Here is a 576,716-nt window from a genome sequence, read left to right as displayed (position 1 = left end):
TTATGACACAGCTATACAAATGTTCTGATTTATGTAAAATGGTGTTTATTAAAATATTTTTGATTTTACATGCATGATGAGTGTTTTCTTTGCCAACTTTGACCTCATCCATTCTCATGGATTCATTCTTCATCCAGGACAGAAGTGAATAACAAAGAGATTAATGATTAACCCGATGGCTGTTTTCTGTTCTAGTTATCATGGCCTTTCCTGATTATGGAATGAAAAACAGGGAGAAACATGCCTTATCTCAAGGCCTCAGGATGAGAAATAGCTGCAGGGAAAGATACAATGTATTGCAAGTTGTAGTCAAATATTGTGTGTTGCAGCTGTTAAATAAAATTTCAAGTAAACCATTGTACACATTTTACTTGCAAAACTTGAAACACTAATAACTCCTGAGTTTGAGGTTGCTCACATTTGGAAAAGTTACAAGTAGGGTAGCTGCGTCCATGCATTCCTTAGTAAGTCTCCAACACTGAATAAGTCATTCTGTGTCAAAATGATATTTTTCAAGTCAGGTTCATTACACTTTTTAATTTTTTTTAAAGGTCACATATTTTACCCCTTTAAGACAAGTTTATATTGGTCTCAGAGGTCCCCAAAACATGCCTGTGAAGTTTGTTGCTGAGAAAAACATTCCAGTATTGGATTTTTCATGTCTGAAAAACCCTCTGTTTCTGTGTCTGTAACTTTAAATGTTAATGAGCTGTCTGACTCCGCCCTCTCAGGAACTGGATGTGGCCCTCCTGATCCTCCTCCCTGCTGCCAGCTGAGTGGAGGATCAAGTGAGGAGGGTGGAACTTTCTATCAAGCAGGGAGGGGCAAACGAACCTGGGGGCGGGGTTAACTCCCAGTGGGACACATATTTTTGCTAGAAACGCCTGCACTAAAAGTGTATTTTGCATAATATGTGACCTTTAAATTCACTATTGTATCTGGGATGTGATAGAGACTGATCACTGTGGTGGTCTGTGGGTGAAATGTGTCATTGTAGATCTGTATCCAAATCAATTACCATTTCAAAATTCTGTAAATTCAGCCCATAAGATTTTCCCCTTTCAGCTAGTTTCACCCAAGCAATCTGATGGACAAGAAGCATTCCATGAGTGATAACAAAACAAACATCACTTGGACTTTTTACTGTGTTTATCACTCTGGCTCTGCCAGGATGTCTGGATACTTGACAACTGACAGTGTTGTTCCTCATCGATCACTCTCATTATATCAGAATGACTTCAAAGAAGCTTATTGTTTCTCAGGATAAAATTATATTTTAACATACAACAGAATGTTCACTCTTCCAAGTAGTTGGTCTGTAGTCACCATGAACACAAACAAATTAACAAGAGTATAGCAGAATGTTTGGGTTCACTTAAATTGTGAAATTAGTCGAGTTGATAGAGTTTAAAATAATATGTAAATAGGTTTAGATGAGTGCTGCACGTAGTCAAGTTATACAGTGCCTAGAAAAAGTATTTACCACCTTGAGTGTTTCACCTTTTATTAATTTTATAATTCAATCATGGTCAGTGTAACTTGACTTTTTGACTAATTTATGCAGTCACTAATTTTGCATTAAATATTTTATTGCAATGACATTAAATGAGGAAATCTGTTTTCACTTTGACATTAAGGAGGTATTGTATTTTTTCTGCAAGAAAGCCAAACTATACTGACCACGATTGGTTAATAAAATCATAAAAAAGATAAAACATCCAAGGGGGTGAATACTTTTATAGGCACTGTAGGCAAAGATCATGTGCTCGTCAAGGATTAGGAGAAGGAGGTCAGAATGGAAACAAGTAAATTACTGTCCAAGTAATTTACAATAAAAGACCATAGTAAGAAATGACAGTTAAAACTAAATTCCCTGGCTCTAATCTTGTTAATTTACAAATAATTCCAGCGGTTTGATTCCAAATGAATTTGCTGACCAAACCCTTCCTCTATAAACACTAGAACACCAACAAAAACAAAAGCGTGAAATTTTAATACTCTTTTTTTGCATGTTTTTGGTCTTCTTGCCTTTTCTTCCTCTTTGTTTACCAGATTGCAGTGTCTGTAATTTGTCAATGGGAGGCAGTGATGTCACTAAGGCTTTTACAGCACAGTAGCTAAGTAAGTGAGAAGAAGAAATCCATACAGGAAGTAGCTAAGCATATCCTTGTCAAGTAGAAATCTTTAACCAAACTTTTTTGTTATTTCCTCTTCACAGTAAAAGTGCATCTATCCTGTTAGATAAAATAATTAAAAATATATGTATCAAAATATACCTAGAATTATGTTAAATACTAATGAACACATCCTCAAATGTGTCAGAAATGTTAAATCAGACCTCAATTCACAGCAAGTTTCTGGATGGTGTTTTCTTTTCTTTGAGAGACCTGACAGAGCTTACATTTTTACTTTTCTCAAATCTTCATGATGCTGTTATTTCAGTAAGTTTAAGATCTGTTGATTACAGGTAAATCATACAAAAATCTACAAAAAATGAGATACAAGTACATCCACACATACAGCCATAGACATAAAAAAGCTATCAACAACAACAAATAAAATGAAAAGGATTTAAAATTAAAAATGCTATAAGTAATTATAAAATACTTAACTAAGATTTTAAATTGGGTAATTTGTCATTTGATACAAGGATTTCTTCTTATCGTTATTATCATTGTTATTTACAGTATTTATAATTGGAACCATTAATACAAGAAAAATTGTCACAATTTACATGCTTTAAATATGTATTAAATAAAATTAAATATAAAAATACAAAAATTAAGCTCAATGGCAAAAAAAACAAAATTAGGGGCAAACACCTTAATAAGGGATAACGTAAAAAATCACGATAGCGGGGTACAGCCCGTATTGTTTTCTACCAACTTATTCACCTCTTAATAATATTACTAAAAAGTCCCTTTTTTTTTTTTGTATTGAAGACATTTTATTTCGAAAGGTTCTGGAAGAGACCGGAAGTGACAGGCTCCCTCACATTGCGGCTGTCAGTAGCTTTGCCACTGCATAATTGTCAACTACCGACACAAGTGGCAACATAGCACAGAAGCTGGAACTGTAAATGTGTATTCATGGGGGGGAAGAATAAACAACGAACAAAAGGAAATGTTCGGGTGAGTAAACAAAAGTTTGAGTTAACGTCCCATGATAACATAATACTGCCCAGAACAAGCCCGAGCACGAGCTAATGTAAACCTTGAAGCTAACGCTACATGTGACTGTTGTATTCCAATTGTTTCATAACCGCAACGTTTCCGTATGGCTAATGTTGGTACCTTTGTTTAAGCTCACTTAAACCACACGTTTCTCTGTTGCCACCAGCCGTCCAGTAGCGGTCGAGCTGCGGAGGTTCTTACCCGGGAAGGTGGTGTCATCCCTGGCTTTGTCGGCTTCGACACGGCGCTTACCTCCGAGCTGAGTTATGTCCCTGCTGTTCACGGGGCAGAGGAGATAGACAACCTGGTAGATGCTGACTTCCGACTGGTGCTAAGGAAACTTTCTAAGAGGGATGTTGTCACCCGACTGAAAGTGAGTCCAACTTTCAAAACTTTAAGGTGTTCCATAAGGAGTAAACACTACACAAATAAACCTAACTACTTCAAACTTCCATTTGGTTTAGTGGCGTTTTTGGCTCCTCCTGTGGACAAAGCATTACATGTTGTTATTTGTGGATGCTGTTTTTTTTTTGTGCACTCTGGACTAAAGCTTCATTCTGTGTTTGCTTCATTTTGTCAGCTGTATCACTCAAATGCTGAATATTTGCTCTGTAATATGTTAAAAATGCTGTGTCTGCAGCATACTGTTGATCACTTTATCTGTCACCTGCCACATTGTAGTAGAAGTTTCGATCTTTCATTTCATCTTTTAGTAATAAGAGTAAATCTCTCTACTAATGAGCTCATTTGTTCTTTAAGAGAGCTGCTGACATTAATCTTCGTCTGTTTATAACCAATTTACAATGCTTACAAGAGCTTTAAAGAGTTATTATGTATTACTGCCTCTGAATGCTTATTATTGTATTCTCCTCTCAGGCTGTTCAGGATTTTGGGTCCATGTGTCAGGAACGGGATGCTGAAGAGGTTAAAGGGGTTCTGCCATACTGGCCTAGGATTTACTGCAAGATAGCAGTGGTGAGATGATCATTCACAATACATTTATGGGACATCATGGGCATGGTTGAGTCAAATGTCTTCATATTCTTCTTCATCTGTTGTGTATACCAGTAGGTCTATTATGCCACTATTTGCACCATGTGTACTATCCATACTGAGTGAATTAGCTGTCTTTTATAAGAAGTGTTAGATCAACCAATACAGATCTGTTTTTACACCACATCCGCCAACTTAAGTGTTTCTTCTACACAACATTTGAACCTCTGTTTAACCTTAAATGTCTTGCCCTTAATTCCTAGATGACGTATGTGGTTTAATGTCCAAACAATGAACACATTTCATTTCACATTATTTAAATAGCAATATAGAAACTTGACTTAAATAGTGCTGCTTAAATACTTTCCTGGTATTCCTACTTAAAAAAAGTAAGAGTATTCCTCTTTGTTATTCTGATTATTGATAGTAGCAAAAAGTACCCAGGCTTTAAATAAAGGGTAATGAATGAATCCACCAATTATTGTAAGCAATGTCCAGCACAGAGTTTGCAGTTTTCCTGCAATTTCTGTTTATTAAAGATAACAAATTGCCCAATTTGTTGTACTTAGTACCTCTTCTTTGTTGCAGTGGTAATGAAGCAATTATCAGTATTGTTAAATTTTTACTAGTATCATATCATAGTAAAAAAAATCTAGCATTATGATGACACCTCTATTAAGCAAATCAAGTATCCCATTTTGACCAAGCAATTGGTAAATAATCTAAAGCAATATTGGAGACAATATTGGAGGCCTGGAACCACAATTAGATTGAAGATGACATTTAAGAGTATGCCAGTGTTCCCTGTATCTACATTTGTCTCTGTCAATGTCTTATCAGGACCATGATCGCAGGATCAGGGAGGCCACCCAGCAGGCTTTCGAGCAGCTGGTGCTGAAAGTTCGACGCAGTTTGGCCCCCTTCCTGAAGAGCTTGATGGGCCACTGGATTCTGTCCCAGTGTGACCCTTACACACCTGCAGCCTCTGCTGCCTGCCAGGCCTTCCAGGCTGCCTTTTCACCTGCCAAACAACCAGAGGCGCTCAGCTTCTGCAAAGATGAAATCCTTAATGTGAGTAGTAGTGGAGAGTGCACTGCATGTGTTTATTCATGGGCTAAAAAGTATCTAAAAAATTCTACCTTTGTGTTGCAGGTTCTTCAAGATATTTTGTTAAAGGAAACAGCAGACACTCTTAGTGACCCACAGTGAGTAAACAGATGAGATGTGTCTAGTTTCTATTGTCTCTGACATGCTCTGTAAGAGACTTTGCTCAGACTTTGGTCCCCCCTCTGTTTTTCAGAAGTTTGACCGAAGAGGAGAGAGCAGCAAAATATGTACGCATGCTGACCAGTTCTCTGCTGGGAGTTAAAAGACTGCTCTCCCTGCTGCTCCAGAGTGACAGGACAGCCCTGGAGCAAAGACTGGCAAATCTTGTCAACTCTGGGAAGTTCTGGAAGTACAGCAAACATAAGACAGCTCAGGTACTGGGATGCTGCTATACTTTTAAGAGACGTTTAGATGTGTCTTTCATAAACTAGTCCAGCAGCTACACAGGATGGCTCTTACTGATTTTTGCTTGTACTTAAATTGCATATATTCATTATCAAACCTTAGATGAAGGAAACTGAAGAGCAGTCATATTCATTTAAACTCCAATAGCCCCGAGTGTCTATCTGTCATGTCATTGAGTTAATAAAAGGCACCCATGCATTGTGGTTGGGTTTACTAGTTACTTGGTTAACTACATAATTCTACCTCATTATAAAAAAGACTTTTCCCCCTCATTACACCTGTTTGTTGTCCCTCAGGTGAGAGGGGCCTTTTTTGAGATGGTGTGCGCTCTGTGTGAGTTCACTCCAGGATTGGTCCAGGCTGAAGCAGCACGACTCTGCCCTGCTGTTCTCCTCAGCATCGATGACACAGATCCAGTAGTGGTACCTCCTGTGTGGGAAGCTGTCCTTCACGTTGTTTCCACCATCCCGGTAAGTCTGCATTAAAAGGACAATGTTTTTTCCTTTTTTATAAAATATTTGTTTCTGGGCTCTTTATGTCTTTACTCTGATGTGAAAGGAGAGTGGATAGAATCAGAAATTGGGGAGAGAAAGCGTGAGGAATGACGTAAGGGAACCACATGTCTACTGGCAAAAGACTATTTCAAATATGAGTCATGCTTGTTTCAAAGTAGTCTAACCCACTTAGGCAAAGTTCAAATCTTATAACAATGTGTACAAGATGGTGCAAATGGATAAGATCAGGTAATTAAGTTCTTGTTTTTATATGGATAACCACTTTAGTTTGTGTTGTTCTGGGATGACTTAAATTGAAATAATCCTGATTTTCCTGATCCAAACAATATGCTGGCTTCATGTTGGAGTACAGTAAGAAGAATAAAACACTCTTGTAATGTTTTTACAACAGTTATAAATTTGTCTGGTATTTTACTGTGGAGTTGCTGTATCATTGCCATTACACAGTACATAAAGTAGAAATCACAGTTGTGGGGAAAAGAGTTGTGCCCTAAATATTTATTTCAGTTTGTGTGGATTGTTTTGTGCTGTATCTGCAGGATGTTGATCATATGTGTTATTTCTTTGAAAATATATACCGGTTTACCACCACTGCAGTTGTGATGACACATATCTCCTAATAAAAATATATTTTTAACTTTGGTTTTTTGTTTTGGTTTCTTACTTGTAGAGTGGTATCTATTCTTAAATCATCCTCTCACTGTTTCAGGACTGCTGGTCACATGCCAATGCCAAGAAGGGATTCTTACCAAAACTATGGAGTCAACTAAAAGAGGGAGGCAAAGGCATGGCTAAAGCCCTGCACCCAAACCTGATGCCGCTCCTGAGTAAGCTTCCCAAAGAGGTCACTGATCCAACGTTGGACTTCTACACAACTTTCTTCACTTCATTCATGCAAGGGTACTTTTATTCTCTTCTTTCTTTTTTCTTTTTTCCTGTATAGTACAGTTGACTAAGAGGTAATTTGTTTGTATGATATTTGGATTTGAAGGGAACGGTATTGTTTACCGTGATCATAACTAGTTTTAATGTTTTAGACAATTCTGAAATGAGCTTTATTGGCCAAGTATGCTTATGCAACAAGGATTTGACTCTGGTTGGCTTTGCTCTCAGTGTACAGGAATTAAACATTATATTCAAAACATAAAAAATAAACTGAAAAAGTTTAAGAAATTAAGGCTTACATATGTACAAACTCTTGTAGGTATTATTTCTAGTATATACAAGTCAGTGTGCTTTGATAGTATGGTTGCAAGATTTGCAAAGGGTGCAAGAGCGCTGACTGGACATGATCAGGAGTATAAAATTTGTAAGGATGTAGGTAGGTCAGGTGCTTTGAGATGTTGAAGAAGTTAATAAGTGCAATGTGCATATGAGGTCAGGCATTCTATTGCTTGAAAAATAACATGCAGCAAGATTACTGTATATATGAACACATGGTAGGCCAATTCGGCTGCAAGGGGGTTCTCAATCAAAACAACAAAGAAGATGAAGAGTAGAGGTGTGCTGCTCAGCTCTGGCCACCTCCCCACCTTATTTTTTTGCTCAGCATTGAGGACTCTGTTCAATAAGAGCTGCAATCAATATGATGTATTTACATAAAGTAAACCAATATTTGGTTTCATAGATGATGTTCACATCATGAGGGAGAAAAGCTGTTAAAAGTGCCTGGTTAATGCTGTACACTTCACAAAGAGTTCACTTCGCTCAAAGCATAAACCAGGAAGGCCTTTTTTAAACATGTCTTCATCATGATGAGGAATTCAGCAGCAGCATTACAGCAGCTTCCAGTACAAGTTTTTTCCCCTTATGTATCAGTCTTAAGCCTGCCACATACATGAACATTTGAAAAATCTTAACCGATTTTTTTTTGAGACCCCACACATGGTGACAAATAATCACAGATTTTACTGTGTTTTTCATGTAGTGTGGGTTGTAAAAGGAGAGGATCACCCTAAGCACACCACACACTAGCAGATTCTGTTAATCAACTACTTGAGTCTCTGCCTCATCTCCACTCACAAACATGACTTTAGAGTAATGATGCTTCTGTGGTTAGCTGTTAGCTACATGCTAAGTCCATCGTACTTGCAATTTTAGTCCAGCTCCCTCCTTGTCAGTTTGTCTGGGCTGTGTTTTACAGTACATATTGTTTTATTGCCACAAAGCAGCAAATTGTTCCTTGATTTCGGATGTCCATCTAACCTTATGCATCCCATTTACTATCGTTACCAAGGCTGGGTTTTCATTTTACTTCTTCCTCCCTCTGTCACCTTGCTTCCTGATTGGCTATTCCTCCATTCACTGCTCACATCTGCTTGGCTGTCCTCAGTGCTCACCACACACAACAGGATTTTTGGTTGGAAATATTGAACGGGTTTAATATTTACATTCTTGGGGTAGACGGCCTCCGATCAGGTCAGACAGGGAAAATTCACTCGTATCATATGAAACACCACAGGGTAATCCAGCAAGACGATCTTAAGAACCATTGATAACTAGGCCTTTGCTGACTTTGGTCAGAAGGAGGGATTCAGTCTGACAATCGGCACGGTTATCGTTTTATCACAGTGTGTGGTTTGCCATGTAACATTCTGTGTTTTAAATTTGACAGGACACATCCAATACAGAAATAAAAATTAAGAATTTCTCTGGCTTTAAAGCTAGTTTGAAATATTTGAAATAACCAAAGTACTCACAGAAAAAATATATGCATAAACATAGCCTCTTTTAATAAGCGTAGACATTTCAGCGTGAAAAATCTACATATTGTACCTTCAAGGAACGCTGAGAGATCAGCTGACATTTTGGCACAACTTCACCATATTTTCAGTCATAGCTGTGTGCAGTGATACATCATTGTTATTGGCATGCATCATTATTCTGTATTGCTATATAATCATTGTTGTTTCTGTTTTTTTGCCTCAGTCTGTCCAGTGAGCGTGCCTTAACAAGCCCCTCAGAGAGTGCAGTAATAGTGACTTCTCTTGTCGAGTGCTTGAGGTATTGCATCATGAACAATATAGAAGAAGAGGATGAGCAGAAAAAAATACGGACCATGCTTGTTTCACAGCAGGTGGGATCTCATAGTAGACTTTAACCCATAATGTTAAAACTTTCTGCAGTTTACTAATTTCTTACATTTTTTGCTCTTCCTTTAAGCTACTCCCACTGCTAGAGAAGGCTCTCAGTAACCCGTCCCTACAGAACGGTCCCCTTTTCCTTCTGGTCACGGAGATGCTCGTATCCTGGGAGAAGAGGGCTGGTTTACAAGGGGAAGGTGAAACAAATGAAGGCAAGGAAGTCTTTAAAGAGCTCCTGGTAGACTTCTGGGAGGAGCTCGGTTTGATGTTTGTGCGCTATGTGGACAATGAGGACGCAGATCCACAGGCTTTAGAAGGGGTTGCTACCTTACTGCAGGTGAGTTTCTTCTGAAACTTCAGAAACATTCCCACTGAAATCTCCATGTTGACAGAAACAACTCAATATGGCTGCCAGAACTATTCTTGTCTTTAAACGTGACTTAAGTAACACAGAAAGCTACTGCCTCAATAAATCTCTTCTCCCCTCCTCTTAAATCTCCAGGTGATGCGTCACCCTGACAGAGTAAAAAGAAAGCACGTCCAGAAGAAGAAATCTGTCAAGATCTGTTTCTCTAAGCCCGATGAGGAGAAAACTGGAGTGGACGGGGATGCTGTGGAGAGGCCTGTGCAGACAGAGTCTGAGTCCGTGAATGAGAGGGTCTGCTCCCCACAGACTCAGCATTTTGAGGATGTGGTGTGCCAGCTGGCACAGCTCTGCCTGGTGCATGTCAATGAGAAAAAGTCTGAAAAACATCTTGTCTTCCTCTCCCTTCTTCTGCGCTCTTTCCATACGCCCAGAGTCTTCAGTGTAAGTCATATTTTGTGATGTGTATTTGACTCCCAGTTGTTTTTTTCATCTTTGTGAGGCATCCTTTGAGTATTATTTCTCTCTGTAAGGGCTAAATCTGTGAAAGTACGAAGAACTGAAAGGGCAGATTTTTTTTGTTAAATCTTGTGGTACACTTTGAACAATTTCCCTTCCAGTCATTCTTTGATCTTTTGTAAGGCCTCCTCTGAGTTTAATTAGTCTTTGTAACCGCAAAGCCTAGGAAAAATAATTCCAATTTTAATGAAAAAGTTTTTTTCTAAAAACTTTTGGTATACTTGTAAAATTTAGAGCAGTAATGTGAAGTGTTGGAAGCTATTATGAAATGAACTTGAACGTGCAGAAAACCTGGTGTAGTCTTTTGTATCTATCAACAAGTTTTTAATTCCCCTGCAGCTCTTTGATACAGCTAACATTCCTCTCTCACACAGACATTGGTTGAACTTGATAAAATAAAGGACGTCGCTCAGCATGAAGAAGGTAACATTAAAAACCCGGCAATGCAGTTCCTGTTGGAGCAGGTGGTGGTGTGGCTGGCTGAGCAGGGACGCACAGACACCGAGCACCTGGTGGAGATGGTCTTCAGCTCCCTGTACTGCTGCAGCTCCCAGGAGACCACACGCATCCTCAACCACATCACTATGGTACCATGAGATGCATCTTTAATGTTCAGTGATGCTTCCTCTCATATTGTAGATCCAATTCTGAAGTTTCTTTGCTGACATTCTGGCTTTTATATTTCTTTCCAGATGGATTTACAGTGGAGAATAATCCTCCAAATTATACAGAGGGTATGTGCAGGAGACTTTATGTGAGATTTTGACTCCCACTAATACAAACCTCTGAACTACTCTGCTATTTGTCCTCTCAGGCATGTGTAGACCCGGAGACTCTTAAGAGCTGCAGAGATTGGCTGAAAGGTTCAGTTCTGGGTGAGCGCCTCCTGGGATTGACTGAGGAGCTCTGCAAGGTGGGAAGCAGCTCTTCGAGTTCTTCCTTTGGTACAAGCAGCCACAGTTGGACGCTTATCAGCCTTGTGCTTTCTCAACACCACAACAATGGTAAACGCACACACACTCCAGACTTTTTTCTGTCAGCAGCTTTGCTTTTTCTTGATGTCTAGAAATGCATCTTTTCCTGGTTACCTTGCTGCACAGCATTTGTGGATTTTCCTATCAGCTGCCACACTTTATCTAAAACTTTTTGATCTGTTTTATTTGCACAGAAGCACTCATAGGTGAGGTGTACATGGAGCAGATTTTAGAGAAGCTCCACGCCACTCTGTCTGAGGCCAAGAGTCTGTCGGATGCAGGCAACATGGAGCCGCTCATCTCCTTCATCTGTGACGTGGCCGCCACCTTCTTCTCCTCTGTACAAGACTGTCTTCTGCTAAGCTCTGCAGAGGAACTCCTATTCACAGTCTTTCAATTCACAGCCAAAGATCAAACCCACTCTCACTTGTCTGGTAGGTACTTTCACAAATATTAAGTTTATTTCTTCTTTGTTTGCTTTCAGAGTGCATGCACCCATATACTTGTATATGACCTGCTTTAAAAGAACTCCTTCTTTATTTTGCAATGGAAGATTCACTTTTAGGCAAGCTGAGGAAAGTGTGTGTAGCTGGGGTCCAGTCACTGACCCAACAACCTGATTATGAGTTCAAAGAAGGCGGTTTCCTGCAGAGTGCAGCCATTTGGGTGACAGGACAACTACTCATTGTTTCAAGCATCAAAAGGTAACAACTGTGAACGTTTCCCCGACAAAACAGTGATTTCTTTTCTAATCCTTGTCCAAATTTGTCCCTTTGTTTGCTCAGACAGGCTCATTTTACGCAATTATATCTTATAACCAGTCTCAAGGTTATGTTTTGCTTCTACCTAACAAGTCTTGCTGTGATAATTTAGTTTCCAGGTTCTGGTCCAAGCTGTACAGAGCTTAGTGGAGACGATGATCTCTGTCTGCAATCAAGACTCTCCCCTTGTTGCCCAGTTCTTTACTGCACTGATGCCAAGCCACACAGAATGGACAAGAATGAGACGAGCATTACCTCCTCAAGTGAGACAGCAATTAAATCACTTATACTTAAGGCAAATAACTTAAGTCACATGTTGGGCAAGGATTCTGGTTGTTAAAATTATCTTCAGAAAACACAGACTAATCAATAGTTCCTCCCCAATTTTTTCTCAAGTGGATGAAGACTCCCTTACTGTCTGGTCGGTACAGAGGAGTTCTGGAGAAACTCTCCATGGATATGTGGAAGTCTAAGTTACCAACCAAGCTACCAGCCCACCTGTGTGTGTGTGCTCTGCTGGGGAGAGTCGCTCGGACAGTGGCGTTTATGCCTGGAGACCAAAAAGAGGCAGAACGCTCTTTACATCTGCCAAACCTTAAATACGCAGGTAACCACACCCAAACTCACACACAGGACAGGTTTCTGTGGCTTTTCACTGCTTTTGTTTATGTCAATGTATAAAGCTTCCTGATTTGTTTAATTTTTCTTTGATAGTTTCTGAGCTATTGTATGCACTGCAGTGGTGTAAGGAGGTAGAGTACAGCCCTGCCTTAGTGTCCTCTTACCACAACATGCTGACTGACTGGGGGCTGTCAGAGGGGCTGCACAGCCTGGTTCCAACAAAGGAGCTCCTGGAGACTCTTTACTTAAGGCAAGTAACATTTATTTACTTATAAAAAAATAAATGATTTTTGGTCTTTCAAATAAATACCAGCATCTTTCTTGTCTTCCAACTTATTGCAATTTTCTGTGCATGCATATACAGGGCTAGGTCACTAATACTGAACTCCTTGTCAGAAAGGGGACCCTTATGTTAGTATTTGCTTTTAAGAACATTACTTCAGCTGGAGAAAAGTATTGTGGGTATTTAAAGGCTTTTTTGCTTTAATTTGGATAGGAAGGCTGAAGAGAGACAAAAAATATAAGGAGAGAGAGCCTCTGTTTATGGGTGTCTGGTCTAACAACTGAGCTAAACCAGTGCATATTTTGATTTTTATTAAATTTTGCCAGTTACCCAAAAAACTACAAATACCATACTTGGTTAGAAAAATTCATTTAACACAGCTCTTTTCATGGTTAGCCAGATATTTTGAACACCAAAATGGGATTTAATGAACAAGACAAAAATAGTAAACGGTAAGCACTGATGTTGTTTTACAGAGTCACTTGTTTGAAACAGTGCCTGTTGTATACACTGTATGCAGTATGTTCTGTATTCTAACACTGCTTTGTATTCTCACCTTGTAGGTCTGTGGAGGATGGCGGTCTTTGGTCTTTGACCCTAGAAAACTACATCCACACCAACAGCTTGGAAGCGGATCACAGTTCCACCTTGAGGAAGCTTTATGGCAGTGCCAACAGGTTTGTAGTTTCTTTGTGAAGTTGTTTAAATGCTTTTAATTTGTTACCCCTGTTCAGACTGTATTATCGCTTTAAACTTGCTTGCATTTGTTCAGTTTGTTCCCAGCGTCTCAGAGCAAACTGAGCACTCTCCAGGTGCTCTGCCCCACCATGACCAAGGAAGACAGGGAGGCTCTCCTCGCCCTGGCTACAGCTGGAATAATCAACTGGCAGGAGAACGATGGTTAGTAGGAATACACATACACGTTGCCATATATGTAACCATTGGTCTTGGACTATATTGATATTTATTTGGGCTGTGTGTGTCTCAGATGTATATGGGTGTGTAGCAGTGCTGATGTGCTGCCTGAACGCTAACTCGCATGTAGAGGAGGAGGTTGTGCTGGCGATCCTCGCCACTCTGATGGAATGGAGGAACAGCAAGGAGGACTGGTTCCTCTTTGGCAGGTAAAGTAAAAAACTTTGACATGCTCTTCAGAGTACTGGTGTATTCATTAGGCCATACATGTATATCTCACTTCCTTTACCTTTTTCATTTTTTTAATTTTACTCTTTAATTCTGTGCTTGGAAAAACGAAAAAAATCTTTCCAACTGTCTCTCTACTGTCACTCGATGTTAGTGGTTCCTAACCTTTTTTTCTTGGGGCCCCCATACTTGTATCTAATAAAAGCAGAACCCCCCCCCATGACTTACACAAAAGAAAAAAAAATATTTTTATTAAAAAAATCGACATATATTTTTAATATATATGTTTGATAAGATTTAAAGAAAATGGGTCTTACCACATTTTTCCAGCTGACTATAGTAAATTTTTTTAATTTGTGTTCAGTCATAATTTAAGTAAGTATATGTAAATCTAGATTTTTGTGTACTTGTAATTTTTTGAGTAAATTCAGAAATCAGTCCACCTTTCCAACTCCATCCAGGACCCCAGGTTGGGAACCAATGCTGTTCATAGAATATCTATATAGCATTTAACCCTTGTGTAGTTTTAACATTCTGCAAACTCTGTTTGTCCAAATGGTCAAAAATGACTTGCCTTTCACTTGGCTCCTTAAGGAAAGAAGCTAAGCTCAAATTTAAATGTAATTTTTTTGTCATGGTGTTCTATCTTCGTTGTACATTTCAGCCATGGATTGCTGAATTATTCCAACATGGTTGAACATGATTTTTTTTTTTTGTTGAAAAACATATTTATATCATACTTTTGTTTAGCATTAAAAAGTAGCTGAATTGTACAGAAAGTAGAGTACTACAACCACTAGTCCTCCCCCATTTTTTCTGACCATTACTTAGATCCATGTTGTGTATAGAACACAAAATTAGACAAGCAAAAGAGTAAGATTTTAGATGTAAAACAAAATCACAAAAAAACATTAAGGGGTGGTCATATTTAGCACACAAACAACACGAGAGTTAAAAGGATGCATATTACTTTAGAAGTTAAATTAGATTTATGAGAATTTTTTAGTGCTGCAAAATTATTAACTGCAGTGTGCTCTTAATCTAAAATGTTCCTTATAATAAAGACATGACGACAGTTTGAATTTATGTGGTTGGTATTTATGCATTTGTCGCATGCTTGTTTTTCAGTGATCTGTCTAAAGTGACTGCAGAGCAGTTAAACCTCACAGTGGAGATGATGCGTTTCCTGTCCTGGCTGGTGTCTCATTGTCCTACAGTCCTCGGGGGCAGCCATTGGGACTTCTTGCTCTGCGCTATGTTAGCCTGGTTGGAGGTGAGACATGGTTCATACATATCATGCTGCTCTGTGGTTTTAAAGTCAGGGTCAGGTAGAGTAGTACCTCTAGGATTCAGTTTCCAGTACAGTGGACTAGGTCAGCAGTTTCTATTCATTTTCAGCATCTGTTGTGCGCTATTTATGACTTCCATCTAATGTCCCTTACAACCTCTGACTGTGTTTCTTCTCTTTTTATAGGCTTCAAGTGAAAATGTGAGCAGTCTCTGGAACCCATGGGTGCAGCTGTTTGTGTGTGAGAACGCTGCACTGATAGTGACGCTGAACCACTTCTTCACATCATCACCACCAGAGGTTCTGGAGCAGCTGCCGGCTGAACTGGCTGGTGAATGGAGAGATTTCTTTGTAGAAGGAATCTACAACCTGCTGCTACCTCTGCCTATCAGTATCACAGGTACGTGTGTGGATTATACTTTTAAGAGGTTATGAAACAGTCACATTTAGACTGAAAAGTCAAGTTCAAAATTTACCTGGACCTCAGCTTACCTGAACTTTTCGTGTAGTGTGTCTTTAGACAGTTTTTTTCTGATTTATACCTGAAAAGTTTAGCCACCCTTGAATGATCCATTGTGATGTTAAATGCTCAAATAAAGAGATTATATCTAAAAATAAGACACAAAGAGGAAAACAATCTAACCTCAATTTGATCTTTAGACCCTGCTTATTTTTTGCTGCCTGTGATGAAAGCTATACTCAATCAAATTTGGTGAAACTAACCAATAATTGGCATATGGATGCAGGTGTGATGCTGTGCTCTCTACAGTTTCCTGTTTTGTCATTTGTCAATTAGGGCTGGGCAATTAATCGAAAATTAGATTAAATAGCAATATGGCCTGCTGCAATTTTCAAGTCGCAGAAGGTGCTATATTCCTTTAACCTGAAATATTTGTCAAATAGCCGTTGAATTTTTTTTCTTGCAGCAGAGATGTTACGCATTACAAATCATGCAATCATTTACAGGCATTTTTTTTAATAGCCTGAAAAAATCCTACTTTTTTGTACGTTTTTCTTTTTGAGTATTAGAATGACATTAAAATTATAACTCCCTTCAATACATTAATTCCTATCCAATTTGCAATACGAGTCAAAATCATCACAGTTAGATATTTTTCAAAATTGTTCAGCTCTAGTTTTATCCAATATTGTGTTGGATATGATATAAGGTGATTTATTTCTTGTGTTTGTTGGAAAAAAAACATGATATAAGGAACTCAAGAAATGATCGCATATCAAACCGCAGTTGCAATACTGGGGAAAAAAATCGCAATTAGATAACTTTCCCAAATCATTCAACCCTATTGTCTATCATGTAAATGAATATTTTACTTAAGCGTGTCTATTTTCCAAAATGTTTAGATTAATTTGCAAGCAAAGACGCCACTGTTTAATCTTTATGCTTCATGTCATCATACAGATACTTTCAGTGAACCAGACGACCCTGTGTTTCCTTTGGCTGTGCTGCAGTCAGCTGGTAAAACTCTGACATTTGTACCTGTGCAGCAGTTAGTGCAGAACTCACTGCCACCAAAGTTCATAGCAGATCAGAAGACAAACCTGCCAGAGCCACTTCAGACACTCCTCAACACCTTCTGTCCTCTTCTGCTGTTTAAAGCCAGGCCTCTGCAGATCACTGTGTACCACCTGTTAGAAAAGTAAGGACACAAAGTTCTCCTTTGAGTCTGTAATAAATTCAGTGCCATGGCTGTTCTGAGACCCTTGAGCTTGGAAGTTTTAAATTAAAACCTTGAGAAAATAAACTATTTCCTTATCGTCAATACAGGGTGATGCCTCAGCTGCCTGAGTGTGATGGAGAAGGCGACACTAACAAGTCTGATGATGACAGAGATGAGCCGTGTCTGTAAGTCAAAGAGAGAGATCAAATTACTCTTCCATTACACATATATTAAAGTATAGGCTACACTTTATATGTAAGGTTTTTTTTACAGTATAAATAATGTTTTATGGCTTATTTTCAAAATCACTCTGACAGTTTTATGTAAATTACTCTGCTCAGCTCTCCTCCGGCGTCTCTGATGGCCATCCTGTCGACCTGTGAGGAGCTGTGTGATAACATCCTGGCTGGGGTTCAAGTGGGAGAGTTTGCAGTGGTTCAGCCGCTCAGTGTTGAGTATTCCTGCATCCTCGGATACTTACTGGCCTGGAAGCTTCTCCTCACTTTTTTCAAATCCTCGCCCTCTCATGTAAGTCATGATAATAAAGTTCTTACCATTTTTATTTGTTTTAGTTTCCTTTACAGCAGAGTGACCTTGTAGATAAACACTAAAAAAAGCTAAACAAAAAAGGCATTACAAAACAGTTGCCAGAATACAAAGAACAAGGTTTGCAGGGATGAACTTGAGAAAAAAAGAAGTGATGGGAAATTAGACCCAAAAAATAAATTTGTTTTTTAATTGACTTGGTATATTTTCTTGCTGAAGAGTGAGTTAACATGTTTAGATACTTGTATTACGGCAGAGATGTGGTTTATATGTGGTGTGATCAGGAACAGATAGTAATATGTTACAACAACAACATCACAACAAAGCGAGTCTGTAATAATATATTGCAAAACAATCCTATTTGAGAATATAAAATGGCCATAAAAGGTAAAAAGTAGGATCAGTGTATTAATTCACTGAAAATTGGTGTTAGAGTCACCTCCAATCATGCCTCGTCCTTATTTTTCTTTGTACAACTTTACAGCATTATCCTCTTGCTTTCTTTTTTTTCACAAATAAACTTCTGTTCTCATCAGTCTTCTTCATGTCTTCAAGAGACGATGATACAACCTGCCAGGGTTAAGCAGGACAGGTCAAAACAAACTGGTTTATGAGCTCCAGGGAGAGAACAGTGTGGTTTCTCTGTTAACAAACTATTGACTTTACTTCTTGTTTATCTCCAGCTGCGTGCCCATTATGCCCAGTATCTCAAGAGGAGCTGCTCCCTTAACAAGCTCCTCCTCCACCTCTTCAAATTGATGCCTGAGAACCCCAACTACCCGGGCCAGGGTGCAGAGACCAAAGAGTCAAGAACCTTCTTTACAGAGAGCCTGTCTCTCACCGTAGACCGTGAGTAGCATGCACACTTTTTCCCTCTTCTTTGCGTTTTTTAAATGTAAAATAGCTTTGATTTTTCTTTCCCTGTTTCCTGCCAGCAGAGAGCAAGAGCGTTGAGTGGGAGCTCCCACACCTGGCCTGCAGCGTGTACTACAGCACGGTGCAGGACCTGCCCGCCATGGTGCGCCTGTGGTGGAACAGCCAGGAGAAGAGAGTGAGCGCTGCTGTGGAGAAGTTCACAACTAAATATGTCAGTCCAGTTCTATCAGGGCAGGAGATTTCATCTGTCCACGGCAGCACTCAGATGTTTGAAAATATGACAGTAAGTTGGCGAAACATCCTTTTCTATGTTTGTATAAGTAAAAATGTTACGTCTTTTAAACAAACTAAGCTCTTAAACATGTAATAGAAGATACCAAGTCCTTATCCCCCACATACAGGTACATCTAAAAAAATTAGAATATCATGAAAAAGTTTAATATTTTTTGTCACTCATTTCAGAAAGTGAAACCCATATATTATATAGACTCATTACACATACAGTGAAGTAATTCAAGCCTTTATTTCTTACGGCTTACAGATAATGAAAACCCAAAATTCAGTGTCTCAGAAAATTAGACTATTGTAAAAAAAAATTCAATATTGGAAAGTCATGGTGTCACACCCTAATCAGCTAATTAACTCAAAATACCTACAAAGGTTTCCTGAGCCTTTAAATGGTCTCTCAGTCTGGGTCAGTAGTCTACACAATCATGGGGAAGACTGCAGACTTGACAGATGTCCAGAAGACAGTCATTGACACCCTCCACAAAGAGGATAAGCCACAAAAGGTCATTGCTAAAGAAGCTGGTTGTTCACAGAGTGCTGTATCCAAGCATATTCATAGAAAGGTGAGTGGAAGGAAAAAGTGTGGTAGGAAAAGGTGCACCAGCATAAGGGATAACTGCAGCCTTGAGAGGATTGTCAAGCAAAATCCATTCAAGAATTTGGGGGAGCTTCACAAGGAGTGGGCTGAGGCTGGAGTCAGCGCATCAAGAGCCACTACGCACAGACGAATCCTAGACATGGGCTACAAATGTAGCATTCCTCGTGTCAAGCCACTCCTGAACCAGAGACAATGTCAGAAGCGTCTTACTTGGGCTGTGGAGAGAAAGAACTGGACTGTTGCTCAGTGGTCCAAAGTCCTCTTTTCAGATGAAAGTACATTTTGCATATCATTTGGAAATCAAGGTCCCAGAGTCTGGAGGAAGAGAGGAGAAGCACAGAATCCACGTTGCTTGAAGCCCAGTGTGAAGTTTCCACAGTCAGTGATGATTTGGGCTGCCATGGCATCTGCTGGTGTTGGTCCACTGTGTTTTCTCAAGTCCACAGTCAACACAGCCATCTACCAGGACATTTTAGAGCACTTCATGCTTCCTTCTTCTGACAAGTGCTGACAAATGCTGATTTCATTTGGCACCAGCCCAGACTGCCAAAGCTACCAAAAGCTGATTCAGTGACCATGGTGTTACTGTGCTTGATTGGCCAGCAAACTGGCCTGACCTGTCCTATTGTCAAGAGGAAGATGAGAGACACCAGACCCAACAATGCAGCTGACCTGAAGGTTGCTATCAAAGCAGCCTGGGCTTCCATTATACCTGAGCAGTGCCACAGGCTGATCGCCTCCATGCCACGCTGCACTGATGCAGTAATTCATGCAAAAGGAGGCCCAACCAAGTATTGAGTGCATAGAAATGAACATACTTTTCAGAAGCCTGACATTTCTTTTTCAAATAACTTTTTTTTTATTGATCTTACGTAATATTCAGATTTTCTGAGACATTGAATTTTGGGTTTTCCTTATCTGTAAGCCATAATCATCAACATTTCAAGAAATAAAGGCTTGAAATATTTCACTCTATATGTAATTAGTCTATATAATATATGGGTTTCACTCTCTGAAATGAGTGACAAAAAATGTTGAACTTTTTCATGATATTCAAATTTTTGAGATGTACCTGTATAGGATCATTTTCTTCCTTCAGTGATGTCTGAGAGGCAATTGAACCAATCCTTTAGGTTAACAATAAACAGATGCTGTAGACATAATGTAAACAATATAAAGACGATAGGTTGTAAAGCAGAGCTCTGTTCAGTAAATTGAAAAACAAACAGCTTATTTACTTATCATCTTGCCCTAGGTGAAAGCCCGCTCAGCAGCGCGGGAGGTAATTGCTACCTACTCTGTGGACGATATCTTCATCGAGTTGGTGATTCAGCTGCCACAGAACCACCCTCTGGGCTCCATCACTGTTGAGAGTGGGCGGCGTGTTGGCGTTGCCGTTCAGCAGTGGAGGAACTGGATGTTGCAGCTGAGCACTTACCTCACACATCAGGTAGGAATGAACACACACATAGTGGATGGATTCAAAAGTGTGTGTAGGCCTGGACTAACACTTCAGTATATTCCCACCTGCACCCACAAGAGAATAGTGCGATGAAATCAGGGAAATGTAAATATGTGTTTTATGTGTGCTTTAGAACGGCACTATAATGGAGGGTCTGGCTCTGTGGAAGAATAACGTGGATAAGCGCTTCGAGGGAATAGAGGATTGTATGATCTGCTTCTCTGTTATCCACGGCTCCAACTACTCTCTGCCCAAAAAAGCGTGCCGCACCTGCAAAAAGAAATTCCACTCAGCTTGTCTGGTGAGTTTTATGTGTAAGGATCAAATCACATCCAGTCATTGGGATGACTTCAAGGACTGTTTGGCAAATGCTGATTTAACATTTCACACTAATGCAAATTTAAACATTCTCTCATGTTTGATCAATCATATTACATGAAGAGAACAACAGCACTGTCATCTTTTTTTCTGGATTTGTTATAAAGATGTTTATTGAGGATTTTCCTTCAACTGGGACCAAATTTTTCTGGTTTTGATATGTTTTCTGTTGTTGCTAATTTTGTAGAAGTACAATGATTTAAATAATGAAAATAGAAAAAAAATTCATTTAAATAACACCTTTTCAAGCAAGAGTTTACAAAGGGCCTCCAAATAAAGGGAAAGATGAAATAACCAGAAGAACTTAACAACCCAAAAACACATGAACCAAAGACAAATGGACCCCCCAAAAAGGACTCCTAAAACACAGACCCAAATTGAAAGGAAAAAATGGTTAAAAGAGTAAAAAACAAAACAAAAAGTAATATGGTAAGAGAAATACATCACATAGAAACAGTGTAAGCGATAAAGACAACAGAGGGAGATATGTGCAAAAAATATATGAAAGATATAAAAGCAGGGTAGAAACAATAAAAAGCTAAAACATAGATAATGCAAGAAAAGGTGGCAGAAGCAACAGAAACGAAAGAAAGATAAATACAGCAAAAGAAGGTAGCAGAAATAAGGAGCATCAAAAGAGATACATGCAGTGAAATACGATAAAATCATTATAGAGTCAAAGATAAATAAAAGTAACAAAATAGTATAGAAGTGTATAAAGCGACAAAATAAATAAACGCAATTAAAGGAGGTAAAAGCTATAAAAAGCTACAGAAGTATATAAAGGAAATAAAAGGATACAAAAGCAATAAAAAGCTTTGAATAAAAGGGTGTAAAAAATATAAAGCTACACAATAAAAAAACAATTATAGCAGGTAGAAACAATAAAAAGCTAAAACCGACAAATGCAAGAAAATGTGTCAGAAAATAAATGCAAAAATGAAATTACAAGGGTAAGAAATAGGGCAAGATAAAAGTAGAACAAAAAAAGTCAATAAGAGTAGTTTCACATAAAAGCAAGTATATAAAAATTAGTTTAAAGGAAGTGATTTAAAAATATCCTTTTACCATTTAAAACAAAGATAGATAACATCAAAGAAAACACATTTTCAATCTATAATTGTTGTCCTGTCTTAAATTACTTCTCTCTTTTTTTTCCCCAGTACAAGTGGTTCACCTCCAGCAACAAGTCGACCTGTCCACTGTGCAGAGAAACCTTCTTCTAACAGACTGCAGTGAAGCTGCGGCAAATGCATGCACAAGCTCACAGAAGAACTCTAATGAAAAGGACCTTATGGCAGTTGTGTTTATGTCAGTTATCGCTCAATGACATGGAAGGCACTGCAAAGATGTCCATATTTAGAAATATGATTTGAAAGCTAGCAATTTCTTTAATCCAGTGCTTTAGTGCACTGTAAATATGCAGCATCAGAACCTTCATTCTGATGTGTCTCTGTAATTATAGTTTGTATCCTAATTCTTAAATGCCTCATTTTTATCTTTAAAAAATGCTTGAAGATCAAAGACTAAGTGCCAGTTGTGCAAGTCATAGACTTTGCACCTGTACTGCAGAGTTAATTTTTAGACATATAAAAACAGATGATGACATTATTGAATTCCAAAGACAAGTTTCACTTATATTTCCTAATATTTAGGAGTGTAAAAAGGCTGTATCTGATTGATGGCTTGCCTTGTACCAGTATAGAGGGTGAAATCACCTTTGCAAAACAGAAAAGGAAACTTATTTAGGTTTTTAATGTTAAAATGCGTTTGCTCACAAATACATTTTTGATTTGTAACTTCCCCTGGTGCCTGCATAATGCTGTAAATGATGCTGGAAAGAAAATAAAAGCTTCTAAATCAGTGTTTATGAGTGTCATTGATTCCCTACTTAGAAGATGAAGCAAACAAAGCATAAACACAGAAAAGTTTAAGCCACTCTCCACACAACTGATATTTAAAAAAAAAAGTTTTTGATTGTTTTCCTGATCCTAATAAATTCATTTCCTCCTCAAATAAAAGGACTGAGTGCTTATCTGAATGTGATGGGCTTCAGAGAGAAATGTCAAAGCTTAATAGATCTGTTTATTTCCCTCAAAAGTCTTTCATATCTGGTTAGTAAAGGGTTTTGTTAAAACACTAAAGGCTGAGCTGGCAGCTGTACAGGCTTTTTAACTAAACAGAGTAAGTAGAGAACAAAGCAGAGTTTACTTACTCCTAATGGCTTAGCTGTATAGTACAGAACAATACATGCAGGGACGTATACTCATGCATATTTCAACTGTGAATACATAGACATTTTCTCTTTAAATATTCAGCATAGCTCCTGGTGTGTTGTTATTTTCACGATCAATTAAATATCCTCACAGAATCTAGTCTCTTTCGTATTTTAATGACCTGGGCTGTCATAATACCAGAGTTTTTAACCTTGAATTGATATTGGTAAAAAGTCAATTATAATACCTGCATCCATGCCACAGAAACAAACTAGAAAAGCACTCTGAGAGAGCGCAGACCCCAGCCATTGGCCCTATCTCCCAATAGTGAAGAACTCTTCAAAAAACAACAAACAAACCCAACCGATCACATAACCTCCTTCGCGGAGGTAAAAATACAGATCCTAAGCACCTAATATTGGGACTTTAATGGTCACTACTGACAAAAAATGATCTACTGTACATCACTGGAGTTCACTGGACTATGTTTTTTAAAGTTCCCACAAGGAACTTCAGGTTTGTGTTGAATTTGTCGCCCACCTGTGTACCAAGCATGTTCTTTATCTTTTTGTTGATACGGCCAGTACGTGTGCAGGCTTCTTTAACTGTAAAATGTATTACTCACTGACAGTGTCAGCTGTGGAAAATGTAAAATGCCTACTTCTTCAGCAATGCCAGAAAGTGTTTTATCTGACACCTAAATCATGTATAGACCCGTTTTAGAAGTAGCTAAACAAACAGAGCTAAGTTAGCTTTAGCAACGGGAGCTTTAGCAAATGCAGCTCAAACTAACATAGCTATGGAGCTTATGTAGCTGCTTTGTAAGCTTAGCTGTAGCTACATTAGCTTTGTAGCTTTCTTAGCTACCTAGCTATGCTATCTATGTAGCTTATGTGGCTAAAGGAGCCCAGTAAGCTATGTTTACTACGTACGAATGTTTTCATGGAGGATTAGCTTTTGTCCTGTAAGCGGACTGTCCAATGGCTTTATTAAGTATCCTATCAAGTCTTGCAGGTCAAGTTTTTAGCTTAAAACTTCTGGCATCCTAACAATTACCTTAACCTTTACCCTAACCCAGAATGGAAGTTTAACCGATTTTATTTAGAAGGTTTTAGCGCGTATTTCCCTTATGAAATAGACGGCATCTCAGATGAACAGTCTGCAGCCAGACCCTTCTTAAATGCTTTGCGAATCATTGGAAAGATTTGCTGTGTCACCAGCAATGGAAGCTGAGACCGTATTTGTGGATATTGTGACAAAGAGAGGGCATGTAATGTAAAAAAGAAGCACTCCAAGGACAGAGCCTTGAAGCACGCCTTGATTTACTGGGGCTGAGGGAGAAGAAAGCCCATTGGTCTCACTTGTTATCTACATATGCCCTCTCTGAGAGTCTGGGGTTGCCTGTTCCACCTCCCTGTTGGCAGGGCTTACAGCTGGAGAGGGATAAAAACAAAAAATACAAGCCTCTGAGTAAAAGATAAGCTGAGAACAACAAACCATGGGTAGTTTGACTTCCATTTTTTTTACATTGTTACTTAAAAAATTAAGCATAATATAACTATGGAGAAAACATATGGATGTAAAGGAGATTTAAATGGAACTACAATGCTATTAATTCAGTTTATATAAAAACAAACCTAAACATAATAACTACATAAACATTCAATTCAGCGTTAAAAACAGACCAATAAAGCCAGAAAATGCAATGTAATGTATAAATGAGCATCAAACAGCAGCAATACCACATAAGCACTGAATTTTAAGCAGACCTAATGATGACTTTCTGAACTGAAGAAATGTGCAAACAGCTGTGGGGGAGTTAGGACTAAATGTCCAGTTAAAGATTTGATTCAGCTCCTGCTCTACTTAAAATGAAAAGCTGCAAAGTATAGGTCAACAAGTGTGACATTTAAGATCTTCAATCCCAAACTTTATTCACATTCGTCTAATAATGACGTCTGAGTACCTCTATGAACTGTCATGTTAACCTGAGCATCAAATTACACTTCTAAGGTATCTCCATAACACTTCTACTGTAAGTTAACCTGCGCTAGTTTCCAAGAAAAGACTGTAATTAGCCTCAGTGACTGCTGGCACCAGTCTCCCACGCTCATTTATCTCGGGTCCACCTCCTCCTCGTGTTGAATAATTTATCTATTTAATGAAGGCCCGCTCTCATCACACTTGTTCCTATGGAATTAATTATGACAGATTAAGCATGATCAATGAATTAATCCCTATCATTTGCTCTGTCGTGTGTATGTGTGTGCATTTGTAATTCATTACTGCGGTCAGAATTGATCAATACATACAGCCAGCATCCATCATCATCTGCCCTTGACCTTTTTAATAGCCATTGATCTGTTTGTCAGGCATAAATATTTATCTTGAAATCCCATCCCTCACACGTTTTGACACACAAACACTCACACGGACAGCCCAGGATCTTATTGCTCATTATCTGCTTGATTAAGCAGTAGTGCAAATGTTATGAACTACAGTAAAGTCCCCTTTCTTTTCAAAACAAAGGCCTCTATTCACCAGAAGATGGCAGCATAAGCCTGAAACATGACCTGGAGGGATACAAGACTTGAGTAAATCTGACCAAAAAAAAAACAAAAAAACAAAGGGATCTGATCTATTTTAAGAGACTTAAAAAAAATCAAACTTTAATTGTTGGATTTTCTGGCTTGTGTTGCAGATCAGACAAGTAACTTTTAATTAATGGGTAATTTAAAAATTGAATAAATGAGAGATCTCACAGGGATTATTAATGTGCCATCTTTAATTACTCTAATGAATTAGATGAATAAATACACTCACAGTGCTGGAACCTATCTGATATGACAGATGGAGACCTGGGTTAAATGTTGTTAAACTACTGAATTTGAGGGCACAAATAATTTTCTAGGGATGGATGCTAGTCATCAAAAAAAAAACAAAAAAACAAAACAAACAAACAAAAAAACACTAATTGTCCTTAAAGCACCAGGAAACAGATGATTAATATGAAAAATGTGATATAAGTTTATTAAGTTAACCATCAATATAACCTTCCCCTCAGGGGAAATTCCCTGTTCAGCAAAACAATTAAACATAGCTGTTGTGTTTATGTGGTATTACACATCCATGTTGGGCATTCAGACAACAACTGCTCTTAGTATGTGCAGTTGTTTCAATGTATCTTCAGTGATGACCTCAATGTGGAATTCACTCGCCTATCTTTTATGCAAATAACAGAGGAGACGTTCTCATCACTATGAGCAAGGCTGGATGGACATAAATAAACCCATGCTTATTGTTTACTGCCAGATTTCTGCATATTCTTAAGAAATGAAATGCTACATTTACTCAAGTCAGTAATACAAACCAGTCCCATGAAACTGAGTTCAGTAAATGGGAAAAGTATAAGATAATTTAGTGATTGAAAAGTTTAAAGGTCACATATTTTACCCTTTTAAGACAAGTTTACATTGGGGGGGCGGCACAATAAGTTCCCTTTAACCCTTGCTCTAAATCTCCGTGGCTGCAGGGAAATGCCACAACTAATTGTGATTAAAAGTATTCAATGCTCCAATGATGGACCTTAATCAATTGCAATTCATGCTGACGGCCCATGTTTTAACTAACTCCATTTCTTTGCAACCTCTCACTGGCAGCTGCCAACTTCAGAGTGTTAGAGTGGGCCCCATCCCATGACCACCAACCTAGAGAGTCACCTGTGAACTCAACCACAGCCACTGACATATCAGTTCACAGTTTCTCGTATTGGACTACTGTATATACAATCAAGTTGAATTAATGTTAAGAAAATACAAACATTTTATTCTATATTATTTACTGACCAATTTCGATATTTAAATCATAAAATTCTGATGTGAGTCCTTTGAATTCTTATTCCAATTAGCTTTCAAAGAGTGTCAAATAGCTAAATACAATTGATGACATTGTTCTCTGTGAATACAACAGAAGGTAATTTTTTAACCTACCCACTACCCTCACACAGAATCCTGAATCTACAAGTTCATGCTCTGACGATCAGAATCAGCTTTATTTTGAAAATCAGCAACACAACATTCAAAGCTCTATGCATTTTTCTGCTTGCATCACTCTTAGTATCTCAATCTAGAGAAGTGAGCTTTTTAGCATCCCAAGCTTCTACGGCATTAACTTTTTTGCTCACCAGCCACGGTGGCTAGTGGTTCTGCAAACTTACTAGCCACTTGGTATTTCCACTAGCCTCAATTTTGGTGTTTGAAACTATGAGCTATATGAGTTATGTACAAAGGGTATGATATGACACACATGCTCACGTGATCAATACGATCAATATCAGCTCTCCTCTTAATGAAGCACTTCTCCCTGTACATAGCACACTACAGAGATATGTGTCATACTTCACTGTTAGAGACAGTCATTAAGAGTCAAAGCTCACATCTGGAGAACATTAAACAACTGGACTGTCTGATGTATAAGAAGCAAAACAAATCACCATTTAGTTGAATTCTCTTGGACTCCAAAGTGATCAGTTACAGACTTTAATCCTTCTGCCCCTGATTTTCTCACTGCCTCAGTGAACTGATTTAAAGTTTTAAAGAGTTTTTCTCGTCTTTTATATCCGTTAATTATTGATACAAGGCAAATCTATAATTATACCCTGAATATACAAACGTTTAAATGGTTTCTATAACTTTTAAAGTATGCGCTAATGTTCAGAGGTTTTATCATTTAGATCGCCCTCAACAAACAGAATGTAGATGGAGTATTAATCAAACACTGCACACCCTGGCTCGTACGAGTGACAGACACACAGCTGGAGCATACACACATAAACAGTGCCGACGTGCTGATCCCCGATGGATAGAAAGGCGCTTTAAAGCAGAAGGAGAAAGTTCAGGTATGACTTTATCCTCCAACATTCTGAAACATTTTCCCTAAACAGATAGAAGCCTTCAGTCTACATTACGAACACCTCAGTGCGAGTGTGTATCAGTATATGTGTGTGTGGGTGTCATGTTTATGTGTATCATACAGCATCAAAGCCCTTGGTGCTGCGTAAAAGCGTATGAATGAAGAGACCAGTCACTTCAGTTATTTTGAAGGGAAATTTGAGCTTTTATGTGCCGAACAGTCTCTCTGTAACAAGCCTAGATCAACCCGCCATCGTGGCTAGTTAGACTCACGCTGCTACCCACCATGGCCGAAATCCACCCGCATTTGACTAGTTGGCGGGTGTAAATGTCAAGCCCTGCCTACGGGTACGCATCAAGGACAATATTAATAACCAGTTTTTAGTTATGTGATTTTCTTCAGAATTAGTTAAACCTATTATAAGTTTAAAACACACGCATACAGTGTCTATAAACAGTATTCACCGCCTTAGATGTTTAACCCTTTTATATTTTATAACCCTAACCCTATCAATCATGGTCAATAAAATTTGTTTTTTTTTTATTTCAACCAAAGAAATACAAAATAAACCCTTTAATGTCAAACTGAAAACAAACTTGTACTAAGTAATGACAAATAAATGAAATTATGTAATATAAAATAAATATTCACCCCCTTTAAAGTGACTGACCTCATTCAACAGTCCAGTAACTGGTTAATCAGTATTCCTGGCTACTATTACACTGTGAAGACAACAGGAACACTAAGCAACACAGAAAAAAGGTTATTGAGAAGTATAAGTTATGGGATGGATAGATAAAAATCCAAGTTATTGAACATCCCCTTGTGTTCAATTAAATCCATCATCAAGAAATGGAAGGAATTTAGCACGAGTGTAAATCTGCCTAGATGAAGAGCAGTGTCTGCTTTCTTCATTTTCAGCTACATGTCTATTTTCACCAAATGGGAGCTTGTTATCAACATCAGTATTAAGGTATTTAAGTGTCTTTCAGCACTCTAGACAGACATCTTTGCTGTGTTTATAAACCTGGTGATGATTATGACCCTACAAGTGTTTGAGATATTGCCGATCAATAAGCCATCCACCGCTGACCTACTGAAAATTCAACTGATGTGCTAGACAGGCTAATTAGCAGCTAATTGTCCACGACCAGTCAGATCACTAACTGCTCCAGCCCTCACATGTGATTGGTTACCTCTTAATTAGCCCTGCCAGGATAGCTCTCATTTTTCTGTCCTAAATGTGAACCTATTAGCATTCCTATCTGATTGTAGGAGGCTGGTCCTAAACTCCTCAGCACTACAGGCAGCTGCTTGGCTCTGGAAATAGTTTAATGTAATTTTGTGTGCGCTTTGTGCATGTGCTGAATCAGTAGGACTCTGCTAATATTAGCCCTGCTGAACTGATTATCACATGGATGTTTTATTTGCTTCTGTGTAGCTATAGTCTCCCCGGCTTCCTTCCATCTCCCTCTCTCTGCCTCTCTAACATGTCCCCATAACTGAAACAAATCAGAGCAGAATCGCTTGAATGTAACCACAGGAATTTCTCATGTTCATTTGTACCAAACAAAAGTAGAGAACGTCACATCTATCTCTTTGATTTCCTCAGTTGCACTCAACTTACAATAACCCATTCATGAACATTTGTTATTTTAAAATAATGAATGTAATAAACAATGATTATTAACCTTAACTTACAGGACATGCATTTGTACTGGTCATTAATGGCTGGGAGAGGCTGTCTGCTCTGCCACAGTTTAAATCTACTGTTATTACTCTGTCATCAGGCACAGGCCTTTTATGGTTTTCTATTACCGCTGCCATATTATAGCAGCGATGGAGGACACCGAGGAGCAGGTGGCTGAGTGTGCTCTTTTTAAAAGACTGTGAGGAAGAAGCAAAGCAACTAGATTTAAAGAAAACTTTATATTTTGAGAAGCTGGAAATAAAAAAACACAAGTGCATGAATTTGCTAGACAGTTTGGGGTAACAGAAAAAGAAATACTAGTGTATTATTTTATCTTTTACCCCCTTTTTCCAAAAAAGTTGGGACATTGTGTAAATTGTAAATGAAAACAGAATGTGGTGATTTTAAAAACATTAAGACAATGTATATACACTGCGTTCCAAATTATTATGCAAATTACATTTTTCTCTTATTTTGCTAAGTATTAATGCAAATGGCAGAATATTCTTCCAGTCATCAGCCGTTAGAGCATAATTCAAACTTCTTAATGATAACAATTATTTTCAAAAAAATAAAACTAAAAATGCACTGTTTCACATTATTGTGCACAACAGAGTTTTAAAACATCTTATAGGTTGTAAAGGACTGAAAATGGTCATTTGTTGAATTTGCAGCATTAGGAAGTCATATTTACTGAAATCAAATGCTATTTAAATCAAAAACATCTTGCCAAGTTACATGTTAACAAAGTACCTCTTCTTTGATATCACCTTCACTATTCTTGCATCCATTGAACTTGTGAGTTTTTGGAGAGTTTTTGCATGAATTTCTTTGCAAGATGCCAGAATATCCTCCCAGAGCTGCTGTTTTGATGTGACCTGCCTCCCACCCTCATAGATCTTTAGCTTGAGGATGCTTCAAAGGTTCTCAATAGGGTTGAGGTCAGGGGAGGATGGGGGTCACACCGTGAGTTTCCCTCCTTTTATGCCTAAGGCAGCCAATGACACAGAGGTATTCTTTGCAGCATGAGATGGTGCATTGTCATGCATGAAGATAATTTTGCTACAGAGGGCACAGTTCTTCTTTTTGTACCAAGAAAATGATCAGTCAGAAACTGTATATGCTTGGCCGAGGTCAGTTTTCACACATTCAAGGAACCCTAAAAGGGCCTACCAGCTCTCTCCCCATGATTCCGGCCCAGAACATGACTTTGCCACCTCCTTTCTGACGTCACAGCCTTGTTGGTACATGGTGGCCATCCACCAACCATCCACTACCCCTCCATCTGGACCATCCAGGGTTGCACAGCACTCATCAGTAAACAAGACTGTTTGAAAATGAGTCTTCATGTATTTCTGGGCCCACTGCAACCGTTTCTGCTTGTAAGTATTGGATAGGGGTGGCTGAATTGTAGGTTTATACACCACTGCAAGCCTTTGGAGGATCTTACACCTTGAGGTTGGTAGGACTCCAGGGGCACCAGCAGCTTCAAATACCTGTTTGCTGCTTTGTAATGGCATTTTAGCATCTGCTATCTTAATCCGATAAATTTGTCTGGCTCATTATGCCTTTCTCTGCACAGACCTGTCTGTGCTCTGAATCAGCCACAGATTTCTTCACAGTATGATGATCACACTTAAGTTTTCATGAAATATCTAATTGGCAAGGTATTGCACTATTTGACACTTTTTGGCAGCAGAGAGATTCTTTTCTTTCCTATATTGCTTGAAACCTGTGGCCTACTTAATAATGTGGAATGTCCGTCTTAAGTATTTTTCCTTTGATTGGGCTCACCTGGCAAACTAATTATAACAGGTGTCAGGAGATTAATTTCAGTGATCCAATGAGCTCTGAGACACAATATCATCTATGAGTTTCATTAAAAAAACAAAAATTTGAAGGTTTATGACACTTAAATCCAATTTGCATAATAATTTGGAATGTGGTGTATTTATGGTGGTATTGTAATGTTCAGAAAGTGTTCTGTATAGAACCAATTCTGTTTGGATTTCTTTAGGGCACTCCCATGGCATCAGTTCCTTTGTGGCACTGTTTGACCTCCATACAATCATCATCCCCTGATCACCTGCACCTGTGGGCTGTCTCTAAACTCAGTATCAAGCTCCTCCTACCCCTCTCAGCCTCATCTTTAAAACAACTTGTCTTTGAATACTTGTTTAATATTACTTTGCAGCAAAGATTATTGTTACTGATTGATAGGTCTAAATTATGAGTGTCCCATGGAGGCTCAGTCTTCCTGAAGGAAGGAAAGCAAAGGATTATTGAACTGTAAAACGCAGTGCTGTTGTAAAAAGTAGTGCAACAACAATTCAAGAATAATTCTCCGAACAAAATCAAGTTTTGTGCTGCAAAACTGAATGCATGTTTTTTTAAGAAAAGCTTCGCTTGTTTCAGCAAAACAATGCCAAACCATAGTGCACGTGTTACAACAGCATGGCTCTGCAGTAAAAAGAGTCCAGGTGTTATTTGACTGACCTGGCTGCACTCCTTAATGATCAGCAACTGAAAATATTTGGAATTATTATTATGAAATATTGGAAATGACACAAGAGGTCCCAAACTGTTGAACAGCATGACCCTGTCCCAACTTTTTAGAAATGTGTTGCTTGTATCAAATTTGAAATGACTCCAAAAAACTATAAAATTCCAGCATCTGATGTGTCTTTGTGCTATTTTTTAAAAATCATACCATGATTTTTGCCTAAAAATATCATATTTCTGTTTTTATTTAAGTTTTGTAAGCTGTCCCAACTTTTAGAGAAAAGAGGTTGTACAAAAGCTGTTGGTATTTATATATGATTTAGCAATAAAATAAAATGTTGCTATGTCTAATCATGAAACATTTCATCAGCATATGTGCATGCAGGCTGGATCCATCCTCAACCTTGGCATCCCAGTCAAACACTTTAAAAAGTGCATTTTAAGCCCAATTGACCTAACTACTTCCCACTGATGAAACTTATCAGCCCAAGGGGCAATGCATAGCAAAGGACTACTTAAGTATTCTGCAGCTCTGCCTTAGTTCTCCGTCAAGCACCAGCAGCACAAGTCTGCCTACAAATAACACTGGCCGTGTTCTTTTTGCCCTACAAGAAAACCCTTCAGCGTGTATCGCTTCAGTCAGCCAACCCCAAAGCAGAGCCCGAGACGACATGGAAATAACAGCACACGGGAAGCGTAAAAATGAATTTAAGCATGACCAAATCCTTTTTAAATGCAACTAGGACAAACACATGAGTGGTACTTCTTGAATATTTTAGGTTATGTGTGTGTAACTCCTGCGCAGGAGTTTAAAAAAAGGGGGAGAAAATTGGCACAGTAAGTGCTCAGTTCCTATGATAGCTCTCTCTGAGTTCATTCTGCTGAGCTATTGTAGAAAGTAAAGAAGCAGAGCTGGATATACTGTGCATTCTGTAAAACTCACAGTGCAGAGGTAGCAATTAGGTACCTCCAGTTCTCATTATACAGACCTCCATAACGCACCATTCCCTAAATTTAGAGAAACCCCCAGGCATGTCCATATATTGTACAAATGCTGGGTAAATTTATGATAGCGGCTACAAAAATGGACTTCTATACCCCATGGCCAGTTGTGATTTACTGTTCTATTTAAATGGACACACTGTTTGTGAGAGGTTTGTGTTTCCACTGCCGACCCTGAGGCCGTTCAGATATATCATACTGTAAAGTAAAGAGACATTTAGCATACACCATAGAGAGCTCACTGAGAACATGAAAACAATGCACTCATTCACCAGAATTAGTAGCTGTAATTAAATCCATTTCTGTCTGGTTTGTATTTAATCAGAAAATGGTGTGTGACAGCTAACATTTTAGCAGTGCTTCGGGGGGAACTGCCGATCTTTCAGTCCATCACTGAATTTAAATGTTATGAATCAGATTTGTGGTTCTCATTACTATTTCCGACCTTACTGCTGATTAAAAATATTCCCAAGTTTCTGCCTTTCACAAAGATAGTGGATTTAGTCATTTCACAGATATCTATGATTCATTAGGTTTTTAACATTAGTTCGTCCTGATTTAGGTGCTGCATCCAGAGTGCATATTTGAGGCCAATAATGCTCAATGAGGTCATGCTATCAAGGCTCCTTCTCATGACTATAACTGTCATCTGCTTTCCCTGGCGAAGGATCCATCCGGTTACTGCTAATTCTTCACATTTTGTTACGATCATTAATGACATTTCATATCCCAGGAAGCAAGTTAAAGCTGGATTCATGGGCAGGACTGCCATGAATGGATGTTATTCATTGTTGTTGCATTTCCCTCCAACAGATGGCTCCTCCACATAAGTCTGGTTCTGCTTGAGGTTTCTGCCTGGTAAAGGGAAGTTTTTTTCTTTCCACTGAAACTTTGTGAAATATTGCTTTGTGCCGAGCTCATGATGGATTAAAGTTTGGCCTATCTTTAAAAATAATAAGAGCTACTTCTAGACCTCCCATCCTTGTGAAGTCTTAATACTGGTTATGAACCAGTTTCCATTTTATCGACTAAAATAATGATTAAAATTATGAGTCATCTACCATTTTTCCATGAGAAGGACCAGACTAGACTGGCCTTCCACTCCTTGTGAAGCTCTTCCAAATTCTTGAAAGGGCTTCGTTTCACAATCCTCTCAAGGCTGCAGTTATCCCTGTACTTGTGCTCCTTTTTAACCACATTTTTACTTCCATTCAACTTTCCATTAATGTGCTTGGATACAGCACTCTGTGAACAGCCAGCTTCTTTAGCAGTGACCCTCTGTGTCTTACCCTCTTTGTTCAGGGTGGCAGTAGCTGGGTTTCCATCACAGTTTTTCGCAAAATAAAAGCGATATTTCTTAAATTTCGATTAAGTACAATTTCGCTTTGAATACGTTTCCATTAAAGGGAGTTTTGGGCATAGGCAAAAGCCACGAATAAGGGTTGAAGTCTGATAAGAAAAGTCTCGTCTCTTCTTCTGTCCACACATACCGCGCCATGTTGTCTCGGAGTGACTGGTCATGTGACCCCGTACATCACGTCCCGTGACATGTAAATGCGGAAAAAGTGTTTCCATTACACATTTGCGATATATTTCTATATTGAAACACCTGAAAAACCTTATCAAGAGAGTGTAAAAACTTTTTTGCGATATTTGAGAGGTTTTTCGAAATTCAGGTGTTTCCATAACCAGTTTTTTATTGTGCTATTTCGATTTTGCACATTCCTAAGGGTAATGGAAACCCAGCTATAGATGGTCTTCTGGGCATCTGTCAAGTCTGCAGTCTTCCCCATGATTGTGTAGGCTACTGATCCAGACTGAGAGACCATATAAAGGCTCAGGAAACCTTTGCAGGTGTTTTGAGTTAATTAGCTGATTCGTTTCTGACACCATGAACTTTTTTCATAATATTCTACTTTCTGAGATACTGAATTGGGGTTTTTCATTTGCTGTCAGCCATAATGGTCAAAATAAAAAGGAATAAACACTTCAAATATATCAGTCTGTGTGTAATGGGTCTATAGAACAGGGGTGTCTATTCAATGCCCGGGAGCCAAATCCTGGCCCGTGGTACAGCTGTTTCTGTTGTGCAAGATCATGAGATATTTCTATAACTGGCGCACTGGTACAAGGTCTGTAGATTACCCCCAGTATAAACGTGTAAAATTCACCTTGATGATTTAAAATATCTTTGTTAAATTCTAAAAATCTGAAAATGTAAAGAATAAAAATGATTGGATTTAAAAAATTCAGGAAGGTGAGAAAAGTAATAATGTTGTCATTTCATATTTTCAATTTGGCATCTCACAATTCTGACTTTGACTTTTTTTTAATGTTTTGATTTTTTCCATATCATTTTTAACCTTTAGATTCACAATTTCAAATTCTAAGTCACAGTTTTACCTTTTAAACTTGTGATTTTGACTTTCTGTCAGGTATCACACTTTACTCCTGCTCTATTTTCAATCAAACTATCGACAGAACATTTGGATAAGACAAACTAAAAGGAAGGAAATGATAATTCCCTTGTAGAGCCAAAGAAACTCTTATTAGCCCGGCATGGTGTTGTCTGATACACATTAGTGTGTCTCATGGTGTTTCAAAACCCCCGTCACTCCTGCCGTGCCCTGCTGCCTTGAATTTAGGAGTATTTTAAATCAAATTACCAAACAAGGTAACAACAAACTCAAGTTTTTCAATATATTATTGGAGCACACTGTCAGTGATCAGCACCTGCATAGCTCCATGTTTCTGTCCGACTTCTGACCGCTGCTGTGAGCTTTCAGTTCATAATACATTTGATGGATGGTGAAGGTGGCAATATTGTTTGTCCATGTTGTAGGGTAGGTAAAAAAAGAGAATATGTCTGGCATGGTGGGCAATGAGAGCAAGCATTGGAGGCAAATAGTAAGGTTTTAGCTGTGTTTAGAGACTTTTTGCTTGGCTCTTATCCTTTCTGTAGAGCACAAGTGTGTTGTGATTGCTTCAAAAATAATAAATCTGACATTTTTAAAACTCACGCCTGCTCCATCCTAGACATAATAGTTATACCCAGGCCGAACTGAAACAGAGCTGGTCCAGTGTCAAGTTGGTCTCAACTTCCAGCAAGGTATATGACCAGCTGCTGCTTCTGCAGCCAATCTCAAGGAACTGCAGCTTTTGCATTGATTTTTTATTTTTATTTTTTGCATTGGTTTAATTTTCAACCATGCAGGTTACCGCTGCTGGGGACAGCTGGTGACAGCCTGTGGCTTCCGTCCTGCATACCCCTCTCCAACCCTTTCATCCCTGTTGTCTATCCACTCTCCTCTAAAGGCATAGAGCCAAAAAATTAGAAAGAAATTATTAGCATGATAGTGGTATCTGCAGACGTTATTGCATCAGCAGATATGACATTTACAACTGATATTTTGACGATAAAAATTTGCCTTTATCTGTTGTAAATATTGGCCATACAAACAAATAAGTTAAAGTTTGTGAGAATTGATGATGTAGGTCTGAACATTTTTTTTATCAGTACTGGTACTGGCTCAAAGGAATTCTTAAATATATATCAGTAAATCCAATATTGGAAAAAATCCAGTATTTTGCATCCTTGGGGCCTCTTCCTCTACTGGGGCTCAGGGTAGCCGATCCTACAGTCTGTCCCACTGCAGTCCCAATGTGCAAAGGCGTACCAGGATGATGATATTGGGAAAGTAGCCTTTGGGTTTTCTTGAAAGCTACTGCACATTTTTTAAAGCTGCAATCTCTGTACAGCCTAAGAAAACATACATGACAAAGAAAAGAGGCTTTTCCCTTTGTTAGATGTCAAACATGTAAGGAGTTGTGCTTTTAGAGAGCTGCTTTATGAGAAAATTCCACTTGGCAGGTTTTTAATTCCACAACTGAGAAGCTATTGTCTGGATTCATAGGGAAAATTGTTAAGAATAACTCCATTTGAAAGTTCAAAGAGCACATAAATTTACATTTCTACATCCTGACCTACCTGTTGCTCGCTATTAAAGTTGCAGTATTTACTGTGGTGGATATATCAAAACAAGCTATTATTGTCATTTGAATCTGTTGCAGGGACACAAGCTGTGTGAGCTAGAATCAGATCCTTTCACTTTTATACAATTAGGTTAATCTTAATTGGCAATTACTTTGATTTGTAATCCAAAGGCATTTAATGAGCTCATTTAATGGTGCCATGGAGCATGAGGGAATATGCTAATTGGTTTTCATAAGAAGCGTAAAAATCAAGGTGTGCCTGTGAGGTGGGTGGTGCAACCTAGTCACCAACCATTACGGGGCATTAAGAAAAAGTCTTTTACTAAAAGAAAGAAAGAAAAGTTTGGAAAGATTTCCAACAACTGAGCTGCAGTCCTTCGGTTAAAAATAGACACCCATGGAGTTGTGAAGGGAGAAGTTTTAGAGCTGGCAGCTCCCGTCTTAATGATCATCCCCTGATGATGATGTGTTTATGTACATCTGTCTTCAAGGGTAAAACTAAGGTAAAAAAAAAAAAAACAGCAAAATTGCCCTTGCAGCTTCTCACAGCTGTAAAAGTGGACGTCTCACTTTGGTTCTAACAAGGTCGGAGCTGTCAGGAGCTAATATACTCAGGCCAGGAGGAAGACTCATCCCTCACAAACACGGCAGATGGAGAGGAGAGAGAGGAGGGGAGGAAGAGTTGGAGAAAAGAATGGAGATGAGTGGGCAGGAGGGGAGACGGGGAGATTAGGATGAGTCAGACAGAAAAGACGAAGAGGAGAGGCGAGGAGATAATGGAGAACTGGAGCACGGAGTCAGGGACAAAGAGCGGAGGAAAGGAAGGAAGAAAGAAAAGATGGCCGCCCTTCCCTTTAGCAGTGTTGATATGACAGTTGTCAGAGGCCAAATCTGAGGCCACCGAAAAACGCCTCTGGCTCTACCAGCCTTCACAATGACGGAGGCACGCTCACGCTTCTGTCTCTATCTTTAAAACACTTCAGCTCAGATAAATTAGGACTCTGCTGTGATTTCATATTCCATACAAAAGGACGTCATTATGGGCTGATCTCAAACATAATTCATTCCTGTCTTGTGTTTTTCTTTATCTTTGAAAATTAGTGCCATGCAAAGACGACTCAGCAGCCCTCATGCACGCTCCTGCCCTGCTTATCATCTTTTTGTTGGACTGGATGTATTCAGCTAATGGCTAATAAATAAACCTAATTAAGCTGATTATAACAGAGTGATAATTTGACATCAATTACTCACTCACTGCACAAATAGGACACTTTGCTGTTTCACTGAGAGGGCGAGAAAAGAGAGAGATACCTGAAACCAGTGCTGCCACTGGGCTAATACTCACATTATGTCTACATTATCTCACTGTGCAATGAAGCCATATCAAGGCTAGCTAAATAACAAGGTAATCAATTAAGTTAACCATGCAATTAACTTAATTAATTGCTTGTATGCCCGGCAGTTTCCCGGGGCTCGTGCTGTGGACCGCATTACAACACTGTCCAGTGATCAGATTACAGAGTTAGTTATGCCATTTGAAGCTCAAGAGTGTGAGCTGCAAAGTGGAGTCCCACTGGTTGATATCTTTAAATGAAGAGTGTAATGCAGCCCGCAGCACCAGCTGCATAAATAAGAAAGCAGATTATAGGGATAAAACTTACAGAGGATGGAGATATTTGTAAGCCAATCTATTATAAAGCTTAATCCTTTTTTTGATAATGCTTTTTTATAAACAAAGATTACATCGCTGCAGAGGAATGTGTGCTCCTTTGGTGAAAAGCAGGATAGCTTCAGAGAAGGGGAGTCAAACTCATTCAGGCTCGAGGGCCGGATTTGCGCCAATGAGACGTTCTGTGGGCCGGGCTTTTTTTTTTAGCAATATGTATGTATATATATATATTTATATATATATATATAAAGAGAGAGAGAGAGAGAGAGAGAGAGAGAGAGAGAGAGAGAGAGAGAGAGATTCAAAATGGTATACAGTGCTTAACAAATTTATTAGACCACCACCCAAAGTAAGGTTTATGCCACAGCTGCCCTAAATTGGTAATTACCGAAATCATTTTTTATGTTTATGCACCACTAAAATATAATTATTGTTATCCATGAATTTTCAAATTTACTGATTTACAAAAAAATGGAAAAATAGTAAAGCACATTATTATTTCTTGACTAATATGTCAAATTATAATTATTTACTTGCATTCCTGAACAGAAAAATGAGTTTTAGTGGTTGAATGTTATGCTTGATTTATTTCTGACTTCTCAGAGAAGCCCAGTGAGCCGGCTCAAATTTGGATATAAATTTCATTCCTCTACAAGTTTGCTGTCTGCAACATTAATGTTCGATTAGCAGAGCCTCACCTGTCCTGGGCTTTAAAACAAGCTGTGTCCTGCAATTGACCTACTCCGTTTGTCCTGAATGCCACATTCATTTTAAAACTGCACATCAAAATGTGCGTTCACAGTAAAATGCCATTTTGATTTCATTCAAAAATTCCTCATAATGAAGCGCTCAGGTCATTCTCTGTGCTCCCAACACACATGTGCTTTCTGGGCACTTCCAGTGCCTATTTCGGCAATCATTATGGGACATCTATGAAAGAAAACAGAACGTTGGTTTTCTGTTTCGTAGATACGCTATATCATGTGCAGTTTTTATAGAACTGAGTCCTCAAAACAAGGAAAAGTATTGAAGGGGCAGTGGAGGAGGGCAGAGTTGAGCCACGGGTGCAGACCTTGGTGGTAGTAGCAAATATTCAGAGCTGAGCAGTGCAGTGGATTTCCATGATCAGTTTGTGCGATTGAACTCGCAACTTTAACCTTGCAAAGCAGATGGATTTGCCCGTGTCCGTGTTTCATACTGGCGAATCCATCTTGCAAAGCTCCTGTCTGAACTGTTTGGGCCCAGTTAGAAAGTGACAGGACCAACTGGTGTCAAAGGGCAGTACTTTCGGATGTGGCGGAGTCGTGACATAAGCAACCAGCGACAAGAGGCCGGTGCAGTTTTGACATACGACATTTCTTCATTTAAAGAAGAATAAAGAACAGCAGTGAGTTGTTTTCTTTTCAAAACCAACAAAAGTCGTGTACTGACATGTCTACAGTCGCCGTGATTCCTGTTATGCAGTTCTCTATGGAGTTTACTCCTTCAGTAGGGGCGCAGCTCTGTAGCGGCTACGTCATTTGTTTTGTTGCTCTGATTGGCTCGTAAAGATGTGACAGACAGAACGTTCATCCAATCACCCTCCGAGTTTTTTTTTTTTTTCAAAGCCTCTGCCCTTTCCCAAATGCTGTGTATGAGTGGTTTACCACATCCATCTGGCGTGCCAGGTTATCTAGTAATAGGTTTAAAAAAAAAGTAAAGTAGGAGATTCTTTTACCGTCAGTGAGATGAAACTGGCCAGTGGTTTGGCTTTAACACATGACAGCCAGTAGCACATAGTAAGAGACTGATTCCACATCACACCCAGAAACAGCTGTTACATTTCACTTTATTATAAAGGTGTGATTTTACCTGAACAACCTGATGGGAGATTTATATTCTCATGCTGTTATTACCAATAAAGAAAGATCAGATTTTTACTGTACAACTCCCAAATAGCCACTCAGTTCTTTAAATAAAATACTTTTTACTTTACTTGAGTAGATTTATTGGTCAATAATTTTACTTGTACTTAAGTCAGTCTTTACCAAGGTGTCTGTACCTGTGCCTGAGTACAATAGTCTTGTACTCTTTCTGCTCTTTCCACCAGAATTCTACATATAATTGTCATTAATGCAGTTTGTAATTCTACTATTTTGCACTTAAAACAAGTCTTCCAACATTTGTATTTTTGTTCTACTATTTAACATCACTGTGGCTGTAGTGGCTTAACCAAAGTGTCCTTAAAGGGACTAAGAAAACATGCTATTAATCACAATTTAACAACACTTGAATGCACCAGTATTAGTTGCCATCAATGCATTAATGCTTACAGCTCTGAGTTTTTATTAATAATAATTACTGTATTCTTGGGGGTACATTCTCGTCTACACTTTATTTAGTTTATATCTCATATGTAAGATTTTGCTGGACAGTTACTATATTTGATCATGCATGTGAATGTGGGCAATAAATGTGAATCGAAATTGAAAACACACACACAAGCCTACATAGACACACTCCTACACACTACATTTGCTCTAACACCATACATCTGGTTTGGATTTCAGTGGAACAGAACATGTGTCTCTCTCTCTCTGCTCGGTTCTTTCTCGTTTTATAATGAACACGCTGACAGTCAAATTAACACAGTGTCACCGTGGTAGCATGCTTCAGCGACATGACGGCACAGCTGTCCCACTGTGATAGCAACACACTCACTTAAAGGATCATGGAACAGCCTGAGAAACATGCGACATGATGTGTTGAGAAGTCAATGAATGTACCTGTATTTAGATTCTACTGTTGTTCCTTTTCTATCATTTATTTCTTTTTTTTTAAACTCCTTTTGAGAAAGCTTCTTGTCAATATAAGAATTCAGCCTGAGCTTTTTCATAGCATGAAGAACACCTAATGTACTTAATGCAGCTTTTGCAGGAAATATATCCAAAAGGATGAGAGTTAAATGACCAAGATGGATAAAAAGGAGATTTTTTTTTAACATTTGTGATGCACATTTGAGAGGACTGGTAGTTATTTGTGCACAGAAAACTAAGTCCAGTGCCTTACTAGATATTTTTCACACACATACCCACACAAAGACATGCATCATACTTTAGGCGCATATCTTTTTTCTGCAGGTGAGGGAAGTGAAAAAAAATCTCATTTAAATTGAGTCTCCCTGAGAAAGCTGGAGAAGCTCACCCATCACACTAACACATGGCTCCTATTTTTAAACACACACACTGGAGAGACCTTCTCTTTAATAGGCTCCCTTGGGTTATACTGTTATTGTTGATTCTTTGCAGAAGACACAAGATGTACATAATCAAATTCACATGTGAGCATGCACTGAAACTCTGCACACATGCATGAATGCATGAACACTGACAGAACAACACTCCTCACTCCTTCACTCAAATGTACACGTGTGCATACGCCACTGTCAAACATTTCCATAAACAAGAGGAAAACAGTCTTTCAGTGTTTATGTGAATTCTATTGATCTAGGTAAGAAATAGAGTAATTAACTAACTCTTTGCAAATCTTTTACTGTGTTATCAGTTGATGAAGTGCTTCAATGAAACAGTCCTAAATGTTCTCTTTTTCAGCACTCTGTCCCGTCCAGTCAGCACACACTCAGGGAGGCAATAAAAGGCAGGACCGTCATTATTGCCTCCCTATCCGAACTATTGGGAGAGAAACTGAAGAGGGAAATGCAGCAGTCCTTATTTATAATCAAATAGGGTTTGGGTTATGGCTGAATGATACACAGACCTGTGAAAAGTGTTTGCTTTTTCCTAATTTTTTTTTTTTTTGGCATATTTGTCACACTTGACTGTTTCAGATCATCAAACAACTATTAATATTAGACAAAGATAACCTGAATAAATACGCAACGCATTTTTGAAATGGTGATGTCAATTATTAAGACAAAAAAGCAATTCAAACCCTGCCCTATGTGAAAAGTAGTTGTCTCCTAAACCTAACAACTGGTTGTGCCACCCTTGGCGGCAACAGCTGCAAGTAAGCATTTGTGATAACTGGCAAGGAGTCTTTTACACCACTATGAAGGAATTTTGGCCCCCTCTTCTTTGCAGAATTGTTTTAATTCTACCAAATTGGGGGGTCTCAAGCTTGATTTTGACTAGGCCACCCCAAAACTATTTTTTTTTCTCAGCCATTCAGAGGAACATGTGCACCCATGTGCACTTGGGCTTGAGATTATGGACCTTCTGCTTCAGGATCTTTTGGTAGACAGTAGAACTCATGGTTTCATTAATTAGAGCAAGTCGTCCAGGTCCTGAAGCAGCAAAGCAAACCCAGACCATCACACTGCCACCACCATGTTTGACTGCTGGCATGATGTTCTTTTGATGAAATGCTTAGTTTTACACCAGATATAACTGGAACTTAACCTTCCAAAAAGTTGAACTTTGGTCTTGTCAGTCTAAAGAATATTTTCCAAAGAGTCTTGTGGATCATAAAGATGTTTTTTTGTAAATATGCAATGAGCCTTTCTGTTCTTTTTGTTCTGCAGTGGTTTTAGCCTTGAAACTTTCCCATGGACGCCAGTTTTGCCCAGCTGTTTCTTATTGTTGAATCATGAACACTGACCTTCAGTCAACTGAGTACTGCAGGTCTTTAGATGTTGTTCTGAGTTCTCTTATGAGTCGATGATGCCCTCTTGGAGTCTTTGTTGGTAGACCAGCCACTCCTGGGAAGGTTCACCACTGTTCCAAGTCTTCCCCATTTGTTGATAATAGCTATGACTGTGGTTGCTGGAGTAATAAAGCCCTTGAAATAGCTCTGTAATCCATTCCAGATTCATAAATATCAATTACTTTGTTTCTCATCTGCTCTTGAATTTCTATGGAACATGGTGTGCTGTGTTGCTTTTTGAGATCTTTTAGCCTAACTCTATCAGACAGGTTCTACTTAAAGGATTTCTTGATTTAACAGGTCTGGCAGTATTAAGGCTGGCAATGATATAATGATAACAATCATGATATAATAAAGGCTTTTTCAGTATTTCTTTTTTCTTTTATTTACATTTTTCCTTTTAGACTGGCTGGTTTCTTCTCCTTAAATTGGTCATAATTCAGTCTGAGTTTGGGTTGAATATTATGTACCTTTAAGTGGGTAGGCATTCTGGAATAATAATAATACCTTTATTTTATAACTTGTATACAGTTGTTTACAAAGTGCTTTGACAGACAAAGCAAAAGCATGATGGATGGATAATAAACTAGACATTTAAAAAAATCAGGCCAACATTTTACAGAAATTCCATTATATGTGCAAATAAGTGCAGTCAAGTAAAAAAATAATGGAATTAATGAAAGGCTTTGTAATTAATTAATTGCATTTACTTGCATATGTTGATAATTTGCCTGGACATACCTCTGAGTGGCTTTAAAACTTTCTACGAGCTTGTGAAACAGGAGAAGAGAAGACCATGGGCCGATTGGCCACTTACCAGTCAATCTATGATGGTGTTAATCTGTGGAATATTGATTTATCCATAAAATTATAGAAATTAAGAGCATTGAGAATTTTTAAGTGCTCCAATCAAGGAAAAAACCTGCCACATATAATTACAGTAAAGTAGCACAAAATGAAGAAATATACTAATGAAAGCTGTAAAAGATGACATCAGATGAGATCCATTCTATATAGATATGAATAAATGGTGGATAAGTAAGTAGAAATTAAAATATTACTTTTAGTTTTTTTTTAACACTGCATTTCATACTAACCCAATGTTTGTATTTTAGCACAGTGACTTTTTCTGTGTCATGATATCAGTCACATGATGTGCATAAAGACGATGGAAGGCCAGAATATTTCTGACATGACTCCAAAACAGACTATGTCCTATCAGCATACCGATCACACAATGCCATCAGGATTGACTGTCACAATTTTGACCCCAGGACTGCTGGTGCAAAACATCTGAGAAGATCTGTTGAAATGTAACTGTTGATAGACCAAGATTAACTTCCCATTCATCTAAAAAAAGTTTAAAAAAAATCTTGCTTTCATTTGACATCACAAACAGATGGAAATGCCGATCTAGCAGACGTGACAGCAGACAACAATCCTGATAGGACTGTTACCTTTAAGTTGAATAGCCAGTGTAAATGAATTAGCCCTTACCTATACTTTGCAAAATACACAATAATATTTAAGAATAAAATATCCACTTGAATGTGTGCACTAAACATGCATCAAATCTAAAGTATAGTTCTAAAATGTGACTGAAAGCAGCTGCAGATTTAACAGACAATGGCTGGATCAATATGTACTTCCACTGGATGAAATACTCAGAGGGATTATTCTGCTGCCATTTATCAAAACCATACAGTCTCTTCAACAAAGGTATGCACTGACGTTCCAATATATTGTACAGGCAGTGAGGGATGATTGCAGACACTCAGACATGACTTGTCTAATCATTCAAACTTGTTTGTTAGCGGTTTCTGACATCATGAAATGTTTTCATTGCCGTTACTTTATGTGGAAAACTTCCTTCTGGCCCACTCATACTTGAACAGCATTTTCTATAACCATTAACCTTCCTTTGCTTCGCCTCAAAGATCATTTCTGTGGGTTTTAAAGGTCAATGCTAAAATGATTATGTGGGCTGATTAAAGATATAACTGATTTTGTTTTTGAGGTTCATGTTTTCAGTTCATTACAGGAGTCTTATTTCTGCGGTCTGCTTTTATATTATGAAGGAGCAGAACCTCATATTATGTTGGATTAAAAATACATTCAACTGTGTTTTGGATTATCTTTATACTTCATCAAGTCTACTCTTCATCTCACCCTACATCTTTAGGTGAAAGATTTTGTTTGTATTGAATTGGCACTGCAAGTGTCACTGCTCAGGTTTCTGTCACACACTGCTGCCTGTTTTCTCAGCACATACACAGCAAATATGTTTGAAGTCTCCTCGTCATCTTAGTAAAATGCACAGATTAATGTTAGTGTCTGCTGCAGGTGGACGGAGAGCGGAGGAGAGAGACAGCAATTAGAGTTGTTTCCGATTCAGATAGCAGAACAGAAATAGGTCCGATACTGCTTAGAGTGCAGATATCAGTGAGTACATGAGTGTTACACTGATCCAACACCATTTAACTTCATATTTTGCTTTGTTTAGTCATGCTTAATGTTAGCACTATAAACCAGAAATCAATGCTTCTTCACTGCTGGAAAACACTGCATGCATGGGCTACTGTTTTTAGCACAGTGAAGAAGAACCAAAGGACCCACTGCAGCAGCAAGATGGCTGCGTGACATTTTTTCTCTGCGTATATTATTGTTACAATGCGTTCAAGACCGGTGCTGTCGTACATGACAAGAAGTGGCACAGTTCAGCAATAGTTAGATACATTTTAAGCAATAAATTTTTGCCTCTTACTTGTTTTTCCTCTTAAGCTCGATGTTTTGACTTCCATTTTATATACGCTATTGATGCCTTTGAATCCCTTGGGGCAGTATTTTCAGTGAGCCTGGAACTCGTGACTTTTCAGGACTTGAATGATTAAATCCACACCAGTAAACCCAATACTGAACGTCTTTTTATCCATTTTAATCCAATTATGATCATTTATTACCGCTAGCTTGAATGCCAACTGTCATATTGTTTATTCTGCATAAGGGTCTATCAGCCAATGGCAGGTTCTTCTGTAATCACAACATGCTGCCCAAATAGAGCATAATGGAGTGAGATAGAGAGAGCCTGTGATGCAGCCCCCCGTATTATTGTTTTAATATTCGGCAGTAAAACTCAATAATCAGCAGAAAAACAACTTTAGGGTCACAGAGATGCAGTACATTATTATTCCGTTTGTTGAGCCATGATCTGAGTCAAATATAGGTCTAAAAAAATCTGCTAGTCTGTACAGTCAGTCCAGGAAGTTCACACTGGTATCGGGTCAGTACTTGGTATCAGTCGATACCCAACACCTTGGTATCAGAATCAGTAATACGAAGGAAAAAATGGTATTGGAACATCTCTAACAGCAGTGTCTAATGCTCTCTAAAGTATTTCTAGTCCCAACCTGCTGATTTGGGTGGGTCCTGTTAATTATTCTTACCTGAAGTTATATGTATAAAATATTAAACAGTTACTGTGCTGTGATCACTGAAAGCATATGAAAAGGGTGCATGCTTTTTGTTTCTGAGTCAGATATTTCAGTGCAACATTACCAAGTTAAACAGCCCCGGCATTTTGCTTTTAAAGTTTGACCACTTGACCACTAGAGGGAGCTCTAAATGTTTTGGCTTCACTCTTGGGTCTGTTATAATGTTCATTCATTACAATACAGTCTGGCTGCAGATCGTGGTTCTTGGACGCCCCCTTTAGCAAACTGTGACTGTGACATGCTAGCTCTGTTAGGAAGGAATGGATGGAATTTGCCACTACAGTGTATTTCCAGTTTTAGTTGTTTTTTTAAAAGGAACCCTGCATGATCAGACAAGTTCATCTTGTTGGATAGATATTTGATAGATATTTGTATCACGGTGGAGTCGTGACGTATGCAAGCAGCAACAAGAGGCTGATGCCGTTATGGAGGAAGATATGGATGCTGCAAAAAGGGCCAGTTTAATCAGAACTTGACGACGTGTGATGAGATGTGACTGACAAAACGTTCATCCAATCACCGAAAAGGCTCTGCCCTTTTCCAAATGGTATATCGAAGGTTTTCCAGATGGATGTGTGAAACAAATCCACCTGGCATGTCAGTTTAAGTCAAAGGTGCATCTACTAAATACTGATTTGAAGGGGGGGAATATTTATGCAGTCACTTTTTTAAGTACATTTTTGAAATGACATTACTTTGTAGAATCTGTTTTCACTTTGACATTACTGAGTTTTTTTTTAAGCCTAATTATACTGACCATGGTTGATTTACAAAACCAGACATGGGGGGTCAGTATTTTTATAGGTATTGTATATTTTGCTGTAAATTGTGTCTGGGAACATAACTGGTCTATATATAACTGGAGAAAACTCTAAATGTAAAGGAGAATATTGAGCAAAGCCAACAGTAAAGGTTTCATAAGTGACAACATTTAATAACAAAATATATGCTTACTCAGTCCCAGTGTTTTAATATAAGTGTGTGAGCATATACGCTTCACTGGTACAATGTTATTTCCCCCATGGCAGTGTTAACACACAGTCTACAGCATAAAGTTTGCTTTCAATGTAAAGACTAAAGTATGACTAATCTCTGTCGCTCCTTTGATCCTGCTCCATGCTTTTCTAACACAATTAACTTCAGATGTTTTCACAGACATGCTGCAGCCAATTTCCTTCATTTCATTATCACACAATATTTTTAACCCACCGCCACCTGAGACCTTGCCTCGACCTTTTTCAGATTTGCATGTCCCTCAGACAGATGGGGTAATCATTTTTCTCCTCAGCGTCTTTTACAGGCAGGGGGAGGGCTATAAAACACGTCTAAGACTTTAGTGCAGACTTGTCATTAGTATTCATCCAGCTGAAAGATTAAAACAAGTTTGGGATGAACAATAAAACTACCTCAAAGTCATCTATAACGGCTAGAGAGAGGAGACAAAAGAAGACTACTGTCTCATGAGCGACACATGATATTATTAGTCCTGAGATAGCAAATTTACACCAAAACCTGAAAAGAAAGTCCCATAAGCCACAGTATTTCCAGTCAGAGACAGAATCTTCTTTTCTTTGAGCTTTCCCTGTTGGCTTTTTTAAATACACGGGTTTAAAGTGAGTCTTCATCAATCAAAACTAACCTCACCTTTGAATGTCCCTCTTGCTTATACCATATATGTGAACATAAAAGCATGCTTAGCAAAATGACGTTTTGATGTGTTTAACTTCCTATGGATGAAATATGGAACCTCTGCCTAATTTTTTTGAGGCAGAGGCATCTTTTGTTGTTTGATACTGGTTTTATGGCATGAGAGGGTGATGAGGCTGAATGCATTTCATTGCACTGGCTGGCCTAAATATAAGCAATGGAAAAAATATATATTTAAGCTTAAATGCTAACTTTGACCAGCATCAAAATTCTACATTCAATAATTTTTCCTTAATTTTTCCTCTTTTGAGTCTTTATTTAAATGTAAAGTCAAAATGTCAGAATTGCATAGTGTGTTGGCCAAACATAGGCATTAGCTACTAGGTTAGCTAATTGTAAAACACATTAAAAGCACAGCAGGTGATGGTGAGCTTTGAGTCAGTGGGGCTGACTCCAGGGCCCCTGTGGAGGAATGAGCCCTGCTGTTTTCAAAGAGTGCCCAGAAAGTCCACTGGTTTAATATCAAGGAAGATGCTTTAAAGTAATTTCAAGGGTTAAAAGAAGGGTTGAAAACTAAGAGCAGATGGAAATTAATGAAATGCCAGATTTTTTTTGGGTCAAATCTAATGAAATAAAAATAAAACCCAAATAGAGATTTGAGTCTGACAGAATATGTGTTACCTCTGTTATAGTTAATGATCCACAGTTATCAAGGGTAAAAGAATTCATATTTTTAAAGCAGGAGTCTCAAACTCAGTTACAGCAGGTCTAACCAGGGAGCCTAACAGGTCAACATTTTAATCATTACCTCTCAAACACATTTCACCAGTAATGGATTGTGGAGTGAAAATTAGCCCTGATGATTACTGTTTTTGAGATTTAGAAAATTCATAATGATTGGTTTAAAACCACAAAATCTGTCAATCTTATAAGTTCAAAAGGTCAAACCACGAAATTCATAGTCAATATATTTTTCAAAGGCAAATATATGAGCATATTAAAATCATGATTTTGAAAGCTCAACATATCAGTTAAAATTCAAAATCATGAGTTCAAAAGGGCAAAATATGAGATGAAATTCCAAATCTTGAGTTTAAAAGCTGAAAATATGAGATAAAAATTAAAAAAATGTGAATGTTAAAAGTTTAGACTCTATTGTGAGTCTAACAGGGCAAAATATGACTTTAAAACTTGAATTGTAAATCTAACAGGTCAAAGGTAATTTGAGATAAAAAGTCAAAATCAGAACTTCAGGTCATAACTTTGAGGTTTAAAATAGAAAATATGAAATGAAGACATGGATACTTTTCTTTTCTCATATTTCTGATTTTTTAAATCTATTTTAAATCTTTATAAATTTTTATGACCTAACAGGGATATTTTAAACCTTTACCTGCAGACCTCACACTGGTGGAACAGCTAAAATAAAAATATCTGATCTTGTGGGCTAGTCATAACTTAACAATGGACTGAATTTTAATGGGGAATCGTTTCTGTATTAGGAGCGCGTTTGTCATCCATGAATTTGTTTTTGATTCTTGGAAAGTGTTTTGTCAGTTGCATCGTATTTATAGTTTGTTTGGACTTTTGATTGCGTCTCTAAAGTTGAAGCGTTTCTCTTATTAAAGCTGTTTTGTTTCATTTCTGGCTTTTGCAGACTGTTTGCCCTTACCAGCCACCGTAGTTTGTTGACAGCTGACAACTTATTTGCTGTGTTGACAGCAAATAAGTGCCATCATTATTCCCCCCAAACTGACTGACTTTAAATGGTTGATGTTGTTTGGGTAATCACTTCATGACACTACAAATTAAGGTAACTTTGATTTTATCCATTCATTGATCTGATGCCAGATTTCAAGCAGAACAGTTTGCTAAACTCCATGCTATTTCACCTAAATGCCTGTTGAAAACTTGTACTCCATAAACAAACAGTTTAACAAGTTGAAGTTGCAGAGATAGGATGTGTTGTAGCGCTCATTTGCATGCACCTCTGCACTCTTGCTAACTTGAACCGAAACATATAAGATTCTTTGGCCTTATGATCTCTATTGATTTAAAGTAGTGTTTATGCCTTTTGATTTACATTTAGCTTTAAATCTAGTTTCACTGACTCATTAGCATTTTCATACATTCCCTGCTCAGAGTGAGAATATATTTATTAATGAGAGGACTACAGAAGAGCTCATGCCTAGTACTCCATCATCCAACTTTTACTTTTTAACTTTCCTCCAAGAAGATTTAACATGTCCATAAGGTTCCTTTTAAAATCGTTATTTCCTAAAGTAAACATACTTTTGTCATAAGCTAATCAGAGCAAAAATGTCCTTAAGCTGAAACAATACAGACACTTAAAACACACAGACGAAAGAGCACAGGTGCACACTTCAGCAGCTAAACCAAAGTGGGCCAGGCAGGGCCTCAGAGGAAGAAGGAAGCAGGACAGAACGAACAGACGCCAAATGGAGAGGTGGAGCGACCAGAGGGCTGCTGTGACCTGAGAGAAAGGTGAGTGAGAGGAGGAAGGGAGGAGTTATGAGAAGGAGAGATGAAGGAAGGTGAAGTTTATGTAGCCTCTTAAAAACACAATGACTTTAAGAATGATCTCATTGAACTGCTTTAAAACTGACTGTCCTTCAAGCAATTTCTGTTAACGGCCACAGTAACAATGCCAAATCATTTTCAGCGTTATAAACCTCACCGAGAAAAAAGCAATCAGGTCTTTATCCATGTTAAAACTTTGACGCTCGTCACGATGAATGTATCTGCACACTGTAAAAAATGTAGTTTATTGTGTATTAAAAATATAAGCCACAAATTTCCCCCCCAAAAAGCTTAAACTGTCCTCCTGCTTGAATTCCATTTCATTCAGCAAAGTCTGCAACATGTTTCTGTGCAGCTATGTCGCTCCTTCAGTATCACCTGTTTTCCCTGTATGAAGCTTGCTCATCTACTAGCTATAATACGGTAGCTGAGCTCTTAGTCTGCAGAGATTGTTGCGAGGCAAGCTCATATTTCACTGTCCTCTTTGACTTGTCGTATCTCGTCTGTAACTGAGGAGTGTTATCAGTGAAACTATCGATCCACAAGGTCTATTTAGTTAAGGTACACGCTCCATTTTTTTAAACCCAGGGAGAAAAGCTGTTAAAAAGTGGCGTCAAACCCCTGCTGGTGTGGTCCATGTCGCTTGCAGTACAAAATGAATGGATGGGGCGATCTTGTTAGGTCTCATGCAGTGTGACTGTGGCAGCTGTTCACTTAACCCCTTAAAGCCTGTAAACATAAGTAATAGCCAGAAAATTGTAATTGAATTGAATTGAAATGTTCATTTAACTTTCTACCGAAATTTTAAAAAAATCCATATTTCCATAACATTTAACAGATATATTTTTAGTATCTCATTTCATTCATTAGTTGTTTTTGGTAACTGATAATCCACTTGAGGGCAATTTTAATCATTTGTCAGATTGTATTCAGAAGTTTTTTTGAGTAATTTATTGAGCATATTGATTAGATAGAGGTATCATAAAAGTTGGTATCAAATATGCGACAACAGGCATTAAGGGGTTAAAGTAATGACGGCATGTTAGCGTCAGCACTTATATCCTCACATTCATACAGAAGGCTTCCAACTTTTTTAATGGTAAATAGGTGTTTAAAGTGTGTCATCTGCTCTAGATTCTTATAACAACACACCTGCAGCCCATCAGAATAAAGTATTTTCTCAGACCATAGTATATAAGTACAGATTTGTATCCTGTTTACTCTTCAAATATCAGTCTTTACTATCCAAACAGCTTTCCTACTTCTTTCCTCCACCACCATGTCTTATATCGTAATCGCCCATTGTTTTGTCTCCTCACATATCTTCAGTTTTAAATCACACATAAAACTTCACAGGTGTGTAAATGTCCCTCTGCTTTATAATGCTGAAGCATGTCTGCTCTCTTACAGGGCCTTCTTTCTGGATTCAAAACTAGCAGTGTATTACAGAAGTCAAACAGAAGGTGTTTGCTTACAGTCCAGCACTGGGTCCTTTTTGGCCCATCTTAATGGCACATCTTTAATAAATATTTATAGGGGGCTCCAGGGGAATATTAAAAAACATGACATGCTAAGATGACTTTATTCCCATGAAGATAAAGATCTGTCTAGAGGAAGGAAAGGAAGGCGAGAGGATGGAGGATGTTTGGCAAAGGCAGGGCAACAGACGACTTTGTCAAGGACAGGTGTGATAGACGTGTGTTGATGTATACAATGACTTCAACTACTTTAAGAGACATGCAAGAGCCTTTTCTCATGGATGAGTACTGCTAGAGACAACATGTCAATATTCTTGGTTTATCTTTTATTTCTTATATCTAACTATTCTTACTCTGTGAAAACATTATAATAGTACCCTGTTTTCTAAAAGATAGAGCTGAAAGTTAATTTGGAAAATGTCAAGCATTAGGGGGCAGTCCATCTCCACTGAAATAGGAATAAAGGGATTTTTAAATAAACATAAGAAAAAGAAAGATTAAATTTGTATGCAGTGCAGAGGTTTAAGGTCAATCACAGTCTTGAGTGTGTAAGAACAAAACTTCTTTTGAATGAAGCTTACAGGTATCTTTCAGAGCCCTTTACCCGCTGTACAAATACACTAAAACACAAGATCAATAGTTCCATGTTTTTAAGTACATATGAGGACAAGAAATAACAGAGTGATCAATGTTTCAGTAACTTCAATAGCAAAAACATTTAACAAGAGAGGGCACTAGTCCTAATATTTCAGCAGTAAATCCTAGCATCCCTAGATCACTGTCTAGACACCGTCCTCTCACCTGGGAGTCCAGGTGAGGATTTTCTTTATCTAAAGCCATTAACTACCCTCTCTAGAGCTCTTTGGTTGCTTGGTGGAAAGCCTAGTATTTTGGCTCTGTCTGCTAGAAGACTCAAAGGATACAGAAAGCTCCAGCACTACTTAAAGTTTAGAGAAAAACTTCATTAGTTGTATTGGTCTGATAAAGTTCTGTTCCCTTCAAGACTTTATTGGAAGTAGGTGAGGTTGTGCCAGAAATACTCACTTTTGCTTGAGAAGTCTCTGCAGTCTACCTCAGCATACCCCTGTCAGGTTGGCTGCAGGCTCAGAGGACCCCACTTCCTTCTGCTTGTAGGCCTCTTCCACTTAATTTCCCAGGACATTGTATGCTCATTGTAAACCTGTTAGAGAGAGGCTGATCATAGCATGAGATCTCATCTAAAGCGTAATTATTATTGGAGGAGAGCAGTGAGTGCAAGTTGAGATAATTCACTGAGCATTTCTATTTAGAGCTGACAGGAGATACAAGATTTCTGAGTTTCTAAACCTGCTGCTGTTGTGTTACTTAAACCTCATCCACCATTTCTAATAAAGTTACATTTAGTCTACATCGTCTGTAAGCTCCACTTAAGTGCACATCTAGACATTTGAAGTTAACGATTGGCTCGTCCGTGTGGTGATCAGATTGTACTGTATATAAATAAGGACAAGGAAGAGACTGCTAGCAGAGGGAAATACTTATCTGAGATTTGCCTGGCATTATTGAGCATCTGCCTCGAGTGTCATGTCTGTGTATCTGTGATAGCTACAGTGTCACCTGTAGCCCTATTATATTAACATGAGGCAGAAGACAGACTGCATGCATGGTGCTCAGCTCTGATGGTGATATCAAACTAACATTTATTGATGATTAGTCTTAATAGCGACAAAACTCATGGGTTTGGATTGCATTAAACAACACAGAAGTGACGTGCTTCAAATCACATGGTTAAAATTGCACATCCGGTTGATTATGATGAACTGAACCCCAAATATAGGAACTTGTTTTGGATTGAAGAGGAAGTATGAAAAAAGGAAAAGGTGAAATGACTGATAACACAAGGTGCAGATGACTTGACTTATCACTGTGCTGCCTGTGAGATTTTTTTTAAAGTGGACACTTATTAAATGAAGCTTTTTGTTCTTTCTCCTCATTGGCTTCATTTTTAAAACCAGAGAATGCCACTTTAATAATACTCATGGTTTGGCATTTCATGCAAGTCAATGTAAAGACCTCCTGAGTGACAAAACCTGCTCAGTATGTGTGAGAGGAGAGAAGACAAAAACAGAAAGCAGTATGCTGTTTAAATGTTCAGTTGTCAGGAATAGTTTAGGCTTTGAATGTGAAAGCAGCCATGGGACACGGTGTGTTTGTGCTGACGGCGGTATGAACTTCAGCGCTAGACTTTTACAAACAAACAAAAAATGTGTTGATGCAGCAGCTTTCTCGAGAACATGAACATAAATGTAGTAACACGCCAAACCTGATGTCAAACCACACCTTTAATGAGACACTAAATGCGCAGAGCTGAGCTGAGTGTAACTTTAATGATGTTTGTCTCCTTCGCCACCGCCGTCTTCCATTGCCAACCTTGACTCAGGACACAGAGTTGTTTTGCACTCTTTTTTTCTCTCTGCACAAATGTCATTGCTGCCAGAACTAGACTTACACTCAGCTGTTATAAAGTGCTTTTATAAAAGATTTCACACTGTGAACTTCTGTACATGCATTTTAAAAAAGTACAGCCCTTTTATGTAAAACAGTAATGCTACTAATGTTGCTACTAAATTCACAAAGCAGCAAGCTGGCATGCAACAGAGATGATGCACTCTCACCCTCAATTCTACATATGATGACTATGCACGACCTTGCCCACTGGAGCAGGGCTTCAATGCATCATTAGCCCATGGAAGCCTGTTTATTCTACCACGCTGAAAGGCTGATTATCAAGAGCTATAAATTAAATGATTTTCCTGTTTAGCTCCTTACTTTTGGACGGTCGCTGCTGTATTTTTTAGCTTTGATGAAAGACTTAAGTAGATGGTATTGACGAGTTTTCCCTGGCACTAATTTTTGTCATTCTTTAGCTTAAGGACTTTCATTGTAGTCATCAGGGAGATGTTTTTTAAGATGCGGTATTAAACTGGTGGTGTTAAAAGCGTGTTGTCAAGTCCTCCTCGCACCACATGTACTTTACAAGCGATACAAACAGCTACTTTGCTGTCTTGTTCCCACACCAAACTTATCCCAAACAGACATGTTGGGTTTGTTGTTGGTGCAAGTCTGGCGTCATCGCGTGCGCTTAATTATGATGTCACATTATCGGCCGTACAAATCTGCATAAAAATGTTATTATCGGCTGATACTGATATATTGTGGATAATATCGTGCATCCCTAGTTGATAAAGTGATGATTTACAATCAGGAGTCCGTGCATTGTGTTGTATTTTGAAAAAAAACCGGATATTCTACACTTGTGACGTCCTGTTTGGAGCTTTCTGATCGACGGGAATTGACACGGTTTGGCAGCAGTGGAACTGCTCTGATAGGCCAGAGGGGGGCGATTTGCTCCACAGTACGATTCACTGGCGGATCATGGCACAGTCGCTGTATGTGAAAGTTGTCGGCCAAAGATTATAATTGTAGACTTGCAGCCCGGAGTTATTGTGCCAAACTCTGCTGGTTACTTACTGGCTTTATTTTAAGAATATTTCCAATCCAAAATCAGCCCTCCACAAGGTTTATCAACCTCACACAATTACACAATTTTTTTTATGTATGATTATGAACTTTTATGGGAGAAAAACTGTTTCTATACCAGTGCACGTTTCATAAAATGTGCTCTGACGCTGTTGCAAAGTTGTTAGTAAATGGCAAAGGCTATGTGCATGTGTACAGAGGTAGGTTAACACTGGGTAAAGTGTGTATTACTTGTGTAAAATCATGAATTTGTAAATATCAGCATATCAGTTATCAACTAAAATATACTACCCTGCTTTCCTATAATGAAGGCCACATGAGGTCATGTGATGCGTGATGGTGGTGGCTGGAGTGCTGATAAGTCTCAGCACTATAAACTGGCGTCTGATACACTGGACTTTATGGTGGTTTATCTGAGTAGCTCTATAGAGTACAGGAGTAAAGAATTCTCAGTTACACATTAAGAGGGTACACTGGTTACACAGACACTAACATGAACTCAGGACCATCAGAATGTATGGATTCCTAGTTAGAGTATGTCCCTTGGGAGTGAAAATAAAGCTGGTATCACTCCCCTCAAACCCCCCCTCCTCCTCTGTGCTCATTCATTTTATGCACTCCATATTGTTGCATAATAATCCCAGCCAGCTACTGCGATAGTTTTCTGACTACGGGGTGCCGTGTGGTATTTAATGGCACTTATTATGACCCTGCAGGATTCATTAAAATTAAGATGCAACTCTGATTATGTTTAACATCTGCTTCATTTAAAAGATGCGCTCCCAGGTCACAAAACCCTGGAGATATTCTCTCCCTTGATGCTCAGAAGACATTTGACCATTAGATATGGATTAATTAAGGGCTTTGCTCCACAACATGCAGGCTTAAATAAAATCTAATTTTCATAATTAAGGTTTTTAATATCCTGTCTGCGGTTTGGTGCTGACAGGTGATGCATGCTTGCCTAAGTCCAGAGTCTCTAGGCTCTTCCCTTTGAGCTTTTTTAATCTCCTCTTCTATTTTTCTTTATCTCTGGGGCCTATTACTGAAGTAGTATGTGTCTGAGAGTGACCAGCCAATCACACTATAAGATACTACCTAGTTTGTCTCTCTTTATGCTGATGACACTTTGATTTTTATCACTAAAATATATGACACTTTTTAGGTGCTGCACTGTGAGCAGTGTTATTGTTCAGTGCATCACGCATGAATCTCCTTAATATTCTTTGTCTGTCGGCCCTCTCAGACCCCTCATATATGAGGCTACTGATTGACAGAAGCAGCCTTTCAGTATTTTTATCTGAAATCTTCTGAAGAGAATTTCCCTCCCCGATAGATTCCCTCTTGTAGTGGCCGTCTTGACTCTGCCATTAATCAAGTCATATCAGCGAAATGTCTCAAAAGTTTGCTGAAGCTAAATGCAACTCATCCATCACATCACTGAAAGGCTTCATATGTAAGCGATGTAGACATTTTTCTTCTCTATCCCTTGTCAGTGGGGGATATGATCTATATGCAAAGTCAGGTTCTCCCCACTCTTGATTAGTTTGTGAGGTCCTCCAGAGAGATAGCAGAAGGTGAAAGACAGGAAAACAGTGAAAGGTACAACTGGAATAAAGAGGAGGGGCAGGTAGAGAACAGAACCATGGATGGGAGGGGAGAGAGACGCAGAAGGGAAGACAGATGAAAGGGTAGGGGAGAGATTGGGTTACTTGCAGATAGCATCACCATGTGATAGATTCTTGTGGTGACTAAATTGGGCTCCTGGGCTGAGAGGGAATCAGTCTAAGTCCTGAGTGACAGGCAAAGAGAAGGCTTATCAATGACTAGTGAGGGGAAATTGGACACCTCCTGAATGGCCTTGTGATAAAGCTGCTCATTTGGGTGTGTTTCTTGAATGGTACACAGCCAAGTAATCGATAATTCTTTGACACCAATTCAAAACGCACCATTTCATTCTTTGTCTAATCTTTAGTTAGGCTGACATAGATATTAGTCTGACCATTATAGCTGCACTTACAAAAATGAACAGCCCCACACAGGCCGAGGAGCCCCAGGGTATAATACTTTCATCTTGGAGATGAAACTAAACCCAGCCTCTCTAACTCAGGCCAACCAAACCTTTATAATCATAAGAGGTTAAAGCGATCAAGTTAGAGTTACAGTTTATAAATATGGGTAATTTCCTTCCTCTTCTGTTCTCAGTTATACGGGATGATGGAAAACACACTAATTTGTGTAAGATAAATATGAGGCTAGCTGGTAAGAAAATTCTACCATCCTCGTGTACAAGCAACCAAAGATCAGGGAAAATTATTGGATTTTTAATTCAAATGAGACTTGAGCTCAGGAGACTTTGCATTTGTTTGGTGCAGAAACATCTTATTATTGTTTGGACAAAGACTTTAGGCGTTTTTGCTTTATAGTCTTTAAAGGGGTACTTAAACATTTTGCCAAATTCGCCCATTGCCATAATCCCTATAGTCTTACTAATTGGTTTGTTACCGTCAGTTATCGGTGCAAGCTATTTTTAGACCGGCAGTGCAGAGTTAGAAGCTGCTCTGCCAACGCAATGGATTCTTATGGTATCCCGGCTTTCCCTCATCAAACTCATCAAATACACAATCCAACAACTCCAAAACGCTCTTGTGGACAAGTTGTGACTTGCACATTCACCATGTTATGAAATAATCATGGAAATAGTTCCAAGTATTTGCTTCTTGTATTGTAAAGTTACATTATATATTATACATTATATGTTATTATTTCATAGCGTGGTGAATGTGTATTTGATGAGTTTGATGAGGGAAAGTCGAAGGGAAGCTACTGCTGGCTCAAGCCATGTTTATAGCGTGAACTGTTTAAACATGGATGCCATCTCAGTAAAGTCAGCCATTGTTTTATTTAGAGGTAGTCTCAAAGCCCACTGATGACTGCTGCCATATTGGAAATACTGACTTTACCAAACTTTCAGTCAAGACAGGCAAAGATTTGGAGCTGAAGTGGGCCTAATGCTCATCACAAAAAGCTACAATATACTCGCCTATCAGCCAGATTAGTCATGCTCCTTATTAGGCCTGAACAATAGTGACACTTCGACACAATATATTAAAACAAATAATGAAAAATTCACTGTGCGTACAGTATGTACCAGTAACCACACAAGCTATTGATACCAAATTAATTTTAACCATGCTGTACAAATGTTTATTTCTGCTGTAAGAACTGGTCATTTAATATTAAACCTTGAGTGATTACTTGGCTTTCTGAGACACCCATATTGGACACAATATATTCAGAGGCTGCTGCTTGATATACACTACCTTTAAAATGTATTCATCTCCTTAGATGTTTTACCCTTTTATTATTTTATAAACCAATCATGGTCAATACAATTTGTTTTTTTGCAAAAAAACCTCTTAAATGCCAAAATTAAAACTGATTTCTACACAAAGACGTGAATGCATCAATATTCTCCCTCTTTAAAGTAACTGACCTAATTCAAGAGAAGTCCAGCAAATTAGTGAAATGGGGATCAACTTAGTGCTATAAATGTGTCTCAAGTGACTGTAGTAAAAAGACACCTGTGTCTGGAATGTCCAGTCACTGTTAATCAGTGTTCCTGGACACCATTACACCATGAAGACAAAAGAACACTCCAAGTAACTCAGGGAAGAGGTTATTAAAAAGTATAGGTCGTGAGATGGATACTTAAAAAAAAAAATCTAAGGAATTGAACCTCCCCTGGAGTTCAGTAAAATCCATCTCAAAAATGGAGGGAATATGACATGTCTGAATCTGCCTGAATCAGCCTGTCCTCACACACTAAATGACCATGCAAGGACACTAGTGAGAGAGGCCACCAAGACACCTATGACTATTCTGAAGGAGAAACAAGCTTCAGCAGCTGAGGTGGGAGAGGCTTTGCATACAACAGCTGATGTCAGGTTCTTCACCAGTGCTTTATGGGAGAGTAGCCCTGTTGAAGAAAACTCAAGTTAAATCTTGACCAGAGTTAGCACAAAGGCATGTGGAAGACTCCATGGTCAAGTGGTCTAAGAAGACCAAAATGGTGGACACCAAACACTGCAAATCACCACAAACACACCATCCCCTATGTGAAGCACGGTGGTGGCAGCATCATGCTTCAGGGATGCTTCTCTGCAGCTAGCCCTGGAAGGCTTGTAAAGGTAGTGGGTAAAATTATTGTGGCAAAATATAGAAAACTCAGTCTGCACGACAACTACAGTTTAGAGAAGATTTACTTTCCTGCAAGACAGTGACAACGAGGTGAATGTTCTGGAGTGGCTGAATCAGAGCAAAGACCTCAATCCAATAAAGAATTTGTGGCTGGACTTAAACAGGGCTGTTCACAACCAATCCTCCTGCAACCTGAGAGAGCTTGAGCAGTTTTGCAAAGAAGAATGGAGTAAAATTGTTGTGGCAAGATGTGCAAGCCTGTTTGAGACTTATGCACACAGACTCAGTACTGTGATTGCAGCCAAAGGTGCATCTACTATATCATCTAGAAGAAGCAGCTTCTAGACAACTTGCAGTTATGGACTTCGCTTGTCTGCTGTAGAGGATGCTCTTTAGGTTTCATACAATTAAAGTCCATTTGCAATCTATGGAGTCCCTCCTTAAAGAATCCAGGTTTCAGATATGTCTTCTTTTTCAAACCAAGAATCTCATCCACTGTGATAGTCCATGTTCTGTGGCACAGAACCACAGAACAAAATGTTTGGCAGAGTTCCCTTCAGGGATCAATAGAAAAACTTCATAAGGTGTTCTGATGTTAATAACAAGATGGCCAGAAGGTCACAAAGCTTCTTCTTTGTCTCTGCTCAGTCAAAATCACTCATCCACATTTTCACCTTGCTCTCCCTCGCTGTGTCTCTGTCTTTGCTTGCTCTCCCACTAAACTGGCGGTAAAAGCTCGGACCAGATGGCTAAAGAGAAAAAATGGCTGTGCCTGTGTATGTGTTTAAGGAAGTGTGTGAGCATGCAGTGACATATTCAGGGTTAAGAGGGACATTAGCAAAAAGTGATTTTGACAACCTATCAGGGAAAGAAATTTTGTAGTCCTTCACCCTGTTCATTCATCTCGATCTCTATGTCTCTCCTGCACTTATTCAATCTTGCCTTTGCTCTCTATATTTTGCACGAGCATCTATTTAGTCCTTAAAGAGGGTTATTTTAAAACGCTGTCTGGCATGTCTTATTGCTGTGAAGTAAAATCAGTGCCAGAGAGAGCATAAAGGACATAAACACCTTCTTTTAAAGACTGAAAGGAGGAGAAATGTGCCACTTTCATTTAGACAAAATGCCGAGCAGAAAAACAGGTTTAAAATGCATTTCTCTTGAGGCCATATTCTTTAAAAATGAATGCTTGCACACATTTTTCCAGGCAACATCAGTTTTATACAGTAAATAATACATTAACATGGTCTAATGTGATGCAACTTTACTCAAAAGCCAAACAGATGTGCCTTAAAACGTTCAATTCCCAAGAAAATAAAGGTGAGAATTGTACAGTTTAACACTCAACTTTAGGTTTTTAATCGTTTTGATTCCTGTGAATAAAGCAAGCCCATTTATCTAACTGCTGATTCGGTCTATAGCCCAATTTTTGCTTTCTTTACATATGAAAATAGATACAGTAGTTTTAAATGATAAACCTGTTACTACTCATGTACTCCCAAGCATCCTTTACACTGGGTATAAAAATGCATCCACTGGTAGGCAGGAACCTTCCCTTTTCCTGCTGCCATGTAACTGACGGTAAGTTCCTGTCCACTCTCTGCAGCTGTTCAGTTGTAGCTGTCTGTCCTTTTGCCCCTGTACTGTATTGACATCACATATATGTTCATAGTCCCTCTGAAACTTGCACAATCCTTTCTTCAAAATTTTTGTAGTTTTCCAAAGTTATCTTTTTGCTGTGTTTTGCTGGCCTGGCTTTAACTGTTGGCTTAACTTGGTTTTGCAATTTTTGGACAATATCCATACGCTTCCACAAAATGAGGGGTGTCCCATCCCAATTGTGTGTATCAGATTGGAGCCAATATAAGTACTTTTTAACTGAACACCTGGGTAAGACAACAGAGCAGCACAAGTGACAGAAAGTGTCAGAAAAAATGTTTGGCTTAAATGTCAGCATAGAAATACTTCAAAGTTTGAGAGCTACTGAGGCGGTAGCAGCAGGGCTGCATTTAATTCTACCAATTTAAGCTGACGTCTCTGAACTAAACATGCCACTGAATGTGATGACTTTACTATAGTAACAGAGGAGAAGGCCGCGACAGTGAAGCAACAAACTCTGGACTTTAAGCATAGAGATAAACACCCTGGAGAGAGCTTTAAGACAAAAGATCACAGAAAAGGTGATGGAGATGCTGGTTTCCTTAAAAAAGAAGCATTACTTTGTTTTACAGGTAACAGTGGGTAAAGAAATAAAAGTGCAGAAGGAAAAAGTTATGTAGCAGCTCCAGCTCCATATTTGGTGTTGTGGCTCTTCTGGGATCTCACTGACTTTCCACAAGCCCATGTGGAAAACGTCAAACAGGAACAGTGCAGAATGACATTGATTAAGTCATATGTAGCATAAAGAAGGAGCTGGGGTGGAGGAGGGTTGTAAAAAACAGCATAGCTCAGCTAATCTTGTTTACAAAGCAGCGCTTGACTCTGTGGCCTTCCTGAACTAACGCTATACGCTCGATTTTTGACTAATTACTAGAGTGAAACAGAGCTATTTCATCATTCTGAGTAGAATGGTGAAATAGGATTTGATTTGAAGTTACAACATTGTTAGCTGTACTGGAAAGCTTGAGGTGTCTAGTAGTTAAAATTATTTTTGTAAACAAAAAATGATTGATAAATAACTGAAACTCTAATCTAGGCTAATATGAGTATAGTATCAGGGCTCAGAATTGGTAGATTTATTGATACTCAATAAAAAAACTGGATCAGTATCAAGGCTAAAAATGCTGGTCAGGACAACCCTAAAAAATACAGATAGAAGCCTCTGTTAGTGTCTGTATTAGGGATGGAAGTTTTCTGTATTTTTGGTACATGAGTATTCCCACCACTTAGTGAACTAGTAACTGAGAATTCAAAAATCATAATTACCTAGGGATGCGCCATAATTATTGGTACCGATAAATTATCGGCCAATATTGCATATATTTTACATATTTTTATTATCCCGATAATAAAATATCAACCAGTAAAATCCATCGATAATAAAGGCGTTTGTTTTCTTTCTCGCAAGGCTACACATTTCAAAACAGTAGGTAGCGCCGTCGTACGTGACCCACTGTTAAGCATCAGAGAAGAAGAGGAAGGGTCTCAGTGCCAAGGGGGCTAACAACATGGTGAAGTTATTCAGTATTTATGGGGAGGACAACCTGACAGTGTTCATAAAATTTACCCCGCAAAGATCCCGAAGACTTGAAAAAGTCCGAGTTTTAACACAAAGGATCTTATATGTCCCTTTAAAGTCAGCATCCTAACTTCGTTAAAATGAAGTGTCAGTGGCAGCTAGCCTTAGCCGCGGGCATTAGGTCCAAGCCAAAGACTAATACCAGGCAGAGTGCTGGTTTAGCAGGCATTGCAGAAACTGCAGAAAGTTTGACAAAATCAGTCTGACAGTCTCCTAATCCACCGCTACTTTCATGGACGTATCCCTGCCTGCTCTGTTTGATTTGGTTTCATTTAGTCTGATCCACATTAGCAGAGGTTTAGCCACAGACCTCAGTGTACATTTCATTTTAACCTATTTCTGAGATGACTGATGTCAGTGCACATTTTTAATCTTTATGTTAAACATCAGCTCTCTTTATTTCTGACTTATGCAGACCCCCAAACACCTCCATTAGTTAAGCATGACAGCCTTCTATCATTTGGTTTTATGTCTGATTTGACATAAGTCAGCTGAATTCTTGTTTAGTTTATTGAAATGTCAGATTTGACATCTTGCCAAGATACTTCAATTCATTTCAAGGGAAAAGGGGAAAACCTATGTCAATTGTTTTTGTATGTTGTACTTTTTTTGGTTTGTTTAACAAAAAAGTTATGGAGTCAGAATAGTTCTTTTTTTTTTTTTTTTTTTGGTGTAATCATGAGTGATGTCAGTTAGAAGTAGTTATAAATATCTTTGCCCAATACATATTAACCCCTTCTTCTGTGCATAAACACATTGAATAAACTTCATTTTTAAAATCAACAACTGAAAAAAAATGTATCAGTTCTTATTGGTTATTGGCCATTAGAAGTAGGAAATTATCGGTTATCATATCGATTCAAAAAAATACTTATCGTGCATCACTATAATTAACAAAAAACATCATCAGGGAGCTCCATAGTACAAAGGAGACAGTATTCAGCCATAGCTGTCAACTCCTCTACAGGCAAAACATGCTGCTCTGAGATAACATAGCTAACAGTTACATATGAGCCCATGGAGAAATCTACCAGTCCAACAAACCAGTCACTTCAACAACATGCTCCTCTTTCCTCAGACATCTGTTCCACTCTTGTAGCTGATATGAAGAGGCATCAATAATAAATTAAGTCCAATTCATAACCAGCCAAAACCTTCTTCTGAGAGCTTTAATATATAACATTCATAATCTTTCACTACAAATTACAGCCTATACTAGTATAGAACATATCGACCTGCCTAGGTATCTCTTTTGCTAAAATCTTCTGTGTTTCGATACCTGTTGGTATACATGTATATAAATATGCAGCATTTATGTGGATCAACATGTAGCAGTAACAAAGAATTTCTTGGTGAGACTGGAGGTCTAATGTGAATTGATGTATCATGCTTTACAAATACACAGCTGAGATAAATGATAAAGAGGATGCAAAGAGCATATTTTTCCACATGGAATTCACTTCTCTTCTATGACAGACTTATTAATGACCTCCAGGAGAAAGAGTGACAGTATGATAGTTTCATGAATTAATAAAGCTCCTGCTATATAACAAAGCCTTCCGGTTAATCCAAATAAGGCCATAACTCAGTCACATTTGTTTGTAAGAAGTCACATGAACTCTGTGCGGGTACGCAGCACGACACACTGTGCACCCACACAGACACACAGAGAGCGGCAGCAACTACGTCTCCACTGCAGCGTTTCCACTGAGGAGATGCACAGAGTTAATACTTATTATTCAGAAACAGTAGGGAGGTGTCTAGCTCAGCAGTTTGCCCATTTTTTAATAAACAGGACACTGCTGAGCTAAATCATATCATAGGTACTGTGTGTGTCTCAGAGCTGTGAATTGGTAGGAAAGAAAAACAGCACACATGGAAACTGAACGGAGTGAGAACAAATGAATTTGTGGTTTTATAATTATAAATGAAACAACTAAACTGACATAATTGGATTCCCGTCCTGTCTTATAATGAATTAAAAAACGTTAACATGAGTTTAATTCAAACTGTGAACACTGTGAACTTTTGAGCGTAAAGGGATTTATTTTGTACCACTGGGAAAAAAGCAAGAAGCCAATAATGATGAAATTCTTCATTTGCGATTGTTCCCACAGACAGAAATGTTGAGATGCACGCTGCAAGACTATGAAGAGAACATGAAATTTAAACTACTTCTGCCCTGACCAGAAAGTTTAGTTTGGAAGGACAGGCAAAATTAGGACATCCATCATGATTGCCTCATGATAAGAAGTGATCCGTTTTGAGTGAAAGCTCTTAAAAAATCTGAAATTTCTATAATCAACCACCATTTTCCTAACCTTGCAAAGCAGATGGACACTCCCGTTTCCATGTTTCTCACTGGCGAATCCAGCATCTTGCAAAGCTCCAATCTGGTTAGAAAGTGACAGGACCAATCAGTGATGAGGGACAGTACTTTCTGGCACGGCGGAGTCATGACATAAGCAAGCAGCAACAAGAGGCCGGTGCAGTTATGACGGAAGACATTAGCGTGGATGCTGCTAAAGCGCCAGTTTGACGACATTTCTTCATTTAGAGAAGAACAAAGAACAGCAGTGAGTTGTTTGCTTTTCAAAAATGACAAAAGCCGTGTGCTGACATGTCTACAGTGGCCATGGTTCGCGTTATGCAGCTCTCTTTGGAGTTTACTCCTTGGTAGCGGCTACGTCATGTGTTTTGTTGCTCTGATTGGCCCGTAAAGATGTGACAGACAGAACATTCATCCAATCACCATCCGAGTTTTTTTCAAAGGCTCTGCCCTTTCCCAGACACTGTGTATGAGAGGTTTACCAGATGGATGTGTGAAACTAATCCATCTGGCGAATCAGGCTAGCATTTTCCATGTAAGGTGAAAAAAAATACACAGAAATAGCAGACATAGCAACTGAGTCCAATCTCAAAATGATAGTTTTTGCTTTTATAGTGTGAGGCTTCCATCTAGCCACTCTACCATAAAGCTCAGAATGGTGTGGAGGGCTGCAATGATTGTTAGATTTTCTGAACCTTTGTCCCATCTCCACACAGGATCTCTGGAGCTCAGTCAGAGTGACCATCAGGTTCTTGGTCACCTCTATTACTAACACCATTCTCCTCTGATTTTCAGTTTGGCCTGATGACTCGCTCTAGGAGAAGTCCTCGTTGTGCCAACCTTCTTGGGAACCTTTGGTGAAACTGAATTTATTTTGCAGCGACCCCCACATCCATGCTTGGCAACAATCCTGTCTCTGAGGTCTGCAGGCAGTACCTTTGACCTCATGGTTTGGTTTTTGCTCTGATATGCATTGTCAACTGTGAGGCCTTCTATAGAGAGGTGTGTGCATTTCAAAAGCTTGTACAACCAATTAATTTACCACAGGCAGACTCTAATCACAGTGTAGAAACATCTCAGCAAAATATAAAGAGAAAAGGGAGGAACCTAACCTGACACGCCAGATGGAGGTAAACTGCTCATAGACAGCATTTGGGAAAGGCAGGGGCTTTGAATAAAAGGGAGATTGGATGAACGTTCTGTCTTTCACATCTTTACAGGTCAATCAGAGCAACAAAACACGTGATGTAGCCGCTACTGAGGAGTAAACTCCATGGAGAACTGCATAACGCGAAACAAGGCCACTGTAGACATGTCAGTACACGACTTTTGTTGTTTTTCATCTGTATCGATTCTGCCTCTCAGCTGTAGAAAGCAGGGACCCCAAGTTTTACAGGGTGCATAGAACTTAGTAGCATGACTTGGTTCTAGATTCAGGCAAGACAATAAATGCCTGGACTAAAATCAAAGACTAAAATGTAAGGACAAAAATTAACATTGCAGCTGTGAGGCCTTCTATAGAGAGGTGTGTGCCTTTCCAAATCACGTTCAATCGAATTTAATATATCACAGATGGACTCCAATTAAGGTGTGAAAACATCTCAGCCAAGATTGTGAGAAACAGGAGGAACCTATGCTAAATTTCAAGTGTTTTTTGCAAGGGGTCTGAATGTCAATGTTTGTCAGATTTTTTTTCATTTTAATTTATTTGAAAAAAAATTTAAAAAATAAATTCAGTTTTACTTTTTAAACACAGGGTACTAAGTGTAGCTAACTGAGAACAACAATTAATTTAAAAGACTGTAGCATCAGCCTGTATAACAAAATTGAAGAAAGTAAAGGGGGTCTGAATGCACCGTACATGACATAGAAGTAGTGATTTTTAGATTAATAAAAATACATAAAAATAATAATACATATTGTGGCTATAAAATACTACTGCAGGTATTTAGAGACACCTTGGTACCACACACTGTTCAATCCATTTCGTTTTCTTTGCCTTGAATAGGTTCTTTTTTTATGTGATGTCACAGCAGCGGAGAACAGCCTTTGGGATGCAAGTGTTGATGTCTACATAGGACAACCTTAACAAAAAGGCCACATTTTGAGCTGTTTATGACTGTGCAAAAAATTCAGAGTGTGAAAGTATAAACATTCTTAATACTTATACTACTTTTGTGTCTCAAAAGGAGTAACAGTTTTTAAAAAGTCACAGAAACAGCAGTCGGCAGGAATATAAAAAATAAGCTTCTATCTGAAGACTGGGTGAGCCACTCATATGTGGTCCATTTCTACGTGGTCTGGTTTGGTTCAATCCAGTTGTGTCATGCTTTAGCACATTTAACTCTGGCCTCCCATGTTTCCTCAGCTAATGTGTCTCACTAAGCTCCAGTCTCGCTCATTGTGATGGGAAATCTGTCTCTTTTTAGAGATCCAGATCATTTGGCTCTGCTCAGCAGAGCTGGTTGTTTGGCTTCCATACAGTTCAAAAAGGATGGAGGAAAGGAAACTGGCACTCAAACAGGAGCTAGCTACCGTGGCTGACATTAAATAGTCGCTTCTTTGCGCAGGCTCGATTATGAATGGCATATCTTTACTGGGTCACACACCCCACAAGGTTTATTCATCCTGGTCATCAAGGTTTATGCGCCCATCCTGAGATCTTTGGCTAGTTGATGGCTGACAAGCCAAATAGCCAGTTGTTTTAAGGTATTTGGGGAGGCCAATCAGATTTTAGGGGGCCCTAGTCAGCTCTGACTACCATTGGCTCTGCCCCTGGAACATCATTGGTACTGCCATTTGCTGCTGTAATCCATTAGGGCGTTATAAATCAAGGTATTTTTATTATTTTGGTTGCCAATATTTTTACTATTCATATTGTTGTCTCAATTTTTTTCCTGAAAAAAAAAAAAACAGCAATAAATCATTGTTGTCAAAATGTTTGTTTACAGTATTAGCATGGTAACACTGCCTTGTGATGAAACTAATAAGAATAACTGTGTAGCACAAGCTTCATTCTCTATTGAGGGCCATATTTCATTTAATTTAAAGAATTTTTGGGGGGCCAATCAAAAATGGGCCGCAGGGCCACATTTGGCCCTCGGGCCATAGTTTGGACACCACTGCACTAGAAGGTCTGCAGGACTGCGTGTTTGTGACACTTATTTCCACCACGCCAGGAAAATCAGTCAAACTGAGGTAAAAATCACTTTTTTGTAAAGTGTAGGAATCATTTTCAATGTATGAAGACATTTTCTGATGATTGCAGTGTAGAAATCCATCTAGAGCTGTAATGTACCTTATTTTCCTCTGCTCCTATTTGTGATGGCTGAAGCCACACAAGGGTAATATAACGCAAACCAACACATTAACCTCCTAAGTTCCTCACAAACATTTAGCTATTTTGCAGCAAACCACACAAGGATTTGTTTGATTTGTTCATTTGACTGTTTGAAATTAGTGCGCACAGTTTGTGCAATGTAAGATTACACATGTTTCTTTTGTTCTAATCCTTGTTTCTTTCTTTTGAGTTACCTGGATGGTGGGGGAGGGAACTTCCTGGTTCAGGCAAAAGGCGTGGCCGAGGGCAGGGAGGACTTTTATGCTGAAGCCACCTCGTTGGAGCAGACCAAGAGCCATGATGTCATGGGGGATTTGAGTTTAGTTGGTTTTGCTTTGTATTTAGTTTAGTTTAGCGTCCATTTTGTCTACCCCTCTTGTGATTCCTTTAGTTTGGCCAAACCTATAATTCACTCCCTTTGTTTCATTGTGTTAGGTCTGTTTATTTCAGTTCACACCTTAATTTTGGCCTGTTTACTTAACATTATACTAAGTTGGCCTCTTTTATAGGCTTTATTCTCATGAGTTGGTTTGATAAAAGCCCACATTTTCTTTAAAAGTAATCCTGTGTCTCATGTCTTACTGCTTGCTCCCAGACACTATTCATTCATAATAGCTGTCTGCCACCACCTGACCCCTAACAAATATTGTTATTGCAACCAACCTACAGCATATTTGTAAAAACACAATTTTGTAAAAAAAGGAAAAAAAAAAAAAAAAACACACACACACACACACACATTGTTTCTTTTGTATACATTACTTTTAGAGAATGCTCCTCTTCAAGCTCATATGGAATTTAAGAAAATATTCTTTTATACTCTTATTCAGTTTTATGTGTATTGTTGGTCTTGCTATGTGTAAATAAAAAAAGTACGTATTTTACTTTGTGTTGTGTTAAAAGTTTTGCAAACATGATACATTGATAATTTTCTGCTGTGATGAAACAGCCTTCATAAACACAGCTGTGACAGAAACGTCTCGTCTGTGCAGTTTTACAAAACTGCTAATTAATTTACTACCTCAGTCTCTGGAGACGCAGATCCTATGGTTTATTCAATATTTGGTATTCACAAGGAGATAAGGACACCATCACATCTGCCCCATGATTCTGTGAGGGAATTACTGATTTACTTGTAAATATCAGCAGGAATTCAAGGCACATCCTCCTATAGAGGGAGGAAACCACATTAGTGAAAAGGCCTTTATAAGGTCAGAGCCGCACGGGTTTTAAGTTATGGATGAAAAGTCAAAATGTGGAGATGTTTGTAGATTATCAATGAGTGCGTCTCCATGTTTCCAAACATGACGTGCTGATTAACTCTACAGGAAAAGACCATTATGTTATCATGGCAGTTAAATAGGTGATCATTATGGTGTCACTTTTTTTGGTAAACTGTTAATTACTGTTTCTTAACTTTATTCAAAGCACAACCATATTTTTAAACAGGAATTAATGATAAGGTTGTCTGGATATCAGCTGCCAGCATCCACAGTCAACCCTTTAACTGATCATTTATATTAATAAATATGTTAAGTGGTACATTTAATGGGGGGAATGTAATGCTGTGTTAAATTAGCTGTGTATCACTGAAGTGGCGCACTGCTGGGCTGTTTTCACAAGATACTCATTGCATCAATTTAAATTAATACCAATGGTCCAATTTCTCCCAGATTACAGTGATTCTACATTTTAACATATAGCGTGAAAATGCATTTAATTCAAGGCTGCATGAGCAGACATTTAAAAATATTATCTCCTAGAAAGTGCAACGGCCTCTAAATAACAGAGAAATGCATTTTATGTGCATGATTTTGCTACTGCACAAAGAGCAAACTGATTTGATCCCGAGGTTTGTGGGTTAAAGTGGTTTTTCTCATGGGGTCTGCAGAAGCAAAATATAAAAAAATAGCAAAACTTTCAAGATGGCTTTTTCATGGTCTCGTGTGGTTCTCTCAAAATATAAAACATTAGCAATGATTTCCTAGCAACACTATGGCAACGGCATGAAAGCTGGACCCCTGCTATCTGTCTCACAGGCAGGGGGTCTCCTGACAAAGATGGCAGCATTTAGTCAGCTCAAAGAGGATGTGACACATTAATCCCTGCTGGTCTGCAGCATCTGCTCAATACTGACCCATGTCCCGATGCACGTGTGGCGGCCTCTGCCATAACATCTGTTTAAAGGTGACCCTGACCCCTGTGCAGTACCTTGGTGTTCAGTCCTACATTTCTCTCGACATAGATCATTACCTCTGGCGTGTGCGAGTTGAGTCAGAGCTCAGTGAAAAACATCTGGTTCATCTTGACCCTTTGGCCCCGACCTCTGATAGAGATACAACTTTTTTATTCTCACAGCTGGGTGGTGTCTGCCTGCGAGGTCTCAGCGTGAGAGAAATTAATTGTGATAATTCAATGTGTTCTGGTCTCTCTGTATAGTAACTTTCAAATAACTACCCCTGACTAAACATCTTAATACTTCTGCAGAGTTTTAAAGTTAGAATCAAAAGTTTACTAAAAATGCACATGTGTATATCACTTCTGTGGTTGGATCCATATCACTGACTTTAAACATAAACTAACAACAGATCTCCATCCCTCAGTGTTGCTTAAAAGTGAAGCCAAAATAGCCCTGGAACTGGCAATGAAACATCATTTGAAGTCAGAGATGCGTAGCATGTTTTGCTTTACATCTTTGGTTGACCTGGGGACATTTTTCCCCTTTCACTTAAGTTAACAAACCTACGTAGCATGCTGTCTAGACATTATATACCGTGACTTTAAAGCACAGTTATGACTATAGGTTTTTATGATTAAAATATAAACAGTATGATAGCCGTGGGGGAAGATTATCACGGTTATCATTAATGCTGGTAACCGTTTCTCTGTTTTCATCTCTATATTACAACCCAGCTCACTGGGGAAAGGGGATGAGTTAAAGCAAAAACCTTATCTTGTTACAAAAGAGGTAAAATTGTGATTCGAGAGAGAGAGGTGGGCAAAATGTAGGTGAAAAGGCCATACAGCCGCCCTTTATTATCCATGTGATCCTATGTACTACTGAGAAAAGAGATTTCTACTATTTTGTAGGGGTGACCTGGAATAGTCAGCGATTCGACGATTCGCTTCGGAAGAGTCTGATTCGACTATGAGCCTCATAGTCGAATCAGACTCCACCCACTGTCCTGCGGTGCTGGGGTTGTTTATCACCTCAGACGGCAAGCACATGGCTAATTATGTATGCACAATGACGTCAAAGCAAGCCTATCTCTCTGCGCAAGCTCAGTAGCCGGGGACTATGCAGGGAAAGTGGGAAAGTTTGACCAGAACTTTCTCCAAAGGCAGAATTTTAATCTAAGTGAGGTTTTCCTGGTTAACAAAAGGCTTAATATCATCAGCAGTATGGAGGGATTTTGTGTCATCGCTGCAAGTAATGAAGAGGTTGAAACAAAGGGATCTATGGCTGAGCGGCTGAAACACTGATGCAGCAGCAGAGAGAGAGAGAGGCCTAAGCTGGCTAACTAGCAGAAGTAGTCTTGGATAAGCCGTTGATGAGAGGAGGACTGGACCATACTATCTGCTTTTGTCTTTTTGGGACTAGTCCAAATAAACCAGGATGGTTGGATTTCCAGCTTTAGCAGAGGTTTCAGTTGTCATCATGAGGACTGAATGGTATTAGCAACTGACGGTAAGACTCATTCTTCATTTGAAATGTAGAGTTCCAGTTAAGAGAGCACTTTTGTTATGTGTTTGGATGCTTCGTTGTTGTTGCTGGAGGATGGTATTTGGCTGTTGTAAGCTGCTAATTTATAGTAGCGGCCAATGTGCCAACAGGCTAACGGTGCTGATGTGAAGCTAACTGTTGTTGTTTTTGAGTTTAATATGGGCATATATTGTGTAACTGACTGCATGTGTAAGGAAAAGTGCAGCTTTCATTTGGATACTTTAAACCACTTACACAAAAAAAAAAAATTAGAGAGAGATTTATGTGTTTTGCTGCTGTTAATGCAGCAAACAATGTTAAAGCAAATGTCTGGTAGTTGTTCTAAATGGCCAGAATTCTTGAGGACTGCCGGTAATTTTGACAGCAGAAATGCTGTTCGACTGTTAGTCAACTAAAGGCAAAATCTGATGAATCAGATTCGACTATTAAAAACCTTAGTTGTTGACACCCCTACTATTTTGGCTCACTTTTTAGTGTTTTGAAATGATTGTGCCCTAAACTACTGCTCTTTCATGTAGTGTTTTTAATATCTATATGGTGTTCAAAGTTTCTGTGCTTTATCTGAGCTGTCACTGACATTGGGCTGCTGAACTGCCTTTTGTAGTTTTTGTAACAATAAAGATATATCCATTAGTCTGGGACAGAGCCAAACATGAAAGTTCAACCCCTAACTCCGGTTTAACAATGAAACTTTGAAGATGAAAACTTGTAAATATAAATTCAACATAATTTATATCCAGCCACAAAAATACAGTCTTACCTCTTGATAATGAGTCTATTTGTGTCACTGTTCAGCATAAGTATACTAAATTTAAATATAGCATACGTGGTTCAGTGAGAATGACTCATGTTTGTCTGTCTCTTATTGAGGAGAACAAAAGAGAGGCAGGAATAAAGGAGTTTTGTTTTAGCAACTATACAACACAAGCTGTGGGCTCTGACAGGAACTTCTGCGCGGTTCTGAACGTACCGCACATGTGAACATGAAATAGAAACAAACATACAAAGAGTAGTGTTATCTGCTCTAATAAACCATCAAAACTGCTTCAGCTTTTTAACGAGGCGCTACCATTCAGACTGCCCCAGCACACACACGAGTCCTAACTGGCACCAAACTCTAATTTAACACTGAGCTTTCTCATCATTTGGAGCTGTGCCCTAAAAGCCAGCGTCTGGAATGGACAAACCTCAGGCCTTTTATATCCTCCATTAGTTGTGCAGCAGATATAAATTAACAGGATCGCGACCACGGCAGCATCCATGCCAAAGGCCGACTAATGCTTTGCAATCCTCCGTGAAGCTCATGTTGCACCATGATATACTTGTACCACACTTGTGTTGCACATGAAATGAGCCTCAGACGCACTGGGACAGACACACAGCGATCTTTTGGCTCTGTGCTCTTATTACTTTAGATGTGAAACAGCACAGTTGCTATTAGTTTCATGTCCCCACTGTCAGCTTTAATGGATGTGTTCTCCCACATGAAATGAGAAGTTTAAACTTCTGCCCACATTTTGTCAACTTTGTACTCAGAGCCAAAGCACCAAAAGCTGTGCAGATAATAATGATTAAATACTCATATGACAGGATAATATTTCATTTTTCATCTGCTAAATTAATTAGCTTGGTTAAATATCTTGTAATTTTACAAAGATATATTTTCAAAGACTTTTATAAATCTTTTGCCTTCATTTGATACTCAGACCATATAGACGATGTAAAGCAGGGGTGTCAAACTCAAGGCCAGGGGGCCAAATCCAGCCTGTGGTACAGTTGTACCTGGCCCGCCAGATCATATCATATTTTTATTATAAATGAGGGCTGTGAAGTGTGGTGGCTCCACCCCTGACTTCTTAGCCACTATGCTCTTCAGTACCTGGATAATGGGACGGGTCCAAGGGGCAGGGATCTGTGGAGTGTGATTTGGTGATGTCCAGATCACTGATCTGGACTTTGCAGATGATGCTGGGATCCTTGTGGAGACTGGAGATGTCCTTGTGGGAGCTCTTTAACTTGCTGAGTGAGTCAGCTGAAATGTTGGGAATGTATGTCGCCTGGGCCAAAACAAAGATCCAAAGTTTTGGGGATGGCTTGGACGCTGCCATCGAATCTGTGTCTGTGAATGGTGAGAGTGTGGAAGTTGTGGAGCAGTTCAGCTGTAGCAGCGTAATCCATCCATCCGCTGACTCCGAGGCCAAGATCAGCCGCAGATTTGGACTCACCCATGGGCCAATGGGTTCACTGGCTTTCTCAGTCTCTAAGCATGCAGTCTGAGTCTTCTAGTCCTTGGTCCTCTCAGTCTTACTTTACTCTTGTACTCCTGGACATTGACTGATGATGGCCAGAGGTGCTGACTGGACTCCTTTGTGACAGCATCTGACATCTTTGGGTGTTGTTGGCAGGCCTGACGTGCTCAGGACAGTGAAGATGAGAAGGGTCAGCTGCCTGATACAGGAATGACAGCTACGCTTTTACTGGCACTTGGCATACTTTCCCAGGCCTGATCCAGCTGGGCTGGTCCAGACTCCGACCCCTCATGGAGGAGGCAGCTGGGAGGACCACTGAAGAGATAGGGCATGGGCCTGGTGTAGGCTGGGAGGATGGCCATCAGGGGGTCAGAGAAGTACGGGGCAAAGGTTGACGCCACAGAGTCCCTTCTATTTCAGGTAGTCGGATCTACGTTTGAGGTTTCATGATTTAGAAAACACTCACCTCTTTGTATGTAATGTGAGTAGTCAGTGTATCAAACCCACCTCCTTTTCAGGTATGGTTGTGACTGTCCTGGATCAAATCAACGGATTACTTGTCTGTCAGACCTACGAAGGAAAAATTTGAGAAATATGAGTTTGCAGAATATTTTTTCCTACATCTCTTCAACTACAGTCCAACCTGTAGGACACCTATGTGCTGAAAACCTTTGCAGTGTGTATTAAGGGGCCTACTTATTTACATACAGTAAATACAGGAATGGTGAAAACTCAATGTTGTGTAAATTTGTCAGTGTTTTTAGAGTGGATTTAGTAATGTAGTCATAAGGATGCTGTTTTATAGTGGTAAACTGAATGATATTTTGTAACTGGAATGTTGAATGTTGAATGCATGGAGTGTGGTTTGAAATGTCTATGTGTATTCGTTATTGAATTTTATTAATGCTGTAGTGTGTGTGTGTGTACTTTACTATCACTTTACTTGCTTCATACTTCTCCCTGTGCTAATAGACATTAAAATGATGGTTCTATATTTTTGAAGCAGGGCAGTAGGAGGTTCTTGTCAATAGTAAGTGCACTAACCACAGGATGTGTCAGCCATCTCAGCTGCCTATTGAGAATCATGCAGGAGTGCAGGCACATATCTGGGTTATACATTTTAGTAGACAGGTGCATCTGCATAACAGAATTTTGCTAAGTTTAAGGAAAACCAAGCTAAACAACAACATTGCGGTAAATGTTAACCGTATTGAAGAAAAATCACAGCGCATAACTGTTTTGCTAGTAAGCCTCCATGATTTATCACCACTCTGGCTTGCCACATAGCCTACATGTTCTTTCACTGGTGTCGCAAAAATCAGCTGTTTGGATCTATAGAGTAACAACCTAACTATTTTGCCAAGAAAACAGACATTTATATTGGGAATTCTGAGATTATCTATTACATTACACTCCAGTTTGAGATAAATTTAAGCAACAAATATTTAAAAATGATCAAGCTGACACTTTTCTTTAATCTTCCTCCTCAACAACAGACACGAGGAGTTTTCATGAATCAAACATATCATTGGTTGTAACTTTAGGACCATGGATTGTGACCATGTGATGAAATAAAGCATGAGCTGAAAATTCACTCTCAAGACAAACTTCAATTCAGCTCTTGCGGTTTTGATTTAATTTGTGTGAAACTTTGCAAGATTTCTAAAAACATCAGCATTCAGTACAGCAGGGAGCTCTTCATGGCCAGTGCTGCAGACTGCAGGGGTATGAGAGCTGCTGGGATCCTCTGATCCAGAAAGGTCCTGAAGTAAGCCTACTGTTATTACCAAACCCTCTTGGGCTCTCGGTGTGCACACCTGCACCACCAGGTAACTTGGATTTCTGCTGTCTTCCAGTTTCCATGAAGTTTTCCCGCTCTTGTTTAGACCTGTTGAGTCTCTGTCTGCAGACATTTTCCCTCTTCAATCTTGGAAAGTTTCCTCATGGATCCACAATGAAACGTGTGTACTGGAAACTGCTCATTTTCACTTAGTTTGTTTTTATCTGTTGTCTCTTTTGAGGACAACGGGCTCGAACAGCTGATTAGCATGCAGAAGAACACATGTAAAATGCACCAAAACAAAGGGGCTTCCTGGCAGTAAAGTAAAGCACTGTGAATGTTCTCACTACACCAGTGTTGTTTTTAGCTTTTATTTTTTTTATATTTGCAAAATTACAAAATGTAAATGGCCCTATCTGCTATGATGTGTAGCCTAGCCTCTAATTATTGCACCACTGAACAATGTAAATGCACATTGCATATTTTCTTATGCTATTCAGGCCTAATGTGGACCCAAAAAGTACACAACAAATGTATTTTTCACACACCTAGGCTTGCATCCAAAACTTTGTAGGGGAATGACATCCCACCTGCTTCCACAAATTAGAGTTAACAACTAAAGACAGCTGTTTCTCTTGGTATGTTATGATTCTGATCAAAGGAGCATCACTTCCCTCCTAAAATGAGAGTGACCATGTCAGCTGAAAGTCTTAACAAGAGGTCGCCTGTCAGATCACCTCTGGTCTTTGGCCTGAACTTTAGAAAAGTCAAAGAGGTGCTGCTTGAGGATCCCTCTGTGTTCCTGGGCTCATGTGGGGACAATTCCTTCAAAGTAAAAGTTTGTCGACATCAAAGCCTCTTTCTCTGCTCAATTTCTCTCTGATGGCATCTTCAAGCGCAGCAAACAGGTTATACACAGGTGTGTGTCTGTGCGTGTGGCTAAGAGGTCAGCACAATTACCAGACATCAAAGGCTACTAACGTCTCTGCTGTCCTCGCCCGATCCCTCCAAAAGTGAGTCATCCGCCAGAGTAAACTGAGATCCAGCTACACAGGATGCCGCAGAGGAGGAGGGATGAAGAAGAAAGAGGAAGATGAGTCAAGGGGGCGATGTCGAGGGCAGGTGAAACGGAGGAGGAAAGCGATTAAGAGGAAGCTGGGCTTGATAAGAGGAGGAACGAAGTGGCTCCGACTGAAGGCCTGAAAGGAAGCAACCAGAGATGTGGAACATAAAGGAGAAGAAGAAGAAGAGGAGGGTATTTGCATATGGAGCGGATGATACCTTCGAGACAGCTCCGGCTCTCACAGCTGGCAAACTGACAGCACTGGGCAGGTGTGAGGCTCGGCACCGTGGAACATTCACAGGGAGTGACACTTAACTAGTGTGCATGTGTGTGCCTGTGAGAGTGCAGAGGGGGCACCATTCATCTTAAACAGGCCTTTGTGCTGCAGCCTTCAAAAACAGAGACATACTGTATCAGCTCTCTCATTCCCCCTACACATCCATCTGTGTCTCTCTGTCTAATTGCACTCCACTTCTTTGTCTTTCCCTCCAGAAGTTACACAAGATGATAAACTTCTCTATCGAGGGTACAGTAAGCATTAATGCTTTTACATTACAAAAGAAACTGAAGTTTGTTTTTTTAATTTCAGTTCTCTGACAGTAAAAATTCAACTCATTTCCTGATTTTTTATGAGTTATAACTTTTTCTTTAACTTTAGGGTTGTAAAGTTAAAAACAAAATCTTAACTTTTCTTCATAAAGACTCACACTGCTAAAATCTTCTGCTTTAATTTAGAGTTGTTGTGCTCAGGTATTCATCAGGGAAATTTTGCAATCAAAGACAAAGTCATGCATCAGCTATTCTGCTATTTAGGGGCATTTGATTGCATTGTACTGTGCCCAGAGCAACTACCCTCCTTCCCTGTTAGCCTGATTTCACATTAGTGGCACAGTTCTGTATCCTAGCAAACTTGGGTATGCTATTGTAGGTGTTAATAAGCACATATGGTTTGCAAATCCTCTTTAAAAAGGAAAGAAAGAGTCCATTCTTGTAATATGTGTGTAATCATAATCTTTAAAACGCCAACAATGATCCTCTAACTACTCCATTATCCACAGTGCAGCTACCTACTACCAGGGGCGATTTTAGTGACTTGGAGGCCCCAGGCAAAGATCAATGTGAGGTCCCCCCTAATATCACTCACCTCAATTTCTTTGATGACCGCCATATGAATGTGATTTAACAGAAGCAGCACAGTGTGCAGTCCGCCACTAAAAACACATTTAACTCCATTCAGTGTAAGATAATCTTCATTATAACCAACATCTGTTAGGTTAAGTATTAGTGAATACTTGGTTACATCAAGCTGGACAAACTGCATTCACCTTAGACAGAGAATAAAAAAACAAACATAAATCTGACGTCTCCTCTTACGAGATATGAGAAGAAAGACTCTCTGTACTTAAATGATTTTAATGCACAAACTTGTGGCTTTTCTTCATCATTTTCTAAAGTTCGTGTACTCTCCTATTCTTAGGGTTTCATGTTTTCAGGTACAATATCTTAATAATTGTATCTGGCTCAAGGTTCCATTAAGAACTTAATGCAGTTAATTTGTATTTCTGCATCAAATCAGCTGTTTTACATGGGTTTTTATTATGTTATTAAGAGAAAAATACAATGGGCTCTATTTTCAGTATTTTTTCATTGAATCATACTGAACTGTAGGAAAACAGGAGTGTCAAACTCATTTTTCTGTTGGCTGAGGAATTTTTTTAGCAACATCAATACAACAAAAGCTGATGTAAAGGCTGCTGTAATGTTTATAAAGAGAAATGATCCAATATTAGATGCAGGTACCATTTAATGAGTGCTGCATGTTTGCGCACAAAAGGGTTAATTAGCTACTTTAGAAAGAGAATTTACCTGCAGGTAATCTGAACAGGTCAGGCAAAAATATGGTGTCCTTGTAACATATGAAAATTTTTACAGATTTTAATGTTTTTAGGACCCACTGATGATGAATTTACAAGACTGTGATATTCATTATAAATATACATTTAACATGACTGTTTATGGATTTAAAACAGCAACCTGTCATCAACAATGCCTGATCTGACCCTTATTTTACTTGGCCTGGGATCAGTGCACAGAGTCCAGCGAGGAGACGAGAGAGAGAGAGATGGGGAGGCAGGGAGAGACGGAGACAGAGACGAGGATCTTGTGGAGATTCATCGCCTTTCGGTGCTATTACTGCTTGTAGAGATACAAACCCTCACCTGCTGAGTAAAAACTTGACTTTAAAGCACATGAGCCCCTAGAGTAGTTCTTCTTCATGCCCACTCTCTGAATCCCTCTGACATCCCTGCATGCATCAGGAGCAGGGCCATCTCCGCGCGTAATCATGGATGAGCTGCGCCAAGATCAAACATGACGACTCACTTGTTACAGCACAGCCTGTGTCCAGATTAGGATTGAATGTTCAGTTATTAAGTCATTTTCACCGTTTTGAGAAGAATTTCTACCATTTAATGAGAGCTGGAGTTAAATATGCCACAATATTTATAAATGATGTTCTGTTTAAACTTAAGTGATCAAGACCACAAGTTCACTTCTTGATGACATAAAATAAGATCTTATGTAAATAAAATTAGGTTATATTAGTCTGGCATTACAGATTTGTTTTAATGTAGGATTAAATTAGGCTGGAGATTGAATTGGGTCGTTCCAAAAAGTTCAACGTCTACACGGCAAAGTTTTGAAAACAATCTCCATCTACATGAGAACGCAGGAAACAGAAAAACGCCGTAGTAAAGTGATTTACTGCACAATAAAACTGTCTCTACAACAAGGACAGTGTTTTTCATGTGTTTTTGATAATATGTAAAATTTTTATCATACACGGGTGCATGAGAGTAATTCATCACTAGATCCTCCTCCTCATCACCATCGTAGTGCAGCAGCAAAATTTTACAGCACATATAAACACAAAAATGCATTGCAAGACCAGTCTTATTATAACAAAATCCTGTTAAGACTGTTTGATTTTCCAGGGACACATTTTTCTCCTAAAGCCTTTGATTTCCCGTGGATTTTCTCTAGAAGTGCAGCACTTCCTGCTTTTAGAGCAGCAAAAGAATGATAGCCTTTTCAGAACAATATTTCTACTTCCCTTTTTCAATTCTATCTGCTTCTTGGAAGTGATTAACTATCTTTTTTAACCTTAACATGGAAGCTTTAATCCTGTCTCCTCCATCAGCTGAGCATTGATATGTAGCCAGTGGAGGAGGAGACAGGGGAGTCTACAGGCTGAAGTTAGTTATGAAAACTTAAAGAAAAAAAGATCAAGTCTAAATCATTTCCAAGAAGCAGATATATAGGAAAATAGAAATATCATACTGAAAAAAGGCTCCAGCTGTGCTCATGTGCAGCACCACACTTTAAAAGAAAATCCACAAGAAGTTAAAGGCTGTAGGAGCTGAATTTGTCTGTGGGGAATTAATTATTCTCAGCGGATATCTACATTATAACAAGACTTATCTAGCAAAGCATTTATATGTTAATATGAGCCGAGAAATTTCTCTGCCTAACTTTGATGATGATGACGGTGATTATCATGATGATCAATACAAAAGGTAAAAGTAATCATTTCCAAAATTGCTCGGCTCTAGCTGCCACGGCTGGGTTCAGAGTGCTGCGACACTCGTGCTTGGCAGCTGATTGCAGCCGTAGTGTGCATGTGCGTTTTCAGAAATTGTTGTTTTCCCTGTTGACACAGAGACGGAGACGGGGGCATTTTGAAAAACTTCCACCCTGGAGCCCGTTTCCAAATTGTTCTGTTTTCAGGCACCAAAACGGCGTTCTCGTGTAAACGGACAGCCAAAACGCTACAAAACTTTTGCGTTTTCACCTGAAAACGTTGTCGTGTAAACAGGGAACAGTGTCCAAGTATGGTCAATTTCTGTTCACTGATTCAATGAGCCATACTTTGTAGTTTTTTTTGTTAAATATCAGCTTTAAGACTAGAGAAATTAACTTATTTTTCCCTAACCTCTGAACACCCTGCATGTACTTATGAATGCATTACATTCTGGCTTTCCAACAATCTAGTAATCATTTCTGCTATAAGAATTTTGAGATAATTGTCCAGAATGTTGATTGAAGTTCAACATACTTTGCTTGGAATGCTGGGAGAATTTGCTGTGATTTCCAGGACTTGTCATAGAAAATTTTGGGAATTTTTTTGATATATTTTTGGGATTTATTTATTTATTTTTTTTTTTAAATCTGAAATCACAGGAGCGCATGAGCGATCAGTGGGTTCCTAACGTTAACTTACCTCCATCGCTCTGGGACGGAGAACAAGATCCGCTCCGCTCACTCAACAGCCATTCCTCAGAGTCTGGGTCGGAAAAGTTCGTCTCTGCAGTGTCGTCCCTGTATGCATCAAACTGGCCAGCGGATGACTTTTCTCTCCAATGCATGGGGGAGACCTTGCAGCATTCTTTAGCCTCTTTGCCGGCTGAGGCAGATCAATGAACACGCTGATCCCTTGATTGGCTGTCGGTTTCAGTGAGTAACCGAGTTCTCACGCAAAAGTTTAAAGTTTCTTCCAGCGTCTGCTGGCGAAACTGGCCACTTGACTCCCTCAGATTTTGGGGGCATTTTGTGCCGATACTGATTTTTTCAGAACTTAGACTGGCTTAGATTACCTCCATCCTGGCATCTCCACTTCTCTCTGATTTCAGTGGCTATGATCTACTGTCTCTTCCATGTTCAGACTACGTATCCCAGAAGCCCAAAAATTACATGAGAGCGCCCCCTTGCGCCAGCTGCCGAAAAAACACTTTGACGTATATATACATCAATGGCACTCAATGAGTAAAAAATGTAAATCCCTTTTGTTGAAAAAAAAAAAAAGAATTAGGATTGGTTAAAGTTGCTAAAATGGGTTAATAATGGCAAACAAGGTGGAAAAAGGGTTGAAATTGGATTTTAAAAGCAGCAGAAATGTGTTAGAAGTGTCAACTATTACATAGAAATGGCAAAAAAAAAAAAAATCAATGGCAAAAATGGGTTAAAATGGAAAAAATGGGCATAAATAGAGGTAAAAGGGAGTTAAAAAAGTGCCTGAAATGGCTTTAAATTGGCAAAAATGGGTGGAAATTTGGTGAAAAAAAATGAAATTGAATTGAAAAATTGATATAAACTGGGAAAAAAGTGTTAACTTAGAAAGAGAAAATAGGCGGATATTGGCAGAAATTGGTTAAATATGGCATATCAGTGAAATATGGGTAAAATGGGAAATACCGTGTTTAAAAAGTGGTATAAAGGGGTTAATAGTGGCAATAATGGGTCAAAAGAGGCAACAGGCTTAAGTGGCAAGAATTTGTTTAGAAGTGACAAAAACAGGCAGAAAAATGTGGCAGAAAGGGTTTAAAATTGACTGAAGTAGTTGTTAAATGGCAAAAATGTGTTAAAATTGGTGGCAACAGTGTCATTTAAAAAATATTCTTAGTTTTTTAGGGAATCTGGGGACCCCCTTTCAGTGTCTTTCAGCTCCCATGCGGGTCCCGACCCGAAGGTTGAGAACCACTGCTCTAGTACCGAAGCACCAAACCGACATTTATTTATTTATTTATTCATTCATTTATTCATTCATCTCCATTTTGCTGTATTACTGAGTAAACTCTGGTTGTTTTCTTGGGATATCAACTCATCTAGCTCAATATCTTAGGATAAGACAGCAGATTTTCTTATGATAATGTGTATATTTTTCAAGATCTCTAGAAAACAACCAAAATGTGCATGTTATTATGGGGTACGGTGAAATGTATGCATGTATGTCCAATAAATATTTTTGAGTGGCTGAAAATTTTTGGAAATTTGCATCTCTATTTCTCTGATGATCTGAATGTCCTCTGATCCTAAGTTGAAAACCTCAATTATCATGTTTCATATAAACAGTAATGGTCAAAACCAGGGAAATGTCAATATAAATGCATGTGACTGACCACATCTACAGCTTTAAAATGTTAAAATAGCATGACTAGCTGAGTTGAAGTTTGATTACTTCTGCCCATTAATTTTCTCTCAGATTTTTGTAGATACTTAGATTCTAAACTTGAGATTAAAATGCCTTTCCCCCCTATATAAAGCCAAATTCACACACTTTAACTTGCTGCATGGCCAAAAGGTGGACTGTTCTTCATTCTGCAACAGTCTTGCACTGACAAACCTAAATGAATGCATCAATCAATATTCCCTGCTTTTGCTTCCACGCTGCTTTATTCCCTTGTCATTTCAGTGGTGGTGACAAAGCAGCAAATCTAAAACAAGGCAGCACAAATTGCAGAGTTAAAGGTAGTATATTTTGCCTCAATTTAATACAACACGTCTGTATCCTTATTTGCCATGGGGCTTTGAGAACGTCAGTGAAACTCGTCTTGTCAGCAAATCAATTTGTACGCAGACAAAGTGGAGGTCATTCATGAGTGTTGAGAATAAAAAAACAAATCATCAGTTTTCTTCTTTCCCTAGAAGAAAACAGAATAATACGCCTAGAGACGTAAGCTTTCAGTGAAACAGCTTTGTCCTCTTTTCACCCAGGAATGTATTGACAAATTAATTATTTATTGTAGAGAGTGAAATAACCATGAGCAAGAAAATAACTTTAAGCTGAAAATCTCCAACTCTATAGGCTTAAATAATGAGCCTGATATTCTTAATCGTTGCTGTTTCTGATGTGAAAAAACTCCTTCTGTGGGTAATACGTCAGTAAAACTCACTTTAACATTACATTTAGGATGCGATTGGCCATGAAGCGTGATGTTGACAGGCTGTTGGATTGAGGCGTTTAAAAAGTGTTGGCTTGGGTTCTGTGACAGCTCAGTGGGCTATGTTGCACGCTTTTCATCCTTTACATGGCTTCAAAAACCATTGTTGCCTGTCACCACACCTGTCTCTCCCATCTGTCTTGGTTTTTTCAACACTTCTAACAAAATATGGATCTTTTTTTATTAACAAAATCAGCTTAAGGCAAATTTAAAACAATTTAAGCTTCATTTTCTTTAGGTAATAAACCCTTTAGACTCATTTTGGCCTGCTTGAAATTAAAGATAGATGGGAGAAAATATCAATTTCTAACAATGCTGGACATCAGAAGCAATTTCTTACTGGGTTTTCTTGACCTACTCCACTTGATTGAGTGATAATTGAGTTTTCACGGACCCCTCACTTTTGCTAAAGCATTAGACCTGAGCTGCAGAAACATAACCCTGCACAGGCAGCATTTACTCCTGACAGGTGGGCTTATTGCAGCTGCTTTCTTCACTCCAACATGACATTTTATTGCCATTACTTAACTCTCCCCCTCAGTCATCATCCTCTGACTCACTGAAACAGGCCGATACCTCTCCAGCCTGTCCGTCAGGCTTAGTCACATTCGCACTTTCTCTGACTCTACCCCCTTTTCAGACTCTTCTTATCCCTCTTCATGCATCTTTCTGTACATTCGTGCACCGTCTTCCCTCTCCTGATGCTGCTGAGGCAGAAATGATGATTTAGAGGATTTTTCACTTTACCACCTCCATATCCTGAGCCAATACCCTAAATCTGAAGTACTTAAGGCTTTAACAAGTGGAAACATACAGATCTTATGGGCTTAATGGACTATAACCTGATGTATGCTTAGAGTATCCGTTTGAGGGATTTATTTAGAAAGATTTGAAAAGCCTGAAGCTGTAAGAGAACTTATAGAAACTTTATCATATTAGCATGTATTAACCCAAACTTTATATACGCTTAAAGGTATTTTTGCAACAACACATTGGAGTCCACCTGGTTGGTTGGACATGATTTGGAAAGGCACACATCCGTCTATAGAAGGCCTCACAGCTGACAATGTATATAAGAGCACAGGGTCAAAGGAACTGCCTGCAGAGCTCAGAGACAGGGTTGTTGCAAGGCACAGATGTCTCAAGTAAAAGAGGTTTGGCACAACTATGCTCTTCCAAGAGGCAAACTGAGAAGGGCCTTTATAAGAGAGGTAACCAAGAGCCTGATGGTCACTCTGACTGGGAACCAGTCACAGTGTGAGGATGAGACAAAGTTCCAGACAGACAACCATCACTGCAGCCCTCCACTGATCTGGGCTTATGGCAGAGTGGCTATGGATGGAAGCTTCTCTTCAGTGCAAAACACTTGAAAGCCCGCTTGGGGTTTGCAAAAAATGCACCCCAAGGAAGATTTTCTGGTCTGATGTTCGGCCTCAGATCTAAATGTTATGTCTGAAGGAAGCCAGGCACCACTCATCACCTCCCCAATACCATCCCAATAGTAAAGCATGGTGGTGGCAGCACTATGTTGGGGCATTTCTTAGCAGCGGGGAATGGTCACCTGGTCAGGGTTGACAGAAAGCTGAATGGATTAAAGTACAGCGATATCCTCAATGCCGACCTATTCAGCAGCACTCAGGACATCAGACCTGGCCGGGGTTCACCTTCCAACATGACAACGACCCAAGCACACAGCCAAGACAGCACAAGAGTGGCTTAAGGGCAATTCTGTGACTGTCCTAGATTGGCCCAGCCAGAGCCTTGACTCAAACCCTATTGAACATCTCTGGAGAGACCTGAAATGGCTGTGCAATGATGGTCCCCATCCAACCTGACTGAACTTGAGAGGATTTGCAAAGAAGAATGGCAAAAATCCCCCGATTCAGGTGTGCAAAGCTTGTCGTGTTATATTCAAAAAGAACTGAGGCTGCAGTTGCTGTCAAAGATGCTTTAACTAAGTACTTAGTAAAGGGTCTGAATACTTATGTCATACATTTTGAAGTGTTTTATTTTCCCCCAGAGAGTCTGTTTTTGGCACTATGGTGCAGTAAATAGGCTATGTGTTCTTCAGCCTAAGTGTTGATCAGCTGTTTGGGCCTGTAGCCTTTGAAAGATACATCTTAAAACCAAACTAAAGTTTGGAATTTCAACTCAAATGACATGCCATTTACAGATATGAAGGAATTTATGACCCAGAGTACACAAATGAAAAACTTCTACAGGCGGAGGCTCGGCAGGCCAAAAGAAAGAGGGGAGAAATCTGAGAGGAAACTGGTGGGCAGGAGAGATCCCATGTTACCTGGTGGGGATGGTGTGGAAACTGCGAGCCCATGCCCACAAACACACAGAGCTGCTGCTGCCATGAGTGGGAGTTTGTTAAAACATTACTCCAGGACATTTCTGAATCAGAAAATAGAGGCCCACATGCATAATTACAGACATCATAAAGGGGAAAACCCTGAAAACACTGCCTCCACTTTGTGCTGCAGGGGGCGAGGGACAAAGCATGAGGAGGAGGAGCGGCCGTGTGGCCCTCTGCACTACACATAAACCTTCGAATCCAAATTTTTTTATATTTATGTTTTACCCAACCAAACCATATTTTCAAGCCATGCTCTTGGGAGATTTTTTAAACCTTCAGCCCACCTAAAAAATCCAGCTCTGACAGCTGAAAGACTCCACATGCCAAAACAAACGGCACCACAGCATGAAAATAAGGGAGCCAAAACTCAACACCAGCTATCCTCGGTAATAAAAATTCATGAACATGTGTCCGTGCATGTGTTTACTAGTTGTTTTCATCGAGTGTGGGTTCTTCTAAGAACACGTTCATCTGTTCCCTAAGCAGCAGTATTAGTATTGAATCATCAGTACTTATCTCTCAGCTCAGACAGTTGACAGGCCCCAAGAAGACATTGAAGATAAAACAAAATGGAATCAGGCTTTCACAGATGTTTAAGCAACTGTTTATTTGACAGTTTAAAATTTAGACAAGAAAAAAACTCAAAATTTTATTTAAGAAACCCCACAGACAATTGGAGGAAAACATCCCGGTTACGGTGCTATATATGGAATCAAGCACTAAGTACAGCTTGATGAATTCCTCCTTGTTTAACCCAATTACATGAACTATTATGTCTACATCATAAATACTGACCTTTGCTGTGGATATATTTTCTAGTGAGTGATCCTTCCATCTAAAGGTTGACCAAAGCAGAGGGGTTTGGCTGCAAATCCTTCATCTCTGACAGCCACTCTCACAGGACATCTGCAACATTGTATATCTCAGAAAAGAAGTGCTGTAATTCATTGGTACGACAGTTTCCAGTTTGAATTTGTTTTGTCAATTCAATTTTATTCTTAAATAAATTCTGGCACATACATTCAGGAAGTAACCACAAGCATTACAGTCTAAGCAACATAAATAAAATGCTTGCTTTAGCTTCTTTAGCTTTAGCAAAAGCTTGAATAGCTACACTAGCTGTGTAATTAAACTTACTATATAGCCAATGTTGCTAGAGTAAGTTGGCTCTAGCAATGTGAGCTTAAGCAAAAATAGCTATAGCTTCTGTAGCTACATAATGTATCTATATAGCTTACATAGCTGTTTTGTGAGCTTAGCTTTAGCTAAGTAGCTCACTTCTATGAAGCTAATTTAACATAGGCAATGTAAGCTTTAGCAAACGTGGCTAAAACGAACTAGAAGTTGCTTACGTAACAACTTTGTGAGCTTAGCTTAAGCTTCATTAGCTTAAGCTCATGTAGCTACTTTATCTACATAGCTTAGGCAGCTAACAGAGCTGTGTAAATTACGTTGGCTGTGTTAGAAAGTTTTTATGTAGAGGATGAGTTTTTTCCTGTCAGCAGACTCTGTCATATCGAACTTTTTGAAACCAGGTTTTTCAGGTTAGATCTCTAACTTAACTCTTAGTACCCTAACCCTAACCAGAAGTTTAATCCAATGGACTCCTCAAGTTCTAGCGTGTTTCCGTTCTGAGATAAATGGTGTCTCAAATGGGCGGTCTGTGAGAGTTGTCGTCAGGAACAGTCTACACCTATACTGTCTCAGACCAAAATGTGTCTCCATAGTCTGTGTACAAAGATGGATGATACAACTGCAACCCAAAAGTGAACCCAAACTATTATGAACTCCACCTACTGTCCAGCTGCAGTAAAAATCAAAAGCCCTGCCTCCTTCACAGGAGAAGGGTTTAAGAATAAACATATCAATACTGTTTTTCTCAAACATGGGTTCTGTCCTCCTGGGCCACTGCAAGGATCTGTGGACCCCATGTAAGGATATCACTTCAGGCCAAAGAATCACAGTCCAAATCAACCCTGTACTGTTACTATAACCACACTTCCATTATGCAAAAAGCTGTTTTATACCTTCATTACTCACTTTGTGCTACACTGAAATTTTGAGACTCCACTTCACACATTAATATGCAGTATTATTAAAAAGGTTTAGAGAAGAACATGCTGTGCATCAGTTACAATAGAATAAACAGAACCTTTAAAACTCTTTGCATATCTTTAAAAGTTACCTGAACACTGCTGCACTTCTGCTCCCTCTTCACATGTCACTAGGTTCTTACAGCTGAATTATCAGGGCCTGAGCACCAAGTGGTTGTAAAGACCTGACTGTAATGTCAAGCCAGATTCTGAAGGAAGATTATTACCTTCTCTGTCTTTCATTAGACCTTTGAGAGCATCAGCATGCTCAGAACATCATGAAATTTTACAGATGCATCAGGACCTGCACAATCCAGACTGTGTCAATAGTCCCCCTTATCATTTTTCAAAGATAAACCCCCCCTCCTGTAACTATGTCCTAAAATAATGAAATTTGGTGGGTTGATTTGGCTTGACATGATCTATAAAAAGCCTCTTGGGGCAATACTTTAACAGAAAACCTGTCCTTTGCTAATAAATTAGACAAAATTGAGTTATTTTTGTCCACTTCCAGGGCTCGTTCAAGGATTAATTCATCCTCTAAAGTTCATCCAATTCAGCTCAAGTTCAGGTAGTCATAGTAGAGACCTTAATGATGAAAAGATTTTTTGGCTAGTGTATTAAACTACATGCTGAAAAAAATCCAATCACTCAAAGACAGCAAGATGACAGAATTACTGAAGAATCACTGAATAGTTTTTATTAACATTGTGATCATCTTAAACTCAACAAAATACATGGTGTCAGCATTCAGGGACAAAGCAGAGTGAGAAGTGCTCACAAGTCCCCGTTTTAAGACAGACAGAAGAAAAAAAAAAACACACACACAAATCTCTAAATGAAACATATTCCTGAGATGCAAAACAAAAGATTTAAAGAAAGAAAAAAGCAGCTCTACATGAGAGTGTGTCACATGTGGCCGTCATCGTTTTTAACAGTATGGAGGTTGGACTGATTGATTCTAGTGTCAATATTGCAGAGGAACGAAGAGGTGCACTGAAGCCAAACTGTACAGCAGAGACATATACGGGGGGTCAGAAGAGGCCAGATGGGACTGGACCGGGCCATGTCATGCTATCATCACTGCTGTGGAGAACACAAACCAGTTAAACTAGTCAAAAATGTAAACAATCACTGTTAAAAAAGAGTTGATATTTTTAGTTGATATGGGCCTCTAATTTCCTGAAAACTGAGACTTTAGGGATGAGTTCAAGGCCAAATATCTGGGTTTCTTTGTGGCAAACTTTGCAACATTACAGGATGAATAAATAATGAAGGATCAGCAGGTGGAATTTGGAAACCTTTAAAAAAGCAGACATGGAGCACTGGTAAAAGCTATAATAGGCCTTTTTAATTAGAATTTTCAAATTAAACTAATTGTGCTGTCACTTTTGAAAGATTTAATAAAGGCAACTTAACTTGTCGCTCTGGCACAGACTGTACACAAAGATAGATGGCATCCAGCCACCTAGAAGGGGCGGAGCTCCAAAACAACTGGAGCTCTGCCAATAGACTGGCTGGAGTGTAAGCTCCGCCTCCTCCATGTAAGCAGATGGTACATGAGTCCAACTTTAAAGTCAAAATACATGCCAAATAAATTTCACTAAAGCATGGTGTCATCATGTCCATGTGTTTAATTGTTCACAAATGTAGCTTTGATTTCACTGTCATTAGGCCACAACCTCGTATCTCCATTTTTTTGTTTTTTATAAACCAGTGCTATTGATCACGCTTTACATCTGTAAGTGGTTTTTAAATATTTTAAAGCAATAAAAAGTGTCAAAAAGATGCTGACTTTGACCATTCAGTGTTAAGTTAATTGCAAAAAAACAGTATTTGTTTTTCATTCCCTGAAAAGTGGTGATTTTGGAGGTACAAAGTTTTGGCCCAGTGACAGCCATTTGTAATTTTATGCTATAAAAAGGTTTAAAATGCCATAATTGACAGCCTTGTGGACAAATGTTGCCCCTGCAGCAGTGGATTAGCAGAGTAGAGAAGACATAACAAACACTTATGAAAGAGTCTCTGAAATCTCCATAACGACAAGTGTGTAATTCAAACTGACACACAAAGCTCCTCTGCTGTGGACTGTGCCAACCAGAGGGATCTTGAGTAAGTTTAATATGTGTTTGAGTTAGCAGAAGGGGTGGGATGTCAATACCTCTGATGGCATCACTAGTGGAATGTGCTAGCTTCTGTCACATTTTGGTTTCAATTTTGTCCATTTAGAGGAGGTGGAGATGTGCCATCTGTCTTTGTATACAGTCAGTGGTGCCAACACTCATTTGAACTCATTCACAAAGTCCTATTTTATCTTTTATCCTATTTATTTTTTTCATTAGCCATGTGTTTTGGGCATTCAGATACCAAGTCAGGTCAGGTCAGGTATGGGAGCATATGTCAGTTTGGCACTTTACTGCATCAGCCTTGGTCCTGTGCTTCTCTGGCCTCTTGATGGCCATCCTCAAGGCATGTGCCAGGCCCATGCCCCATCTCTCCAGGTATCATCCCAGCTGGAATGTCTTGCTCAGCGAACCCACTGCCCAGGCGCAAGTACAAGTCAGTGGATCGATGGATTACACTGCCAAGGTAGATGATCTGCTCTACAACTTCCACACTCTCATGAGTCACAGACACAGATTCAGTGGCAGCATCCAAAGCATCCTCAAATGCTAATAATTTGGTTTTGGCGCAGGAGACGTGCATTTCCAACACTTAAGCTTCTTTGCTCAGCAAGTTAAGAGCCCTGACAAGGACATCTACAGTCTCAGCAAGGACCACAGCAACGTCCGGATCAGTGATCTAGACATCACCAAATGACACTCCATAGTTGGCTGCCCTTCTAATCTGCCCCTCCAGTCCATACAGGTGCTGAAGAGTGTAGGGGCTAAGACACAACCCAGAATCAACTAGGGAGAAGTCTCTTCAGATGCAGTGCTGCATCCATACTTTGCCAGAGTTTTCATGCAAACATTCCTCTCTTACTGTGGTTTGATAGCCCTACATACTGTGTGCACAGGCAGCTGGTGATAAGAATAAATGGAGGTGATTAAGCCACAAGCTAAGCGGTTAGCAGTGTCTCATTAACAGCTTTTCACCTTAATGCTGTCTTAAACATGTTTAAAAAGACACGGTTATGTACAATTTAGTTCATTCCTTCAGTAAGCGACAAAAGATGGCTACTGCTCTGAGACTGCTTCTTTTTTTAAAAAATGATTTTTTGGTTGTTTTTAAGAAATAAAAAGACAAAATGGAACCAAAGAAAGAGCCCTTTGGTCACCAAAAGACTGACTCTTAATCCAGATGTAATAAAATAGAAGACTCAGTTATCATCACTGTGACTGAGGCTGGTTGCACATAAATAAAGCTCTACTTCTTGTTTACTGGCGCAATACCACAGTGGATGCAATGCATGCTAGGATGCATTGTTTGAGAGCCAGTTTCCTTTAAAAAAAACAAAAAACAAAAAAAAAGATTATGTTGTTTTTAAGACATAAAAAGGCAAAATGGTACCAAATAAAGAGCCATGGGTCACCTGAAGACTGGCTCTTAATCCAGATCTGTTGAAAGAGATGCAATTCGCATCATTTCGATTGAGGCTGGACGGACATATTTAAAGCTCTACTTCTTGTTTACTGGCCCAACACCACAGAAGATGCAATGCATGCCAGTATGCATTGCGTCTACAAAACCAAACCAATCCGGATGAAACCTCCTAGACCGCCTCCATATGCACTCTCAGCTACTGAATATCCAACTGCTTTAAGTGCATAATTAGGCTACTTGGTATCTGAATGCCCAAAACAGATATAAATCCCTGTTAATGCATTATATAATGTTTTTTTTGTAAAAACCAAAGCTGCCCCACTCCAACATTCAAAATGGGTTTTAACAGGAAAGACATCAGACTTATGAAAACAGACTTTAACGATACAAAAGGTCACTATGACTATGTTCGTGCTAACACTGTTTTGCAACCATTGTGAAATCAGAGGCCCATAATGCCACACATGTTAACCAAAATGGGATATATTGATGAGCAAAGAGGCAACAAGTTTAAAGCTTAGTTTCAACCATTAAAAAAGGATACTATTAACTGACCCCAAGCTGTCACAGAGCTACAGGCTATCATCGTAAAATAGTGCATGATGGTATGAGTCAGGCTGTTAAAGAAACAAATTAAAAACAATTCAGGTTTGGTCTAACTATCATACAAAGCCATTTGCAGCAAATTAGCTCATTACTGTTATGTCAAAACAGATATTTACACGTGGTTTTAAGAAAGAAAAACAAAAACACATTTCACCATTTGCTAAGGAAATATCCATCAAATTAATCAGAGTGCATAATTCAGTAAATGGCACCTGTTTCATTTCTAACGGGAACTCCATCTTATCAACAACCTGGTCATTCATGAGTGTTCATTTAATACAAAACATAAAAACAGCCTGCTTGTCTGACTTCAGAATCAACAATATGATTAGACCACTTGCTTATTTCTCAGATGGATACAAACAAAGCAAAAATAATATAGACATCTTCATTGACTTAAGACACAATGAAAAGAACTAGATAAAAAAGTAAAAAGACATTACATCATAGTGAAATTTGCATCTATACACTCATGTGATAAGAGACAGTTGATAAAAGCCAGGCTAGAACTCTTTAGTCTGGATCTACTGAGGGTCTGTGATGATGGGAGAACCTGTAACAGTGCTGATAACAATGACTCAAGTGCATTAAAATGGTCCAATATGGAAACTGTGGCAATGCTTCTGTATTTCAAAGCAAATGTCTATCCTACAGAGCCCCTCGATTTCCAAAAAGGCAAAGATTTTATCATATACATGGGCAAGTTATTTTCTTATAGTAACAAGTGATTATAATTTGTTCACAAAGTATGTTGTGGGCACAAGTTATTCTTTTGTTGGAAAAAGTTATGGTGTTTAATATGAGATTATAACCTGTGCAGACAGGATAATGTACGCACTGTCATTATCTTCTGTGCTTAAGTTAACAGGGGTGAGACAAAGTCTTTGTTTTGCAAATCACAAGTCTCAAGGCTTTGGTGTCGAGGACAAGTCCCAGGCAAAGACAGGCAAGTATCAAACTTTGAATTTCAAGTCCCAAACAAGTCATCAGCTGTTCACCAAATGAGGTAATGTTACCTTTCCTTACGCTGTTTTATTCAAGTCTCTAACTAGAAAGCATGCACAGTAACTCATAATAAACATTATCTAAAGCATTACTTTGCAACAAATGTTAGCTTTGATAGTTTTTAATCGCAAGAATTTTCAAGTCATAAGGCTCAAGTTAGGTCACAAGTTAATGGTGTTAAAGCCCCAAGTCAAGTTTCAGGATCTTTACGATATCGTCGAGTCGTTAGTCATCTAATTGTAACTTGAGTCCAAGCCATGTGACTCGAGTCCACACCTCTGCAAGTCAGTAACTTGTTCCATGTCATATACATGTTACATGTACAAGATCATGACTTGTTAACTAGAGATCTAACAGTGTTGTCAATATCACTTTATTGTGGGGACAGAGGCATCTTAATGTTGTCTTGGATGTGTCAATCAGTCGATCACAGCTCTTTCTTTCAACACAGCGATGTATTTAATGATGAACTTCTCGTTTATCCCTGCTTGCATTTATGCTGATGCACTACGCTGCTGGTAAAGCTGACCCTCCTCCACCCCAGCCTCCTCCTTTATAGCATCAGACTTGTTACACCCTCATTCAGATTCAGGATTAATTACTTTTGAACTCATTTTATTGTACTCAATATATGATGCCATAAATGTATCTCTCCATATGGGAGTTTCTAGCTTTAAAAAAGAGAACTGGAGCAGTGGTGAATTTATTTTACATTAAGACATCAATGCTGACTGCCTTAATCTTTATACAATGGCCATTAGACTTTATCTTGTTGCAACAAGATAAAGTAACTTGTAATAACTTGTTCCTGTTAAACTGTATCCACAAGATAAAGCAACTTGTTCCCACAACATATTTTTATCATTGGCATATGATAATAATGTATTTCCACATGGTAACTATAATATGCACCCATGATAAAAACGTGTTCCTTCAAAATGATTTTTTTGTGTGCAAGAGATAATACCTTTAACCCACCACATGATTTTCTTGCATACACAAGACAATGCCTTGTTCCTCCAAATTAACTTGTCCCCATGAATTTTCCTGTGTTTACAGGAAAATAACTTGCCCACACAAGATAAAAATGCTCCATTTGGGACCTCAGGGCTTCCATACTATCCTTTTCAAATGTTATATACAACCTAAAGTCATCATAAGAGCTGACAGGTCCAAACTGAAGTGATTGATCTAATAATTCTCAAACTCTGTCCAGCAGTCATTGAGTTATGGCGCAGAGAAAGACCTTATCTGCTGACCTTATTTGCATAATGTCATAAATTGGCCATCGAATTAGAGACAGCTGGGCCCACTATTTTATTGCCCTTGGTAATAATTTGCTTCCTCTTAGCAGATTAGTGCCTTGCCTTTAAGTCTTTAGTCCCCGAGGCCACAGTGTTTATCGCTCTTTCACTGGAGACAAAATCACACGTTCCTGCAAAATGTTGAATGACGCACAGTTGGGATAAAGAAGGAAAAACTTGTTTATGCAGAATTATTTTGTGTTTCTTAGTGTGTGAATCTTTCATTGCCTCAAACATGAAGGTAATACTTGATTAAATGCATTTAAATTCCAGCTTGTACTTAAAGGATTTGGTACAACAGATTCTTCATGGGGTTTTTTTTTCCAGCTAAATTTTGTATAACGCCAAATCCTTCTGATCTGCAGCACCAAACAGCACACCACAAACACAACTTTTCCTCCAAAATAATCCACATAACTTTCATTGTGGTTCTTTCTTCAGATTATTCAATTCCAATAAATTAAACATGAAAAAGAACCAAACAAAAACATGCTAATGTGTATTACCAAAGTTTAGTTGTCACACATTATATACATGCCTTGTGCCCAAACAAAATACATTTCTTGAAAATTTTCCTAATAAGAATGATTCAATGAAAAAAAAAAGATTAAAAAAACCTAAATAGATAAAAGTGGCTAATATACAAATTTGAAGGAATCCAGAATTTAACAGCAAATTTTCACAATCAACCACATTTTAGCAGACACAAAATACAGCAGGGAGCTTAGAACCATTTAAACCAAAAATATTAGAAACATTTTTATATAAAAACATGTTTTAGCTTACATTTTCAAAAAGATTTACTGTATTTTTTTCACTTAGAGTTGAATCAGAGACAGCCTTGTCATCTTTCCAGTACCAGTTTGAATAGAAGAACCGTTCTCAAGGCGATCTGGTTGTTGGCAAAGGAACACAGTTACTCATTCAAACATGTTTGTGCTTCTCTTTTGTCTTCACTTTTTCATTTTTTACGGGAAAAAAGGCTCCTGCAGATCTATGACCCAGAACTTGCACTCTGTTTTCTATTTTATTTTTTGCTCTAAGACCCAGAGAAATGGAAATGAAGCTCCAGGTCATGGAAAGTGGAAAATGGAGAAAACAAGGGCAGTTATGCAGTTTTTGCAGTGGGACTAAACCACATGTTGGTGTTATTAACCATTCACATAAACTGAAAGAAACTGGTTAAAGAGGAATTTAGAGATACTGACAAAAAGGGGTATTTGGGTCAAAGTGATCCTTTTTTGAACTGGAGGCTCAAGAGTTAGCCAGGAAATGAACAGAAATTAGCGCACAAACCACTGTAGATAGATGTCTGGACCTCATATGTACAAGAGGTTTCAATCGAACAAACATTGTTGAAAGAAATTAATTAAATATCAAATTTCAAAAACAACAGAGCCCACAAAGGGACATGAAGTGATAAAGTTAAGAAAACATTTCTGGTGAGCATTAGAAACTAATCCATGAGAAAATTCTACGTGTTTATGAGCCGTGTTGGGTTTTAAGTTACTGCATTGCCTATCACAAAAGTAAAAGCACAGTGATGTTTTTATATTAGATCTGATCTCAGATTAAAGATTATAGTAACCTCCTAAAGAGTGTCCATGTTTGTAGTTTACATCTCACATATCAGATAGTTGTTTATGATCTGAGCTCTTGTGCCCTCTAGTAGTGTTTTCCAGTAACAACTGTCATGTCTAGGCAAGTATATTCACAAGAACGCTAATGATGCAGCCTGACGTAAACACATGTTCAATAACAGGTATATCTCTAGCCCTGGCATGCCTTTGAAAGAGCTGACTCATTCTACAGTCTAAATTACTACCCATAATCTCTAAAGTATTACACTTATTCTACACCACAAACAAAAGATGGGTCTTAGTTTCTTTTTTCTTAAACAGAGCTGCTACTACAGCAGCCGAGATGGACAAAAAGCTGTTCTCTGTGGAAAACACTCCACCAGCTGCAGCCAGCTGTCAAAGGAATAGAGCAATGGTGTAATGTGCTGCGGCGCATCCAGGCGCATCTGGCAGCCATAAGTTTGGGTTTATTGACAGAAAATATTGGGGTGATCATTTGGGTGGCTGTATGGCGCTGATGTGTTTTGGGCTTTTAAAGCCTAACTATAGATGTGACAGCCTTTGCATCTCAGGCTGCAGGCCTCATTGAAACCAACAACACAGGCTTTTGAATTTAGGCTTTGCATTTATAATAGGGATAATTAAACAGTGTAATACCACCCCTGTGCTATCTCACTAGTTTAATCTGTAAGGTACATGTGTTCGATGTAGCTGTGCTTGCCTTCCATTGACACAGCTATGTGCTAATGAGTAGAAGAGAAACAGAAACAGTGCAGACACTTTGGAGAATTTCTTGTTTTTCTTGTTGCAACAAAAGGGAAAAATATTTTTTTCAGTAAACGAACACTTTCATAAAAAAAAGCGCAGACTGTAAATCCAAGACTGTTTTGATGAGATGCCATCTCTGTCAGAACAGAAGTGCCATAATTTGCAGCTTAAGGTTTTTTAAGGACTTCCACTTTACTAATTAACAAAGTCTGGCAGTAATATTCATAAAATAACTACACTGCAAACAGTACAGACATAGATAAGAGAGAGATAAATTCCAGCGGTCTAACCTGGATTATGTATACACCTATTTACGAGGTATGCTGGCTACGTAGTTAACATTACTACATAAGTCAGTGTAGCTAAGTTAGCATTATCAACATGAGCTTTATAAAACGTAGCTAAAGGTGACTTAGCTACATAAGTTACATAGATAACATTAGCTTTGTAGCTTCATTAGTATATCAATGAGATTTGTGACTTTTAGCTTTGGCTACGTTGGCTACGTAGCTTTGTTATCTATGTAGCTTATCCTACATTAGACTGATTTAATGGAGGACAAGCTTCCCATAAGCAGACTGTTTAGTCTGCTTTATTTAACATTTTGTACCAAAGTTTAGCAGGTCTGGTTTTTAATTTTTAACTTTCAGCATCCTTGCCTGTATCTCAACCCTTACCCTAGCCTAACTGAAAGTTTAATCCAATTTTATTGTGAAAGTTTTAGCGTGTATTTTTGTTCTGTCAGATGTGGTGTCTCACAGTAATAGTCTGGTCGGATCAAGGTTCTACAACCAGACCCCTCTTGTTTATGGACTGCTTAAACTGCAAAAAAGAAAAGATTAAAAAAAACACAGGTTGTGTTCCTTATTACAACAAAAAAATAGTCTGAATACACTAATGGATTACTTTGTAACAGGTTATCCACAGCACTGCTCATTAGAGTTCTATGTGGTCATGATAAAACTTTAAAGATATTTTTGTGACCATGTCCAATTTTACTGTTAGCACAAGAATAATTCTTGTGTTCACATGACAGCTTTTTATGCACACAAGATTGTTTTCTTAACTTTTTTGTCCACTTTGAGGCCCCTTACAATACATATTGTAACTGTGTACCTTTTTGAACTCCTAATGGTACATTTTGTGGAGTCTATGCCTTAAAATGATCCCATAGTGACATAAGCATAAACAAAATATTACAAAGTGAAAAGCTAAACTTGTTTTGATACAATTTGTACAATTTTCAGAGCGAGGAGATCAACTCTTTCTGTACATCTGAACCCTTTACGTGAATCACAACCTACTGTTAGCCGAAGATAGTGGTGTTTCGCTAAACTGCGGCCTGGACAGTGCAGGAATATACAGACAAAAGTACATGTTGACAGCAGGTTTAGCATATGGTTTTTTATATACTTGACTGGGTGTATTTGATGGATCTAAGCATCTGTGTGTGTCTCTGCTCTAAACAATACCGCACAACCCTTAATAACCTCTACCCTAAAAGGAAAAAGAAATCATATTATACACTTATCTGACAAACCTTGCTACAGTGTTACACAAAACCTTCTTCTTATCTTACAAGGGTCAATAATTACAAGTCTATTTAGAGGGGGCGGGGTCTGGAGGGAGGTGGATCATCTAAAAGTACCGTTTTCAGTGTGATAGACATGTATAAGGCGTAAAACAGCAAAGATTTTCATTCAAATAAAAAAAAGAAGGAATTAAAAGCTGTGAGCTAAGCGATGAGATGATGGCGCAGTTAACCATCGAAGAAGAAGAAGCATTTACATTGCAACCGACAGACGATACATGAAGGCATTGACAGGAGTTCAATGGCGTCTGTGTTTTTAGGCACCGTGTTGACGTGAAATATGATATGTGTCTGTGGTCGTGTGTGAACAAATTCGGTTGATTCGGGTGTTGGGGGGGGGGGGGGGGGGCCATGTAAGAAGCAGACGTGGTGGATATACAGACTTCCAAGCATTCATGTCGAAAATGGAGAAAAAAATATGAAGAAGGGGGAAAAGTTCAAGCTGCCCGAAAACACCGCGGCTGCCAAGAAATAAAAACGTAACAGAAAGAAATGAGCAACAAAAAAAAAGGCAATTACAGAAAACACTTAGGGAACCTCTCTGTCTGTGTGGACTGCCTGCAGATTCCTCGTTGACCAGCGGGGGCAGTGTTGAGAGGTGCAGAGATAAAACAGGGGCGACAGAGAGAGAGAAAAGAGATACAGATTGAAATAAAGGGGAGGAGAGAGCTGAGCTGCACAGCACCCCCTGCAGTCTAAATGAAGTATTCTTTCTTTTCCTCTGCGTGTGCGTGGTTGCCCTCGGCGTTGATGATGGCTGTGTCGGCGTCAGGGGCATCGTCCGCTCCTTTGGCCTCGTTTGTCAAGTAAGTTCCTGAGGAAAAAAAAAAGAAGAAAAAACTTACATCAAGGAAAACAAATACAGAGCAGCCCTGCATGGTGTTCACTGCCTGAGGCGGAAAAACACATCAGAAGACAACATCAGTAATGCTACATAATTCATAAACAGAGTGATGAGGAGCGAGGATGGTGCCGGGTATGTAAATACGGCACAGAGTAGGTGTGTAACTCTCTGTATCGACAAACAGATTTGTTGTTCTCAACTGTGGCAGACGAGACTTAGAGCTGTACTTCCAAATAATGCAGTGCAACCCTGAAGTCTAACTCGGCAATGTGTCATAAATTGACAATTAACATTGAACCCCAGGTGTGATTTTTTTTTCTCTAACTCTCTCTCCTTTTCTCTCCGTGAGTATATTGGCAGCAGTGGATATGTGGAAAACCTCAGTGTCCTTCCAAGAACAAATAAAGGTTTGGAATGAAATGTGTTCCTGGATAGATGTATTATTGTAGTTCCACAGAGGCATGCCAAAGACAGGAAATGCCATCAATTTGCAGCTGCACAATCAAGTACGAGGACGAACACACTTGATAGGCGGTTTAATGTGATAAACAAATGTAATTTTTGCCTAGATTTCTTTTATAGTTGAAAAACTGGTATGTATAAATATCACTCTTATTTATTGAGTTTTTGCAGTGATAGATCATAGATTTTTTAGAGTTCTTTTTACTTATATCTATCTTAAACTATACTTTATTTCAAACCTGAACAACCATCTAGTCAGCTGTGGTTGTTTTAAATGTACTATATACAGTAAATAAGCTTTGGTTTGACACAGCTTCTGGAAGTTTCTGCTTTGAAATGTTGCATTCCTGTAAAGACTAGGGATGCCCAATAAGCTGAATAAATGAAGTTTATCAACAGCACCAGAATTACAAGTCAATTTTCTCTAATTTTTTTTAACATCTTATTGAGGGCGTGAATGTTGGTCAGTGTGTCTGTCTGTGTCGATATGCACACCCCACCGTTGCTCCAGTTGTCCTTGATATGTCTCAGAACACTTATTGGGTTTACTGGTTCGAACCTGGTGCCATAAAAGAACCATAAATATGTACAGATTTTCTTTAAAATCCAAAACTGTTGTGCCTTTCGCTTTAGTTTGCCTCCTTCCCTGTCCCCATCCCCTATTACGCCACTTCCCCTGTATAACACATACGCTACGCCACTGTGCCAAAAAGGAGACGGCTTTCACTTTCAAAAACACACTAGAACACAAAATACTCAAGGCAACACAGGAGATGTGTCACACACTGGTGTTAGAAATCTCGGTTAATAGCTGTTTTTTGCCAGTTGTAGTTGGCGATGCTGCGTAAACGTGTTTGATTGTGTGTCTGTCTCCATGCAGCCAAACAGTGTGAAGCTTTTTAAAGTTGAATAAAGCACACACTCTAAAATTTTGTATGTAAGTCAGAAGGCACAGCTTTTATGCTCCTTTTATTGTGCTCTAGGCAAATCAATGCAAACACGCACCCCGGCGGCAGAGGCGCTGAGCCATTATGCAGTTATTTAGGGAAAAAATACGACCCTTTCCATGCAAATTGGCATCATTGCTTCTCAGAAAATTAGAATATTATGAAAAAGTTCCTTTTTCATGATCTATTTCCAGAAGTGAAACTTCCAATTATTTAAAATACATCTAAATAAAGGGTTTTAATGTTGATGCTCACGGCTCAAATCTCACAAAAATCCACCCTCTCAAAATATTACAAAACATCAGTCCAAAAAAAGATTTATGACACAGAAAAATGACCTTCTGCTCATTTATGCACTCAGTAATCAGTCCTGACCAACTGATTCCAGCCTCTGTCTGCTGAAGTTCCCCTGAGTTCTTTAGTCTGCTTTGTCTGACAATCCTCTGAGCTTATCCTTGTCGCTTGGGCCCCTTTTCTTGCCACACCTTCCTCTTACAGTCAACTTTCCATTTATATGCTTTGAGCACTCTACAGCCTGCCATTTCAGCAGTGAGCTTCTATGGCTGACCCTCCTTGTGAAGGGTGTCAGCAACTGTCTTGGACAACTGTCAAGTCAGCAGTTTTCCTCATGATTGTGGTTGTGTGTACTGATCTACAGAGAATTTAGCATAAGGAAACCTTTGCAGATTGAACGTTTTCACAATATTCTAATATTTTGTGTTTATGGATTTTAGATTTTTATTAACTCTAAGCCACACTCATCAACATTAAAACAAAAATGTCTTAAAATATTTCACTTTGTATGAGATATATTTTAAAAATAGGGAAGTTTCACTTCTTGAATTAAATAAAAGGAAAATATGGACTTTTTCATGATATTCGAATTTTTTGAAATGCATCTGTATGTTAACAGTTTCCATATCCATGATTTTAAGGATGTTAATAAGTGTCAAAGATGGGATTTTTATTTCCTAGAGGTAATCACACTTAATATTCAGAATAGTATGCGTTTTGAAAAAAGAGTGCAATTAGGAGTCAAAATGCAACTGTGCAAAGGCTTTAATTTAAATTATATGTCAGCACTCCCTGAATCAATTATTGATATGGAAAAAAAATGTTAATAGAAAGTAATAACCTCTTGAGCACCTTAAACACATGCTGTGAGTAGGTCTTGGGCCCTCGTTTTTATTGTCCACTGCAGGTATGTTTTACTTTTGTAACTTGGGAATAGTGCAGGGGCTCTGAGGTCTAACAGTACAAGTACGCCATGCTCCACTGGTTCCAAAAGCCTTGAAAGACTCAGGTGTGGTCCACTGTGGTTTTACCTTTATGCCTGGCCAGGTATCTTCCCAAGACGATGATTAAACACAAAGTGACAAAGACCACTACAGCCACCACTCCTCCGATCAAGGCATGGTCAGTGCCGTGCTGCCCAACAGCATTTGGATCTGCAGAGAGAGAGAGAGAGAGAGAGAGAGAGAGAGAGAGAGAGAGAGAGAGAGAAAGAGAGAAAGAGAGAAAGAGAGAGGGAGGGACAAAGAAAACAGATGAAGGCGCCGTTTGGTGGGGTGAGGGAGCGAGGGCAGAGAGGCCACAAAAAGACCGGAAACACAAAAAAGAGCAAGGAAGAAAAAAACAGATTATTTCCAGCTCGTTCCCGCTCTAATGAGCTGCTGTCATTCCTCCCTCTTCTCACTTGCTGCGGCAGAGCTGCCTCACACTCAGAGAATAACAAAATGGAGAGAAAGAGAAAAGGACATCACACTGACACAAACAGCAGACACACATTGGGCCTGCAAAATGTGGTAGAAAGAGAATGAAAGGGAGAAAAAGGAGCAAATAATTCAGGTTCACCCCTATGGTGCTGCAGGAGTCTCCGACATGCAAAACAGGACGGCAGAAGAAGAGCTGCACACCGTAAATAAATCATCGTATGGAAAATAAAAAGAGCAGATCGATCTCTTTCTGTTTCTCAGAGAGGAAGGATTGTTGTCAGGGAAAATGAATTGAGTGTCACAGAGTTGCCACAGGTTTCCTCTCTGTTGGAAAAAGCAGTCAGAGTGATAGTGGAGTCATGAAAGAGTGAGGAATCTGCATAATGAGGCTGTTCACGCTTCATGCAAAGACCCATCAAAGGTTTCCCCTGACTTCAACAATAGCTTATATCCTTTATTCACCCCTATTTCTTTCTTTTTCCCATAAAGTCTGGCTGAAAGGCTATTCAAGGTAAGAGTGAGGACGTGACACAAGCCAAGTCCAATAGGAAGGAAAAAGATGAAAAAGCAGGGATATATAGGAAACGAATAGCCTGCATTATTCATATCAGCCATTGACACCTGAGAAATTAGCACTCATTTCACTACCCTCCCCCAAGTGCCATATACAACGCTGTATGTAAGTGTGAATGTGTCTAGCATTAAACCTTTACATTTGATTCTTTATGTCAAATTAGCACATATCTGCGGGATCATTATCTTTGCCCACTGCAGCTTATCTTCATATTTAATATTCTTCTATAAATAACGACACCACATTCAGACACTAAAAAGATCACCTGCATTTATTCATTTATTATTCTTAGAGGGTGGGCTGCTTCAGAGATGTATATTCAACACAGAAATATCAACATTTAGTGTCATCTCATGTCTGTTATACCCAACATGAAATGGAAGAAGCAGCTGAAGCTTACTATGCAGTTACTACTCGGTCTTGATGATAGGTGACCTTTTAAATGGAAAAAAACGTTAGCAATAATAATTGTTCAGAAGAGAACTGTAATTTAAAAAGTACAGTTTGAGGCAGTCTAGAACTTGTTTCTTTGAGTAGCAAAAACATCCCTGTCTAATGGCTAGACACCAAAATCTGACAACCCGAAATCTGAACTTCTTTGAATCCCTGCAGTCGCTACATCCTCAAAAAATCACAGATGTCTTTTTCACAGACTTGAATCAACTTCTTCCTACCTCCCTGACACACCCCTACCCCTCCTTCTCGCCGTTTCCAACCTCAGAGCGGCCTCGGCTGAGAGCTGTTCAACATGAGCTCGGTCTGGTCGACAGCCCTGCCCGTTAAAGGAAAGGTTTATGTAAATACTGCTAGTGCTGTGCTCATGGTGATTAACGCTGGTCTTTATTTGATAGGGTATAGTTTTAATATAATATTAATGATTAACACTGGTGTCTTTTAGGCAACAACATAGTACGATCTAAACCTGCCCTCTTTGTAAAGTGTCTTGAGACAACCTTGGTTATGAACTGAAGCTATTCAAAGATTGATGAATTCACTCAATATCTCTAAAGGACTTTAAACAGCAGATTGTGTCATAAACCTTGGCTTTTACTGTCACCACTAGGAGGCGCTACTTTATATAAAAAATATAAGCACATGAATGTGTGCTGGCAATGACCCTCCATTAACACAGGAGGTTTGAGTTTGATTAGCCAATGCACAGCTGAGTTACAAACAACTTCCTGTTTTTGATAAAATGTGCAGATTTAAGGGCTTGCCCTGGCCGCACCCTTTGACTAATGAAAATGTTTTTGATAGATTTTCATTATCATGGTCTCATCTAGCAGTATGCCAAAGTACAAAAAGAATAGACAAACACCCTAGGAGGAGTTGTGAAAGATGTGACCTCTGGAACAGGAGAAATCTACCACAAAGTTAAAGGAGGAAGCTTAACCGATGAAAACCTTTAAGGGGGTACTGTGGCAGTCTGTTATAGGCATACTGGACACCCAAAAATATCACTTTTTTTGCAAGACCCAATGTACCTGCAAAATTTCAGATTTTTTTTTAACATGTAAAGGCCCTCAAAGACCATCCAATACAAGAGAAAACTGAAAATGGACAATCTAGGCAGTAACAGGTCCTCACATCTCTTAGTGCTTTGGCACTAACAACCATGGAACTACAACATATTAAATAAACACAAGATTCTTGCATCAAACTGCAGAGGTTTATTTCAGTCATGTAAAGAAGAAATAAAAAAAAATACATATTTCATGTCTGAGAAAAACCCCCATTAAAATCTTTTAAGTCAACCAGCTGTCATCTAAATGAAAACACATTCAAAATTCTAACAGACTTTGCCACAATGGAACTAGAGGTGCAAGATTACCAACACATCTCAGAGTGTAAGAATCAGCCAGTCACCACAGGGCAATCAGGACATTTTGAATCCACTTAAGGGATCTGTCATGTTGTCCATTTATTCATAAAGTGGTGTAAATCTACCGTATATAGAAACATCTCTGATTGTCAGTCTAAGGAAGCCTCTTGATGAGTCAAATATAATATAGTCAGAGCTTTGACTTTGCAAGCTTAGAAAGCAGGTTTAGACATACAGCACACATCGTATATCGACTCTGCCTCTCTTCTGTATTCTCCTTTTCTTGCTGTGTCCGCCCATGTGGCCAAATTGAACAGCTGGTCTGCTCTCGCTCCATAACTCTCCATGGTCTGAGTGACCGGACCGTCACACTCCACTGCCTCCCGGTGGACAGACACACACTCATAGAGACACACGCGCTCATACACAGAGACGTTTGAGTGTGGTTTCACTGTGCTGCAGTTCTGCTTGGTCAGTGGAGCAGAGAGTAGAGGAATGTTCCCTCGGCATGGCCCAGCAGGGCGAAGACTCGGGCGTTTAGTTACACACATGGCTGTGTCTCTTCACCTCTATCTGTCAGGAGGGGGAGTGCGTTTCATTTTTTTATTTTTAACCATCATACACACTCTCTGTCCTGCTACAACAGCGCTTCAGTCCGGCTGCTACAGCCCAGCGCTGACACAAACAAGCCATGACCGTAGTCCCACGTCTGTCCACAGAGTATGACATGCTTTGGCTGTGCAATATGCTGGTGTCATGTCAAAGAGGACCGGCTGCGAGTCAAACCTCTTGACACTTTCAAAACATGTCTTCTAATTTTGCTGCTACTGCATCACTTCCCCAGAAATGGATGCTCCATGGACAATCAGACTTCAGAGGGAAAATGAAAAGCTGCTTTGAAATAGACCTGAGGGCAGGTTTGATGAAAATTGTGACCACATTTCTTGCCAAAATTTGCCAACTGTAGGATGATACACTTTTAACTCCTTTTGATTTTACTGTTCATTATTTTTTCAAACATTCGAATTTTCTATGACCATTTTTTTAGCTATACCACAACATCATAAGATTATATCTGCAATTCTGGTCTGACAGACCCACTCCTGAAGATAGATGCTAAACAATCCAAAAGAAATGACTGTTTTTCCCCTGAAAAGTGGGTTACAAAAAGCCATACTAAATCATTCACCTTCAGTGACAGAAACACAGTCTGCTGAATCGACTCAGGTGAAGTCAGCACATGAAAGAACATTTAGATGTGCTGCCTTAGCTGTAGATGTCAAAGTCCCGATGCTTTATCAGAAGTATCAGTGCACATGGCAGTTTTCAAAAAGTAGCAAGTCTTTAGCAGTCTTCTTGGAATATAGACTCTGAGTAATGTAAGGATTTTTCATTGCTTTTTAATGCTTCCTTATTTTACCATTGCATTTTTAGCTATAGATTTAAAATTCAACAGGAAATTTAACTTACAGAAAAACAGATACTCCTGGTGCTTTGTTATCTCTCTCATTATCATGTCAACTCGAGCGACAAAGAATGTTGAGTTGACCGCTTGTCAGCCATGTTCATTTGAACCACACCAGCAAATGGAACAATGTCTCATCATGGACTGTAACCTGTAATTTCCACGGTGCCCCACTCTGCATTACTTCAACTGAAGGTGAGTGACCTCAAACATTACACTATAGTGCTAAGCAACGCAGCACAGCCTCAATCAGCTTGCGAGTTCAAGCAGTAATAGAATGTCAGCAGCAGATTATATTGCCTTTTTAGGGTTGATTTACCATAAATTTCAACATGATTCCATGGTTTTATTGCTTCCACCATGGGTGAGTACGTTATAAACTTAAAAGGTAAATGTTTGCTACAAAGGATGTGTGGTTTCATGTAAAACTCGGTGGATTTTTACCTTAAAGTTAACTTTTCCTTGTCAATGGGGCCGTCTTAGCTCTGGGACCCGTTGACCTATTGATGACCTTTTGCCTCTGCTCCAGGGTGAGATGTAATGTTTAAATATGGGTGATTTACCATCAGGAGCCGACGCATTTTGTTGTAATTTGAATTTGACTGGATACTGCACATTTTTCCAGTGTTTTATCGATTTGTTACCTATCAAAATCTGCTGCTTTGAGTGTGTTCCACATGCACAGAAAGGCAGAACTCTTAACAGTATCTTCTTGTTGTTTTTATCACAGGGCTAAGTGTTTAACAAGAGTAAGGTTAGAATATCTTGGAGCCAAGTCTTCAGAACTCTATTAATTAAATCTAATTCAAGACCTCAAGGGGTAGCACATCACACCACTACTCACCTCACTGGCATAGTAATATTCTGGGGAGCATATTTTAATATTCCTTTTGAAATCTTAGTAGTATCTCAGGGGTAGTGTAAGCACTGTGGTAGCATTTCGCGACAAGGAATCAGAAATGGACAGGCTGTTTGGATCTATCTGCTCTATGTGGATTGACATGGTTTGGCAGTTGCCAGATCCAAAATCAGACCTGCATCGAGCTCCAAAAAAAAAAAAAAAAAAATACAGACCTCAAAAACAGGAAACATGATGGACAGAGCCATTTAAAAATGTTGTTATGAAGACCTAACCTTGCATAGCACATGGATGCCCCCTTTTTTGTGTTTCACTGGCGAATCCATCTTGCAAAGCTCCCGTCTGAACCGTTTGGGCCTGGTTAAAAAAGTGACAGACCAATCACTGACGACGGGCAGTACTTTCTGGCGTGGCAGAGTCTTGACGTAAGCAAGCAGCAACAAGAGGCCGGTGCAGTTATGGCGAGAGACATTCGCGTGGATGCTGCTAAAGCGCTAGTTTTATCAGAACTTGACAAACATGTTTTCATTAAAAGAACAAAGATCAGCATTGAGTTGTTTTCTTTTCAAAAATGACAAAAGTCGTGTACTGATATGTCATTTGCCATGGTTCGCGTTATGCAGCTCTCTGTGGAGTTTAGTCCTCAGTAGGGACACAGCTCAATAGCGGCTACATCATGCATTTTGTTGCTCTGATTGGCCAGTAAAGATGCAACAGACAGAACGTTCATCCAATCACCCAAACTCACTAACAAAAGACATACTACTGAATAAGTTAGCCAAACAATTTCACAGTAACACAGTTGACTGTTTTTACTGTTCAAGGGTGTTGCATATTAAAAAAAATGCAAATGAACAATTTAAAGCATCTCTGAGAGGTACAAGTCTGACAAATCAGACAGTTAATTCCAGTAGCTTCTCTAAACCTATGCTAACAACTGACATCCTTCTAAAGAAGCAAGGTAGCAGGTAACTGGATGGATTTTTACTTTTGAGGAGTGTTTTTTAGAAAGTTCATGGAAGTATTTTGTATCTTCAAAAAGAGCCACAAAGTCTTAAAAGCTCAAGGGAGGTCCCTTCAGTGAAATGTTTGGGTATGCTGCAAGCTAACTTGAGGCTACTTTAGCTGTTACTAGCATAATACCCAAATCACTGAAGTCTTCTTGGAGACTGATATGCATTGAGGTTTATAAAAGCACCTGATTTTGACAAGGATCATGAATGTGGAGATTATGAAAGACATCTTTGGTTCATCTGTATCTCTTTAGATCTTATTTACAAAAACCTCCATCATGAGCCATTGTGTGTTCAGATTGCAATACTAAATCAGAGAAGTAGTCATTTAAGTCATGTTGAAAACAGCGGGTGAGGTTTTGATAACCAAGATTAGACATTCAGAAGAGGCTTCCTCCCACTTGTAAAGTCACTTACAGCCTGTGAATACTTTTCATAGGAGCACTTTAAAAACATGGTTCATCTTCTGTGTTCTTTTGTATTCTGTTCTAGTTCACCGCTGCTCACAGAGGGAGAAAAATACAGCAGGGGCGTCAGAAGAAACACAGAGAAAGGAAATGAAAACATAGAGATTGATGGACAGGAAAAAGTAGAAATTTCAGTTGGAGCGAGACGAAAGGGTAAAGACGACAAGGAGGAGAGGGATCTAGAGAGGAGGGTAATACATTTTTATGGGGCCAAAACACATTATCTTTTAATAAGGGCACATACATTCTTCTTTGTGTGATTTAATATGAGAGCATGGCAGAGCAAACTCCTCTTTTAATATTTATAACACTCTCCTTGTCGCCTGGCCTCGTGAGTTGGGCTTGTTTAATAAATTAAAGGGGTTCAGGGTTTCTGTCAGCCTTTTCTTGGCTGGACTGAAGCTAAAGTGTTGCTCTTAAACTAACTCCTCATCTGATCTGTTTCACTGGAGCCGGTCCCATATGGGCTAAAGGACATAGAAGTGGGACTTCTTAGCCAGTGCTGAGGCTGAAAATGAAGCAGTGTGATTCATGATAATTTTATCAGGTCACATTAAATGACCAAACCCACTAAATTACATTTCTGGAATAAATGTGAGGCAGAATAGCCTAAAAGCTCATGCATTGTGTAAGTTTCAGAACACTTGAAGGCTAAACGTGACGATACAAAACCATCTTTAGTCCTTCATTGGATCTAAAATGGTAGAAAACATTTAAAAACTAACTGCATGAGTTTAAATGAAAGCTCAAATACTCTATCAAGCACTGTGCAGAAGGCAGATGATGAGCCTACAAGAAAAGTCTGCCCTCTGCTTCAATCAGGTCATCACCTCCATTTTAAAGCAGCTCGATCTGACTGTAACTCCTGCAAAATCATAAATTAAGTGCTGAACTCTAGTTTCATCACCCCAGCATAAAAATGCAAAAAAGAAATCTATTAAAAATCCAAGAGAGGAGGCGAACTGGAGTGCCTGAGCAGTCTGAGTACACCAAAGAGGCTGAACTGGGTGGTTAGATTAGTTAAAAATGAGGGAAAAAACAAAGATTTGAGGTTTCACAAGAAATAAAGGAGTTGCTCTCTAATAATTTTAACTTGCATTTCTGAGAGCTGCCTCACCACGTGTCTGATAAAGCTTAAAGATAGAGGCATATTAGCAAGGATATCCCAAGTCAAAAAAAGCGAATAGCAAAAATTGTTGTGACTGTTATTTCATCATAATAAACACTTATGTCTTAGATTTACAGGACCTAAAAAAGTAAATAATGACATAAAACACATTTTTAAGCAATCATTATTCCATTGTTTAACTGTATTAATCTTGATTATCTTGGATCTGAATGGATATGAAGGTGCCAGCCCCACTGGCTGATACTTTTGATACACAGATACTTTTGAGGCATGAATTAAAGCTTTAACTGCTTGTGTGGCCTACTGACGATATCTCTCAGTGGTGAATGTCTCCAGGGTCATCTTAGTTCATGCCAGTGAATCCCTGGCCTTTGTGTGTTTAGCATGTTGAAATATAGAGTGGGAGAATATAAATGATATATAGTGCCTTGTACAGGACAGTGTAAAGTGTAGCTTCTTTATTGCTTTGGTTTAATCGCTATTTATTCTTAATGATCATATGATATATATATTAAGAAATATATATATATAAAGCAACAAAAGTGGAGCAGCTGGCACAAGCTACATTTATTATATTGATGGGAGATGATCAGTCAGCAACCATGACTACCTTTTCACTTTACAGCAGAAGTTTTTTTTGCCTAATGTGTTTGTCTGCTGTGCTCCTTTGCAGTTTAAAAATATTGCTCAGTGAGTAATGACACTCTGATTTACAAACCATTACAATTAAGTTGAGATGTTAAAGTTTAAAAATATTGTTTGATATTTCTTTATTTAAACACCGTACTTGTACTTCTTTTATCACAAACAAAAATGCAAGTAAATGGTAGTATTTTGAATGTATGATATGATAAATAATATTTCTTTCATAAATCACTTTCAATGTGCTGTACATAGAATTAAAAGAATAAAAATAAAACACAACAGTAACAACCTTTGGAAATCTAAAAACATAAAAATATTCTTAAACTATAAAAAATCCTGAGATCAATCATGATTAATCACAAAGTAGTGATGTGATTAACTTGATTAATTCTTTCAGTAGAGTAACAGCATATATATATATATATATATATATATATATATATATATATAAATAACAATAATTGTGATAAGTTGCTATCTACAATAACTGCACTATTTTTTAATCGTGTTTCATTGCATGCCTTTTTATCAAACTTTGGTTGAGCCACATCACAACTCGCTGCATCCACAGTGATGTTAAATAAGTCCTTCTAGTCTATGTATGAATGGCGTTATGAATAATGCTGCATTGCCTTCCCTTACTGCTAAAAGATCAGAAGTTAGAGCAGAACAGTTGCTTTAGATCCTCCTTCTTGCAGGCAGTGCTACAACTTGTTTACTCAGATAACAGTCAGACAAAATGCCTTATTTAAACTGCTAATTGCAGAATTCTTCTTAAGCTGGTAGCTTACTCTTTATCCTTTGTTCATTGCACTAATTTTAAAACCATTTTCTAAACTGATCATTTGCAGCCTCCTTGAATCAGTGATACCAGCATGCACCTCAAACAGCCTTTCCATACCATAGATTTACATACATTGCCTTTCCTCTTGTTCCCCTTGGTATTAGATTTGTAAATATTAAAATTCATCCCTCACAGGCATCTTTTTTTATTCTCCTGGATTAGACTTTCTCCTCTCTCTATCTTAGATATAGCTCTGTGATGCAATGGTTTCAGTTGCTTGGATCAATACGGCTGCAGCTGGCTTAAGCATTGGCTTACAGAGCTGCAGTGTCCTTGTGTCTGTGCTGTGGGTCATGGTCTCTTTGAGTGCAGGAAAGTAAGTGAAGAAATAGATAATATTAGTTTGTGTTAAAAGGAAAATCGGAAGCCCTTGCAGGGTTCTGACATACATTTTTAAAGTAGAGTCAAGATATGGCCTGGAACAACCTGTGGTAGAAAATAGGAAAGAAAATAAATAAATAAATGTTCACTTTGCTTATAAAACCCTGCAAATATAATCCTTAAATATGAAATATACATGCATTACTCCGCTGCAGTAGAAGTTAGAGACAAAAAAGGGGGATGGAAGGCAAACAGAGCAAAGTTAGTAATGAAGAGGAAAGTGGTGAAAAGTGCCTGTAGTCTTTATTCATTCAATGACTCAATTATGTCTAACTTTTTTTGGCTTAGACTGAAAATTCACCAATCTGCATCTAATGCTCAACCTTCTGCCAAGATGAAAGAGTCCCTGGAGGCTGCAGCAGAGGACCTGCAGACACGTTTGTGCACGCTTTCAGATGCATGCACCCATGCATGTGAAAGAGTTAGAAAGACAGGAAAGTGGAGAAGTCACTGCCAAACGTGTGTATGCGCTTGTGGATGTCCTTGCACATTATTGCTTGCTGGGTCAGAGCAGATTAACGAGGTTCTGAAAACAAATTACTTCTGCTAATCATTCAATAAAGCCCACACGTGGACTTGGACACCATCGTGCATATTCAACAAGCTCTTTCTCTCTTCTCAGGATGAAAGGGAAAAGTGGTCAGCGGTATAAACAGCATGAGGTTATAAGCAAAGGAAGTCAATCAATCAAATGTATCAAAAGCAGCTCAATGCTCTGCAAGATCCATAAAGTCTACAAAACAGCAATTGAACACAATACAAACTTGCATGTATTTATGTCAAACCTGCAGTAATTTCAGCATCTATGCTGCTTTGCTTTCATAAACTGCAATGGTTCATTGGAAAAGATACATTATGAGAGCAAAGTAGAGCGAGAGCAGCAGAAACAAAAGCCCACACAGAAATGAATGATCTCCATGGAAGCAAGTTGCTATAACAAGCCCAACAAGCCCCCCCCGAGGGAGGCAAGCTGAGAAAAATGAATAAAAGGACCAAAGAAAAGTCAGTGTCAACAAATGAAATTAGACTTCAGTGTGTGTGGATGTGTGAGCGCCTCTCAAGATTTCTGAAAGTGTCCCCTGCCATTGAGATTTAATGAATAGAAAGGCTATTACACATAATTCATAACACTAGCCCCAGGATCTAATGATTTTTCTTTTTTCTGTTGTACACTTTATTTCAAATTGTTGCAATAATTCTTTGCCAAAGCGAGCTAATGTGACAGGTCATCAATAATAATTGCCTCGCAATAAGTGGAAAGACCTTTGCATTATGTTTTAATTCCTCCCGTGCTCCTCGGCTTTATGCTTGAGAGTGGAAGGAGGAAATTGAGAGAAGATGGTTGGTTCTGTTCAATATTTAACCGTTACCCTTCCCCCCGCAGGGAAGCTACAATCCAAACTTAGCCTCTCCACTTTAAACACAGCAACCAATCAGCTGCCCTGGACACTTGCCCCCAAGAAAATATGTCTTTTCTACGGCCTAACCTGTGCCCTCCATTTAAAACAAGATCGATAGCAATGAAATAAAGCAGCAACGAGTCCCTCCGAGGAATGAAAATTATCCCCTTCCTTATTGAGTTTTCACAAAAGGTTTGTCCTCACTCTAAAACAGCTCAAATAGGTGAATGTGGGGTTAAAGACATACCATTTCCTGTGAGCTGCAACCTGACGGTCTAATTCCATGAATTTGTAACAGTGGCTTAAAAAGGAGACACTGAAATTTTAAAAGCCTACCTACATTTGAAGCGCATATAATTAAGGTGTTTGAGTAATCTGTTTAGTCTTGATATCCACTTTAGCTCATCTTCAGTAGCAAAAAGCCTATTATCATCAGAGTATTTCCATTTCAAAGAGGTACATATGACAATTAAAAGCTATAGTGCACTTGTGTAGCCAATGGGAAGAGCGACCTCTCAAATTTAGTGGCAAAATTCTCTCTGCACTGGCCCAAGGCCCAAATGCAAGTATCTGGAATATTAATACCCCCTTCTAAACAATGGCCACCATATTTACATTTGTTTAAATGTTGATTAATGTACACTGTCCCTTTTCAAATAAATAAAATAAAATTAAAAAATGGCAACAATCATAAAGCTCACAAAACTCGGGGTGAGGACCCTATTGTATCCGTAGGCATTCTTATCATTTTCTTCTCAAAACCAATGATAATTTGGGGCCTTACAATGCTAAAAAACTCACCAAACTGCAGAAAAATCAATCATTTTGATAGTTTTGTGTACCTGCATGAGAAAGGGCCCCACAGGAGCAAAAACCATCCTTTTTAGGGGCCCCTCAGGAAACTTTGAGCTGCATGAATGAAAATCAGCTCACATATGAATCTCGTCGTAACAAACAAAAAAACTAAATTAATGTCTTTAAAGATATGTAAAGGAAGTAAAAAAATAGAGGGAAAAGGTCAACACCCAACTATTTCCACACACCTGTAGTGACACAACTTGACGTGCACCTGCTGTGAGGGCCCGTCACTGCTGCTTGCAGTCTTAATTCACAGCCTGCACGTACTTTTGGCATGACATATATAAAAAAAAGCCATACAAAAAGCATGATGATGAGGACATCATATAACATGTAGATAGCCTTTAGCCATGTTTGTACTTTACTGATGGATATCTTTAAATTATTTTAATGCAGTGGCATATACAGTGCTCAACAAATTTATTAGACCACCCTAACCCTAACCAAAGTAAGGTTTATGCCACAGCTGCCCTAAATTAACAGCATTGGTAATTACAAAAATCATTTTTTTAATGTTTCTGCAATGGTTGATACACCAATTTGTAGAAGCTCTTTCACCCAAATGATATTTTTTTTTTAGTTTTAATTGTTTTTAAGATTTATTTTTATTTTTTTTCTTGATTAATATGTCAAATTATAGTTATTTACTTGCATTCCTGAACAGAAAAATTGGTTTTAGTGCTTGAATGTTATACTTGATTCATTTCTGACTTCTCAGAGAAGCCCAGTGAGCTCAAATTTTGGTGAATTCAGTTTGAAATCCTTCATTTCTGTTCAAAATGGTAAAATGTGGAGAGCTCACTGAAAATGATAGATTCCGCACTAAAGCACTTCATAATGCTGGATGCTCTCTGAGACAAATATGACAGGTGATCTAATAAATTTGTTAAGCACTGTATATACATATATATATATATATATATATATATATATATATATATTCAACTCCTACACATGCTGAAATATCTTGACAGGATAAATAAAGAATTAAATTTTGATTTCATTAATCAGAATATGATTTTCAGATGCCAAAAAAATGGGTGGCCTTACAGTAGAGTATTGTGAATTCATAAGATGCCAAATTGTGAGATTTGTTCAAATGTCTCAGCTTTTTTGGCCAGAACTCAGTTGAAAAGAGGGAAAGCTCAAACTAATCCCAAACTTTAAACCCTGACCAATCCCTTTCCCTCTGCTCCTGAATTCTCCTCGGGTGTGCCGTCACTGCCATCAACTTCAAGAGGAGAGAAAGGACCCCTCTCTGTTTTGCTTTAGAGTCCTACTCATAAAAACCATGATGGTATGGATTACCATAGCAACCACTGCTAGTCCCTGCTGACAGTTAAAACCTCAGGCAGCACACAGCCCACTTTAAAGGCTATTAAGCATTATCTTCTCAGTTGTGATTAAAAGTCTAGATGATATTGGTGCATTTTTCTTCACATTTAGCTTCTGCTCATCTTTTGAAAACACCACGTGGACAAAAGTAAAGAGAAATTTTATCCTGCAGGGAGCGAGATGGGTATTATTTTAGGTTTTCTGTCTTCTCCACAAGCTGAGACTGGAGGCATGAATAATTACTGTTCTCTCGGCAGTGGGCCCGTTTTCTGCGGCACTATCAGACTAGGGGCCTGGGTTGGCCACACGAATGCTGATTATGAGAATGGTAAATATTTTAAACGGCAAAGAACCTGTGTGCGGAACTCAACCTTTCAGCTTCGCAAGGTCAAAGCTAATTTACAAGCCATGAAAAAGCATTTGGCAAATCTGAGAGAACTCAGTGGTGGTGGTTTAGAGGGGGGTTCACATGTGTGTGTTTGGGAGAAGGGGGATCTGATGACATTGCATAGACCTCTGATACTTAGTGAAAGAGTTATTATAGCCATTAAGGCTGGCTGGGCTATTCAAGCAGTGTGGGTGTTGTGCATACCTGCCAGCCCTTCATTAATAAAGTGAATCACAGACTGCAGTTATGCATCAGTCCTATCATTCCAAAATATGAATTAAAAACAAGGGATTTTTTAATTTGCATACCATTGCTCTAACCACACTCTAAAGGTCAACAACTGTTAGAATTAAAGGCATGGATTACGGTTAAATCTACATTTCTTTAAATATTTGCTGAGTCTACATTATGAAATATTTGGTCCATTATATCCCTGCCGTGACTAAATGCTTCCATTAAAAGGGACGTTATTGTATTGACTGCTAATACTTTTTACCACAGTGTCAGCAAAAGGCAACATAAATAAGAGAGAAGAACATCTTATTTGTATGTATATGGATGCAGCTGTTTTCAGCTGTGTGGGTTATTTACTCACTGCTAGATTAAGAGAGATGATATCTTGCTGTTGGATTAAAGTCTATTTCTGCCACAAGTGAAAACAAGAGAAATGCACAAAAATACCATACCCATAGCATCAGGTACCTCAGCTCAAAAAAGATGTTTGAGAAATCATGTTAGAGTGCAAGTTATTGTGTATTGTTTTAAACATTCTTTTTTACCTCATGTTGCACTTGTGTCATTTTTAATACATGGCAGGTATGGTATGATATTATCATATCATGTCATATCAAATTGTATCATACATCTGACTGTGAAGGTTGGAATAGACATCTTCTTTTGTTTCGTGTATTAAAATTATTTACAAATGATTGTTAACAATTGCTTTGTAATTAGCAATGATTGACCTAATGTATCCCATCATGCAATATCATATTGTATTGTACCCATCACACCATGTTGTTCTGTTTGTGTCACATCATATTTTACTGCATTGTATTGCACTGCAACATATCGTATCATAAAGTATTATATTGTACCATATCTTATTGTACCATATCTTATTGTATCACACCACATCACATGTCATGGCATGGCACCCCAGGGCATGACATTATATTGCATCATATTATATTATGTTGTATTGTAATGTATCCTGTTGGGTTGTGTGGTGTTGTGCCATATCATATCATATTGTATCCTGTTGAACTGATAGTATTAAAATGACAGATTGAATCATTTCATATCATACCAAATTGTATTGTATCAAACCGTATTAAACTGATCATCGCATAGTGGCTTAAGCAATGCACTGCATTGTATTTAATTGTATATCATATCATATCACATCATCACTGACACCAACTGTATCATATAGCAGTGCACTGCATCTTATTGAATTGTATCATATCCTATTGTATCCTTTTGGGTTGTGTCAGGTCCTGTCATATCATATCATACAATGTTGAACAGATCGTATTAAATGGTCTGATTTCATAATTTTTCATTTTATCATATCACATCATATCATACTGATCGTAACACACCGCACCGTACCGTATCATACCACCAGTATCATATCGTATTGCATTATATTATATCATATAACTCATATCAATTATACCATATTTTATTGTATCATATCATATCGAATCTAATCAGATTGAATAGAACTGCATCATATATTACTGTTGTATTGCATTATATCCTATTGCATCATATCATATCATATCATATTTTATTGCATTTTATCATATCATATAATTTATACCAATTGTACCATATTGTATCATATTGTGTCCTATCGAATTGCAACACATGTTACTGTTGTATGACATCATATCGTGTCGCATCTATCATATCTTATTGTATAGCATCGCATCTTATCATATCGTATCGTATTGTATAATATCGTATCGTATCATATCGTATTGTACCACACCGTATCGTATCGCACCATATCTTATCGTACTGTATTACATTATATTGTATCAAATAATTCATACGAATTGTACCATATTGTATCATATTTTATGATATTGAATCTAACTGAATCGAATTGCACCACATCTTACTATTGTATTGCATCATATCGTAACACATCATATCATACTGTACCGTATCGTACCGCATTGTATAGTATTGCATTATATCATACCATATAATTCATATCAGTTTTACCATATTGTGTCATATTGTATCGAATCTAATCAAATTGAATCAAATTGCATCATATCTTACTGTTATATTACATCATATCGTATCGCATCATATATCGTATTGTACTGCATTATATGATATCATATAATTCATACCAGTTGTACCATGTTGTATCATATCGTATCGTATCGAATTGAATTGATTTGAAACACATCTTACTGTTGTATTGCATCCTATTGTATCGCATTGCATCGCATTGCATCTTATCCTACTGCACGACATTATATTGTACTGTATACTCTGCTGTCAAATTGTATTGTGTCGCGTTGTAACGTAACATATTGTATTATGCTGTACTGACAGTGTATTGACTGACTGAATCAATTTATACTGTACCACATTGTATTATATCATATATTATATCACAGCATAACAATCGTGTCATAGTGTATTTATCATGTTCAAGAATAAACTTAAAAACCATTTATATCATCCAACTATCTGTTATCTTCACTGCTTATCCTGTTCAGAGTTGGAAGGGCCAGCGGTATTCCCTCCAATCAGAGGGCTGACATCTAGAGACAAAAAAGGTCCCCTTACTAAGCTCACACATGCATAGGGAGAACACACAAATTCAGCACAGGAAGGCCCTGACTGCTAACCCTGTGCACTCCCAATTAATATAAAACAGATGAATTACACTATCGCTAAAGGGTTTGGTGCACTGATGTTGGACAAATAAAAAAGTATTTATTGTGATTTCTTGATTATCTTAATATCACTAATGTATTCAGACAGGAGTTCTTGATACAGCATGGTCAAGCTGCATATCTCAGATGGTGAAGAAAAGTAAGAATGTGTATTTTCCTACAGATAAATTAAAACATGCTGCCTTTAGCTTATTAAGACTATTGTTTGACAACTTTGTTTTTTGCATATCTGTTTCCAGGCAGAGCCTTGAATGTGCATTCCCTGTGTACAGGAAGACAACTTTATGAAAAAGACAAAAATCATGGGGCTGGTTCAGCTCCAGAGCTGTTTGTTCTATTCCCAGCTTGTGGAAAGAGCTGGTAATAAGTCAAGAAGATACATAAAAGCAGATAGTGTACTACCCTGTGACTGGGGACGGAGTGAAGGAGTCTGATATTTAGATTCCATGAAGATACGCCGAGAGGCCTTACTCCTCCTGTGTCTCGGTACTGCACAAACAGACATCAGAGAAGAATTGAGACATGCTGATGAGAAATATCCAACAACCAGTGGAAGCCTGTTATCTAACAGGGTCTTCAGAGAGATGTGAGGGGAGAGGAGAACGAGTGGCTGACGGGAAATTGAAACAAAAGCTTTGACGGCAGCAGAGGAAAGGTAAAATGGGAGTCAAGACTCCTGAAGGACTTAAAAGATGGTAATTTTGAGAAAGTAGATGTGATGAGAGGAAATTATTCTGAATGGATGGGATTGTGAAGCACCACAATGCTGAGAGGACTGAAGAGGAAGAAAAAAACAGAGACAAGGAAGAAGGTAAGCTCTGTATACTGAGTGAATGCTCACAAAAAAAGGAAATGAAGCCGAAGAAAACTGGACAAAAGACAAAAGAGCAGTGCTCGAGTCTTTCATATTAAATCATAGTTTGGAGTGAAGCGACAGTTTTAAATGTGACTCAAATAAATTTAAGAAATTGTCTGCTTCGAAAAGATGTTCCAACTTTAAGAAACCCCGATAACGATGATATATGAATGAGAAAACTATTTTGCATATACAGCCTATCACAGCACAATAGGTTTAAATTGACTTGCCACTCAAAAACTTTGACTGACATATCTCTTTACTGTTGTAGACATGGAGCTATATCAGCAAAACTACTTAAGAGTCAGCATGCAGCAAGGAAAGAGAAACTGCAACTCAACCAAACAGCAGTCATTTAAACTTAACTCTTTTTTCGACTGAACCTTTCGATGTGGTTTAAGTTTGAAAATGTTTTTAAGGCTTTCAGAGTGGGCATGAAAACTGAGCTTTTTTACTGCTTCCCATTCAGCTACTGGTCTTATCCTGGCTAATTTAGCCATGAAGGTTAGGCACAATAATTCACATCATGAGTTAGCTAGGCACCCTATCCAGGTGATATCAAATGCATGTACTTACTTCTGCTTATCTGGGTCACAGCTAAGGCAAAACATCCTTTTCCCAGCTCATGTCCTCCTAAAGGATCACTCTCACTCTCACAGGCCACCACTCTGACATGTTTTAGATCTTCCAAAAGGTCTCCTCCCACTTTGATGTGCCTAAGAGGCTCCATAGAGAGGCTATCAGTAGGTATCTTGGTCAGATGCCTAAACCAACTCAGCAGGTTTCTTTAAATATGGAGCCAGCTCAACGGGACCCCCTGGAACACTTGTCATAGAAAGGAGTCTTCTAAGACTCATGCACAAACTCCACCGACTTCTTTTGATGCAACCAAACACTCCACAGACGGCGATCAAATCAGCCATTTGAGGAACTGAAAATGACTACTGGGGATAGTTTGAGGAAGCCGGATTAGCAAACTAAAAGCAGGAAAGTGATTCCCCTAAGTGAATGATTGCAAATCTAGTAAACCTGAATAATTATTGTGTTCAGTCAACAAGAAACAGTCCAAACTGAGCACTATTTATCTAGTATCGCACCAGTTTATGATCCTCTTTACAGGCTTGCCGTAAATGCTTTGGTTTTTGGCTTTAGAAATTTCTCATTGACTGCATGCTTAGAATAGTATGGATGCCATGGTATGGATGCCATGAATTACACCAAGTCCAGCTATACAAGACTTGATTACTCAAAATAACTGCCCAAGCACCCATCGAACCACCCAGCAAGACTGAACAAGACTAACATGACTGTACGTCTAACTAAAACACTGATATGTCCATGCATGACTGGATGTACTAACTCCCAGGAACCAGTATCGTTGCAAAAATATCTGGCACAGTGAGAATAACAGACTGTTAACCACTGCTCCTGAAAAATCTGCAGTCTTGTCAAGTCTTTTGTTCAGAACACTAGCGAAAGTTTCAAAGGGAGAAATATTTACCCTTATAAATGAAGTAACCATTAACATGGGAACTGCAATTCTAAACATTTTAGTCAAAGGTTGCATGCCATAGAGTGTATGAAACATGGAAGTAGTCACCATGATGTCACCAGTTTGTGAAGTGTATTTTTGAAGCCCAACAATGGCAGTCACCATATTGGAAATGCTGTCTTAAACTAACACTTGGTCAACGAGCAACAGGTAAACAAGAGGAGCCAAGTCAGGTCTTTCGGCTCCTGGCAGGCCTGACCACAGAATTGGCTGTGCCCCTGAAAAACCCAAAGAATTGGCCCTCTGATTTATTAATGATGTGAGCTGGATCAGTAGCATTGGTGCTAACATTTGTCCTGACTAGCAGTTCCCTCATCTTAGAGCTGGATTGAGTGAAGCTACTTTATGGTTCTGATGTTCCAGTTTTTGTTTGTGTTACTTTTTAAACCCCTTTCCACATATTTTCAGCCTTTTATTTCTTTCATCACTTTGAACCTTTTGACACTTCTAACCCTTTTTCTTGCCAAGTTACATCCATTTTTACTGTTTTACTGCTTTATTATTATTTTTTTACCCATTTTGGGAATAAACACCCATTTGTGCAACTGTTTAACCCCGTCCCCCTCCATTTTTAACCACTAAACACATCTTAGGTGGAATTTACCCTTTTATGACACTCTTGTCCCACTTTTTGCCCATTTTTTCAAATTCCTTTTAGCACTCTTATCCCACATTTCAATACTTTTAACCCACTTTTGAAGACTTTTGCCCAACTTTGCCACTTTAAGTCAATTTTTTGCTGCTATTCACTTGTATTGCTACCGTAGTGCCACTTTTTACCAATTTTTGCCACTTTTTTCCCACTTTCAACCCATTTTTGATGTGTTTAGCCAATTTTTGCCACTTTCTTACCCATTTTTGCCACTTCTTTTTGCCAGTTTTAACCTGTTTTTGCTGTTTTTCGCCTATTGACTCTGTTTACAATTATTTTATTTCTTTTCCATTACAGTTAAATAGGTTTCCTCTACTTTATTTTCGGGTATCCTAATGTTGCTGCACATCATGGCTTAGCTATGACGTCTAACATTACTTTCTCAATAATTTAGTTCATTGTGGTCATCCATATTGTTAACATGACCCGTAAAAAGGAAATTCTGTTTTTAAAAAAGGGGCTTACATTTTGGAAAAGGCTATCTTGTACTAAAGCAGTAAAACTCTTATCACAGCTTAACTTTAAATTGGTTCATAATGTTGCTGACCTCCATGGGCCCCCATTTTGGCCAGGCCCCAGAAAGCTCTCCCCTTTATCCCCCTTATGGGTGAACTTGCCTCCTTGTGAACAACTACTATCCACTCACATATCAAACAACTCACCCTGACCCTAATTACATAAATGTGTGCTTAACTTTTAGCCTCAGCAACTGAGTTATTAAAAATATATCGTTCTAATGCATGCACAATAAATAAGAAATCATGTTAGACCAAATTCATTTATTGAACCAGGCTGTGGATGAATGTATTTCTGCTGTAAAAAGGGGAATTGATATGGGTGTTAAAGCGTTTGGAGTCTACCTCAAGCAGACTCTTAAGGAGCTGCATTTTGCTTCATATTTCAACACCGGAGGTTGCCGTCTGGTGCACCTCAGTATGACATTGAACAATGCACATCAAGACAGGTGAAGAGTATCCAGGATTTACAATCTCAGTGTAAAACTCACCCATCCTCCTCTTTCCTACCACAATCACCTCAGACATAGATTAAGGGTAAAGCTCCATTTTCACTCAAGTCTACTGCCTCCACTGTGCTGGCAGGGTTGACTGTTTCCTTGGATCATTCTTTTTATCACCCAGTATACCCTCATTAAAGTCAGCAGTACCTCTGCCCTGTTGAGAATATCTTTCTAGGGACCAGCAGTGAGTTCTTGGGTCACTGCCATGGCAGGCACCAGTAACCTTGAGGTAGAACCTAATAAATGTCTTTAACTTGACTAAAGATGGAGCAAGTAAAGCATGTCAAGCTCTCTAAGATTTACCATAATTATTGGGGAGACAGTTTCTTGACAAAATGACATCTGTGGTGGGTTTTCACGAGAACATAGTTAATAATTGATTTTAAACCGGAATCTACGGATTTAGCTCTTCTCATGCTGTCAGCCTCTGCAGAAACTTGTGAAAATCTAAACATTTTAGACTTCCCTGATGCTTTTTTTTTATCCATCCGATATATGACACCCCATTATTCATATTTTATATCATAATGCTATGAAGGATTATATCAGCAGTAGAAAAAGATCCTCTTAGAACACCAAAAAGCAGTGTTAACCCTCTAAAAAGGAGCTTTCAAGTTCGAATTCTCTGAGATTTGACACGGCATTAGGAGTCATGACGGTAACTCTCCAGTGGCTAGACATTTTCAGTTGGACATGACATTTGCTTCTTTGAGGTTTCAAGGCACAGAAGTACTGAAGTCTTTGAAATGCCAAGGGGACAGTGGACGGAGTATTTGAACAGCAAGACTGGTTGTGAATGAAATGACCTAGATTGTCTTAGAAACTCCGGGAATCTGAATGATCATCATCATGGGCGTGCAACGCCACGATCCAATGACGGAAAATCACTTTGTTTATAGTCTTGAAAGAGGACAGAAGAGAAGAAGAGGAAAGGAAATAATTTCATCCCAGGAAGAACATTTGTCTTGACATATTATTCCAGTTTTAAGTGTCTCAGTATGTGACTACACAAGACAGGAAGCCTGAGCCAGTGAAATAGCTGAGAGAGAAGTAATAGGACAGGGGGAATACACAGTAGCATGCTGAGGGAGCTGTGGAGATGCGTGGGTTGGTACTGTACCTCCTTTGCCAGTGACTGTGGGGTCTGAGGCGTGGGTGCCTAATAGAGCGGTAGGATCTGGAGGGATGGGATGTAGGGGGGGAGTGGTGGATGGAGGCGGGGTTGTGGGGGCGTCTGGTGGAAGGGACAGACACACAGACACATATACACAAAAACAGCACAACAACAATAACAAAAATGAATTCACATTGGGGAGGTTAGACACTTAAAATCAACACAAAAACAGGTCAAAACATAATAAACTGATGGTAAAAGAATAAAGGGGCACATTTTAAAGCATTAACACAAACTTGTTAATGGTCTACGGTGCAGTTAAGAATCACTGTTAATGCACTACATAATATGCATTAATAAACCTTTTTGTGGGTCACAGGGCTTTTACACAGATTCAGTAGACATGAGGGAGTAGATAAGCAGAGGTGGGCACGGATAATCAAAATTAGACCTTCCTAACTGTTAATCTGTTAACAAAGACATCAAGAGCAGTTAATTCTGTTAGCTCTGGATATATCAACATCAAAAACAACAAATAGAGGCCATGATGGCTTTAAAAATTACACATCTATTTCTGAAAATCTACAGATAATAGAAACTCGTTTTTATTGACCACAGTCTCCACACTAGTGGTGCTCTAGATGTATGTAGCTTCACATAGGTTAGGCGGCATTTCACAATAAAAGCATAGCTTGGTTTGTTATTCACTAAGGCTGCCACATTAGCCAATTCTCAAATCTGAAATGATTTTGTTCAAGATATATTTTTTATGACTTTATTCATAGAGGACAGTGGATAGAATCAGAGAGTAGGAGAGAGACATATGGGAAAGGAGCCACAGGCCGAACTTGACCCCCACGTTCATGGGGCACGACCTAACTGCTACTCCCAGGCTATTCAATGGAGGCCTTTGGACCAAGGTGTAACTATTAGTGGCCCTTCAAGTGCATGCTTAAAGATGATCCACACAAATTAAAAATAAATAAATAAATCAACAAATAAATAAATAAATAATGTTCCTTATATTTGTATGATCATTAGCAACATTTATTTCCCAATTTGTTTGTTACCTCACAATGTTGCTGCTGTCCTTGTTTACACCATATTTTCTCATTTTGCATATTGGTGCAAGGAATACAACTTGAGAAGGCATTTTTCAGCCTCTTAACCTCATGTCATTCCCAACTCTTTCATCCCTGTTTCTGGCTCTTTCCACTGTCCTATCTCTTCAATGGAAAACCTAATAAAAATGAATTGAAAAAAATAATGTAGATAATAAACAATCAATGACAAACAGATGTGTTGTCTGCTTTTAAACATGGGGTTCTGACATTGTAAAGTAAATGATTCAATGAATTCATGAATCTTAAATGGCATTTCCACTTTTGTATATTTGTTAAGGAAAGAACAGGGGTAGATGTTGACTGTCTGAGAGTAGCCTTCAAGACAGTCTGGCTTTACACCGCAAATCTCAGACACCCCCCTTGCTGACCACTATGCTGAGATGCTGCATCTGTCAGAACACTAAAACTTTCAAAATAAAATCAGAAAAAGGGTAAAAGTTGAGGTAAAGACAAGGATACCAAAAGTTAAAAGTCAAAAACCTGACCTGCAAAACCTGATCAGAAAATGTTAAATAAAGCCCAGTTAAAAGTCTGCTTACAGAGAAAAAGCTTGTCCTCCTTGATAACACTCTAATGCAGTTAATGTAGCTAAGGCTAAAGTTAATGACACTATGATAGCTACATAGCCGACAAAGCTAAATCTAACAAAGCTATACAAAGCTTAGTTAGCCACGTAAGCTACATAGGTTATGTAGCTAAATCTAGAGCTAACATAGCTACATAACTAAAGTTGATGAAGCTAAATCAAACATGCTACATTAGTTATGCAAGATTATGCTATGGTTTATAAAGACAGACCTGTTTTAGAAGTAGTTATAAAAACAGTGGCTTGATTTAACTTTGTTAGTTTCACCTAAAGCTGATGTAGCTACATTGGCTTATGTGGTAACCCTTACTATGTAGCTAGTGAAGCTATGTTAGTTTTAGCTGAGCTAAGTAAGCTATAGCATAACTTGCATAACTACCTCTTAAACCTCTGACCTTTTTCTTTTTTACTTATGGAATGGTCTGTAATGTTTGCAATAGAGTTGAATTTAAAAAAACCTCCAAAACGTTGTAGCGGCAAATTACGTCCCTTTTGTTCTAATAGACATGGCGTCTCACAGTAGTGGTCTGCAAGAGGCGGGTATGACATCTAGGTCTGCAGCCGGACCATTCTCTCTTGCTATGTCCTACATGAAGTTCAGAGTTTAATTTTCAAATATTTCCCTAGACTGTTAGGAGAAAACTGTTTCGAGTTCAATCTTTTACATTACAGACGTCTCACTGCTCTATATTTCCCTTATCAATTTGATTTAAGATGCTCTGTCTCTGAATGTAAGATCTAATTCTGTAGTCAGAGAAGATTCATCTTCATCTAATACTGGCTGATGTCTGCAAAGACTTCTTGCACTAGGAACCTCTCAGCATAGCAAAAGTATGATTTACAATAAAGGAAAGAAGTGAACGAATGATCCGTGCCAATTACTTATGTTTGCAAGGTGTGTTTTAACTTAACGCACTGCAAGAAAACGTTAACGTGCTTCATCAAAGGCAGTGTTTCTGACTGCCACGTGTTAAAGACGGGCAAAATGAGAATAAAACATGTTTGACAAAGTTAATGAGGTTACACTACCACCTTGGCTTTAATGTTCAGTCATTCTGTGCATTTTTTTTTTTTTTTTTGTGAACGAGAGGCTTTTAATTGGCTGTGGTACATCTTCTCAGGGCCAGTCGTCCTGTGTGTCTCGGTGACATTTCCAGCCTCAGCGTGAATAACTAAGCAGCTAAGTACGTGTCTCTGTGAAAAAAAGAGAAGAGGGAAAATGTCTCGTCGTTGGAGGAGAGCCATTAAAAAGGTATTTTCTGAGAATTATAGCCGCAATTGTAAAAAGGTAAAAGGTGTGCTAATCACTAATGAAGGGTGGGAACAGACTGGGTGCCATTTCAAAAGAACAAGTAATGAATCTGGATTGGGTTCTTTGACCCTCCCATACCCCAGTTGCCATTTTGTGGTGAAGAATTTGTCAGTTTAATAACATCACTGTCATTTAGATCATTGGTTATTCTTATAGTTACACTCAGGTGGCATTTGAAGGAACTTTCAGGTGCACATGGACAGTAGCAGTGGGGGCAGTTAGATAAAATGGAAACTACTAACTTTATTTATGAAAGACTTAACAAAAAAGGCTTAAATAGTCTGAAGTAGGAGATGGTTAAACTAATTGTGATCCTATTCTGTAATCTTATGTATGCTCTTTTGACTGTTCTTATTTAACTGGCATGCAGACATATCAGAGACATAGCTGGGCAGTGCGTTCTGCAAGTGAACTGGAACTCTTACAGCTTACATAGGATTGGATATCTTAGAAAATATCTGTTGTGAAAATATGATACTCTTTAGATCATTCCTGTTTTGTTATTTTTAATACAATATGGCAGCAGTGCCAAAATTACCTTTACTTAAAGGTGACACATCATACCCTCTTTCCCCCTTTCAGCACAGTCCCCTGCAGTCTAAATGAAACATCTGTGCCAGTCTTTGGTCAAAATGTATTATAGATCAAGGAGCAGAGGAGTATTTGACACTGTATAAACCAGTCTTTCTCAGAGCTCTTGCTTATGGTGTGTGTCTCTTTAAATGCTAATTAGTTCTGTCTGACCCCACCCCTCTCCAAGCGGTGTGGCAACACTAATATACAATAGCTGTGTTCTTCCATGACTGTGGGTGAAGATCTATGGGTGCAGATACCAGCTGAAGGGCAGTTGTTATTACAAGGACTCATTGTGAAGTCACATGGAACTGCAGACTCAGATTGGACCATCAGAGGTTGTTTTCAGACAATGGCGGTACACATTAAGGGCTGGTTGGCTGATTTCACATTTCATGGGTTGGAAAATACTTCAGATACTCAGCCCAACACTGTTGTATATGAGAAGTAGTGGCAGGTTATTTAAAGTTACATAACTTTCAAAGCATAAATCTTGGCTCCTACTTTATTCTCTCTTAAAGCTAGCCGTTGCGCTGTTCCATTGATGCTATCCATGCCTTTGGAAGCTTTTCTAGGAAACCTGGAACTTGGGTGACTCTTTAGGATCTTTAAAGATTAAACCCACACCAGTAACTCATATATTTAATGTCTTTGTGTCAATTTTTTAAATCCATTTTCAAACATTTTTTATCATGCTTAATGCCATATTGTTTCCCCAGAATGGTGTCAACCAATGACAGGCTGTTCTGTCATCGCATCAGTTGTGTCAAACTGTGCATGCCTTAACACTTAGATCATGATGGAGACGGCCTGAATAGCTCATAGAGGAGAAAAAGGGCGAGAGAGAGGAGGCTATGATGTGGCCCTCTGAGGCCTCGTCCACACAGAGATGAATTCAGGGGGAAACGCAAATTTTTTTTTTTTTGTCGTATCTGCGTTCCATCCACATGGAAACAGCGTTTTGGGAAGCCCAAAACTTTACTTTTTGAAACCGGGTCTCAGAGTGAACAAATCTGTAAACGCTTACCATTTCATCTCCATGTGGACAGCCAACCACATCTTACTCAAAACGATTACGTCATACATAGCATTGCCCACTTAAGCTGCATGCGCAGGTCAAGCCATAACAACAATGGAGGATGACAGGGTTGTGTTCATGCTGATGAAGCTACCGAGCTTATTATGGCTTTTACAGCAAAATCTGACGCTCCTTTATCACAAACGTGAACAACAAATGGTCATGGGGAAAAGCATTCTTAGATCAACCGTGGAAAACAACCACATGGGCAACCAGGAGAAAGTTTTGGCAGTTTTCTGTAATCCTCTTCTCTCTGTTAGTGCATTTCCATGGCAGCATTACAGCGCCACATACAGGCTTGGCATATATACTACAACGTTTTCAGTGGTTTAGTGGTTCCGTGCTTACGTGGACATTTTCTTTTTTTCTTTTTTGTTTTGTTTTTTTTTTTATTTATTTTTGGGCCTTTTTCATGCCTTTATTTGATAGAGTAAGGACAGTGGATAGACTCGGAAACAGGGAAGAGAGTGGGGAGAGACATGTGGTGAAGGGCCACCGGCCGAATTTGAACCCGGGCCGCCCGCGTACATGGGTAGCGCCTTAAACCACTTGACCATCTGCGCTCGCCTACATGGACATTTTCTGATATGATTCCGTGTTTACAAATGTACGTCGCTTTGGATAAAAACATCTGCTTAATGACATTGTAACATCATACAAAACACTTTTTCAAGACGAAATAAATATATCTTTTTTGTTTCCGTGTGTCAAGGCCTGAGTCACTGCAGACAGGAACTACTTTGAATAATGGTACAAATGCAGCCAATACAAGAAAAACAAAAGGACTTGGTGTTAAATGTCATTATTTTGGAAAGCTTTTGTCACAAATATTTTTTTCATTTATGGTCCCACAGAGCTGGGAGAACAAGTTTGTGCAAAAAAATTCTTGGTTATTATTGTTTACTGTGTTTCACACATAAAAATCTGTATCTTAATTTTCACTTTAACATTATTTTGTAGTTTTATTTGCCATTTAGTTTTGTCTTTTAGTCTTTATAGTCCCATAACTTGTTTTAAATTCAAGTGACATTACTGCAGAACACATTGTTAAAACCCTGGTTATCGTGAAAAAAAGTCTATTTAAAACCTGACTGTTTATCAGAGGGTTGAGGTTTTACAAGCTTTTAAAAACAATAAATCCAGGTGAGATACAATGTTTTAAACATATTTTAGGGCTTGAAGAATTAAAAAATTCATTTTTTTTTAACATTATATGCTCCCTTTAAAGCTCCTGTTAGGACTTAAGTTATGTTGATATTAGCGCCCCCTATAGACAAAGCTCTCTTGTCTCTTGGCTGATTTTGTCTTGTATACATTTAAGACATGCTTTTCTTTCCTTTTTCAACAAAAACCCTGCTTCTCTCACTCATAGAAACATGAGTATCTTTAATATCTTTATGTTTTAGAAACCCCTTTTACCTTCACATTGACATTATCATAGTTAAATCTGTTTAGATGGATATAAAGTCAAATTAGAAAATAAATAACAAGGAGAGGCTGTCAAGTTACCCAACACTTGTTTTATGTTTTAATATGTCCTTACTTTTATTCGACTCATTTTAATTTCACTCGAGCACACGCTGTAAGCCATTTAATGGGCTGCCTTCTATTTGGAAGATGAAATTGTATTTATATGACATTTACAGTCTTGTTTTGATACACCGATCTACAAAGCACACAAGAGTCCTTGTAAACACTTGTGAAATGATGAGACTAAAGCCACAATCTTTTTGAGAATCAATTGTTGTAGATTAATGATAAAAGTGCTTTTATTTAAAAAGCAAATATGACTAGCACACAAACCATCCATCTAACAGGTTTTTTGTTTTCAGATTATGAAAAATGTCTGCACACAGCCATTAAGAAAATACATGTTTAGAAGTCTTAGTAAGTCTGTCAGTGTGTATGATATCGGGTTTCAGCTGTGTTTTATTCTCATAAGGACTCTTGTTGCAGTAATAGGGAAATTACACCTTTACTCTGGAGTGTCTTGATTCAAACAAAGGTACAACAAGGAAAGTATTTCATCAAGAATTGAATGTACTCCATGGCAGAATGCATTTCCCTCCCCTAATATGAAATGTATCATCCTACGTAGCATTTGTTGCATTTAAATTTCTCCATGTCCTTCACTCCAGAGATTTTCCCAGGTTGGCCTTGACTTCAGCCAGCAGAAAGCACTTCATGAAGTATTGATAGTAACCTTGGTTGCATCCTTCATCAGTTCCACATCTGGTTATTCCTGTATACCCGTCAAGGACGGTCAAGAACGTACCAGAAATTACTCCACCTTTGCCAAACTGTAGCCACGGCACCTGAGCGGTTTATTCTCTAATTTTTTCATCAGATTAATTCTGCTCTTAAAAAAAGGAGAAAACTGATATATTATATTGATCCACTTAGGGAAAGTCTCTTTTGTCAGTTGTTTGGTCTCTCCTGCCAAAAAACGATCTTCCTTTTCATCCCTCAGTACACATTAAGTTAGCTTCTAAAACAGATGGGAAAGAGATGTGTCTCTGCTCGTTTTTTAAAGCATTATTACTTAATGCCAGAAGACAAATGGTATTGGAGGGACTATCTGTTTTCCCGCACAGTGAGTCCTTTTATCCCCCACCTCCTCTGGCGTTGCAAGGAATTACTTATCCTTCCTGGTGATATTCCTGACAACGCAGCACTAAATTCTGCCTCCCTTACATTTCTGCTCTGCAGTGTGTGTTCTTGTGTGTGTAGGATCTGGGAAGCAGGTTTATTTAAAGAAAGGCGTTGGTGGCATTTGTGTCACCTGAGGCCCCTACTCTCTCAGTGATAGACGCTACCACTAATCACTCTCAGCATTGATGTACTATGCAGATCAGGAGCTACTATAATCCTTGTCTGAGCTAAAGGAGGAAGATTAATACTCTGCTTTATGTATCTGCAGCATTGTTTGAGTCAAAAGCATGCTGTTGCAGCCTTTCACAGGTCTTTTATCAAGGGCTGTGTCCAAGGTGGAGCTTGGGGTGGCAATGCACCCCCCCCCATTAAGTTTGGCCACCCAAGGTGCTAACCCATAATCTTACACTTTGATTGTCTGAGCCAATCACATGTCTTGCAGCTGCACCCAGACATCTGGCACATAGAACGTTCGAAAAAGCATCAAAAATTTTGAGCTTTCTGTGGTTTTATTGAAATTCCTGCAGCTCACTGGTATGTGTTTGATGCACTAACTAGCTTATATGCCCATAGCCAGAATCCTTTTACAGGAGACTAGTAATGATACTGCAAGAGATTTTTTAAATAACGTACGGGATAACATCACCTTGCAGAAAACTTTACTAACTTATCATTATTTACTCCAATAACAAAACAGTAATCACTGCTAATGCTATTTCCAACTTCAGCTTAGCGCAGTAGCCAATAAGATTGTCTTTTTCACTTGGTGGCTTTGATCTTTGACAACCAGACATCAGTGTTAACTGAGGCAAAAGGCTGAATAAAATCCACTCATATGCCAATGTTAACTTGGGTAGCATGTTGATTATTTCTAAATGTCCTTAGGAGGAGGGACTTAGCAATAGCTCAATCGATGCCAAATCTCTTGGAAGTTTAATACCTGCAAAGTTTGTTTTTTGTTGCATTCCATCTCACTTTTCTTTTCTACTAATCACTAATAATCCACTTGAAAATGCTGCAAGAGGCTTCATTTTGTCAACAGAGCTGTCTTATAATCAAACTCTTATGCAAACTCAAACTCAAGACCAACCTTTTTAGTCTGGCTTTTAACTAAATTTTATATCATTAACTTAATTCTGTTTGTGTTTTAGCATTTATCTCTCTCTAGATTTAATGTCGTCTCTTAGTCTCTTTTAGTATTTTATCCTCTTATCATAATCTACCATTCTCTTTATGTGTATTAGACTTATTGTATACAATTTTATTGAGCTATTTTAGTGCTTTTACTCTTATTTCAGTATCTTTTTGTTCTGTTTTCATTTCATTTTAATTTATTATTTCTTAAATTTCATTTTATGTTACTTTGTTTTTACATTTTAACCTAACCTCCAGTGTTTCCTCATTTTAAATTTTTAAGATGGTGTTTCCTCTGTGTGCATGATTTGAGCTTGTATAGCTCTTTTCTAGTCGTCTGACTAGTCAATGTACTTTATTACTTGCCAATATTGTGTTTGGATTGTGGAGTGGGGATGAGGGGACAGGGATGGGGTGGGAGGGATGGGGTGGGGTAGAGTCGGGTATTCTTTCTTTCTTTCTTATTCTGTTTGTGTGTAAAGCAATTTGTGCTACATAGTTTTGTATGAAAAGTGCTATACAAATAAAGATTGATTGATTGATTGATTAAAATAACTAACCAAAGCAAAACTACTTAGAGAGATAAATACTTTAGCATAAACCATCATGCTGTCAACTAACCCTTGCAACATAATTGAGTTTAGACAAAAAAAATGGACATTTACTTTAATTTATATTTCAATCCATGTCTCATTTGTTAACATGTAGGAGGCGTGATTTTTACTGCAGCCAGTCAGCAGGGGGAGCTCTAAATCTTTCGGCTTCACCACCAGGCAGCAGTGTCTCAGTCCATCTTAGTGTACAGTCTGTGCTTGGTACTTTATACTGTCATTTTTGGGGGATGCCTTCTTTGTTTGAGAGTTGCATCGCCCCAGGAAAATATTTCTGTACATGCCCCTACCTTCACCTGTCAGTGGCACCCACAAATAGCTGCTGAAGTTTTCTCTTTGTTCTCTTACTTTCATCCATGATCACAAGAGACAAAATTACCCACAGATCAGCCTGTCCTCTGAACATACCGTAGACATAGAGTACGTATTCAGCGCTGCTGGTCCCTAGGTGGTTGCCAGCTTCGCAGCGATAGGTGCCATTGTCCGTCTTGTTGAGTGACATAAAGGTGAGCTCCCTTCCCTCTACAATCACCCTGTCTAAGTCGGGAAGTTCAGCTCCGTCCTTAGTCCATTTCACAGGATCCGGCCTGGGAGGACAGAAAGAGAAAAGAAGGTTTTTGGTATATGCTCGTCTAAATAAAAGTAAACTGATGGAGAATAAGAGAGACTTACGAAGGGTTTCCTTTGGAGACACACTCCAGCTTTAGGTACTGACCCTCCTGAGCGACGGGCGTCGACCGGATGATCTCCACACGAGGAGCATCTATGACAGATGAAAAGATACAAGGTAGTTCAAAGTGAACATGCTTACATGGGTAGTAGCCCATGAAAGCATGAAGATCTTACATCAGCATTGGGAATCAATGTGCAAAAAGGCATGAGGCATGACTGGTTCATTCTACTGAATTTGTCCTTTATCATGGTACCAAAGGAAAGGCAAGGTCAAGATTGCATATTTGACTCAAATATTTAGTGTAACATGCTTTTGGGATAAGGAAACATCTAGACGTCAAATTACAAGAAAATCCAAAGTCTTTACTTTATTCACTGTTTTTACTTTCAATATCAAATCAAAGAGTTTGACTAATTGACAGAACTTAACAGCCAAATAGGCCATCTATTCAGAGAGCCATGCATCACAGAGTGTCATTATGTTTTCTTAAGATATACTTAAAGTGTAATTATAACAAGAATATACGATTGGATATGAGGGGAGCATAAGAACATTTGAGTTACATTAAGATGTATGCCAGCTAAGAAGATTCTACAGCTTCTGTTCAAAAGCTGATTTAGTGACTTCCTCCACGTGTGGAATCCATGTGCATTTGTGTGAGTGTGTACATTTCTTTGTGTGGACACTCACAGTGGACCTCCAGCACTTCAGTGGCCTGCTGTGGTGTCTGTGCGAGAGCCACATGGTCCACTTTGCAGGTGTAGGCCACTCCATCATCATTTCTGTCCACGTGCAGCTGCAGAGAGCTCCGTACCGTGAATGTCTTCCCACTTGCGTTCACCTCTTTGGCACCTTTGGAGAGAGTTGCAAACTGTCACTGATGCGGCACATTTATCTTGTAAGGCGGGATGGCCACACACCAACGTGATGTCCCTGTGTTCAACATTTCAGGTAAGCCCTGCTTTACAGCTACAGCCAGACTCTGCAAAGGCAAAGGTTATAATGAAAGTTTCACTGTATCTTAAAGCTAGTTATTTCTTTATTATAGTCCTAGGGGTGTTCTGCATACTATCACTCTTGCAAAACTCCTGACTTAAAAAGAGTTGAACAAAAAAGTGATCAAATAAGCCAAATCATGTAGCCCACATCACACATTTTCTTTGGAAAATAATTTGGCACTTCAACAGAACACATCCAGTTCTGGCATGGAGTAAAAAAAAAAACACCTAGCTGCACAATCCATCCGTATTCTTTGAATACAATGTGTATATTTACACTACAGACCTTTTATAACTACTCCTGGCCTCATCTTCCAAATCATCTTTTCTCATATTGATGCATTTCACTCTCTCTTCCCTCTACCAGACGGCTGTTTCCAACCTCATTGGGACAAAAACCAACGATTGGCAACCGCTTCAATCAGCCTTGTTGCGAAGTATGATTACGCACAGTTCCCTCCATCTGTACAACCTGTTCTCAGAGATCTGCCCGTAACACCTGCCTTGTATTACCAAGAAAAACAGCTGATCCACCTCTCTTTTCACATCAACATCCCGATCAGTGCCAACGCATTGGACAACCCAGCTTCTGCAAATTGTCGACATGATGTCCTGAAACCTGGCTTGTTCCTTGATCAAATCATTACACTCTTTGGGTCATTAACTTCCCCAGTGATTCAAGCCAAGGTTGTTAGATTAAAGTTTCATGGCCAGAACTCAGGACAAAAACCTTTCGCCAAGTTTCCTGATACTTATGGGCTTGTGGAAAGTCATTAATCCTGAAAGCATTGATGCTTAGAGGATAAATATACCCATCTAACTCGCTTTAAAAAAAATCTATAAAAGTATCATTATTAGTCTCCTAAAATAGGATACTGGCTATCGGCAAGCAAGTCAGTTAGTGCATCAAATTAACACCCATGAGCCACCCAAAGTATTCACACCTGTGGATGTTATGAATCAATCATGGTCAATCTAATATGGCTTTTTCAACAAAAAACATCTTTACTATCAAAGTGAAAACAGATTTCTACAAATTAATGTTAACTAAAATAAGATATGTACTGTGAAATAAGTGACTGCACAAATATTCATCCACTTTAAAGTGACCTAATTCAACAGAGGTGCAGCCAACTGATGCTAGATGTCTCACGGATCACCTGAGTGCATTGAATGTATCTAAAGTCAATGTGGTATAAAGATACCTGTGTCTGGAAGGTCCAGTCAATTAAGTTAGTAAGTGCTCCTGGCTACCATTACACCTTGAAGATAAAAGGACACTCCAAGCAACTGAGATAAAGGTTATCGAAAGCATAAGTAAGGGGATGGATAAAAAAAAATGTCCAAGGCACTGAAAATCCCCCAGAGTTCAGATAAATCCATCATCAAGAAATAAAAGGGATATGGCACATGCTAAAATCTACCTGGATCAGTCTATGCTCACAAACTGAGTGACTATGCAAGAAGGAGACTAGCAAGACAACCAACCAACCACCTGACCAACCAAGACTCCTGTTGCTCAGGTTTTTCACCAGTCAAAGCTTAATAAAAGAATGGCAAAGAAAAAGCCACTTTTGAAGAAAAATAATGTTAAATCTGTACAAGAGTCCACCAAAAAGCATTGGGGACACTCCATGGTCTACTGGAAGAAAGTTCTTTGGCTTGATGCGACCAAAATGGTGCTTTTTGGTAACCAGACAAGAAGCTATGTTTTGCAGACACCAAACCCCGCAGGTCACCACAAACAGACCATCCCCACTGAGAAGCATGGTGGTGGCAGCATCATGCTGTGGGGATGCTTCTCAGCAGCAGGCTCCAGAAATAGAATTTGTGGCTGATCTTGAAAAGGGCTGTTCATGAATAATATACAGCCTATGAAAACTATGTAAACTAGGTGTTTTGAAGGATTCTACCCCTGAATTGAGACACAGCCATGGAACCTGATGGGCACATTGGTTTAGATCAGTGATATAAGAGAGCAGAAGAAGTCCGCCGGTGGTGCGTCTCTTTAGTAAGCTCATTCACTGAGGCTGGCTGTCGTGTTTAATCTGAAGCTTCCCATTTCCTCGTTTTAACTTTTTCTCCGTCCACTTCCTGCCGATGCTCTCTCACACCCAGATCTTATGGCAATTATGCAAATGCGTGTCATCATCAACGAGCATTACACACACGGATCTCGGATCACACATGGCGATAATGTCATATCTAGTGAAAGTTGTCCAAACGTGGGCGTTTTATTTGATCTTTAATGCACTAATGATCATAAATACTGTCAAAAGAGCAGAAATATAAAACCAAAGCTCCAAAATGAGGCAGGGTGAAACGATGTGTCTGGAGAGCTGCAGGTGTGAGGCAGGGCTGGTTTTAGTCATTTAGAGGCCCAGGGCAAAAACCAATATGAGGCCCCTCCCCCCTTTAACTTAAGGATTAATAATGAGTGGAAAAAAATGAGAAAGTATCTCTTTTATGTTAATAAAGCCACAGAATGAAAAAAAGTATCTTTTGACATATTTTATTGATCTAAAATTGGTTAAAACCACTGGCAGATGTAAAAGGTGACCAATAGCACTGATTTATAAAACCAAATTAAAATCATAAAAAATTGAGATACAAAGTTTTAGCCTGATGTCTGTGATAAATAAAATTAAAAATCAAAATAAAAATCAGTGACATATTTCTTCATCTGACATTATACAGACACTTTTATCCCATTTAACCTCATAATTATCCACCAATTCCCAGTTTAATACCATTTCAACTACAGATTATCTGATCTATTATCTACCTTACACTCCCAGTTTGTATTGTGGCTCTCGCTAAAGTATTTTTTTAGACAATGTGGCTCTTTGGTAAAATAAGGTTGAGTACCACTGGTTTAGATTATACTCAATACAAGGTGTTATCATCCATGCTGGGAAAAAAAATGCATTGATGCACTGCTGATTCTAACTCAAAAGATAAGTAGACCCTCTACACTGACTTCCTTCGCCCCTAGATCAGTCCTTAATCTGGACTTGTGGCTTCACTCTGAGCTGCTTCAAGCAAAATGAGAGAACTGATACTCTTTGCATGGCCAGGGACAGCTTGTCAACCCCACCCATGCCTCTTTACCAGCCAGTTAATCATAACATTGAAGGAAACAAGAATGAAACGGCTGTGCTCATTTTTGTAATCTTGCACAAATTGATAAAAAAAAAAAAAAAAAAAATCAAATACTGTGCATATGTTCAGGAAACTGACTAAATCTGATATCTGCCAACTTCTGAAGGAACCTTGGCCTACACATTAGTCATAAAAGTTCTGCTAAATTTAGAACTACATTATGAAAAGGAAAATGCACAATTCCAGACCTCATAATAACATTTGAGACGAAAAAAATGAGTTAGAGTTGCTTGCACCTTCTTGCCATGTCGGAATGTAATTGCTCGTAGGTGTTTTCAGCTGCAGGCATGCTTCTTTCTTCTTTTCAGTCACACATGTTCAACAAGTCTTCTGGGGTTTTTCTGTCTGCTTACATAGGAGCCAGTGTTTCAGATCTTACTGTGTAATCATCCCTACTTTAATTTGATTTTATCAAAGAGAGAGAGAAAATGCTGTTTTACTGTCTTAAACTTGCCAGGCTTATCTATGCATTCAGGTGCTGCCCTGCTTTGTGCAATCATGTCTCTTTTTCTTTTCTCACACGGCAAATTGAAGAAAACATCAGCAAATGCACTCTCTCTCTCTCTCTCTCTCTCTCTCATGCTGGCCGCCTTTGTTTGTTCCTCCTAAAGAGACTGTTTACGCTCCATATCCTTCTCTCCTCTGCGCTCATCTGCTCCACTTTCCAAGTATATTCCACCCCACTGTCTCCTCTCCCTCTCCATCCTGCCAATCAACCATTTCACTCAGTCACTTCCCCACAAACCGCTGCAATGAGCCCGCCTCCCCTAGAGATGAATGACTGACAGGTCTGCAGCGTTAGCAACATCCATCCTGACTACAGGAGAGGGAGTGAAAATGGCTGGGTTTTTCTTCACAAGAAAGAAAGAAAGAAAGAAACTGCAGGAGACAAAGAGAAGGGGAAAGTAGCAGAGGGCTGGAGAGAGAGAGAGGATACTGGATATCTAATACCATGGCGTGCTTTAGGAGTTGCAAATGTTCCCCTCTTGTTTTTATTAGTTTTTCCACGTCCTCATAGACTGACTCTGCCTGCGTCTTTGTCACTGCTTCTGACTTAGCTCTCTCCTTCTGCATGAACCCTCTCTTTTTTGCCTGTTTCCTCTCTGTTTCTACACTGAGTTATTGAGTTAATGAGTAACAATAACACTAAAAAATGAAATCAGTCCAATCATTAGCTTTATTCTTCATATTTAAGGAATGAGCTGTTTGTGGGCTTTTGTTTTAGACAGTTTTTCAATGTATTGCCTTGATTTTGTTCTTATTTCTGGATTCTTTATGTTTAATATAGGGTTATCACTATAACAGAGTTTCAGATTTTAACATGATACAAATTCCAATGATATAAATATCTGTTTTGATACCACAGCAACAAAAATAGATCTCCTAATGGTTTGCTGTTCCATTTAATCTTAGACAACTAAATTCTCTGATGCTCTGAAGCTCAGGGACCTTCAGCACTCAGAGTTATGAACTTGTAACTGAAAGGCAGTCAGTTCAGATGGGGTGACTTTAAGGAAAAGCTCTAGTTGTTACCTCCGCCAAGGAGGTTATGTGATCGGGTGGGTTTGTTCGTTTGTTCGTTTGTTAGTTTGTTTGTTCATTCGTTAGCAACATAACTCAAAAAGCTGTGGACGGATTTTGGTGAAATTTTCAGGAAATGTCAGAAATGTCATAAGGAAGAACTGATTAGATTTTTGGGAGTAATTCGGATCACAGTCTGGGAGATAGGGAGATAGGGCTAATGGCAGAGGTCTGCGCTGTTCCCACTTTACACCAGGAGATGGCGGACATGAGTAACTTCAATCCCAGCAGCATTTTGGGTGTGTTTCTATTCAAAGTTTTGGAGTTTCTAGAGTTTGACAGTCCACCCATAGCAAAGCCAATGCTTTGCCTCACCGTGTTTCCACCCCACCAGGGAGGGAGTAATTGGTGAATGCCGTGGTGGGGGGCACATGGGGACAGATCCAGGAATTTTTGAAAGGATTTTTCACTATTGGGAGATAGGGCTAATGGCTGAGGTCTGCGCTCTCTGAGTGCTTTCCTAGTTTAGAATGTTTTTCTGTACCCCCCTCAAAAAAATTAATAAAACAAAAACAAAACAATAACATTTAAAAAAAAAATAATAATTTTTGAATTTGAAAAAAATAGCTGTTTTCTTGTTTTCTTTTATAAAAAATGAATAAATATATAAACAAACAAATAAATAGAAAAAAAGCCGTTTTCCTACTTTAAAATTTCAATTACAAAAATTGAAAAGCAAAAAATGTTTCCATATTTTTTTGTCAATTACTTTTTTGGTTTTCTTATGAAATAAATTCATTTGAATAAGCCTGGTCCGTTAGTCACATTATTTCAAAGTGATGTACAGTGCATTCAAGAAAGTAGTCATACTATAACTATTCAGACCCTTTTCAACAACACTTAAAATTTCGCTCTGGTTCCTCCTATTCCTCTGGATCTTTGCTGAGATGTTTGTACACCGTGATTTGAGTCCACCAGCAGTAAATTCATTGGTTGGACATTATTTGGAAATGCTGTCTATAGAAGGCCTCACAGCTGACAGTGCATATCAGAGTAAAAACCAAACCATGAGGTCAAAGGTACTGCCTGCAGAGCTCAGAGACAGGATTGTTGCAAGGCATGGATCTGGGGATGGCTGCAAAAAAAATGTCTGTTGTACCAAAGGTTCCCAAGAAGTTCGACACAACCAGGACCTTTCCTAAAGCTGGCTGTCAGGCCAAACTGAAAATCAGAGGAGGATGGTCTTAATAAGAGAAGTGACAAAGAACCTGATGGTCACTCTGACTGAGCTCCAGAGATCCTGTGTGGAGGTGGAACAAAGTTGCAGAAAGACAAACATCACTGCAGCCCTCCACTGATCAGGGCTTTATGGCAGAGTGGCTAGACGGATCAAATCGTGTCCAATCATTTTAATTTTGCACAGACAGACTTCAATCAAGGAATAGAAACAAAGACCGAGAGAAATGAGAGGAGCCTGAGCTAAATTTCTTTTTTTTGCAAAGGGTTCTGAATACTTCTGTCAATTTGATGTTTCAGTTTTTACTTTTAATACATATTCAAAAATTCTGTTTCTGCTTTGTTATTATGGGGTACTCAGTTTAGATCAATGAGAATAAAAATATGTTTTTGTTATTGTTGCATAAAGCCACAACATAAAATCTTACATTTTTCTTTTAAAATATTTCCATTGTGTTCCTTTTTCCCTTTGTCATTGTATTTTAATGTCCTGTGTGAAGCACTTTGAATTGCCTTGTTGCTGAAATGTGCTGAACAAATAAACTTGCCTTACCTTAAAACATAAAATTGAAAAAAGTGAAGGAGTCTGGATACTTTCTAAATCACTGTATCTGTACTTTTTGAACATTTTCAGCAGAATTTAACAACAAGCTGATAAAAATTATAACCTTTTTAGTTTTGGTTGCTTTAAGTTTGAGGTGAAATGTAGTGCTATGTGTACCTAAATATCATTCAACAAACAGAGATTAGGTTAAATTAGGTTCAGATTTGTTGTGAAACCTGGATCATTTAGTCATATCAGGCCACTGAATTTAAACTCCTAATTGTGTGTGCAGTGTTGAACATCAAATTAAAATATCTCAATCATTGTGAAGGGCACTCAGGAATGAGCTTTAGTAGCTAACTCAATGTTTTTAAAATCTTTTTGATGTGAGCTCTTAAAAATAAACCCTATGAGATTTCCAATCCTAATTAGTCTCTAATTCTTACAGAAGTTTCTTAATTGTAACTGTGCTCTATGTTGAAACAAGGTAAACTGATGAAATCGGTTCATGCATCCGCACTCCTTTAGCTTCAATGGGTTCTGATTGGCTCTGTGTGATTCAGGATAAAAGCACAGCAGAAACTTGCACACTGCGCTAAAGTTTGACTTCATTAACTTCACCACTTTGTCTAAAGTTTTCTACTAGAATATAATAACAGGCGTTTAACTGAGAGTTATACCTCCTTGTTGAAGTGCGTCAATCTGCATTCACTTTGATGGCTTCTGCAGCGATGGTGTGTGTGTGTATGTGTGTGTGTGTGTGTGTGTGTGGGTGAGAGAAAGTTTAATTGGTCTATAAATATCCTATCACATTTTAAGTGCAGCTGAAAGGAGCAGCTGACATCGAGCCGCCATTGAACTCTGGCTTGTCAATCAAAATACTCATCAAGCCGGGCTCATTGCACACAAATGCTGCTTTATTTTTGGATCTGATCGAAATGAGGGGGAAGGTTAGGTCACATACATCTGCTACTGAGGGATTTCAAGCAGTGACTGGCAAATTCAGGAGGCTTTAAGGTGCATGATTTTGAGCTGAGATTGAAAAATGTTAGGTCCTTATTTGGGATGTTGGTGACTCATGTCATCAATGTGGTGCTGCAAAGTTAATTTTATCAAATATATAATAAAAAAAATGAAAGTTCCTGTAATTTTGCATTGATCTTTTAATTCATGTGTACAAAGTGGGACCTCCTATCTCTCTGTTCCCAGTAAAAATCTCTTCCTGTTGTCCACTGGCAGTCTGCTGGATCATTCATGGCAAGTATTTGCTGTGGAAATGTAAACAAAGTCTGTGATTGTGCATGCTGTCTGACACCTACCCCATTGCAGTGATTTTAAGCATTAAAAACACATTAATTAAATAAATAATTTATTCACTGACATTCTGGTTTGCTTTTGTAGGCTGTTTAGAGACATCTGTTTTCATTTTAGTCTTTTTCACGACCGACTAAAAACCCCACACTGGATCTTTTATTAGTTTAATCTTAAATATTTTTGAATCTTCAGGCCAGGCTACACCACAATTATAGCTACACAAGTTTAGAATCTGAATTCCTCTATTTTTAAATAAAGACAACACAAACTAGCTTTGATTCTCTTTAACTTATTTTCATTTCAACTAAAGAAGAGAACCACAGGTCTGTTACAGCAGCAAACCCATGTTTGCTCCCTCATTTTTTCTCTTAGCTTTCTTGCCCAGATTTTTCTACTTCCAATCACAGATAAATTACAGAAGCCCTGAGAGAAAAAAGATGTGGTCGTGTATATTTTCAGTCTTATCTCATATATTTTTCTCTCCTGTTTTTGACTCAAGACCGCAGGAATGAAAGTTTTAGCAGTGTAATCTTTCCTGGAACTCTATTTTTTATGTGTGATAAGAAAGGTTTTACCATGAGAAGTTTTTTTCCTGGAACTCCATTTTTTGTGAGAAATGAAGTTTGAAGACTGCAGAAAGAACAGGACGAACATGGACGCCAGCTTTTGATGCCAATCTGCAACCTGTTGCCATGTTGGTAATGCTGTCTCAAACTGACCTCCAATTTCGGCTGCACTGAGCTCCAACTTGCATGTTTTTTTGACTGAATGTGAGCAACCTCACACACTGGAAGCATGTCTTCAGCGCTGCGCAGCTCTGCGCCCCTCACAGCTGCTTGAGATAACAAGGCATGAGGATAGTATGTCAACAGCAGATGGTTTCACCTTTTCGGGGATGATTTGCCGTTCTTTTCAACATAAATCAATGATTGTGTTGCTTTCACCAGGGGTGAGTACATTATGTAGTTAAGAGGTTTATGTTTGCTGCAAAGGATTTGCAGTAGTGATGATTTATGATCAGGAATCTGTGCATTGTGTTGTTTTTTAAAGTTGAACAGATCATTGTCTTGTTCAGTGTAGAATAAACCATGAGATTTACAGCACTGCTGTGGTAAAGAGGATGGTGAGCTGGAAGGCAAAGCTCTCAATCTTCGCTCCAACCCTCACCTGTTGGACACCTCCCTGTGGAGGTCTTCCTGGCATGTCAAACTGGGAGACCCCAGGGTAGGCCCAGGACTCACTGGTTATATATCTCATTTTGCCTGGGAAGGCCTCAGAAACCCCAAGGAGGAGCTAAAAAATGTTGCTGGGGAGAGATATGTCTAGCTCGTTGCCACTGTGATTTAAGCTGAAGAAGATGAATAGATGGATGGACGGAAGGATACTTAAGAAGCTTTCAAGCTGTATGGAGTGATTTGCTATACATGGATTGACACGGTTTGGCAGCATCTGTGGTGAAAATCCACATGGCGCATATCTCCAATCAAGTGGAGTGGAGTGGCGCTTCTGGGATGCACTGGGGCAAGACCAGAGCTCCCTCTAGAGAGGGAGCGATTTGCTCCACAGTGTGCTTTATAGTGGATCACAGTGCAGCCAATCTAAGCGGAAATTGGAGGTAACTCCCCTACACTTTGTGCTAATAAAGGCATGAATTATTCCCACCAACATTGTTTGGGTTTTTTGAATGTCCTCATTAGAATGAGCTTTTAAAAATGCCCAAACAACTATAAACTGACAGTTGTGGAAGCTTCAAATTGTAAGGACACATTCGTCATGAATTAGGTGATTCATGCTAAGAAGTGGTGTTTATTTTGTAATGAAAACGTGTCTCCACCTGCAGCATCTCTCCCTCTAAATAGGTAGTGCTTGGCTGTAGCTGCTGTACATTGTACTGTGGGCGGATGCTTGGAGCACTGCATGACTGAGCCAACAGCTAGCCTCGAAGGATTAGAAATGGGAATGACAGGCGTAAACATGTAAGAGTCTGACCCTTTTATACCATTTCACTGGAAAAAGGGACAAGGGAAGAAAGGGGGATGAAGGGATGGAGGAGAAAGACAAGGGAGTAGTGTTTGGGTGGAGGAAGAATCATGAGAGCTGATTAATCCTGGCAGCGTGGGTCTGAGGGCTGACTCAACATAACCTGAACTGTGTCCCATCTGAGGTTTTAAACAATATGTCCGGGCAGGAACAATGGAAACTCCTCTGTGGGTGAGAGTGACGAAAGCAGAATATGTCCCATATGCTATCAGATAGTGGCAGATGGCTGTGCAATGTAATGAAGCAGCAGTACTCCATTACAGTGTTTTCTATTCTTGATAACTTCCACTTTTACTCCACACACTTTTATTTTTAAAGAAAACTGGCACTGTTATGCAAGTCGATTTCCCCTGGGAATCATCCTCACTTAGACTGAAAACAGGAGAAATCTGAAGGTGTAGAAGTGTAAAACTGAGGTTGCCAGTCTATTAGAAAAAAATCTCTTTGGCCACCCTTCCTCTGTCTCTTCCATTCAGGCATTCTCACAACTCTTTATTCAGATACGCAGCCCAAAAGACTCAGCCGCTGTCTATTTATTCTTTGGTTTGGAGAGTCTTTTGGTTCTTTCTCAATTGTACTCTTGTGATGAGGCTGTCAATGTGCCTCTACATTCAGCATCCCTGGGTGGAGGAAAAAAGGGACAACAGGAGTGCTCATGGTGCCCTTTAACCATGAGTGTTCATGGAGAGATTACTTCAAAAGACCAGAAAGTATTAGTATAAATGATCCAGGTCAAGGCACTCAGGGTGGTTTGAAAAATATAAAAGGCCTGTAATTCATAGGGCTAGAAACATTAACAATGCACCAATAAAAAATATTCAAATATATTCGAGGATAATGTTCCTGCTCTCATACTCGTCATAGGAGAATGACTTGTTCGCCATCATTATCAGTGTCCAAAATGTTTCAATGTGGAGTGTGCTGGTCCCGTCCAGGACAGCTGAAAAATGTCCCTACACGTGAAATGTCTCCAGCCCTATATGAATTCAAAGTTCTTCTTTATTTTAAACCACCCTGAGTGCATAGACCTGGATCATTTATACCAGTATGTTTGATCTTAGTCAGGGCTTTCCACTCACATATTGCTGACATCAGGACAAAACCTCATATCTCCATAATCATCACTTTTCAAGGAACAAAAATCCCACTGTATTTTTTCAAATAATCTAACACTGAAAGATCATAGAAAACATCTTTTTGACACTTTCTATTGCTTTAGAATTCTTAAAAACACACCTATGGTTGTAAAGGGTTACCAATAGCACCGATTTTTCCAAATAAATAAATAAAAATGTAGATACAAGGTTTTGGTCTGGTGCCAGCGATATAAAGTTATCAGCCTCCTGCCAGCTAAGGGGGTCCAAAAACTCTCCCCCTCTTCCCCAGTTCATTAAAGGTGCAGTGTGTAAAATTTAGCCTAGTAGCATTTAGCTGAACAAACTTGGTGAAAATTAAACATTATATTTATAAGCAGGGCTTTCTAAAGCAGTGTTTAATCACCTTATTATATAAAATCATATTACTTCTATATACTTAGCACCAGTCTTTGATTCATACACAGTAGGGGTGTAACGGAAATATTTCGGTTCAGTACATACATCAGTTTTTACATCACGGTTTAGGAGATAGTCTGAATAAATTACATCTAAATTATTAATAATGTTGCATCCTCCCGTGTAAAGGTCTTCAATTAATAAAATTGTTAATGAATACATACATTTTCTAATTACTAGGTTATTTTAATTGTTTAATTGACATATTTATACCCATTCTTTAAACATTAAAACTTCCCAGCTACCTTGAACACATCATCATACAACTGTAAGTTATCTTGTTAAGTATGCCAATTAACGTCTATCCTGATGATTTTAACACAGACTTCAGCACTGGATAACTTTTTTAACCAATGGGACCTACTACACAGTTTGGCAGAACTTTTCACAGCCCATCTTGGCGGTTAAAGAGGTTAGAGCCGTGTAAAATCTAAGGATAACTTTACCTGACGCAGCTGCAGACATGATGGAGTCCCCTCTGCCCCTCTGAGGCTGACAGTTGAAAGTCCCGCGTTTAGAATTAATTAGATTCACAAACCCAGAGCACCATTGTTATAATTAAAAGATCTTAAGCCATGGGAAATTCATAACCGGCTGATGAGACTTTTTGTTGTTCCTCCTCGTTACAGTGACGTTCTTGTTTGAGTGGTGCCTTTTCAAATGCAATACACACACCTTTACTCCCCTAATACATAGAGAGGGAACCCTTCATGAACTCCGCTGTCTTCAATTTCTGCATTTTGCACTTCTATGGTACCACAGAAAGGACCAAATTTGTCTTGGACTTTAAGTGCTGCACACATTCAGCTGACATCACAATAATAATGCCAGTAAATTAGAACAATAAGCACACTGATCCACTTAAAAGCAGAAATCAGCAGCGGCAGTACACAAGTCCAGGTCACAACAGAGCAGCGCCACTGGATATGCATGTTTTAAAATTACACTGATTGCCATGATTACCAGTATCAAGATCTAAAATCTGTTCTGTTGATCCCAAAACACTCCTGCACTGCACTGTATTCAGCCATTCATGTGATACAAAACAGACAATATGGTGGATAGCATTGGCCGCTAGTGGAGGGAACAATTGAAAAATGGATTATAGAATTGATAAACAGACGTTCAGTATCGGAGCTACTGGTGTGGATTTAATCTTTACACTCTGGAAAGCCACCCAAGTTCCAGGCTCCTAGAAGAGCTTCCATAAGGGCTACGAAGACGTAGATAGCATCATTAGAAAAGCAAAACAGAGGGCTTCCAGAGGGAAAAAAACAAGTGGCTAAAATGTATGGATTAAAAGTAAGAAGTTTGCTTAAGGCTACTCACTGTCACAGAAATATCAGATACAGATAGCCTTTTACTGAAACAGTATAAAAAATCTGACTTTCACTTCCACAGATGTGATTTTCTGGTGTGATATCAGAACTTCCACCAAAATATGGTTTTCAGGCACTTCATTAGCCACTACTATTTAGCCTGTTGTAGATTTCTGCCTACTAATATAAGTTTTTGTGCTACTGCTGTCAAGTGCTTTTTTATTGGTGGATAAATATCCACCAATTATTTTGTTCATTCAGTTTCCTGTTCAATAAGCGATATGGCATTGCACTGTAGCACTACACACAGCTGACTGTGACCCTGCTAAGGTGTAGACATGATATATTGTCTCCTCAACCACCCTCTCACTTATTCTTGCTTCTGTTCAGAGTCCAGGGAACAAGCTGGACCTGTTGGCAGCCTGTGAGCACCCACTTCCTTGTCTGACCTCTTTCACCACTGCACAACCAAGGAGCATTGTTAAATGTTCAGAGACTTTCTATCCGTGCCTGGCAGACAACGCATAAATGTCCTCCCTGACACAAAACTCCCACAGCTTTCACGACCTAGAGGTGTCTACTGTGAGTTCATGAAGATGTGATTTTTTTTTTTAACCTGCCCTCAAAAGAAGAGCTCTGGCTTTGGCATTTGAAACCGGACAGCTGCTCCACCTCTACAGTGTTGCTGTTAATGGCTGTAGACAGTGGGTGCAGCAACCTGATCTCCTCTACTTTGGCCACAAGTCTGAGTCTGTTAACCTGATCAAAAACTCTTATGATGCCAGAAACAGGGGCCAAGTGAGGTTCATCTCGACTTAGACTTACTAAATCAAGGTGAAACAAGTTTGAAGAAAATAGTTGAGGTGGTGGATGAAATATAAAAAAAAAATCACCTTTAATATTTCATAATTTCTCCCTTTCAACCCTGTAAAGTAGCAAGGTAATTGGTGTCTGTGAAACCCTCAATTTAGCTTCCGTCTGACCCGAGGCAATATCATGTACTGTCTCTTTAAGGCTCCTCTCTCTGATGGTTGTGTCTGAAACTGTATACTACATATTAATTCCACTTAATACTAAATCATACAGTACTGTTTAGGGAGGTTTGGGCCAAAAATTGAGGCTAAAGTAAGTTGCATAATGGCGAGCAAGCAAGCCTGAAGGTACCATATGGCGGGACAGAGGATTGACAGAATGAAGGTCATGCTGTGCCACATTTTTAGGGTGGAGTAAGGGTTGGATCTCGCTATCAGCAAAGCATAGGGTACTGTCTGGGAAGGTAGAAAGGTTACCACAAGCCCCTAGTTGTGCTGTAGATGTCCCACAGGTCTGAAAACCACTGGCAGTCTCTGGGCATACCAACAGGGAGGCAAAGACCCAAACAAGAGAAATGCTGTTGAGCTTGACCTTGGCTGCCGAGGATTACGTGTGTCGACACAAGTAATGCTTGAGTCTGATCTTAAAACAAGATGTTTTAAGTTATTTGAAGGATAAATTTCTTATCTTAGTTGTATAAGACAGGAGGGTTCAAGTCCTGGAAGTCCATCAAGGATGTTTGCTGGGTAGGGAGGAGAGTAAATAAAAGGGCACCAGCGCACACAGAAGGAACCCTGGAGGGCACTTTCTCACGTGTTGACCTGATTGGGCATGCTCCGTCCACCTCTGTTTTTTTTTATAATCTTTTCTTAATTTAGGTGTCATTTCATTGAGGACTGAGCTTCAGGTGAAGGGACTGTGCAGCGGACCCACGTTTCGTTTTCATGGGTGAAATTCACATACTGACAGATAAAATCTCACGTATTGCTCACTGGGAGGGCACGTTATCATTTGTAATGCACTGTCGCCTCTGCACATGGACACCTGCTCCACCCACTGAGCCAAGCAAGCGGCTTATATTCTTAAGAATAAGCCATCAGAGGGGATGATTGCACCTCCAGGCCCCATCTCTGATTGGATTACATCTCAATTACAAACTGCCAAATTGAAGAACATGTGTACATACTAAGGATGTAATGAAAAGAGATTTAAATGCTGTGATAGCCAGAGAAACAATCTCAGTTCCTTGATTATCATGATTATTTAGAAATAATTCTTGAAATCTCATGAATTAAATCATATTAAACTTCTAAAGAAATATGACTTGTCTCTTTTGCTGCCGGTTTTGAATCAGTGATAACACAATGATCAATAATCCAGCACAAAATTAAAAACAAAAATGATCTCTTCCTTTGAATTGAAGGCATTAACTAGTTGGCAATTTTGCTTCATGTATCTTTTATATATATATAAAACTAGGATAAGCTTAACTGGCCCCTGAAGTTAACATTTTTGTAGGCAAAAAACATAACTTTACTATCATCACCTGTCATGACTATTTTTTAATAATCAATTTTTGCTAGTTTATCCTATCTTACAAAGCTTTGCCTGATTTTGCCAAGGGACTTGATGTTAATCAATAAAAAAATGTAACAGATTTTCATCTCATTTGAGGAATCAGCTGGTATGAAATAAAAGCGCATGAATGGGAGTGTTTCCTCTGCTGCACAAACAGAATAGAGAGGGCTTATATGCATTTTGTGAGTGTAACTTAGGCATCTTTTATTCATGGCAATGTGACTTGCAGGAGCCATCTTCAAATTACATTTTAATGGCCATTGATCCAGAGCACCCCTGGGAGCTTGATCATATAAATGTAGTTCAAACGCAGACTTTTAAAGTAGCATTGAAGGCTGTCTAACAGGGCTAAAAATGTACTTTCTCACAGTGAGAAAACTTTAAATTCCTGAAATAAATTCTTATTCTACTTTCACAATGTCAGTCAGAGTCTCATCCACTTCAACATCTTGGAAATCAGCTCCAGGAGCCTCTGCCTATTCACTTTCCTCTGTAGCGCTTTCCAGAGAAAAACCTCGAAATAATGACGACCGCCTTATTCTGTTCTCACTCAGTCGTCAAGGACAATTACCCATAAATGAAGAAATAGATGACACTTTTTCAAATGCTTGTTCACTCGCTCTTGGAATGGCCAGACTTGAGTGATAGCACGCTGAAAAAGTAAGCAGACAGCGGCCTGCTTAAAATAGTGCCAGGAAGATCTGCAGTAATAGTTCCTTGTCCTTGACTAACAAGTTTGACAACAGACTAGGGCTGCGACTGCCAGCGAATTTCAAATCTCTGTTTTTTTCCTCCTTAAGCCCCCTTGGAATAGAGTTATCGCATAACATGATGAAGTAATAACCTCCACCGTTTAGGTCAGAGAGTATGATAATACCAGCCCGATAGCGAACATCCCCGCCCTTATTCGAAATAAATATTCATTTCATCTCTGCCTTTGCTCGGTCTGCACAGCTCCCTCTGGTTCAGTGGTGTGTAAACAAGTGCTACATGTGGTGATATTGGCAGAGGTCTCTCTGGGTTATGGTGTGTAACTGAGATAGAAATATATCATTACTGGGTGGGGACTGAAGGGATCGAAGGGACAAAGAGACTGAGAAATACGAATATTGGATTCTGCGCCACTCACACAAAGCTTATGTCCTCATACGCGGGCTGTCTCCTCCATCTGTCTGTTTTTCTCGCACACACTTAGCATAGGGTGTCCGTTAGCTGCATGCGAACGGGTGATGGACTGCTCCAGTGGCTCTGCCGGTAATATAATCTTCTCTATTCCCCCAGATCCCACACCAATATGTCACAATTGTCATTTATTCCCAGCATGGTTGCCCACAATCAGATGGCTTTTCACATTGAACACACCCTGATCCTGTCACCATGATGAACACTTCAAGTGCCCTCGCGCACACCTACACTCACATGAATACATTAGTATAAACATGTGTCGCTCTTTGTGTTCATGTTTATTTATTGAGAGGGTGGAGAGAAAGCATTGAAGGAGTGTATAAAACATGGACATACTCTCAGTGGTGTCATTCACTGGTTTCTGAAGAGCCCAAAAATAGGCTGTCAAAACAGTCAATCAGTAAATCAACCAATTATGAATAGGATAATACTGTCAACCAAAATGATCTAACAGCACTTTATATCAGCTGATAAATCCTGATATATTTCCTGTCTAAGTTGTTCATCTGGCTGCATTTCCTGTCAAGCTGAGGAATGTGACTTGTCTTAGTCCGTGATCTAGTTAGCAGCTTGGTCAGCCAACATGGCGCCACACGATCTCTCCAAATTCTACTGCAAAAGTTAAACTTTTTAAACGTACTTGTGGCTCATTCCAGATGAAAATATTATGCAGGAGTTTCGCAGAGAAGTCAGACGGACATTCCCATAGGAGTGAATGGACGTCCGGCTGACTGACCTTTGTATACGTATACGAAACAAGGGGTTACTCTAAAGGTCCGATATTTTCAAATGAGTTCTTAAGATCTGTCATCCAATGAAATGTTATGCGCTCAAACTCTGCAGAACAAGTCTTCTTCAATGAACGTGACACTTCCTGGTACAGGGCTACAAATGCTCCTGAACTGCAAAAAAGAAAGCAGTGAAGATGATTCTGTGGCTCTTTAACAACTTGGGAAAAAAAACAAAAACTCTATGCTCTCCTGCAGAGACCTTCATATGGGTATTTAGACAAGCTTGTGAGTCACAGTGCTGTGGAGAGCGAGCATTCATCTTGACCCTCTGAGACTGGCTTTGTGGCAGCTTTTCTTGCAAGCCTGGAACTTTCCAGGGTCTTTAACCCCTTAAAGCCTGTTGTATCATATTTAATACATACTTTTATGATACCTCTATCTACTCAATATGATCAATAAATGACTAAAAAAACTTCCGAATACAATCTGATAAATGAAAACTAGAATGGCCGTCTGAGGCAGCAGACCCACGCCTAAGCAGCACCAACAAGGAACTCATGCTCCCATTGATAACTATGGTGTTCAAAATTCAAAGGACAAGAAAAACCGAACAGGTGTGCGAATCATCACCAAAATCTAATTGATTCTTCCCTGTCACTATCCCAATATTCCCTGAAAGTTTGGTGAAGATCTGACTTTCTGTTCTCGAGTTACCTTGTACACATACAAACAAACAAAGAAATGAATAAACAAAGATACGGAACCATTTACATAACCCCCTGCTGATTTCATTGGCGTGGGTAAAAATGCCCTCAAGTTGATTATCAGTTACCAAAAACAAATGAGATACAAAAAATATAAATGTTAAATTTTATGGAAATTTGGATTTTATGGATTTCAGTAGAAAGTTAAAAAATCATTTCAGTCCCATAAAATTAGAATTTTCTGGCTATAATTTGTGTTTTCAGGCTTTAATGGGTTTAAGAATGAATCCACACCAGTGAATCTGGTACTGAACATTTTATATCCATACTGTAACCCAATTCTGACACTAGCGGCTAATGCTAACCACTATTTTGTATCCCACAATGCTTTGTGACAGGCTGTGACAACCAATAGCATTTTCTTTTGTCTTTATGGTCCCATAACTTTATAAAAATGAAAGTGACATTACTACAGCACATGTATTTTTAAAGCCCTGGTTGCCCTGCAAAAAAAATCAGATGTTTGGAGCTTGATTGTGCACCGCAGGATTGATGTTTTACAAGATTTTTAAGACAACAAGTCAAGGCGAGACTAAATGGTTAAAAATAGCTCAGCTTTTATTATCTCTGATGCTTACATATCAAGCAATACTGGGAGAAAATTCCACTTTCAGTACTTCAACAATCAGTCCCCAGATGGTTACAGAGTGTTGTTAGAAGAAAAGGCAAAAGGCTCCTACCCAACCCAGAGTTTTTGGAAGGTGTTGCAGGCAAAGTAAATCCGTTTGAACATTAAAAATCTTGTCTTGTATATTCAGTTTAATATAGGTTGCAAAGGATTTGCAAATTAATTGTCCTAACTCTTTTGTAATAAACCAGACTGTTGACATTTTTGTTTTCCAGCAAAAACGGCATTTGAGAATGTCTCTAATGTAGATTCCTTGGCTTTTTAAACCAGCTTCAACTGAGCGATGTAGCACCATGGAGTTTCTTTCTTCTTCTTTCTTTCCCATATTCAACTACTGACAAATAAACACTGACTAAGTGTCATATTAAACACTTCAAACTTACTGCGCCCAGTTAGAAATCCACACCTTTTTTATTACCACAAGAGAGCCCAGCAATTAGTGGTAAAAACGTGTTGGTTGGAAGAATAAATGTGCAAATGCAAAAGTGTCAATCATGATCTCAAAAATGGGCTTTTTCTCAGCTAAACATGTTCTGAATTGCACGAAGTGATAATTAAATACAGACACCTACTCGTCAAGAAAGACAGGTGTTGGCCAAGAAAGCAATGTTAGATTCACCTTTGAAACTCACTGGCCTTTCAGCAGATATAAATAACAGAGAAATGTAAAAAGTTACCTGATTTTGTTTGATTAGACGAGACCTTTATTGGTGTAAAAATTCAAATGTGTCTTCACACTGGGTTTTTGCATAATAGATGGTCTTTAGAAATGTGAATAAACCTGATGACACATAGATTCAATATCATGTGCACAATAAAGTTAGTTAAATGCAAAGTTCCAGTGATATCTGCTTTAAAACTGTGAGGAAAACCAGCATTGATTTGGACTTCTCTGCTTGCTTATCTTAGACCTTGGGAAACCCTGCTGCCAGATAGCAATCTGAGCTGTCTGAGCTTTGGCTCAGGTTGCAAACGTGGAACAGCAGACAAACATGGATTTTTTCCAGCAAAATCAGAGAGGGCCTTAACATCAACTGTTGCAAAAATCTTCACAAGTCCAGAAAAGCAGATATCCCAAGAACCTTAATCTGACATTTAAAATCCAAAGTATCTGCTTTGTGTTGTAGGATTTCACCAACCAGCTTTCTTTAATCTCCTAAGACCTTAAATGTACGTATAAGGACAGCACATTTCAGCTTTCCTACAACACAGTAATAATTTCTGCTATTTGACATTTAGATATTTGTCCACAATGCCCACTGAAGTTTTATTAATTTGCTTGAAATACTAGGATAATTTGCTTTGAAAATTCTGGTCTTTTTGTCATGGAAATTTTAGGAAATTTGTTTAGACATTTTGGGGAATTTACTCAAACATTTTAAAGTATTTTCATGAAAATTTTTGGGATAAGTTTGAATATTTAAAAAAACTTTTATTGGAAGTTTTGGGAGAAATATGCCTTGATTTTTTTGGGGGGCATTTTCATGGAAATTTTTGAGGTTGGTTTGAATGTTTGGGGGAATTTGTTTGGAAATCTTCAAGAATTTTCATGGAAATTTGGAAAAAGTAATTATAATTTCAAAGAATTTGATCTCAATTGGGATGGGTAAGCTCCTTAATATTTCCAAGAATTTCCATGGAAATTTCTCAAAATTTGTTTTGAGAAATTGCCTGACATTTTTATGGAATTATGGGCAAGGCCACACTTAAGTGGGGATAAAGGGGGGAGCTTTCTGGGGCCTAGCCAAACAGGGGGCCCATGGAGGTCAGCAAAATAATGGTTCAGTTAATCTGTGATAAGCTTATTTTATGTAATGAAATCATATGATGAATTTTGTTTATCTATGCTGTTGTAGAATATTGCATTTTTCTATGTAAAGGCCCTTCCTTAAAAAAAAGAGTTACCTTTTTGTAATGTTAACAATATGGATGGACACACTGACTAAACCTTGGAAAGTAATGTGAGACTTCATAGCTAAGCTGTGATGTGCACAAACTGAGACACTGAGACACTGACATTACTTTAGGGTGAAAACAATTCAATAATTGCAAACAGTTGGCTAAAAGTGGTGGAAAGGGGTTAAAGAGTGTCAAAAATGGATTATGAGATGCAAAAATGGGCTAAAAATAACAAAAATAGGAAACATAATTGTAAAAAGGGGCATAAATTGGGTGGAAATAGTGAAAAACAGTTAATAAGGCGACAAAAATGTAGTTAACAAGTGCTGAAAAGGGGTTAAAAGTGGCTCAAATAAATTATTACACGATAGTTTTTCACTCTCTTCAGCTCCAAAATGAAATAACTATTAGTCAGGACACTAGCACCAATGCTACTGAGCCAACAGGGCCCATTCACTGGGTTTTTCAGGGACCCAGCCAATTCTCTGGCAGGCCTGATTATAGGGAATGTATTTGTAAATTTTGGGGAATCTGATAAGAAACTTTAGGGTTAATTTGCTTGAAACATTTTCAGGAATTGACATGGAATTTTGGGGGAAAATTTTTATCTGAATGTTTAGGCATTATATTAAATATTCACCAACACATTTGGGAATATTTGAAGAAATTATGGGATACTTTAACTGGATGCTTTAAAAATATTTCCAAGAATTTCACATACATTTTTAGGAACATTTTTGAAATTTAAGGGAATTTGTATGGATTTTGTAAAACAAAATCTCCAAGAAATTCAGAACCTTTACTGGTTTTTTGCTTATAGTTTAGCATCAAAATAGTTAGGTAAATGACTATACAGTGCTCAACAAATTTATTAGACCACCTGTCATAAAAAGGAGAAAACATTAATATTTTGATAAAGTGCTTTAATGCGGTCTCTTTCATTTTCAGTGAGCTCTCCATGTTTTACCATTTTGAACAGGAATGAGGAATTTCAAACTGAATTAACCTTTTTATATCCAAATTGGAGGCGGCTCACTGGGCTTCTCTGAGAAGTCAGAAATGAATCAAGCATAACATTCAAGCACTAAAACTCATTTTTCTTTTCAGGAATGCAAGTAAATAACTATAATTTGACATATTAATCAAGAAATATTAATGTGTTTTACTATTTTTTCAGGTTTTTTTTTAATCCGTAAATTATCAAAATTCATGGATAACAATAATAATTATATTTTAGCATTAAAAATATCATTTGGGTTACTGAGCTTCTACATATTGGTATATTAACCATTGCAGAAACATAAAAAATGATTTTGGTAATTACCAATGCTGTTAATTTAGGGCAGCTGTGGCATAAACCTTACTTTGGGTGGTGGTCTAATAAATTTGTTAAGCACTGTATATGGCTGACATCATTTCTTACTGACAGAGGACCCTCAACATCTGACCAACTGGACAACACACAGCCAAAACATTTGCTCATAAACCAATCCCATGCTGAATTTTCTGCAGAAGCAGGGCCTTTAGGAGATTTGTGGACATCTTTCTCTGGTAAGAACTAATTTGTGTTCAAAGACAAGGCTGAACTTTTAAACAAATCTGGCCCTACTAATCCTAGAAAAGTGGTAGAAATTGAAAAAACATTCCAAACAAAAGCTCGGGTCTCAGAAGGTTAAAGAAACTCAACCACAAAGTGCTTCATTTTCATTTTCCACATCCATCATCATATACAAAAATGCCTTCATGATATTAGCTTCAATCATGAAGAATAGAGGAAATAATCACACCTTTGATGCCGTTTCTAGGTGCAGAATGCCAGCCTTGAAAAACAAAACCCCATGTTCATATGAGACTATATAAAAGGGTCAATTAAAGATAGTCAGGTGCAATGTTGAAGAGAGAATTACAGGGTTTAACCTCTGGGAGCAAGCATACTCTCTTGAGGCTACCTACACATTAAACCACTGGGTATTTTTCTGACTAACTGCTGAATTCCTTTATTGAACAGAAAGAACATTATGTCCCAGGAGCACTTTTCTTTATAGTGGGCCATTGGGAACAGAAATAATCACCTGTAGAGACACAAAAAGTCCAACATAAAAAAATCCCCGTGCTAATTAGAGAATATTCTCTTTGTGTAAGGTTCATGTACCTATAAATGGTTTCAGCAGGAGGGAACAAGTGAAAATTTAGTGAACAGTAGAGTAGAAGGTACTGAAAAGTTCAATTTTAATACCTCTCCCAGTAAATATGGGATGTAATATATGAACAACATAATTTTACTAAACACAAATTATTATTAACCCTAAAAACAGGGCTCAAGACTAAGGACATCTCATCATCCTGAAGACTACACAAAATGTGCTTGGGATGAACAGAAATCTTTCCTGGGACACAACTGGGACAAAAGGGATATTTGTATGCCTGTCAGTGTTGGCAGATAAACAGCTGAGTGAATCTGCTCAACCTACCAGCCACAGTAGTGAATTAATGAGTCATTTGAGACAGAAAACAATGTCATTTAAATCCTGGTCTACTTCGTATTCTGCTCTAACTAAGCACAGAGCCTTGGGATAGAGCGGCTATGTGTACGGTGACCAACTATCTGTTAGTAGGGGGAGCTCAAAATGTTTTTGTGTCACTTGCAAGGCCTCTTCTAGGAGGTCTAGGATAGCATTCAACACAGTATTCCACAAGTATTCCATTTATATTTGTCCAGTAAGGTGGAATGAGTGCAAAAAGCATTATATTAGGAATGCTAACCACTATCTTAGTGGACACCACATGTAGTCAAGAAATACGACTAAAATGTGGCTCAATGAAAACCTCTGTTCAGTGCATAACACATGTTAGCTTGCTTGGCTTACACATGGAGGTTTTGCAGACTCCAAGTGGGATTTCATGTGTTTTGCACTGAGGAGAGGCTTCTGCCAAGTCACTCTGCCATAAAGCCCAGATCAGTGGAGGGCTGCAGTGATGGTTGTCTTTTTGAACTCTGTCCCATCTCCACACAGGATCTCTGGGGCTCAGTCTGGTCAAGTCTCTTACAAAGATCCTTCTCTGAGTACTCAGTTTGGCTGGGCGACCAGCTCTTGGAAGAGTCTTGGTTGTCCCAAACTGGTTGTGCAGATTTTTTTTGTAGCCTTTCCCAGCCCTGTGCCTTAAAACAATCCTGTCTCTGAGCTCTACAGGCTGGTCCTTTGAACTCATGGCTTGATTTCTGCTCTGATATTCATTGTCAGCTGTAGAGAGGTGTGTGGCTTTCCAAATCAGATCTAAGTTTAATCTGCCACAGGTGGACTCCAGTCAAGGTGTAGAAACATCTCAGCAATCCAGAAACATGGGAGAAACCTGAGCTAAATAATTGTTTTTTTGCAAAGGGTCTGAATATGAATGCCGATCTGATATTTCAGGGTTTTAAAAATTTCTATTAAAAAAAAATAAAATAAAATAAAATAAAATATATATATATAAAATTCAGTTTTCACTTTGTCATGATGGGGCTCTGACTGTAAATAAATGAGAATAAGAATTCAACTGTATATCAGGCTGCACCATAATGACACTGAATAGTGAAGGGGGTCTGAATTTTATGAAAAACAAGCAGTCACACTCTCACCTACGGGCAATTTAGCATCACCAATCAGCCAACCAAGCATATCTTTGGAATATGGGAGGCAGCCAGAGTACCCAAAGTGGGCCAGTGCATGCATGGAGAGAACATGCTAACTCCACACAGAGAGTTCTTTTCTGACTGGTAATTTAAGATGCAACCACTCTAATGAATATGTCAACATGCAGCCCTGGGTCTAACATAGGCAGTCAAATTTGCACACAGTAGGCCTGTATCCTACCTGTCCTCAAAACCCTCCATTAGCTCCACATACAATACAAAATTAATTACAAAATCCTTCTGTTAGTCCATTAACCATTCAGTAGTTCAGCTCTTGTGTACATGTCTACCTGCTCACTGTCTACCACAAGGTCCCGCCCCTCAGGTAGTCAGGTAGAGGTCTTCTAGTTGTATTCAGAATGAAAGCAGCATTGGTAGAGCTGTCTGTTCTTTATAAGCCAAACTCAAAAGTATTTATTCTCCAGATGAGACAAATAGTTCCTCTGTGTCTGTCCAATGTTATCACTTTTGTTATTGGTTCTATGTGCACTTTCTTTTTCTTTTATTTCTTTGTGATTGCTTTGTTGTATCAGTTTTACATTGGGCGCCTGTTTTATCAATTTGATTTCTGTTATCTCTTATGACCGTAGTAACAATTGTTCATTCTTGTGTTCCTGTTTTTACTCTCAATATAAAGCACACTGAGTTTACCTTTTAATAAAAGTGCTTTAAAAAATGGCTGCTGCTTTTGCTATCATTTTATTGGTTCAGAGCCAGAACCAGTCGATTGTTGAAGTATTTTAATTATAATGGAAATACCTATTGTAGGAGTAATATAAAAACTGAATATGAAAAATATAAATCATATTTGACATTAATTCAAGAAACAGAATAACCATACACAGACGTTGGACCTTGTTACTGCTCTGTATGATAACAGAGCGGCCTGGGATAAAAACAACACTGACAGCAGAAATGAAAAGCATTAATATGCAAGGTTAATAAGCAAAAATCGTGCATGCTTTGGCAGAAATTATTTTTGCAGTTTATTAATCCTTTATATGGGGAGGAAAATGAGCAGTGTGACGCTTTTGTGTGTTCTGCATTCAAAATGTCCCTTTTATTTGAAATTTTACAATATTAATTGAACGTTTAGGATGTGCAACAACTGCCCTCTTAATATTCTCAGTGCTGTTGGGTTATTTTACATTTTCTCAGGAACATGTCTTAGGATTGGCATTTCAAAACCTGTGATTTTCAGTGCTGTTGTATCTTTTTGTATGTATTTGTGTTCACTGATAATAGTAGAAAGGCTGATTTGTATTTTGTCATCTGCCTTTAATCTGCTGTGAAATAACACGAAATCATCAATAAAGTTCTGCAACTGTGTTATTGATGTGTGACAGTCAGTCCCACTGGTTTCTACATTTTATCTGATACAGAACCACATCTGCGTCTCCCTGTCTCAAAAACTCATTTCCTCATTTTGTCTCCCTCAATTTCTTTTCTTCAATATTCTCACATCCTCTCTCCCTTTCTCTCTCCAGCTCTCTCCTGTTCAAACAATTACAAAACGGATGGTTCATCAAGTAGAACAGAGCAGGAGCAGGTTGGAAAATGAGGTGTGTAGTCCAGTCAGTGTGATGTAGAACAGCCCCTCTGATAAAAAGGGAGGTTAATGTACCGGGCTCAGGCCAGAGGACGTATGCTGAATCTGCTCTATTAGAGACAACTTGTTCTGAACAAAAATACAGTTAAGGTGTTCAAGGCAGCAGTTTCATGTCGACAGAGAGTGGACTTTCCTGCTCTTCTAAAGGATTTAAAAGTCAGCATTTGCATCATGACAAACAATTACTTATAAGACAGCTGATATAGGCATGACTCGCCAAACAAACAGTTGTGTGCCTTACTGTTTACGGCTATGTGAATCCTATACTGATGATTTTGTTCAATAAAAACTGATGCATTGTGTGTATGGACCACCATTTTTGTTTCAGGGATGAGTTTTACTTCATGAGGGGGAAAAGCCGTTCAATGTGGCCTTTCTGGCTTGTACTGCAAGCTGCTTAGAAGACATTCTGGATACCTTTAACAGCTTGTCTCCATTAGTGTGAGAAATTCATCTATGAAACAAAAACAGTGGTTTGCTGTAAAGTAAATACACCTTCGTTCAGACTTTTTTTTTTAATTAAACATCATCCTTAATTTAAAACAAAAAGTAAGTAGGAAGGTGGGTGCAATGTGCCTCTACTCCGCTTGTAAATGTCTAGTGGGGCCACAATAACACAAGAGTCTGGAGTAGGAGGGTCATGTAGTTACACATTTTAGGTGAGAATAATTGTGGTTCATCCCAAGAAAGTACCCGGGATTTGGCAGTGTTCCCAAATGGTGTAGTGAGGCAAACTGATGGCATTTTACATCTAAATAAGTGCATCTCAATATGAAACTCTTAGCAGGAGGAATAAGCTTCCTGCAGTCAGCTATTTTTTAAATAAATAAATTCAAATGTAGCCTTTTTCCTCATTATATTTTGACTGCTTAAAGAAGACATTTTTAAACAGACAGTGTGGCTCATATTTAGTATAATGATATATCTGTGACCAGAAACTAGACAAACACAGTTATTTGTATGTGAGTTTTACAGTGTAAAGCTTAAAAATATAAGGTGCCATGAACTGATGTTGAAAAAGTATTCTAATGACACAATACCTATTTTAGACACCTTAGACTCAACACAGACTAACCCATACTGTCTGTATGACATAACCACATTACTCATGTTTTACAGTCTGTGCAGGGATGAAGATGTCGGCTTAGTAAACATACTATACATACCTTTGATCTCTTTCTCGTTCCTGAACCAGCGCAGGTCAGCAGCGGGCTTGCTGCCCTGAGTGATGCAGGTCAGAGTGATGTGGTCTCCCTCAATGGCGGGCTTTGTCAGGCCGTCAATTTCTGGCTTCTCTGGCACACCTGAAAGACACAATAATAAAATCACAGGGATGGGAACCAATTCACTCACAGCAGTATGCTGTTGTGCAACAATAATATTATCATGCCTCATTGAAATTCTCCACCAGCTCGCCGTCCTGCAGGGAGATTAGAGAGGAAGAGGACTTATAGAGGTGTAGGCATGAGCAGTCTCCTGCTCCAGAACACATCAGAATCTCTCTTGTTGTCTCTCTCTTAACGCCAGGCCAACTGTACATTTTTACAGTGCCTACAAAAAGTATTCACCCCCGTGGAAGTTTTACCTTTTTTATAGTTTTATATATTAACTATGGTCATTATAATTTGGCCTTTTTGAAAAACAATATTCCTGGCTACCATTACACCATGAAGACAAAAGAACACTCTAAGCAATTGGAAACATGGCAAAGCCAAGAGAAAAGGTTATTGAAAAATATAAGTCAGGGATGGATATAAAAAAAAATCCAAGAAATGGAAGGAAAATGGCACATGTGTAAATCTGCCTAGGTCAGGCCATCCTCACAAACTGCTTGACTGTGTGGGAAAAAGAATAGTGAGAGAGGCCACCAAGACACTTATGACTACTCTGAAGGAGTTACAAGCCTCAGCAGCTGAGATTGGAGAGACTCTGCAAACAACAACTGTTGTCCAGGTTTCTCATCAGTCAAAGCTTTATGGGAGGATGGCAAAGGGAAAGCAACTGTCAAAGAAAACTCACATTAAAAGGCATTTGAGTGACTCTCTGGTCAAGCGGAAGAAAGTTCTTTGGTCTAATGAGACCAAAATGGTGCATTTTGACCATTACACGGGACGCTATGTTGGGCGGACACCAGACACTGCACATCAGCATAAACACACCATCCCCACTGTAAAGCACAGTGGTGGCAGCATCATGCTGTGGAGATGTTTCTCAGTAGCCAGCCCTGGAGGGCTTAAAAGTAGAAGGTAAAATTGATGCGTCAAAATATAGGAAAATCCTGGAGAAGGATCTTTTTTAGTTTGCAAGAGAACTACAGCTTGGGAAAATTTATTTTCCAGCATGACAAAGTCCTGAAGCATAGAGCGAAAGCTACACAGAAGTTTAAAGAAAACAAGGTGAATGTTCTGGAGAGGCCGAGTCAAAGCCTCAGTCCATTAGAGAATTTGTGGCTGGAATTGAAAAGAACTGTTCCGGCCTTGTTTTGCTTTGTAAAAATCTGTTTTCACTTTGACATTAAAGAGTTTTCAGTTGTTTTGTTGTTTTTGCCAAAAAAGCCAAATTACATTGACCATGATTGATTTATGAAACCAATAAAAGGGTAAAACATACAAGGGGGTGAAGACTTTTTATAGGTAAGATGTAGAAACTATAGAAATATATGTTTTCTTTAGCTTAATTTGCCTGATCTCTGCCAGGTACACTTCACTATTGGCAAATACTGAGGACCCCTAACACATAATATTGGTGGACAAACAAGGATTGCTGTCATTTTGCTACCTTTGATTACCTTTTCACTTTTTACTCAAAGTTTATAATAATCAAATAAATGATGAAAATACCCTCAGTTGATGATTCAGCCAGATAAATAGTGGAATCATCAGCATACATTGCAATCAAAGCATTTTTTAATACAAAGGTAAGTTAGTGGTAAAAACTGAATATAGAAGTGGCCCAAGGCAGCTTCCTTGAGGCACTCCGTGTTTCACCTCTTTACGCGCAGACTCACTTCCATTAAAGTACACCATTTGCTTCCTATCACTTAAATAACTTTTAACCCATAGCAGCAGGAGCAAACTTGTAGTGCTTTAATTTTTTCAGTAATAAATAAGAAATAAATTAGACATTTTTGACTGTGAATTTCTTTAAAGGTGCATGACGATCTATCATCTCCATTAAGGTTTCATTGAAAGCATAGAATGCCATCTCAGGATCACTTTGGGAAATTACATTTGACCAGTCAGCAAGTGTAATATCATTAGCATAATCCATCTGGTCAAATATTTTTAACGACCTTTTCCTGACAACCTTTGAACCCTGCTTAGGCACCTTTGTCTTTCTGACAACTGCTATTACATTGTGGTCCCTACATCCTACAGGCATAGACGGAGCCTTAGAACAGACCTCAGGCATGTTTATATAAATGTGATCAATACAAGTCGCTACCATTTACCATTACTATTTAGGCATATTCTAGTAGGCTTGTTTATTATTTCTGATAATCCACATGATGCACATAAATTTGCAAGCTTCATTTTCATTGGACAATTGGAGGAATTCCAGTCGATATTCATATCACCCATAAAATAGACTTCATAGTTTGTAAGATAAGTTTTTTCCAGCATATCACAAATCTTATCCAGGTACCCTACATTGGCACTGGGGGGTCTATAACAGCACCCTACTAGTATGGGTTTATGATGTTTTAAACAAACTTCAAGCCAGAGAACCTCAATATCTGGTGACATTAATTCCTGCATGATTTTAAGGGGAATATGATTTTGTATGTAACATGTTACATCTCCTCCATGAGCATTCCTGTCCTTTCTGTAAATGCTGTACCCATTTATCATCAAAGATGTATCCTTAAACGTTCTAAATGAGTCTAAATGAGTCTCAGATACTCAGAGTATACGCAAATTATTTGAAGATAGCATAAGCTCAACTTCTGTTACTTTGCTTCTGATGCTGCATATATATATGTGGGCTATTCTAAGACCCTTCTTAGGCAGTTTGTGTGACATTTGATAAACCTAAATTGTGGTTTTATTTCATTTTTATATATTAAATTTCAGAGCTACATAAATCACACTTAATAACTAAACTTAAACAGATACCCACACATAGACAGACAAACAGAAATTTACACATAACTCAGTGTATTGCCCAATAGTAGTGAATCCCAAATAAGCTGAACTCTGTCAGACCTTCAGTTCATTTCACCAACATTTTTGCACAGCTACTCAACATGTAATGTCCTGTAGTCTATTTATAGAGGAGAAAAGTACGCAAGAGTGAACAATAATATTCTTGATTATAATCATAGTCTACTCCGGTTAATAAGTGTTCTTAAATAAATTCTCACTAGGGCTTAGTTTAGACCATTTCTTCAAAGAAAGTGTAGAGATCAAAGGATAGTTCAGTAATACTTTATTAAATCAGAATTCTTGTCAACTACCTATTTACTCTCTAGCCCTCTAACTAATCACATACTGAGGCATTATTTCCCTTCATTTCAATTCAGGCATTGCATTCAGTGAAAGCATAATTCAAATAAAAAAGTAATTTAAGCCAAGCTTCTCCTTTTTCATTTATATCCATATTGTAAATTGTGTTCATGTGCATGGACCCCTCATCCATCACCTTCTTCATGAATCAGCTCTGTTTTTAACTCTCACCTTAGTTCTCACTCATCTTCGTCACAGCCAGCCGGCAGTGATGGTTTGATAGCTTGATTGAAGCACTTATCTGCTGTTTCATTGTCCTGAAAGTATTTTGTCACCCCTTTAAAAGTTAAAATCAGCGTGACAGGATGGATCAGACCATTTTTAATTCCCGCTTGACATGACTTCATCCTTAAATCCTTAAACTGTGGTCAAGACGGGAAAGGTTTTTATTTTCATCTCCTTGTATTTCAGCACCTTTTCTTTCTTTGCTATATCCAAAATCGCCTCTCTGACCTATTATCTCTGCAGTCGGACAATCATGGGCCTGGAACCAGATTTTGTTGCTGGCCCCACTCTGTGGACCACTCCAAACTTGGGTGGACAGGGAAGGTTTTTCCTTTAAATACCTCCTTTAGGCAAGATGATATGAACTGTGTCGGATTTCCCCTTTCAGCATCTTTGTCAAGGTCAAAGACCCGTATATTAAATCTTCAACTGTAGTTTTCCAACTTTTCAGTTTTTTCTTTCAGTTCTTTATTTTCCTTTTATAGTGCATTGCAGGGTTTTTCCAGCTTCTCTGCCTTGTCCTACGTCTTCAACAGTGCCTGCTCAACATCCATCATCTTTTCTTTGCACTCCTTGAATTCAATTTTTAACAAATCGAGCTGAGGCTGCAGTTTCTCCACTGCTTTATTTATTTCCTCTTGTATGATTGGGCGGATTAATGTAGCAAGTTCACTCTGATCCATTTTGTGTCTTGCAGGTGAGGGCTCAACAGGTGGAACAATAGGCGGCTCCTGTTTAGAGTTTTCTCTTTGATATCGAGGAGACATCAGAGCCCAGAGATGCTCATTTAAGCTGACAATCCTAAATGACCGATCAAGATCCAGTAATTAATTCCTCAAGAGTGGTCAATTTCCTAAATCTGGCGTTTATCTCATATTCTTTTAAAGTTGGCGTCCTCAGCGTTCTTGGCGTCTCAAGCGGACATGACGTCACATGTCATGAGGCCTTCCTATAATGAGTGTATTAAATGTGTGGACTCTGGCCTTCTGATGTCGATGGGCACTAAGTCTGCCTAAGGCTGAGTGACTGAAAGGTCTGTCAGTCAATGTAATTGATGGACTCTGGCCTTGTCCGTCTCAACATATCCTACAAGGGTTATTACCAGGCTTAAAGGTCTTCATGTTTGTTCTTTCTTTTTGAGGGAATAAACTGCAAACACGATCCTGACAATAGATATTACAGCTTGTGATTTTAAATGATTTTCTGATTAAATCCATGTTTTCCAAGCTAGTAAAGAGCAAGTGACACTTCATCTAAGTAGGCTAGTGCGGGTGTGACGGTGTGTGAATGACTAAGTGTGGGTTGACTCAGAGAGGTGTTAGATGGTTTTTCTTCCAGACTGAACGAGAGCAGATCAAATACAATGTTCATCTTATACAGTCACGTTCCCCTTGGGTGGCTGGAGGCTGCAGAGCTTTAATCTTTCTCTCCATTTGTGTGTGAGCGCAGAGGATTGTTGGTGTGTTTCACCACTCGGCTGTGCGTCATGGATTCGTCTGTGCCGGTGTACTGGTGTGTGTGTGTGTATGCACTATGCATGACTGTTTAAGCGTAACCAACAGCGTTTTGAAGACATGAAAAAGAAATGAGAGCTTGATTTTTCTGATGCGAGGTGGGAAAAAAGAATAATGGATTTCACAGATAATTCCTTCGGTCATTGTGATCACACTGCTTTCTGTTTATACACACATTTAATAAATGTGTATTTGAGTCCTTTTTATAATAAGTCATTTCAGGAGAAATCAAAGTGAGCTCTTCGGAATAATGGCACTGTGCATTTTTTATATGGCTTCGAATACTCCCATTAACCTGGGGATGGCAACATTATATCATCCAAAATGACAGCTGGTCACTGTTTTCCAGACAGAAGGATTTGGCCGCAGTATTCAGATATTCCTGACCCTTTGTGGACAAAAATCCTCCTTTTCTGTTAACTTAGCACCACTAGGATATCCACTATGGGGGGACTGAGGTTTGGAGTAAAATATCTATGTTTTGCTCAGATTGAATCGTATCTAAGAGACAGAGAATTCAATATCCTTTACTTATTTACTTATTCAACAATATCATGCTAAGGTTTGTCTTAAATTTCTAAGAAGGGAGGGGCAGATGGACTAGCGGTTTAAGGTGCGGCTCCATGTGTGCAGTCGGCCCAGACTTGAACACGGCCTCTGGCACTCTCCTGCATGTCTCTGCCCAGCTCTCTCGTCCCTGTTTCAGATTTTGTCCACGTTCCTCCTCTGTCAATAAAGGCATAAAAAGCCCAAAAATAAAATAAAAAAATCTAAGAAAAACCTATATGGGATTCATGACATGTTCTTAAACTGCTGAATTGTTCCCACCTATGTTCATAATACCAGGTGCTCGTCAGCTCCTAATCAGCATGGAGAATCTCCCTTTTTATGCCCATATAAGGACATATAATGAGCGTTTGCAAAGACAGAAGGCGCACAGGAGTGAGAGGTGTTGAAGTGTTTACACACTATAAGTTCAACAGCACTAATGAAACCTTTTAAAATACCATAATCCTTGGCAAGCTAGTAAAGTGACATTAGCACCTAGCTTAAACCAACACTGTACTACAAATATCCCAGTAAAATTAGTAGTGTAGCATAATAGTGTTGTTGATTTTTCTGATACATTACTGATTATTTAAATCTATCCCTTAAGCTGTTTTGAGAATTGAATGTAGGAAACATCATTCCTTTAGCATAATCCTACAGCACTAAAAAGCACATATTACAAGGCCAGCACACTTACTACAGGATAAATAAAAACTGTGAAAAATGCCATGTCACCTTTGGCAAGCTAGCAGACTTACGATTAGCACTTAGCTAATATCTGTTCCTTTAACAGTTTCTGAGAAGTGAATGTGGAAAGAATTATCCTACGGCGTTGATCTGCAAATAAGTTGCTCACACCCTAAATGTTAAACCTCGCATATGAGCACCTTTTTGCCATGTCGTCTTTGGCAAGCTAGCATACAGACATTAGCACTTAGCTTAAATATCACTGCAGTGTATACCTCTCAAAACAATCAGTAATGTAGCGTATGAGCCTTGCCAAATTTTGAAGCACTTTTAATGATTATAATACACATCTGTTTGTTTATTTTTTAGCTGTATAACATAAAGAGAGTTGTTCACACCCTAAATGTTAAACTTCTCATACGTGAGACCTTTAGAAAGCCATGTCATCTGCTGGCAAGCTAGCAGACTGACTTTAGCTTTGAAATCGTTCAAACACAGAGCTTGTTTTCACCCAAACAGGAGCGCGACCACACTGGAGAACAGGAAGTTACTTTACACTGATTCTATCATATTATATAAGCCCTGTTGATAAGATCAATATTCCTTTAACTGTTTTGAGAAGTGAATGTAGAAAACTAACATCAGTCCTGTAAGCTGTGTTGTACAGTGCATAACAAACATTAAGGTGCTAACACACTTTAACGTTAAAATTAGCGTATACCTATGTGAACTTTAAAAGTGCCATGTCATCCTCGCCATTGTCGTCTTCGGCATTGTCATTGAAAATTAGCTGAAACCAATGCTGTTAACATATAAGGTCGCTAACATAGCTTACAATTCTTAATGATGTTTAAAGATGAATTACATTAGCCTAAATAAATATTTATTTAACTGTCGTAAGAGGTGACTGGGCAAATCTATAGAGTAACATTATATCTGTAAGCATTAACTGCAGTACTCTGCAGGATCTTGGCAACATTAAGGTGAACTCAGCATACGCCAAACTGTAATGAGATGTCATCCTTGACAAGTTAGCATACCGGCAGCACAAAACCAACTCTGCACTCACACTGAGGACACAAACATCAGCACTAGCCATGTTTATGTCTGTTTCACTATTTTCTCAACCCAGAACTTACACTTTAGCCCTTTACACTGCCTTCCAGTAAAAATACTAATGTTTGAATGATTTTGTTAGTCTTAATAAATGAGCTGACCAGTTTGTTTTTCACAGAAATATTTTGAGATGTTTTCAGTGTAAGCCTTGTTTATTTACCAGTGTATGATTTTATTTTTTATTTTTGTTTCCAGTCTCTTTCTCCTTCCCAGCCCACAGTGTCCTGAAACAGTGGCAGATAAACAGGCCGTTCCCCGACCATGCTGCATGTTTATTAAATCTCCCTCTCTGTTTCCTGGCAAGCTCCATTAACTATTGTTCAATATTGCAAAATAATTTTCTACGTATCCTTATTGAGCAATAGCTTTTAATGTCTCTAATTCACTGAATGCTTGTTAAAGCAGAAAGCCAGTTAATGGTCCTGGAGTGCACCAGCACATCTATTAACATTAGCAAAAGCTAATTGGCGGGATAATAAGCCTAGTGGCAGGAAATGAGGATGATGTTTTTGTGGGGTGGTGATCACAACACAAACATTACCAGAGGGCACGACAGGATGTTTTTATTGTGTGCAGATGTAGGCCTAAGCTAAGGGCTATTTGTAACGGAGTCAATTTGTATATTTTTATCTGTCTTTAAAGGAAAAAAGCTAATAAGCTGCAATGTTTGAAGTTTGAGGGCTTTTTCGAATTAAAAGCATTCAAAGTCGTACCTTCCCCGAGGTTGCACTTTTGTAAAGAGGTGTGAGTTCAATATTTTTGAATAATTTCAGACACAAAATTGAATACACAGTTTATTTACATTCAGCAAATCAAAGTATCATATCATATCATCACTTGTTTAAGATTTATTTTGGACTTTAATACCTTAATTTTTTGAGAGCTAGGACAATAATGAGAGGTAAAGAGGACACGGATTTGAAGCTGGGCCTTACTCTCTCTGTACACATTGACTGCTAGGCCACCAGTGTCCCAACCAGGATGTTTAATCTAGTCATCCTGGTTGAGGAAAGACCATAAGAGTAAATAACATTCCTTACATTTAGGATGAACACAGTGCACTTACCCAGGACAGTCAGGTAGGCTTTGGCTGTTCTGACTGGCATGGTGAAGAGGGAACATGTGTACATGCCTTCATCAGACAGTGTGACATCACTGATACTGATGGTCAGCTCCGACCACGATGCACGCACCAGCTCGATCCTGTTGTCCCTTAAAGCTGCACAGAGAGACAGAGAGAGAAAGAGAGTTAAAACATACAAACATCACATATGATCAGTAGCACAAATATAACACTTGATACAGTGTAAAAATAATATCTTTACCCTTTCACCCGTCCTCCCCATTCATTTAGTTAAAAATGTACTGACCTTAACTTTTAATTAACTTTGAAAGCCATAATTTTCATGCTTTTTGGTAACACTTTGCACTGATAGTCAAAAACTCGCACAAGAAAGAAAGAAGCTGTTTTGCAAAGAGAGAGATTTTTAATGACATACTTTAGAAAATAGCATGCAGAACAAGAAAAAATCTAAATCCATAACCCAACCTGAAGATACGCACACCTGCACTCAAGTGCATCCACAAATTTACACCTAGAATGGAAGGGGCATAAAAAAGTGACACTTTTTCCACAGCTGCTGTTATGCAGATTTGATCACTATGAACCTGCTGTCAGGTCTTAAATCTAACACCTATTAGTCAATGCACCAACCAGGACCACCCATAGAGGGGGATAAAAGGAGGGATTTCTGGGGGCCCATGGAGGTCAAGAAAATCATGATCCATTGTAAAGTTTATCTGTGATAACCATATTTTATTTTTTAACCTTAATGATGACCTCTCTTATCAAAGCAAAAAAATGAATTTGATCTATCCATGCTGCTGTAAAATAATGCATTTTTCTAAATGAAATCTCCTTTCCTTAAAGCAAACTTATTAAACCTTAAAAAGTATTGACAGACTTCACAGCTGACGTGCACAGACATAAGGATGCCAGAAAATAAAGTAGAAAACTGAGATGACTTGAGGGGAAAAGTAATTCAATAATTGCAATAATTGAATTACATTCAACAATTGGCAAGAAATGGTACAAAAAAGTGGTGAAAAGGGGTTAAAGAGTGGCAAAAATGTGTTATGAGAAGTAAAAATGGGATAAAAGTGTCAAAATTGGTTAAAGAAACAAAAATTGGAAGAAATTGCAAAAAATAGTGGCAAATTGGATTTAACTGTCTGAGCTTGGTGCCCACTGGGGGGGTTTATTCGCTTTGTTTTTATTAATATCTCTGTCCTTTTACATCTTAAAAATGTGGTTCAAACACTTCCATGAAGTGCCAGTAAGAGAGCAACTGGGACATGTCGGCACCTCTCACTGTGCATTGGATGAATCCTTTGTCTGTCAACTTGCGCATACATAATTGGTCAAATCCTTCTTTTGCCAACCAATTGAAACTCTGGAATCCATAAGACCCTCCCTATCACAGTTTTTACAGGAGAGGTAAGGCGAGAGACAGGAGTGAGAGGAGAGAATTAGACCTGTTGATCATGGATGATGGTGAAACGTTTGATTATTTCGTTCATATATTCCACTACTTTTGTGAAGGTAAGATTCTGGTAAACCTGTTCCAAGCCCCAAAACAATTTGTCTACATGAGTGAAGGTGTGTTTTCACAAGAGATTTAGACGTTTTCAAAAATCTGATTTCAAATTTAGCACTTTGGCAGAAATAGCTCTTTATACAGTCTTCTAGGACACTGGTTCCCAATCTGGGGTCTGGGGCCCCCAGGGAGGGGCACCAAATATCTTGGTGGGTGGGCTTTGTCTAGTCTGAGTCTGCCAAAATTAGATTTGCAAATATTGACTAAAAACATGATAAACAGTTATTAGGTAGTTTATACAAAGGTCTTTTGATAAGAAACATAAACACAGGACTTTTTTTTGTGGTTTATCAGTAAAAAAAAAAAAAATTAAAAATATGTTGATTTTTGGCAGCAGTGTGTCACTTTTTCTTTTCTCTTGGGTCGTGGGGGTGGGGGCACTGCTTTTAGGTACATATAGGGGGGCTCCAAGGAAAAGTAGTTGGGAAACTTTGCTCTAGGACAAAAATGGGCCTCAGTATGCATAAAGCTAAAAATGTCCTGAAAAGTTTGAAACAAATCACTTTCATATTTATTGGCAAGTACCTTTAAAAGGTGAGTAAAAAAATGATGTAATAATTTAGGAAATATCCTTAGACCTCAGAGGGTTAAAGTGGCAAAAATGGGCTGGAAGTGGCAAAGAAGGGCTAAAGGTGAAAAAAAGGGTTATAAGAGAAAAAAAACAGAAAATAATGGGTCCAAAATGAAGTAACTGTTAGCAAGGACACAGCACTAGGGCTACTGAGCCAACACACATGCACTGATAGCATCAATAAATCACAACTGGGGAGGGCCCACTCTGTGTGTTTTTTAGGGGCCCAGCCAAGTCTATGGACAGGCCTGGCACCGACTCTAATGTTATACAATTAGTTTTCTGAGGCTCTGCTGTTTGTTATCATCGCTTGTCTTACACGCTCTTGCTCAGCTTCTCTAATCTTGCAAGACTTAAGCTGACCATTTACCTTTCCATGAGAATTACGTTAACGTTAGCTCCTACTCCTAAAAGAGACTCTGAAGGGGTGGAGCTTAGTGGCAGGGCAAGGGGTGTATTCAGACTGAGCCAAGCACGACAAAGAGCACGATAATGAGAAATAAAAAAAATCAACTTATGGCATATTCAAAAAAATATATGAGTACAATTTGAGTAATTTAAAATGGGAAACTCCAGATATCAGCACTGGTAGCCAGACTAGTAGGTGCAGGGTAAATGATGTTTGTATGATTGAATTAGAATGATAAAAAGGAAAACTGTGCCAAAGTTTGTCGCTCAAACTTAACTTTGTGCTGAGTGAATCCATTAGTGCGTCTGGTCAGTAACCACACTCTCCCAGACTTCTCCTGTGAAAACCTTGTAGACATTTTACTTATATGAAAATGTAATCTTCCAAAAGACATAACTGAAATGGAAATCAATACAGCAATAAGAGGCTTTGAAAGAGGGGCCTAATGAGAATTTGGCAAGATGTGAGGTTTTAAATGGATCTGCTGAAATTGCATGGCTTGTTGAAAGATCCTTCATTGTCTTTAAAGTGGACTACACTTCATATCTGTGATACAGTGCAGGCACGCACTAAGAGCTCAGAGTAAGGACCTTGGGATTGTCTGAATTCACGCCCGTCATGCCCAAGGGGAATGTAGTGAAATAGAAAACAAAGGAGCACAAAATACTTTTCGTACATTACAAGAAGACCTTGCAGATTGTTATTGTGCAAATATTTAATTCATTCTTTCTGGGTGGCCTTGGCTGCTCAGCAATTTTGTTCAACTCTTCCTTTTGTAAGTACAACTACTTTCTACAAGCCTTATTTAATATGAGCAGCCAAGAATACTTTGCTTTCACTCTCCATCAAAGTGTCTGGGAGCACACTTTTGTTCAAAGTGCAGTCTGTGTGTGGTCGTTGTGTGTCTCTGCGCTTGGACAGTAAAAAAAAAAAGCATGATTATAGGTGTGCAGGTGTTTATATTTTCTTTCATGTGAGGCCACATGAAAGAATACTCTTACCTTATTTGTGAGAAATCATAGATATAAAAATAAAGCTCCCTGCTTTTGTAACCTCTCTGCAGAGATCTGAAGAGTGAAGGCCATTAGACAGTCTGTTTGTAGAGCACTTTAAAGAGTGGCTGGCTGAACAGTAAGAAACGATACCTGAGGTATCTGTCCTCCTCAAACACTGCTTCAGCATCCACAAGACATTTTCCTTTGTTTTATATCCTAGCCTGCCATTTTCCCAACAGCTAATGCAACACTTTATAATACTAGTAGGCAAAAAAGCATATGTAGTATAACCTCCATGGATAAAAATAAGCTTCTGTGATACTGAAATAGTAAACATATTGCTCTAAGGCAATAAATTATAGAAACAGACAATTAGTGAATAAGTTTTGTTTTTGAACATTTTGTTACAACTAAAAAGGGCAAAAATACTTAAAGATTCATTTAACTGGCAGTTTAAAGCATAGTAAATTCATATTCTTTATTGATGAAACACCTTTTGATAAATAGTACAAATCTGTTACATGTTTTTCCAAATGTTTAAATTGTAAAACTATGTTTTTTATGTGTTTTCCCAATTCCCCTCAGAAAGCAGCGTCCCTAAACAGATGGGTTGGTACCCAGTAGTGTTTGGTGGATAGGCAGAGTCCATGATATACAATAAGTGGGCATACATCCATACTTCACTCTGTTTCTATATCCAAATGAGTTAAAAAAGAAACACCAAGAATGACACCAGTTAATACATTTTCACAGAAAAAACAGTGAAATAATGTGTATGCATGCATGTCCTCTCATTGCTTTTGTAAACACTTTAAATACTAGTTTTTATGCTCTCTCTTCTTTCAATCATATTTGTTCGATCTAGGGTCCAGTCTATAATATTTCCATTACAGAAATTTAAGTGGTGTAAACTTTTCAGACTTTTGGATCATGATCTGTCATTACAGTGGTAGTGATGGGTCCTAAGCAATGTTGGGGGTAACATGCAGGGGCAGCTCTAATAAAGAGGAACGTAAGACCGATCTCCATTTATGCTAAAAGCGAGTAAAAAGAATGTTAAAGGATCTATTTAAGTCAACTAGACCACAATATCACTTCAAGACATATCGCTGTCATTGGGCCAAAACCTTGTATCTCCATTTGGGATGGGGATCGTTAATTTTTACTGAAATTGATACTCTTATCAATTCTCCTTATTGATCCAAGTCCTTATCGATACCACTATCTATACTTTCTATAGTTTGGTGTTAAGACAAAATAAGGGCAATATTAAAAGTACAAGTGGTCTTAGATGAGTAGTGCTTGACTTAGAAAGCTATGAATCAGTCTATCACATCTGTTTTACATCTCTCAAATATAAACACATTCTTCATATGCACAACTGTATTTATTAACATTTCTCGTCAAAAATGAAATGTTCCCATTTTTATGTGACATTTGAACATATCATAACATATAGAATACAGAATATAGAATACAATTTACTTAGGCTACCTGAACACATCATATTTTCCGTCTTTCAGCTCGTTAAGTTTGCTAATTAACGCTAATTTTGCCGATTCCATCAAAGATTTCTACACTGGATTAATATTTTTAACAAACAGGACTTGCTACAAAGTTTTGGAGAACTTCTCAGCATTTATCTGAGCAGCTGAAGAAGAAGGCTGCCCTGAAGCAGATGAGTGCACGTTACTCCCAGCGCAGGCGGATCTGATTGCATGGAGTCTTTTTCTTCAAGCTGACAGTTGAAGGTACCACGCTCTGGTTTAATGTGATGCACAATACTGATGTGCTTTTAGTTTATGTTCCCCTTGCAAGAACAGATGTGATTTTTACACCAGTTATATCTTAAAATAACGTTACGTCATAGAGCCTGTGAGACTCGATAGGAGTGTTGATAAGCTAGAACATTATTGATTTTCAGATATTTCAAAAACACAGAACCGGGTTCTTATGGACCCAGGTTTGGATCCCTATCCCTACCATTTTTCATTATTTACTTATTTTTTTTAATAAATCAGTGCTATTGGTCACTGTTGACATCTGTCAGTGGATTTTTACAAAATTTAAATCAATAAAAACAGTCAAAAGGTGCTGACTATGACTATGTGTTGACTATTCATTATTTGTGTTGTTTTTCATTCTGTTGTTGGTGATCAGTCATGGGGTGGATTTCATGAACAAAGACCCGGCCTACGTGGCTGTTCTGAAGCTTGAGTCGGAGTAGTTTTACAGGGAAACTTATGAGAAGGCCTCATTCTCCCAGGAGCTCTTGCAGCAGGACACATTCTCCTCTCTGATAGGAAGGGATCTGAGGCAACTCTGATGGGGGTCCACAGGTAATAAAAGCCAGTGTGACCCCCCCCCCCCAAGCAACAGACCAGTTGTCCTTTCACAAGACTTGCTGGAACCGTGAATTAATGCACTGACCTCTGTTCCGCAATTCCAAGTAAATGACTTTGATCTAGGCAGAACTGGCTGTAGGAAACATTTCATGTGCATTCAATGAAAGCTGCATTTGTTGTCTAATTGTCTGCTTTGCTGTGTTCACATTTGTGTCTAGTACATTGCCTTCCCCTACTGACGTTTATTTAAAGTTCAGCCACTGCGTTTCTGAGTGAAGCCATCATATTTAAATAAATATGATGTGATTAATTAAATACAAAACTGCTGAAATATCCCAAATTGTCACAACCTTGCTTTTCAGTTCATGAGTTATCTGTATGCATTTATTAATCTGCAGTTGTTGGTAACAGGAATCTACCACTTCCAGGATTTTACTTCATCCCATTTTCAGGTTTAAGCATAATCACTGTTGTAACACCTTTAACATCAACACAAATGTAACATGTTTTCATCCAATTTGATGAATTGACATCCTTCCAACTGCTTCAGTATCAGCTGTGTTTTTACCCACTAACTGCTTTAATTTGTCAGTGACTGCTGAGTGTCCGGACCTTGAGGTGACTGTGAAAGGAGGTGTTAGGCACATAAGCTGCATTATTTTCACACATTCTGTGCATTGCTGTAATGATCACATAACTGAGAAACATACAGAAATATCAGCGAGTTCTCCCATTATCTCATGTCACTGCGTGTGCTGCATGAGGGACAGATATCTTTCAGACTAAACACCTATAGTCATGTGCAGCGTGGTTGTAATCAGTTTGGCTAAACGACAGCTGCTCTCTCTCATTTATTACTGCATTTGTTCTGTACCTTCTCCATCCCTCCAAACACCAGTTATCTCCACATGCTGTGTACGGAGCCTGAGCAGGCGTGACACGTTGATATGAGCACATGACATATCTTTAGACTTTGCTGTAGTCACAGAGCATTCCTGTTTCTGTTTCTATGTGCGATGCAAGACCACCGAATTAGATTCACGCACTGCCAGTTCAGTTAATGGTTGGACCTGTCCTGCAGAGATAGTTCATGCAGTGTGTATGTGTACACAGTGTCTCATCAAAGAATAAGCCCAGACAAAGAGTAGATTATTTGCACTGATTGGAGGCACAGAATCGCTTCTATTTGCCTCTGCATATCTCCCCGTCTTTCTTTCTTTCTCAGTCTCACAGCTTCTTCTTCTTATTTCTACTTCCGCAGACCCCATTCTGTCGACTCAGGCAGCTCCAATAACCTGTAAATGCAAGTTTAAAAGGCTTCTTCTTACTGGTGACTTCATATTTGCTTTGGGCAAGGAAGTAGGAGAAGGCAAATGTTGGATAAATATTCACTGTTGCAAGCTTTTTTTTCCCCACTGGCAATGCAACTTAACTCTGTTCTTTAAAACACTGCTTCCTAAACTTTTTCAGCCCATGACCCCTAAAGTAACTGTGCCAAAGACAGGGGACCTCTGCTGTTCCTGGAGATGGTTAAGAATGAAATGTTTATTACAATGTTGCACACTAATTACAAGTTCTTGCCCAACAAACAATAGAAAAAACAACATCCTAAAAGACACAATATTATTTTATATAGTAGTATATGGCAAGAATCGACCAAAAAACAACACAAACTGGAACGCTATTTGTCCCTATTAAGGGACAAATGCAGTTGCAGAATATTTAGGAAGGAAAATGCTTGACTATGAAGAGACTCAGTGAACACAATGTCATCACAGAGAGAGGACACCTCAGACAAATCTGAATTCCTAAAAAGGACTGCGCACCCACTACAGCCAACAGAAGGTGGAAACAGAGCTTTCTAACCACCTGTCCTTGCACAATGACATTAGAGTCAAGTTATATCCACTTTTCACCACCAAACAAAAAGAATTCACCACTTTGAACAACAAACAGAAGATCCCATATCTGCTGGGTGAAGTGCGAGAGTTGTAAATAATGCACCACATTGTGTGAGCTGTTGTGACCGGCACCAGCGAGATGACTGCTGCTGCTTTGGCAATGCAAACTGATGTTTTCCATGCTAATGAAGCTTTGTTGAATAGATTTTTAAGAAATGCTCAAAGCAGAATACAAGCAATCTCTGTTATCAACAGACAGATGTCTGTCTTTAAAAAGCAGCAGTCCTCTGAATCAGCTGCTTCCAGCTATCCTAGCGTCAGGATCCACCATCACCTCCCTTTAAACCAACTGCAACCCAAATTTCTGAAATGTTCCAATCATAACTAGGTGTTTTTAGTCAAAAAAAAAGTTGAGATGGAACCGAAGATGTAGCAAAACAAAGAGACAGAGACAGTCTTTCACAATAAAAGCACACAATAGACTTTTTGCCACATATTCTATTCCAGAAACACATCTGCAACCCATTGAAAATGACTTTACCACCCACTTTTGGGTTTCATCCCACCAGCTGAGAACCAAGGCTCTAATTCATTACTGTCATATGCAAACTTACATTTCAGTTTTCGTTCACACAGGCCGGTTTAATCAAGGTTTTTATTTTTCTCTGAAAAATGCCTTGGTGTCTTGATATTTCTTCTTGATTTGTTCATGCCCTTCATTAAAGAGCACTGCCTTTTATTTAACCAATACTAATAGTTTCAAAAGCTTTCAAATCTGTTGTTTTTCATTAGCTTGTGTCCTGTATTTATTTTCACGGTAATATATAAAATGTACTAATTGAAATTATTTTGAAATTTTCTTTGAATTTTGGAAGGCAACTCCTGATGTCCTCCCCTGTTTGGGAACCACTGCTTTAAAGAGTTCTTATAATATGAAGACTTTTTGGAGAATTTGAGCATGGTTTAGCACTGGATTTGTAATGAGAAGGCAAACTGTAGCATGACTTAGCTGAAGTAGAGGTTAGCCTGAGACCAGCCCGGCATGGCCAGTAGCCCAGAACCCAGGTTTAGACCAGGATCTCTGCCCCCCGTCTTTGGCAGCGTTGGGCTGGAGAGGGGCCAGGGAAGCCATGTCAAATATACGTAGCTGCATAAATACATTTACATTTACCCTTGATATTTGAGGTTTTGACATTTTTTGTAATTACTTTAGGACAGCACAAACTATAACTAGTACTGCTGATCATGTTTCTTGAATTAAAAAGACTTTTTAAAAAGACACCCCAATTGGTTTATTTACAAGACATTACATAACTGTTTTCTTTAAACTCATTATTTGACAAATTGATGGGGAAAAGCTGTTAAAAAGTGGCGCTGCTAACTTGATACACTCTGCAAGCACACAGTCAGCGGGAACAGTGTACAATAATGCAAAGGAGGAGAGAAAGAAGCAGATTCTTCATCTCATCATCTGTTCCTATGCAAACTTAGTTTAGCAATGGAGTGAAGAGCAGTCCAAACTGTAGCCATCTGACCTATGCTCTCCAAGAAGCTTTGCATGTTTGCACATTCCATGTTGCTGTCTTTAAGATATCCACATCTTTGACATTCAAACAGCTTAGAATTGGAGTTTAACACTTTATTTTCCATATTAAAGAATTGGATTTATGCTCTGGCCCATAATTGTTATGGGCTTGGAGAAAATGTGCTTAGGTTCAGGTGGGATCGGGCTTTGAAGGATGTTATTTAAAGCTCCTGTGATTTGTCTCCATTTTGGCACCCCCTGTGGAAAGTGATAGCTCTTATTTACTTTTCTTACTTTTACCAATGCATTTGTAAAAAGTGTTTTAATCAGAATGTTATAACAAAAGCCTGTTTCTGCAGCATGTTGATAATCACTGTATAACACCGACCCCCTGGCAGTGGTTGCAGACATTAAAAATCCTGATTAAAAACAGTCTTGTTGATGATTATCTTGTTTGCTTCTGTAGCTCATAAAGAGGCATCAGTATGTGATGTGCCACTGGTATTGCTCACTTTTCAACTCCTGATCTTTGTGTTATTTTCAGCATGTCATCCCATACTTCCTCTCTCCACATGTCAATCTTCAGCTCCAAACAAAGCCCAAAAATCATCCAACAAAGGACCTCTCAGTCATAACCTGCATGACACAGCCATAATGTGGCCTTTCCATACTCTGGATTTATTGTATCTAGTGATCATTTAGATTATAATCTTGTAATCCAATCACACTAAAAGTGTTAGTCTGCATTTTTTTTCCAGTGGTTACAGGCGGGGATCAGGAGAGTTTGGGTCTGGATGCCAGAAAGCAGGATCATCCTGATCCCCCTGGAGGGCTGGATTTAGAAACATGAAAGGTATTGTAGAAAGCCATGAAATCATGATATCACTGCTGGAAATATCAAGTTTTTTTTTATATCTTATTTGTCTGATTTAATTTAAGTTGGACATATAAATTCAAATAAATATGATTATTTTAAACGAGGAGAGGTATTTTTCAATCAACACATTTAATAGATTTAGCAAATATAGAACTTTGAGCTGCTTGATGTTGAGTAACCTTAAAGCCTTTAATACTCTAAAATAAAGGTGTGAAAAACAACCTCACACTGCACCCCATATGGAGTCAATCCGGCATATTTTTAAGACACTAAGTCTTTTGTCTTTTCCACACTTTTTAATGCCTGTGTCTCATTCTGTAACCAGTGAAAAGGATGAATATTGACAGAGGCAGCAGAGGAGAGGAATGCATCCTTTGCTGCAGCTGCTTACCCTCCATTAGAGACCATTAGTGCCAACAGCCCTGAATGTATTCATGCAGGATGGCATCGCAGACGACATCAAAGAGAGGTAAATTGTTATCCCATAATAACTACTTAACGTACAACCTTCATTTCTACCCATTTAGCCTAATTCTGCACCTCTACAGATGTAAAGAAACAGAGAAAGAAACCAAGGCTTCCCTCAGTGTTACATTTAATTTATGAACTGATACGCCTATTGCTATGGAAGCCCTCGAGGACACGCACCCCGACATTGTATTATACAGTATTTTCTTGAAAAATTTAGTCTTTTTTGGTTGGTTTCTCAACACCCTGTCCTTTTAATGCTGTCATATCAAGAAAATCAAGAAAATAATGGGGCCTATGATAGTAGTTGATTTCTTGACACCTAAAAGTAATAACTACACTTATACTGAAGGGCCCTCACACCACAGAGCATTTTGGGGTGTGTTACAACTGTGGGTGTGTAGGTCTAGCACCCCAATGTTAGCTACCCCTTCAGTGTGCTGCAGCACAGTGGTAAGATCATGTAGATCCTCTCAGGTCTGTCATTTAAGCATTGGTATATTGCATTGTATATGTAGAACTGATTGAGCCAAGACTGATATTTTTTATGATGTAAATGTAGCCCCGTGGTAAATAAGGGGTTAAAAGATTTAATGTTTACATGCATGTTATGTTTAAATTAATGGGATGTCTAAATAACAGAAATACCACAGGAAAAAAAGGAGAGAAAAGAAAGGAAAAGTGAATAAAAGTCATTAACAGAAAGTAAAAAGAGAAAAAAATATAAAACAAATGTATTTTAAGTATTTTTGTGAAAAGATGTAAAGTAACAAAAAGTGTTGCGAGAGTGGACACGTAATTTTGTTTCGTTTTATGGTTGGTCAGTAGAGATGGTCAGTTCAAGTCTAGCTGTGATGAGTGAGAGGGAGGGAGGAGACGAGAGAGAAGCGGGCACATGTTCTTTGTTAGCTGTGTTAGCATGTTTTGTAGCTTTATTTTGTGCTTGAGAAACTTGAAGCACCTTTATGAAGAAGATGCTAACGCGCATTCCTCATCTAATCTGAAGTTAGTGAGGCTGTAGTTTGTGTGTGTGCTTAAGAGACTTTAACTAGAACCGAGCTTGAGGTCTGCCAACAGAGCTGCTAACCAGGAGGGATGTAGAGGACTTTCCGATGGAGTTGCACGCTGTTTCTGTGTGTTGTTTCCATCAGGACTGCTTCTGTGAACTGTAAGTTTCCCACGGGGCCGGAGACCTGCTCCGTGACGAGAGGACTGCATCAGCTGCAGCGGTGAGCTTACCTGCGTGTTTCTGCCTGAGAGGAGGAGACTGCATCAACTCTGCTGCGTGTTACCTGCCGCTCTTCTGCCACGAGGAGAGGATCGTTCCCGCTATCAGCGAGTTGGTTTCTTTGAACTTCTGCTGCACAAGGAGGAGAATCCTGGAGTTGAGGGTATGTGACGTTTTTCTTCTGTTATGGAAAACGGAGGAGTCCAATCGGCTGCAACGCATCCGAGCATCACAGGCCTGCAATGTTTTTTTCTTTAAGTGTGAATGAATGTGTGTGTGTGGGGCCCATATATGTAAGAGAATATAGTAATTCATTTAAGTGGTTATTAAAAGTTAGGGACAGTTAGGATTTAACCTGTGAGAGTTAAAGTGTTTTGATATATTTCTTGAGGGTAGTTAAGAGAGGTGTTTTGTTTTATTAGTGTTCATTCTGATCTAAAAGTGGCTTAAAAGAGTACTTATAACGATACAGACACTTAAAAGAAGAGATTCAGGTTACAGAAACTATCAGGAAGTATTTTCTGCTGTTTACAAATCTTAACAGTGTCATATTTTGTACTTTGCAAAGTCTTTAAGTAAACTTTATTATTTTTTTCTGCTATAAAAACATTGTCTGGGGTCAGTTTATTTTAGTATAATGAATCAAGAACACATTGTGGGTTTAAAGTTTATTTCATGTGGGTTGTATATGAGTGCTTTAAGCTGCAACAGGTAAACCTTCGGGTAGCTACCTTTAACCAAAACCGAACCCAACCTCCCCATCGTTCTAGTAGGGTAGTATTTCACATCTTTTATAGAGCGGTGGGAAGGCTACATAAAATTCAAAGAAGACATTTTATTTTAGGGGTGTTACTGGCATCTTACAATAGGTGGCGCTAAAGCAAAAACGGGAAACTATTGTTTGAATGTGCAGAGGGGCAGACCTTGATCATGTATGTGAGATTTGAAGCAAATCAGATGTTTCATGTGAGAGCTAAACCAACTTCCTGTGAAACTGGTGAGATATGAAATTGCTTGCCATGATTCAAACATTGGGGCCAGATTGCTGCCCAACTCTATGGTGACAACTCAAGCTTTTAACTTTAGACCTTCAACTTGTCAGGAATAAGAAAACACATTCTGGAGTCCAAAAGATGAAATTTCTCAGACTAGTTTGATGAAATAAGCAACCTGTAAAATGTTGGGAAAATGGCAAATTTGACCTTTACCCTTCCTGATCTCATGATCCTGTACATATTTATAAAAGGCAGTATACAGGTTTTGTGTACATCTCAAAATAATACAGATGTGCATGTAGCTGAAACTATGTTTAAGGGCCCTGATAAAAGGACATTTCAGGCCCCTGTGGGGCCATGCTTTGGACAAGCACCAAAGCACTACAATACACATTTTTTTACAAGGATTGAAGCATCTGTGAAATTCGGTGAGTTTTGAATCATGTTAAGGCCTCCAATTTAGCAATCCATTTTCTGGAATAATAATAAAAACAAGAGTTCCTTCAGTTTCAACAGAGTCCTTGCAAGGTCTGTGCCTGGATCTTCATAATGAAAACCCTAATTACTGCCTAATACTGACAGAGAACCAGTGTTGTTATCCTGTGATAGCATGATAAGTCAAGATCTCCAGAAAATAGGCAAAAATGTCTTCATAAAATGAAACGCTATATTCCATTATTTCTATATCAATTGTTGTAAATGTGTCTATTTTGATCTATGTACTGTATCATTTACCTATTTTTTTGATATATTTCTTGTATGGACCATTGGATGAAGGCACATACTAATGCAACAAACATTTAATAAACTTAAATCTAATTCTAAGTGAAATTTTAAACCATAGCAGACACCAAAGAGCACAAACCTTTACAGCATGGACAACACTATCTTCAATAGATGGCATCTTCTCCTCCTTTTTGTGTCAGACTAAGAATCCAAACTACAGGAATAACAGCAGCCTCTTCGTACCCACACTTTCTTTTGTCTCCGTTTTTATCACACACAGGTGAGCCAAATAAGTGAAAGAAAAACTACAAACAAAGCGTAGAGGTCTTAACTTGCAGATTTTTTTAATCTAATAAGTAAAGCCAGACCTCTTTTCATTGCAAAAAATGTTTTAAAACTTGCAGCTAACACTTTTTGATTCCCTTTGAATCAGGTAACACAAGAGGTCTCATATTGGAGCTTTTTTATTCATGTATTTATTTATTTATTTTTTAAAGCTGTCTAGTCTTTTATTGTGCTGTTGTGTGGCGTCCAAGGTTTAACATACGGCAGCAGCATGTTTACTTTCACCTTGTTCAATAGTACATTGTGTCTTTCACTTTTGTGTTATCTACGAGACCAGATTGATTTTTCAGTTGGCTAAAGGACACTCTCATCATCTCTCTTTATTCTTTTGAATTAGGATTGATTCAGACCCAGAAGTTCTGCTTTCTCAGCATTTTGGCTTGACTCATTTCTTTTTAAAAGAAGTTCACCAACACCATTTGTCATGACGAACAGGACTGGGAAAAACTGAGAGATTCTTCTGGGGTGTCTGGCTCAGACAAGTGGCACAATCAAGAACGACCGCATGGGTAACATTGGGCCTCAGAAGCAAATTTTAACAAATTAAAATTCAACTCTCCAGTCGATGAATTTGATTTAGAAAAAATGGCCTTTTACTACTTTACTAACTGTGGCTATATGATACAGGCTCAGTCCCATTTCTAAGGACGATGATGAAGGCCATTGAATTTTTTTACTTTTTTTTTGTGATCCAACTTTTTCTTACAAATTCTATGAATAAATTCTTCATAAAGATTCTTACCACTCAACCAGAAGTCTGACGTTTGTTTTCTCAGAATTTTAAAACACTACTGCCTCACAAATCTTTTTCATGTTTCTTTAAATTTCAAATTTTGACCACTACCTGTCTGTTTTAAGCCCCGTCTTGCCCCTCACAACAGGTACAGGGGGTAGCGGTAAAATCTTCCCTTACAAAATGAGTTGACCTCTCAAGTCCCTGATACATCATCAGTAGTTGTTGATTGCTTTCATGTAAACAGACTGGGCCTGTTCTAAAAATCAATATGGTGATATATTGCCACATGCACCTGTGACAGCTGTTCAAAAATATACACCCCCCATGAAGCAATTAACAAAAAAGGCCAGCAGATGGCAGCAGTCATGGAGCTGCATGATGCCACACACGCCGCAGTACTCACAACATAACAAGTTACAGGTGACACATATGTCAGCAATGTGGATCATAGTGTCTACTGCCAGCAAGACTAAAAGCAAACAGACAGGTTTTATGAATTACCAGAAAGACAGGCATGAGTCATGCAAGCTGTGCAGTAAAGAAGGTAAAACACTGCAGCAGCACCAATCACCAACAGCTGAAGATAACTTATAGAGTCAGAAATGAGAAGTCAGAGTACAAAAGGTGTTGGTCTAAATGTGGTCGAAAGGCAAAGCTTATACTCAATGGCTACTTGATCTTAATTAAGTATTTTATAAAGTTACACTTATGCAAAAATAAAAGCTATAAAGGCAGACCATGGGGAAGTCAGGATACAGGCTACATTGCTAGCATACAAAACTTCACACACCTACACATTCTTGTTCTCTATTATTATTATTTTTTTTTTTTTAACTTGTTTGATATAATTTGTTTTGCATACAGTTTATTCTGTATATAAAATTTTTCTTAACTTTAAAAAATATAGAAGAAAAGCACAATACATAGGGGTAGTAGCAAGAGGCAGGGTAAATGACTGTATCAGGATTGAGCCATTGTTGCTATAAACTGTATATAGTATATGTGCATTTGTTAAGTGGACCTCAAAGACAGGAAGTACTAAGGATAGCTGTTTGCTCTATAAACATGTTTATTTCTGCTATAAAAATTCCATTTTAACATGGGACCTTATAGGGTTCCTAGACTTTTGGACCCTGCCTCATGTGGACACTCAAGGTACTGCAGCTTTTTTACAATTTATCCATCAGCTTTCTTTCAACGCTTGATCTGAATTAGCTTCATATGTACCTGCTTTTTCTTCCACAGCTCCACAGTGTCTCTTTATTAAAGCAGTCGGTGGGTAAACATGCTGTAGCTAGTGTACATGTTTGCATATACGAGAGGTAATTACATTCACACATTTACAATGTGTTTTTTGTAAAGGCACACAGAGTTTAGGCATAAACAAACAGCCATGACTCTAAATTCACTCTATCTAAGCTTATCATGTTTGCACCTATCAATTCACCCCTTTATTTCCTTTTTCTATTCCTCCTCTTGCCCTTTACTCTCCTCCGTCAGCCTCTACCCCTTCATTTCCTCCTCCTCCCCCCTGTCCCTTCATCTACCTGGAGACGGCATGTATGAGTATAGAGCCTTGGCAGGTGTTTGCTCATTCAGGTGACACAGTTTTATAATGAGAAAAGTGCAAATTTCAGAATATACATTCAGCTGCCCGTGTCTGGATGTGACTGTTCTCTTTTTCTTGTCAACAACCCATCAGGAGACTCCAGTTTGTCTGCGTCTCTGTGTGTGTCAGAGGCAGATAGAGAGGAGCAACAGAATGCAATGTTTACTGAATAGCTTAATGTATATTCTGTATCTAAGCCATCCCTCAACCTCCATTACCTGCTCTACCTATCGGAGGCAACGGTGGCCTTTTAAAATGTAAAATGTGCCACACTCCATACAGTAATTGGGCTGTGGAGATTTTTTTCCCTGACAGAAACGATTTCCTTTCATCAGTTTGGAGCTGCCATGCCCAGTTCAGTGGGACACCTCCGCCGGCCCTACTTCATTAAGTCCTTGTGAGAAGCAGGTCAGCGAGGAGACAGCTCTGTATTGTATTTTGCATAGACTTTTCCCCCCCTCCAGCTTGGAAGAGAAGAACAGGTGCCAGGGTCTATAAGGAGTTTCATGTTTTTCTAGGGTATCCTTCAAAACGACTTTGAAAGCTTTTGAAGGAAAGTGGACCGAGTTTGAAGAGCTAAATCTTAATATTTCTTGTTTTATAATAATGTGAAAGAAAAAAAAAACCCTCAAACACAATTCTTCAGTGTCTCCTCTCCTAGGGAAAGAAAAAGGCTGCCACTAAGTGAAAGCTAATTATTCCCATTTGCCTCGGGTATTTCTCTCCACACCTCTCGTATGATAAGTGGCTCTGCTAATAATGGCAGTAATAACCAGATCTATTGCTTCATTAGACAATGTAGTCTAGAAACTTTTTGCAGCGGCACAGTAGGAGATACAAAGCTGACTTTTGCCTAACATCGCTCCTTCTGATCTGGAGGCAAAACATGCATTTAAAAACAGATATCTGCCTTTAATTATTGTCCCTCCCTGCAGATGTGAGTACAATGAAAAGCAAAAGAAGAAATGCCAGAATCCAAACCTACCAGAAAGAGGTCATTTTGACTGATAGATTACAGACTCCTAACACAGAAGTACATTTATTGTGTTGGGATACCTTTAAAAATGGTATTATCTAAAAATTGACATTTTAACAAGGTCATTTAGACATTTTTCAAGATTGTCATCACATACAACAAACTATAATTATTCCATATAAAATGCCAGTATTTGCTACAGATAATTCATCTAACAGTCTCTGAACAAGACAGCAGCAACTGTTTGAATTTGATTTGATGGTGAAAAATTCAATTTTGATTCCCTCTTATGGTTAACTGATAACATCCAACTATCATTAAAGACCCTGTCAAGTGAAATCCAAAATTTGTGTCTTAACACACTAGATATGTTGGAATATGGTTGCTGTAAACATGTGAAAACACTGCACACTACATCAAAGCTTCAACCGGGTACATTTATAATAAAATGATAATGCATTTTAGGTTATTGCTTTGACAGCAGAGCTGTTTGGTCCACTTAAATGAACCTCGGTTCGTTTGGAGTTTTCTGAAAGCTCATTTAAACTCTGTTCAAAGACCAAACAAGTGAACCCTGATCCACATGAAAACACGTGGAATAACAAGTGTTTCATCTCTTTCTACATCAATGTTGCAAATTCAGCCCCAAATCAAACCGGGTCCCTCCAGCTATCAGATTACTCTAGCTCAGTTCGGCAGAAGATTTTTCTAATAGAAATACATAATTCAGTTGGATCAACTAAAGTAGTTGCACCAACTAGGTAAGTTGAGCCCCCAGCAAATGTTGGGGGCTCAATGTTCACTTGGTTTATATTTTTTTGTAACCTAGAAACTCAATATAATGTCTTGTATTAACTAAGTAGGGTATCAAAAGTGCAACGATTCAACATTGGTTCAATCAGCATCAATGAAGTTGGATTTTTTACAGTGTCCAGAGGTGGGGAGTAATGCCTTACATTTACTCCATTACATGTCCTTGAGTAGTTTTTTTGAAAAATCCTACTTCTGAGGGTAGTTTTTGAGCAGAGTACTTTTTACTCCTACTCCGTTACATTTGTGATTAAATTACTATACTTCTACTCCATTACATTTGTGATTAAAATACTATACTTCTACTCCGTTACATTTGTGAATAAAATATTACACTTCTACTCCGTTACATTTGTGATTAAAATACTATACTTCTACTCCGTAACATTTGTGATTAAAATACTATACTTCTACTCCGTTACATTTGTGATTAAAATACTATACTTCTACTCAGTTACATTTTTGATTTAAATACTATACTTCCACTCCGTTACATTTTTGATTTAAATACTATACTTCTACTCCGTTACATTTTTGATTTAAATACTATACTTCTACTCCGTTACATTTGTGATTAACATACTATACTTCTACTCCATTACATTTGTGATTAACATACTATACTTCTACTCCATTACATTTGTGATTAAAATACTATACTTCTACTCAGTTACATTTGTGATTAAAATACTATACTTCTACTCCGTTACATTTGTGATTAAAATACTATACTTCTACTCCGTTACATTTGTGATTAAAATACTATACTTCTACTCCGTTACATTTTTGATTTAAATACTATACTTCTACTCCATTACATTTGTGATTAACATACTATACTTCTACTCCATTACATTTGTGATTAAAATACTATACTTCTACTCAGTTACATTTGTGATTAAAATACTATACTTCTACTCCGTTACATTTGTGATTAAAATACTATACTTCTACTCCGTTACATTTGTGATTAAAATACTATACTTCTACTCCGTTACATTTGTGATTAACATACTATACTTCTACTCCATTACATTTGTGATTAAAATACTATACTTCTACTCCGTTACATTTGTGATTAAAATACTATACTTCTACTCCGTTACATTTGTGATTAAAATACTATACTTCTACTCAGTTACATTTGTGATTAAAATACTATACTTCTACTCCGTTACATTTGTGATTAAAATACTATACTTCTACTCCATTACATTTGTGACTAAAATACTATACTTCTACTCCGTTACATTTGTGATTAAAATACTATACTTCTACTCCGTTACATTTGTGATTAAAATAATATACTTCTACTCCATTACATTTGTGATTAAAATACTATACTTCTACTCAGTTACATTTGTGATTAAAATACTATACTTCTACTCCGTTACATTTATGATTAAAATACTATACTTCTACTGCGTTACATTTGTGATTAAAATAATATACTTCTACTCCATTACATTTGTGATTAAAATACTATACTTCTACTCAGTTACATTTGTGATTAACATACTATACTTCTACTCAGTTACATTTGTGATTAAAATACTATACTTCTACTCCGTTACATTTGTGATTTAAATACTATACTTCTACTCCGTTACATTTGTGATTAAAATACTATACTTCTACTCCATTACATTTGTGATTAAATACTATACTTCTACTCTGTTACATTTGTGATTAAAATACTATACTTCTACTCCGTTACATTTTTGATTTAAATACTATACTTCTACTCCATTACATTTGTGATTAACATACTATACTTCTACTCCATTACATTTGTGATTAAAATACTATACTTCTACTCCGTTACATTTGTGATTAACATACTATACTTCTACTCCATTACATTTGTGATTAAAATACTATACTTCTACTCCGTTACATTTGTGATTAACATACTATACTTCTACTCCATTACATTTGTGATTAAAATACTATACTTCTACTCCGTTACATTTGTGATTAACATACTATACTTCTACTCCATTACATTTGTGATTAAAATACTATACTTCTACTCTGTTACATTTTTGATTTAAATACTATACTTCTACTCCGTTACATTTGTGATTAACATACTATACTTCTACTCCATTACATTTGTGATTAAAATACTATACTTCTACTCCGTTACATTTGTGATTAACATACTATACTTCTACTCCATTACATTTGTGATTAAAATACTATACTTCTACTCCATTACATTTGTGATTAAAATACTATACTTCTACTCAGTCACATTTGTGATTAAAATAATATACCTCTACTCCATTACATTTGTGATTAACATACTATACTTCTACTCCATTACATTTGTGATTAAAATACTATACTTCTACTCCGTTACATTTGTGATTAAAATACTATACTTCTACTCCGTCACATTTGTGATTAAAATACTATACTTCTACTCCGTTACATTGGGCATGCACCGGTCGCTACTTTTACTTGTCTATTATTTATTTTCATTAAGTATTTTTTACACTCAGCAGAGCTCTCACAGTAGCTTGAGGTAAAATGCTCAGCATCACAGAGTAAACAGAGGAGTGACCCCTCCCCCTTAACTATTAACAGTTGGAGATAATGGCTGAAGCTGTATAATACCTGCGTCTCCTTCAGAGGAGCATGTTCATCCCTGGCCCAACATCAAGACTCGTTGCCTTTCAAATGACGAGGAACAACAGCCACATAATGCACTGCCTACTGTGTCTACCTAAAACGGTGGAAATGTCAAGCTACAAAAATAGCACATCAAATCTAAGAAAGCCCGGAGAAACTGAGGAATGATAAATTGTGAGGGAAAAACTGATTTGGCTAGGGTGGATTTTGTGCTTATTAGTAGAACTTCAGTTTTGTCACTGTTGAGTTTAGGACAGTTGTGTGAAAACCAGGGTTTGATTTCCTGTAAACATTAACAGTGGGAGGAGGGGCGGTTGAGTTAGATTTAGTGAATAGGTATAGCTGGGTGTCATCTGCATAGAAGTGAAAATTGAGGATTACTGAGGATATGACCAAGAGAAAGTAAATCGGTAATGAAAAGAAGGGGGGCAACGCTACAACAACACAGCAAAAGAAACTTGCTACATCAAAGCCAATCAGACATGTACCTGGGTGATAGTATGGACATCCCTGGTCTAGGTAGACTTGATCAAATTTTCTTTGCTTTTTTGAAAAGTCAGGGGCCAAGAGCATTGCGACTTTTAATTCAACATATTCATACATATTGCAAATGTGAAAAAGACAAAATGTCTGCCATGATCTCTCTAGTGTTAAAGAAAAATCCTAAAAGTGCAAATACAGAAAAAAAAGACAGATCCTCAAGGTCAAAGAAAAGTTAGCTGGCGTCTTTCAAAGGTGATAACTGCATCTAAAAGCGCTCATAAAATGCCTCCTTAATTCCTCTCCTTTATCCCACCAAGGCCTACTTCCCCGCCTCCTTTTCCTCTTTTTCTTCCCTTCATGTTTTATGGTCCTTGTCTCAGAGAGAGGGGACTTGTTAGGGATCTTTGGAGATTTACAGTCAAGTTTTTTCTATCAGAGGGAACACCGTAGCAATCTCAGACTGATATGAAAGGATGTTTCATAGAGGCACTCTTCCAGGAAATACAAAAAAAGACAGCTGTCTGAAAAGTTTAACTTTTTTCTTCAGATTAAGTTTGGAGAGAAAGTTCTGCTATCTGTTAAATAAAAAGTCTGTCAGGCATTTCTTATTCTGTTATTTACTTTGGAAAACTTTAAAATGCCTATCCCCTAAATTGCTCAGGCACAGATACTCTGAATGCATCAAAGCTTTCATAGTTGTATACTGTGGAGCTGAAATGCTCGACATTCCTCATGCACACGTATTTGTGCACTTACAAATACACACTCTCTCTCTTGCACACACATGCACGCACACACACACAGCCAGCAAATTGATTCCGACAGCTGAATATTTGACATCTGAGGACCCAAATAGATTCATATTCAGCAGCTCAGAGGCCCTAAAAATGAGCAGTTGGCCCTCAGCTGTTCCCCCAGAACACTAATCTTAATGTTTAAACACATTCAATCAATGTGCAGATGGTACAGCACAGGCAGGATGTTCACAGGTACACTATGCACACCGGCAACTTAGCAGACAACATCAACATGTTATTGCTTCCACTGCAGAAATCTGCTGTTTTGATTGCTTTTAGCTATTCACCAATAACAACATGAAAAACCATTATGGCCCAATGGTGTTATTTATCTTCCAACATTTTTAAAGTCTTTCAAGGTTTCATTTGAATAACTAAAATTGTGCACAAGTTCAATCCAAGGGGCAGCTATAGGTTTGGAAAATATGAAGTCAATGCAAAAGTGCAAAACACTGCAGTTCCTTGAGTGTCCACTAGTGGCTGGTTCAGAAAACATCAGAGTCCCAGTTTTTAGGTCTGATTCAGAAATGCAACGAGGTCTTTACAGCTTATGATGCTCAACCATTTGAAATAAATCAATGCTATGGATAATGGGGTATGGCTATGAGGTTTGTTTGATCTGGTTGGGGTATTGTTCAGGTTGCAAGTTCTGCATTTTCAGTACGGCAACTAATATTGTCAGGGTCCAAACCTCTGTCCAGTACAAACGCAGAAATGGTTACGCCCCTGAAAACCCAGTAGTGGTCCTCCCGAGACTTGATTTGCTGTTGCATGCAGGATCAGTAGCACTAGCACCCACCTCTGGCTAACATTTACCGGCCTTGCCTAGCTCATATCAGCTGTTAGAGTTTGTTAACTGGTTTTTATTGGGATCAAATCTCCCTATCTAGGTCCCTCTTCTCTTTTCTAAAGCCCAAAAACACACCAGCAGCATCCAACCCATGTCAAAATAATTGCCCCCATTATATTCTATGAACAAACCAACATCGGCGGCAGCCAGACGCCCTTGGATGCACTGCACCACGGCATTTTAGGACATTGCTGTCTTCCTGTGGCACCTGTGTGTTTTGGACTTTACATCCCAACTTTTGTGCACATTCTGGAATGACAATACACAGTCCAACAGTTCAGTGAAAAAGGCTCATACCATTCTTCACTTTACCTTCTGAAATAGATTACATTACACTGGCACACTTATGAGTATTTATGAAGTCAGGCACTGATGTTGGATGAAAAGGCCTGGCTCACAATCCCTGTTCCAGTTCAACCCAAAGGTGCTCAATGGGGTTGAGATCAGGGCTCTATGCAGGCCAGTCAAGTTCTTCCACACTGAACTCATCAAACCATGTCGTCCTTGCTTTGTGCATTGAGGTACAGCCATGTTGGAACTAAAAAGGGCCTTTTCCAAACTGTTGCCACAACAATGGAAGCATAGCACCGTCCAAAATCTCTCGGTATGCTGAAGCACTAAGATTGGCCTTCACTGGAGATAAGACTGAAAAACAGCCCCATATCATTATCCCTCCTTAATGAACAGGTGTAGCCAAATATATCTGTCTTTACATATATATGTTATAAAGGCCTGTATAAATAAAGTACATTTACATGTACATTTATTTAGTGTATTTTGAAACTTTTAACTGTCTTACAAATTATTTGATTAGAGAAAGCATAATTTTGAGAAGCTGCTTCCTTTATTTATTGATTTTGGGCCATGCTGTGGTCAAATGTTTAAATTAAACATACAGAAAGCAGTGTCGTCAGTGTATCAGCTTGTTGTTGGGGAAACAACTTATGAAATAAGTTGTGAAATAACTGTTTTTTTCTGGTAAACTAATTGGCTAGTTGACTAGTGGGTGGAAGATATTCATGCAAAATCTGTAAAATAGCAAGAGAGATTTTATAAGCGAAAAAAAAAAGAGTTGCAGAGTACAAAACATATTTTGAAGCATAAATGAAATCAAAACCAATTTGAGTGTTTAGAATCAAAACTTTTCAGAATAAACCTGGCTTCTTGAGATATAACCCCTAAGAGAGAAGTAACTCAGGTCTAAGAATCAAACAGAATCTTCGTTTGTTTTCTTTGTTGTCTGTCGAGCCCTGAGAAATGCTTTAAAAAGCTGATGTCAAACCACTAATTGAATCCCAGCTGACACGAACATGTACAGCATCTTTTGTTTCCATACATCTGCTTTTTCCTTATAAAGCTTTAATGTATTCAGGTCTACCAAAGGTGTGCTGTGATTAGGGTGGTTTAAAGTACAGGTAAATGCAGGCCTGGCAGACTTAAGGCAGGGGTGGATGGATTATTTAATAAAGACAAGAGGGATCAAATCTTGACTATAAAATACAGATGTGGGAGTTGGAAGGGAAAAATGATGAAAAGAGGTTGGTGTATTGGAGTAACCATGTTGAATAAATGATCCAAATGTCATACTTTAGCCAGTGCTCACAGATGATGATTCCTCTTAATAGGCCTGAAAATCTTACCAGGAAACTAATTACACATACTGTAGGTTCTTTCTAGTACTGGGAATAATGAAGGAATTGCCATTATGCCTCATTGCAAAATTTCTCCATTCAGGAAATAACATTATTATCAAGTCTTAAATTACATGAAACCAAAAGAGCAATTTGTAAGACGATATTAGGCTCTTTTGAATTGTATAAAAGAGAGAATCCCTCTTGCCCAGCGCTCATCTCTCTCTCGCTGTCGAATCACAGCTTAACTCCCTCAGTGAAAGTGATGGAAAGGGCAAAATTGGCTACATCCGGGAGACAATGACTTATTCGAAATTCAAACAACTCTTCACTTCACAGCCATCCGAGCGCCTTTGAGAGGACAGAAGACAAGAAGAGTTTCATCCGACTAAACATCTTCAAGGTGAGCCTCAGCACCGACATTAAACAACAACAGCCAAAGAAGCGGCACCACTCAGAGAACTTTAATGGAGTCAGTGTCATTTGTCTCTGAGAAACCAATATGTTTATGCTAATGCTCTGTGACTGCCTTTAAAAGAAGATGGAAGTGAAACTCTCTTTGAGATGCTATACAAAGATGAGTAAGGATGTGCAGAAACAATCTGTTGAATTGGATGGCAGACGTTACAGATTTAGGCACCTTAATATACTAGTAGATCATTACAAGTCTGTTTTTTAAGTTTAATTATTAAAGAGCATTTTCAACCCTAACCCTTTTTCATCTTTAACCTCCTGTGAGGAGTTTTGAGGTAGTTATGGAACACTTCATTATTAACACTGATACCTCTTCATGACCTAGACAGAAGCAATGAGACCATCATCGACAAGACTGACTTTTCCAATAAACTATCATTGCATGCCTGTAACTGCTTCCAGGGGGTAGGTGTCTGGTGTCACTGGCTCAGAGTACAGCTTAACCCCACCTGTAGCTACCGCCTCATTCCCCCTGAATGATGCTGATTGGTCTGAACCATTTTCTGTTTGGCAAAAACGTTGTAGATTGAAGCTTTGCAAGATGAATTTATCTGATGACAGACATGGAGTCTGGCCAGTCCATTATAGATATTACTTACATTGGGGCTGTCATGATACAGCAATATGAAAGTTTGATTTGTATAATTTAAATGATGACAATATCTGTTCAACAGGAGCCCCCATGCACAGTCCAGGTACCCAGGTACCGCTAAGTTGTACAACCAATTGGAAAGGAAAATCCACTGAAAATGACTTCACTGTGACTTTATTGAGAGCAAAAAATGCATATTGCCTTCTTCAGGGTTGTCCACCTCCTAGGCACCTGATATTGGGTAATATTTTCTTTTTGGTTCAACAATTGCAAACAAACTCTAAAAAATTGTCTATTCTGCACTGTCTGACTACATAAAACAGTTGTTTTTAAAAAGCTTTGGCACTTTTTGATACCATTATTTGTCAAAATAACTGTGGTTGTAGCTTTTTAAAATGTGGAACTGAAAAAGAATAAACAAATAAATTGGGATGCTGCTGGCTAAATGTTTACGCTTGTTGATTTATTTATCAGTCATGCACAAAGAATTGCAAAAAAGGGTTTAGAAGACACCAGAACTACCAGTGCAGTGTTCCAAATAATCAATTCATTACAAGCATTACAAAGTTGCATGATCTTTTCCCCGCTCAGTGATAAACAAAACATTCTGCCTTTTCTCCCAGGCTTTACAGGTAAAATCGGCTATAAAAAATGTTCTTTTCTGAAGCAAATATCAAGTTTTTCAAATCATCCAACCAAAAAAGTCATCATTAATCAAAGACAATTTTGCTACTGAAATAATCTGAAATCTGGCAGTTAAACAGAAAAATAATCTTGTTCTCAGTCTCCCCAAGGTCACATGAACGCTCTGTCCTCATCTGGAGTGCCATTAAACCTGACGGTCTCAAAAACTAGAGGTTAGGTTCTTGAGTGTGACTGTGCACATAATGATCTTTGTCTTCTTGTTACATTAACATAGGACTCCACATTATAACTATTCTTTATAAGACAATATGTTCATAGTTATGGTTTACACCATATATCAACAGACCATTTTTCTCTGTACATAACAAACATGGCACTCTTAATGTACTGAATGTCATAAAGAAACTTTTTTTTTTTTTTTAAAGATTTATTTTTGGCCTTTTTTGCCTTTATTAGATAGGACAGTGGATAGAGTCGGAAACAGGAGGGAGAGTGGGGAGAGACATGCAGGAAATAGTGCCACAGGCCGGATTCGAACCTGGGTCACCTGTGTATATGGCGTGCGCCTTAACCACTCGACTACCGGCGCGCCTAAAGAAACTTATTTTAAAAAAAAGAACGACATATTGCATAAAATACTGGACCAGGGCATGACAATGCAAAGTGTCCCAATTAAAGATGATCAGACAAATTATGTCTGGTGCATGTCGAGGTGGGTGTTGCAATTACTGTAATGCAAGAATAGTTGGGTGTTAGCAAAAATGTGCCGTGAGCTTCTGCACGGCTGAGACAATGTGTGACAAGAGTGTTATGAAATTGAAAATAATGAGCATAGTCTACTTTGTATATGACGCCCCTCAACAGTGGGTGGCAGTATGACGAACATGCTGATTTGTAGAAGTTATTAGCGCTTGATGGACATACATCATGAAAAATTTTAAGAAGATAGAACACATTATGTATGAGATGCTACTGGTGTCTTACAGTAGGTGGCGCTACAACAAAACCATGAAATTAACATTTAAATGTGTAGAGAGGCAGAACTCATTCATACATGTAAAATTTGAAGCAAATCAGATGCATTGTATCAAAAATAGACCAACTTCCTGTGAAACTGGTGAGATATTGAAATGCTTCCCATTGCCATTAAGGTGTCCTTTAATAGGACATGTCAGTGTTGTGGACTTCTGTTAAAAAATCTGAGCTTCACTGGTTCAACTCAGTAATAGGAATAATAAAATTGCCCAGTTGTGTCACTTCCTGTTGCCAGCAAAACCATAAAATTACAGTTTGAAAGTGTAGAGGGGCAGACCTTAATTACATGTGAGATTTGAAGCAAATCAGATGTTTCATTTAAGAGTTATGCCAACTTCCTGTGAAATTGGTGAGGTTTTGTTACGATTCGGTGAGTTTTGGGGCATGTTAAGGCCCCCAAATTAGTGATTTATTTGCCAGAAAAAGATGAATAGGAATAACAATTCCTTCAATTTCAATAGGGTCCTCACACCAAGGTTGGTGCTCAGGGTGTAATTTAAAAAAAAAGAATTAATAAAAACTTTAAGATCTGGTAAAAAAAAAAACAGGAAGTAGCACTTGTCCTAAGGAGATGCAAAAAAATCAAAATGTTGTGCAGAAATGCTTTGAATAGAATTAATAGGAGACAGTCAGCAAGTAAGTGACAAATTGTTCTCAATCAGCAGAGAAATTATTCCTAAATATGGCTCCAATGTCAGTTCTTCCACCTCTGGAAGAATCATGTAAAATAAAATGACTTGAATCAAACAATAATTTTTTTATCATTATTATTATTATTTTTTTGTAAAGCAGCTACCAGTTCAACCAGCAACATGCAAAAGATGTATGTATAATCCTTTTTAAAAAGAAAATGTAATTTATTCAGTGTTTGCAACAAGACATTAGAAGTATACATATTTTTTTCTCCAACTGATTCTAAAGAACAGAAAAAGTTTGTGAGTTCTGGGTGTGTATTTCAGCAGAAACTGTGTTTGCCCTAATCCCCGCCTTCTTCCTCCCAATAGGCAGCAAGGAAAATTAATCTGAAACCTACTGTGCTCAAAGGCGTTTGCAGCTGAGACATGTCTCCTTTCTCACACTGCCGGTGGCACTTTGGAAACACTCACCATCTCAGCGCTCCCATCTGCATGTGCATCTGAATCTGCCGCATTCAGCAAGACAACTCCCAGAGCACGTGTGCATGCACAAATCTACCAAAACAGCAGTACTGCAGTGCCACGGCCTCAGTAGTATCCCTTTGCTTTTTTTCTGATAATAAAAGAGTCCTTCGCTGCTTTTTCATTTCCAATCTCAGCGCGCTGCAGTGAAAATGCCATGAAATAGACCCCCAAGTCCGACCCCTGGTGTGATATGGAATAACCTGCAGAGAACATCAGCTGCTGAATTTGATGTTGAATGCAGCTTTTTACCGTCTCTCTTCCTGGAAAAAGGGGAAGGTAAGTGAAAATTGGAATGATGTGCAAATTGAAACACTTTGGATGGGCGCACCTTCACTCACTGCATGCAAAAATAAATGCAAACACAGACATACCCACACATTCACAAACACCCGCTGTGTTTGGAAGAAGCCTTGTGTAAATCCCATATGTGCTTAATCCAGACACTTACAAGAGGGTGTGATTCATCCTCTATTACACTCAGCTAATACAGCCGAGAGACGCACAGGGTGCAATCATTTCAGCAGGCGAGAACCAACAAAATAACACCCATGAATCCTCTTTATGGGGACTTCACTGAAGAGGGTGCGAAAGGTCAGGAATAAACGCTTAGTACTTATTAGCCATTAAAACTTGGTGTCCTTATGCCGCACCCACAATTTGTGTGCTTGTAATTGTTGTGGCCGTCTTTATGTGTGTGCATTACTGCGTCTGTGAATGTGTGCAAAGATAACAGAGGTTTGCATCCGTTTTATGAGAGGAATTTCACTGCGGGTTCGTGCAGGTCTCCAGCTTGTAAACTCTTTATTATAGAGAGTCTTTTCTGCAGATCACATAAGTCTCAGGGTAGTTTCTTTCAGGGCGAGAGGCATGAGTTTAATGATTGCTGAAGTCCTGTATCAAAAAGTCTCTATACTTTAACTTATATTACTGGTTATTATTTTATTTTTAAAAGTATTCTGACTTGCTACACTCTAAAATGGTGGTTTTAGATTTATGAGAAAAAACTTGAAATCCTTGGCTTTAAAAATCAGAAATTTACAAGGACCAAAATGTAGAACTTTTGAGATTGAACCTAGTCGATTGCGTGGAGGTATCATTAGCTCAATGAAACTGTTCTTCCTTGCGCAAGCTGTGCAGTTAAGACCCTGATAAAATAATCTTTCAATCTAGGACTGATCAGTTAGGAAATGCTGTTCTTGTGATTTAAGCCCAGAATCATCACATTATCATTATATCATCAAGACATTTCTGTAAACTGGCGTTATCAAACCATTGCTTTCAGTTCCACTTTTAAATGACATTAATAAATGACTACAAAACTTGAAATGTTTAGAGTTCATATCAATATTTCTAACATTTTAAAGCTGGAAAATTAGATTTTTTTTCCTTATAAATTTCGACTTTTAAAACTTACAAATGCTGAGTTTATTTATTTGTTAATAAAAAACTTTATCATCTAAAAAAATCAGGCTTTTCTCTAAAATAAACATCTCTTTATTTTCATATGTTGTAGGGTGGCCCTAATACACCATCCAACATTATGTTTCTAATCACGATATGAAAAAAAATATATGCACTTTTAATTATGACGTCTGACTTTTAGGTTGTGGTATATTAATGTTAAACATTGAAACTGGGAGTATGAAAGAATCTGTGAAAATTTTGACCTAAATTAAGTGGAAAATTAAATTAATTCTGTTTCAAACTGCCTGATGTATTATGATTTATGGTAAACATTGATGAAATAATCAAAAATCACAGACTTGATTCAATTTATATCGACGATGTCACTTTACTAACACGTTTCTGATCAATCTCTGATTTGTTGGAATGTCCCTAAGAGCGTGAGAAAGCAAAAGAAATGTTACTTTTAACAGATAAACTTTTCAGACTGTTCATAGGAATGCTTATTTGGAGCTAACCTGCTGGAGAGTTTTAAGTTTGGAGGTGGATTGAGCTCATTTGTTGTATTGTGCTTTTTGGTGCTGGGTGGATCCCCGATTATTTATTGATCATTTATTGTTTTTAGATAATGTGTCTGAATAACCAAATGTGGGATTGGTCATGTAAATGACCAGACGTGTAAATAAAATATTCATTCATTCATATTATTCATTTAAATGGTCTACTGAGTCAGGCTTATGCTCCCAACAGCTTTCATTTATGGAGAAATGGGTCTGGGTTCTTGTGGGTTAACACTGGGGAGATTATTATATATATTTTGTTATTGGCATTGAACATGTCCAAAAAATGAGCAAACTGAAAACAGTAAACAAAGAATAATTTGTCATATTCAATCTTTTATTTTGCTGTACTTTCTCAAAAATGTGACTTTCTGCCTCTTAACCCTAGTTTTCTCCATTTCAGCTGTTACCTCTCAAAAATACCACCAATAAACAGCTGATTTAGTACAGAACAAAGTCAAGTCTATGGCCAATTACTATGAAAGTTGTTCTTTAATCAAAGCACAAATTAGTTTGCTTTAATGCTGTACTCCCTACGGCTTATATGATCAGATTTGTGTTCTAACAGCTGAAGTTTAATCCATACTGCTCTGTATGTGCTGTAGGCAATACTAGGCAAGTACCACAGCATTACCATGCATGAAGGTTATTTGCACAGCAGGAGGTGGAGGGCTCGACTTTCAAAGCAAGTGTGTAAGGTTTTTTTCTGATGATAATTTAGAAGACATTAAAGCTGAATATCAAACATTTTTGTAAATGTATGTCCACTCTACGGATAATAACATCCAGTATGTGTAAGGGATTCTTTGCTTTGAGCAACCAAAGCAAACAGGACCATGAGAATGAAAGATGAATATTTCTATATCGCTGTTTATCATGTTGTGTCACTGCAGCATGCTGCAAAGGCTACCTTCATCATGTTCTTGATTAATGATTCTCAGTGTATAATATATTGACTGATAAAGAAAACAGGGACCTAAATCTTACATTTCATTAATAGAACAATTTCTTTACTGCCTCAATTAACTAAATTGGTTCAAAAGTGATTTGTAAGGAGATGTGATTTCCTGAATGAGCATCACTACAGGTCTAGGAGTTATTGCTCAACATCTCTGGCAGTGACTGAATATGTAGAAAGTATAGCAATGGCTCTAGACAATAAGCCGCATACAGCTGGTGTGTTTATTAACTTATGCAAAGAATCTGATACAACTGTCACTCTTTATGTCAAAGTTCAAAGTTCTTTACTGGTACCCAAAAAGGTAAATTTGTTGTATAGGAGCTAAATTCAAGACATACTCAGACAAAATATAATAAAAACTAACATTTAAATGTTATAAAAACATTGCTGATTAAAACCAAGTCATGATAACGTGCTTTAAAAGACCTACATTTAAAAAAGGACTTAAAATAACCCAAAATAATAAATATTCCATTAAAGTGAAAGTGCATCATCTTGTGTTTGTTTTGACTTCTGCAGGAATGTAAACAGCGTGGCATAGGAGGTGTAGCAAACTTTGGTTGAGAAATTATTTAGATGATAGGTTCCATCATATGAAAATTAATGGTACTGACTCATATCTTAACACATAAACCTGTGGGTTTTTTCAGGGTTCAATACTGTTATTGATACTTTATTTGACTGACATTTGAACAGTAACTGATACATTAAAATTTGTACTGTTTGCTGCTGACACATCTTTATTTTGTTCTAAAGGAAGCATCAAGGAACTCTTTAAAACAGAGGATATAGAACTGATCAAGTTAAATTAATGGCTTGCTTTGAATAAGCTATCACTGAATGAAAGAAAAACAACATTTATATTGTTTGGTAGAAAAGGTCTGACTGACATAATACTGGATTTAAATAATATTGAAATTGAAAATGTTTATGAAACTAAGTTTTTGGAGTGATGACAGATGATACATTGTTTTTGGGAGCCTTATGTAGAACTTGTAAAATGGAAATGAAGTCTTTTTACAAAGAAAGGGATTTACTGAATAAGAACTGCATTTATATACTGTACTGTTCTTTTGAGAAGCCTCATATGTCAACCTGGTTGAAATTTGGGGAAATTAATATAAAACGAATTTAGATCCACTAATCAAACTGCAGAAATAATCTATCAGCATAGTAGATACAGTTAGATACTGTAAATCTACAGAGGAGTTTTTTCAAAGAACCATTCATAACATTTCTGGATATTGTATTTTTAAAAACATGAGAAATTTTGGCCTTTTTTTAATTTTTATTTTGTCAAATTATGATTTAAGGGGATTACTTATGTTTGAAACTTGCAAAGTGAGATAAAATATTACATACAGATGTGTTTCAGTTTTGGGAGTGAAGTTATGGAACAGACTTAATGTTGAACTGAAATTGTGCAATTCTTTGTTAGGAGGTTACAATATGAACCTAAATTAAAAATAACACACCACAAACTAAGGAAAATCCCAGCCAGCAAGGGTAAATATGTCACCTTCTGCCCCATGGTGGAGATCATACCATTGTAGAGGTCTGCAGCAGATGGGCCAAAAATGCCCCACCATAGAGGTCTGCAGCCAGAAGCCTCTGGCAGGGGGTGACCAAAATCAGCAAAAACAAATATTCCTCACAACAGCTTTAAATAAGAATATAGCCTGCTCCTCAGAAAAATAATGAAAAATCATTTTGAGACATTTTCAGACTTAAAAACAGACAACTGAAAAAAATTGATTCTGACTCTAAGCTAATATGGGGCTCTAACCCAAAAAATAAATAAAAGAAAGATTAAATACTGTAATCGTTCTGAATTGGGCAAAAAGTCAAAAGACAAATATCTTTCCACCTCTACAAGGAGCTCACTTTGCAGAGGGTCTGCCATGTTTGATGTTTTTACAGGTTTGACACATATTATAAAATAGTACTAACCACATACTTTCCATCCTAGAATTAAAGCCTTAAAGTTTGTGCATTTCTCTGTGTGCTGCGAACGCACCTGCTGTAAAAACACACACACATGAAAAGTGGGACAGATGCTCCGACACAACAAAGACAGCCGCTTATTCAAGTGACAAACCCACAGGAGTAAGGAGGGAGCTTTCAGGTTGCTCTCCCAATTTAGAAAATAAATCTCAAACCCCTCCTGTCTCTGTATTTTTTTTTTTTTTTTTTTTGTGCATTTCTTCACCCGCCTCAAACCTAAAAACAGGGAATACTTTGTGCGACGGCATCTGCTGTGTGGCTTCTGCTCTCTGTCTGTCTTACCTTTCTTGTCCCCAAAAAACAGGGTCTGCTGTGCTGGGTTTGACCACTGGAGGGAGGTGTTGTCATTGTACTCCACACGGCAGGTCAGGTTCGCCGTCCCGCCCTCTGTCACCGTCATATTCTGGACCAGGGGGTACTGACCGCTGATGCCTGCAACGTGACACACAGGGGGAAACGTTAGAGGAGATGAGGGTGGCAGCAAGGAAACAATGCAGAAAATGCGAGGGAAACAGATGGCACTTTTTGATCGTTAAATGAAGCCACTTGATGAATTTAAAATCCAGCAAAAAGGATCATTTAAAACTAAAACTATTAAGGATGGCTATTAAAATGCTTTTTAATCTGCAGCTGGTTATGAAGAGAAAATTGACCACACTTCAAAGGAGCAAAATTATCTTTTTGCCACACTAGAGGACAGAAATACAATCAGACTTATACAAAATGTAACATCTTAATTATAAAGCAAATGTCCTGGAAGGATTTGCAGTCATTACTGCATGCTAAATTGGACCCCAACAAATACAGCACAGGGGGCATTTCGCCCACAGTAAACCTCAGCTACACTGAAGAAGACCAATTAAAACACATCCCCAATGGACTCATGCATGTGAAGATGTATGTGTGTGTCATGCCTGCATCCGCAGAGAGGAGGAGAAATAACACAGTTATATAATTTTGAAGTGCCCAGCAGAGCTGGTTTTCAGCACCATGGACAGGTCTTCAGTATCTGCCTGCCAGTTTTCAGGACCCTGGACAGCTCAGACTTCTCTATCTGTGTGCATGTGCTTGCTTTAGTGTCTATGTGAAAGGGAGGCTGTAAGCAAGTAAATAATAACCATAAATCTATCGCTGTCCCCATCCCCAGAGGACAGGTTTTAAAGACTCTGTGAATAAAGGCTTAGGTAAGAAAGATTATTCATCCCCAGCTAACCCTCCCGTCTTAAACCAGCATCCCCCCTCAGGAAGGGATCATAAACCAAGGGAAAAAAATATAAACAGAGAAATATTCAGAAGTCTATGAATTATGCTTGATTTTGTTTGACACCTTCATGCTAATGCATTTGATCAAATTCAGTAGGCAATTTCGTGCTTTTTCCTCCCCCAAACACCATTAATGACTGCACAGGTAAGATAAACAAACGCTCAAACGGCAGCTTGTCTGCAGGGTGAGCAGGTGAGGCAAACCCCATCACTCACGGTGGCACGGTGAAGGACGTGTTGAGAGGAGAGAGGATGAGGTGAAGGAGGGGAAGGAGAGGTAAGTCAAGGAGCATGGGTCATTTCCAGTGTTGATTAAGGCCTCCTGAGGTTAATCATGCGTGCAAGAGATAGAGAAGGAAAGAGGAGGCAAACAGAGGAAAAATGGATCCCAGCTACGGGAGGCTTGAATATGTTTTATTCATGAAAGTTTTGCATGAGGCATGATCTGTCAACGATTTACTGTCCTCCTGTGCCCACCCTCTTTTGCATTATTACTTTCCCTCTTTAAATCACTTACATTTTTCTCGCTCACACAGTCAGGTGACATGCAACCACCCTGTTAAACATTTGACTTCTTTTATGCTGGCCGCAAACAGAAGTTGACGGTTGACTGCAGGGATGAAATGGTGGTGATGATGATTTTGATGAGTGGGGTTCCACACAGAGTGACGATATGAGTGTATAATTTCAGTTCATTACTGCAGTAGATGTGACACACTCTGGGGAAATGCTCACTTGTTGTCAGTTCTAAACTCATCCCTGAAAATATAATCTGCTGGTTTGTTCTCTAAATGATCTGCCTTAGACAAATGGGGAAACACTGAATGTGTCATGGACAAAGTGCTAAACATGGCCCTGGGGAAGTGTGGGTACTTCTTAAATGTTTTACCAGTCCTGGTGTTACATGATAACACTAAGCAATCCTGTTTGAGTTCCACTGAAAAAAATAAAAAATAAAAATAAGCAGTTAAACAGCTAAAGCACACCAAAAGTATATGATATTCATGGTTCAGCACAGTTTAAGATGAATGAATGGGTGCCACACAGAACACTGATGTACATACAGATACAAATACAGACAAAAGAAATGATTAAGATAACTATAGTATACTGATACCAATCTACTGATGCAACACAGATACCAATACTGACACTGATACAGTTACTAACACCAATACTGATACAGCTACTGATAATGATAGCGATACTGTGATAGTGGTTGATAATAATAGAGATACCAATGCTGTTACCAATATGTAGTTATAACATAAATTTTATTTTTATAGTACTGATACTAATACATATCATAATACATTTATTTATCCTCTATCTTTAAACTTTAAAGTAATAGTAGTAATCTTTAAACTTTAAAGTTTTTTAAGAACTAAATTTTGTCTCATTAAAGAGTGTCAAAAAGGAATGAACTTTTCTTTGCTGAAAAGCACATTGAAATATTGGTATCTGTATTGGCTAAAATAAATCTGTAAATATTGGCATATCGGATACTGGCAAAAAATCCAATATCGTGCATCCCTATATGACACAATACAACAGGACACAATACAACAGGACACAATACAACAGGACACAATACAACAGGACACAATACAACACGATACGATAAATACAATATGATATGACATGATATGATGTAAAATGATACATTAAGAGACATGATACAACATGACAATTTACAACACAATACGATATATAACATGATACTATACAACATGACACAAGATGATACAATACAATACAGAATGATAAGAAATTATACATTGTAATCCAATGCGATACATTATGATGTGATAAAAAAATCACATGAAATGATACCATACGCAATTATTTTGATACTCATACACTGGGCTGTAAAGATTAATTGCACTAATCACAATTAATTAAGTACAATAATTGTTTTAATTGCTGTTGATCTCATGCTTTATTGTGTCTTTCAGCATACTTTGGTTAGGCCACTGTGTTGTTTTCCTGCAGCTACAGTGATGTAAAATAAGTCCGACACTGCTCCTTAATGTCTCATTAAAAAAAAAAAAAAAAAAAAAAAACAACAACAACAAAAAAAAAAACCAACAACTCACAGACAGCTCAGTGGACAAGTCAGATGTCATCTCATCTGTGTTATCAAACATATACTTTTTAATTTTTTACTTTTCCCTTATTTCCTATTCCATCCATAACAAATTCATTTTTCCATGGTTAAGTTCATGTAAAAGTCTTTGATCTACCACGAAAGCAGGTCTGTATCCAAACAGAAAGTCATTACATTTTGTTTAAGATGGTAGAAAAATCCAAAATAACACAAAAACAGCTAAGAATGCAAAATAGTGGAATTTTAATGTCTGATGAAAATAATGTATTTTTTTGCAATCAACTACTAAAATTCTGAGAATAATTATGACCAAAAATGTTACAATGTCATTTAGCAGATGCTTTCATGCAAAGGGACATACATCTGAAAGGTAGACAGGAGTTCCAGGAGTGAAGGACCTCGCCCAAGGGACCAAACTGCATATTGATTTTGCACTGGCTGGGATATGAACCATCAATTTCCCAGAACAAAGTCAGTGGGGTAACACACTGAGCTATCTGTTTATTGTTTGGCAGACCTATAATACACTAGCATTTCTTTCCTCCAAAGCTATTATAAATTGTGAAAAAAAATGTCCCATTTTGAAGTCTGTTCCTCTTATCTATTCCAAAACTGTAGCCTACACAGTGAGGCACTAACAAGCAATGTAATCTTAGTTGCAGCTTTAGACAAACAAACATTTTTTGCTTGTTTGGAGGTGCTGTTTTTGTTTTAGATTGACACTCTTCCCTTCCTTTTCTCAGCTTGAAACAGGAGCTAAATGTTCCTCTCAGAAAACAAGCAAACTTGTCAACTGGCTTGGTAAAAGTAGATGAATAAATAAATAAATAGACCACACTAAGTAAAACGGCTGTAAGTTACTAATCACATGTATGTAAAAAGAAAAAATCTCCATGAAGATTTTTTCTCCCCAAATTAATTAAGACAATTTCTTTCTGAGTATAAAACTGTTTATGAAACAACCAAACAAATGACAAGCCTTTGTCATTTATTCACAAACCCAAAACAAACAAAAAAAAAAAAAACACTCAAAATTCATCCGTTTATAATCATAGAAGTTTTGCTTTACAAATCAAGTGCCATGTCGGATGATGACCAGATTTTTCCCCACAAATTAGGAATCAGAATGTGTACAATAAAGTTAAAAGAAACTGAGAGAAATCAGATCATCACTCAGTCTATTGCACCACTCTGCACACCTGGGATTTTGCATCCATTTGTTTTAAAGTGTACTTATTAGTACAGAAGCAAAGCAATAGAACTATCAAAGTTTTTGATCTGTCTCTCTTCTTCTTCTCTCCAGCGGTATTAGCGCCTACACAGAGTTACAACAGTACGGGAATCCCTCAGCCTGAGCCCTGCGTCAGTTTCTGCTGCTACACGTCCGGAGGGACCAAGAGGGCCGAAGGGGCCACAATGATGGTTCTATTAGAACAGTGCAGAGCTCTGTGCGCCTAATTGGCCGGTGGAGTAGGTTCTCCTGTTCTCCCCTCTGGCCACCCAGACCTGATTTTAATGTATCTCTTGAGGGAAGGAGGCAGCTGCTCTCTTCTGATTTCCATGTCTATATTTAGGATCCTTCCCTCACTTCAACTCCTACTTTCTGGCTCCATCTTTTCCTGTTCACATCCAACCTACTCAATTCCTCTCTCTCTCTCGTTCCGTCTTATTTTCTCCTCGGGTTGATCCCTCAAGGGTGGCATTTCCACTTTCTTTGTCTCATTTTCATATTCTCTCTGTGTTCCCTGTTCTTTTGAATTTATCTTGATCCTACCTCCTTTTCTTGCTCAGTTGTGCTCTATATCTCATGGAGAGCCAGGTCACTTAATTGCCCTCTTCTTTGACTGACAACCCAAGGCCAAGCCAGGTCAACAACACCCTCATCTGCATGCCATTAAGATGTAATGACATAATGAAATTAGCTGTGCTTGATTTACCCTGAATTGGATAATATATATGTCACCGTAGACGGCTTATACTATAGAGAATTGATTCATTTGGGGTGGTGCGATGTGGTTTACAGCTGCCTCTAAACAAATAGCAAATCATTATTTCCTCTAGAGACACTAAACCAGAGCTCATTCTCACACTCTCCACTCTGCACAGCTGTCTCCCTAGATGAGCTGAATCTTAAGTTTTAATGGGACCACTCAACAGCCTCCCTCCAACAGTGAATACACCAGCTAATAATCAACGCTGGTTGCAAAGCTTCCCCACAATTACTGGGACCTTTGCCTGCAAACATAATTTGCTGAATCCAATATTTCTCATGTAGCTATTACTTGAAAATATCTAAATAAAAGCCAGTGTGGACAGTAGAGATATTCATAAGGCGCCTTCAGACATACAGTACCTGTTGCCAGAGCTAACTACCACACAAATAATACAGATAAGACCATCCTGGATGCTCTGTGTCTGCTCTCCAACATGACCTTTCAAGAAAGAGCAGCTGAGTCTACTAACCTTTCTTATTTAGGCATTCAAGGAGCGGAGAAAAAGAGGGAGATGCAGGCAGACAGACGGACAGCCTGGAGCTACTGACCTTTACACCAGGACTGGAGCTCTACTGAGCTGAAGAGCTGTGATGTATGGCAGAGAATACAAGATTACAAAAACGGATAGTGGCAGTCCAAACTGCTGATTAGCTGATTCACCTTTTAAGCCAGTTGAGCTGTCCTCATAAATACAGACTGGGGATTACATTATCGTTCATTACAGTCAAAGCTGTCTTGATCTCAGTGCAATCATTTCTCATCACTCATGGAGAACTGGCATCACTTTCTGTTATAGACAGGTATGAGTTTTAAAGAAACTAACAGTAGCTGATCCTTAAAGTCAATAACGTTGGGAATAATCAACATTACAAGAAATATTGTGCTTTACTTGGTAAAATAAGACAAAAGTTGATTACAGTATACCGGCATCATGTACATTATTCAAATAGACTGAAATGTAATGATACATTTCTGAGCTTTTACTGACAGTTTTTCCTCAAATTGCATACTTCTGTTAGTTATAATACAGAACCCTTAAATGCAGTTCACTTAAACACAGTGGGTTCCCAGACAGCAAGACGACATTGAATAAATGTTGATATTTCATCTGAACTGTCAGAATGGTTGATATCGATTTCTCAATGATAAATAAACATTGAATCATCATTGAATTGTTGATGGTACCTGATCGGCTATTGTGGTTGATTAAGCATCTATTTCTGGTTGACCTGGCGATGACACTAATGTTGATAAATAGTTGAAAAATGATTGACAGCGAAACTGCATGTTATTGAAAAGCCATCGATTTATAGTTGACCGGGAAACTGCAAGTTGCCCGGGAAATATGATCGAAAATTAGATGATGTATGGTTGACCGGGAGATCATCTTGAGGCGGACTCATCCATTTATCTCTCATCCTCAAGCGAAGCACCCAGGTAAGCACACAATCTGTTATCTATTGTTCAAAAATCTGGTATTCTTGCTTGATGATATGCAAAGGCCAAGGTGGTAACACATCCGTGAATCCTTTATTCTTTGGACGTTCCGTTTCAAAATAAAATCTGAAACCAACCAAAAAAATCTGTGTAGTTTGTAGAGGGTCCGTGCCGGTTAGCTAACCCTGCTCTAGTAGCCTATTGCAAATGAGCAGCGCTAACTCTCGCATTCACACACATCAAATAATGATGAACAGATAACAACAGTTATAACAAGCAGGCGGCGCTGCCTTGAGAAAAAGAAAAATCTCCGTTACTCACCGCTCATCTGTTTTTGGAAAGTAAAAATCTCCTTTTGCCCAGCATTGTACGGTCTTGTCTAGACGTTCCAGCTAACCACTCTACGTTCTGCCTTTTTGAATGCAGTAGCAAAAACCGCTGGCACAGCGTAATGACCAGTGTTTCTACAGTTAACATCCACCGGCCCGTATTCGGGCCGTTGACGACATAATTTGCATAACACCATCTTTACAGAGAAGCAGTGACAGCAGTAGCATATCACAAGTGTGATCCTCTGTTTGAAGGCTAAGAATCTCATGTTTTCAGCCATATAACCCAATCTCAGATACAACCATAACAGCAAACACAGTCCGTCAGACCTGCAGCAAAAAAGACGGAGTAAAATAAATGGAATTACTCACCTTTGAAGCCCTGTCCTGTTCCACTGCATCAGAATATTCCCACAAAAATAGTCTCAAAATCTTCCTAAGATATCCATAAATCCAATGACACTCAGCATCTTGTCCAAAACTCATAAGAAAAGGCCATAAATCATGACTAAGTATAGTTGCATTTACAAAAAGACATCCACTCTGTAAATTTCCTCCTCCTTTTTCGTTATATCTGCATATTCCTCCCCCCGATTGTTTACATCTCTCCTCAAAATGGCCGCTGGGGTCTGACCGTTTGATTGACACCTCATTTGAGCCAATCGGAATTTGTATATCCAAACCACAGGCTCTAATGTCCAACCAGCGACCGCAGTTCAGAAAAGACCAGCCCGGACTCCTGCCCTCCAAACTTTCAGCCAATGTGAACCAGCTCCTTTTTGACTGACTAGTCGTTTAGCCAATAGACTGACCTTTCCTACGACGTATCACATGTAGGGGCATGGATTAGATTACATGACGTAAATGCGCCATGTACATCCCACTGTGTTTTGTGGCCTAAAAGGACTGTTACAATGACTGGCACAATACACACGGACTGTAGATTGCATGCAGATGTAAAATCAGTTGTAAATAGTGTAATCTAATTAGTTTGTTGTGTTATATATATATATATATATATATATATATATATATATATATATATATATATATATTATTTTTACAACCAAAGCACTTGTACTGACCTCTTATTTTCTACAATTTTAGCAGCAAAAAGGGAAAAATGCACAAAATGTCCCTTTTTTCCTGCAACAAGTCACATTTTCACTCTAGGTTTCCTGCTCCTGCCCCCTCCTTTTTTAAAAAAAAATTTGATTCACGGAAGTATAAACTAAGCATAACTTTGCACTTTGTTTGTATTTTCTATTTAGATGCTCTTGTACTGCAGGGAGGGCCTGCGATGGTGACCCAATTCATGTTTTCCCAGGCAGTTCAGAAGTGGCTCCGCTATGCACCGGACAGGGCAGGGGGAGCTGGACGCCTGCACTGGTAAATGTGTTATTAGATGTAAATGTAAATGTGTTATTAAATGTAAATGTGTTATTAAATGTAAATGTAAATGTAAATGTGTTATCAAATGCTGTTATATTCTAATAAAAATTTGTTTATATGTACTTTAAAGTCATCAGGTGTGGTCATTTTTTTTGCCAACCCTAAAAGGTTTTCATCACTTTTTCACACCATGGCTTTAGATAAAGCAGGGTTTTTAGGCCTGGATATTCAGCTTATTACAGTTGCAATTGAATTGAAAACACCTTGATTTATAGTTGAGTAGAAATGTCCACGTTGTTTCAATATTCCTGATAATTGAAATACCATTGAAATTCTGTTGTTCTATGTTCAGAATTTCAATGTTGTTTCAATATTAAAAAATGGTGCAACATGATGTAGAATCAACATCATATTTCAATGTTGATTCAATGACTTAATGTTGAAAAAATAACGTTGGTTCAATAGAGTTTCAATAACTGCTTGCTGTCTTGGCAACATTGTTTCAATATTCCCGATAATTGAAATACCATTGAAATTCTGTTGTTCTATGTTCAGAATTTCAATGTTGTTTCAATATTAAAAAATGGTGCAACATGATATAGAATCAACATCATATTTCAATGTTGATTCAACGACTTAATGTTGAAAAAATAACATTGGTTCAATAGAGTTTCGATAACTGCTTGCTGTCTGGGTTAATATAGTCCCCAAACTGCGCACTGCCATTTTGTACTGACAGGAAGTGACGACTATTTATCCACCCGTTTTTTCTTCTACCTTTTTCAGAAGCAAGCTCTAAACGGATGTTAGGCGATTATATTTGAAATTTGATGGCTATTTTCACTCACTGTCACATTCATGCAACTTTTATTTTATAAAATGAACATTTTTTGCCTTTAATGTTTTGTCTTGATTGAAATCTGCTGCCATTGCTAGTAACATGTTAGCTAGCAAGCAGATGCTAATATCTGCTAGCACGCTACCTTGCTAATACTACATTATCCATTACATCACCAGGATGGCATTCATTGGGAGTGCAACGTGTCCATTTTTCCATACTCAGTTCTAGGATGGGTTTGAGTAAGCTAGTACTGCATTAGAGTGTGTGTTCTCAGTGTGACTACACCTTGCGAACTTATGCACTCAAAATGTTCAGTATTTGGTACAGAAGTATGCGGATTGAGTCTTATAAATGAGCTAGACTCTGTTATGCCAGAGGCACTAAAAGCAGTTAGCACTTATTTTGAAATATTTTTTAAGTAACTTGGATACTTTTCTCTTGAGGTGAGGTCTGTTCTTAAAAGTGTGCTGCCAAAAAGACTTCAAACTGGCTTATAAATAAGCTAGGCTCACCTCCTGTGCTTGACTGCAGTGCTTTAAAGGTGCAGTGTGTAATATTTAGCCTATTAGCATTTAGCAAAACAAGCTTGGTTAAAATGAAAGATAACATTTATAAGTAGATTGATCTAAATTAGTGTTGACATCTGATAACACATTTTTTAAATTTATGTTTTAAATTAACTCAGAATAAGCCTTTTATTCATACATAGGGAGGGTCCCCTTCAAGGACGCTGCCATCTTGGATTTTTGCATTTTGCCTGTTTCTATGGCACCATAGAAGGAACCAAATAACAGTTAAGCATGTATTGATTTTTAAACTTCACTGGTTCCCACAGTTATCACTAGAGAAATGAGCATCACACTCCAGAACTGACTGTTAGATGTTGATAGTCCCAATTTTACACACTGTGCCTTTAAGCAACAGCGCTAATAGCAGCACTACAACTGTGAGCATTAGCATACTATTTCCTTTTAATTGAATTTCTCTAAGATAGTTGTAGTTTCTCTAACTTTTTTCTTTGAATGAAACACGCTTAAGATTGGTCTACCTAACTTCATAAGTGATCACTCAGTAAAGTCACCACACAAGCTAAAATTCACCCTTTCCCGCTACATTTCCTTAGAGTGGGGGAAAGATATCAAGACAAAAGAAAGTTAAACCTATGAGGTTCAATTTTTAAGAGATTAATAAAAGTAAGGTGAACCATGGTGATCATAAATTATTAGTTTTGTGGTGGGACTGTAAGTTAGCTTGCTACGTTTATGGGTAGTTTCAGTGTAGCAAGGTGTCATTTAACGCATAGAAGGCTAACTGGTAGCTTAGCTCACTTCATATGGCTAGCTTAAAACTGCTAACCCATTAAAGAAAAATAAAGTTGACCTGTAAAGAGATAATTTGTCCTATTTCTGTCTAACTGCAAGGCAATAACCTATATATAACCAAACAATAGTGACTATAATGTCAAATACAGCTAAACACATCAGAGAACAGCTAAAAACAATTAGCTGGTTTGGTGGTATTGCTGTAGATAAGTTAGAAACATTTTTGGTTTAGCCTTTGATTTCATTAAAAGTAGCCTAGGGTTTGCTTGCAGTAGCTTGCAAAGCATGGCTAACCCATCTGTTTGTTTAGGAACCTACTGTACCTTAAATTAACCAGAGTAGCTGCCTCATAATTCAGTTGGTACACTGACCTTTAACAAGATAAACTCAAGATTTAGAAAAAAACCTTATGAATCAAACAGAGGTGGAAAGCAGAAATAAACTGGTTGTAATGCAAATGTAAATAAATCTTAGCATGTAGCTTCCTCAAAATTAAGCTAGTTTTGTGGTGTTAATTGTAGGGCATGTGTCCACAGCTGGTGCTTTAATGGGGCAGTGCTCATTTTTAATACAAAGCCATTGCATTCAGTACTTGCAGAGATTTATTTTCATTGTTTTCATGTTTCTTGGTGATATTTCCTTCAAAAGGGGAAATACAAAGCATGCCTAGCTATTAAGCAATGTTCTGTAAAAGTACCGGGTGTGGACACAATATTTTCTGGGGGCTTGCCGCGTTAGCGTGTGCCTGAAGCATCATTTGAATATTCTAGAGAGTATTCTTATTGCTTGTAAGTTTAAGAGTAGGCCTCTAGTACTGGCAGCGTTGGAGAGCACTGTGAAGTATATTCAGAGACACTGACAGTAAATACACAGCACACTCAGAAGCTCACGAAGAGATGCAGAAGATTACTGAGGAAGTGACAGCTTTGCCATGACCAGTTAGTGTCTGTGAGGTTACACAGGTGGATCCGCAGCTGGAGACACAAGCTCCTTACAGTGAATGATTCTCAGTGAGTGTCAGGCAGCAGGGAGAGAATGCACAAGGTCAAGGGTTCGATCATCTCAATCACTTCTCATCAAGCTGACACGAATCCTGACAGAGCATCCTTGAGCAAAAAAAAAAAAAAAAAAAAAAAAAAAAACGCTTTAAAGCACATGCACAAGGTTGAAACTACAAATGAAAAAATAGAGATGCATTGTTATTTCAAGGCAGGGGTGATTTTCTGTTTCTGGGTAAAAACCAATTTGAGCATATAATATGGATCACAAAATGTTATGTATTTCCTGGAACAGAAGCTAGCATGTCACATGTGTGCCTGCACCTTGTCGTGGGAGTCTTTGTCCTTATGTGACTCTTTTCACAAAAATGCCTTCCTGTTATATTGCAATGCCGTGTGTGACAAAGACATCTGAAATTTGCACCCTAAATTTTAAAGTATTTCTGACACTGAAATATTTCCTTTTTCCATAAAGGTAACATTTCTCTAATAAATATTGCATCTTGCTACCATTCACCTTTATAGTGTCTATAGCCAATGTCTGGCAGGTCCTGGTCACCATTACACCATGAGGACAAAAGAACACCCCAAGCAACCCAGAGAAGAGGTTATGTACACAAACAATTTCCAAGGCACTGAATGTCCCATGGTCAGTTAAAATCACCATCGAGAAATGGAAGGAATATGGCACATGTGTAAATCTTTGTGCAGGAAGAAGACTAGTGAGAGAGGCCACCTAGACATTGTTATGACTACTCTGAAGGAGTTACAATCTTCAGCAGTTGAGATGGGAGAGACTCTGCATTCAATAACTGTTGCCTTGGTTCTTCACTAGTCTATGCTTTATGAGAGAGTGGCAAAGAGAAAGCCACAGTTGAAGAAAACTCATTGAATCTAGACAAAAAGGCCTGTGGAGGAGTCCATGGTCAAGTGGAAAATAATTCTTTGGTCTGATGAGACTAAAAGGGTGCTTTCTGGCCACCAGATAAGAAGTCAAGCATGGTGGTAGCAGCATCGTGCTGCTGGGATGCTTCTCAGCAGCTGGTCCTGGAAGGCTTGTAACCAAAGCTAGACGACAGGGTAAATGTCCTAGAGCAGCTGAGTCAAAGCCCAGACGCCAATCCAATGGAGAATTTGTGGCTGGTCCTGAAAAGGGCCATTAATGCTCTGATCCCTGTGGAACCTGACAGACCATGAGCTGTTTCACAAAGAAGAATGGTGTAAAATTACAGTGTCTGGACGTGCAAGCCTGACTGAGACCTATCCACGCAGACTCAGTGCTGTGATTGCAACCAAAAGTGCATCTAGTCAATGTTGACTGTTTAATTGACATTACTTGACATTAAAGAGGGTTTTTGTTTAATTTTTGTCAAAAAAAGACAGATTATTTTGACCATAATTGATTTATAAAATCAGTAACAAGGTAAAACATCCAGGGGTGTGAATACTTTTATATGCATTGGTTATATTTACACTTTGTACATTTGCATATGAAGTAGGCTATGTTCCATTTATTGATACCCTGTTGGCAGAGGTGTTAGTAGTGTTTGCCAGTGTAACAATTATTTTACTGACCTTTTAAATGCTGAACTCTTTGAGTCAGAATTATTTGTATGATTCACATTATTATAGCACCAATAGTGCATTGATGGAGCTTCCTTTGTTCCTGCTTTGTTCTGTTTATCTGAGTGAACTCCATGTTAATTCATGTGTGTGTGCAAGTGTAAGTGTGTTTGTGCACATGTCCAATCTAAACTTCTCTTTTGACAGTGATAAGATTCCCGCTGTGAGCAAATTGAATACAACCCCTGCAGAGGGTGGAGCTACCTTTGTATTCAGCTCTGGTGTACAAGCACCTCAGGACAGACATTCTGATCTGCAGATATGAAATTAATTACCCAGCACCAGAGAGGCTGGCTGTGGCAGTGCTGTTGTCATTTACATGCAGTAATTAGACTGGGCAGCTGTTGCCATCACAAACTTGACGTCCAACTTGACCCCTGGAGTCGGATCAACGCACCATCACCTCCTCCTGCAAGGTGTTGGCGTGGAGTGACAGGGGGAGGACGAATCATGAGACCACAGAGGGAAAATCTGAAGCTTTGTTTTGTTTGTTGCAGGATCTCGAGGTGTGAACCTTGTCAATGTAGTGAAAAAAAAAAACATTTAGGAAGAGTTTCTCCTCTGATAGCACCGTCTTTCATGTACAAAATGCTACAAGACACAAACATAGAGCACAGAGCAGTTTCTCTCTCTGCTTTGAAGCTGAGGAAAAAGTTCCTCTGATGTAGCTGAACTTTTGTGTAACGAAGAAGCAACTCCTATATAACATGGTTTCTAAAGGCCCACACACTATCAACAAATTGGGGACCCAGACAGTGATATCATTTGCAGTATTCCTGCCCTTGATGCAGTCACATCAATCCAAAGGGCAAGGATATAAACCTCTGCCCTTTGTCTGCGTGTAAGCCGCTCGAGATCAGACACGCTCAGTCCACAATGTTCAGCCATCTCACTTTCCTTTCTGAGCCAAGGGCAGACAGCTCATGGTTTTTTATGTTCGAGGTAAACCTAGCCTTCATAAATACATCATACATCTCGTTCTTCCAGCTGGCGGGGAGCGAGAAGAAGGAGCTGAAAGCAGCAGAGGCGAGTTTTGTATGAACAGAAGAACATATTTTGGCAGATAAGTATAAGCAAGGAAGAAGGGTCAGAGAAAACAGCTTCAGAAAGCAGAACAATATCCAACAAAAAGTGCCTGTGAACAATCAAAGAAATGACTTTTTCTCATGCATTTTCTGAGAGGACATTTAAATGTTACTGCCTGATTTTTGCATGTAAAATAAGCTGGTGTTTCTCTAGCAGGTGTCGAATGAGGGTAGTGTGCTGCCTGAAAATGAGCAATGCACACTAAATGTCATTTTCAGCTGGTCCTTTCTTAAAATGAGCAGAATCAAAGTGTCATATGTTCCAGTTTCAGCTCTACAAGGACACAGAAGGCAAAGCTTTGGCTATGTATCAAGCCCCACAATATTCCACTCTATTCCCTCTTTAAATATAAGGCCAAGCAATAGCAAAGCAATATTAGAAGTCAGTCACGCTAGCTGGCTTAGTAGGTTTTGTAAATTAAATGTCATAAAAGCACAAGGTCAGGGAATTCAAAGTTGTTGCTATTTAAATTCTCACTTTTTCTCCTGCAGAAATGTGCTTAATTCCTTCTTTTTATTCCATTCCTTTTATCAGCAGTTCATTTCTAAAGCTTTCACACAGGGTGAGAAGGGCAGGATGATCCAAGGGAAGGTGGTGTCCATGCGAGGAATTAAACCAATCCAAAAAAAAAGCTCCCAAACTCCCCAAACCAGCATGCTATAGTGTGGTAGTATAATATGTGGTGACATACTGTTCATTTGAGAGTGATCTTTGGAGATGCCTCTCACCAAGGGGAGCATCTGCAACATTCAGTAGCTAAATAGAAAAAAAACATCTCTTAACATTTGGCTCCAGTGTCAGCCTGACTCGTCGTCAATGCTCTATCACAAAAACATCCAGTCAGAGTCCCACAGTGGCAGGGCTGACACTGAAGATCTCATCTTAAAGCTTTTGCTCAGATTGGGCCGATCCAGCATGTGTGTATTTTCGTACATCATTTAAGGAATCGAGACATCTCTGTCTTTTCCTTTCACGAGTAAATCCTCGGAGTTGAAGTGTTTTGAACACTTCAACTTGCCTAAAAACCCTGTTTGAATTTTATATCTTGAGAATGGCTTGAATCCCATTCAGACCCAAACGCACCAACTTTTTAACGTTAGCTCAAGGAATAAACAGCAGTATTATACCTGGTTACTTTCCCCCAAGCACGATGGGTACTGTAGTTAGGAAATGCTCATCCTGAAATTAAGCAATACTAAAAACAATAACAGACAAAATCCATTTCTATTTCATAGAAAGTAAACTCATTCTTCATGTTTATGTTCCCTGGAGCATTATGGGAACCTTAGTTTAAAAAAACAGGCAATACATTCGACCAAACAAAAATATTCACTTTAACTTTTGAAAGCTAGCGCAACAGATACATAGAAATCTTGTACTTTTTATTTACATTCCCTGAAGCATCATGGGAACCCTAACCATATTGATTTAGCAAATACAAGGGAACCTTGTACTTCTTGTTTACATAACCAGATGCATTATGGGAATTGTATTTCAATAAATGCTTGGCCTCAAAAAACAAAAACAAAACAATCAATCAATTAATCTTTGTTTGTATAGTGCCAATTCAAAAACGAAGCTTAGTCTTAGTTCATGAAGGACAGGAAAAAATTTTTATTTACCTTGTGGGACTAATAAAGGAATATCTTATCTTATATCTTATCTTATCATGCCCAGCTGACGACGAGCTGATCCAACTTATTGCCTCACAGCCCCCACAGCCAATCACAGCTCTTTCTCTGAACACAGCGGTCCATTTAAATATGCCGTACTTCTCATTAATCCCTGCTTACATTAATGCTGATGCACCACGCTGCTGCTGCTAGCGAAGATTAACCTCCTCCACCCCAGCCTCCTTTATGACATAAAGCTTGATGCTACCTCATTTGGATTTATGCTACTATGGATTTATTGCATTTGAACTAATTTTCTCGTATCCTAACCTTGCAAAGCAGATGGATACGCTCCTTGTTTTTCACTGGTGAATCCATCTTGCAAAGCTCCGATCTGAACCGTTTGGGCCCAGTTAGAAAGTGACAGGACCAATCAGCAACGAGGGGCAGTACTTTCAGATGCAGCACAGTCGTGACGTAAACAAGCAGCAGCAAGAGCTGGTGCAGTTACGGAGGAAGAGATTAGCGTGGATGCTGCTAAAGCACCAGTTTTATCAGAACTTGACGACATTTCTTCATTAAAAGAAGAACAAAGAACAGCAGTGAGTTGTTTTCTTTTCAAAAATGACAAAAGTCAATTATTACATGTCTATAGTTGCCATGTTATTCCTCAGTAGCTGTGCACGCACAGCTTGATAGCGGCTACGTAACGTGTTTTGTTGCTCTGATTGGCCTGTAGAGATGTGACAGACAGAACATTCATCCACTCATCCGAGTTTTTTTCAAAGCCTCTGCCTTTTCTCAAATGTTTTCTATTGAGGCTTTCCCAGATGAACGTGTGAAACAAATCCATCTGGCGTGTCAGGTTATGTGTATCCAGCATTGTGATGAATGTATCCATCCATGGGGTTTTCTAGCCATGCACTCCCTAGAACAGTGTTTCCCCCTATATGTACAGTGCTTAACGAATTTATTAGACCACCTGTCATAAAAACGAGAAAACATAAATATTTTGATGAAGTGCTTTAGTGTGAAGTGTGGACTCTTTCATTTTCAGTGAGTTCTCCACGTTTTACCATTTTGAACAGGAATGAGGAATTTCAAACTGAATTCACTTTTTTTAGACCCAAGTTTGAGCTGGCTCACTGGGCTTCTCTAAAAAGTCAGAAATGAATCAAGCATAACATTCAAGCACTAAAATTAGTTTTTTTGCTCAGGAATGCAAGTAAATAACTATAATTTGAATATTCATCAAGAAATAATAATGTGCTTTACTATTTTTTCAGTTTTTTGTAAATCAGTAAATTTGAAAATTCATGGATAACAATTATAATTAAATTTTAGCATTAAAACTATCATTTGGGTGAAAGAGCTTCTATATAATGGTGTATTAACCACTGCAGAAACATAAAAAATTATTTTGGTAATTACCAATGCTGTTAATTTAGGGCAGCTAAGGCATAAACCTTACTTTGGGTGGTGGTCTAATAAATTTGTTAAGCACTGTATCTATAAGTGGAGCCACCCCAGGACCCAAGAGAGAAGAAAAAGTGAAACACTGCCATCAAAAATCAATATAGATTGCAACTGTTTCCCTGATAACACTCTATAAAAGGCCTATGCATGCTTTACCTATCAAAATACCTTTGTATAAACTACTTAATAACTGTTTCATCATGGTTTTTAGTCAATATTTGCAAGTCTAATTTTGGCAGCCTCAAAGCAGACAAACCCTCTCACCCCCCTAAGACCTTTGGCATCCCCCCCGGAGGGTCCCGGACCCCAGGTTGGGAACCAATGCCCTAAAAATGTCAAGCATGCTGCTTGACTGTTCCAGGGAGCATCTTTTGACCAGAGCATTCTCTGCAAAGTAAAACTATATATGAATTTTCCACTTTCTTATCCATGTAGTTCAGTGGGTCCCAGCCCTTTTCCTTTGGCTGCCTCTACTTGTACCTACCGTAATAAAAACTGAGCATCCACAGAATCCACATTTAAAAAGGGATACATAGCTTTAGCAATTTAACATTGATTTTTAAATTTTCCATTGATAAAATCCCAACAGAATATGCCTACACATGTGGTCTTACCAGAATATCTTTGAATAAAACATCAACCAAGTGTTTTACCAGTTTTTTTAGCAAAGCTAATATTGACAACTTGAGAGCAGAGAGAGCAACCCCTCTTGCTCATTTGCATTCCACATGACTTTATATAGAAATAACATGTAAATGACAATAAAACTATCCAATACTAAAAATACAAATCTGTAGAGACATCATGATTCATCTTAGCTGCCGTTCCCCCAAACAAATGTATGCACAGAGAGCCCTTAAACAGCCACTCAGTCACCTACGTCTGTCTCTCTTTCATGCATGTACACGCTGGTTGGTCGGTGCTTTGAGGTGAGCTGAGCCTTTATCTGCCCACTGATCAGCATGAATCTTATCTGCCTTGTTATGTTTTCCTTCCAATCGCCTCATTATAATGGCAAGAGGTGGGAAAGGAGACATGCGTTTGACTCCGATATACACATCCTCTGCACCATTAAGACTACCATGGAGTTTCTATAGAATCACAGGGAGATAAAAAAGGATGATAGCCAGGTGGTGGCTGCCTTTAAAGAGAGGAGAGGGTCAAGAGTGGATGAGTGGAGATCTGACAGTCAAACACATGTGACTGGATGGATGGTGCTTTACATTAATTATGTATTCAGGAAAAACGTCATGAAGAGTAGAGAGAAGGGACTTGATGTTGATGCTGCCGGTGCTGCTGAGGGGAAGGAGGCCAACAAGGTTTTTGAAATCAATCACTCTAAAACAGGCATTTTCTTTTTAATAATGACAAATTTTGCTTCAAGCACTTAAAATCCACTAATGCTTGGTGTACTGTATAATGAACAACAGTTTTATCAGAGCAGAGCATTGCATTATCAGCCAGGAAGGCTTTAGTGCAGAAACACCTTAGAAAGAGCCACTTCTTTAAATACAGAGCCCTTAAAAGGAATGCACCACATTGAAAGTGCTCTTGAATGAGAAAAATGGAAGAGAGGGAGGTTCATCATCTTTAAAAAGCTTCACAAAGTGAGCTTGTGCATAAATCTATAGATTCAGTCAAAACAGAAAATAACTGAGAAGAGCATTTTCATTCACTTTATCTGTTGACTAGATAGGTCCTTTTTTCTGAAAGAGCCATTTAATGTAACAAGGCCTTTGCACAAACTTTGTTAGTGACTACTCTCAATCAAGCTGTATTTGAACCAGAGGTGCATACTTTATATTTTGATGTTGGTCCATGCTTTGATTTGTAAAGCAGCTATTAAATTGATTTAATTTACCAAGGATCTCAAGGTAGAGAATGTGTGCGGGCACATTGCAGCCTTTTTCTCATACTGCAGAAATACTCAACCATGCAGTCTCCATTCTTAAGCATTTGTGATACAAAATAGAAAGAGCTCAGTGACTTTGAGTGTGGTACTGTGATGGATGCAACCTTTGCAATAGGATAGTCAGCTGTGGGTGATATTTTATTAGACAGTGGAAGCGTTTAGGAATGACAGCAACTCAGCCACAAAGTGGAAGACCACATAAAATCACTAAGTGGGATCAACGACTGCTAAAGTTCATGGTGTGTAAAAGTTGCCAACGCTCTGCTGATTCCATGGCAGGAGAGTTCTTGGCTTCCACTGGCATTAATGTAAGCACAATAACTATGTTGCAGAGGCTTCATGGAAGGGGTTTCTGTGGCCAGTATAGCTGCATGCAAGCCTCACACCTCAAAGTCAAGTTCCAAGTGCTAGATGGAGTGGTGCAGAGGACAAGACACTGGACTGTGGAGCTGTAGAAATGTGTTCTGTGGACTGACTGGTCACAATTTAAAGGACTGTGTTCAGTGGATGCTTGGAGAAAATTGCCTGCCTTACTGCACTGTGCCACCTGTAAAGTTATGTGGAGGAGTGATAATGGTAGGAGGATGTTTTTCAAGGTTTGGATTAGGCCCCTTATTTCTAATGAATGCCAACCTTAATGACTTCAGCATACCAAGACATTTTGGACAATACTATGCTTCCACTTTGTGGCAACAGTCTGGGGAAGGTCCTTTTCTATTCTAACATGACTGTGCCCCAGTGCACAAAGCAAGGACTATAAAGACATGGTTTGATGAGTTCAGTGTGGAAAAACTTGACTGGCCTAAACAGAGACCTGACCTCAAATCCTTGGAGCATCTTTGGGATGAGCTGTAATGGAGATCGTGAGCCAGGCCTTCTTGTCCAACATCACTGAAGACCTCATAAATGCTCTACAGAATGAATGGTCACAAATTCTGGCAGAAACACTCTGGAATCATGTGGAGAGCCTTACAAGAAGAGTGGAAGCTGTTGTGCAAAAGGGGACCAACTCTAACTCCATCCACTTGCTGATAAATAGTAAGATAGTGGTTATTTTAAGCACAGGAGATGTCTGTCAGTCCCATACTGAAGCGACAAGTGCACAGTCGAAGTAGCTAGACTACACATTGTAGCAGACAGGCACAGTTGCTCTGTGTAATATTGATACTTTAAGGAAAAACAAGCTTGTAGTAACTTTGCAGAAAAAGGCAGAACTTACTTAAAAGACAAACTTCCATTCAGCTCTTGTAGTTTTTGATCTAATTTGTGAAACTTTGAAGGAGTTCAAAAACATCAGCATTCAGTACAGCAGGAAGCTCTGCATGGCGAGTGCTGCAGACTGCAGGGGGTCTGTGAGCTGTTGGTATCCTCTGAGCCACAAAGGTCCTGAAGTAAGCCTACTGTTATTACCAAGTCCTGCACCACCAGGTATCTGGGATTTCTCCTGTTCTCCACTTTCCATGAAAGTTTACCCCCTCACATTCAGACCTGCTGAATGTCAATTTGCAGACATTTTTCTTCTGTTTATTCTGGTCCATTCAAGTATCCTTATGTATCTACAGTAAACACTCGCCTTGGTCATGATGGAAGTCCCTCATTATTTTAGTTTAGATGTATTTGAGGTCTCTTTTGAAGCTTGCGGCCCCAAATGACTGAGTGCTCAAGGCAGAAGAACACCTATGTGGTATACTGAAGTAGTGCTCAAACAGTTTTGCACATTTACCTTGAAGTTTCTGTTTATCCTGTATTTTTTTACTGTATTTTATTTTATTTATTTATTTATCTATTTTATTTATTCAAAAAGATGGTACTACCTAAATGCTGATTTAGAGGAGAGGTTCATGATTGGGCAGACGATGTGGCTTGAAGAAATAATAATAAAAAAAAAACATCATCATGGGTATTGGATATTGACAATGCATCTCTAGAATCTATGCTGTAGAGCCGCACAGCCCTAAACCTACTTGAAGGCCTTCATGCTTAGCTGAACCTGCACTTCCAAAAGGAGTAACAACACATCACAACAATGTGAACTGCAGGCCCTGGGATTGGTCCACTGGGTTGCACTGGGTGACAGCCACTGTCTAAGTTAGCTCTAGTGGTTTCGAGATACAGTACTGTGCAGACCTTTAAAGCATGTTTGGGCCGAAAATTGAGGCTGAAATAAGGGAAGTGATCCCAACTAAGCACGCCTGAATGCAACACCGGGCAGAAGTAACGTAGAGTAGGGCTCATTTATGCATGCATGCATGAAAGAAGATCTGTGCATTTTAAACTTAATGTCATTGCCCTCATACTTTCAAGAGTGTATATTGTAACGCTAATCCACTTGAGGTTGCCATCTCTCATGGAGTCTCTTTGATGCTGCTCCATCCCTCCCATAGAGTGTAGAAAGAATGGCTTGTCCTCTGCTCACCTGTGCTCTTGTAGCTGTCCGTCTTTGTGCCCAGGTGAGCTAACATCATTGATATGTTTGTACTTTCTAACAACTCACTAAATATTTGAATATATTTACTCAGAAAACTTGATGAGGTTCCATATTTTCTTCAAATGTTTCTTCTTAATTGTGTTTTGCTACTGTGGATAAACGGTTGGAAAACGGTGTTGTGTTCCTCAACACTGCCCCCATGATTGGTGCTGGTATTCAAACATATGGTTCGTATTCGTAAGCTTCAAGAGAACGAGCAAAAAGCGGATGAAATGAATAAAAAGTGCAGACAGATAGGACAGTCCATATCCTCATGCGCTACAAACGTATATGAATCATATATGAACCTTGAGGGGTTGATGTGGCTAGTATGCACAGTAGGGTTGCTACAAGCTCCTGATTGTGCCGTGGATGTCCCAAGGGTTCGAAAACTGCTGCTGGTTGCTTAGCATTTTAGAGGGGCTGAAATGGCCTGGATAAAAGAGATACTGTCAAGCCTGATCTTGGTAAGTAACACACGTGTACTGATGTGTCGAGCTTGATTCTGCCCCACCCTCTCCAGCCAAAGGTTGTGGCACATAATGGATCCTTAGCATCCTACATGCCTAAAACATACACACATACACACATAGAAAACTACTACTCTGTCAAATCTACTTGCAAACACCCTCTTAATGTCTCTCAGTGGCCAAACAAGTGTGAAAAACCCCAATCCTCTACTTCAGCTGATTCTGTCTTCATACAGGCCATCTCCTCTCATGTCTCCTCTCTGTTCTTATCTACAAAATCAATTAGCTGCCCAAATATTTGTCAGCTCCAACACAAGCAATCAGGCATCGTGATGGGATCAAAAAATGGGCTTCATAAAAGGCAGAGAAATTGCATTGCAAACAAACATTTTGACATGAGAGCAGCTTCTTTAGCAGAGATCATACTTGCAACTGATCAGCCTTTTTTTATCCATTTGAAAATGCCTCATAGAAGGATTGAGAAGGGGTGCACAGATGGTCGACTGGTTTAAAGCGCGCACCATGAACGCAGGTGGCCCGGTTCCGAGTCCGGCCTGTGGCCCTTTGTCGCATGTCTCTCCCCTCTCTCATCCCTGTTTCCAAGTCTATCCACTGTCCTCCGCTATCTAATAAGGCATGAAAAGGCCCAAAATTTTTGAGAAAAGAACATCATTAACTATTATATAAAGTTCAACAATAACAGAAAAAAGGGCCTTTCAACAACAAAAGTTCAATGTGTCCAAAATAAAATTTGTCTTTGCGCTGATGTCCACCTTTTCTTTTTCTTTGGACTTATCACATCTTCACAGATTCCTACTAGACATACAAAGCCTGTGCTTTTGCCATAAAAAGATGCTTAACAGAATGAGATTATAGTCATTGTTGACAAGATTTTACTTTTGAGCAATGCACACATCACTGAATGAAATCAGGTTATCTCCTCTCGTGTAAGCACTCTCCCTCTTCTTTCAAACGCTGATCTAAAATCTGTCCTCACTGCCATCCTGCAGACACAGGGAACGATGGAGAAGATTTCTATCATTGTAATTTACTGCCACCTTTGCAGAGTCTGGCAGTAGTAAAGGGCAATATCGCACAATTAAATGCTTCATTATTAATCTTATGACCTCGGTCCGTCCTCTTCAGTGTTTATGAACTGGAATAATTCACCAGCAAATATGAAAAATGTGGCACTAAGGTGAGCTTTATGATGCAGCAGAGCCCTCATTCTATAGCAAAAAGACATTCTGAATGCAGGCAAACCATAATGTCAGTGGTGACGAGTAAACAAAGCATAATGTGTTTGCTAAAAAAATCTATAAAAACAAACAAAAAAACACATCTGAAAGGCGGGATGACATTTGAAATTGCCGAATGACAAAACCTAAAAAAAACTACTGCACAACAAAGATGACTATCTAGAATCAAGCAAAGCACAACAAAGCAAAACTAAGAGAATAAAAGCAAAGTAAACTGAAAAATCAGTTTTCTTTCCTTAAAATAAAAAAGCAAATCTAGTTTCAGATGTTAGCGTTTGTCAGGCTGTAGCTACAGGCACGGCAGCCACGACTCACCTCGAGCTTTGCCTTTTGACGCCATCACTGGTTTCCACAAGTAGACAAGAAGGGGGGGGGTGGGATGGACAGCGAGAGAGGAAGAAGCCAGAGAAAAACAAAAGAAAGAGAAAAAGGAACAAAGACAAAAGACAGAGCAACAGATTAGATAACTATAGGAGGAGAAACGTATGCCTGAATCTGCGTCAGAGCAGAAACAGCACTGTCTTTATCTTCCACGTCAATCATGAGAGCTGAAACCTGGCGGAGCTCGTTGGGGCCTGAAAGAGAATGTCCTGCTTTGGCTCATCAGCAGATTGAGACCTTACAGTGTGGCACCTTTTAATTAGCCACGTCACATCATCTGGATACTGTGAGGAGGCTTGTTGCTTTCTAATGAGCCAGCAAGACCCATAAGGACATGGGCATACTGTACAAACCATGTTGTTGAGCAGGATGTAGCTGCAGCAATTATTCTGTTTTCTTGATCAAATATTTCAGTTTTATTGCCAGAAGTAGCCATATATTTACCATTATTAACCGTAATGCAATCATAAACCTGCTATCGCCACCTATTTCCTTGTATGCCTTCCTGAATGTCTCCTTCCCTTTTCCATTTGTTCATCCACTTGTCTGTCTCCCTTCTCATCTGCCCGTCTGCCTCACCGTCTTTTTCCTCTCCCTTTGTCTATCTGTCTCCTTCCATCTCCTTCACTTTGTTTGTCCATCTCTGTTCCTGTCTACTTGCCTCTTTGTTTTATCTTCCACTTTCCTTTTTTCCACTTTTTGTCAAAGACAGGTGGTTTCCTCTTGGGCTGTCAGCATTGATACATTAATCACAAAGCTCGTATTAATCACATGCTTCACTTCGCTTTCAGCACACTTTGGATAAGGGTCAATGTCTTATCCATGTCAATGTCTCCCTGTCACTACAGAGATTTGAATATGTCCAGCACTGATCCGTAACGTCTCATTTCACTTGAACAAGTCATAGTAATCTGCATCTGCTTGTGTTATCAAACATTTCATGTTTAAGCTATTCCATCTCAATCCGTCCTCAGTCTTTTTTCCATGTTAACTTCATGTCATGCTCTTCAGTGTACCAGAAGTTCCTTATTTTCTATCAAAATAAAAGCAGGTCTGTGTCCAAACATGAAGTCATTTACCCAGTTGAAGACAAAATCCGATAATAAAACACAAACTATTTTACATACAGAATAATTGAGTTTCTAAACACAACAAAATGGGAGATTTATCATGTTTGACTGTATAATTCTGTTGCAAAATGCTTAATTATGATAGATTAATGATCAGCCTCTGCATTGAAAAGTGTTCAGAGTAAACCTCATTATCTAGAGCATCATAAGGAAAGCTACAGTGTGAAATGGCTCTTAAAGGTGACATGTACCCCTTTTCCTCCTTTTTGTACAGCCTCTTGTGGTCTAAATACTATGTCAGTGCCATCCTTTAGCCAAATTATAAAAGGTAACATTTACCAGAGAAGGTTATTGACCCTGTATGGACCAACTTTCAACAGTCTTACTCAGAACAGTTTTGGAGTGTGTCTCTTCCAAAACTGTGAGTGGAGCACTATGGGTGTCAGAGGATGATATAATAAGGGGCTGACAGAATATCGGCCAAGCCGATTATTTAGGCTGCTACTTGGTATTTGGTCTATCATCTGTATTGGCATTTCATTTTACCAGTGATCTTGCTGCTATAATCTGTGGTGTGTCTGTCTGTCTGTGTTGATTTGTATTCCACACCATTGCTCTTGCTTCCTCTCAGAGAACATCTTGGGTGCAGGGGTTTGAACAGGAACCATGAAGAAGTCATATTTGTGCAGATTTTCTATAAAATCCCATAATCTTGCACTGAGTCATTATTTGTAAGCTATAGTCGCTGGCGCTGTGTAAACATGTTTGAATATGGGTCTGCCTTTGCATAGCCACCATCACATAACCCACCTGCCATTGTTAAGCTCCACAAAAAAGTGTGTGCACTAGAACATTGTAAATAAGCCAAAAGGCACAGCTTCAATGCTCTCCTTATTATGTTGTTGGCCTGTCACCGTAAATAAGCACCAGTGCACGGAGACGCTGAGCTCATATGCAGTTATTTAGGAAAAAAAAACTTTCTTTGTAAATTGGCCTTATTGTATAAGGCATACAGTATAATGACGAGGACAGTAACAGCACAGCATAAATTAGCCTACTGTCTGTGAGAGCTGATGGAAGTGCACTGCAGTTTTTATGATGTACAAACTTTTCAGAGATCAGGAAACAATTTCTTCTCTGTATGACTTTAAAATAAATTACATGTAAATAAGGTCAGAAAATATTAATTTGACATAGCTATTACTGATTTACTTAAATTTGTGGCAACAGTTTGAGGAAGGCCCTCTATTCCAACATGACTGTGCCCCAGTGCAGAGAGCAAGGACTATAAAGACATGGTTTGATGGCACAGAGCCCGAACTTCAGCCCCATCATGCACCTTTGGGATGAATTGGAATGGAGATTACGAGCCAGGCCTTCTCATCCAACATCAGTACCTGAACTTGTAAATGTTGTAAAATATGAATGGACAAAAACTTCCACAAAACACTCCAAAATCTTGTGGAAAGTCTTCCAAGAAGAGTGGAGGCTGTTAAAGCTGTAAAGATGGGGCAACTCCATCACAGCCAGCATGCCCCACATGGGCTTTTGTGGGCTACAGTATGGGTCCAATGTGGGTTTGTCTGGGTTCCATGGTGGCTCCACCTGTGATTGCCCATGTGAGATGCAAGTGTGGATCAGCCCATATAAGTCCCATGGAGGCCCTATCTAGAGATCCATGATAGATCCTACTTGTAGTAAAAATGGGCAATCACAAGGATCTGCAGATTGGGCCTATATGGGACCCATAGGGGCTGAGGTGGAGACAAACCCACATGGGGCCCATACTGTAGCTCTCATATAACCCATATGGGGCCCACATGAACATGCTGGCTGAGATATAAAAGTACATGTATTTAAATGAAGCGTCATTACAGTCCTTGGTGTAATGGTCAGGTGGCAAAATACTTTCGTCCATATAGTGTCCATATCAGATTTCATAAACATTTTCATTCCTTTGAATTGATTTGTGTATTGTAGCTTTTTTGTGTTGTCTGTTTTTGTGCATATGTCGAGGACAGACTGCTGTCATGAATGCATGCATGAATGCATGCAGGAATCATATTAGCTTGTGACTGACAGCACTGTAATCAGTGGGGAGGAGTGCAGACAAGACTATCGTCTGTCAGAGAATACACTATGCAACATGAAGGTTCAGTGCACCGTTTGGTTAAATCTATACAGCATGTAGCCAGGTATGAAGAAAGGGAGACACTCAACAACAAGAGCATCACCTCTGAGACATCCTGCCGGTAACAATCAGCACAGAGCCGAATAAACAACATATATTGTCTATTAGCACGTATGTGTCTGTATCCCCGGGGAATGACTCTTATGCTTCACACACACTGCTTTGCCAAATTGATGGATCTATTGGAACGCCTCCAGTGAGCCTGAAAACCCGAACAGCTCTTAGAGACAGCACCTGAAAAAAGAACGAGAAGGAAAGAAGAAAGAATACAACCACAGGTGTCACGTTGGCGGGCTATAAAGATTATTGTGCTTTCTTTTCGATTACAGATTAATACATCTCTCCCATCCCTGTACACAAGGAATATAAAATCTGAAAATAAATCCATCGCAAGCGCTGCGAGAGATGAAAGCCAGCTGCTGATTAGTCCAACCCAACTTCAGACTCTCGCATACAGATTTGTTTGGTTTACATTTCAAATCCTAATAGCCAATTTTCTGCGGCTGATAGAGATGATTATGTCTTGTAAGAACTATTCACACCTTGCATAAAGGGTGTGAGATAAATACAGTGTGAGCGTAAGACAATAAATAAGAGAAAGTGATAAGAATCTTTTGTAAATTTCTGATCTAATTTCCACCAAGACGAATAATGGAGGACTTAAAAGCAAACACAGTAGAGCATTATCCTCCTGTGCACACAGCTTCACCATCCCTCTCCATCACACATGCAGCAGGTGAAAACTTCACACTGTGCTGCCGTGTCAGCGGTCAAGAGGGAGACAGGCCGACAGAGGAACAGGGCAGCGAGTGTCACGTCTCCACCGACACTTCTTCCTACGTGAGACTGATGGCTTTGTGAAAGATTCCCTCAGCAGAGACTGACCTCACTCGATTTCCCGCCTTTCATCCCTGCCTGTCAAGGTACGAGTTTCCTGTCACATCTGTGGCTCTGTGATCTCTCTCGGCCAGTACTCGTGATGGAACAAAAAATACAATTAAAGGATGGTGAAGAAGCATAGGATATATTTGAACAGCTGGATGCATATAGGGGAGAGAGAAGAGAGAAAAATGGTGGGAGACGTTTTCACTATACCCTCTCTCAGCTCTTGTATCTCTGTATTACAGTTACTAGGCAACCAACACAACAGTTTGCTAAGTCCTGGCAAGCAGAAATTGAATAAAACACTTTTCATACCACTCTCTCATTCCCCCAGTTTACCACGCCATGAGCAGAGTATTCCCAATCGATGACACAATGGCCACCTCTCCCATGCTCTTAATACTCCTGATTGGACTGAATACAGCATAGAAACCAAAGAAAGTGAAGCCTGAATGGGATCAGATTTGTCTATTTTCCTATACAGATGGTTATCTTGTCCTCACACATTCTCATCTGATACCTCTTTATCTCCATTGTGCCACATCTAGAACAGAGTTCACTTTGAAGTGTTATAACTCACAGTTATAAATAAGAATAACACATTTAGTCTTGAAAGGATTGCAATATCTCTGCAATTTTATCTTAGCAAGCAAATTAATTTTACAACTGACAGTAATGTCATAAACTGTGATTGTAGTAAAAAGAAGGTCCAGTCACTGGTTAATCAGTATTCCTGGCTACCGTTACACCATGAACACTCCAAGCAGCTCAGAGAAAAGGTTATTAAAAGGTATAAGTCAGGGGATGGACACAAAAAATTTCGAAGGCACTGAACATCCCCCAGAGTTCAGTTTAATCCATCATCAAGAATTGGAAGGAATATGGCACATGTGTAAATCTGCCTAGATCAGGTCATCCTCACAAACTGAGTGACTGTGCAAGAAAGAGGCTAGTGAGAGAGGCCACCAACACACCTATGACTACTCTTAAGGAGTTACAAGCTTCAGCAGCTGAGATGGGAGAGACTTTATACTAGGGATGTCACGATTACAGATTTTCTTGGTACGATTATTGTCAGAGAAATAATTACGATTTTACTATTATAATGATTATTTTTGCATTAATTAATTTCACATTACCATGAATAAGTAAAATCAAATATACACTCCTTAAAGGTCTTGAATTCAATTTATTTCCATTTTGGATGCTCTCATAACAAAATAATATATCAACAATGTAAAGTAACCAAAAAGTACAAGAAAAATGATAATCCCATTTAGAATTAAACAAAAATCACATCTGCCGTGTAAACAATCAGTAAATGCTACATATTAACTATGTACTTCTCTCAGAGAAAACATATATAAAGGCTACAGGACCTTGTAATTTTGTTTTCGTTCCGGGCGAGTTGCGCTGATGTACCAATATGGTTCACGGCATAATATTTTCTGGAAATTGACAGTATTTAGGAAATGTTATGATTAAATATTTGTAAAGTTTAATACTGCGATTAATTGTGAAAATGGGTAATTGTGACATCCCTGCTCTTTACACAAAAACTGTTGCCTGGGTTCTTCACCAGCCAAAGCTTTACAGGAGAGTGGCAAAGAGAAGGCCACGGTTGAAGAAAAATCTTTTAATCTTGACAAGAGTTCACCATAAGGCATTTGGAGACACTTAATGTTCTTTTGTATGACTTTTTACCTTTCAGACAAGACACCAAACATAAGATCACCCACCATCCCAACTGTGAAACACGGTGGTGGTAGCATCATGCTGTGGGGATGCTTCTTGTCAACAAGTCCTGGAAGGCTCATAAGGTAAATGGGTAATATGAATGCAGTGAAATATAGGAAAATCCTGGAGGACACACTTATTCAATCTGCAAAAGAACTAGAAGTTAGGAGAAGATTTTTCTACCATCTTGACAATGACCTGAAGTACAGAGCAAAAGCTACACAGATGTGGCTACAGTGTGTATTGGGTGAACTGGGCAATACAACCCTGAAGCTATCTCTGTTTTGTTTTTATGTTGTTTTTTTTTCTTTTTTGTGTTAATTGTATGATTTCATGGTATTACAAAATCAAAAGGCACAATGGACCTAAATACATATTCAGGCATGACAATGTACCCCATTCCCCTAAAAGTAACCTGTGATCTCATCGTCATGTCTGTGTACAAAAAGATGATTATTATATATTTCTTAAATACTGGTTGACATCTCGCCACTAGTTTAGAGACAATTTCAACAAACCGAGATGGATCCAAAAAAATTAAATTATGTAGCTCTGTTCTGAATCAAACAAAGACAAGTTTATCTTTGTTTTTTTTATCTTTGTTTTTTTTTAATTCCCTCCGCCAAGAAGGTTATGTGATTGGCAGGGTTTGTCAGTTAGTTTGTTTGTTAGCAACATAACTCAAAAAGTTCTGGACGGATTTTGATGAAATTTTCAGGAAATGTCAGAAATGGCATAAGGAAGAACTGATTAGATTGAATCATCGTCTGGATCCAGGATTTTTTTAAAGGATTCTGTACTATTGGGAGATAGGGCTAATGGCGGAGGTCTGCGCTCTCCGAGTGCTTTTCTAGTTGGATATGCCGCTCTTTAAATTTTCAACTTATTAATCCAAGGATATCCATGATTCACATAAATGTTCCATCAAATTAAATGCTGAGTCTGAAGAAGATGAACTCAAAAAAATCAACATATCCCTATTAATTTTGGTTGACAGTATATTTACTATATACAGTGTTGCCTCAATTTAGTAAAACAAATCTTCTTGTCAAAATGTTTGTTTACAAAATTTGCACAATAGCACTGCCTAATGCCGAAACTCAGAAGCACAATACAGCGAAGCACAGTCTTCATATTTTAAAGTGGGCCATACTTAATCTTATTTTTGGAATTTGCTGTAGGCCAATCAAAAATGGTCCATGGGCCGCATTTGGCCATCACTGACCTATAGAGCCTTGGCAATGACGACTCAGTGGCAGAATGACCATACCATCCCATGCTGCTTCCACACTGCGTTACTCATTGGAGACAAGGCGTAACAGATCACAAATATCCTCTCGACTGGTGGCCAATTTAACCTGAAAGAGCCGAGGCGGCAAAAAAAAAACAATGTTCTGCTGCTGCAATGTGCATTTTAAACCACTACAAATGTGAGTTTTCTTACTGAAATTCCATTTAGTGTTTTTTTTAGGAGTTTAAGGAGTGATGTCAGATGAATCTTAAATTGTAAAGTGACTTTTAAACCAGTCTTTTAGAAAGTGAAAGCTCAGTGACATTTGCAGAAGGAAACACAGAGTCAACCAAATGAAGATTAGTCTGTGTAGCTAAAAATAGATAAGTGAAAGTATTAAACCATAGCACACCTTACATGAAAAATAACATATATTTTTTTTATTTTGGGAAGAGAAGCTGTTGTAAGACAAACATAAATCATCACTTTATTACCTCAGCCTATAGCTTGAGGCTATTAGTGTAAGGCGTATGTATGTAAACACGGTTTATGTCTTAGAATGAGAAGTGAGTGAGTGAATGGTGGTGGAAGTGAGGAGCTCAGACTTGTAAGCAGCTTGTTCTCTGTCTCTGTGACTGTCAGTGGGGAGCCGTCATAAATAAACTGTGTGATAGTTCATACAGACACCACCTACTGTGACACAAACATACACACAGACACACATAGCAGTGATCATGGTATTCCCTCAGGCTGTACGTCTCCTGGGAGGACATGTGTACAATTGCAACATCCTTCCTGTTTCCTCTTTTTCCCCTTTCCTTCTTCTCCTCCCTTCAAGTTATGCTCATTCAGGTGTCTCATCTGCCTTTTTTATTCACTCTATATCCTTATTAACCCTTCCCTTACTGCATATTTCTCCTCTGTATCCCCCCCCTGCCTTGGGCTACCTTTTTCACAGTGCCAGATTTATTCAGAGCCTGACATCTAGTGAAAAGCCTATGGAGATGGATGTGTGTAGCACGGCTCTCTCTGCTGTCACATAGCATGATGGAGAGTTTAGCTTATCTTTGCTACGGCAGCAGCTGTTTTGCCGTATGTTTGATGTACTCCAGGCCCTTGGAATCCAACCAACACGCGACCGGTGAGCAGATTGCTGTAAAACCTTTACACACTCTCTGTCACCTTACGACTTGGCCGTACATGGAGCCATCAATCCATCGAATGCACAAGAGCATAGAAATAGAGGAAAATCTACATTGTGAGGCAAACAAATACAATCAAATCCTGTTTGATTTAGCAGCAAATGTATTCAAATCTTATCAAATTTCACAAAGCCTTTTTCTTTATGCTTCTAATTCATCTAAAGGTAATAAAAGAGATGTAAACAGTGTTAATAGATGAAATCAAGCTTACCTAACTCAGCTTATTGCCACCATACTGCCTGCTTTATTAGATCTGTCTACCTCATCCTTGTTTTTTTCTCATTACACACAGACACACATCTGTTTGTTGTGTCATTTAATCTAGCATATTTGATTTCCCATCCTTAACTCAATTACACATTCATACCCTGTCCATGGCAGAGCTGCACGGTCCAAAAAACACACAAATGCACTCATAGAGGCACAAACAACAGACAAAAATCCTCCAAAAGATGAATTAGTGTAGACAGTTTCAGTACTAACACCTTCAATCTTTTTCTGTTTTATGCTTAAAATAACTAAATCTGATGAGTCACCATCGCACAGCATGTGTGACTGACACGAGGCAATCTGGACCCCCTGAGCCTCTTTTTGGCTCTCTGTTAAAGACACAGTTATCAGCTTTTGCTGGAACTGCTATGCTACATCAGTACTCATAAAACTACAACTCTGGTACTAGTTATATATTTGCATGACAGTGAAAGAACAGAAGTGGGCCAAGAAGAAAACCGAGGGGTGGTTTTATGACAGTGGCACCAAGGTAATTAAATAAAACTAACTAAATAACTGCAAATAAAATTTGAAAAAAAATCATTTTAGTAAACTGAAACTAAAAAAATACTGAGATTTTACAAAAAAACAAAAACTAACTCAAACTGTATAGTGTGCTTACAAAACTAACTAAAATAAAATAAAGGCAGAAACAAAGTATCCTTAGTTTCTTATCCTTGCACACACCAAAGCCTGGGGAGTGTAAAATGGCCTGAATTTATTGGTTAAGACTTAACATAGTGGTAGAATATGTCTGGAGTTGTATTCAAACATCATCTTTAAATAAATAAAATGAAAAGTAAAGAGTAGCCTGTTTGAGTATGTTTTTAAAAATGTATGATGTTTACTCAGCCCTGACATGTATAAAAAAAAAAAAAAAAAAGAAAAAAAAAAGATGGCAACAAAGAATCGTGCAGATTAACAGGAAGAGGCCAGCTGAAACTTACCCAGATGGAGAAGAGAGTGGCTGGATACCTGTCAGTATGATTGGTAGAAACCTTATATGCAAGGGTCAACATTAGACCAAAGACTTTTGACGTCTAGAATCAATCACTTCACCCTTGGCTCTGAGCAGACATGTATGCTATGTTTGAAATCCTCAAAGCACTTTTGAGACGTCGCATTCACAAGAATGGATGAACATGAGGCTCAGTGGTCATGCCATTTGACATAATCACCTTAAAACACCTAAGCCTGAAGTCTGAGTGGAATTGTGTGCAATTTTTGAAGAAAAACCCCTAAAGCATTCTTGAGATACTGTGTTTAAAAGCAAGGGATAAACTCAGCTCACATACCTTGACTTAAAATGCATGACCTCCAAAATTTAATCTGCTCACCCTTTAAGTGTCGACATTAGTGCAAAATTGGATAGAAATCCCTTTAAATTTTGCTGACAAGCATCTCTAAAATATAATTAGTGCATCCTTTAGTGAGAGCAGATATTTTTGAAAGTTTAAAGAAAATCCCTTGAATTGTTCTTAAGATATCTTGTTACCAGGCAAGTGATGAACATGAGACCCAATGATGTTGACCTGAGATGTATGACATCGTATGAAGTCATTCTTGAGTTAGACTGGAAATTTATGCAATTCAAAGAAAATCTCTTAAAGTATATTTGCTGGCAAAGTGGGATAAACATGAGACCCAAAAGTCTTCAACTTTAATCTCTAGAATGTAACCAGATCATCAGCAAGACCATCATCTGCTCAAGGTTTGAAGCAAATCCCTCAAAAACCTCATCCCAAGTCATTTATCTGATCAGTCCAAGACCAGACCAAGGACTGAGGACTGAGATCTGAGGAGCGATGGGCAGAGACACATGATATCATGCTACCCTGAACTCTTTTTACTGAAAGACAGGCCCTTTTACTAACTATCACTCAGTGATTGGACGCTGCAGCACAGTGAACCTCAGTGAAACGTCACTACATCAGCACAGATTTATAATGGAGGAAAAACAGCTTAAAACAGACGATAGACAGACACAAAAGACACTAAACAGATCAACAGTTTAGAAAGAGTTAATTCATGATGAGGTGAAATTCAAAAAGTGTTTGAAATCAGTATTCAGAGTGGCATATTAAGCATGAATGTAATAAAATCAATATCACTACAGAGTTTAGTATCTGTATTTTTAAGATTCACCATCAAAAATTAAACGTATTTTAGGTTGAAAATCAGAAGTGCCATGTAATGATTTACTTTTAGTATTACAAAGCATGGGATTGTGGAAAGAGTCTGTGTGTTGTTTTAATAGTTTGCAGGTTTCTTTTCATGTTCAGGTGTTTGTGATCACACACTGAGACCAAATACTGTTAATGTGGATATTTGATTAGAATAACATATTTACTCAGACACAGTCAGCTGTTTGAGCCTCCTGACAGCTGACTGACAATCAGCTGAAATCGTCATCACAAACTGATGCCGCTTCACGTAATGCTGCAGAGGGAAAGACGTCCCATGAGCTTTTGGTCCTCAGTCTTCGGTCCCACGCTTCAATTCCTCCAGTCTCTCCATGTGTCTCTGGTGGGAGGGACTAAGACTCAAGGGAAAGACTAAAGCCAGACTTCAGTCACTTTTTATGGAGAGTGAGACGCAGACAAAGTCTTTGTTGCTCACAAGACTGGCCGGGGCAGACAACCCGATGGACAACCCCAAAAACATAACATCTCCAGCCCTGGCTTTTGCCGGCGCAGAGACATAAAAATTACAACATGTCAGCTTTCTAACATCTCTGCACTTAAAGTGTTACATAATAGAGACTCTGAGAGGCTGCTTTACTTTGAAATAGCTCCAAAGCATCAGCATGTTTAATGAAATCTTGAAGATATGGGATTAAGGAATATTTGAGAAAAGTTAAATGATATTTGAGTATATGTGGTATGACATTTTTAAAAGCCATATTTTGTGGACAAGTTAGACCTCCTTTGGAGGCACTGTGTAAAGCTAATGACACATAGATCCCCAGTTTGTTGCTGATTATCAGCAATAAACAGGAACACTGCTAATACTTTTGGCCTTATTGTTATATTGGTTTAAATTGAGTGCAGTGAGGCTGACAGAGCAAAAAAAAAAAAAAAAAAAAAATCAATTACAAGTTTTTTCTGGCTTTTATCCTGCCCTACTTGATGCAAAATTAAAGCTCCTATGAGTCATTTTTAGCTGGTTATGAAACAGACTGATATTGATACTGATGCCTCTTCATGACCAACAAAAGCAAAGAAGACCATAATTGACAACCCCGAGTGTTTCTTTATAGTTATTTTTAATGCCTGAACCACTGCGGGGGGTAGTGATGAACAGCACACTGCCAAACAGCTTTATTTTAAACTACACTCACAGAAAAGTCTGTAATGATTGATAATTATAACTGTTAAAAATAATAAATGTACAAGGTAAAATTAAAATAAGAGATAAGAGACACAAGTTTCAATCAAAATTTCTTACAGGAACTTTAAGTGAAGAGAGGAGGAAATTATGATAACAAGTGAAGTGATTGTCCTTATTTAGCTGATAATTTTGATAAATTTAAACACAAGCATGTCATATAAAAAAAGGAAAAAAAAATACAAGTCAGACATAAATAACTAAAAGTCGTGAAAAATTTCCTCACTGCTGCTTGCGTTGTGCCCTCCAGCAATAAAGGACTCCCTCTGACTGTAACAGAGTTATATCCAAGTCAGTGCAACACCATATGCTATGTTATACAAGAGGAGAGATGGGAGACGAGGCCAGTCACACATGCAGTAACTCTTCACTCGTCACGTTATGTTTTTTCTTTGCTTCCTTATGTTTTCTTTCAGGCTACAAATCAACATCATCTGTTTATATCCTATGCTCGAATAAAGATTGTTTCTCCATCCAATCGTTTCTTATGTAAGCACAAAGGAGATACATTATGGAGGCAGGAAGATATTTGCTCTCTGCTCCAGGCATATGGCTGGTCTTGATGTTTTAACACTTCAGTGTCTCTAAATCAGACAGGACTGGAAATAAACATTCATAAATTTTTCACACAGGGGGATCATGAGTCACTTTTCAAAAAGAGAAGAAAAATCTATGATGGTTTCAAACAGTCTTTTCTGCTTCTAGCATTTCTTACAATTGATTATTGTATAAACAATAAGTTTCAAGGCTGTTAAGCCCTTTGTGTTGTTCTTAAGCCAGCCAGCTGAGTGCATCATAAGATGCTTTAACATCAGGATAATAGGGGGTCCCACGTGACTGGCACTGATATTTGGGGATCCCGGGCTGGAAACTATAATACCACTGCAGCAACTGTAACTTTACCCATTTTTTGAGTCCACTGGTTTTTTCATAGAGCAATCATCAGGAGAAAATGTTTAGCCGCAGACACTGAACAGCCGATTAACCACACAGAGAGAACAGGATCACTGTTGAATGATGATCCATCACATCCAAAATCCTCTTAGGACTGATCGCTTAGTTCTGAAACTTTCCAATCACCAGATTCTTCTTCACTGAAAGCACTGAGCGAATGTATTAACATTTCTCAATAATATATGTCTGTTTGCCTGTGGTATCCATGTTGAAAGTCGATCTATGACTTCTGAAGCAAAGGCAGTGAAGCAAAAGAGAGAAAGTGTTTCCATGGCAACATCTATTGTTTATCTATAACAGTGAATGAAATAAAACAGAGGGAAAATTAATGCTTTTCTATGGGGTAAATTTAACTGCATGGCAGTTACATAAAAATGGCCATTTTAACAATTGAGCATATAGCATTAGCTCAGGCAGGCAATGGAGTCAAGTGCTGCCATCAAACTAAGATCAGCTGATCTCATGTGATTGGCTAACTGCACAAATGCAGCCCTTCTTAACCAACTCTAGCCTGCTACTACCTCTGCAGGCCACTTTATGTACCCCGAGCTCCTCCTTTATTCTGCACCTGATGTAATCAATGCCGTTCTGTTGTCACTGATGCCTTCTCTGCTTAAGTAAGCCACTTCTTGCAACCCTCCTCCACCCCAGCTTCTCCTTTATTCTGCATCTAAAAAAAGCCCCTCATAGACTTTTTGTCATATATCTCCCTCGGCATGTATTAGCAACCCGATGAAAATGGCTCTGTGCCCAAGATTTTACTGATCACTGATCCCTAATGAGCGAGCACACAGATCCTCAAGCGGAGATTCCTGGTCATTCCAAAGTAGAGAATAAAATCTAAAGGAGATTGTGCATTTGCTGTCAGGACTCCTTGACTTTGGAACAACCTACCCAAGGAGATAACACTGGCAGATTTAGTAATACTGTTTAAATAACTCCTTTAAACTTATTTTTATAGACTTGCTTTTACATGACTGGCTATGAAACAAGCTAAAATTAAAACTGACCTCTGACCTAAAGCAAATAAGACCACCAGTTTGAAGCCGCAAAAGCACATTTTATTTACATTTTACAATAAGGTTCACAGCGAGTGATGCATTTGACTATTGAATTAAAGTAAGGGGAGATTCATAGACTCATATGTATAGGAGAGGATCAGATCAAAGAGGTACCATTTAGTCCACAAGGTTCTAAAAGAAACTCTACAATAAAGCTCTTCACAGGAATATTACAAGTTTGAAACTGTCCTCAAAAAGTGCATGTTAACAAGTGTTTGTATGTGTGTATGAGGGCCCACTGACAGCAGATGCTACTTTTAATGTCAAGACATTTTGGTTTGCATCTCCTCTGTCACACGCTGCACAGCTGTTCTGTAAGAAAGGTCAAAGCATACACAACATGTGCACACTCACCACTTCAGCGATACATATTCCTGGACATTTACATGCTCACATGGACACACTATGCATAAATACATGCACCTCTACCATATGCATACCTCCCAGGTTTTATTCACAGAGTGCACACCCACACTGCCATTTATCACGCTCTCCCACACACACAGCAGAGCTCATCAGAGACAACACTGCAGTTTGTAGAGCACAGAATCCTGTACTGATCTTATCCCTGTGGTTAGAGTATAGTTTCATATATCATGTTAATTAACAGGGACTCTGCTAGACAAATGGTGAACTTGGAAATATCAGATTTTATCTGCATGGAGCACAGCTCTGAGGTATTAAACGTCAAAGATATGACAGCGCAGAAGGCAAAAAATTAGTGTTACAAAATATTTAACCCAAAAATATGCACCTGTCTTTTCAACCTGAAGGCTTTGAAGAACAGCCAGAACCAAAAGCTGTAATATAATACGTGCGATGCCAGTCAATAACCAGTCATCATTATAGCTGTGACTTTGAAATTTCCTTGTGAGGGAGCTGTGATTTGTGCTTATTTTATGTGTAGCTACTCCGAAACCTGATTGAAGCTAAATCATTTTTATGTGGACTACAAGCACAGCATCTGTCTGTATGATGTGGGATTTAGCCTTTCATAAGATCAGATATAAACATACATTCTGTATAATAACAAGACATCTGCCTCAACACAGCACAGGATAATATGGCAAGATAATCTTATAAACTATTTGATAATTGGGCCTTAGCTGACTTTGGAGGAGGGATTCAACCCAACAATCGGCATGATTAACATTTAGTGTGGTGGTAAACCAGTGTTCTTGGCTACCATTAAACCAGAAAGGCAAAAGAACACTCCAAGCAACTCAGAAAAAAAAGGGTTATTGAAAAGTAGAAGTCAGGGGAAGGATACAAAAAAAAATTTCTAAGGCACTGAGCATCCCCAGATTTCAGTTAAATTCATCATCAAGAAATAGAATATGGCACATGCCTCACAAACTGAGTGACCGTGCAAGAAGGAGACTAGTGACAGAGACCACCAAGAAACCTATGACTACTCAGAAGTAGTTACAAGCTTCAGCAGCTGAGATGGGAGACTCTACATACAACAACTGTTGCCTGGGTTCTTTAGCAGCTAAAGCTTTATGGGAGAGTGTCCTGTTGAAGAAAACTCATAATAAATCTCAAGTACAGTTCACAAAAAGACATCTGGGAGTCTCAGTGGTCCAGTGGTCTGATGAGACCAAAATGCAGAGAAGACACTATGTTTGGTGGAGTAAACCACAAACACACCTAAAGCCCAGTGGTAGCAGCATCATGCTGTGGGAATGCTTCTCAGTATCCCCTGGAAGGCTTGTAAAGGTAGAGAATAAAATTATATAGAGAAATCCTGGAGCACAATCTTATTCAGTCTGCATGACAACCACAGCATGGTGGAATTTGTATTTCCCAGTAAGACAACAACCCAAAGCATACAGCAAAAGCTAAAGAAAAATGGCTCAAGACAATAAGGGGAATGTTCTGGAGTGGCTGAGTCCAGGCCAGACCTCAAGATAATTTGTAGCTGGTCTTGGAAAGGGCTGTTTACGCCCGTCCTGTGCAACCTGACAGAGCTTGAGGAGTTTTATACAGCAATAAAACTGCAGTGTCCAGATGTGCAAGCCTGATTGAGACCTATCCACACAGACTCAATGCTGTGATTGCATCCAAAGGTGCATACTGACTTTATGCAGTCACATATGTTACAAGTGTTTTTTTTGTAATTTTTCAGTCAAAAAGCTAAATTATATTGCCTATGAGTGATTTATAAAATCAATAAAATGGTTAATCATCCAAGGGAGGAATACTTTACAAAGACACTGTACTATGTAAATAGAAGCTGACCCAGATGCATTCCTTTGGTAGTCCTTTGCCGATTACCTTGAAGGTGGGCCTTACATTGACTGCAACAGTCTAAGATTAGGCTAACCCTGGTCCCCAGAAACACATCTATGGGTTTGTTTCTGTTACAAGCAAAAGCCTGATAAACAACCAAACTCTTCCCACACAGAATAAATAAAAAGTAGAATCAACATGAAATATAACCCAGGGGACCATTCAAAATTCTGTTTATTTTTGCATAAGAGTCCAAACTTCTCAGCTTATTATTTGACTCCTTTCCATCTGGCACTTGATGAATTCTTGATGAGTGTGTTCTGGTTTTAAAAACTGACAAGACAGGAGCATCAAACACATCTCAGACACCCTCCGGACTGTAACTATGGCAGCGCCCCAATCACTGGAATCTTCAATCCTCTCTTATCGTGTTACTGTGGGTAATATAGTATGCAGGATTATTATTCATCATCGTGCAGAGGATGGTGTAAGGAGAAAGAGAGAGAGGAGGGGGGGAGGGAGAGGGTCAAACAAGAGGAGAGGAGATAAAAAACAAGTGTAGGTTTGATTATGGCCATCTCATAAAAACTGCCCTTTGACTGCTGAAAGCAAATACGAGCACACGCACAGCTGCTATAAAATTTTGCCATTTAAAGCCTGTTTTTAAAAGAAATCCCCAGGGCTTGTGAAGCACATTTCAATTTCCACAAAACACCCGAAGGATATCGAAATCATGAATCTCCCCAACAAGAAAAGTCAAGCAGGAATTGCAGTTGGATGATGGACACACCCAAATACACACTGCACAGTGTCACACAGGTACTGCTGTGGGATGATGGACAGTGCAGGTACAGCCTATAACTCAGCGGATGCTTTTTGTTTCCACAGCTTCTCCAAATGAATAGTTTAAAAGGTGAAGCTATATTGTGATAGATGCCTCTGGGGTAACAAATGGCCTCCTGCAGACAAAGCTTTGAAGTGGATGTGTACGCCCGGTCACCAACCTGTAATCTTCTGCCATTCATCACTTTGTGAAGGGAGAGCACAATTCCAAGGAAAACTTCCAGATAAGACATTTCCTCACCCTGTGCAGAGGTCAAATCCCTAGGATAAGCAGCAATAGGACGGTAATGCTTTTTTCAGCCAGGGTGCCTGATTTAATTCAAACATATGGATTGTCTTATATTTCAGAGGGGATTTTCTATTTCTGACGCGTTATCCTCGCTGTTAGTCGGAGATCGTGTCGAGGAGGGGAGCTTTTTATCCTCGCTGGAGAGGAAACACGGAAAAAAATGCCTCCTCCCCTTGATAGTGAGACTTTGATCAAAAATGTGTCATAGCATTTTGCTCGCGCTGAATTATTCAAAGGTCAGCGAACAAAGGCATGTTTGTGCTGTGTTGCATTACAAAGGGCTCCGAATGATGGTAAATTGGCAAAGTGTTCACCAGGGTCTCTGTAGGGAGCTGACCGGTGAGCCGCCCCCCTCCAGGGACCGTTTGGCATCAAACGGCGTGGAGCTCCCTGTGATTGTTACTGCTGCAGTCATCGCCAGGCTGTTACCTGGTATTTTCAAATCATCACCTTTATATCCTATTCTATTTGGGGTGCATTGTGTTTGTGTGACTTTAGAGCAGACTGAGAGGAGAATAGACTTCTGAGAGGAGGGATTGAAAGCTTTGGGCCTGTGAGGCGGTGCACCCCTGATGAATCTTGCATGTTTGTGCATGTGTGTGTGAAGACTGTCAGAGCAGAGCTGCGCATTTACATGGCATTTCTTTATGCATGTATGTGGAGGAAGCACTGCAGAGTAAAAGGGCTTTTGTAATGATTGTAATAGCCAATCTCCAGGGTATCAAGACCCCAGCCTGTCTCAGTGGGCAGCAGCTCACTGTGGGATAAAGAGAGAGGGAAAGGGCTTCAGATACATGTGGATTCATCCACCTTTTATATCCATGACTATGGCTTTCTGTCTTTTGTCCCACCTTCTCATCTTTTTCATCCCTACACCCATGGCTCTTTACTTTAATGGTTTCTTGAGAGCTTTTTCCTCCTTTCTTTTCCAGAAAAACAATCATCAGTTCACCACGTGCTGCTCGATCCCTGGGTGGACCAACGGAGAAGATGAGAGACACGAGAGAAGAGGAGGAAACAAAAAAGAGGGAGGGAAGCAGACCTAGAAAAAAATGTCTAACCTGAGTGTTTGTGTGTGGACTGTATCCATTCTACTTCAATAGCCTGCATTATTCATACAGTGTTTGCCAACAACAACAACAACAAAAAAAGTCAAAGCAAGTCTGTGTGCGTAATGTGGACTCACATAAATAAAAGACATAACCAAAATACACAAATACAGAAACACACACATGAGAGACGGGGGGGGGGAGAGCAGCAGAGTTTCTAATGAAGCTTCCTGCTGTAGGGAGGTGAGCTGTGAATGCAACGCACAGGTGTCCCATGGGAGTTAAAGCAGCTCAGGCTAACCAGGTCAACCAGGCCTCCTGCAAAGATCGTCTGCTGCAGGTCTCCTGCAGCTTACTTTATCCACTACATACAAATAGCTACAAACAATCTCAGCTATTTTCTTTTGCAGCCTTCCCTCTCTGTATGACCTCTCAACAAAAGCTGAACACACTTCAGACTTTTGTGGTCTTATATAAATGCCTAATTCTGCAGTAAATGCATTTATTTGCTATTTTTTTATTCCTAAGTGGAGTCTGTGTTCTCCATAAGTAGGTGGAGTAGTGCGGTACAAAACTCTCCTGATTTTAGATTGACAAAACAGCTCACTTTCCTTTTTTTTTTTTTTTTTTTTTTTTTTTTTTTAAACAAAGGTACCATCACTGGCCTTTATTATGAAGTATTCTTGCTTCAAATTGGCCTGATGCTAAATGGTACTTAGAGCAGCCATTATTATGCATATATACAAAAAGTCTGCAACCAAACCTATGAAGACTCTATGATGGAGCCTTTAGATGACCTAACTGTTACTAGTGTTTAAAATCACGCACCTAGCCATGCAGCCTCCATCTGCAAACATTTGTGATACAAAATGGGTCATTCTGAGGAGCCCCACGATTTCAAGATAAGATAATTATTCCTTTTATTAGTCCCACAAGGGGAAATTCTAAATTTACAGCAGCAAGAGTGGTGTAAACAAAGCACGCAATTAGATGCATAGAATAATAAAGAGAACTTACAAATTAAAAAAAATATATAAATAGTATTTACAGCTGTTATGTATATGTTGGATATGGTGGAGATATTTATACATACACCTATACACACACACACACACGCATACACAAATATATAAGAGACATGGGTACAAGTTATACATATAAATAGCTTTATTGGATTGCATATTATCATTATTCAAGCATGGGCTGTGATGGATGCCACTTTTGCAATAAGACAATTTGTGTGATTTGATCCCTGCTGGATATTCCACAGTCAACCCCAACAGTGATACTGTTAGAAAGTGGAAGCATTTAGGAACAACAGAAACTCCGCCATGAAGCTGGAGACCGTGTAAAAAACAAAGAGCTGGATCAACGACTGCTATGATGAATGATGCGTTAAAGTCCCTAACACTCTGCTGATTCCATAGCTGATGAGTTTTGAACTTCCACTAAGAGTAAAACCTGTGTGTCATTGGTTTAACAGCTGTAATGTCTACATATGAATACATAATAATGAAGACCTAGAAAAGACAAGATAATAATTTGTTTAAACCACTGTGCTGATCTTAAAATTCTGCATACTCTTCCTTTCCTAAGGGTGACTCATTAAACTCCCAGAAGACAGCAGCTTGACTAAATTTAAATCTTAAATCTAGCTGGAAAGTAGAAACAACCTGTCAGTTAACGCAGCCTTTATGAATATTTGTGTTTTTGTTCTTCAAAGAGAAGAAAGATTAAATTTAATCACTGATGACCACTATTTTTTCATTATTCCAAAACCTCCTAAATAAAAGTTTCTTTCAGTGATTTAAAGGTCTATTATGGTTATTTTATCATTGTTGCATAAGTTACATCATATTTATACATGGGATTTCTTTGTAAGATATACTTGTTTGGCCTGAGAGAGTAGCTTAGATGCACAGGAAGTTGAACTTCTTTGGTAAGGTACAACATATTCCTACATACTTCACAGCTCATAGACAATAGGTAACTTTTTCAACTGATGGAGTTTTAATATAAACTGTATTTCAACGCTGTTTTAAAGCTCCTCTGAGGGACTTTTCTTTTCTTTATGTCCTCTGCCCACCTGGAAAAAGGTGATGATAACCACTTTGTTTGAAATCTGTCCTCATCAGCCACGACATCATTCACTCCATGCTGCTTCTAAGCTTTTAAGATGTGATTATTAGCCCTAATGTCATAACCATGCAGTCACGCAGTCTCAGTCAGCAGCACTACATTACCTACGATCTCTGAGTGTCACAATGACATCTCTGATTGGTTAAGACTCCCAGAAACCATGAGGCTTCTGCATTCTGATGCTACTTGTGAATCTTACAGTCATGTTAGAACTCATGTCATGTATCAAACTTGTGAAAAGAAAGGTTTATTGGCAATCTCAGACAACACAATTACATCATGCACAATCCTAGAGTGTGACAGCGACGTCTCTGATTGGTAGAGCCTTGAAATTTGTCTGTCTGTGTCTCCTAGTGAAGTTAACTGCACCAGATCAGCCAGCATATATCACTTGAATAATTCAGCTGTGTGTGTTTCAAGTGCACATTTTAAGACAAAATGAACATTTTAAAGAGTTTGTGTTCAAATGTCAACATTTGGACCCTAAGTGATCAACAGTACCACTAAATCTCCATACAAAGGGAAAAAAAGTCTAAAATTTTAGTTACTCTTTAAATAGAACTTCTGTCTTTGCACTGATGGCCTTGTTTGCTTTTAAAGATCATAAAAAAGACATTGCTTTTCATTAAGTCTTGTTTCATTGAAGCAAAAAAGCCTCACAGGACCTTAAAGTTAAAGTCTTTTCTTATCACTGCCAGTTTTAAGATTCAAGAGATTCTTTATAATTGACAAACTGTGTTTGAAGCATTTACAGAAAGGCAGAATGTTCTCCAAGCCAGCAGTAATGTAATAGAAAAGAACAAATGTATATATATGGACCTAAAAAAAACAAGCGGCTATAAAAACAACCTCACTAAAGAAATAAAATTTCTTGGACAGACACTCAAAACCCTACCAATGAAAACATAAAATGTTTGAGTGCAGAAACATCTTGGATATAAATATAGCAAAGTCCCTGAAATAAACTAATAACCAGATGTATTTTCAAGCCAACTATACACAGAAAACAGATACATATATACACAACTACTGGGTCAACCATTACCCTTCACCAACAGCAGGGAGGCAAAGCCACATGAATAAAATCCATTTCATGCCTCAGCTTATATTTACAGAAGAACAAAGGAAAAACTGTGTTCAATTACCAAAGACAAATTTGAACTCATCTGGGTCATTTTGAGCAAATTGAACTGGAACTAATTCCTTCCAAGTGTTACAATTGAACTAAATAAATAAATAAAATGGGGACTTGTTTGCTTTCCTCCCCCCCACATTAAATTAAAGTTGACCTCAACATGCTCCTATTAGAGCTATCCACAGGAGCGAGCCCATGGGAGCAGCTTAAGTACAGGGAGGAAGAGGGGAGAAAGGGGGGAGGAAGTGGACACAGCGGTGCTTCACAGTGATTAAGCCTTTGGAGGAAAAATGCACAGAATCCAGCTCCCTATTATATCAGAAACATGTCATACTCCTGTCACTGTCACACCCCCCCCTGCTGTGTTTCCTGCCTGTCACAGCTTTCATTTAATCCATCTCGCTATCTCTATCTCTCCCTGTCTTTTCTCGCCCATTACAAAGGTGTAAATTGGACACAGATAATTGAACATTACTATCCTGGGAGGTATCAAGCACCATCTGTTAAATGTCCGCCCCCAACATCACAGTGCAGCACAAAATGCGTGCAAACATCCCAGTGCATCTTGCTGCATATTTGTGTGGGCATGCACATGTTGGCCGTGGTTGACTTGCAGTTTTCCTATGATTCCCCCTGGTCCCTAAAGGTATCCAGAACAGGTGCCGCTTTCAGTGTCAGAGGCATGCTCTGGATAATCTTCTGGCTGAGAACAAAGAGGTCCAGTGTTGTCAACATCATCATGATTTAGAAGTACGTATAAGAAGAATTTAGCAGTAAACTACCTTATTATACAGTATGGTAGTGGTGGAAACCTCCCACACTAAACAGCTGCTGCAATACAATAAAAGAGTTGAGTTTTGTACTTTATTACACATTCTTTAATCCAAAAATATGTGTGTACTTCTGTAAATTCAGTTCTCAGTGTAATTTAAGTGATACAATAAGGTAATTAAAAGACATAAAATTGCTCCCAGTGTTTCAGTTTAGCCACATTTAATTTGGATTCTGCAAATTTTCTCAGTATGCTACTTTCCTTTTCATTTTCAGTGGTTTAGTGGACTGAGACTTTAACATAGTTTTAACATAACATTATCCTCTGTGGTTATTTAGTCTTACAGTTTCTTTACAGTAGAACCAAAAAAGTTGAAAATACTCAGGATATTTCTTGTAAATGATTACGTAAAAGTTAGAGAAGTGAAAACACATTTTTTTTGATGACCTAAGTTGAAATCTATAATTAACAGGTTTCTCATCCAAAGCAATTTTTCACATATTTAAATTTTCAAAATCATACCAACCTAAGTAAGCCCATTTTTTTTAACTACAAATAAAACAACCTACAAGGTGCCCTTTCGTCCACAGAGTTCAGTTCATCATCCTGGCTGTGTTGAAGTTGGTCTCCACAGGCAGGGCTTGTCTAACTGAGTTGGAAACTTCAGACAGGGTGCAAAAGTGGTCTAATGCTCCAAAGTAGTCTTGGAAAACTATGCAGAGGACTCTGTTCAAGAGAAAACAGCACTCACTATGGTGTGTTTAGAAAAAATTAATCAATGAATTTTACATAATGAAGGAGAAAAGCTGTTAAAAGTGGCCTTCCTGGTTCTTGCTGCTCGCTACTCCAAGAGTAAAGCATTCTGGGAGTACTCACGGTGCAAACTAAAAAATGCCCCATTTTAAGATTGTTTTGAGGGCTTTTTGCCTTTATTTGACAGGACAGCTGGAGAGAGAGGGTAGGGGACATGCACCAAACAGGGCAGAGACCGGGAATCAATCCTGCGACAAGTGCATGGAGGACTGCAGGCTCTGTATATGGACACCTACACTACAAACTGAGATAAACATGGCAACCAGAAATGCACTTTCAACAGCCTGTCACAAGGTATTGTGGGACACAAAGAGGTGTTTAGCATTAGTTGCTAACAGCAGAAACAATCAAAAAAGGATTTAAAGGTGCAGTGTGTGATATTTAGCCTAGTAGCATTTAGTAAAACAAACAAACTTGGTTAAATGAAACATGATGTCTATAGGTAGGTCTATCCTAATTAGTGTTTATCTACCTGAAATTATTATTATTATACATTTTTTTTTTCTTTTAATATTAACTCAGAATAAGCAATCTATTCATACATGGGGAGGGTCCCCTACACGGATGCCGCCATCTTGAATTTATGCATTTTGCATGTTTCTCTAGTGAAAACTGTGGCAAGCAGTGGAATTAAAAAGAAAAGGTGTATCTGTTATTTGGTCGCTTCTGTGGCACCATAGAAACATGCAAAATGCAAAAATTCAAGATGGCAGCATCCGTGGAGGGGACCCTACCCATGTATGAATAGATTGCTTATTCTGAGTTAATATTAAAAAAAAAAAAAAAAAAAAAAAAAAAAAAATTCAGGTGGATAAACATTAATTAGGATAGACCTACCTATAGACATCATGTTTCATTTAACCAAGTTTGTTTGTTTTACTAAATGCTACTAGGCTAAATATTGCACACTGCACCTTTAAAAGTTGATAAATTATGTTCAGTATAGAATTTACTGGTGTGGATTTAATCTGTAAAGACCCTGAAAGGTCACCTAAGTTCCAGGCTGACTAGAAAAGCTACTGTACGGGCTCTGGAGGCATGGATAGCGTCATTGGAATTGCAAAACAGCTGGCTTCAAAGAGGAAGGAAAAGTAGGAGGCTAAGTTTTAATAAATTGTATCACTCCTTGTTGTATATGACAACGCTGGCCTCAGAGGGTTAAAACTTATGAGAAACGAGGACCTGGAGAACTTGAACTTAACTGAGCATTAAAAAGCTACCATCATGAGAGAATCTGCAATTGAGAACAGTTTTATTGATGTGTATATTACTTCAATAACTTGACCCTACTAATTTTGCTTCACTCTTAGATGGCTACTGCCCCCTCCCTCCTTTGTATGCAGATCAGACTATAAAAATGTAGATCTGCATGTCTTTTTCGGTAAATTTTGTGTACTTGTCTTTTCACTTGATGCAGTTCTTTTCTTATTGTATAACTGGCCCTTTTATTAACATACACTGTGCTTGTTAGAGTAAAACAAATGAAAAAGATATAAGCATATAAATAAAGTAGGTGTGTGAGTGTGTGTGTGTGTGGGGGGGGTACGGGTTTAGAAAAGACAAGTATTATGTTAACTGTTGGAGACAATTCAAACACCTATAATTCATACCAACTTCCTTTGTAGTTGCACCTTTGGGTGAGAAATACTCTCCTGATTCTGCTCTAATGGCTGATGTTGTTTTGTGCATAATGAAGAGGCCCACTCTGAATTTCAGCTGATTCCTAACATTAACCCAGTAAGAGGTCAGTGCAGGGATATGAAAGGTTATCCACACAAATAATAAGGGAGATTGTTTCTGAACAGTCTTAATACCCCCCTTCAACCCCTCTCTCAGTTACACACATGGCTGATTAGCAGTTGGCATTTCGTCCTGGCTATGTGCTAAATGAGAGCAGAAACATTACCATCTCAAAGATGCTCTTCTCGCTCAGTTAATGGTCAGGACACAATGGCTGCTCAAACACTTGATGGATCATTGAGAGATTACACCATTTGGCTTCATGCCTTTATACTCACTTCATGTGTGTCAGTGTATGTGTGTATTTTGAAGCACAGATACACACTTCCTGTATCCTGTAGGTGTGGACTTCTATGGACCTCTCAATGGGAGCAATAATGTCAAGGAGCTGCAATGTCATATCCATCAGAGCTGACTAGCTGTCAGGGCCAGACAAAGGTGTTGACACCTGAACAGCACACAGTGAGTGAAGAGGCCATTCAAATGTCAGCTAGCTGACACATAGCCATGCTCTCATAGATAGGTGCTAACCACTGATTGTCAGCTGGTAACTCAGGGAAAAGGCCACTGCATATATAAAGCTCAAGAGGAGTGATCCAGAGAGATTTAATGAATGAATGTGTTTTCATCCTATGATGCAACTATCCATTGTTGGTTCAATCACACCTGTCAGCTCTGGCAAATCAGCACTTATGGGAGCAGAGCGGATATCTTTAAGGCACATCAAGGGACACATTCAGGTTGGGTGTGGGACCGTCTAACTGCACGGCTGTCTGCAAAGTGCTGTAAAAGTTAAACTTCAGAACAATTTCCCTCTGAAGATTAACACCCTACGTGGAAAACACAACATACACAAATTTAGTTGCATTATTAAAAAGACAAATAGTGCATCGTTCTAATAAACCAGGGCATCTTACATGAAATATGTGCTGATATACGGAAAAAAGGGCCTGAGTCACCAAAGGATTGCATGACTTTGCGTCAGCTAAACCTGTGTGAGTGGGTCAGAAAGACCTTGCTAATTCACAAAAAACACACAATTGGTTAAATATAGGCTTACATGCCTTGTGCCTGTGCTGTTTGAGTGTATTTAACGGGCCATTGTGCCATCATTTGAGTTGAAATTGGCCTCTTTCTTTGCAAAGCAGCACTTTTGCAAAAGCTATCCAACTCATAATTATTGACCCTATCAGCCACAAGCAGATAGAGCAAAGAAATTACAGTGTGAGAGGTGGTGGTGGCTGTACTGCTGGTTTTACATCATTAGTGTATCACTGTCTTAGTAAGGGTTGTCATGCCAAAACTTTTCACTACTAAGGAAAATGATTCCTCTGCATGCTGGTGCACTATGTCCTCACAGCAAGGTGGTTCCTGGTTCAAAACTTGCAGCCTTTCTGTGTGATGTTTTCATGTTCTAACTGCATGCATGGGTTCTATCCAGGTTCTCCAGCTTCCAACAGTCCAAAGCCATGCATGCTTGGTTAATTGGTGAGTCTAAATTGCCCGTAGGTGTGAGTGTGAGCATGGCTGCATGTTTGTTGAGGGTGTACACCACCTATGGGATCAGCTTCAGCCCCCTTTGACCCAAACAGAAGAATTGACACAGATTAAGGATAACGGATGGATGGAGAAATCCTCTCTGTCTTATGAATGAATGATCTACATATTAAGTGTGTAAATATTGCCATTACATTACTTTTAAAAATACAGCCATGCAGGGATGAAATCAGCCTGAGGGTTTAAAACACTTGACAAAGATGAGGCTGTTGTTTTCTTCTTCAAGTGGTCTGCTTTTGCCAAATTCAGGGAGGAAAATTGTTTAAAACATCTAAACCCATCCAAATTTTGGCCACAAGAAACTACATAAAATTTCCCCTCCCTCCCTCCTAACTTGTCATTTATTTGGGCAAAACTGAGATTTATGCATGTGAGTGCAGCTCTGCACAGAGTAAACATGCAGAAGGCTTCTCTCCACATTCAGTCCTAAACAAAAGCAGACACAGATCAACTTTTAGGTGCATTTGCATCTGAACAGATAGAGTCCAAGCATTTTTTCACTGAGGGCCAAACCAAAAAAATACATGGATGACTGAGCTATTTTGATATATCACATCTTTCATGTATTACAGCTAGTAAAACCAGTGCAATGCAGTTTAACCATATGAAAACACTATGATCTAAGATAAAAGCTTATAGCAAAGCTCTTCAATAGTGGCTAAACACCCAACCATTGTTCAAAGTTGGTGGTGGCAATAAAATCTCCCTGACCAGTGACTGGATCTGACTCTGGTTAAGATGAGAGCGATGATCTGTTCAGCAGACAAAAATGCGAGAGCAAAGAACATCAAGCTGTATTGGTGTTTGAAGATGATAAACAAATGAATGCAGTTTTGGCTGCTTTTTGCTGCCTCAGTCCTTTTACCTCTAATTATCAGGGCTTACTGGTTACTGGTTTATAAATCTACTCAAGTAAAGGTAAACTATTTTATTTTCTTTAAGTACTGAGTAGTTACTGAGGAGTTGTACGATCATTTTCTTGGCAAGAAAAACAAGAGAATAGCTCTCCAACCAGAGTTAGATCTAACACTTTCAAAGTGTCTTTATTGGTCCACATTACATATAAGTAAACAACACTTTTGACAGACTAAATATTTACAATACGACAGAGCTGCAATTACTCTTAATATTCTGTGGTAAGGTGGGTCTCTGGTAAGAACAAATCAGAGAGTCAACCTCATAGCAATACATGTTTATGAAGTATACACCATATGTGTACAACTCTAACTCAGTGGATAACTTCACTTATGGTGCAAATGTGTCTCACATCAAAAACAGCAACAATCCACCAGAACATAATCACTGTACAACAAAACAATACACACATGAAACACATCTAAACACTCTGCCAAAGGACTTGATGGAAATATCTGCCAACACATTAACCAGATTTGAAATGGGAGTGGGCGGGGCTTAGATCAACTAACAGAGATAAACTAACACTGGTGGATCAACACTGTCCAACAATGAAGACCATCTCACTCAGAACAGAGTTAAAATGACACCCTGGGAGTTAAAATCAACACCAACATGTTTAACTCTGAGATATCAACACTCCAGTTTTTGATGTTTTGGAATGTAATGGATATTATTATTTCAGTATGTGCTCTCTTGTACTCAACAGAGAAAAGTACATGATTATTTCACTCAAGTAAAAGTACAGTTACTCTGGATAAAACTTACTTTAGAATAAGTACTGATTTCATAATTCAAAGTACCAACAAAAACTGCTCAATTACAGTAATCTGAGTAAATTTTTTACATAACTTTCTACCCCTGGAATACCATTCTTGGCGAGGTCTCCCTTGAAAAAGATCTTTGATCTCAGTGGGACTAGCCTGGTTAAATAAAGGTTAAATAATAATAATTAAAAAAAAAACATTTCTGTAGTCAAGATGTTTACCATTTATGTTGTCAACTCATTTAAAGGCCCATTTATGCTCGATGTTAAATACGCATCCGGATACGGACGGAGCCTTCTGTCCGTGCTCCACGTTCATTTCAACCGTATTTCTGCACGTTTCCATAAAGCTTACAGATACGGGCCAAACGAAGCAGTACCACAGGAAACCGTTGGGGCAATGTTGCTGTCACTACCCGATACGTAGCTCTTGTGAGAAACGAAGAAGAAATAACAATGGCAGAACTTTTTGAGGAAAAGTTGTGCGAGTTGTTTAGAAACACTGCCTCCGTTTTTGTCTTTTATGCAAGAGGTACATTACCAATACCTCCTCCACAGTCGCCATGTTTTCTTTTGAGTTCGTTGTTGTCAAAAACTTTTGACTCTGTGCTGCCTCCCCGGTGGATGTATTGGAAAAGATCCATGCCAACGTAAAGGACGCATGGAAGTATGTGAGCAGTGACCGTAACATCGTTTGAAAAGGACGTATACATTTTTGTACGTAAAGGGAGTATAAATGGGCCTTTAGTTGGAATAAAAAGCAACTAATTTGCTTTCAAAGTGTTTACAGAATCATCAAAGCAGCCTAGCAACCTAGTGTCACACTTAAGAAGTACAAAAGAGTGAACACAAGCAGCCATAATTCATTTTATTTTAAAAGTTGCACTGGGCCAATAAAAATGGAACACAGACTGCAATTAGCCTCTCAGGTGCGGTTTTTACACACCTGAGATAAAGAAAGTAAACGGTGAGTAATTACTCAAAATATTAGCTATTCCAATCCATAGTGAATTCCTCCCCTCAGGTTTTGAGCCAGTTAATTACGTGTGGAAATGAACAGACTCAAATCAATAACCCCGTGCTGAATGATGACTTCATAAAAATTCATTAAATATCCTTTTTGAATAGTGATGGGCCCAGTCATGAGTCCCAAATACATTTTGGGGTTAACATTTTCTTCCATGGGAGCTTTCTGTATATTTGTTGATAGTTCAAAGAGAAAGGAGACAAAGTGTGGGCTGGGGGTTCCTTGGTATCTAGAAATCTCTGGAAGCTTTCAATTACCTAAAGACAAATAAACTGGGGTGTTGTGGCCAAGCTGGCAGGAACATCAGAGGCTGTGGAAAAGATGACCTCTGGAAATCACTATCTTATCTTACAGCTCCTTATTTTGGAGACTTCATTGATGTGGTGGAAAGGTTGAAATTACAGTAATTACACAGTAGACCTGTAAAATTTGCTTTCCTCACCATAAAACACTTTAAGCTTTCCAATTAAATAAGGTCTGATGGACTTGGTTGGTAGGTCTGATGGTCTGATACCAATCGGTTCAAGTGTACAGATGATAGTTTGTAATTAAATAAAACAGAAAGGAAAGGAATTTGACAACCCCAAAATGAAAAACCACCAAGAAGTTCAAACTCCATTATTTCTCTTTAAAAACTTTCCCAACTTGCTTATGCAACACCCCTAAATCCTCAATTTTCTGACAACTAGGCTGATGTTTTGGCTCACCAACAGACATCTTTAAGACATATCTGACTTTCATCCCAAGTTAAACTTTCAGGGGACTGAGCTGCACTTTTTCCACGGGCACAAACAGTCCACTCAGTGATGATATAACAGTGACTCTAAAGCACAAACTTCCACAAATCCTGTAGACTGTGCTGTCACACTCTCACTAAAGGGACACTGACTGCCTGGCTTTTGTTATTTTTCATTCATCCAATATTGCAGCTACCTTCATTCTGGGCTCTTGAAGTAATGTCTTCAGTTCCAACAATGCCTTGGAGGCAATCCCTGTCTTTCATCGTAAAATAAAATGAATGTCTCCAAGAAATATGTTTCTCTGTCCCCACTAGAATCAGGCTGTCCAATATTCTATTTCTCTGTCTCCTCATATTTCAGCCGTCACTTTGGAAAACTTTCTCCCTGTTTTCATATCATCCTAATACAGTCGTTTTTAAAGTCTCCTAAGAGACCATTTAATGTCAGCAAATTCATGTTTGAAGAGACCTTCTGCAATTGCTGTAGGCCCATGTGATAAGAAAATTTGCCTTTCATATAAATTGCTGTGATTTCACTTTGCATGTTGCACATTCCACTTGAAGAGGAATTCAAATGTGCACTTTAGCCACCATCTCCTGGGATCTGTTGTACTGCAGTCACAATCATTTGCCAAAAATTTACGATTTTCAAGACTGAAACATTTTTACATCATTTAAAAGCTTTTTTTCTGGGGCCATTTGAACTTAAAATACAGAATTTAGTGTTCTTGTGCAGTTTTGAAACTCAGACTTATCACAATGCCAAACTATTTTCAATGAAGACAAAAAGTTTTGGCTCATTTTCTGTCATATATACTTATTTACATGCTAGGGACAACTTTAAGGTTGGGCTGTTCATCAGTGGTTTTCAATCTTTGTTGCCCCAGGCACACCTTAGATCAAGCCAAAATTTCCAATTATTTCACCACAACCATATCTTCACAATTTATCCTCTTACATTACAGTAATCAAGGATATAGTGTTAGTTCAGGCAGGCTATGGAGTCAAGCACTGCCATATAATTTAGATCAGCTGATCTAACGAAAGCCCTTGCTGATGCACACTAGGCACGCTATTGGCAAATCATACTCTATCCAAAGCCTGTCTATGCTTTACTGATCCCCCTGCAAGCTGCTTTCAACAACCCTCCTCCACCCCAGCTCCTCCATTATTCTACCTCCTACTTCGTTTTTGCTGCCTCTCTCCCTGCCCCAGCCTTTCCTTGTAGGCACAGGAAAGGCAGGATTCTGTGGTGTTCCTGTTCGATGCTTCCCATGCCTGGTAAGTTGTGGAAACATTTATCTGTCACTTGATAGCGGGACCAAATTTGGTCCTGCTCGCCTTGATCCAAACAAACTTGCTCTGTGCACTCTATTTTTGCACAAACATAGTCATGCTACACATCAAATTAAACAGAAGAAGCTCTGCTACAAGTCAAAATAAACCATTTTTACCTACACCACATCCAGCTCAAAAGGACTCAAATCAAAGACCACATACCAAAGTGGCCGTAGTGCTACTTAGTCAGACACTTCCGCCCCCTGTGGGATGGTGCCTGGTACTACAGGCACAAACATGGTCTCATTTGAAAGCCCAGCCTCTATTGAAAATTCTAGTCATGTTTGTGCAGTTGCCATTTGTTTCAACAGTTTCCTTTAGTTTTCTGCACTTTATTTTGTGTTGTTTTTTGTGCCATTGAAAATAAATCTGCTCCTCTTGGTGTCAAACTTTAGTTCCTTTGTAAGACTTCCTTTGAAAGGTACCTATACAAAGCTCTGGGTGATTTGAGGGGGAAAAAAGAATTCCATGATGTAGTGACCACCGATAATGGCATATGAGTAAAAAAACAGTTTGATACCTGAGATTTATCAAATGGCAGAGATAGTGCCAAATTGGCCCAAAAAGAGGGGATTTTGCTTGGATATTTTTTTACTAAAATTTCTTATTTTGTCCTGATAACCCTCTAGTGGCATGAAAGGTGAAAGAGGCAATATCAAAATTTGGTGCTTTGGCCTACTGGAGATTTTTTGGACTTCAACTGCATTACTTCTATGAGATATATATGCTAAAAAAAAAAAAAAAAAAGCGAAAATGATTTTTTTCATTTGCAAACTTGATTTTCTCTGATCTAATAACATTTATACATATATTTACACTTCTGAATAAATTTCACAAGTGCCCTCTTCATTACTGTACCTTGATTTTTTAAAAAGACCTTGTCGTTACAGAGTTATACTCATTTAAAGATGAATTGGAAATTTCAAGCAGTAGCCTAATAAAAGAGGCTCGGGCTTTACAGGTAAAAAAAAAAAAAGTGACTGGAAGTCTTCTTTTACAACACTGAAGCCTTTTTCCAAGTAGTTATTTTTAACAGCTAATATCATTGTAGCAGGCCAAGTGTTAGCCAGTGGTTACTGCTGAAAAATCCTCTTTTCACATTTTAAATAAAGCTTAGCATAGGTTCAAGCAGGGGCACTGATAAATTTCTATTCATCCTTTCATTCATTAATAATCACTCAGTCATGTGTCTCCCTTTCCCCACGCTGTTTTCCTGCTCTGGTAAAAAGCCCCCGTCACATCTCATCGGTGTCCAGATGCAGCTCCTACATGCCATACTGCATCCCTTTGTTGCTACGTTCAAGCCATCTAATCAGTGTCAAGGGCAAGTCCACTCCTCGTCTTAACCTACTCCCTCCATCACCACCACCACCAGAGTCTAGACTCCATATGGGGGTATCCTATTCTGCTGTCAGCCTGACTACCCCTTCAAGTACATAAAGACATCATGATGGAGTCTATCTCCCAAAGACATTTCACATTTCCAAACATTTTCAGACTTGCGATATTAATTTTGTTAACTCATAAGTCTCTCCTGATTGAAATGTCAAAGATTTTCAATACCTTCTAACTGAAAGAAATCAGGATGAGGACATTTTTTTTACGTGTTAGGGAGAAAATCAGCGAAGATAATAGAGGCTCAACTTTGTCTAGGAGGTCACCAATCTCAACACAAACGTAAAGTTGCTTATAGGGGTTTTTATTCATTGAAGTGTAGAATTTGTCTGTAGACTATTAGGTAGTATAAAATACATCTAAAATGTACGTATTAAACCTCAAAAACACTGAATTTGATGTAACAAAAAAGCCAGTCCTCTGTTTTTTTCATTTGCCTTTTACGCTGTTCTTTTTTAAGCTTCCTATTTTTAGTTCCCATTATTTCATGTCAATAACAGTGATTTCTCTTTGCAGGCTTTTCTCCATCTCTCTGAACCTTTAGGCTTTTCGGTTTACCCTGACATTATCAGATAATAATGTTTATTTTTCCTGCTGAAGTAGAGTAATCGGCCTCTCCAGCCCATTTAATGACTTAGAAACCTTTTAAGGCAGCAGAAATCCTTGAGAAAAACCATCAAATAACATAAAAGAGGAAAGTAAAGTTTCTTTATTCATTTGAATAAAATCTTCAGTCTGCAGCCCTTCTTTACAGTTAAAGGGTGCAGAAGACTTAATCCTTGGTTGATGTCATAGGAAACGTGTTAATATCTTATTTTCATTTACATAGCATGCATGAGAACACACAGGTGTGTGAAAGTGCGGACAGGTGGATAATGCAAATTAACTGTGACATCTTGTGATGCATGTGATGATATACACTAACGTGTAATTGTGTGCTAAGAGGAGGAAAATTCAATTTACAGCTCTTCATAATGGAAGTCTGTTTCTGTTATCAGTGATGGATCTGACAAGCACAGGTGCGCTTATGAATGTATACAAAACCCTAATGAGCTCTCATGCCATCTCTTTAGCTTCCTCTTTCATTTGAAATAAACACATAAACACGTACACCCCATGAGACTGATGTTCTTGGCTCAAGTCCGGCCTGTGGCTCCTTTCCTGCTTGTTACTTCCCACTCTCTGTCTCTCCAGTTTCTGACTCTATTCGCAGTCATCCAATCAAAAGGCATAAGCCACAGTAGTACAGTCCTCGACAGGCTCAGCTTACGTAAGCTCTAGGTGACTGTGCTGATGCTACCTACCCAAACCATATAGCCCCCCCACAGGCCTCCCTAACCCAGCTACATGGGCTGATGGGTAATGACAGCCTAAACTCTGCATGGGTTATCAACTGGGAACCTTTCATCACAGGTGTTCTTTCAGAGTAGTCCCATGATGCCTCAAGGAAGTAGGGAGTTCCCATATTCCTGAGCCACGCCCCTCCATGCTAACTTGAACAGCTTCACCAAAATTGTATAAATTTCACTAAAATCCCAGACAACGATCCACAAAGATCCACTGTAAAGTTAAGCTGTGATAATTGTATTTTATTTTTAACCTGAATAATGACCACTTTTATCGAAACAACAACAAAAACAACTTTATGTATTTATTCTGTAGTACAATATAGACTTTTTCAAAATGTAAAACCATTTCCTTAAAACAGAATTACCTTTAAATTGGTAATGTTAACAATGTGGATGGGCACACTAAAAAGAATGATTAAGAAAGTGATGTCAGACTTCATAGCGTGGCCATAATGTAAAAAACGTCAGGATGCCAGATATTGAAGTTAAAGAAACTGTGAAAAAGGATTGAATAATTCTGAAAGGAGGGAAAAATTGGCAAGAAATGGCAAAAAGGATGCAAAATGAGTTAAAAGCTGCAAAAAAGTGGCAAAGATGTTGCATAAATGGGTTATAATGGGCAAAAAGAGTGGCAAAATGGGCAAAGAGGCAAACATTTATTAAAATTGCAAAGCTGGGCATAGAGTTGCAAAAATGGGTCAATCATGGTTAAAAATGTAGAAAATGGCTGACATTGTTGAAATGTGTCAACAAAGTGACAAAGTAGAAAAAAAGACAAGAAAAGGGTGACAAGTGGCAAAAAAGAAGTTGCAAAAATGGGCAAGTTGTAAAAAGTGGATGGAAGTGGTAAAAATGTCAAAAAGCAGCACAAATGAGTGAAAAGTGTCAAAAAGGGTCAAAATGGTTAGAAAGGGCAAAAAATGGATGGAAAGTGGCAAAATTTGGTTAGTGTCACAAAGGTGTCAAAAAAAGGTGAAAAGCAGAAAAATGGGTTAAAAGTGGCAACAAGATTTTACAAAATGGGCTGAAAAAATTATGAAATTGTTTTAAATAAAAATAAGAGGAATTCAATTTCAAAACCCAACAGTCTGACAAACTTTTTAGCTTCAAAATGGGTTAAAACTGTTAGTCAGGATGCTAGCACCAATGCTATTGATCCAGCACACACAATAATAATAATAATAATAATAATAATAATAATAATAATAATAAATAATAATAATAATATTAAGCTTATTCATAAAGTGCTTTTAGACAAAGTGCTGTACATAGATTTAGAAAAAAAATTAAAAACGATTGATAGTAGGAATGCTTAAAAAATCTAAAAACATATGAAAATGTATCAAAACATACCATGCCAAGCAAACAATTTAGAACTCATATACAAAAGTATAATATATATATATATATATATATATATATATTAAAAAGTGGGTCTCCAGCTTTAATAAGCCTACCCAATGTGTCAGGGTGGATATGATGCAAACAGCAGATGCTAAATGTGTGCCCATCCAAGTGCTATTAGTGTGGTGCAGTTTAATACTGTGGATCTGACCCTCAGTGTGCAAAGGCCTTTATAGTTATACAGAATTAGAGGTGGGCTATGCTGGCATGCTATCTCTGTTTGCTCAGAGGCTGAAAGCCACCTTGGTGCCATCTCCTTAACTGTTTGACCTAAAGGTAGTGTGAGCAAGCATTTTAAAAATGGTGAGCACCATCGATGAGCTTCAAAACACACAAACCAATGCAGGCATCACTGAGACCTATGTCCATATTTCACACAGGACAGGTCACTCTGATTAAAACAATATAACTCATGAAAATCCTTCCCAAGTGAAACATCGAAATCACTGCTAACTGCTGATCCAGCTGTCATTAAATCATTACATTTCAAACAATGCTAATTAAATATAGGTAATATAAGAAGAACCTAAATGCTCATAGCAATCTGTGATTGAATTCAGTTACACTCTGCCTGCAGTTGAGAATTTGATTATAGCATAAAGTGATAAGATGATATTGCCCCTCTAAGAATATAACTTCAAAAAAATCAATTACACAGAGTGAATATCAGTGTCTGCCTTTCAAACATGCTCAATCTTCCTTCCTCATAAGGACAGATCAGTTATGAAGAGCTGAAAACTGAAACCTGCAGCAAGGTATTAAACATTTTTTTAATTATGTTTTGCAGGACGTAAAAAAAAATGTCTGTGTTGTGCTCTCTAAAACCTGCAGATTAAACACAGATGCACAAACACAACCACACATCTCCTTTTACTGTTAGAATACCTCACATTCCTTTTATAAAATCAGAAATGAATTTTCAGGTCATCACACTCTTTAAAGTCCCAACAGAGTGACTCAAAACACATTTTTCATAAAGGAAATAAAACATCTAATTTTGGAGCATCCATTAAGAAGAAAACATCACTGAGCTGCATTTTTCATCACAGCTGTACAATCGCTGAGACCTCGTGTTTCCACATTCCTCCTACCACACAGACGTCATCAAATCTCAGACAAAAATCTGAAACAAAAAGTCTTCCGGAGAAGAGACAGATACTGGCTTTCTGCTCCGGCGTTTAAAGCTGTTGTCCTGAAAGAAGGACGACTGGAGGCTGTGATCAAATCTATTTCCTGTTTTAATGGGATGTAGTAAGCTCCTACATCAGCACTCTTTCACTTAGAGCCGCCTGTTAGTCTCAGCTGGCTGCTTGTTACTCCCCTGGGAGATACTCGGTAAAAGGCAAAGCATTCCTTTTTAAGGAAAGCAACCACACACTCACACATGCATGTTAAATGTACATGTGAAAACACTAGTCATAGTAATACATAGATAGGCTGAGGGCTGATGTTTTTCTAAATCAATGACACCTATTCTCATCTGTGTGATCACTTTAACCATGATTGCTCATAGTAAAAATAGACTCTGTAAACAGGTCATACAACTTTGGATCTCAAAGGTGTTTCAATGAAGGTTTCTATTCTGAGTTGTATTATTTGTTGGCAGCAAAAAGGCATCAGACTCATTACAGCAAAAAAAAAACCTCACCTCAACTTTCATTCATAGCTACGCAGCTTTCCATTATATTTTTAACGCATATTTGGTCACTTCCTTGAACTTGATTTTCACCATAATAATGAAAAAAAAAAAAACTAAAATAAAGACAAACGTAAGAAATTAATGGGATGTCCACCAGTAATATTCTACAGCTTGAATTTTGAATTCTCAGGTATTTTAATGAGTGCCATATAAAGGGTTAAATAAGCATCTGCAAAATTTTGCTCATGCACATCATCTCTTAACTCCAACTCTATTCTTGCTTCTCATCATGCATGTGAGACAACAATACAGTGCACAGAGCTAGAAGTCCTAAATCGCCTTATTGGTCACTGCACAGGAAGTCCAAAAAGGTTGTCTGTTCTGTTAACCCTCTCAGTCCTGATAGATCTGATATTTTACCTAGCTACAGTTTCATCATATGATCAAATAACAACATCCACACACTCCCCAGCAATCAGCATTTCATGAGTATATGAGAGAAAATACCAGCGTAAATAATCATATATTCTTTTTACTGAATATACAATACTTTATTCATTGTTTTATATCAGTTTATTATAGTCAGCCTCTGTTGATTTCTTCTATCAACACCATGACAGAGCCATTTTCATGCATTTGAGGGTAAATATCCCCGAAAGCTTCCATCATGTACATGAAATGAAGCTTCCTCTAGGTTATTCAACTCAACACTTGAATTTTCATGATCGCAGTTATATTGTGCACATGCATCACTGGCCTCCAGCTCCTGCTCCTAAAAGGCTAAACTATACTTTAAGGTGCAAAAAAAACATCTGATTTTATATATTTTTCTTGAGTTTATGACTGCCAATAGTTCCCAACAGTTTTTAAAGTTAGAGTCCATCTTAATAGCTAGATGAAGGGAGATCTTCTGATGAGCTAAGAGGCTAGCTGACCTCATTTAATATGTAAAAAAATGTTGGCACAAACATTCTTTAAATTGAAACGGTGATGTACAATCCACCGAAGAAACCTTGTGGGGTAAGAGACTGAGTCAATATGTGCCCTGTGCTATGAAAAGGCTCTTTAATGTGAGCCACAGTAAGTGAGCTCCCGTTTGAGTGCCAGTTTCCTTTCCTCCATCCCTTTTTGTCAAATAATCCACATTTAAAAAGCCAAATGAGTACCAAATAAACACATGATGTTGACCTGGAATTTAACTATATTTAAATTCTACTCATATTATTGATATAATCAAGATTAATTAATTAGATAAATCTTATTCAATCACTTGACAGCAATAGAAAATACAATGGTGGCCGAAGATTGATAAGACTTTAATTTTAGTGGTTTTATTTAAATGGTTTTTAGTTTCAGTAAAATACTTGGCACACAAAATGGTGAAAATACTATTCAGAGTGTAAATGAGTGAATGCATATACTTTCCTGCATAAGTCAGTGCCCCAGATAAGTACCCATTTAAAAAAGTCTCAATAACACCATTGCCATCGGTACATGTTTAAATTCATTTTAGTCAAACCAGCGGAACTAACAGTCTCTTTGCACCTGTTGCACCACATGTTTTGTGCAGGGACATCTTGAGTATGCATTGTAAATGCAGAGGAAAATCCTGCCTGTGAGTCGTATTGATTCGACTGCTCCCGTCCTCTGTGTGTATGGGAATGCTCCAGAGTGCGATTGTGTGGAAATGTGTTTGTTTATATTGTTGTGTGTGTGGGTGTGTGTGCCCTTTGCATCGATCCCCCACTTTGTTCAAATTATCAGTGCAGGGATGGGGGCCTAATACTACTATTCACACAGGCATTAGAGCAACAGAGGCAACCACTGCTGAGAATGGAGGCTTTAGGGAGAGCGAGGGGAGGGAAGGGAGGGAGAAGAGGCACAGAGAGATGGAGAGCAGGGAATTGAAATACATAAAAAAACATTTCTCGGTTATTTTTATGAACCTTTTTAAGACTAAAGGACAGATCCCAGGGCAGCATCTATACTTTAAATGTCCTAACTTCATTTGTGGAGAAAGTCTGTCAAGAGAAAGCAGGAGCTTAACCTGCTTTTGTATCCAAAATAATTGCCTTCTGTTCTGTACCTATTTGAAGCAGAGCTACATCTGCTTTGAAACTATTTAAGTAGTTATAAAGTAATAATAAACTATTTAAGTAGTTATAAATTTACAAGTAGTTTGACTACATTTTATTTTAATGGCCCTTTTTTCATTGTAATAATTGGTAGTTATCTAGTCATTTCTCAAGAATAAGGTCGTATTTACCTAGTAATAATGTATTTATGATCAAGGAATTACTTGTAATGTTTTGGCAGTTCTCTGGTAATTAGGTGTTACAATGCCTTAACCCCTAATCCTCTAATCTAAGCAGAATTTTAATCTAAGTGAGGTCATCATGAGGACTGATAGTAGCAACTGATGGTAAAACTCATTATTCAATTATTATGCAATTCTTGAGGACTGCCGGTCCGGGGACAAAAAAGTCTACCAGAAACGCAGTTCGACTATTAGTCAACTATAGGCAAAATCTGACGAATCAGATTCGACTATGAAAAACCTTAGGCGTTGACACCCCTAGTTCACATAAGTATAATAAAACTGTTACAGGGTTAAAACTGACCAAAAATCCCATCAATTTTTTATTCATACCTTAAAAATTTTTAGAAATTAGTAAAATGTAACATTAGATAAATCTTTCATTTTATACAAACCTATGGTAACATCCAAATACACCATAGAGTAATATTGTCCTATATATAATGAGTATTGTCAAGAAAATAATCTTAGGCTGACTTGCTAGATGAGCTGTGCATGTCTTTTATAGACAACACTTAACACCCCTAAAAGGAAAAATGCTCAAATATGGTGCCTCCATTTCTTACAATAAGATTGCAGTCATTGCTGGAAATCCTACCCAAACAAAACCTATCATGACATTTAGCACTACTATTCACCTTTACAATGTGTAAGTTTCACCAGCGTGCCATGGTCAGTTATGGATTTAGGGCCGTTTGGGACCAAAAAGAGACATAGCTAATACTGTTTTTTTTTTTTTTTTTCAATCTGGAGGAAACAGGCAGTTTGAGACGTTCAGGGCCATTGAGGTGACCATATATGCTTCCTTGCCTCTAAATGGTTAATGATATCATAGACTGTCAAATCTATCTTTGTTTTTTGTCAAATGTAGGGTTTGTCACAATCCCAACATCAATTACCCTGCAAATACTCAAATATTGGCAAGTGTACTGTAATAATGTCCAATCAAAAATATCAAATTCCAAGTATTTTAAGCCAGATTGTACCTGACGGGTTCAGATAAGTTTATTTCTAGTTTCTAACAAACAAACCAAACGGGCAAGAAAGTTTTACTTGTTGAATGTCTTTAGTTAAAATGGTTTTACTAATTCAGATACTGCATCTCATTACAAGACACTCAAGTTAAATTTGCTTTCCCTAATGGCAGGGTTTCTTTACTTAAAGCAAAGAAGGCCTTAATTGTTTGTTTCTACCTTGCTATGCAGTTTATAAAAAGCGTAATTAGATGTTTTGACTAGAAATAAGACAAATGCACTGGCTTAGATTTGAGTTTTCACTATGTGAGATTTCATTCTGTGTGTAAGCCAGGCTTAAAGCAACATCCCCATGCATTTGAAAGGTTGGGTTTGTTATTGCATAATATCGGCATGTGTTAGCACAGTCAGATTTGCAGCATTGGCAGTTCTTCTCTCAGACCCCCCATCTTCTTTTAAAACTACATTCCCCCCAGAAATAAGCAGAGAGATAAATATAGAGGGAAAACTGTCTGCTTCTACTTTCTGAGTCGTTTGGAAATTATTTATAATGTGACGCAACCGATTTTCTGGCGGCCCAGTCTTTATTCATGCCACCAGACATTCATTTTTAATGCTTATACACATGCTGACTGGCCTTTTCTCTGGGTTGCCGATGGACACCCACAGCGCAGATTAAAAGATTTGTTGTCAGTGCACATTGATTTTCCTATTCTTCTTCTACACACACTTCTACCTTAATGTATGTTAGTGTGTGTGTGCTGCATGTTCACAAGTGTAACACGGCTACTGAGTAATCAATTGTAACCCATAAGCTGTAGGTTAGAGGTCGTGATCGCTGATACTTTGAGCAGATATTGATCATCTATCCTGTTATCTTAACTTCATAGAACACGTAAAGACACAGGGACTCAGTGAGAATGTTAAGTTGGCTCATTAATGCAGGCTAGCACTAATATAAAGTAGTGTGCGGCCTATAAAAGAAGAGCTTTGGGAGGATACGAAGAGGAGCCTAATGCTAGGCAAGAGAAAATGAGATGCATTCGTGTCAATTTGTGTGTGTGAGTGTGTGTATTTCTGTGTTTGCCGGTGTGGATGAAAATCCCTCTTGTGGTTTGAGCCGCATTGTTTGATTCCACTGATTCCACAGTAAGAGTCGCCGGGGGCTTGTTGCCAAGGTTCAGCCAATTGAATTAGGGATTTGCCGTTCCCTCCTCAGTCCAACCCTCCTGACCATTTCCTGTTTGTAGCGATCCCCCAGGACCCTTCCTCTCCATTCAACTGTGGACTGTAATTGTATTTAGGATGCCTGCGCAGAGCCCGATGGAATACACCGAGAGGAGAGAGAGACAAAGAGAGAGAGAAAGAAGGTGGAAAGGATGACTAAACATTGGGAGGGAGAATAAAAAGAGAAGGGGGGAAAAGGACGAAGACAGGAGCAGAATCTTAAAGATGGATGTCCGCAGAGGAAAGGGTTGGTGGCGGAGGGTGGGTGAAGAGATAGACAGACTATTCACCCATCCAAATGGAACACAAGGTCATTGTTCTCATTAGGTTTCCAAGCCTGAGTAACCTCTGCTGGTTGGAGACAGTTTGGTGTAAGTACTGCAGTAGTAGTGCTATAAAGCAGGAATCTAATAGGCTATTATATCCAAAGACATTAGGGTAGGAGCAGAATGATTTTCCTTCACCCTCCACCCAATTTAGAATAAGCTGTGGTGTTATATCTCAGGGTTACTATTATATTTCAAGCTCTGAGCATTATAAATAGCCTGTAGGAAACATGCTTTTTGAGAAATGTGTATTACTTTACAATCAAAACAGACTGATTTAGATTACAAAGGCAGGCTTTCTCCTATTTGTCTGAAGCTTTAATAATATTTAGTTTAATACATGCAAGTATTAATTAGTTCATAACAGGGCTGCACTTATCAATATACATTCAGAATGAATATAACAGCATGTGACACATTCAGGGCCCCATGACAAAAAGCTTCCTTACATTAATGTGTGCTACTTAGTGAAATATCACCTCAGCTGACCTTTAGCTAAGAACCCCCTGAAGGGTTTTCACCCATAACCCCCCACTGCTCGCACTTCTGTGTAAAGAAGCTGGACACAATGTAATGAATACCTGTGCAGTTTAATGCACCACATTATAAAAGAATCTGAAGCACTTTTGTCAATTGTATGCTATTGTTAGCTCTTCATATTATTTGTACTGAATTATGACAAATCCAGAACACAATGCTGAATGTATTTTTTAGCTAATGCATTTCTTTTTTTACATCCACTTCATGAAAAAATGGGAAAAAGCTGAAAAATGTTATCGGTGTGTACTGTAGAGCCAGGGTTAGAAATTCAGCTTTTTGCCTACATGCCACTGTGGCACTTGGATTGATTTTAATAATAATAATGATAATAATAACTTTATTTACATAGCACCTTAAAAACAAGGTTTTACAAAGTGCTTTGACATGCAGAAAAACAAAGCAGCAAGACAAAGACAACAAAACAACAATGACAAAAGAACACTCAAGGGGAGAGAACCTACACATGATCAAAACCCAAACTATACGTTCAGCCCAAACAACGATATTACTGAGACACTATTAGAAATAAAAATCCATGGAAGTCATAAGAGCTTTGATATGTTTCAAATGACATCACCTGAGCTGAGACAACCTGAGACGTCATTAAAACAAAGACATCATAAGAACCCACGAGTACCCGGCCAACGCAGGAACCCAACCACAGAACCTGAGACCAACGAGACTGAAGTTTTACAAGGCAAGTAAAAGAGAAGCAATAAGAACTAAAACATTAAGAGAAGTAAAATTGTAAAGGAAGAATAAATGTAAAAGAATAAGTCTGAGGAGGGAAAATGCTAAAATGATACAAGCATCAAGAGGGTAAAAACTAAAACCAGTAAGAACAACCTAAATTAAAAACTCAAGATCATGGATATAGAAAATCAAAACAGTAAGAAGAGTAAGAGATATTAAAACACGAATAAGAACAGTAAAAGGTATTAAAACAAGCTAAAAAACAGAAGTAGTAAAGAATTAATAGAAACAATAATAATAACAGTAAAACAGCAAAAGTAGCAGTAATAATAAAAGTGGAGATAAATGTAAAATGATGATTGAAGGAATAGGAATGAGTAAGAAGACGACATCACATAAAAGCAAGTCTATAAAAAAGATTTTTAAGAAGTGATTTAAAAGCAGTGACTGTTTCTGCATGCCTTATTTCCTCGGGGAGGTCATTCCAAAATCGAGGGGCCCTGATGGAGAAGGCCCTGTCTCCTTTACTTACAAATCTCGACTTTGGAACAACCAGGAGGCCCCCACCCGAGGATCTCAGGGTACAGGCTGGCTCATAAGGGGTTAAAAGTTCTGTAACATACACTGGTGCCAGACCCTTTAGTGCTTCAAAAGTAATGAGTAAAATTTTAAAATCAATACTAAAATTAACTGGAAGCCAATGTAAAGACACTAAAATAGGGGGGATGTGATGTCGTCTGTTAAAACCTGTTAGAAGCCTAGCTGCTGCATTCTGGACAAGTTGGAGGCGGGAAAGAGATTTTTGGGTAATACCAGAGAGAAGTGAGTTGCAGTAATCTAGATGGGAGAAAATGAGGGCGTGGATGACTATTTCCATGTCTGACTGGGAGAGGATGGGTTTCAATTTGGAGATACTGCGTAAGTGACAGAAGCATGACTGGGTGATTTTATTGAGAAGTGCTGCAGGTTAGAATCAAACTGAACTAAGAGATTTCTGGCTGTTGATTTGATATTTGATGAATATGAACCAAGGCGGTTATTGACTGTTTGGGGAATTTTGTAAATTGAACATAATTATTTTAGATTTGCAGTTGTTTAGTTGTAGAAAGTTCTGGGCCATCCAACAGGTAATATCAAACAGGCTGTCTTTTACAGCAGCTAGTCTTCTAGGGTCCTCAGGTCTCAGGGGCAGGTATATCTGTGTGTTGTCTGCGTAGCATGCTAAACCTTGAACAAGAACCAAAATGATTAACTTATCCTAAAAGTGTACAGACTGATATTAGGAGAATTAGAGCTATGCTCTAAAACAGTGATCATCAACTGGAGGCCCGGGGGCCACATGGTGGTGGGTGCTTATTTCCAACCCTGTGTAGAACACAAACTGTCAATTATTTTTATATGAGAACCTCAGATAACTGTTGATTTAGTCTACTCTTAGAATGTAGGATGTCAAATGGTCAAACTGTTTCAATCTGGATTAATTGCTAAATTGTGGTGGTTGATCAGAATTAACTGCATCTTTATAAAATTGGAAACTCAACTTTTTAATACATACTGATACTGATACTCTGCAGCAGCTTGACATGGAAATCAACTGAGCTCAAAGTGACATATTTTCTTATCTTAAATTTGATGTTCATTAGGACTGGTCTGCAACATCAATGTGGACTGGAACCATGCCTTAGGGATAGGAGACAGCTTTAAAGTTCTTATTCTTTAAAATACAGAGTGTTATAGATTGAGAAATATACTGGACTGCATGTACAAAATGTCTCACTGATGTCAAGTGATTTCTGGTTTCTACTGCAGCATTAACACTTCTCAGGAGTGCTAGTTTACTGGTTCTTTTGCGCATGGCTGGACCTATCATTGAGTATCTGAGTACTTTTCTGCATCCAGCAAAGAAATGATTCCCAAAATACAGATAGGCTAAAGTTTCTAACATGTGCAGCCAACATTAAGCATGTCAGTTTGGCTTGTTAATGTCTTCTCTGAGTGGATCTGTCTTGTTACAGTCAAAAAATCTTTCAGTCAAATGACAGGAGAAGATAATTCATTTGTCATTAAGAACAGGTGTTTAAAACACTTTAGTCAGACATGAATCATATCGACCAAAAGGTGATTTTAAAGAGAGGAGATTTTACTTGTACACATGATTTAGCCTGGGTAGATTCAGTACATCTTTGTTGACTCTAGAAGAGGGTAAGATTTTGTTTTAGGGTTGTTTAGTCAAACCTGGTTAACTTCAGTCATGGAGAAATAGTTAACAATCAAAATTTAGAGTTATTTAGCGATTTCATTTTTTTTTGGGGGGGGGGGGGCATGCAAAAAGAAACCACATAATTCTGAGCTACAAATAAATCACTGGCCATTCCCCCACATGGACTTCCTGAATAATGATGATATTCTAAGCCTCATTCCCTTGATGTCTTAAATAAGAACAACGTGACATAGTGGTGCTGACACTGCAAAACGTCTGACCACAGAAAATATCAAGTTAAAATAAACTATGCTGTCTCAAACTGAAACACAGACTTTTCAAGCACCTAACAAGTTCTTTACTACTTAAAAGAAAAAAAATTGTGCTACAGTGTTCAAGCATATAAAAGTCAAGTTTACTCTGTTGTTGTACATCAGATAATTGTTAAGGCTAAGCCATGTAATGCTGCTGTCTGCCCTTGCTTGAGTGACAGATCTGGCAGACAATGAGGCCGAGTGCATTCTGATCGGAGTGCGGTGTTCGACTCTGACTCAGACTGTCACCTTCCAGCTACAGCTGCAGAGGAGATCCATCCTGACAGGCTGAGCGACACGAGCTCTCGCTGGCAGAGATGATTTATTCAAAGCTTAGAGTGCTTTTATCACAGCATGGAATTTAAGGCACTTTAAATCCATTCATTTAAGCTGATTTCTATCAGTACTGCCATTTCAATCCAAGTGCCTATGGATTCTCCCCATGGACTGTATAAACATGGACATCACCCGTTGGTAGTGGTGAACTCAGATAGGGGTCAGTAGGGGCCCCCCTGGTGCCTTAATGTTTAAAAAAACATGCATAAAAAGTTCCCTCTTGGGTGCCACTATAGACAATACACAAGAAGAAATGGCCTCTTAGGGGTTCCCTGATGGACAAAACGTGACAAAGTGCCCTCTATGGTAACATTACAAGGGACAAAGTGTAGCAAAGTGCCATTCAGGGGGGCAATCTCATGGAAAAACATGAAAGAGAGCCCCCAGGTTATCTTTCAATGTACAGAAAATAATAAAATGCCCTGTTTGCTGCTTTCTTGGTAGACAAAATCTAATAAAGTGACTCTTAAAGGACACCTGTCCAATAGTGAATGTATGACAACTCTCCATTTTGATTATTTATTTCCAAATCTCAGAATGTAACATGAAGTATAGTAGTGTATTATTTCAGAGGTGATTTTTGGAATGGAGATGTGGTTATAGAATTAAACAGGACTAGCCCAGGGCCCAATATAATATATTTTCATAGGGAGTTTCTTGACACTCCCCTGCATGTATATCACCTAGTTAGGTTCTTGGTCACCTCTCTAAGGCCCATCTCCTCCGATCGCTAAGTTTTGCTGGATGACCAGCTCTTGGAAGAGTCCTGGTTGTGCCAAACTTCTTCCACTAGAGAATCATGGATGCCACTGTGCTCTTGGGAACCTTCAGTGCAGCATACATTGTTTGCATCCTTTCCAGATCTGTGCCTTTCAGCAATCCTGTCTCTGAGCTTTGCAGGCAGTTCTTTTGACCTCATGCTCTGCATTGTCAGCTGTGAGGCCATCTATAGAGAGGTGTGTGCCTTTCCAAATCAAGCACAATCAATTTGATTAACCCCAGGTGGACTCCAATCAAGGTGTAGAAACATCTCAGAAACAATCAAGATAATGGGAGAAACCTGACCTAAATTTCAAGTGTTTATGCAAAGGATCATAATTAATGGAGGTGATATTTCAGTTTTTTTCGTTTTAATACATTTGCAAAAAATTCCCCAATTATGTTTTCACTGTGTCATGATGGGGTTCTAAGATTAATGATATTTTTTTCTGACTGCAGCATCAGGCTGCAACATAACAAAATGAAAAGGGAATGTGAACGGGGTCTGAATACTTTCTGAATGCACTGTATGACCTTCAAATTAAAATCAGTTTAACCTTGAGTCAAAACTAACATTCGTGCAAAGTTTAAAGAAAATCCCTTGAAGTGTTCTAAAGATACTGTGTTCACAAGAATAGCCTGGTATAAACAAGGTCAGTAAACCTTGACTTTTGACCCATGACCTCCAAATCCAATCAATTCCCCCAAAATTTGTACAAAGTTTGAAGAAAACTTGACAAAGCGTTTTTGATCATGTTCAAAAGATTGGCCACAGTGGAAAAACAAATAGAGATGAACCAGTCACCCAACAGCATAATGCTTCCAGGCCTCAGCTATGGCTGGCACGGATGAATGACTAAGTTGAAAGTTCAAGCTTAGAAACAGGATTAAGCTAACCAAGCTTCTTGGCAAACAAACACAATGGTAGATCAGCCATGCCCCTTATTTAGCCAAGTAACTCATAGCTTTAATGCTTGATTTTATCAGAGCAGATAACTTTGAGCCCTGTATAGTTTTTACCAATATGCAAATTAGATCTAGAGTTTTAACGTGTTTTTACACCAGGTGATTGTCAAAACAGTCATTTTAATATGGGGATCAGTTCGTTTTGGGAACCGCCCTCTAGTGGACACTCAAGAAACTGCAGCTTTTGCACGCCAGGATTGGTTCCTTTATTAACGCAGGAGATTCTCTTCCTGATTCCACCCCCTGGCCAACATCCAATAGGGACCATAAAGCTGTCTTTGGTGATGCCCAACAGTTTTGTCTGACATGTGTTGGTCAGGGTCCGTCCTTCTGTTGCCCGGCTTGGATCAAAGGGGGAGGCTGCTCCACCCATCTGTGTCACATTTAATTCATCGCAGACACGACAGGCCCCTTTGCTTGCCTTGATGGTGAGGGCGTGACACGGATACACATGTCTGCCCACAGGCTAAGACACACACGCTCATACACAGACATCAGACAGTAATAAGAAGATGTAATAAGGCAGGAGATGATAGACAGATGATTCAGGTAAACTGGTGATTAATGAAGGGAAGAATCAGGCGTCAGCATCGCTGAAAGCATATCGATTGTGCTCTCTTTTTCTTCTTCCTTTATTTGTTTCATTCTTTCTCTCTCCACTCAGGATGAGAGCCCTCCTTGGTCGTGCTTTGATGACCAGGTGCTGGACAGGTGGTGTGGAGTGACAGGAGGTAGCTCTGCATGTGTGTGTGAGTGTATGTGTGCATGTCGGTGCTATAGAAGAAAATCCATCCCCACAGTAATGAGAAGGGTGCCAACTGCTCTTCCATCTGGCACTGAGAAAACTTTCTCTCTCTCTCTCCCCCTCCTTTCCTTCTCTCACCCCCTACACTTCTCATCATCTGTTCATTTGCTTCTACTTCAGTATCATCATCCGTTCTGACATTTTCAGACGATGTAAACACTCCGCTGCCCACACACGCGCTCTCCATGCTGGCCCTGACACATTAGACCTGAGAAATTCAAGTTACACCTCCCACTGAATTTCAAATCGGTACACCGGCTACTTACAGACAGAGCCAATTGGCAAAAACATCTGGTTAGGAATTAACTGTGGAGTAAATGTGCTGGACTCTTGTTGTGCTTTTCCTTTTTTCTGCTTCTTTATAAAAATGACTGAAAAACAAAAATTATTTCCCTTGCTTTTTTTGGTAAGAAAACTTTTTTACTTGCATTTGAAATGCTTTTACTTATTTACAATACAACCCTCTGTAATAGTGAAAATGTCATAATACCAGAGCTGGAAAGTAACTAATTACGTTTACTCCTAACTGAAAAGTGTTTTTGGGTATTTATACTTTTTTGAGTACATTTAGAAATAAGTACCTTTACTTCTACTTATGTAAATTTTAACCAGGGTAGCTGTACTTTTACTTGAGTACAATACTCTTGTACTTTTTCCACCTCTGTTGGCTACACAGTAGCACATAGAGAGAGGATGAATCTACTTCATATCCCAAAGTGCAGAGTTTTGATTTGTGTTTTACATGTATTCAGTTTTGTCTGGATGTTGCCTGCTGTACAGAGATCACTGCCAGGGTTCTTTGAGTCATGGTGGTGTCGTTATTTCTGTTGTGAGACACATTTGCACCATGAGTGAAGTTGCCAACTGAGTGAAAGTTCTCATCTGAGACTAAAGGTGTTTCTATAGGCTAGTGTATAGGCATGCTCTGCCTTGCTATGAGGTTGACGCTCTGCTTCGATCTTGCCAGAGGAGAACCTTGCTGAAGAGTTTCAAGAGTTACTACAGCTCTGTCATAATGTAAAATATGTAACACTTACAAAAGTGTATAGTGTGGACCAATACAGATAGTTTTACAGTGTTAAATATGAGTTTAATTGACACTGTCAATTTTGATGTGTACCGCTATAAGGCAGGGGTGTCAACCTCAATCACAGCAGTGGCCAAAATCTGAATTTAGATTTAACCTGAGGGCCTAACAGGGTCAAGATTTAACTGAAAACTGCCAGCTGTGTTTTCACCGATAACTAAGTTTGGGAGAAATTAAACAGTGATGATAAATGATTTTAAGATTTCCAAAAAAAAAAATTTTTAAAAAGTCAAAATGATTAAATGACACAGCATCAATAAATTTGAGTTAAAAGTCAACTTTATAAGTCCTAAAGGTCAAAATACGAAATTAAAAGTCAAAATAAGGTTTTTAAAAGGCAAAAATATGAGACAGGGAGTTAAAATCATCAGTTTAAAGGTCAACATATGAGATAAAATGCTAAATCAAGAGTTTTAAAAGTCAAAATAGAAGATAAAATTCAAAATTGTGCCCCTAAAAGGTCAAAATATGGGATAAAATTCTCGATCAGGAGTTTCAAAGTGATAACAAGGGGTTAAAAGTCAAAGTTAGGATTTTAAAAGGTCAAGATTTGATTAAAAATTGAAAATTGTGAATCTAAAAGGCCACAATATGAGAAAAAGATCAAAATATGAAATAAAAAGTCAAAATCCAAAGTTTCAGTCATATTCTTGGGATGCAAAATAAAAATATTAAATGAAAACACAAATTAATTTCTTTCCCTCATTCCTGACTTTTTATCTAATTATTTCTACTCTCTACTTTTTCAGATTTTCATAACTTAACAAGGCTCTTTTTATCTTCAAGGTTAAATTAACATTTTTATACTAGAGGAAATCTGCAAACCTCACAGCAGCAGGCCAGTTCTAATTCAAGTATGATCTTGCAGGCTGGGTAAAACTGCCATATTTGGCCCTTGAGCCTTGAGTTTGACACATGTGCTATGAGGGATCCCTTATAGGAATGCTTTGCAGTAGTTCACAAAGTCACAAAGGGGGAAAGCATTTTTTTGTCTGTTTATGATGTGAAATTCTACAGAGCTGAGTGGCCCATTGGATTCAGTGGGGCTTCACTGTTAGGGGGGGAGATAATGTGCTGCTAACGCAGAGAGTAAACATTGTCACTAACAACTAAGCAGCACAAAACATGAATGACACTAAATAGAACAGAAGCTTAAGGTAGAAGTTCACACTTCCTTTTGCTACAGTCTTTCACCTCAAATCCAACATTTCCACAACAAAAGATTAACATATTATGTCTGCTCTGCTCTGTCATGGGGGCCAATGCATCAATGTCCCATTAAAATTAAAAATTCTTCTGCATTTGAAAACCATTTTGTAAACACTGCAGTGCAAAAGTCTACATATTGTAACTTTAAATCTTATTATTATTCTGTAAAGTTGTCACACCACAAAAATATGCAGGCTTCTTTCTTTATCTGACTGTTGACATTGAAGTGTGAAGTCTGATTCTTCGGATAAAACCCTACACAGTGTGTACTAGACGGCACTACAGCAGAGCGTCATGATGCACACTGATACTACGGGATTACCGTGCATTTGGTTGAAATCTTGAACAAACAAAACAAAGCCAAAATACATACAAAGTATGAGCCAAATCTCTCTTGTTGGGTGGAATTTAAGATTCTGCCAATTTAAATAATGCAGAACCATAGGGAGAGCAGCAGCTACTGGACAGACACAGCTAACACAGTTCCAAAACTGGAGTAACACATAGCAGAGAGACCTCAGAAACACAGCAAGACTGGCTGCTAAATAAAGCTCCTGTAAGGAACCTCATGAGGAAAATTAATAGGGATTCCTGATCATCATTCTTCATTTTTAATGTGCCATTTCTAACTCCTGACGGTTATTTGATGTGGAAGGATTTTTTAAAGGCTGATTTTGTCGAGCACAACACAGCAGGGGGGGACAAACATAACATAACTATACAGACATAATTAATCTTCCCCTGACGGTCTCATTTGCGTTTGTAGGTCAGTTACTAGGCGGTCTGGTTTGGTTCAGAACAGTCTGGCATGGTTTGGTACAGTAAACTTTGATCTTCACTGCATTTCTAACGTCAATCCATCCTCACTCATTGTGATGGGAGTTCTGGCTCTTTTTAGAGATCCAGGTCAGTTGGCTCAGCTCAGTAACAAGAACTCATTTTTTTCAGCTCTGAAACAGTTCTTCATTTGTTACTTTTTTGGCTTTTCCATGCCTTTAAAACAAAAGAAAATGGAAATAATCTCTCAAATCAGAGCCAGGCTCTACTGTTCACATGAAAGAGTAAGATGGAGCTGACTTGTTCACCAATGAAACAGCACTACTGCTGCAACATGACGTCTTGAATTGATATTAAATTGTCTTGTCTGACTGGACAACAAAAGCCTGATGCCTACCAACAGGATTTGCTCCCTATCTTTATATCATCATTAACCAGAGTGACATCATCCATTTCCCTTCCAAATATTTGTCTCTTTTGCCCCTCTAAAGATCTTGTAAGACAGACTAGCATACTCGTGATTATCTGCTGGGAAACGGTAGATTGCGGGTGGGGAGTTAGTCCTTGCCCCAAGTGAAGGAGTTCAAGTATTTTGTGGGCTTGTTCACAATGAGGGTAGAATGGACCATGAGATTGACAGGTGGATTGGTGCAGCATCGGCAGTATTGCAGACATTGTACCATACAAATGTTGCAAAGAAGGAGCTGACCTGGAGGGCAAAACTGTCAATTGACCAGTTGATCTTCATTCCAACCTTCACCTATAATTATGAGATTCAAGCTGTCAACATGAGATTGCTCCAGAGGGTAGCTGAGCTCAGCCTTAGAGATACAGTAAGCATCTCAAAGGACGTCCAAGTTGCTGCTCCTTTATCTTGTAAGGAGCTAGTTGAGGTGGTTCAGGCGTCCAATAAGGATGCCTCTTGGTTGCCCCCCATGCTTGGTCTTCCAGGTGTGTAAAACAGGGGTTAGACCCCAGGTAGACCTAAGACTCGCTGGATGGATTATATAGATCTCATCTGGCCTGGGAATGCCTCAGAATCCTCCAGTTAGGCTAACTGGGCTAATTTTCTTAACATCACTACATTTGTCACCATGACACACAGGGATAAGTCCACAATTGTGTCTTTGCTGTTTTACTGTTTGCAGAACACAAGACTGCTGGCGTCACACACAATGCTTCTGTTAAAGCCAGGATTTACACACCTTGACTGGCCAAACCGACGATCTAAGTTCATGCACAGCTGCAAAGTCAGTCGTAAAAGCAGTATACGGGGAACCTATCATTGCCTTGGTCAGATTCCATGACTGGTTTTGGTCTAGTAAGAGTCAAGAAAATGTTTAACACATAAAAATCCAATTCCACTTCACCCTTATTTTACAGCACTGCTGCCTACAAGAAAATAAGTGTAACACAGAGTGTGCTTGAATATGTCGCTGTCCTTGTGTGAACACTTCAGCACTTTGCATCGGTCAGAGTCTACTGTGTTCACTCAGAAAGTGGCTCAAGGACAGGATCCTTCAACTATGATACTGAATACATGCCATTCATCCAGACACCATAACTCCTCACATACCTGTCCTCTTTTTCTCACTCAGACACACACCTGAACAAACACACACACATTAAGGCTGACAGTCGGACATGCTTGCGTACAACACATTAATTTACTTTCCTGCTTCTTTCCAGGCATTTTGAGTGACAGGGGCCGCCAGGGGAGATGGGTAATGATGAGGCAGCTGGCAAATGGGCTGATGGGTAATGAGGGACTGGCAGCTGATTGTTTAGAGGCTGAATTAAACAGCGTCTACTGTGAGCTAACCATTCTATACATCCAGTATGCTATTCTCTTACAAGTGCAATAGGCAATGTCGAGAAAGCTGGAACACCAAACAAACATCTGTCTGTTGCCATGTTGTTGTGTTAGACTGAACTACTGATGGATTCTGTGGATTCTGATATAGGCAATATGAAATGTTCATCACTGTTATTATAACCCCAATGCTTCCATTTTTATTTTTGCGCCATTTTCTACATTGCAACCAAAATCATCACAGTATGTCACTGGATGCCTTGTTGCACCCTTCCTTGTTAATCCAACAACAAAAAACATTTTAGATACATAGAGCAACTTTTGTGCCATTTATTTTTGCTTCTCATTGATTAAACTACCATAAATCTTCAAATAGAGGCCCAATTCATTTTAAGGCCCATATTAGCCTGGTGTTGCTATATATTTTGACTATAAAGGCTGGTCTTAATAAGAGGCCCCTATGCCTTTAGTGTCAACATTAAAAACTAAAGTAAACTAAAAAGAGTTTTTAGATCATGAAGTTACAATTTTAAAGTATTTCCCATCTTTGCTGTGGATGCCACTTGACAATAATCATTGTCACGGCTTTTAAACACATCTTTCCCCAATAAAGGCACGGTCTGGTAAAGTTATAAAAGCCTTGGCTATTATTCAAAGCTTCACAGATGCCCTGTCTTTGTCTACAGTTTCATTGGTTTGTGTATTTAAAATGTATTTATCCAGGAGGACCTCATTGCTGGCTTTTCATTGGTTTGCTTGTTCAGCAAAGTCATGAATGAACAGATTCACACAACTGTCAGTTACCACATACAGTACCTAGCATGATGCTAGTCCTCACATTTTAATGTTTCTTGATTTTCTGTAGTTATACCACCATTATCAACAAGACTATTTGATTCTTGTTCACATTACTGTGGTCACTGGATATGGAGAATGGTGAAATTTATGTTGGTGTTTGTCCTTGAAAAGTATAACATAGAGGAAGAAGAACACTTGTTCATGGACAGTATCTTTTTGTGGCATGTTCTCACTTTGGATTTCAACGCAAACTATGTATATTTAAAATGCAAGTATAAAGTTTGACTCGAGCACTTAAACTAACCCTAACTTCACTGTTTCTTTGTCTTTCTTTCCATAGGATTTTCTCAATAGCATTATTTCCAATAGCTGTTAGAGATACAGGTGCTAGATGGGTGGCAAAATATTCCTACACGTAGCTTGCAAAGTTTCACAATCTCTAAGTTGGATTCTATATAAGCTGGCTGCTACTGTAGATGGTCTGGTCATTATCCTCCATGGGACACTGGGACCCAGAAAAGTTGAGCAGAAAGAACATTACCATTTGGCCATGTCTGCACCAGTTCTAACTTGGTGTGGTGCAAACTTTATATGAGAGGACAGTGGATAGAAACATAACCGACTGTGGACCTATTCTCTACAACCGGACAAATTGTTCTCTGTTACTGTGTGTGTGCTCTGCATGTGAGTGTGCACTTAGATAAACACAGCACTGAACAATCTCTTAGAGTGAACCCTAGCTGTTCTTATCCAGGGTCAATGTGAATAATGAAACTATAGGGCCTCAACTATAACATTTAGAGTATTTCTGTGTCATTCACATTATTTATACTGACTTCATTTGCATATCAAAACAATAGGAGCATACTCTTATAAATAAAACAGAGGTTAAAGTCTGCATTCTTCTGCACTTTTTATGATCTGAACTGAGGCTTGTGCTGGGGGGATAAGTGCAGGTGGATAACAGCTCAAGAGCAGAACAAAAATTTACAGCACACCTCTTTAAACTCTGGTCCCATCCAACACTAAAGCACGCCAGTTAAACTGGCAACACAGGACTAATATTGGACTTTTTCAGTGGCTGGATTTTATTGTGCTGGCTGGTAAGATCTTACGAGCGACCAAAAGGTGTATTTCTCCACGCTTGGGGTAGTTAAAGAGATAAAGGGCTGGTGGCTGTTCTTGCCCTGGGTGCTTAGAGACAGTGGCAGACATTGTCCATTTGGGGTGCAGTTAGAGTGATGGAGCACCGGGGTTTCTGCTGACAGTAGCAGGGACCTTATATGTTCTCTGTTTATTATCAGCCATTATAGATATTTACTGCAGCCACCATCAGTGGGCTGACCCCTGAAAGCTTTCTGCTAACCTTTTACTCTTAACTAACCAAGGCGCTGTCTGCAGGAAAACCTCTATTAAGATTCAGCTGTTAAAGCTCTTATGAGGAGTTTTTCGTCGGTTATGAAACACATTGATTTCATGACTTATACCTTTTTTGACCTACAGAGACAAAATAGGCAATCATCAACAACACCGACTATCACTGCATGAACATTTTAATGCCAGGAAAATGCATATAGAGGAGAGGTGTTAGATAGAAGGGTCAACAGCATACTGCAGAAACTATTTTTTAAATCTAAATCTGTCATTCTGACTGCTTACACATTAATAAAGCATCAGGCTGGAAGTGCTGTTATATTGGCTATTAGCATGGCTGCAATTTTGACTACTAATGACAATCATCATCTGATAAATGCCTCTGGAAAATGATGTGAATTTCTCAGTAACTCCAGCCAGAAAAAAGCCAGTGGTTAGTGTTAAATGACTTCCAGGCAGGACTTAAATGCAGTTACTTTTTTGTCCATGACAAAATGACAGCAGTCAAGAGGCAGACAGAGGCGTGAGCCTGAAAATGAAACGATTCCAATGTGATTTCCTCACAATAAAGGAAATACGTTGCCAAATAAGCATGAAACAGAGTTGTTAGAAGCAAGAAGTTAAACTTTATCAGGTCTGTCCTCAAGAAGAGAAGAAATTTACAATGATTCCTTTTTGAACAGAGGTCAGTTCCATTATTTTGAGAGGGGTGTGGCTGTAAACAACAGATCTTAGATGCCCCCTGTGGCAGACCACTATATGAGATGCCGCATGTGTCAGAATGGAAGAGACATAATTTGATGGCACAATGTTTTAGTTTCTTTTCTTTTTCAGTCTGGCAGTTACCTTCATTAAATAAACACACTGCTAACATTACAGACTGAGATACATTATAGCCTACAGCCTAAATAAAAAACAGAAAAAAGGTCCACTGTTATCTGGGATTCCATTATGTAAAGACCTATTTTAGAAGTAGTTACACAAACGGTGGCTCACTTTAGCTACATTAGCTTCACCTTAAGCTAATATAGCATCACTAGCTAAATGGTTAATGTTACACATAAGCCAATGTATCTACATTAGCCAAGAGGATCTGGCTGCAGACCTCTGTGGTGGGGTGTTTTGGGTTCATCTGTTGTAGGCCTCTAAAATGAGGCGACCTCGACTGTGGGGCAGGAAGTGGCGTACATGACCCAAGCTGGAACCAGAATGACGTAGCCTACTGAATGGCGTATATTTTTGGCTCGCAGTCAGAGGTAACGGTAAGTGGCTTTTTCACCACAGCAGAATTTTATGAATAAAAATTGACAATTTGCTGAGGGGGATAAATTCTTGTCCCTGCAAACTAAGGAAACCCCAAAGAGGGTTAAGGTTAGGTACCTGAACCCTAAAGGTTAGAGCATGGGGGAGGGGGATAAAATTAAAAATAACACACTGCAAACCAAACAGATACATGGGTAATGCAGCTAACGTAACTTCATTACCTTTGGCTTTAGCTATGTTAGTTACATAACCTTAGCTTTAGCATTAGCAACGTAAGCTGCATCAGAGTGTTTTTATGTTTAAAGTGCAGACAAGGTTCTGCCTGTTCAATGTTTTCCACATGCTGTCTTTTACCTGCTTACACCAAAACCTACTGCTATTTGTACTACAAATGGAAACCAGAACACTGAACATGATGAAAATCAAAACCATTGTGTACAGATTTAGACCTCCTGTGTTGAATCTGTAAAAAGAGAGAAGCACAGCAGAGAGAAAGTAATCGATTAAACACAAAGTTTATATTCTAGAGGGTGCTGCTATGCATTTGATAACCAAGGGATTTGCTGATGTGAGATCGAATCAGATGGTTTTTATTATCAACTTGTAAACAAACTGATTTTTCACTGGTATTGGAGGCAAAAACTGGTGACAAATATCTCTAAATTATAATTTAGTACACCAAAATCTGTATAGGTACTAAACACTGACACTGCAAAACTGCAACACCAATCAATGTGGCCCTCACACATCACACATCAGAAATATAGTAGACTGATGTTTTTGGGTTATTTTGAGGGACAACTTCCTCCTTGGTTTAATGCTCAGAGCTACAACCAGGTTTTAGTGTTGCAACTGCCAGAAAATACTTGATTGTTGCTGAGCAACAGCAGCTGCAAAAGCAGGACAAAATGAACAAAATTATATATCCAAAATGGATACAATCAGCATGTACCCATTTAAAGCAGTGATACTCAGAACTACTATGTGTGTTAAACATACTGTAAGTAAACATAGGACAAAAAGAAAGGAAATGTGTGTTTGATAGATTATTCCATTGTTGTAACAATGTTTCTTAGCAATGAATCTTACACCATTGGAACACCTGTTTATTTTCCTTTTAAATGGTGCCACATTGTTGAGGAACATGCATTTGTGGGATGAGCAGCAGAGCTGAGTATGTGGGCTGTGCCCATGAAAAATTTACCAATACTTTTCTGCCATTGCCAAATAACTTATTCTGCTTTGGCTGTTTACTCTTGTTTTCAGCTTCTGGTACCCCCAGATGCTAACAACCTGTGGGCATGGGCCCTGCTACATTTGTCAGTAGGTGTCTGCTCCAAGAATAAACATGCCACATTTGACCGATCTGGATAGGACCTGTGAGATAGGAAAACCTCAGCTGGTGTTCCGCAAAAACAAGTTGTGGCATTATTTGTAGTGAGCCCTAGTACCATCTCCAAATGAGGGCCAAGTTCCTTAAAACAGGGGATGTCAGAGAAAGGCTGCAAAGTGGGCGTCCCAAGAAGACGGCACCCCAAAAAGACTGTTTCCTTATGCCAGCACTTAAGCTGGGTATACACTGTGTGATTTCAAGCCGACCATACGAAAGTCATGGCAGAATGTCAGCTCATACTGTGCATCCAAACTGCTGACGACACACCACAATCGCGCAGTTGTGTGCGATGGTTGTGGGTCGAAAGTGTGTGTGCTCACACTGTATGAGTGAAGTCGGGATGGACTGTCACAGAAATCCGTGGAATTTCCTTTTTAAAAAGTCTCACACACTGAGGGTGATGAGTTTCCAGTCATATTCCTTCTGTCTCTACCCCCTCTATCTCTCCTGCCTTCTCTCTCTCTCTCCCCCACTACCTCTCTCTATCCCATACACACAAACAGTATCACCATCTGCGTCAGCTGCAGGTCCACAGATAGGAATATTTCCTTCTTGTATATTTCCTTTATCATAGTGGGGGTGGGGGCATCAGAAACAGCTGGAATAGCTGTTGTCATGATAATTTAGAACGCTGTCTGACAGTTTACAAAGGAAAACAATCCAACAAAGTTTTATTCTGCTCGCGTTTCTGCTCGCACTGTGAGAAAATCGCACAGTGTATACTCGAACTGTAGGCTGTCTTCTACAGATTTGCAGTCAAGGTTGCAGGACGATATGGTCCAAGCAATCTGAAACACACACAATCTACAGAGGCTTCTGTTTGTTAAATAAATACATTGTTAAACTGTTTCCAATATGTCTTGTTTGTTAAGACTTCAATCATCCAATCCACCAAACACCAAACCAGTCAATGGTAGAATAAGCTGTTTGGCATTTGCAGAGAAGATTTGGCAAATTTTTCACGAGTGAACCCCGTATACTCAGCTCTGCTGCTCATCCGACAAATGCATGTTCCTTACAAATGTGACACTCTATGACTGACTGCCAAGAAGCATTGTTACAACAAAGAAATAATTTACCAAACACAGATGGACTTGTGAGAGTCAAAATGACTGCCTGGATAGTTTTAGTATGAAAGAAAGAAGGAGGGAAAAATTGTTTAAAATAGACCTGTAGGCCATTATGAAGAGATAGAAAACAGGAAGTGCTTTGTCCATAGGGGGCATCAAAATCCAGAAAAACCAAAAGTTCCTTACAGCAGCTTTAAACTGATACTTGGATTGCTACTACTACTGTGTGCTTTTCCTTTTTCTATAAAACTTGCACAGCTTAAAGAATAACACATATTGCTTGGAGGTGTACTGTTTCTAAATGCTGTGCGTCTTTAACAGTATTTAGTTTCCTTCCTCATTTTCACGCCTGTGGGTGCAACCTCCTAGCACTTCTTAAATCGAGGAGAGATATACTGAGCAGTTTATTTATTTTCAGTACTCATGGGTTAAAGGAATATTGTCTTATTCTTATATTTGTTACAGATAACACAAAATGCTGGCATATTTAATTAAAATATTGTATAAGTTATGTTTTCTTAGTTTCTTTGGGGATTTGTTCCTCAAAAACAAGGCGCACCTCAAGGGATTCACTGTTGTAGAAAACCATTTCGAGGGATTCAAGTTCATCAGATAAAAATTAACAGTTCCATCTCATCTCATTTCTTCATTTCACCTTTCAAATTCATCAGTGAGTTTTCCTGTTTGTTATTTAAATTTGGATACGAAAGAGACACTCTCTGTTAATACAAACACAGTGCTCTGGGGAAGAGTCAAGTAGTCCTAATGTGATTTACTATAAAGCTTTGCAAGTTCAACAGGCAACACAGACATGTGGCAGCTCATTATTCAGCTCCTAAAATAAGATTTGATGACTGTTCAGTGTCAATATTATGACATTTAGTAGAATGCAGCTTGGCTCTGGAGGATGCATTAGATGGCATCATGTTCCCAAAACAACACAGCTCATAGGAAATGAGGAATTAGTCATGACAATGGTTTCTCTTATCTCTTATTGGGAACTAAAAAGCACTTTAGAAAACTAAACACACATGAACTCTGCAACCAGTGGGACCCTAAACTACTTATCTGAGTACAGGGGAAAAAAAGACAAATCCAGTCACAGAGTACATTAAGGTAGGGAAAGATAGGACAGATATTTACATAAAAGTGTCACAAAACTTGGGATTAAAAGTGAAATTTAACGTCTCCTTCAAAAACCCAATTTCTTTGATATTGAGCCAAAGAAGAATATAATATTGCCCTCAATTTTCACTTCTGAGGACTGACTGTATCATTAACAGCATTACCTGTCAGGAAGAAAATATGCTTTGATCAAGTGGGGGACAAATGAGGGTCGTTCAAGGGGAGGGGAACCAGGTACAGATAACAGAGGGCTTTTTCACAGTGAATGAAATTGTGAGCTTACCTGCAGCCAGGTGATGGTCGGGCCAGGTGGATGAGGATATGAAAGAAACAAGAAGAAAAGAAAGGAAATTAGCATGGATTATTGTCCATACAATATTCTAAGAATAACATAGATTTATAAGAGAAGGGCTGGAAATAACATTGTAACTTATGTTATGATGCACCACCAAACCAAACAGTATGATAATTGATACAGTATGAGATGATGCAAGGTGATGCCATATGTATGCTAAGTGACAATACTATATGATAATAAGTAGTATGATACAATCTGATCTAATTTGATATGATACCATGTGATTCAGAGAAATGTACTACAGTGGGATATGATACAAAGCAATGGCAAGAAAAGCCATAAAATATGATACAAAAAATATAATACCATGTTATATCATAACATGCAATACCAAATAATATGTTCTGATATAATACCAAACATTATGATCTAATATGTTATGTTAGGAAATGATGTATAGGATATTACATATATATATATATATATGATATGATATGATATTGTATGACACAGTACCGTATGATAAAAGATACAACACGTCAAGATATACAATATGATACATGATATGATATGATACTGTAGATATAATAGATATGATAAGAAGTATGACATGATAGGATAACACATGATATGAAAAGATAGGACATGATAGATAAGATACGATACAATAGATATGATAAGATAGGAAACAATAGATGTGATATTATAGATATAAGACAGGTATGACACGATAAGACAGGATACAACTGAGCTGATATGATATATAAGATATGAGATGGTACAATAACATAGGAAACAAAGATATGATACAATAGATATGATGCAATAAAGCACAATAATACAGGTTAGAAAGATATGATACAAAAGAGAAGATACGATAGATGGGATAGAAACAATACAGTATGATTAGATAGGATACAAAATGATGATACAATAGTAGAGATATGGTAAAGTAGAATAAGATAGGAGACGATAGATAGGGTATACTAGATATGACACGATATACAGAATATGATACAATAAGATAGGATATGATAGGATACAGTAGATACAATAAGATTTGTTACAAGAGATTAAATACGATGTATACAATAAGATAGGATATGATAGATATGATACATTAGATGTGACACAATAGATACAATACGATGCAGTACAATAAGATAGGACCAAGTAGATAAGAAATGATAGATTAGATACAATAATATACAATAGATTAGATATGATGTAACGCAATAAGATTAGATACAATAGATACAATATGGTAGATTGGATAGGTTATGATACAATAAGAAAGGATATGGTGTTGCCTGGCAATAACATTTTCAGAGATCTGAGGGACTGATTCACTGCAAAACACTCATATAACGAAACATCACTGTATCTGAATTTCTGATGAATATAAATTCTTCCTTAGAAGAAAGAGTTCAAGATTAATGGATTTATTCACAGAATTTGGTTAAAGTTTTACCTTCTCTGCCTCCACTGTGTTCTTGTTCTCCATTATCTTGCCATCAACTTTTTCTTTGGCCAATCAACTTCCATTCAAGGTACTCTAATACTTTTAATAAGAACCAGCATGTCAGGATGTGGTGACCGATCAGTGAAACTGTCAGGGATGTTATCTTACAGCACCAGGTTTTTATCTAACCTGACACGCCAGATGGATGTGTTTCACACATCCATACCATACTTCAATAGAAAAACGTTTGAGAAATGGCAGAGGATTTGAAAAAAACTCAGAGTGTGATTGGATGAACGTTCTATCACATCTCTACGGGCCAATGAGAGCAACAAAATATGTGACGTAGCTGCTATCAAGATAAAACTGGCGCTTTAGCAGCATTCACGCTAATCTTGTCCTCCATTATTGCACCGGCCTCTTGCTGCTGCTTGTTTACGTCACGACTCTGCTGCGCCTGAAAGTACTGCCCCTCATCGCTGATTGGTCCTGTCACTTTCTAACCGGGCCCAAACGGTTCAGATGGGAGCTTTGCAAGATGGAATCGCCAGTGAAAAACAAGGAAACGGGCGTATCCATCTGCTTTGCAAGGTTAGTTTTTATCATGAAACAGTTGAAATTTGCAGCATTTAGCTGATTATTGTACACCTGTCAGGAGGATAATATATTGCTGTATCAGTATTTTATCCCTCTCCTGGAAGTGCCACCCCAAGCCTTGATTGGTCCTTTTAACCAACTGGAGTGTGTAATAAGCTGCCAGCAGCTGCTGTGTTTAAGTCCATTAGTTTTTGGGGGAATATTACATCTTAAATGAATGATGTTGTGTAAATGACTCGCTGATCTCCCCCGGATTCAAGAGGAGAGGGGAGATAATCCACTCCGCCTCTCCCTTTTCTTCACTCACTCTCCCTTTGTTTACACTAAGCTGTGCCTCCAGAGGACGGATAAGAGGGTTTAGCGAGGGGTTGCTGTGTGTGATGTCACAAACACACCCGCGGGCACGCTGCATGCACAGAAACACACACACAATTATTGAAAAGAGTGAATGATTGTGCTAGTATAATTAAAGAAGAAAAGGAAACAAATGAGTTTCCTGAAAAGATGGTTTTTCAGGCAGTTTTACTGCAGGTGAAGCCAACTAACAAACAAATCTTCATGTATACACAATGTTAACAACAACAAAAACACCAAGTGACTCTATCTGTGCTGATTTCTCTAGAAGACTGCCATCACCACCCTTCCACTCTATTTCCTCTGGTGAAAAATAGTCTGTCTAAACAGGTAATGTCATTTCCTTTTTCTTATAGGAGCATTTACAGACGATTTCAGGGTGGAATCACAATGTTCTTTATTGGCTTTTGGACCAGAAGTGCTCACTAGAACCTCTCTGGTTTAAGGTCATATGTTTGAGAGAACCTAAAGCATATGCAGGCGGCAGGTTAAGCAGTCAAAACATAGGCTGTCACAGGCAGCTGACAGGAAAGAAGACCTATTGACTATTGACACAGGCAGACAGCCGGACATTACCTCCAACACAACAGAAGCTATTAGGGGCACTGCACAAACTTTAGATTGGAATTCAGCTAGCGAGTATTCTCTTCAACAAGTCTGTCTCTCTGTTCATCTACATCGCTTAAAGAAAAAATAAAAAACAGCCCTCATTGTGGACCCTTAACAGGGTAGACCTCTGGGGCAGGGACATGGCTGAAACACTCACAGATGCAGCATGACTTTAAAGTTAAAGCCAAATGATGATAACATGCAGCCTAATGCTCCATTTTGATGTTAATTGTTGCATAGATAAAATACTTTTTACAATCCTTTTTCAAAAATGTCTGGATGCTGTGTAAAATGTACACAAAGAGCATCAAATACAGAATTAGCTGACAATTTTCCACAAATAATTCAATTTCCCTCCATTGGGTCTTTGTTAAATCCCAAGCAGATGATCTTTGGAAAATCAGAGTTTGCTTGGCTCAGTTCACCAAGAGTAATGAGTGAGAAGAAGTTCAATCAAAAACTGCAAACAATTCAAGGCCCACTGTAAGATTTACGTAGATAAAGGCAGACCTAAAACATTAATAGGGCTGGCTATGTAGAAGGATTTTGAGGTAGTCATCGCTGCAAGTACTGAAGAGGCTGAAACAAAGGGAACTGTATAGCTGAGCGGCTGAAACACTGATGCAGCTGCAGAGAGAGAGTAAGGCCTACGCCAAGCAGAATTGTAGTGGACTTTGATAAATCTACCTATGACCAATCCTCAGATAAAGCTGGATTGTAGGCAACACAGGATCACATCGTGCAGAACGGCATGGGCAGCTTGGAGCTGATAGCGAGGGCTCTTTCTCTCTTCCCCGTAGCTGGTTGTTAATGCTCGGGTTGCCCTGGCTAATTAGCAGAAGTAGTCTTGGATAAGTCATCATTGAGAGAAGGACTGGACCGAACTATCTGCTGTGGAGCTTTTGTCTTTTCAGGACTAGTCCAAATAAACCAGGATGGTTGGATTTCCAGCTTTAGCAGAGGTTACAAATATCATCATGAGGACTGATATTGGACAACTGATGGTAAGACTCATTTTTCATGTTAAATGTAGAGTTTTAACGCGGTATCTAGTTAACAGATCACTGGGGAGTTATGTTTGGATGCTTCGTTGTTGTTGGTGGAGGATTCTATTTATTGCATTGATTTTATATACTGTTATTATTTATATATATATATCTATATTATTGTATTCGTTGGAGGATGTGGTAGAGAGATGCACAATGAAGAAGGTGGAGGCCATTCTGGGGAACATGGATCATCCACTTCATATCACCCTAAATGACCAAAAAAAAAACAACAGTGGTGGACGGCTCCTCTCGCTTTGTTGCAGGACGGAAAGATATAGAAGATCTTTCATACCATCAGCGATAAGACTATATCATTCTACCTCAAACAGATGAGACTCCAGACAAATGGATTGCCTTTTGGAGATAAATAAAGTTATTGTATTGTATGGTATTTGGCTGTTGTACGCTGCTAAGTTATGGGAGCAGCTAATGTGCGAACAGGCTAATGGTGCTAATATGAAGCTAATTGTTGTTTGTGAGTTTAAAGTGGGCCTATATTTTGTAACTGACTGTGTGTGTTAAGAAAAGCTTGCAGCTTTCATTTTGATACTTTAAACCACTTTTACATAAAGAAAAATAAGAGTTTTTGTGCAGTCAGGGTCTAAGCATGTGTATGTGCCTACCAATCTGTAATTACAGGGTGATAATTACTCAGGTTTACTGTTGGTTTGGTTTCTACTGTCTCGGTTTTGGGTCAGGTTTGGAAATAAAAATGTGTCCTCAGTGACGTTTAGCAGAGACTTGTATTTATATGTATCACAGAATTTCAGATTTATGCATTTTGCTGCTGTTAATTCAACAAAATTATGTTAAAGTAAATGTCCAGTAGTTGTTCTAAATGGCTGGAATTCTTGAGGACTGCTGGTCATTTCAACGGGGGACAAAAAAGTCTTGCAGAAACCCTGCTATATAGATGCCTACAATTTCAGCTGTAGTTTTTCTGTACATACTAATGTATTTCCAGTGGTAAATACCGTAACACTAAATCATTTCCAATATATTTACTAGTTAAATCTGGTTTTTGAGCTGTTTCCCTGTACTTTCTTATTTATTACCATAAGTAGTAACCCAATAACACACTATAAATACCATATATTTACCAGGTAAATACCTACTAATTAGGGGACTGTTAAAGGAAGGGTTAGCGTTGAAATGATGCTGTTATGTTGGTTGTACCACCTGACATGGAAAGTGTACTCACTAACCTAAGCAAAATTGTAATTAATCAGTTATTTTTAAAATATGTGATATCTCATTTACCTTATTATAAATAAATTAAATATTCTTGGAACTTTAAATAAAATTATCTATTTTACTTAGTGGCACTTTTTGCAGTTGCACCACCTGAAAGACTGGTTGCGAAACCTCACATTTGCAACTAATTTCAAATAAACAGGCACATATTGTTTCTCAGGCTCTTGTTAGAAAGGGGACATGTTATTTAAAATAAACTAGAGTTTTAGAGTTAAAATAATTTTTTATCAGTTTTGCATTGGTTGTACCACCTGACATGGAAAGTGTACCCACCCACCTGTGACTGAAATCTCAGTCAAATACTCTTAAAACTGTAATGAAGCCTCCCGCCACTAGTCGTCACTGTAGCTTCAGTTAGCAGCTGCTGCATTCCTGTCAGAGCTTTCCTTGGCACTTCGCTGGATGTAAACAAAAGAGGCTTAGCAGTTAGCATGCCGTAGCGGTTAACATGCCGTATAGGAACAGCCCATTATGACTGTTTTTTTTTACTAGAAAATGGAGATAAAGTTTTATGTAGGCTGTTGAGGGTTAAACTCACATATAACATATAAAATGAAAACAGGCATCATATCTAAGTATGTTAATCTACAAATAGGAACTAAGGCTGGCAGAGCTAGCGGCTAATTTTAGCCTAGCTCTGCATAGTACATGAGTCTCACATCATAACCACTGTTCCGATGACCCTGTGATGTATTTGACTGTTTTAGAAGTATTTTCTGCCTCTTTAGACTAGTTGGTTAGACAGTTTTAACAGGCATTTAGCTGAATTGGACAAGAGGCAATTTTCTTGTCTCCAGACCACTGAAAGTGCTTTTAACCACAGGTCACATTCAAACAGTTCAGTCCAAATTCACACTAATGTGCTGCTATGTAAGACATCCATGAGTAATCCCATTTATACACACGATCATGTGCCACTGACACAGCAAAGGAGGAAATTCAGAATTCACCATCTTGTCCTAGGACTTTTCAACATGACCTGAGGATTGAACCCCCGACCTTCAGGTTGAAAGATGAGACCAACTACCACAGTCACTCCTACTTTGTTTTCCTCAGTCCTACAAGCAAATGGTATTTTGTGTCCCATGAAAAAAATAATACAGAAATAATTATTTAAGATAGTCATTTTCTCCCCATATGTCCATATAACTGCAACACTGGCTGTTGATTTGAATCCTTTTGCATTATATAGCAGATTTGGTGTGTCATGTGTTAAAGCCAGCAATTCAAAACCAGACAATTAAAAGTTAATTTGCTCTATTAAGTTGCAAAACCTGTTTGTTTAAGAGTGGAATATTGGTCCTGAAAAGTGGCAGCGCCTGCAGCCTGTTAATATTGGAAAGTGTTGTGTTTCATAATGGGATGCTAAAACTAAATGAAAATATGGGCTTCATTAAATAATAAATCTCATATTGTTGTTTGGAAACATCTGTTGTGTTCGTTTCTCCGGCCTGAAGTGTAAGTTTGGTATTGAGTGTAATCAATAGTTTCTAATTAGAAATCAACTGGGGGACAGCTGTTAGTCACTTAAAAAGCAAATAGAAAATAACCAACAGATGCGTTATGGTGTGAGTTTGTGTGTGCAAACATCTGTGGGTGCTCAGGAAGCAAACAATTTCTCTGTTTTTCTTTGTTGTTTGGTTGTTCAGATTGCTGCTCCAGTAATTTAGCCGATGTCTAAACTACAGGTAGAACTTATGACCGGTAATAAACAGGCTGTGCTTTCATCCACAGGCAAACACTGTCTGAGGCTCATCGCTCCTCAACTTCTGTTGTTGTCCAGGTGAGAAAGTAAAAACATTGTTAATATTAGAAAGTTATTTTCCTGCACACTTCCCCAGCTGTAAGGTCAGCTTGGAAATGACCAAACAGCTATGGGCAGGGAAGAGAAACTCTAATAAACTGCTTTTTATTGATCTGAATCACTGAGTCACTTCAAGCAGTGAATCACAATCATACACAACTCGTAAGAAGCCGATGCCAGCAGGACATAAGGTTGGACTGAGTCAGAGTTTAGTGAGCTGGGTCAGAAAGTTATATTCATGCTTTCAAAGGAAAAAGTTCATGAATGACTCAGAGCTACGCAAGTGTTACAGTGGAAATATTAGGCATAAATACTCTTTGTCTTCTTAACAGCCTGATTTGTAATAGGCTTTTGAATTAATTTCTTGCCTTTCTTTTTAATTCTGAGCCAAATTTCCATGTCTAGAAATAATAACTAACAGTGTAAACAACCATAACATAAGAGCCTGCATGTTCACTCTGGAGTTGCATGTTCCTGAAGGTCCCATTTCTGCAGGAAATATAGCACTTCATCACTTTTAGAGCAGATGTTTGGCTATGTATTGGCCATTTTGTCAGTTGTTGGGGGTGTAGTCAGTAAGAAATGGTGTCAGTCATCCAGAGAGGTATGTTTGAGGCTATTCATATTACAGACCACACTGAAAAACAAAATTAACACTAAAAGTTGAAACATTTCACAAAATCTATTTTCAACAACCCCCCACCCAAAGATCTCTAAAGATTGTCTAACATATTTTTAAAGTATCTCATAAAAGTTACATCACATTTCTTCAAATATTCCCCAAATGTTTTAGTGAAACTTTTTCATAATGCCTAAACATTCAAATGATAATTTCCAAAGATTCAATGTAAATTCCTGAAAATACATAATGAAAAGTCCCCAGAAATTTCAAAGCAAATTCACTCAGCCAATTAAAAAAAAAAAAAAGAAAGCACTCACAGAGATTTCATGAAAATGACAGAAAATTCCCCCAAACATCAAAAACAAATTCTCTGAAATTTCCACAAATTTTTTTTAAAGATTCAAAGGGCACCTCACCCCAAAAATGTCCAATCAAATTCCACAAATATTACCAATCCCTCAAACCTACAAAAACGTTTCCCAAAATGTCCAAGAATCCCGAAAATTTCCAAACCAATACCCCCGGACATCCAAACAGGTTTTCCCAAAAACATAAGGTATACTCAGAGAAAAAAACATTTGAAAAACATTTAAGGAAAAAAAACCTTTAAATTAATTTAAAAATTCTCAAGAAATTTCCCCAAAATATCCAAATTAATACCTAAAAATGTTGAAGCAAATTCCTCAAAAAAAAAAAAAAAAAGGAATTCTGAAAAAATACAAATACTTTTTCCTAATTTCAGTTAAAATGCCTGAAACTGTCCAAAGAAAGTCTATTAAACAGACCCCCCCCCCCCCCCAAAAAAAAAAAAAAAAATCAGGTAGATAGATATTCAAGAAAAATCTTCAAAAAATCTTCAAGGTAAATATTTTAAAAATACTTTAAAATTGCCAAGGAAATTTAACCAAAATATCAAAATTATTACCCTAAAATCTCTATGAAAATACCTAAAAACCTTGAAGCAAAATACTCAAAATAAAAAAATTGAACAAATCAAATTGAATTTCCGAAAATTACAAATACATTTCCCAAATTTCGATCAAAATGCCTGAAAATGCCCATACATTAATGATCCTTTTATCAGCTTGAAACTAGATCAGAATAACATCATGAGTCAAATCAAAGTCTAACATTGCAGCATGTTTAGAAACAACCCTAACATGCTATATAGTCTTAAAAAGTATATATATATGAAAAATGAAAAAGTCAAAATGTGAAACTTGGTTTGAAAAGCCAACGCAAAAAAGAGGGCCTTAAGCAAGTGTTTAAATACAGTGATAATTTATTGGGGCTATTGTGCTTAGGATACTAAGAAAACATTTATTGCTCTATAGCATCTTCATACCTCTATTTCTCTTGATATCTTAATGTTTAATTGAAGTCACCTGCCACTGATTTTTCCTCTACTGCTAAAATACTGGCTCCAATTCCTTGTATTTGTTAACACCTTGGCACTGAACCTGATTCTGACATTGAATTATTTAAAGGTAGTGACCTTGGTTTGTCAAACAGGCTGATGAAAGGTTAAAGTTGCAGGAGAGCTGTGTTCTTGATTCAAAATTTAACAGTTAAGTGATGAGAAGCACATAGAAATGAATTAATACGTGCATGTCATTTCCAATTTCCTCATAAAGTTAGATAAGTGAACTCATAGGTGAATGTTTTTTAATGATGATTACTGATTTATTATGTCTGGATAAACTGCTCGGTCATTGTGCGGGCTGCTCCATGGGTAATCAAAATGTGCAGCAACGAAGATTTTCATTAGCACTTCTTCATTTTTGGACTTGGAGTGCGTCGTTACAGATGGCCTGCCTGCTGGATTTCTTATTCATACTTGCAGCGACTTTCTGGGCAGAAATCTGCCAAAAATCTAAGCACAGCTAAAGAGAATCAATTAAATTGAAGATTTGTTGTTCTACATTTAGAATGTGCTAAGTCAAATGGTGCATAATTTATCCCAGTTTTCTCAAAAGAAAGTCTGTGTGGAGCAGACAGCTTGGCACCACTCAAACTGACAAATACACAGTGCAGTTTGAAAGATCTTAAAGATGACAGAATGGGTTTAAACTTTGACAGTGATTTCCTTTTGTGCAGCCCCCGTGGCTGGATCCCTTGATTCACCTCTGTTAACTACTCCTAATGGGTAGTGGCTTAAAAGAGTCCATTAATCCTCTGATTCATGTCCTTCTGTCTGGCAGCATCAAATCTAGCATCATTACCTCCAATTACAGCCGCTGCTGACAGTAGTAGCTGCTACACAGCAGCCATCTAATCACATTAAGAGTTCATGTAATTACTGGCCTAAAAGACTGCACACTGGAACTTTCAAAGTCATTCATGGAATACTCTGTAAGAGTAATATATGTATACATGTAATGGCTGGTGCTCTGGGCACATTTATTAGAAGACTTTTCATCGTTTTATGTGCTGCTCATCATCCCGCAAAATCCAGCACTAAATCAAAGCAGGAGAAGAAAAGTCCACCGCAGCAGTTTTCGCCACAGGCTGCAGGCTCAGTGAGCCCTGACCGTGTTATACTTTGTTATTGGGCTGTTTGAGAAAAACTGCAAAAATCAATTTAACAGGCCATCAAGTCACATTGTTTTACTTTAAGAAGATTTCTCATTATTGATTTCCTTCTGTGAAAATGTTCGAATGCGGCTCAAGACTTGTTCTCCTCATCTTCTGATTTCATCCCTCATTTTGGTCTATTTCTGTTAAACTTTAACTCAATATTGGTAAATCAATCTAAGCATATGCACTGTACTGTTCAATTTTCCACTATTCTAACTGTTTGGTTCTTTTGTCTCCCATGTTTGAGGGTTTCTCCCAGGGGGGAAAATAAGGTTTTTAACCATCTTCCTGCATGATGATTTCCATTTTATCAAAGTGCACAACATGCACTTTGTGTACTGTTGAGTAGCTCTTGAACCATCTTTCTTTTTCTATTATTTTTTTTAATCTAAGTGGAGTGTCTGATCATGCTAGTTACCTGTATTGTAGGTGTTCCTGAACTTTTTCAGATATGAGCCACTTATAAAGCCCTCCCTGAGATCCAGACATCCAACAATGTATCATTTTGTGCCATAACATTTACATATTTGTAGTAGAGAAAAACCCTTAATGTTATTTTATGTTTGTTTTTTGGACTACTATTTCTCATTTAGCTAATCATTTAAAAGCAGGGCTTAAGTTGGGCAGTACATAATTTTGGTCTATTTGCAACCAAGGCTAGACTGGTTGTTATTAGTGGACTAATCTGTTTATTATTCAATATCAAATTGGTGAGAAAAGCAGTCAAATAGGGCAAAAGTAAAGTACAGAATGTGTGTAACAGTTACAGTCAACTGTTAAGCATGAAGATTCTCTCAGGAAATGGTTCAACATGTATTTATTCATTTAGCTTGCTATGTGTTAGGTAATGACTGTAAACAGCAAACAGGAATGGCATGAAGTCAAAGTGTTGAATGTTTGGCAGTGTTTACATTCACCAATCATTATTTGTTATAAAGAAAACAGCTGATTTATGTGGTTTGTAGTAAAAATCATCATGTAATCAAACTGCCTTTTAAAGAGATAAATCCTGAAAATGTTTATATTTTTGGTAGATTTGATCAGGGCCAAAGTTTTTTTTTTAAAGATGTGACCCCAAATAAGTTGGGAAAATATCCATATATTATGTTCTTTTGGATGTTTTTGGAAGTGGACATTTGTTTTGTGTTTAATTGCCTTATTATTAGAACATAAAAATGCTGGAAGTACAATGCAGCTAATGTAGCAAAGTCTAAAGCTAACAAAGCTAAGTATGTAACTAATGAGATTATATAGCTAGCATAGCTAATGAAGCTGTATAACATACATTAGCTTATGCCATGTAGTTAAGACACCTATTTAGGTAATGTAGCTAAATAGCTTTAGCTATGCTTACTAAAGCTCACATTGCTAAAGCTAAATCTAACATTGGCTTATGCAGTAATATAAACTTTGTAGCTAGAGTAGCAACATTAGCTTTAGCTAAAGGTAACAAAGCTAAAGGTCTTTAGCTATACATAATTTAATCCCAGGTTAGAGCCTTGAGCCTTTTTCTATTTCCTTTATGAAATGTTACTTAGCATGTGGTGTTTACGACTTAGTTATTTCGTCAATGTAACTGCCAGATTTTGTCTATGAATACAGTTGGTCTGCAGCTGGACCCTCTCTGGCAGGTTTCTATTTCAGCCCCATCAGGTCACCTACAGGTCATGAATGGGGCAAATGCTTTGCAATCACATCTATGACAGAACTTTAGATAACATATAGTACAGTGAAAATGGCCCTTCCAACATTATATACTGGTACATCGGTTGCACCAGTTTTTGGAATGCAATCTCCCATTTAGGTGGGGGACAGATGATATTAAAAGTGCATCTTATAAATCGAACCTTCAGCTAAATAAAAAAAATCAATAAAAATGTAACAGAGCAAAGTCAATTTGATTAATGAAAACAATATATGAAATAGTTGAAATTTAAAATGTTTTATGCTGACAAAAAGAAAATGCTGTCCGATGTAGAGTTTCGAAACTCAATGCTGACATGATACTCCATTCTAGGTGATTACAAACCAAATGATGGTTAAATCTCTGACTTCAAGGTCAATAAATAGGAACCAACCAGAGCTGTAACAATGCCAGCCAGTAAAAGTTTCTGTGTTTGACACTTGTGCTGGCCTGCTTCTTTCACTTTGTTCAGTGAAGAGGAATCTGTAAGGAGAGAGCACCTAGGAGCACACACAATCCTGTCTGTGAACTGGAAGCAGCTATACCTTGGTGTCCATTTTCCCACTGTCTGATCAGTGTTTATCTCAGCAGGTACACAGCCTTCAGGTGCACTTTCTCCTGAAGATAGAGCTGAACTGACGTGCCCCTTCACACAGGAAACACACATGCACACACACAGACCAATTTACTGCTTCTTTTTTCCCCTTTCTGACCCATTGTTTCTGCACTGAATCCTGACTGACAACTTAAAAGTGTCTCAAACACGAAGAGAGGAAATGTTTTACCATACCCATTTACGCCATACAAATGCCAATCAAAATAATGGAGGCGTTTGATTTAAGGTTTGTTATAGGTGCTAGTTTCCTTTGTGATTCATAGCTGAAAAGTAGTAATTAGTGTCTGTGGTGCTGTCGTGCTATACAGGAAGAGGTTGGCAAAATTACATATTTAGGCCCAGCATGGGATCCAAGCACATCACATTTTCTCTCTTTTCAGAAAGTAAATAACATCTTTTGACTTTTGTTTGTGTTGCTGCGCATAGAGCAGGTATGTTTTCTTTTTTAGGCTTGCTGCTGTTGGTGTGGCTTCACAATGCAAATCTATGATGCAATATTTCAGACAGTTTTGCATATTTTGAATAGCAGTTAAAGGCTGTAGACAGACTGTACTCATTACAGCGAGGAAACATTCAAACATTCATCCACCAATGAGGAAAACTAGGCTGTAAAAACATGAATGTAGTCTCAGAGATTTAACCTTCCAGTTTCTAAAGAGGCTTTATGAAGCACAGAGATGCCTCCACCTAAGTTTCTATCAATTTTGCATGAAGGCAAACAGAGGAAGATAACATCAGCTTTCAGCCTCTATGCAAACAGATGAAATGCATCCAGTGAATGACTGAATGAATACAATAAATATGGTTACTGAAACATGCCCAGCTAGCTTGTCTGGCTCTGTAACTGGTGGAAAACATGTTTATTCCTACTGTAAAAACTATCTATTCCCAGGATTTAATGGAGATAATGGAGAGACCATGCCCTCTGCAGCCAGCCTCAAATGAACATTTGAGAAACTTACGTTTTTGGAACTTCCACATTGGCTTCATTTTTCAACCACAGAAATTGCTGCTTGAATGTCCATGAATGGGATTAGCTCAAAGTGCTGGCCACTACACATTGCAGCCTCAACATCATTGTGTGACAAGACAACTGACATGACCAGACTAGACCAGACAGCTGTTGGCTTGAAAGTGCGTGGGAAAAAAAAATTGCAAAAGAACGGGAGAGAAGAAGCCTGTCCTTTCCTTTGTAACTCTCATCATTTCCAGCTTTTATCTACTTCTTTTTAACCAACTGCAACCTCCTCTGCCAATGTAGAACTTCAAATAACTGCAGTTCCTCAAGTGTTCACTTGAGGCTCGATGCCAAAGTCAAGGAATCCCCATCAGAGCCCATATTAAAATGCCCACATTAAAGTAGAAATCAACACAGTTTTAGTCTCTGAGGCTTGTTTCTTTAAAAACCATAGGCAGGTGTTTTTGTTAACCCACCCATCAATTACAGGTTGGTTGAGTTGGTCCAGGTGGGTGTGTTGTGGCTCTTTGCCAAAGGGCTTAAAGCCTGACTCATTGTCTACACAGTGTTCCAAATTATTTCCCAAATTGGATTTTAGTGTCGTAAACATTCAATTTTTTGTTTTTCAGTGAAACTCATGGATGGTATGGTGTCCCAGGGCTCTTTGGATCTAGTTTGCCAGGTGAGCCCAATTAAAGGAAAACTCCTTAAGAAGGACGTTTCACATTAGCAGGTTACGGGTTTCAAGCAATATAGGAAAGAAAAGGATCTCTCTGCCAGTGAAAAGCATCAAATAGTGCAATGCTTTGGACAAGGTAGGGAAAATTTAGATATTTCACAAAAACTGAAGCGTGATCATTGTACTGTGAAGAAAAAATAAGGCTGATTCAGAGCACAGACAGGTTTGTGCAGAAAAAGGTATAATGAGGAAGGTTTCTGCCAGACAAATTCATCTGATTCAGAGAGCAGATGCTAAAATGCTATTACAAAGCAGCAAACAGATATTTAAAGCTGCTGGTGCCTCTGGAGTCCCACCAAACTCAAGGTGTAGGATCCTTTAGAGGCTTGCAGTTGTGCTTTAACCTACTATTCCACCCCCTCCTAACCAATGCTCATAAGCAGAAATGGTTGCAGTGGGCCCAGAAATACATGAAGACTGATTTTCAAACAGTCTTGTTTACTGATGAGTGCTGTGTAACCCTGGATGGTCCAGATGGATGGAGCAGTGGATGGTTGGTGGATGGCCACCATGTCCCAACAAGGCTGTGACATCAGTGAGGGGGTGGTGGAGTCATGTGTTGGGCCAGAATCATGGGGAGAGAGCTGTTAGGCCCCTTTAGGGTCCCTGAAGGTGTGAAATTGACCTCGTAAAAGTGTATAGAGTGTCTGACAGACCACTTTCTTCCATGGTACAAAAAGAAGCCGTGCTTTCCATAGCAAAAAACTCACAAGTTCAGTGGATGCAAGAATTGTGAAGGTGATATCAAAGAAGAGCTCCTATGTTAACATGGAAATTGGCCTGTTAAGATGTTTTTTAAATCAAATAGCTTTTGATTCCTGTAAATATGACCTCCTAATGCTGCAAATTCAACTAATGACCATTTTCAGTTCTTTACAACATCTGATGTTTAGAAGCTCTGTTATGCAGAATAATTTGGAACAGTGAATTTTGAGGTGTTTTTTTTATTTCTGAAAAGAGAATATCATCAGGAGGATTGTTCAATAAATTTAAGTTATGCTCTAACAATTGATGACTTCAAAATTATACTGACTGTCATTTGTATCAACTATTTAGGAAAATTAGAGAAAAATATCATTTGCATAATAAGTTGGAACGCAGTGTGAACCATTTTTCCTCTAATTCACAGTAAGTTTGGTTGAGATAGCACTTGAATATGAAGACTGGCAATTGAATTTTTGGCTAGATATCACCCTGTCAGGGACTTGCATGCAACCAGTGTTAACCCTGAGATGGTATAAAAGAAAATACTACACTGAGGGTGTTTGTGACCAAAAATGTCAGCACACATAAATAACAATCACAATAATACAATTAGTGTTCATCTCCAACTTATTTTGGAGTCATTTTTAAATAAAGATCAGACCTGATTATAAATATCCAATATTAATTCCTTTTTTTAAAATAATTTAATTCTTTGAATGCTAGTTTAAGTCAAAAACTCCTCTTTCATCACTGATTTGTCGATCTGGATGTTGAGATATCCATTTGGACAAACTGAGATGAACAACAAGCTGAACTTACAGCATCCTTAAACTCTGGCCAGTTGTTCAAGCTCACTGTCTGAGCCGACAACGTTTAATGCACTTAATCAGAGGCGCCCCTGCCTTGCACACTCTTTAAGCCAGTCCAGCTTTAGTCAAGATCTGGGATTTTTATGGTTTAGTCTTGTCTTGGACTCGGCTTCGACCCCCAAAAGTCTTGGTCTTTTCTTGGTCTCAATGCACTCTGGTCTTGGCATGTCTTGGTCTTGGATAGTGTGGTCTGGGCTTCAGCACGAGTGATACCCTGGTGATGTGCTTAGATGACCACAGGGATTAAAACAAACAAAACAAAAAAAAAAAAATCTTTTGACTTTATTTTTTTTCGACACCAAATCATATTAGCCAACCATTAACCCAGCATGCCACACATGTAAAAGCCTTAATTTTCTGCCTATCAGTCACTTCCCAAAGGTTTTCAAGTAAAAAGGAGTATACTGTGTACATGCCCTTAGCCCAAGGGCATTTACACTGTATACTGTTCTCTAACAAAGCATTCGAGTTGTAAAAAGACTTTCACCTACACTATTAAGATTCTCAAGACCAACAGCATTTTAAAGGAAGAGGCGATTTTGAACAGTTTTTCTGTTAGTTTGCTTTCATGTAATCTCAATGTTTTCAATCTATTTAATAAAACACTTTCTGCAAGACTCAGATATAATGTAGTCATACAAATATTCAACAATCTCCATAACTTTTCAGTACAAGTTATTTTTTTTACTTTGAACAGCCATATCAAATGCTGTGAAACCAAATGCCTCAAGTGACACCCACCGTTTCTGGGATCTTTCTGAAAGAGCTACAGCAGGGTTCCCCAATTAGTTTTTCCTGGGAGCCAAAATTTTTCAAGGACAGAAAGCCGAGGGCTAGACAGGATTTCTTGGATGTTCACGCACACACACACACGCACACACACACGTATATTCAGGGGTGTGGTGAGATCTCGTGCCACGAGACCTCATGAGATCAAAATGTCACGAGACGTCTCGTCGAGGTGAAAATCATCTCGCGATATCAATATTGCCCAGACATCAGGAGCAGCAGCTCTCCTGACAGAAAACAATACCAAACTGGAAGTTATAAAAGATCACAAAGATGCCCTGGACACTTTAAAATTGTTGGTTTGACAGCTAATGAAGAAACAGAGCTGATCCGTGACCTATTCAGTCATCGCTCCATCCCCCGCCCCTCCCTCTCGGGGCCGTACATGATCCGCATATGCATAATAAGTTCATCATAACTGTGTGAAATTATTAAATGCTTCTGCTTGAAATACATCCTCCGTGAGTTCGTGTATGTGTGCAGACACGCCGCTATTTGTGACTTTGATTCAGTCGTCATGTCTCCTTCTCGTCTCGTCTCCTCTCGTCAGTCACACATCCCTCAGCTGTTTGCTGTGCGTATCATCAATCAGAAGCTTAACGTGCAGCACGATGGGCCGTTGTTTACTGCAGGAGTAAACTTAGCAAAACAAACTCCGTTTAAGTGTTTGAGTGCCATAGAGTCCACTGTTAGCTCCAGAAAGTGTTTTTGCTCCAGTTAAACGATCCCTGTTTGTTGTCTGACAGGCAGAGCAGAGACACACACTCTCTCACAAAGGCACACACATTAACACACACCCTCATCTGTGTGTCATGTAAAACATTGTCAAAGCTTATATCAGAAAAAAAGACCACAAAACTATAAAATAATCTATTTCTCTAAATTAGTGTAAAAACAAACGTGTTATTGACAGAGATATTTCTTTTGAGTGTAAATATGGATGTCTGGACTCTATGAGAGTCTGTGCAGCTGCGCACGGTGGTTAAATTCTTCATCTTCAAAAAAAGAAATAATATCAAATTAGAAAAATTATATTCTCCTCCAGTCTTAAGTGTCATGCAGTCTGTGTCAGCCCCTTTTGGGCAGCATGTTTGCAGAGCTGAGGTGATGCTGCAGCTGCGCAAAAACCGTCGTGGCGATGGAGAACTTTAATCCATGTGACCATGCACACATTGCTCTCAAAAATGGTCCATGTTACATTTTACTCCATGTTAGCTTGTGCCCTGCTCACCCCTACACATTAAAGTCCTTCATTCAAGGTATGTCAGTATGTCATCTGTATATTCTAAATTCCAGATCCAATCCAAAAGACAGGATTTTTCTGAATTAAGTTATCTGACAAAACTGTTTACCTTCAACTCAAACAAGCATGTATTATAGTCATGACATATGTGATAAGCAGCTTGAATCTCCCAGTGTTCACAGCATGCAAATCAGCCTGTAACACGTTCCTCGTGCATATGTGGAAGAGAGAAAGAGCAGTACTGTGGTTTACTGCTGCTGCAGCCTCTCAGCAGGCGGCTGGTAGTGTTGATGTGATGATGGGTGTTGAGATAGTGTGAGGCTGTGTGCAGCTTCTGCAAAGTGACTCAGCAAGAGCTTAATGAAGGAACAAAAAAGGACCAACAGGCCAAAACCTCTCCAGCCGTAAAGTCACTGTGACCTGCATTCACCTCTGTTTTTCCTGTGCAGAGTTTATGTAGGAACAGAAGGCAAGGAGAGGGAAAGAAAGAGAAAGATGGAGCAGGTCTGCCTGCAGTCCATTATCAGTCTCCATTTCCTTCCCATCATTCTCGTCTTTTAGTGCCATTTCTTCCATCTGGATTCTCCGTGGCGATGTGCTTTCACCCGTGTCTTCACTCTGTTTCACCCTAACCATAGTGCTTTTTCCTCTCCATTTTCTGCATCCTCTGCCCCCTCTGGCCTTTCTATCCCCCCGTACCTCAGACAAGACAAGCATATCTCAGTGCCTTGTCTGTTCAATATTTCACCACTGGTGGGAGGATGTTTTATTTACCTTGCCTGGGACACCTGCAGTGACTCACTCACAACAGAGAGGCAGCGCACAATACAGTAGCTGGAGAGCGGCGGTCACGGGGTTACCGCCGGGAGATCCAAAGGAGGAAACGACTACTGCTGGGATACCGGGGGTGCTATAGTATGTGTGTGTGAGTCATAGCATTCATACACTGAGTTCAAGGCCAACCGAATCACAATCAGCTGAGCAGGAACGGCTTTGAGTCACATATGTGGATGGAACATGAAAATCCAGACTGTTTGAGCAAAATTTCCTCATAGTTATCCTCCCAAATCTGTAAAACAAAACCCAGTTTGGCTTTAAACAGGTTATTCAACACTCTCTGAGAGCTGAGAATCATACGCCGAGGCTTTTTAGGGCCAGTCAGTTTCAGTAATTGGCAGCATTTACAGTAAATGAACACTTTCTGACAACGGAGCTGACTTTACCCTAATCTGTGAAATCACCATGTTTGTTACTATGGTTACAGCAGTACAATGAACACCAGCTCCAGAGGCCATGAGAAAGACACCGATTTGCATCGGGCAGAGACGGATACAGAAACAAAGTTTAGCAAAACAATGCAAGAGGCAATGATCAGTCATTTTCAACCTACAAATAAAGGCATAAAAAAACGCATTCAATGCTTAACTGTAAGGATGGAGAAGTTAAAACCAGCTGTAACCCACTCAAGGGTTAGAGAGGAATGACAGAAGGTAGAGGCAGTGGTGTATGGTGCATGCAAAAATGGTTATACTCTAAATTTAAGACCCAACCATAACATGAGACTCAAATATTTACGTTTTATTTATCATATATATCTTTTTATATACAGGAAAATTCAGCGCAAATGATGGCTTGTAAATACTTTACCATCACTCACACTGCAAAATCTGTGCAGCCCTAATACTGACTCTCACACAGGGTCCACACCAAAGAGTGCTGTGTTTGACACTTTTTGGAGAGTTGGTACCATGAAGAGTAAAAAACGAACTCTTCTTACACTGACAGTGTAACTTTAGCTCAACACTTCTTTGTAGTGATAAAAATGTAGTCTTTTAGTGGATCATTTTAAGCTTTAAGAGTGTAATCCTCATATCAACACTGTAAGGTATAAATACCAATTACTTAAAAAACTGAAATAAATCTAAAAACATACATTTTAACCAAACAGTTATTTCCTTTCAGTCCTGGTGTACATTTTAAAGTTTTTTACAATATTGTTCATTGATTCATTGTGATGCACTTTTCATAAATAATATATAGATGGCTAGTTTGTGTTAGACACCTGTAAAAAAATGTCAGATTGTTTTCTGGTAAGGATTAAGCAAAGAGACTATTGCAGAGCTGGTAAACATCCTCTGATGAGAATCAGCTCATCACCCTTTTCTGTAGATCAGTGATCATCAACTGGTGGCCCATCAGGCCCCCTACATCCTCCTATGCAGCCCTCAGAGCATCACTAATTTCAGAACATGTACAGAGGAAAAGATATGTTGTGGTATCTTCAAACAAAAACAAAAACCTCCTAACAGCTATTAAAAACAATTCCAAAAACAATTGAGATTGAAACTGTTTCATCAGGAATGACTTTATGTTTCATCAGTTTTTCTGTGAAAACCACCTGTCAGCTGTTACTAGCAAATATGATTCATGCAGAAATTTATCAGTCCATTCCTGATAAAACTGTCACTTTCTACGTCAATGTTTGGCTTAAGGAAAATGCAGCTAAAATATCTCAATCGCCCCCTTGTGGCTGGCTGTGATAGGTAGGACCAGGAGTCTAACAATTACATACAGTGCTTAACAAATGTATTAGACCACCTGTCATATTTGTCTCAAAGACCATCCAGCATCATGAAGTGCTTTAATGCGGACTCTTTCATTTTCAGTGAGCTCTCCACATTTTACCATTTTGAACAGGAATAAGGAATTTCAGACTGAATTCACCCAAATTTGAGCCAGCTCACTGGGCTTCTCTGAGACGTGAGAAATGAATCAAGCATAACATTCAACCACTAAAACTCATTTTTCTCTTCAGGAATGAAAGTAAATAACTATAATTTGACATATTAATCAAGAAATATTAATGTGCTTTACTATTTTTTCAGTTTTTTTTGTAAATCAGTAAATTTGCAAATTCATGGATAACAATAATAATCATATTTTAGCATTAAAATATCATTTGGGTTAAAGTGCTTCTACATATTGGTGTATTAACCATTGCAGAAACATAAAAAATGATTTTGGTAATTACCAATGCTGTTAATTTAGGGCAGCTGTGGCATAAACCTTACTTTGGTTAAGGTTAGGGTGGTCTAATAAATTTGTTAAGCAGTGTACATATGAAACAAAACTAAAATATTAAAACAAAATGATGTTTATGAGACCATTACAAAAAATCTTTAGTTTTTTAAGAGACTGGCCCCAAAGTGTCTGTATAGGAAAAAGCTGTCCCTTGTCCAAATGTAATTGATGATCCCTGCTGTAGACCCTTCTTTACCGCAGGCAGGAAGTTACTAACTCAGTGTGTAACTTCACTCATGGTGCAGAAGGGTCTAACATTAAAAACAACAATCACCCACCAAAAACACGAAGAAAGGAATTCCAGCAGTGATCACTGTTTAACAGATAACATCTAAAAACACCTTAACACTTTGCCCCCCAAGGGCATGATGGGAAAACTCTGCTCCCAGATTTGAAATGTCATTGGGCAAAGCTTAGATCAACTGACTCCCTACAGAGTTGGACTGAATCTGAATGCATTAACACTGTCAAGTTACTCCAACACTGAAGGTTATTTAACTCAGAATGGAGTTAAAATTGAAATAAACTCTAAAATGGTTAACACTGAGGATTCAACACTCTAGTTTTTGCTGTGCAGGAAGGGTTTGTACAATTCATGAGCCTCTGTGTTTCGATCAAAGTGACTTGATTACACATTTTCTATTCCAATGTGTACATTAGGACCTAGCAAACTCTGTCCTAGCAGCATTAATATCAATGTTACAATGTCATTTAGCAGGTAGCCAGGTGTTCCAGAAGCTACCTGCCTTGTCAAATGTTTTTGCTAGTTCTCAAGCGCAGGTATAATCATTAGGCATGTCCCAGTTAAAGATTTGTTTAGTCAGTCTACTTTCTGACTATTCCACAGTCACATCATGTCACTCATGTGCCTCACTTCACCTGGTTCCCAAACCATATCACCATTTCAAGCAAGTTTCAAGCCAATTTTATAACCTTGCAAAGAAAATGGATTTGCCAGATTCCATCTTTGTCATCAGGTAAGTCCATCTTGAAAGCTCTAATCCAAAATGTTGATGGTTCAAACCAATCAGTGTTGTTAAAGAGAAGAGGGCGGTAGATATGGGAATTAGTTGTCCTGAAAGCCTTTTGCAATGGCGACCGCTAGCGATTAGCTTGGATATAGCTTTAGTATAGAGGCAGTTTTACCAGAACTGGACTAGTTGAAATAAAGATGAAATAAAGAATAGAAGCCTCGATGTGTTCAGCTGCATAATGAGTGCAAATGTATGATATACACTATGAATACGATATCCACTAAAGCATTAGCGCTACTGTAATGCTGCAGAGAGATACACTCCCCACCAAGGGAAAGATCTGACCCCAGAACATCCAAACTATTTGACTGTTTTTTGAGAGAAATCTGTATTTCTTACTGATTCCTGTGAACATGGATTAAAATAAAAGATAGTTTATTCATTATATTTATTCCCACACAGATAACCTGAAGACATTATGACTTCTTGAGTTAACACTGGCATATATTTTCATTTCTTTCTGCCATCATGTAATTCTCATTTATCTCACATTCAAACTTTCCCACTTATTCTCCTTTCAGTGAATAAATGCATAACCAAACAAGCTCTCCAGTCAGTTTTTTTATTGAAAGAGAAAACTTGACCTACGCAGAGTTCACTCAGTTTATGACATTGCTGCGGGGAAGTCATGAATATTTGCCCTCATTCACTGTATTTACTACGCTATTATTTAAAAGAGCACCAAAGTGAAAACAACACAAATTTTGATCTCTGCAGTATTATTTTTACAAAGTCCAGCCTACAGTACAAGAATTCATTACATCCCCCATTCCTGCATTAAGGGTATGTGCATTGTTGTAGTTTGAACTTGGCTTTTTGTGATTGTTGTTAACCATAAATAAATATTTCAAAAATAATCTCATTACACTTCTTTGGCAGGAAATATTTTAACATTTTTTACAGTTCATAGCAACTTTTATTAATATTTTCATTAAAAATGCAATTGAAAAAATTACACTGTTTTTTTTCTGTTTTATACAACAGTGAGAAAAGGATATGAACAAAACAAAAGTTCTTACAGTCTTGTTTTGTATACCTCAGAAGACCTTTTTTCTCTCTTCAGTTACAAGCAGCTCCAGAGAATCATGAAAAAACAAATCTATATTACTGTATGATCAGGGCAATGCCCCTCAGATAGAGTTGTGCTAGGACCCCTGGCCCATGCAGGGAGATGACATCATTAAGTGTTAAGAGCAAAAGCAGAAAATACTTTTCATGGTCACGTCTGGGTATCAAAGGCTCTGTGCTCCACTCCTGCCCAGACACACTCAAGCTAATTACAGAGCCTATTGAGCGGAGCGAGGGGGAAGAACAAAACCTGTCTCGTTTGGCTAAAGACATTTAGAAGCCACAGACGCTAACCATAATATGTGGGCAAAAATTACAAAGCAGCTACATCGCTCAGGCGCTGATTAGAAAAGTTTGCAAAGAGCATAGCGCTCCAGATGGAGCCATCACAGTTTTCACATTTGTTTGAGAGGCATTAAAGTGATTTAATCATCAAGAGTTCAACTCGTGTTATTCAGAATGAGCATGTTTGCTCTTTGTTTTGATATGAAAGTCCTAGTGGGAGCGGGGAATGAATACAGTGAGTCAAGTTTGAAGAGTAAAATACCCACCTGTTGATAAGACAGCCTGTATTAGAGCAGCAGTGAGAAGTAGTAGCACTGTTCATTGTTTTAATTCACAAACCCATCATGAATTTGGGAATTTTGCAAATTACAGAACGGGAATCGTTAGAGTAGGAGCAGAGCAGAAACAGGAGCAGACTGGAAATTAGGTACATTGCTGATCAATTTTGTTCTCCAGATTAAAGCAATTTTTTCTGCATTCTTTTAACTTCTTAGCTAGCCTTAAAAGAATTTATTTCATTTCCCACCTTTTCTATTAAGCATTGGTATAGTAGATATGTGGTTTTTTCCATCTCTAAAGGGCTTTAAATATCATTATGTGTTTAAATCACGCCTATTTGCGTTATTTTACTATTTATTTATTTTTGCTTTCCATAACAATAGCAAACACAAGGATTGCTCTCTTTATATATCTGCCTGCTTTTATGCATCTTACTGCATGACTTTTACAATCAGAGCTAAAACATTTTGTAAAGAAAATCACACCTCCATCTTTGTTAGTGCCATAGATATTCTAAGCCCCTGTAGTTACCTTGGAAAATAGAGCTTTCCATGCAGTGAAATAGATCTTTGCTGCTAAACAAAGAAAATTGTTCCAGTATTATAAGCAGATACTGTAAATACATTGAGTTCACATCAGAAGCAAATTGCTGCAACTTAAATTTCACACTGTGTGATGAAATAGGAGCTTAAAAATGTATTATTACTAAAATACAATGTCAATATTCTCAGGTATTCTAGTTTGGTTTATGAAAAATGTTTCCTCTTAGACCTTAGATGGAACAAAACATGACTGAAAATAGAAGCTTGATGAAACAAACATGTCTTTATTGCTCTATCCTCCTGAGACGTGAGCTGGGAAACTTGATCATAAGGCCTAAGCTTTCTGATAAAAAAATTCCCCTAAATTTTTGAACATTGTCAAGCAAATTCTCTTAAATTTCAAATGCATTCCCAAAATTTCATGAAAATGACAGAAAATCCCCCCAGCATCCAAAGAAATTCCCCAAATATATCCATGAAATTCTTGAACAAAGACAGAGGACCACAACCCTGCCCGAAAAAGGTCCCAGGATTCCCACACATTTACGAATACATTTTCCAAAATAACAATGAAAATATCTTAAACAAATGACCCAAAATATCCAAAAAGATTCCCTGAAACTTTCATGGAAATTCTTTAAAGAACTTCAAAGGATATCCACTGAAAATCACAATCAAATTGAAAAGCACATACATTTCAAAATTCTCAAAAATACTTAAACATTTGAAAACAAATTCCTCCAAAAAGTTCAAATCAAATTACCAAACATTTCCATATAAATTTCCAAAATTTCCATTTAAAATGCCTGAAAAATTCAAAGGATACTCCCCACCCCCTGAAATTCTGAACCAAATTAAAAAAATACATATTCAAATTTTGATTTCCCAAACATTTACAAATAAATGACCAAAATGTTCACTTAAATACATAAAAACTATAAAGCTAATTCCTGAAAAAATGCTTATCAAATTCCAAAACATTAAAAAAAAATTACCAAAAATTTCACTAAAATGTATAAAAATGAAAAAGCTAGTTACTGAAAAGAAATGCTTAATCAAATTCCCAAACATTTGTAAAAATGTCATCGATTTCTGAGAAAATACCTTGAAACTTCAAATCAAATTGCCCATTAAAATTCCTGAAAATTTCAAAGGATACCCATCAAAATTCACTGTCAATTATAAAAATACTTATAACTTTCCTAAATTTTCATGATGATACCCAAATTTTCAAAAGTGCATCTCCCAAAAAAATTCTAGTCAAATTCTCAAACATTTACAAATAAATTTCCGAAATAACCATTATAATACCTTAGAATTTCAAAGCAAAGTCCCTCAAACATGCGAACAAAATTCCCAAATTTCTATGAAAATGCAGATAAATTTCAAATAAAATTTTCCCAAAAATTCCAGTGAAACTCTCCAAAATAGACAACATATCCCCAAAACTCCCTTGAAAATACATGGAAATCCCAGAAAATTCTCCTAAAGATCCAAATAAATTCCCTAAAATATTTATGAAAGTTCCTGAAAATTCAGAGCAACTTCTCCAAACCTAACAAGCACAATACTTAAACATCAAAGTACATTTTAGACAATTAAGAGTTGATAATTATGTTTTAGGAATGCCTACTTGTAATTTCCTCATATTTACATATAGGGCTTTAGGAGGTTAATTAATAGTAAGGCTGTCAACAGCTGATTAGGACTGATATAAAATATGAGTATTCAGAGATAAGCATGCAATGTGCAGAATCTGCCAGTTACAATCTAACACAACATATAAAAGGAAAAAGGAATAATAATGAAAAATTCAGCAAGAAAGTACAAAGAACAATAGAGAGAATGTGCAAAAGGTGAATGTGAATATGAACAGATGGTATATCCTAAAGTATAAATACATTACTATTATGAGTATGCATGGATATGAATCAGGTGCATGTATCCATGTCAGCAGTTGAAATGAGCAATATCAGGGTGCATATTGTGATCGACATTTATGGTAATCAGTCACATTTTTCTGTCATCTACAAATTTCCAAATGCTAAGATGCAGTTGTATTTTCTTCACGCTTGTAACAAAAAAAGGTTTTGACCACACAAGGAAATGTATAGATCAAGGATACATATCAATGTCAAATAGAATCCCAGAGAGTAATCAGTACCTTAGCATCCTCTCCTCCTTCATAGAGCTGATAAACAGGGAGTCCGGCTCCACCGTGCAACTCCAAGTGAAGTGGAACAAAGGCTGCTAATGAGATCATAGAGGAGAGCTGTTTCCTCCCAGCTTGATTCATTCGTGACAACCAACAGCCTATGTGTGATATCATTTCAAAGAGCTACCCACATGTCACAAATTAGCTAGTGACATGCCTCAAATTAGCCTTTGTTCAACACTGAACCACACTGAGGCTGAGTAATTGGGAGACTATGATGCAGGACGAGAGAAGTGAAGATTGTGGAGAGAGAGAGAGAAGTCCAGAGTCTTGGTCTTAATCACAATGAGACAAATAATAATATCAATAGTGGTATTAACAACAAAATAATACATTTTAGATGGGACGTGAGATATGATGGGAAATGGAAAAGGGCAGAGATGGAGAGAAATGTAAGAGGCAAAAGGAAACCATTAAAGATCAAATTAACAGATATGAACTGCTGTATATTTATGTATAGTAGAGATGTATGTATGGTACCATCATCTTTTCCCTAACGCTTAAGATGAGCAATGTCCAATGTTAACACATGATTAACAATGCCAATATTAACACCAACTGAAACCATGTCTTGACAACAAATCTGTGTGCTTTGGCAGCCCTTTATCCTCTTAATCATTACAAGACTAGCCAGTATAAGAAAAGAAAAGCAGCTGGGTAAATGTTTTGTGCATCCTTTTCTGCTGAAAGACCAAAAAAATGTCTATAAAGGATCTAAAACTCTGCTGCAAAAGTGCTGACTAGTTCTGGCAGGACAACTCAATATTCCCATTTTATATCTGACTCCCAATCAATGTCAGAATTCACTTTTAGATGGTTTATTTTTGTTTATAAAGCCAACACCGGTACATCCACCATCCGCTGTAGTCAGCAACAGCATACCTTGATTTCCCAAACAAATCCAAAGCTAAACAACTTATTTAGGATGATGAATGATGCACTTCAAAGAATAATCAGGCCACTATTGTAAGCTTTATGTATTTCAATGGCAGAAGTCATTCTATCTTAAACCAGTAAATAACACACCAGCCCCACTGTAAAGCACAGTGGTGGCAGCATCATCTGTGGGGATGCTTCTTGGCAGCTTGTTAAGGTAAAGGGTAAAATGAATATAGCAAAATATAGCAATCTGACAGATCTTGAGCAATTTTGCAAAAAAGAAGAGGGTGAAACACTCTTCTTCTTTGGTTTTACCTGCTGACTATAAAGGAAACATGCTGCCACCTATTGGCCAAACATATGGAACCCAATTTCATTTGATACAATGTTTCAATTTCATTTGAATTCACTCCTAACTCAGTAAATCAAGTTGATTTTATTTCTTTGCTATGAATAAAGGTTGAAATATCTTTAGTTCAGTAAAGTAAAGTAAATTCAATCTTGCAATGTTATTTTTTTGGAGTGTATCTATGCACTTTTTTTGGGTTTCTTAGACAAAGATCCAATGTTGAGAGGAATATTTTTCTTTTTTTAATTCAGTAACACTATATTTGGTGTTGAAACAAAAATAAAAATAAGAAATGATGTACAGTACTCTGATTAATATAATCAAACAATTCATCCACTAATGACGATGTCAAAAGACCAGCCCACTGCGCTTAATCTTCATAATTGATCTGAAAAACTGAATCTATACTGAATTTTCTGAATTTTCTATTAACAAAGCTATCATGATTCCTCTATATTTTTTCTCTCTATTGATTCTATTTTTATTCTTTCTTTCTGTAGGCCTGACTTTAAATATACAGTACACAAGGATTTTTAAGACAGTCACCAGTGTTTTTCAGTTGCCTAGACTTCAACATTCACACTACAGGGCCTCAGCCAAAGAAGAGCATACTAGCCAGCTGAAGTGGACAAAATAAATCAAAGTAAAAAAAAAAAAAAAAAAAAAAAGAGGATTTTGATCTGCATTGTTATATCCAGCACAATCCAGTAAAACATGACAGATCTGCCCATGTTATTTACGAACTGTTCATCCCCCACTGAAGAAAGAGAAAACACACGCTTCAACATTAATGTAGGCTTTACTGACACTCTTTTCAGTTTTACTCCACAAATCAAAGCAGCTTCTTGATTCTTCTCTGCTGGATTTTGTTGGTATGTTTTCCCACTGGCGTTCTCTTCAGTAAAGCTTTTTCTCTGTTGTGTTCCTCCAATAAACACAACATTAGAAGGCAAAGCACAAATCTCTGCAAGGAGTTTGTGCTGTTTCAAGTGCGAACATTGCACATGGTAACAGAACACAAGATGAGACAGCTGACCGATCTCAGAGGGGTATGTTACACTGATGCTTGTCCTATAACAGTCAAAAAGTATTCACCTCCTTTTATGATTTACCCTTTTATTGATGTTCTAAATCAATTGTGGTCAATATAATTTGGCTTTTTACTGAAAAAGAAAAAAAGAACACCTCTTTTATGTCAAAGTGACAACAGATTTCTACAAAGTAATGTCAATAAAACAAAAATGTGTAATGTAGAATTAGTGACTGCATAAATACTCATCCCCCTTAAAGTGACTGACCTAATTCAACAGAATTCCAGCTGACTGGTGCTAGTAGTCTCACATTTCGTGAAATGTGGATCACCCGAGTGAATGTGTCTAAAATTATTTTGGTATAAAGACACCTGTCTCTGGAAGGTCCACTCACTGGTTAATCAGTATTCATGGCTACTATTACACCACAAAGACAAAAGAACACTTGACGCAACTTAGAGAAAAGATTATTTAAAAGTTTAAGTCAGGGGATGGATATAAAATATTCCAAGGTACTAAACATCCCCCGAGGTTCAGTAAAATACATTATCAAGAAATAGAAGGAATATGCCATGTGTAAATCTGCTTAGATCAGACCGTCCTCACAAACTGAGTGACCATGCAAGAAAGAGACTAGTGAGAGAGACCACCAAGACACTGATGACTACTCTGAAGGAGTTACAAGCATCAGCAGCAGAGATGGGAAAGACTCTGCAAACAGCAACTGATGCCCGGGTTCTTCACCAGTTAATGCAGTATGGGAGAGTGGTACAGGGAAAATTCAGAAAAAGGCATGTGGGAGACTCCACGGTCAAGTGGAATAAAGTTCTTTGGTCTGATGTCCCCAATATGGTGCTTCTTGGCTGTCAGACAAGCCGCTACGGTTGACACCAAACACTGCACATCAACACAAACACACCATCCCTGTTGTGCATGATGGTGGCAGCATCATGATGTGGGGATGCGTCTCGGCAGCTGGTAGATTTACGTGGATCTCGTCTTAATTCTATCAATATTTCAGGATAACAATCCTGATTGTCCAGTGATAATGACTGAATTTAATTTGTTTCTCAAGATCTCAAGAAAAAAACTATTATCAGAAAATAAGCATTGTTATCTCATCATAATGCCAATAAATAAGGCAAGATCTCAAGAAAAAAAATGACTGAAAATTACTGATGAAAACAAAAAAAATTGAGGAAATTAAAGAAGAGGGTGTATACACAGGCACAAAGGCCTGATTTTCCTGGGAACTGTCATTTGTGTCATATCCTTCAGGTAGTTAATGTTAAAGATAATGATGATGATAATGCAAACAAGAATACAAAAGCTCCTCCTGCTTTCCCCCTCATAGTTGCTTGAGTTTAATCAAAGCAGTTGCCTTGAAATTTTGTTTAAAAGTGATGCTCAGACTTGTATTTGTGGATCTGCAGGTGTGAGTCCTGACCTGAGGCACTCAAACTTCTATCCTGCACTGTGCATTTAGGCCTTTTCCCCCCCTTTTCACTGACACAAATGTACAAAGTTGGTACTCTTCTCTCAATACTGAACCAAATGGACAGTTTTACTCCATTTATTGTTTGCCAAGAGGTTATTTCATCGTATCACGTATGGTCTCAGCAAGCCTTCATATCACATCAAAAATAGAGGAGAGGTGGAACAACAAACTGACCTTTTCTGAACTCTGCAGTAGCTGGAAAACAACAAGATAAACCTGACACCAGGCTTTACAGGAAACCTACAAACACAAACGAGTGCAACCTTTCTCGCCTGCACTATCCACTGGAACAAACACTGAGAGTAATCCGGCTCTCACACCACCAGGCGGACGGACAGAGAGTGTACAAAAAGAGGCTAACAACAGGGAACACAGTCACATCAAACAGGCTTTGGGTTCCTGCTGTTACCCTGACTGGGCTTTTATCAAAACAACAACAATACCCAAAAGAACAGCAGACCAACAGGGAAAATGGATCACAACATGACACGTGGCTATTTTTCATCCTGTAGAACAGGAAAGTTATACTGACTCATGCCATAAATGCTACCACACTGTAAAAACACACTCAAATAGGACGCAGTTTAAATTGTGGCCACATTAAGCATTAGCGTAAAAATATCCAGTTGGAGCAAATGTAAGCACTTTCTCATGTTATGTTATGTATACAGTACTTTTTTTTTGAGAGAAAAACCAAAACATGACTTTTGAATGCAGACAGTTTACACACAGCAAAATCACCAGTGTGAATTCAATGCCCATGGTGTGAAAGGTAACACTTTCCCAAGTTCAGCTCTCTCATAGTGTTATTTTTCAATACTAGTGTTGCTTTTTGACAAATTGAAGTGTACTTCTAACTTAAAACTATGCTATTTCCTTTCACATTTGGTGTTGAGTTGAAGTATAACATTGACTTTGACTGATTAATTATTGACTCAAAAATAGTTTTTAAAAAATAAGCCAACTGTGGCCCAGCAGGTAGACTTGGTCATCCCACAATCTGAAGGTTGTGGGTTCGATCCCCAACTCTTGCAGCTACATGCTGATGCTTCCTTAAGAAAGACACTTGACCCCAGTTTGCTCCCACTGTGTCATCAGTGGTGTGTAAACATGTAGAAAATTGCATTTGAATGGGATTAATTCACACTTATGGCCAATTTTCCCTTTGTCATCAGTGTGTGAGTGGAGTGAAAGGGTGGGAATGGGTAGGTGTGACCTACGCCGTAAAAACACTTTGAGCAGTCTGATTACACATTCAGGTCCTTTTCACTTAGTTTGACACCTCATATCCAACATCCTCTTAGACATAGAGAAACTATATCCCATATTGGCACTCTCCTAAGATGGGGAACTGTGTGTTATCAGTCCCGTTTAATCACTTGTTTCCACAGGCAGGATTAACTTAGTGGATCACTTCACTCATGGTGCAAATGTGTCTAACATAAAACAACAACAATGTACTACAAACATGAGCCAAGGAATCCCACTGTCACTGTTCAACAGGCAACATCTAAACACATCATAAATGCATATAACTAGGGCTGTCAAGATTGCATAAATTGTGAACAATATTATCCACAATTAGTACATCAATATTTTTTATTGCAAATAATTGCATATCTTTTTTTTTTGCCTTCGACATACTTTGGTTAAACTGCTGCAATGTCTTCATGCAGCCACAGTGATGTACAAGTTCAACTCTGATTCTCTATGTCTTATTTCAGTTTACTTTTTACTGTTTACATATTCCCCTTTCAAGTACACAAGTCCCTTTATTTGTGCTGAGTTCATGTTAAAATTTTCAATTTATCTATGAAATCCAAAATGATACAAACACTGATTTAAATGCAGAATAGTAGAATTTTAGCATGGAACAAAAAGGGTACGATTAATCTTTATCAACAATAGAAATCCTTAGATTACTCGTGATTTAAAATTTTGATCTTTTGACAGCACCAACACCAACACTATGCCCAAGGGCATGATGGGAAAACTCTGCCCACACATACCCCCAGATTTGAAATGACAGTGGGCGGAGCTTACATTACATTAATTAACTCTCCACATAGTTGCACTAAAGGATGGCTCAGACTAAATGAATTCAGCCAGATTTAAACCCGACCACTGACAGCTCATCATCAAAACTCGGGCCCGATTTAGAGCATTGGGACAAAGGGTCTTGCGGAGTGACATAAATAACTATGCATCCAGGATGCCCAACGACCACTATTCAATAAGACTATAAGTTTTTCTTACATTAGCTGGGTTTCCATTACACTTGGAAATGCGCAAAAATGAAATAGCGCAATAAAAAACTGGTAATGGAAACACCTGAATTTTGAAAAAAAAAACCCTAAAAAAATCACTATAAAGTTTTTGCGCTTTCATGAGGAGGTTTTTCAGGTGTTTCGATATAGAAATTTATCGCAAAAGTACAATGGAGACACTTTTTCTGCATTTACAAATCACGGGACATGACACACGGTGTCACATGACCAGTCACTCCGAGACAACATGGCGCGGTACATATAGACAGAAGAAGAGACGAGACTTTTCTTAACATCATACTTCTACCCTTATACGTGGCTTTACCGCTGAACCATCATCTGTTGCCTTCGTCTTTAGTTCAAAATTATCAAGGCAACCGCCGTAGATGTCACCAAAACCGTACCAACACGCAACAGGTTTTGAGTGTCAAGCTTTCCTGCAGCGGGTTCACGCGAGATGAGATTTTATGAGAACTGCAAGGCCTACGCCCAAAACTTCCTTCAATGGAAACGCATTCAAAGCGCAATTGTACTTAATCAAAATTTAAGAAATATCACTTTTATTTGTGAAAAACTGTGATGGAAACCCAGCTAGTGTTGTTTAGTTTGACACCCTGACCTGACGTCAACTATGTGAATCCTGATGTCTACCAACAGGAGAACAATTGCTCGTTGTCTTAGCATCAGCATTTACAAGATTCCCCTTTTTCTCCTCTCAGAGAACTAATGTGTACGTTTTATTTATTTTATTTACATTATCACATCATACCTTAAGTTCTATCTGAAGGAGAGCCAGTCCATACTGTCCACCTCCTGATACATCCATACTTATTATCCATAATCCAATCCATAATTGTTTCTTATTTTCCTTTTTTACTAGCAAAAGATCACTACAATCACATAGAGCGCTTCTGCTGTAGAATGGTTGACACGCTTTGACCACCCCCCCGACAACCTTTGAACTCGCACCCAGTCGTGGAGACAGTGGTGACGTCAGCATACAGTAAGCGGTCTGGATCTCTCTTGCAGTGTGGCCAGGTTGTCAGCCAAGGCTGGACAAGATTTTTGTTGCATAGTCTGACATGTAGCCCTCGTGAACGACCAAAAAGATTGTGTTATCTGAGCCGGCCTCAACTCCGACTGGATCAGTGCTGTCAAATAACTTCAGTACCAAAGGCCTTTAAACACAGAATGATTTAAAATTACACTTAGAGAATTAAAACAACTATGAAATGTCTAACACTAAAATATATACACTCCTGTTTCTTATAAAGAAGTTTTCATTTTTTTGCCAAAAAAACCCAAGTTATAATTGATTATAAATTATCAGTAAAAGAATAGAACAAGAGGTTGAATACTTTTTATAGGCACTATACATGTAGTAACTATGTCAGCTGGGTAAATCAGCACGTTCTCTGCATATCTAGGTCAACAAGCATGTAACTGATCTGGCCTGCAGCCAAACTTAGAAATAAGCTGGAGCCAAGTCATTGACATGCTGACCATAGACTTGACCTTTCAACAGACCAGTTCCTGAACCTTAGTGCTGTATCCTATTTACAGTAAATTCCTTGCACAGTTTGAACTCTGTGGGGAGAACTCATGACGTCTCTACTGTATGTTTCACAGTAGCTATATAAGCTGCCTGCACTAGAGCACAAAGAAGTCAGACAGGCTGGATGTAATGTTGAGTCCAGTCCTTCTCTTGGACTTCTTTGTGATTGCTGATTGACAAGTTAAAAAAAACATAATCCCCACACTAACACGAGGTCATGAGCTTTATTGGTGAGCCACCATTCAGCCTGTTTGAACTCCACTTGGCCCTTGATTAAACAGGAGTTAGGTGTGGTGGGAATTTCCAAAATGGCGACCTCCAAACCCTTGGGTGACATTTTTTTGAAAACTTTCATATAGCTTCATCATTGCAGCATGAATGACTGACGATAAATGGCACTCATGGCCACAGCAGCTGCCATTCTGCATTGAGTCAACTTAAACAAATCGCTCTATTCATCTTTTAATTCAGTAGTTGGCGTTTAAATGTGTTTAAAATATCCATTCAAATCAAGCATGACACTAATGCATTGCAATATGATGAGCTTGTGTGATTGCTATCTTTCAGCCCGTTCCTGAGGTTACACCAAATCAAACACAAAACAGAAGAAAAAAAAAAAAAAAAAAAGCATGACTGCCTGCCAGCTCCTCTGTTCACCGTCAGCAGCAGATTGGCTCACTTGTGCTGCATTTGCTAACTTGAACCAAGCCATTGAGAGGAAATTTCCAACTAAATGCGCACTCATTCATTCGTGACTGCATTCCACGGCTGCGACAGAGGTGGAGTGAGCCAGGGTCGCTGGTTCTGAGAGGGATTTGAGCAGGGCTGCAGGCAGGAGGAGAGCAGTGCTGTGAGAGGACTGATGGGGCCACAGAGCCCCTAATGCACTTCCTTTTAAATATGAAGCTGCACATTAAGCTTTCATAGGCTTCCCACTGCTCCTCTTATCTGGCAAACTAGAGAGCCAAGCTGCACGCACACACTTGTGAGCAAAGACAAATATGCTTACACACAAGAAGCAGGGCGTACACACACAAACAGAGGATATAGGCACAAGAGAGTGAACAGTCTAGACAGAGCTGGGTACAGGATTCAATAAGGGAAATGCACCCTCTTAATAGTACATGTACTTTTAAGGCTTCTAAATCTTATTTTTGGCAGCATGTTCATGTGTGCAGAAAAAACATGAATAATTCAGGTTCCTTTTTGACATACACCAAGAATTACCTCTAAAAATCCATTTAAAAAACCTTATAAAATCAATGTATTTGTATCTCTCCTTTCAGTCATCAGCCCTCAGAATAGCTTCCACTCAACTCTCAAATACTCGATGTCAGTCCTAAAATTGAGAACTTTCAAAAAGATCAAATATTAAAGACACTGAAAGGCTTTATTTCTTTTTTACGTTCCGCACTCCATTTGTTTACGCAGACCGAAGTAACACAGTGACCGCCTTCATTCACATTCTGTGGGCGATTTTCAGGGTCAAAGGTTCAGTCAGCTGAGTCTTCAGAATTCATAACTGCTTCACTCGCAGGCCAAAGAAACCCTGGAGATTTAGAGGTATTGATTTGGAGAGCGGCTAAGAGAGCGAGGAGGGAGACACACTCGCACACAGGCACACACAAACAGGGTTTCAGTCTAATACTGATGTCAATATTTTCAAGATGGAATGGCAGAGATTTGAGTTTTAAGATGTATCTGCAGATAGATCATCTGCTGCTATTTACAGGAACATCTGACATCTTTCCTATAGGCATAAAGAATATTCTAAAAAATATAAGAAATGAAACAGAAAGTATTATTTGAGGGTAATGTGGCAACTTGATTTAGAAAAAAAGCATTACAAATTAAGCCTTCAAACACTCGAGGACATGATAATTTTTAAAAAGACTTATACAAGCTACCCACTTACATTGACACACAATATGTCAGCAACTCAAAAGTTTTACTATGGGAGATCTTGCTAAGTCACTTCCTGCAAGTGACTCGTCTGCATCTAGAGTCCTTCTGAGATAAGGCGACCAGATGCCCCAGATTTCCAGGGACAGTCCCCACCTTAAGAGATCTGTCCCTGGCTTGTGCTGTCCTTGGAAATGTCAAAGAACAGCATAATTTTGAAAACAAGAGCTTCCTCTTGCTCCACCACAGACAGATTGAAACTTCCCTCTATTTCAAAGTGATCCGCCATCGAAAAAAATCATAAAATGTCTACTGTTTCGTCTATAGACCGGATGTAAAATGTAAAAAAAGTAACTGCAAATTCACCACCTTCAAGTCAGCAGTGATTAGTAGATGCACCTTTGGCTGCAACCACAGCACTGAGTCTGTCTGGAAAGGTCTCAATCAGTCTTACTTATCTAGACACTGACATTTTACTCAATTCTTCTTTACAAAACTGCTCAAGCTCTGTCAGGTTGCACAGGGATTGGGCGTGAACAGCCCTTGTCAAGTTCAGCTACAAATTGTCTACTGGACTGAGGTCTGGGTTTTGACTCGGCCACTTTCTGTGCAGCTTTTGCAGTATGCTCTGGGTCACTGTGGCACTAGAAAATAAATCTTCTCCAAAGCCATAGTTCTTTTGCAGAATGTGCAACATTGTCCTCCAGGATTTTCTATATTTTGCCACATTCATTTTACCCTCTACCTTTACAAGCCCTCCAGGGCCGGCTGCTGAGAAGCATCCCCACAGCATGATGCTGCCACTGCTGTGCTTCACAGTGGGAATTATCTTATCAATACATTATACAGTGAGATAGTGGTTAGACCACCTGCGTTATAGACTTACAGTCATTGTCAGCCATGAAACCACTACTTCAACATGGCACCTATGTAATGCATCTTAGAAGCAAATACTCATTGGGGATTTTGACCCTTGATCTCCCAGTCCTCTTTGAGTGTGCTTTAGCTGACTAGCTAGCTGGAGCATATTCATTGTGGCTCTCAAGGGTCAAAATCCCCAATGAGAGCCAGGGTATACTATAGCTATCTAACAAGGCAGCCATAATATAACCTGGGGGGAGGACACATGAAAGAAGATGAGAGGAGACTGTCTTAAAATAGCTTGGATTGAGTTTTATATCTACCTTACAACAAACACAACAAACAGCCGAGATCATGGAAGTGTATCAAGCTCATGAAAAATTCTCAATTTATTTTTTAAATATATATTTTGGGGCTTTCTGAAGCCTTTATTGACAGAGGAGGATAGAAGAGTCAGACACAGGGATGAGAGAGTGGGAAAAGGAGCCACAGGTTGGACTTGAACCCAGGCCACCTGGGTATACAGGGCATGACTTAACCATAAGGCCTCACAAATTTCTTATAATTTGAATCTGAAAAATTATGTTTGGAATCTTTTGAGATATAGAAGGTGTAAGGCTAAAATTAGTTCAATGACAGCATCCCAGTGTCTTTTTGTCATTTTGAAAAATAACCTTACAAGTAAACATCTCTACAGAAGCCCTCATGAGTCAAAATCCTTTTTTTTTACCATTTTGTTTCCATATCACAACAAGTACATTAAATATTTTTATCTTGAGAATTCTACTTATGACCTCATTAGCTGTTTTTTTCTGCCATAAGTTATTTTCAGTCATTTTCTTGAGACCATAACCTCATTATAATGGCAAAAATAAGCTGAAATATAGATAGGATAGCCAGATCCATTCATAATAATAGAATACAATTAAATGTATGGTTGTGGCTTCTCTCCGGACTTCCATACATTGCACATTATTTCTTTTAAACTAGTTTCACTGTTTTGGCACTGTGGGAGAGCTTGTGGAACTTGGACAGTTTGTGGTGTAGCAGGTGTGTGTGCACATGGCTGCCAGCACTTTTTGTGTGTTTGCACAGACAGGTTAGCAGAAAGGGTGTGTATTCTCAGCGCAGGCGGCGTCCAAGCTACTGTAATCCTGTAAGTCCAGACACGGGGATTGTGGCACGAACACACAGCCGCTGCTGCAGAGAGATCTGCCAGCACACCCCCCTCTGTATCTCAGTGCTGCTCGCTAAGTCTCTGCTCTCCTGTTTTATTCATGCTCCTTCTGGAAAGGAGAAACACAAGATCAGGTGTCTGGATGTGGGTGCACATGTGTGTACACTTGTGCACTTTCAGTATGGCTGTGTTTGCTTTTGCACTCTTGGGCCTTTTGGAGAAAAAAAAATACTTGAGGAATGCATCCTGCTTTTGAAAATGTGCTGAATTATCAATGGTCAAATGCTTTAAAAGGAGAAAAAAACATCGATTTTGCAGGAGGTAACACACGCAAACCTCACATCTCCACAGCTGTGCATAGATACCATCACACGGCTCAACCAGTCTGCGATAAATGAAAATGTTTTAAGCAACACCTGCAACAGAACCTGTTCTAAGTCCCACAGCAGCACCATTTCCCATGGTGCTCTGTGATTGCTCTGCTGTTAAGCCAAAGCGTTGCTTCATCAGTTTGAAGGAGGACAGCAAAAAAGCTGCAAAGCCATGGACACAATGGCGTAAAGTCAGAACAGACAGGGCAAGAACAAGAAATGAGAAGAAAGAAGGGATGCAGCGAAAGAAAAGGAGTCAGAGGGAGGTAGAGGCGGAGAGAGAGAACGAGCAAGCAGGCGAAGGAGAGAGAGAGAGGTCCCTCCTGAGCAGTGGCTGTTGAGTGAATTTATTTGAGCTGTGGCCTCTCAAGTGAATCCCCCTGAATGGAAGTAAATAGACAGCAGGCACTACAAGGCGGCCTTGCCTCACATCAGCTGGTGAATGCAAGAGAGGAGGAGGATGGCAACAACAATACGAGGGCGCTAACAGGTTCACAAGCGTCGAGATCTAACAACAGCACAACACAGACACAAAAACAATATGGCAGCTTCAATAGATTTTAACAAAAGTTGTTTTGTCATGACTCAAGAAATACAAAAAGAAGCACACTTAGAAAACAAAGTCAGAAAGCACATTTAGAGTGGGTAGTTGTTGCATACGAAACAAGAAAGTCTGTTTTACAATAGACGGCATATATTGAGCAGATCGACCATATGGGGCAAGAGTCTGGCTAGTTATACCTCATATCAACAAAAATACAATAAAGAATCTACTAAACTTAACCCATTTAGACTGGAAACTACATACAATAAGACCTGATGTGATGTAAGCATGTTTTGGATGGCCTTATTGTTTTGAAGACCTGCAGCCAACATACAGCAACATGATTCGCTGAACTACACACACAGAAGGAAAATGGGATAAACAGGCAGACTACAGCATTATCTTAGAACAGCAATGAACTTTAATGACAACCAGGCTTATAATGTGAATGGGGACCCACCCAAACATAACAAGAGACATGTTGTAAAGAGGAGGAAGATGTTGATGGTTTTGATATGGTTAGATTTTTTTTACTGCAAGTATCTAATTGCTAACAAGGTCAAGAAAAAAAGATAATAGTAATAATAATAACAAAGAAAATTCCTGTAGATTTTCAGAAAACCCTTTGGTTTTAGAGGCTTTTATTTAAGGCAGCCTTAGATCTAAATGGGTTTAACAGCAGTATGTATTCTGGTAATTTTCACCAGCATTTCTCAACCCTTTTTCCTTATATTATTTGCTACAACTTGAAGTTTGTCTAACTGAGTAGTACAGTTGGTTGAAGAAACAGTTCATTTTAGATACTGTACCAACAGACCTTTATATGTACCATTGGATTCCAACTTTTTTTCCTTAGGCCCCCCAACTTGTATCTCAAATAAAGGCTAAGACCACATTTGGACCTACTTGAAAAAAAACCCCAAACATCAATTTTAATTGTTTTCATTGACAAAATCGCCAAAAACAATCTATTGTTACAGTGGCACATTAGGGCCACTCTAAAAAATATAAATAACATTTTACACAAGAAAAATTTCAAGTTTAAAAAGTCATAAATGTACAAGAAAAAAACATTCAACTATCAAAGTTGTAAATGTTCATGAACCAAAAAACAAGGGTATAGTGTTAGTTCAAGCTGGCCACTGCGTCGAGCACTTCCATATAATCAATATCAGCTGATCTCACGCGAGACATCATCAGCTGAAAGCCAGCTGATCACTCTAAGCACACACTCATAGTGCCATATTCAAACAGCTCTAGCCTGGCAATACTCTGTCTGCAAGCTGCTATTTGCAACCGTCCTCCACCCCAGCTCCTGCTTCATCCTATATCTGACTTAATCAATGTCATTTGGTTGTCATTGATGCCTTCTCTGCTCTGTTTTTTTTTTTTTCTCTCCCTGCTTCAGGCTTTCCTTGTAGGCACAGGAAGAGCAGGAATGTGTGCTGTTCTTGACTGATGCTTTCCACATAGGCATGTGGATGGGTGGGGGAGGGGGGCATCCCAGAGAAGCCCCACCACCAAATATATACAATAGCCATTAGAGCTAATCAGTTACAGCTAATAAAGAGAAAAATGTATAACTGCAAATCATGTGCATTTCTTGACAAAGTGGTCCCAACCCCCCCACAACACCATCATCACCATCTCTACCTTCAGCCAGTGTATCAGAAGTGGAGTGCATGCCTGTAAGGGGTGATTATAAAATGATGGTGAACTTGGCATAATTTTACATTAGTACATTGAATGGGACTTTAAATATGGACCAGATTTCCAAAGTAATAAAGATGTGCATGGAACGTATCAATCAAATGAGAATGATTGAGCTCATTATATAGAAAGCAGTGGTGAGTATTGTTATTATCTACAGTAATGAACCCTAATGGAAGCTTAATGGTCGTCTCAATCTGATATCCTATGAAGCAGCATGTATACATATAAAAGGATATTATATCTCAGAGAGGATATAGCTCTGTTATTGTCAGTAGAGGAAGTTCAAGTTCACCATAAAGTTTTTACTTTGCATAAACTTATAATTTGGCCTCATAACAATACTTTTCTATTCTCTGACAGCTCTAATCACCATAGAAACTCACATGAATCAGAGCAGCACCCAACCAGAACAGCCTCACATCCACCAGAAAACACCCAAGCAATAATTCTTTGGCAACAATTCAAGGTCTCCCTGGCAAACAGATCAAGTCCGTGTCTGTTGTTTATTTACCAGCAGCATGATACAAACAAAACAGGTTGTCTTGGTGACGTGTCATCAAGAAGTGATGACTTCAACTGAAAAACTGTTGGTTTGAATTAAAACCAGTTGTGAAAGATTTGACTTTTCCATCACAGCAGTAAAGAGGTGTTCAGAAATTAAATTGTGATTGTGGAAGATGCAACAAAACTAAAAATCAGGGCTGAGACTGATAATGTAAATGTTATTGATAAAGGTATATTGGTAGGTTCAACATTGCTACTGACATAGATACAAAAAAAGAACATTATATCATGTTACTGATATAGACACTGGTACTTAAAAAATACCAATAATACTGATATAAATAGAAATAATAGTACTAATATAGATATTGATATTTGTATTGATATGGATAATGATCATGATCTGCTAATTTAAGTGCTGATATTGATTCAGATATTAATATAGCCATTAAAGGCCTATTCTATAGATACTGATACTTATAAATACTGATATTGATACAGATTCTAATTTAATTTAGATAATACTGATGATGCTCTTGATAAATAAACATCTATTAATATAGTTACAGATTTTGTGCTAAAATAGATACTAATAATAGTACAGATATAGGTACTGTACACAAATACAATAGATATTTAGAATGCTACTGATGAAGACAGTGACATAGATACTAATAACTGTACCTTCATTGATACTCATATAAACACTGATATAAAATTATAATAATGATATATAAAGAAAAAAAGGAAATTATATTTGTACACCTATAGTTACTGATATTGGTACTGATTAAGATAATTATTAGTACTGATATAGGTATCTATAGTGGCACAGCTACTAAAATAAACTATTACAATAGATACTAATACTGATAAAGATGCCGATACTGATAAAGAAACTGCTTTATTGTAGATTATTTATTAGTTATGTAGATACTTAAATTCATACTGGAATAGAAACTAATAATAGTACAACTATAAATACTGATATACTGTGGACAATTAAAATGCTACCAATATCTACTGATAATAATATGGATATTCAAATTGGTATTAATAAATATAGTAATATTGATACTAAAACTCATAAATGTACTGCTCCAGATACTGAAACTGATACAGATACTGATATCTATACCGATATGAAAAAATAAACTGATGCACCTATAGATACTGATGTTGGTACCAATTAAGATACTTGTTTTAGTACTGATAAAGTGATAATAGTGAATAAATACTGATAAAATCACTGATAATAACACTGATAAAGATACTACTAATAATATTAAAATAGATACTGATTATAATACTGATACAGTGATTTTAATACATAGACACTGATAAAAAAAAAAACTGATAATGATAAATCTACTGACACTGGACTGATATAGATATTGATATATAAACTGATAATTATACTGATATTGATACTGTTACATTTACTGATATAAGTACTAATACTTATATAAATATGATAATAGTACTGATTTTTAAAAATATAGATAAAAGATAGATACTGATTATTGTACTCAAATAAATAATAATAATAATGCTGATACAGCGATGGAAGGATAGTTAAACTACTGATAATAGTACTGATATATACTGTAGATAATAATACTGGTGCTGATATTTTTAGTGGTATATTTAGATACTGCTAAAAGTACTGATAGTGATACCAGTAGAATTAATGATGCTGATGTTATCACTGACACTCATAGAGATACTGATATATAAGTATAGACAATGATATTCTTTACAGATACAGAAACTGATATTGGTACTAATACATATATGGATACTGATAATAGTTTTAATATAGGTACTGAAATTGATACTGATATAGATACTGATAATAGTTTTAAGATAGGTAATGAAAATAATACTGGAAACATAACTATAGTAAAAAGATAAAATCCCTGAAATTAAAACTAATTTAGATACTGATATTGGTACTGATATCTAAACTAATATTGGTACTGATAATGTAAATAGCACAGATATGGATGCTGATATGGACACTTATAAAAATACTGATATGGATACTGATATTATTAAAATAGATACTGATAGTACTGATATAGTCATAATAGTCAACAGATACAAACAAATTCACTGATAACAGTACTGATGTAGATACTGATATTAGTACTGACATTGATAATCATATAGATTCTGATAAAAGCACTGATATTACTGATAAAGGTACTGATACTAATAATAGGACTGATTTAGATCTCTGTACTTATATATATATATATAGACTAAAATGGTGCTGTTATAGCAACTGATAATTGTGTTAAATAGTTCCTGATAATAGTATTAATATACATACTGATAATAGTACTGATAAAAAGGTAATAGTAAAGATACTACAGTATCATTGATAACAGTACTGATAAAGAGGTGATAGTAAATAGATACTGATAAAATCACTTATTATAGTGTGGAGATAGATACAAAAATTGGTACTGATGTGGATATAGAAACTGATAATAGTACTGATACTGATACTGTTATCAATAGTGATACTTATATAGATAATGATAATGGTATTAATAGAAATACTGACATAGATACTTATAATATCTCATACATAAACTGTGTTACTGATACTGATATAGATACTGTTATTAATATTGATGTCGATACTGACCTACACTATTTAAAACTATTTAGCCGACTGCTGAGTACAATACTGAATTTTGCCGCTTCTTTGGATCTCTTTTTGTGTTTCTCATATAAGCCATGAGATTTAGATATATCACATTTTTTATGATGTTTGACAATTAAAAACAAGCAAGTAAGCCCAACAGACATCTCTGCCTGATAAAAACCTCCTCTGTATTACACCATCTTTACAGCGTTCAATAGATGCAACAACAGATAATCAGATATTGACATCAGGACATGATTTATCATTTATTGATAGGTTGATGTATGCTAAAAGCATAATTATCATCTGATTTTCACTCCTACAACTGATCCATCACTGAATCCCTACATATCAGATCACTCTTGCATCATAAAGTATTGGGAAGCCAGAGAAACAGGGTGTAAAGTAAAAAAGAATAAGGTTAAAGCACTGATTTCAAGAAGCTGATCACCCTTTTCCTTCTTAGAGCAGGAAAATGTTCCTAGAACATCTAGGCCAGAGTGTTTTTTCTCCGAGGGTATTTTTGTTGTTGCTGCCACATGTTGTGCCCTCTAACCCACTGCCTCCCTGCCTCTTCCACCCGTGCCATACTGCTCTGTCCTTGGCTTTCCTCTCTGTATATAAACACACCCCGTACAAGGTGGCCGTCTACGCCTCTGTGACTAAGTGACTGGCAGTGACAAGCGACAGCTCCTCTCACTTTCTGTGTGTGCTTGTGCGTGCGTGAGGGAGTGTCGCTAAGAAAAACTGTGCGTGCCTGTGTATGTTTGAGCCCTCCTGGCCTCAGTCTCACTTTAGCTCTCTCTGTCTCTATTTGCTGCCTCCTTTCATATGTCTACCTGTCGTGCAACATTCAAACACCCCTGCTGAAAAAATGTAAAATGAAATAAAACAAAATAACCCTGAAGCTGAAACGGTGGAGACAGATAAGCTATGCCTACTAGTCCTCATTCTTTCACTCCTCATAACTGCATTTTCTGAAACAAAATAACAAACATCCTCATGAATTAGCTATGCTGTTGGTGGATCTGTGAGATCTGCATGCATGTCTGTGAGTAAAATGTAGCAAGCTGTCTGAGTGATGACCGGTTGGTGACACCGTAGTTGAGAAAGTAAGGAAATCCAATAAGTATGTTATCTGTCAGGAAATACAGCATATGCTGGGCGGCTGGCTCAGCATGTGTATGTGTGTGCTTGGGTAAACACTGTGTTTATGTCAACGAGAGTCTGGTCCTGTGTCAGCTGGCGCAGACAAGCATGGCATTAGGATTTTCAGATTAAGCTAATCTCAGAGCAGCCATTCTTTCTAGCTGCCAGTTCAGCACTGCAGCGACAGTGCAGCTGCAGAGCTACCTGCTGTGATGCTCTGCAGGTTGGTGCCTGTTATTAAGAGAGGAGCAGAAGACAGGGCCATAATGGCTGTATGCATGCATGCGTTTGTGTCTGTGTGTTTGTTTTTTCTTGCTCTAGGGCAGGATGTACCCCAGCTAGTGGACAGTTCCTTGTGCAGCCATCTCATCCATCTTCGTCAGAGTCGTCTCAGACAGCTGTTTCACAGCCTGACACCCACAGAGGACTCTGCTCACCCACCTGCTCTCCACACACTCACAGACACAGTCATGCCAACAGTAGTAACAGAGGACTAGAAGGCACCACCAACAAGGCTAGGATCACAATTTCTCATCATAATAAAAAATAAGACAGGAATTTTACCCTCTAGGTATAATGTAAGATCTTATTTCAAAGGTGTGTGTGTATTTTTTTTTTTTAACTCTCAAGAAGTTAACCACTTAAGAAAGTTCTAGTTATCAAGATGGGAACCTCCTTACATAGCCTTGAGTTGTACATACCCAAACTTATTAGGCCCTGTGTGAAAAAGAAATTGCCCAACCTTGTTAAATCATAAATTAACTGTGTGTTAACCACATTTTTTTTGGAAAGCTGAGTTCAACACCACCAGACCTGATTACTGCCACCACTTAATTAGAACCTGTCTGGCAAAGTGAAGTAGCCTGAAAGATCGGAAAAAACAACACATCATGCTGCAATCCAAAGGAATCCAAGAACTGATGAGAAACAAAGTCACCAACATCTACATATCAGTCTAGAAAGTGCCACAAATATATTTCTCAAGCTTTGGGACTCCAGCGAACCACAGGTAGAGCCATTACCCACAAAAGGGGAAAACTTAGAACAGTGATGAACCTTCTCAGGAGTGTCCAGCCTACCAAAATTACTCCAAGAGAGCACTGACGACAAATCCAGGAGGTCACAAAAGAACCCAAAACAACATCTAAAGACCTGCAAGCCTCACTTGACTCAGTTAATGTCAGTTTTCATGATTCAGCAATAAGTGAGAGTACCAAGGCCAAAACCACTGCTGACCAAAAACAACACAAAGACTTGTCTCACATTTGTCAAATACATTGTGATGATCCCAAAGACTATTGGGAAAATATCCTCTGGACTGAAGAGACAAAAGTTAAACTTTCTGGAATGCTCTTTCATAAAAAACTAACACAGCATTTTTTAAAGGAACATCACACCAGCAGTCAAACATGGTGGTGGTAGTGGAATGATCTGGTGCTGCATTGCTGCTTCTAGACCTGGATGACTTGTTGCAGTTGATGGAACCATGAATTCTGCTCTCTATCTAGAATATCCTGAAGAAGAATGTCCGGCCGTCAGATCGTGACATAAAGCTCAAACAAACTTGGGTTGCACTGCAGGACAACGACCTGAAACACACCAGCAAGTCCATCTCTGAATGAAGGTTTTTTAAGTGGCCTATTCAAAGCCCAGGCTTAAATCTGACTAAGATGCTGTGGCATGACCTGAAACAGGCCGTTCATGCTTGAAAACCCTCCAGTGTGACTGAAGTAAAACAATTCTGCAAGGAAGAATGGACCAAAATTCCTCCACAGTGATGTGAAAGACTCATAGCAAGTTACTGTAAACATGTGTTTGCAGTTGTTGCTGCCAAGGGTGGCACAAGCAGGTTTTAGGTTTAGGGATAATTATGTTTTCACATTGGTCCAGGTAGGTTTGGATGGCTTTTTTTTCTGTTATTAAAATAAATCATTATTTAAATGGTTATCCTTGTCTAATGATCAGATTTTTTTTATTGATCTGAAAAATTAATATTTGACAAATATGCAGAAAAATAAGAAAACAGGAAGGGGGAAAATAGCTAAGATCATTTCATATTATAGTGTAACTTCTTTTTTTTTTCCAGTCACTTGCCCCTCACTGGTTTTCTTCGCCTGATTCTGATAAGAACATTTGGGTTATAAAAGAAAATCATCACTTGTACAGCACACACTAATACAGGAGCTCTCTAGTTCCAAAACCAGCCTTTGCACCAGGCGGTAAACATGTCTGTCCCTACTGTAAAGATACGGTGTGATCAGGGCTTCTGCTGCCAGACCCAAGTGGATACTCAAGGAACTGCAGTTTTTTGCACTTCCATATTGGTTTCATTTTTCAACCCAGGAGGTTGCTGCTAGTTTTTCACACACACAAACGAACAATACTGCCAAAGCATCATTGAATAACTCTCTGAATGTGTGAGCATCAGAGTGATCAATCACATTGATCCAAAACCGTTCTCTGTTATCATGCCATTGAACAAAGCTGGTGCTTTTCTCTTATCTTTATAACAACTAGAGTTTGCAAGCATTAGATAGAAGACCTTCATTCAAGGACTCTGCCCTCACACACTTTCATCCCTAGTACTGTTTAAAAATTCTCTCTATATATAACCAACATTTTCTCCAAAGTTTGCATGGTATCTCACACAAGCTTAATCCATAACTATCTTTGTTCTGCCGATGCTGTAACAAGAGGCTACTCTTGATTATTAGGCTACAAAATGTGAAGAAATTACTGTAAAAAGATCAGTTTCAAAGAGGAACAAAGAGGTAAACGTTTGCCTGAGTCTTCAGAGAGGAAAGAGAGCGAGAGTAAGAGAGTGGGCCCGGTGTGTAACATTTGTTGGATAAAGATTAGTCTGGGTTTCTAAGTGTTGAATAAAGAGATTGAATAGAGAATAAAGAGAGTCAGTGGATTAAGGCCCAGCTGGCAGACAGGCAAACTGAGATTAGCCCACACTTAAAGGTCGCACCGCTTTACAGGAAAGAGGGACAATTCCAAAGAGGGGAGAAGCGTTGAGGCTCTGAGAGTATAAACCATGACGTTTTTGTCACTTCGCTAGTCCTGAAGGTGACTGTATTATGTTACATTTATGACATAAATCCTCTGTGACACAGTTTGGTTATGAAGTTAGTTTGTGGCAGCAGAGCTTAGATGAAGTGAGTGACAGCTCTCAAATTAGGCATTTTCAGATTATGTAGTTTATTCAGTGCTGGATTACAAATACACACAAGTGCCATACGCTCATGGCATACATCAGAAGTAAGATTATCTTCTCCATAACATCAGTCGATCTGGCTCACTCCAGCGACTAATGGCTGCTTCAACAGATAAACTGCCTGAGTCTGTAATACAGACAGCTTAGTCTGTCATTTTGTAATGCTGGTCATTTATTTTTTCATATAAATCTCTCCAACGAGGGACTTCAGTTTGCTAATTATCTTGGATTTTCCTCCATGTGCTGTTTTTTTTTTTTTTTTAATAACTGCGTCTGCATTTAACCATCCCTGACAGCTGCCGACAAATTTCTCTCAGTGTCTGGCTGATTTAATTCCCTTTTCCCTCTCATCATTCCAATTTGAGGTTTCCTAAATAAAAATCCCATCAGCTCATTAATTGACATGTTAAAGTTACGTGTCAGATTTGACATCAAAATAGAGGAAACTTCAGTCTTTTTCTTTGATAGCTTTAGACATTTGTATAACAACATTTCTTGGGAAGTATTCTCCCTAAAATAAGTTTAAAAATTAGGTAATAAAAGACAAAGGCTTGCATTATTAAAGAGGCATGCTGCCAAGTCTCTTTAGTTCATTAAAAATGGATAATGTTTGAAAACGAAAAGTTATTGGAGTACTCGGCTTGATTTAACACTTTAGTTTTGGTCCAGAATGAAGCTGTTAAAACACTCCCAGCTCCCTGCAGGTTAAAGGAAGATCCCTCAATAGGATTTCTTGCAGATTTAAGTGTACAACACTTAAATAGAAGTGGTTCCTCACAGAGAGTATTTCTGTTTGATGTTAGACCTGTCTCATGTGGCAAAAACAACCACTGAGTGCAGATCTCCCACAAAAGTAAATCAATCCACTCACATATCATACAGAGGCAGGAATGAATATAAAACATATGAAACGACATGTTTTCTTTGAAATGAATTCATATGGACTCGGCTTGGTGGGAAAATAATGAATAGAGCAACATCAGAGACAAAGGGAAGGACATCTAACGAGTTGAGAGTATTATTCACAAATGCATCTGCTCATGGGTGTTTCAGCGCTGATAACAAGCCTCAGATAGCTCTTAAAATGACACTATGTCTCCAAATAAAAGCGCTTACCACAGAAAATATGAATTGATGTATGGGACCCTCATGTTTATATTGGTCGTAAACACATCTTTTGTCCTTTCCTTGGGGTGATGTCCTTCGCAAAGAAAAGATATGACTGCTTCAGTAATCTGTGCCACTCATTCTTTAAGAGTAGGCGATGTCCTTCACAAAGAAAAGAGACGACTACTATGATGATCTATGTCATTTATTCTAGACTTATTTATTTATCATGTGTATGTATGTCAGGCTATACTAGAGATTATCAGACATTACTGTATGAGCCTGCCCAAAAAATTGGCTTGGCCTTTAAAAGACCTAGAGTGGGCCCTCCTCAGGTGTGATTTATTAATGATGTCAATAAATAAACCATTTTTGCCATTTCTTTTTTCTTTTTTTTTCTTTTTTTTTTTTTTTTTACCATTTTTTTGCCACTTGTGGCCCATTTCTGCCACTCTTTACTGTATTTTGCCACTTAATTTATATTTTTTTGCAGGCTTTTGCCCTAATTTACCAATTTTAAAAAAAATTTTGCTACTTTTTTGCCAGTTCTTGCCACTCTAAACACATTTTTGAAGCTTTATTCTGCTTTTGGCCTACTTTTGTCTCCTTTCACAATTATTTTCCATTAAAACTGTCTCAATTCTTCTACTTTATTTTCTGGCATCCTGACATCTGTGCACCTTATGGCCTAACTGCAAGGTCTAACATTACTTGGTTTAGTTCAGTGTGCCTATCAACATGTCAACATAACCAATACAAAGTAATTTAGTTTTAAGAAAAAAAAGGTTTATATTTTTAAAAAGTCTATATTATAACCAACTATAAATAGATTGTATTTGTTGTTGCTTTGATAAGAGTGGTTATTATTCAGTTTAAAATTAAATTTGGTTATCACAGCTTGACTTATGACAGACCATGATTTTGCTGACCTTCATGAGCCCCCAGTACGACTATTTGCTCTCAAGGTGACTGCCTACAACACCTTATGATGGGTGGTGTTACTAAAGGGGCTGTCTTTCACAGAAGTATGACATCGCAACTGATCTTGTGCTCAAAAAGGTACCGTAAAAATAAAAACAAAGCACAAAAGCACTTGCAACTTCCTGGCACTGATTCACTTAAAGTGGCTAGCAAGAAGTTTACACCCCCTCCCATGGAATCAGCTTAGCAAAAGGCTGTGACAGTAGGTCATGAACCCATTCGTAGTGGGATAAAAGCCTTCCTGACATCACACACTAACCAGCGTAGCAGAACATACCTCTAAATGCCTCTGAAAAGAAGAGGACAGGGGAAGACGCTCTGTGAAAGGCAATGTTGTTCCCAGATAAACACAATACCTGCTGGGAGACACTTCAATTTGGGGCAAGCACTATCCCAGGACAGCCAGCAATTATGCAGCTGAGGTGCAGGCTAATTTCTTTTGCAGGTAAAGCCTTGGCATACCAAACACAACAAGCACTTCTCGGCTAAAATAATTTACCTTTATTTTCAGAGAAAAAGCCAAGAACTCTTCAGGACCGAGACAATGCAAAAACATAAAGATAAAGCTAAGATGCACATTTTTGGATTTTTGCTGGCATCTGATATGCCAATATTTTCAAATTAATTGTATTTTTTACTTCTGGCCTAAAACTTTAGTCCACACAGTTTAAAGTCTCAGGATGAAGCCTCAGCTGATGAAGGTCTAAAACTCCACCAACTTATGCCTATGAGAATACCGAATCTCAAACTGGTTTGACAGACATGTGTGTCTCAGCTCAGTGGGAATAACACTTAAAGATGTTGAGAATGTGGATTTGATTGATCAGTTTGACTTTAAAACTTTCAGACATTGCTGCCCCTGCTGTTGTGTTGACTGTCAAGCCTCGACTGCACCTCTACCTCACATGCATCTGTATCACGTTAACTGTGATGATTTGCACGGCTGACAATAATGCAGGGGATGCATGGTAGCCGTGATGCATCCATGTACATGTAGTTAACAGTAAGTATCATGGCTCTGTAGAAGGTCACGCGTCTAAATGTCTCATTTTACTCCATCTTCCTATCCTCTAAGTTTTATTGGTAACAAACCTGATAAGGATACGTTAAGTATTGAACTCTTGTCTCAAAGGCATTTCAGAATTAGAAAGCTGATCCCAATCTAATCAGTTCCTCACAAACTTTAATGTCACGGTGCTAAACTGTCATTCTCTCAAGTTTCATAATGTCAGTCAAAGCACATCATAAAAAGTTTGACAAGCAGAAAGATGAAGTGTGTATTCTTCTCAGACAAAGGTCAAAGTTGTGTTTATTCCGTGCAACTTCAGCCAGGAAAGCCACTTTTAATAGCTTTTCTCCCTAATTATGAGAAAATCATTCATGAAATGAATGTGGAGATTTACTATTAAGTGTAAATTAGTGATGGATGTCAGTGGACCCGTGGGTATCTGGAGAATATCTCATGCTGGAGAATTTACATAAGAGTGTTTAAGAAGAGTTTGCTTGCAAGAAAATTGCATAGAGCAAAGAGTGCAATAGAATGAGAGAGACTGAGAGAGGGGGAATGATGCCATATGAGAGATGACAAAAACACTCTTTGTGCCTGAAGGAAAGACGGGAAAGAGGATATATCCTCTAGAAGAGAATACGACTGAATATTGGTTGAAGTGAAGCCCTTTGAGGAGTGCTGTGCATAGATAATTAAACGTTATGTATGCTAATGTAAAGAGTATGGAGTATGCACTTAGATGGGTGTTGAGCAGTGTGAGAAAAGGACATTAAAAGCTTACATGTTGGATTGAGAGTGAGGACCATTCATGTAAAGAGCACATTTTCCACACATGAAAAAAAAAAAAAAAAAGAATCCCCTGCTGGTGTAGCCCTCGGAAATGCATTGCAAATAGTTGATGCTATGTATTGCTTTGATAGACAGCCTATGCCTCTGGTAAAAGTGTTCTTTTTCTCACATTATGTGAGAACAGATTGTTGCAATCACACACCTAGTACACGAACAAACACAAGCATGGAAGTGTATGGACACAATGACACATGGTGGGAAGCCCCAATGGTGGATCTAATTGAAGAGATTAGATGTTATCCTGTTAGATCCCAGCCAATTTCAGCCCATATCCAAAAGTAATGCCAGAGAATTCAGGGGTTACTGCAACCTCCACACACCGCCATCACTGTTCCCTTGGAAACAACAGCACGACAGTCTATAACAACCTGCCTGATAAACTTGCTTCTCCCTCTCGCTCTAAACTCAGACTCTTATTTTTTTAAGCTTTTTTTTTTTGGTCTGTCAATTTCTCATGTCTGTCTCACTGTATTTCACTTTCATATTTTTGCTGTTCCTCCTTTATCTGTCTGCAGTCAGACAAAAAAAGACTACCTTCCTTATTCAAGATATGCCTGCACCAAAGGAAGGATCCATATCTTAAGGCAGGAGAACTAACACTTTTTGGTTGAAATTTGACTCCCAGTGGACAAAAGTTTCCCCAAACTTCAGAAATATTTATATCTAAAGGTTTATATATATTCTTGGCAAGATTAAACAAAGGTAAGGCAGAGAAACAGGAGCATAAAAATTAGAGCACTACAGTCACGTATCTGACTTATTGAGTGGAGACTGACATGCTGTGCTCTCTCTGCAGGACCGGCATTTAATTAGAGTCTAAAAATATGTCCACTCGTAATGATTACCTCATGTTTACTACTAATTACTCCACAGAGGTAATCTGGGTGGATGTGTGCTTGTGTGTGGAGGCCGGGTGTGGTGCAGGTTGTATATACCATAGGCTATAAAAAGGTGGACAACATCAAAGCTCCTTAAAAGTGAAGCCAAAACATTTGGACTGGCTGTAGTGTAGTTCTCAAGCTCCGCCTCGGACTCGCTTGCTTTTCTACAAATGAATGTCAATAGAATAAAAATATGTTATGCAAAATAGGTGACTGAATAAATTTCCCCCTTCAAGTCAGTATTTAGTGGATGCACCTTTGGCTTCAATCACAGAACTGAGTCTGTGTGGATAGGTCTCAGTCAGGCTTGCACATCTGGAAAATAAAATTTTACTCCATTCATCTTTATAAAACTGCTCAAGTTCTGTCAGTTTTCAGGAGGATCAAGTGTGCTGCATTCATTTTACCCTCTACTTCCACAAGCCTACCAGGGCCAGCTGCCACAGCATGATGCTGCCACCCCTGTTCTTCACAGTGGGGATGGTGTGTACGTGGTGATGTGCAGTGTTTGGTGCCCACCAAACATAGTGTCTTGTCTGATTGCCAGAAAGCACCATTTTGGTCTCATCAGACTAAAGAATTCTATTCTACTTGAACATGGAGTCGGCTCCATGCCTTCTGGTGAATTCTAGATTTAATGAGTTTTCTTCAACAGTGGCTTATAAAGCTTTGACCGGTGAAGAATCCAGGAACAGCTGTAGTCAGAGTCTCTCCCATCTCAGCTGCTGAAGCTTTTAACTCCTTCAGAGTAGTCATAGGCGTCTTGGTGGCCTCTCTCATTAGTCTCCTTCTTGCATGGTCACTCAGATTGTGAGGCTGGCCTGATGTGGGCAGATTTACACGTGCTACATTCCTTTTATTTCTTACTGATCTCTGGGGGATGTTCAGAGTCTTGGAATTTCTTTTGTATCTATCCCTTGACTTATACTTTTCAATAACCATTTCAATGAGCTGCTTGGAGTGTTCTTTTGTCTTCATAGTGTATCCAGAGGTACTGATAAACCAGTGAGTGGACCTTCCAGACACAAGGCATCTTTATACTACAATCACTTGAGACACATTGACTGCACTTAGGTGATCCATTTTTCCCTAAATGTGAGTCTACTAGCAACAATTCCCTGGACCTCTGTTGAATTAAGAAATTGCAAGTTAACAGCAGCACTTGTAGATTGTAGAACACTTTATTTTACTGATATGATCACCAAGAAAGCCATGCCCCTCCCACACTGAGAGCACTTAGAGTCCTGCATACCATAGCAGCTCATAGCTACGTGGTATGCAAAGCTAACTGGCAGAGTGGCTACTTTAATGGCTAACTCTGACCAACTGTAGACCAACTTTAGGGATCTGTACATGAATTTTCATTGCTCAGACAAAGGCTAGACGGTCCGTGCTGACGCAGTTCAGACAAAAATCACAATCCAAAGGGTAGAAAGTGGTGAACAAGGTATCAGCAGCGGGCTGAACAAGCTTGAATGACATTGAGAGGTATGCTTGGCCCTTTATAGCCTCAGGGCAGGCCCAGGCACATCATGGCATAGAGCCAACCCCTGCCATTTAGGCTAAGATGTGACTTTGGCTTCACTTGTGTGCAACTGGAGATGCTTAGTCCATCAGTAGCAGGTATATAAATGTAGCCTGTGCTCAGATCAGAGAAAGAAATGTCACTGACTGGTTGTTCTCATTAACTATGCGGGGGGTTCCACAGTCTAAAATAAGGACTATTAATAACCATATGTGTTGACAGAAATATAAGCTCCATATGTGCAGACACATACACTCTCACTGAGCACAGGATGAGCTGTGTGGTCCCTGAGTGCTTTGCAGCAGATTCTATCTAATCTGTGCACATAACCTAGAAAAAAAAACAACCAAATGACCAATTAGGGTAATGTTTGCTCTCTAATGCTCTTATTCGCACGCTGCGATAACAAAGGTTACAATACCCTTGATACCACACGCACACAACAACACTGGCACGGACCTTTTAGTGCTGCAGGTTGTGTTTGTTTACCCTACAGTGTAGCTTAACCTTCAGACATCCTCTGCACTCTGCAGCAACCTGGTTAAAGCCTTCCTGCACATTCCCCCTCGCCTCCAACTATCTTAATTATCTCTTCACTAATTCCTGTAAAAATCTTTCATTAATATAGAGCCAAGTAATTCAAGAATGATAAAGAGAGGCACGTTGAAAAACATTCATTTGCTGTGTAACACTGATGCATTTATGTCTCAGCTAAAGTTGCCAAGGACTTTATCAGTCGCATTTTCCTTTTTGCTTTTGTGTTAAAGGTTTGTAAAATTAAATTGGAGGGTTTTTTTATTCAGATAAAGACTGTCATGCTTCAAAAGAAAAAAAATGACCTTTCTTCTTTTACAACTTAATAGGATGGCTGGTAAGGTTTCATTGGAATTCAATGGAGTGAGGTAATCAAGTCAGGAAAAAAAAAATCTTATTTCACGGTGACAGTAAGAAATAAAACTAACTGCTGGGTTGTATTTTAGGAGGGTAAGATGTTCAGGCAAATGGCTTCTTTTTGGCCCGATGACAGGCTGGAACTCAGCATTCATCTTATAGGGAAGTTTGTTTTACAGTAACCTATATAAATGACAAATCAAAGCGCTCTTTAAAAAGATGGTTTGCCTCAGGCAAGCTGCTACAACATTACTGTAATTCAGTCCAACTTAAGCACTGTAGGAGGGTTGTTGACTTTTTTTTTTGGCCAAAAAGGCGTCAAAGCAAAGAAAGGGCCTGTTGACTGTGAAACAGCCCACTCAGTTCAAATGAATTTAACTCTCCTTTTGTTGCCAAAGGGAAATTAATAAGTTTACAAAGTACAAACACACTACAACTTAGTTTGACACATGCTTAGGAAAACAACTAAATAAATGGAAAACAAAACCACTGTAAAGAGCAAGAGTCAAACTGCTGCTATGATAGAATTTAAAGTTGGCCTACACATTAACAGTAGCTACATTTATCTTATTAATATTGGAGTAGTTTCCAACTAAAAAGTAAGATCTACAATGCCAAAAACAAACTCACAAAATCACACAATGTCTAATAAAGTGCAGTGTATAATGGAAAAAAAATATTTCCGCTATTTTCCAAGATGTATGGAGAAAGCTATGACTTTATGGCAAATCAATATATAAAAAATACTAATGCAACTATTTATGACTTTGCCATAGGTAAATATAGGTTCAGCTGAGCTATCACACTGGCCTGTAATGGGAGCAAAAAGGCATAAAAATCCATCAGCGTCATGGCAAATTCCATGATTACTATTGATGCAGCTCATCAGGGATCTCATTGCCTCGCCGAGAATGATTGGTTCTGTCTGGCAGGGAGTTCCATGTATGTGGCCGAAGTCTTCTGTTAAATAAGTGGCTGTGGATTTGTGTGTGTGTGTGGGAGAGAGGGGGGTGATGGGAACGGAGAGTGTTGGTGAGTTTTACTTGTGATTAATACTCCTATTTGCCACTGCCTCTGCCTCCGCAGCCCTTCCCCGAGCCAAGGTTAGTTGGAAATATCTTGTGTGATTTTGTAAGAATATTGGAGCCATTATAAACCAGTGCACAGGACTTAAAAAGACAACAAATAAAACACAAGCCTTTACAATACAATAAGGGTGTATTGCAAGGTTAAGAGGCAGGGGTTTTAGTTGATTAACATGTCCATTGCAGGAAACAGTCATGTGATTTCTTTATAGGCCACTACAGGTTTATCACAAGGTCAGATGTGCCTGAACCCACCTGGAAGGTGGCAGAGTCAAGCTCTACACATGTTGGCACGTGTATTGCTTGGCAGCCAAGGTCAAGCTCAATGACACTTCTTTTGTCAGGGCCTTTTCACCCCTTCGTGAAACACCCTCTTTTCCCTCAATATTGCGATTATTCTTAGGTCAATCTTAAGTATTTTTTGACAAATTCAAGCAATAAATAAATGCATAATTAAGACCATGTGCATTGAAAACAATAAAATTATTTCAGAAGCAATTAATCCATAGTAGCATGTATCTGAATATGGGGGTGCAACAAGATTTAAGCTATAAAGGAGGTGGCTGAGATGGAGGAGGTGAAGCTGGCTACCAGCTGATCACAGCTGGGGTATGACTTTCATGAAGTAACGCTAGGCTTCATCAGTTTTATTTAGAATGAGCTTACTATTTTTACTCATATTGCAAATGTGATGTCATTTGGTTTGTTTAAGGACATTAGCATTTTTATGTCACTCATTTTGATTAAGAAAAACAAATATAAAACATGAAAAGGAGAATTTTTGTAAACCATTATAAAAATGACACTTGAATGTTTGCATAAAGTGCATAAAATCTCTGCTGCTGCTGCAAAAAAAAGATTTATCAAACTGATATTCTGACACATTTCAAGTGAAAGAAATAATACAACTTCTGCAATTTGTAAATTGCAGCAGGCCGTATTGCGATTTAATCAAATTTGTGATTAATTTCACAGCCCTAGTGATGCCCCTACCGTTACACCATCTGTAAGGCCAGATGTCAAACGATTGCCAGCCAATAAACAGTGAAGTCTGGGTGTCACTGAAACGAAGAGTGTATGGCATCACTTTGTGTTTTCCTGCTTGTTGACAGAACTAAATTGTTTATATGTCTTATTTTTTATTTTGTCATAATAAATTAATATTCTTTTTACTGTAGCCTCAAACTAGCTTTTTTGCCATCTGTTTCTATGCTTCAAAAATGATAAAAGTAGCATTCATTTGAAGATAATCTTGATATGCCATATACTTGGTTATGCCACAGAGCTAAAGCAAAAAAAAAAAAACAAACAAACAGAAAATATCCTATTATATGCAGAATTTCAGTTTTTCTGCTTAATATTCCTCTGAGAAATAACTCCATGTTAGCTGCAGTCTATGGTTTTTGCCTTTGGCTTGTGGGGCTATATTGCATTTCTCCATATAGCTAATGTGTATATCATCAGCTACTAGAATCGGTCCCACAAGGCCCCTGAAGAGCCATGGGCTGAAGTTCCTGCAAGCCTGTGCATTAAGATGCCTCTGTACTACCCATTTTAGAGGAAATATGTTCAATGGTGAATACCTACTCATGTTATTTTTGGTTTATTGTGAATCAACTGCAGTGATTTGTTCCATAAAAATAAGTTGTAAATCATGTATGACTCTTTTTCCTGTTTTGCTGCAGCAGACTCTCGCTGACGGGATAGTTTGAAAATCTGTATATTTTGCAGTTTTAAAAATAAACCTTCAGGCTTTGGATGACAGTAAGCTTTATGATGATAAGTGCGAGAGCGCTAATGACAGACACAGTACAAGTATTAAAACACTGTTCACACTTACATGGTTGTCATTACTGTTCAAGCCAAGTGTTCAGAGGAGCCTGAACAAAAACATAAATGTGAGCCTAAGCACAAATTAATCCACTAAAGTATAATCTGGAGTTCAACCTTAAGAAAAAGAGGAGTAAATCTTACCATAAAATCCCACAAAAATGCTGCTGCTTGCATTAATTACCCGGAAATTAAGTTGCCTATCATCATCCGTCATCTGTCACATGGGGTTCTGTTTTTTTCCCCGCCACATTATCATGTAAATTAACGAGTCTTCAATCAATTAACACACTGATCCTTCTCAGTTAGTGCTTTAGATAATCAGCGATAATAAGAATAATTAAAAAGGACGATGCACAACTGCTATCTTTGACAGTGGGGACATTTAAATGTTCTCTCACAACTGGATTTTAAGCTTTTTACAATCTCTTTTTAAACTGTCTGTCTGATTATCTGCATGCAATCATTGCGCACACATCCTTTAACTTATTGTTAGCCAGTTTTAATGAGTGGTTCTCTCTGAACACACACTCTCCACAGATACCCTTCTGACAGACTCCAAGCACTGTCTTTCTCAGACGCTGTGCAAAGGAATTGGAAGTCGACTTTTTTCCCAAGGTTTCATCTATGTTTATCTCTCATTTTCACTCATGCTTTCTGCCCCTCTCCTCCCTATCGCTTTATTTCTGACTGATGACAACTTGATTATGCGGAAACTCCAGGAAAGACGAGAGGTTGGGATAAATTGATATTAATAACAGTGATTTGGCTGGCAGCATCTTGCCTGGCTATTTTCCCATTTTGTTTATATTTGTGGCATTATTCAGAAAAATGAGCACTTGGCGCCTTGAAGAGAGAAGTGGATTCAAGGATAAAATTGCACTCTTGCATGATAATCATGGCTAATTTCCTCAGCAATTCACACCCGAACAATGGCTTAAATGAATATGCGCCCAGAGGGGATAGAGTCAGAATGGATTCTCTGACATGCCACGCGTTCAGAAAGGTGTACAAAGATAGCTCATTGAAGGAGGTCTGACTCTTGATCCCTATTAAAACCAACAATTACACGGTCAGAGTCTTTCAGTTTACTGGAGGTTAAACCAGAAGAAAGATCCGACTGGTGGGTCATGGTGTGTGGATCAGAGGAACAGAAAATAAAGCAACATAAATATAATGACAGTGACCACAGACTGTATATAAAAATGGGCGACATTACAGTGCCCCAAAAGTGAAGTCAGAATCCTTTGGAACCACTGTTTTCTGGCTGTAGTAGTGAACTGCACGATAAAATACATCTTAATCATTATTTGAGATTTGGCTATAATCATATTGCCAGAATTTATGAATGAATAATTATTAAAATGGAAACAATCAATGCATTATCACCTAGGAAGTGTACATTTTACATGTTCAAACACCACCTTAAAGCACTCATATGATACTTAAGCTATATACCATAAATGTCATTGCAGTGGATTATGGGAAAGAAAGGTTTATTTCTGTATGATGCACAAAAAACATATCACAAAGACCTTAAAAAAGAGAGCTTAAGTGTAAACAAATTATTTTTGGCTTATTCTTCACCAAAAAAGTAATTCAAATATAATCATAAGATTCAAATTTTGAAATAACTGGACTAAGCTGCATTTTCTCCTATTGTGATGTACAATGCAGGAGGAAAAGAGGTGAAAATGTTTTTCAATATCAGGCTTAAAGCTCACCTCCATGTCAACAGATGGGACATGGATCTAACTTAAAGGTCACACATTTTGCCCTTTAAAGACAAGTTTACATTGGTCTCAGAGGTCCCCCAAAACATGCCTGTGAAGTCTGTTGCTGAAAAAACACTCCAGTGTTGGAGCAGTATTTTGTATATCTAAAAACCCCCTCTGTTTCAGCCCTGCTCAGAGCGAGCTGTCACTCCAGTGACACATATTTTTGTTAAAAAAGCCTGAAAAGGTGATTTTTGCATAATGTATCCCCTTTAAAAATCTGATGGTAGCAGGCAAAACGTGCGGGTCAGATCCACAAAATAACCGTCCCGTTACATTAAGTATACAGTACAATCCAATTCATTACATGCAATTCTGCTAGAAATCCCTGGATGTATACTAGAGTAGCCAGAAATTTTTCATATGAAACTGGAGTACTATCTAACCTGCCCCACTATGCACTGTGGCTCTTAGCGGAGCTTGTTGGCCAGCTAGCAAGTGGCAAAGAAAAGTAACAGTATTGCAACATGCAAACAAGAAAAAGCTATTAAAGATAATTTCAATAAATGTAGGTGAACTTAGTGGACAAATTGTTGTGCTAGCTAGTCGGCTTCCAGATGTTCCCATACCACTCTACTTCTATCTTAATGCACATTTCCAACCCTGCTCATGGTATATCAATGTTGGGTTTGTTAGTACTATAACAAAGAGTACTGTCCACACCTGGCCTCTTGTAAGGTGTCTTGGTTGTGAATTTGAACTATACAAATAAAGTTTGATTGACTGGTATAATACCAGTGGAAACACACTGATACTTGACATTTAGCTTTGAAATATGCTGCATTTTCTGCTGTTGCCACACTGTTAATGCTACCACTGCTGACCTGATAATTTACCTGGAAACAACTGATGTTTTGGGGGTCACAGGTAATCATATTTGATGGGTGCACTGACATGATTATGGATGGCTGATTTCCAATTCCCAATGTTGCAATCAGACAGTGTGTCAGTGGCTGATAGTGATATTGATATCAGAACAACTTTATACAGCCTCAACCAAAAATAAAATGTCACACAATGGGGAGCTAAAGGTCTTAAAAAGACACAGTTCTCCCATATAAAGCTGTTTGAAATATTAAGACTATTAATAAAACACCAAGTCATACTGACAAAAGCCCTGAAACAAAACCTCAGCAGGCCGAGTTTTAACACCGAGGCAAACAGGAGCCTTTCACGCTGCAGGTAATTAAGAAAACAAATGAGTTTAACAGCATGCTCCATTTTCCAGGCATTTCACTTCATCTTAGAAACACGCGTCAAAAATGTGAAGTGGGAATACAAATACTCCGAAAAAAAGTACACAGAGGTTGCCACTGTGCCTTCTGCACACATATACAGTAAAGGCACAGCAGAATGTAAACAAGCAGATCCAATGATAAATACTGGGAGGACGGAGGCGTCATTAATCTTTGAGGAGATGAGGTGTAGTAATTAAGGTTGCTGACACATGGCAGACTCCCATAGGGAGGCTGTGACAGAGGCAGACAGGGGAACAGCAAGCCTCTCGAGCCGTGCCCAACACCCTCTTAGTGGGGTGCTGAGGTGAACCTTCACTGTCTGGCAGCATGGGTGAAGCATTACCCTCCTGCTCTCCCATCTTCATAATGAGGATGTGGTTTTAAGCAACAGCTTTTCATAACCTATGTAGCTGTTTCCACTGAACTCCTGTGATCACCACTGTTCTTCTGAAACAGTAACAGAGAAGAACAGTGATGGGAAATCTTTAAGGTGGAGCAACAAAAACAAGAGGTGACACTGGGCAGGAACTGGAAAATAATTACATTATTCATGTTATGTTAAGTAAGTCACTATTGCCGTTACTGTTCATAGCATATGTAGACGACATGTTACATGTAGCTACCAGACAGGAGATGTTACATTGTCTAACCCAGATGCACAGGTGTAAACTGATGAGATTGATGTAATTGACTGATGTCACCTCTGTGTTTAATTGGACCACCCTGCTCTCTCTTTCTCACAGCTAAAACATGAACTGATGTCATGTTTTTTCTCCAAATACTATGAGTCATTCATAAAAGAAGATTGTATGTTTTAACAGACGTATTTCAGCAACGACACCGATGAAGACTATTTGCTAAACAGCACCAGTTGCTGGTCTGTATGCTGCTGCTCTACCCAGGTTAAACATGTTAAAGGACATTTTGTGTGCATCTGTTTTCCTACATCTCTGTCACATTATCCCTGCTTTGAAATAATCAGAAAACTGTTTCCATCTATGAATGACTATTTCATAAAAAATGGATTACCTTATAAGAGGGATACAAATAGCCTAAATGTGTCTTTTTTTCTTTCCAAACTAAATTGCACATCTACCTGAAGAAAGGACATGCTAAAAGCACAGCTTTGGATTCATTTCTATCTTTCTGCATTTTTGAAAATTACTCTGGCCATCAAAAAAAAGCAGCACTAACTCATCTTCGGTCTAACTGGTAAATTTGAATTTTGGCTACAGTCCTGTTCAGTGAAATGAAAATAATGGAGCACATTTCCTAACACTGTCTGCGCCCCAGTTTAAAGGGAAACTTTCAGTGACCTTTTCTGGGTTTTTACTGGGAATAATACACATTCATTATTCTAACAATTTCTGAGATACCCTGTAGCATGTTATGAAACTGTTAATGTTTCAGTAAAACATGGAGTTCTGCAGTTTTATCTTCAGTCTGGGCATGTAGGATTATCCTTCCCTCTACCAAGTCCAAAGTCATCGGTTGGTGGCCAATTGATAATGATGTGTATACATATCCAGTGTTATAACCTCTTAATTTTGACATAACTGGTAAAATGTGCTACCAAGCTGCAGAGATGGTTGCCCACCTGGGACTTTGCCCCATCTCCACACAGGATCTCTGGAGTTCAGTCAGAGTGATCATCAGGTTCTTGGTAGCCTCTCTTACCAAGACCCTTCTCCCAAGATAGCTTCGTTTAGCTGGGTCACCCGCACCTGGAAGAGACCTGGTTGTGCCAAACTTCTTCTGGGGGGTCTGAATACTTAAATCAATGTGAAATTCAGATTTTTTTTATTTTTATTGAGTTTGCAAAAATTGCTAAAATTCTGTTCTCACTTGGTCATTATGGGGTACTGAGTGTAGATTAAAGAGAATAAAAGTGATTTTTTTTTCACTGTAGCATCAGGTTGCAGCAAAACAAAATTGAAAAAAGTGAATGGGGTCTGAATTCTTCCTGAATGCACTGTATATACTATAGAGCATTGATTTTCAATCTTTCTTTGTTCAAGGCGCACCACACTTAAATCCATGCAAAAAATTGCCTCTTTAACATGTCTTCTTGTCTTCATGTTTAGTTGTAGTAATAATGCATGGTTAATAAAAAATGTATGCTTTTCAGCCTACATTTCAGCTTTGTCAGCCTAATTCACATCTGTTAATTAAAGCAATATGCTGTAGCAAAATAAAACCTTTATGTACCTGTTATTTGTCATTTTAACACTAAATTATACAGAATAATTACTTATGAAACAAAAGCCCAGTTAAAAAATACCGGGGGGGGGTTGTGTGCGGAAAAATGGTTGAGAGACACTGCTATAGAGGGCTCTCTGTCAAAACAATAATGCTGTAGTTGGACATAGTAGTGAATTACAGGGGATGCTTAGGCAACTGAATATGCAATATATTTCAGGGAATAATCATGGTTCACTACAAGTAAACAGCACTAAACATGAATGAGATACAGCAACAGAACGGCAGTTTCTGGTAGAAGTTCCTGCCTTCTTATGTAGCAGTCAGACACATAACATCCAACATTTCTACAGCCCTGACAACATATTATGTCTGTCACGTTGGCTCTGTCACGGCTGCCACTGTGTCAGGGAAAAGGATTACAGAAATAAAAAAAATATCTGGCTTTAAAAACTTTTGGAAATATTTGCAGTACCCAACATGGGATTAGCCATTTTTCAATTAATGTTGAAATTCTATTGCAAAATTTCTACATTGTATGTTCAAATTTGGCAATAAATGAAACAGATCTCACTATATTTGAAAAGTTTGTTAGTTTACATCTATCAATATCCCATTAATTCAGTTATGTACTAAATTACATATTTGTACAAAATCACTTAGACAGCCACAATTAACGCAGATTACAGAGAGGATAAAATGGCATTAATCTGAATCATGTCTGACCATTATTGGAGGTACAAATTGAACAGTGTAAGACAAAACAAAAGTCTAAAAATATCATGATTATTTTATAATGAAAGACAACAAGCCAATTAGAGTAATTTTGGGCAAACACTGACAACAGTTCACACAGTGCAGTGCAAATTAACACAGGCTGCTAAATAGATTTGAAAGCTGAATGTTGCTTCCACCGGGCACTCGTGACTGACATATGAGATTTGATTTGCACTCCTTTTCAACTAAACAAGTGTGACTTGGTTGTTATTCACTGGATAAATGCACGCAGTGCCAACACGGCATCAGAAATGCCTGCTGGAGTCCACCCAAACAGAGGGAATAATCTGCATGTTTTTACTGGCGCTACTGTGTGTTGATTGGCAAATGCTTTGCTTGAGTTATTCACTGATGTTTGCTTGTCAGCATAGGAAATGTTGCAGTTTTTTGTTGTATCATCAAACCCCACACAACAAAAACAGACAAGCTTTGTGGTGGCCACAGAACATTCCCCATAGCTCAGAATGTGTTTCCACGCTCCTGAAGAGGTGTGTGAATTCATCGTAACGGCACATTTAGGCTCTAAATATGATTACATACTCAGTTCTGGTTCAATTTAACAAGGCCTTGTTATTGCCATACAACTGATTCATGATAGATATCAATGCCTCATGATTCAAGTTATTAAACTTAACATTTTGTATCTCATAGAGCATTGTTACTCTTGTCTTTTGCATCATCCCTGTTGTAGTGGTTTCTGTTGCAGAAAAGTTATTGATTTTAACAAAATATCTATAATTCAGGGGCATCGGTTTAGCTCAGATGGTAGATCAGGTATCCCTGCAGTGTACATGAGCTACAATCCTTGTTGCACTGGCCGTAGGTTCATCTGCCAGTCCTGATGCATGTCATCCCCATGCTCTCTCCCTGCATTTCCTGTCTCTTCAGCCTGTCTTATCAAATAAAAGCCTTTGCAAGTGTTTCCACAGAACTGTGTAATATGCATTGTCTTTTGCTTTTATCTTATCTTGAAAAGATTCTCCACAATCAGAACTGTTTCACTGGAAGCCTACAACTGAAGCCTTAATACCACCTCTAAACTCCTGTAATGTTGCAGCTTTGAGAGCTGATCAGTGACCTTCTCTGTTTGCTTCTATGACTTCTAGCCTCAGCTTCCTGTTAGTGCTGCTTTCTAAAACACAACCAGTCACAAAATTCTGCTGCACTGAAGGTTCCCAAGAGCACAGTGGCCTCCATAATTCTCCAACTGAAGTTTGGCACAAGCAGGACTCTTCTAAGAGCTAGATGCCAAACTGAGCAATGGAGGGAGAAGGGCCTTACCCCCAATTTCCACATATAGTGACTGCAAACCGCTGGTAAATTGTACTGCGGAGCACATCGCTCCCTCTCTAGTCTATCAGAACAGTTCCACAGCCGGTGCTCCAGTCCGGCAGCGGCACGTCCCTGAAGCGCCACTCCGCCCCGCTTCGTTCGAGATATGCTGCAGGTCTATTTTCAGCGCAGGCCTCTGCTAAACTGCATCAACTCCTGTCGATCAGAAAGCTCCAAACAGGAAGTCTAAAGCATAGAATATCCGGTTCTTTCAAAATACAACACAATGCACAGACCCCCGGTCGTAAATCATCATTATATTACATCTCATCCTGCAGGGAGAGCAAAGGGTCACCAAGAGGTCAGTGGGTCACAGAACTACACTGGCGCCATTGACAAGGAAAAGGACATTTAGCCAAAGAACTTCACATAAAACCACAAATCCTTTAAGCAAATATTAACCTTTTAACTTCTTAATGTACTCACCCAATGGCGTAAGCAACAATATCATGGACTTATACCGGAATGGATGATAAATTAACCCCAAAAGGTAAAAAAGTCCACTGTTGGCATACTATTCTTGCATGAACTCACAGTTCTCCTGTGATCTACGCCCTCTGATCAGGGCTGCGTGCCGTGGCGCAGCACTCTAGACACGCTTCCAGTTGCCTTCAGTCGGAGAACTGTGCGGGGCGCAGTCATCCTATGTGGAAAATATGTGTAAGAGAGGTGACCAAGAACCTCATGGTCACTCTGACTGAGCTCCAGAGATCCTGTGTAGAGATGGGACAAAGTTCCAGAAGGACAACCATCACTGCAGCCCTCCATTGACCTGGGCTAGGAGCAGAGTGGCTAGACAGAAGCCTCTCTTCAGTGCAAAACACCTGAAATCCCACTTGGCTTCCATTTAGAGTTCATTGCAAACTCCAAGCAGGCTTCTGTCTAGCCACAACAGCAGTCTTTTTGCGAAGGGTCCACTCTAAATACTTATGTCAATTTTAAATTTCAGGGTTTTTACTCAATTAACTTGCAAATGTTCTTAAAATGCTTTTTCACTCTGTCATTATGGGGTACTTAGTGTTCCCACAGCCTGATACACAAAAATAAGCAAATTAAATTGTCTACGTAGAGAAAGTGATGACCAACCTACCACTTTATACAGTGTACAGTGATGAGTATGTACACTGGAGATTGTTAGAATTTAGTACATTCTAAAAGCTTTTTCACTTTAAAGCCAGTACCAGAAGGCTGCAACAAAAGCTTATAAAATTCTCTTTTTGTAGGAAATTATCAGTGTAAAGCATAAACTGTATGTGGGATTTTTTCATCAAACTGCAGCAATTTCAAGCGAAACATCAACCTCAGTCCTGTCATTATATCAGATTGGCTTACGGATTCTCTGAGCTCACAAGTGTATGTAAATCTACCATTATGTTCACTTGACCTGCTTATTTTCTAACCCTTCTTCTCCCATCTAATTTAAAATAGCTCTTTGTAGCCATAGCGTTACAACATTATCCAGGTCTGCCATCTGCATCCATCAACTGCTCAACCCATTAGTGGAACAAGGAGCGTCTTTTCCAGGTAGTGCAGCGTATATTTATCTCAATAAAGACTGCAGTTCCACACATAAATAAGCTATAGAAATGCATGGAACAGAGTACTGAATTGAATTAGTGCTCTTCTAGTAACAAGGCAGGAGCGCACAAGACCCACATACACGCAGTAGGGGTTGTGCTAGAAGTGATAGACAAGGGGAACGACAACGTCAAAAGCAGACTCTGAATGCTGATTGCCTTGTTACCTTGACAGCAACCCTGGTTTTGTTCTCAAAGCTAAGAAAAAAAGAAGCTTTCTTTCAAAAGGTTGGAAATTCACAAACAAAAGACTAAATAAAAAAAATTTAGAGAGTGAAAACACTTCAGGATTCTAAAGAAGAAACAACTGGAAGAAGATAAAATATCATCCTGAATGTAATGATTGGCCTTGTCACTTTCAGGTCACAGCAAGCAGACTGGTGTTTTTCCACACTGACCAGCATTAATGATCTAATGTTGAGGTGTATGAGAACATGTTTGACTGCACTGAAACAATGTCTAATGAGAACAGCCCCGGCTAAGCATGTCACAGTCCTCCCCCGTAGCCCCCCACGTCACTGGTTTCATGCCCAGAGAAATCCGATCCATCATAATTACATGGATGTCTGCCTATATTGATCACATGTTAGTCAGGCAAGACTGACAGTGAGCAGCAGAATTAAAATAGATGTGTGAGTACCAGGCATGAGCTCAGGGACTTCTACTCCACTTTGGCTGAGCAGCACACGACTCGACGAGCATTTAAGTGTCATTTTGATAGATCTCTTTCCCCTCTCTCCCTCCTGCATGCTCTCTCTCTCAAACAGATACTGATTCATCGGGATATGTAACCTGACGTACAGTACAGCTGTAGTGCATAATAGAAATTGTACAAATGTGTTTCCTTATTTTTTGTGCATGTGCATTAAAAAGCGTCTCAACTGTGTGAGAAAAACCAAGGAAGCAAGAGAAAATATCAAATGGAAGAGCACCCAAGTGTTTGAAAGTCATGAATTATGTGTTACAACATGCACACTCAGATGCGTTTAGTGTGAGGAGTGACGGCTACTCCACCCACCCACACACACAGTCACAATCTAACACTCATACACAAGAGTATTACTATCTCTGATGAGTGAGTCTTCGCCTGGTGCTTCACAGAAATGAACAATAACACAAGCAAACTGCGTCATTATAATTACTCAAAATGCCACAGTTTCAATCCTTTTTTTAAATCACTCATTTCATAACGATCATCATCATCATCATTGATCTGTAACTTCTAATAGACTCACAAACATCATAAAGGCTCTCTTTAGCCAGTCTTGGCACTATAGGGACAAAAGCTTTATTTGTGCTTTATCTGAAATTAATTCAACACTTTTGGACAAAGGATGCAAATGTACGTCTTGTAATTTCAGTCAGTGGTATAACACACAACCAAACCAAGAAAACAACATCAACCTGCAGAAAAGCAGTTTTCTAGAGCTTTATTTTGACCGCTATGTAGATTAAGTCTTAGTTCTAAAACAGTCTGATTGCAGACCACAGATCTCAGACACCCCCTCTTGCAGACCACTACCATGGGCAAACCCTGGGGGGGGTTGTACTGAGTACACAGGGCCACAGAAGACTAAATGAATTGGTCAACATTTGAAATTTGTATCAGAGTGGTGAAAAAATATATATGCAGTATGGTAAGCATTTTCTGAATGCGGGGGTTAGAAAGCTTAAGTGGTATGTATTTTGTCATGTTTCAGGAATAGCCTATTAACAACTAAACTAATGTGAAGGAAATGATACACGTACATGTAAATTAACCATAGTATATTGGTTATCAATGTATGGAAATTGTAGTTAGAAATACATTAAAATGGACAGATATTCACAAATGACGGATCATTTATGCATGGCTGGCTGGCCAAGGGAGCCCTGTGTGATTTTCTTTCTGGGGGCCAAAAATCCCTGGCTACACCCCTGACACTACTGTATACACCTCATCTGAAATACAGGCAAACTTTAAAAAACTTTAAAAATAAGTATGGGTTAAACTTCCAGTTAGGGTAAGGGTTAGGATGCCACAAGTTTTAAGTCAAAGATCTAACCTGCAAAACATGATTTCAAAACATTTACAGAAAAAAAGTTTTTCTTCATGAAAACACTAATGCAGCTTATGTAGCTATGTTAGCTATCCAAGCTACATAGCTAAAGCTAATGAAGCTACAGAACCTAAATTAACAAAGTTATGTTTGCTGCATAAGCTATGTAACTAAAGCTAATGAAGCTACCTACGAGGCCACATAACCAAAGTAGCTAATGTAGCTAAATTTGCCAGAGTTCAGGTTGCTAAAGCAAGAGCAAGTGTAGCTGCATTGGTTTACATATAAACATTAACTACTCAGTTAGCATAGCTATTTTTAGCCAACAAAAACTTAGAATCATAATAGTCCAGATTTAGGAAACAAAAATAAAAACCCTAATATTTGTGCTTAAGTGAGCCATCGTCCGTTAAACTACTTCTCAAATGGGTCAATACATAATTCAATCCCGGATTTCACTTCTGACCTTTTTCTCTGTTTTATTTAGGAAGTGTTTCTTAGTCTGTAATTTTTGCAATATGGTTGTCCTGAATATAATTGTCACATGTTATCAATAAAGTTGAAAAAAAAAAAAATAACAATAATAAAAATTCTACCCACAAATTACATTGCTTTTGTCCTGGCAGGTGCAACTTCTCACAGAAGTGGTCTGCAAGAGGGACCAATTGAGATCTACAGTCTGCAGCCAGACCCCTCTGCTAAATTTTAGTTTGTTTTCCTTTTTACATGCAGTGACAAAACTTAAATGCATAATAGTCCAGGTTTAGTAAAAAGAACTGAACAAGTATACAGTCAGTCTACAGGGAAAAAGCTGGTCTTCCATTAAATCATTCTAACGTAGCTTATAAAGCTGTGTGAGCTACGTAGATCAAGGAGCTACGCAACTATTATGGAGAAAGCTAAAGCTCACGGAGGTCACGGATATCTATACAAAGATGACACGAAACTACATAAGCTAAACAGCTTTGTTATCTATGTACCTTACATAGCAACATGAGCTTTAGCTACATTTGCTAAAGCTCATGTTGCTTAAGCTAACTTAGCTACACTGGCTTACATAGTAGTGTTATCAATGCAGCTAGCATAGCTGTGTTAGCTTTAGCTAAAAGCTAACAAAGCCTCTACCTGTTAAAAGGGTCTAGACATAATTAATTACCCAAGTTTGACCTCTGACCTTTGTCTCAATTATATTTATGAAATGTTGAATGTTTTGGCTTCACTTTTAAGGAGATTTTGAATTGCTTACTTTCCATCATCCATTTTTCATACAATCTGTGGTGTCAAAGGCATAACCAATCAATAGCCATAATGATAAGGTATGAGAACAGAGGTGACTATGAAGATTTTGAAACAGGGGCCCATGCGTCAGACCTTGAAAAACAACAGTGTGCTGCTACAGTGTAATGTAATGAGTCAAGAAAACAAAATGGCAATGAGTGTTTTTTTTTCTGACAATATTATTGCTTTTATAAGGATTTCTTCAGTACTGACCTGTACTCAAGTTTTGATATTTAAATTTGTTTCAGCAGAGAAAGATGTTATAAAGCAATCTCTAGTTTCTATCTTCCTTCCATCATAGCTTCATCCCGAGGGTGTCAGCATGACTCCATATTCTATAATAAACAGCTGAAACCTTAATGGTTCCTATCATACACTAAAAAAGAGAATGAGGGGTAGCTTGTACAGTGATGGAAAGACAAGTGAGGAGAGAAGAAGGCACCGACAGATTGGGTGGGAAAGGAAGGAGAGGTGAGAAAACAGATCGAAGAGAGAAAACGACTGGGAAATATGTGTTGATGGGTTTTAAGTGAATGTGAAGGAAAGAGAGTAGAAGTAAGGGAGCGAGTGTAATTGCTACAGCAGAGGCAAATAGAAGCAGACAGTGTGATTGAGAGAGGCTGATATTGTAGATACTAAGAAACAAGACACCTATACAGTGTGTTTAAATGACCCATAAAAGGGGCCAAAGGCTGTTAAAATTGAGCTTTTTACAGGTGAGATACAGCCATTTTTAGCTACCCCTGTCACAATAGCAGGCAGGAGAGAGAACCCTTTGACGTCATTGTTGTTCCCCGAGTGTTAATGTGTTACCATCCAAACACGCAGACAGGCAACAGCCAGCTGGACAGCCATCACACCCAGCTTTCACCTCAGCAGCATATTGACGGCTGAGCGGGACAAACAAAGTGTAAATGCAACCAGGTGTATGCGTGATCACACGTCGCATGCTGGCCAAAGCACACGTGATATTACAATCTGCACGCACACAAACATACACAAGCAGTCAAAATTAACAAATGTGTGTTTCCATGATCTATCAGATTATAGCTCAGTGGGGAAGACAGCAGGAGAGAGACAGAAAAACAGACAAGAGATGGAGGGATAGAGAGGGAGGAGGCTTGTTTTTGTCCATCTTTTATCTCCCTCCTAGCAGTGGACGGGGGCTAATTTAGTATGGGAGGCACACAAACACACATTGGGCAAGGGAGGGAACAGGGAGAAAGAATAAGGGCCTATTTTTTGAAATTGCTACTTGGAAGGGGTAAGTGCTCTGCAGCAGCGTAGTAAAAACCACAGACGATTTTGGAACTAGATATGATGGAAAAAAAAGAAGGGGCTTGAAAATGAGAAAAATAAAGAGAACGGGAGAGGCAGATTCAACAAAGTTAAAGAATGAGGAGTGAATAAGAAAAAAGGGCTCAGCGCTCGGTCTTTTCTCCTCCAGATAAAGCTGACATGATCCGGGTCGATACAAGGTCATTTGAATACAGAATGGTTTGTTCAAAAAAGGTCTGATCGCATAAACCCGCAGGCTCTGACGGGGGCAGAACAGCGAAAAATGTTTTTAGATGATGTAAAAACTCACCAGATTAGTCACACGCCCTTAGACACACACAGGGAGAGAGGTGAAAAAAGGGCCTCTGACAAATTCAATTTGCAAAGGCTGGAGTCAGTGCATGCAGACAGGCCTATATTAGTATTACTCATATGATAGAGCAGCCCATCCATCACACGCACTGAGAGGATGGAGAGAAAAGGAGGTGAGAACAATGCAGCCAACTTTATGTCTGTTACACTACTTTTCCACAGTCTGAAGTCTCGTCGAGCCATCTATGCATTATCGTGCAAATACGTGAGCTTGTGCCAGTGCTACAGTGTGTTCATTACCACCGACCTCAGGGGGAAAGCCAGATTATTAGAGCCATTGTTTTGTGAAGGACAAAGCCGAAGGTCGCCATCCACCTCGTCTCCACCTTCCCATGCCTTCTGGGGGAAGACAGTGACGCAGAGACTGAAATACATTTTACTGTATATTGCCATTTAGGTCTCTATTCCCCCGACAAGCCTGACTTTCTGTTTCTCCCTCTCTCCTTCACACAATATGTCTCACTCAAAACCCAGGTTACAACAGCAGGAGAGTGTAGAAAATGTGCTCTCTCGCTCTAACACCTCAGAGTCTACACCCAGAAAGTGAATGTTAGGGAATTGTTGAAGGCCAGTGCACACTGCAGCTGACTTTGCAAAGGTGAGATGTATATTTTATTATGAAGGGGGGAGAGGAAAGATGGTTATTTGAACTTTGGGTCTTGTTCTGGTTGACCTTTCAGAGCAGGGTTGCAAACATGGATAAATATAGCTTTGTAAGATGGATGTTATGTGGGTTTTGACCCCAGAAAGTAATCTTTTGAAAGCTCTTTCACCTGGTGATGGTATATAAAGTTAGACAACAGGTCTTCACCTCATCTATTGTAGTAGCCACCCACATACAAAGGCTATAATCCTCAGATTCATTTCCAATCCCTGTTCTGCTTAGTGCATGTCTTGCCTTATAGCAGCAACCTTGAAGGTCACATATTTTATTTTACCTCTTTAAGACAAGTTTATATTGATCTCAGAGGTCCTCAAAACATGCCTGTGTACTGACTTGAACCCTGTGGAACATCTCTGGAGAGACCCGAAAATGGCTGTCCACCTATGGTACCCATCCAACCTGACTGAATTTGAGAGGATTTGCAATGAAGATTGGCAGAAAATTCCCCAATCCAGGTGTACAAGACTTATTGCATCATATTCAAAATACCTCAAGGCTGCTGCTAAAGATGCTGCTACTAAATGCTAAAGGTCTTAATACTTACATCAATGTTAATTTTCATTTTTTTTTAAATAAGTTTGCAATAATTTCTAAAATTCTGCTTTGACTTTGTCAATATGGGGTACTGAATGTAGAATGAGAGAAAAATGAATTCAAACAACTGTAGCATCAGACTGCAACATAACAGGACTGAAAAAAGTGAAGGGGTCTAAATACTTTCCAAATGCACTGCATATAGGCTACAGCTTTGTTATCATTAATATGCAACACAATAGTTCAGCTAAATAATAATGGCATCTTTAAGCTAGATGTATCAGATTATATTCTGAAGGTGCAAAGGTACTGGGCTGAAATACTGCAACAATAGCCAATCAGAAAACAGTGATATGTCTAACTAAATACATTTTTTATCTACTGCTGTAAATGTTTTAATAAAGGTTTACTTCTCTCTGAAGCTGAGGCAAATAAAAAAAAAGGACTTCTTGGTGTGTTTAGGTTTTGCGTCACATCTTTTCTCCATCATTCCCCCTCCCATGATGATGTGCGCTACTGTCATGGCTACCTACGCTCTACTTCACATTAAGTGCAGAGCAAAAAAAAAAGTTCTGTGTGCACCCCGAGGGGTTCGCATGCTTGCATCTGCGCGTGATAGTGCATTCATGTGTGTCCCTATGCGTGTATGAGTGAATATTTTCTCAACTCCTGTCCTACTTTGAATCTGGCTCTTCCCTTCTTTGTGTCCTTAAACTTCCTCCTCTGTCTGGATATTTTCATTATATTTTCAGGGTCTTATCTTGTGAAAAATGTTTATTTTAATTCCCAGAATATTTCACAGCATTAGTTTTAATTTATTAAAAGAATTTTAATGCTGTAGCCAGCGCAGACACTCACACAGATACACATTGCAATGGGTAAGATTGCTTGGACATCCAAATGTCAAGGTCACCTTCAGAGGTCAAAAAGCATCACTTTGTTTCTAAACCAGTCTTCAAATGAATCCTGATAGAAGTCACTAATGCAATCAACCTTTTCGCCTCAATCCCAAACCTCCGTTCTCCATGCGGGCCGATGTGATCTTTGATGGGCCAAAGGACAGTAACACAACCCCCCTGATGATTCATGATACTGCACAAAGATAAAAATCAATAGAGAAGCCCATGTAGGAGCTCTCACACCCTTTAACTGTTATAGTCGAGGACAATTGTTTGACTTTTCGATCATTTCTTTCCAGCCGCAACACTTTCCGTAACCTCGGCTATTACTTTACATCAAAGCCTGCTAAACGGTGCTCACAAGTGCCAATTTCTGGCTTCTCTGATCTTGAACTGTCAGAGGATACTTTGGACCTGGCAAAATGGAGCTCACGCAGCGAAGAGCCCCGACGCGCACACACCAAAGCGCTCACACAAGCATCAGCCTGTTCAGTGTCACCGCTCCGTTTGAATGGAGTGTTTATTGGCTCGAACTCGGGCCACCGTAAATCCTCCCGAGAGAGTCTCTGCCCCCTTCAGGTCAAACTCATATCAGTGCTGTGTTTGATCTCAGGTCTGTACAAGAGAAACAGGGAAACAGCACAGCTTCTAGGGTGAAATTTAGACCACTTAACAGATGTCTCATTTATCCTAAGAATGAAAATTCACATGAGAAGGGGGTAAGTATGTGGCAGAGGAGGGTAATTAAAGTCAAATTTTGAGAGTCTGAGTGTGAGTTTTATAGGACATCAGAGCAATAAGGGCTCATAGAAGAGGCAGACACTGAAATTATAGAGTGAAACCACATCAAAACACCAAGAGAAGCCAGAAGTTACAAGATCTACTCCTGCAAACCAAACAAGGCTCTGCCAATTCTCTTCTTTTTATCATAAAATCCATTCCCAAAGACTTTTTAAAGGTCTACTCATGTGAAAAGAGCAAAACAATCTACAAAATTGTTTGTGCCAGTGTGTAAAAGTGCACTTGTGTTTCTCATTAATGTGTTGTTGAGCCAGTGGGCCTCCGTAATGATCTCACAGAGAGGCCGAGCACTCGTTTTGTGGTGTTTCTCAAGCCTGTACTTAACTGCAACAAAGCCGAGACCCTCCAAAACCACAGCTCCCTCCTCCTCCAATCTGAATCCATTTTTTTAAACATCCACCAAACAGGGCTCTATTTTTTAACTCCAGTAAGTCATCCGGGACACATGTGAAGACCTTTGTGGAAAAATAAACAAGAGGAGAAATAGGCTCCAGACCCCTCTCTGGCCTATTTCACGAAGATTTTATATCCAAAGATAATAAATCGCAAATATTTCATATCCAAAAATATGAAGCAGCTTGCTCTTTTTCATAAAAACCATCAGAATAAAAACAGAGGCTTAAACCACACTGCCATGTGCTTCATTTTTAAGATACACTGAAATTCACTGCAAGGAATAGATCTAATCTTTTACCCTCAATGCTTCACCATAGCTACCATATTTAAAAAAATACATCTAGAGATCAGACCTGTTAGTGGAATAGATAACATTAAAAATGATGCTTTAGTAAGGGATAGTAAAAGGCTTTCCACAACATTTGGAGTGCCTCTGTTGGAATTTGTGCCTATGGGCTTGAGGTCAGAGCGCTGTGCACGCCAGTCAAGCTCTTCCACACCTAAAGCCTGATTTATGCTTCTGCGTCGCGTCCATGGCGTAGGTATGACGTCTGTTTTTAATGAAAGAGTGGATGCTTGGGTGTGTGATTACAACCAGTAGTTGATATTACATGTTGTTTGCACATAAGGACAAACCAGAGGTTACACTGGATTTCTTTGTTGTCCGTCACTCCTTTAAAATCCTGCTGGATCCATCCTGACAGAGAGCTTCATACAGCACACGCTCATGCGTCATAGCACTGAGACGAGTTGGAGAGATGGAGAACAATTTTTTTAATTCTGTCTCTGTTCTGACCTGTGAGTAGACTACAAACGTATGCCTTTATCTGTTATATTTATATGACTGATAACATGGAAACTACGGTGTTAAAGTGAGGTTTCAGAGAGAGAGAGAGAGAGCGCGAGGAGGGTCGGGTGGGGGTGAGCGAGCAAGAGAGAATAAACCAACAGGCGCTGATCTGAATCATCATTCACCCATCTCTTTGTTATATTTCCATGACTGATATCCACATGATAAATGAGCAAACTCTGGTGTTTAAAGTGAGGTTTCAGTGGTGAGCAAGCGAGGTGGAGGCAGCGGGAACTGTTTTGAATCATTGGTCACCTTGGACACTATACGAAATTTCGCATAAAATCGAACCTGTTACGAAAAACAGGAAATAAAGCGACAATTTCAGCATCAGTGTGCAGACATGATTTGAACAACATGAAACGGGCTCATTGTGCAAAGGCCTCAACACTCTGAATGCCGACCAGTGTACTGAAACACCTGCAGGCTGCAGCAGCCTCTTTGTGCGCTGTCAGCACGGAAACTGGCACGCTTTTATCAATCTACGATGCTGAGGTCAGTGAGAGAGCCCACTGGCTACAAGATTTTTAATAGATTAAATAACCTCCTTGATAGTCCATGTGTGCAAAATGGAAAAGGCCTATGCATCTGTCTGCGTGTGTGCGCTGAAATGCAGGCTCATCTTCATCATTCCAGCCCGTCAAAATGACGGACAGCCTTCAAAATTCCCCATCATAAGAGGCCCAGCCCAAACCCTGGGAAACAACCCCATACTATAACCTTTCTCCACTAAACTTTACAGTTGGCACAATGCGGTAAGGCACGTAACGTTCTTCAACAGTGTTAATTTCGTCAAATAAAACCATGAATAAAAGTATTCGTCGACAGCCTTTTTGCCATGAGAGAGACTAGACTAAGACTAGCCAAAAATAGATCTTTGATGACTAAAACGGACTAAAACTAAGTTTAGTTTTCCTCAAGATGGCTAAAACTAGACTTAATGTAATTTAGTTTTCATCAGACATTCAAAATCTGTGATATTTCTACATACTGGGTAAATCTGTAAAAAAAAAACAAAAAAACAATGCATCTGTATCTCCTCTGCCTCTCAGCTGTGGAGAGCAAGGACCCCAGGTTTGGCAGGATGCTTAGAACACACTACCACAATTTGGCAGTAGATTTACACCAGAAAATAATTGCTTGGACTAAAAGTTAAAACTAAATTGTAAGGGATTTTTATGGACTTAAACTAGACTAAAATGTTTTTGAGTTTTCGTCAACGCAACGTGACTAAAACTTTAAAGGGTAGAAATGACTAAAATGTGACTAAAACTAAAATGCACTTAATCTAAAGACTAAGACTGAGACTAAAATTAAAAATAGCTGTAAAAATTAACACTGTTCTCCAAACATCTGACAAACAGAAGCGTGATCTGTCACTCCAAAGAACACATTTTCACTGCTCCACAGCCACGGTTTTTAGCTCACATTAACGTCAGTGGAAGCTCAAAACTCTACAGCTATGAAATCAGCAGAGTGGTGGCAACTTTACGTAGCATGCACCTTAGCAGTCGTTGACCCCGTTCCGTGATTTTACATAGTCTTCCACTGCACGGCTAAGTTGCTGTTGTTTGACTTTTTAATAATCTATCACAGTACCACACTTGAAGTCACTGAGCTCTCAAGAATGATCCATTTTGTACCACAAATGTTTGCAAATGAAGACTGCATGGCTAGGTGCTTGACTTCATACACTCGTGGCAATTGGTCTAATTGAAAGACCTGAATTCAAGAACCCCAATCAAGAACAGTCAGCCCCTAATGACTACTGGGATACTCTAGCTGTGCTTACGTAATGGGACAAAGACTGTAGTGGTATTCAATGGTCTAAAAGAGCTAGAACTGTAGTTAGACTTTACTCTCTATGCAGATGACACTATAATGTAGGATTCCAAAAGCATGGTGGCCAATAAATGCAAACATGCTTTAAAAGTCCAGAAGATTTATGTTAAGAAAATAAAAAGTTCAGAAGCCATGTAAATTTAAATCTTTTAAAGTATAAAACCAACCCAACCATGGAAACATGCTGCAAAATACCTGAAACATTGATTAACAGCAGACGTGCTGCAAATATATCAATGATACAAAGTCAAAAACACCAAAACTTAGCGTAGGAATGCAACAGAATATAACCACATATCTAGTCTGTTTATCAGAAATGCTCAGCACCTGTAGGGTGGCCCAATAGGAGTTTCGCGTGTGTTTCAATGTGCACTCTTCCAGCAAAATCCAATTATTTGAACACTTACAGCAAATCTGCACTTTTTCCCCTATAAAAACCTTTACATAAATGCTGTGCAGCTGGAAATCTTTGAGGTTACAAGTTTGTAAAGCCACTGTGTAAAGCTTAGGTGAGCTGAATCAAACTCTAACAGGTAGGTGTGTGGCTTGGTGAGTGGGCAGGGTGCCACATTGTGTGTTCGTGTGTGGCTGTGGCTCAAATCTGTGACCTTTCAGAAACAGAACAGTTGCTCTAACTGCTCTGCTGGCCTGCCACGTGTCATGACTCAAATCCCATGCCCTATAATGCTCCAAGAAAGCAGATATGTCCACGTTTGTGTTGGCTGCAAACACTGTGCTGTGGCTTTCTGAACTCTGTTGTTGCTGGCTCTGTGTAACCTAGCTTGAGGTTAACCTCAGATATACAGAAACAGAGCTACGTTCACATACACTGAACTCACTTTCTCATCTCCCCTCTGTTTTCTGGGCAGTATGTCTTCTGTTTAGGACTATCTCTCTTATTCATAGCTGGATCACATACTCTTGGCAGGCAAGGGGGCTTCCTACTGCTGTGCAGTATCGAAAAAACTGACAATCCCAGTTGCTGGCTCTATACTTTAGTCATTTTCTTTTGTTTTAGATGGAGGAAAGTTGTTCAACTGGATGCACTGCCTGATAAGGCCTGGGATGTACTTCTAACAAAGAAAACTGAGGGGGAGCAAGTAACGCAATGATGCTATCGGACATGCTAACGTCTCCATAGGTTACAATAGACAGCAGCAACATGAGACTTCTCCTAATTTTCTATGAACTTGATCAAAATATGACTCTCTTTTAACTAAAATAACTGTCCCAGAACACTGACCCTAGTGACAGCTTAGTTTAATAGAAATGTCTTGCCATTTACTCTCTAAAAGGTAGCTTTATTGTCACAAACATCAAAAATGCACACTTTCATTCAACAGCGTTGTCAGGGGAAGGATCCCCGACTACTGAACATATACTCAGATGTGGCCTGAACTTCATTTTTTTTTTTTTTAATAGTGCTATTAAGGGTCCAAAGTGACAAAAACATACTTCGAACCCCTTATCGTTTAAGGAACCAGTTCACTTTGGTCAAGTTCTTTAACCCAAATGATATTTTTAATGCTAAAATATAATTATTATTGTTATCCAGTGAGCCGGCTCAAATTATATATATATATATATATATATATATATATATAATGCTCTATAGTGTTCAAGATGTTGGCATGTTGGTGTGATTTATGGCCATTTTTATAACATTATAACAGTATTTATTATACTGATGTGGTTTATGTAAGTTTTATTTTCACTATGAAACTTATTTCTGCTTGAATTGTGTAGACATTCAAAATTTTTGATTTTTTTTTTTTAGGTTTTCCTGTGAATTATAAAGCAAATGCATGTTGTATAAAGTTAACTCTATGCCAGTTTAGTTGCAGTACAACAGTTCTATTCTACTTAAGTGACAATAAATTATTTTCCTTTTCATTACGAATCCCATAACTGCTAAAATGAAAAAAGATTAAAATCTGGAAAAATGGAGATACAAGGTTTTGGCCCTACACCAGTGTTATTTGACTTTACATGGGTTTATTTTCCATTATAAACATTTCTGTAGTCATACATGTATGGAAAACTTCTTTTTTTCTCCATAAATGAGCAAGCCATATATGGTCACTTTTTTACTGTGATTTTTGCCATGATAATGTAAAATCTATTTCAAAAAGATCCATAAGTAAAAAAATCATGAAATGTCCACCAACAAAATTCCAGGGCTTAAATTTTGAATTTCAACATATTCCAATAAGTGCCCTTTATATGGTTAAATCAGTATCTCAGTTTTATTTCTGTATTTTTTTGAAGAGATGTAAAACTAAGATTTCCAGTTCTGAAGCTCCACATAGTGGTCAATGGTAGTGCTACTGTTCTAAGCTCTTTGTGCCCTTTGAGACTCTGCACAAGTCATGTGACTAAGAGTGATGAATCACCTCCCATTGTACACAAATGCAAGCCCTCCATTCCCAAGTAAACCTTTTAGAGAACATGCTAACGTCAGCCTCTTGCCTATGGGCTCAAAATAACTGGGATTCAATCAGAGTGTACACGCTCGCAGAAGCATGAGCAGAGAGGAATGAAATGGCTCAGTGTGAGTTAATATAACGCGTGAAAGTATCACAATCTCTCCTGATTAACATGCTGATTCAGTGTAGACCACTACACTTAATGAGCTGACTTTAATTTGCACATTGACATATGAGCTTACTCAACTCTTAAGTTAAATTTACATTTCATTAAAACTCAATGAATTTGAGTCCCTTTTAAGTTTGGACTGCAGACGACTTGGATTTATTGCTTTTTCCAACAGCTCTGACACACAAAAAGCCAAATTACAATGGTGACTTCAAGATCATTTTTTTTATGTGCAACTGGCGCCTGGTGTTTGCCTATCCCGTCACAGATTCGGCTTTATTTGATGCGTTTCTCTCTGCTTTTGGTAGAGCCTCCCAACTGCTCCATGGGCTTAGCTCTTTCCAATAACCTGAGGTTGCACAGGGTTTGTGAAGTGTTTGCCTGTTTGTGTTTCTGATCTAATGTGGCGTCTAAAGGGATGTGACAGCTCCTGGGGGGCCTGTGAACGGAGGCTAGGCCAGTTTGGAGGTTGTTTACACCCCCTGAAATGTGACACAACCCTCAGTAAAAGGAGAAAAGGAAGAAAGGGGGATCTAGCGCAGAGGCTGATGAGATTTGACAGCTTTTCAGAGTGTTTGTGTGATTATATTTTGTGTTCATAAAACACAAAGAGAAGTGTGGGTCTGCTCTTGAGTTGTTTGTTGACTTTTGGGCACAGTATTTGTTCACTGGCCTGTTTAAATCAGCCCAGCCCATAGGTGATCTTTAATGCAACAAGAGGAGCTACATGAAAGCTGCTCTGTCACTGGTCAGAATTTATCAGCTGAGGAGAAAGAGGCCAAACAGCGTTACAAATTTCCCCATACACGTATGAATACACACAAGCCTACTCGAGCATTCAAATCAAATCATATGACGATTAAGCAAGAACAGTGGGCTGTAAATAGCACATCATAGAAGCTCAAAAAGACTGATTTCTATGTTTCCTGAAATAAGAAATATTCTTTTATGACAAGTTTAATTTGACTGCATGGCTGGCAATTATCCTCATTCAATCTTCCTTTCTTTGTTCTTTTATGATCAGCCAAAAAAGTAGTCCATAAATAAAAAGGGTGGTCTCCATTGCAGGGGCAGACATGTATCCCAGATGAGTAATACAGCGCTAATGTAGACCAGATGAATGTGGTTCACTGTGGCCCTGCCTTTTTTAGTGGTGGGAGGGTTCGCCCGTTGTGTGATCCAATCAAATCCCACTGAGATGGGACCCACAGTTTCACTTCTGCTGAGGGTTCATGTGTTACTATTTCTGTAGTCAGGCTGACTGTGCATGATCAAAAGTCTGGATGGTTAATGTTTTAGCAGAGACAGCTGGGAGAGAGTCTGTGCATGAGTCTGCATATGTGTGCGTGTGCAAGCTTACTTTTCCAAATTTGTGAGAGAGCCTGAGTGCTTATGACAAGGAGGAAGAGGATACTGGAAGGTGCCTTGTTAATGTCCCGATGGAGGACTGGAGGGTAAACTGGGGTGATGGGAGGTTGCTTGAGTTCAGCTCAGCACCATTCTAAAACTAAGTTTAGGACACAAAAGGGAGGAATGGTGGGAAGAAGAGCTGAAAATATAAATGCTACAAGAGTTGCATGGCACAGTTTGTGTATAAATGTCTTGGAATAATGAGCATGTGTATGACTCTGGTTTTAAATTGCCAGTATGTAAAGACTTTACAGCTCATTTTCACTATCTCTCTGTCAAGATGTTAATAACCCTGTCAGATGGTGGTGCAATGGATCACAAATCTCCTGGTTCCAAATATTTCTGCATTTTCTGCGCTCAGACAAGAAGTCTTTAACTTTTGCTGATGTCCTTGCTGTGTGCACAGTGCTCTCAGTTGATAAAGAAAATGAACTTTGAGAACACAAACCACATTGCAATCTTATCTTCTCCTTCACCTACCAATAAAAACCAAGAAAGGGTAGGACTTCTGATCAGCTTTGACAACAGTGGGAGAGAGAAACTATCTTTGCATGGATGCTGTTTTAAGCGCCAATACTTGGACAGTATACCCTCAAATTATTATAATGCTTTCTTGGTGATATTTCCAAGATAAAAGCACGTTTTACGCAAATAGAGCTCTCAAAAAGACCTCACGGTCACTATGAGGGATTGTGTTATGGACCTCTTTTGTAATCTAGTAACAGTATAAACTGATGGGAAGCACTCTGACCTGCCAAATTAAACCTGACAAAGACGATAATGATGCACAGCTACACCGCCAAAATCTAGTCCATCCTTACTTCATACATCACAGTCTGCAGAAACAGGCTGCAGTGATTAGCTGAAACCCACCACCTCTCCTGTATGCTTCCAGGACTCTGAGGCGTGCAAGGAAAACTCGGTCCACACCCTCTCACCGTGGACATGGAACGGTTTCTTCCCCTCTGCTGTCAGCATCATGAACAGTACTCCAGCCCTCCCCCCACAGACTCCCAGTGAACCTTAAAATGAACTGAATAATACATGCTTAAGCAGACTTGTGTGTCACATTTTAGACTTATCTCTTCTGTGTACAACTGCACACTGTGTGTGCTATATCCTTTAGAAAACTGCACTATAACCTATTCACCAGTATACATTCCTTGTATCTGTATCTGGATTCTGATTCTGAAATGGAGGTAAAACTCACTTTGCAATGTAATAAAGAAGAGCATAAAGTCTTCACATTTCTAGATTTCCTTGGTGTCTGTATTTAACTGCAGATTTTTTGTCAACTGATAAATTCTCCATCAATCTTCCGTTAACATATTCCATATTGTTGGAGGTTGTTTCATACAGGTCATAGCTCAACCTTGATCCCTTGTACCACTACTACCTCACACTTAGACATTGTAGGTGAGCCTTTCTTTCTTTTTCTTTAGAGTCAACACTTCAGTTTTATATTTGAAATCATTTCATTTGGAAGTATGTTGATCCAGGAACGGATTTGTTCATGGTGCTGTGACCGCTTATTGTGTGCTAAAAGCTATTAAGTCTGAGATGCAATAGAGCAACATGACTTGTGCTTCTACAGCGCTTTTCTGACCTCTCAAAGCACTCTCACACTGCATGCCGTGTTCATCCATTCTCATATGCATTTGCACACCGACAGCAGAAGGTGATGATATCAGTATTAAGTTAGTATTTTGTAATAAATCAACTTCCTCTAAATTTTTCATGTGTGATCCCCTTCTTTGTCTCTTGCTTAGAGCCAGTTTTTTTAACAACACAGACTGCTAAAGTGGGATAAGAGATGACTGACTCAAAATCTGGGCCCACAAGAATGAGACGAGGGGAGATTTTACACTTTTTTTAATTTTGGAAAAAAAAACATGAGTGGAAATATGTCCTATATGACTGAAAGTCATAATGGCAAAGCAACTCAGGTCTAGCCAGAAATGTCTAAACTAATTCTTCTTGTACTGAATAGGCTATCAATGATAACACAGTTTGTCTTGTCTAACTCTGACACAAACTGGACTTTTTAATGCTCATCAAATCAAACTGTTCATTTTAATAGTCTACCACATCTTTAACTACTACAGTATGCACTCTGGCTACAATTACAGCCATAATAAAAGCATTTAGATGATTATGAAAGTACTTTAAAACTGTTTACAACAGACAGAAAATATAAAGAGCTGCATCAGTACAATCAAACTATTTCTCATCCTCTTTAAGTACATCCATAAGTAAAACATCCGAAAGTAATTTTTTTTGTCAATAACACACTTGCTTTTTTACAGTAATTTACAGAAATAAATTATTTTATCATTGTGTAGTCTTTTTTTTTGATATGAGCTTTGACAATGTTGAACACGATGCACAGATGAGTGTGTATGCTAATGTGTCTGTTGGTGAGCGAGTGTGTCTCTCTGCTGTGGTCATTATATACATATTCAGGCTTTCAGGATGTTTGAATTCTTCAGATTGTTCCATAATTGAACAACTTCTATGGAAAGAGATAAAAACAAGAGGTATTATGTGCTCAGAGAGCCTTGGAGTCATTACTGGCGGATAAACAGGACAGCAGGCTGCGTTGGAGATTTGTCGGACAACAGCCAGGGCCAAACACTATTTCATCCCCCTGACCAGAACAAAATAATAAGAGTGTGATGTTGAGAGTCAAATTCCCCAATGCAGCAATTGTAAAGCTAGAAAATAAACAGAAAGTGAACAGATTTGTTTTGATACCACCACGTTATAATCAGCGACAGCACTGAGTGAAATACTGCAAGAAGGAATCCAGAGAAGGAAACGTGAGAGTTTAGCTTTGGTTAGAAAGACATGATGTGAATGATGAAGCAAACAGGATTAAAGAACATATTTGTAAGGATGTAGGTCCCATCATTGATTAGGATGTAGAAGGCAAGCATACAGGTAATGTGTTCCCATTTCCATGTACCCATTTAAAATCTGGCAGCAGCATCCTGCACATACTGCAGCTGTGACAGGGAGGACTGACTGACCACGTTAAAGGCGACGGTATAAAACCGTGGATGACCTTTTCAGTGTCTGGGAAAGTTAAAAATGGCATCACTTTGGCTGATGAGCGTTAATGACTGAAGCAGCCTCTCACTATGGAGTTTAATTGTGGATCAAATTCCAAAGCAGAATCCAAAGTCACACCTAGGTGTATAGCAAAGGCTTTTTACATGCTCGATTTGAAACTTCTGTTTTTCTAGTAAGTCTTGAACAGATTTGAGGCTTGCCCCTGAAGCACAGACAAATCTTTAAGACTGGCAATTTCAATACAGAACTAGAGATGTTCCAATACAATTTGTTCCCTCCTTGACACCAGAGCATTGGCTGATAGTACTGATCTGACACCAGGGTAAACTTTCTGGACTGACTGTGCTGTGGAAGAACAGCAAATTGACTCAGAACATGGCTCAATAAATAGAATCATAATGCACAGCCTCTCTGTGATCCTTTAAGTTGTTTTTTTTGCTGAGTACTGTGAGTTTTACTTCTAAATAATGAAATTACAATAACACAGGGGCTATCACAGGCTCTCTCTCTCTCTCTCTATTATGCTCTATTCATGCAGCATGATGTGATGACGGAACAGCCTGCCGTTGGTTGACAGACCCTCACAAAAGGAAAGTTATGACAGTTAGCATTCAAGCTGGTGGTAATAAATGATCGACATGCATGCGACTTGCTAGAAACACTGCCATAAGGGATTCAAAGGCATGGATAGTGTCAACTGGACGGCACAGTGGTTAGCTTAAAGAGGACTAACAAGTAAGAGGCTTTGATTTATGTGATTTATAATTCAAAAGTTTAACCTTTAATAAATTGTATCACTTCTTGTCAGGTACGATGATGCATGCAGTGTTTTCTGGCCAGCAAAGAAGAATTGATTTACGTTTTTTTTGCTGACATAAGGCATGGCTAGACAAAGCTAAATATAAAGCTGAGCAACACTGTATCAAATTAGTGCATTAACTTGTGTACTCGCTGATACCAGTACCTGAATTTTAAGCATCATTGGACATATTTCCAAAACTGGAAGGATCGGAACACCTCTATTCCTGGGGATACTTTGGTTTCATGCCATTCTGATATATAAATTACAATCCAGGATTGCAATGTGGGGCTGCACAGGGACACAGGGGTCAGCGCTGTGCCTCACAACAAGAAAGTTTCTGGTCAGAGAGGACCTTTCTGTGTGGAGTTTGCATGTACTCCATAGACTACATAGACATGCTTGTTAGGTTAATTGTTGACTCTAAATTGCCCGTAGGCGTGAGGCTGACTGCTTGTTTGTCTCTTTATGTCAGCCCTATGAATTACTGGCAATCAACCCACCTCTTAGCTGGAATTGGCTCCAGCCCACTGTAACAGGATAAGCTGTGTAGATAATAGATGGGTGGTAATGTTAAAGTGAATCTACATTCGATCATTTTTGGTGGCAAAAGACTCAGATTTCAACTCTAACTTTCATCTTAGAGAGTTAGTGTTACTCATGTCAATGTTTAATTCAGTTACATAGTTATTGTTGATTTAGTTATATTAAATTAGCTAATAAGATATTTAATCTGTGGACAAAGAACTATTTCCTCTTGGATGAAGCTTCCTGGCAACGTGCAATTAGACTGTAAACAACTTGAAAGGTCATGGGCAATTTAAAATGGAAATATTTCAATCTTTCAGCATTGTTGCCAGGTGCATATCTCAAGGTGTGTTAAAGTACCAGATATCCACAAGGTTAATTGATTTAGATCAATATAAAAGGTGATTCTGCAGGGATTAACGTGTATTCATTCAAAGGATTTATTTATTTTTCATCATAAATAACAGGCTGACCTCATCTAGGACTGGTACTGTGAGAGCAAAAGAATACAGGAAGTTGTTTGGTATTTCAGAGGTGCTGAAGGCAGAATGTTTTTTTGTTGCAGATGTAACTTGATCTGAATGTACTTAACCCAGATTAAAAGAAAAAGATGTCCAAATAAAAAGTGGCAATGTATCTGTTTGGAACTCTGGTGCAAAAATGCCCTAAAAATGAAAAGTGATGCCAAGAGAGAGCAGAGCTGACAGATCCCCTGAGCGAGGAAACTGCTCAGATACATTGCTTCATTTACACCAGGATGCAATTATTCCTTCTGTTTGTAAAGACTTAATAGGTGAAAATTTATGTGGTTTAGCACCTAATTTATTAAGTATGTTTATGCAAATCAAGCCAGATGTACATTGCTAATTTGAATACCTGCTGCTGAAGAAAGTCTAAGGAATGGACTGCAAATTAGAGGTTAAGCTGAGATTCTTGCCTGTTCCAGCCGCTAACTAACAAGCCAAACATGCCATTTCCTCATAATTAACGCATTAAAATAAATGACCATTGAAATGGTCGAGAAATGTTTCGGTGAGAATTCTTACAGATCAAATAATCAAATCTAATTAAGTGCACTAAATAAGCCAAAGTGAGCTGAGGTTAGCGGATGGCACTCTTTACAAATGTTCTTGCATTAGTGCTTTTATGAGTTTGTGTCTGATTACATCATTGTCCTGATTCAAAGTTTAATGAGTTTTTACGTGCCGCCTCCAGCTAAAACTGAATAGAGCTAAAGAAGAGGAAGAGCTAATGGCAGAAAATAGATTGCAGGGATGTGTCTGGGAGTAGAGCACGTTGAAAAGACATAAAACATCGCCTGCAGGAAGCCTACTGTTCGCTGCTCAAGTGCTACCGTCAGTAAGTGATCATGAGGCTCCTACAGCAGCAGTCCCTAAAGAAGAAGGCAAATATGCTGCAGCCTTTCAAATCTTTCTTTGGTAAGCCAGAATCTAAATATAATGTATGTTATTTGGACACAACAAATTAACAAATGCCCTCAGGCAGAATTTCTCCTATGTATTTCACCTTTTCCAAGACCTACACAGCAAGTCAAGTTAAGGCAACTAGATGGTCAAGTTTTTTGGTTTACACCTTCAAGTCAACAGCTGCTGGAGCAGAAGTTTAACTCCTGAGCAGGCCAACAGGTTATTGGAAACACAAGAAAAGAGGAAGAAAATGATGCTCCAAGTTTTTCTTGCTCCTGGGCAGATAACATTGGCAGTAGGAGAAATGCGAGAGGGGCCTCTCAGGGCTTACAAGGGTTTATTTGCGGCCGAGATGTCAAACTGTGCACTGTCAAAATATTGCTTGGTGATCTCCCCTGGTTAACCCATCTTCAAAGAAGTGAAATGGACTCTCCCACTTGGAGTGAAAATGGATCTGTGACGGCTCTCGGCTAGAAAACCTGCCAGGATTGCGAGACCTTTAAACTCTCTGGCACGGATTGGACGGAGTTGGTTTGAAAAAGTTTTTAAAGGAGCAAAGGGGAAAAAATAAACTTCACACTTTTTTGCCTTTATGAATAAGTTTGAGGCAAGAGAATAAGTTGAAGCTGTCACTAATGCAGAAATGAAGAATATGTGGGTTTCTATCACTCACAAAATCCAGAGCACCTCAGAGGAGAAGGTTTCAGCACAAGGCAGTGACTCACCTGGAGAGACAGAGAAAGACAAAGCAGAAGAGAGAATACCGTTAGTTCAGAATTCAGTACATTAATTTCAAGGCAGTTCCATACAAAATTGATCTGAAAAACATTATTACACAACTGAAATACAAGCACAATATGAGGTTAGGTTACTTTATTTGTACCCATTGGTACATTTGTTTCACAGTGAGTGAGTTGGCCTCCTTTAACCCAAACAAATCACAGTAAAAGACAAGATAGAAAATCTGACAAAAGTGCTCAAGAATAGAAAAGGTAACCCTGAGAAAAGAAAGATAAGAAGTAATCAGCAAAAACAAGGTACAGGAATACAATAGTACACCATCAATCAATCACTAGAAACACATTAAAAAGGAGTTTGAAGTCAGAATGTTTCATCATTGAGAAAGGCAATATTTGTCAGTTCAGGTCAGGTATTGAAGCATATGTCCCATCAGCTGTGGTCCTGTACTGCTCTGGCCTCTTGATGGTCATCCTCCAGGCCCATGCCCCATCTCTTCAGCTATCTTCCCAGCTGCCCCCTCTTTGCTGAACGCCATCGCCCCAGGCGTCTGGACCAGCCACCAGGTCCTGGGCACCCAGTATGAGGAAAGCTGGATCAGGGGTAGGAATGCACAGACGGCATACTAGGAATGCCACACTGTCTTGCTCAGCCAACCCATTGCCCCATCCATGAGTCCAAGTCTGCTGTTGATCTCAGCCTTGCCATCTACTTGGAAAGCATTAAGCAGGGACGGTGCATGTTCCTGTTCTCCCTATCCCAATGAGGAAAGCCTAAGATGGGGAGAGAAGCAGCAAAAACACCTGAGCAGAGCAGGCATCAATGACAACAGAATGACATTAAGTCAGAAGTAGAATGAAGGAGCATAGCAGAGCATAACCAGGCAAGAGCAGTTTAATATACTGTATCTCAGTTTTAGCAGCACTTGACTTGGTGACCTTCCTGAACTAATGCTTTATGCTCGATTTTTAGGGATGTTGATTCTGCATCTTAGAGTCAATGATGCCCCAATCATGGCTGGTCTCATTGTGCCACAGCAGACTGACAAATCTAGAGTCACCTGCAAATTCAATCTATCTCCTTTCTGCTCCAACACATACTAGTAGTGTAGAGGATAAACAAGAGAGGTGATAGCACACATCCTAGTGTGTGTGTGTGTGTTTGGGGCACTGTTCCCTCTTAAAATAAGGCATTGAACTGCATTCAAGGCAGAAAAACATCTATAAATTACTGTATGTGCACTTGTATCTAACAATAAAAGCCTTCATACTTACATAATGGAGAGTACAGTAAAGGAGGATCACCGAGTATCCATTTTTCCCTCTGAGTGACTGATAGAGATTATAGAGGGGGTGGAGAGTGTTTATTAGGGAAGAAAGGCTGCTTATATGTATATTTCTGTATTTGTGTTTCAAATGATGTGAGCCAGAGAGCGAGTGGGCGGATGAGATCCTGGCTCATCTGAAATGTTGAGAGATTCAGTGTCACTCGTCATTGACAGCTCCAAATTATGAAGGCGGCTCTTTTCTGTCTCTTTTTAATATTTTCTTTTTATTTGACTGTATTTGCAGCGAGCAGATTGTGCAGCGTATAATTGACAAGCCTAATAAATCCATTACTGGCATTTCTTGAGAGCCTGGTTTATGTAAGAGGGAGAAAGAGGCAGGACAAAAGGTAAGCATGGACGTAGAGCGAAAGTAGAGGGGTAATGAGCCCTGGACTGAAGTCAAAAGCAAAGTAGAGGCTCATCTCCTCCAATCAGACGATAGCAAAACTAATGAGGTGTAAAGAGGGAACCTTAAGAAACCTTGGAATAGCTTTTGTGCTGGGCAGGAGCTCGCACATTATCCCGGGTCATTGACATAAAACCTAACATTAGACTGTCAAACTCACCCCGATGAGCAAAGTGATCTTTAGCAGGTGGAAAATAGTGACTTTTCCTCAGTAAACACATTAATGCCTCTGTGAATCGACTTCACGTCATCATGAGCAAACACCAGGCCTCTGCTGGGCCTGATGGTGCTGCTGCTGTGCAACAAGCTCAGCTCTACCTGCTGCTCCAAAAGCTGAGTAAGGTGTGTGTATGGAGAACATCCTGAGGTGTGCAGCTGCACTGACATGGATTAAGACACACTAATGTGTTAATGGATGCTTTACCCGTCAGGACGCATCTGGAGCGAATGCTGACAGGGTGAAAGTGAGTGAGTGTCTGCAAGTGTGCGTGGGCGATGGTGTGTTTAAGGGCTCTAATGGTTCTCTACATGTGCTTTTCACATGTGATGCTGTACTGGCAGCAGAGCAGCTCAACAGTGATATTCTGTGCTGGTGGAGCAACATGATGCATGAGTTTAAGGGTCAATGGATTTAAGACAGAAGTTTCTGTTGTTTTTCTGGTAATTTGCCGTATTTAAGTCCTTCTGTCTGTCCGCCCTGTCTTGTCTTGTTGAAAATATATAAAGATGGACAACTTCATGTCCTGCCTATCAAAAGTGAAGCCAAAATACCCCTCTCTCTTTGCACTGATGTCTTGGTCAGGTCATTTTTAGAGCCAGCACTGACAAAGTAATCCCAATTCTCCTGCTAGCATGATAACCATATCAGCAGACATTGGTTTAAAAAGTTTAATGTTGGTACCAGCAGAAATGATTTTTTTTGCTGATATTTACTGCTGATATATCAGCTGATATGTCAGGATGTGCATGCTAAATGTGGGGGCTGTGTGTTTATCATGTTGCTAGGAGTGGGATTGGGATGTATCAAGTACCCGGAGGAACACCATTAGGGGTAAAAAACTAAGCTTGAAACAAGATGGCAAGTCAACAATGCAAACGACATGGATTTGATGGCCAAGCAGCAGCACAGATACACTATATTGCCAAAAGTATTCGCTCACCTGCCTTGACTCACATATGAACTTACTGTAAGTGACATCCCATACTTAATTCATAAGGTTTAATATGACATCGGTCCACCCTTTGCAGCTATACCAGCTTCAACTCTTCAGGGAAGGCTTTCCACAAGGTTTAGCAGTGTGTTTAGGAAATTTAGGGAAGGGGCCATCCCCAAACTGTTTCCACAAAGTTGGGAGCATGGAATTGTCCAAAACCTCTTGCTGAAGCATTCAGAATTCCTTTCAAGGGGCCAAGCCCAGCTCCTGCATAACAACCCCACACCATAATCCCCCCTCCACCAAACTTTACACTTGGCACAATGTAGTCAGACAAATACCGTTCTCCCGGCAACCACAAAACCCAGACTTGTCCATTAGATTGCCAGATGGAGAAGCGTGATTTGTCACTCCAGAGAACGCGTCTCCACTGCTCTAGAGTCCAGTGACGGCGTGTTTTACACCACTGCATCCGATGCTTTGCATTGCACTTGGTGATGTATGGCTTGGATGCAGCTGCTCGGCCATGGAAACCCATTCCATGAAGCTCTCTATGCACTGTTCTTGAGACAATCTGAAGACAGCATGAAGTTTGGAGGTCTGTAGCGATTGACTCTGCAGAAAGTTGGCAACCTCTGTGCACTATGCACCTCAGTGTCTGCTGACCCCGCTCCATCATTTTACGTGGCCTACCACTTCTTGGCTGAGTTGCTGTTGTTCCCAGTCACTTCCACTTTGTTATAATACCACTGACAGTTGACTGTGGAATATTTAGGAGTGAGGAAATTTCATGACTAGACTTCTTGCACAGGTGACATCTTAATACTTTTGGCATTATAGTGTATGTTGGACCAGTATGGTTCGAGCCTCAAGGAAGGTTTGAAAAACCAGCAGCAACACTTGTCAAACAGCATGATCAGCCATCTCTGAATGGAGATGCATACTAATGTTTACAGCGGTGTAATGGCATGGTTTTAATGCCCTCTCCAGCATGAAAAAGCAAACCACTTCTTTTATGGTACTTAAACTGAGCCAACTGGCTCCAGCTCAAACCCATCACCAACTATGGAAGTGGTTTGGATGATATAACTTCTATTGTTAATATCTATTAAAATCGATTGAAATTGATTTCAATATTGAGCATAAACATAAAAAATGATTCATTTAGAACCAATCTGAGATTCTCATCCATTCAGGTAGGCAAATGATACAATAAGTAAGCCGTCTGGAGAAATTGCATACACAATAATATGCAAAAACAAAACCTATGAATATGCTGGCTCTACACTCCTGAATCACTTGCCTTGAGTGTGTTCCCTGTGATGTTATTCCTGTCACTAATTATACAACCTCAGAGCACAGTGTGTCTCCTCCTTGTTTTTGTGCAGTCTTGACGATGAATTTTTGGACAGGACAGGGGAACTCAGACAACCGAGTACATCGCTGCTGTCAAACACACTCACCGTCTCGTCCGCACAAGAGAGACCAAAATATCTGAAGTCATGTTTTTGTCTGAGCACAACCTCAGAGCAGCCTTGTGACTGCTTGTAAATCCCCTAGATGATTATGGCCTGAAGCCTGGAGGCAGAGGAAGAAAAAGGTGTGTGTATGTGTGTAGTTGGGTGTGATAAATGAAAGGAAGAAAGAAAAACTGCTGCCAAATTCTTTTCCTCACTGTTGTTTTAACATTATCACTGGGAGTTTGCACCTGCTATTTGTTATTTTCTGCTCAAATCTCAGAAACACCTGGATATCTGAGAGACAAGTGGAAGACAAGTTTAGATTGTATTAGCAAATATGGCATCAGGGCCCTTCTATTTTAGCTCTAAAAACCCCAAATCAGAGATGAGCAAAATACTAATGGAATATCACAAACAGGAACAGTCAAGTGTATTAAAACTTCATGATGACGTGTGAGTGAAGGAAAGAACTGTCAGTCCTGTATTGTCAGCCTGCTTCAACACCGACTCACTTAAAATCCATCATAGCAGATGACAATGAAGTTGTGAAATTCCTGGCAGGCTCTGCCAAGCGATTTTTTCTCACCCTTATCCTCCCACATGAAGCTGTTACACATAAAGTGAAAGCAAAAAGTGCTAAAGAGATGGCAACAAACCAAAGGATGAGGCACTCTGCAACACAGCATGTAAAGAGGAGTCAGTTTTTTTCTAAGGCCTTTTGGTGACATGGAATACTGTTAGTGCTCAGTGAACTGGGTCTGGGTTGGGATGTTTTTCTGTAACTGCTGTAATTCCATCCACAAATGCTACGCTATCAAAGATATTTTCGTCTACAACGACTATTTTCAAAGTCTTCCCACCAACCCAAACCAGATCTTGCCCAAAACAGCTGATGTTGCAGATGTATAAAACAAAACACATCAAGAGGATCTGGCTGCAGACCTCTATAGTGGGGTGACCTGGACCATGGGGCAGGAAGTGATGTACATTACCAAAGCCGGAGCCAGAATGACGTACTTAATAACATTTATTTTCTGCTTGCTGTCAGAGGTTACGGTAACCAGCTACTTTTCAGAACAGAAAGATTTTATGAACAAAAAATGACTTTGGGCGATAGATTTAAATTCAACACACCACAAACTAAGGGAAACCCAAACAGGGTTAGGGTTAGGCACACAAACTCTAAAGGTTAGGGTAAGGGGGAGAGGGATAAAATCAAAAATAACACCACAAACTGAGGACAACCCAAGGGGGGTTAGGCACCCAGACTCTAAAGGTTAGGGTAAAGGGGAGGGGGATAAAATAAAATCAAAGAAAAAACCCCAACAAGGGCTAGTACATCATCTCCTGCCCCACAATTGAGGCCGCCACCCCCTTAGAGGGCTGCAGCCAGATACCTCTCAAATGTATAGAAAACACCAGTTTTCAAAAATGCCCACCTACTGTACAAATGGACAAGGTCCTGGGCTATGTGTACACAACAGCAATTTATGCAAAAACAGCAAATGGCTGTAGTTAACCAAGGGTGTCTTATATTGGCTGTGACTGAGTTTTGTACCTAATATAACTAACCAAAGTGAAGTGAAAAGCTGTAACTAAGCAGCACAAAAACTATGCCAAATGTTTCATAGACACTTTTTCTATTTGAAAATCAAAGTGCCTTTTCATGCCAGTGAAATTCAGCACTTGGCAGGACAATTAATGATTCATTGCAGCTAATAGTAATGCATCAAAAGATATGCTGAGGTATGTGTGAAATATTACTTAATACATTTGTGTTACAGTGGGAAGATTTCAAAGAGTTCACTTAAAGATGGATAACCAAATTTTTAGACTTGAAGTGAAAAATTCATGGCAAATTTATAACATGGATGGATGGATGGATTGGTTGGTCAGAAAACAAAGATGGTAGGTCAGTCAGTAGGTAGGTAAATAGGTAGGTAGATAGGTAGTTAAATAGGCAGGTAGGTACATGGTGCACATTCCTGGTCTTCCTGTGCATACAAGGAATGCCTGAAGCAGGGAAAGAAGTAGAAAAACCCAGAGCAGATGGAGAAATAAAGGAGGAGCTGGGGTGGAGGAGGGTTGCAAAAAGCAGCTAGCAGAGGGAGCAGGCTAGAGCAGCTTTAAAAAGGCAGCATGTGTGTGATTAGCCAAGCACGTTCCAAATAGACCAACAGACTTTTTTCTATTTGAAGAAAAACTGCTGGTTGATTTACATTATCTAAGGTATAGTCAGCAACATTTAGTTCATGATTTGTTTACAACTGCCATCAATCGTTTACAGGACATATAGCTTAAAAAAGCATAGCTGTGCCGTAAATTTGCCCTCTGCCTTGTGGTACTTTTAAGTTCAACAGGAAAGCTTTCATTTTTCCAGTATGTATGCGCGCGTCTTTGTCTGCAAACACCGACACAGTGTATGTTTCCCCATGTACACATTTTCTGCCCCAGCAATATGTTGCAGTTTGTCTGAAAGTCTTGGTTAATTTAGATCTCACTGTCTGTGGAAGCAGCCTGCAAAACCTCGGCTTTTCTCCAATTAACTCTGTCAGCAGCCAAAGACTAAACACTGTCAATTTCCACACTTTGTACTTCACTGAGTGTGTCTCTGCTCCTCAACACATAAGACTGATTCTTTTTCACCCCGACGCACAAACACAGCAAAATAACTGAAACCTTGTTTCAAGTCAAAAGAGAAATTGGACAGCAAAGCAAATGTTTTTCTTTCTTTCAAATCAATTTTTGTCATAAAATGTTCTGCTAATAATGACACAGAGAAAACTGCCTTGTTCAAACTATACAGTGTAAACACTCTGAAACACCTCAATTTGACACTTAAGAAAATCGATGTGCATAAAGTTCTCCCTCACTTTCTTTTTTGTTTGGCTTTAAGTTGCACTTAAAAAGTTGTTTGTATTTCAACAGCATATTCTATCAGACTTGAGGGTTTACTGAAGCAAACACTGTAAAGAGAAGACAATGTTTAAATGTTGATCATATTTATACTCTTCTGTACATGTGGGCTGAATTTATTGACTGGCCTCTGCTGTGGGTTTTATTTGGAAGTTCTCAACAAATACCTTTGGGATTTATATGTTATTATTACTCCGCGCGGTGCCAAGAAAAACAGGAAGTTACATATTAATAGTAGTAATAATGCTATCATGCTGAGAGAAGAGGACCTAAAAAGGCCCTGAGAGTTAGAGCTAAACCATCCAAAAGGGTGGAACAAGAGTAGGGACGGAACAAAATATCCCCACATCATGACTCCTCATGGTGGCACTCTTAACATGAATGAAGGTGGCATGAGCAAGATCCCAGGCATAAATTTTTGGGGCATTTCATAGTCCTCAGTTAATCAAATACAATGATTTTGTATTGCATGATTGTCTTGTAATATGAAAATAATTAACAGATGAAGAGAGACAAGGGTCTTGGTGAGTTTTGCACTGAACTAAGGGGCTAGCTGCACCACTTTAACAGCTTTTTCCTTATTGTTACACCACACAAATTCTTTAAATGTGATTTTACTATTTAAGCAAATAAACCTTGCAGGGTAAATGAATGAGATGATTTGTCAATCACAAAAAAGTCTGATCTTTCAAACTGCTCTTTAATATAACCACAGGAACTGGTCCCAGTTTGAGAGCCAGTTTCCTGTCATCTATTTCTGTTGATTTTTACAGAGGACAAACTGGTACCAAATGAAGAGTTTATAATGAGCTAGTCAACCGGCTCATATTATTGAATTGAGCCAAATGACCCAGATCTGTAAAAGGAGACTGATTTCCTAACACAGAGCCAGGCTGGATGGACGTAGCTGCCCACAGCTGTGGAGTAACAAGAAGGATTAGGGTTTACCGTTACAAACTCTGCCAAACTATACATATAACAGCAGCCTGGATCTCCTGTTAGCAATGGATCAGATATGACTGCAGTCTGACACTGGCCCTTATGTAATCTGCATAAATTATTATAATGTTTCATAGTATATCCCAGCATATATTTTGTTTCCCATATCATATCGTACCTTTTTGTTTTGTATCGTATCATATCGTGTTATATCACATGGTTCCATATCGTATCATATATCATTTTCATTCATATCATAGTTTCTTATCGTAGTGATTTATAACATATCATATCATATAGCATTTTTTTGTTTGGTTTCATATTGTATCGTATCGTATCATATCGCATTGTATAGTATCGTATCATGTTGTATCGTATCATATTGTGTTATGAGTTACCCTGTGAGTTCTACTTTAACACTCAATCAGTGACATTTTCATGCACTGTTCTTGTGTTCAAGGGTTACCCTGCAGTTCCTTTTGCTGATTAGGAGCCAGCCAACATAAAGCATCCACTTCTTGCCATACTGGAAGGCATTGTTGTATCTGAAATTAGCAGAGAGCCTGTTCATCTCCTGGGGATAAAAAAACAAAACAAACAAACAAAAAAAACACCATCTTATCTGTGTAAAAATGGAAACTCTGTTCAGACAAAGGCTTTCAAAACAGCACAGATGTGACTAGGGTGTACAGTTCTTCTTCTCCTGAGATGAATCATCACTGCTCTTATATTTTTATTTCTTTGCGTTACAGTAACTTTAAACAGCTCTTTCTGTTCTAACCATTCTAAATATACCCTGCATGGTTTCAGTTGGAGAAGTGGTCAGTTCCTCTTCTCCAGAAGAACTCAGGAGAGCTGAATCATCTCTAACTTTTTTGTTCTCAACATGGTTAACTGTAAAACATCATTTTCTTCTCTGACCACTCTTATATCCTGCATGGCTCCAGCTGGAAAATGAGCTCATGTGGAAGTTGTTCTGACTCTTGTGGCTTGTGAAAAGCTGCACAAATACAATGCAGATAATCCTTAAATAAACCACTGTGTTATCCCCTTTGCCCACTGGTATCTGAAATCCTGAGGTCGCTAAATCAACATGTGGTGGGAAGAAATTCAGGGACTTAGTGCTTCTGCTCAAGTCTATCTGTTATCATTCATGCCGAAATGTTTTAGTTAATGGTAAAGCACTTTAAAAACTGATAAACGCTTTTAATCCTCAAATTTAAGACATTTAAAGACTTGAATTGAGAAAAATAAACATCACTTTTTGCATTGCAAAAATGAAAGGTGTGTGATATTTCTTGGTACACCAGACCAGGTCTGAATCATTGATTTGAGGCATTGTTTATGAAACATCACATGGACAAAGATGGGTTTTTTGGTCAATTAACACCCAAATTTGAACATATCTGGCACTGTATATCATAACATAAATCTCAGCAAATGTGCTGAGCTGATTCTAATTATTAATTAGGAAACAACGCTTTAGTCAGAAAAGACCTGCCAAAATCAGAACGGACTGTTCAAATTCTTCAGCAAACATTTTGGTAACCTTGAGGTTTTTAGACATCAGCTGGTGTTTCACAGCAGTACAAGGTTTATTCTATCAAAGTGGTTAATAGATAACCAGAGGGGGGATCTCGGGGTCCTCCTCCAGGAAATTTTCTAACCCTGAATTCCCTGCATGTTGGTGAATCTTTGTAAAACAATTTGTGGTGGAAATTCAGTTAGAAATCCAAGGCCATTGATTAATAATAGAAGATTGGTTTTTCCCTGATAAAGCTCACAGTCTAGTCAGCTTGAATTTGCAGTTTTTCACATGTTCATTTTAAACTAAATAGTTCCATATAAAACACAAAGTACATCAGAGAAAACACCCTACTGTTATAACACATAAGAACAAAAAGACTATCTGGAGCTAATCTTACATAATGTCAAACATTCAATAGTAGGCTAGAATCTAAAGATTTCTCCATAATGAGAATATTGGCTTGTTGATATTCATAAATATGACTTTTAATACACATTTTTTATTGAAACACTTTCAAGTTCAAAAATTGGAGAAACTCTGGCTGTGCACAGTTAAAACTGGAGTGTTAAATTCTCAGTGTTAAACTTTTCAGTGTTGATTTTAACACTCAAGAAGATATTTGATAGCGCTTATGTCTTCAATGTTACTCCAACTTTGTAGATACGATTGCTCTAAGTCCAGCCCACTACCACATCATGCCTTTGTGCAATGTTAAATTATTATAATATGTATTTTTATAGGTTTAGATGTGATTATTGACCAATAATGCGATTGCGATTTGATATGCAATTATTTCTGAAGTTCCTCATCTTACGTATTTACCAGCAAACACAAGCAGTAAATCATTTAAAATGATAACTAACACAATATTAGATTAAACAAGGGCTAAACCATTTTGAAAAGTTATCTATGGTGATTTTGATTTGTATTGCAAATCGGATATAAATTCTTGTATTGAAGGGACTGATCATTTTTATGTCATTGCCATATTCAGTAAGAAAAATGTATGAAAATGAAGAAAGTAGGATTTTTTTGTAGAATATTCTAAAAATTGGCACTTGAATGAAATGCAATACATATCATCTCTGCTTCTAAAAACAGTTTTAAACTGGTATTTTGGCTTAAATTTCAGGTTAAAGAAATATTGCACCTTCTGCGATTTGAAAATTGCAGAGGGCCACATTGCGATTTAATCTAATTTGCGATTAATTTAGATTTATTTCGTTTAGATTTTGCCTGTTGTACAGTGATCACTGCTGGGATTCCTTTGCTCATGATTCTGGTGAAGTACAGCTGTTTTTGATATTAAACACTTCCACACCATGAGTGAAGTTATCAACTAAGTTGGTCACTTCCTGACTGTGGTAATGGAAGGTCTACAATAACACAGAGAGTGCAGGCTATTAACTCAGGGCAAAATCCATCATCGTGTCAATTTATTGCTCCATGGTTGAAATAAGAGACCTCGCATTGCCACAGTTGTGTAATGTGAGGTGGAAATCTATAGTAATCAAGAATGTGAAGTGCTTCTAACTGTGTAAATAACTGAAATTAAGAATGCCTCAGATTTACAGGAAATAACGCAATATTTAAAAAAAAAAAATTATTAAAAAAAGTACACTTTGAAAAATCAACACTTTGAGAGGTTAAAACATTAACCCCTTCAAGCATGAAAACACAAATAATAGCCAGAAAATTCTAATTTTTTGGAACTGAAATGTTCATTTAACTTTCTACTGAAATTTTAAAAAAATCCAAATTTTCATAAAATGTAACAAATATATATTTTAGTATCTCATTTCATTCATTTTGTTTTTGGTGTTTTTGGTAACTGATCCACTTATGGGCATTTTTATAATTTATCAGATTGTATTCAGAAGTTTGTTTTTTTTTTGAGTAATTTATTGAGCATATTGATGAGATAGAGGTATCATAAACGTATGTATCAGATATGCGACAACAGGCATTAAGGGGTCAACACTTGTTGTTTGAGTGTTGAATTAACACTCAAAAGAGTGTACACAAAAACATAATTTTCTAGTGTTAGATTTAACACTCTCAGTGTTGATTTAACACTGGGGATTTTGTTATAGTGTTTATGTGAGCAATTCTTCATAAGTGTTAAAAATTGAACACTGGATTGGGTACACGACACACCAGTGTTTTGTAAGATCAACACAGACCACTGTTGACAAGTGTGAAATTTCAACTATCAACAGAGTTGATGCAACTCTGTCAGGGTTTACATTTTTAACACTTGTAGAGGTGAACTTTTAAGTATACGTAGTTGGGGCCAATATAGACACTTTTAAAGTTGTAAATTTAAATGTATAGTTGTTGAATTAACGCTGCTGATTTTTCTGTGTAGCATACCAGTGCCATCAGTCTCTCTTGCATCAGTGACTGGTTTTATAACTTTTGGGATGATTTGTTGTATTTTTGCCGTTTGATTATTAATATATTGTGTTTATTAATTGCTTATTAATGGCAGTACATCAGAGATCATACTTTAAAATATAACCGACTATGGCCTAAATATCAATTTACTGAATATCAAGGTGCTGTGAGGTGCTACTGTACTGTACTACTAATGTTTTTCTGCTGTTTTATGGGGCAGCCTTCAACAACAATGAGTCCTGTCTGTGTTGTTAAAGACATTTCCTCATGTTTTCATAAAACTATTTCAGTCAGTATCACTCTCATCATACATTTAACCATTTCATTGCACTCTTACTTTGCAGAGAGGGCTCTGCTTTAAAGATGCTCCCTGGATTAGTCAAGCAGCATGCTTTGACTTTCCAGGGAGGGTATAGCTAGAATCCCCCATATGGATGGATACATTTATGATTATGCATATTAAATACAATGAAATTAGTTAAAAACAATTAAAACAGTAGCATGAATCTAAAAATGAGGGTGCAACAAGCTTTATGCTTTAAAGGAGGAAGCTGGGGTGGAGCAGGTGAAGCTTTGCTGGCAGCAGCAGCGTGGTGCATCAGCATTAATGCAAGCAGGGATTTGTGAGAAGTATGTTATGTTTAGATGGAGCGCTGTGTTGACAAAAACAGACTGTGATTGGCTGTGGGAGCTGGGAGATGATGATAGGAATCCGCTGCCATCAGTGTGAACTGTCACATGAATAAACGTGCATAAAAAGAATGATTTAAATCAAAAGTTTTAGGCTAAAAAGGAAGATTGGATCAAGACACTTCCTAGGTAATGTGCCTTCTAAAATGTAAGACGTCTCACAGATAAAATTAAGACTTTTCAAGACTTTTACTGTCTTTAAATTAAAAAAAGTCAAATTGAAGGCTTTTTTTTCAGACTTTCAGGCTCTGCAGCAACCAGGAAATATCACCCAAAACACACCAGAACAATTTTTCCCTTCAGCTGAATAATTTGAGCTATTATTACCCACATGAAAAAACATGGTGCATCACTGAGTGACTCAGGAAACTTTCAGGACACTTGTTAAAAAAAATCACATCTCATAAGTACACAGAAACAACACACAAACATGCACACAGCTGCCTGAGAGGCTCTTCATACCAAAAATAAATCAACGCATTTACTTTCTGATGCGCTGAATTAACTCTGCTCCAATTAAAACCCCTCACACACATGGAAAAAACACACTTGTGCTTTCACTGTCTCACACATACACACACAGCTATAGACTTTTAAACAGGGAGTGTTTGGTTACTGATAACACCTCTAATATATTTCTAATGAGGCACCTGCCAGGCTGTGGAGCTGCTAATTCACCAGCAGGTTCAGCTGAACAGCGAGACTCTCGGCAGCACAGCGGGGGAGCGCAGACACACACAGAGCAAGTGAGGGAGAGAGGAATGTTTCTGAATTTTTAACCTGTCAGATAGTAATACAGCTAATGATACAATTAGGTTGAATAAATAAAAGAATACGTGAGTTGTATTAGGTTGTAATCCAACAACATGAACAGCATTTCCTACCACAGAGAACTACAGGAGGCCAAACAACATATTCAAATATGATCTGAATGCTGAATCTCTGCACAGCTAGAAAAAATCCATCACATTTTTTACTTTAACTCACGTCTTTTCCTTTTTAAGATGTCATTCCTCATGTGAAGTAAGCAAAGCCGAGGAGCAGGTGGGGAGGCAGCACCGTCAATAAAAAAACATATAGCAGGTGCAGCCGGTATTTACTTTTCAGCTGAAATTAGAGAAAAACACCATCTTTTTGGTCTGTTTTCCTAAGACGCAGCAGACGACACAGCAACAGCAGGTTGGTTTCTCTGGGAGTGAATCAACCTTTACAGCTGCACACAGACCTCTTCCTGGTGTATGAGGGTTTGACGACCCTCTGTAAGTGGGCTTCTGTCTGTAGGAGGCTGGTGGGCGGAGTCAGGTGGTTAGGAAGATTCAGCTCACCTGTTCAGGCTTTTCTGATGACTCTATAAGCTGTTGGCACTCAGCCAATTTTACTCTCTCTTGTTTCTCTGGTGTTTCAAATCATGTATAATAAACATATGGACTACTATAATGCACTGTAATGCTAATGCACACGCCTATAAAAAACAACCATGGTCAATATAATTTGGCTTTCTTGACAAAAAGTTACAAAAAAAACCCCTCTTTAATGGCAAAGTGCAAACAGATTTCTACAAAGTAATGTCAATTAAATTAAAATATGTAAGGTAAAATAAGTAATTGTATAAGTACTCGTCCCCTTTGAAATTACTAACCAAATTCAATAGAGCTCCAGCCCTGTGGTGCTAATATCCTCACAATTAGTGTAATAGAGATCACCTGAGTGCAGTGAATGCGTCTAAATTATAGTATAAATATAATATAATGAGATTATAGTGTACAGACACCTGTGTCTGGAAGGTCCAGTCACTGGTTAATTAGTATTTCTGGCTACCATTGCACCATGAAGACAAAAAACGTCCAAGCAACTCAGAGAAAATGTTATTGAAAAGTACACGTCAAGGGATGGATACAAAACAATTTCAAAGACACTGAACATCCCCCAGAGTTCAGTTAAATCCATCATCAAGAAAATGGAAGGATTATGGCACATGTGTGACTCTGCCGACATCAGCTCGTCCTCACAAACTGAGTGACCATGCAAGGGGACCAGTGAGAGAGGCCACCATGACACCTATGACTACTCTGAAGGAGTTAAAAGCTTCAGCAGCTGGGATGGGAGACTCTGTATACAACAATTGTTGCCCTGGTTCTTCACCAGCCAAAGCTTTAGTGACAAAGAGAGACACATTTATTTTCCAGCAAGACAATGGCCCAAAGCATACAGTAAAAGCTACACAGAAATGGTTTAAAGACAACAAGTTGAATGTTCTGGAGTGGCTGTGTCAAAGCTCAGGCCTCAGTCCAATAGAGATTTTGTGGCTGGACTTGAAAAGGGCTGTGCATGCCTGATCCCCATGCAAACTGGTGTTGTTTTTATGATGAATCCAGATCTGGTATACTGTACCTTTTTTATTATTTTAAGCCAAGATTCCAGAGGATAGGTGTTTTTGTAGCTCACAGCAGAATTTAAATGAACTAGACTACAGCATATAGAAATAATCAATGGTTTCATTCTTTAAAATATGTGACAGAATTTTAATAATAGTATTAGTTGGGATCCTTTTCAAGCCCTAAGGGGAATTTTTGTCCTACCCATAGATTTTGTATGCACATGTACACATCTACTTTTCTTAACCTTCTTTCTTTTGCTTAAATAGAAAGCACTGGTTTTAACAGACGACATCACATCACCCCCCTTTTAGCATCTTTACACTGGCTTCCTGTTAGTTTTAGAATTGATTTTAAGATCTCATTAAATACTTCTAAAGCTCTGAAGCGTCTGGTTCCAATCTATATACAAGAACTTTTAACCCCCTATGAGCCAACCCGCAGCCTTAGATCCTCGGGCGCGGGCTTCCTGGTCGTTCCAAAGTCGAGACTCAAATCTAAAGGTGACAGGGCCGTCTCCATCAGAGCCCCTCAACTTTGGAACGACCTGCCCGAGGAGATAAGGCATGCAGAATCATTGACTTCTTCTAAATCACTTCTTAAAACTCATTTTTATAGACTTGCTTTTATGTGATGTTGTCTTCTTCTTATTTGGTTTTTATCTTCTCACAGATTCTTACCTATTTTAGTTTAATTTCATCTTAATCTCACCTTTACTCCCTGTCAACCTCATTTGATTTCCTTGCCCCTTGGCTGTTTTTAACCGTTACTGTCTTTCTCGTTTTATTGCATCCCTTTTGTTTACCTCTGTCATAATATTTTTCACTTTTACTGCTTTTACAGTTTTAGAGCTTGTTTTTCCTTGCTTTACTATATGTTTCTTCCTTCTTATTTACATTTTTATTGCCTTTTCTCGTTTATCTCCTGTTTTGTTTTTACTCCTTGTTTCTCTTTTAATTTCTCACGTTTTTAATTTTGGTCCTCTTGGTCTCAGCCTGTGTAGCTGGGTTCCTGCATAGCCTGGGTTCCTGTCGTTTTATGGTACTTGATGTCTGTGTCTTGCCTGCATCCTGATGATGTTCATGATGTCTTAGTTGTGTAGTATAGTTTCATGTCTGCACTCTGATTGATGTCTGTGATGTCTTAGTTGCATGGCTTCACATGACATCTAGGTTTTTATGTATATTGATGTTGATGAATTATTATCTCATCCATATATTTGCTTAGTTTCTGTAAGTGTTTGGATTCTGCTGATGTTGTCTGCATGTCACATTCTGTCTTCTTGTCTTTAGTTTGGGTTTGTTGCTTGTTCTTCTGCTTGCTTCTGCACATGTCAAAGCACTTTGTAAACGCACGTTTTTAAAAATGCTATACAAATAAAGTTATTATTATTACTGTAAATATAAGAATTTCAAAATCTTGATGTCTCACATCCAATCAAAGTAAGAGGAAGCAGAGGTGGATCATCCTTGATAACATTCACATTACAGTCCATGCTGTGTATTCACTGTACACACTGCATCAGTGTTATTTTATTCCACTCAGCTTCATCTGCATGTCATATAACAGAGTAAACTTTATACCCAGACAGAGGCTTCCTGATAGAAGCAAGCATCCAACCTAAGAAAGCATTACCCTCGTCAATAGTACAAACAAATTGTTTTCCCCATTTGTTTGTTTTAAAGCCTCAAATATAAGCCATCCTAATTTAGTTTAATTTATACAGTGCAGAGTATATAACGCAAACTCACCATGTCATAACACTGTTGTTCTCCTGAGACTAATAAATACTAAACCACTTATCCACCTATTATCTATACAGCGTATTCAGCTCTAGCTGGAGCCGATTCAAGATGTCATTAGGCAAGATGTGCTGGGAGGAAGCTGGAGTACACAGAGAGAAACCCACTCATTTCAATGGGAGAACATACAAGCTTCACACAAAAAAGCCCCCCCTCCAACTGAAGCCAAACCAGGGAGCTTTTGTCTGTGACACTACAGTAGACATCGCTGCACAACAAAGCAGAACCTAACTTCAAACCAAAAAGAAATAAAGCATCAAGCTTTTAAAACGTTTTTTAAGGTATCAGATAGAACAGACAGCCACACTGAACCAAACAGCATCCTGCTACAAGACTCAAGAGAAACAGACTTTCAACAGCCCACACTAGCTCACCTGCTAAAGCCTGGCCCTTAACTTACTGACAAACATGAACACATGTCTTGTCTCATCCCGTAGTCTGTAGAACAAACAACCAAAAAACCTTCAGAGGAGGAAGAGGCACTCTCAACATCAACATCCAGGCGACATAGCTAATTAGCTACACTACAAAAAAACTGTGGATCTACTTAAAAATGCATAAACTCTTAGCAAGCAATTTACTGAAGTTTATTCCACTCAACTTTGCAATTTGCAACTCAAGTTAACTTCATGTAGCTTGTTAATTTGAGTGGGAATAATGGATTCAACTGCTTGTTATCAATAAAAGCATTTTTTTAACAGTAGGTCCACAATTTTCTTCTGGAGTGTAACTGCTCACCTGTTGTAGCCTTTATTCAATAAATCAAATGAGCAGCAGATATTGCATTTGTCTTGATCGTGACGTAGACCTTTCATTTTGGCCTCAGTACTTTACCAAAAGCACAAGTTTGTTCACTTTGTTACCTGCTGAAACTCAGCCTGCAACTGCAGTGGACCAAACATAGACACTGACACGGCCCCTACTGAAAGAATGGATGTTTCTACGCAATTTCAAGTTGACTGACACAAAATTCAGCTAGTCCTACAGAAAGAAATCACTCAGGAAACATTCTCAGCAAGATAAATATGGAATCACAATACCCAATCATGGGTAACAAGTGTGGCTTACAGTAGCAGTGCTAGGACCCTCCCTGTAGGTTAAGGTTATGCATTGCTCTAGTTAAGTTGTATGCCAGTTTAACCTGACACGGCTTGCTGTTTTTGTGTTTGTTTACATCTTGGTAGTAGAGCAAGGAGATAAGGCCCATTACTGGACACTGCAGCCAGTTTATGGCTACTGCAGCCTTTGCAAGTGGTGGTGGCTGCATTCAAAGCCACTCATAAGGGGATAAAGGGGGGAGGTCAGCAAAATAATTGTCCAATGTAAAGTTAAGCTGTGATGACCATATTTCATATTTAATGTAAACACTTTTTGAATAACAGCATTCAAATTGGAAAAAAGGTGGAAAAAATGGGGCTGTAAGGGGTGGTGAAATGTGGTGTTGTAAGTAGAAGAAATGGGTTAAAAGTGGCAAAAGCAGACAAAAAGTGGTTAAAAAAGTGGTTTAAGATGGTAAAATGGGCTTGACAAATAGTGATATGTGGTCAAAATTGGCAAAAATTGTGCCAAAGAGTCATCAACAGAAGCAAGAGGATGAAAATTGAAAAACTAGGCAGAAAATGTGGTGGAAAGGATTAAAAAGTGGAAGAAATTGGTGGAAAATGTGGTGAAATGGTATTTTAGAAGAAGCAAAGTTGTTAAAAGTGGCAGGACTATGTTTGAAGTGTCAAAAATATAATATAAATAGAAAAAAGTGATGAGAAGGAGTTAAAACATGTCAAAAATGGTTAAATGTGGCAAATATGGTTGAAAAGAGGATAAAATGGGCAAAAATATTCAAAACTGATGAAAAGTGGCAAATAACTGTAGCAAAAATGGGCAGGACAAAGTGGTTTAAAGGGGTTTAAAAGTGGAAAAACAAACAGTTCTAACATCAGACTCAGAGGTAACTGTTAGCCAGGACACTAACAATAATGCTACTGATTTAACACACATGCATTGATATCATCAATAAATCACTACTGGGGCCCATTCTCTGGGTTTGGCAGGGGTCCAGCCAAATCTTTGTGCAGGCCTGACGCCTTCAACACAATACCACAGTTTTTCAGGTTTGGTTTAGGCCCCTTACCTCCAGTGAAGGACAATATGTGCAGTTGCTTTGTGGCGACAGTTTGGGGAAGGCTCTTTTCTGTTCCAACATGACTGTGCCCCAGTGCACAGAGCAAGGAATATAAAGACACTGCTAAAGTTTGGTGTGAAAGAGCCTGACTGGCCTGCACATAGCCAGACCCCAGCCCCATCAAGCACCTTTGGGGTGAATTGGAACAAAGACCATATGCCAGGCCTTCTCGCTCAACATCAGTGCCTGACCTCAGAAATGCTCTACAGAATGAATGTGTACAAATTCCCACTGAAAACCGAAAGCCTTTCAAAAGGAGTGGATACTGTTATAGCTGCAAAAAGACACCCAACACCATGTTAAAGTCCATGCATCTGAATGCAATGTCATAACTGTCCCTGTTGGTGTAATGGGCAGGTTGCTGAATACTTTTGTCCATATACTGTAACTACACTTCAGAATTGTTCCTCCTTTATTACCTAATTACCTAAAATATAAAAACATTCACAAATTCATTTCAAGCTCTGTTGTCTTCTGTTCCTTAAGGCCTCTCCAATAACATCCAGAGGCACATGTGTGAGTTATTTCATTTATTTTGACTCTGAGTCACCTTACTGCGATGACTGTGAGATGGATAGTGCGGATGCAAAAAAGAGCAAGCGTAGGAGATCCACCGCTGTACCCCGAAGAGAGAGGTGACAGCAGGTTGCTAAAGAATTGATGAGCAGAGAGGGGACATGTTTCACCTCAGACATTTCCTGCTGTGATACATGTCCTGCATGATGACTCGCTGTCATCAATATCATTACATCCTGCTGAGGTGAGTTGACAAAGGTATCTGGTCTGTATCAGCACAACCTTGTACTCTGCCAACACTCGGTGTGCTTGGATCTGCAAGAGGGGAAATGTGTGTTTGTGAAGGCCATGAGAGGATTTTATATGGATGCTGCAGTGAATTATTTATTTTGAGATGTGCCTCTCCTTGCTTATAATCTGATTGTAAATGCCTTGCTTGTGTCTGGGCTTGACTCTCCTGTTGTTTATGCCATTAACTGAGAGTCCGTAAGTCCACTGTTGTTTTAAAACTTCCTCATAAACAGGATTAAATTGAGATGACTTAGTAAGTCCATCCACCTTGGCTATTGAAGAATAACTCTTCCTTGTAAAAGAGATGAAATAAAAAATATTTGCATGCATTTTAAATGAGCCCAAGATGGAAAAAGATAGATATGAGACTTGAGATTGAGGATACAACTCAGCATACGAGCAAGCACAAAAAATGTAATGTTTAAAGCTTAGCATTGGAGAAACTTGCATGAAAGAACACCATGCCCACTATCAGAGTAATCTATACTCATAGTAAATAGTGTAAAATACAACATATAAATGACTCAACAGGTGAGAAAATACTAAAGTATTACTAAAGAGAGACAAAGTAGAAACAATGAAACGCATGGGGCCCAATGCTTGCAGGTGTTGTGTTTCCTTTGCACCTCTTGGGAATTAGCAACTGTTGTTTAAACCTCCCTGCAATCTGTCAAAATATTATACCGGCTGCTGCTCTGTGATGTAGCAAATCATATTTCAGAGGCTGCTTGAAGGAGAGTTGTTCCAATACCACACTGCTGTCCTGTCAAATCACAGGATACTTGCCAATAACAAGAAGCTTCTGGCTGAAAACCAGTGAATCAAACTCAAATCTAATAGTTCAGACACAAACTTAATCATAGCTGAAGAAAGAAGCCTATTGAGGAGCCTCAGTGGCTAAAATGTGTGAACAATTGGTATAACTGTTAGAGGTCTGGACAGCAATAATCATTTCAGTACAACAAAAGGAAACATAGCATGCAGGTCTGATGCATCTCTGGAGGTTGTTTGCAGATGATGAGGAAAACTGCAGATGGGTGCAGGAAGGGATTTCTGCAATACCGAAATGGCAGAGTTTAGTGACGTTGATGGCTCTGCCAACCAGTCAAACTGTGAAATACACAAGATCTAATCTTCAGTCTCTTAAGTGGTGATGCATGAAGGAAAGTTTAAAAAGGAAAAAGCGGCAGACAATCTCCAACACAGCTGTAAAAAACACTTCCATAAACTCTGACACAGCCAATCACATCCACTATGTCATCACACCATTGTGCAGTCAATCACACTGTGTAATATCACACGCTCTCTATCTGAAGTTGTTTTTTCAGCTACACAAAAAATATCAGTAAGCCTCAAGACTCTTGTAAACCTTTATTTGGCTGACTTTGTTGTGCTGTAGAGCATTTGGAAGTGAAGGTCTTGCTCACAATCTCAGTTCCGGTTCATCCCAAAGGTGCTTGATGGGGTTGAGGTCAGGGGTCTATGTGAGCAACTCACACGGAACTCATCAACCCCTGTCTTTATAGTCCTTGCTTTGTGCACTTGGGCACATTCATCTTGGAATAGAAAAGGGCCTTCCCCACAAAATTTGAAGCATAGCATCATCCAAAATCTCTTGGTATGCTGAAGCCTTGAGTTTGCCCTTCACTGGAGGTAAGAGGCCTTGCCTTAACCCAGAAAAACCCCCTCTACACCAAACCTCACAGTTGGCACAATGCAGTCAGACAGGTAGTGTTCTCCAAAACTTGGCACTGGACTTGCATGCAGCTGCTCGGGTGTGGAAAGCCATTCCATGAAACTCTGCATGTTCTGTGCTTACATTAACGTCAGTGGAAGTTCAGAAACTTTTCAACTGGAATTAGCAGAGGTTTGGAGACCTGGCAGGTGTTGACCATGCTTTAGCTTCGTGGCTGAGCTGCTGTTGTTCCTAAACTCTTCCACACAACATTCTGTCTGTCTGTCTGCCTGTCCGTCCGTCTATCTATTTGTTTGTTATTTATTAATTTGTTATTTATTTATATTCATATATAAATAACAAGGTTGGAAATTAACTTTTTGTCTACCTGCCACATCAGGATAATGGTTCAAAATACAGGATTAAAAGTCAAGGTTAGGAGTTTTAAATGTCAAAACATGACTTATTATTTAAAACTGTGAATCTAAAAGGTAAAATTATTAGTTAAAAAATCCAAATTATGAATCTTAAAGGTCAAAATATACAGCAATAAGTCAAAATAACAAGTTTAAGTTGGAATTCTGCAATGCAAAATTGAAAATCTGAAATAAAAACACAAATCATTTTCTTTTCTCATTTTCCGGATTTTTTTTATATAATTATTTTTACTCTTCACTTTCTCATGTTTGTAAGACTTAACAAGGATATTTTAAATCAACAAGGTTTTGCTTACATTTTTGTACTGGAGTAAATCTGCAGAACTCATACCAGTGGGCCTGTTATAATAAAAATATGATAGGACCTTGCAGTCTGGGGATAACTGTACCAAGGACCAGATTTTGCCCCCAGGCCTTGAGTTTGACACCCCTGATATAGTGTACCATACTATATTACAATGTATCATACCACAATGTATCATATTGTATCATAATGTATTTCATCATGTGTTTCATTATATGGAATAGTGTGGAATGGTATTGTATTGCATGGTATCACATATCATGTCATTTTCAATATTATCATCACAGGAGCACTGTTTGAAAAAGTGTAATAAAAAGACTTGATTTCATTCTGATCTCACCATTAACAACTTCTCACTATTTCTCTTTGTCACTGTCTCCACATCCTTAAAGGTTTATTACTCATTATAGACTGAAAGAAAGGGCAAAGTGTTAATAGATGGAATAAAGATAGTATTTAGCAGGCTTTGCTGGTATTTCAGTGACGGATAATAATGAATCTTTTAAGGTAATCTCATGGAAATATTATCCATACCTCAAAAAGTGCATGAACAAAGAAGGTAGATCCTTTTAAGTGTGTTTTAAGAATGGAACTTGATATGATTTACATATTAGAAGAAATAAAATAAAAGTAAGCTAGTTTTTCGTGCAGATTTTTCCACTGCAACATTTCTCAGTGAGCTGGGTCAGATCTTCCTTTCTTTATTTCCTTCAGCAGTGGGATACTTCAGATTGTCATAAAAACAATGATAATACTAATAATTACTGATCCTCAGAGACTTTACACCTTTTGATGTGGTTACAATACTAGTCAATCCATTCATGCAAATCGTGTCTATTGTTTGCAGCTGCTGTTGCGCTGCCAGCTTGTGAATCACCTGTAAACACAACGTGGCCACACTAATCTGATATAATGCTGCAGTGCTTGTAAAAGAAACCTTTTTATTATCCCGCAAAACAAGCCAGCTGAATAAAAGCAGGGCAAAGGAGAGCGACAGAAAAACCAAACCTAACTGTGTTATCGTTGTGAACTGCAAAACACATTAGAAAGGGTGCTCTGTGTGCACCCCGAGGATCATTTCAGCAGACAATCCAGGGTTTTACGCCTGGCACTCCAAACTGGTGAATCCAAACAGTGAAGAGACTCAGAGTGTATATTCAACTTTTACCTGCTTCTTAAAGTCTCTGGTAACCATGGAAACAGAGCGATTTGAGAGAAGAAAGGTGGGTGAAGGAGGAAGACTGAACTCTTGTATAGTCTAGAGGGATAGACAGACGGATGAATTCAGCTATTATGGTACAAAACTCACAAAGGATGATTTTTAACCACACTTGGCCGTCTTAAAGTCATCACTCAGGAAACGGTCATGAGTCAAACATCTGATAAGCTAAAGGGTGATGCTGCTACAGTAGGAACTGGAAAATGTCAACTACTGATAGAGCTTCACTTGTGTGTTAATTCAGAGCAGATAAACAGCTTAAAAGATAAAACAATAATACAAGCATTTGACAGCTGCTGGCTTAAAGCTTGGCCTTTTAAATGCCATCCTTTAGAGCAGTACCTGTGCTCCCTTGAGGAAACTTATCATTAATCAGGACATCAAGTTTCTTAGAAGCAGGCTGCATTACTTCAAATCTTAGAAATGAATTTCAAATACACAAATCAGCAAACATTTGTTCTCTCTCTTTTTGAAAGGGCAGAATTATCTCCCATATCTCTGACATTACCCACACTAGCTTTTTAATGAGAAATTTGTCTCTAGAACGTCTTTGAGGCGAAGGAGCTCAACCTTCTAGCCACGATGGCTTTTTTCTGGATAACAGCCTGCAGCCATTTGTTGTAGCTGTAAGTCTCAGACGCATCTCCTGAGGAATCCTAGCCTGTTCTTCTTTGGCCAATCTCCAGATTTGATGGTCTTCTGCCATGGACCTATCCTGGCACACCAGATGGATTTGTTTCAAACATCCATCTGGTAAACCACTCATAGCGGCGTTTGGGAAAGGCCGAGCCTTTAAAAAAAAAAAAAAAACAGAGGGTAATTGGATGAACGTTCTGTCTGTCACATCTTTACTGGCCAATCAGAGCAACAAAACACGTGACGTAGTTGCTACCAAGCTGCGTCTGCGCCCCCGAAGGAGTAAACTCCATAGAGAACTGCATAACATGAACCATAGCGACTGTAGACATGTCAGTACATGAAAAGAAAACAACTCAATGCTTTTCTTTGTCCTTCTTTTAACGAAGAAATATTGTCAAGTTCTGATAAAACTGGTGCTTTAGCAGCATCCATGCTAATGTCTTCTGCCATTATTGCACCAGCCTTTTGTTGCTGCTTGCTTATGTCACGACTCTGCCACGCACAAAAGTACTGCCCCGCTACACTATTTGGTCCTGTCACTTTCTAACCAGGCCCATACTTCAGACAGGAGCTTTGCAAGATGGATTCACCAGTGAGAAACATGGAAACGGGCGTATCTTGCAAGGTTAGCATGAACCTTGGTCTTCAGCTCACCCCACAGATTCTTCAAGTCAGGGCTTTATGCAGGCTAGTCAATAAGGTTCTGGAGATCACCAGGAGCCACGTACATTTTGGGTCACTGCCATGTTGGAAGACAAAGCGACGACCAAGATCCAGTTTTGCTGCTGACTGCTTTCTTCATGATTCCTTCCATCTTAATGAGATTCCCAAATCCAGATGCACTGAAGCATCTCCATGGTATAATACTCCACAGCTCTGTGCCATCTGACCAACGGACATGCTTCCAGTTAGCATAATCAGTTTTTCTTAGTCTGCAACCTCGCAGTCCATTCCAGTGCAGGGCTCTAGTGATTGTCTTCTTTGAGACTACACACATCTCACTACTTTTTTTTCCAGAGCTTTTGAAATATTGCTCTTCCTTTTGCCAGGTTTTCTTCTGTACTATGTGGCTCTCTTTGAATTTCTTGATGATACTTCTGGCTCCAGTTCTTGACACTTAAAACCCTGATAAGTGTGTATTCTTCTCCTGCTTTGTGAGCGTCAACAATTCTTTTTCTAAAGTCTAAACTGATTTCTTCCATTTTTGCCATGCTGCTTTCTTAACTGACAGCTCAAACTTTGACTGGAGTTTTAATACTGTGCATTAATTGGAAGATACTCCTTTAAGTTTTAACTTGATTTTACAAGCTTTGAGCATTACTAAGCTAAAGCACATCATTACCCAACAGTGGTTTGTGCTACGGCTCAACTAAAAGGTCAGTTCTAAAGGGGGCTAATCATTTTGACCCTGGTAGTTTTTTCACTTTTGTGAAATAATAATGTTTGTGTGTGCAAAGTTAAATAATATAAGGATCCAAAATAAAACCAGGATGTTTGGAAAAGCTGTGGTAAAAATTACTTGCTCTTTTTAACAGCAGTTGGGAAAAGCAGAAGTTTTCATAGGGCAGCTAATAATTTCATCCTCATCTGAATAATTGTTTGTATTCATTCCTCTGTGCAGCTTTTTTGATGTGGGCCTCTAAAATTTGCCCATCCAAACCAATCATGTTGAAACCATTTATGGTCCTTTCTTTTCCTATTTTTTATTTTTGCTGGCATTGGTCTGGAAGGTTGAGAGAGCTCATCAGAAATGTTCATTCCTAATATTCTGAAGTTATTCAGCCTTCCAGTTTTCCTAATGATTGTTGTTCCTGTTTGTCAGATGCAAGAATGCCTCCATTTACATTTCTGTTATTGTGCTGGTGTTCTCTTCCAAAGCAATTAAAACAAGAGCGGTGGTATTTACCAGTACACAGGATGCAATGTAACAACCTCTTGTGGTGTAACCTGTGTCACACTTACAATCAAAAAGCTCATTTTGATTTAGAAACCAATTATGTTCCATCATACATATAATAATTATAAGAACATGAGGCCACACATGGACAGGATCCAGCTACTTGAACTAAATAATGAAACAGTCAGTGGCATTGTGACAGAAAAGATTTAAATGTAACCGGCTGACCTGCTGTGAAGAAACATCTCTTTGCACACAAGCATCAAATGATCTAATGCAGTGGTTTTCAATCTTTACAAGCAGGGAACAAGAAAATGCCAAACCATTAAGCATGCATAAAAAGAAAGGTCACCAATTTGACCCTGAGGAAAAGCATCTCGTCAAGTAGTGAAAGACACCCCCCCTCAGCTGAATCACAACGCTGGTATCGATACAGGTATTGATTGACGATCCTCCTCTGCAGTCCACAAGCAACATCAGTTAGCTTCACTCAGTTATGCATGGCATTTCTACTGCTTATATGTTAGTTCTGTGTCAATAATGAAAGGCTGAAAAATCAGGCTGTTTGCAAAGGACGCAAACAAAGATAGCGACTGTAAATATTAACAAACCAAGGTTATCAATGACTAAATGTTTTGCCTTGCTACTGTAAATCAACCATTAGTGTTTGGACTTGGAGCAGTCGATTTGAAATTGTTGTTTACTTTCCCACAAGCGAAAGTTAATGATTGCTAAGTCCTTAATGCCCTCATAGTTTGAATACTTACATAATAGCACAGAAGCTTTGCTCGCAATAATTTGATTTAGGAAACAATAGAGGGGTTGAATCTCTTCTTTGCCAGACAATCTGATTCAAATCTCACTGCATATACAGTAAGATCCAGTTCATTGTACATCTATTAAATATACTAGAATTTGGTCCAATTTGATTGGGTACAGTTGCAATTGAATTTGTTCAAAATCAATTTTGGAATTCCACAACAATAGTATACTTTATGGAAGTGAAAAAAATAGGGGGATAAAAGTCTAATTTCCATAAAAAGTTCTTGGATATGGTCCTTTTACAAGTGATGTTAAACCAGGCCTCCTGGGACATGCCCATTGACTGTGAATACTTTTTGCATCTGATGTTGCATGGCTGTTTCATGTGTTTTTTTCCCCCCTGTTTGGCTGGCAAACAGGGCATGCTACTAACTGGAGGCTAGTGCTAAAGAAAAACCTCTTCAGTGCAGAATCCAGACAGCAAGCAGTTCTTGAATCTATATTTCACCATTATTTATTTTTCCAACAATAAGTCATTGAATCAACATTGAAATCTGATGTTGATTCTACATTATGTTGCACCATTTTTTAATATTGAAACAACACTGAAATTCTAAACATAGAACAACAGAATTTCAATGGTAATTCAATTATCAGGAATATTGAAACAAAGTGGACATTTCTACTCAACTATGAATCAAGGTGGTTTTAATTCAATTTCAACTGTAATAAGCTGAATATCCAGGCCTAAAAACCCTGCTTTATCTACAGCCAGGATGTGAAAAAGTGATGAAAATCTTTTAGAGTAGGCAAGAAAAGACTACACCCGATGACTTTAAAGCACATATAAATGCTTTTTTATTACAATTTAATAGCATTTAGTGACACATTTCCCGGTGCTGGCGTCCAATCCCTCCTGCCCTGTCTGGTGCATACCACAACCACTTCTGCAACGCCTGGGCAAACATGAATCGGGTAACTATTTTGGTTCCCCCCTGCAGTGCAAGAGCATCTAAATAGAAAATACAAAGTGCAAAGTTAAGCTTAGTTATACTTCTGCAACGCGGAGGCTACGCGGGGTCACCATGTCGACGCGAATTGAATTTTTAAAAAAAGGAGGTTTTTAACTGAATAAATATATTTTGTTATTTAATCTTGCTCTCCTATCGTCGCTAATCTGCATCATACCTAAATTAATATTAATTTTGTGTGCTAGAGACAAATTAACAATCCCCATTTATTTTAGCATCAGTTTGAAGAAAAACACATTGATTTTTTTATATGATAGTAAATAAAATCAGGCGTGAAGGGGTTATGGTTTCACAGTTAGGTAATATTATAATAATAAAAAGATTTCCTTAAGAAATACTTGTAATCACACTCCCTGTGCCTGTGGTTTTTGCTATTGCACTCTCAAAAAAGGCTGAACGTAGAGTGGTTAGCTGGAATGTCTAGACAAGACCATACAATGCTGGGCAAAAGGAGATTTTTACTTCCTTTCATAAACAGATGAGCGGTGAGTAACAGAGATTTTTCTTTTATCAAGGCAGCGTCGCCTGCTTTATATAACAGTTTTCTATCTGTTCGTCATTATTTGATGTGTGTGCGGGCAAGAGGTAGCGCTGCTCATTTGCAGTAGGGTACTAGAGCATAGTTAGCTAACAGGATTAACTAACAGGTGCGGACCCTCTGTATTTCTCCTCATTTGCCTCGCACAGCACAGTTTCCACAAATCAAATCGAAATATCAATGTGATTTTAAAACAGAATAACCGTGCTTTTGTTCCTTTCTTATTTTTTCACATTTTGGATTTAAAACAGAAAAAAACTAAAAACTACATAGTTTTTTTTTTTTTTTTTTATTTTGATTTTATTTTGAAACGGAATGTCCAAAGAATGAATGGTTCACGGATTTGTTACCAACCTTGGCCTGTGCATATTATCAAGCAAGAATACCAGATTTTTGAACAATAGATGAAAGATTGTGTGCTTACCTGGGTGCATGGCTTCAGAATGGGACACAATGGATGAGTCCACCACGCGATGATCTCCCGGTCAACCATACATCATCTAATTTTCGATCGTATTTCCCGGGCAACTTGCAGTTTCCCACTATAAATCAATGGCTTTTCAATAACATGCAGTTTCGCCGTCATTCATTTTTCAATTATTTATCAACATTGGTGTCATCGCCTGGTCAACCAGAAATAGATGCTTAATCAACCACAATAGCCAATCATAAATCAATGTTGTTCCAATGTCGTAGTCAGCAGCATCAGGTACCATCAGCATTGCAATGATGATTCAATGTTTGTTTATCATTGATAAATTGATATCAACCATTCTGACAGTTCAGATGAAATATCAACATTTATTCAATGTTGTCTTTTTGTCTACATGGAAAGTTTAGAAAGATTGAAATGTCAGTATGAGATGCCTGCAAATCATTTCTGAACTCCGAAGTCTACCATTTTAAATGGAATTGGCCCATTTGCAACAGAACCACTGTGCTAGCCAATGCTAATGCTAGCAAACATCAGTTTTAAAGTTCTCTGTCAGAAATAACATGCTGTAAGTTGCCGGTACAGCTTATTTCAAGTTTAAGACTTAAAAAAATAATAATAATAATAAACAATGTTTAAGAGCTACATTTATAACATTACAGATTATCATAAGCCTACATTTTACTTTTGAAACAGAGAAGGTAAGAAGTGTAATCAGGAGGTAAATTATGGATAGACCTGAAGTAGGTACATGAAAAGTAGCTCACTTTAGCATCATTAGCTGTAGCTAAAGCTAACAAACCTATGCTAGCTAAGTAGTTAACTATACAGGCTAAATAAGTTAAGCAATATGAGTTTAAGCAATGTGAGCATTAGCAAACGTAGCCAAAGCTAACGTAGCCACTCAAGCCACGTAGATAACATAGCTTATGTAGCAAACATATTTTTGAGCTTCATTAGTATAGACATCCATGAGCTTTAACAGCTTTAGTTTTAGCTGTGTTAGGTACATCAATGAATCAGCTAGGTAGATAACATAGCTACGTAGCCAACATATCTTTGAGCTAAATAAGTATAGATATCCATGAGCATCGACAGCTTTAGTTTTAGCTTTGCTCGGTACATCAATCAGCTATGTAGATAACACAGCTACATAGCTAATGTAGCCAACGTATCATTGAGCTTCATTAGTATAGATATCCATGACCTTCTTTAGCTCTAGTTTGAGCTTTGTTAGGTACATCAACCAATCAATCTTTGTTTTTATAGCACCAATTCATAACCAAAGTTATTTCAAGACACTTCACAAAGAGGGCAGGTCTAGACTGTCCTCTCTCTGTTGTGGTCTTTTATAATAGACAAGTGTTAATCATTAATATTTTAATGATTGATTAATGATGTAATAGTTTATGTTTGTAACCATTTTTGAATATAATGTGTTACTAATGTTAAAAATGATATATCTAACAACTTGCATTACATTTTATAGGGCTCTGTAGACCAAAGCAATTAAATCTTCAATGTTAAAATTAGATCTCAGTTCATATACACCCCTGCAAATAACTTACAAGCTGTCTTCTTCATTTTGTTTTCCCTAAAAGCTCATTTTAAGGACCAAGATGAATCCTCACTCAAAGCCAGCATATTTCACGTTAGTTTTCTTTGACATGCCTGATACACCAGCTCCAGACCATTCAGTATCACCATCATATTACTGAATGTCTGTTAGTGTTGAAAGAGATGTAAAGAGCGACATCAAAAAAAGGTCAATGGCTGCAGGATGATAATGCAGGGACTTGAATCCTCGAGGGGTCTTCAGTATTTCATCATATCGTTAAGAGTTCTGAGAGCATCTCCTATTCTGCACCCTCGCTTTGGTTGATAATAAGAAGGCTTCAAGCTTTTACAGGTCATCTTCTCAAAATTCAACATGATATAATGAGCTACCACAAGTCCAGTAATGAATGATAATGAATAATTTGCAAACTAAAATGGCTGGAAAAAGACAGAGGAGTGAATTAAGTTTCTCAGTGGGGGAGCTTATGTAGCACAGAGGAGATCCAGAATAAGAAACTGACAGACAATTGACCTGGAAAACAGATAGGAATATATCAGCTCTGTGCTTTAACCCTGCAACCTACTTCTCCATGACAGGAATATACTATCTATTGTGCAGAATTGTCTGGGCCCCTGAAAAACAAACAGTGGAAGGGCCCTCCTAAAGTTGTGATTTATTAATGATATTAATGCATGTATGTTGGATCAGTAGCACTGGTGCTACAGTTCAGGCTAGCAATTACTTCATTTTAGAGATTCAAATCGTGTCAAACTGTTATTGGCTCTGATGTCAGAAAATATTTATTCATGCCACATTTTCACCACTGTTGTACTCATTTATCCCATTTTTTTTCCCAATTTAACGCATTTTTGTCATTTTTCTCCCATTTTAGCCATTTTATTAATTGTTACCACTGTTTAACCACTTTTCACACACACACTTTTAACATTTTTGCCACTCAACCCATGTTTTGATACTTTTTAAGTTTTAAACCCTTTTTGCAAATTGGTATGTTTTCCCCTTTTAACCAATTTTGATGACTAATCCGTTTTCAATTCTTCATCCAACAATTTTTGCAACATTTTTGCCACTCTACCCTTTTGTTAATACTTTTTGCCTCCTTTAAATCAATTTTTGTGACTATCTTATCCACTTTTCAATTCTTTATCCAACCATTTTTACTGCTTTGTTGCCACTCTTAACCTGTTTTTGTTAATTTTTAAATTTAGAACCCATTTTGCCAATTTTTGCAACTTTTTTTTTTTTTTACAACTTTTAACCACTTTATCTGGCCATCTTTGCCACTCTTAGCCCTTTTAAGATACATTTTTCCCCTTTTAACCAATTAGGATGACTATGTTATCCCATTTTTGCAACGTTTTTGCTACTCTTGACCCATTTTGACACTTTTAACCTTTTCAACCCATTTTGCCATTTTTTTCTAATTTTTGCCACTTTCTAACCCCTTTTAACTACTTTATCTGGCAGTTTTTGCCACTCTTAACCCTTTTTTGATACATTTTGCACCCTTTTACCAATTTTTGTGACTATCTTATCCCCTTTCAATTTTTTTCTGGCCATTTTTGCTACTTTTTTCCACTTTTAACCCATTTTTTGATACCTTTTGCCCTTTGTAAACCCTTTAAACCCATGTTTGCCACCCATAACCCATTTTAAACTCCTTTTCCCTTCTTCATCAAGCCATTTTAACCCCTTTGAACCCATTTTTGCTTTTTCAACCCATTTTTGATAGGTCTTGCCATTTCAACCAATTCTGCCAACATTTGCCGATTCGTGCCACTCTTTAACCCCTTTCCACCACTTGCAATATTTTTGCAACTTCGAATTCCTTCTTGATAATGTTTTGTTAGTGCCACTCTCTTACCCCCTTTTCCTGGTAATTTTTGCCTTTTTAACCCCTCTTTTGCAATTACATGTGTGGTATTTCCTTAGAGTTGTCTCTGTTCCTTCTACTTTATTTTCTGGCATCTTTATGTTTGTGAACATCATGGCTTAGCTATGAAGTTTGACATTACTGTACAAGAGGTTTAATCAATTTACCCATCCACATTGTAAACATTAGGAAAAAATAGTAATTCTGCAAAAAAAAGGGGGTTTATATTTTGGAAAAAGGCTACATTGCACCAAGCATAAATATGTATACATATATTTTTTCAACTTTACAATGGACCATGATTTTGCTGACCTCCATAAGCCCATCATTTGACTGGGCCTCAGAAATCTCTCCCCTTAGCGCCCCCCACCATGGACAGCCTTGGCTATGTGTGGGTGTGGGTGTGGGTGTGTGGATTCACGAGTGTATGAGAAGAGGACAAATTTCATTAAAGAGTTTTGCCTTCCAAATGGTTTGCTGATTAAGGCATTTAAAGGAAGTAAGCTTCACATCCACCATAAATCTCTCAGCTTTTTGCTAATGAATGCAGAAAATCTCACGTTTAATTTTCCATTTGCATATGAAAAGCATCACCTTCGCTTCCACTATCTCCATGTTGCACGAGCTGAATTGCAATCCTATAAACGAGGAAGAGGAAAACATTTATGTGGCGCAATTTGTGGCAACATCTGCATATGAATTTGGACCCAAAACTCCAAAGTGGACCTGCTTATTCAACTTCCCCTCTGATTACAACGTTATTATGCATCAGGAGACCTAAGATAGTGATGACACTCCATCATATCGGATAATCTCTACGAACTTCCATCGCTCATCACCTCAGCGGCTAACAGAATATGACGCTAAATGGGAATGGGAAAGCATTATCAACTGAAGACAGCACAGCCGCAGTTTCAGTTTGATGAATATTTGGCTTTTTGGGAGTAAACAATCATGCCTCAGATGGCTGCTGAGGCAGGAAGGGGGAGTAAAAGAGCAACTTCTGTACGGCAGTCACAAAAGGCCCCAACTTAATGGAAGTTTGAATTACCATTTAAATAGGATTTCTTTTGGGGGGAAGGGGAGGCGTCATAGAGAAAGATAAATTACATTGTAAACAATGTCAAAACAGTTTAATGACACATATGAAATGAAAGTACACACCCCTTGCTTTCTTAGCCACTGAGTGATATAAAGAGTGCATTGAATAAATAACGAGGCAGCCTGGGGAGGAAAAAAGCCACTGTGCAGACTTGTTTTGTCTCTAGCTAGGCCAGCACTTTTAATTGACTTGAATAAAAAACTCAATTACAGCATTCTGGCCACCGGAGGGAGAGCGAGCGAGTGACACAGAGAGTGAGAGAGGAGGATAAGAGGGAGGGAAGGAAGCAGAGAGAGATAGAGAGAGGAGTGAATGAAGCATGAGAGAGGAATGGAGGAGTTATTGGGTCAGAATGGCACCTCAGGGGGGGAATCAGGACAGCAGACAAGCTTTTATACAGGCCAGCCTGTCTATGGGAATTACACCTCAGTGAGAGGTGGAAGAAAAGAGAGCAGAAAAGAAAAGGGAGGGAGACGGGAAAGTGCTTTGTCTGTATCTTCTGAGGCCTTTTTTATGCATTTATTGTCATCTTTCTTGTGTTATTCCACTGAGGCACACTGAGATACTGATTGAAGGTGAGGGGCATTGAATCAAGTGAAATCAGTAAGCAGTCCCGTTCAACTGAAGCGCTGATTTAGCTCGCACAGAAGTTGACAGGCCTCGTACAAGGAGAGTATTAAAGTGTGAAACATGAATAGATAAGAAAGCAGCAGAACAAACGGTAGGCGTGATGCAAGGAGAAAGAGGCTCTCTGTAAAGAGAAGCATCCTCAGCACAACCAACAGGTACTGTCAGGCTGATAAAGCATGCCTAATTGTGGCTTTATTGGCAAAGTCGTGTGTATTTGCATGCATAATTTAGTTTATTTATTTGCACATAATTAAACAAATAAGGACAATGCAGGATAATTATAGCAGAACACCATGCCAGGGAGGGTAAAATATGGAGTCATTATTGTTGCAAAAGTCAAGAGTGCATTTTAATGTTTTGAAAGCATGACTTATTGATTTTGGGATTCATATTTTCCTTCAAACTTTCCATTTGAAATTGAATTTGTTGGGCACTGGTTTGGCCCATGAACAGAAGTTGCAGTCCTTAATGCACTGGTCATAGGATTGCATACAGAACTTTCTCAGCGCACCCTCAAATCTTGATTTTTTGTATGAACTAGAGCCCTACTGATATACGATATGGGATTTTTGGGGCGGATGCTGATACCGACATTGGGGGCTGAAAAAATCAATATCCGATACATCGGCTGATATCTATTTATATTGGCTGATAACCGATATTTTGGCCGATATATAAAATAAGAACATTGCTATACACAGGATATGTACTGTACATGAACACAAATGTGGACATGTTAATTAACAGTTGCATTTATCTTTGTTTATTTCACAAAGATGCAACTTAGACGACATTAAAACATTGTATAATAGTCTTATACTGTGGCTGTGGACCATATTAGACAGAAAAACGATAAATGGAGAGCCATATTTACATCGTTGTGGCAAATATGCACATAGAATATCTTTACAGTGTGTTTCTTGATTACCCTGAGGAAGGCCACAAGCTTAAATGCGCCTGTTTTATAAAGTTGTTCTCTAAAGATCTACTATTAGTGAAACTTTCTGTCTCCACACTGGTAGAATATGTCACAAGAAAGATAAACACCGTACGAATGCTTTTCTGGTTTGTGCTTTTCAAAGTAAAAGCCTGGTTTAGCATTTCTATAGAGAAACTCCGTTCACCTGTACAGAATGCTTTTATTTTGAATAGTTCCCGACAAACTTCCTCTATACACAGAATGAAGTCGCTTTGAGGACAGGGCTTTGAGAGCAGGGAGATGCGGCTGACATGCAGAAAACTTGCACCCTGTGTGAAAGCCGCACTGGCAGGAACCGGAACTGACACACGTGGCACACACAAGCAGCAAAACACGCTCCCAGTCTGAAACAAGCATTAGTCCTCTACTCTGCTGCAGTCAAACCGCACAAGGACGAGGCTGCCTGTGAGTGCTTAGGGATGGGGAGGGGCCCACGACAGCAGCCCTGCTCAGTGAGAAGAGCAACAACGATACGTGCTTTCATGTCAAAGTCTCCAAAACTCTCTAGTAACACCAGAAAAAGTCATTAGATTTGTCGCTAGTTGCTTTTTTGAAAAAGAGTTGCCAGAGGGTTTGAAAAACTCGCTAAAAATAGCGACAAAGTCGCTAAGTTGGCAACACTGAGTGAGGGAGAGCTGCTGCACTCTGCATCTGAGGGGGAGGGGACAGGCACTCAGGCTGAGTTCAGCATGGAGACACAAAACAGAGCGACAGGAGCAGAGACAATCACCACGGAGCAAGAAAAGTTAATATATCGGCTACATTTTGGCCGATGTTGATTAATCTGTGAAACGCTATCATTGGCCCGATTAATCTTCCCGCCAATAAATCAGTCAGGCTCGAGTATGAACAATGGGAAATAGGTGCAGGACTGACCAATCATCTTTTCTATCAAACACACACGTCATCTCAGCTGACTTCCAAGCCCTATGACTCCAATTCCAATGTTTTTGCTTTAAAAGAAGACAAACTGTTCAACTATATATGCAAGATTCACTGTTTTTCCTCAATTTTACAGAATTTTAATAACTAATGTGAATGTTTTCTGATGATTTTTGGCTCTCAGTTTTTTATCATATGTACCTATGTGATAACCGTGACTGTCTTAGCAAGGTCAAAGCAAATGTCTCCTAGAGAACAGCAAGGCAACAGGCAGAGCAAATATTTAAGATTGATTGATCCTGCATCTGTTTCCTATTGGTTAAAAAAAATCCAAGAGCAGAGATATGCTTCAAGTATGCAGAGAAAGTTTTGTACATGCACAGAGAAAAATCAGGGTGGTAGTTTCACAAGAAAACAGAAGCAACCTGAATAAGAGGAGAATGGTTGGAGCAGGAGAGCAGGATATATAAACAGCTTAATCAGGTTCCTCCCAGTGATTTACCTACCTGCCATCACTCCTGTTTCTCCCCGGTTTTCACCAGTACTTTTGGGCCATCTCCCACCCACCTTCTGTTTTGCCATTACTCCCAGGGAAACCATAATTTTCATGGCTCTACTATAAATTCCTAAACAAACTCATACATTTTTTTTTTGTGTTTGTCTGAGAATACCATAGTTGCCAGAACTTGTGTTAGTCACGTAACATCCACACACTGCACATCTATATACAATTTCAACCCATCTGACCCTGTGACCTGGCAACCCATGACCTGATTCAAGGGGTGAGCCTAACTCTGCTATTGGACAGATGAGATAACAGAGTTATCTGCATCAACATAGTACTTTACTGTCCTTATGATATTCAGCGCCCTGCTGTCTTGGTTACAGCATGTTAGCATGTCATAAAAAAAACTAAATACTGAAGAAAGTGACAGTAAGGTTCACACAAAGTTCAGGGTTTCCTTAAACTATTTTCTGCTCATATGAATAGTTTTACGCAGAAAGAGAGTGAACAACACAGACTACCACGCTGAATATCCAGCAGTGCTAAAATGTAGTGTAAATGTACTTGCATATTCATTCCCCTATTATAAAAAATCTGGATATTCAAAAGTAAAGTAGAAAACTTCTCTGTCATTTTTGCATCAGCATTATTAGACTGTGAATAGTGAGACTAGAGTTAAAAATTTATGTAACAGATAAAAACAAGATTTAGGCTAATAATAAAATGAAATGGGCCCATTTCAATATAAGGAAACACAATTTGTGTTAAATAAGTGTATGCAATAGACCTTAACACAGGCAATATAGTGTTAAACCTCAAATATTTTCTGGGGGAGGAACTCCACTGGAGGAAGACATTAGCGGCCTCTTCTTGCTGCTTGCTTACGTCACAACTCTGATTGGTCCTGTCACTTTCTAATTGGGCCCAAACAGTTCAGATGGGAGCTTTGCAAGATGGATTTGCCAGTAAGAAAGACGGAAACAGGCGAATCCATCTGTTTTGCAAGGTTAAAACCTACACTTGTGTGGCTCAACATATAGGCTGGAACAAGTATGGCGTCTAAGCACTTCTCTTAGCATTTTGAAACCTAAATGTCAGCAGGTGTGGATTACAGGTTGTTCTAGTTAGCTAAAATAAATTAACATCAACACAGAGGTATATAAACATGGCACAAAAAGTAAGGAAATTTGTGTTTGGTAGATTATTTTTTTGTTGTAACAATTCTTCTTGGCAATAAATCTTTTACCGTTGGAAAACCTGTTTATTACCCTTTTAAATGGTGCCACATTTATAAGAAACATACATTTGTGGGATGAGCAGCAGAGCTGAGTGTGTGGGTTGCGCCCATGAAAAATTTGCCAAATCTTCTCTGCCAGCTCTACTGCTCATCCCACAAATGCATATTCCTTACAAATGTGGCACCATTTAAAAGGGTAATAAACAGGCTTTCCAATGGTATAAGATTTATTGCCAAGAAGCATTGTTACAATGAAGAAATCATCTACCAAACACAAATTTCCTACTTTTTGTGCTAAGTTTACATATGTACTGTTACATATAATTTTGTTCAAATTAATGACCTCTTTAATTGCCTTTGAAAAGGTGCTGTATTGTAGAGAAACTGGTTGTTGTTTTAAGGGTAGTGTAACAAAAAAGAAGGCCTTGTATAGTATGAATAAATCTAGAAGACTTAAAAAGATTGTGAAAAGTTCTGATCCAAGTGTAAATCACTGCAGCCCTCCACCAATTTGTGCTTTATTGCAGAGGTGGAAACCTCTCCCCAGTGCAAAACACATGAAATCCCACTTGGAGTTTGCAAAAACAGTGGCAAGTGGGCTTGTATGTGTTTTGCACTGAGGAGAGGCTTTGGTCGAGCTACTCTGCCATAAAGCTCAAATCAGTGGAGGACTGCAGTGATGGTCGTCATTCTGGAACTTTGTCCCGTCTCCACACAGCATCTGGAGCTCAGTCAGAGTGACCATCAGGTTCTTGGTCACCTCCCAAGTAAGAACCTCTCCCTTGATTGCTCAGCTTGGCCAGGGGAACTTCCATGTTAATTTTTCATGAATTTCAGGAACTTGATATAATTGACTTTAGTTATTTCAGAATTGTTTCTTTGGATATTCTTTATTTTTGTTCCAAAAAATGATAAAATTTGTGTTTATTTATATTGAGATTTTTATCTAAAGGTGTGGTGAGGCAGAGGCGTGGGAGTAACAGTAGTGTTGGGAGCTGTTGTGGAAGTGTGAGGCTTCCAGATATCCTCAAATAAGAAAACAACAGATTCTTTGTCAGCCCACAGCAGTCAATGCAATGTTTGCGGACAGTGAGCCAATATTTCCTCCTTGTGTGTCTATGCGTGCGTTTGCAAGTGTGTGTGTGCGGACAGCAAGCTGTTGTTCCCATGGTTGTGTGTTATTGATTAGTCATCTCTGTGGGCAATAGGAGCTGTTATCAGGCCTGACATGGAGACAGACGGGGGTGGATGATGCATGGGACGGGAAAACTGTTCAGACGCAAAGATAATGGAGCTACACACACATGCCAACGCGCACACGCTCACACTACGAAGATGGACGGGTACACACTGACACATGCTCCCACAGATTCTCGTGCACACAATAGACCTGTTACACAAATGTATTGGCAGCGATAGATTTGTTTTCAGCACCACGGACAGCGCCGTAAATCTCCAGCAATGCCAGTAACACAGCGCATATGGCTAATGATTATCTATTGGAGCGCCCACAACTTTAATCAGCCATTACTCATGGAAGTTAAGTGCACATGCCCTCGAGAATCAAAATAAATCTACCAAGTGAGGATCAGAAGTGGAGGCAAAAGTGAATGGTGCATGAGTGCATACTGTGACAGCAGACTCAGAACTTCTCACAACCATGACAAACGAAACCCCAGGGGTCCTGGAACTCACCTATGGGAGAAAAGAGACAAGGAGAAAAAATAGGGGGAGGTTAGAATCAAAGAAATACACCTGACATGCTTATGTGATATCATGTTCAATAAGCATTCACAAAAGCAAAAGAAAAATTTTCCAAATGTCGTACATGTTTAAAAAGTCAGGTTGTTTTATGAAAATTATTATAACAGTTATTTCAATAATCCATTAATTTTTATTAATTCAATGTTGGAGCCCAAGAAAAAGAACTGATCCTGCCTTCTTTTGACAATCAAATGCATCACACACCCCACATCTTTGCTGCTGTAAATGTAAAAAAAAAATCTGCTTTAGCGGAGCGCCGAGTCACCTTGTCTGAAAACAACCTTGTGTCAGTAGATTCACATGTTCAAAAGATAACACAGAAGAAATCAATCTCTATTCTAATGGTCTTCATAACCAACAAAAAAATCCTCACAGGAGCTTTACAACAGCTCATTTCTCTGTTAGATAGTTTCTCAAGGCTTGTAGGTGCAGCTGGCTGTGTTGGAATGGGATCTCATTGGGATCTCCAGCCTAAAAGCTGCTTAAAACTTGGTTAATGCTTACTTCAGGAGAAGTAACAGTAATGCTTTCAAAATGTACTCAAAAAGTACAAGTTCCTAATAACACTGCTAAATTAGAGTAATTTGAGGAAATGTAACTATAACAGAGCTGCATTTTCTAACCACCTGTCATGTATACAAAGACATCAGGGATCCGTTCTTTCTACTTTTCACTAGCAAACAAAATGACCAGAAAAGTACATATCTGAAGTGCACACCACTGTGAAAAGGACTGTCTGCACATTGAAAAATATAAAAAAGAATTTCAACGTTTTTTAAACATCATTATAAAGTTAAATCTGGATTTTTGAATTTTTATTATTATAAATTTGTACATTGCTGATTATGTTTAAAGCCAATTGAATAGAGTTGAAATGAACTGAAATAAATTTAGATGTCATTTTTCAGAGTCAGAGGAAGTCCATCCATGCATCCATCCACCCATCCATCTTCTTCCACTTATCCGGGACACGGGTCACGGTGTTAGCAGTGGTAGCAGGCTAAGCAAGTCAAGCCAGACCATCCCTATCCAAACTCCTTCTGGGGGATCCGGAGGTGACAGGACATATACCAGACAGGACATAAAGCCCTTCAGCACATTCTGGGTGTTCCCTGAGGTCTCCTCCCAACCAAACATGCCCCAAAGACCTACAAAGGGATGTGCCCAGGAGGCATCCTGATCACTCCACCTCCTGCACCAGCTCCGGCTCCTTCCCTGCCTGAGAGGTAGCAATCCACGTGCCCACAGTCAGTCTGTGCTACCCAGGGTTGGCATGCCAAGGCTGCTGCTATCACCTGCCATTTGGTGTGCACTGCACCCTGCCCATTCCTGTAGGTGCTGAGTTCACATGGGGGACATTGAAAAAGTACTTATTATAATTGTTCCCTAAATTGCAATCTCAAATAAGTGAAAATGGTTTTCCATACATAACAGTTTTCTATAGGTGGCAGCTATGAATGCTCAAGCCTGGATGCCATGCTATTTAAAGGCAAAATCGTAGCATTAACTAGAGGCAAACTATTACAAAACCAAACTCCACTTTGCCAAGACTCACACATAACTTTTGAAAACTGATCAAAAACCCAAACTGAACTCCATCTGCCAAAAAGAGAACTGTGATCAATGCTGAGCTTGGCTCAAAGAGCTACGAAGCCAAGATGAAGTTCTAAAGCTTTGACTGGCTGTCCTGTTAATGTTTCCCCATTCGTTTGTTGAATTAATTACATAATTATTGTATGAGGATCCAAACACTGCCATGCTCAGTTGGTAATGGAACCAGTATCAGGAAAGTTTACACAAGCTTAAATTTGGATTGAAGCTAAGGCTAAAGATTTTCTGGCTGAGAACAGAAGACCCTTAATAGCACAGTTAGAGGAATATTATGGACTTCCTGTTGTAAATGCTGTCTGTTGTCAAACTGCATTGATAGCATACATGTACCAGACATGTGGCAAACAGACACATGCACAAGCCCCCTGCACTGAGATGTGTACCTTTTCCTATTAAAAACTCGAGTGAGTCAACATTTCTGGGAGGATGTCACAAAGTAAGCAACAAGAACAGACTCCCTATTGATTTGGCAGCTTGGTGCACAACATGGTTATGCAATATCTTGCTCCATCTTCTTTGCCATTAGCACTAATTATTCTCCTAATTCACCATCAACACACTGTGGTATGTGCATGTGCACACATAGAAGAGCTTATGTAATGAAATGAACTGACACACTGCCAGATATATTTGTTATTAGAGAGATAGAGCATTGGACTGTTATCTATTTCAATTATGTTTCCATTGAGCAAAAATTAAAACCAGGCGCTTATGTAACGATCGCCTCATTGTTTTGTAACAATGATGCATTTTGCTGTTGTCCTCTGATTGTTCTCATTTTGGGTCTGCTGTTTTGTTTGTTCTGCTCTATAATAGGAGGAGACGGTGAGGTCAGCTCAGTGTCACATTTTCCAGCAGTCGCCATTTAAGTAAGTACTAACATCCAAATAGAAACAGCCACGTCGTCCGTTCTCTTTCCCTGATTGTGAGAGCGATGCAGTGACAGAGACAGTACAGATGCACGCACTGCATGGCCATCTCGGCCGCTATAAAGAGAAAGGTTACAGCACTGACACCGTCCAGCCTACTCCCCTAATTGGCATTTGTAGCGAGACAGATAAATAGATAAGCAAAATGAGGAGCTCGATAGACAGCAGATCACATCAGCTCCTCTGGTCTTCTATTGATCACACATAGGGCTAGCAGAAATGACGACAAATTAGGTAGAAACATATATTTTAATACCAATCTGTCTCTTTTAATCATCTTTTTTTCAGGCTTCTTCTTTTCCATTTCATCGCTTTTTAATGATCTTACCCTGCTTGATGCAATTCAGGTTTTTAAAATGGTTCTATTTCCATTTGAGTGCAAATTGAGTGAGTGAAAGAACCCGTCTGTGTGCTGATGATCCATCCTGCTTTCAGCCGGTCCCAAATCAGACAGTCATGAATCCCTCTTTAAATAAAAACAGACAATAGAGGGAAAAGGAGAGATTTTTTTCCCCTTCAAAAAATATGGGAGTGGAAATGTTTTGACTGCAGGCAAAATCCAAGTGACAGGGAGCTGAGGTGAGAGACAACAGATTGAAACTCTGGAACAATCTCTCAATATCCCACAAGCCCTGAGACAAGAGGTAAGAAAAGTATGCTGAGTGAAATATAAACACGGTTTCTGCATTCTTTGCTGGTTTCTTGCTCAAGTGTCACACATGCATGCAAATGCAAAGTTCTAAGTTCATTTCTGAATTTGGTTTTTGGTAGCTGAGAACAAGTCTGTGCAGAAAGATGAGTGCATTCTGGTTGAAGAGGTACACTGTATGTGTCAGAGGCTGACAGAGGCCTCCTGGATATAATTGTCTTTCTTTATAATACAAGATTTTAAGGAAATCTACATGATCTCACACTAAAGAAAATACAAACTAAACTAAATAATTTCCATACTTGTTTAACAGACAAGCTTATCATTTTGAGTCAGTTTAGTTTAGGTTAGTTTATTTTGATTAACACTGGAAATTCAGCCCCCCAAAAATCCATAGATTTACCTTTTTAACAATCAAAATCCGATAAGGGATATAGTATGTTCAGTAGCTGTTTAGTTAAATCAACTATCTATATTTGAAAAATGTTCAAACCGCCACCATTCTTTTGCACTGTACTTTCATTACCCCTTGCTCTTAAATCTTCAATAAGTTTAAAAGCAATAATCTTGAGCAAAACATCAAGATTAAAGATATTTTTACATAATAATTTTACATAATAATATATATATTTTTTTAATGATAGTACTTAGTAGTCAAAATGGTTAATGAATGAACGTTTTTCAGTACTTCGTACTGACGTGGCGATAGAAATTCCTTTATATGGATTCCTTTTTCTCAGTCTGCTCCGTGGCCTTAGCTCACCCTGTCCATCTCATCAGAGGGAGTGGAGGACATGAGGGAAAGCTTGACCTCTGTGTATTTTCATGGTTGACTGGCAAAAACCTGAGTCTACCTGTCCCTGTGGAGAGGAGAGGATTGTAGAGTGCAGGCCATGACAATCTATTCCCTGTGTGCTCATGGTTGGCCTCTCTGGACGGACGGCTCCATGGCTGACATTTCAGCACAGCTCACTCAGTGGAGAGTACATTTTGGAAAAGGGATGAAAGAAAGGCATCAAGTGATGTCTTTAGTTTAAGACAGTAATTGTGAAAGTTTCTTTTCTCCAGCAGACATGTGGAGAGATTCTTTAAATGAAATCTGCTTGTCAGAATGATCATGTGTCTGTTCTCAGGCATGTCTTTTGGGCCACCGGAGCTTTGGCCTATGCAGCTGTAATGTAAACGATACACAACTTAGCTGCTAACATTTAGATATCATACAGGTGTAAAGTTGCAGGTTACAGTTTTCCTTCATAAACCATAAACCAAAATATACAGTGTTAGCTAACTTAAACACATTATTTCAGTTAAACACAACTTTGGGTACACCCAAACACAAAATTTTAGCTAACTCTTAAAGTAAAATTTAGGCTACATGCAGTTTTAGCTATAGCCTACTTAATCTTGGCAAAAACCAGACTCAAAATTTAAGCTAACTATGAACACACAAGTTTAGCTTAACCATTCCATTTTAAGCTAAACCCAAATAAGCTTAGACTAAACCCAAACACACATTTTTACTAACCTTAATGCACAATTTCAGCTCAACCCAGTTTTAGCTAAACTTAATTTAGGCTAACCCTAAATATACAATTTTCTTAACATGAACACAATTTCAGCTGGACCAATCAATTTTAGCCAAACCCAAATACACATTTTTAGCTAACATAAACACAGTTTTATCTTAACCCAGTTTTAGCTAAACTCTATTTAAGTTAACCCCAAATACACAATTTTGTTAACGTGAACACACCATTCTAACTGAGCCAATCGATTTTTGCAAAAAACAAAACACATTTTTAGCTAACATAAACTCATCGTTTCAGCTTAAACCAGTTCTGGCTAAACTCAAACACATAATATTGGGTAATTCTAAACACACAATTTTAGCTGAACCAATCGTTGTTAGCCAAACCCAAGTACAAATTTTTAGCTTACAAAAAAAAAAAAACAGTTTCAGTTCAACCCAGTTTTAGCAAAACTTAATTTCGGCTAACCCCAAACACACAATTTTGTTAACGTGAACACACAATTTTAGCTGACCCAGTCAATGTTAGCCAAAACCAAATACACATTTTCAGCTAACATATACACACCGTTTCAGCTTAACCCAGTTCTGGCTAAACCAAGACACAGAATTTTGGGTAATTCTCAACACAGAATTCTAGCTTAGCCCAGTATTAGCCAAATCAGGACACAACATTTTAGCTAACTCTAAACACAATTTCAAATGACCCTTATTTTAGCTAAACCATTCAACAGTAGCTTAACCCAGTTTTAGCTTACCTAATTTTGCTTACACCCAAACACACAATTTAAGTTAACTCTAAACATATTTTTTAGCTTAACAAGTGTAGCTAAACCATTCAATTTTAGCTGAACCCAGATGCAGAGATACCGCTAGGCATAGATACACAATTTCAGCTATATCACATATAAAATTTCAGACAAACCAGATGTGCAATTTTAGCTAAATGCAGGCACACAATTTCAACAAAACACTGATGTAAACTTTGTGTACTGGCAAATATTTGATTTTAGATTAACCCTGTTACATAATTTTAGCCAAACTTAGATATATGATCCAGACACAGTGTAAGATACATTCTGGTACAACTTAAGCTAAACTCAGATACACAAATGTAACAAATTACAAAGACACAGGTACTTAATTCTAGGATAACCTTAGATACGCAATTTAAGCAGCCATCAATGATCTCCTCCATTTTATACAGTTTGCATTCTCCACACATTCAACTGGTCAAATCTGTAAGCAATTCAGTATTTGTGCACTTTTGTAGTTTGCTATATATTTAGTGTTTTTAAACTGATAATCTGGATTTGTACCTGTGCTAGTAAGCGTGTTTTTCTGTGTCAGTGTGTGATGAAGGGAGGGGATACTGCTGAGCTGAGCTGACCTTGGTATTCCTCCATGAGATGTCTTTTGTTTTGGCATCTTTCATCCTACATTCACTCTCACAGCTCACTCCTAACAAGGCATGTGGCACACGATGTTGAAAGACTTTGACTGACGGCTGAGGTCAGACGGACCAAACACAAAGAGCCGTTCCATAGGGGTGGGACCCAGATGCAGCAGGTTAGCAGGTCGTAGGCCTGGTAACCACCATGGACAGAAAACACGATGCCCATTCAGCCGGCGTACCAATAACCCTGAACCCTGACCGGTACAGCATACGGTGGGTGCCCCTGTGGCCTCTGACAGCATGGATGCTAATGGGACAGACTGTGCTAGTCAAAACACATTAGCAGGGGCATCAAGGTTAAAAAGTCTCTGGGTGAAAGAAGTTGTTTTTTGTCTTTTTTTCCTGACACCCAGGTGTTCAGAGACACCTTAAAGTGAAGCGTTATTGCTGCTTTGTTAGCAGGCACCATCCACAAAAACACATATCTTATTGTATGTTTGCACACATGTCTGTGCATCCGAGTGTATCGATTTTCCTTCCTACCTCTTTTTTCATCCTTACTTTGCCCGCATACCTGTATTTTCTATTTATTTGCGGACATTTTCTCAGACGTCACCCTGATGGAAAATACGATCTTGTCCCATCCCCTTTCTCTTTTTTTCTTGGACTAATAGAAATTCTGTTAGAAGCTATGTTTGTATGGGATGAGAGATGAAAATGATTTTGTGGATAGGAAGAAAGATGGGGATGGAAAGGGAGGGAGAGGGCGATAAAAAAATGGCATAGGATAGAAAATCGATGGGAGATGAAATATATCAGAACTCCTGGAGCAAGGTCAAGAGGATATGATCTCTCACGACACACAGTTGTGCCTCACTGAGCCGGAGGGAGCCAGCAAGATGGAGCGAGATGGAGGGAAGGGTGGGGGAGAAGACAAAGCGGAGACACACAGAAAACTTTTCTTGGGAGAAGTCACCCTCCACTTATGAAGAAAGCATCCTACTCATAGCTGGTGTTTGTGCAGTGTAACCACCAGCAGTCTGCTGATGTTGGCACAATAAGGTCGGGTATAAAGTGTGGAAATTAATCTTCCTTCAGTCAGCTTTCTTCCCACGCTAACGAATTCAGGAGCTAAGTAGCTGAAGGGGCCAGATCAGCAGGCGGCGTCTCCACCCCAGGGTCCGAGTCCTGGTTTCGTATGCACAGGCCATTAGAGCCCCACTCTTACCTCCTACGGAGAACAGGCCCAGAGAACATCTGTCTACAGCTCCCTCCCCGCAAACACTCAACCAATTAAAGGGCCATTAGCGCTGAGGCTTCGTAGGCAGCGCGTGGGTCATTGTGCCTGCTTGTGTTTGTGCTCAGTCTGTAGGTTAGTGTCATCTTCTGGTTTAAATCCATGTGATTCAAACAATTGCTAACATTCAAACAGCATTCAAACTGAAAACAAGTACACATTTACTTCCATGTAACCTTTGTTTTCCTCTCCACCCACTTCGCCCCTCCTCCCTCTCCATGTATCATTCATTAGCCGCCCCAGTCTTCGTCATACAATTTTAATTCATAATAGGGACAGAAGTAGGTCATTCGACAAACATGTCACATCTGCTCCAATCAAGGCTGCACCTCCTCTTGAGCATCAATGTTTCATCCACACTTAGCACGAGAGCATAGGCCTGAGGTAGCATGGGGTGTAGAAACACACCTGATATAGTGTTGGTGCTGTTGTGATGATACGCCGCCAGCGTCTCACTGGTTCAACTAGGCTGATATCACTATTAATACAGACAGAGCTGTTTATACTCCAGAGTCTATTTTAGGAAATGAAACATGGCCGTAGCTAAAGATGGGGTAGTTTCAATAATCCCTGGACTGATGCTGTTTTAAGGGATCATGTCACAACTGCAGATACAATATTGCAGATTTGCCCCCTTAGTTCAGTTGCCTGAGACAATTTTTTGTTTGTGCTTACATCAATTATTTGTACAAATGTACCTGAGATGCAAACATTATTCCCTTCTTGTTTGAGACAACCTAAATTTCTGCTTCCTGCTAGAGTTCAGTTTACATTGCATAACAGCATTTACTTCTTAGATGTTGTCAAAAACAATTCTTCTGATAGTCCCACATAACTTATTCTAAATTTACCTGCACTTGTATTCATAACCTTTCCTCTAACTGACAAATGTGGCTAATTCTGCATTCACAAGCACACACGCAAAAGCTGTACGCCTGTAAAGATAAATCAAATATATCAAACCGCCACATAACAAGTCTAAAGTGGATGTTAGAAAGTGAAACAAAGAAGGCAGAGGAGGTGCAGGCTCTCTTAGAGTGACCCAGGTGTCAGCTGGCCCCCTGCTGTGCCCTCCGTCCCTCATCACTGACCCAGGGGAGGCAGAGTGTCTGCTGTCCCCACGGTGCCCTGCCGCATGCCAGTCTGCTGCCCTGCACAGCTGTCTGTCTGTCTGTCGGTCCACCAACTGGCTTAACTATTACACAACACAATCACAATCACACAGAGAGAGGTCAGCAGTACTTGCATCACAGTTCAGCTGTGGGTCAGTGGTGTTCTTACAATAGGTTAGGGGTAGGACTAAATAATAATATGGTTATATGTCATTGACCTAACGGATGTGAGAAAATTATGAAGTTTATGTTGGCAAAAATTATTTCACCTAAAAAGGAGCACTCTAAACAGATGTCCTTGTTATTTGACTGACTGTGGCACAACAGAACCAAAGAATGTAACAGCAGCATGATGTAAGACAGCAAAGAAAAAAGTTAAAGTGTGATTTGAGGATATATCAGCACTAAATTTTGCCTTTTAGGTGGCAATTTTTTTAATCTCCAGTAAATCGGGTACTAGATTATCTTGGCTGAATAGCTCAGTGCTTTACATTGCTGACTTTGTCACAGAAGATTGAGGGTTCAGTCAGGGCAAAATGAGTATTCATTGTGGGCCCTTAGGCAAGGTCCTTACTGCCATGAACACCTGTCCCAGATGTATGTTGCTCTGGACCAAAGCATCTGCAAAATGACATTGTAACATGCCACTATGTGATGCAGTGAACCATAAATTAATTACTAGAGAATTGCTGTATGGTGAAATTGTGGTGTGCATTCATATGGTATGTTAGAGCATTGCTTCATGTCGTATGGTATGGCATTGTATGGTATAGAATCGCATGATTTGGAAAATTTTCATATTGCATGGTATCATGTTGCAACCCACTGTTTCGTATCTCACTGTATCGTGTTGTTTCATATTGTACTGTATAGCATAGATTAGATTAGATCAGATAGATACTGTATTGATCCAGAAAGAAATTCAAGGTATCAAATTGTATCATTTACATGGTATGAAATGGTTTTAAATAATAATCTAAATGTATTTTATCAGAATGTATCATTTCATAATGTATTGCATGGTATTGTAATATATCATATCATAATTGATCACATCATAATGTATCGTTATGTATCGTATCATAGCTAAACGTATTGTATCATATATTGTAACATATCTTAACATATTGTAATATATTGTGTTGTAATGTATTGTTTCTAAGAGAACCATATCATAATGTATCGCATAATTTCGCATGGTAATGTATCCTATTGTATCATAACACAGTGTTTTGTCCCATAATATATCATATCATATTGTAATCCACTGTATCATAATGTATCGTATCATTTTGTACGGTAATGTCTGGTGCTGTAATGTATCATATTGTAATGTATTGTATTCAAATGTGTTGGATCATATTGTACCATAATGTAGTATTTTGTATTGTAATGTATCGCATCGTAATATGTTGTCATGTATCGTACTGTATTGTTTCATATTGTCCTGTGTGTACTGCATCATAAAGCATGGTATCATAATGTATCTTAATGACCATATCAACGTGTAATGTATTGTATTATATCTAAATGTATTGTATCATAATGTATCACATCATTTCATATGGTAATGGTTGGTGTCGTAATGTATCATATTGTAACGTGCCATATTTAAATGTATTGGACCCTATTGTATCATAATGTAGTGTTTTGTATGGTGATGTGTCATGTGTCTTACTGTATCATATTGTAACATCATATATTATATCGTATTGTAATGTACTGTACCATAATGTATAGTTACGTATCATACTGTTTCTTATTGTAATGTATCACATCGTAATGTGTCGTTATGTATCATATCATATTGTATCGTAATGTATCCTTATTTAACATACTGTGTTGTGATGTACTGTATCATAATGCATCATATCACAATGCATTGTATTTTGTATGGTTTAGTTTAGTTTAGTTTTATTTATTATTATTTCATCATGCCATACACCAAAAGGGGTGACCAGCCTTCACAGGCTTACAAGACACTGAAAAACAAAACAAATAAGAGCAATCAAGCAAAGACGAGAGCAACTCATCACAGTACATATCAGACAGAAACAAATCAAATGTTAACAAAATGTTGCTCATTGGAAATTAGACCTTACACTCTTTAATAGACAGCGGCTTTATATATATATATATATATATATATATATATATATATATATATATATATATATATATATATATATATAAAAGACCAGCATTATCAAATATTTTTGCTACTTCTCTTGCCCAGGGTGTAATTATTGGACATGTTCCAGTTAAATATTTGTTTAGTTAGTCTGCTATCTGGCATATTGATCAATCTATGGTAATATATTGTATTATGTATTATATCATAATGTATTGTCTTGTAATTTATCATATCGTAATATACCGTATTGTTATGTATTGTATCAAAATGTTTCAAATTGTAACTTATCTTATTGTAGTGCCACATCTAATTTTATTGTAACATGGTTTTTTTGCACACAGCTCTCAAGGTTTTTCAGATACAAAAATATTCTTGTGAAGAAATTTCACCTAGCACAGTATACTGATGGCAACCACTGGGTTTTTGAGGAGCTAAAATGTAGCCATTTACATTTTAAAAGTGGAGTATAGCAAAGTAGAAGGGGTTATACTGTGTAATTACTGTTTGTCAAGGATATTAAATAGTGTATTTCCATGTTTTTTTCCCCAAAGTCCCCTGTAGAGAGATAAAGCCTGAAGCCACTGAGCTTTGAACACTTCCACCACAGGAGACAACACGCTGGCTTTCAAATCCCCATGTCCAACACGACTCTCACTCCGCTTCCACACTGCTCATAGCCTCTCATTTGTAGTTGCAGTCCAGCCACCACACTGACATCAGCATGGGTGTATGCACCAAGTTTTGAATTGTCAAATGAATTATCAATGCCTGCGTGTTTGCTTCACAACATGGAATTTGTGAAATGGGCAATGAAACTGTCACCAACACTGGAGGCTGACAACAAGCAGAGCAAGAATTGCTGCGACTGAATGTTCTAGCATGAGTGTGCAGGGCTAATAGGCTCATACAACAACACTGGGTTTAATAATGACTAAATCTGCAAACAGAAGTATGCCGCAGTAGAAAGAGCATATTATTGTAAAGGTAAGCATGTGCCAACTGCATTAAATGTCCATTAAAAAGTGGAAATAAAGAAAAGAAACAGGGACATCCAGTCCAATTATGGTATTTCTGCTATGCATTCTCATTTTGTGCTGCTGGTTTGTGAGCTGACAGTTATTGCCTAAACAAAAGGAAATAACTTTTTCCCTGCAGACTCTGAACATCACTTCTGCAAACTACAGAGGATCTTGAACCAGACTGAGGAAGAGAGAGAAACAAGCAGAGAGGAGAAGAGGTACACTCAGACAACCTCTGTCTCTTCCACTTAATGTTACAAGTAGAATATTTATCCATGCCTCAGTGCCCGACTAGAAAACATTGGAAGTCATTCCCTCTTTCTCCCTCTCTCTAGTGAACGAGTTATGCAAAAAAAGAGGGCTTGCTGCTTCAGTCAAACAAAGTAAACAACGCTTTGCCCCTGTGTGCCACAAATTTTCTTCCATTTTCCCTTTTTTGATGGAGAGTGCACGGCCGTGTTAATTGATAAGTCATTGTGAAAGAGGCACTATGAAAGTTTCCTGTCTCATTGAATCTTCCTTATTAACAGCAGAGACAGTTAAAAAAACAAAACAATACAATTAGTCCTACACTTGATGACAGCGACCAGGATTATGAGTGCTAATGAGCCCAATCAGTAGCACTCGAAGCTTCTGCACTAGTTTGTGCACGTGGACACTTCTGTGGGCGTGCTTGTTTAGAGCACTGTTATTTTTCTGCAACTAATAGCATGCAGTGCATTGTTTATGTGCAACACAATATTATTTTCATTAAGCTGTTCCTCACTGACATATTTGGACTGAAAATGCCAGAAAACAATAAAACACCTCAACTGCTTTTTGTGTAAAGTAGATATACTTTATTGTTCCCAAAGGGAAATTTGCCTTAAGCTAAATGCAGAGGAAACATACAGATCAACAAACAAGTCAGACAGCCACAAATTTACATGAAGCAGAGTGTAAAATGAAATGAAAAATGCTGAATTATTTTTAAAAAGTGAATAAATATGAGCTGAAAATGGCTCAACACTGATAAAACTAAAATGAAACACGGCTAGAGTACTGTGAATGAACAATGGACTGTGTAAAAAATGGGCATGATTGCAGCTACTTCACTCATTATTTCCTGTAACATAGTTTTAAAGCCCAATGATTGGAGATGCCCTTTCGGAAATGTTGGGACCAGCCATATGTCAAACAAAAACTCAACCAACATGGCAGTTTTGAAGCCTAAGTTGCAGTAAGATGGTAGGAATTTATCAAACAAAGATTTATAACTACTGAGAGACTCATCATCACAGGATCCACTGCAGCACTTCACACCAAGGTGTGAAAAAGACACCTTCTCTTTTCTAATAGGATAAGACCTGGGGAGAAACTGCAGTTGGTTGTACAGGTAATAAAAGCCCGTTTGACCCCATTAATGGACTGACCTCTGCTCACTCCTGGATCTCGTTAGATATCACTCTTATCATACACCATGATCACAAGTAAGAGGCTTTGTCTGGGCTGAATTAGCTGTAGGAAGCGTTTCATGTGTATTTATTGAAAGCTGCATTTGTTGTCCTGATGTTTGCGTATGTGTTGTTGATTTACTTTGCTGTGTCCATTTATGTGCAGTACAGTGCCTTCATCTACACAAACATTAGTGTGACTAGTGTTGAATCAAAGTCCAGCCACTGTGTTTGTGTGTTGTGAACATACTGAGTTTGTAGCTGTGAGCTAGAGTTTCTTCAAGGTCTTGAATTGAAATCTGCATTGCAAATGCTTGGTGGAACTGCAGATTAAGCCTTTTATCTAACGTTTATTATACATTAGCTTGTTAAAATGCAGTGTGACCCAAATTCCATAGGCTACTTTTGTACAGAAAACTAAAAGCTTTGAGCACATAAGTGTGTCAAGTTTGTTCAAACTGTGAAGTACACTCAACTACTGACACACTTAATAACATCTAAGAATTTAACGTGGAATGTGGGACGCTTCGCACCTTCTCTGTATTGGTGAGTGGATGTTGTACTGCTACCATGCTAGCTAATGCTAGCATAACTTAGCTAGCCAATGTGCTATTAGCAATGGCAGCAAGAATAAGACATTTAAGGCAGAGCAAGTTTGGTTTATTGAAGTGAAAAATGTTTCGCAATTCAACAGTGACTGAAAATATCCATCCAATTTTGATTAGAATCACCTAATGTCCATGAGGTGTTGGCAATTAAAAAAGAATTAGAAGATGAAAACAGAGGCCTTAAACTGTTGTCACCACTTGTTGGTGCAAAACTGCAGTGCAATTTGAGAGTACAGTAACCCAATGTGATTATGTGCTCTGCACTACTTTACATAGTACCATATTAAACAGTTTATAGTACAGCGAAACCTTCTTTCATAACGAAAAAATGCGGTATACAGTATACTAACAGAATTATGTGATTTGAGATTCAGTATGAATGTACATTATGATGCGTTTAAGGTCAGGTTGGTAAAGTGACGTTTAGGCAAAGGTAAATACAAGGTTATGATGTGTTCAAATGTAACTTTAAGAAAAGGAAATCTGGGTTTCGGTGAGACACTTAACTGTAATGGTTATACAATGGTCAAATGTGTATTAGCAGCATTTAAAATAATTGCCCGAGTTGCATAACTTAACTGGGTTCATATTTTGAGATGTGCTGCCTTTAATTTATTAGACCATTTGCATTGTTCAGCCTGTTGAATAGGCTTTAGAATTTTTTTTCCAGACTGCTAATAACTGAGTTAATGACTTCAAATAAATGAACGCATGTAATGAATGAATCACCATTTGTGTAATTCACTTGTTCTTATTGCAGGATACTCATTGCATTGCTCCTCAGGAGGTTTTTGCTCTGCTCTGTTGAACATAAGACATAAAAGTATGTTGCTGAATGGATAAGGATGACTGTTGTGCTGCTTTTGTCAGTTTAAGCTCCCAACTGTAATAGGTCTTATGCTACAAAACTAAGAAGGCAGACCAACCAACCACGGCTAAACCAGCTTCTATAAATACAAATATGATTGTATTGGTATCTGTATCAGCCAATCTCATCTAGTAGGAGGTAGAGGTCTGTATCGGCTGCAAGAAAAACCCTGATCAGGGCTTTAATGGCAATGACAACTTTTTTTGCAGTCACTTTTGCTTCTATGGGTCCAATAGAGGCATCTCTATTGATTTGACTCTGCGGCATAACACACTAAAACTTTACCACTTTATTCCTTTAAATGTTCCATCATTAGCATGCTTCCTGTAATGAACACACCTCTGAATATTTGGATTCTGCTGCCAAATGAAAATGGACTTCATTGACCATTCACTGCAGTCATTTGCTGTTCACTGACTGCTTATGTATATGAGATATACTGCAGTCCATCACATTACGTTACGGCCCTGTCAGCTGCTCTCTCACTGTGTTGTCAAACACCATTGTACATGTCAGATTCATTTGACAGAGACAAAGTGTTGATGCAGCTGCCTGAATTAGCAATCATAGCTGTCTGCTTGCAGCAGCATGGAGCAGGCAATCGCTAATGCTGTATATTTCCTCTTCTCACATTAGCAACAAAGAATATTCAGGAGTTGAATATCCACAGGGAATGAAACATACCACAAGTGTACGTTTTGATGAGCCAGCCAGATCCCTGCACACCTTTAGCATAAACTCATGTTCGAGATGTTACAGAACAAGTTGTAAAAAAAAAAAAAATGCCAGCAACATACCAGCAACACATTTCCCCTCCAAACAAGAACAATCAAATCCCTTCGCTGCTCTCGCCTTTGTTCCCCTTTTAGTAGTGACAAGCCCAGACGGCACAGGGAGCTGGATAGGGAGAGGAAGGGGAGCCGCTTGCCTGCCTGTGTCCTATTTGTAGCGGTTGCCAGACTCTATAAAATTCCCCTCTAGTTGTGGAGAATATGTCGCCCACCCACTGACAGCCTCCTCAGCTTGACACACTCTGCATTGCCGGTGGGAGATAGTGGGAAGAGATATGCAACCCAGCTGGGTTAATCCTGTTATACAGATATGCAAAGACCAGAATCTCACCTAGAGAACACATACATGCATAAATCAGCTGGCACCACCTTAAAAACTGCTCTATTTTACCTCAAAATGAGTTATTTTACCTGCAAATAGCCAAGTCTTTAAATGTACAATTGGTACCACTTTTGTTTCCTACAAATGATATTTATAGTAGAGCAATTTCTCTTTTTCTGCACTATGATAAGTTGCATCATTATGTGGTTAGCGCATGCATAAAAAAGAAGCATGCATTACTGAATACACACTTGTAACAGAGGATGTCCAAGCCTGATGCAAATGCATCAATCTTTTTTATATGAATGTCACCCTGATTATTAAAATAGCAATTAAATTTTAGGAGCACTCCCACTCTAAACCTGTGATGTATTCACCCTGTTAGAACTGGCCGTGAGTTAGACATTAATATTCTTCGAGCACATGTTTTTTATATTGAAAAAAAATTAAGTCTATTTAGAAAAGCAAGTGAGTTGGAAACAAAAATTAATGGGGAGAAAGTGACCGTACACATACAATGAATTTCAATTACCCTCTCTTTGCTGCTGGAGCTCAGACACGAGCTTCAAACAATGAAGACACACTGGCTGGGTGTGAAAACAAAGACAAAATCCTATTTACAAGGAGGCTTAAAATCTATGCAGGTAGGAGTGTACTGTATATTATACATTAGCATACCTACAAAAAAAGCCATAGATTTCATCCTCCCACTCGATTATTTCAACAATAAAACCTTACAAGTTTGCTCTTCTCATTCTTTCTGCAGACAAAAATGTACAGTATGCGACTTTTATGAAAAATCTATTTCTATGAGACTAATGGTACCACTTCTGTGCCTGGAAACCAAGGCCAGCTCCGTGATGTCTGTAATCATCACGCTCTATAACACTTGATGCTTTCTTCTCCCTTTTAACAGCACAGAATGCAGAGCAGACTTCCAGCCCTGTTATCCCATGCAACATCCCTTTTTTGTTTCCGATTCTCTGTTGCTGTGAGTGACCCAGTACAAAGGAACGTCTCCTCACTGTTTACTACCAAAACAAAAACTATATGCTGCTTCTGCTCGCTCCCAACAGTGCTGAAAGCTTAGCATGTTGTTACAGCTCTCAGTGCTTGGAGGAGAAGCCGAACAGTCAAACTTTTAGTAGGCAAAAGGGAAGTGCACTTCGAAAATGTTTCCATTAGTCACATAGCAACAGCAGCTGCCATCCCCAGGCTTCCATAAAGCATTTTTTTAAATAAAGAACATCTCTGCCATAACTAGGGCATACATGTTTTGTTTCCACTTGACATTTTCATAATTTCCTGCAGTAGCTGTGGCCTAAAGAGAAACAGAAAAACAAATATGTTTTTGAGATATCTAATGGCTCTGCTTTCCCCAATATCCCCTTGTTTTAACTTCCAGGAACCACCAAGGGCTCTTTAATAAAAGTAACAAAGAGACACACACCCAGCCAGAGTTGAAACTTTTCTGGGTTCCTCCAGGGTGCTATAACTAGCTCACAACAGTCAAGCATCCGTCTGTTTTACCTATTCAACCTCAAGCAGTTTCACCACCTTGAGTCACAACAGTCTGTCATCCTTTCCGTATCCATCCATTCCTGGTCATAATCATCCCTTCACCCCTCATCCCTCAATCCTGAGCCTCATCCCTTCATACCATCCCATCCAATCTAATTTGAGCCAATAATCGGGGCCAATAACCACTATTCAGACGATTATCTGCACCTGCATTTTAACTGACCAAAGGCTGCTAAACTCTGCACTTTGGCTCTCCTGTAAGGAGTGTCTTCCCCTTAGGCTCTGTTTTCACTCTCCACAGCCTCAATCTGAATCAATCTGAATCAATCGAGACCAGTCTAAATGATTGCCACCTTTACCACCCACAGTGAAAAACACACTGATGCATCAGCAGTTTCAGTCAACAAGTATAATGTATTATCCTGAAAGGCAATCTTACTCTTGTTTGGTTTAAATGCAATTGTGTACTTGTATTAGAATATTGTTGCTACTTTAAATGAAGTTAAAAATCTGAGAACTTATCCAACTGGCAATACAAATGCAAGCTCAAAAAAAGATAAACAGTTATTGCTGTCGCACACATCAGTAAAAAGTAATAAAGAAGCCAAGCATTATTTAATGACAGAATTACATTTTATCAATCTACAATTGAAATTACTTAAGATTACTAATGGCCTGTTTTTACTGTAATGCATGTTACTGGTCTCAGAACGTACTCATAATCAGTATCAGCATGGGTATCACCCAGAAAAACAAGATTGGTTGATGTGGTGAGACGCAATATGGTGTGATGCAATATAGCACAGTACGACACGACACAATACAGTGCAAAGTGGTTCATTGAGATATGGTGCAGTACAATATAGTAAGACACGATACAATACCATACAATATGATGCAATATTATATGATACCATGCCATTCCATGTGATACCATAAGATACCATATGAAGCAATACAATAAAGTATGATACCATATGATATAATACAGTATTATATGAACCAATACAAAGTGGGGCAATGTGGAGCAACAACATGTGATACAGTACGATATGATACGATAAGAAGCAGGGTGATGTGGTGCAGTGTGATACAATGCCATACAATGCAGTGTGAAAAAGTGCAAGGCTTTACAATGAGATAAAACTCAATATCATACTGCTGTATATGATATGATAAGATAGGATATGAATGAATTCTCTATGATACGATACAACACGATATAATATAATATAAAATGAAGCATTGTGATATAGTACATTGTCATACAGCTATATGCTACTATACAACACAATAGGATACAATTCAAAATGGTACGATACGATGTACGACATGTTATAATACTATACGATACGACACATTACGATACAATATGACACAATACGTTACGATACAATACGACACTATATGTGTAATATGATAACGGTACGGTACGGTACGGTACAGTACGGTACAATACAGTACGATACGATGATACAATGCGTTATGATAAGATACAATATGATACAGTATGATAAAATACAATATGATATGAAGAGATACAGTACAATGAGATACAGTATACTGTAATACTAAATGATGCGAAGCAGTGCAATGTGGTGTAATGTGATGCTAGCCATGCTCGATGTTCTTGTTTTTTAACATGGGCATAGCCATTGGACAGAGACATTTCTAAAGCCCCTCCTCTTTTTGCATTCCTTGTACGAGATGGAAATAAAGTAAAGTTGGTTCAGCATGTTATTTAAGGGCTTGTAGGTGTAAAGCAGAAAGCCTTCCACAAGGATGTGAATCTCCTCCTTAGTGTCAGACTATGGAGAGATTGTTTTTAATGCCATGAGATTTCTCACATTTCACCATGTTCTCCAAACATACATAAATGGTACTCATCATGTGATGCCATGCAATGTGATGTGATGCAATAAGATTCTATAAATTACTTTATTTTAAACACAATACTATGTGATACAGTTGCAGTATACGTTATGGTGAAGTGCAGTTTAGTGTAGTGCAATATCCCTCTATATTTTTACTTATTTAAAATATTCACCCAAATCTCAGCCTCTGTGTGTTTAATTCATAGCTGAGATGTGTTGTTATGTCTTCATGTCTTTGTTTTCTTAGGTCTCTATAATTCTTCTCACTCTTCTCCACTCATGCTAAAACTTTCACTCCTTATAAACTTGTCCAGATGACATCATTCTTTATGTCTGTACTTGTCTCATTGGCTGTTTTGTCTGTCATGCCCATTTTTTTCATTATTAAAAAAAGGCAGAACAAATGTATTCTACCTTATAATTTGGCTGGAAAGGAGCGACACCATAGGTAAAAAGACTTCAAAGCTGAGCTTCCTGGCTATCTAATCTAAGCCCTTTTAACCACCAGTGAAGGTGCACAGTGTCAGCGCCTTGTCACTCTGCTAGCCACCCTGGTGTCCCACTCCATGTTAACATGCAAGTCCCTACCCAGAACGTTTTAACATGCAGGGCCAGCAGTCGCTAGGTGGGTCTAAGCAGAGCCTAAGGCAGGTGGCAGATAGTCAATGTGCATGCTCCTAAATCATTCATGTGGCCGGGTGGAGGGGATTGTGTTGTGTTGAGGAGGCAGCTTCTTTTATTGTTGCGGTATGAGAATAGGACAAGTACTCTAAAGCTTTTGTTGGTTTACACAACTCAAAGAGAAATGGAGAAAGGAGTGGAGGGGAGAAAAGGGAGTTGGGGTTGATGGGATTGGAAAGATGAGAGGGAAAAGAACGAAGGTGAAACTGACGTTCTCGAGAAAGGGGCAGGCCGCGCATGAGGGCAAGGGGTTTTGTTAATGAATTAGTATGCATGGCCGGTAGCGCACAATGACCTCGAGCGAGGAGCTGACACGCCACAGACACTAGACTGAAACTAACTCTAACACCACAAATTATTACCTTTTCATTATGGAAATTAGCCCTTCCTTCTCATTCCTCCCACTCTGTCTCTGTCGCAGCTTCTCTCACCCGCTCTCTTTTCTATTCCTCACCCCTCCTCTTCTGCTTGCTGTGGTATATTGGAGGAAGAATGGTGTTGACTCTGAAAAGCAATTACCTGTCATTTACCTGTCTCTTTCTCGCTCTGATAATGAATTCCAAGTGAAAGGTGAAATAATTATCTTTTCTCCAACAAAATCAAAGCTCTAGGGTGGGGACAGCCTCTGTCACAATATGTGGCATGCCATACGGGATTAAAGGATGCTCCGTAACACATGCACCCACGTACAGGGTGCACACTAACACACACAGACACACACGTACAGTACAAAGTTGTTCTTTGAACTGCATTTGCATGAATACCCCAGCTTTAGTCGAGATCCTGACAGAAAGTCGTCTTTGAGCTGCTGATGGCCTGTGTGATCTTGAAGTTTAGCTCTAGATACTGCAGCAAAACTCACCATGAAGTGGAGAAATGTGATCTGTGTGATACTTCCTGTGCTTTGCTAACAGTACAATACAGACCATAACCAAGGCGGCCTATAAGGGGGAATGAAGGGGAGAGCCATCTGGGGCTCAGCCAAATGGGGGACCCATGGAGGTCAGCAAAATCACGGCCGATTGTAAGGTTAATCTGTGATAAACATGTTTGATATTTAACTGGATTAGTAATACTCACAAAGCAACCAAAAAAGATTGTCTTTTTTTATGCTGTAGAAGAATATAGCCTTTTTCAAAATGTTAACTACTCTTTCTTAAAACAGAATAACCCTTTCATAGATGGACAGAGACAAGGGAATTCTAATTAAATAGCTGCAAAAATGGGTAAGTGGAAAGAAATTACCTGGGCAAGGGCTGAAAAGGGGTTAAAGAGTGGCAAAAAATGTGTTAAGAGTGAGTAAACTATTGCAAAAATGGCCAGATGAAGAATTGGAAAGGGCAAAAAGCGAGCAAAATGGGTTAAGAGTGGCAAAAATGGACAAATAGTGGCAGAAATGGGTTAAAAGGGGAAAAACAGGCTTAAAAGAACCAAAAATGGGCTACGAGTAGCAAAATTGCCTCATAAAGTAGTGAAAATGGGTTAAAGAGTGGCCAAAAATGGCAAAAAGTTGCAAAAATGGGATAAAAGTGGCAGAAAGGCGCTACAACTTTCAAAAAAACCAAATATGAGTTAAGAAGGTCAAAAATGGGTTAAAAGTATCAAAAATGGGTCAAAAGAAGCAAAAGTGGCTACCTTAAGTAGTGAAAATGGACTAAAGAGTAGCAAAAACTGGTGAAAGTTGCAGGAAGGGGTTGAAAGTGGCAAAAATGGATAGATAAAGTTATGAAGTTAGAGTGGCAAAATGGACAAAAGTGGCAAAAATTGATTCGAAGTGGCTAAAAGGAGCTAAAAGGGTCAATGGTGGCAAATATGTTGAAAAATGACCAGATGTAGTAGTAAAAAGAGGTTAAAAAGTGGCGTGGATAAATCATTCTGACGTCAGAGCCCAATAACAGCTTTAAACACGTTTAAGTTTCAAAATGAAGTAACTGTTAGCCTGGACACTAGCATTGATGCTACTGATCCAAAACACAAACACCGACATCATCAAATCCCAACTGTGAAGGACCCTTGCACTGTTTTTTCAGGGGCCCAGCCTCTTCTATGGGCAGGCCTGACCACACCTACATGTCTATGTATCCAAAAAAGTAGTTTTAAATAAATTCAATGAATCAGTGAAGCTAACAGATTTTGAAAGCCTTGATCCAAAACAGTGTATGCTTTGCAACTCTAATGAAACTGCCAAGAAAATATTCAGTACACAAAAAAGACAAACCAAAGCTGACATAGCATAATGCCTGAGGCAGACAAGCTTACTGGAAACAATTACTGATCTAATTATAGAAGCCCTCCAAATATAGAACAAGACAAATTAAGGGAAAGCTTTTCTTAAATCGCTGAAGCAGTGATAAATATTTCAAACAAGCATTTATTTTCACAAAAATAGCACAAAAATGGAAAAAAAAGGAGACAAGAATTAAAAGACAGTGTATTTTACACATTAAGAATCCAGTTGGATGGGTTTTTCTGATTCTCGGGGGGATTGTGGACAGGCCAGGGGCACATATTTGTGCTAGAAAAGCCTGAAAAAGTGTATTTTGCATATAGTAGTGACCTTTAAGACGTGCAGTTTGACACAACAACAGAACAGCCTGCGTTAGGTTCTCAAAGCCTGTCACAATGAATTGTGGGATACAATTTGGCAGAAATGATGGAAAATCGATTAAAGATTGGACAAAGAGATGTTCAATGTCGAATCAATTGCTATGGGTTTAATTTGAATACCCTGGCACGTATAGTGTCATTGGAACAGCAAAGTGGGGAGCTTCAAGAGTAACAAAAAAGTAAGAGGCTATGGGCAGGCTAAAATTTAAGGTTTCAAAAGTTATTTTACTTTTTATAACCTGTGTCACTTCTTGTTGTATGTGACAATGTTGGTTTCAGAGGGTTAAAGACTGCTACATGAGGAAATGGGAGCTTCTACTGAAGCTGCTATTCTGTTGCTTTACCTCGTCTTTTTTCGTGTATTAAGTTGTGGCTTCCTGGTTTGAGTGAGCCAGAATGCTTCGCAAGTAAAACCACTTTTAACAGCTTTTCTCCTTCATTATATGAACTTCATCTAAGAAAAAAAAACTGTGGTTTAATAAATACACCATACTGAGAGCTGTTTTTTCTATTTAGACAGATCCCTCCATTTAAAACAAGAAGTGGCAGAGGTGGGCGGAGCTAAACAGTACATCTCTGCACATCATCGTTTATTGTTGTTTTGACTGGTGGCACCCTGTTAGGTAGCTGGGGGATTTTAACCAAAGGTCAGACAATTTTGAATGAATATATGCTGTAAAGAGATTTATTGGAGGATAGTCTAAGGTAATGCTTTTCGACTGGTGGGTCGGTACCCAAAAGTGGGTCACGGAGCAGTTTTCACTGGGTCATGCCTAAAATAAATGGTGGCAAAAGTCATGAAGTCCTTTTGGGAGATGCATCAATACCTTTTATTTTACCATGTTTACTGTGAAATTGGGTTAATTTAAATGTTTGATAACTATTTCAACGAATTTATCTCCTCTTCTTACAATAAATGGATACTATTCCCATGATAATGAAGTAATTTCACAAGTTCTCTGGAAAATTGGCTGAAATTGACACATAATGATGGAGAAAAAGGGTATAAAATTTGTTAGTTTTGTTCCCATCATACTTCAAACTGCAGCATATTCAATTAACTAAACATGAATTGTTGAAAATTTTTTGGAAACTTGGGTCGCCATCTGTTGTAAGACAAGACTGCTGTTGATAACCACTGGTCTAAGGTTTAATAGTGTTGTTGGAGAAACTTTATTAAAACTGAAAGTTCATCTCAGGAGTTAATAGTGGTTAAATCGCAGGGCCTCCATACTGTTTCAGCACAAAAACTTGAATTTAAAACTCACATGAAAGCCTGGCTTAGTGCTGCAGAGAAGCATGCTAATTTCAAGACAGCACAAAATACATTTATTTATTTAGCATTTATTTGACATGGACATACAGTAACATTGATGCTGTGATATTTAATCATACCCAGGTCCCAGATGCACTGCTTTAAGTGTTTATAGCTAAGTGCTAATTTTCAACACCTGTCCATGGGAGGCTTTTAAAGATTAGAGTTGTAAAAAAAGGGAAAAATTAGGAAATAGCAGAGATACCTAAAACACAGTACACTAGCAAATACATCATTGTTAAAATATCCAAGACAGGTAAAATACAGGTCCAATAATAATAATGAAAAAATAAAAGCTGTATTAGAGATGGTTCCTTTAGATAAGCATGTCTATGTTTTATATGTGTGAACAGTATTGTTGCTCCTTCAGCCATGATTTAATATCGTTGTTAAAACCTTTAAAGTTATGTTGCATTTTCAACTCGGTCGGTAGATTATTCCAGAGTTTTGCTCCTGCGACAGAGAAGGCTGAAGCCTGTGTGTTCGCTCAATTAGAGTCCTGATATCTGCTAACAAACTCACCAAACATAGATGGAACCAGACAATGTAGACATTTAAAAAACATTTTAAGATTACAGTAGTTGATGAAGCCTTCAGAGCTAAGCATATTGTGTTTCTCTAATGCGAGACAGTGGTGCCATTGGACAGGTTTTTTGTCCATGATTTTTATTGTCTGGTTATATATGGAAATAATTGGCTTTTAAGTTGTTTGTGAGGCTTGAGACCAGGAAGTTAAGCAGTATGACAGATGTGAAAATATCACAGCATGCATGTAGAGCCTGGCTGTGTTTAATGAAAGATACATTCTGATGATCCTAAAACAGTTTAAGTTGGATTTAACTTTTTTGCAAACATAATTCACTTGTTTTTCAAATCGCAGGCGGGAGTCTAGAATGATTCCAAAGTACTTAACATCAAGTTATATATAAACCTAAATCACATCCTTGCATGTTTTTTAATTTAATTCCAGCATAAAAGTTTGTAGCACTTTTAAAAGCAGCTTTGACTCACAGTGAGGTTACAGACAGTCAAGGTAGAATGTAAAAATAGACGAAGCCATATGGAAGCAGAGTACATATAGTCTTTCTCAGGAGAAATTACCCAAGTTCCTGTTCAAGCTGATCGTTTGTTTCCAGCTAATCAAATATCTGGCCTGGTGTCGAGTGACGCCACAGCACAATAAAAAAATATGTAAACATCAGACCGCCAGATGCATCACACAGAACAACCGCTCAATAAACTCTGTTTGGTCGCTCTGATGTTGGTTCAATTATGGTTTGTGCAAGGCAAAGAAAAGCAGCCTCATCCCTTCTTCCTCTCATCCTCCTAACTGTGGGTGTGCATTCAGCGTGTATGTGTGTTTGGGGATGTTGCATAAGCTTTCTCAGCGGGCACAAGCTCAACATGAAAATAAAAAAAGATAGTAAAGAGCTAGAGAGGAAAGAGGAAGAAAGACGAGATGGCATGGCTGAGAAGAAGCAGAAGAAGCAGCGGGACGACGATGGAGTAGGAGGTGGGTGGTTAGACAAGTGTGCATGTGTGGTTTGGGGGGGTGCAGGGAGAAAGATGGTTGCTGCTTGTGGCAGGTTCCTCATGCAGGGGAGCAGCTTTTAGCAGCGGGCGACAAAAAAGGCTTAAAAATGATAACTGTTGCATACGGACAATCACTGAAATCACCAGCTCCTACAGTTTGGGAAATTGTGTACAAGGGAGAGAGAGAGAGGAGGGATGGAAGGAGAGCAAGAGAATTGCAGGAAAATAAAGGCACAGCAATACACTCAGATTTTCTTCAGGATTTAAGCACATTTTCATTCAGGCTAACCTTTTCCCTCCTTGTCTTCACAGTGCTGATGATCTTTAGATATCTTTACAGTCTATTTCCTGTGCATGTCTGTGCTCGTGTGACTTTGAACGTGTGAATGATCTACTTATGCCCCAGAGCATGATGCCTCTGTCGATATCCAATCAGAGTGAAAAACTACACTAAGAGGAGTAAGAGTGAACCCCGGGGAAAATCGACATTTATCTGTGCCTAAAAGGCTTCCCAGAGTTAGCTGGAATGCACAAGCACATACTTATGCTCACACATATGTCAGAGATATACAGTGGAAACCAGAAGTTTACATACACAGTAGAAAAAAGACACAACTGCTTTTTTTTTTCTCACTGTCTGAAATTGAATCTGACTAAACTTTTCCTGTTTTAGGTCAGTTAGGATTACAACAATTATTTCTTTGCTGAATGCAAGAACAAATTTTCGACAGGGCTGAGATCAGGGCTTCGTGAAGCCCACTCCAAAACATTGTCTTTTCTGTCCTTAAAGGTCGCATGTTATGCAACATACACTTTTTCAGGCTTTTCTAACAAAAATATGCACCCCTGGCCTGTTTACAATCCCCCCTAAGAATCAGAAAAATCCAACTTCTCCAACTTTCAGAAAATGTGTGCTGAAACAAGCCATTCTCAGATTTCCTCCTCATGATGTCATGTGGGGAGCTAGCTTGTAGCCAGCTTGTTCTTGGCAGGGCTGAAACAGAGAGGGTTTTAGACATGTAAAAATCCAATACTAGAGCACTTTTTCAGCAACAAATTTCACAGGCATGTTTTTGGGACCTCTCAGAACAATGTAAACTTGTCTTAAAGCAGTAAAATATGTGACCTTTAAGCCACTTTATGACTAATTTGATGGTATGATTAGGGTCATTGTCCAATTGGACAAGACCCATTTGCACCCAAGCTTTAACTTCCTGATGTCTTGAAATGTTGCTTCAATATTTCTACATAATGTTATGTGCACCAGTCCCTCCTGCAGCAAAGCACTCCCACAATATGATGCTGCCACCCCCATACTTCACAGTTGGGATGGTGCTCTCAGGCTTGCAAGCTTCCCCCTTTTTCCTCCAAATGTCACAGTGGTCATTATGGCCAGACAGTTCAATGTTAGTTCCATCAGACCACAGGACATGTCTCCAGAAATTCAGGTCTTTGTCCCTTCATGCATTTGCAAACTGCAATCTGGCTTATTATGTTGCTTTTGGAATAATGGCTTCTTTCTCACTGAGTGGCACTGTAACTGTATTTGTTTTTAACTCAGTATGATAGCTGCTATATCCCCTGCATTGAGTTGTGTGTGTCCTCAAAAATTAAGACAAGCAGCAAGTTGCAGTATCCACATGTGTGGTTGAGGCAGTATGGAGACAGATTGGATGTCATAGTCAATACTGCAGCAGGTGTTATCTCTCTTTGTTATTTTATTTATTACAGCATTCTTCACGTGAACTTTTTAAAGAATAAATAAATAAATAAAGAATTTTCTTGCAAGCTTACCTGGCATTGTGCTGTAATCAATTCAGTTTTTTCAACTCTTATTCTAGAATAACTGCACAGATGAAGAACTAGTGAGCAATAGCAGCAAACATACTTTGTGTATCTCCCATCATTGTTTTTTTCCTACTTTCAGCTGAATGTCCATTATTCCCACAAAGCAGCAGAGACAAAAACAGGCTGCTGCTGCTGCTGGAGTGCAACGTAAACAGAGAAAAATTGATGGAGGCATAGAGACGGAGAGGGTGCAATCTACAGATAAGGAGAGAAAGAGGTGCACGCTGGAATCTCAACACCTGATCCACGAGCGTGCTGGTTACACGGAGGCTCTTTGATCTCTGGAGAATGGCCTGGTTTGTGGAAGAGCCGAGTGGAATCAAATGTGTGTGTACATGCAATATCACGCTCAGACACACGTGAAACAAACACTGCGTGATTGCATTTCTCTTTCAACAGTAATTTGCTGAGTTCCTGACTCTGAAAACATCAAGAGTTTTGCTAATTGTTTGCACATCATATCAATCAGGATGTAGTTAGCATCTAACAACCTCATTAGCAGGAAGAAATATGTTTTTTGTTAAAAAAAAAAAAGATCTGATAACACAAGTACAGGAAAACAGAAAGGCTACGTTTTACTACTGAATCTTTGTATTGCTTAAAGCTCCTGTGGGTGATTTGATCTGTATTGATTTTGGCGCCCCCTCTGGACAAAGATCTGATGACACTGTCTTATACATATAAAATCAGGGTTTCTGGACAAAAATCTGTTGTTGAACAGTCAAATGTATCACTCACATCTAGGGATGCATCATCATCATCATCATCATCATCATCACATTACAATTATCAGTGTCCATTCAAGATAGCCACCTTTCTAATCGAAATGCTCCCCAGCTAGTTTCAACACAAAACTGTTAACGGTCCAAAAACCGTTCAAATGTTATAACTGAACCCTGTTTGTTTATACTTGGTAACTTTTGTAGATTGATATTTCAACAGTAACAAGCTACAACATTACTAAACACCAGGTACTGATGTGAGGACACTGGTGTAAAACTAAGGAAATATAGCTTAGGCAGATTTTGGAAAAAAAAACAGAATGTGTACAAGGCAAGTGTTTTTTTTTAAATACCCCTTAGATAAGTTTCAAAAAGTTACAAGAAAAAACACATTTATTTGATAGATATTTTTACCATAAAACTGTTGCCAACACCATATGCCATTATATCTCGAAAAAGAAAACATTCTGAAGCACTGATTATGATGTTTTGATGTTTTAGTGAAATAGGGATTAAATCTAATGAACTCTTAAAGGAGACATATTATGCAAAAATCACTTTTTCAAGCTTTTCTAGCAAAAATACAAAAAAATGTGCCCCTTGCCTGTCTACATTCCCCTCAAGTACCAGAACCCCCCCTCCACCTTTAAGAAAATGTGTGCTGAAACAAGCCGTTCTAAGATTTTCCCTTTATGATGTCATGTGGGGAGTTAGCACCACCCCCAGGTTTGGTTGGCCCTCCCGGCTTGGAAGAAAGTTCCACCACATCCATTCAGCCACATCCATTTCCTGAGAGGTGAGTGGCCAGGGGCAGAGTCAGACAGCTCAGTGACATTTAAAGCCACAGACACAGAAACAGCTCGTTCTGAGCAGGGCTGAAACAGAGGGGGTTTTAGACATACAAAAATCCAATACTGCAGTGTTTTTTTCAGCAACAAACTTCACAGGCATGTTTTTGGGACCTCTGACACCAATCTAAACTTGTCTTAAAAGGGTAAAATATGTGACCTTTAATTGTGAAACCAGTTCAAATAGATGGATGGATGGATGGATGGATGGATGGGTGGGTGGGTAGATATGGACACATACATACACATAAAAAATAAGATTTAGAGAATATCTAAAAAAGCTGTTTAAGATCATTTCTTTTTTATCAAAAGTTTTTGCTTCAGTAGTGACACATGTGAAAGACCAAAAATATTAGGAAACTGTGAAAATACAAAGCAAGATTTAGGAAAATTGTAAAAATGTAATTTGACTGTTAGCAATATTCAGGCCTAAAAGAAAATTAGGGAATAAACACTTTTTTTTTCTCAGTTTTTGCAGTTTGGTAGAATTGCCTGTATTGTGTAACACAACGATGTCTTTACTGTGTTATACAATAGATGTCCTCATATGAGGACATACTGACCTCATCACATTAACATTAACATATATAACTTTTACATGTATGTTGTACATTGAAATATAGTAGATTCCTACATTTTGGAGAAAATGCATAACATGTTTTCCTATGTAGACTTCTGTTTTCTGCAATGCACTTTGGGTAGTGATGTCAAATGGCTGTACTTTTCAGCTTCCCATATCTTTAGAATTCAACTCGATCTTCATTACAGTCATTCCCACTTATTGTCCTCTTAGCTAAAACTGCACTCATAAAAGATTATACAGATCCTTATCAGAAAGTACAATGCAGACATATGACATCACTACCTAGAGTTAACTGAACAAAAATGGCAGCCTATATGTGAAGCTATCAAACAGTCTACCACTATCAGTCAGGGAATGATTCAGCTTTGCAAGTTTTAAGGGTCATCTGAAAGCTTGGAAATTAGAACCTGTTTAACCATTATATCATCTCTGAGCATAAATGCTTGCATATACAACTTTTGTGCAAACTTGCATACATTATTACATCTATGTGTGCTATCTCTGTCCTTTTAAATCTTGCCGCCAATGATCCGTTTCATAACCAGCTAGAAACTCCTCACATGAGCTGTTAGATTTTTGCACTTTTAAAACCTAAATTCTGCCTTTCTTCCTCTCCGTTCTCTCTCTCTCTCTCTCTTTCGCTCATGCCCCACTTTCCCAGCAGCAAAACTTGATATTATGCAAATACTGGCTAATGCTAATGTTAAAAGGCATGGCACCAGCCTCATTTGCATATGGCGGCACACTCAGCCAGAGGAACACAAGAGTGACATGCTGACCCTGGTCAGGTTGCCAGGGGAACCGACCCCCCAACCCCCCCTGTTCCACGCTCCGAGAACCACAACTGTGCACACTTTTCACCCTGACTGCAACAATGCCGCTCAGTTCTGATGCACTGCACAAACTCCCAATTAAGGGTGCACAACTTCATCCCGTGTAGCACGTGAGGTTCGGCTCTTGACGGCACAGACGTCCCATGGAGAGCAGGGCCTTGTGATCTAAAAGGAACTCAATGGCAGTGGTAATGGGCTGCTTTTGTGTCCATCACGGCTACTTAGCTCTGCTTTTGAAATGGAAATAGTTGGATTACGGACAACAATAGGTTCAGCCATCTTTTTGGTAATTCTGACAATAGAAGGATGATGTTAAGCTCCTCTTCCTCTTCCTGTCATCTAAATAAAGACATTGCTGGTAACATCTAGACACACTCAAACACAGATTTGAAGCACTGACTCTTCCAAACAGATACATGAAAGCTACACATTTCAAAGCATGTGTCGTACTTCCAGTCAAACATTTAAAAAACACACATGTAGACACACTATTCGTTTTCCTGGACAGAACAATGGCTGACTGGGGAGGATGTTCTGGATTCCAGCTGCTTAAGGATTACGTGAATGGGTCTTCTCAGCATACGATAAGCCAATAAGACCTCTTTTTGGACAGTGAAATTTGAGTCTGCCAGAGAGCGACTTTGAGGAATCCTCTTCCAGTTGCAGCATCTCTGCATGTGTGAAAAACACTTGGAAAGACAAGAAGCAATGAAGAAACCTGCAGATATGATTTACAGTCTGTTTCCATTCAGAATCTACAACAGCAGGTCCTACAGCCTCTATCTGTTTATCTGTTTATGTACAGCAACACAAACAGCAGCCAGGCACTTTTCACAAGCGCCTGACATCGCTCTATGCTACGAGATTTTCTCTCCCTACGTTATCTAAGGCAATGTCAGGCATTCCTACAATCTTTCCCTATCTGTTTGCTCTCACATCCTTTCTTTTTCTTTTCCATTACCTGACACAATCTCTCTCTCCATTATGTCTTCCTTAAAAGGGAAATTCTCCTCACTGATCGAGTCTACAGAGGCAGATCTGACCTGACTTGACTCAGGCAGACTATCGGTAGTAAGATTGAGCTGACGATAATGTCTGGAGTTTGGCGTTCTTATCACCTTTAGAGGTTTATTTGCATAAAGTTTGCTTGATGACATTTTCCATTTGACATTTTGGTCTTCGTTTTATATTAAAAAAAAAAAAACCTGGTGAAGAGCCAAAAAGAGATCACAGATTTTTCAGGCAGAGTTTTCAGCCTTATATTCTTTGAATGTAGCAGAGTTTGATGTTTGCACAGAGGAAGAAAACTTTTACAAAACGTACAACTGATGCCCCCAGGAGAGTCATTTCAAATATTCATTGCATTTTATCTTCTTGTCTAAGGTTAAGGAAACACCCAAAAACGTTTAAGATCCACATAGTGCTACACTGCTGCTCCTATGAGAATCAGCTCATTGTTGTCAACATCCAGGTAGTAGGGCTTTACGGCAGCAACGCGGTAGCCATTAACCCATTCAGGCCGACTGGCAACAATAATCGCCAAATTTCATGAATGTCATTTCCCTCCTATAAGAAATTCTAAATAACAAATATATACTTTTGGATCAGGAGCATGTGTGGAGACACCTTAGAAAAAAAATCTTACAATTGAAAATTACATTTCCATGTACTTCCTGTGTTTGAATTCCTAATCTACTCTTCAAGTGCAGAACAGCAACAAACCCGCACAAAAACTGTAGTTTTCTATAACATTTACATGATTTACTTGATCATTATATATCAACGTAATTATGAAAATCTCTGGGATAAACCAAATGACATAAATATTACATCAGATGTACAACATTTTGTGTTTAGAGTCATTTTGGTGGAGTCAATTACAATGTCAGGAGGCAGATGCTGGAAAACGGTGGGTTGCCCCCTCCGTTTGGGGAGTGAGTTTTTGCCCCAAGTGAAGGAGTTCAAGTATCTCGAGGTCTTGTTCATAACTGAGGGTAGAATGGACCGTGAGTTTGACAGGCGGATTGGTGAAGCGTCAGCAGTTTTGCAGACGCTGTACCGTACCGTTGTGGTGAAGAGGGAGCTGTGCTGAAAGGCAAAGCTTTCAATTTACCGGTCGATCCATGTCCCAATCCTCACCTGTGGTCATGAACTCTGGGTAATGACTGAAAGAATGAGATTGCGGATACAAGCAGTCAAAATGAGTTTCAGTCTTAAGGATGGGTAGAGGAGCTTGGACATCCAGAAAGATCTCGAAGTAGAACCGCTGCTCCTTCACGCCGAAAGGAGCCAGTTGAGGTGGTTTGGGCAGCCGACCCCGGATAAGCGGAAGAAGATGAATGGATGGATGGATTGATGGATGGATGGATGGAGGCAGATGCCTTGTAGGTGTATAAATAAGATATGACCACAAAGCCAAATGACTGACAGCAAAAACCAAACCCCTTCATCCTTGAGTTGCAGCACACTTCTGTGCAGCTTAAATAAACTCAGGTTGATTCCGGTCATCTTTGCGCCATAGTGGCCAGTTATGCTAAGCTTGAAAATTATCTCTCATATTCTAAACTCAAAATATTCAAAGTTTTGGTTCTTATAAATATGCATCTTTTATACTTGTAAATTTTGAGCTTTTTTACATGTAAATCTAGGACCCACTACACTTGAGAATAATTCTTCTTATATATTTAAGACTTTTTACACTCTTTAATTAAAAATTAACAGATTATCTTCCATTTTTGAGGGGCACACATATAACATTCCCCAAGTCAATTTTGTTTTTCTTTTTTTTGGAGATCTTGACATGTGTATAATGGCATCTTTGAGTAAAACACTGGTTCTTTGTTTTAACAAGATCATTTTAATTGTTTTATCCAGATCAGAGAAAATAACTTGTTAGCAATGTTGTACAGTTTCAATGGCTCTTAATGCAGTAGAGAACGATTGATATCATTTGTTTAATGAGCTTTCCATCCATAAAGAAGACAATATATACCACCCAATGTAGCTAAATCTGGTGTATCACAAGATTTATGTCATCTGAATTAGTTTTTTCTTTCGCATTCACTCTAAATTTTTTTTTTATTAAGTCCACAATATCTATATGATGGCACATAATGTTCGCAGTTTATCAACACAGATTGCTACTTATTTTCTTAAGTCTTATTCTAAGCCTTACACCAACCTGTGATAGGTAAAACTGAGAGCCCCATCCCCTTTCCCCAAACCTTAAATCATGCTTTTGAGTCACCAAGAAACAACAAAGCTTTGGCTGGCTTAGTCTTCTTTATGCTGTGTGGAACAAACAGGGAAACACCCAGCCAGCAACCTTTGTATTCCATACACAGACACATTCACACAACGCTTTTGTTTGAAAGTGGGTGAGCAGCCTTTACCCTGAGGCTCTTTTTAGCAGTACCCTCATGTTACACCTGCTCACAGCCTCAGTAGCAGGCCGGACAGAAGCTTTGTTCTTATGCATTTTAATGTCTAATCTAAAAAGAGGGAAAATACTATCAAAAAGGATGTGCAACTAGTGAAATTTAAGGTTGATATTTTTCCATTTTCAAGATAAAAAACAATTATTTATGCATAGAAAATGGAGGTGAGGAGCCTAGATTGAAGAGGTGAAGCCTTGGGTCTGGCCTTAGTTGCCCTTCATCATCGCAGAGGCCCATAAGTCATCCTCCTGTGCTCCATGTAAATGGATTTCACAGATTCATTAGACCTCGTGACCAAGGTTAATCAGCTCATCATTTGAAAAAGAAAAATATCAGAGAACATCCCGTGATGAGGGACTTCAGCTTCACTTTCATCCTCTGATGCTTGAGAGAGCCGAGAAAATATTGCAGAGTTTAAACTTTCAGACACTAAGACACATTTGGAAACACTTTCCTGGGCCCCTAAATCTGGTCGGTGAGATCTTGATGCCTGCTTTAATTTAGTTATCTTAATAGGCTCTTGGGAACACACTAAATTACAATTATAGAGGGGATGGCTGGAGGCAGTGGGTATGACTTTGTTTTGCCACACACTCCGGGTTTCTGTGCTGGATGGAGCATCCATTTATTTGTCGCACGTCTAATTCTGCAGACTGCAGCATGAGCACTTTTTCCTTTCTTTCACTCCTATTTCTTGTTTATGAGTTTTCTTTCATTAGAGTGGCTTTTTAATTACTGTTCCCTCTCTCTTTATGGCCTTGTTTTTTTCTCTCCTCTCTTTTTTTAATCAAAGTACTTCTTTGATAGTTTTATAAGTTGCACCAGTGCCTGTGCAGTAAGCAGATTAATAGGAGGGTAATGTCATTAAAATGGTAATGTGTAGACTTGGGCGAGATGCTGAATACAATAATACTCCACTTGATTAATGACACTCTAAAGCATGGGCATGCACGATAAATGTGGCACACACATAAACACAAACTTCGATAGGGTTTTACTTTTATGGAACAAGGCTTCTCATTTGGAAATTTCAATGACTTTTGGTACTTGTAGTTTTGTGCATTCTCTTGTTTTACACATCCAAAAAAATGTATTTTCCCCCTTATTGTTGCTCAACATAATGCTAATTTCCTCCTTTTAAAAACACTGCCTATAGTAAATACTCACTCCCTTGGATGTTTTACCCTTTTGAGTTTATAAATCAATCATGCTCAATAAAATTTGGCTGTTCTGACAAAAAAATTCCAAAAATCTTTAATGTCAAAGTGAAAACAGATTTCAACAAAGAAATGTCAATATAATAAAATATGTAAGTAAAATAAGCGATTGCATAATATTAATTCTCTTTAAAGTTACCGACATCTGTGTCTGAAAGGTCCAGTCACTGGTTAATCAGTATTCCTGGCTACCATTACACCTTGAAGACAAAAGAACATTCTAAGCAACTCAGGCAGCATCATGTTGTGGGGGTGCTTCTCAGTAGCCAGCCCTGGAAGGCTTCTAAAGGTAGATGGTAAAAAAATTTGCATAACCCAAGAGGACAATCTTTTTTAGACTGCAAGAGAACAACAGCTTGGTAGACGAAATATTTTCCAACAAGACAATGACCCAGAGCATACAGCAAGAGCTATACAGGAGATGTTTAAAGTCAGCACTTTGACATTAAAGAGCTTTCATGCATTTTTGTGTCAAAAAAGACCAAATTATACTGGGGTGATTGATTTATCAAATCAATAACAGGGTAAATCATCAAAGGATGAATACTTTTTATAGGCACTGCATGTTAAATAAACACAACTTAGAAATCAGTGCATGTTTTAGACACTGCTAATTTGACAGGGATGAGCCCACCAACTGTACAACTACCAGACAACCCACTGGACCTCTGGGATGCAGGCTGTTGAAGAAAATGTGCTCAAAATGTGAGATGATGGAATATAATTAAAGCGCAGCTTTACTTTAGAAAAAGTAAGTAAACACATTATTAGAGAAACTTAATCAATGCAGAGAAAAAGAGAGAGAAACATGAATACAAACATGCAGACAATGATACAAAGGCTCACAATGGGCCCAGAGATGGCATTATGCAGTGTTGTTGTGGATGGTTTTTTAATGAAATCTGGAGCTGTCTGTCTGCCTGCCATATGCAACTCATGCTTTCCAACCACAAAGGCTCAGAGTGGGTGCAAACAAAGCAAAACAAAGACAGAAAAAGGAGGAGAGAAGAGGAGTTGGGAGAGGTTTTGATGAATAAATAAAGGAAAATTACTGACTTCTAGCCTCTTTTGGTTATCCACAACATGACACATCATAGAAAGTGAAGTTTGCAATAACAAATCCAGCAGGGTAGACATAATTGAGTAAAGACATTATAAAAGTCCACTGTGACATATCTGGAGGCCTAAGAAACATTGATAAATAGGCTGGAGGCTGAATAAGGTGTTTCACAACTTTGTTGTGAAGATTCTAACAAGAATAAAACTTTCTTTGATGTTTAAAAGTGTGACAATGTTTTTGCTTGATCAATATAGATGAAGTATCTGCTGGTTCCCTTTTGATAATATCAAGGTTTTTGTTAATAAGGTTCAGCATTTTATAAATGCACTTTAAAAATAATACCCACTTATAAAGGAGTAATACTGATGTAAATTATAAACAGAAGCCATGATACTGACATGGATCCACTCATTTTATTCTGTTTTCCTGTGATAGAATAGTCCCTAATCATTTTATTGAGATTGTGCCATTTTATCTCATATCAACATTATTTAAAGTCGGAAACAACCATACACAGTACTGTGCGGAACTTTTAGGCATGTTTGGGTCAAAATTTGAAGTTGAAATAAGGCATAGGTGTGGCGAGTAAGCATGGCTGAGGGCACCATCAGATGGGAGGGAGGATTGACACAACCCTGGTACTGTTCTGGATGCCTTTGCATATTACCAGGAGCAGGGAGAAAATAATCTGTAAAAAAAAAAACTTACAAAGTCCACACCTTTAGGGTAGAGGAAGGGGTGGAAGTGGGCAGTAAGCATGGCCTAGGGTATTGTCCGGGTGGGTAGTGGTCGGGCTGAGGATGTCCAAAGGGCCCAAAAACTATCAGAGTGATCAGGACTAAAATGTGATAAAAATTAAACAGATTTTTGTTTAAAGACTAAAACTGAGAACTAGAGATGTGCATGGTTAATCACTAAAACAGGTAGCGAGATTTATGAGTTGGTTAAACCAATTACCTATCATTTTCATAAATACAGGCTTGAAATCCCATTCTATAATGCTCTCTAAAACTGTAATGAACATCCCACCACTAGAGGCTGCTGTAGCTTCAGTTAATGGCAGCTGTCTGGCACTTTACGGATGTAAACATGAGAAGCTCAGCGGTAGCTTAGCGGGTAGCATGTAGTAGGAACAGTGCGGTATGACAGTTCTTTAAAATAGTAAATAGAAATAAAGTGGTGTGTAGGCTGTCAAGGGTTGAACTCAAGTATAACTTCCAACCGAAGTGAAAAGAGGCCACATATCAAAGCACAATATTAACCTGCAAAGAGGAGTGAAAGGCTGGCAGCGCTAGCTTGTAATGTTAGCCTTGCTGTAGAGAGTAAATCAGGCATACGTCACACCTGCTGGCACTATGACCCTGTGAGGAATTTGACTGTTTTCTAAGGATTCTCTCCTCTTTAGACTAGTCGGTTAAACAAAATTTAAATGAACGTTTAGCCGAATAAGGAAATAGATACTTAGGATCATCCTTATTAAGAATGGCTGCCAAAGTTGACAGTGTCTCTAAGGCTACTGAACCACTGGGTTGTAGATGTTTGGAATTATTCGTGCCCAACTGCAGTAAACAGCTCCTCTAGTTATTTAAAATAAAAAGTTGAAGAAAGTCATTCATTAGCAAAATCAACATAGCCCACCGGGAAAGCTTGAATGGCTTGGAATAATTAGTAATTTAAAATAATTTTGCTGTAAGTTTTGGGTACTGGGGACTCGAACATGGGTAATGGGGACTCAACTCGGACTTGGACACAGGTACAGGAAACTCGATTGGAACATCAGCTAAGATTTTACTCCAGTGACTCGGACTTGACTCAGATTTGAACACTGGGGACTCAAGTCTCGACTCGGACTCGAGGTATGGTGGCTCAACTTCGACACTGGACAGGATAACGGCTGCCTGTTGAGCGTCCCAAAAACAGACTATAGGCGGCTTCCTAGATGTGAGACAGATCCCATGCAATGGAAAAGTGAAACAGTCTATCTGGCAATTTAAGTTACAAATCACTTGGTGAAATCTGAAAATTTCCTTGGTGCACTTCCTCATCCATGCCTATCTGTGGTCAAACATGCACAAAAAAATGTCCTGAGCTTCTGTCTCTGCGGATTCATACAGTCCATCTCCTCCAATGTTCCCTTCTTTCTTCTTTGCCATAATGGCAGCAAATCATCTGCTGCTCAATATTTATCAGCTCCATCATAACACCCTTTGTACACAATTGTAACAAGCATAGAAACCGCACTGCTGGGTAGTGTTTAGTTGAGTAGAGTATTGCAGATCAACACTTGCACACCTACACACAAGTATGTGGTGCTAATGACAGTGTAGGTCACTGCAGCATTGATTTGATGAAAAAGTATAGCTTAATAATTGTGATCTTTACAGATTGCAATTCAGCAGCATTATATAAACACACTCTCTAAAACGGAGGGAAAATGACGTTGCTCTACCATTCTACCTCTGTAAATTACATAGGTGTAACAAAGGCATGAATATCCTGCATTTAACTGGCAATCTGTACCATTTGGGTTTATGTTTCACTGTGCTTTTGGATCTCTATAGTTGCTGTTGGGAAACAGTCCGCGAATGGTCAAATAATGACCAGCAGTGACAGAAGAGGAGCATTTGAGTGTCTGAATTCATTTACTCTGCCAGCCTCCCAGCATGCAAACAAGATGGTACAGCCATGTCTACTGAACAAATGGCTCAGTAGGAATAAAGAAGCTCCTGGGCTTTATGCGAACCAGCACAACTCACATTAATGTGTCTGCTCAGCCTGGGTCTCTCTAACAAACAATGGGAACGCGTGCATGATGGTGCTTTGTATCATTTCATCTACTGAATTATCACAATGTATTAGGGTCTCCATGCAAGACGAGCGACCGTAAATGAAGTCAAACATGCTCTAGCATACATTTTTCATGCATGCATGCACACAAACACAAACCTCTGGGCTCGCCTCCAGCTGGGAGTCAAGCCTCTCAGCCAGAGCGGCGTCAGGGGGATCGTACTCTCTGATCGTTTAATAAGCCTGGCCCCTGACAGACATGCAGTGCTCGCTTCGTCAGCCTGTCAAGGGGCCAAAACTGACCCTGTGCAGCCATTTTGGCTCTGGTGTGGCCGTATGCTGTGAAAAAAAATGCCAAACTCTAGAGCCACTAAGCTTCTGTTTCTGCCACTAATGGTCATTATTTAACCATTCACTTGCACTTTCATCAAGAGGCATCAGCAAACACTCATGCACCAGCTCAAAAGTCTCACAAACATAATCAGAGTGAAGAAGATGTAAACATTAGATTTCTCCCTGAACTGAATCATGTATTTACTCGTCTCGTCAACCAGTGGGTTTCCACTGATTGGAGATGCTGACAAATAAACAAACATAAACAAAGACATAACACAAATCCCGTGCGTCGGCATTCTTGTTACTCTGCACTATACAGTGCCGTAGGCTAGAAGTCATGCTGCATTTGAGGCACAACTAAAATAGAATGTGACTGAAAGAAAAGCCAAACAATGCCAGCCTCCAAACCACAACTGTGCCTGTAGCGAGGGAAAATGACAGCATGTCTGAGCGCTTACACACATGGATGTGCACAACACCCCCGCACCAAGCTAACCATGAATACAAGGCGACAGCAGGAGAGGGTGCAGGTTGAGCTGGAAGCAACATCAGCAAATACACCTCAGCATGTAGAATGAGTAACACATGACCTTGGCTAAAGGTGTGTGACTGAGTATACATGAGAGCGACACTGATTTCATCTGACCTGCATGTGACTGCAACACCTGACAGAGCATGAGAAACTATGCAAGTCTGTGTTTGATGGGTGGGGTGTGAGAAATTTCATATGTAAGACCATGGGCATCGCCACAATATAATCAGGGGGGTCACGTCCCCCTCACCTTAAAAAAAAAATGTCATTTGGACACCCCCCCCCCGCATTTGCCATCATGACTGGTCTTCTCCAGTGTTCTTTCCATTGCTTCACAATCATTCCATTTTTTTCATTAGGTGGAATAAACATATCAATAGAAATCCACTCCGCTATTTCCTGGTTTCCAACACACACAGCCGCATCAAGCAGGCATATTGAGACTGAGAGTTGGATCAGTGACAGCGAAAGCAAATGTAAAAATGTCCAGCTTTTGCTGAAATACTTTCTTTGACTGCTCTACAGACGAGAGATGGACATAAGGAGGGTTTTTTTCCGAAGAAAAGGAAGGTTAGAGTTGCCCAAGTTTTCCCTTGAGAGACCAAAAAGCTAAATCTTGTTCTTCCATTCCAAACACAGCCAGCTTTTCTGATAAGAATGTTAGCAGGCTAGCACCCCGAGCAGGCTGGCGTAGGTCTCATCAGGCACCTTGTGCGGGAGCAGTGTTGCCAACCTAGCGACTTTGTCGCTATATTTAGCGAGTTTTCAGACCCCTCTAGCGACTCTTTTTTGAAAGAGCAACTAGCGACAAATCTAGCGACTTTTTCTGGTGTTATTGGAGACTTTAGGAGACTCTGATGAGAAAGCACGTATTGTTGCTGCTTCTCTCAGTGAGCAGCGGTGCAGCCGTGATCCCCTCCCTGTCTCAAAGCTCTCTCACCAGCAGCCCCGTCTTCAGCAGTCCCTGTCAGCTGCAGTCAGAGCAGGAGATGTTCACCCCTCTATGTCCAGACTGCATGTTAACTGCGCTGTGAAGGTGCTTTGACAGTTTTTCTATTGTCTCTTTTTGGTTCATTTAGAACCACAGAAAAAAAAGACATTATGAATCAAATGGTTAAAATGTTCATGTCTCACTGTGATTTGTTGCAGGCTCTTAAATGGACAATACATTTCAAAACTAAACCAAAGTTAAGAAAACTAGACTTATGAAAAATAGTATAAAAAAACAATTAAAAATGCAATTTGAAGTAACTGACAGAGTATCCCTCGAGTCATTTTTGCCTGTCCTAAGCCCAGATAAAGGATGAGGGTTGGAATTGTGACATTATAAAAACAAGAATTGACAGAAGGAAGTTCATTTGTTGTTCTAAACATATTTAGGGTCTTTTTTACTCACTTTTTTTCCTCTCTCATGATGTTATTCCTCTCTCTGACAGGGTCCATTAAAGAGACTCCAGCTCTGAACACACATTTGACAATTTCTGAACTGTCAAACTGCTCAGTCATGTTTTAAGGAGGTGGCCCATTTCTAATGTAGCCTACATAATTATTAGGCTGCTATACCACCTGTGTGTTTGATATGATAACATGACTTAGCTACATCACAGAAATCTTCATATGAACAATCTACACTAAGCTTATTTCAATTATCAATATGAAAGAATGCTCAACGCATCTCCATGTCTCCTGATATAGGTGGTTGAGATTGAGAGTGAATCAGAGGCAGGGGTACTGGAGACAGCTCTGTTGCTGAGGTGAGTGCTGAAAGGTGATAGGTAGTTAAGGAAAATGTCACATAGCTCATTGGGAAGTTTAGTATTTTCAAAATCTTCTAATGCCCAGTGCCTCAGTATATGTATGGTTGTCAGTAATTGCAGACCATGTTGTTTCCAAGGAAAAACAATGAAAGAGGGAGTCAATTTTCAATCTAAAAACATGATAAAATGCACCACAATGCGGGAAATTGCATCTACTTATTTCACATTTTTCTGGGGAAGGACCCCCAGACCCCCCGCCAAAATATGCCCCCCCCACAATCAAAATGCGGCTGACGCCCTTGTGTAAGATACATGGCTTCACGATTGGTAACACACTTCCAAGGTGAGAGCAGAATCCAAAACTTTGAGGCATTTTTTTTCCCTTGTAAACTGTCAGATAAAATCCTAAATCCCCATGAATACAGCAGGAATAACTGTCAAATACCCTACCCCCATTATAATGAAAATCAACAATGCGGCTAGTTGACATGGATGGTGATGTGTTAGTGATGGAGAGAGAGCATATGAATAGATACGACTTCAATATCAGTATGAGACATTTTAAAGTAAATGCCACAGACTTCTGTCAGTCTGTCCTGATCTCATTCAGGTGATGCACGGCCACTGCACCGTAGCAATTCAGTTGTACAGTATAAACTGGCATTACACCACAACTGCTAGAGCGTTAGGTTAAATTGTCAGTGTCTGACCCACCCTGTTTGTAGTGTGTTAAGATAACTTTGGTTATGAACTGGCATTATACAAACAAAGATTGATTGATTGAATGCTTGACTGATTGTATGCCCAGCTTTTGAGGGTGAGGAGCTGCTTCTCCTTTGCCTCGAAAGGAGCCAGGCATCTGATTAGGATGCCTCCAAAATGCCTCCCAGTGGCAGTCTTCTGGGTACATTCAACTGGGAGGAGACCCCGGAGTAGATCAAGAATGCACTGGCCTAGGAACATTTAACATTGATTTCATTTTTGCCGCTGAGGGTTGCTCCTTGGTGTCTTCAAACAGGTTTAAAGTTTGCTAAAGGAGCCTAAAAAAACAGGAGAAAAGAGGATTTTCATCTGTTGTTACAGTTAAACACATCCAAATGCTATGAAGAGATACAGACACTAAGCAGATTCTGAATTCTCTCCTTTGATACTTCAGCTAAAAAAAGATTAGCTCATTATAATTTAATGGCTGAAGGCAAAACTACAAATCCTTGGATGGATAAGAGCTATCATTGGAAAATGGACTGGCTCTTTACACAAAGTCCAAGCCTGAGAACAGCCAAGCCCTCAAAAACAACAAGAGCTAACATTAGCATTAGCTCAGAAAGCACCTCTGTTGACATCTTGTGTCCACCAAAAAGCGTTACACAAACTTTCTTGACATGAAACTACCTCCATTTATTTCCAGCTGTTTATCTATACAGCTATGTATCTTAACATTAAATAGCCTTGAAATATGTATCAAGACAACACTGTTTGGTAGCATTAAGCTAGCTCTGACTTGCAAAATATCTACGCTAGCTGTATCTGACATTGCTGACTGAGAGTTATTGATTATGATTATGAAGAATCAGTGTGCCAGGTAGACTTATGTTTTGGAGAAGAAAAGGAAACAAGTAACTTTTATAGAGCTCAGTAGGCTTATTTTCTGGTAGCCCATTTAGGCCATAGGCTAGTGAAAGTTTTTAAGCTATTCTACCAGAAAATCAAATGAATAAATGAAGTGGAAATTATTCAGTATCTTGGGTATAGTGTCATGTTCAGACTCTTAATGCATGTACTTCAGCTAGTTTGATGCATTTCTTAAACTTCTGATCTGATACAAGATCTGGTGTGTAAAGGGTGAGCCTGTTTGAAACATCCCTGCAGCTTTCACTGCATTTCTGAGCTGCAGAAAAGGTTACCATTCTCCACACCTGCAGAAGACATCTGGAAATGTCTTTAACAACAGACATTAATTCAGACATAAATATCTGCATGACTGAATTTAGCACTGGCAGTGCATGTTTCTGCTGATGACATGTTGTCTGCACTGGCATGAGTAATGTATTGAAAAGCAAACACGGTGAAGCTTTGGAAAGCTTTGCCAACACACACTGGACCAAAGCAGACGTGATAAAACCCCAAAACCAATCCAAATGACAATCTGACATACGGGCTGTTCATCTCCTGCTTTGCTAGATCAACACAGATTGGACTAATGTATCACCATAATCCTCACAACACTGAATCCGAAGTGGCGCCTCGTCCAACAGCAAAATGATCTCTCGGCGGCGTGCAGGAAATCGTCACACTTAGATTTGCACCAACAGAGTCAGGTTTGTCTTGGCTCAGCTCAGTTTGTCCGCAGTGAAACAGCAACCTGTTCCCATATGAAATCACACTCAGCCAGTTTTACTGTTAGTGCCTCACCGCCACAGATGGATTATGTGTGGAAATGCACGAAGGGGAAGGTGAGGAGTGTATTCATTACAGTGAACTGCACAAGCAAGTTTCTAATGAATGCTTAAGTGTGGGGTTTTTGTCTTGTGTGAGTGTGTGCGAGCGATAACTAAGAAGCCGAGGGCCACTTAGGGCCACTGCATAATAACTAGGTTTCTATTGGGCAGAAAAGTAGAGACACACAAATTCAGCAGGGCCCCTCGTTACTCATGCATGACTGGTCCATAATGCACTTCTGCTCTTTCACTCACCGTTGGCAGGACAACAGAATTACTGAGAAAAGGATTTGGGAAGGCAGGATTTGCCAAGACTGTGAGAACAGCCAGATTCAGTCTTATACCACAAAAGATGGAGAAAGAGCAGAGCTACTCTTTCTGTTTCACTAATACAGAGCTGTGAAATTATTATTAATGATCACATTACCTCTATTTTTGAGTCTGTTTCATTGAAAGTACTACTCTGTTTTGAATACATGTAAAGCATATAATGCTCCAAAAAGAGATGGTTTGAATTGGGAGTAGTATTTTTCAGAAAATGATTCAAAATGATTGCACCTGCAAGTCATATATTTTGTGCTGGGTTTTAAATGGATGTGTGAAAGGGATGTGCGTGTGCACGCACCCAAATATCCAACTCTGGCAGAGCATTGATCGGTCTGGCTGCCTACAAAGAAGATGTGAGCAGACAGCTAATGGAAGAGCTAGCCTCAATTAGCCCACTGACTGATGGGAAATGTGATTTCATTAAGTTGTCGGTACAGACACTGTAAACAAGTCATGTTTCCCCTGCAGGAGACAGAATAAAAACAGAACAGACACCAGCATAGAGAAGTGGGAGTTTCCTTGCCTCAGCTCAGTACCTCTCAATATGTACATCATTGTCTGCCGTGAAAGTTTTATGCGCTCTCATTATGTTGAATGTGTCCGACATCCATGGCACAAAGTCCAATGAGGCACTCCATCGCTCACTGAGTGCGGCTGTGTTAGATTAACAACATTGTTTCTCACCTAATAAATGGATTAAGTGCAAAATAAAGGAAAATTATATTCGTCTAACTCAAACATTTTTATACTTCCTTGAACATTATGCAGATTTAATTAACAGCAGGAGGAAGAAAAGAATCCACAAAACCTGAGACCATGCCTTGTTAACATTTAAATTAGCACAGCTGTAAAGAGTTGGGTCACTGTGTCTCCTGTGCAGTGTCCATGCCTCTATGGAGAATACTTTTTAGCCATTTAGTGGCCTTACAAGTACAGGGACTGAGAGATATCTTTAAATTTTAGGTGAAAATCAAAAATGACACCAGACTTTTGGTAGACAATACGTTAATACATTAATAAATAGTTAAATCTATGATGAGAGTGGTAAGGACTGAATCAATGTTTGTAAAAGAGATGTTTCTTTAAGTTTGTTAAGTTTATTAGCTTTAGTTATGTCACTGCTTTCTTCTTCTTTGTTATGTAATGGCAGTTAGCAGGGTTGAAATGAACTTTTTCAACAGTGGGTCATTATAGCTGGTGGATTCAAGAATCTACGGTATCACCACCAAGTGGTCAAAAACCACAGTATACACTGAACTGTAAACATCTGAAAGCAGCTCTGACTCAGGGAGGAGGAGGCGGGTCCTTCAGTCAATTAGTGATAGGTTGTGGTCATAAAGTTGTTAGAAACAAGCAAATAAAAGTGACTTACTTCACATCATTTCCCATTACAAAATCAATCTGTTACATTACTTTTGTTTACCTGCTCCAGGTTGAGCAAGTTCGCCAGACACTGATCAAAAATACCCACATTTTGCCGGTGGCGGGTGCCAATTCCCATCCTGATGGTTAGGAAAAAGCTTTTAGATGCACAACAGCCATTATCTGGCAATAAGCATATTACAGCCAGGCACTAGTGAAAACAACATAAAATGTTTCAAGAATGATAAAGTCACAAGAAACCTTTGAGTTTGAAATAATATGAATTAATGACTTATCAGATACTCTAAAGTCATGCCCAATCCCTATTTGTGACCAGTAGAGCTAGATGATATGACCTAAATTCCTCTAAATTCCTAAACTGTAATCATTTCCTCTTTTGTGTGGGCCTGCACAATAAAAGCTATGGACATCTATGGAGTTTTATTGTGAAAAACGTGGGAAATAAGATGTCTTTTAATGATCCAACAGCTTTAGCAGAGGTACTGGCAAGTGTAAGGAGCTACAATGTCAATAGGTGCTTTGCTGACCTCATTCCTTGCCCACTTGTTTAAATCAACATTGACATAAAAAAGGTGAGTCATCAGTTTAAACACACCTTTAAACAGTTGTTTAAACTGTTATAATGAGCTGTTATAATGGTGTTAAAGCACCGGGCACACTGGCAGAGATGCTCTGCAGAGTGAGCATGCTCACTTTAAGTGTCTTCTTTTACAGACATGAAAGTTGGAGAGGAGGGAACGTGCACTTTATTTGATCACTGCGCTACATGTTATTTACACTGACACAGAAAGGTGAAGTTTAATTAGTTACCTGGGTTCCTAATTTCTGAGAAATCATGTTGATGACAGGACTCAAAATGGGCTGTTGTCTTTCACATATCACTCTGTTAAGCTACCTTTATTTACCCTCCACTGTGGCTGGTAATTGAGCCGTACGGACAAAAGTATTTGGCCATCTGACATTACACCAACAAGAACTGTAATGACATTGTATTCAAATACATGTACTTTAATATGGAGTTGATCCCCTTTTGCTGCTATTAATGACCTCCACTATTCTTGGAAAGTTTTCTTTTAGATTTTTTGGGTGTTTTTGTGGATAACTATGCCCATTCATTCTGTTGAGCATTTATGAGGTTTGGCACTTAAGTTGGACAAGAAGGCCTGGCTTACAGTCTTCATTCCAGTTCACCCCAAAAGATCACGATGGGGTTGAGGTAAGGGCTCTGTGTGGGCCCTTCAACAACAAACTAATCAAACCATGTCTCTATAGTCCTTGCTTTGTTCACTGGGGCACAGTCAGGTCGAAATTGAAAAAGTTTCTTCTCAAACTGTTGACACAAAGTTGGATGCACCTGAATTCAATAATCAACAGATGTAGCCAAATACTGCTACGCAACACATGCACTTAAATCAGTGATGATGGTCCATTCAGAGGCATACCAGTGATGGTACTGATACTAATTTACCACCCACCACTAGCAACCAGTAACCTCTCCTGGGTGTTAAGAGATTTAACGTCCAAGTCCACAGATGGGTTGTCACGACACAAAACTATAAAAATCAAACCATATATGTTCCTGATTCGATACCACGGCAAAAACAGCACTCCTTGGCACACATTATTGGGTATATCTTGTTTTCAATGGCCAAAAATTGAAATCACACATGTGCATTGGCTACTACTGTTAGTGAAGCAATGCCAATGCATTTGTGCATTTTAGACAGTGTTTTTAGAAAAATACAGAACAAATATTCCTCATACAGTTGAACCAACCTGTGAATTTGAATTTTGAGTCTATTTAAGCTTTGTTTTAGTACTATCCTTCATTAAAATGATATTGTGTCAGTTAGAAAAACTTGGTATCAAAAACTATTAAAGTATTTAAATTTTGTAAGCCTTCAATAAAAAAGAAATGCTCTGACAGGGTTTGAAAATTGCATAATTGGATAAATATGTCTTCTTTCTTTTTAATTCAATTTGTGGAAAAATGATGTTGAGTAAAACTCCTTTTTACATCACACAAGCTTAAGCAATTCTTTAAGTATGGATAGATTTTCATTACGGAACAAATGGAGGTTAGGAAAAGTTCAATCACATAGACTGTATAAATGGATTTTCCACTATGTCAGTTGCCTTTTGATGTTCCAACTCCTTATTCTTAGCCAATTACATTTAACCTCATCTGCTCCTTTTCAGCCAGTCATATTGCATGTTGCATCTCTTTCACTCCACAATAGACAGCCCTCAAAATAGGAAACAGCTCCAGGTCATGTTTAAAAAGCCTCTCAGGAACCCTCCTCCAAATCAAATCCATTAACCCCTCAAATGATGATCCATGAGAGGAGGAGAAAGTCATATCCACGTCTTTCACCAGCACCAATATCTTTACTCCATTAGAGGAATTCTCCATGCTATGCACTTAACATTAAACAGGACGAGACGAAGACATGCTTAGGTCAGAAATGATCCAAGCCCTCTGACAGACGTTGCATATTAACTGTCATTTGGATGCACATAACCTTTACGCAGCTGAATTGCTTTAGCACTGATAAAAAGCTGGAGTCTCACTTCATCTGGAGTGAGACAGAGAGAGAGAGAGAGAGAGAGAGAGAGAGAGAGAGAGCAAAGGACGGAGAGAATGAAGCAAAAAAGAACGAAGCCTGCTAGTGTAACAGTTTCATCAGCACAGCCTGGCTGCATTCTGATGGAAACAGAGCACTGTACGAATCGCTGTGAAGAGAGGAAATTATATGTCATGGTCTATAAAGCAGGCTCTTTATATATTTTCAGAGACACTATCCTTGTGGCTTAGATCATTGTTCGGCGGCTGTTGAACACTCAGTTATGATGTCATCAGCGCCTTTAAAGCCGTTTAGTTTCTCTTATGTATCTGACTGCAGAAGATCAACAGACTTTAAAGCCTGACTTTTGCAATTTTCTTTCATACATTGTGACTAGTGCAGAGAGCCAGAAAAAGGCCTGGAGAAACATAATGATATGACAGACCTCTAATACTGGTCTAGTGCCAGTTTTTGCTTCACTTATTTACATATTCAAAGGCTTTTGTCAAACAGTACATGTATCTAGGGTGTGGTCGGCTTCTGATTCCGTCTCCTGTTAAACCTGTGCCTTTCTTTGCAAAGTTTGCATCCTTCATGCTTTCCTGTGTCCTTTTCAAGTACATTCAACAAGCTTGTTGGGTTTACTGGTGACTTGCCTATAGGTGGAAGTGAGAATGGCTGGCTGTCACTATATATAAGCCCTGTGATTGGCTGTGACCTACTCGGGTTGGACCATCATTTTCTCACACTCCCAAAAACAGGGATAGATCCCAGCCACTCGCAACGCTGTATGTGACTTGTGGCATGAATAGACGGTTTTGGTTGAGATTTCAGCCAAATCAAATGGCTTTCAGAGAAGAAGAGTTGACTACCTCATAAATTATTAAAAAGACTATGGGTTCTATTTGTAGTAGCCAATGAAAAACGTTTGTGTTCTAGACAGTAGATATAACTGTGCTAATAATAATAAATCAAACATAGAATAAGGTGGGATTTTGTGAGGAGCATTAAGGCCAATGGCTGGCATAGTCAACCCACAATTAGCATTTTCTGGAATTGAGCCTGCCAGTCCAATGGTATTTCAGTCCAGTGGCAGGCGTACACAGTTCGTCCGGAAAGTATTCACAGCGCTTCACTTTTTCTACATTTTGTTTTGTTATAGCCTTGTTCCAAAATGGAATACATTTTTTTTTCTCAAAATTCTACACACAACACCCCATAATGACAACGTGAAAAAAAGTTTGCTTTAAATTTTTGCAAATTTATCAAAAATAAAAAACTAAGACATCACATGTACATAAGTATTCACAGCCTTTGCCATGAAGCTCAAAATTGAGCTCAGGTGCATCCTGTTTCCACTGATCATCCTTGAGATGTTCCTACAGCTTAATTGGAGTCCACCTGTGGTAAATTCAGTTGATTGGACATGATTTGGAGAGGTACACACCTGTCTGTATAAGGTCCCACAGGTTACAGTACATGTCAGAGCACAAACCGAGCATGAAGTCAAAGGAATTGTCTGTAGATCTCCGAGACAGGATTGTCTCGAGGCACAAATCTGGGGAAGGGTACAGAAAAAATTCTGCTGCTTTGAAGGTCCCAATGAGCACAGTGGCCTCCATCATCCAGAAATGTAAGAAGTTCGGAACCACCAGGACTCTGTCTAAACTGAGAGATCAGGGGAGAAGGGCCTTAGTCAGGGAGGTGACCAAGAACCCAATGATCACTCTGTCAGAGCTCCAGCGGTCCTCTGTGGAGAGAGGAGAACCTTCTAGAAGGACAACCATCTCTGCAGCAATCCAGTAATCAGGCCTGTATGGTAGAGGGGCCAGACGGAAGCCACTCCTTGGCAAAAGGCACATGGCAGTCCTCCTGGAGTTTGCCAAAAGGCACCTGAAGGACTCAGACCATGAGAAAGAAAATTCTCTGGTCTGATGAGACAAAGATTGAACTCTTTGGTGTGAATGTCAGGCGTCATGTTTGGAGGAAACCATGCATCGCTCATCACATGGCCAATACCATCCCTACAGTGAAGCGTGGTGGTGGCAGCATCATGCTGTGGGGATGCTTTTCAGGAACTGGGAGACTAGTCAGGATTGAGGGAAAGATGAATGCAGCAATGTACAGAGACATCCTGGATGAAAACCTGCCCCAGAGCGCTTTGACCTCAGACTGGGGCGACGGTTCATCTTTCAGCAGGACTACAACCCTAAGCACACAGCCAAGATATCAAAGCAGTGGCTTCAGGACAACTCTGTGAATGTCCTTGAGTGGCCCAGCCAGATCCCAGACTTGAATCCGATCGAACATTTCTAGAGAGATCTGAAAATGGCTGTGCACCGACGCTCCCCAGCCAACCTGATGGAGCTTGAGAGGTGCTGCAAAGAGGAATGGGCAAAACTGCTAAAAGATAGGTGTGCCAAGCTTTTGGTATTATACTCAAAAAGACTTGAGGCTGTAATTGCTGCCAAAGGTGCATCAACAAAGTATTGAGCAAAGGCTGTGAATACTTATGTACATGTAATGTCTTAGTTTTTTATTTTCAATAAATCTGCAAAAACTTAAAACAAGCTTTTTTCACGTTGTCATTATGGGGCATCGTGTGTACAATTTTGAGGAAAAAAATGAATTTATTCCATTTTGGAATGAGGCTGTAACATAACAAAATGTAGAAAAAGTGAAGCGCTGTGAATACTTCCCAGATGCACTGTAATTGGTGACTCAAAGTCGCCTCTCTATGGTAATGTTCACACTGCAGTTAAAAGTGACCTAAATCAGATTTTTTGCTCACATGTGACTCTTATCTGATTTTTTCTCTGAAAAGTGCAAGTCACATTAAGTCTGACCTTACTGAATCAGATTTACGCCACTTTCATATGGTTATCTATCAGATACATATCTGATCTTTTGGAAGTTGACTGCAGTGTGAACAGCTTAACAAAAAAACTCAGATCTGAGGAAAGATCAGAACTGTGCATTAAGGCCTGCAGTGTGAAAGTAGCCTATATGTCAACCCAGTGATTGACTGGGGAGTATGATATACCAGACAACCCTGAGCAGGACTCGTGGGACGAATGGACAGATGGATGGACAAATGGATGGATGCTACTGTATGTAGTACTAACTACAGTTTAAAATTCAGAATATTACAACTACCAGCTGCAACTACCTCCTACATCACCAAAAAGTCTCAGGGTTGCAGTTTTGTTAGCCTCTACAAAATATGCTTGGGGTTAAGAGAGAAATGGTTGTAATTCACTGGAAATTATGAGGTTTTGTCACAGGGGTTGTGCACTGGTATATCTGATACAAGAGGGGTCTAGCTTCAGATATATATAACGGCCACTTTCACATAGTGTTCACCTGAGACACCATCTCTTGCAGAATGGAAAAACATGCTAAAACTTTCTGAATAAAATTGTGTTATATCTCTGTTTAGGATTAGGGTAATGGTTTGGATACCAAAAGTTAAAAGTTGTAAACTGGGCCTGTGAAACCTAATTCCAAAATGTTAAATAAAGCCAAGTAAACAGTCCTTCATGAAAATTAATGCAGCAAGCATAGCTTACGTAGCTCCATTAGCTGCATAAGCTACATAAATAACGCAGCTACATAGCTAAAGCTAGGCTCACAAAGCAGCTCCATAGCTACACAGATAATGTAGCTATACTAGCTTAAGCTATGTTTGCTAATGTCCCCGTTGCTTTATAGCCTAGCTTTGCTACAGTGGTTTCTGTAAAAATACTAATTACATAGCTATTGTAGCTATGCTAGCTTTAGCTAAAGGTAACAAAGCTAAAGCGAGACAACGTTCATGCAACTATTTCTAAAATGGGTCTATTCATAATTTAATCCTAGGTTACACTTCTGATTTTTTTTCTCTGTTTAGTTTATGAAATGTTGCTGAATATGTAATGTTTGCTATGTGGTTCTTCATTAATGGAATTGTCAGGATGATCTACAGATAACTGCTGACCTATTAATGCTCATAGGTGCATAGATAAAGCTTTGCAGAAAGTATTTTTGCATCTGCTCAGCATCACCATACATCCAAAGTCTCCAAGTAAGTGTGGCAGTACTGTAGATATGGATTGTCCAATAGATTCCGTTACAAAATTTCTATTGTCATGAGACAAAAATTATGTTTAACAGACAAATTTGCACATTTGATTATATATTTTTTAATTCTCCTTTTTTATTCTGAAGGCTTGCTGTCTTGTTCTAGCACCAACAGCAGAACCACCTTTAATCTAGTTTATTCAGTGCCAGTAAACACTTTAAAAATGACCTCATGACACTCTTCCTTTAGAGTACCTCTTTTGTTGTTGCCATCCATACATAACATCCAGTCTGATAGAAAAATGGCTATGGTGTCTTGTTCACTTACTTGGGACCGAAGAAAAGTTTTCATGCACAAAGTTTGAAAGGAGAGAAAAAATCCCCATAAACATTGATACGCCTGATTATACTGGATGTGCCTTAGTATCTGAACACCAGATGGAAGTTATTGTTGTGACAGCTAAAATTAAGCAGAGATATATTTGACCAAATTTAATGCAAGCAAATCAAATTCAGAAAATGATACAGTATCTGGTTCAGTTAACTTTACTGCTGCATTTCTAAGTCCAAATTCTCCATGGATATCAGCAAAAGTGGAGCAAACTTTCCCCACCACCTTGGGACTGCTGCAGTGAAACTTTCATTTCTGACAAGGACATCAACATAACAGTCTTCAAACTTCTCCAAGTCTTTAATTTGGTCACAGGATCTGCATCGCCTATTGGTATGCAGTTTCCACTGCACTGCTAAACGCAGCGGTGCTTGTTAAAACACTTTTCATATCTATGCAAGTGCAATGAATGGTGTCTGACAAGGGCGCTTGTCTGCCAATTGGAGGATTCTCATAAAGGAAGCACCCTGCCAAGATGAAAGCCTCGGGTGACGCTGGAGAGTGAGGTGTCGAGGGTATGGGAAATAAAACATTCAAATCTGATGAAGAAAAGTGGGTGAAAAAAAGGGGCATAAAGAGAAGGGAAAGTGAACTCAAACCATGTGAATCTTATTTTCATTAATTAATTATATTCACACAGCAGTCATTTTCACCCGGGGTCACGCCAGGTTGGGAAAGTCAAATGGTGTTATACAGGGCTTTACTTCTTAAAAATTACTGAAAGTCCAGGGGAAGAGCTGGTTACATTTGGGATTAAAATATGAGACAGAAACAACAACAGCTATTTCAATATCCCTTAGCTTAAATTACTTATGCTAGCTTTAAATTTTTCTTTTTTTGTAGCTAATGGGTTATCAAAAATATCCAATTGTAGCTTCGGATATTATACAGTATTTGCAAGTATTTTTAGGTTTTTTCATTATGGCTAAAACACAACAAAATCTAAATTGGCTTACTGCTTCCTAGCTTAAAGTAGCCTAGCATAAATGGATGGGGGGGCACTTAAGCAAGCTGTTTTCTGGCTATAGCTAATGGGTTACCAAAAGGTTAGTTACCTCATATGTTAATTCAGTAGGAACTTAGCCTTTCCTGTTGTAGCTTCAAAACTACCAAATTGTAAAATTAGCTTTCTGTCACCTCCTAGCTAACAGTAGCTATTATTAGTAAGCATCTAATAAGCTGGCCCATTTCCTGAGTGTGGCTAATGGGTTAAAAAAAAAATCAGTTACATCTTAGTTCATTTAGCAGGAACTTAACCTTTGCTGTTGTAGCTTCAAAACTACCAAATTGCAAAATTAGCTTCCTGCCACCTCCTAGCTAACAGTAGCTATTATTAGTAAGTAGCTGAAGTTAGCTAGCCTATTTCCTGAGTGTGGCTAATTGGTTAAAAAAAATTAGTTACATCATAAGTTCATTTAGCAGGAACTTAACCTTTGCTGTTGTAGCTTCAAAACTACCAAATTGTAAAGTTAGCTTTCTGCCACCTCCTAGCTAACAGTAGCTATTATTAGTAAGTAGCTGAAGTTAGCTAGCCTATTTCCTGAGTGTGGCTAATGGGTTAAAAAAAAATCAGTTACATCTTAGTTCATTTAGCAGGAACTTAACCTTTGCTGTTGTAGCTTCAAAACTACCAAATTGCAAAATTAGCTTCCTGCCACCTCCTAGCTAACAGTAGCTATTATTAGTAAGTAGCTGAAGTTAGCTAGCCTATTTCCTGAGTGTGGCTAATTGGTTAAAAAAAAATTAGTTACATCATAAGTTCATTTAGCAGGAACTTAACCTTTGCTGTTGTAGCTTCAAAACTACCAAATTGCAAAATTAGCTTCCTGCCACTTCCTAGCTAACAGTAGCTATTAACAGTAAGTAGCTGAAGTTAGCTAGCCTATTTCCAGAGTGTAGCTAACAGGTTATGAAATTTTTTTTAGGTTTACATAACTCCTGATGCTCACAGTGTTTATCAGGAACATAGTGTTTGTGTTGAAGTGAAAAAAAAAAGACAAAAACGACTAAAATGTAATATTAGCCCTCTGGCACCTCTTCGCTAACAATAGTGAGTAGCTGGAGTTAGCTATCCTGACTGCAGCTGATCGCATATCAAAATGTTTCTGGCGTACATCATAGCTCCTAATAAGGAACTTGATCTTGTTTAAGCAAGAAAAAAAAATCCAAACTGCAAAATTTGCTTATTGCTTTCTTCTAACTGTGATTTTGCTAACTGCTTAGTTGTTTCATGAGTGTAGGGGATGGTGTATCAAAAATGCTCCTATACGCTGATGTATAGCCTGGTTTCACTCCATTTTCCATGTTGTCTTGTTTTTGTAGCTGATCAATCGAGAAAGAAATTAGTCAGTTGCCAAACTGCTAGTAGCCTAACTCTAAACACAGAACAGCACTATAACATCATTTGATCCTCCAACACTTGGCCTGATGTCAGAGGAAAACAGCAGCATAAATGTGGCCAATTTACATCCTTCACAAGGAAAAATATATGACTGATCATACACCGTTTATCTTTAAAGCTTTATGAACAGCTTCTGCCTAAGTGTACGCTTTTTGGGTGTTTCTAGAATGATGCTGTGCTAAGGCTAATTTCCTGCACATCTCATGCATGGCTGCTGTCCTTTTTTGGCACCAGATTTCCCCATTATATGGTGCAAATTTCCCCATTTTCCCCCCTCAAACTTTCCAGGTTAATCTGCCTCTGCTCCTAATCCCTGTCTGTAGTTAAAAGAGGAGCAGATGTGGTGTAGGAATTCCCCCCATCCGTCCGCCCTGTTACCCCCACATCTCTCTAATTCTTTCATCCCCCTTCACCCTCTACCCATTTATGACACACACACACACAATGTTTCACTATAACCCTGATCCCTGTCTCATTTCATCTTATCACAGCGGGACTTTAAGAGAGCTCGAGCAGCAGTGGCCGCTTACATGTCAATCAGGATCCCAGCTGAGCCACAGGCACAACATATACCCACCTATAACATCTGAAAACAAGCCATAACCTTCACCCGTTTCATTTTCTGACACCTTTATTCACTTCCACCTTCTTTAATTCCTTGTACCTTTCTTGCTTTCTCTCCTGTTATCTCCTCTATCAAAGGTGGCCTCCCCTGAATGACAAGTACCCACTGTAGACTTCAGGGGTTATGCTACTAATTTTTTAATCAAGCTGGAACAGGATGAAAGCACAGCAAGGAGTTCAAGCAATATTCCTTTTTGGTGTAGCTCCATACTTTAAAAAAGGCCTAATTTAATACAGATTAGCGAATAAAAGTCTACTTAGATGCTTCACAAGTGCATTTAGCTGCCGTCTCTGGAGTTCTCTTGCTTTATTCACTTTCTGTGTGCAGATGTAATCCACCATAATGTCAGCAATTATAGTATTTAGTCTAATATAAATACAGAAAGTGCAAGTTAAATGTCACATTTCTACCTATGGAAGTGGCAGACTTACACTGAATATGTAGGGATATCTTTTTTACATAAAAAGAACTCAAGTATGATGAGAAAAAGCATGCAGTAAGAGGTTTTGTAGGTATTTTTCAAAGGTAATTTAATCGTTGATCTCTATGTTTTGGCCCAAGTCCGTATGTACATTTTTTTGTACAGCGCCTATAAAAAGTAGTCACCCGCTTGAGTGTTTCATCCTTTGATTGATTTTATAAATCAGTCATGGTAAACGTAATTTCGCTTTTTTTTTGACAAACAAAAAAACAATAAAACTTCTTTATTGCCAAAGTGAAAGCAGATTACTACAAAGTTGTGTCAATTAAATGCAAATATGTAAGGTAAAATAAGTGACTGCAAAAATGTTCACATTCTTCATGTAAGTATTTAGTAGATGCAACTTTGGCTTAGATCACAGCACTGAGTCCGTGTGGATAAGTCTGAATCAGGCTTGCACATCTGGAAACTGCAGTACTTTCATCTTAACTTTAAACCATTTCTGTGTACCTTTCACTGTATGCTTTAGGTCATTGTCTTGCTGGAAATTAAATCTTCTCCCACGCTGTTCTCTTACAGACTGAATAAGATTGTCCTCCAAGGTTTTCCTGTATTTTGCTGCATTCATTTCACCCTCTACCTTTACAAGCCTTCCATGGCCAGCTGGCGAGAAGCACCCCCACAGCATGATGCTGCTACCACCAGGCTTCACAGTTGAGATGGTGTGTTTGTGGTGGTGTGTAGTGTTTGGTGTGCCAGACAGAGCGCCTTGTCTGATTACCAATAGGATTTTGCATGTCTAAAAACCCTCCGTTTCAGCCCTGCTCAGAATGAGCCGCACCCCTGACCACACCCCTCTTAGGAAATGGATGTAGCGCTCCTGATGTTACAATGTCACAGACACTTTTATCCAAAGTTAAGGACCTTGCTGGGATTCAAACCATCAATCTCCCAGATCAAAGTCAGCAGGGTAACCCACTGAGCTATCCAGCATCTCAGCTGGCAGACGAGAGGAAGATCAGGAGATGAGGGTGGAACTTTCTTCCACACGGGGTGGGCCAGCCAAACCTTGGGATGGTGGTTAGTGGGGAAAATCTGACAACGGCTTGTTTCGGCATACATTTTCTGAAAGGTGGAGAAAGAGAGGGTGAAAGGGAATGGATTTTTCTGGTATTTGAGGGGATTGTGGACAGACCAGGGGCACATATTTTTGTTAGAAAAGCCTGAAAACGTCATTTTTGTGTAATATGTCCCCTTTAATATAATTTGTCTTCAACAGTGGCTTACTCTAAGCCACTTTTCTCATAAAGCCCCTGACTTAAACTTTTCAATAACGTTTTCTCTGAGTTTGCTTGGAGTGTTCTTTTGTCTTCATGGTGTAATGGTAACAGGAACACTGATTATCCAGTGACTGGACCTTTTAGAGACACGTTCACTGCACTCAGGTGATCCCCATTTCACTAACTGGAGGACTACTAGTGCCAATTGACTGGACCTCTGTTGAATGAGGTCTTTAAAGGTGGAGAATATTTATGCAATCACTTATTTAACCTTACAGTTTTTTATTTGACATTATTCGTAGGAATCTCCTTCATGTTGACTTTGAGTTTTTGTATACATTTTTGTCAAAAAAGCTAAATTATGTTGGCCATAACTGATTTATAAAATCAATAACATGGTAAAACATCAAAGGGGGTGAATACTTTGTATAGGCACTGTATGCACTTGACTTTTTGGCTTTATTTTGATCTTTTTTTTCACCTACATTTCTTTTATCTTGTGGTGAGGTACTTGGTAACCAGGGTCACAGCTAAGCTTCTCTATAAATAGGGTTTATTATGATAGGATTATATTTTATTGATAAATAGTATATAAAATGACAAGTATAACTGCCTTGTGCAGCATAAGACAGGACATCAAGGCAAGCATCGGCCTTGATGTCAGCAAAATACATCTTAAAAACAGCTTTTATTAAAGACTTCAGATAAGAAAACAGCTGTCATGTGGAAACTTGCATGTAGCTGTCAGAAATTTCTTTTTCATTTCATATCACAGGCAGTTTTATTGCTGTCATGTGCACAAAATGAAATTAAGTCCTGTTATCACACTGCGTTGCAACACTGAAATCAATATCAAATAGAAAATCACTGATACAGCCAATTTTGCGAATTCTGGATCCTTCTCCATTTAGAAAATCGTTTTCTCATAATTCAATTATGTGTTCTCAAAAATCAGTCTCATCTGAAGCTAAAAATGTGCCTCTGAAGCAACCCCTGCTCTGTGATCATAATGCCTATGGGGGTAAAAGGTGGCTTGAGGATTATGTCATGTGAAGGTCACCTCCCCTTAGACAGGCTGGACCTGAGGACAGTTGAAGATATTACTCTTTTTATGTTGGTTAAAGGCTCACTTTTAATAAGGTCAGGATTATGGTGACCAGTGCATTACGAAGAGGGCTTAGGATCAGTGCTCAGTCCTGGAGAGAGGGACGCCATTTACCAGCTCAGTGCAACTGTGGTTAACACTGTCTCATTATTACCACCGTGCCGGGAGATTTTGGGACTATCTCGCCTGTAATAGCTCATGTCTGCAGCTTTGTGTGTTTCTGTGTGTGTGTCTGTATGAGCGGGCATTGGAAGGTGACCACTGGTGTGAGGATTTGTATGTGTCAGCTGTAGTGATTTAATATTTGCTATGCTGATATCTCCATTCAGCATTGTACCGTCGCCTCCCTCCTCCACCATCCATCTCAGCGACAGAGTAGCATGATAATGTTGCTCTGAGGGTGCTTCTTAGAGGATTAGCAGAGATTAGCATTAGCTGGTCCGTTTGAACTGGATTCACATAGGCCCTACAACACTATTAGCATGTTGGCAGGCTAGTCTGGGAATGTAGCCATAGCACATATATTTGCAATGGGTATGGAGGCAGGAGGGAAAAAAACAACTCTCATAATCATAGTGACCTATTTATGCTGCATAATTAGGTTTTAATATATAATATGTGAGATTTTGAACCTAAAGAAGCCTGATATCAAATATATCCTTAGTGAACATATCATTGAGGTATGCCTTTTTGAAAGAGCAGACTCAAACTCCCTCTGGGTTTGTTGATCTCAGCCTTGTGTTCACACTAACAGGACAGTGCTTCCTTTAGTGTGTTTATGTTTCACTTAGAGGCTTTAACATTTTCATACAGGTTTATTTTTTTCACGTGAAGCCTCCCTGCCCAACAGTCAGCCCTGCAACCAGTGGGTAGAGAATAATTCCCATCTATTGCTGTATGTAGTGGCAAAATGGATGAGTTTGCTCATTAGAAAACAAAGTAGGAGAACCAACCGACATGCAAATCCAAAGACAAGACTTCTTACTGTTTAAGTACTTCAAATGTACTGTGAATTTCAAATCTACTGCTGTGGTTCACAACTGGTCTGGCCTTAAGACCAAACTTTACTTCCTTTTAAAGAAATTACAACCCCAAATGTCTGAGAAATGTTCAACCAATCAAATGTATTCAATGAAACATATTGCAGTTAGAGCCTTAAATGGAATAAATCATGTCTATACAAAGAGACCGAACCAAACAAACTCGTCCAATAAGCACATCATAACAGAAGCCTTGAAAGAAGTTGCCTTTTTTATTTTTATTTTACTTGATTTCCAGTGATAATACATTAAAAACAAAGACAAATTAAAAAAAGATATCTGGAAAGTTAGACTCTATATGGTGGGAAAACGATTTTCTGACCCTGCAATTATAAGATAAATACATAAAATCTTGAGAAAAAGAAATCTTACTCATAAAGTATTCAGCCCCTCTTCCTTTTTTAATTTTCTTATGTTTCAGCCTGATGCTACAGTTGAAAAAAAATCATTTTTAATCTTATTAATCTACAATCAGTTTTTCATCAGGACAAAGTGAAAACAGAATTTTAGATATTTTTACAAATGTATTTAAAAAACTGAATCACATTTACTTAACCCCTTAAAATATGAAAACACAAAAAAATTGCAAGAAAGAAAATCTCATTTTTTGGAAGTGAAATGTTTATTTAACCTTCTAATGTATTCCAAAAAAGAAAACATTACATAAAATGCAACATATATTTCTTTTGTATCACATTTGATACATTAGGCATTTTTGGCAACTGATAATCCACTCGAGGGCGTTTTTCTCATGTATCCAATCCAATTTATCAGACTGTATTTTAAAAGTGTTTAGGTAATTCACTGTTCATATTGATTGGATAGATATCATAAAAGTATGTATCAAATATGATACGATAGGCTTTAAAGGGTTAAGTATTCAGGCCCTTTTAAAAAATACTTGAAATGTAGCTCAGGTGCCTCCCGTTTTTCTTAATCTTTGCTGAGATGTCTCTCCACCTTGACTACACCAGACTGTAAGAAACAAGATTCTATGCACTGATAAAACCAAGACTGAACTGTATAGCCTCAAATGTAAATGCTATGTCTGAAGGAGAACAGGTACTGCTCATCCCCTGTCTTATCCCATCCCAACAGTGAAGCATGGCGGTGGCAGCATCATGCTGTGGGGGTGTGTTTTAGCAGCAGGGACTGGGAGACTGGTCAGGGTTGAGGGAAAGCTGCATGGAGCAAAGTACAGAGATATCCTCGATGAAACCCTGTTCTAGGCGCTCAGGACTTCAGACTGGGCCGAAGGATCATCTTCCAACAAGACAATGACCCTAAGCACACAGCCAAGACAACATATGAGTGGATTAGGGAGAACTCTGTGAATGTCTGAGTGGCTAAGCCAGAGCCCTGAGTTGAACCCTATCGGACATCCCTGGAGACACCTGAAAATGGCTGTACCCATCCAACCTGGCTGAGATTGAGAGGATTTGCAAAGGAGAATGGTGGACCCCCCCCCCCCCCCCCAGGTGTAGCATCACATTTGGTCCCAACTCATCAGTTGAGAAGCACTAATATGCCGGACACCCACCTTAAAAGTTGCTTTAAGAGTAATGCATAATAATTGCTCTGACATATCCCTGACCTTTGACCTATGATTGCACTGACTGACCTTGTGTTCCACATTTTGAACAGGTTTCTTTCTGGAAATACAAATTTGTTCTCCTCCTACCTGGATGTGGAATGGTCAGACATGACATGAGCCGTTACGGGGAGCAATAACAATTTTCTTAAACAATTATGCAGACAAATTCCTTGGTGTTAAAAGCTGTTATTATTGAAATGTCATACAATTTAGAAGTAATGAGTGCTGTCAGCGACAGAACATACAGCAAAGGTTACCTTTAGAATCCACTCCATCCAAGCTAATCCAGCTCTAAGTTCACCTCCCACATGGGCCATAGATTGACATTTAAACTTATTTAATGCCACAGCAGGAAGCCTCTGACTAGCTTTATTAAGTGCACAAAAGCTTAATGTTAAATACATCAATGCACAATTTTGGCACCACAATCTACTTGCTAATGAGTCTTAGTGGATTCTTGAAGCTTTTGACTCACTCCAGCCTGTGGAAGCTTCTGACTTGTGGGTATAGGAGAGTGATGGACTGAGTAATTGAGTGCACTGTGAGACAAACACTAATGAGGAAGATAAAGGAGGAATTGAGCTAACTGTGTTTCCCGTTTCTAATGATAAGAGATGAAGACAGCCAGAGAGGGAGTGTGAAGAAAGACAAGACTACTCTCCCATCCAAAAAGGGGATCTGCTGTATGTCTAACTTTTCTTTTGCAATGTGTGTTCTTCCAACTGGAGCAAAGTGAGAGAAAAGCAAATAGCTTTAAGATAGGCAGCAGAATTACTCGTAATTGGAGACCATTTAAAAACATAATAACTTCTTTGTTTCCTCAGCAGGAGGTTCAGGGCCGGGGAAGCTTTTTGATTAGAAGTGGAGATGAGTTTGCCATAAAACTACTGAGCCAAACCTTCACACAGTGCGCAAGTGCATGTGTTAAACCAGCCTGCCAAAACACAAATATTAATATTTCAGAGGCAACAGGATTATTAAAGTCCAGTGGCCAGTGGAAAATATCTTATCACACGAGTACATGGAGCTGCGGGAACAAGCAAACAGGCTTGTAAAATCTCAAAGCATCGATGCTAAACACGGACTCACAAAAACATGCAAATGGAGCATGAAAATGGTTATTAAATCCAGCTGGAAACATGCCACAGCATCTTTAACAAAGACGTGCATGTGGTAGCAAATTGTCACCGTTCCACTGAGTGGGATAGTGGGAGAAAGCTCAGGGGTGTGTGCCACTTAGGATGGGGGGAATAATGTTGTGTAGCATATAATGGATTTGCAATGTGGCAAACAGAGACAGATGGTGGAGGGGGCTGTGTGTTTCTCGCTATGTGTTCGCTAGCTTGGACATACACACACACACACACACTCAGCAGCACAATGAGTGTGGAGAAGGAATCCCTAAGGCGCATTATGTATGCTGCCGCTCGCTCACCCAAGCCAAGGGTCTCAGTTCATTTGGTTTTTAACTGTTATAAATTGTCTCACTTGACTCCATCTTCCCTCCTCTCTACAACAGGCCTGCAGCAATCTCTGCACAGGGAGCGGCCACACTCCAGACCTACAACCAATGTTGGATTTTGAAATGCTCAGAGAGACGGGACCCATGCTGGTAGAAAGATACAGCAACTCTGGACGCAATACATACTGCAGCATGACAGCAGAACCAGAGAGGGAGGAAGATAAATGTGGGAGGAATGAAATGGCATCACAAGTACAGAGAGATAGTAATTTATGATTTGTACCATGACTTGATCATTAGCTGATTCTGAGTACCCCTTTTGTACCAGTGGGACAAAATAATAGCACTGTACAGAAACTGTAAGTTTGAACTTCTAAAGCCATAAGTAGGCTTATACTTACAGAGCCTATAAAATGTATTCACGCTTTTATTGGTTTTATAAACCAATCATGGTCAAAATAATTTGGCTTTTTTTGACAAAAAGAAATACAAAAAGCAAGATTTCTTCAAAGTAAAGGCAATAAAATAAGAATGTTTAATGTAAAACAAGTGATTGCATAAATATTCACCCTCTTTAAAGATACTGCCCTAATTCATCAGAGGTTCATTCAGTTGGTGCAAGTAGTCTCTAGTAGATTGCAGTGAATATCTCTCAGGGGATCGTAGTAAAAAAGACACCTGTGCCTGGACAGTCCAGTTGCTGGATTATCAGTATTCCTGGTTACCATTACACCACGAAGGCAAAAGAACACTTCAAGCAACTCAGAGAAAAGGTAATTAAAAAGTACAAGTCAGTGGATGAATAAAAAAAAAATAAATTCCTAGGCACTGAACATCCCCAAAGTTCAGTTAAATCCATCATCAAGACATGGAAGGAATATGGCACATGTGTAACCAGATCAGGCGGTCTCACAAGCTAAGTGACCGTGCAAGAAAGAGACTAGTGGGAGAGGCCACCAAGACATCTACAACTTATCTGAAGGACTTACAAGTTTCAGCAGCTGAGATAGGAGAGACTCTGCAGACACCAACTGTTGTCCAGGTTGTTCACCAGTGAGAGCTTTAGCGGAGTCTGGCAAAGAGAAAGCCACTGTTGAAGAATTCTCATGTCTTATCTCGACCGGAGTTCGCCAAAAAGCATGTGGGAGACTTCATGGCCAAGCGGAAGAAAGTTATTTGGTCTGATGACACCAAACACTGCAAATCACCACAACTATAACTACCACACTGAAGCAAGGTGGTGGCAGCATCATGCCGTGGGGATGCTTCTGAGTTGAGGCTGCGGTACAGTACAATTGCGAATGATCAGGGCAACTGGGCCTGGTGTGAGTGCACTCTAAGGCTGTTCAAGGTTCACAGACTTGTGGCTCCTTTCTCATGTGCATGTCATTTCCCACTCTCACTCACTTTACCACTTTTTAAATATAAACAAAAAGCTCTTAATATTTTTAATGGCTATAGCCTGTGTGTGCAGTTATTTGTCTGTGAATACCTGTAAGGACCTTTCCCAATTTGATTACATACAACACTTGCCTGCAGTTATCAGGTAATGACAGGCTTTATGCATGTTCTCTAGTTTCACATGAAAATTCACACAGAAACTAAAAAGGGCTCATTGTTCAGCACAGGCTGTATAGAAACTAAAAGAAACGGCAGTAAAAAAAACTGCTTTCATTTAGGAGGTGGAACAACCACAATGGACGGACCGGTTCAGTTTGAGTTTGCGACAACACTGTGGGATCTAACTGCATATAGTTATTACATGAGATCTGTGTACAAATGGTGCTCCGGTAAAAACTCTAATAGGTTTCAAATAACAAATTAAGATGTGGAGAACCCCTCAAGCCATGATTAGACATGGGACTAGAAAGTGACTTCTGGCATATTATAAATACAAAAACATACACAATCAAGTGCACACACACAGAAAGTCAATTAACACGAACATGTGTCTTAGGGGAATTATATTTCAATTAGCTTTAGCTACTTCTAGGCTTCCTTTGAGACCCCAACGCTAAAACAAGTGCGTGAATGTGTATTTGTGGAAATCCTTCTTTTCAATTAGTATCATGACATAACTCCATATTGTTATTGTATAAGTACAAGTAAAGCAATTAAGTACTGAATCAATGTTTTGCACGATATTAAAGAACCATATCATTAGCTGCAGCTGCATTTTGAAGCTGATTAAAAACAATATTATTGCAAATGAGAAATGAACAAGGAGTTTCAATTAAAAATGTCTATTAGACAACCAGAGGAAATGAGCGCTGTCATTAAAGATGGGGTGCAGCTCATTTGAGGGATTACTTTATGGAATTACTGCAGTGATTTGGACAAATTTGTGGGATTTTCTTTGGCTTTTGTTTTAAATCTTGAAATGAATTGACGATCCCTTTAAGAGACTTTTGGCTGCATGGACAGTGATGGTAGAGAAATGTTTTGTCTTCTTACCTAACACCATTTTTCCCTACTTTTCTTTACTTCATTCAGCATTTTTATTATAAATAATTCTTACCGTCAACACTGATTTGACTGAAAAATATGTGTATGTGGGCAGTCAAAAACAGTCAAACAATGCCATTATTTTCAGCTTCATTTGATGTTTAGTTCTGAAAATGCAGCCTCTGAAAAAACAAGCAAACAGTCGGCTGTTTTCTCACTGCTGTGTCTTTATGCCTCTGGGTTTTTGTGCGCATAAATGTGTGTGTATTGTTTTGGGTGTACACATACAATATGGCTGGGTGCGTGCGAATGTTTCTGTACACAGTATGGGCCGACTTTGCTTTGGCTGAATTCATTTTTGACAAGAACACAGACGCAGAGTCCCCGAACAATATCAGAGTTGGAGCAGGAGAGCTGGGGGAGACAGCAGAGTCACGGCTGTCCATATCTTTATCTCCGTAGAAGAAAATGATTACTGTAACATGGACTAGCCAGTCTCCAGAAGCCGGCCCTGAGGGAATAGTATGAAAAGGAGCTGTCAGATGAAAGGGCACATAACATAAAAAAGAACATTATCTTTGACTTAGAGTTGTTAAGAGGGGGGCGAAACATGAACTTGAAAGCATGTTAGGTTCAAGTGGAAGCACATGTCAAAAGCAGCCCACAGTATTTGTTTGCTTATTGCAAAAGTGTGCCATGTAGGCAGAAAATAATGCCATTGCCTTGTTTTTCCTCTAATTTCTCTTCTTGAATTTTTTTCTTCCTTCCTCGAGTAAAAGATTACAACACCCTCTGCATGGAGGGTTTTAATCCAAAAGGTGATTGTGTTTGTGTCTCTTTATTCCAGAGTGTTTGAGATTAGTGACACATGGCTTGTCAAAGACTGGAGCTTCAGATTAGCCTCTTGCTAATCCTTTGGAATTCAATGCTAATGCAGACATCACATATGCATACAGGCGTACACACAGGCCAGCACTCAACACTGTCTGTCTTTCCCTGTACGGTATATTTGCTAGTGTGTATGGGTAGATTATATCTAATCACTGAAGTCTGAATTAAACAAAAGAAGTCAAACATGCAGGAAATGTGTCTGCCAATCACGATTTAGCAGCTAGGATGACAGCAAAATTAACCCTATGAATCCTAAATTTAACTCTGAGAATAATTTTTTTGGTTTGTTTGTGCTGCAAAGATCCTTTAGCCTAGTTGTTTTTTTTTCTAAATTACCACCACAAACACTTGTAAAAATGAAAACCTAAATGTAAATAAATCTACAAACAAAATACTGCTAAAGTGTAAACACAATCATACATTTCAGGAAAAGAACAAAAGGTGTTCTTGTATACCTGAAACAAACATGAGTGTAACTGGGTCATATACCCTGTTTAAACCTTTGCTTTAGCATGGGTTAAAACACTTTTTTGTTATTCGGTTACCCAGTGCTAATCCTTAATGCAAGAAATGGATGCACCTCGATGCATAGTGAAGATCATTAGGTACCTTACAGCTCAGACTGCATACAGAAGCAGTCCGGTATGCCTTCATCCTGACTGGTGTGGTAGTGAAGAAGCAATATTCTGGCACGCATTAAAACCAATCCTGTCAACTGCTGTGATCTGCTGCTGTCTGCCATTCACAAAAAAAGAGCATAAGCACCTCATTTGCAAATGAAACTACTTCCTTTGACAACTGTTGTCTTGAACTGAATAGTCATTTCAGTTCATCCAGTACCTCACAAGGCCTATTTGCTGAATAGTGTGTATCACAGTTTTCTTTTAAAGCATGTTTATGACAACATGAGGGAGAAAAGCTGTTAAAAAGGTCTCTTAGATTATAGGTAATTCAGCCTACCAGTCCACATGATGTGCAGGGATAGTCACAGTAAGCCAAAGAAATAATGCATGGGCTGACACTGCAGGCCACTGAAGGTGTATTGGTGATACAAAGTGTGAATTCACACACAAAGGTTATTCAACTTGGTCTTCAAATGCCCAAAATGGACTGTTACTGCAAAATGTTAACATGGATATGAAGGTTGCAAGCCGAGTTACCTATTAAGGGTTAGGGTTAGGCAGAGGGATGGGTGGGGCTATCAGTCATAGCACAGGTTGCACAGAGCGGCCTGACTGGATGTGACTAGGGCTGAACAATAAATAATCTAATTGCAATCTTTTTTCTCCAATATTGCGATTGAGGTTTGATATGCAATTATTCCTTGACTCTCTTTTATTCCTAAACAAGGGCTGAAAAAGTCTTTGAAATTATCTGATTATGATGACTTGGACTCGTATTGCAAGTTGGATATAAATGGTGCATTGGAAGATTTTTTTTGTATAAAATTTTAAAAAATGTAATTTTTTAAATCATATTTAATAAGAACAAAGTACAAAAATGGAGGTAGGACTATTAAATAAAAGAAAGAAATAGACTATATAGAATATATTCTACAAAAAAATAGACTATATAGACTATTCTAAAAAATGGTAATTGAATAACTGCATGATATTTCATGCATAACATTTTTACTGCAAAATAAGGTTCAAACCGCTATTTTGACACAAATTTTTGCACTGTCTGCAATTTCAAAACTGTGGCAGGTAATACTGTGATTTAATCTCATTTTCAATGAATTTCCCAGCCCTAGATGTGACACACGTGTGTACATAGGGTTAGGCAAGGTTACAGCTCTGGGTATCTGCCTGTTAGGTTTAGGGTTAGAGAAGCTACCTTTTCTTGGTCATGCCTCACCAAGAAAAGGTAACTTTGGGTGTAATCATGCTAGAAATGTGGCGGTACATAATACAAGCACGCTGTCATCCACTTCATTCTTGTCATAGAGGCCTTTAGTATAAACAGCAATGCGACAGTGAAAAAGCCATTTAAAGTGCACCTGCATTTAGCAACAGCTTTTAGCTTTCAAAATTCTCACTCTAATCATTTTCTACTGTGGAGGTAGTGATGTCTTTTGAAAACAAAACTGGCTTTATGAACAAAGGCACACTAGACCAGCTGCTGATTTAGTAGACAAAATGTGTCCCTTGCATTTTACCTATCAGGTTCTAATCTTAAAAGATAATCTTTTATGAGATAAAATAGGTCAATTGTTTTTTTCCTCTCAAGTAACTTTGAATTACTACTCGTCTGGCTAGTCCAAGGGCCCTTGAACACATCGGATCCCTAGGTTCTGCCTTGGCTAGCTTTGTGGTTAAAGTTAAAAATGCTAAATTCAAAATATAGTCACTGCTGTGCTGATATTAAAGATAATAGCATGACCAAATGAGTGATAGTGCTTTTATACAATGGTTTTCCAACTGGCAGAGAGACCAACACAGTTACAGCTAATAGACACTCACACAGAACAACATCATTATTTTTTTGTTTTATAAGTCACTTGTTTGGGTCTCCATAACTTGAATGGAACTTGACAATTGGAAATAAATGTAAAAAATATTTTTTTTGTAGACCAGCTGCTTTGAAATTTGTGAATTTATGTGGTCAAATTGGAATTGCAAAAATCAGTGGATGGTTGTTTTAGTCGTAATACATATTGACAGAGTAGCTCTGCTGTTGCTCTCAGTATCAGCATTGATGGAATACCCCTTGTCCAATCAAATTACTCAGTTTTAAAGCCACAATATGAAGCACTTTTTCATGAAAATGTTGTTTAAAACAGCAAAATAAGATCATTGTGTGCCACCAACTATAAAACACTGAAATGAGTCTTTAGATAAGTGTGTATTTAATTTGTTCATTATGCGTGAGAACCCCTTTTTGTACTTTTTCTTTCCTTATCAGATCTTGAACAAACAGCCAGTACAGGTTAGGCCGGTAGCTATCCAATCATTCAAACTCTGCGAGGGGAACATTTAACTAATCATCCAGCTTCTATGTGTTTTATGCATCTTCTTGCTCCTTACTATGACTTAATGTTGTATCAAAATAATTACATCCTACCTCTGAATGAAAGCTTCCTCAGCTGATATGCTGGCTGATGCCCTTGCATACTTATCTCCCCTACTGGGAGGTTTATTTAGGGTGCTAACGCTCTGTCTGTTGCCACTGTTGTAGCAGCCAAATCCACCTGTGGGCTCTGACTCTCAATGTTCTCCATGTGAGGCTGCATTTGATCTCTCCTTTTTCTCGCTTTGGGCTGGCTTTAAAATTATCATTCGCAGAAGGGGATATGAAACACAGCATGGATGCCAAAATAAAAAAATCTACATTTATTCTGCATTGATTCTCTACCAAAGCGTTTATCCGTGGATTAGAAACGAGGTTGACTCAGACTCTGCACTTGGAACCAGGAACCTATTAGCACATATCCTCACCAACATATGATTCTATTAGATAATACCTCTCACTTAAGCTAGAATAATGCAACACCGATCTGAATTAAACTGTGTTCTCATAAAATGTGACATGTTCTTGGAATTTAAGCCTGACAGCATAATTAGAATGTTTTTTTGATGCTTGAAATGTGTGGTGATTACCACGACCACCCATGATAGTGTGTCACCACCATCACATGGCCAATTACTTTGCTATGTATTCTATTTTCAGGAGATTCTTGCCAGGATCTGTACAGCCGAGTGAAGTGAATGACTGCGTCAAAGCTCAGGGGACGTGCTAGTGCTGAAAACCTACAAAATATGTATGAAACTGCTATCTAACAGTAAGGCCATATCCTCAGAGGACACAGTCAGTGTTCAGACGTGCAGGCAGGCTGAGTCTCTCCTTTAACTGCTCCTGTAGTCTGACTGTGGCTGTGAACCAGTTAGGACTCTCAGGACATCAGGAGCTGGCCGACTGACTGTCCCAAGGGTTAGAACAAAAAAACAATGAAAGAACATTTTGATATAACACAGCTCAGACCTGGAATAATCTCCAAGTTTATGCAGATCTAGCCCCTTCACTTATCACCAAGCCAAAGTTAAAACCTGATTCAAAAGGCATGCAGTCTCTTTATCTATTATAATAAAAGAACAACTCTGCTTTCAAACAAAAACCAGTGTTTAAATACAGTGCCTATAATAAAGGTATTCACCCCCTTGGATGTTTAACCCTTTCATAGATTTTGTACATCAATCATAGTCAATAAAATTATACTTTTTTGACAAAACAACTTAGTCAAAAACGATTTTTAATGGCAGAGTAAAACAGGTTTCTACAAAGTAATGTTAATTAAACAAAAATATTTCCAATAAAATAATTAATTAGTGAAATGTGGGTCATCTGAAAGTGCCCCAAGTGACTGTAGTATAAAAACACCTGTCTCCTAAAGATCCAGTCACCGGTTAATCAGTACTCCTGGTTACCATTACACCATAAAGACAAAAGAACACTCCAAGCAACTCAGAGAAAAGGTTACTGATACAAAAGTGGACGGATACAAAAGTTAAATCCATCATCGAGAAATGGGAGGAATATGGCACATGTGTAAATCTGCCTAGATCAGGCCGTCCTCACAAACTGAGTGACCATGCAAGAAGGAGACTAGTGAGAGAGGCCAGCAAGACACGCATGACTACTCTGAAGGAGGTACAAGCTTCAGCAGCTAAAATGTGAGAGACTCTGCACACAACTGCTGTTCTTCACCAGTCAAAGCTTTACGGGAGTGTGGCAAACAGAGGGCCACTGTTTAAAAAAAAAAAAGCATAATAAATCTGGACTACCGTTCGTCAAAGGGCACGTGGGAGACTCCATGGTCAAGGGAAAGAAAGCTTTCTCTCATTCGGATGAGACTAAAATGATGCTTTTTAGCCATCAGACAAGACGCTATATTTAGCTAAAACCAAACACTGCACATCACCACAAACACACCATCTCCACAGTGGTGGCAGCATCATGCTGTGGGGATTCTTTTGGACAGCCGGTCCTGGAAGGCTTGTAAAGGTAGAGGGTAAAATGAATGCAGCAAAGTATAGGAAAAGCCCAGACCCTCAATCCAATAGAGAATTTGCGGCTGAACTTGAAAGGGGGTGTTCACGCCTGATCCCTGTGCAACCAGACAGAGCTTGAGCAGTTTTGCAAAGAACAATGGAGTAAAACTGGAGTGTCCAGATGTGCAAGCATAATTGAGACCTATATCCACACAGACTTAGTGCTGCGATTACAGCCAAAGGTGCAACTACTAAGCACTGACCTATGCAGTCACTTATTAAACCTCAATATTTTTGGTTAATTGACATTGCTTTGTAGAAATCTGTTGTCAAATTGATATTCAAGAGGTTAATTTTGTATTTTTTTGTAAAAACATTGACTATGATATGACTGATTTATAAAATCAATACAAGGATAAAACATCAAAAGGTGGTGAATACTGTTTATAGACACTGAAATTTTCCAATACATTCCATGACTTGAAAACTGGTCAACTTTTTTTTCCAAGGTTTCCAGGATGCGTGGGAACCCAGCTTGCCCCACTTCCTGTTCTACCATCTACTAGCTAAAAATGCATTTTTTAACTCAGTTTTTATGCAAGATATTGGACTTTTGCTGATACCACTATTATACTGTTATTTAAATGTAGTTCAGACCTAAAACTTCAGTCCTTCAAACATGATTTAAAGTTTGAGGAGCAATGACGAAAGACAAAAAAGGCTTCAGCTAACAAAGGTCTATTGGTGCAGTCTAAAGTTCCACTTGTTGGTACCACCAATAGGAAAAGTTTGTTTAGCTCTGACAACCTACATTCCTGCCTTTGTGATGCATCGTACAGGGACCACCATGACTACCGTAAGTCTATAGGTCAAGTCAGCACGAATTTCTGTCTCCATGTTTGCCAGACAAAATGATCATATCGTCCTTGGCTTTATTTTCAACAAGGAGAACTTGATTATCCCATAGGCAGAATTTTTTCTACTTATCAAAAGCAATTAAAGCCTTATTTTTGTGAAATATGATCTCTATCTGGACTTGGCGGATAAATTAATTATTAGATTATTTTAACTAGAAATTAGACCAACGTACTTGCTTAGAATTGAGTTTTTGCAGTGTAGTTGCTGCTGTGAGCATTTGCATGAAGCTTAAAAGTTTGTAACCTCTCCATGTTGCCTTGCTAGGTTCAGTTTTTTGCCACCTGTGATTCACTGCCATCTGTGATTACAAGTGTACCAGGCTTATCATGGACTGACCCTCTGCTTCCCTCTGTCTAAATTTATCCTTATTTATGAGCCCACCATATGAGCATTTGCATTAAACTTGTTATGTTCCGCTAAAAACCGGCACCACATGCAGCAGTAAACTGATTGGATGAGGAGCTAAAACAGGTGGCTCTGGAGCAGTTTTCTGTTCTGCCATAAAGAGCTTGTAAGCTCTGAATGCTGCCATGTTCCCCTGCAGCCTCCTCCTCCTCTCTGTTTAAACTTTTTTAACACCTGGACTAACAAAAGACCGGCTTTGATCATGGGAAATCCCTTGGCAGAGCGGCAACGAATCCACAGTGGAGCGCGATATGTGTGTATGATGTGCATCCTCCTTGCATGGCATTGGCTTAAGGTACAGAGAACCTCACATGTTCTACATGTCAAAGCACGGTAATGTAAATGAAAGCACTCACACATACAGGGAGAGAGCAAGGGAGCGATGAAGAGAGAGAACATCTTGTTTTCTCCTGTGTAATCAGTGTCTCTACAAACACCACACACACTTTAACACACATATCCACACAAACGCACACAAGGCTGCTTGTTATCAGAAGCTTTCCCACGCTGCTGTGCTACAAAGCTTCCACACCAGGATGGGAGGATGAAGCAAGGGAGGAATGGACGGAAGTACAGAGGGATGGAGGGTCAGCCTTCAGAGGGCTTAGACTCACTGCAGGGATAAACACATCCCTCAGCGGGGGTCTGTATTTAGGCGAGCCAGATCAGAGTTCAAAACAGGCGGACTGGCGGGTGGAGAGAGTGACAGGACGCAGAGAGAGCAGCGGAGATAAACAGGCATGTCAACATATCGCACACTTTAGCTAAGGAGATTGCACATTCCTCCTCCACACCTCTCCTCCCACATTTACTCTTACATCAACTCCTCTTTTCTAGAACATCTCCCTCTCTCTTCTTCTTCTCTTGCTGTATCTCCCCTCCTTGGCTCAGCCCCGAGCTCTTACGTAAGAGGGGACATTTGCATAACAGGCTGTTTTCTCCGGCTCCGGCACGAGCACATGAGACACACCGGATAATATGTTAACAACCCGGGCCTGTTTGGTAAACAACAAACCTTCCATCACAACACTTAACATTCACACTATATAGCAGCGCGGGATGGTCTGGTCGGTGACAGAGATGCAGCGTCTCTGGGTGTCTTGGATGCCAGCTGGCGGCAGGCCAGAGGGGCTGAAACAGCTGTCATTTACAGAGTGCGAGGATACAGCTTCAGCGAGATAGACTTCATTCAGGAGGAGGCTGACCTGCCTGCTGTGTGGAACCTATACAATAATAGGTCTTGCACCGATAGATGACTGTTCAAATCAAGCAGCCTAGCATTATCCTCTTCAGGGCGAGGGAGAGAGAGGAAGAGACTGATCTCTCTGTGTGTGCAGAGGAAAACCACACATCAAATGAGCCCCGAAGTGTGCTCTGCTGTTATGTCTTTGCCGAGGCCTCTTCAAACATAAGCTCTACAAACAGGTCACACATTTGCAGGGATATATGCAAACACACACACCCTCGTAATGAGTGTGCCGCCCTTAGGAGAGGAAAAGACAGGCTCAGGAACGTCAATAAATGCTGCAGTGCTTGCTGTAGGATATATCAGATACCCTAAGACACCTCATTACATAGCAATTCATTATGATAAGAATAGCCTTAATCATGGCTGGTTATTAAGGAATAACTCTTCTCTCTGTCTCTTCTTCATATATCTCTAAGATACCACAATAAATGGCCCAAGGAATCTTAAACAACCGGCTTGTCGTTGAGCATTATTGTGCTGAAAACTGCTCTTTAAGTCAAGGTTTGTGTGTCAATAAATTTGCAGTCCATTATGTCGAAATGCATCTTGATATGATTCAAGGGGGATAAATTGGACTTTATATTGCCCACTGAAGCTCAGTGTGGCATATGTGGCCCTGCTGTTAGGCAGACAGTTGTTTCAGAGTGAATCCATCAGCCTCCTGCTATCATTACACAGCATGAGTGGAGACAACTCAAGAAGATGTGCTCCCCCTCCTACGATTCCCACATAAATTTGAATTTTACTACATTTTTCCACACAAATTAAAGCACCTGTGAGGAACTTTTGATTTATGTCAGTTTTGGCATCATTCTGTTATATTTTGACAATCAAATGTACAAGTATCACTGATAAAAATTCTTAAAATCTAAATCTATTTTAGCAGGTTGGACACCTACCCTGTGGCAGCTGTTTTTCAGGCATTAAAAATGAGTAAGCAAACTGATATATCTTGTCAATCATGTTCTTGTTTACTTTAGCAGTTCATAAAGAGGCATCAGCTTTAATGTTAGCATGCTTCGTTAAAAGCTAAAAAAGTCTGCACTGTAGCTTTAAGATTTCAGTAATTTCCACAAGTTCACATTGTCTTACACATTTTCTCACATGAATTAAGGCACCTATGAGGAATTTTTGATTTGTATCAGTTTTGGCACTTATTCATTATATTATGACGATCATGTGTACAAGAATCACCCATACATATTTTAACTGTGGAAAACAAAACAGTCTATTTTAGCAGGTGATTGCTTCGTCTGAACCCTACCCTGTGGCAGCAGTTTTCAGGTATTAAAAATGAGTGATCTGACTGATAAATCCTGTCCCTTGATATTCAAGAGGCAACAGTTTTAATTTAAGCATGCTGTCACTGGCTTAAAATTTGTCAGTGTAGTTTCAAGATTTTAGTACTTGCCATTAATTCACAAGAATCTCTCATAAAAATTCAAACAGAAGAAAACAAACAAAAAAAGGCTATTTTTAGCAGGGGATAGCATCGTCTTAACACCTACCCTGTGGCAGCAGTTTTCAAGCATTAAAAACAAGTAATCCAACTGATAAATCTTGTCACTGATGTTCTTGTTCAGTTTTGCAGTCCATAAAGAGGCATCAGTTTTAATCTGAGTCTGCTTTGTAACCAGCTAAAAAGTCCTCACTGTAGCTTTAAGACTTCAGTAATTTCCATGAGTTTGCATTGTATTACACTCAGAGGAATTCATGCAAATAATACCACTGGGTTGTGCTCACACTACTCTGGAGCAAATTTGCTAAGAGAACAACCCAGCTCAGAGCGCAGATGGCCTAACGTACGCAGGCGGCCGGGGTTCAGGTCCAGCTCGTGGCACCTTTCCCGAATGTCTCTCTCATCCCTGTTTCTGACTCTATCCACTGTCCTCCACTATCGATAAAGGCTTAAAAAGCCCCGAAAAACATCTTCAAAAAAACAACCATTCTCGCTATTATAGAGAAAAACAAAGCTTCTTTATGCTTCCATATAAGAACTCTACAGTAAAATCAATTACTTCATTATTTATCTCTTCTCCATCTCCTCCATTGTATCACTGTAAATCACTGGAGCTTCCCATAAACAGGCATGTGCATTTCACCGTGACCTTGACCCCCAATGTCACCTTAATCTCCTGTTTACAGTCAGGCCCTCTGTGGCCTAAACACTACACTGCTGCTGCTGCTGTGTGTACATCCATAACAGAGGGATTTTTTCCATTCAGTCATAATCAACTGTATCCAAACTGAGGTCCTTCCTGCAAACTGGAGTCTCAGCACAAGATGACCACTGCGAAGATCTTTTTAAGATAAGAAATCCCTAGTGAGGAGGATGTATCTGAAGCTAAAATGAGCACTTTATTCCAGCCAGGCCTGTATCTATTCCAAGTGCTCAAAGGTAATTGAAAAGAAGCCTATTTGCAGGCACATTTGGGGAGATGGTGCACTTTGCATCACCACACCTGAGCAAAGAGAGATATATCATAAAACTTAACACGGAGTGAATACATTTGTATGAAGTGATCGTGTCATTGTGGTTCTGTTTACTGCTATAATCAGCAGTATCAACCAGCACGGTGCGTAAAATGCTGCCAGTGTCTCCGTGACTCATCCAAGTGCTGCGAGTCAAAAACAACCGCGGGGTTGGTTACTTGAAGCTGAGGTGTGTCTTCCTAGCGGGCTCAGTTTTGATTTCATTCACTACCCTCCTCATGCACGGGACACATAACGACATGTCCACGCAGGGGAGACGCCACGCGTGCCTTCAGGTCGAGTCCTGAGCATGCAATTATTATTTCCCCTCATTCCAGGATATTCACAGCCAAGAGGTCCCGGGTGTTTCAGGACAAGCCCTTGCTCTCTCGTCTCTAGCATCGCGCACGTTTGCATGAGCACGTAGATTCAATGCACGTACACACACACGCGCAGACACAGACGAGCATCTACATGTGAATAGGAGACTCAGAGAGAGAGAGAGAGAGAGAGAGCTGCGCATCCTTCAGCCAGGGACCGCGTGGACCTGAACCTGCTGTTGGCCTGTGCACAACCACACATAAAAGCACCTCACACAAACACACGCGCACGTACGCACCACTCGTCCCGGGCTCACCTTTAAGTAGAATCCCGTAAATAGTGTAGAGGGTGAAAATCAAATTGCTCTTGAGATTCATCCTGTCTCCGTTCTTTCTTTCTTCCTCTTTCCTTCCGCGCTAACTTCTCCTCTCCGTCTCTCCCCGCTGGACCTCGAGCCGGACCGGACCGCCTTCTCAGCTATCCAGGTGGACTTAGGAGCGCGTGCGTCTTCTGTGCGTCTCAGGGGGGAAAAGGGGTTAACACAACCGACTTCACGATCCGACTGTGCAGCTTTAAAAAAGCGGATATAATCTCACTCCCGGAAAGAAGATGGGCAATATCAGAGATGCACCGGCGCAAAGGTGCACGCGCAGTTTCCTGGACTCTGCACACAACTGCAGTAAAGCTCAGGGAGTGGGGAAGAGTCGTCCTCCGGTATCAAACAATATGCTGCCGCTGCTGTTAGTGCTACTGTCTGCCCCGGTCCTGGTCTGCTGTGGCGCACAATCCACAGCGCAGCGAGCACGAGTGGACTGTTTGAGTCCCGCCCACGCTAGCTTTGACAGACGCGGAAGGTGAACCAATCACGAGGACCCGAGGCTAAGCGAAACGGTGGGAGAGGCAAGGGGGAGGGGGGATAGCGTTTGAGACACACTGCAAGAAATATCCCCATCAGCTTGCGTTTGGATCAAGTTTAGAAAGAACGTAAATTAGGAAAAACGCTACTGGAGAGGGAGTATTCCCTGCTTTCTACAAAGGCCAAAGCGCTTTATCGCATGTATTTATTTTTTATTTTTCATATTTGGAGAATATTGAAATATTTTGTAGCTTTATACCGAAGAACTTTGTTGTGTTGTCATGCATATGCAAAACTCCTTTTATCCATAGGCGGAGCAAGCAGATGGTAAAAGCCAAGAATCTTTAAGGATAGTCTAAAGTATGTTGCTTATAAATGTTATGATTAATAAATGCAAAAAAGAGATTAAAAAAAAAAGTCAACCTTGCTGATCACTGCATAGAAATAAAATTCTTATAGCCAAAATTAATTTAAAAAATCTTTTTTTACCATTAAAACCTTGTGCACTCACTGCATAACAATTTTACAATTATACTATTTAAGCATTTTTATGAATAAATCAACATCTGTAATCCCAGATGTTGCTTTTAATGTTCTTTGTCTGACAATGAATAATTCAAGTTGCAAACTTTTACCCTGCATATGCAGTAAGACTAAATAAATAAACAGACATTTTTAGGAAGCAGAAGTGAAAATTATTAAACTTAAACAAGGTGTATCATTACATTAGATTGATGATGACACTTTCAGCACAATTAGGTTAAAAAAAAAATCTTTACCTAATTTTCTCTACTAGTCCTAATGGAAAACTTTGGTATGAAGCTGGGGTGAGTAAATATGTGAAGGCAGGGAAAATAAAAGAAACTACACCATGCACAAGCTTCAGGGCTAAGTAAGCTCAGTGTTAGTTCATGCAGTATACCCAATAATCATTCGCCCAGCTGTGATCAGCTGATGGCCAGTTGATCCCAATATCACCGTCCAGCTTCCACAGCCAATCACAGCTCTTTCTCTCAACACAGCAGTCCATTTGAATATGACATGCTTCTCACTAATCCCTGCTTGCATTAATGTTGATGCACCATGCTGCTGATGCAGGCAAAGCTTTACTCCCTCCACCCCAGCCTCCACCTTTATAGCATAAAGCTTGTTGCACCTTCATATTGAGATTTATGCTACTGTGCATTAATTGCTTTTGAACCTTTTTTTTTTGTTGTTGTTGTTGTTTTCAATACACACTATCATTAATGTGTCCATTCATATGAAGGTTTCTAGCTCTTACTCCACTATTTATGATAAGAGTACTCAAACTTAATATTAATGAAAATACTGGCACAGGCCTACTGGTAGGTAACTGGGATAAAGTCTGAATTTCAAACTTTGACTTATGATAGAGTACTTACATGGTGCAATGACAGGACTCAACCATCTCAAACTGTTCTTTCTTCTTGAACTATGGTGCCCAACAGTGTAATTGTGCTTATTAGCCTTAATTATGGTACTCTACAGCAGTGGTTCCCAACCTTTTTTCCTCAGGCCCCCCCTACTGGCATCAAAGAAAGCTAAGCCCCCCTCGGACCCACTTGGAAAAGTACACATCATTTGAAATTGTTTTCATTGACAAAATCCCAACATAACAGACCTATATAGACTCGTTCTTGACTAAAGATCTATGTCCAAACTATCATTATTATTGCAGTGCATTAGGACCACTCTTGAAAAAACTAAGACTAATTTCAAAAAGAAAAAAGCAGGTTTAAAAAATATACATTTTTATGACTTTAAAAGTAAGATTATAACACCCAAAAGTCAAAATCTGACCACTGTTTTAAGTTTGGTTTCTTGTACATTTTTGACTTCACACTGTTGTAAAATTAGGATTTGAAAAACTTTAAAACTTAAAAAAAATTGAGTTTCTATGGTCAATTTAAGACATTTTAAACTCTGAAATTTTTATTTTTCTTGTAAATTCTGGACTTTTGAAACACTGAAATGTTGTAAAATAAAAGAATTTATTATCTCAAAAATTAGGATTTTTTTCAAAACAAATTTTTGACCCTTTAGATTAGAAATCTACAGATTCTCCTTATATTTTGATCTTTTATGTTGGCCCCTATTGTACATCAGGTTTGTAATCATGTTTTTTTTTTTTTTTTTTTAAATGAACATCTGATTTTAATAATATCAGAGCAGACAGGGTCCCGTGCCTCCCTTGAAATCTTAGGCACCCCCCTAGGGGTCCCCGGACCCCAGATTGGGAACCACTGCTCTACAGAGCTCACTCAGTCACTGCTTCACTCTCATGATCACCATGTACCTGCGCCTCCCTGTCACACACCTGCATCTCTTGCTCTGCCCTCTCCTCTACATGTAGCTGCCTGCAGCATCAGACCATCTATTGTATAGACTGCACAGTTTTTATAACGTTTGCAGCATTTTGAGTGACAGTTGTATGATTTAATAGCTATTTACATATCCATCTGATTGTTCTTTAAGTTTCATTACCTCTGAACACTTTCACTTTCTATGCTGGAGCAGAGTGGGGAGGGGGGTTAAACGGACCTTTAGGAGACATGAATGGACCAGTCAACTGTCATTATGAAGAAAATAACCGATGGGCCACTGCCCAAATTAAATGATACCAGCCCACAAGTATGTCAGCCCAGTGGGAAAACGCACGGTATGCCAGCCCTGGTTGACAGTGTGAATTTCTGTAATTACATGTAGCATTCATATGTACCTTCCTTTTTACATCATTACCTGCCGTTTGAACCTCAGGGAGCAGGTGATGATGAATATTTCCTGCACCAGAACACAACTGTGACTAGAAAAGTCCAAAACAGAGGAAACCTTTCCCGAGTGCATGTGTGAACAGACCTGCCAACAGAGTTGGCTGGGCCCCTGAAAAACCCAGAGAATGGGCCCTCCACAGTTGTGATTTACTGACAATATCAAGGCATAAGTGTTGGATCAGTACCTTGGTGCTGGCATCCTGGCTTACAGTTAGTACATTTTGGAGCTGAAAGTATGTCAAGCTATTAATGGGTTCTGATGTTTAAATTACTTATTTGTGCCACTTTTTAACCCTTTTTCATTACTGGTTCTACCCATTTTTTGCACATTCGCCCAATTTTTGGCTCTGTTAACATTTTTCTCCTACTTTTAAACCTGTTTTCCAAACTTGAGCTGCCCATTTTGCCACTTTTTTGCCCCAGTAAAATTTTGTTGCCTCTTTTAAGCCGCTTTTCACCATTTTCCCATAATTTTTGCTGCTTGTAAAACATTTTGTTTTTTTGTTACATGTTAACCATTTTCACCACTATTTTCCTGCTATTTTTGCCAACTTTCCTCATTTTTTTTACTCTTTTTGCAATTATTTATTCATTTTTCCCTTTAAGTTATCTTCTAGTAATATGGTTCTGCTTAATTCTCTGGCATCCTGACATTTGTGCACATTATTTTTTAGCTATAAAGTCTGACATCACCTTCTAAATGGTTAAGTTCAATATGCCAGTTTACATTGTAAATATTAACAAAAAAGGAAATTCTGTTTTAAGAAAAGGAGTTTACATTAAAAAAAAAAAGGCTTTATTGTTATACAGCATGAATAAAAAAAACAATTCTGTTTCTTTGATTAGAGTGATTATTGTTCAGGTAAAAAAAAATGGTTATCACAGCTTAACTTTACAATGGACCATGGTTTTCTTCACCTTCATGGGCTCCTGACTGGCTGGGCCTCAGAAAGCTCTGCCCTTTATTCCCCTTTATGGGCAGCCCTGTGAGTAAAGATAGATAAAGGTAGATATCTGGCATAAACAGATTTGCACATAGCCCTGCTCATACAAAAATCAAACATGTGGAGAGGTGGGAACCTGAGCAGAATTATGCAAATTCCCATCCCAAATAAAAGTATATTCTAACTAATTATACCCATTATAAAATAGTAGAGTTTGTTCATTAAAAGCAAAATTCCCACAGCTGCAAGGAGAGAACAGAGAGTATCTGAAGATGTACTTTCTTTTATGGAGCTGAGTCATCCTCAATGAAACATGGAATCTGATTCATCTATTTGACTGCATTTCTTGATTTTAGAGCATGGAAATACAGCATGAAAACTACAGCCTCCAGGAGTCTGCTTTGTCCTCCATACTCTCCATAAATGTCAGCCACATCAGTGTAAAACACGATACGCTCATTTTTTGCAGTGTGCAGGTCGATGCGCTCAGAATTCAAAACAGAGAAAAGAGCATACACACGTGCTTCTGGGTGTGAGCTATGTACCTCCACATGAACTTAAAGGTTTCATGGCTTTTTCCCCTCTGTTGATTGTGACGATCCAGGTTAGAGAGCTGTGAAGTATTAAAGTTGACAACTGACAGAGCTTTGAAGATTGTCCTGCAGAGGACAATCAGAGGGGTGGAGAGGTGAGCTGGGATGAGATGAGGACATGGCGGTGTATGGGTGCAGGGGACAAGAGGGTGGAAGCAGCCTACAGGTACTTTCGAAAAGCTGTTAGGACTGAAATAGGGGGAGAAGAAGGAGGTTCACTTGGGTCGACGAGACTGAAGTGTACAGGAGGAGAGACGTTCAATCCACAGATGAGGTATGCAATGTTGGCCTCTGTTATTTGGATGTCTCTCAAAGACGCTGTTCGCTGCAACACACAACCAAATCATGCTTTCTTTATCACAATCTGTATGTATGGACACATTTTGTTCATTTTAAAGCTCTTCATGAGTTTCTTTCAGTCATGAAACTTGCTGAAATTAATGCTAAGCCTTTTTATGGCCTACATTTGTGAGCAGGACTGTATGCAACAAGACTGACGATTTTCTTACAGTAATTTTTAATGTCTGTAAACAATGCAGCCAAGTTAGTGTCCAGTAAATCATTCAACAGCTCATTGCGTTTTCATTAGGGGTGGGAAATTAGTGGCCCAGGAGCCACATGCGGTCCCCATCTTCACTCAGAGTGGTCCTCAAGCCAATTTTAGAATTGTAAACCCAGGGAAACCTGACAAAATATAGTCCATGAAAAATCATAAATCAGAGGCAGTCCTATAAAATATAACAGTTTTTTCCTGGTAAATGTTCATCTCTTCGCAAGAAATTAGAAATATAAAGAATAAAGAAGGTCATCTGCACTATGTAACTTGCAACATTTACCTTTTTATTGTTCCCTTGTATTCCTATTCAATCCACAACAAGTGCCTTTTCTATGTTTGAATTAATTTAAAAATCCTTACTCACCCAAAGTTCCCTGTTTCTTTCAAAACAAAAGCAGGTCTGTGTCCAAAAAAAAGTCAATCACCCTTCTGCCTGCCACACTACGGCTGTATTTGACCAAAGAAAATCTTGGCCAACAGAAATAACACCCACACACCAAACGATTGATTGGTCGTGCAGGAAAAAAAAATCTCAAAATCATCTTAATCCATGAAAAGTTCCTAATTGCACCCTCCGGTTGTCTGAATGATCTTAAAAATGAACACAACAAGCTTTATGAAGCATTATTAATTATTCTTATCTTCATTATGTTGCACTAAAATAACAGCTGACTCAGAAACAATCAGTGTGCACCTGCCATTAACCATTTAATCTCTGTGACAACAGCGCAATAACTCTTACAGCCTGCAAAATATCCTCAATTACTTGTATTACTTTATAATGATAACTATTAAAGTATCACTTGTTCCAGTCTGCGCTGTCATTTATGAGCATATCAGACTGCTTACGGTGTTTATTTACCAAGGCAAAGTGAAAAAAGTTTGCTAGTTGGGACCTAATGACCAGGAGACATCACCTTTTCTCTTTTCCTCTCTCTTTCTCTCTGTAACAGACACTAACGCCGACATAAACATTTAAATCTGATGATAACAGTATTTACTGAATAAACAGGCCTCAAGAGTTGATGCTCTGACGGAGGGCAGCAGAGACAGTCAGCAGTGACACTTCAATGCAAACATCCTGCATCTTTGTGTCGATTTAAGATGTTGTTTCTGAATTTTTATAGCACAACTGCTGTGAAACAACCATTAGGGATCTCAGAGCACCTCTGGTACCCAAAGTTACCAACCAGTTCTTCTTGTCAAAATGTTTGTTTGCAGAGCCGCCCAGTGTTGACACTAAGAAGTAAAATACAGCCGAGCAAAAGATTCATTTTCAAATGTGGGCCATATTTGATCTTACACTGCACATTGCACTTTCTTACATGATGTTTTTGTTAGTTGAGAAATTTTGTTTGAGAGATTAAAGAGAAAGAGAAAAACTTGATGCAATATGTAGATTCATGGGACCCAGCAGCACTTGAAATCATGTTTTTGATGCCATACACCACAGCTCTCTTCACTTTGACACAGGCATGAGATTTCTACCCCCCAGTAAGACCTGTCTGCGCTGGTTGCCCTCATTAGGTCAACTTAAAGGAAGCATAACATTTTGTTATTTACAGCACACTCACAGGTAAGCCACTTCCTCACTTGACTACTCTCTTGTAAGTCACAGAATCAGGTTTCAACTCTGGATCATCTAAAATGATATTAAGGAATCATACGGAGTTTTTCAAGAGCTGGTGTCTTGACCTCTTCAGGAAAGTATCTGCACATGTTTTCAAATATGACTCATTCATCAGGGAATACAATTACAAGAATGACCTGTCATTTTTTCAACTGTGTTTAGATTTAGCTTTTGTTCTGACTTTTATTGAACTGGTGCAAGGCAGCCTTGGAAAAGAGACCTTGGTTTGGAGGGCGCTTTTAGCTAAAATGAATAAAGAGATAAATAAGTAAATAAAAAGATGAACATTAAAGTTAAAGTAGCAACAGTTTAATTGGGGTCTCCCATATGAAACCCATGGCCTTGACCCAATGTAGCAATTAGCACAAGAATTCACAGCATTAATGATTATGAGACATGAACAGCAAAGTGATCTGTGAATGCAAACACTGAAAAATAGTTAATTTATTTCTTTCATATGGGTAATCAGTGCATTTTGAAATTGACCATGGCATTGACAACACTGTACGCACTTGACCTCTTGGTAATAAAGTCACTGTACAATTATGAAAAATTACACAATAAAAGGCATAATTCTTTGCAAAAACCAGTTTGACTAAAATAACTCAAATGTGCGTATGATGGGGCCTTTTTTAAAATCAGACATGTACCACTCAGTGCAGTTATGATCTAAGGGATGTTTGGGAGGTTGTTACAGGTGAAAACTGCATTTTTATATTTACCTTTTAAATGCTTTTGGAATAATTTTATTCAGAAAGTCTCAGTTTCATCTATGCATGTCTTCATGTCATGTCTCTTATTCAAAGACATGGCGTCTGTGCATTAGAGTGTATATTTAGCTTCATTACACTGTGGTTTCAAAAACAACCTATGCATTATTTATACAATTAGTTGTGCTTATTTTATGTTATGAGCCTATGCTAATAACAGCCCGCTATGTCAATCACATAGTTAGAGCTGCTTAGCAGAGTGCATCACACATCAGGCAACATGAAGAAAATGCAGACTGAAAGTACACTAGACCTAAAAGACCCATCAGTGTAACAGTACAACAGCACCTGTAGCTGACTCCAAAATAATGAAATATCTTTGTTACTTTTTAGGTTACCTTAAATACCACATTAACATATTCACTCGGTCTTATTGTTATCCTTCCATGGTGTTGGACTGTAAATTAGTCTCTAGGGTGGGCAAGTGGGCCAACAATTTTCACAACTTGGAAACTCTGAACAATGCGAAACAATGTTACAGGTGCAATATATGGAATATATTGAATTCAGGTGTTCCAATCAGACTCATTCCCACAGGTGTGCAAAATCAAACACCTAGCCAGGCAAACATTTGTGATACAAAATGGGTCGTTCTGAAGAGCTCAGTGACTTCAAGTGTGGTACTGTGATTGATGCTACTTTTGCAATAAGACAGTTTGAGAAATTTTATTCCTGCTGGATATTCCACAGTCAACTGTAAGTGATGTTATAGAAAGTGGAAGTGTGGAAGCGGAACAACAGCAACTCAGCCTTGAAAACCATGTAATATCACAGAGCAGTGTCAATGCCTGCTAATGTGCATGGTGTGTTAAAGTCATCAGGACGATGCTGATTCCTTTGCTGAAGAGTTCTGAACTCCCACTGGCATTAATGTAAGCAGAAAAAAAAATGTGGCAGGAGATCTCAAAAACAAAACAAAATTTACTTATCACAGCAAAACAGAATAAAAAAAAGGAGCTTTCCATTAAGGACCAACAAGATCAATTGTTAAGGTTTCTTGGGATGCTACTCAGATCAATGAAAAATTTCAAAACTTGTAAAAGAGCTTAAGAATGGAAATGAAAGCAGGTAAGAGATGACTGAAGATTGTAGATAAGACTCTATAAATAAACTCGACTTCTTTTGCCCACCAATCATAGTTTAGGTCAGTCTACTTCAAAAGGTGGTGGGGGTTTGGTGAGGAGGGTGCTGCACACCTTGTAATGGCTCATTTCACACTCTCAAAATTGGTGTGTGCCATCACTGGAGGCCTGGCGACGAACCACTGTGGCTCTTCTCTAAAAAGCGTTTGGATCCAGGAGAGAAACTGGTCAGTGAACTGATAGAAAACAGCACATTCAAGTTTCCGCCTCACCTGGGATTGTCCCCCGCGCTCCAGATGGCAGATAGACGGGCCTCTCTCTCTCTCTGTCACACACTCACTCACTCACTCACTCATAAACACACACACAGCCACTAATGCACAGCCTCCTCTGAGTTTGAAGGAAGCACCACCTGCTCTTGGCTGAGACGATTGTTCACTGGTCCACCTAATGGTGGCTGACACATGTTGCCAGGCTGAGGGCCGAGCACTTTGGCTCGGGTGAACAAGGCGGGGCACAAAATTAATCACCTCAGCTGTTATAGTGAAATGTTCTCTCATTCTTGTGTGTGCATTCAGTTACTTTAGCTATTATGTCAGTTCTTAACAAGGCCTAAAAAAATTAAAGAAAGAATGATGAAAGTAAAAAGAAAATGACAGCCAAAAAGAGATACAGAAAATATTCTTAGATGTTACTTATGGTTCTTGTTTGTTTTTTCAATCTTAAGATTGAAGATAAGTTCCTGTGAGGAGTTTTAGACTGTTATGAAACAGACTGAATTAAAACTGATGACCCTCTATGAGCTACAAAAGCAAAAACAACCATCTATGACAAAAATGACTATTTTTGGTTATACCTCATTTGAGTGGGCCCCTATAACCAAGTTATGTGTAATTATCAAGTAATTTATCAAGAATAAGTCAACATTTTACCAAGTAATAACTCAGTAATATTGAGGTACTTTTCACTGAGTAAGGATGTACAAGAAATTCCTTGTAAGATTGTGGCAAATTTCTGGTAATTTTACCCTAACCCTAACTCTCTGACCCTAACCCCTGTAATAGTGGGGCAATTCATTGTTTATAAGGTGGTATTTTACCCTATCCCTCTAATCCTTATCCTTATACTAGTTTGGCAATTCTCTGGCAATTAGGTGGTATTCTATCCTAACCCTAACCCTCTAACCCTAATCAAAGGTACTGGTGGTGCAGAGGACTAGTTCTGTACACTCACAAGCACCTAATGCGGGACAGACTAGGATTCAGAACCCAATGCAGCCGCTACCTGGATCAAGCAAAAGCCCAGTGGAATGGGGCCAGGGGGGCCGTGTCCCCACTGGTGTCCCGTGACACATATCAGCAGGGGTTATGCAACAAAAAAAGGTGGAAAAAGTTCACAACTAACCCTTAATATACTTACCAGCAACCTGAAGTGAGACACAAGAAAACCCCAACCTTGAATAATAATACGTGCACCTAAATACTCACCTGCTGAGAATGAAAAATGCTAAAACACATAACAATAAACAACTCACTACACACTTACCTGGAGCGCTCCTCACTGGATCTCTGCTTCCCGATTCAACAGCTGGAGCTTCAAGTGCACAGGATTCCTAAATAATAATAAAAGAAAAAGAAACCCATAAGCACATTCTTGCCCACATCTTTGGTCACTTTGATTATGACTAGTGCATAACAAGATCATCATCAGGCATCTGGTAATTCAGTGATATTTTAGCCTAGCCCCTATCCCTGACCTTCATAATATTGTGGCAATTCTCTGTTAATTAGGTGGTATTTTACCCCGACCCTAGCCCTAACCCTTATAATAGTTTAGCAGTTCTCTGGTAATTAGGTGGTTTCTAACCTTAACCCCTATGATATTATGGCAATCCTCTGGTAATGCAATGGTATTTTACCCTTATGCTTACCCTCTAACCCTAACCCTTGTGATATTGTGGCAATTCTTTGGTAATGAGGTGGTATTCTACCCTTACCCTCTAACCCTAACCCCTGTAAAAATGTGGCAACTCTTTGGTAATTAGGTGGTATTTTATTCTAACCCTAACCCTCTAACCTTAACCTCCATAATATTGTGGCAATTCTCTGGCAATTATGTGGTATTTTACCCTAACGCTGACCTTCCAACCCTAGCCCTAACCCGCATAATATTGTGGCAATTTTCCAGTAATTCAATGGTATTTTTTTTTTCTTTTTTAGAAATAAGACGATAATTTTCTGTATAGGTTGTATGTAAGTTAACAGGCAATTTCTTCATTTTGGCCCACTAAATCAAAGTCCTTCCTGAATAATTGTATTATTAGGGGGTCATGTTGAGAGTAAAAGACCACCTTCTTACCAGAGAACTGCCACAATATAACAAAGAATTACTTGAAAATTAATACATTTTTATTAGATAAATTAAAAACTTAATATTACTATATTTTAGATTTATCACAATTTCAGTTAGATTAACATGTTGACATGCATCTTAAAAGCTCTGTTTTAGTTGAGCTAACACATACAGACAAGTAACTGCATGTAAATGTACAAAGTACAGTTTGTATCGATGCATATATTGAGCCGTGAAGCAGCCTTTTATAGCGACAATGAATGGGTGGCAGCTGCACTTAATGTTGTGTGACATGTCTCAACATTAGCATATTGGTCACACTAGTGTGTGGGATGCAGCCAACTTTGTAGATGAAGAAAAAAAGGTATTAAAAGAGTGTCTTAAACTTAATTTTATGCTAATGTATGGGAAGAAATCTTGCCAACATTGCACAATGCAACCTCAAAATCTTTATATCCATGATCTTAAAATGCAAATCTATGTATTTTGTAACATTTTCAGATAAATCATGAAGCTCCGCTTATTCTAAATCACAAATACCAACAGTTAGGTGAAGATTTGGAAGAAAAAATCTGTTTTGATTGGCACATTATCCCTCTTAAATTCTGACATCTGTTAATAACATACGGTTTAAAAGTTTGTGGTGCGACATCTGGAAGTGTGTGGGTGCTGCTGCCAGGATTTTTGTGGATTTGGAGCGCTCTCTTTTTTATGAGCAGTCTTCTACTGCTATCAATTTTTCATTTTCCTGTCTCCTGCTTTTGACTGTGCACTTTTTTGCAAAAGTCATCGCCTGGTAGATGAGTTAACGGTAATCTGGAACAGCTCATAAGCATGAAATGAGGAAGTGATTTGAAATCAGAGCTTTCTGAGGACTGCCGAAGCTCATCACATTATGCGTGATATCTTGCTTTTAGCGAAGTTATCCACAGTGCAGAATGTCTGTCAACACACACGTACCATGTCTGCATGCCAAAAGTGGAAAATTAGATTGATCCAGTCCACACAGAGAAGGAAAAGCACATTGCTAAGTTATGTGCCTGTGCAGATGGGAAACTGTGATGAAAGAAACAGTCCTGAATGGATGTATAGCTTGAGGATGACACGGGTGGTTTCTGCTGCAGACACCTGAGTGTTTTTCTCCCACTGTGCCTGCAGTACAAATGACCTTTCCCTCAGAATTTGGCAACCATGCAACGCCACAGAGACCGGAGCAGTAGCAGGATGCCACACCACAAGGGGAGAGTGTTGGCCAAATACAACCAGATCCAACGCTCAGCAGCAGAGCCCAGATTAGAGTGGCACACTGATTGTTTCAGCACCACTCACTGGAAAAGTGCTCCCACACCAAACTCGGAATACAAAGATGGCGGGGACTGTTCTTTTGTTAATGAGGATGGCAGCATTCCATGTCCATTCACAAGCGAAGAAGACTGCCGGCACACCTTCTGGATAACATTTGTTCCCACAAATGGACTCCTAAAAACATGTATGTGCCTGTACTTGGAGGGCTGAAGTTTTGTGAGCATCACTCTCTGATCAGTGGTAGATTTTAGGCTCTGGCACAGGAAATAAAGAACGTGTTGCTTGTGTTGCTTGGTAACTTCGGTCGAGTTCATATCCGGGCATATTCAGGAACAGACCAGTTAGTGTTGGTGGCTCCAAAGCTGTGTGCTGTTTGGCTGCTGGCTTAAAAAGAACATACTGATGGCTCTGTATGCTTTAGCCTCGTATTATAAAAACTTCACCCTGTGTGGTCTTCAGTATTATCTCAAGCTGTGCTCTGGTCTTACTGTGAAGAAAAGCTAATGTAACTGTTGGTATAAATAAACTGACTCATGGTGGTGGCCGATTATTTTATTTTAGTTACAACTTATTTTGTAATTTTGGCTTTGACCCGTAATTATAAACCATACTGGCATAACCATGCAAGGTAGACATACCACTCTCAACCTCAGTGTCAAACTATAATATATGGTCATGTATGTTATGGACCTATGTTATGGTTTATCTGCAATCTCAGTCAACAGCATTATATCATCCAAGAGTATCACGGTTACTTCTGATTGGTGGATCTGCAATTTTCAGCTATAGAGCAGCGCAGGAATGAGCCCTAAAACATGAAGTGAGCTAGCATTTAGCACTCCTGGCTCCTTGTCTGGGTGTCTATGAGATTTTTGACTGAGTTTCTGTTAAATCCCTGAAACAAGCTCTGTGGTGAACACAAGCTCAAGAGCTTTTGGCGTTTTTTTTTCCCCCTACAACATAAAAATACATCTGAAAAGTGCCACACTTTAAAGTTGTATATCTTTCCACCTCTCAATAAAGGCGGTTGCTAAAGGGCAGCTTACTAGGACTACAGTTTTTCAAGACCATATACATCATCACGGTAAGCATAGCAACTAAGCCTACCTCTCACTCATATCCTTGCGGAAGACAATGAGGTTAAATTTAGTCAACCAGGCCGCAGTTCAATATAGCTTGACATTCATCGATTGCACACTATATTGCCAAAAGTATTTCCTCACCCATCCAAATAATTGAAATCAGGTGTTCCAATCACTTCCATGGCCACAGGTGTATAAAATCAAGCACCTAGTTATGCAGACTGTTTCTACAAACATTTGTGAAAGAATGGGTCGCTCTCAGGAGTTCAGTGAATTTCAGCGTGGTGCTGTGATAGGATGTCACCTGTGCAACAAGTCCAGTTGGAAAATTTCCTTGCTCCTAAATATTCCACAGTCAACTGTCAGTGGTATTATAACAAAGTGGAAGCGATTGGGAATGACAGCAACTCAGCCACGAAGTAGTAGGCCACATAAAATGATGGAGCTGCACAGTCTTGACCTCACCCCGCTAGAACACCTTTGGGATGAATTAGAGCAGAGACTGAGAGCCAGGCCGTCTCGTCCAACATCAGTGTGTGACCTCACAAATGTGCTTCTGGAAGAATGGTCAAAAATTCCCATAAACACTCCTAAACCTTGTTGAAAGCCTTCCCAGAAGAGTTGAAGCTGTTATAGCTGCAAAGGGTGGACATCATATTAAACCCTATGGATTAAGAATGGGATGTCACTTAAGTTCATATGCAAGTCAAGGCAGGCGAGCAAATACTTTTGGCAATATAGTGTATTTACGCACCTAATACAATGCTTATAATATTAATCTATGAAGATTATCTTAATGAAAAAAACATTGTAAGTTTTAAAAACTTTTATTGGACATAGATCTTATTTTCAGCAATGATCCAAAAACCCAGGGAACCCATGCAACGCTAACCTCTCACTTCCACTCGTATGGTAACAGTGGTAAGTCAACCATAAGTCTATTCTTTCCTTTGGGAATCTCCGTGTTGTCCAACCTGCCTGTGAAACTCCTCTCCTCTGTAATATATTTATCCGGAATGCGTGCTGGAAGGTATTGTGCTAGTTCACCAAGCTGCTAACTAGCTAACAGGCTAATTTATGAGTTTGATATGAAATGCAGTCAGATTAACAACTTTGATATGAAACACATTAGCATTTATCAGTCGATATGAAGTACTGTAGGATCATTTTGGTAGTGTCATATATATTCAAACATTTAAGTGAACAGCTGGAAGGGATGGTTTGATGAAAGATGGGTTATCTAACATAAACAAGTATTTGAATGGCTAAACAAGTTAGCTTAGCTTAGCCCGTTCGGCTTTTCATATGTCCATATATGAAATTCTTGCTGTTTTCCTGGTTGACAAACTTCTGCAATTTTTTCTTGATATGCTGTTTTATCTCTGTAATTCCAGTAAACACATATTCCAAGTTGATTGGCAAAAAATGGACGATATCATCCTCTCCCCAGTGACTACAGTTGGACACTAGGGGGCACTGTCTTTAAATTTATGGATGTGCGGACATCAAATGTAGAAACGAGGAGTAACTTCTGGGTGTTCACTGCACCACACTATTATAAGTGAACTTAACAGCTGTGGGAAAAGTGGGTGGTGACTGTTGGCACCACATACGTCATTTATGGTGTTTTCCAGTCAATCTTGGAACTCAGAACTTCAGAGTTGCTAGATGGATACACCACCACAAATGCGCCCTGAACTCTGAATTCCACTTGGAAACTCTGAACAACTTCCGTACCCAGAGAAATCAACTCATAGCAACTGGAACGCATTCAATTTGGGTGTGATTTCATCCCCATTAGTCTATGAGGACTGATCTGGGACAACTGATAATTTCAGACAAAATTCTCACATGTAATGCAGAGTTTTACTTAACTGAGCACTTGTTAATTATTTGTTTGTTAATTATTTATCAGTGTTTTCAGTGGAGATTGTTATTTGGCTGTTTTACACTGCTAAGTTATGGTGGCTGCTAATTTGCTAAAGGGCTAACTTATAGCTAACAGTGCTAATGTTACACTAGGTCCTGTTGTTGTTCCTCCAGTCATTTCCATTACCCTGTCATGAGTAACGTGTATGTCAAGCTAGCAATAATAACAGGGTAACGATGACTTGGGTTTACTGTCAGCCCGGTTTCTACTGTCTTGATCTTGGGTCAGGTTTAGAAATAAAAATGTGTTCCCAGTCCCATTTTAGCCCAGACATGAAACTGTATCACAGTGTGTGTTTTTCTCTGTTATGTTGTTGTTAAATGCAGGTTATTGGTCTTAAATGGCTATCTGACGTGAATGTCTAGTGGTTGTCCTGAATGTCCAAAATTCCTCAGGACTGTCTGTCTTTTAGGCCAGTTAAAAGTAAGTCTGTTGGTATACTCTGGTATACTGTACATGCCAGGCCAGTAGTTGGCAGGTTGGCAGTTTGGCTTTGCAATGACACAACTCATGCATGTGCACATACATGTCCTTCTTGATTCCCTTCAAAATGGCTTACACACAAACTATTGTGTGGATCAGAGATGACGTTGGGTTGCTACTCAAAGAGTCCCTATCTACAAAGAGAGTAACCTTGCAAAGCAGATGGATTTGCGCGTTTCCGTGTTTCTCACTGGCGAATCCATCTTGCATAGCTCCCGTCTGAACCTTTGGGTCTGGTTAGAAAGTGACAGGACCAATCAGTGACAAGGGGCAGTACTTTCAGGCACAGCGGAGTCGTGACATAAGCGAGCAGCAACAAGAGGCCGGTGCAGTTATGGTGGAAGACATTCAGTCTTTCATTCAGTCAAGAGTGACATCTCTTAAGAAGGCATCATGCAGTTGATGTTTTAACCTTTACTAGTAAGAAAGTGAATTTACAAACCTATCATCTCTCTTCAACTCTATCCACTCGCAAAAATGGTCAGCTGCTCAATAAGAAGGTCAACAGGTCGCTGGCCAAAGTGCAGAATCTGTCCTGTCTTTCAGCTGAATTCACATCGGGGCTATTTGGTTCATTTTTATTGTGCTATCAGACTGGATTGGTTAAAACACTCATTCACAAACTAATGACTGACGTCATGATAGCAGCATCAACTTTTTATGCAATCTGTGGTGTTTGAGTACTTGTGACAAGCTAGAATCTAGCAGGGAATTAAAATTTCATTTCTCAAATCCACCATACTCCTGTCCCTGAAATCACTCCACAAAATGGTTGCATGGTTATTAAAAAGGAAACATCAATAAATTGAAATATATTTGAAAATATCCTCATATCCAGTTAATCTATAAAGTTAAACATGCTACCTTTTTGTGTGTTCTTTGATCATATTAATGTTACTTGTGTATAATTTATGAGTGAAATGCTTGAAAGCCTGTCTATTTGTGTGTGAGTGTGTGTTTGTGTTATGTTTGTTTGTGTGTGCAGTTATCAATTTGAAATAGGAAATTCAAAAGGTCAGAATCCTCTTCCTGCATGTTTTGTTGCCTGTGAAATGTCACATTATGTCTCGCTGGTTGTGCAACATAACTTGTGTGCAAAAGTCATCTCAGAGACAAACCCTGAACCTGCATGAGGCTTTTTTCCCAAAACTAAATCTGCTTTTTTTAACTGAAAAACTGAGGACTGTAAAAGAGGAAACAAGAAATATTGAAGCAGGATCACTGCAGGTGAAAACATATGTAAATAAAATTTATATTGTTTAGTTATTGATAGATAACACAGATAGACAATCTAGATAAGACAGCTATTGTCCCCCTGTTCAGTGTAAGATTATTGTTTTTTTCAATAGGGCAAATTTTATTTTATTGAATTATAGAAATATATATATTAGGGGTGTAAGGGTATTTGTATTGATGGAAGCAACATATTGAATACATTAAAGAAAATTTTCAAAGTCAGTTGCAATTGCTTATTAATCCAGAAATATTAAAAGTTACAAGATTTTGCATTTCATGTATTTCTCACTAATTGTTCCATATATGCTATTGTATGGAATTGTTGGGATACACCTTTAAAATGCAACCATACAATTGAGGAAAGCTGTTATAATTTGAGAAGTTTTTGCTGCATAAAAAGAGAAAAAAAAAAGATATATGAAAAGAAGACGTGCTTCTACTGTTGGAGTTAAACTATGGAATGATGCTGGTGTAAATTAAAAATATGTAATTCAATTTTGGGTTTTTAAAAAAAATTGTTTGTAAAGCCATTTCTGAAACTTAATTAGAATATAGGATAGACTTTTATAAGCTGTTTGCCTCTGCCTTTTCAGTCTCTGCACAATACATGACTATTGACTATGATAGGAATGTCTAAACTGTATTAAATGTTTGGAATTTGTGTTATGACTAAATAAAACGGCTGCTACTACTGCTACCACTACCACTGTGACAAAAAAGAACCTCAAACACCACGCCACCATGAACAGGACTGTGAACATGGAAAAAAAAAGTAAATATCTGTATGTATGTATGAGGCTTAGCATAAGCTTAGCATAAATTCAAGCAGTTAGACTGTTTCATTTCCATTCATCCTTTCATTCATTAGTAATCACTCCCGCACCTGTGTCCCTTTTCCCACACCAGTTCCTGCTCTAGTAATCAGCTGGTATGGGTGTCTACTCACTTAAGCCCTAAGCCAATCCCTTTCAGCTACGACCTCTCTTAATCCAATCATCCTGCAGCTGTCATATTTTGAAATCTCTTCTCTTTCGTCTACAGTCAGATTGTTGTTTTAGTGCAACTGCTGCAACCCTCCTCCTCCCCAGCCACCTCCTTCCTGCATCCATCCGTCTCCACCTCCAAGCTATCTCATCGGTGTCCAAGTCAAGCTCCTCCATCCATCCTGCATCCATTCATTGCTACTCCCAAGCATCTAGTCAGTGTCTATCCCACTCCATCCATCACCACCACCTGTGTCTAGACTCCATATGGGGGGTATCCTATCCTGCTGTCGGCCTCACTACCGCTTCAAGTTCAGAACTTTTACTACATTTCCTCTGTGAAAAAAGATACAGTAGAAGCAAAGAGGAAAGTCCTGATGTGTCCACAAGACCAAGCTTCAGTCCTGATGGCCTATATCCTTGTTTTTGTTTCTGCCTCTGTCTGTCCTTTTTATGTGTTATCTTCCAACCTGCCTGTATGTCTGTCAACGAGCTTGGACACAATACAACATGTGATTCAATCAGATCCAGCACTGGTCTGGAGGGAAGCAGCCTGAGCTGAATACACCAACTGTTCCCTGGCAGCGAGAGAAAAATTATTAGCCAGTCCATTTAAGTTACATTTCCGTGTTTGATTGCCATATTCAGCTAAGAAGCGTCAGTGATGCCAAAACCAGTGGGAGGAAAGCTAAGATCAAGTGCTAAAAAGAGGCTCCTGATGCTTCAATTTTCCAGCCACACTCTGTGATGGTGGCGGGAAAAAATAAAGAGAGCTTAAAGAGGGCATACTGAATTTTTGAATATTGTATGTCTTTGAGGTAAATGAAAAGAAATGGCATTCTGATGCATACTCTATGGACATAACTGAAAATAAATACAAGGATGAGTAATTATGGAGACTCATTCATGATTTAAGAGAAATGCCAGCTATTTGAATACTGTAGGGAAGTAATATTAAGACTATTTATGATTTCTATATTTAAATCCACAGATTAACACAAATATTGGATGTCAAATATCAAGAAAAATAAAGTAATAGACATTGGATTTTTCAGCTCACACAGAGTTACATGCTCCATCATTCGTCGATTATTTGCTGTATGACTGTGACTGTCCACAGCTGAGGTAACTAGTCGGGCCAAAGACTTCTCACTCACGCTGAACCGCACAAATGCCATGTGCATGCATACACGCATGTAAGCGCGACGCACACATGAGCATGCACAGAGACCAAGCGGGAACTGTAACTCAACAGAGCAGAACTTGCACAGATTCCAGGATGATTCAGAGCAAAAGCTCGGCCTTCAGCACACACAAACGCATGCACAGTCTCTCTCGCTCACCAGTTCTAGCCTGTAGGTAAGGGAAGGCTCACGAAATTGAGTTCACGGTGGTCGCTTAGCGATGCCGAGCAGAGGGGGTGTGCTATCAGGCCAAATTGTTCCGGTTCCTCTTGGCTCCCCTCAATTCCGTTTGAGTGTTCAGGGGTGGAACGGCGGCACAGTGATCTGGCGGCACTGACATTTAGGAGGGAGGAAGGGGAAAATAAAAGGCAGAAAGTGCGAATTTATCAGCTCTTCACATAAAAGAACCTGTAGCACTGAAAAAAGGACACACCCTGTTTCATGTTCAAATGAAAATAATTGAAATTAGTTGTATTTAACATAAAAATCTGACGCAAATGCTACAGATAAGCTAGACAAACAACACAGAATGCAACAGGATAAGGTCCACTCTGTATGGCCCGCAAACTGGAAAAAATGGAGCATGACATTTTATTATCATGTGCAACGCTTTTTTTAAATCAGGGTTTGATATGGTCATTATCATCTGCAATATAACTGTTTAACACCAGGCTATGGTTATTGTCTGTCATAGCATTTCCATTATCATGTGCAGTGTAACTTACAATGTTCAATACCAGACAATAAGACGTGTTATAACATAGATTCACTGTCTACAGGTTGTACTATAATCATTATCATGAGCACTATCATTTTTCAAAACTTGGCAAAACTTTGACCTTTTCAGTAAAAAGCTGTTGCTACTGTTGGCCCACTTTTTCAATACTTTTTTTCAACTTAATTTTAACACTGAATGGTAATAGTCAGCATCTTCTGACATTTTTTATTGGTTTAAAGATTTGTAAAAACTGACAGAAAAAAATTAAAAATGGAGATATAAGGTTTTGGTCCCAAGTCAGCAATACGCTCTGTGTAGTAGTCCTTATGATGTTCAGGGTAACTTGTTCATGTCCTCTGTATTTGGTTTGAAAAGTGTGTCAAGCCTTTTTTGGTTTCTGATGCTGAAATGATTTATTCAAGTCACTTTTTACCCCCTTTTCACCACTGTTTCGCTCATTTATGCCACTCTTTTCCCACTTTTAACCCATTTTTCTAATCCTCTTCACCCCTTTTCACTGCTTTATTCAAACAGTTTTGCAACATTTTTGCCCCTTTGACCCATTTTTGATACTTTTTGCCACTTTTGCCCATTTTGCCAACCTTTAACCCCTTTTCACTGCTTTATCCAGCCATTTTTGCAACATTTTTTTTTTTTTTTGCCATTTTTAACCAATTCTTGATACTTATTGCCTCACATATGTAGCCACTTTTTAACTGCTTTTCACCACCTTGCCTGCCAATTTTTGCATTCCTTGCCACTTTTAACCCATTTTTTTGCAATTGCTATTTAATTATTTTTGCCTCAAAGTTGTGTCAGTTCCTTCTACTTTCTTTACTGACTTATCTTTACATTTGTGCACATCATGGCTTAGCTATGAAGTCTGACCTTACTTTCCAAGGTTTGGTTCAATGTGCCAATCCACATTCTTTAATTCTGTTTTAAGGAACAGGGTTTAATATTTTATAAAAGACCACAAAGTACTGCCGCATTAGTAAATAAAATTATTTTTTTGTTGCTTTTGTGTTACTTTTCCAGTTGTCACAGATCAAGACCATGATTTGGCTAACCTCATTTGGCTGGGCCCCAGAACGCTTTCTCTTTAATCCCCCCTTATAGATGGCCTTGTAAGTACAATATATTCTATATTAGTTGTGTGTACCTGTGTGTGTTTTTATTGACTCCCCTCATTATTACAGCCAGTACCACTTCAGTTAAACGGCCATTGAATATTTTCTTCTTAGCTTCCTTTCTTTCTGTTTTTAACTTGAATGTTTCTCTGATGTTACTAGTTTGTACAGTACTGTTTCTTTGCATTTAGCCGTTAGAGACCTATTATTGTATGTTTCACTTATTTGATGTTCTGTTGCAGAACTCAAAGTTTCCATTGCTGCAATTTTGGAGCAATCTGGCACTTCATTATTCCATTCTATGTTGTGTTATCATGTCTTATCCATAATACATCATCAAAAATACAAAGTGAAAAAAGGCAGATCTTACAGTCTGTCTTTGTTAAATCTGAAGATGAAGTGGATAACATATAGATGCATATTTGCAAAGAAATACTCCCACAGTTTGTGAGCCCAAGGGTGCATGTATCTAATTAGCAGATAGCGTTTTCCAAACCTCGCTTTCAGCACTTTTCTAGTTTTATTCATTTGATCTTACTGCTACAGAAGTAAGTGTAAGAAAATGGCTAACTGGGCTGCTCATCAAGTCCTTCTTCATCTCACAGTTTGGGTTTTTTTTCAGCTTGTGGAGGAAATGCTGGGTGTACATCTGTTAAATTCTTGGCTAAATATACAGTGGTGTCAAAATTACCATTTTCTCCCAAATGTCACCTTCACATAATCTGCCAAAAGGAAGTTCTATGTGAAGAGCAATTCAATTTGCAGCTCACACAGGTACACAGATGTGAGTGTTTTTATTACTGCTAGAGGCAGTGAGAAAACTTGGCTCCTACTGATCCAGATGTCTCCCTTCTCTTATGCTTATTCAGATGCAACCCTCGATGAAGGATACTTTGTCCAAACAACCGTGTAGTAGAAAACAGACAAGCCTCCATTACTATTACAGTTATTGCCAAAATCAGTGTGCAGAAAAAAGATGCTTTGCTAACTTGAACTGTGTGCTCACATCTACGAATCCCTCTTAAAAAAAAAACTCTCCCAGGGACTGACTTTATCCATCTGTGCTAACTTTTTGCCGTTTCGACAAGTTAGTTTTTATCAAACAATGTCCAGACTTGTTAGGATCAATTTAAAAACACATTTCTCTCTCTGTATAGGCCTTCTTCCTGAGGCAAAGCTCGCATTTTTGACCCAGCAAATTGAGCTTTTTTGACATTGCACTCCCGAGAAGTAAACATTTGAAAACATGCACTCTGACACTTCAATGTTGATGAGGGAACATTAAATGCTGATATATCTGTTGCTGTTTCAAGAATACAGGCAAGAAAACTGCTCTTAGCAACAAAGTTAAAGAGCCAGCTTTCTGTTCTGACCTCATTTATTCTGCTTCTGCCTCGTCTGTGATCACTTACACTGAGTAACCTGGCAACACTCATTGGTGCAGGCTGTGAGCAATGCATTTAAGATGACAATATATGGCCACTGAATAGTAATTAGCTGTGGTTGGCAGCAGCAGCAACACCCAGCAACTGAAAAAGCATTAAGGTGAAGGCAGGGTGAGAGTGCTTTTAACTCTCAATGCATGACACAGCTGGACCCTTATAGCAGTTAGCAGCAGCAGCATAAAGCAACAGTTGCAATACAGCAGGTGTTTACAGGGATACTGTTTTAATGAAGTGGTGTGAGGTATCCCTTTTAATTCACCAAACTGTGTATTTTTGGCATGAATTGGAATGCTGCTCATGGAAACAGCTTATACCACATTTTGCTATTTCATATTAAAAGGATTTGATCAACGTAACAATTGGGGACTTTTGATTGTGAAGAAATTGTCAAAAATAATGACTTCATCACTGAATTACTTGAGTCTTAGAAGACATAGTAGTAAGTAGAGATATAACATGCCCTGCCGTGATCAGCTGATGGTCAGCTGATCCAAATTCTCGCCTTCCAGCTCCCACGGCCAATGACAGCTCTTTCTCTTAACACAACATTGTATTTAAATATGACATCCTTCTCATTGATCCCTGCTTGCATTAATGCTGATGCACCACACTGCTGCTGCTGGCAAAGCTTGATCTCCTCCACCCCAGCCTCCTCCTTTATAGCATACAGCTTGTTGCACCCTCATGTTAAGATTTATGCTACTTTGTCTAAGTTGTGTTTGAACTAATTTTATTGTATTCAGTATGCATTTTTATTAATGTATCCATCCATATGGCAGATTCTAGCTATGCACTCCCTGGAGAGCCAAAGCATGCTGCTTGACTAACCCAGGGAGCATCTTTAGAGCAGAGTCTTCTCTGCCAAGTAAAACTGTATCTCCATATTGCAATCAAGTGGTTAAATGTATGATGGGAGAGTTTCTGACTGAAGTGTAGTTTTTTAGTGGGGCAGACCAAAAGGAAGAGGGACCTACAGTTACCATCAGCCTCGTGTATTCATTGTTCTTTGTGCTCCATTTGTTGGCTTGATCTAACATTGTAGAAATAGAGGATGCTACCAGTGGTGAGAAAGAACAGGGGGACAACGTTTTTGAGTTTCTGGATGCTCCAGTGATTATTAACTCTGGTGTTTGGAAGAATTTTGGTTTCCAAGTGCCAAGAAATGAGAATGGAGAAAAGGGGACAGATGTATGGATGTATGCAGACACTGCCAGGCAAATTATCACACCGAAAAGTTTCAAGATGATGTGAACAGCAGAATCCAGCAAAGCAAAAAGATTCTAAAGCCAGGTTATTCAACTGGCCCCAAAGTCATTTTTTGGCCCTTTAAAGATCAAATATGTAGAATTTCTGAACTTAAATATCAATATTAATTTATTAAAGTGACCATTCCTATGTTATATATATTTTTACCCCTTAGATTCAGAAGTGGCATCAAAAATGACCCCAGCGGTTGTTTTTTTGTGATATCTTTGTAATTTTTAATTTTTTTATTGTTTAATCTTCCATGTGTTCCTCAAATAGGTTGTCTTTGACATGAGGCCATTTGGATTTGTATCTAATTGTTATATTTTTGAAGTAATTCAATTTTTTGTATCAGTACCACACTTTTCCATACGTGGAGTCAAAAATGACCCCAAGCATTTTGTATGGAATTTCAAAGGTTAACCCTAGGAACCTTTGATTTTTATCAACTGTGACTGTCAGGTATACATTTACTGTCGATCCACACATCTAATTCCATAAAACCATGATTTCTAAAGGTTAAGGAAGGAAAAAACACTCATGTGATCACTGATTAATTCTCTGAATGCATCAATCTTAGAGACAATGAAATGTAATTTCATATGTGTTGTTTTTAGTTATGGACTGTTGTTGAGTATGTATTGTTTTAAATGCTAGTATGTTGTTTTTATCATTTGTATTGTATATTCTTTTACATCTCCTGCCCAGGGACCACAGATGAAAATTAGCTTTATAGCTAACTCTGGCTTGACAGTTTTGTTGTTTTGCATGGCCCCTGTCAAATCAATTAATAAAAAAAAAAATATATATATATATAAAAGAAATTTTAAAAAATCAAAATCAAGGTTTATAATAGTCAGAATATTAGATTAAATTTGAAATCACAAGTTTAAAAATGTAAGATAAAGTTTTAAATCGTGATTCTAATAGGTAGAATATCGGATTAAAAGTAAAAGTAAGGTTTTAAAGGTCAAAATATGACTTAATATTTAAAATTGAGACACTATAAGCTCAAAATGTGACATAAAAACTTAAAATTATAAGTTAAAAAAGTCCAAATTTGAGATAAAATTCAAAATCATGAATTGAAAAGGTCAAAATATGACTTAATATTTAAAGTTGTAAAATTAAAAGGTTAATATATGAAATAAAAAGATAAATCATGAATTTACGCCTTGAACACAATTTATTTTTTTCCACATCCCTGACTTTTTATCTAATTATTTTTACCTTTTCTACATTTCATGACAAGGATATTTTAAATAATCAAGGCTAAGTTAGGTTTTTATACAGGAGTAAATCTGCAGACCTTACACTGGGCCAGGTATAACTGTACCAGGCCTTGAGTTTGACAACTCTGTTCTAGAGTGTCAGCCTCTAATTAATGACATTTATGGACCTTGTTCTGATCAGTAAAAAAGATTTATTAATCAATAACATGCATCATCGGTGGTTAAACAGTTTAAAATACCTTATAACATCTCAAGTACTTTTATCACATCTGATCATTTCCTGTAGTTATGAAAATGATTAAATAATGTAGTATCAAACCAAATCTTTGTAAAAGGCAGACTTATTATTGTTACTAATCATTCTTGTGTTGGGATCATTTTTGGATGTTTACCTTTTGTTTTTAATGTTTCTCAAAGCTGTTTTGTGATAAAATGTTAAAAAACGTGATAAATGAACATGTCAAACATGAAATAATTCTTTTGTTAAACAAAATATCATAAAAATTAATCATCTTTAACCAAAGTAAAAGAAAGTTCTTAAGTTTACAGCATGAAACACATTCATTTTAATTGTGGTCATTTTTGACCCCACTCAGGGAAGAGTGTAGGTATTGGTAGGTCATCTAAGGGTTACCTGAGGTCTTACAGTATTTCAGTATAAGTTTTCAAAGACAGAGAAATTATTTTAAAAATTATGACAGGAAGTTTCTTTTCATGGTGGCCCCAGTCAGTTTCGAGTTCATGCCAAAACTCACTCCTATGACATGGAAACCCCAACACTCCCCATTTCCAGAGAGTTAAGACTAGCACAGCACAGTGCCGCTCACCTCAACAGCCTCCTTCTCAATACTAGTTCCAGCTTTGAACTGAGGACTGCTAAATAAAAACATCACCTCATAAGGCATATTTACTAAACAGAAAACCAATGTTTGGTTTTCATAGAAAAAATCACTGTAATGAGGGAGAAATGCTCTGAAAAAGGCACTTCCAGGTTTGTGCTGTTAGTGACGCTAGAGTGCATACGCACTCTGGGGCTGTGTCCAGCATTTTCTGTTCAGTTAATACGTCTTATGGCATGACCAGAGGGGCCTAGACCACTGACTGCAATTGATGGAACCATGAACTCTCTACCAAAATATCTTGAAGGAGAATGTCCGACCATCAGTTTATGACCTTGAGCTCAAGAACACTTGAGTTATGCAGCCGGACAGTGATGCCAGACAGCAAGTCCACCTCTGAATGGCTTAAAAATACAAAATGAAGATGTTGGAGTGGCTTAGTAAAAGTCTGGACTTAAATCTGACTGAGATGCTGCAGCATGACCTTAAACAGGCTGTTCATGTTGGAAAATCTTCCAATGTGGCTGAATTAAAACAATTCCGCAGAGGAGAGCGGGCTAAAAGTCCTCCACAGTGACATGAAAGACTCATTGGTAGTTATCACAAATGCTTGCTTGCAGCTGTTGCAATAAGGGTGGGACAACCAGGTATTAGGTTTAGGCAGCAATGACTTTTTCACAGAGGAGTCAGGTAGGTCCTGATGTTCTGAATCATTAAAGTGACCCTCTTTCCAAACTAACTGACTAGCCCTGGCCAAGCAGTTAGGTCACACCCATGTAAGCGGCCGGCCCGTGTTAAAGTCCGGTCCTTGGCTCCTTTTCTGCTTACAGTATCCACTGTCCTCCTCCTTGAATAAAGTCATAAAAAGCCACAAAATATAACTAAAAAAATGGGACAAAGGTGTTCCTCGCTAAAGGCAAACAAACTTAGCTCAAAAAGCGTGACATCTTTGCATGAACAGCTGGCAACCAAAGTTGTATCTTGTTTCACCTTATTTTGTGCTTCCTGTGAAGCGATGCTAGGCAAGCTCAAGACTTTCTTCTGGACTTGAATGTGGTTTTATAGGCAGGCTAGCTTTTGATGCGGTGATGGGTCTGGCTTCTCTTTGAGCTTGAGTGATGTTCTATCAGTCTGTGAACATGACAATGGGCTTTATGGGAGCATCTGCTCTAGTGCTGCTTGTTTCTGCAATAGGAGGGTTTGATCCATCAGGGTTGTTAAACATGCAAATATGCCAGCATTTCCTTGTATTGTATGCAAAATAAGCTTGTGTCAGAACTGGGCTGCCATTGGTTAATGAGTCTGGACAGGAGGCAGGAGTTAGATGAGACAGCACGTGCAGATTGATTGACAAAATTATTAGATATTCATTGAGCTTACAGGGTTTGTACTTTACTGAGCAGGTAGAATTGCTCTATCTGCCACAGTACCACTCTGGTCAAGTGGCAAGTTTGCCATTATTGACACATTGGTGATGAGGATGAAAATAAAGAGACAAAAAAAAATTACAAAGCAGACAAGTCATGTGCAGACTGTGCAACAATTTAAAGTGGCCCATATGATGCATGGATGGACATCAGCGCTTGCAGTACATATGAAATAAAACAAATGCTGCAAATTCCTATGCAGGAAAATTAACAAGGCATTCAAATTGAAGCAGAAAGAGTGCTTTGAGGCTATTGTGAAGTCAAGTCCAAAAGCAAATCTACTGTATACAAAGATGTGAAAAGTTGGCATTGACTGTTCATGTCCACTAATACCTAGCTTTTCATCCTGTTTTGTTTTAGCCTCAATAAAGATGCTGTCATCAGTTGGACAGCGATCATTTGTTGTGACAAAATTGCGGCTCATTCATCTCTGGATCAATCAGGATTTAGACTTCTAAAGGCTGCCAGATTTGCTCACTGCTATTCTTCCTAGCAGCACACCTGACTATGCCAAAATACCTGTCTCTGCTGGCCACTATTTTTAATATACCCACCTCGCTCCATTCATTGGGGATTTTAAAAGGAACCAGTCTCAGTTCATACCAGTGAACTCAAGCCAACTGGTCCACACCAATCCTGCCGCCTACACAGACTGCTAAAGGAGCCAGGTCTACACCAAAACGGACCTCTCTTTAGACCAGAAAACACTAAAACAGACAGTGTGAGCGTTCCCTTAAAGATGCCAGTGCTTTCCTGTGTGGGTGTCTTCTACCCCATTAGAGTGAACACACTGCTGATCTATGCCCTGCTGTGCTCTGGAGCTCATCCTCTTCAACAAAAGCAGCATTAATAACACTGTTTGATAACATGCAAGTGATCGCTTGGTGAAATTCAGCCTCTCAGCAGTTCAACATGAAGTATCAACTTCCTGCAAGGCAGATTTTTACTTCACTGCTGCTACTGAAGTTTGAGCTTTATTTAGCACACTGAAAATTTTGTTAAACTACTTGCTGAGTGATCAAAAACACTTTTTTTGCAGCTTTTGTACAATGTAATAGTTTATCTTTACATTCCTTTCTTCTGTTTGGTGACTTTTATACCTGTTAAAGGTATGACAACTTTATTTATACAGTTCTAGCCTCACAAAGTTAAAAGAGCCTTTAGATCATTTTTTTAGCAAAAAGACTTTAAAATACCAAATTTAATAAAATCCACATAAAACTATGATTTTACATTTTTTTTCCAGCACATCACCACAAACACAACATCCCCACTGTGAGGCATGGGTGGTGGCAGCATCATGCTGTGGGGATGCTTCTCAGCAGCCAGCCCTGGAAGACTTGTAATGATAAAGGGTAAATTGAATTCAGCTAAATATAGGAAAATTCTGAAGAAAATCTCATTCAGTCTGCAAGAGAAGATTAATTTTCCAGCAAGGCAATGACCTGAAGCATACAGTGAAAACCACACAGAAATGGTTTGAAGATAACAAGGTGAATGTTCTGGAGTGGCTGTGAAACTCCCCACCCTATCTCTAAGGCTGAGCCAACTACTCTTTTGAGGAATCTAATTTTGACTGCTTGAAATTGTAATCTAAAATACATCCATACAAAAAATAATTTCCAGGTGGATGTGGTTTTCCATCTCAAAAATTGACTTGTTCTCCTCCATGGCACCGTGGCCTCTTTATGCCTTTGATAAAGTGAAGAGATTTACAGTAGAGAGCAGAGCTGAATAACGCTTCCAGCATGCTCAAGAGACATACTCCAGAGTATGTGGAAACTTTGGAGAAGTCTGTCATTTATTTTACAACGACTTCTATCTCGTCTTCCTGAAAGCAAACTTAGTTCAAATGTGAAAAACAGCTGAAAACATTGTTAACACTAAAGCACAGCTTTGCCCATTTCAACAGGTAGAGAAAGGAACCTCTTTTAGAAAAAAAATAAATAAATCTTAAGACTACCCAAGCTAAACAATTGGCCATCAGTGCTGCAGTCATAAATTCTCACTAAGTAAGCCAAAGTAAGCACTCTGGCTAATTCTACCACTTAAGGCATCTTCAAGTCAATTGTGCAATCAATCCAACTCAGGGTGGTAGAGAGCAGAAGCAGAAGATGTTAAACTCTGTGGGTTGATCTCACAAAAAGAAGCAAAACTTCCCCTGTCCCAGAGGACAAACAACATTTTTTTAGATGAGTCAGAAGTCAGCTCAGGGCGAAAGTGTGGCTACACAGTGTTGCTCAGATTTCTGACAACATTTTATTACAGTTCAACTACTCCACTTACACTCAGGGCCATGCAAAGTCAAACGTGTTTTTTAAGGTCATATGTTGTTTCTTAGAGGGATACTTAACTCAAAATATCAGTGTATCAGCACTTCTTTCTCTGACACAGAGAAACAGCTAAATAGTCCTGTAGATCTCTAATCTCCTGTAACAACACTTACACTGCTATGATTTATACTTTTACTAACTGATTTATTTTGGGGGGGGGTATGCCTTAATTTGAGGGATAGAGCATCGGGATGGGAAATATCACATTTACTTAGTTCGATATGTACGGAAGAGTATTAGGGCCACTGAAAAAAAAAATTTGAGACGAATTTTTTTTTTTTACTTGTAAGAAGAATTCTGAGATTAAACTCAGAATTCTGACTTTTTATCTCAGAATTCTGACTTTTTATCTCAGAATTCTGACTTTTTTCTCAGAATTCTGACTTTTTTCTCAGAATTCAGAGTTTAAACTCAGAATTCTGACTTTAATCTCAGAATTCTGACTTTTTTCTCACAAATGAAAAAAAAAATTCGTCTCAATTTTTTTTTTCAGTGGCTCTAATACTCTTCCGTAGATATGATACAGATACTTTTTGATGTAATTTTACCGATACTGATAACAATGCTGAAACTTTTGAGGAAAGAAAAAAATATTGGACTATCAATTTTTTAAAGGAACACATTTCAGGCAAATAAAATGATGCATCCAGGTCATTCAGAAATGTCCTTCCATTAAATTTAACTCAATAACTTAAATTTGAATTTACTTCAATTTAAAAACTTTTATTAAATTGAAATGTGTGTGCAAGCAGATAAAAATTAAATGGATGAAATTAAAAAAAAATAAAGCATAAAATTAGAAATAAAATATCTACAACATAAAGACATGCCCAGTTTCTTTTCTTTTTTTAAATTCAGATGGAGTAAGTTAGATAATATAAAAAATACAACACATCAATGATTTTTATAGAAATATTTATCTTTTTATGTATCAACAGTTTGGTCTTCTTACATTTTGCGGCATTCACATGTGGCCTCTGAGTACTTTTTGTTTTATTTTCTTACTCTTTCTAAATTTACTTGGAGCAACATTGAGTGAAAAGGATGAGCGACTTCATATATGTGCCAGTGGGGCTGCTGAGATTTGTTACGTGTGTATGATTGGGCAGGCAGGACATGTCTGAGTGATCTCCAAAGTCACATGACTCGTTCAAGCAGTGAAGGCAACACAGTCTGGGAGAGAGAGACAGGGAAGCACCCGGGGAGAGAAGGTGGCAAGACGTAATTTAAAGTACTCATTTGGTATCGATACTGTGTTAGAGTAATCGATACCAAAAGAGCACTTTGTAAGTATCGATATACTGATACTTTGGTATCGTGATCCCTCCACTAATAGGAAAGTGTAGAGAGTCAGAAACTAGGTAAGGTGGACACTGGAGGAGCTATAGTTTTTTGCACCGCCACAGTGCCTTCATTTGACCACCCTGGAGTTTTCTGCTTGTTTTAATCAAGGCCTTACATATTGCAAACTGTAGTCCGTGACAGTTCTTTTAACAGCCACACCAGCTTTGATGTTTCAATTCAACACCGGAAGCTGGAAATGTGCTTGCAACACAATGAAAAGCCTTCTTATTATAGAGCTACAGCAGAGGTCAGGGAGGTCTCCTGATGACACCTACTGTAGTTAAATGCGTTCACTATATTATTCCTGTGGAAACATTGTCAACCCACATGCATGTTCTTTATATTCTAACTCCTTTTCCCTTTCCTGTCCTTTAAGCTCTGCTTGATACTTCAGACCACCGCTGCCTTTGATGTATTGTTGGTCTAGTTATTATTTCTGTTGTATTTCTCTCATTATGCTTTCAAACATGCAGGTTGTCCTTGTCTAAAGCCGATCAGCCTTGACTGTTTAATAAACTTCTAAATCCTTTTGTTTTTGCAGATTTACTATGGAGAATTTGTTTGCTGACATTAATCCTTTAAACCATCTTACAGTATGTTTATATTGAAATTATCATTAAACATTTTAAAAAAGAAAAGCAGCAGCATCATTGTGATGAGACGTGAGAAGCTGTCAGTTCTGAAGTAAGGACAGAGCAGCTGGGGGAATCTGTTCACCTCAGCAGAATATTTCATCATGTTGGAGATGTGAAACACTCACTTTGTAATTCTACCACCAGGGGGTTCTCACTAAAAACAATAAGAAAAGATGACAAGTAGAGATGCAGTGCCCAGCTCCATCCACCTCTGCTGTTTATTTCTCATTTTGAAATGTAAATCTGTTCAATGAAAAATTGTTCTCCATTTGAGGTATTTACTAAGAAGAAAATCTCTGTTTCTGTTTGATGGTTGAGTTCCATATCATGAAGGAGAAAAGCTGTCAAAAGTGGCCCTCTTGGACTTACTATTGGGGTCGAAAGTATTTAATTCGTATATGAACAATGTATGCAAAGTTTCAAAATCACTGGTATCTGTTCTGTTTGTAGATGATGTGACTTTTTTTTAGTTTAGGAGACGTTTTAAACACTTTGACAGCAGGTATAGAACATAAAACTGCTAAACAGGAAAAGTGTTTTTTGTTTTTTTGCTAATCAAAAATATATATGATCTGAATATATCATTTTTAAAGAATCCTCTGGGTTTGTTGTTCTCAGCTCTGTTCACACTGACTGGACGGGGCTTCTGTCTGATTAAAGAAGAATGAGTCTCTCAGAGGCTCAGATGTTTGCCCTGTTTTTTCTAGTAAACTCTTTCCTCTGTGACTGTAAGCCTTGCCACCAAGAAGTGGAAAAAAGATGGTCCTGCTCACTCAGGCATCCTGTTTGTAGTGGCACAATGGCAGAGTTTCATAGCAAAAGCACAATTAAAAGAAAACCAACAGACTCTCCAAACCAAATAAGTTATTTTGTTTGGCCTAAAATGCTTCAAATAAATCATCTTCGGGCTGAATGTGAGAATGAAGATCTTACCTTCAAACAGCTGCACTCAGTCAAAGCACTGAAGGAGGGGTGGGTGGAAGGGAGCCGTGCGCTGAGGAACAGTGGAGTCTTGGTAACATCTACCAGACATACTCTAAAAGTCATACCAAAACACTTTAAAGTCTATCTCACAGCTGAGCCCCAGTTTAGCTCAGCTGATGGAGCAGGTGAGCATAAACTAACGTCCTCAATGCACTGGTCATGGCATTGACTCCTGGTCTTGGTGTTTGCATGTCTTCCCCACTCTGTATCCTGATGTCCTATCCAATAAATTCAAAAAGCCCCCAAAATAATCCAAAAATAGAAAAATAATTTTGTCCTGCAGTGCAAACCTTAACCCTTAAACCCCTAACAGCCCCAGCTTCATCATCCTTCCCACTCATGTGACTCATGCTGTCTGACAGCCGAAGTTTTTATGTGCTGATTTTTCAGCAGATACTTACTCCTTTTTACAAGAAAAGCAGAAACTAATAATGTTCAGAGATTTACTGGCTTTAAGGTATTTTTTAATTCCAAAACCAATCTCCAATATTTATCAATTTTTCCTTTTTTAATTTCAATTTTTAATTTTCTTTAACTTATTTTAAAAACCTGGCCAAAAACAGCATTAAAAAACCATCGGGTGGTACTGGAATATAATAAAAATGTTAATGTACATCTTGTAAATACATTAAAATAAAAGAAATATGTATTTTTATCGCAGTTGGATAAATTTTAATCTCTCATAAAGATTTTTAAACACTCCCCAAACTATTTTTCTCTGAACCCGTGCACATCATTGTTTAATCCACACAGTTTGAGCTTCTGTTCATATTTGTATGTCCCTGCACCAGCAATAGCCAAAGCAAGAGGCATGCGAGAGGAATATTCCAAGAGATCTGTGATTGTCTCCAAACTTGGCACTCTGACTCAAGGATGAACGCAATAGGTTTTGGGTGTCATTGGTCAATTTAGTAGATGCACCTGTGGCTGCAATAACAGCACTGAGTCTGTGTGGGTAGGTTTTAATCTGGTTTGCATCTGGACACTGCAATTTTACTCCATTCTTCTTTGCAAGACTGCTCAAGCTCTTTTCAGGGATCAGGGGTGAACAGCCCTTTTTAAGTTCAGCCACAAATTCTTTATTAGAATGAGGTCTGGGCTTTGACTCGGCTGATCCAGAACATTCACCTCTTTATCTTTAAACCATTTCTGTGTAGCTTTTGCTGTATGCTTCAGGTCATTCTCTAAATGGAAAATAGATCTTCTCCCAAGATTTTATAAACGCATGATGGTTTATAAAATCAATATATGGGTAAGACATCCAAGTAGGTAATTCCTTTTATAGGCACTGTATGTATGGTTGCATGCAGACAATAAGCAGCTGTAAATATGAGCATTCTACAAAATACAAAATAATTAAATATGTATTCATTTTTCAAAATTGGACCACAATCCATAGAAGTTCATAGACCAGGCAGAACATCTCCAAACAGATGTGTCTGCCTCCAGATCATCCAGCATTCTTTTAAAAGCATCACTCCTAATGAGGTGCTGACTCATCCACAGATGCTTTTTTAGCTCCAGAAAGATGTAAGAAAGAAGCCAAGGCACATTTATAAACTACTGGAACAAGAGACAGCAGGGGCAGTTATCGTTGATCGAGCATTGGAAGAGGTGAGCGGGCTAGTGAAGGCCTATGGAGCCCTGAATGAGACAAAATTGCAGAGGCAGGCAGGAGAACTCAGGGGAGCTCCGTGCTCGGGCCTGCCTGCTGAGACCCATCACATTGTCAGCACCTTTTTCAGTCACTGTGCCGTCAGCTCGCCATATTAAATTGGGAATTTGAGCCGCAAAGATAAAGAGAAGGAGGGGGAGAACTACTACAGGACAAAATACAGTAAATAGGAGACGCAAACTTCAAAGTTGCACGCACTGTAAAAACTTCCTGTCCTATAACCCTAGCAGCAATTGCAGCAGTGATGCTCTCTTTGTACATTAGGGCAGATCAAGGAGGTTTTACACTGCATTAAAGCAGAGAAAATTGGATTTTTTGCTCAAAATCTCCCATAAATCTTTTTGCTAAGACTTAAAGATCCCCTGGATTGTACCACCTTAATACAATGTCATCTCTTTTGTCCCTGAACTCCTCAGATTTAACCATTTATAAACTATCTAAACAGTTTTCTTGTCCTCTAAACTCTCCCTTGTGTTTCTTTCATAATGTTTTAATGCCTTATGTAAAGCACTTATGGATTGCTGTGCTGTTAAAAGGTGCTTTATAAATAGACTTGCTTTGCCTTACAGGAAGTTGCATTAGTGAGTGTGGGTGGGTTATTGGCTTCACTGGGGCTGTGGGTGAAGCAAGGATTTCATATTTGTATTTATTTGCCTGTAAATTCAGATAATATCAATAAATCATTTTAATTGTGCCTAAAATATAATTACTCATAATAAGGTGAAGGACATTGGAGATGTTTTCTTATTAATGGTTTACAAAATCCCTATCCCACTCCTCCCTTGATTCCTTTTCCTGTTGCTCCATTATTCCCAATATAAACGTCCTTTTTGGTTGCTAAGCTGTAGATGCATGTGTTGACACGCACTCCAGGTATGTGTAACCGTGAAGCAAATGAATCAAATGGGAATATGTCTCAACATGAACATGAGGAGGCGAAGGGCAGGATGTGTTAAACCTCTCTCTCCTCTCTCAGGTCTCTGCTGGGAAACCAAAATGAAATTACCTCGTCCTACAATATCACCGATCTGACTCAGCAGCAACTTATTGTTCTTTTTTCCCTTCCTTCTTATTGCTCTCCAGTCGCTTTTTAGTATTATCCACTCCCTCCTCTAAGCGCACGGCCCAAGCTAAGGTCCTGCATGGTTATCTGTTATTTTCTACTCCCCTTGTTACCCCCACCCCCACCCTTTCTCCATCTCTTCTGTTTTCTCCCCACGTGTTCGCTGCTGTTGATGGGCCACAGAGAAGTCATTAATTCCCAACACAGTGTGAGCGAGAGCGCACACAAGAGGAGAGCGGGGAGCTGAAGCATTCACAGCTCCACATCCTTCTGATCCCCCAGCCAGCCAAAAGAAAAATATCCCCACGGGCCACAGCTCCTCTGTGTGTGTGTTTGTGTGTATGGGTGTGTGTGTGTAGAAAAAAAAAGAAGGATAGACAGCGTGCAGAAGAAAGCGACGGAGAGTGATGGCCGGCCTAAATCACAGGTATTGTTCCAAAGTTGGCTCCTTTGGGGGAAAAACTGACAGCAAGCTCATCACACTTTATAAGAGTGATACCTGCGATTTGAAGGTGTCTGAAGGTGTCACGGACCCTAAAAATCTTGAAAAGCCCTCTCCTCACTCAGCAGAGAACCATTTTGTTATTGTCAGTGATCAGGCTCAAAGAAAGTGGAAGAGAGACAGCACCTGACCTACTCCAGAAGGATCAAACTCATGCTAAGTGCACCATTTGATTTCTTAGCTTTGAAGCACTCACTCAGCTCCAAAAGAGCTAAAACACAGGATTGAAGTCATAGACCAACACACTTTGGTCATCACTTTGGTCATTTTGGATCATCAAACCAATTTTAATATCTCACAAAAACAACCCAAGTAAATACAAAATACAGTTTCTAAATGATGATTTTATTTATTAAGGGGAAAAAAAATCCAAACCTATCTGGCCCTATGTGAAAAAGTAATTGCCCCCCTTGTTAAATCATGAGTTAACTGTGATTAACCACAGTTCTTGGAAAGCTGAGTTCAATTTCACTGGCCACACCCACCCTGATTACTGCCAGATTTATTGAATCAAGAATTCACTTAAATAGAAGCTGTCAGACAAAGTGGAGTAGGCTCAAAAAGAAACGCATCATGCCACGATCCAAAGTAATTCAAGAACAGATGAGAGAAAAAGTGATTGAAATCTATCAGTCTGGAAAAAGGTTACTAAGCCATTTCCAAGGCTTTTGGACTCTGGCAAACCACAGTCAGAGCCATTATCCACAAATGGAGAAAACTGGGAACAGTGCTTCATCTTGGTCTGCCAACCAAAATTACTCCAAGAGAGCAATGACGGCTCATCCAGGAGATCACAAAAGAACCCAGAATGATATCCAAAGAACTGGAGGCCTCACTGTCCTCAGTTAAGGTCAGAGGTCATGACTCAACCATAAGAAAGACACTGGGCAAAAATGGCATCATGGGAGAGTTCCAAGGCCAAAACCACTGCTGACAAAAAAGAGCACAAAGGCTTGTCTCACATTTGCCAAGAAACATTTTGATGATCCCCAAGACTTTTGGAGAAATATTCGGTGGACTGAGGAAACAAAAGTTGAACTTTCTGGAAGGTGTGCGACCCGTTACATCTGGCGTAAAAATAACAACTTTTGATTAAAAGAACATCATGCCAACAGTCCAACATGGTGGTGGCAAGTGTGATGGTCTGGGGCTGCTTTGCTGCTTCAGGACCTGGACCACTTCCTGTGATTAATGGAACAATGAATTCTGCTGTCTACCAGAAAATCCTGAAGGAGAACGTCTGGCTTTCTTCTGCGAAGAAGAGTGGGCCAAAGTTCTTTCACAGTGACGTGAAAGACTCATCACTAGTTACTGCAAACTCTTGATTTCAGTTATTGCTGCCAAGGGTGGCACAACCAGTTATTAGGTTCACATAGGGTCAGATAGGTTTGGATTTTTCCCCCTTAAAAAAAAATATCATCATTTAGAAACTGTAGTTTGTATTTACTTGGGTTGGGTTACTTGGGTCTTTGTGAGACATTAAAATTGGTTTGATGATCTGAAACATTTAAGCGTGATGAATATGCAAAAAACTCAGGAATCAGTAAGGGGGTAAATATTTTTTCACTGCACTGTACATGAAAAGCACAAAGCAAACAGTCAATGGCTTAAAATCTAATATATCTAATACAATACACAACTTATGGATGACCAAAGTGGCCATCCAAGAGTTTAAAAAGTCACAACTTTAGACATTGTTAACTCAAAACTCTGACGTTTTTAATGTCATGAATTTAGGACATTCAGTCAGAGATTTACAGGAACCAAAGTGAGTCAGTGATTTGATAACCCAGTTCACAGAAATGTCTCTTGAAAGTCCAGATGATAATCATAATGGGATTATTCTGGGTTAAAACCACAACATTTCCCTTCCGATCCGTCCCATTAAGACGTTGATTAGGCAGTCATCTACAGGACTTATGCAAGGAAAACAGCTTCACCCGATATGATTTTCTTCCACACAATAGTGTGTATTAAGTGTTATGACATAGTCAAATGACTGAGACACTTTGAATTCCTTAATAGGAGTACAAAGTGACTACTGACTTCTTGATCCTTAAATAGTTTCTTTTAGTTTGATGATCAGGTCTGTTATGACATGTTAATGTTGACAGAATTAAAGATATTTCTAGATTGTTTTATCTTGGTTACAAAGACCAGGTCTGCCCAAAGAATTGCCTGAAAACCCCAGAGAAAAGGCCCAGCTGTGATTTAATGATGATGTCAACACATGCGTGTTGGATTGGTAGCAATGGTGCTAGCATCCTGGCTAACACTTCCCTCATTTAGGAGTAAAAAAGAATGTAAAGCTACTATTGTGTTTTGATGTTGGAATTACTTATTCGTGCTACTGTTTCTTTTTTTTTTTTTTTTTGGGGCAATTTTGACAAAGGTTTAGTCCTTCATATTCTGTTTTGACACGTGTTTTTGCAACTTTAAACCCATTTTTTGCCACTTTTCACCTATTTTTGCTACTTTCTTTCTACCACTATTGTCACTTCTCCACTACCTTGTCACTTCTTTTGCCACTTGTTGCCACTTTTTGCCCTTTTTTTTTTTTTTTTTTTTTTTGCCATTTTTCATCCTTTCTGGCCAATTTTTGGCCTTCTGGCACTTGTTGCCCTTTTTTGCCACGTTAACCAATGTCTGATGTCAGTCTTATAGATGGATGGATGGATGGATGGATGCTAAAATGAAAGTCTTTCTCGTTCCTCTATAGATATTTTTCTGAGTCAGTTAACAAAGATACAGTAGGCCTATTCTAAAAGGATCAACCAGTTCAGTTAATCCAAAAAACCCTCTGATTTCAAACTGTTATTTTTACTATCTTCACCAACTGAAAAATTCATTCATGAAAAGATGGTCCATTGAATTTTCTAACCCTTTATCAACTCCAGCCTCTGCACCATTATACAAGTGTGAGTCATAACTGAAGATCTACTGTCTGTTGTAATTAGAAGACCTAGGTCACCAAATATACAGTTCATCATTGAATCACTTCACAATTATTCACAGACGTTCCACCAACATCTATGACTCAGGGTGTGTGTGGGAGCCCTCTTGGAGGTAGCACCTTAGGGCTTAACAGAGGAGCTGCAGTGTGGAAAAACATGAAAATGTGACTGTAAACATCTGGTAGGTTAACCTCTGTGATATGTGGTACAAAACTGATTATTTTCAGTGACAACAGAGAGACAGGAGACTGAATTTGTGCAAGAAAAGAGCTGTAAAAAAGAGCCAGAACAACAAACAGTGTCCAGTTCACAAGCAAGCCCCCCCAGCATGGTGAGGCACCAGTGATCCGATCACCCATGAGGAATGTTTACGCAAGCTGTGAACAGGGTCCATGTGGGATATAAATGAACAAAATGTATGTGGAAGATAATCATTCTGATGATATATCTTAACCAATTTATTCAAGGGAGAAGGGGGAATTCTATCAAAGTAGCTAATGAAGGCTGAGTTTTCCTGAACTGGCCTGACTTGAATTAGCTAACTTTCACTTACGCCTCAACTCGTTCCACTAACAAGAATCAGCTATGTCTAGACAGAGATAACTCCAGCTTGAACAACCAGCATATCTGCTCGTGCATGGGATGTTTTTGAAGCCCAACTCAATCGACAGTTGAAAAGATGATACTAAATGTGAAAAACATAAGCTGAGTACTTTTCCCTGACCAAACAACGTATATATACAGGGTTTTAAGAGAAAAATCAACAAGCTTTGACCCAAAAAACCCCAACTTTTACTAATAAAAAATTCAAAAGATGTTAAGGCCAAAATCTCAGTGAATTAAAGACATTTATAGACCCTATTTAGTTTCATTGATTCTTTTTATATAAATGGACATTCAAACAACTAGATAACAAGAGATTATGGCTATTGCAGACCTATCAGTAAGTCTGATAATAACAGTTATATGTTTAAAATGAATTTTATCCTATCTGATGCTGTTTCACATGTGAAGTCTCCCTAATGTCTGACCTCTGACCTTTATTAACTCTTCACTTCTTTTATCTCTATAAGTAATTTTAATAACAGAAAAGACAATCCAACATATAAACACAGTATTTTTTTCAGAGAAACATAAGTCTCATTTCTAGTATTTGAATTCACCTTCCTGAGTCTGGCCTTTTTTTTGTTTCCCTACATCCCACGAGTGACGCGCCTTAGGTACAAATAAAAAAAATAAATAACAGATATTTTATAGTTTTAACCTCATTGTTTTCTTTGAAGACTTTCATGGTCTATTTCATGTATGACGGTACTTTTTGAGAAAAAAATTACAGTGATTTTTATTTCAGCTGATTTTGGGGGGACTTTGTATGACTAAATGCCTCGTCAGAATCTCTCACATGAACATCTTGTGAAATGATTCAGATTTACCATGAATGAATGTTTTTTTTAAATATATAATTGCAGTATTTCTGAATGGTTCTGTTTACTTCATTGAGTTTAGTGAGTGATTAAACGAAAGCTCATTTAAATACTTCTGTAAATGTTTGTATTGTCCTCAAAAGGTTGTTTGATAGAACTTATTATATAATTCATATTGTATTGTCTTAACAATCTTAAACATCTTGTATGCCTTAAGCTGAGGTCTACCTAGTCATCATGGAATAATAGACTAATAATAAAACGACTGGCACATGCAAACATAACGCAATATTTGTCCTAGTGGAAGATAAAATAAGTAGAGTCAGCATCTAAACATGTATTTTCTAATTCTTATCATAACGTGAATTAGATTTTCCCTTTAAAGCTTCCCTTCAAATCGTGGCCCACACCCTTTCTTAAATGGAGAAAAGGTTAAAGTTGCAACTGATATGGAATAATCTGATTTTAGAAGAGCTGATTCTAATCAGATCCCAGAATAACCATCATCTGAATAAGATAAACGTGGATACAGCTGAAGAATTTGGGTTATAAATTTGTTCTAACAGCCAAAAATAAACCCTGCAAACAATGAATTTTGGAAAATAAAATTAATCTTCATATTATTATTTAGATTCACACGGGGCAGCTGATGCCAGTGTTTGGTATTCAGTCCTCTTTACTTTTCCACTGAACACAGAAGCAAAACATTTTAATAGTCATTGTGTGTCATCCAAACAAATTGTCATGCTGGCCATGGCTCTAACACTATCTGTTTGTTCGACCAGAGAGTCTAAAGTTGCTTTAAAGACAAGAACAAATGGTTCACTCATCCGCTGCCATCAGGTACTGTGGCGGCTACAAAAAGGGCCACAATACATCTATTACTATCACACTTTTTCTTACTTTCACAGCTCTATCAGTCTTCTCCTAACCTTCACACAAAACTCATTCTAAATGGAAACTTAAGATTGTCCACATTTAAAGTACAAAGTTGAGGTCAATAACTTCACTTTGGTTTTTGAGTTCGCTTAAAGGAAGTGTGTTCAGGACTGAATCTGTAATACTGATGATGGGTACGAAGCTGGTGACGGTGTGGTAGATTAGTGTGGATTGAGTGCCTCGAGGCAGGTGTATGAGGGGTCTCGACTAAGGACTCTTAACCATGACTTCTAGCCATCTTTAGGTGTTATTACATCTAATGACTGAAACACGTTTGATTGAAGATGTCTACTTGAACATTTTACAATATCAGAGCATGCTCATCCCTTTCTTCTAACCATCAAGGACCCACTACATTATTATAATATCTTTGCTCTCAGCTTTGATAGGTCTCCATAAAGGTTTCAGTGCTTAGTGAGTTAAAGCCATAAGCTCTTGTCTTGTGCAAGGACATTTGAAGCAGGAGGGCTTTATGGACCATCCAATGATGGTGGAAAATATTAGGGATGTGCAAACTAACCAATGAAATGACTAGATGACCACTAAAGTTACTAGTCTATTTGAATTTATTTATTTTATTTAGTTTACCCCCAATGCAGGCCAAATGTTGTGCTCAGAGACAGCTTAAAGTTTACTGTCAAAATAAATTCTGCTATAGAAGTCCATTTTTAAACCTGTAAAACTAATGAAAATAAGGTTTAACTTTTAGGCATGTTTGGACCATTACATTGAGGTAGATGATTCATCTCAAGGGGCTATCCCTTCAATAAAAGTGTCAATAAGTTAAGTGTAGACGTGGCGAGTAAGCCAGCCTGGCACCACTGGGTAGGGAGGAGGATTGGCACAACCCCTGTAGTTCTCTGGATGTCCTTGCATAGGACTAGGTGCATTGGAAAATAATGTGCTTAAAAAATAAAGTCCAAACTTTTAGGGCAAAGTAAGCAGTGAATGTGGTGAGCAAGCATGGGCTTGAGGACTGTCCAGGTAGGTAGTGGGGTTGCCACAAGCTCCACCCAACTTCACACAACAGCTACGTAAGCTATCTACAGTATGTTATCTGTGTAGCTAAGTAAGCTTAAACCATGTGTGCCAAAGCTCATGTTGCTGGAGCTACCTTAGCTATAGATGACAGAGTAATATAGCTAACATAGGCTATGTAGCTATTGTAGCAAGACAGCTAAAGCTAAGCTCACAAAGCCACTATGTATGCTACATAGGTACCTAATCTGCGCAGCTACTTTCGCTCTGGCTAAAGGACATGGAATGGATGATATCTTGTTGGAGCAAGATGCTATTTCAGACTTGATTTGTAAGTATTTGGAACAGGAAAAGGGAAATAAAGTTGTTGTAAACTGTCTGAGGCTTAAACTGGCACATAAACTGGAGAATGAGTCACTACATTGAACACAGGCATGTGGACGTTGATGTGCAAAGAGGACAGCAGGGTGCTTAGTGTTGCCTTTGCCACCCTGTAAAGAAGATTTAGAAGTGGGCATACTCTGTGGAGACTGAGAAATAGACGGATATACTCTGTTGAACTGTGTATACTCTATACCAGAGGTTCTCAACCGGTCAGGCATCAGGACCCACCACCTCCTCCTTAAGATATATCATGACCCAAATTTTCAAAAAGTTCTTTATTTAGCTCATGAATTCTGGTTAATCAGTAGTCACTGGTTAATCAGTATTCTTGGCTACCATTACACCATGAAGACAAAAGAACACCCCGGAAAGTGTTGATGTTTGGACCCTAAATAGAAAAACTTAGTGAACAAACAGAAAGGACAGAACAAAGATGTTAGAAAAACACATCAGTAGGATTTGCATGTGTACATCTTATTTTACTCCATTTTCCTGAGATAGCATGGAAGTTTGATAATTTCTCTAAGAATTGCCTTGGGTAAACCAGCTTTATTTCTCAACAAAAGGGAAATAAATAGGTAGAAATTCATGTTTGAAATTACTGTGTGTCCACTTAGGCCATCTGACGGAGTTTATGTCACATTTTTTTCCCTGGCACACATTAGTGACCCACAAGAAAGAGCTTTTGGGTGTGGACCCACCAGTTGAGAACCACTACCCTATACTACATCACTCCCTGTTTCCTCTGTTGTCTCCTGTCTTCCTAACATTCAAGTGAACTCAAGTCCAACTCTTTTTACTGGCACCACATCTCCCTCCAGCCATAAACAAGAAAGACTTCCCTTGGTCAGGTCAGACAGATCAACCACTCAGTGATGCCACATCTCACTGCTACAAAGTTTGGATCTGAGGTCATTGTTTGTGCAACAGCCTTTTGTCTCTTAATCCCCAGCAGCACATTTGAGAAGAACTATAGAACACAAAGAAACATGCACAGAAGTACAAATTCCTGAGCTGCATTTATGCCAAAATATAAAAGAAACTGCTTTGAACATTTTGGGGTGCTGCAGGGCCCATATGACAGTGCTTTCTAATGTTCAAACATGGCAAACAGTTGCCTAAGGCTCCTCTTAGATCATTTAAAGATGTTGTGATAATAAAATTCATGACTTCATCTTCAATAGCTTAGAGCTTGACGTAGACTTTATTTACTTATTGTGTGTTTAGAAATGAACATATTAATCTTTATAGACAGCAAGCTGTAGCTTTACGGGCCCCTTTTTGTGTTAGAGTTGCTACAATGTGAGACAAACTTCGGCTGATCACAAAAGCAATGCTTGTTTTCTCAATTATCTCCCAGCCATTTGAGATTCAAGCAAAGCCTCACAGCTTTACAAGACATGTTTTTACATGACCTCATGGATATTGATGCAAATGTTTTAATCAACCCAAGCATGTGTTTTTCCATTAACAGAAGTTGACAGTCATGGGTGTTACCATTGTATCCAATCCCACTCATATCAGGACCATGAGCTGATTTTTTTTTTGCATACAACTGCTGTCCAGGAAAATCACAGCATTATCTGTGATTGCAGATGCACTTTCCGTTTCTCTCTAGATTCATGAGCAGAAACAAATATAAAGCCTACATGCAGCTGCTCGACCTCCTCTGCTTTTTCTCTCCTGCCCTCCTGTTCTCCATGCTAACAGAAGGTTGAATTCATTGTCTTTATCTCCTACACTTGAAGCCCTGCTTGTACGGCATTTTTCCTGCACAAACACACAAAACACCCTCGATGGCAAAACCACCTTCTGATGCAATGATGAGCATGATGAGAGGCTGGAGCCTTTATTTAACTCAGACAGTCTTTTTTTAAAAACAGTAGACGGTTTGAGGTATTTTTCTATTTTCATTCAAAAACAAGGTTTTCTTCCTCCTGACCCTAACTTTAACATATTGCAACGCTACAACTAGTGGTGGCAGGTGACAAATGTGGTGCCAGTCTTTGTCACCACAGAGCTCAACAGTTAACACCAGCTTTATAAATTTCATTTTTGGCCTTGAAATTTTGAACCTGGGTTGCCCACGTCGAGGACCAGCCTTTGCTAATGGGTCGACATGAGGTGCATTGGGAACCCCAGTTCCCTGACATTTCTTCCATCAGTCAAGAGTGTCAAACTCAAGCCCCCGTTGGCCAGATCCAGCCAGTGGCAAAAGACAGAACAGTCTGATTTGCAAAAAATATTTTGTACATTTTTATAATAAAACATTGCCAATGTAAGTTTGCAATTTAGATCAAGGCAGAAAGACAGATCTCATAACCCCCAGAACAAGTTCAACGATAAAGAATAAAACTTTCCAAACAAAATTGGATTAAACTTCCAGTTCTGGTTATGGTAAGGGTTAAGGTAAGGGTTTGGCTAGCAGAAGTTAAAAACCAAAAACCTGACCTGCGAAATCTAATTGTGAAATTCTTAATAAAGTTGAGTGAACAGGCTGACAGGAAAAAAATATATAAAACATTATAACATAGCTAACGTAGCTAAGACTAAAGCTTACAAAGCTACATTAGCTATTGAAACTATGTAGGTAACATAGCTATTAATCTAGAGTAGCTAATATAGCTACGTTAGCTGCTTAGCTAATCTAAAGCTAATGAAGCTATATTAGCTATGTTAGCTATTTCACTAATATAGCTAAATCTAAAGCAAACAATACAATGCTAGCTAGATTTTACTACATTTGCTAAAACCAGGCCAGTTTTAGATATGAGAACAGTGTGTACTTTTTTTTTGTTAGCTTCAACTAAAGCTAAAATAGCATCATTGGCTCATGTAGAAACATTAACTATGTAGCTAGTGAAGCCAGGTTAGCTAACGTTGCTAAAGCAAACAATTGTTCACATTGCTACTTCTAAAATGGGTCTTTATATAGTTTAATCCCAGATTAGACATCTGATCTTTTCTATGGTTTATGATAGAAATGTTGCTCAGTCTGTAATATTTGCAATGTGGTTTTTCACGGATGTAGCTGCCAGATTTTGTTTATCAAATGTACAAAGAAATAAAAATAAATAAATCCATAAAATGGCAAATTACATCCAGTCCGTTTTGACCCACAGCCTACAGTAGTGGTCTCTGAGAGGGGGCGTCTGAGATCTGCGGTCTGCAGTCAGAACTCTCATTTAGATTCTCTACAGGAAATGGATGCAGTGATTGCTACGTGTTGCAGACAAATCCATGACAAAATTGTTTGCCAGTGAATTTAGTTCAATACAGTACGCTGGTTATGTAATTTCCATGCTTTGCACACATATGCATGCATTGCATTGCTGAAGAGGGAACCATTTCTTAGCCTTATGATCTTTGCTGAGAGTTATACATGGAAATGGCAACTGTGAAGAAAAAGGTAGGCAAAACATAAGATAATGAGGAGCTCATTCAGCACTATCACATCCTAAAACTTCTAAACTTTGGGACAATTTACTCAGTGTGGTGACAGTGGTCAAAAAGCACAGACAAGACTTAATGACCCGCTCAAGAGCTGAAACTAACTTCCTCCTAACCTCACCACTTTGTGTCAACGGCAAGCAGCAAGCTAGACATGCATGTGTGCTTTGAGTCTTGGTTAGTTGTGGAGATTATTGTTTAAAAAGGACATTCATCCTGTCATTTCCTATAATGTTTGCCAGTATAAGGTGCCAGTGAATTAGCTTTAATGTTGCTGTAATCCCCAAACACATCCTGCAGTTATTTGTGTATTGTTTTACAGGAAGTGTATAAAAAGTTCAAAAATCGTGTGTGAGAAACTCCCTGACTGGAAAGATGAACTATTACTGCAGCCTCCTTAAGGCTGCAACCCTTGATGTACAAGTAATCTTCTTTCCGGATCCTTCAACTTTACTATCACATCAAACCTCTTCCATTACTTTCTTTTAGGACTAAGGTGTCAGTGAGAATGTCTGGCTCCAAATATACAATAAAGCTGGGGTTTATGACAGAGGTCCAGATGATGATGGGCTTGAAGGGTTCCTGGGTGCAGACAAACTTTCTGGTCATCAGGCTCACTGAGTTTACAGGCCCTCACTGCACTGTTAACACACACACACACACAAACGCACACAGGCACAGAGACGAAAAACAGCAAAATTTGTTTAGTGAGTTTAGACCAGATGCTGCTTTAACGCAGCTTGAGAATGAAATGGATGCAGGGGCTTTTTATCTGGAAGCTTTGCTGCAGTGCACACACAAAAAAAGAAGCTTTGGAAAAAGATTGAACTCAAAAACCCCAAATTCACTGCTTAGATGAAAAGAAACAACTGCAATGCAAGAATAAAATAAAACACAAGAACATTTTAAGAAGAACTTTTGTGGTTTGGCAATCTTGGATGAAATTGCATATTGGATAATGACCATAGATGGAGTTGGGGGGGGGCTCATGGGGCTTAAGCCCCAAATATTTTTTCAAAAGTCCCAAATCTTTAAGGTTGGTTTAAAGCAGTGGTTCTTAACTGGTCTGGCCTCAGAACCCACCAGTCTGTCTTATGACAGATCGGGACCCAAGTTTCCAACAAATGTTCAACAACGCATTTTTAGTTTATTGAATATGTTGCAGTTTAGAGCATGATTGGACCAAAACACCTGATATAAAAAAGAAAGAAAGAAAGAACGAAAAGGGACAAAAATGACACATTTTATACCCTCTTTCCCCATCATTATCTGTACATTTTAGCTAATTTTCCGGAGAACTTGTAAATTACTTCATTATCATTGGAACAGTAGCCATTTATTGCAAGAAGAGGAGATCGATTAGTAGAAATGTTGATCGACTTTACCCAATTTTACAGTAAAACAGGGTAAAATAATTACCTTTTTTTTCAGACCTACTGAAAACTGCTCCACAAACCACCTTTGGGTTCTGACCCACCTGTTGAGAACCCCTGATTTAAAGTATGTTGTTTATGAATGTTAAGATAAATGAATGCAAAAAATACAAGCAGTAAACAACAGGGCTTTACTGATCGCAACATGGAAATTGAGTTCTTTAAGCCAGACTTCATTGAAAAAAGAGCCCTCCACAGCTGTGATTTATTGATTTTCAACAATGCTTGTGTGTTGGATCAGTAGCATTGGTACACATCCTGGCTAACAGTTTATTATTGTTGACACTTTTTTAACTCATTTTTATCATTGTTACCACCCATTTTTACCACTTTTCACTGCATTACACCATTTTTTTCATCCATTTCTGTCTTTTTTGTGTCTATAGCCTTTCTTAATCCCTATTTGCAACCTTTATCTCTTTTTATGACCTTTCAAACACACTTTTAACCATTTTTATCAATTTCACTACTTATTAACATCATTTTTGCCACTTTTAACCCCTTAAAGCCTAATAACTCAAATAATAGCCAGAAAATTATCATTTTTAGTAACTGAAATGTTTATTCAACCTCCTACAGAAATACAAAAAAAAAACAAAAAAACAAAAAAAAAACATTGCCATAAATTTCACATATATTTTTTTGGTAACATATTTAATACACTAGTCATTTTTGGCAACTGATAATCCACTAGAGGGCATTTTTATCATTTAACAGAATGTATTCAGAGGGTTTTCAAGTGATTTAGTGATCATGTTGATTAGATAGATGTCTCATACAATTGTGTATCATGTGTGATACAATAGGATTTAGAGGGTTAATCCATGTTTGGTCCATTTTTACCTTTATTATTATTAAAAATTATCATTTTTACAATTATTTTATTATTTTATTATTTTTTAAATTAAGGTTATTTAATTTATGTCTACTTTATTCTCTAGCATCCTTAAGTTTGTGCACATCATGTCTTAGCTTTTAAGTCTTTACTTTACAAATTGTTTAGTTCAATATGCCCGTCCTCACTGTAATATACCAACACAAGCTCATTCTCTTTAAAGAAAAGGGGTTGTCATTTTGAAAAAAAGCTATGTTGTACCATAAAAAACAAATAAACTTTTTGTTGCTTTGATAAGAGTGTTGTCTATCAAAGTTAAAGAGGTAGTGAACAGTTTAACTTTTTTTTTTTTTATCTGTACACTGAGGTTAATTTACTGAATTATAATCAAACACATTGGTGTTGGTGTTATAGCTGAAATTTGCACCAAACTGATAAAAATCTGGATTTTACGTCTTTTAATAAGCTCAAACGGACATCTGCCTTGAAATATCTTTTCTGAAAAGGTGGGACTTTATGTGGTGTAGAAACCGACCATCGTTGGTTTCTGTTAAGTTTATATTGTTTTCAGAGGCCCCCAAAACATGCCTGTGAAGTTTGTTGCTGAAAAAACACTTCAGTATGAGTTTTGCTTGTCTAAAAAACCCTCTGTTTCAGCCCTTATCAGGATGAGCCATTTCAGTGTCTGTGGCTTTAAATGGTTATTAGCTGTCTGACTCCGCCCCTGACCACACCCCTCTCAGGAAATGGATGCAGCACTCGTGATATTACAGACACTTTTCTTTCCAAAGTTTAGACTGGGATTCAAACCATCAATCTCCTAGACTGTAGTCAGTAGGGTAACCCACTGAGTTATCCAGCAGCTCAGCTAATAGCTGAGAGGATCAGTAGAGGAGGGCCAACCAAACCTGGGGGCGGGTGGCCCCTGGTGAGGTCACTAGATGTAAAAACTGAGAACGGCTTGTTTCAGCACACATTTTCTGTAAGATGGAGAAAGAGAAGGCGAGTGGGAATGGATATTTCTGGTACTTGAGGGGATTGTGGACAGGCCAGGGACACATATTTGTGTTAGAAAAGCCTGAAAAAGTGATTTTTGCTTAATATGTCCCCTTTAAAAGATCACTATGAGGCAGCCGTGCTGTGGGACTCTGTCTGTCTCTCTCTCTGATAAGGGGACATCACTGTCACTCCCACCTCAACTGGAAAAACCCCGTCCTTTACCCCTCCCTCCTCTCAGTACCAAACTGCTCATTTTCTGGGCATTTTTTGAATTACGGAGGTGGGTGGAGTTAGCTCTTCACTTACACTTTAAATATAAAATATGGTTACCACAAATTAACTTTACGTTGAACCATGACTTTCCTGACCTTCATGGCCACCCATTTGGCTGGGCCCCAGAAAGCTCTCCCCTTTATTGGCAGCCTTGCTAAAAGCAGTATCAAAATAACTATTAACATTATTCTAAATGTCAATCATAAATGTTTTTGTGCATAAATAAACATCTGCTTTTATGGTTTAAAATTCCATTTTGTCATAATTAGCAGTCATTAGTCTTCTGTTTGGTCGTGTTATTAGTGAGATGACTCTGTGAGCAGCCACAGGTCATTAGAAATCAGCTTGAAATTAGAGTTCCTGTACCTTTAGGTCTACTCTTATTCAGGGACTTGTATCATAGCAAGAATACCCTTTAATTGTAAATCTTATTCCATAAGAAATATGTCTGAACGTTCTCACATACCTCCAGTTTCAAAGAAGCATTCCTCCTAATAATATCCCTGTGAAACTACATTTATTCTACATGCTGTTTCGCTCTTTCCTCACATAAATGTGAAGCCTTGATCACAGAATAGTCGGAGAGCCTCTTGACGATCAGCTCTGACGTGCTTTCTCTTTGATTTCAAAATGTTTAGGTCCATTTAAAAATGGAAGTATTTGGGAGATAATCACAACATGTTGCAACAGACTAGGGATGACATTGGGACTTCTTCACATAGAGCTTTTGAATGAAGTCTGTTTCAAAGAACTCGTAGGATTCCAACTGTGCCGACTGCAGCGAGGCTCTTTTATTTTTTTGATGCCGGGTGTAGGAATAAAAATAATATAAATGGTGTTAAATCCAAGAAAATGCTGAACTTTTGACATCTCAGTTCCTTAGGGTCACAGCGCTCCTCATTATACAGACTCCCAACATATTGTTAAGCCTGTATATCATCCTTGTTACCTGTTTGAGAGAGATGGAGTCTCCATGGTTGGATGAGATTGTTTTAATATTTAAAGTATTTGAGGAAAGAGAACTGCATCTCATAGATCAAGATTTTCTTTTACCATAGTATCCAAAAGCATGCCTATCAGCTCACTGATGACATTTTGGACCTCAGCTGTGAATGAAATTGACTTTCAAAAACATCAACAGTGAGAAAGATGGAGAATTTGGCATTTGGAACGACTAAATCACCAGAGAATGTGTGTCTTTAAGTAAAGAGCTCATCTGCGATCCCACTGCCACAGCAGCTATTATCCAAAACTAATTATATTTTTGGCTTGGAGTGATTTTTTGGATGCAGAGGCTATGGTAGACTATTTTCAACTAATCAAATTTTTTTTTAAAAAAAGGAAGAGATGGGAGAAAAGAAGTGCTTAACCGCTGTGATGGCACTATCTTAGGAGGATGCAATGTAATGGCCAGATATGACATGATTTAGCAGAATTCTGGGTAAAGAATAATGATAAGCTTTAGCATAAAACAAAAGCGTGGTACTCTTTGAATCCTTACTTTTATTTGTTGCATGAATAAGATGGAGGAGAAAGAGGGGTTATGGAACACGTTTAGACAACATACGGTAAGGTATACATAAGGTATATCCACAACCCCAACCTAAAGGGATTGTAGGGTTGTGGATTCACAAGGCTGTCAAATGAAAACAATTTTTACATTTTTCTCCCCATTTTGAAATTCCACTATTTTGCAGTATAAACTGTCTTTTTCCCTGTGCAGCCTTAGACTCAAAGTAATTGACTTCCTGTTTGGATACAATCTGATTTTATTCAAAAAGAACATATAAAAGCGTAATTTTTTGTTTCAACACCCAGACTGGAGTCCACCTGTGGCCTCCATAATTCTCAAATGGAAGAAGTTTGGCACAACCAGGACTCTTACAAGAGCTGGTTGCCCAGCCAAACTGAGGGCCGTCAAGAAGGGCCTTAGTAAGAGAGGTGACCTAGAACTGGCCACTCTGGCTGAGCTCCAGAGATCCTGTGAGGAGATTGGACAAAGAGCCATCTCCCTGGCAGAGTGGCAAGACAGAAGTTTCTCCTCAGTGCTAAACACATGAAAGCTCACTTGGAGTTTGCACAATAAAAGAAGGACTCTCAAACTGTGAGAAACAAGATTCTCTAGTCTAATGGAAATAAGATTGAACTTCTAAACGTTGTCTGGAGGAAACGAGGCATTGCCCATCACCTCATTACCATCTACAACAGTGAAGAATTGTGGTGGCAGCATCATGCTGTGGGGTTGTTTTTCAGCAGCAGAGACAGGGAAACTAACCTTGCAAAGCAGATGGATACACCCGTTTCCTTGTTTCTCACTGGCGAATCCATCTTGCAAAGCTCCCATCTGAACCGTTTGGGCCCGGTTAGAAAGTGACAGGACCAATCAGCGACAAGGGGCAGTACTTTCAGGCGCAGCAGAGTTGTGATGTAAACAAGCAGCAGCAAGAGCTGCAACAGTTATGGAGGAAGAGATTAGCGTGGATGCTGCTAAAGCAGTTTTATCAGAACTTGAAGACATTTCGTTGTTAAAAGAAGAACAAAGAACAGCAGTGAGTTGTTTTCTTTTCAAAAACGACAAAAGTCAAGTACTTACATGTCTGTAGTCGCCATGTTTCGCGTTAGTCCTCAGTAGCTGGGCACGCACAGCATGCTAGTGGCTTCGTCACGTGCTTTGTTGCTCTGATTGGCCTGTAGAGATGTGACGGACAGAACATTCACCCAATCATACTCCAAGGATTTTTCAAAGCCTCTGCCTTTTCTCAAACGTTTCCTATCGAAGCTTTCCCAGATGGATGTGTAAAAACACATCCATCTGGCGTGTCAGGTTACAGGGAGACTGCATGGTTTTTAAGGTTCACCTTTCAACATGACAATGACCCTAAGCACACAGACAAGACAACATATGAGTGGCATAAGGACAACTCTGTGAATGTCCTAGAGTGGCCCAGCCAGAGCCCTGACTTGAACCCTGACAAACATCCCTAAAAATTAGACCTAAAAATGGCTGCCCATCCAACCTGCAAAGCTTGAGAGAATTTGAAAAGAAGAATGGCAGAAAAACTTCACATCATTATCAATAAAACAAAAATAATAAGATTAATAGCAGATAAAAAGAGAGGGAACAGGTAATAAACTGAAAACAGATGATACTGAGATTGTAATCGAAAGAAAAGTCAAAGATAAAAGAAGTAAGAGCAGCAAAATGAATAAAAGAGAGATCATAAAAATAAGTAAAGGAATGATTTAAAAGATCTGTAAGCCTTATCTCCAAGGGCAGGTCGTTCCAAAGTCAAAGGGCTCTGATAGCAAAAGCCCTGTCTCCTTTAGATTTGAGTCTCAACTTTGGAACGACCAGTAACCCCTCACCCAAGGATCTAAGTCTGCATGAAGGCTGATAATGGGTCAGCATCTCAGTAACATAACCTGAGACTTTACCCAAAAGAGCCTTAAAAGTGATTAGTAAACTCTTAAAATTAATTCTAAAAGTGACAGAAAGCCAGTGGAGAAAAGCGAGGATAGATGTGATATGGAGCCAGCTGTTTAAACCAGTAATTATATTATTCTGGTATTGATATGTCTTATTACTCATCAGTACCATCATTAATCAGTTTCCATTGTTGGAAAAACAAATGACATTTTTAACAGAAGTGGTAGAGCTCACTTTAAAATCTGACACTGTGTGAGTTGTACTCAACTTAGCCAGCACAAACAGTTGGCTAAGTTGAAACCATTTGGTGCATTTGTTAGGGGTGAGAGCCAGAGACTCTATATTCTTTCCCAGTAAATCAAGAAGAGATATTTTCTTTCATTCAAACAGCTAATAAGGACAGTATTTTCTTTCAGGCCTGTGCCCTTCCCTTATTTTCTTGTTGGCACATTTTTGTGAGGAAACTGGCCAAAGTGAAACTCAGAAAAGCCAGAGAGTAGTACAATGAAATAGGGATGAGTGTATGCAAACTAAAACTGATGCAAATTATGAATAGACTTTGGTTTACTGGACAAGCTACTGTTGAGACCATACAGACTTTCTGAGACATTGCAAAACTTTATAGTGTGCAAAAGCAAAGTTCTGTATTTTATTCTTTCCTTGATCACCACTGTGAGTTCAGAGAGTTGTATTGCTTGAGGCAGGGTTTTGGGAATATATACCCCTCCTCTGCAAAAAAAAAGAGTGTCATTACTCTTCTGCAGCTGGGTCTACTCACTAGGAGCTGTAGACACTGGCACGGTGTGGCTCCTTACCTTAATAGCCCCTTTGAACAGCAGAAAACCACAAGACACAGGGATGTGAGCACTTAACGGAACAATTTTAACGCAGTTTCTGCCCCCTGTAACATTGTGAAAATTTCAATGCTTCGTCACAGTATTTAGTGTCCCATACAAGGGACCCTTCAGCGTCTTTGAGAGAAGCAGCAGGCTTCAAGTAAATCAAGTAAAACCAAGGCACATTTTAAAAAACCTGCTCTGACTTTCCTAAAAAAAGGGCAGGAAGAGCGATAAAGTCGACTTAGATCAATGGTCATTGGCAAAAGATTGAACGAATGAAGCAGGACTTTTGCCTGGACACAGAGCACTGAGACACACAAGAGTCAAACTCTGTGTTTTATTATGTATATAAACCTTTGAAATCCCATGTACCATCAACCTCCTGAGAATCGAGCTTTTAAATCATTTTTGTGTTTAGGAAGTGGAGAACGCTAAATAGCTATTTTAAACAACTGCACAGTTTTATGGAAAAAAAAGAGAAAAAGATTGAAAATCTATCAAGTCCTGCAATTTCAGCACAGGTAATATACATCATCACTCCAGTGGAGAGGTCTGCTGCTGAACATCTATGGGATGAGATTTCTGTCAAAAAGATTCAAACAAAACTTTTTCAGTATCAAACAAAAATTAGCATTTGAGAACAAAAAAAATGTGATCCAAGCAAAAACAATGTTTACATCAAGAGAACAAATTTGAAATAGCAACCAAATGACTAGTCTTTGAATTTTGAACATCTATCTTTTTGTTTACAGTTCCTGTTTTTCTCTCTCAGTGATCAGACTTTTGCTCTCGTTTCTCAGTTTTGCGTTTGTGCTGCCTGATCCTTTGTTTGCGTTTTTTTGAGTTTTTGGTCTCAGTTCTGACACAAATGTCACATGTGGGCGGGCTTTTCTGGAGCGTATCCCTATTGGCCAACGAGTTTTTGAGTGATGGCTCAGTCACTCCAGATGCTCCAGAAGATGTGGTTCAGCTCACATTTGGGAAATTTAATGAAACCAGCAGACTATCATTTCTGCATCAGTTTGACTGAATCATTGATGCTTTATTAAACCTAACTATTGATTAAACAGGTTTATTTGTCAGTGCAGTAGTAGATGTTGTATTGTTTGACACAAATCTCATTCCATAAACGCCCCACTGTAGAGGCCTGCTCAAGGTCTGCAGCCAATTCCTCCTGACATTCTATGAATTTTTGCAGTGAAGGCAATAAAAAACAACTGATTCAGTGTGCAAGGTCTGAGTGCATGACATTTTTTTGGATTACAGACCAGAAAAAATGCATCCAAAAAATAATGGACCCAGTTTGTAAAGACCTAAAGTGTCCATGAATGAGGAACCTAAAACGTAATGTCGTCATATGAGAATGCTGGGTCATAGGAGGGTAAAATGACAGACTTCATTTATCTGTTAGTTGGCAAACTCAGCAGAGGATCAAAGAATCATTTCCCTTACTGTATTTGAAACTGACTGGAGTGAAGAGGGGGTCACATTTGGCCCCTGGGCTGCTAGCTTCTTACCCCTGCTGATGTCAACCTTTCTCCATGAGTGAATTTAACACTACAGGTGTCACCTACACATAATATGAAAATAAAATCAAACCATATACTTCAGAAGCTTCTAATTTTCATGTTTATTTACCCAGAGACTTGTAGAGGAAGATGCTGAAAAAAGGAAAATTTTCCCTTGAGTTGATTTTTTTTCCCTGAGCTTTTTTAAAAATGAAAGTCTTGTAAAATGCTGCAACCATGACAGTGGAAAAAAAAAGCAATGTGTCTGATTCATCTAAAAATATACATGTTTGTGTACCCATGCATATTTTAAGTAGGTGCTGGATGGGTTTTTTTACTTGGTAACATCACATAAAGTATCTGTTTCTAGTAACAGGATACCACACAGTGAAAGGAGCGTCTGTTTGGTAGATGGTGGAGCTCTGGGGCCTTGGATCCAAAAATAGATTAGACCGCCATACCCCAGGATGGATGACAGAAACAAAGGGATGAGATTCAAAGAGAATAAAAAGGTGTTGGAGCAGTTTGAGCAGGAGTTTTGGACTGCAGTTGAAAAGTGCAGAGAATGGGAGCGTCTGCTTCAGTGCTTAATGGCACATTGAACCGCGATGTAATTGATAAGTGTTATCTCTGGACGGGCAGCTACTGTAACACAGATAACGGCCATAATACACTGGTCTGCAATGTACTGTTAGGCTGATGGAAGATAGAGGACTAGGGGAGAGAAAGGATGGGAGATAACATAGTCTAAAATGAGTATTGAGACAAAGGAGAGGAGACAGAGACAAAGGAGGGCGATGAAGAGGGTCTAATAATATAAAGGTAGATCCATATATCAGTGTTGTCCTTTGGAAGGAGGTTTGATCTTTCCTCATATGCCTTCAGCCTACTTTGTTATCCATATTTTCCTCACTAGCACACTTTCATCTTAAGCCGTTTATTATCAATATCCTCTTATATGACACCCATTTATCTCCCTTCACCTATTCTTACCCTCTGCGCCCCATTTCACTCGTTGGCTCTCAGCGCTCACCTGTTCCCAACCCTACTAAATCACGCCTCTCTCATCCATCACCCTATCCCCCCATTCCTTTGTCTTCCTCATCCGTTCACCACAAGATGCAGCTTAGATCCACCCATCTCAGGCTGAGCAGAGCAGATCACAACAACACTGTGGCTCCTGTGGTCACCGGCTAATGACAAGATGCTAGGGAGAAGCCAAAAAATCCATTAAGGGTGAAGGGAGAAGAATCCAGGCAAACCAAGACTGAAGCACGCACATGGAGGAGATGCTGCAATATTTAATGTTCCTGTGTGACTCATGTCCTCTGAAAGCCCATGCCTCAGCTGTAAATCTTTGGACTTTTGCGGCTCTGTTTAGTTTAGTGGTCATCTGGGAGCACGCACAAACGCACGGGTGGACACACACATATGCTGAAAGTGCCTCATAAACATTTACAGTTATTACGATGGAAATTGCACAGGCATGGAGGGAAGGCAGAGCTGGAATAAACTGGTATGGCTCAAAGTTTAACTGGCAGCCTTATGTGAACTTGATGAAAACTTTCTTTACAATAATCACAAGGTGCATTAAAAAATGACACTGATAAAACAAGTGACAAACATGATAAAGAACGACAATCAATTCCTGTTAACTAATAAGTATGAACCCTACTTTTAAAGTCATAAAATAAAGACACAGCAAACTTTGATGCATGTCCAATCAATGCATGTTAATAAGTTGTCTACCAGGCATCTGTTGATTGTTGTTGTTGATTGCTTGCTGCTGCTGGCTTTACTCCAAGAGCAGCGATTATTATCATTGATCAAAGTTATATTATCATTAATTTAATTGTTGTTGATGATGTTAGTTACAACATTTCAGCAGGTATTTGTTTTCAGAAAGTCTGCAGCAAAATCGTCAATGTCACTATTTTGCTCCAACTGACAGTGCACACCCTCACCCACTGGGTGATTTTCTGTGCAGCACAATGCAGCCCAAAGATGCTGGATCATTAGTTCACGAGTTCAAATGGGTATAAAGAGAACAACATACAAACAGCATGTTCCCTTCTTCATACAAGGTTGATTTGTTTTGCATTTGCTTCCTATTTTGACACAATGTGTGCAGTTGAAACCAAAGGTTGACATACACTGTATAAAAAAGACACACAACCTTTTTTCTCTCACTGTCTGACGTCAAAACAGACAAAACTTTTACAGTTTTAGGTCAGTTAGGATTATCACAATTTTTTTCTATTTGCTAAATGGTAGAAAAATGAGAGAGAGAGTTTCGTATTACTTCTCCAAAGTCAGAAGTTAACATACATTTCCTTATATTTGGTAGCATTGTTTTTAGACTGAATGACTTGGCTCAAATGTTTTGGGTATCCTTCAACAAGCTTCTCACAATTGTTTGCTGGAATTTTGGCCCATCCCTCCTGACAAAACAGGTGTAACAGAGTTAGGCCGGCCTGCTTGCACACACGTCTTTAGCTCTGACACCAAATTAGCTTAATGACTGAGATCAGAACTTTGTGATCGCCACACATAACTCATGACTTTGTTGTCCTTAAGCCACTCTGTAGCTAAATTGGTGGGATTTTTAGGGTCATTGTCCATTTGGAAGACCCATTTGCATCCAAACTTGCCGGCTAATGTCTTGAGAAGTTCCGTCAATATTTCGACATAATGTTTTTTTCTCTTGGTGCCATCTTTATGTGAAGTGCACCAGTCCCTCCTGCACAAAACAACCCCACGAAATGATGCTGCCACTCCCGTACTTCACAGTTGGGATTGTGTTCTCAGGCTTGCAAGCTTCCTCCTTTTTCCTCCAAATGTAACTATTGTTATTATTGCCAAACAGTTGATTTTAGTTTCATCAGACCTCAGGACATGTCTCCAAATACACCACATTCCAAATTATTATGCAAATGATATTTTTTCTCTGATTTTCCGAAATAGTCGCTGCGAATGACAGTCAGTATAATTTTCAAGTCATCCACCATTAGAGCATCATTCAAATTTTATTGAACATACCTCCAAATGATAACGATTTTTTTCAAAAATAAAAAACTCAAAATTCATTGTTCCAAATTATTCTGCACAACAGAGTCCAAAATATTTTGTTGGTTGTAAAGAACTGAAAATGGTTATTTGTTGAATTTACAGCATTAGGAGGTCATATTTACTGGAATCAAAAGCTATTTTAATCAAAAACATCATAACGGGCCAAGTTACATTTTAACATAGGAGCCCTTCTTTGATATCACCTTCAAAATTCTTGCATCCATTGAACATGTGAGGTTTTGGAGAGTTTCTGCTTGAAGTTGTTTGCAAATGTCAAAATATCCTCCCAGAGCTGCTGTTTTGATGTGAACTGCCTTCCACCCTCAGAGCTTTAGCTTGAGGATGCTCCAAAGGTTCTCAATAGGGTTGAGGTCAGGGGAGGATTGGGGCCACACCATGAGTTTCTCTCCTTTTATGCCGAAAGCAGCCAATGACAGAGGTACTTTTTGCAGCATGAGATGATGCATTGTCATGCATGAAGATAATTTTTCTATGGAAAGCACAGTTCTTCTTTTTGCACCATGGAAGAAAATGGTTAGTCAGATTCCGACCAAAAAAAACCCATGACTCCACCACCATCTTGCTGACCTTGCAGCCTTGTTGGGACACGGTGGCCATCCACCAACCATCAACTACTCCATCCATCTGGACCATCCAGGGTTGCATGGCACTCATCAGTTGTGAGTTTAATTGAAAAACCAAAAATTGAATGTTTATGACACTAAAATCCAATTTGCATAATCATTTGGAATGCAATGTAATTTAGGTCATTGTCCCTGTGTGCATTTGCAAACTGTAATGTGACTTTATTATGCTGCTTTTGGAGTAATGGCTTCTTCCTCCCTGAGTGGCCTTTCAGCCCATGTCAGTACAGGACTTGTTTCACTGTGGATAATGACACTCTCTGACTAGCTTCAGCCAGCATCTTCATAAGGTCTGTTGCTTTTGTTCTAGAGTTGATACACACTTTTCACACCAAAGCATGGTCATCTCAACCCTTCTCTTTCCTGAGTGTTTAGTGTGTTTATACTTGGTGTTTAATTGTTTGAACAGATGAATGTGGCACCTTCAGGCATGTGGAAATTATACCCAAAGATGAACCAGACTTGAGGAGGCCCACAATTCTCTTCCTGATAGCTTGGCTGATTTCTTTGGATTTTCCCATGAAGTAGCACAAGAAAGAAGTGTTTTTGAGGTGTGACTCCAATTAACTCAAATGTTGCTAATTAACCTATCAGAAGCTTCCAAAGCTATGACATCATCATCTGGGATTTCCCAAATTGTTTAAAGGCATAGTAATCTTAGAATATATAAACTCCTGACTTTGAAGAAAATAAAAAGTCTCAAAATTTCAGGTTATGTTTCTTTTTATACAGTTGATGTAAACTTCTGGTTTCAGCCATATATATGATGAGATATATGATCAGCAGCCTGTAACTTTTGAAAGGTTTGGGTGTAAATGTGATATTCTAGGGTATTTATGCCTTTTTGTCAAGAACAGAACTTTTCTTAAAAGGACTCACTATCTGGATGCCCTGATACTCTCATGTCACATGATGGCCGTGTGCCATGGCACTGCCCTAAGATCTTCTCTAGAATCAAATTATAACATTTACAGCCCCTAGTAATACATAATATGACATCTACCATTTTTACTCTGAACAGGAATTACTTTTATGTTGAAACAAGTCAGAGCAAAACATTTCAAACACAAATACAGTTATAGTTGACCTTTATGTCAGTTCATTTCTGACCCTTTTTCAAAAGTTTTTATTAATTTCCTATGACCCAGCATCCTCAAATGACAAAAATGTTTAATTACTTTACTTTAATCACTTATCACTAATCTAAAAACAGGACTTTGGACCACTGAACAACGGTCCAGCCCTTATTCTCCTTAGCCCAGGTGAGAAGCTTATAATGTTGTCTTTGGTTCAGCAGTTGCTCGTCACTAAGAGCACCACACTTGTAGCCCATTTCCCTGACCCGTCTGTGCATGGTGGCTCTTGATCCACTGACTCCAGCCTCAGTCCACTCCATGGGAAGCTCCCCTAAATTCTTGAATCTGCTTTGTTTGATAATCCCCTGAAGGCTGAGCTCATCCCTGTCGCTTGATACAGCACTCTGAGAACTGCCAACCTTCTCAGCAGTGACTGACCTTCAGTGGCTTACCCTCCTCTTAGAGGATGAAAACGATTGTCTTCTTGACATTTTTCAGGTCAGCAGTCTTCTCCATGATTGTGGTTGTGTGCTGTAAATTTCTGAAGTAAATCACAAGAAAACAAATATGCTTACATGATCTTCTCTTTTCTTTAGATGCACCTGTACATCATACAATACAACTCCAACAAGTTCTGACTCTTCCTTCTGTATGTCAGAAGATAAATAAAGCAGAACTAGACCCCTATCTCTCTTTCTAATTGTAGCCTTTCACCAGCAGTGAACAGTTACTGAAAGAAACCAGTGTTCATTCTTACATATCATGCAGGCAAGAGTTGAATCTGGTGGAAAATTATGCCAATTTTATGACACATACTGGCCAATTCTGTCTACCATCAAATGTAGATTAGTATAAACAGTGAGTCAGTCTTAAAAGTGCATAACATAAGCTAATCTGCCTACACTTTTAATTCCTTTACTCTTATGTGCAACTGAACCCCTATAAAATTCTGATGAAATGCATGTATGTATCACATTAAAATGTCAATGTTGATAAATCCTGCTTTAAATGAATTTGTTGAAGCTTCCATGTCTCTCGCCAGAGGCTATATCTGCATATTATCCCAGCTATAGTTCGACTGAGGTTTTATGGAACTCAGCAGCTCACAGGTGATGCTGATACCCATTAATCGAAGCTCCCCGATGCCCAGAACGAAGCAATAAACAGAGTCTTCCAGCCCACTTGCAGTGAGCCACCCACAGGTCAAGCAATCCATCAGTGGAAAAGTCTGCATGAGACTCCCAATGTGGGCTCTGAATGAGCAGTAGTTTACTTTTAATTTAGGAGACGGAAATGATGACGCTAGTTCTATCAGTGATGCCTGGTCCTACACGAGTTCTGTGTCACATGAACTGATCATTTTTGTATGAAGATGGCGGCGCAGATTTAAAGATGGCTTTAGATGCCTGAATACTGAGGTTAAACCAGGATACAAACAATAAATGTCTGGCTCCACCTCCACTGCCTTTTGGACAGTCCACATGTCAACAAAGAAAGCATGGCACAAAAAAGGGAAGGAGGAGTCACTGGAGCATTGGCTGGCTGCTCATCACTTCACACACCTGGCTGCCATCCCAGCCTGTTAGAGGTGCTACCAAAGACACACAGAATGAAATTACGAGGAACCACAGCGAGGTAACACAATCAGTCCCCCTGTGACTTCCACACCCTGTTTTCTGGAAATTCTAGATGGGAGAGCCTGACTGCTGCTGCCTGCGATGGCCGGGACGGTCCTGAAAAGGGAGTTTTTCAACTTAACAAGGTCGTCCTTATTGAATAAAAATAAAACATAAACGATGCCACCAAAAAAGTTACTTTATTATTCATTCTAAAGGCTATAGTCACTGGCAGGCAATGGAACATTTAATCATAATAGTACATTACAAAACATGGATGCAATTAAATAGACAAATCTGTGAGATTTATGTTAAAATTGTGAAAAAAATCCAAATCAGGTAGGACATCATTACAAATGTGGCTGCCTCCAAGTCCTTCAACATCCTGTTAAAAGTTTCCAAGGAGAGAAGGTGTTTAAGTTTTAGGTCCTTTTGTAATTAATTCCAAGAAAAGGAAGCCAAAACTTTAACGCTTTTACCCCAGCTCATTTCTGACCAATAAAGCTTCGACCATCTCGTTCATACTATAGATCTCTGTGTTAATCGTCTCATTTACAGTTAATAGCCCCCGTTTACACACGTATATACCGAAAATACAATAAACTCCCACAATAGCTAATGATTGAATATATGAGAAAACATAACTGTTTAATTTTCTATACATTTATAAATGCCAAAATATTTACATTTATGTTCCTCCTTTGTTGTCCGTTGTGCAATTTTGCAAGTGAATGCATGGTAGGAAATTCATCATACTCCTAGGTTTCAAGTGTGGTCCTGAAAAATCCTTCTTTCAAAGGCTTTGTAGCCCTTGTTGCTGCAGCAAACCACAATGAGAGCCATTATCCACAAATGGAGAAAACTTGGAATAGTGGTGAACCTTCCCAGGAATATCCGCCCGACCAAATTACTCCAAGAGGACATGGACAACTCTTCCAGGAGGTCACAAAAGAACCCAGAACAACAAGTGAGACCTGCAAGCCTTACTTGACTCAGTTAAGGTCTGTGTTTATGATTTAACAATAAGAAAGAGACTGGAGGACAATGGCATCCATGAACACAAAGGCTCATCTCACATTTGCCAAAAAAAAAAACACATCTTGATGATCCCCACGACTTTTGGGAAAATATTTTGTGGACTGACCAGACAAAAGTTAGGTTACATCTGGTGTAAAACTAAAAGATCATCATACTAGCAGTCAAACATGGTGGTGGTAGCGTGATGGTGTGGAGCAGCTCTTCTGCTTCAGGACCTGGACGACTGATGGAAGTGTGAATTCTGCTCTCTACAAGAAAATACTGAAGCAGAATGTTCAGCTCTTGGGTTACTTTTTTTGTGGAGGTCATTCTTTTTTATGGTAGCTTAATTCATTCATTTTAACAAAAGCAGGTGTACATCTTCCTGTATCAGCAACATTGCATGAATTCATAAATACAATCAACAGTGATAAAAACATTCAAAACCTGCAACTACCTATTCTTCTTAGTTCCAAAACCTAAACCCTCCCCTTCCCCGTGGGTCTTTCTCTGCAGTATCTAACCTTAAAAGAGACCTTTATGATACATAAAAAATAAATTAATAACTCCATATTTCAACTGAATAACAAGGACGAAGAGAAGAAAAAAGAAAACAAATGCTAGTACAGATAGCACTATAACAGTTACATCATAGATCTTACAGCATTCAATGCCCCAACCCTTTTTTCAATTACAATACTACCTGTCACATTTAGCCTAGCAACTGAAAGCTCCGTTATCAAGATATCTATTGATGAAAACAACTAAATACTGAAACACAAAATGAAGGTTTTGGAGTGGTTAAGCCAAAGTCTGGACCTAAACCTGATTCAGGTGCTGTGGTATGGCTTTAAACAGGCCGTTCATGTAGGAAAGCCCTTCAATATGGCTACATTTAAAAAAAAATCGCAAAGAAAAGCAGGACAAAATTGCTCCACAGTGATGCGGAGGCACCCCTGACAGTAACATTGTTAATTATGATGCTGCTGTGAGTCTTTAGTTAAATAAAAGGTTCAGTAGAATAAATAAAATGAAAGAAAACAGTCAGTCTGAACAAATGGAATGATCAAATATGCTGAATAAGATCATTAAGCCTTGACTGGCTTATATTGTTGTAATAGAGCTCTTTATTATGTCACCAACCGCACTAAAACATGGACACGGATTTTCAGTCAAGAACATACAGCCCAGAATCTCTCATTCAGCTCTTGGCAGCAACAAACAGACATTTATTTCCCCGACACCACAGAGCTGGAATGATAATTAGACTCATTTAAATACAATACACTGTTTTCACAGAAGGATCTGTAACTTAATGACAACTAATTTGTGACTTGTAATTTCTACACTCATAAACCACTATATCCTAAAGCAGAAGTGGGAATACAGGAAACAATAGGTGTTTAATTCATCCACATCATTTGCACAAATAGTTGTGGCTCACCTAAATAAACTTGATTGGATGAAAGAGGCAAATTAAACAAAAAAAAGTAATCACCTGCAGAGGTTGTTTTTCAGACATCTTAAGGGTAATGGTAAGAATTTTAATTAGATCTACCTGAATGATAAGGGGAGGATTAAGACTCAGGAGGTAATTTGGAGGCACGATAATTACCAATGTGTCCATAAAATGAACGTTTGCCAATATAGTTCCTCTAAAGGTTTAAAAATGGAGTGTTTGGATACTGTATGGGTGTGTGATCGTGTTCGTGCGTGTGCGTTTTGAAGCAGAATGAATTGCACTTTGTAATTTACAGCACCAGCACAGCCTTATATATCCTGTGTGCCGAGTGTGTGTGTGTGTGTGCCAGTGTGTGCAGCCATTCCCAGCTGTCTCTCTGTGCAGAATTGACTCCATTGTGTGCTACTTCCCCGGCCATGCTTGAGGTAGCCTGAGCTAAGCTGGCTCACTGTAAATTGATAGGAGAGCAGAAGAGAGGTTTACTAAATTCGAACAAGTAAACACTGCAATAATTTACATGTATCACTTCAAACCAAAATGAAGTGGGACTGCTGGAGATCATTAGGCTCTGCTCAATCGTAGCGTGTGGATTCTGACAGCACATTCAACAAAACAAGCAGCGCAGAGATTGGTAAATACACGACCCAATGCTCCTGAGCACAGGGTATCAAACCTATTTGGCTCAGAGCTGGAGGTTTTTAAACAGCTTGAAGAACTGTGTAACCTGTCCTCCTGTTGGCTGCAAATCCCTTCCCCCCAAAAAAAGCTTGACATGCAAATGTTGGAATTGGAAGGAATGAAAGAGAGACAGGGGATGCTACAGAATTTGGAGCTTGATTGTGTATGGTTTATGGAGCTTTCTCTCTCAAGAACGGTTGATTTGCCTAAAATTAGTGGGGATTCATAGTAAAACTGTGTTAATCAAGGAGGATTAGCCTTAATGTGTACTTTGCCAACACTTTGAGGCACAAGTGGATCTTTCTATATATCAACCAAGAGAATCTTAAAGGTGCAAAATGTAGAATTTTTGGGCTGAAATGCCTACTTTGATTAAAAATGACTACTCCTGTGTTATACATCTGTTTATTGTTGGGGACTTACATCATCTCAAATATTCCAAACAGTATTCAAAGCCAAAGACATCCTAATTTTAAAAGTCTAAGGGTCTGTGTCTTATCATGGTGCAGAGCATGTTTACATGATCCCTATTGTAATGTGGCCCTACCAGACATTTTCAAGCTGCAGACATACTGCTCAGATCCGCCCCCCTCATACAGCTATTAATAGAGGAGTTTTTTAAAGAAAACAAATTTGCTCCATAAGTGTGTACTGACCAAATGTTAAACCACACTTTATGTTTCCTGGATGAATGAATGGAGAAAAGCTGTTAAAAGTGATGTTCCGGTCCTTTGCAAGAAGCTTACGAATGCAAGGCAAATCAAGAGGCCAATTTTAAAAGCTTTTCTATGTGAAATTCATTCATCAAAATTAAAATCGTGGTTTGCTGTTCTGTGGAGACACCATTTGGAGTGCACATTTGATTTAATAGAGGACGAAATTAAAAATCAGCAGCAAAGGTGGTCCTTGTTTCAGAATTTATCGTCTCTTCATCTCTTAAAAATGCTTAAAAAGACAGACAGGTAGATGTAATAATATTGTTAATTTTGCAGTATTTATGTCTATTTCTTATTGTATTTACATTTACATTTTTAATCAAGGGTTTTTAGGTTTTTATTTACCTTGTTATAGACATCCACTCTTTTTATTTAAAATTTTATAGGCTTTAAATTATTTGGGTTTTTAATTTTTTGTCAATCTTTTATTATATTAAACTAATTCTAATGTTTCTTATTTGATTAATTCTTTTTTATTGCTTTGCCTTTTATCTCCTTCTCTTTTTATTTTGTCTCATTTCTAATCATCCATCTTTTTAATTGTTTTATTAAAGTGTAAGTAAGTAAGTGACTCTTGGAGCCGAGGCAGTGCAGGTGCAGGAGAGGATGGGAGTGGTCTCTGAATGGTAAAGTTGGTTAGAGGCGGTAACATTTTACCTTTTATATAAGCCCGCCTTTTCAGCTAGGATTTTTCAAAGCAGATCCGTTTGAGCTAATTAAAGCCATAAAATGCAGACTTTTATAAGTTTGGTGCAAATGTCAGATATAACACCAGCATTAATGTGTTTTATCACAGTTCAGTCAGATACTTCAGTGTACAGCTGAAAAAAAGGTTACAGTGTTCACTACTTCTTTGAATTAACTTTGGAGTGCATTAGTCTATAAATCCTTTAACCATGTTACATTTCTATCATTTTGTACTCTTTTGTAAAGCACTTTGAACTACAATTCAATGCTAAATAAATAAGTTTGATTGATTGACAGCTGATTGGACAGATTTCAATACAGTGAACCTTGAAAAATAAAACCCTTTTCTTCACTTTCAGCCACATCAAACATGTTTAAATTTTTCCCCCCTATCTTTGTATTTTTAATAATTAACTCTAACATTATGAGAGACAATTTCTTATGTTTTTCTACTTGTACATGGTTAGAGTCTCAGTGAACCAGTAGACGTTTTCTGCCTGACAAATACACCGACAGAGACTGTAATGACATTGTATTCAAATACATGTACTTACATACGTAGAGTTGGCTCTTTTGCAGCTATAACACCCTCAACTCTCCCTGCAAGGCTTTCAACAAGATTTTGGAGTGTTTTCCTGAGAATTTGAGTCCATTCATTCCGTACAACATTTATGAGGTCAGGGACTGACGTTAGACAAGAAGGCCTGGCTCAATTTCATCCCAAAGGTGCTCACTGGAGTTGAGGTCAGGACTTTCTGTGGGTCAGTTTTCAAAGATGGTGATATTTTTTGTTTCTACAGTGTGTATATATATATAAGAATGATTCAACATACTTAACATATTTAAAACATACAGCTGGTCTCTGATGCAAGCTGTAAAGCATTTAATGTAGAGAGGCTTTTCTAAACCTAAAAATCATCCCCCTTCCAACCATTAAAGGTGAAAGATCCAGACTATAACAAGCCTCGCTCATCCTAATACCACAAAAGCATGTGTTTTTCTTGGTTTATGGCAGGACAAAGCTCAAAGTGTTAAGTCATAATGACTGAATTCAACCCTTTGAGTTCAAGCAGGCAACCCACTTCAACAATGTAGGCTACAGATATTTCCAGGAATGGATTATGAGTGTGCCATCAATGTCCAGTGGTCTAACATCAGCCTTTTCATCAGACAGACACATAGTATCTACCCAAATAATCTATATGTTTTAAGCTGGCTGGATCATTTCTGGTTCATGATCCAGTCTGGACTCTTCACTATTACACTAGCTGTCTGAACAAATGATTAACAGCTGATACCAGGTTGTAATTAATAAAAGTGTGGATGTTACATCTGTGAGATTACAAATGTGAGAGATGACAAATGCCTTTTTTTTTAACCACCAATATGGGTCATTTTTTGACGAAAAAATAGACAGTATAAGTCTGTCAGTCTTAGCTTCTCTGAGCTAGAGGCTGCAGTGAGTGGATCCTACGTGACTGTGTGTTTTCCTGGAAATAAAACGACCTGTGGCTCGTAGAAATCAAAGCTTCTGAGTTTCATTTACACTGTAAGGATATGGGGCCAGCTTTTAATTGTCTGAGTGCAATCTGGCCCCGTCCCTCAGATCCCAGACTTTTTACCCCCTCATCCTACCTGAGAGCCCTTGTTTCATAATTAATGATAACATGGAAATTTTCTCTTAGGATGAGGATTGTTAGTCCGACACTCATACTGAATTAGCATTGCACTCGGCTCCATTATTCAGTGTGAAACGTTTGTAATGATGCCAAAGCAGAGGGCATTGTGTTCAAATTGAATTCAGCCCAGACTGGATTGTCTCTGCCCAATTACACATTCTCAGTCACTAGACACTCCTGAATAGCTCTGGTGGTACCCACGTGGGTTTACTCTGCCTGTTACTGATAAAAATCAAGATTTCTTATCCACAGGGAAAGTGATTAGCACATCCAAAATGGAGCAAACCCAACTGTGGGGTGTTGAGAAATTTCGGGAGAATCATACGACTAAAGACTCACATTCAGATAGTACTCAGTGGTTTAAAGCTCCTGTGAGGAGGTTTGAGCTGGTTATGAAAGAGACTGAAATAAACACTGATGTCTCTTTATGACCCACAATAGCAAACAACACTATCAGCAACAAAACCGTTTTTTCTTCTTGTTTTAAACAAACCCACACATGTGCTGTACAAGATAAAACAGGAAATGAAAAGAGGAACTGCTTTGTCCTGAAAGATGCCAAAATGAACAACATAGGCACTTGGGATGAGTATCAATATGGTATTTTTAGGCAGTGGAACCTGACTGGTCAGTGCAGAAAATACTGAACTCATGCTCCAATTTGGTAAATGGTAAGAGGACTTAAGTTTTTATAATGCTTATAGTCGTCCAACTAACAAAAACACTTTTACTTTGCAGGTCACGTTTTCCCCTATACACCTATTGGCTCCACATTCACACACTGATTGTGAAGGCTGCTATATAGATCAGTACAGTCTGCATCCATACACATTCACCTCCCACAAGCTCAGTAGGGGAAGCAACCTGGGGTTAAGTGTCTTGTCCACGAACGCATCAACTTTTGACTGCAGGAGCTTCGGCTCTGACCCCCAATCTTGCAGTGTCTTATCTTGTTTTTATTTCACAGCTTATACACCTTTTGCACTGATGCCACCATGTTTCTGTCTCAGCCCGGTTGGCAAAGGGAACTGTTACTGACTGGATGATGGAGCTAAATAAAAACTGTTTTGTGCAACAAAAAAAAAAAAATCCCTGTGTAGTATTTTTTACAAGGTAGCTAATAAAGCTTGGCATCAAGGCTTTTGTAAGATTACTGCATGTGTATGGGGAAAGGCCTCTTTCACTCTGGTCTTCACTGTTGGTGAGAAAGTTGACTCACTTTCGCTTATTTATGATAAGCAGGATGATTCCATTATGTTACATGTTGTTACTTTTATAAATCCAAAATACACCCAGAGAGTAAAAATTCTATCTTGTTTACATAGCCGTCTATGCTAACACTAGGACTTCACTGTAGTGAGTAATGCCATGGTAGTCACATGTCTGCGAGTGGCCAATAGCAGTGCCTCATTTGCCTTCGTTGTTTTATATACAGTATATATATATATATATATATATATATATATATATATCCAATTGCTCACGACAAACTGAAATAATGGCACAGAATTAAACTTTGTTAGATCACAAAGCCAAGAGATTTTAAGGACCATAGTGTTGTGTAATAGCCTCCTCAGTAGGTGTAGCGGTGAGTGTGATAAGCTGGATGGGTTTGCAAGATTTGGTGGTAAGTTGTCACCACAGTATATTTACAATGTTATGGCTATAAAAGTCACAATAAACATGTTTAATCTCCTAATATCTATAAATTATGTCTTCATTCTTTTGCACCAAATTAAAGATAGTAGTATAGATAAGACAATCCATAAGTATCCGTATTGATGAGCTGTATAATTATCTGTTAAAGGCTTTAAATATAAGCTCATTTAGAAGTCTTTTTTTTTAGGGAAAAATAACACCACTGATCTTTTTTTCTTAAAGGGAGAGAAAGAAGTCAGAACATAATGATAAAATGTCTTATTCCATCTTAGCCACCAAAAACACCCACGATACTCTGCACACTGACATATGCAAACTGTAGATAATCATCAGCAAACACTGACCTTGCAGTTTTATTATTTTCCATCAGCACATCTTATTACATTCTGCAGCATTGCATTCATAATGAAATGCATGCTTCACGGTGTAAGTGTGTGTGTGTGTTGCATCAGTCTGGTTTTGTTTGATCAGAGAATATCAGTTTAATTATCCTCCATGTTATGTTTCCTGGGATGGGAAAGTCCTTTCTGTTGTTTCTTCTAATGTAAAATATAAAGGGAGGAAACCTGCAGAGACATCCCCCTTGTTTTTGTGCATAATATGTAAAATTTTGTGTGCTGCTGCGGTCGAGGGAACAATATTCTCCCTTTGGGATTTAGTGAGGACACATAAAGAAATTTCCCAAGGGCTATTGAACATATGCATGTCCCAGGGTGCTGAATAAAAACACATGCTGCTTTAGAATGTGAGTTAACATCTATGTTAAGCTAGGTGCTCAGATACCCATCAACTCAAATAGAAAATAACCACAGTCACCCAGCTGCACATGAGGATTCAGTGAACTTTGTTTGACACATCTCTTGCTGGTGTATAACAAGGATCATTTAAGGACCATCCATTTGAAGTTTGGACCGGCTTAATTACCAGTTTCATTACCAGGTCTGCTGTTTGGAAAAGAGAAGACCTGTTTTCACTTGGCTCCCTTTAAAGGCTTTAAGGAGGACTAACAATGGAGAATCCTAACTTTAAAACAAGCATAGAGCTAATTACAACTAATAGTTAGGATTAAAAAGGCTGTAAAGGCTGTAGTAGGGGCCAAAGGCTGTTAGATCAGTGTTTCATATTTGTGTCGACTACATAAAATATGCTAGGTCTCATTTTTACCAATGGCAGCAAAGCCACAATTTTAAGTATGGAGGGGGAAGGGTGAAGTCAGACAGTGCTGTCCACTGGTGGACTCAGAAGGGGACTAGAAGGTGCAAGTGCCTCCCTCGGTGCCCTGAATCTTAAAAAAAAAAAAAAAAAAAACAAAACAGCAAAAATGCTATCTTGTATTCCTCTATGGTAAATAAGAATGATGAAGTGTCCCTTTGGTGCCCTCTCTGTGGATTTAACTGGCTCCATCTGTGGACAGAATTTGATGAAGTCCTCTTTTACATTCAATCTTAAGAGAAGAAAATTGACAAGTTGCCTTTTAAATGCCCCTTAAAGGGGACACATTTTACCCCTTTAAGTCAAGTTTGTATTGGTCTCAGAGGTCCCCCATAACATGCGTGTGAAGTTTGTTGCTGAAAAAAACACTCAGGTATTGGATTTTTGCATGTCTAAAAACCCCTCTGTTTCAGCCCAGCTCAGAACGAGCTGTTTCTGTGTCTGTGGCTTTAAATGTTAACAAGCTATCTGACTCCACCTCTCTCAGGAAATGGATGTGGCTTAATGGATGTGGTTTTCCAGATCCCTCTCTCAGCTGGCTGAGCTTTGGTCCTCCTGAGCGGGGAGGACCAGCAGGACCTGGGGGCAGTGCTAACTCCCCACATGACATCATGAGGGAAAATCTGAGAACGACTTGTTTCAGCACACATTTTCTGAAAGGTGGAGAAAGAGAGTGGGGAAAGGAATGGATTTTTCTGGTTCTTGGGGGTATTGTGGACAGTCCAGGGGCAAATATTTTTGTTATTAAAGCCTGAAAGCCTGAAAAATTATACTTTGCATAATATGTGACCTTTAATAGTCAAAAATTGACGAAGTGGCCTCATAAGTGCTTTCTCAATTATTAAAAAATGACAAAGGTCCCTACTAAGTTCCCTCGTAATTGTCAGAAAGTTGCAAACTGCCCTCTTAAGTGCCCTCTAAATGTAAAATTTTGACAAGTTGCCTCCAAAGTACCCTCTAAATAGACAAAAAAATGACAAAGTGCCCCCATAAATGCCATCCTAATTGTCAGAAAAGATGGTAAAGTTTCTTCTTTAGGGCCTTTCAATGGAAAAAAAGATAAATTGCCTCTAAAGTACCCCCTAAATTTACAAAAAAATGACAAAGTGCCCTCCTAAATGCCCCCTTAACCGTCAGAAAGTCAAAAAGTGCTCTCTTAAAAGCCCTAAAAATAGAGCTTAAATGACAAGTTGCCTTTTAAAGGCCCCCTAAATTTACAAGAAATAACAAAGTGCCCTCATAAATTTCTTCTTAATTGTCAAGTTCCCTCAGTGCAGGCAAAATTTGGTTCGTAATTTTGGCTCTCCATTTTGTAACCATTTGGCTTTTTCATTGTGTATTAAATAACAACAAAATTGTGTAATGTTATTGTTAACCATGTGGCAGTAATACCATATAACAAGTGAACATTTGAGGAAAGTTTAAAAGTATTAAAAACTGGATATCTCCCAAACCTACTGCTGATAGACATTTAAGTGTTGGGTGCATTTTAAACACTGGTAACTGTAAACATACACGGTTGGATGCACATGACTGTATATTTTCTTATGACCTGGAAAATTTTCAGAAACATACTTTACTGGCCAGGTTTATCTCAATGTAAATCAAATCAAGAGTTACTCACTCAACATACAATAACTCCCATCACAACACACATGGCATCCTGTGCTGTTGCAGATACATTTCTCATCAAGTCATTATAAATAAAGAATGGGGAAATAAGGGTGGGATAGATACAGATAAATGCCATTTCTTCCTCTTTATTAGTTTTATCTCATGTATAATAATGCATTCAGGGCCAACAGAGTCAGGCTGGGGGACAATTCGGAGCATCTGTCATTAAGATCAACGCATAAAAACAGCCCAGAAGCACAAGTGAAAAGCACATCACACACTAAGATGCACGCTTGAAGGATTTAATGGGCATGTCAAAATAAAACTCCTAGCTAAGATGCAGAGTGGTTACTTTAATAAGTCACCATATCCGTCAATGATGAAAAGAATATTCCATTCACAGTTGGAAGTTAAGTAACATAATGCCAACCAGGTGAAAGACCATGTTGGTTTATTTATACACATCAATCTGTGCAGGAGTGTGGTGTTGGTTCCTGCTCAGGTGAGGTGCTATTTTTAAATTAGTTTAATCACCATCTACTTCACAACCTCAGGCGTGCATCACAATGTCTCATCTACATACTGCTCTGGATATGAATTAATTCAGCGCAGAAGCCAGTATCTGATACACATCAAATTTTACACACATAATAATAACAGGCATGCACATGAGCATGCATGCTAATGCTCATGTAAACAAGAGCAGAGATTCATAGAAAGATACGAAGAAAAGTCCAAATGTGTAGATTATTTGTCTTTGTTTCCCTCTCAGAAAAAAACAACAGCATCTAAATGCTCTCTAATGCACACACTCAGAGCTCCAGATAGAGTCAAGCAAGCAGCAGTGGTGTTATAAATTACAAAATGCAACTCTTGCTTATCTCAACATTGATTAAAAAGGGAAAACTGGCCCTGAATGCCATCCCCAGCCCAAAATGGATAGAAATGAATAAATCATAGCTCTTATCCCAAACAGCAGAAGGAGAAAATGAGCAATATCCTGGAAAGCTTTAATTTTTTTCTCCCTCCGCGTAAATATGAAGAGTTGTTTAGTGAATTCTAAGCAGATGCTGATACCTGATTGGAATTTGATGCACAGCAGCGAAGGTGGAGTTTAAGGGGAATCCAGAGAGAAGAGGAGATATTACAATACAGCCTTTAAATCAACCATGAAGAGTCATTTGACAGATGCCTCGACAATATTTTGTACAATTTGAGACATAGTGGAGGATCAAAGCACATATGAAAATGAATAGAGAACAAGTAGTGGGAAAAATGTCTACATTTCAAGGTTTCTGCTTGTATTCAAACTTTACAATAAGTGAGCAGGAACTGACCAAGGTTTCTGTTAAATCCTAACAAAGATCCTTCTTCACAAAAATGGTGCATTAAATGAAGAAGGCTGGGTGAAATAATTATCAAACCAGAATGAAGCCTGGTTCATTTCAGTCTTATAGCTATGAGCAAGGCCACATATTAGGGGGATAAAGGGGGGAGTTTTCTGGGGCCCAGACAAATGGGGGCCCCATGTAGGCCACCAAAATCATGATTCATTGTAAAGTTAAAAGTTAAAAGTTAAAACATTTTTTAAAATTTTATTACAACCACTCTTATCAAAGCGAAAAAACATGTACTTATTAATGCTGTAGTATATAGCCTTCTTCACAATGTATGCCCCGTTTCTTAAAAAATAATAAAAACGGGCTAAAGTGGCTAAAAATCGGTTAACAGAAGCAAAAAATAGGTGAAAAGTTGCATAAAATGGCTTACAACTGTAAAAATAGGCAGAAAAAAAAACAGAGGAAATGGACATAACAAAGAGTGAAATGCAGTTAAAATTGACTTAGAGTGGCATGAGGTGTAGTGCAAAGGGCTTAAGAGCAAGGTTATTATAGTTAACTAAAACAAACTAAATAACTAAAACTAAAATTCAAAAATCACTTTAGTTAACTGAAACAAAATAAAATCTAAGCTTAACCAAAAAACAAAAACTAACTAAAACTGTATAGTGCGCTTACAAAACTAACTAAAAAAAAAATAAAAATGGTGTCTTTGACACAACCTCACTTACTGGGACTTTTACCCAAGTCTGGGGAGTGTAAACTGCCTGATTGTTAAGACATTACACAGTGGTAGGTTAATGTCTGGAGTTGTATTCAAACATCATCTTTAAATAAATAAATAAAATGAGAAGTGAAGAGTAACCTGTTGGAAAATGTTAGAAATGTATGATGTTCACACAGCCCTGACATGTATACGAAAAAAAAAAAACTAAAACAAATAAAAACTAAACTAAAACAAAGCATTTTTGCAAAATAAGAACTAAACTAAACTAACAAACCAGCAGTAAAAACTAGTTAAAACTTAACTGAAACTGAACACAGAAAGTGAAAACTAATGAAAAATCCAAAACTGTTATAATCTTGTTAAGAGAGACAAAATGTGTTAATAGAGACAACAGAAGATGGAGAGTGGGAAGTAAATGAGTTAACAAAGGTAACATAGTCAGAAAACGTCATGGAAAGGGTTAAAAAAAAGTTGCAAAATGGCTTAAATGCCGCAAAATGGGCAAAAATGTAGTAAAATAAAATTACCAGTGCCTTAAGTGGGTAAAAAAGACAAAAAGTTTAAATTGGCAGAGATTGGTTAAAAGTGGAAAAAGAATTTACAGAGGCAAAAACGAAATAGTCAAAAGTGGCAAAATTTGGTTAACAGGGTCAAAAGTGGCAAAAGCAGCAGAAAAAGCTGTGAAAAGGGGTTAAAAAGTAACAAAAATGGGTGGGGATAAAGTGATTAAAAAAGGGGTTCATATTTGGCCAAAACTGGTAAAAAGGCAAATAAGGTATAAAGTGTGCAAAGCTGATGACATGTCAAATAATAGTGGCAAAATGGGCTGAAAAAAGTATTTAAAGAGGTTAAAAAGTGGCACAAATAAATTAATTTAACATCAGACCCCATAATAGCTTGATTCACTCCAAAATCAGCTGTTAGCCACGACACTAGCACCAATACTCCTGAGCCAACACACATATAGTGATGTCATAAATATATCACAATTAGGGAGGGCCCACTCATGGTTTGTCAGGGGCCTTAGCCTGAGGCCGGGTCTTGCCATGAGTCTTACAAATGTCCCTCTCTGTTTCTCTAGATTATGGCATGTATCCCCCTGTTTAAGATGAAGGTTAAAGGTGATAGGCCGCACTCAACAAAATCTTCCTGAGATTTTTCTTAAATTTGTTCTTGAGAACATTTATGAGAAAAATCATTTTTCTTATGAGCATGGAAAAAAGACCCTTACACAGTACGCTCATACAAGCGCATGAGACTGTCCAAAATGTGCTTGAATAACTTGTGCCTCTCTTTTCTCTAGACAGTGCTTTAATACATGTAAATTTTTCTATACACTGTTGCTCTTCCATCTCCTGTCTGAACACCAACTAACAAACTGGAGGGGTAGAACAAAGTAGGAAAATAAAAAAGGAGTCGATTTCCATGTGTCTTATAACACAAGCACTGATAGACAAAAATAAATAAAGCTTTACCGAGTGAAATAATCCTATCCAATCATTATCGAGCCAAGCTTGGCGGAGCTGAAAAAGTTTCAGCATCAACACATCCTACATAAGACAATTGACAAACAGGTTATATTTAGTCAGCACTAAATATTCTCACTCACAGATGGTACAAGACGATGACTGCAAAGCAGCAATCAAAAGTCACAGCTGCTCCTGGATAAGACGCAGCGTCTTTGTTGTTCTATATGTGAATTAAATGGGACAAGATGGCTTAAACAACATGGTGATCGCCCTCCAACGAAAAGAGGAGAAAACTGAATGGTAGGTTTGTACGTTTAATTGGTGTGGAGAATAAAAGGGCTGTTAGGATGAAACAGTATCAGGAGAGACTTCAAGATGAGAACACAATACTCTTCTAAATGCGTGTTATTTAAGAGAAGATCAATATGCATGTGTTTAGGTCGCTTTTATTCAGGTTTTAAAATATCCATGCCGGCTCTATAGACTGTATGAAACATGGACATAGTCTCAGTGATGTCACCAGCTGAGAAGTTATGAAGCTCAAAACTTGTACCCACCATATTGGAAATGCTGAATCCTGTGAGGGCACTCACCTTTCTGCTCCTTGGGGCTGTTGAGGTAATCAAAACAGTGCACAGTTAACCTTGCAAAGCAGATGGATACGTCCGTTTCCGGGTTTCTCACGCAATTTCCAATCAGCGTGATTTGAGGAGAATGAAGCAGTAGCTGCAGGTGGGGTTAAGTTTTAGCTACTCATTTAGATGATTGTAAAAGCTACCTTGATTAGCTCGGATGTTGCTACAACACAGTGGCAGTTGTATCAGAACTGGACCGTACATATTTCTGATGATTTCCGTCTTTTGCCAACCATCATCTGCAGTAGATCGTGATTGGCTGCTGGTGGAGTGATTAGCTCGGCCACAACGGCAGTTTCGTTAGAACTTGACAACATTTCTTTATCAAAACAAGAGAAAAGAGCCACACTGAAAGCTTTTCATGATGGAAAAGAGGTTTTCACTCATCTCTCAGCATGGGTTCGCGATTGTTATGGGTGGGGTTTGCCAGTGTATCCAATGGCTGCTGCTGTGATAGCCATTAGCTTGCTAGGAGATCGGCAGTTTACAAAGAACTGGACCTCATTTTCCCATTGAAACAAGAACTATGAGTCACACCGAAAGCTTGTCTTGGCAGAGAAGATGTTTTTGCACATCTATCAACCATCCTTAGCATCAATTTTACTCAACGAAGAGCTCCACCATGCACAACTAGGGTAGCAGTAGCCTGTCTGCTCAAGAGAAGCACGTGTGTACAACATCATTTTGTCTCGTTGCTCTGATTGGCCCGTCATGAATGTTACAGACACTTACAATCACCCTCTGAGAATTTTTTAAAGAAGTCCTTGTATGGGAGCTTTCCAAGATGACTGTGAAATATATCCATGCAGTATATCTGAAATGTCAGGTTAAGGCTTTTTTTTTATTATTGCTGAGCAAATACAAACACCATGTACCTCTAAATGTTTTAAGAACTACTGAAAATTGCTCTGGACTGTTAAAGATATTAATTATCTAGAACATCCAGCACCAGCAAAGTAATGGAAATGACTATTTCTTTAAAAATATACTTTACAGAAATTATTTCCATTTAAACAAAATTGTAAGAAATTGTTCACACCTGAGCAACTAATGCAGAGAAATATACTGTTCCTATAAAATGCCCCTATTTCAGGATGATCAGTGCCAGACTGAGTCCATATGATACACAGGTAGCAATTTCCTGCCATCGCCAGAATATGATCCAGCATCCCTCCTCTATTGCACACTGTGTTCTGCAGCTGCTGGAGGTTTGCAATCCATTCTCTATAGCAACCCTCCATTTATCAATCTGGTCAAAACTCCCCCCTCCAGTGAGTATTGTATGTCGACTTAGTAAAGACTGCAGCCCTCCATTTTTGTGTTATTTAGGATCTTTGATATTTACAGATTATATTTTTAGGATTCTGTCCCTTTTTGATTTTAGTTTCTTTTCTAGGTGAGAGCTTAAAGATTTTGAGACTTTAAGAGTCTTTAAATGCTGTCTATTCAACAGAGCCCATCTTAAGTGCTTACCTTAGTGAGTAATCAGCGATGCTGCTGTGATCTTGTTGTCTATCCATACTATAATCTATCATAAAAGCTTTAGACATCTTAAATGCTCGACAAGAGGCACAAACACTACGAGCCCCAGCAGGTAAGTGTTACTTTTAAAATCAATATTTCCTTTCACTTGAATTACTTGAGTGTTTCTGACAGTGAGCATGGTGTGAACATGGGGTGCAGTGATTGACTTCAGCGGTTTACACACTGCCTCATAAATGTGATTTGGTGACATTTAAAAGAACATAGCATTTTTACTTTCTAGAAAATACACAATATTAAAGTAATGGTTTTATAAAAGTGATGCACTATGATGGTGATTTTAGATGTCTTCCTTCAATCTGCACTTGTCCTTGTGCATAGTTCCCACAGAGGTTGAATATTCTTCACATTTTGATTTTAGGGAAATTGTGCTTTTTTTTCAACCACAGGGATGCAGTGAAGGCTGCCTGCACACTAAAGATGTAAAAGTTTAAATTTTTCACAACTCTGAAGGTCAGGATTCAAATCAGAATTGGATTTCAATCTAAACCAACTTGTGTTCCTCAACATATTCTGTGTTTCTTGTTAAGACGTGATTATTTCAGTTTTTAATTCAGTTTGCTGTACACATAGGAGCTTTAAATCATTATTTAACATTAATAAGCACAATAAAATGAGTTACAGATCATATATGGTCTACATTTTTGTAGCGTTTTTATCAACTGATTAGAATTAAATACACAGAGAAACACCTAAAACAAAGATAACATTAATTTGCGCTTAAATTTAAATATTTTTCAATATTAATAAAAAATTGAGCTTCAGCAAGAAAACTATTGATATGAAATTGCCAGGAAAAAAAATGACATGATCATAAATCTAAGCCTTTAATGTTGACAATGCTGTAGGAGAGTAGGTGTAATAGTTTAATAAGTGATGGTGTTAATTGGTGACTTTCAGTTGGTTGTCATGGTTACAACACTGTTGGAAAACTGAGCATGTCTGTTATGTCAAAAATATGCTTAGTGGAGATGCACGTAATGAGTAACTAAACAAAGGGGCTCCTTAACCTTTGATATATTTTATCAGAAACAGGTGAACAGAAGAGATCCCAAGTTATCTGGTGGTGTACTAGTGTGAACTGTGAGCCCATGCCCACGAGCCCATAGAGCTACTAGTGTCATGATTAGAACTTCACAGCACTTCTTCAGGGCATTACTGATCAAGGACAGTGGTTCACAGACATCTGTAGCCTGCATCACTTTGCATCCAGAGTTCCCTGCCTTGCTGATATCTGATGTTTAACAGAACTTTGTCAACTTTCCAAAGAAAAAAATGGAGAAACTGACACCAACCAAAGGAGCTGAAACTAAATTTGTCATGCAGGTACATTTTTGAACGTCAGCCTCATTGAGATTAGGAATCTCATTTACAAGAGTGTCCTGGCCAAGACAGGCAGCTTAACAATTAACAGATTTGCGAACATGAAACATTAAACATAAAAACACTAGATCAACCAATCCAGAGTCACAGATCAGAAAGTCATCAGTCAAAACAAATTCAACCTGATACATCTTCCTCCAATGCTTTCAATTTAAAGAGACCAGCAGCCCAAGACATACATTTTCCTGCAGAAGATTCCAGGCTGCAGGAGCAGCATACCTGAAACTCTTTCTACCCATTTCAAGACAGACCTTGGGCACAGATAGCAAAAGTAAATTTTGTGACTGAGTCACAGAGTGAAGACTGTAGCTTCCAGAACATTTTCACATTAATAAAATCACACATGTAGTTGGAAGCAGGGTTACTACAGCCTTATAAATAAGGATATGCCAATAACGTGTGGTCAAAGAAGACAGGCTGACTCAATCATACAGAGTACAATGATGAGTTAAGGACTTAAGAATGGTTATAAACCTCAGTGCCCCATGGTACACAGTATCCAAAGATTTAAGGCATTGAGAAGATGCACGCATGTACAGAACATCACTGTAATCAATCAAAGGCAGAAGAGTGGCTGCAACAAGTCTTTTCTTTGCAGCAAAAGAAAAACAAGCCCAGTCAAGGCTTTAACTCCTTTACAGGCCGCTCAATATGAAGCTTAAAAGTCAAAGAATCATCAATGAAGAAGCTAAGATATTTATAAGAAGACAGACTCAATCACATCACCTTGAGATGTAGGAACAGAAGGTAGGTTCAGTGGCTTCTTCTTTGAGTTAGAAACATCATGAGTTTGGTTTTGTCAGGATTCAGAACCAATTTAACTCAAAAAGAGTGTCCTGTACAGTATCACAGGCTTCTTGTAAGAGACAGAGCCTGATGCTGTGGGAGTGGAATAATAAATGACAGTGTCATCAGCATATCAACAAACATTTGCATTAGCAGTCCATAAAAACTCTTTAAGTTGGTTCCTCACCAAAGATTCAAGCACCTTGGCTAAGACAGTCTCCTCCTTTTAACAGACTATTATCCCTTTAACAGAGCTCCACATGTGTAGTACTCCACTGGTCAGAACAAATCATGTTAGTTGTACTAAACTAACTGAGTTAGTCTGATAATTAGGTAAGTTAATAAGGTTATGTAGGATTTACTCAATAATTATGGAGTTGAAAGTACTTCAAAAGATTTATGCAATGGTTTATCTATTTTTTTGTTAAGTAGAGCCGGGGTATATATTTTAAAGAGTGTAGTAGTGCCTATAAGTCCATCTACAAATGTATGCCTGTGAAGTAGATGGTGTCTGTGTTTCAGTGTGTGTTTCCTCATTGGCGCGAGTGTGCGCACTATAAACTCTTGAGCCATGAGCGCTTATAGCTCTGAGGGCCCAGCCCCTCCAATTATAACACGTTAAAGGCAGAATTCTCTTTACTTGTCCCCGCAGGGAACTGCCGGAAAAGGCTTGTCTGGTTTCTCACTCTACCCAGAGTAATAATTACCTGAGATAATTACTTTCCTCTTTCAAGCAATTAATGCCAATTCCAGGGGCAATGGTTTGGGACTCAGGCAGGGACTGGGGTTATGCATAAGTGTAGAAATTAACAGCAGGAAGCTTTTATCATTTTTCTTTTTTCTTTACTTAACACTTTTAAGACATGAAAGAAGGAGACATGGGATCTATGGGGTGCTGAAGTGAACTGGAAAACAGAAGAAAACAAAGCAGGGAGAAGGGAAGCCGAGAAGAATCAAGCTAATTAGAAAAGATGGTGTTCCTGGCCTCTTTGAATATTGTTTCCACTCTTTCCTGGGTTAAAACATGCGTTCTGATAAAATACACAAGCTACTGTGCTTATTATACTAAATGACAGTGCTCATACACCTTAATGGATGTACTCATAAATATCTTCCAAAATGGGATCATTTTTATTCCCTGTGAATGACTAAAACAGGCCTCTTAACAGTGTCATATGTAGTATTCAAACAAGAGGCATCTGCATGAATGTTTCTATTCCTGCTGTCTATAAGTGTGCTTGTGCACATGCTTGTGTGAACAAGCAAAGATGATGGCCATCACATACAGCTGCCACTGGGCTAAATGATTGTACCCTTTTGCCAGTTTTTCTTCATGGGGGTATGAAAAACGTTGTGACTGACCCCTGCTCACATCCAGTTATTCTAGAATAACTGGATGTGAGATCTTAGACTCAGAACTGAGTCTAAGAGCAGGGGTGTCAAATTCCATCACAGCAGGAGCCGGATTTAGAATTTAGGTGTAACCTGAGAGCCTAAGAGGGTAAACATTTATGTATTCAGCTTGATGATGAATGATTTTGAGATTTAAAAACGTCAAAACTGTAACTTTAAAGGCTCAAAATCTGAGATAAAAAGTCTAACCTTGAAAGGTTTGAAAGGTCGAAGCACAAAATTAAATACCAAAATCATGGGAGCGCAGATGCTCCAGTGGTTGAAGGTGCTACCCATGTGCGCGGGTGGCCTGGGTTCGAATCCGGCCTGTGGCCCGTCACTGCATATCTCTCCCTACTCTCTTCCCTGTTTCCGAATCTGTCCACTGTCCTTCCTCTGTCAAATAAAGGCACGAAAAAGCCCAAAAATAAATACCAAAATCATGTTTTTAAAAGGCAAATATGACTGACTGAAAGTCAAAATCATAAGTTTTAAAGGTCAAAATATGAGATAAAATTCCAAATCAAGAGGTTTATGAGTCAAAATAATGAGAAACATTTGGTGGAAGTTGAAATTGACCTCAAAATGAGGTCAAAAAAGGCAGGATTCTGAACTGATCAATTCAAAATATGAAATAAAAAGTAGGGCTGTCAATAGATTAAAAATTTTAATCGCGATTAATCTAACAAATTTCATAGTTAACTCGAGATTAATCGCAAATAAATCACACTTTTTTTGTCTTTTCTAAATGTACCTTACAGGACTATTTCTCAAGATTTAAGTACCCTTATCAATACAAATGGACAAAAATGCTTTCTTTATGCAAACGTTTGTTCATGTCAACAAACCAAAACAACAACAGATAATGTCCAGAAAATTCTCTAGTCTGAGCTCAAAGATACTGAATGCTCCAAAAATCTGTTGAGAGCACAACATGGTAAACTCAAGCCCAACAAGGACAACAGATAGAGATACTGACCTTAATGTAACATTACTGAATAATACCACAATAGTGTCCAACTTTAGACTTCCAGAAGTTCCTCTGTTCTCAGCAGCTTAACACAGAACAACAGATCTCATCATCACACATGGACATAAAGAACATGGTCAGTTAAGTTTAAATCACTTCAAGATCATCCCTGATCCTCC

The 576,716-nt window shown here is 38.7% G+C and overlaps 3 protein-coding genes across 4 annotated transcripts in view; 2 read left to right on the top strand and 1 right to left on the bottom strand.

Moving 5' to 3' along the window:
* The window catches only part of tmem135 (transmembrane protein 135), a 13,782-nt gene extending 13,714 nt beyond the window's left edge, over positions 1-68 (top strand). The window contains exon 15 of the mRNA XM_041801457.1: positions 1-68. This exon is cut by the window's left edge and continues 4,016 nt beyond it. The gene's annotated coding sequence lies outside the window, so the exon portion shown is untranslated.
* A 2,924-nt stretch (positions 69-2,992) lies between these two features.
* ltn1 (listerin E3 ubiquitin protein ligase 1) lies at positions 2,993-22,920 on the top strand. Its single transcript, XM_041801658.1, has 32 exons — positions 2,993-3,131; positions 3,340-3,546; positions 4,050-4,148; positions 5,007-5,237; positions 5,319-5,371; positions 5,467-5,647; positions 5,975-6,148; positions 6,903-7,093; positions 9,122-9,269; positions 9,356-9,613; positions 9,779-10,084; positions 10,534-10,746; positions 10,852-10,893; positions 10,974-11,163; positions 11,328-11,567; positions 11,687-11,837; positions 12,007-12,157; positions 12,291-12,501; positions 12,609-12,765; positions 13,362-13,475; positions 13,571-13,698; positions 13,787-13,922; positions 15,070-15,214; positions 15,416-15,629; positions 16,650-16,887; positions 17,016-17,093; positions 17,250-17,436; positions 18,138-18,303; positions 18,393-18,613; positions 20,472-20,666; positions 20,812-20,979; positions 22,220-22,920. Exons 1-32 carry the CDS (start codon positions 3,090-3,092, stop codon positions 22,280-22,282), a joined length of 5,298 nt encoding a protein of 1,765 aa, XP_041657592.1. The 5' UTR covers positions 2,993-3,089; the 3' UTR covers positions 22,283-22,920.
* A 77,321-nt stretch (positions 22,921-100,241) lies between these two features.
* cadm2a (cell adhesion molecule 2a) lies at positions 100,242-494,128 on the bottom strand. Of its 2 annotated transcripts, XM_041800909.1 has the most exons (10): positions 493,688-494,128; positions 204,772-204,921; positions 171,150-171,302; positions 162,654-162,791; positions 135,611-135,772; positions 134,920-135,010; positions 134,656-134,834; positions 125,184-125,297; positions 103,489-103,611; positions 100,243-100,724 (listed from the first exon to the last, which is right to left on the bottom strand). In XM_041800909.1, the coding sequence occupies exons 1-10, from the start codon at positions 493,746-493,748 to the stop codon at positions 100,606-100,608; spliced, it is 1,290 nt and encodes a 429-aa protein (XP_041656843.1). In that variant the 5' UTR covers positions 493,749-494,128; the 3' UTR covers positions 100,243-100,605. The 2 variants fall into 2 exon arrangements, with proteins under 2 accessions (XP_041656844.1, XP_041656843.1); XM_041800910.1 differs by lacking the exon at positions 125,184-125,297 and having other exon boundaries at positions 100,242-100,724.
* Positions 494,129-576,716: the final 82,588 nt, after the last annotated feature.

The sequence above is a fragment of the Cheilinus undulatus genome, linkage group 12 (genome assembly GCF_018320785.1).
Source record: "Cheilinus undulatus linkage group 12, ASM1832078v1, whole genome shotgun sequence".
Taxonomy (NCBI): Eukaryota; Metazoa; Chordata; class Actinopteri; order Labriformes; family Labridae; genus Cheilinus; species Cheilinus undulatus.
Note: the sequence above shows the minus strand (reverse complement) of the source record. Positions and strands in the feature narration are given on the sequence as shown.

Bases quoted from the DNA above. Each gene is read 5' to 3' on its own strand.
- ltn1 (XM_041801658.1), top strand. From the start codon at position 3,090: ATGGGGGGGAAGAATAAACAACGAACAAAAGGAAATGTTCGG. The intron at 17,437-18,137 runs GTAAGTCATGAT...GTTTATCTCCAG, and splicing joins TCAAATCCTCGCCCTCTCAT to CTGCGTGCCCATTATGCCCA. The intron at 18,614-20,471 runs GTAAGTTGGCGA...ATCTTGCCCTAG, and splicing joins AGATGTTTGAAAATATGACA to GTGAAAGCCCGCTCAGCAGC.
- cadm2a (XM_041800909.1), bottom strand. From the start codon at position 493,748: ATGAATCTCAAGAGCAATTTGATTTTCACCCTCTACACTATTTACGGG. The intron at 134,835-134,919 runs GTAAGTCTCTCT...CTGTCCTCCCAG, and splicing joins GTCTCCAAAGGAAACCCTTC to GCCGGATCCTGTGAAATGGA. The intron at 100,725-103,488 runs GTAAAACCACAG...TTTTTTCCTCAG, and splicing joins ATACCTGGCCAGGCATAAAG to GAACTTACTTGACAAACGAG.